The sequence below is a fragment of the Amblyraja radiata genome, chromosome 2 (assembly GCF_010909765.2).
Source record: "Amblyraja radiata isolate CabotCenter1 chromosome 2, sAmbRad1.1.pri, whole genome shotgun sequence".
Taxonomy (NCBI): Eukaryota; Metazoa; Chordata; class Chondrichthyes; order Rajiformes; family Rajidae; genus Amblyraja; species Amblyraja radiata.
Genome location: NC_045957.1, coordinates 69,800,072 through 70,339,338, shown reverse-complemented (window position 1 = coordinate 70,339,338; position 539,267 = coordinate 69,800,072). Strand labels below are relative to the sequence as shown.

General features: G+C 42.4%; 5 protein-coding genes across 14 annotated transcripts; 2 read left to right on the top strand and 3 right to left on the bottom strand.

Moving 5' to 3' along the window:
• Window positions 1-4,645: 4,645 nt before the first annotated feature.
• On the bottom strand, window positions 4,646-51,895 carry otulinl (OTU deubiquitinase with linear linkage specificity like). Its single transcript, XM_033048465.1, has 9 exons — window positions 51,780-51,895; window positions 31,396-31,552; window positions 29,166-29,188; window positions 28,961-29,052; window positions 23,858-24,007; window positions 15,821-15,946; window positions 13,379-13,648; window positions 10,244-10,982; window positions 4,646-7,930 (listed from the first exon to the last, which is right to left on the bottom strand). The coding sequence occupies exons 1-8, from the start codon at window positions 51,823-51,825 to the stop codon at window positions 10,803-10,805; spliced, it is 1,044 nt and encodes a 347-aa protein (XP_032904356.1). The 5' UTR covers window positions 51,826-51,895; the 3' UTR covers window positions 4,646-7,930; window positions 10,244-10,802.
• Window positions 51,896-73,504: 21,609 nt separating this feature from the next.
• On the bottom strand, window positions 73,505-97,435 carry LOC116990595. Of its 3 annotated transcripts, none has more exons than XM_033048434.1 (8): window positions 97,273-97,435; window positions 91,904-92,415; window positions 89,824-89,888; window positions 88,274-88,344; window positions 86,731-86,850; window positions 82,825-82,944; window positions 81,431-81,700; window positions 73,505-74,586 (listed from the first exon to the last, which is right to left on the bottom strand). In XM_033048434.1, the coding sequence occupies exons 2-8, from the start codon at window positions 92,386-92,388 to the stop codon at window positions 74,521-74,523; spliced, it is 1,197 nt and encodes a 398-aa protein (XP_032904325.1). In that variant the 5' UTR covers window positions 92,389-92,415; window positions 97,273-97,435; the 3' UTR covers window positions 73,505-74,520. The 3 variants fall into 3 exon arrangements, with proteins under 3 accessions (XP_032904325.1, XP_032904334.1, XP_032904342.1); XM_033048443.1 differs by lacking the exon at window positions 97,273-97,435 and adding an exon at window positions 97,048-97,110; XM_033048451.1 differs by lacking the exon at window positions 82,825-82,944 and having other exon boundaries at window positions 97,273-97,334.
• A 3,919-nt stretch (window positions 97,436-101,354) lies between these two features.
• trio (trio Rho guanine nucleotide exchange factor) lies at window positions 101,355-442,485 on the bottom strand. 6 transcript variants are annotated; one of them, XR_004416575.1, is made up of 59 exons: window positions 442,203-442,485; window positions 349,045-349,119; window positions 337,301-337,415; window positions 335,050-335,242; window positions 331,849-332,361; window positions 308,258-308,380; window positions 298,963-299,154; window positions 295,503-295,634; window positions 292,222-292,452; window positions 289,729-289,851; window positions 271,416-271,607; window positions 270,401-270,570; window positions 266,929-267,103; window positions 265,975-266,010; window positions 264,738-264,933; window positions 258,864-259,030; window positions 255,889-256,008; window positions 253,327-253,518; window positions 247,330-247,479; window positions 243,879-243,993; window positions 241,004-241,119; window positions 235,755-235,877; window positions 235,297-235,485; window positions 235,091-235,206; window positions 234,175-234,241; window positions 232,025-232,134; window positions 230,571-230,640; window positions 217,595-217,684; window positions 216,498-216,590; window positions 216,075-216,186; window positions 214,170-214,360; window positions 211,980-212,081; window positions 211,535-211,674; window positions 206,095-206,194; window positions 190,112-190,355; window positions 165,204-165,499; window positions 162,053-162,223; window positions 160,645-160,740; window positions 159,120-159,274; window positions 157,456-157,522; window positions 154,995-155,098; window positions 151,833-151,902; window positions 149,190-149,279; window positions 148,517-148,609; window positions 148,061-148,111; window positions 145,995-146,072; window positions 143,423-143,614; window positions 141,167-141,347; window positions 138,119-138,855; window positions 134,175-134,422; window positions 132,726-132,864; window positions 131,131-131,158; window positions 115,735-115,897; window positions 115,517-115,638; window positions 113,752-113,830; window positions 110,133-110,333; window positions 105,470-105,608; window positions 102,625-103,230; window positions 101,355-102,568 (listed from the first exon to the last, which is right to left on the bottom strand). XR_004416575.1 is itself a non-coding variant. In XM_033048380.1 (58 exons), the coding sequence occupies exons 1-58, from the start codon at window positions 442,267-442,269 to the stop codon at window positions 102,688-102,690; spliced, it is 9,183 nt and encodes a 3,060-aa protein (XP_032904271.1). In that variant the 5' UTR covers window positions 442,270-442,485; the 3' UTR covers window positions 101,355-102,687. The 6 variants fall into 6 exon arrangements, 5 of the variants coding, with proteins under 5 accessions (XP_032904271.1, XP_032904292.1, XP_032904284.1 ...); XM_033048380.1 differs by having other exon boundaries at window positions 101,355-103,230; XM_033048411.1 differs by lacking the exon at window positions 101,355-102,568 and having other exon boundaries at window positions 103,124-103,253.
• A 33,709-nt stretch (window positions 442,486-476,194) lies between these two features.
• LOC116990559 (leukocyte elastase inhibitor-like) lies at window positions 476,195-494,043 on the top strand. 3 transcript variants are annotated; one of them, XM_033048357.1, is made up of 7 exons: window positions 476,195-476,279; window positions 476,847-477,024; window positions 484,778-484,915; window positions 485,383-485,500; window positions 486,956-487,098; window positions 487,195-487,362; window positions 493,294-494,043. In XM_033048357.1, exons 2-7 carry the CDS (start codon window positions 476,857-476,859, stop codon window positions 493,783-493,785), a joined length of 1,227 nt encoding a protein of 408 aa, XP_032904248.1. In that variant the 5' UTR covers window positions 476,195-476,279; window positions 476,847-476,856; the 3' UTR covers window positions 493,786-494,043. The 3 variants fall into 3 exon arrangements, with proteins under 3 accessions (XP_032904248.1, XP_032904257.1, XP_032904240.1); XM_033048366.1 differs by having other exon boundaries at window positions 476,270-476,300; window positions 476,849-477,024; XM_033048349.1 differs by lacking the exon at window positions 476,195-476,279 and adding an exon at window positions 476,310-476,355 and having other exon boundaries at window positions 476,849-477,024.
• Window positions 494,044-510,487: 16,444 nt separating this feature from the next.
• LOC116990551 (1-aminocyclopropane-1-carboxylate synthase-like protein 1) lies at window positions 510,488-538,320 on the top strand. Its single transcript, XM_033048336.1, has 14 exons — window positions 510,488-510,643; window positions 513,804-513,863; window positions 514,345-514,418; window positions 516,271-516,340; window positions 517,962-518,028; window positions 518,106-518,203; window positions 518,294-518,371; window positions 525,441-525,541; window positions 527,664-527,747; window positions 530,539-530,584; window positions 530,844-530,985; window positions 531,067-531,209; window positions 533,766-533,919; window positions 537,527-538,320. Exons 1-14 carry the CDS (start codon window positions 510,527-510,529, stop codon window positions 537,742-537,744), a joined length of 1,452 nt encoding a protein of 483 aa, XP_032904227.1. The 5' UTR covers window positions 510,488-510,526; the 3' UTR covers window positions 537,745-538,320.
• Window positions 538,321-539,267: the final 947 nt, after the last annotated feature.

The following is a 539,267-nucleotide window of genomic DNA, read 5'->3' as shown; positions in this document are numbered from 1 at the left end:
AGAAGCGACGTAGAACACCTGGTTGAGTGGTGATGCAACAATAACTTCTCACTCGGCATCAACTAAATCAAGGAACTATTCATTTACATTGAAAGTGAAAGTTGTGAATCACACACCAGCTTTCATTGGAGGGCCTGGCAGGTTAGTGGTGGAGTGAATTCGCTGCTTCAAATTCCTGCTCATCAACATCTTGGCTGACTTGTCCTGACCTCAGCATGTAGATGTGACCATGAAGGCAGCATGCAAGCACCTCTACTTTCTTGGAATTTCAGAGAGATATGGCATGTCACACAGACCTCAACACAACAAACTTCTGCAGATGCTCTGTAGAAAATATCCTGACTGGTTGTCTCAGTAAGGCAGCATCTGTCATTTCGGATCCCCACCATCCAGTCCACGCCCTCTTTTTACTGCAACCATTGGGCAAGAAGTACAAAAGCCACACCACCAGGTTCATGAACAGCTACTTTCCCCACAGCCATCAGGTTCTCAAACGGACGCATACCAACATAGTATTTTTCATTCCAAATTATGCAAGTCATTTGTCAATGTATTATTTATGAAAAAGTGTTTTATGTGTTTGTGTGTCTGTGATATTGCTGCAAGCAAGATTTTCATTGTGCTGGTATCTCACCTTACATACAAATATGACAACAAACTCACCTTGACTTTGCCATTGGTACACACAATTGCTGGGGAAACTCAGCGGGTGCAGCAGCATCTATGGAGCGAAGGAAATAGGCGACGTTTCGGGCCGAAACCCTTCTTCAGACTGATGTGGGGTGGGGAAAGAAAGAAGGAAAAGGGGAGGAGGAGGAGGAGCCCGAGGGCGGTCGGATGGGAGGGTGGGAGGAGACAGCTAGAGGGTTAAGGAAGGGGAGGAGACAGCAAGGGCTAGCCAAATTGTGAGAATTCAATGTTAATGCCATAAGGACGCAAGGACCCCAGACGGAATATGAGGTGCTGTTCCTCCAATTTCCGCTGTTGCTCACTCTGGCAATGGAGGAGACCCAGGACAGAGAGGTCGGATTGGGAATGGGAGGGGGAGTTGAAGTGCTGAGCCACCGGGAGGTCAGGTAGGTTATTGCGGACTGAGCGGAGGTGTTCGGCGAAACGATCGCCCAACCTACGCTTGGTCTCACCGATGTAAATGAGCTGACATCTAGAGCAGCGGATGCAGTAGATGAGGTTGGAGGAGATACAGGTGAACCTTTGTCGCACCTGGAACGACTGCTTGGGACCTTGAATGGAGTCGATGGGGGAGGTGAAGGGACAGGTGTTGCATTTCTTGCGGTTGCAACGGAAAGTGCCCGGGGAGGGGGTGGTGCGGGAGGGAAGGGAAGAATTGACAAGGGAGTTGCGGAGGGAGCGGTCTTTGCGGAATACAGACATAGGGGGAGATGGGAAGATGTGGCGAGTGGTGGGGTCACGTTGGAGGTGGCGGAAATGGCAGAGGATTATGTGTTGTATTTGCCGGCTGGTGGGGTGAAAGGTGAGGACCAGAGGGACTCTGCCCTTGTTGCGTGTGCGGGGATGGGGAGAGAGAGCAGTGTTACGGGGTATGGATGAGACCCTGGTGTGAGCCTCATCTATGGTGGCGGAGGGGAATCCCCGTTCCCTGAAGAACGAGGACATTTCCGATGCCCTGGTATGAAATGTCTCGTCCTGGGAACAGATGCGGCGTAGGCGGAGGAATTGGGAGTAGGGGATGGAGTCTTTACAGGGGGCAGGGTGGGAAGACGTGTAGTCCAGATAGCCATGTGAGTCAGTGGGTTTGTAATGTATGTCGGTCAGGAGTCTGTCCCCTGCGATGGAGATGGTGAGGTCAAGGAATGGTAGGGAAGTGTCGGAAATCGTCCAGGTGTATTGGAGTGCCGGATGGAAGTTGGTGGTGAAGTGTATGAAGTCAGTCAGTTGTGTGTGGGTGCAGGAGGTGGCACCAAAGCAGTCGTCAATGTAGCGGAGGTAGAGGTCGGGGATGGGGCCCTGGTACGCCTCGAACAAGGATTGTTCAACGTACCCGACAAAGAGGCAGGCGTAGCTGGGGCCCATGCGTGTGCCCATAGCTACGCCTTGTGTTTGGAGGAAATGGGAGGAGTCAAATGTAAAGTTATTGAGACTGCATCCGCTGCTCTAGATGTCAGCTCATTTACATCGGTGAGACCAAGCGTAGGTTGGGCGATCGTTTCGCCGAACACCTCCGCTCAGTCCGCAATAACCTACCTGACCTCCCGGTGGCTCAGCACTTCAACTCCCCCTCCCATTCCCAATCCGACCTCTCTGTCCTGGGTCTCCTCCATTGCCAGAGTGAGCAACAGCGGAAATTGGAGGAACAGCACCTCATATTCCGTCTGGGGTCCTTGCGTCCTTATGGCATTAACATTGAATTCTCCCAATTTGGCTAGCCCTTGCTGTCTCCTCCCCTTCCTTAACCCTCTAGCTGTCTCCTCCCACCCTCCCATCCGCCCGCCCTCGGGCTCCTCCTCCCCTTTTCCTTCTTTCTTTCCCCACCCCACATCAGTCTGAAGAAGGGTTTCGGCCCGAAACGTCGCTTATTTCCTTCGCTCCATAGATGCTGCTGCACCCGCTGAGTTTCCCCAGCAATTGTGTGTACCTTCGATATTCCAGCATCTGCAGTTCCCTTTTGAACACTTTGACTTTGCCATTATTGTTTGCAGGTATATATAATTAACTTGGAAGAGAAGGTAGGTGGTAGTCAGTTCACGGATAACATGAACATTGATGGAGTTTTACATAGCACAGTAGGTTATCTAATGATGCAATGGGACATTGATCAGTTAAATATTGGGTTCTGAAAATGGCAGATGGAATTTAATCCAAACCAGTGTGAAGTGACTCACTTTAACAAGTCACATTCTTGTGGGACATATAGAGTAAGTGGCAGGGACCTTAGGATGTTGATGGACAAAGGAACCTTGAGTGCAAGTCCACAGTTCCCTGAAAGTGCCAACGGAGTTGAATAGGGTAAAGAAGGCAGTATGAATGAATGAATACATTTATTGGCCAAGTATTCACATACAAGGAATTTGCCTTGGTGCTCCGTCCGCAAGTGAGGAATGACACATAAAACATTAATAATAAAACATTGTGATTAAACATGTGAATTAAATAAAACACCAAAGCAAAAGGAGGCTACAGATTTTTGGTTGTTGAGTAGAGCTACTACTCGTGGAAAAAAGGCAGTTTTTATGTCTGGCTGTGGCAGCTTTGACAATCTGGAGTCACCTTCCAGAGGGAAGTGTTTCAAAGAGTTTGTGGCCAGGGTGAGAGGGGTCAGAGATGATCTTACCCACTCGCTTCCTGGCCCTTGCAGTGTACAGTTCGTCAATGGAGGGAAGGTTGCAGCCAATAACCTTCTCAGCTGATCGGACGATTCGTTGCAGCCTCCGGATGTCGTGCTTTGTGGCTGAGCCAAACCAGACCATGATGGAGAAGGTGAGGACAGACTTTACGATGGCCGTATAGAATTGGACCATTGTTGCCTATGGCAGATTGTGCTTCCTCAGCTGCCGCAGGAAGTACATCCTCTGTTGAGCCTTTTTGACTGGAGTCGATAGTGGCCCTCCATTTAAGGTCCTTGGAGATGATGGTTCCCAGGAATTTAAAAGACTCCACAGATGTGACTGTGGTGTTGTTGATGGTGAGTGGGGTGAGGGGAAGTGGAGCTCTCCTAAAGTCGACAATCAATTCCACTGTCTTAAGACCATTGAGCTCCAGGTTGTTGCGATGGCACCAGGTACTGATATAACTTCATAACCCAAGGCTTTGAGTATGAAAGATAGCAAATGTTGGCATTTTGGGTTGAGATGTTTCTTCAAGGTCTGAAGAAGGGTCCGACCCAAAAGATTGCCTATCCATGTTCTCTCAAGATGATGCCTGACCCGCTGAGTTACTCCAGCATTTTGCGACTTTTTTTGGTATAAATCAACATCTACTGTTCCTTGTTATTACATTGAGTGCAAGAGTAATGTTATGTTGTAGTAGTACAAAACATTGTGTACAATTCTGGTTCCCACTTCAGGAACAGTGTGGTAGCAATCGAGAGAGTGCAGAAGAGTTTCGACAGGATGTTGCCTGGAAAGGAGAGCTGCAGTTAAAAGGAGAGATTGAATAAACTGAAATTGTTCTCCCTGTAAAATTATTTTATAAACCTTAGATTTATAATGTCATTAAAAGGCATAGATAGATGGGTGTTCTGAATTTTATTTATCCCTAGGGCAGGGGAGGCAAGAACTTGAGGAAGGGTTCTGAAGAAGGGTTTTTGCCCGAAACGTTGCCTTTTTCATTCGCTCCATAGATGCTGCTGCACCCGCTGAGTTTCTCCAGCTTTTTTGTGAAGAACTTGAGGACGCAGGTTTAATATGGACAGAAGAAATTTAAAGGAGATCTGTGGAGTAAGGTTTTCACACAGAGGGTGATTGTCATCTGAAACAAATGGCCAGAAGTGGCAGAAGCAGGTACAATTATATTGTTTAAAAGGCATTTGGATCAGGACTTAAGGCGTAGAGCGATAGAGGCATAATGCAGGCAAATGGGATTAATGTGTCTTGGTTGGACGAGTTAAGTTGAAAGAGCCCTGTTTCTCTGCTGTATTTACCATGATTCTATGAATCAAAACAATGGATGATTTAAACAAAATACTTTATTGCTCAAAACCAATTTAATTTCAAATTTAATGTTAATTTCAAAAATATGATTTATACTCTCTATATAAAAACTGAACACAATTTTAAATCCATATTTATAAAACAATGACATAATTTGGCTCTGTATTAGCACCCCTAGCTGAATGACACAAATCATGATAAATGACAACAAGTAGAGTTTATAATACATTTGTTGCCAGAATAAATGCACACATTTAAAATCAAATTGATTTGATTATCTACTATACATAGAAAATTGTGTACTAGATACTGATTGCCCTTCTCTCAAATGCTTTTATCTTAATATTTACCACAGCAAAAAGGTCAGTTTTATTTTTACTCTAAATGGTTTGTTTTACAAACGGTTTGTTATCTTTGAGAAGGCTTTTAAATGAGTAACTGAGCTCGAGTACGGTATTATCTTATTACCACTGGAATGTTATACACCCTGTTTATAAGACCTGGCTTTGTCAGTAGTTTAGTGCCACAGAATATGTACAAACATCTCAGTATATTTTAAGGATTTTAAAGACACCATAAGGACACTATGGAATCCTTTATTCCAAACATTACATATTTTTATAATCTGTAGCACAAAAATAATTAAAATTACTGATCATGGAATGTATAACCTTTCCCAATTTATTAAATATAAGGCAACATAAAACAATTAAATGCTTATTTTATGCTTGGCAGTTGTACAGATTTTTGTAACCAAGGGAAATAAAAAAAGTACATTTCTTCACCATCTGACATAGGAGACAATAGAAAATAACTGTTTTATCATGAGGCATCTAATTATTTTGAAGCAAGTGAAAGCTGCCTTTTTATTCATAATTTGTAAATTACTGAAAGCATCCAACGACTACTTTTACCTAAATGTTTCATATATTGTATAAAGCATTTAATCTCCGACTAAAATGTGCACCTGTAAACCAAACATAAATCATCAAGATTTACCCATTGCTAATACAATGCAAAGAAGTCTGGTTACAGTTGAGTATTGCACTGATATTAATCAGGACACCTGCTATGGTACTATAGTAGCATGCAAAAATTCAAGCTAATATATAATGTTATATAAACTGGTTAGACTCCTTGGATGCTGTCAGGGAGGACAGGCTGAAGAGGAATATAAACATAATCCCAAATGCATCAACCATTAGCATAATAGAGAAAAAGGGAAAAGCTGTCACTTATTACAATCTCTGAATTTTATAAGGCGGCAATTTACAGCTAATAAAATAATTTTGAAGTGTCTCACTTCAACAAAAGCATCAGCCTTTATCTCATTCCCTCACACACATTCCCATGAGAGATTCCGTTAATAATCTGGACTGATTATTAGTGCTGCATTACGGGAAGTCCATCAATTGAAGATTTGCTAAACTTAGAACATCCAATGCATGACCGTAGCACTTTTTGGACACAACACGAGTTCTTCTTGTGTCCTGACACAAGGAGCAGGAGGAGGGCATCCATCATCTGGAACCTCATTCATCATCTAATAAGATTATATTTGCCCTCATCCCTCGAGTCAACTTGTTACTCCATCCCCACAGCCTCTTAACACATTCGTGTTCAAAAATATATACATTTCAGCTTCGCATTTACTCACAAAGCATATACATAACTCTCTGAGACAGAGAATTCTAAACAGTTAGAACAATCAACAAGAACATATTTCTTCATGTCTTGGTGCTCTATAGGTAACATGTTTTCCTAATACTACACTCTGCAGCTGAAGCAAACAATCCCCATCTTCTCCACTATCAATGGAGAAGGTGTTGATTCTCAAACTCTCGTGAGAACTGGTCCGTCTCAATCATTGTCTCCTCTAAGGAGAAGCACATTTCCCAGGAATCAATTTAGTGTATCAATGTCATACAAACTTTGAAACAGATCAATTCTACTTCAGGAACAGAGACTACAATTAAACAATATTCTCTTCTTGGGATCTCACCAGGACCTAGGCCAATCTCAGCAAGACTTCCACATTTTTATGCTCTTTCTCATATACAACAAAGGACACCATTCATCACTCAATTACCTTCCTCAAAAATAATTGAATAACATTGAATAATTTATTCAGCCAAATTATTTTTATATTTTTGTTAATAAAAGGAGTTGGATAGATTTTAAGAAGAAATTTGAAGCAATGAAATCCAGGTGGCAAAAAGCCCTCCCCAGTTTACTGGTAGAAATTAAATGTTTCCTTGTATCAACAAGCAGAAACCATTTTACTGGCACGTGATGTGGACTCCATTGCAGTTGCAATGTCGTGCAACTGCTACGATTAAATTAGTGAGTAAGGGAGTTAGCCCTGATAATATTATGGATTCTTACAAGAAATGCAAAGGCGCTCTCCTCCCAATGCCTGATATTTGTGTGATGTGAATATCACTTGCCCACCATTGAATCCTAGCCTGGACATTACCCAGACCACACTGCATGTGGACATAAACACCTTATTATCTAATTAATCATGAATGGAGCTTAATGCTGCACAATCATCAGTGAACAATCCACATATGACCTTTCAATGGAGGGAAGTGGTTTAAAATAGTTGGGTGGAAATCACTACCCTGATGAAGATAATGTCTGGCAGTTGAGATGATTGGCCTCCAACAACTAGAATCACATGCTTTACACTAGTTATGTTTTTAGCCACTCAAATTCCCCAAATCCCCACTAATTCCAATTCAAAACATCAGGTTGCTGTTCATCGATAACAGCCCTTCAAAATCGTACTTAGCCACACATGGTGTGAGGTGCAGATCAGTTGAGGGGATGGGAGGCACTAGCAAAATAATTTATCTATCCTTCCAACTCCCACTGCAATATATCTTGCCAGTATCCTGAGGTAGGGAGCCCTAAATTCCACTGGAATTTGGTATTAGACTCAGATTATTCAAAAGACATGTTGACAAATATATGGATAGGGGTTAGAGGGATCTGGGCCAAATGGAACTAGCCTAGTATGGTAGCTTGGTCAGCATTGATGAGTTGGGCCACCAGGCCAATTTCTATGTTGTATAGGTCCATGAGCCTATGACTAATAACTCCTGGTGAAATAACATTTTCATTGAGGCTTCTTTGTTTTATTTAAGTTAATGTGGAACTCTTTATTCACCCTACAAGTTGCCCTTAGTACAGTTTGAATTTATTTATTGGTTTTCACTTAATAGCACATTTTTACAAGAGGAGCAGTTATTAAACATCCACAGAGATAGTCAGGTTAATTGAGTCTCTCAAAGCACCACCTGTGAGTGCTTTAACATCCAACATATGTAAAGTAATGGAAAAAATGGTAAATGAAAGGTTAACATCTTATGTAGAAAATAAAGGATATTTATATAATTACCAGAGTGGTTTTAGGAAGGGGAGAAACACCATGGATCCAGCTATATGTTTAGAACATGAAATTAGGAGAGCACAAATTAACAGAGAAAGTGTAGTAGCTGTATTTTTTGATATTGAGAAAGCATATGATATGATGTGGGGAGAATGGTTATTAGTGAAACTAGGCAAGTTGGGGATTAAAGGTCGTATATTTAAATGGATTAAGGATTTTTTATTTGGGAGGTCAATACAAGTGCGAGTTGGAAATCAATACTCAGGAACATTAGATATTGAAAATGGAACACCTCAAGGGAGCATAATAAGTCCTTTACTATTTTTAGTAATGATAAATGATGTATATGAAGAAATTGTAAATGAAATGGGAGTTACACTGTTTGCGGATGATGGGGCAATCTGGAAAAGGGGGAGAAATGTGAAGTTTATTGTGCAGAAACTACAGAGGGCTATAATAAAGGTACAAGAGTGGTCATATAAATGGGGATTCAAATTTTCTGTGGAAAAAACAAAGATAATGTTTTTTACTAGGAAGAAAATTGGTAGTGAGGTAAAACTAAAATTATATAACCAGGAATTGGAGAGAGTAAAATACTATAAATTTTTAGGTTTATGGTTTGATGAGAGGATTACATGGATGGTTCATATTCAGAAAGTAGTGGACAAATGTAAGAAGATACTTAATGTAATGAGATGTTTAGTTGGATGTGATTGGGGGGCAGATAGAACAGCTTTGAAGGCTATATACACTGGGTTAATTAGATCTGTGTTAGATTATGGTTGTGTGGTGTATGGGTCCGCATCAAGTACTTCTCTTAAGAAAATAGACAACATTCAATATCAGGCATTGAGAATATGTACAGGTGCAATAAAAACAACTCCAACCGCAGCATTACAGGTTGAAATGGGGGAGATGCCTCTAGAGATGAGAAGGATACAGCTTTCATTGAATTACTGGATTAACCTACAGGGCCACAGTCAAGAACACCCAGCACAAGTTACTGTCAAACCATGCTGGGAAAAGGAGAGAAGGGAAACAAAAAGTTTTGGATGGACAGTGACCCAGAGAGCATTACAAATCAGCATAGCACAATTAAATGTGGTTCCAACGGTTCCATTACCTTCAATTCCACCTTGGATACTTCCAGATGCAACAGTAGACTTTACAATATTAGAACAGAAAAACAAGGATAAACAACGTATGTATAATTCATTCATCATACAGGAATACATTGACAGATACTACAGCTATGTCCAAATTTATACAGATGCATCAAAAGATTCAGTAGATAAAGTAGGAGTAGCATTTATTGTACCAGAATTTCACATCAAAGTAGGGAAGAGGATCAATAATGAGGTCTCAGTATACACAGGTGAAATGATTGCAATATTGTTAGCGGTACAGTGGGTCGAGGATACCAGGCCTTTAAGGGCAGTTATTTGTTCAGATTCAAGTTTAGCAATAAAGAGTTTACAGCACAGCCATTCAGACAGTAGACCAGACATTTTGATTGAAATACAACAAACACTATTCAGAATTCAAATGATGGGGCTTAGTCATATTTTTATGGGTACCAGCACACATTGGCATTAGAGGAAACAAAATGGCAGATAAGGTAGCAAAAGAGGTAACAAAAAGAAGTAAGATTGATTTAAGTATTAACATAGGTAAAACTGAAATTAAAGACATTATTAAGCAAAGACTGAAGGAAAGATGGCAAAAGCAATGGGAGGAAGAGCGGAAAGGACGGTGGTTCTACAAGAAATGAGATGTGCAGGAAAAAACAGAAAAGAGGAGACAGTAATTTCAAGAATCAGATTTGGACACACTGGTCTGAACATTACACTTTTTATAATAGGCAAGCATAATATAGGCAGATGTGAATATTGTGGGCAAGAAGAGACAATAGAGCATGTCATTATACATTGTGAGAGGTATGAGGAAGAAAGAAGACAAATGAGTGAACGATTCAGAAAAGAAAAAGTACAATTTGATTTAATAGATATTTTACAAAAGAATTCATATAAGTCCTATCAAATCCTAATGCTTTTTCTCAGGGTAACCAATTTGTTTGGAAAGATATAGGTTATTAGTATATGAGTTATAATGTTATTTGATCCACACTCCATACCAGTTGGTGGCGGTAATGCACTAAAAGGTTGTTTGCCAACCGCCAAAAAAAACTACGAAGTAGAAGAAGAAGAAGAAGAAGAAGAACCTGTGAGTGCTTGAGTCTGCCTTTAGGAGCAATGAACAGATTATTTTTTGGGTGATCAGAGATAACGTGTATCCCAGAATTTGTTCCTCTTTCACATGTGCCCTCTCTCTACATCCGTTTACTCCTTCAAAAATAACATTCCTTGTTGACTAACTATAAATTAATTCAGTAAAAGTGGCACATTGGGTACATTCATATATTTAAAATGCAGTGCTGCGTAGGAAATGGAGTGGACGAATGGTTACAGATACCAAAAAAAAGAGAAAGAAAAGAAACATCGATCAATTAATTATTTATATAATATTATTTTGTGGGTTTTACTTTTTGTTTCCTAATGTAAATGTTTCTCGTTTAAACCAAAATGTGTGTCTTCAGGAAAGGTTTAGGTTTGCAACATGTTGGAAATATCAAATTATATGATCAATAGATTTTCAAAAAAAGTAAAAGATTTTGTTGCTACAAAGTTTGCACATAACAATCAGCACAAACATGTTAAGTCAATATAAACCCATATAATTTTAAATTCAGTCAATGCCTCCACAGAGTCTTGATAATGTAATCATTCGCAGGTAATGGGGATATTATAATGCCTGTCGTCTTCAGTCAGAATAAGAATTTCATGCCATTCCCTCTGGCAGTCCTGAGGATAACACGTCACATATTCTTCAGAACCATGTTTGTAGAGTCTGAAGGTTCTGATCTTCAATTGAAATGTGCATCCAAGGAGAAACATTTCAATCTAGAAATAAATAAATAGAGGGAAACAATAATTTCAACTGTCAAATATGTTTTTGTCTCAAGATAAATAAAATATAAACAGATGAAATGTCACCATTTTGTCCTGGAATTTTTCTCACCTCAAAGCACTGTCTATTTGTCGTGTTCTTTCCAACCTTCATCTATTCCTTGCCATTGTCATCAAACTTTAGAGTCAGAGCACACATGAACTGATAGGCTACCACAAAAATTCTGAGCACTTTGAAACTGACAAAAGGAAATGGAAAAGTAGGAATGGGAGAAGTGTGGTGATGAGTAGAATTAATCTTGGCATTCTACTCAAAAATATAAATCCAAATTATAGCAAAGAACAGAGAATGGTAAATAACAGGAGCAGGCCCTTCAGCCCAGTGTCTGTGCCAAACTAATGTCAAAGTAAACCAACCCCATCTGCCTGCACCTGATCTATATCCTTCCATTCCCTTCATAATTTTATTAACTTCTACAGGTCTCTCCTCAACCTCCAATGCTCCAGAGAAAACAATTCAAGTTTGTGCAAACTCTCCTTATACCTAATAGACTCTAATCCAGGCAGCATCCTGGTAAACCTCATTTGTACTCTCTCCAAAGTTTCCACATCCTTCCATAATGGGGCAACCAGAACGACACACAATCCTTCCAATGCAGTCTCACCAAAGTTTTGTACAGAGAAAGCAATGTTAGAATGGTCTCAATTGCCATAATTGGATCCATAGGTAAAACATTATCTGGAGATATTAATCCACATCTATGAACTAGTGATTTAAAAAGCTGGTTCAGCAAACACAATAATTCTGGATGCATAACATTTTATATATTAATTCAGAAACATCACTGACAAAGCTGGCATTTATTGCCCATTAATTGCATCTAAATAAAAGTAGTCAGATAAAGACGATTTCTTCCCTGAAGGACATGAGCGAAACAAAACAAAAAAATTACTGGAGGAACTCAGAGTCAGGCAGCATCTGTGGAGGGAATGGCCAGACTACCTTTCAGATTGGCACCCTTCAGACTGATGGAGTAGGTAGGAGAAGGCTGGAAAAGACAGGTAAAATGGGGTGGGATGGTTGGCAGGTAAGTGGAGTAGATTACAGGCTAGAAGTGAAAAGGAGACGCAAGAATGTCAGATGAGAGAAGAGGAAGAGCGAAATATAAATGCAGTGGGAGGGATATGAGTGAAATGGTACAGAGAGTGAGGGGAAAGATATTGGCTTGCTGGGCTTGTTTTCCCTGCAGTAAAGCAGACTGAAGAGGTAACTTGATAGAAGTATATAAGATGAGAGGCATTTGTTTTCTCCATGGTAGGGATATTAAAAACTAGAGGGCATAGTTTAAAGCTGAGGTTGGACATCGAAAAGGTACATATTTTTGTTACACACAGTGTGGTTGATTTCTGGAATGGTGTGGTAGAATCTAATACAATTAGTACATTTAAGAGTCACATACACAGATATCTAAATAGGCAAAACATAGAGGATACGATCCTGATGCTGGAAAATTGGATTAGCAAAGTTGGGCACAATGGTTGCCATGGTTCAGATCAGCCATTCCTGTGTTGTAACTCTATGACCAATGCAGGTATTGACAGAGGGAATCTTAATAAAGTGGGAGTTGAAAGCAAGTTTAGTAAAGATACAGCGAGGAAACTTCACTGAGTCTGTGCCCATCACCCGTACACTAGTTCTATGTTTTGCATAGCACCAGTTTTGCATCCTGCACGCTAGGGGCAATTTACAAAAGCAAATTAACCTACAAACATGCAAGTCTTTGAAATGTGGGAGGAAACAGGAGCACCGAGAGAAAACCCATGAGGTCACAAAGTGAATGTACAGACTCAGTACAGACAGACCCGTGGTCAGGACCAAACCAGAGGCTCAATTTTTAAAAGTTGTGCAAATCTGCCTGAACATAGAGAATCTAGCATCAAGTCCAGCAGTTGCTGAAGTCAGACTTCAAATAAATCAACAATCAAGGAAGAGATGAGTCTTAGGGAGTCACTGAGAATGGGGGGGGGGGGGGGGGGGGGGGGGGGAGATTACAAACTGCAGCACGAGTTGATACCGTGAGTTATAATTGTGGAGCGGTGCCAAGTTAAAGGGGCTTTGTATCTCTTATATTATTATTCTGCCATGGCTAGCATGTGGATGATATTCTATTGAAGTGATGTACCAGTGTTATCCATACATATGTCATATTTATGATATTACACTAAATCATAAAACATCCAACTACTGGCTCCAAGGTATAGCCTCCCAATTACTGAGCGTATAATCTTGGCCATGTGATGGTGCTATTGGAATGCACACAAAGCATGAGAATTTCCATTTACAGCAATAAAGAGGTTTTGGAAGGGAATCATTAGGTATAACTCCTTACCTGCTCCAATCCACCTGTGTCACCAACCTGGTTGAGATGGTTCATCATAAAACTCAAAGGATCTGGCGAGGAATCTCGGGCAAAGAAAATAGCACAAAAGCCAGGAACATCTTCTCCATCTTTTAAACCCTCATGGAATTCAAACACCGTGTACAACATCAGAAATTTCATGGCTTCATACATCTTGTATTCATTCTCTTGCTTACTGAATAATTTTATACACATAGCTGTTCTTTTCTCCTGATCTTTAATTCCATGAAAGTTCATCCACTAGAATAGAATAGAATGGATTACATTAATCAAAACATCACAAATTGCTTCAGAAGTTAGATCGATGAAACATAAAAAAAAGGATGAATTGCAAGTAAAACATCCAGACAATTGGCACAAAAATAAAAATCCTTCTGATGGCAAAAGAACTAATCTGAATTCTTATTTCAAAATGTGTATGATTTCAGTGGTGGGGATTAGAATCCTGCCATCTGATTTGGAGTCTCACAGGACATAACTATACATGTCTGAAGAAGGGTCTCGACCCAAATTGTCACATTCCTTTTCTCCAGAGATGCTGCCTTACCCACTGAGTTACTCCAGCTTTTGGGGGTATATGTTAGATTTAAACCAGCATCTGCAGTTCCTTCCCACACATAACTACGTATCAGGTTCTCAGGAGGGTGGGTGTATATTCAGAAAAAAAAAACATTTGGATATCACATGCCACCCCACACAGACCAATAGCATGTTTTTCATTATTTATGGCAATAGCCAGGAAGGCAAGATATGGAGAAAAAAAAATAGGTACTTGGGTTTAGGTCAGGGTTGAGAGATCATTTTAATGTGGCACTTAATTTGTTATTGTGCTGCCTATTTTTTTTTAAAGCGGAATATGGATTCTGATCTGACAGATTATGATTACAGGACAGGAACAAACTCATGTGTATTTGGTAAAAGAGCCAGGGACATTAAGTGATTAAATAACTGTAGGAATGTTTTCAGTTGCATCAATTTCAGGTGATGTGCAGTGAGTGAGATATATTGTGACACTGCTTTTTTGGATACGCCTTTGAGAAGTTCCTTGGGTTGTTTTTCTAATTACAAAATAATTGCAAATTGTAATTGTAATTGCAGAGAAATTTATGCTAGAGGCCTCTACATTCAGCAGGTGTGAATGTATTAATCAAAATTTCACCCCACTACAAAATCCACCCTGCTCCTTTTTACAGTTATCTCCAATTCCTGGACACTAATTTGTTTTTTACCCCCCTCTTTCCCCAACCCACTGCCCATTTCCACCCATATCCCTCTTTCTAGCTTTACATTTCACCCCTTTTCTCTCGTGATCTGACATTCTGTCTTCCTCTCATCTGTAGGCTTTGTCACTTACTCTACCCATCTGACAATCAAACCACCCTCATGTGTAACCATCTATCACTTGCCTGGCTTTGTCGCGCCCCACCTCTTTTGCAGCCTTATAGCCCTTACTACATTCAGTCCCAAGAACGGTCCTGACCTATAATGTTATTTACTCACTCCCTTCACAGATACTGCTTGTTCTGTTGAGTTTCTCCAGCAATTTGTGTTTTGAATTGGAAATGAGAAAACAATATTGCACTGTATTTTTGAGTTTAAAGAGCTTTAATATTGACAACATATGCAAGGAACTGCAGATGATGGAATTTTTAGCAAAACAGAGTGCTGAGGGAACTCAGTGGGTCAGGCAAATCTGGGGAAGGTATGGACAGGTGATGTTTCAGGTTGGGACCCTTCCTCAGACTAAGGAGTATCTCTTCCCTCCCCAGATGCTGCCTGACCTGTTGAATTCCTCCAGCACTTTCTGTTTCTCTTTAATTTAGAATGCAGTTCAAATTTGTTACAACCTGCTGTTGCTTTCTATAATTTATCATGAAATAAGGTATTGAACAGTTGTAAGTCTCCTTAATGAAGATAATAGATCTTCCATCTTTCTATATCATAGATGGTATGTTTTGCATAACTGGCCCATCCATAAAGCTCCTTCTAAACACTATCATTATCCAATTTAAAAAAGATACAGAGGGCGAGAGTAACCCAGCAGACAGGCAGCATCTCTGGAGAATGATAGGCAACGTTTCAGGTCGGGATCCTTCTTCAAACCACAAAGTGCAGGAAGATACTCAGTGGGTCAGGCAGCAATCACTGGGGAACCATGGATTATCATGTTCTCCAAAGATGCTGCCTGACCCGTTGAGTTACTCCAGCACTTTGTGCCAATTTTTGCAAGGCAGCATCTGCATTTTCTTGTTTTTTTATGATCTAATTAACTGGTTATTCATAGCTCTGCCCGACAAGACAAAATAGCAGGTACTTAAGATGATTTGCAATTAATTAACAGTGATTAATGCCTATGGTGAGGCAAGTCCTTTCTTCCCTTCATGAACGAATACTGTACTTCGCATACACTACCTGCACTTGTAAGAGTTCCAAACACTTGCGAAGTTTTCCAAAAACATTGTTCCCAGTATATCTCTCAGGACCAAAGTTGTATTGTTGCACCCAGTTGCAGCCATGCATAAATATTTTTTCTGGTAACTGAAAAGGAAGTTAAAATAATATAAATTACAAATCACCTCTTTTCTTACATTTAATCTACACGTCAAACGTGTTCATGGAGTACAGGGATGATGATGAAAAGAAAATATAATTTTTTGACACAGAATCTGTCGTTATATTTGTTTCAAAAGCACTACTTAATGGATAGAAACATAGAAAATAGGTGCAGGAGTAGGCCATTCGGCCCTTCGAGCCTGCACCGCCATTCAATATGATCATGGCTGATCATCCAACTCAGTATCCTGTACCTGCCTTCTCTCCATACCCCCCGATCCCTTTAGCCACAAGGGCCACATCCAACTTCCTCTTAAATATAGCCAATGAACTGGCCTCAACTACCTTCTGTGGCAGAGAATTCCAGAGATTCACCACTCTCTGTGTGAAAAATGTTTTCCTCATCTCGGTCCTAAAAGATTTCCCCCTTATCCTTAAACTGTGACCCCTTGTTCTGGATGAAATGTCACAAGTGATTCTGGTGCCCACTCCACAGAAGTAAATATATACAAGGTAGCCAAATGAAAAAACATCTAATTGAAATGTCGTTTGTGGGCACTTGATCTTCATGCAGTACTATGAACTTCATAATTATTAATAAATAATACATAATACAAATGTTAATCTTCATATGATTTATAATAATTTTTACATTATTGTAATGCTTTTGATAATGAACACAAAGTTCATTATTTCATGTCCAACCAACCCGAATTTTGCATAGCTTATGTTAACAAAGGCACTTTTTGTGAGAGTCTGACAAAACATGTTGAACCAGCTCAATACTTCAACATACATGTATCACAATTCAAGCAGGGAATAGTTCAGCATTTATTTGCAGAGCAATCCACGTAGTCTCTGACAAGAATATAGAGACTGCAAAAGCATCAGTTGGAAGTCATTATCCAAACCAAAGTAGCTTCGTAAACCCCAAAATACCTTCACGAAAAACTGCCTTTTTCAAATTAAACTTATTTAAAAAGATTAATAAATTAAAGCTGCTGAATATATTTCCTCATCGTGAATAGATGTACTTCACTGTCTTGGGATAGTGGCGGAAGGTTCGGCAACTTGAGCGCCCTGGAGCGGAAAAGTAGTAAACACTGCCCAGTCCATCATCGGCTCTGACCTACCTTCCATCGAGGGGATCTATCGCAGTCGCTGCCTCAAAAAGGCTGGCAGCTTCATCAAGAACCCACACCATCCTGGCCACACACTCATCTCCCCGCTACCTTAGAAACATAGAAACATAGAAATTAGGTGCAGGAGTAGGCCATTCGGCCCTTCGAGCCTGCACCGCCATTCAATATGATCATGGCTGATCATCCAACTCAGTATCCCGTACCTGCCTTCTCTCCATACCCTCTGATCCCCTTAGCCACAAGGGCCACATCTAACTCCCTCTTAAATATAGCCAATGAACTGGCCTCGACTACCCTCTGTGGCAGAGAGTTCCAGAGATTCACCACTCTCTGTGTGAAAAAAGTTCTTCTCATCTCGGTTTTAAAGGATTTCCCCCTTATCCTTAAGCTGTGACCCCTTGTCCTGGACTTCCCCAACATCGGGAGCAATCTTCCTGCATCTAGCCTGTCCAACCCCTTAAGAATTTTATAAGTTTCTATAAGATCCCCTCTCAATCTCCTAAATTCTAGAGAGTATAAACCAAGTCTATCCAGTCTTTCTTCATAAGACAATCCTGACATCCCAGAAATCAGTCTGGTGAACCTTCTCTGCACTCCCTCTATGGCAATAATGTCCTTCCTCAGATTTGGAGACCAAAACTGTACGCAATACTCCAGGTGTGGTCTCACCAAGACCCTGTACAACTGCAGTAGAACCTCCCTGCTCCTATACTCAAATCCTTTTGCTATGAAAGCTAACATACCATTCGCTTTCTTCACTGCCTGCTGCACCTGCATGCCTACTTTCAATGACTGGTGTACCATGACACCCAGGTCTCGCTGCATCTCCCCTTTTCCTAGTCGGCCACCATTTAGATAATAGTCTGCTTTCCTGTTTTTGCCACCAAAATGGATAACCTCACATTTATCCACATTATACTGCATCTGCCAAACATTTGCCCACTCACCCAGCCTATCCAAGTCACCTTGCAGTCTCCTAGCATCCTCCTCACAGCTAACACTGCCCCCCAGCTTAGTGTCATCCGCAAACTTGGAGATATTGCCTTCAATTCCCTCATCCAGATCATTAATATATATTGTAAATAGCTGGGGTCCCAGCACTGAGCCTTGCGGTACCCCACTAGTCACTGCCTGCCATTGTGAAAAGGACCCGTTTACTCCTACTCTTTGCTTCCTGTTTGCCAGCCAGTTCTCTATCCACATCAATACTGAACCCCCAATGCCGTGTGCTTTAAGTTTGTATACTAATCTCTTATGTGGGACCTTGTCGAAAGCCTTCTGGAAGTCCAGATACACCACATCCACTGGTTCTCCCCTATCCACGCTACTAGTTACATCCTCGAAAAATTCTATAAGATTCGTCAGACATGATTTACCTTTTGTAAATCCATGCTGACTTTGTCCAATGATTTCACCACTTTCCAAATGTGCTGCTATCCCATCTTTAATAACTGACTCTAGTAGTTTCCCCACTACCGATGTTAGACTAACTGGTCTGTAATTCCCCGTTTTCTCTCTCCCTCCCTTCTTAAAAAGTGGGGTTACGTTTGCTACCCGCCAATCCTCAGGAACTACTCCAGAATCTAAAGAGTTTTGAAAGATTATTACTAATGCATCCACTATTTCTGGAGCTACTTCCTTAAGTACTCTGGGATGCAGCCTATCTGGCCCTGGGGATTTATCGGCCTTTAATCCATTCAATTTACCCAACACCACTTCCCGGCTAACCTGGATTTCACTCAATTCCTTTGACTCGCGGTCCCCCTGCTATTTCCGGCAGATTATTTATGTCTTCCTTAGTGAAGACGGAACCAAAGTAGTTATTCAATTGGTCCGCCATATCCTTGTTCCCCATGATCAACTCACCTGTTTCTGACTGCAAGGGACCTACATTTGTTTTAACTAATCTCTTTCTTTTCACATATCTATAAAAACTTTTGCAGTCAGTTTTTATGTTCCCTGCCAGTTTTCTTTCATAATCTATTTTTCCTTTCCTAATTAAGCCCTTTGTCCTCCTCTGCTGGTCTCTGAATTTCTCCCAGTCCTCCGGTATGCTGCTTTTTCTGGCTAATTTGTACGCATCATCCTTCGCTTTGATACTATCCCTGATTTCCCTTGTTATCCACGGATGTACTACCTTCCCTGATTTATTCTTTTGCCAAACTGGGATGAACAATTTTTGTAGTTCATCCATGCAGTCTTTAAATGTCTTCCATTGCATATCCACCGTCAACCCTTTTAGAATTAATTGCCAGTCAATCTTGGCCAATTCACGTCTCATACCCTCAGTTACCTTTCTTTAAGTTCAGAACCATTGTTTCTGAATTAACAATGTCACTCTCCATCCTAATGAAGAACTCAACCATATTATGGTCACTCTTGCCCAAGGGGGCACGTACAACAAGACTGCTAACTAACCCTTCCTCATTACTCAATACCCAGTCTAAAATAGCCTGCTCTCTCGTTGGTTCCTCTACATGTTGATTTAGATAACTATCCCGCATACATTCCAAGAAATCCTCTTCCTCAGCACCCCTGCCAATTTGATTCACCCAATCTATATGTAGATTGAAGTCACCCATTATAACGGTTTTGCCTTTGTCGCGCGCATTTCTAATTTCCTGTTTGATACCATCTCCAACTTCACTACTACTGTTAGGTGGCCTGTACACAACACCCACCAGCGTTTTCTGCCCCTTAGTGTTTCGCAGCTCTACCCATACCGATTCCACATCCTCCAAACTAATGTCCTTCCTTTCCATTGCGTTAATCTCCTCTCTAATCAGCAACACTACCCCGCCTCCTTTTCCTTTCTCTCTATCCCTCCTGAATATTGAATATCCCTGGATGTTCAGCTCCCAGCCTTGGTCACCCTGGAGCCATGTCTCCGTGATCCCAACTATATCATAGTCATTAATAGCTATCTGCACATTCAACTCATCCACCTTATTACGAATGCTCCTTGCATTGAGACACAAAGCCTTCAGGCTTGTTTTTACAACACTCTTACCCCTTATACAATTATGTTGAAAAGTGGCCCTTCAGATAGAAGGTACAGGAGCCTGAAGACTGCAACGACCAGGTTCAGGAATAGCTACTTCCCCACAGCCATCAGGCTATTAAACTCGGCTAGGACAAAACTCTGAACATTAATAGCCCATTATCTGTTTATTTGCACTTTATCAGTTTATTTATTCATGTGTGTATATATTTATATAATGGTATATGGACATAATGATCTGTTCTGTATTCATGCCTACTATGTTCTAGTGTGTTGAAGCAAAGCAAGAATTTCATTGTCCTATCAGGGACACAGGACAATAAGCTCTCTTGAACTTGAACTTGAACTTGAGGTGGGGGCAGGGGTGTCTAACAGCATGAATTGCACTTTTGGGTAAGTTTGAATTTAAGTTTGTATTTGTTTTTGTTACCTCTCTTGCTGTTGTCTATGTTAAATACTAGACCAAGTGCAGACCCGTTGGGTCTGTTCCCCCAACGTGCGGTTGTGTGGGGGGGGCGGGGGCGGCGGCACGCAGCGTCACACACACTAACTACCCCGCACTCACGCTAATTACCCCTTTGATATTATATTAATATTATTAATTTGCTCCTTTTACCCCATAACCACCCTATCTACTGACGCATAGCCCCCAACTTGCAGTCACATCTAGAGAGGGGAGGGGGGGGGGGGGCGGCGGGCTGGGGTAGAGAGTGAGGGCAGAGAGAGAAGGGGCAGAGGCAGAGAGAGAGACAGAGACACAGAGAGGGGGGCAAGAGGGATAGGGGGGTGGAGAGGAGGGTAAGAGGGAGGGTGGGTGAGGGGGGAAAGGTGGGGGAGGGGGGGAGGAGAGAGAGAGGGTGAGAGTGAGGGGGAGAGAGAGGGGGTGCTGAGAGGGAGGTGAGGTGGGGGGGAGGGAGGGGGTGGAGGGAAGAGGGAGGGTGGGGGAGGGGATGGAGGGGAGAAGGGGGAGAGAGAGAGGGGGGGGAAAGAGGGGGAGAGAGAGGGTGTGCTGAGAGGGGAGGGGGAGAGGGGGAGAGGTGGGGAGCAGGGAGGGGGAGGCAGGGTGGAGGGAAGGGGGTAGGGGTGTGTGGAGGGGAGCGTGGTTTAGGTGGGGGAGGGGATTGAGGGGAGAAAAAGAGAGGAGAGGGGGGGAAGGAGAGGGGGGGAGGAGAGGGGGGTGGGAGAGGAGAGGGAGGTGGGAGAGGAGAGGGAGGTGGGAGAGGAGAGGGAGGTGGGAGAGGGGGGAAGGAGAGGGGGGGAAGAGGAGAGAGGGAAGAGGAGAGGGGGGGGAGAGGAGAGGGGGGGAGAGGAGAGGGGGGGAGAGGAGAGGGGGGGAGAGGAGAGGGGGGGAGGAGGAGAGGGGGGGAGGAGAGGAGGGGGGGGAGAACCTAAAAAAACATTTTAGAACCAAAAAAGACACATTCTGCAAGCATTGTAGAAGCAAAAGAGACACTTTTTGCAAACATTTTAGAACCAATAAACACTTTTTGCAAACATTTTAGAACCAATAGACACATTCTGCAAGTGTTTTAGAACCACTAAGGACACTTACATTTGAGTAGACATGTGTTCAGTGTTATTCACAGCTCAGAGAAACGTGACCCTCTGCCTTCCTCCAGCTTGCAGACACTGATTGAGGCACACCACTTCCTGGTTTTATAGTCCCTCCCCCGCCGCCAGCAGGGGCAGCAGAGAGAATTGGGAATTTTGTAAAATCATTAATATCTCTGTCATTTTTCATCGACGGGAAAAATCCTCGGCACACATAAGGCGGAGGGGGGCTCTGAGCGAGGTGGCCAAAAATGACGGCCGTAGGTGGCGGCGTTCTCTCGGAAATCACAGCACAGATGGCCAAAACCGGTCAAGAACAGACTTTTAGTAATATAGATATTGCCAATTGAACATGAACTTCAAACAATCCGCATTTCAAACCTTTCAAATTGTTGAGCTCTTCTCTGCTTTTGAAGTTTACTTAAAATTTTAAATATTTCAATAGAATATCGTCGCGCCCCCCCCTCCCCCCCTCGGTCATGACTGACCATGGGTGATGCATCCCAGTTGTTGGCTGCTTGCTCAAAACCTCTGCTAGAGCAGTGTCGCTTGTGGCTGAAGAGACCAATGTGGGAGTGACAGTCTCTGTGGCAAAGGTCACATTTGTGTGTGGTCTCTGGTTTGTTGAAGTTGCTGCGCTCCTTTCTGCGTGCCCGCTTGTCTGGCGCTGCGTTAATCAGTTTCTCTTCCCCCGTTTTGAGATGTTGGTTCAGGGTACCTCTCCACCTCATGGGTAGACCCGTCTGCCAGCTTCTGCAGGTGGATCAAGATGACCCGAGCAAAGACCTTGCCGATGATGTTGAGGAGGGTGATGCCTCTGTAGTTGTTGTAGTCGCTTCTCTCGCCCTTGTTCTTGTAGAGGGCAATGATGGTGGCATCCCTCATGTCCTGCGGTACAGCTCCTTCTTGCCAGCACTGGCAGAGGACTTCATACAAAGGAAGCAGTAAGGTGGTCTTGCAATGCTTGATCAGGTCAGGGGGTATCCCATCGCTGCCTGGGGCCTTGCCTGAGGCCAGGTTGTCAATGGTCTTCCTGAACTCTTCTACTGTCGGCTCTGCGTTTAACTCATCCATGGTCGGCAGGCACTCGATGGCATCAAGGGCTGAGGGGGACACAGTGCTCTCTCTCTCAAGTAGAGGTCGGAGTAGTGTTCAACCCATCTCACCATCTGCTGATTTCCTCACCAACAGAATAATATCCTCTAATACAAAGTACATTCGACAGAATTCATTTTACATATTTTCCAATACCCTTTCCAAATAGTTGTGCTCAGAATAAAAATTTGGAAAAGACAAAGCCAGTGGCTAAGTGCACAACCTCAGACTAAATTAACAAAAGAATCAGACAACTTCATTTTCACTTTCTTAACTCTGTAATTAGTTCCCCGATATAAAACTCAGAATATCACATATTTAATGTTTATTTTTTCGATCAATGTGGATCCCCATTTCTCCTTTTCATTGACGAATTTCAACCTCTATTCCCATTCATTTTCTTAACAATAATCCATGGAATCTGGCAAAACTGCAACAGTCACATGTCTTTAATTTAAATCTTTCTTGCTGTTATTCCTGCCCTTTGACTTGGTATAGTAATCTCTGACAGCTTTTACGGCCATATTATTTATATATACACAGAAGAATTGGTAGGCAGATCTTAATAAATATGTTATTAAATTACAGCACAAATATTAATTCTAAGCAAATTAGCAAAATGTTGAGAACTTAAAACAGGTCCAGATAACAAGTCTTTCCATATCATCATCTTACCAGCAGGGGCAACAGCTCCAAAAGGACATACATGCAGTGTTGTGGATCACATTCAGCAGCGTTGCCCATTTCCTTCGCTCCATAGATGCTGCTTCACCCGCTGAGTTTCTCCAGCACTATTGTCTACATTCAGCAACTACATCTGTTACTTGCTAAATGTATGGTGATAACAAGTTATATAACTTTGTTAACAACTTATCCCTACAGCAACCCTGATTTCATCCTATTAGAGATATTTCCTCTGTATTAGAAATGCTCTCCGTATGGCCTCATGTTTACGCAATAAACAGCTGAAAGGTATACAATATACGTTCACACTTAAAAATAATGAAATAAATGTGTGTTTTGGAAGCAGAGTCCATTTTCACTGATTCAATGCATTGAGATACAACAGTTTTGCATTTGGTCTTATACTTTACAAGCTCAAGTTACCTTGGTTATGTCCTGTTCCTTCATCCACGATGGAAGAGGTATACCCAGGCTGAAAATCTGGAACAATACCGCCCTCAGAGCACAGTAGTTATCTCCTCTGATTCTTCGCATGTGTTTAATGTGGTGCAGCAAATAAATATCTTCGTAAGCCTGCAACATAGAAATTGGACTATGTAATTATCAAACTGGAGGAATATGAAATGGAAATACGACTAGGCCATCTGACATTACTTCACTATTCAAACATTGTTGCTCCCCATTACTCCCTCATTATCCAAGATCTATATGCTTACTAAGTATGACAGAAGATTCCAAAAATCTACAACCACCTACATAAACATTTTACAGCCACCTACATAGAAGCACCTACATACACCTCATCTTAATTACATTTGGGTGCCTGCTTTCCCATGTCCCCTGGTTCTTCACTGATCAGATTGAAAAAAACAGCCACTTGGTAGCTACCCTGTCAATCTCTCTCACAATCTTGCACATCTTGTACCTCTGAATTGGGATAACATTAATCAATCTGTCTTTATCTCACATTGGCAGAGGACCTAGTCGTGGTCACGGTGCAACTCCATGAGAAAAAAAATCTGCCAATGTTAACTGTTTATTACTCAACCGCCCTTTAATCAATCCTCCATCAACACACTTGTAACCACAAACCAATGAATCTTACTGTTACATTTCATGTTACACCTCATTAAATTCCTTGAAAGGATCCAGATATACTGCAACCATTGATTTTCCCAATTCATCATCAAAATAAAATTTATTGGATTAATGAAACACAAATTTTCCTTCCTTAATCTATGTTGGCTCTGCCGAATCATATTGCGATAATCTAAGATCTCTGTTCCCACATTCCAAAAATCATCATGAGCAGTGAAGTCATGTACTGTAGCAATCTTGGGCTGGTAGTTGTCAGACCCAGCAGCTTTACGTTGGTTCAGTGCCTCGGTATCAACAACGGAGCGCAGAAGGTTAAGGGGGGACTTGATAGAGGTCTTTAAAATGATGAGAGGGATAGACAGAGTTGACGTGGATAAGCTTTTCCCATTGAGAGTAGGGAAGATTCAAACAAGAGGACATGATTTGAGAATTAAAGGACAGAAGTTTAGGGGCAACATGAGGGGGAACTTCTTTACTCAGAGAGTGGTTGCTGTGTGGAATGAGCTACCAGTGGAAGTGGTGGAGGCAGGTTAGATTTTATAATTTAAAAATAAATTGGATAGGTATATGGACGGGAAAGGAATGGAGGGTTATGGTCTGAGTGCAGGTAGATGGGACTAGGGGAGAATAAGTGTTCGGCACGGACTTGAAAGGCCGAGATGGCCTGTTTCCGTGCTGTAATTGTTATATGGTTAATTAAATAGTTATATCCACATTTCTTCAAAGAGTTACAATACTTTTTAATATTTAGCTTTCAGGGGACACTATAGTAAGATATACATTTCATTCATCAAATTTAATAGTATTTGGCTTATTAAAGCATTTTCAATTGCAAACATGCAATTTAACATATAGATTCTCAGCTTTTCTGCGTTCTAGTCACATAATTACAAATTTCAGTGCCAATTCAGGAAATTAAATTAGTGCTCAAAAGATCACATTAAATATTAAGGTAGACACAAAATGCTGGAGTAACTCAGCGGGACAGGCAGCAACTCTGGAGAGAAGGAATGGGGGATGTTTTGGGTCGAGACCCTTCTTCCGATTCATGACGGGAGTTGGCGGGATAGAGATAGAATGTAGTCAGAGACAGTAAGACTGGTGGGAGAACTGGGATGGAGGAGGGGATGGAGAGAGAGGGAAAGCAAGGGCTATTTGAAGTTAGAGAAGTCAATGTTCATACTGCTGGGATGTGAGCTACCCAAGCAAAATATAAGGTGCTGTTCCTCCATTTTGCGCTGGGCTTCACTGACAATGGAGGAGGCCCAGGACAGAAAGCTCAGATTGTGAATGGGAGGGGGAGTTAAAGTGCTCAGCAACTGGAAGATCAGGTAGGTTAAGGCAGATTGAGCAGAGGTGTTCAGCGAAATGATTGCCAAGCCTGTGCTTGGTCTTGCCGATGTACAGGAGTTCACACCTGGAACAGCAGATATAGTAGATGAGGTTGGAGGAGATGCAAGTGAACCTCTGCCTCACCTGAAAAAACTAACGGTGTCCTTGGATGGAGTCGAGGGAGGAGATAAAGGGACAGGTGTTGCACCTCCTGCGGTTGCAGGGGAAAGTACCTGGGGAGGGGTGGTTTGGGACGAGTTGACCTGGGAGTTGCGGAGGGAACGATCTCTGCAGAAAGCAGAAAGAGGTGGAGATAGGAAGATGTAGCCAGTAGGGGGATTCCGTTGGAGGTGGCGAAAATGCTGGAGGATATGTTTTATGTGACGGCTGATGGGGTAGAATGACAAGGGGACTCTGTCCTTGTAACGAATGGGGGGAGGGGTAGCAAGAGCGGAGCTGCGGGATATCGAGGAGACCCAAGTGAGAGTCTCACATATAATGGAAGAGGGGAACCCCCGTTTCCTAAAGAATGAGGACATCTCCGATGACCTGGTATGGAAAACCTCATCCTAGGCGCAGATGTGGCGTAGACAGAGGAATTGGGAGTAGCGGAGAGTCAAGTTTAGTCAAGATAGCTATGGGAGTCAGTGGGTTTGTAATAGATGTCGGTCAATAGTCTGTCTCCTGTGATGGAGACGGCAAGATCTAGAAACGGCAGGAGATGTCAGAGATGGTCCATGTGAATTTGAGTGCAGGATGGAAATTAGTCGTGAAGTTGATGAAGTCAGTGAGTTCTGCATGGGTGCAGGAGGTAGCACTGATGCAGTTGTCAATGTAGCGTAGGTAGAGTTTGGGAATTGGGCCAGTGTACGTCTGGAACAATGATTGTTCGACGTACCCTACAAAGAGGCAGGCATAACTGGGTCCCATGCGAGTGCCCATAGCAATGCCTTGGATTTGGAGGAAGTGGGAGTAGTCGAAGGAGAAGTTGTTGAGGGTAAGGACCAGCTAGGTGGAGGAGGGTATTAGTAGACGGAAATTGGCTGGTTCTGCGGTCGAGAAAGAAATGGAGAGCTTTAAGACCTTTGTGGTGGGGGATGGAGGTAGGGAGTGACTGGACATCCATAGTAAAGATGAGGGAGTGGGGGCCTGGAAAATGGAAGTCATTGAAGAGACGAAGAGCGTGTGAGGTTTCTTGGACATTGGTAGGGAGTTTCCTACACATTAAATATCAATATTTTCTGGAATCACACTACACAATATAAGTATAAGAATTCCTGATTGTCTTCTCCTTTAATGTTATTTCATTAAAAGAAAATCACTGATGGCTGTTCCTAGTTGAATGGTTGTGTTTATTAACAACATATTGAGTCTGCACAAGTTTAAGAATGGAAAGGATGTCACCCCAGGGGGCCACGAGTGGCAAGGATGTTTTGTGTAAAGACAGGGACCTCCACTACTGAGTATAACGGTAGTAATATTTAATGTATAGATATGAGGAATATATTAAGTGTTTGCATGTTTTTTGTTTTATATATATATTTTTTACAAATAAAGTTTATTTTTGAAATTTAAAAAATGTTTAAGGGTGATATTAAAGCAACTGCACTTTGTGCAAACACTAAACTTCTGAGATTTTGGCTGCCCAAATAAATTCTATTTTGTTTGTTAGTGCAGACAAATACCCACTACTTCAGAGAAACTCTTCATCTTTATTGGGTTCTAAATTAGGTTATGACTCTGGACTGAGAGCATTATTACACCATCAATCAGTGTCTATGTTAAGCAAAAGTATTTCATACTGATATTATAGTTTTTAATAAATGCGATGTGGGACTAGTTCATATGACTGGTGATGATTTCTCAATGTGTTCATTTCCATACATCTAATTCTTAAAATATTTCAACAAGCAGCAAGCAGCTTCTTATCAATCTTGTTAAGCAGCTCATAGCAGTTGATGGAGCACCCTGGCTGCAGAGGAATCATTAACAAGAGAAAAGCATGTGACTGGCATTCCATAGTTCAGTATCAGACCAATCAAATTTAATAAGGAAATAGAGCAAAGAAATAAATCATAGAAACTGAATCTGTATATTTGTCATGGGCAGATAACATAAATCCAATAGCTCAAAAATTCAACTAGAATTTTAAAAAGCTTAATCCATTTACAGTAGAGACTTATTAAACAAGATCTTGGAAGAAGAGCCATCAACTGAAATCCTTAAAAAAATGCATACATTTCCAAACATTTTACAATAATCTGGTTAATATCACACTTCCTGACATTTAGAATTTTAATGTAAAATAGCTCAAAGACTGCCATGCATTTTTACAAAGTAGATAACTTTGAAAACTAAATACAATATTAAACTGTGTTTGCACTCAAAGATTTTGCAAACACGGACTAAATGTGTTTAGCATTATTGATCTAATATCAAAGTTTTAATTTGCAGAGGCAAATTAACCTACACATCTGCACAACGTTGGGATGTGGGAGGAAACCAGAACACCCTGAGAAAACCCATGCCTTTGCAAGCCTTTCGGTATATGGGATGGGGATTGTGGGCTGTGGATGGAGGAAGAAGGACAAATGAGTGCAGAACAAGCCCCACCCACAGAAGTGCTGAACAAAAGGCATCTAAATCCATGTTTAGCTGGATGTCAAAATCTGAAATATTTCCAATTGTTAAAAATATTCCACACCTATTAAACACATCATTATTAATTTTGAACATGAAAAATTAATTGAAACTTCAAAAACATTGAAATAGAATTGTAATAATCAAAATAGTTTTTAATACCAACACAAATCTAATTTACTAGTATTTGTTCTCCTCCATTGAAATTAATGAAGGAGAGATCCCTGTTTCAGATCTAACCAGTAAATCCCCAGTGTAGGTGCGTGAATTTGTTGCAGCTTTACTTTTCTAGACTCCTAATTAGAGTATTAATTTGTCGAAATCCTGAACCCTGTAGCACCAGAATAAAGAAAAGCTGACAACATTACACCACAAAGTCCAGCCCACTGTTTTGTTTCAGAGGGCAGCATTTTTTAAATGGATGTTTCAGTAGAGTTAAAAATGCTTGATAGTTACCATTCTCAGCTTCTCAGCTTGCTTGGTATCTCCTTTCCATTCGATGTTTGCATATTCTAAGATATCCATTAGTGGACCAACAGAAATGTTTCCTGAATCAAAACGAGGGATAAAAAAAAAAAATCCATCACTTAATGTACAAAGTAGATTCACAAAAAACAAACTTTGAACATAAACACTTCAGAAAGAATAAATCATCTCTTACTTTTGCCTCTTATCCTTAAGGGCCTGTAATGATAAAATGGGAGAAAGAAATATCAATGTCTAGGTAGTTGATTTATATTTTATGTAGGTGCATATACTTAAGCATTGAACAATTTTTTACATTTTATATTTATAATGCCAATCCAACAGTTTTCTCCCAAGTAGATGCACATGGATTCATGCTCACAATTCCATGCTTGACTAATTTTGAACTGTAATGTGGAAGCCAGACAGTTCCTGAGTTGGGAGAGAACCAGACACCAACATGACTAGTTCAAGAACTCCAAATCATTTTTTGTGAGGAACTTGAAAATACAAAATTCCAAAATCCTCTGGCGTAGATTTTTTTTCTGGCAAAGGTATAATAAGAGATTTGCTGTTCATCCTCTCTGAAGACAAACACAAATTGTTTGCTTAATTTCTGTATCATCTCCTCATTCCCCCAATGACATTGCTACTATCTCATTGTGAGAGGGATCATCCTTAACTAATATTTCACTTTATGTATATTGAGAAACTTTTACAGTCTGTTTATATATTTACTGCCAGATTACTCTTATTCTTTCTTTCTTCTTAATAATGCCTTGTCCTATTTTGCTGGTCAAAACCTTTCATAATTAAGCAATTTCCTTTGATTTATTAATATCTTTTAACTTTCTTCTTGGCCTTTCTTGTCTTAGACTGACATAGTTATTGGGACCAATGTGTTAATTCTTTGAAAGTCAGCCTTAGCCTGATTATTGTTATACCTTTTAATGTAATTTCTCAGTCTTATCATAACATTCTCAAAGTTGTACACTTTGTGTGCACTGCAGGTGCTGCTGTACAAGATGGGTAAACATTATTCTGAAACGGGAATTAAATTTAACGGGACAAACTCATGCAAGCTTCTGCTGATGATAAGCTCAAGCTTCTCTCTGCTGCTTTTCTCAATGTTTGAGATTAGAGCTGTGGATCAGCATAGATTTAGTCAGGGATCTCCTATATTGGTTTTGAAAACAATAGATATATTCAGAGCAGCAGTTACCTACATATGAATCTAGTTCACTCGACAAGGAGACTGTGGAATAGTTTAAATGAAATTGCAGCTTGCTAAACTAACCTGGAATAAAGGAAAAAGGGAGGGAGAGAGAAAACGGGGAATTACAGACCAGTTAGTCTAACATCGGTAGTGGGGAAACTGCTAGAGTCAGTTATTAAAGATGGGATAGCAGCACATTTGGAAAGTGGTGAAATCATTGGACAAAGTCAGCATGGATTTATGAAAGGTAAATCATGTCTGACGAATCTTATAGACTTTTTCGAGGATGTAACTAGTAGAGTGGATAAGGGAGAACCAGTGGATGTGTTATATCTGGACTTTCAGAAGGCTTTCGACAAGGTCCCACATAAGAGATTAGTATGCAAACTTAAAGCACACGGTATTGGGGGTTCAGTATTGATGTGGATAGAGAACTGGCTGGCAGACAGGAAGCAAAGAGTAGGAGTAAACGGGTCCTTTTCAAAATGGCAGGCAGTGACTAGTGGGGTACTGCAAGGCTCAATGCTGGGACCCCAGCTATTTACAATATATATTAATGATTTGGACGAGGGAATTGAACGCAACATCTCCAAGTTTGCGGATGACACGAAGCTGGGGGGCAGTGTTAGCTGTGAGGAGGATGCTAGGAGGCTGCAAGGTGACTTAGATAGGTTGGGTGAGTGGGCAAATGCATGGCAGATGCAGTATAATGTGCATAAATGTGAGGTTATCCACTTTGGTGGCAAGAACAGGAAAGTAGACTATTATCTGAATGGTGGCCGATTAGGAAAAGGGGAGATGCAACGAGACCTGGGGGTTATGGTACACCAGTCATTGAAAGTAGGCATGCAGGTGCAGCAGGCAGTGAAGAAAGCGAATGGTATGTTAGCATTCATTGCAAAAGGATTTGAGTATAGGAGCAGGGAGGTACTACTGCAGTTGTACACGGTCTTGATGAGACCACACCAGGTGTATTTTGAGGATGAATTGGGAAGGCAGGTACGGGATACTGAGTTGGATGATCAGCCATGATCATATTGAATGGCGGTGCAGGCTCAAAGGGCCGAATGGCCTACTCCTGCACCTATTTTCTATGTTTCTAAGAGACAAAGGAAGGTTGCAGACTACTAAAAGAATTTGTAGAGAATTAGCTACATCAACACAACAGCTTGACATATGATACAACATCAGTTAAAAATCAGTCACGTACCATTTTAGAAGATATACTATCCATTTGTAAGGTGCTCTGACAAACCATGAACTTAACACAATTGCTGCTATTCCAACAATTAATGGATTTGGAAGCTTTTTCCAGGTCCAGTCAATGATCCAGGAGAATGCTTGACTTAAGGAGTGTGTCTTTGTTTCTGCATTGAAAATAACAAATAATTTTAGGAACACTCACTTTAATATTGTCATAAGCAGCAAAAGCCTAGAAACAGTGCAAAAGCTTCCACTTTTGAAAAAGCTTAATTGTTCAATAAGGTGAACCATTATGATTTCATGGCACACAAAATTGCTGGGGAAACTCAGCGGGTGCAGCAGCATCTATGGAGCGAAGGAAATAGGCGACGTTTCGGGCCGAAACCCTTCTTCAGACTGATTTCATGCCTTTTTTATCCACATTCCTTTACATGGCTTATTTCATAGCCACAGCTTAGCCAAATTGCTTCCCAAATCATTAAATTATTTTTGAAGTCTACACACTGTTGCTATTCAGGCATATGCTCAAGGGGGCAGCATAGTGGCTCAGCTGCTGGCACCTCTGTAAACTGCCCCTGCTTCTCTGAAGGAGGACTCGACTCGAAACGTCACCCATTTCTTCTCTCCAGAGATCCTTCCTGTCCCGCTGAGTTACTCAAGCTTCTTGTGTCTATCTCCAGTAAACTATAAGTTCCACAAATAGTGAGACCAGTCATAAAGCGTGGAAACATGCCCTTCGGCCCAACTTGTCCACACCGGCTCCATAATGTCCCATCCACACTAGTCTCATATGCCTGCATTTGGCCCATATATCCCTCTAAACCTGTCCTATCCATGTACCTGTCTAAAGGTTTATTAAATTTCACAATAGTCCCTGCCTCAACTTGCTGCAGCTTGTTCCATACACCCACTACCCTTTGTGTGAAAAAGTTACCCCTCGGATTCCTATTAAATCTTTTCCCCATCACCTTGAACCCATGTCCTCTGGTCCTCAATTCCCCTACTCTGTGCATCTGCCAGATCTGTTTCATTCATGATTTTGTACATAATACTAATAATGTTATTTTATATCTTCAACTGACTTGATCTCATCTGAATATCAGCATTTTATGCACATTCAATCAAATATCACTTTGATTATATGCTTAACCCTTCAACCATTTATAGAAGGCAGAAATGTACAACTGCTGGAAATCAGAAATAAAAACAGAAAATGCTGGAAGTGTCTAGCAGATCATGCAGCAAATGAAAAGAGGGAAAATTAGTTAATATTTCCAGTCAAGACCATTTACAATAAAGGTATTTTTCTAAGGAAAGGTCATTGACCTGCAGCATGGCTTCTGTTGTTCCCACCACGGCAGTTGTCTGATCTGCTGAGCATCTCCAGCATTTTCTATTTTTATATGAAACTAATCTTTCCCATTCTTGGATGAGAGTGTCTTGTTATTCTTCAAATTAAGATACCTTACAACAGTCACCAACGTTTTCGAATGCCTTTCAAGATATCATAAAATACACAAAGCTGAACACTTCCAACTACCACTTATTAAGCCAAGTATGCATGGTTAAAACAAAAGAATATTCTGGCAGTGTTCAATACCCTAATGCCTCTTATTGCTTAAAGAAAGTCAAATATTGATTTAAAAAATAAATGGCTTTTGAGGAATAGGTTGCTTTTTACCCAACATCAAGAGAGACAAGGAGCAAACATTATTTCTGTGATTGAATGCTTAGTTTTGGAATTCTATTCCCAAAACTTCCACTCCCCTTCTAAATTTAATGAGAACATCAAAAACACCCACTTTACCAAACATTTGCTACCAAGCATTTCATCAGGATGCATCACAGCTTGGTTTGGGAACAGCTCCATCAAAGACCGCAAGAAATTGCAGCGAATTGTGGATGTAGCGCAGACCATCACACAAACCAACCTCCCGTCTATTGACTCCATTTATTCCTCACGCTGCCTCAGCAAGGCCAGCAGCATAATCAAGGACGAGTCACACCCTGGCCACTCCATCTTCTCCCCTCTCCCATCAGGCAAAAGGTCTAGAAGTGTGAAAACACACACCACCAGATTCAGGGACAGTTTCTTCCCAGCTGTTATCGGGGAACTAAATCATCCTACCACAACCGGACAGCAGTGCTGAACTACTATCTACCTCTTTGGTGACCCACAGACTATCAAGTCAAGTCAAGTTTATTCGTTACATACACATACGAGATGTGCAGTGAAATGAAAAGTGGCAATGCTCACGAATTGTGCAAAAAAAAACCCAAAGCAGAATGGAACAGAATCACATATAACATATTTGTGGGAGGAAAAAAAAGAAAAAACAGCAATTTTAAAAAGGCACAACACAACAGTAGAATGGTACAGTAAAGTTAGTCCCTGGTGAGATAGGAGTTTACAGTCCTAATGGCCTCTGGGAAGAAACTCCTCATCCTCTCCATTTTCACAGCATTGCAACGGAGGCGTTTGCCTGACCATAACAGCTGGAACAGTCCGTTGCTGGGGTGGAAGGGGTCTCCCATGATCTTGTTGGCTCTGGAGTTGCACCTTCTGATGTATAGTTCCTGCAGGGGAGGGGAGGGGGGGGGGGGGGGGGGCGAGTGTAGTTCCCATAGTGCGTTCAGCCGAACGCACTACTCTCTGCAGAGCCTTCTTGTCCTGGGCAGAGCAGTTCCCAAACCAAAATGTGATGTTTCCGGACAAGATGCTTTCCACATCCGCTGAGTAGAAGCACTGAAGGATCCTCAGAGACACTCTGAACGTCCTCAATTGCCTGAGGTGGTAAAGACGCTGCCTTGCCTTAAGGGCCTGTCCCACTTACGTTTCCTTGGCTCGGAAATTACGTGACCTCGTGGTCGCTTGAGGCGTACGGGCACCGTATGGCCGCGCGGGGCCGGTCCCATTTAGAAGCGTGGAGGGGTATGGAGTTGTGCGGGGCCGGTCCCGACATCGCACGTGGCTCCGAAATTCTTGCAGTGAACGAAATCTTCGCGCGCCAACAGCCTGTCGCAGAACTGACGGCCAAAGTGGGACAGGCCCAAGACCCTGGCACGACGCAACGTCTCACTTCCAACAGCAGCAGAAGCAGGCAAACGATCGCCGAACTCGGCCTGGGGCTCACGGCCGTTGCGGTCCGGATCCGCCCCCACTTCTACTCCCAGAGCGGGGCCAAGAAAATTGAAGATAGACATAAAATGCAGAAGTAACTCAGCGGGACCGGCAGCATCTCTGGAGAGAAGCAATGGGTGATGTTTCGGGTCAAGACCCTTCTTTTCAGACTGAAGAAGAGTCTCGACACGAAACGTCACCCATTCCTTCTCTCCAGAGATGCTCCTCGGATGATGTGCCCTCCTAAAGTCCACGATCAGCTCCTTTGTTTTTTTGACATTCAAGAGGAGGCTATCGTCCTGACACCAGAGTGTCAGATCAGTCACCTCCTCCCGGTAGGCCTTCTCATCGTTATTCTTGCTTGGACTTTGTTGGCTTTACCTTGCACTAAACATTATTCCTTTATCATGTATCTATACACTGTAAATGGATCAAATGTAAACAATGTATCGTGTTGACTGGTTAGCAGGCAACAAAAGCTTTTCACTGTACCTTCGTTCATGTGATTGATACAAATACATCGATAGATGCTCCTAAACACATCATCAGTGATGTAACCTGGGGTCATTGGGTGTTTCGGGTCTTTCAACATCAGACACTCTCACCCAGGCGACCCAGCCGTGGTTGATCAGACCACGACTTGTGTTCAGGTGGCATTCGCTCCTCCCCATGGACCTCCTCTCCTGATCCAGAGCCATCTCGAGGCCATCTCCGCTGCCTCTGTGATGTTCTTGATTGCCCTTCTCCTCGCCACTCCGTTGATGCCCAGTGCACTCAAGGCTTTGTAGAGCGATTGCCCTGCAAAACCTCTGCAGCCAACCTCGATGGGCATACACCTTGCCATCCAGCCCTGCTTGCAGCAGTCTATGACCAGCTCTTCATACTTGGCCACCTTCCTCTCGTGGGCCTCCTCCAGACGGTCCTCCCACGGCACTGTCAGTTCCAACAAGACGATGTTTTTGGTCGCCTCTGAGACCAGGAGGATATCTGGCCTCAGGGTGGTCGTGGCAATGTGCTGTGGGAACTTCAGCTGTTTCACCAGGTCTACGGAAAGCTGCCAGTCCTGTGCAGTCGCCAGGATTCCTGACGGATTCCTGGCTGCTGTGGTTCTTGGCAGCTGCACTCCGGCACTTCACGAAGGTGATCATCTGGGTGGTGGGGCGTTCTCATCTGCAGCTGCTGATTCCCATGCTGATAGCTTCTGCAATGGGTTTAAGAACCTGGTCGTGATGCCATGTGTACCGGCCCTGCCCAAGAGACTTTGGGCAACAGCTCAGGATGTGTTCCAACGTCCCCTTGCCTGAGCATTGCGGGCAATCTGGAGATTCCGCTTTGCCCCAGATGAAGAGGTTCGATGGGCTGGGCAGGACATCATACACTGCCTGGACCAGGAACTTGATGCGCTGTGGTTCAACCTGCCAGAGCTCAGTCCATGTGACTTTTCAGTCCATGGCCTGCTCCCACCTTGTCCAGGCTCCCTGCTGCCTCAATCCAACTGCTCTGGTACACCTCTCCTCCTCCACCACTGCCCTCACTTCCTCCTGGACCAGCCTGCGCCTCTCCTTCCCCTTGGCCTTGTCAAACTGGGGAGATGGGAAGATTCCCAGGCCTGCTCTTCCCCGAGTCACGGCCCCCACCAGGACTCTGTGGCGTATCCGGGACTCTACTTGCAGCACAGCATCGCCGGCTCTCCACTTCCTCCCAGTTTTCACCTCCACCCCTGCTTGAGCCACCTTGGGGTCGCTGGAGTCCTTGTACATCATCACCTCTCTGGCCCAAGTCACCTTGAACTCCTCCTCCGGGGACTTCAGGGGCAGCTGGAGCTTCATGTTATTTCCATAAAGGGCGATGCTGCTAAGGCTCCTGGGCAGTCCCAGCCACCTTCTGAGAAAGCTGCTGACTTTCCTCTCCAGTCTCTCTATGATGGATATTGGGACTTCGTAGACAAGCAGTGGCCAGAGTATCCTTGGCAGGATACCATGCTGGTAAATCCATGCCTTGAATTTGCCAGGAAGCCCCGACCGGTCCACTGCTCGCAACCAGCTCTCCAGCTCCTGACAGGTTGCCAGGACAGATGCTGCATCCTTCAGGCTGCTGTTAAACACCTTGCCAAGACTCTTCACTGGCCTTTCGGAGACAGTTGGGATTGGTGTCCCTTCGATGCTGAAGCGGAACCTGTCCATGACTTTGCCCTTCTTCAGCACCAGTGACCTTGATTTTCTTGGCTTAAACCTTATCCTTGCCCATCCAATCAGTTTCTCCAACCTCTGCAGGATCCACCTGCTTCCTGGCACTGACTCAGTGGTGACAGTCAGGTCGTCCATGAAGGCTCTGATTGGTGGTTGGCGCATTCCTGACTTGGTCCGAGGGCCCCGGCACTCTGGCTCAGCAGACTTGACGATCATGTTCATCGCCAAGGCAAAAAGGATCACAGAGATGGTACAGCCTGTGATGATCCCAACCTCTAGTCTGTGCCACTCTGATGTTACTGACCCTGATGAGACTCTCATGCTGAACTGGTTGTAATAGTCCAGGATGAGATCTGCCACTTGGCCCGGCACATGATGCTTAGCCATGACTGTCTGGATCAATATATTAAACTGAAACTGGTCATCTGCTGTTGTAATTTCTCATGTGGCTAAATGTTAAATATTGTTTGATAATGTTCTAGTGAAAGTTTTAGAATATTTTAGAACATAAAAGGATGGAGCAGATTATTTTGACAATATGACATCCTGTATATATAACACACATTCAATGCCTTTTCATTTTACAGATTTTAATATGGATGTATTTGTGGAGGTAGATAAATAATTAAGGGAACCTGTAACAAAATCACCTAATCGCATATTAAAAGTTCAGAATTGTTGATGGAGATGGTGAACAAAGTGAGCAGGCTTAGACACACTGAGATTAATTCAGTAATAGTTTCTTCTTTCCAAATCCATTCTTGTTAACCATCCTTCTTGTTTACAAACCAAAAACTGGAATCTGACAATGTTATTGGTTCCACTGTGTATTCAATTACTAGAAAATTAGCTTGCTGTGTAAAATATTCTGCAGATCTGGAAACGTTTTCAACATACATGCTTCATTCATTTCGCACAAATATATAAACACAGACATCACTCAAGATCACAAAATAGATTTTGCAGCTGACCTCAATATTGCAAACATTTTGCAAAAAAAGTGCACCCTTTGCTTCTTAATCTGGCTAAATGGAAACAAGGCTCAGTTGGTCAAAAATACGGTTGTACTCAGAGCAACAACACTGGGAAGGGGAAAAAGACAATTTACTTACAGAGAGTAAATTAAATTTGTGATGACACTACAAGATATGAAGAACATGATTTTAGTTTATGGGTTGTTTAGCATGGAAACAGGGCCTTCAACTCACACAGACCCACAATCACTCATTCACACAAGTTGTATGTTACCATTCACTTTCATATCCACTCCCTACACATTTGGGGCAATTTACAGAGACAAATGAACCTAGCAACCCTCACGTCTTTGGTATACGTAGGGAACGTAGGGAGGAAACTAGAGCACCCTGAAGAAACCCATGTGGTCATAAGTAGAACGTGCAAATTCTGCACAGAAGCCGCAACAACTATGCATAGACAGAAGATCAATTTCAGCTAGCAATTATTGGTTGCTTAGCAAATTGAATTTATATTGCTTTTTTATATAGTTCTTAATGAGTGTCACTGACCAGTGACATTTATATTTATTGCTGACCCGAAATCTCATTGATAAGATTATGGTAAGCCACGATCTTTACATATTGGACTCTCGTGTAATAACATCCACAATGTGTATGCTATTTTATGAATGGACTTTTCTGTTTAATGAACTGCTATCTGAAGTGAGATTTATCAATATGGGTGAAATATTAAACTGGGAGGTATTCAATCGGGAAAATCGCATGAATCACAGTGACAATATAGCCTGAAATACATACTACACAATCAGGGCCACAATGCTAGGAATTAAAAATAATTTAGTTTAAACCTCATTTGAAGCAGCATTATAGATAATTTAAATTGGCAATTTATTTCACATTTTAATAATTAAAAGAGGGGCATACAGCATTCTTAAGAACAGGTTTGAATGCATGGCCATTATAACAGCATGTGAATATTTGCAAAATGTACTTCCCTTCTCAGCAGTCAATTTCCCCTAAAATTAATCAGAATAGTTTAAAAGGAACAATTACATAAATTCTACGAAAATTCAGTTTTGGTTCTCTACCTAAGCACAATAAAAAGTCAAAGTTTATTAAGATGTTTCGCAGTTCTATTATAGAGGATAAAGAAGGCAGATATGTAATAATTACAGGGGAATTATATTCAAAAAAGGTAATTTTAATGAATATATATGCCCCTAATTTTGATAATCCATTATTTTTTAAGAAAATATTTAATAATATTCCTATATCCACTCAACACAATTTAATAATTGGAGGTGATTTAAATTGTACTTTAGATAATTATCTAGATAGATCATCTGCAAAAAGGAAAGCTGCCTCGAAATCAAGTAAATTCATAAATGCTTTTATCAATACATCTAATATTAAAGACATCTGGAGGTTAGATAATCCATCCGGATGAGAATATTCTTTTTTCTCGCCCGTACATGGAACTTATTCGAGGATAGATTATTTTTTAATAGATTCTAAATTACTTCCTTTTACGTATGATGCAAAATATCATAATATTATCATCTCGGATCATGCGCCATTAACATTTAAGATAAAATTAAAAGATATATCTAATAAAACTACTACCTGGAGATTTAACCCTCAGATATTAAAGGACAATGACTGTTGTAAATATGTGATGGATCAGATTAAATTATTTTTTGAAACTAATGATAATCCTGAAACTTCTCCATCACTATTTTGGGACACATTTAAGGCATTCATGCGTGGCGCAATAATATCCGCACAAGCACATCTCAATAAAGAAAATCGAAAAATAGAACAAAATTTAGAAAATGAGATAAAACGTCTAGATAATGAAAATATAAAACAGCCTTCCAAAGAGTTAAGTAATAAAATTGCATCAGTAAAATATAGATTAAATAAAATATATTCTAATCAAGTGATTAAACTTTTTCAACAAACTAAGCAAGTGTATTTTGAATTTGGAGATAAGCCACAAAAATTACTAGCACGACAGCTTAGAAAATTAGAAGATGAGAAGATGATACACGGAATTAGATCTGAGTATGGAAATATATTAATTACTCCAAAAGATATTAATGATAGATTTTTACAATATTATAAAAATCTTTATTCGTCAAAACTAACAGGACAAACAGATAGTATGGAAATATTTTTACAAGAATGTCAAATCAATAGCTTAGATCAGGAAGGTAGAGAATTGTTAAATGCTGAAATAACAGTAAAAGATATTATAGAATCAATTAGTTCGCTAAAGAACGGAAAAGCAGTGGGCCCAGATGGCCTGAGTGCAGAATTTTATAAAAAATTTCAAGATCTGATTTCCCCAAGATTACAAATAATGTATAGATATGCATATGACCAAGGAAAATTACCAGAATCTTTAAATGAATCCACAATTACACTCATCCCTAAAGTAGATAAGGATTTGGAAGATCCTGGATCATATAGAGCGATTGCCCTTTTAAATACAGACCAAAAAATATTAACTAAGGTCTTATCTAGGAGATTAAGTTTAGTGATCTCTAAATTAATACATTATGATCAAACAGGTTTTATCCCAAAACGTTACTCATCCCATAATCTCAGACGTTTGTTTAATATTATATATTCAAAAAGAATACGAGATACGGAACTAGCGGTTATATCACTACATGCAGAAAAAGCGTTTGATCAGGTGGAATGGATGTATTTATTTAATATAATGGAAAAGTTTCAATTGGGGGATAGATTTTGTAAATGGGTAAGAATTTTATACTCGAATCCTATGGCAAGAATTTTGACTAACCAAATTTTATCAGCCAAATTCAAACTCTCTAGGGGATGCAGACAGGGATGTCCGTTATCACCCTTATTGTTCGCATTGGTGATAGAACCATTGGCGGAAAAAATTAGATCTGAACCTGAAATATATGGCTATAATACTGATACAACAATTAATAAAATTTCTTTATATGCAGATGATGTTTTGATTTATATTACAAAACCGGAAATTAGTATTCCCAACCTGCTAAACATTATAACTAAGTTTGGTGCATTTTCTGGGTATAGGATTAATTGGGATAAAAGCGAGATTATGCCAATAACAGGAATAAATCTAAATACATTACAACAATACCCATTAAAAGTAGTTACAGACAAACTTAAATATTTAGGGATTAACGTAACTAAAACTCATAACTCATTAATAAAATCCAACTATCCTCAACTATTAGATAAACTTAGAAAAAATATTTTATATTGGAAAACACTTCCTATATCCATGATTGGTAGAATAAGTGCCATAAAGATGGTATTTCTACCGCAGTTGTTATATTTGTTTCAGGCTATTCCTTTTTTTCTTCCGAAAACTTTTTTTTAAAAATTGATAATATTGTCAATAGTTTTATTTGGGATTATAAAAATCACAGAATAAATAAAAAACATCTATGCAAAGCTAAGATAAATGGAGGATTAGCACTTCCAAACTTTTTATATTATTTTTGGGCTGTTCAGATTAAGAATATGAATTTCTGGTGGGTAAATATGGATCATGAACCGACATGGTTAAATATAGAAAAGGAGGACTGTCTACCTTTCAATGTAGGTTCGATAATTTTTGCACCAACGGAAGTACAAAAAAAATATTATAAAGACAACCTAATAATATATAATAATAGACGTATTTGGAAACAAATAGTTAAGACTCTACACTTGGATAATCTCTCATTTAGATGACCAATTATGAATAATCCATCGTTTAAACCTGCTATATTAGATGGGGGGTTTAAACAATGGGATGATTTAGGAATTACAAGGATAGAACACCTGTATAGAAAAGGAAAATTTCTTTTATTCCAGGAGTTACAAGATATTTATGGATTGTCTCCACAACATTTGTTTAGGTATTTACAAATTAGAGATTATATTAAATCCAATACACAAGATTATAAAAATAAAGAAGCAGGATTGTTAGACGAACTGTTTAATTTATATCCAAATACAGAAAAATTAATAGCCTATATATATAACATCATTTTGGATAAGGAGAATCCAATAACGGAAGTATATCGTCAAGCATGGGAAAATGAAATGGGATTGGCTATAACAAAAGAAAACTGGGAAGAAAGTCTACAACGAATACACCGGTGTTCATTAAACGCCAGACATATACTGATACAATTTAAAGTATTATATAGGTTACATTATTCGAAAACTAAATTAAATAGTATTTTTCCGAATCTCTCCGCTATTTGTGATAAGTGCAAGAAAGCAGAGGCAAATTTAATACATAGTTTCGTTACATGTCCTAAATTGAATTATTACTGGACAGAAATTTTTAAAGTTATTTCTGAAGTCATCAAAGTTAAATTGGACCCTAACCCAAAGCTAATAATATTTGGAATTCCGGATTTACATCTATCACTTACAGTAAATCAAAGAAATTTCTTTGATTACTGTTTGATAATTGGAAAAAAAATCATATTGAAATTTTGGAAGGGAACATTATCCCCCACAACCAAAATGTGGGCAACAGAGATGATGGAGACGTTACATCTGGAAAGAATTAGATTTGTCCTATTGGACAAGTATAATTCTTTTGAACAGATATGGTCTCCATATATACAGTATTTAGAGAAGTAGCTGTTCTTGGCAACACAGCTCGGCGTGCACCCTGCGGGATTTGGTGAGAATAATTCATTTTTATATTGGAATTAACATATATGTCTTTATTGATACTATCACTTGTAGTGTTATTAATAATACATATTGTGGTTACTAAAAATTTTTTTTTTTTCGTTTCTCTTTTCTTTCTTATATATAATCAAATTATTATTTAATCACTCTCTTAATGATTTATAACTGTTCTATTCTTTCTCTATCATTATTTCTAAAAAAATAGTAGATAAGTATTACTAGTGTTTTACTTAATGCAAATTGAATTAATTTGATATAAAGTTGTTTGAAGCATTGTAATTGATTACCTTTAATAAAAAAATATATTAAAAAAAGATGTTTCGCAGTTACCTAGATCAAAATTATTATGAAAGCACTGATGCACTGAGACAACTCATTGCCTCTTTGCCTTTAATTATGAACCACAAATGCAGCCCAAATGCATAAACTGAAATGAAGAGGTTTTCTCTCTGCAGATGTCAAGAGTTCGTCAAAAATATTTTCAGAATAATAAATAGGATTATCTGTGCACAAAGCCACTGGGTACACACCCAGAGATAGGTTTGAAGAAACATGAAATAACAAAGATAAAAATGAAAATAAAATTTGCATTCAAATTGTCGTTTTCTTGTTTGAGCCAGAGTAGATTATAGGCACTTTTTTATCTGATCTATAGTGTGGAAAATGTGGAATGTTTCAACCTTATGACAGGCATTCTTTCCACTTTGGGAATAAAATAAAAAACCTGAAAATATATTTAATAAATTAAAGGTTTTGCTGGAAATATTGAACTGATCACCAAAATAAGGTGACTGATGTGAAGCAATGTGGCAATTCTTGCTGCGGAATGTTGTTATTTATCCCCCAAGTAGCAGCAGATTCAGAGACTTTAAGCATGTGTATCTGAACACGGATATCATTAACTCGCTGATAGATTAAATTTCCCTACATTGCCTTTCGCACCCATCAATGAGGTTCACAATATTTGCACAGGTAAGGGTTGTGCTGCCCCACCCATGTCAGCAGATGGCCCTGGTTCCAGGGTCGATACTTCCGCCAACAAGATCAGCTTTATGCCTTTGAAGCAAGTAAATGCTGGACTGGGTATGTGGTATTTGAGCAATGTGTTTTGGTGGCAGTCTGCAATGTCCACTTCATTAGTTCCATTGTAGAAACAAGGAGCTACAGATGCTAGTTCACTAAGAAAAGGCACAAAGTGCTGGAGTAACTCAGGAGGTCAGATAGCATCCCTGGAGAACATGGATAGGTGGTTTCAGGTTGGTTCGGCGACCTGAAACAACATCTATCCAAGTTCTCCAGGAATACTGCCTGATCTGCTGAGTTACTCTAGCATTTTATGTCTTTCATTACTTTTATTTCTCTCTAGAAGACTTGGTTAATATTTTCTATAATTTCAGTTTTCATCTCGGATATCCAGCAACTGCAGTACTGGTACTTGGCTTTAATCTTAATTTGAAGTTTCTTTTGCCTCTCCAAAATACCGGAAGCTCAACTGGGTTAGGCATTTCAACAGAAAGTGAGAATTTCCTTTTTCCAAGAACCATGACCTGCAAAGTCTAAGAATAAAGTAGGGCCCACTAAAGACTAAAAGGGTAACATTTTTTTTTTTAAATGACCAGTCTGAAAGGACTAGGTTACAACCCTATATTAAAATGAGAAATTGGACACCTCTCTTAAAAAAACATAGAAATGGTCCTTTTCCCCTTAGATAGCCCAATTAGATTATCCAAGAGTTACATAATGAAGACAGTGAATAGAAACTGACTAGTATTAAATGAGAAGTTTGCAATCCAATATTGTCCTCCTCTCTCATAATCTGTAGGAATGTTCCTCTTTCCTTTTGTGCAGTGATCAATCGGGAGAGTCTTTTCCAAACTTAACTAAGATGGACAGGTTTTTATTTCAAAATCACGACTTTATCCAGATCAGGGTTACATGCTTAGTATTACTATGTGCCCTCCATTCCTGATCAATATATTTGCGGCAAACCAAGACATTACAACATAAAAACAGATGCTGCTGCCCGGCCTGCTGAATATCTCCAAATATCTGTACTGGAATAGGTTTTGCAAGGACCAGTATTTCATTTTAGCTTATTATTTCGATTTGTTATTTTATTATTATTATTTCGATATCTTTGGAATCCAAGTTGCATCATAAGACACAGGATCACATTTATTAAACCTGCAGCTGCCTGTTTCAACGAGGTGCATTTGCAGTTTCAGTGAGCTTACATGCAACAGTATAAGCGGATAAACATTCATTTCCTTTAAGGAGTGTCTTTCAAATGTCAATATGTCCCTTGGGCTTTGACAGGTGATTAACTACTTTTGAAAGCAACTATATTTATACAGGAAACCAGGCAATTTGCACACCCAGATTTGATAAGCAACCAGACCAGACAAATGTGGACAACAAACTGATAATAAGGAGGGGAAGCCAAGAAAATATGAGAAAAAGCCCCCAATTGATTTAAGAGGCAAGTGCTGCTACATTAAGAAAAATAACCGATCTCTTCTGATCTCAGTTCAGTTCAGTTTATGGTCACGCATACGAGGTACTGTGAAAAGCTTTTTGTTGCATGCTGTCCAGCCAGCAGAAAGACAAATTATGATTACAATTAATCCCCCCTCACGGCAGTCCCCCCCCCCCCCCTCTCTCTTCGACCGCTGCCGAGGCTCCACCGCTGCCGCGAAGCTTCAATGCAGCTGCCGCTTCACCGTCACCCCACCGCTACCGCCGAGGCTTCAGCGCCGCCGGCTCCATTCGGCCCAGGCAGGTTTATTCGCCCGGCTTTTCCGCAGCCTCCTGGGGTGGGCGAGTTGGGCCTACCGGGCGGGTTCTGGTCCGGGCTTCAGTCTTCAGTCACCCATTCCTTCTCTCCAGAGATGCTGCCCGTTTCGCTGAGTTACTCTAGTATTTTGTGTCGATCTTCAGTTTAAACCAGCATCTGCAGTTCCTTATACTCATTTCTTAAACTTGAAGCAGTCTGATTGAAATGCCAGGGCAAATTTTAAATTCCATCTTTTACTGCCTTGTGCCATTTTTACATTCCAAAACTGGTAGCAACTTTTGTGGTTGGCTGATGGAGCATATGAGTGAAAATCCAGATCAATGTGAAACTAACATACACTGCATATAAAATGTATTTAAACACAGCATATATCTGAAATAGGTAATGCATTTTAAAGATAAAGTAAATTATTCTTTGCAATGAGAAGGATATATTTCCACTATTAAAGTGCAACCATAATCCAAATAATGACTCATATGTCTGCTATTTCTGAAGTAGGCAGCGGCAGAGTTAAACACGACAATCTATAATGTAGAAACAAGGAACTACAGATGCAGGCCCATGCATGAAAGGACACAAAGTGCTGGAATAACTCAACAGATCAGGCAGCATCTCTGGAGAACATGGAAAGGTGACATTTCGGGTCTAGACTCTCAAAATCCCCCTTACCTTTGTCCACCTATTTCCTGCCATGCTTCTTCTACTCTATCCTCTTCCAGCTTTCTTCTCCCCCGCTACAATCAGTCTGAAGACGGGTCTCAACCTGAAACGTCGCCGATCCATGTTCGCCAGAGATGCCGCCTGCCTGACCTGCTGATTTACTCCAGCACTTTGTGTTTGTATGGGAATTTAAAGTTTAGTTTTAGTTTAGAGATACAGCGCGGAAACAGTCCCTTCGGCCCACTGGGTCCGTGCCGCCCAGTGATCCCCGAACATTAACACCATCCTATCAGTCTGAAGAAGGGTTTCGGCCCGAAACGTTGCCTATTTCCTTCGCTCCATAGATGCTGCCGCACCCGCTGTTTCTCCAACATCTGCAGTTCCTTCTTGAACACTATCCTACACCCACTAGGGACCATTTTTACATTTACCAAGCCCATTAACCTACAAACCAGTACTTCTTTGGAGTTGTTTTAAGTGATTCCCTGCTCAATAGGTTACAATATTTTGTTAACTTTTCCAATCAAAGGAAATCACCATGATCTGTCTAGAACTTCAATGGTAAATGGTTCTTTATTATCAAGTACAGCTACAGGTATCTGGGAACAGTGAAATTCTTATTTTGCATACAGTGTATTGTCATGCATAAGTACAACCTCCTATTAAATACAGAACATCGAAACAGCCCACTGAGTCCATATGCAAAAGTCGTCAAATTCGGCACCATTTCCAAAGCCTAATGTTACAGTTCACATATAATTGGTTTATGTCCAGAGACACCAAAACAGTGTGGTTGAGGAAGAAAAGTTGAAAATCACTGAAAGATATCAATGGACTGGTTAGGTAGGCACAAAAGTTGCAAATGGAATTCATTTTACAGATTGGGAAGCAAATAAAAATGCAAAACACAGAAGGATGATCGGTGGGATCTTTGAAGCATGTCCACAGGCCTCTGAAGTTTATTGATGACATCAGTGGAAACTGTTATGAACAGTGTCACAGCAGTTAGTGCTGCTCCATTACAAGTTCGATCCTGACCTTGGTTGCAGTCTTATAGAATTTGCACATTCTCTGAGTCTGCATGGGTTTCCTTAGGTGTTTCAGTTTCCTCCCACATCCCAAAGATGTACTTTTAAGTTTACATGCTTCTGCAAACTACCCTTAGTGTAGACAAAATGTTTAAGAAGGAACTGCAGATGCTGGAAAATCGAAGGTAGAGGAAAATGCTGGAGAAACTCAGCGGGTGCGGCAGCATCTATGGAGCGAAGGAAATAGGCAACGTTTCGGGCCGAAACCCTTCTTCAGACTGAAATAGGCAACGTTTCGGGCCGAAACCCTTCTTCAGACTGATGTAGGGTGGGGGGAGGGGGACAGGAAGAAGAAAGGAAGAGGAGGAGCCAGAGGGCTGAGGGAGGGCTGAGAAGGGGAGGTGATAATAAGGGCTACCGGAAATTGGAGAAGTCAATGTTCATGCCGCTGGGGTACAAACTGCCCAATGGAAATATGAGGTGCTGCTCCTCCAATTTACGGTGATGCTCACTCTGGCCATGGAGGTGGCCCAGAACAGAAAAGTTGGAATGGGAGGGAGAGTTGAAGTGCTGAGCCACCAGGAGATCAGGTAGGTTATTGCGGACCAAGCAGAGGTGTTCGGCGAAACGATCGGCAAGCCCACGCTTGGTCTCACCGATGTAGATCAGCTGACATCTAGAGCAGCGGATGCAATAGATGAGGTTGGAGGAGGTGCAGGTGAACCTCTGTCGCACCTGGAACGACCGCTTGGGTCCTTGAATGGAGTCGAGGGGGGAGATAAAGCGACAAGTAGGATTTATGAGCATGTGTGAGAGAATACGTTACAAGGAAATAAGAGGATTGGGAATATGATAGGACTGCTTTGCTGGGTTCTTGGTTCTTGGCCTTCCAGAAATATTCCAAATGAAATTTAAACTGGAGTTGGCGGAGAGTGGACTTAAGCAAAAAAGCATTCTTGGAGAAGAAGAGCTACCTTAAATTTAGTTGCGTCTGGTAGGGTAACTATGGGAGTTGTCATCGAACCAATGGACTGAGCAGCCTTTTTCTGATTCATAAAACAAACTGCTAAAGGAACTTCGAAGGTACACAAAATTGCTGGGGAAACTCAGCGGGTGCAGCAGCATCTATGGAGCGAAGGAAATAGGCGACGTTTCGGGCCGAAACCCTGCTGCACCCGCTGAGTTTCCCCAGCAATCTTGTGTACCTTCGATATTCCAGCATCTGCAGTTCCCTTTTGAATGATAAAGGAACTTAGTGGGACAGGCAGCATCTTCAAACTAAAGAAGGGTCTTGACCGGAATGGTCATCTGTTTATTTCCTTTCACAGACGCTGCCTGACCCCAACAGTTATTTCGCAGGTATTCTTTTTGCTTAGGATTTGTTTAAACTTGGTTTGGGAACAGCTCCATCAAAGACCGCAAGAAATTGCAGCAAATTGTGGACGCAGCCCAGACCATCACACAAACCAACCTCCCTTCTTTTGACTCTATTTGCACCTCACGCTGGCTCGGCTAGGCCAGCCGCATAATCAAGGACAAGTCGCACCCTTGCCACTCCCATCTTCTCCCCTCTCCCATCAGGCAAAAGGTACAGATGTGTGAAAATGCACACCGCCAGATGCGGGGACAGTTTCTTCCCAGCTGTTAGCAGGCAACTGAATCATCCTACCACAACCAGAGAGCAGCGCTGAAATGCTATCTACCTCTTTGATGACCTCCTTGATCGGACTTGCTGGCTTTACCTTGCACTAAATGTTATTCACTTAAAAGTGTGTCTGTACACTGTAAATGGATCGATTGTAATCATGTATTGTCTTTCTGCTAACTGGTTAGCATGCAACACAATGCTTTTCACGTGAAACTCACAATAAATTAAACTGAAACTGAAGATTCCAGCATCTGCAATCTCATGTCTGCTCTCGAATCATTGTAATTAAGTAAGTTGTTATAATGCAACAGGTTTATAGGGCAGACAGAACTTGCTGCCAAATAAGAGGCCCAACTACCTTCTCCCGATCTTCATAGCAAGTGTGCACCTTCCTCTTGCAGATCCAATGTCAACAATTGCTGAATAACAACACTCTTATCATAGGTTTTTCCACACAGAGAGTTGTGAGTCTGTGGAATTCTCAGCCTCAGAGGGTGGTGGAATCTGGTTCTCTGGATGCTTTCAAGAGAGCGTTAGATAGAGCTCTAATGGATAGTGGTGTTTAAGGGATATGGAGAGAAGGCAGGAATGTGGTACTGATTGTGGATGATCAGCTATGATCATATTGAATGGCGGTGCTGGCTCGAAGGGCCGAATGGCCTACTCCTGCACCTATTGTCTATTGCTTAGGGAAGGGCCTAGCTTGATGACAAATGTCATTATGCCGGGTGACATATTGCAACGCTTAGCGACCGGTGGCACTAACGTCCGTGGTGATGAAGTGGGTGGGTTTGAGAGAAGCCATGGAGCGAGATCGGGGGGCAAACAGTGATTGTGGGCAAAGTCAGGCGAGAGGGATTCTTTTATTATGGAATTAAACTTCTTCCAATAAAAAGGATCATTTACCGGATAAGATGAGGATTGTTGTCGGGTAAAAGGCACGGCTCCAATGCTGACTGACCTGCTGAGTATTCACAACACTCCCTATTTACCTTCTTGCAATTCTTCTTGGACATGTGAAGATGACATATGTCAGTTTGTTGTTCATAGACTGCAGCTTGGCATTCAACACCATCATCCCCTCCAAACTTGTTACCAAGTTCAGGGAACAGGGTTTCTGCACATCTTTTCTGCATCCTTGATTTCGTTATCACCAGAACACAATTGATATGAATTGGCAGCAACATTTCCCCCTATAACCATGACTGTGTAGCAGACACAGGTTCAACGCCATCTTTACATTTTTTGACGATATCACCATTGTTGGACGAATTACAGATAACGATGAGTCAGAGTGTAAGAGGGAGATAGATCATTTGATTGAACGGTTCCAGAACAACCTTGATTTCAAAATCAGTAAAACCAATGAAGTGATTGTTGACTTTAGATGTGTAAGGCCGAGGATCCACAAACCTGTCTACATCGATGGGTCGGTGGGGAAGAGAGTGAAAAACATCAAGCTTCTGGGTGTGCTTATCTCTGAACATCTGTCCTGGATCCAGCACATTAATGCAATCATAACGCCTCTACTTCCTTAGAAGATTGAGGAGATTCGGTATGTCAATGAATACTCTCTTGTAGTACAGTAGAGTACAGTGGTCGCATCAGGGCCTGGTACGGTAACTCAAAGCACCAGGAACAACAGAACGGGGTGGCACAGTGGCGCAGCAGTAGAGTTGCTGCATTTCAGCGTTAGAGACCCGGGTAAGATCCTGGCCACGGGTGCCGTCTGTAGAGTTTGCACGTTCTCACATGAATTTTCTCCAGATTCTCCAGTTTCCTCCCACACTCTAGAGACATATAGGTTTGTAGGTTAATTGGCTTCTGTAAAATTGTAAATTGTCTCCAGTAAGTAGGATAGTGCTAGTGTAAAGTCTGATCACTGGTCAGCACAGACTCAGAGGGTCTAAGGGCCTGTTTCCACGCTGCATCTCTAACGTCTATGAGATTACAAGAAGTGGTGAATACTGCCTGGCCCGTCACAGGTACTGACCTCCCTGCTATTGAAAGGATCTATATGAGGCACTGCCTCAAAAAGGTAGCCAGCATCATCAAGGACCAACACCAGCCTGAGTACGAAAACAGTGATGTCCAGTTTCAGGAACAACTTCTTCCCAACAACCATCAGGCTATTGACCACTACGAACTCGAACTAAACTTCGACCTACCTTGGTTGCACTTGGGACCTCAGCCTTTTTTCCCCTTTGCACCATATTGTGTTTTTTTTTTAATTGATTTTTTTTTGCTTATTATATTATCTATTCGATACAACTCTATATTTACACATCTGTTGTGCTGCTGCAAGTAAAATGCCATTGTTCTGTATCTGTACACAGGACTATAAAACAATCCTGACTTGAAATAACTCAAATAAACTATGTGCACTGGTTAAGAAACACTCACTGGTGTTACCAGTGTCGAAACAAGTGTCAGCAGCCATGATAATAAATAAATCCAAATTATTTATTTTCATTATTACAATGAAAAATATTTACAAACAATTAAAAACATAAGGAAACCCCACTAAAAAAAGTGACCCATGCACTTCATTCCCTTCCTTTGCATATCAATAGGCTCCATATTCTGGACCAAGGACAGTTAATGTAGGTTCAATGAGTGGATAAGTAACAGGGTATGGGTAAAGTATTTAGTACAGAAGATTGTTTGGACAAAAAATAGAGGATGTAGCAGTGAATGGTGCAAACAGTGGGAGTAGAACAAATATGGATGAACCATTAATGGCGACATTGGTACATTTGATCCGAGCTGTTTGTGCGCTGTGATGGCGCGAGGGGTCTCAATCCATAACGTCACCTATTCCCTTTCTCCAGAGATGCTGCCTGACCCGCTGAGTTACTCATGATTGGAAGGATTCGAACAAAGAGACCCTTTGAAAAGATGCAGACAGACATCATGGTAATAACACGAGGGGAGAGGTAACACCTAAAGAGGCCAGTATTAAAGTATGTACTGACATAGGAGTCGAGAGGCGATTGGGTGGCCCGTTGTATACAGAGGAAGTTAGAGATGTAAGTAGGTCAGTGGCTGGAAGTTTGGTCTTGAGGAGGTAAAGTTCCTGACACTTGCCCAGATGTTCTCAATCTGAAAGACAAATAATTGCAAGGGGTGCCTATTTGAAGGGACGGGTGAAGAAACGGGAACATGTTTACAGTGGCGGAAAATAAACGTTTACACCCAAGCGGGCGAAAGCTCACAAGACGGGCTGATAACAAAGCGGACTCCTACCCCGTGCACTAATGTGGGCGCAGCATTTACCTGAGACGGTAGAGTTGATGTCCTGGTTGAGGAGCAGCGTCGCCATCCCGGACCCGGAGCGCGCGGCCGCTGCAACTCCACCTCGACCAACATCGAGCGCAACACTACCGCCTTCTGACGGACAGCCAGCGCGGCCAATCAAACCGCGCCCAGGGCACGACATGGACCAATGGTCCGAGTGTATCGGGGCGGTGGGCGGGACTTGTCGGAGGGCGGGACTTGGGGCGGTGGGTGGGCGAGCCCGGCAGCAGCAGCAGCGGTGGGTGGGTGGTGGCAGCAGCAGCGGTGGGTGGCAGCAGCAGCAGCAGCGGTGGGCGGTGGCAGCAGCAGTGGGTGGTGGTGGCAGCAGCAGCGGTGGGCGGTGGCAGCAGCAGCAGCGGTGGGTGGGTGGTGGCAGCAGCAGCAGCGGTGGGTGGTGGCAGCAGCAGCAGCAGCGGTGGGTGGTGGCAGCAGCAGCAGCGGTGGGTGGGTGGTGGCAGCAGCAGCGGTGGGCGGCAGCAGAGGTGGGCGGCAGCGCTGGGAACCAGTGGTGGGACAGTGGGGTGTAACATTTTGTATGGAAGTCAGGGTGGCACAGCGGTTGAGTTGCTGCCTTACAGCAAAATGCAGCGCCAGAGACCCGGGTTCGATCCCGAATACGGGTGCTGTCTGTATGGAGATTGTACGTTCTCTCCGTGGGTTTTCTCCGAGATCTTCGGTTTCCTCCCACACTCCAAAGACGTACAGGTTTGTAGGTTGATAATGTAGCAATGTTACAAACTTTTGAGATTTTAAAAATCAAGTCTGCAATATATCACATATGATAAAGCATAAAAAGAAGTTTAATTTGACACCCAATTCACTTTCATATCTTCAGTATTAAAAAAGTTATGGCCATTTTCATACTCCGAAATTAACATCTTGTTCCCTATAGGGGGGTTGCACAAAAGGTCACTGGGTCATAGGGCTCGAAGCACGGAGCCGCTAAATCCAACTGGAAGACATCCGTCACTTCCGGTATATGTTATTAATGCTAGAAACGCGTACTTTCCTACCTGTTAAAAACCGCCAAAATGTTGAGTTTTTGGCTGAAAAAAATGGTGGGAGTCAGGGTAAGTGTGAGAGACATGTGCCCAACTTTAGAATTCCAAACGTGAAGCGCAATGAAGGTATAGAGAAACGAGAACTGAAGGGACAACAGCATTCTCGACAAGTCCTACAGTAAGATTGTTACACATAAGGTACTGGAAGAGAGAAGGTGGGAGACAGTGAGAATGGGAGGGAAGCATGGAATGCCAACGTCCCCGGGTGTTGTACCTCTTGTGAACAGGTTCACCCACTTAGAAGCTGTCGGGACAGAAGAGGTGTTTACACTGGGCGACGGACTGGCTTGTGATGCGAATAGGGCTGTTGAGCCAAAACCAAAAAGGCCTAAGGCAGGCAACGCCATTTTAGTGGGAGACTCCATTGTGAGAGGTACGGACAGGGGTTTCTGCGGCAACAGACGGGATGCGAGGATGGTGTGCTGCCTTCCTGGTGCCAGGATCCAGGATGTCACGGACAGAGTGCAGAAAATCCTCAAGGGCGAAGGTGAACATCCGGAAGTGGTAGTGCATGCCGGCACAAACGATGTCGGAAAGAAGGGGATGAATATTCTGCAGCGTGACTTTAGAGAGCTCGGAAAAATGCTGAAAAGCAGGACCTCCAGGGTTGTTATCTCCGGTTTGCTTCCAGTTACTCGTGCTGGCGAGAGCAGGAACAGGGAGATACGGGACCTGAACGTGTGGCTGAGGAACTGGTGCACGGGGCAGGGATTTAGATTCTTAGATCACTGGGATCTGTTTTGGGGTAAGGGGGAACTGTACAAAAGGGACGGATTGCATCTTAACAGGTGTGGGACCAGCATTCTGGCAGGCAGGTTTGCCACTGCTACACGGGTGGTTTTAAACTGAATAAGGGGGGTGGGGTGTCGAATGGGATAGTGGAGGATGGAGTTAAAGGGAAAGGGTTTCTTAAATGTGTGAGCGTAGAGACAGAGGGGTGTAAAATGAGGGTAGAAGCAATAGGTAGCAAGGTGAAAAGTAAAAGTGGCAGGCAGACAAAACCAGGGCAAAAATCAAAAAGGGCCACTTTTCAACATAATTGTATAAGGGGTAAGAGTGTTGTAAAAACAAGCCTGAAGGCTTTGTGTCTCAATGCAAGGAGCATTCGTAATAAGGTGGATGAGTTGAATGTGCAGATAACTATTAATGACTATGATATAGTTGGGATCACGGAGACATGGCTCCAGGGTGATCAAGGCTGGGAGCTGAACATCCAGGGATATTCAATATTCAGGAGGGATAGAGAGAAAGGAAAAGGAGGTGGGGTAGCGTTGCTGATTAGAGAGGAGATTAACGCAATGGAAAGGAAGGACATTAGTTTGGAGGATGTGGAATCGGTATGGGTAGAGCTGCGAAACACTAAGGGGCAGAAAACACTGGTGGGTGTTGTGTACAGGCCACCTAACAGTAGTACTGAAGTTGGAGATGGTATCAAACAGGAAATTAGAAATGCGTGTGACAAAGGCAAAACAGTTATAATGGGTGACTTCAATCTTGTTGTACGTGCCCCCTTGGGCAAGAGTGACCATAATATGGTTGAGTTCTTCATTAGGATGGAGAGTGACATTGTTAATTCAGAAACAATGGTTCTGAACTTAAAGAAAGGTAACTTTGAGGGTATGAGACGTGAATTGGCCAAGATTGACTGGCAATTAATTCTAAAAGGGTTGACGGTGGATATGCAATGGAAGACATTTAAAGACTGCATGGATGAACTACAAAAATTGTTCATCCCAGTTTGGCAAAATAATAAATCAGGGAAGGTAGTGCATCCGTGGATAACAAGGGAAATCAGGGATAGTATCAAAGCGAAGGATGATGCGTACAAATTAGCCAGAAAAAGCAGCATACCGGAGGACTGGGAGAAATTCAGAGACCAGCAGAGGAGGACAAAGGGCTTAATTAGGAAAGGAAAAATAGATTATGAAAGAAAACTGGCAGGGAACATAAAAACTGACTGCAAAAGATTTTATGGATATGTGAAAAGAAAGAGATTAGTTAAAACAAATGTAGGTCCCTTGCAGTCAGAAACAGGTGAGTTGATCATGGGGAACAAGGATATGGCGGACCAATTGAATAACTACTTTGGTTCCGTCTTCACTAAGGAAGACATAAATAATCTGCCGGAAATAGCAGGGGACCGTGGGTCAAAGGAGTTGGAGGAATTGAGGGAAATCCAGGTTAGCCGGGAAGTGGTGTTGGGTAAATTGAATGGATTAAAGGCCGATAAATCCCCAGGGCCAGATAGGCTGCATCCCAGAGTACTTAAGGAAGTAGCTCCAGAAATAGTGGATGCATTAGTAATAATCTTTCAAAACTCTTTAGATTCTGGAGTAGTTCCTGAGGATTGGCGGGTAGCAAACGTAACCCCACTTTTTAAGAAGGGAGGGAGAGAGAAAACGGGGAATTACAGGCCAGTTAGGCTAACATCGGTAGTGGGGAAACTGCTAGAGTCAGTTATTAAAGATGGGATAGCAGCACATTTGGAAAGTGGTGAAATCATTGGACAAAGTCAGCATGGATTTACAAAAGGTAAATTATGTCTGACGAAACTTATAGAATTCTTCGAGGATGTAACTAGTAGCGTGGATAGGGGAGAACCAGTGGATGTGGTGTATCTGGACTTCCAGAAGGCTTTTGACAAGGTCCCACATAAGAGATTAGTTTACAAACTTAAAGCACACGGCATTGGGGGTTCAATATTGATGTGGATAGAGAACTGGCTGGCAAACAGGAAGCAAAGAGTAAGAGTAAACAGGTCCTTTTCACAATGGCAGGCAGTGACTAGTGGGGTACCGCAAGGCTCAGTGCTGGGACCCCAGCTATTTACAATATATATTAATGATTTGGACGAGGGAATTAAATGCAACATCTCCAAGTTTGCGGATGACACGAAGCTGGGGGGCAGTGTTAGCTGTGAGGAGGATGCTAGGAGGCTGCAAGGTGACTTAGATAGGTTGGGTGAGTGGGCAAATGCATGGCAGATGCAGTATAATGTGGATAAATGTGAGGTTATCCACTTTGGTGGCAAGAACAGGAAAGCAGACTATTATGCAGCGAGACCTGGGTGTCATGGTACACCAGTCATTGAAAGTAGGCATGCAGGTGCAGCAGGCAGTGAAGAAAGCGAATGGTATGTTAGCTTTCATAGCAAAAGGATTTGAGTATAGGAGCAGGGAGGTTCTACTGCAGTTGTACAGGGTCTTGGTGAGACCACACCTGGAGTATTGCGTACAGTTTTGGTCTCCAAATCTGAGGAAGGACATTATTGCCATAGAGGGAGTGCAGAGAAGGTTCACCAGACTGATTCCTGGGATGTCAGGACTGTCTTATGAAGAAAGACTGGATAGAGTTGGTTTATACTCTCTAGAATTTAGGAGATTGAGAGGGGATCTTATAGAAACGTACAAAATTCTTAAGGGGTTGGACAGGCTAGATGCAGGAAGATTGCTCCCGATGTTGGGGGAAGTCCAGGACAAGGGGTCACAGCTTAAGGATAAGGGGGAAATCCTTTAAAACCGAGATGAGAAGAACTTTTTTCACACAGAGAGTGGTGAATCTCTGGAACTCTCTGCCACAGAGGGTAGTCGAGGCCAGTTCATTGGCTATATTTAAGAGGGAGTTAGATGTGGCCCTTGTGGCTAAGGGGATCAGAGGGTATGGAGAGAAGGCAGGTACGGGATACTGAGTTGGATGATCAGCCATGATCATATTGAATGGCGGTGCAGGCTCGAAGGGCCGAATGGCCTACTCCTGCACCTAATTTCTATGTTTCTATGTTTCTATCTAAAGTGCTTGGTAAACATTGAAAATATTGGGAATTATCGCGTTTGCTCACTGCATTTCATCAAGGCATTATTTGTGTTTTTTCTTGATTCCTTTGGTATCTAAAAATTCTCAGAAGTGATAAATCTGGCTGCAAATCTTTCTTCAGATGCGTTTTCATTTTGTATGTAAAAACCCACGAGAACCATGGGCGATTTAAAAAAATTACAGCCAGATTTATCACTTCTGAAACTTTTTAGATGCCAAAGGAATCAAGTAAAAAAAACAAATAATGTCTTACTGTTGATGAAATGCAGTGAGCAAACGGCCAATGTTCGCCAAGCACTCTGGCTGTTGTTGTCCCTTCAGCTCTCGTTTTTATTTACCGTAATTTCTCCTCACTTTTGGAATTCTGAAGTAGGCTAAATGTCTCACACGCTTATCCCGATTTCCATAATTATTTACAGCGCAAAAATTGACAATTTCAGCGGGTTTTAACGGGCCCGCTACGCAGGAAACAATGGTAAGTGCTTACCTGCAGTTCATCGCGTGTAATCCATTTGGAGTAGCCTAGCAACAGTACGGGTCATGGGTCGTGACCCGTCTGCCGTGAAACCTCCTTATTGCTTTTCCATTGACTTAACACAAAAGCTGTGATCGAGGACAGTCAAAAGCCTAACTTTCTTAAAAATCAAGAGAACTGAATGAAATTTTCAGTTATTATAGATTGAAGCATTCTGAAACAAATATAAAACATCTTACTTGGATGACCTTCAATTAAAGCATATAATTAGTTAATTACCTAATTGTAGTTAATTACAAAATTGACCGTTGTGACGGAAATAGTAATAAACACCCAGACTGCCTTGAAAATTCAAAAATGTGATATTCTCAAGATCAGAACTTTAATATTGTATTATATGCTGTAAGTCCATAACAGATAGGTAAATAAATTACAATTTCTAGCAATAGACCAAGTCTTTATGGAGAAGATCAGTTGCTAGCTGGTACATTGGCATATCATAATCAGTAGCATCATCATACTCCTGTACAGAGAAGGTTCACCAGACTGATTCCTGGGATGGCAGGACTTTCATATCAAGAAAGACTGGATAGACTCGGCTTGTACACGCTAGAATTTAGAAGATTGAGGGGGGATCTTATAGAAACTTACAAAATTCTTAAGGGGTTGGACAGGCTAGGTGCAGGAAGATTATTCCCGATGTTGGGGGAGTCCAAAACTAGGGGTCACAGTTTAAGGATAAGAGGGAAGTCTTTTAGGACCGAGATGAGAAAATCATTTTTTACACAGAGAGTGGTGAATCTGTGGAATTCTCTGCCACAAAAGGTAGTTGAGGCCAGTTCATTGGCTATATTTAAGAGGGAGTTAGATGTGGCCCTTGTGGCTAAAGGGATCAGGGGGTATGGAGAGAAGGCAGGGATAGGATACTGAGTTGGATGAACAGCCATGATCATATTGAATGGCGGTGCAGGCTCGAAGGACCGAATGGCCTACTCCTGCACCTATTTTCTATGTTTCTCAGATTGTAACCAATAAGCAACTCTGTACACCTTGTTTTTCCTCAACTTTTCAATTTTGGCATTATAAACTACAAGTTTTTGCTCTTCAAACCACACATGACATGCCTTTCTGCCCACTACTTTCCCATTAACAATGTCCTGTAGTTTCCATTTCTTAAGAAAATGATATATTCTTTAAATAGCCTAAGTATCCAAATAACAAACTAATCCCATTCACACAAGAATTCACAATATAACATGATTTTTAAGTCTCACTGTCATGAATTTATAAGGAATTTAATGTTTAATTCCCATAAATTAATCTAGAAATATCCACTCAATATAATTTAAATTATTATTTTTTTGCACAATACATGGGACTAAAACTGATATTTAGTCTAAAAATATTGACTATGGGTAGACAATAACACAAAATATAGACGATTTAGATGCTCTTATGATATGATTGTCCAAAAAAAAGAGCATCAAAATCATCTTGCGAGTGGGTTTTTCTGGAACGCGATCGATTGGAACGTTGCATTTGCGGTGAATTTGAACCCCATATCGGCAGGAAAAACATTGCCGGTTCGTATATGGGGCCCATATCACATTTTCGCAAATGAAAATTAGATTAAAGCCGTCCCGAGAAACAAGTTTATATGTAAAATAAACGACTTACATTATGTTTTGTCCCCTTCATGCAATCCGTCATGTTGTAGGTATTGAGGGCGTTAGAAGTCGCTTTTTATTTTAATGTAATTATTGAATTGTCTCGCGATTAAATAAATTTAAAAATCGGGAACGGGAGTCCTAACGATTGTACCTCAGCGGCTTAGCAGCCCGAGGAAAGGCGCTTCCGATAAGCAGGAGAAAACGGCATTTTAATCCCGCCCCCCCCCCCAAGGCGCCAAAGTCGAGCACACGGCCAATGGCAGAACTGCAGCGCTGCTGAAGGTAAGTTTTGTAACATCGCTTGATAAAGGCTTGATAAAAATGTAAAATTGTCCAAGTTGGCAATATGCAGAGTACTGCCCTGCCGACTACAAAATTCAGAAGGTTCAGAAAGATTATTGCAAGATAAACCACGTTCTCCCCTAAATTGTGAGATTTAATACACCAGTGAGCAATTGCGACAGGTTAATAATTATCCTCATTGAAATTCCGCAGACTGGAACTAACAGATTGAACAGCAGAGCAACACTGGAGGTGAGCCGTGCTCTCTTTTCCTCCAGCAAATACCAAATTTCATAAAGGGCTTCAATGGCTAGAGTCCCCCTAGTTCTTACCTTCCACCCTATCAGCCGTCGCATACAACACATCATCCACCAAATTCTACGCCACCTCCAACGGGATCCCACCACTAGCCACATTTTCCCATCTCCACCCCATTCCGCCTTACACATAGACAATTCCCTCCGCAACTCCCTGGTTAACTCATCCCTTCCCACCCAAACCACCACCTCCCCAGGTACCTTCCCCTGCAACCGCAGAAGATGCAACACATGTCACTTTTCCTCCTCCCTTGACTGTCCAGGGACCCCGACAGTCCTTTCAGGTTAGGCTTCACTTGCACCTCCTCCAACCTCTTCTACTGTAACCGTTGTTCAAGATGTGGACTCTTATACATCGGCGAGACCAAACGCAGAATGGCCGATCATTTCGCGGAACACCTTCGCTCAGCCGGCGGCAACCAACCTGATCTCCCGGTTGCTGGACACTTTAATTCTTCCCATTCCTACACAGACCTTTCTATCCTCAGTCTCCTCCAATGTCAGAGTGAGGCTAAATACATATTGGAGGAACAGCATCTCATATTTCACTTGGGCAGCTTACAGCCCAGTGGTATGAATCTTGATTTCTCTCATTTCATGTACCCCGGCATTCCCTCTCTATCCCTCCCCCACCCAAGTCACACTATCTTCTCATTTTCACCCTACAGTTAACAATGGCCTGGTTCCTTTATCATCGTTACTTTTTTGCATAACTTTCATTCATTGTTCTTTATCTTTCCACATCACCGTCTATATCTCTTGTTTTCCTTATCCCTAACCAGTCTGAAGAAGGGTCTCGACCCGAAACGTCATCCATTCCTTCTCTCTAGAGATGCTGCCTGTCCCGCTGAGTTACTCCAGCTTGTTTGTGCCTATCTTTAGTATTTTTAGTTTGCAATACATTTAATTTTGAAAATCCTGCAGGAGAAATAACTTTGTTATTGGGAGTCTGAAACTTTCTAGTCACCAACCCCCTTTCCCCATTGTTTTTAATAAGGTGTTTTGTTTATAACACAATATCAGAGCACAACTATGGCGTTATAGTAGAACTACCTGAACGAACAGGTGAAGAAAGAGGGCAAAAGGTAGGAATTGTCGTAGAATGTGGGATTGATAATTTTTGATGGAAGAAAAGTATTAAAACGTTGTTGATCTTGTACAGTAAATTGAGTTACTATGCAGGTGAAGCAAGCAATTAGGAAGACAGATGAAAAGTTAACATTATTGCAAAGGATACAAGTGATAAGACTCATCTGAGATTACAGTTCAAGTATTGTCGACAATATTTAATTTTGCTCCAAATTAAAGGAGTTATATCCTTTCAAGACTATTTTTTTGTAGCAAGATGATTATAGTTTTAAATCAGTGATAAAGATAATTCTGTCTAGCAATTCAACTGTTAAAGATGTTGGCATGGACTGGACAAGTGGGAAGGTGAATGCCTGTGAGCTGTCATATTTTATTTACATACACCAAGCTCTGATCATAGAACTACTTTAGTAGATAATTGAAAAGCTTGTTTATTGCAGAAGTATTCTAAAGCAACAGACTAATCCCAGTATAATGAAAACAAAGCACAAAGCCAAGTCACAATGATAAACTACACTCATACTTTCCTTGGTAGTTGCTCAATGCAAATGACTAATTTTACTAATCTGTTCTTGTATAAGGAAGTCTTTTCTGCAGTGTACTTTTATAAAATTGACATTGTGGCTTAAAGTGTGTAAAGTTGAATTAAATCAATAATCACAATTTTCATGACCATGTCCTCAATGTCCTGATTATATTCTGATTAACAGAGGGAATTAGGAAATCACATTTTCATAATTGTTCCTTTTATTTCTTCCTTGGATATGGAGAAAGTTATATTGTGGTATTTCTGATCTCTGGTATTTATCACAGAGGATTTGGTGAAAATATATGTTGATAATCTGATCAATCAAGTGAATAAATTTGTAAAACTCTCCCGAGCTTGGCAGAAATAATTATCAGGGCGTTTTGTTTGATTGCAGAGCTCCAGTTAATTTAAATTAAATTCACCCTGGGGTGTATGTGCATTCCATTGTACTTTTTATCTGTAAATGGGAGGAAAATATTATTGCTGCAGGCCCAAGATGACTATTCAGTTCACACCTGCTTTCTCCGTCCCGTTGCCAGATGACTCGTTCTGAAAATATTTATTTTCTCTAGTACTTCTGGTTCAGCAATTAGATCTTGCCAGAATACCTCTAGATAAATATTCCTGCTAAGCATGGGACAGTTCAGTATCCTGACAAGATTTGTTTTAATAGCCATCAAAAATGTTCAAACTATGTTTAATTGTTTGAAGGGTGTTAGTTCACACGTTAGTTGATTATTATTCCCCCCCCACCCCCCCTCAATCATCTAACTTTCTCTATGCCCTGAGAACAAATAAAAATAACATTCATTTTATTTCCTATTTGCTTATGTCAATCAAAAATGTAATTAGTAAAATTTTAAGGATATTTTCGGACTAGTTTTTGAAATTGTGTGCAGATTATACAATAATTCTTGTGGTTGCCATCCTCGGAACACAAGGATGTAAAATGTAAGTTTTTACAAGTTTTACTCCAATGTTGTGAAACAGTGCCTGTCACCTAAACCATATATTCTCTTGTATGCTGATGTGCAGTTCTCAAATATATTTTATCAATTGTAATTGAGATCTGCCAATATTTGTATTGCAATCTTGATTTATAAATTTCACAGAAAGTAATAATAGTTTTGGTTTAGATAAAAGGGTGTAGAAATGAGGTGAGCAGAGTGATTTTTAAAACTATCATTCTTGCAGATACGGTAAATACCAAGATGAATTGAATGTCAAAGTAAACCAGTATAAACTCCAATAGTGACAGATGCAGAAGCTGAAAGTCGTAAAACAATTCACAAAATTAATTGTTTCAGTATCCGTACAACCACAGTGAGTTTGTCAAAGTGTACCTCTCCATCGAAAGGCCTAATTGGCGACACAAGGATGGGAAATTTAATGTATTGGCACAATCATATGCACTTCTTGCGTATGGCGTGCACAACCTAAAGTTGTAGGACAACTTGTTCTATTTGATTGTGCACACCAGGTTGATTGCGTTCGTCGAAACAGGTGAAGGTTGCAATCTCCCACCCCATCATACGGATAGTGGGGAAATGATGACAAAATCACTTTGACTGCCCCGCCTCCATATTCAATTTGCTGTTGGCTGAGGTTGAAGCTTGAAATCTGAAATAAAAATGTTTATTGGGAGAAGCCAAACAGTGCCTGCTACTCAGATTTATGCTGCATATGGCGTAAATGTCATTTTTACTTTGAAATCATGCAAATTTTTTAATTTTTTTAAAATGGTTAACAAGCAATGGAAAAAAATGAAATGCATCAGCTTGGCCAGAAATCAGATGACATGCTCCACTTTCAAATTTTAATACAAAACTGTGATGTGAATCAAAGTTGGGCAATTATATTTTGTTAAGAATTATGATTAAGTAAAATGCCATGTGTCTTGAAAGCCAACCTTAAAATTCTATGATAATGAAATTTCTGCTACATTTTAACATAAGAGCACTTTGGAACTTAGTTTAATCATTGGGTTTATTCACATTGCAATGTAAGTATTTTCCATTATTGAAATAACAAATTTATTTTTAAAAAATATTTTGTTCGTGGCACATAATTACAAATATAAACAGTAACATTAAGTAAGTATGGCTGTAATGTAAAGAGTTAATCCAGGTATTTTACATCATCCATGAATATTTGAAAAAAAAACAACATCTTAAGCTACTATACAAAATTTAAAAATAATCAAAATAAGACAACATACTCAATATAAATGCTAGATGGGGAGACATTGATCAAACCCACTTTAAATGACCCAGTAAATGGAAATATTTTTATGTTTAACATTTTTGTAGGACCATTTAATTGTCCTTTTAGCAAAGATATTGCAATGTCTATACTGTTACACAGTCATGATTTTTTCTGCACATGTTAGTAACTGGTGTTCAATGACTAGTAAATAGCAACAGATTTGATAAATCTTGGACAGATTCTAGGTTGCAAATTGATTTTAGGAATTTCCTTGCAACAGCTAAATTATTTACAGATACACAATATACTGCAGCTGCTGGAATCTTGAGCAAAAACCAAACTACTTGAGATACACAGATCAGGCAGCATCTGTTGAGAGAAATGGACAGCTGACGTTTTGGGTCATGATCCTTCTTCAGACAGAAACTGTTAGTTTTTCATACTATTGTTTTGGGAATTTGCTGCCTGATATGCTGTAAAAATCTCACTAATTCCTATTTTTTCTTTTGTTATGTTATCCTCGTTCAGAATGTGCTGGCTCATATTAATGTGAAAAGAAGCTGACCATTGTCCTTCCAGAATCAGTTTGATGATGGAACAACTCTGTCATTCTGAACAAAATGTTCCAAGTTACTCCAGCCTGTGTTTCTGGCTGATGTCAGGCTTTTTGGTACCTGTAGTAGATTTAATGGAGAGATTAACTAGAGGACACGTACTGTTGCTTCATTACTTATTAAAGATTAAATGTAATCTTTTGACAAATGAACCAACAAATGTTCAATGGAGAAGAAATGTCCCTATGTTATTTTAAAGTTGAGTTAATCAGTTACAGCAACAGATTTTTAGGGACGAGGGATGTTATTGAATTGCGAGATTACAAAGAAAGGATATGAAGGGATCTAAACTTGATGAGCAATTTAAAATGAAAGTTTATTAGGAGCATTTGTGGGCCCATAACAGCATGGGTGACAGGTGACCAGAACATAATGCCAGTTCTAAAATAAAAGCAAATTGCTTGATAAGTATGTGAATTGGTACAATTTAAATTGGAGGAAATGATTTGTTATCTTACTCCAAGCTGTGTGTAATTAACCAAGAAAGAGTGGTTTGTGTGAGCTTGTGTTTGCAGAGAATGAGAGCATGGCGAGGGAAGTGTTAAAATAGCTCATCTGGAACTGATGTAGCATAGGTAAGAATTTCAGTAGAGGTTTGGATACAGATCAATGAGGCAACAGATCATTTGTGAAGTTTGTCAATTGATTATAAAACCAAAAAGAAATGGAGCAATCCCAATGCAGATAATCTAATAAAGTACTGTAATCACATCCATTAAGACTATGGAAATACCATTAGTCTCATGCAGTGATGAATCTATAGCAGTCTACTACTATTCATAAGGACTAAAAAAAATAGATGTAACTGTGGTTCCATCTGTTTACATTTCAATATTTCAAACTACTGTTTAATATTTCATTATTAAATGTAATTTGGCTATATTTGGACGTAAATAAATATGGCGTGCTGTTGGCTGGAGGATGTGCTCTCCCAATTAGTCAAACATAATCTGAGCTCTGCTTGCCTTGGAGCGCCTACATCATGATGAGGGCAGATCCTGGTGCAACAGATACTGACCAAAAAAAATGTTTTTTACATCAGCTGTCATGAGATACTAAAACCAAGGAAGGTGCTGTTTGTCTGCATTCTTGATATGAAGCTAACAATTAATTTAAGAACATGAAGCTTTTTGAGCTAGTGTTGATCATCTTAGTTAAAAAAGACATTAAAAAAGACTGATCTGCCCCAACAGCTGCTGACAACGTTCTACCGCTGCACCACAGAGAGCATACTGTATGGCATCTCTGTGTGGTATCTCAGCTGCACGGAGGCGGAGAGGAGAGCTCTTCAGCGCGTCGTCAACAGAGCGCAGCGGATCATCGGGACAGAGCTACCAGCCTTGGAGGGCATCTACCACACGCGGTGCCTCAGGAAGGCCCTCAGCATCCACAAGGACTCATCACACCCCTGCCACGGTCTGTTTCAACTACTTCCCTCCGGCAGACGTTACAAGGCCTTCTAAGCCCGAACCTCCAGACTCAGGAACAGTTTTATCCCAAGAGCTATAGCGGCTCTGAACCGGCCCTAATGAGTGCCCCCCCACCCACCCCCTTTGGACAGTCTCCCTCAGATGGTCACGTCAATCAATTCAGCTTGCTTATTTATGTATTGTATTTATTTACCTTTTTTGTACATCAGTGGAGCTGCACACTAAATCTCGTTGCACTGACGTGCAATGACAATAAAAGATATTATTATTATTATTATTCAGTTTAGTTTGTTGCCTGCTAACCAGCCAGTTTCAGCCCGCATAGCTATCCCATCTCTTGCATTGCTTTTCAGCCAACTAGTGTTTGCCAGTCTTTGCTGCTGCTTCTGATGATCTGGCACCTTGTTGGTGTCCATCTCATTGCTTCACTGTTCCAATGCCCTATGGATGTGACCTCTTTTGTTCATTACAAACTTGCTACCATCCAAAATGCTGAGCCCTCACTTTAATCACACCCCATTCAATTAATCCTCATTCTTGTTGACTTTCCCTAGCTTCTGATTAAGCAACTCCCAATTCTTATTTATTTTCTTGTACATTTCATCTGGGGGTCCTCCACCCTTATACCCTTTCCCACAGGCACATTCTACACTAATTTCAGCCTTCTCAGTATCCTATGAATTTATTGCTCCTAGCTTGTCTTTCATTGCAAGGAGATTAAACTATAAATTAATTTCCTACTGTTTACTTCTGTAATCTTCTTTCTTCTCTTTAAGGTACCATCTCTTCTGACAAAACATTTGATAATTGCCCCCAAAGTCTCCTTATGCGAATCGGATTTGGACGAAAATAAATATGGCGTGCTGTTGTCAGGAGGATGTGCTCTCCTAATTAGTCAAACATACTCTGAGCTCTGCTTGCCTTGGAGAGCCTACCTCACGATGAGGGCAGCTCCAGGAGCAACAGATATTGACCGTATTAACTTTTTGACAATATTTCTGTGACGCTGACCTTTTTATGCTATGTTATGAAAGTTGGCTTTTGTTGTTCATATTTTAAGCAATGTTATTTCTGCAAACAAATGATAGAAACAGAAAGTCAGTGCAGGAGTAGGCCATTCGAGCCAGCACCGCCATTCAATATGATCATGGCGGATCATCCAAAATAGTAAGATTAAACGAGAACTTACCAGTTTGAAGTTTGATCTGTATTTTATGAGGAGTTACGATGAAGGATTACGTGAAGAACCCGCTCAGCGCGCATGCGCGACATACTTCCAAGCAGCAGTGTGGAATCACAGATAGACACAGTTATTTGAAGTAAACATAGTAAAGAAAAGGAGACATCAGTTATTTAGTTTGATCCATATAATGAGGGTGGGAGCGGAGGGCACGTAATCCCTCATCGTAACTCCTCATAAAATACAGATCAAACTTCAAACTGGTAAGTTCTCGTTTAATCTTACTATTTTACTTCGGAGTCACGTGAGTGACTACGTGAAGACTTCAAAGCTCTGTGATTTCAAACCGTGTAACAGTTTTATTTCACTCACTGCCGAAGTTCTTGAGGGAGGAAGTGTTATCGTAACCAACCAATGAATCTGTTTTTCGAGAAACAAAAGGTATTTATTAACAATAACAAAATATAATTGCTCCCCCGGGCTTAAATTAAATATTTGCAGCTTGTAATATTCTGGCTGCAAATAAATCAGGTTTCGTCAACGGCTTATTATAAAAAGTTCTGAATGTCGTTTCCCTCGACCATCCTGCTGTATTCAGAATATGGTCAACCGGTACGTCCATTCTCTCTGCCGTTGATGTAGATGCTGCCCTAGTGGAATGAGATTTAAATGTATTAGAATCTATTCCGGCAGCCTTCAGCACCTGTTTGAGCCATCTTGAAATGGTTTGGCTCGTTACCTGGCCATGAGGTTTCTTGTGGCTGACCCATAAGGCTTCTTCTTCTTCTTCTTTGGAGTTTTACGGCAGCCGGCATCCACAATGTTGCATTGCTGCCACCTTCTGGCTTCACTCCACAGTCCTCATGTCTTTACATTATATCCTTTTTATAAGGCCAGAGGCCCTCAAGAAATTAAACAACACCTTTACTCCTTTTCCTTCCCCTCCATACTCTAGAATGTTTTTTTCTGATATATCTGTCATTCCAATTTTCTTCATTTCACTGATCAAAACTCTTCTTTCTGTTTCATATCTTCTACATGCAACTAGAGCATGCTGAACTGTTTCCGGCTGATGGCATTCCTCACACAGCCCAGTAGGGTGTTTTCCCAACATTTTTAATGTGCTGTTCAGGTGAGTGTGTCCTATCCTCAATCTTGCTAATACTACCTGTTCTCTCCTGTTCCCCCCTCTTCTTGCTGTAATGCCCACTCTATTTTGTAGCGAATAGAGGTGTCTCCCCTTTGTCTCCTGTTCCCAGTATTGTTGCCATTCCTGATTTATTTCCTTCCACACAATGTGTTTTCCTTCAGATTTGGATAATTGTAAGTTTACCTCTATGTTCATCGCCTACCGGGATGAGGTGGAGCAGCTGACAGTGTGGTGTGGAGAAAATAACCTGCTCCTCAACACCTTAAAGACAAAGGATATAATAATAGACTTCAGAAAGAATAAAACGGACATGGTACCATTAATTATCAGAGGGGACTGTGCGGAGAGGGTGGCGGATTTCCGCTTCCTGGGAATCCATATTGAGGAGGACCTGACGTGGAGCGTGAACACCTCTGCACTGCTGAAAAAGGTCCAGCAGAGACTGCACTTCCTGAGGGTGCTCAGGAAGAATAACATCACTCAGAGACTGCTGCTGTCCTTTTATCGGTGCTCCATTGAGAGCATCCTAACATACTGTGTATGCGTATGGTACACCAGCTGCACAGCGGCTCAGAGGAAAGCGCTCCAGAGGGCCATTGACAACGCCCAGAGGATTGTCGGCTGCCCTCTCTATACCTTGGAGGACTTACACAGTTCCCGCTGCATCAAAAAATCCCAGAGTATTATAAAGGACATTTCCCACCCTGTTTGAACTGTTACCGTCAGGCAGACGGTACAGATCTACAAGGACAAGGACAAACAGACTTAAAAACAGTTTTTACCCCACTGCTATAAAGGCACTAAATGTAGCCGCCAAGTAACGCAGGGTCGATACATACATACATGAAATCGACAGAAGGATGTAGGGCTGGGTGTTTATGCGTGCTATTTTTTTATATTTATTTTAGTTGTTTATCTTTTTTTTAATATTTTACCTTGTATGTATCGTTAGCTTTTAGAAATGTTTGAATGGTGCACTGACTGGCTGACATTTTACAATTTCGTTGTACATGGTTCATGTTACAATGACAATAAAGAAACTATTCTATTCTATTCTATTCTTTTTTAACGGCCTCTTTTGCTAATTTATCCACTTTTTCATTTCCTAGCACACCATTGTGTGCTGAGACCCACAACAAAGTCACGTCACTGCCCTTCCTTGTTACTTGGCTTAATAGTAGTAGAATTTCATACACTAGGTCAGGCCGCCTATGGGATGCACCAGACCCAATACTCTGGATTGCAGACAATGAGTCGCTACATATTAATACTTTGCATGGTTGCACCTGTTCTATCCACCGAACTGCCATCAAAATAGCGTACAGTTCCACTGTATACACTGCCAAATAGTTATTTGTTCTTTTGCAAATCTCAACATTCATCCCTTGCACTACCACAGCTGCCCCTGTTGTTTCAGCTACTGGGTCCTTTGATCCATCTGTGAAGATTAAGAGGTGTTCCCTGTATCTATTATATATATGGTTATGGTATTCTGTTTTTAGGTCCGAATTTTTCCCCCTCCTTTTTGCCTCCCATATCTCCAGATCAACTTTTGAGATGTTCAGTAACCATATTGGGACAGATGGCCACAATACTGCAGGGCAGAACTCTTTGTCCTCTACTTCCATGTCCCTTGCCACACCTCCTCCAACCCAGCCGACCCATAAGGCTTTTTCACTCCCTCTGATATTATAGGTTGTGTCGATGTAATGTTGTAGATGGGTCACCACACACAACTGTGGCTCTGGTGGGTAGGCCCGGAATACCACTACTGGATTGGCTGTTCCTGGCCTGCTTTGTTTCACCAGACCCTGTATGCTGAATGCAATCTGATCTGGGGTGGTCACCATGTTGTCCAGCCTCAGCATGTGTAGAGACTGGACCCTCTGAGCGGATACCAGTGCCATCAACATGAGTGTCTTTAGTGTAGCTTGCTCGAGGCCGAGGGATCTGGCTGGTGGCCATTCCTCGAGGTATGTCAGGACCACACTGATGTCCCAGATGTGGGTATACCTGGGCTTAGGGGGCTTGATATTGTAAATGCCCCTCATCAGCTTTACCACCAGTGGATGGGATCCCATCGCCTGTTGTCCTGGCGGTGGCTTGAGATAAGCAGAAAGCGCACTCCGCGCTGTGTTGATGGCACTGTAGCTGATCCCTTCATCATGGTGTAGATGGGCCAGGAACTCCAGTACATTGGTGGCTGTGGCTGTTGCACACGTTGTTCCTGTTTCCTGGCAGTACTTCTCCCATTTTTTGATGCTGGTTAGGTACTGCCTCTTGGTGGATGTTCGAAGGGATGCTGACATGGTGGTGATGGTTTGTTCGGACAGTCCCAGTTCTAGGTAAGGTCTGTTCAAAACCTGCAACCCAGGAGATTGATTTTCTCATGGCATGGGTGGCTTATGCCTGATACTGGTTGAGTTAATAATCCTGGATCACTGGGAAAAAACATTGGTGATTCAACCACCATGTCATGCAGGACTGGGAACCATGGCTGTGTAGGCCAGTCGGGCACCATCAAAATACCTGAAGCAGAGTCCATCTGTATTTTGCGAAGTACCCGACTGATGAGGCAGAAGGGAGGGAAAGCATAGAAGAAGACATTTCCCCAATCCAGCGTGGAAGCATCTACCGCTGCTGCCTCTGGGTCTGGTTCCCATGCGACATACATAGGTACCTGGTGATTTAGCCTTGATGCAAATAAATCAATATCTGGCATTCCATATTGCTTAATAACTTTCGCAAATACTTTAGGGTTTAACATCCATTCGATGTTATCATTGAATTTGCGTGACCTGGTGTCGGCCACCGTGTTTAACTTACCTGGTAGGTAAGTAGCTGATAGCCAAATATGTCTTTCGACACGCCAATGCCAAATTATATTGACTAATTTGTCGCATGATAATGATTTTATGCCGCCCATATGGTTAATGTAAGCCACCACCATAGTATTATCAATTTGTAACCGAACATGCAAGTGCCGCATATTAGATACATATGTTTTTAAACCATAAAAGGCGCCCAACATCTCTAAATAGTTAATGCCCAGTGTGAGTAGTAATGATGACTCTATGTTAGTCCATCTCCCACCTGTGCTGGATATGGAGTTAGTCGCTCCCCAGCCTTGAGCACTGGCATCCGTTTGAATAACTAAAGTAGGGTTAGTGATAATGATAGGGCTGAAACTATGCCAAACATTTTCTGCCCACCACTGTAGCTCTGATATTGCTGCAGTGGGTAATATCATGATACGATCATAGTGACCTTTATGTCGTTTTAGTGCCTGTACCTTTGCTCTTTGTAAATTTTGATAGTGCAAAGGTCCGAATTGTGTAGCCGGAAATGCTGCTACCACTTTCCCAATTATTCTTGCTACTTGTCGGATAATTGGTCGCTCGTTGACCATTAGATTGTTGCATGACTGTGCTAATTCAACCATTTTTGCCTTTGGCAAGGTAACAGTCATATGGACTGAGTTAATTGTGAAGCCCAGGTAGTCCATGATAGTGGATGGCTTCAATTTAGATTTATCTGGATGTAGGACAAACCCCAGAGTTTCCAGGAGCTGTTTTGTGGCTGATACTGCTGCCACAGCCAATTCCATCGTTTTCCCTACTATCAGAATATCATCCAGATATGCCATGACAATATGTTTTTGTTTTCTTAGTATTGCCATGGCTGGTTTCAATATTTTGGTAAATAATCTTGGGGCTGAAGTTAGGCCATTAGGCAATGCTTTATATTGCCATAGCTGCCCCATCCAGATAAATTTTAGGTATCTGCGATGATCCTTGTGTATGGGTACTAGATAGTAAGCATCTTTAAGATCAATGCTTGCCATGAAGTATCCTTTGGAAATCAGTTGTTTGGCAGTAACAAATGTCTCCATCCCATGCTGTTTTGAACAAGTGTAATCTCCCTCCTGTTAGTAAAGCACCCTTACTATCTATATGCTGGCAGGAACCAGACCCACCTACCTCCAGGGTTATTGTCGTTTGTTCTGTTTCCTTGTGTTCGTGAAGATTTTTATTGTCTGACGTGTTGGCGATGTTGGGGGTTGGCGCATTTTCCATGGGGTCCGCTCTGGGCCCTGATCTAAAAAAGATCTTTGGGGATAAAATGCGGTCCTTGAGCTTTCACCAGTCCCATATTGAGGACGTCGACTGGTGGATGCCGTGGGGTGCTGCCGCTTGGGTATTGAAAGTCTTGGTTTGCTCGTCCCGGGGCCTGCCCTCATGAGGTTGAAAGTTTTTGATGCCTCTTCCATGTCCTTCAACTTTTTGTTGAGGTCCGTCCCGAATAACAGAGCGTCCGTCTCTGCGGCTGGGGTTTTACACAAGCCAGCAAACTTGGGATTGAGGGCAGGTCTTATGATTTCCTGCCGGAAGTTGTTAATTTCGTACTGCGTGTTGCACATTAATGCCAGTACATCCTGCTGGCAGGTATCCATCTACGTGTCTTCTACAAAACGAGCAAAGGCTGTGATGGCCGACGTCAGGAGCCTTAGGATCCGCTGTAGCTTAACTTCATAGTTGCGCATGTGTGCCCCCACGTGCCCCCAGATTTGGCTGTTTACAGTCAGCACTCTGAGGGCCTCACAGTTCTCTGGTGTTTTGTAGAGATCCATTGCCTCAGAGAGCACCTTGTCCTGCAAGGGCTTATTTGAAAGCTGATTAATGCTGGCCGCTAATTTCGGTTCCAGCGGTCTTCCAGCACGTGGGGTTGCTACATAGCGGTCCACCACACCCAGCAGCTCTTCCTGCTCCTGCACCTCCTGCATACTCCCGATCTTGTCCGCCAACCCCTGTTGCAGACCAGCCCAGTCCTGGTCACCAATGCTAGCCTCCAGTAATGAGGGAGCAGAGGGCAGTGTACAGAACACTGTGGAGGGGGTGCCTGACCTCCCTCCGCGAGAGCGCTTTTCCTGCACTCGCTGGAGTACTTGCTCCAAGAGCCGTTCCATGCGGCTCATGCGGCCGTGTCTCCTCCGTTTAGGTGGAGACGTGTCCCCGTCCGACAAGTCGGAAACCACCGGCCGGTTGGCTTTACTGGCGGATTTTTCCCCAGTCCGCTGTTCAGGCATTAGCGGGACTGGGCTTGGCACGGTGTCAGGGATGGTGGACCACTCTACGAGCGGTCCCGCTGCCTGTTGCTGTCCCTCTGAGATTGAACGCTCCTCTGGTGGAGTTTTGCGGGAGGCAGTTCTCTTTGAGAGTTTTTTCCTCAGAGTACTCATCTCTGTAAAATAGAAAGAACACACACAACTCTCCTCTCCATTAGTTTCCACCTTCAGTGTACTTACCTAACGGTCCGTTTTTTAAACCTGCAGCTGGAGAGCCTGACTCCAGCTGCCGCCGCTTGTTGCACTGCTGGCGTAATGCCGCGCATGCGCGCTGAGCGGGTTCTTCACGTAGTCACTCACGTGACTCAGAAGTAAAATCAGTACCGTGTTCCTGCTTTCTTCCCATATCCCTTGATTCCGTTAGCCCTAAGAGCTATATCTAGCTCTCTTGAATACATCCACTGCCTTTGTGGCAGAGAATTCCACAGATTCACAACTCTCTGGGTGAAAAAGTTGTTCCTCATCTCAGTCCTAAATGGCCTACCCCTTCTTCCTAAACTGTGACCCCTGTATCTGGACTTCCCCAACATCGGAAACATTTTTCCTGCATTTAGCCTGTCCAATCCCTTAAGAAATGTATGTTTCTGTAAGAATCCCTCTCATCCCTCTAAATTCCAGTGAATATAAGCCCAGTTGATTCATTCTTTTATTTCACTCCTTAATTGAATGTTAAGTGCAGAACAGCTCACTTTAATGCAACTCTTTTTCCTCATAGCTTGCACTTTATAGATGCAAGCTCTTTATTTAAAAAAACACTTTTTGTATCAGTTTAATACTTTATTTTCTAGCCATTTGAAATGAACATAATTTATAGAAAAGACAAAGTGCTGGAGTAACTCAGCAGGTCAGGCACCATCTCTGGAGAATGTGGATGGGTAATGTTTTGAGATGGGACCCTTGTTCAGACTGATTGTGTGGTGATGTGAGGGGGAAGAAGGCTGGAATAGAGGAGGGGCAGGACAACGCCTGGTGACTGATATGGATACAGACGAGGGTTTTTTTTTTGATAGGCAGATAGTTGGACAAATGCCAGAGATGAAAAGGCAAAGCTGTGAGATAAGGGTAGAAGCGGTATAAATTGTGAAGCCAAAAGAACATATATATGTAGGTGGACGGGGAGAAGTAGGTGCAAGTCCAGATGGGGCACAGGGAAGGTTTTTGTAGGTTAGTTACCTAACATTGGAAAATTCAATGTTCATACTATTGGGTTGAAAGCTACCCAAGAAGAATATGAGGCACTGTTCCTCCAATTTGCGTGCGGCCTCACTCTAGCAATAGAGGAGGCCCCATCTGGACGTATCTATTTCTTGGGTCCTCACCCAAAACGTCACCTATCCACATTCTTTAGAGATGCTGCCTGACCTGCTGAGATACTCCAGCACGTTGACTTTGTTTGTTAACCAGCATCTGCAGTTCCTTCTATTTCCTAGAATCTACGGACTCCTTTTGGACTACCATGGCATTTTTTCTAATTGCATATTTTTACAATCTTTTTTGGTCTTGCTGAATTTGGATGTTATTCATGTATAATGTTCATACAAATCATATAATGTATGTTGTCTGACTGCCTGCGATGTTGCTGCAAGCAAGATTCGTATTACACCTATACCTCACCATACTTGTGCATATAACAGTAAACTTGAAGTGACTCGACTTGAATCCAGCAGTTGTAGGAATGTCAGCTATCCTTTGTAAGCTGTTACATTGTATGCTGTTACAATTTGATTTTATTCAGTGGATACATGTCGATTTTCATTACTTGAGAATGCCAGTGATCCAGTTACTCCAAAACAACGCGGTCAGTCATAGCAATTTCCAAAGTGTGATACAGGAGCTCTCTCTCAGCCTAAAATAAAAGAGACAAATCCAAATAAAAGAGAGACGACACCCATTGCACCACTCCATCAAGCAGTAATACTTAATTAGTGTTCAAGAAGGAACTGCAGATGCTGGAAGATCGAAGGTACACAAAAATGCTGGAGAAACTCAGTGGGTGCAGCAGCATCTATGGAGCGAAGGAAATAGGTGACGTTTCGGGCCGAAACCCTTCTTCAGACTGATGGGGGGTGGGGGGGAGAAGGAAGGAAAAAGGGAGGAGGAGGAGCCCGAGGGCGGGGGGATGGGAGGAGACAGCTCGAGGGTTAAGGAAGGGGAGGAGACAGCAAGGGCTAGCAAAATTGGGAGAATTCAATGTTCATGCCACCCGGACGCAAGCAACCCAGGCGGAATATGAGGTGCTGTTCCTCCAATTTCCGGTGTTGCTCACTCTGGCAATGGAGGAGACCCAGGACAGAGAGATCGGATTGGGAATGGGAGGGGGAGTTGAAGTGCTGAACCACCGGGAGTTCAGGTAGGTTATTGCGGACTGAGCGGAGGTGTTCGGCGAAACGATCGCCCAACCTCCGCTTAGTCTCACCGATGTAAATCAGCTGACATCTAGAGCAGCGGATGCAGTAGATGAGGTTGGAGGAGATACAGGTGAACCTTTGTCGCACCTGGAACGACTGCTTGGGTCCTTGAATGGAGTCGAGGGGGGAGGTGAAGGGACAGGTGTTGCATTTCTTGCGATTGCAACAGAAAGTGCCCGGGGAGGGGGTGGGTACGGGAGGGAAGGGAAGAATTGACAAGGGAGTTGCGGAGGGAGCGGTCTTTGCGGAAGGCAGACATGGGGGGAGATGGGAAGATGTGGCGAGTGGTGGGGTCACGTTGGAGGTGGCGGAAATGGCGGAGGATTATTTGTTGTATTTGCCGGCTGGTGGGGTGAAAGGTGAGGACTAGGGGGACTCTGCCCTTGTTGCGAGTGCGGGGATGGGGAGAGAGAGCAGTGTTGCGGGGTATGGACGAGACCCTGGTGCGAGCCTCATCTATGGTGGAGGAGGGGAATCCCCGTTCCCTGAAGAGCGAGGACATTTCCGATGCCCTGGTGTGGAACGTCTCATCCTGGGAACAGATGCGGCGTAGGCGGAGGAATTGGGAGTAGGGGATGGAGTCTTTACAGGGAGGCAGGGTGGGAAGACGTGTAGTCCAGATAGCCATGTGAGTCAGTGGGTTTGTAGTGTATGTCGGTCAGAAGTCTGTCCCCTGCGATGGAGATGGTGAGGTCAAGGAATGGTAGGGAAGTGTCGGAAATGGTCCAGGTGTATTGGAGTGCCGGATGGAAGTTGGTGGTGAAGTGGATGAAGTCAGTCAGTTGTGTGTGGGTGCAGGAGGTGGCCCCAAAGCAGTCGTCAATGTCATGGAGGTAGAGGTCGGGGATGGGGCCCTGGTACGTATTGAACAAGGATTGTTCAACGTACCCGACAAAGAGGCAGGCGTAGCTGGGGCCCATGCGTGTGCCCATAGCTACGCCTTGTGTTTGGAGGAAATGGGAGGAGTCAAACGTAAAGTTGTTGAGGGTGAGGACCAACTCCGCTAGGCGGAGGAGAGTGTCAGTGGCTGGGTATAGGTTGCTTAATTAGTAATGTGCTGTAACGTGGGTAACTGTTCTTCAGTGTTATCCTCTAGTTTTCACAATACTGTACATTTATGCAGATTTTAAAAAAAGAATGTCTTATTCACTGCAGTGTCAACACAGCAGGACAGATCTGATCAACGACACCAGAACTGCTACATTAACAACACTGAGATTCTACATGTAATTTATGAAAAATAAAAAAATCTTGGGGAAGCCAAAGAATCTCAAAAAAAAATTTTTAGCAAAAAACAAGATCAGCCACATTGTCTCACCGTTCATCCATATCAGTTACATCACTATTGTAAAGCAAACCTGCTTTGTGATTTACTCAAATGAAAGAATATCTAGTTCCATAAACTTTTTTAAAAGTATAAACAGGCTGATTTATTTTCCACTGGACTGTGAACAGGAATTAGGAAATCAAAAGGCTATTGTCTAACTGTTTGATATATATTAAAGGAGAAGGCCATTTAGCCTGTGGGGTACTTGCTTCCTCTCAGTTGAGCAGTATCAATTTCCCCCACCCATTGCAACCATGCAATTTATTCTCACTCTAAAACACCCATCAACTTCCCCCTTTAATTCTTTCAGGACTTACCAGCACCAAGCTTACGGTAACCAATTAAGAAATCATCTTTTAATTTCACGAAATTAGTCTGACTTGGAGAAACGTATAACATATGCAAACACTCGAAAACTCTGAAGGTCAATACAGTTTGTACCAATCAAGATATTTAAAAATAATTAGGGCTTGTAAGATTAGAAAATCATATAATCGCCAGGAAGAATCAAATTAAGGGCACTTTCACACACCGTTGTAAATCTAACCAGGGAAGTGTTTATTTTAGACCTGGTTATGTGGAAGGACATGGGATTAAATACTAATTTCATAATATGGATCAACTAAGAAAGAATAATCATGATTTGATATAATATCTCATGGTATGAAACAAGAGTGTTAAATTTAACTTGGGACAATTGCATAACTGAGCTGGTCAAAGTACATTGTGAAATTAGATTAAATGTTATGGCAGATTAAAAAAAAAAAGTTTTCATTATTTTCAAAGGTGCAAAGTATTGTGAATTAAAGACGCTATGGTATAAGGGTCTTCATCCATAACTAAAGATATTACAGATGTGATTAGGATGAAGAAACCCCTTAAAGTTGCAACACCAAAAATATCTGTGGGTTGGGGAGCTATTAGAAACAGCTTATTATGCCTGAAACTATTTAAGAGGGGGGGGGGGGGAGAGAGAATGCAAACTGGCAAAGGCTTACAAGTTTGTACAATCAATTTTTAGTAGTAAAATTAAACATTGGGCCCCTAGAAGCGGTGACAGAATCATATATATATATAGCGAGTATGGAAATGGCAAAAATATTGAACACAGACACAAAATTATATTAACAGTGGAAGATAAAAACCTCTGGTCCCTTGAATTTTTCTCTTCACTCTACCTGTTGTACTCGTGTTTGAAGAGCAGAAGTTCAAGCAATTAAAGTCATTAGAGTAAAATGTGTGCAGATTGATGGAACTATTGGCCTGCAACCAATCTGGAAGGAGCTGCTCTTTGCATTAATTATAGCATTCCAAAATTCCCAAGATTCTGGTGAGGCTCCAAAGGATTGGAAATCAGCAAATGATTGGCTGACACTCTATTCAGAAGGGCAAAAAAACAAAACAATTTCTAGGGATAAAGCCAGTTAGCATAATATCAGTTTGGCAGAAAAAAAATGGAATCCATTAAGGAAGTAATAGGGGGCACAATTAGTTGACACTAACAGTATAGGACGTAACTAACAACATAGATAAGGTAACCCATGGACAATTGTATTTGTACTTCTAAAAGGCAAATTAGAAGATGTTATATAAAAGGTTACTAATGAAATGGATGCCAACCTCTGAGGCCGTGTCTGAAAATCATTCTTTAATGGTGAAAAGAACAGATGGTTTATGCTGAGAGAAATATGTAAACACAATTTACTCTTCCGCTTTCTGTTCTTTGATATCTTACTTAGGTCTGCATTTATCATTTTACGGAACCTCAAGTTACTGGGAAATTCCAGCACTTCCACATCAAACTACAGATATTTTTGTGGGTATAGTGTGAGTTAAATATACAGATATTATGTCTGCCATTAAGCTCAGTATATCTATGCCAGCACGAAAAGGGTAAATTTGTTAGTTGCGTTTCCCTTTAAAAAAAATGGAACTGATATTGAATTCCTAGAGCCCAGCGGCACGATAAATTGTAAACAATCTCCCAGCAGTTGAACTTGTACATTAGATTTGGCATAAGTGCAGCATTCCATTCGTACTGACGGAGAGTTCATCTTCAATTGAACAGATATTGTGTTTTACAGTTTAAAACTTTTATTTTATTCATTGTTTCAATGTTTTTAAAAGTTTTCATTTGCTCTCCCCAGCTGTATAAGGATCAAGGCTTGTGCTAGACTTCCCTCAAGATATTGTGCAAGCTACAACATCTACAACATCAAAACTGCTTCTGGCAGCAATTTTATGCTGATGGTTTTGGAAAAGGGTTGGTTGTCAGAGGAATTTCTTTACTTTCCCACAGGTCATTATCAGGCAATGTTAGACTTGCCGCAAGCAACTTTCCAGCTCATTATTTTCCTCTCATCTTCTTTGACAGAGTATACATGTCAAATCTTAACATGCAATATCCTTCACTAAACATTTTCCAAGTTACTTCATTTCTTCAACTTCTCTCATATGGTTCTATTTTCACAAAAATAGAGTTGATCCAATTCCGTGAAAGTGGCATTGGGGGGGGGTGAAGATGACCTTTGACACCTTCACCCAGGACTCACAGCAACTGGGACCTCAACGCTTGTAATCTCGTCGACCCTTCTCCCGTCACGCAGCGACCCTCTGTGGCTCCGGTTTCAACACACTAGGAGCATGGAGAACCAGCTGGGAACAGACTTCACGACCTCCACAATTCACTGTAGCACCGAACACCACAGCCCCACCCGGCTCGGACCTGCCCTGCAAAGAGTGGGTCGCCCTGAACCGGCTCTGTACAGAGGTCGGCCGGTTCAATGCCAACATACATCGCTGGGGGCTGCGTTCATCAGCATCCTGCATGTGTGGAGCAGTCCAGCAAAAATATGTCATTTTTTACTGTGCTGTCCTCCGCCCCCCTGGTGGAGGGGTAGACAGAGGGTGGTGAGTGTCCCATATTTTTCTATTCAATACTGTCTGTGCTAAGGTTGAATATAGTTGGAGAAATAATTGAGGCCGGTGCTGAATTTGGATTGAGGGTGGGGATGGGCAGGTGAAGTAGAAATGTTTGAGAAAAATGGTTTGCTAAGTTCAATGGGATGGGAGAACAAAAAGAATATTGGAAGCCATTGGAAAGATTAGAGGAAGCTGGGAAAGGGAGAACATCTTCAAACCTTTCAGCTTCCCAAGCAACTTCTCGTTGGCAATAGTAACTGTACTCACTTCTGCCTCCAGACTCTTTGAATTTATGGCATGTTACTGGTGTCATAGAAACATAGCAAATAGGTGCAGGAGGAGGTCATTCGGCCCTTCAAGCCAGCACCGCCATTCATTGTGTTCGTGGCTGATCGTCCCCAATCGATAACCCGTGCCTGCCTTCTCCCCATATCCCTTGATTCCACTAGCCCCTAGAGCTCTATCTAACTTTCTCTTAAATCCATCCAGTGATTTGGCCTCCACTGCCCTCTGTGGCTGGGAATTTCACAAATTCACAACTTTCTGGGTGAAAAAGTTATTTCTCACCTCCGTCTTAAATGGCCTCCCCTTTATTTTAAGACTGTGGCCCCTGGTTCTGGACTCGCCCAACATTGGGAACATTTTTCCTGCATCTATCTTGTCCAGTCCTTTTATAAGTTTCTATAAGAACCCCCTCATCCTTCTAAACTCCAGTGAATACAAGTGTCCTTCACTGACGCAAAAATGTATACAATTCATCTGCCTTTTCTTTGTTCCCCATTACTACTTCTCTAATATAATTTTCTGCAGTCCAATGTCCACTCTTGACTCTTTTTGTTTATATATCTGAAAAAATTATGGTATTCTCTTATATTGTTGGCGAGTTTACCTACATATTTCATCTTTTCTCCCCTTATTGCCTTCTGTTGGTTTTTAAAAGCTCCCCAGTCCCCTAGCCTCCTGCTAATCTTTGCCATATCATATGCCTTTAGGCAAACTTTGTTAGCCACTTCCTTTGTTAGCCATGCTCATCTCATTCTCACCCTGGTATCTTTCTTCCTCATTGGGTTAAAAAGACCCTGCGTCATCCGAATTACTCCCAATACTCCTGTCATAGCGGCTTCATGATTATTCCTGCTAGGGACCCCTTCCAATCAACTTTAACCAGCTCCTCTCTCATGCCCCTATAGTAACCTTTACTCAACAGTAATACAGATACATCTGATTTCAGCTTCTCCGTCCGAACGACTGGCAGCCCTGCCAACAGTCTGTCTGTTTTTTCGTGGACTTAACATCGGAGCTGATCCCTTGCCTGCGGCCTGCGGGCTTTACATTGGGAGCTCGCAGTCTCCGGAGAGGCCGAGTCGGGAATCTCCAACGACGCAGAGGCTCGACCAGCCCCGACACAGGGTCCGATTGCCGGCATGGGGGAGCTGACATCCCCCCCGATGCAGGAGCCGATCGCCCCGATGCGGAGTTCCCAAACGTAGCCACTACGGGAGTCAAGATCATCCCATTAATGGAGGGCTCTCCCCGCTCTCCCCGACCGCAGGTGAGCATAGAAGGGAAGAGATATGAACTTTTCTTCGCCTTCCATCACAGTGAGGAATGTGGAGTCACTGTGGTGGATGTTTATGTTAAAATGTATTTTGTGTGTTCTTTTGCTTTTTATTTGTATGACTGACTTAGTAAATGAAATTTCTCATATGTTGCAAATCATACTTGGCTAATAAAGTATTATTGTGATTGTGTTACAGGTAGCCCCGGCGTTCCCTCTCTCTATCCTACCCCCACCCAAGTCACACTAGCTTCTCATTTTCACCCTACAGTTACCATGGCCGGGTTCCTTTGTCATTGTTACTCTTTTGCATATCTTTCATTCATTGTTCTTTATCTCTCCACATTGACAAATGAAATTCCTCGGATGTTGCAAAACATACATGGCTAATAAAGTATTATTGTGATTGTGAAACTGTGGGTTGAATTCTATCATATTATACATCACATCAAAATGGATGAGTATCATTGCTTACCTCTTCAAAACATCTGGTGTGGCCAATCAAATTTAGATGGTTTATCATTAGATAATATGGGTAAAGCGAGGTACTCCTTGCAAACAAATGTTTACAAAATTCAGGAACAGTTCTTCCATTTTCCATGGTATTGTGAAGATGAATAGCCTTGTATAGCATTAGAAACTTTATGCCTTCATACACTTTTTGCTCAGTCACTTGATCCTCAACCAGTTTCTTGCATTCGTTTGCTCTTCCACTCTCGCTTGGTATGGAACATATTAATGCCCACTGTAAAAATAAATTGGATATTAGTTTTATATTTTAGTTATGAAATAGTTTTTAATATTTTTGGAATAAACTTCAGATTATTCAGTATTCTAATTGTCATTCAAAAATAAAAAACATTAAATTTTCAAGAATTTTTTGTGTGGTAAGTGAAAATTATTTTTATAATGTCTTTATGATGGACTAGTTGCAAAGCAAATTTTAGTTGATAATTTTGTGGGAATCCCACCATTGGCATGGAAATGCTGAGACCACTTAATCATAATTGTAAAAGCATGTTTGTTATAAAATTCCTGAATCTGGGGGAACATTAACATAGTGTGTTTTCCACATCTATTTAAATAGAAAATTATTGATAAAATATCTAAATATACAACCTTAAGAACTGGAGGGACGTCTGGTCAGACTTCCATGACGTGTTCTTGCTTTGAATGTGAAGCTATAGCATTGGCTTTCACTTTGTTCAGTTTAGAAACCCTCTTCATTGCTCAAAAACAGTCCTAAATAGCATTTACTGCCACCTTTAACCTTACGATGAGCTCTATATCTGGGATTCCTAGGCACTTATGCAGCCTTGACCTTGAGCTCTGTTGAATCAACCAAAACCAGCATGGAGAGAATCCAATATATATTACAAAGTAACTGCAGATGCTGGTTTATTCCAAAGAAAGACAAAATACTGGAGTAACTCAAAGGGTCAGGCAGTGCCTCCTTTTCCAGGTTTCTTTCTTGTCCCTCCTACAATCAGTATGAAGAAATGTCTGACCTGAAACACCACCTATCCATGTTCTCCAGAGATGCTTGAGTTTAGTTACTTCAGCATTTTGTCATTGTGAAAGATCATTTTGGTTATAACATGTCAATGTTCAATTATCACTCATTGAAGGAACATATGAACTCATTTAGAGTGATCTTGAAGTCTAGGATTTTTTATTTTTTTTTAAAGATGGCTCCTTTCCTGTTTTATGAGCTTTCCAACTCTGACATTTCCTGCAGTTTGTCCTTGCAAGTTTTTATTTTCCAAGCATTTTACTGACTTTAAATTACCTGGTCCCATTAATGCTGATGTAAACAAGTGAGAGCATGAATAAACACCTCATATTACACCATAGAATCAAAAATTGTACCTTCTTCTGAAGCGTTTCCAGACAAACTTGCAGTTGTTCAATGGAATTTCCACAAAGTTTCTGTTCAACACACCACTGATTAATCCAGCTGTAGCCTTCCCCGGATAATTTTTTGGGAATCTATGGATGTTAAACAAAGAACTACTTAACTCAAGTCAATAAGGTTATGGCTTTTTCTCCAGAGATGCAGACTAACCTGCTGGGTTTACTCAAGCACTTTGTGCCTATCTCTTGACCCTTACTTCCGGTGGCGCTTCAACAAAACATCTTTTGTTTTTTTGGTTATGTTGAAGTGTGTTTTTTAAAAAAAAATTTATGTGGGGGAAGAGGGTACGGTAAGGGGGATATCGTCCTTCAGTCGCTTCCTGGAGAGGACGCGACTATTATTCGCCTCGCCCCCCCCCCCCCCCAGCGGCCTACCTACTGGATTGGCACGGCCTTTCCTGCCTGGATCGACCAGAGCTCCAGCAGCGGCGGGACAGCGCTGATACATCGCGGGGCTGGCAATGCCTTACCGGGGATCGCCGTCTGGATCCCGGAGTGCTGGGCCTGCGGCACCGACATCCTGGAGCTGTGGTTCGCAGAGCTCCCAACGCGGGCGGCGCGGACAAACATCGTGGGGTCCTGCGACTCTGCCCGGCTCGGCCTGCGGACTCGGGAGCTGCGGTCTCGGGAGCTGCGGACTAGGGTGGGAAGCGGCTGATTGGGAGGTCCGGGCCGCTGAGGAGGATTTTCACCGTCGGGGTTCGGCGTCGGCGTTCTATCAGCCTGGCGAGAGGGCCTGAGCATTGGGCCGCCCGGGGTGGCGACTGCGGGTGCTCGGAAGGCCCCGACCACGGGTGAACATCTGGGAAGATCGGAGGGGAGGCTGGCTGGACTATGGTGCCTTCCTCACCTTGGTGCCATTGTGTTATGTTGTGTCGTGGACTTTGTGTTTGTGCTTTTTTTTTTAAATTCTATTTTAGTTTTAATATGTTTTATTATTTATTTATTATTTATTTATTTTTATGATACTGACTGTAAAGGGAAATTCATTTCGTTGTCTCTAATTGAGACAATGACAATAAATTTGAATACAATACAACACAATTATGATCTGTTCTAGATCTTTAACATATCCAGAAAAGTAGTACTAATATTGAACCCAAGGGGGCACCACTCTACAATTTTCACCAGTTTAAAAAAAGCAATCATTCACTGTCATTGTATGCTTCCTGTTCCGTGGTAAATACTGTACCAATACTTTAATCCCCAGGCCTACCTTTGCTAACAAGTTTATGATGTCATTCTTCAAATGGCTTATGGAATTTCAAGTCTATTTCATCTATACATTCAAAGAACTTAATTAATTTTGCTGATCACAATTTGATTAATATATCAAATGCAGTCTTTAGTTTATTTGCACAAACATTTTCCTGCAGCCACTAAATCCCTTGCACTCAGCCAATATGACTTTATGCAAGAAAATGGTTGTTTTAAGATTAATTTGATTTAAGATTACAGGCATCTATATTTGAAGTTCTTTTAAATATACTTGAACACACTGCTTGCTTTTTCTCCCCTCAAGGTTGAAAAGGCTATAAGTTTGACGAATGATAATTATCATCAGTTACGGACGATTGTGTGTCAGGCACTGGAGAAAGGCAAGCCACTCCCTTCTTGGATAATGACCGAGGAAGCAAACAGTTAATATGAGGAAAGTTTAAATGCCTCACAACTTTGCTCTTGCACATTTCTGTGAATTGCTTACGTATATATTCCTCTAATTTCACCGACTATTGGGTAGCCTGTGGTATAACCCCTGCAAACTGACTGCTCTTCTCCCAAAGTTCTACCCATATTGTCTTGTAGGGCGCATTTCCAGGGTGTCCTCTTCAGGTGCTGGCTCTGGAGAGAATCCAGAGGAGGTTTACAAGAATGATTCCAGCAATGAGTGGGTTAGCATATGATGAGCATTTGACAGCACTGGGCCTGTTCTCCCTGACGTTTAGAAGGTTGAGGGGGGAACCTCATTGAAACTTACCGAATAATGAAAGACATAGATAGAGTGGATGTGGAAAGGATGTTTCCACTGGAGGGAGAGTCGAGGACCAGAGGTCATAGCCTCAGAATTAAAGGCCGCTCTTTTAGAAAGGAGGTGAAGAGAAACTTCTTTTGTCAGAGGGTAGTTAATCTGTGGAACTCATTGCCACAGAGAGCTGTGGAGCCCGTCAGTAGATATTTTTAAGGCAGAGATAGAGAAATTCTTGATTAGAACGGGCGACAAGGGTTATGGGGAGAAGGCAGAAATTTGGGATTAGGAGGAAGAGATCAGCCATGATTGAATGGTGGAGTAAACATGATGGGCCGAATGGCCTCATTATACGTATATAACTAGGTATGTTGCAAAACCTACCTTAAGCGTCGCTGCAGATCTGTCCCAGCCCGTGTGTGTGATTATGGCGCCGTTTAGAGGGGGCCGGGTTTAAAACGCGATTTTTCCTAGGCTGTTCAAATCGAGCTTGTTCAGCCTACCTCAGTTGCTGATGAAAAATCGCTTGAAGTTTCGCTCGCTGGAGCTATTTTTACATTGTACGGGTTTATTTAATTATTATAGTAAGTTAAAAATTAACCTCTAAACCCGCGACCGCCGATAACGGGTCGGATCTCATACAGGGGACAACAGAAGGTAGGTTGTTTAATTTTTACATTAAAAAGCGCTTCTTAAGATCCCTTTATACAAAGTGTTATGTTGCGAGTAGCTAATTTGGGGCCCCATTAAATCCCGCAGTATTTTTCTGGGCATTCGGGGGCACAAATCTACCGCAATGTGAACGTTCTAAACCAGCGCGTTCCACAGGATCCCACTCGAAAGCTGATTTAAATGGCCATTAATTTACAGCAATTGAACACTAAATTCCTTCCATTTGGCCTATAAATTAATGTAAATGAGATTTAAAAATCATGTTTTATTGTGAATTCTTTGTGAATATTATTTGGACACTTAGACTATTTAAAAATGTTAATCATTTCTTAAGAAATGGATAGATGTTTAGATCTAGTAATTGAAGTTTGTAATTAGCTACAATTGGGTAACTAACTAATTATATACTTTAATTTCAGATCATCCAAGTAAGATTATTTATTTGTTTCAGAATGCTTCAATCTATGATAACTGAAAATTTCATTCAGTTCTCTTAATTTTTAAGAAAGTTATGGGCTTTTGACTGTCCACGATCACAGCTTTTTTGTTATGTCCATAGAAAATCAATTGGGAACAAGATGCTAATTTCCGAGTATGAAAATGGCCATAACTTTTTAAATACTTGAGATATGAAAGTGAATTAGGTGTCAAATTAAACTTCTTTTTATGCTTTATCTGATGGGATAAATTGCAGACTTGATTTTTAAAATCTCAAAATTTTGTAACATTGCTAATATAACTTGTGAACTTGTGTGATACCACCGTGATTTTTTCTCAATTGTCTATGCATATCAGATAGAAGAACTGTACAATTGTGCATGGTAAGTGGGTTAATATTATGACGCTTTACTTTTACAATCTCAGACTCTGTACAAATGTTGTAATATTACTTTCTAGTAGATTCACCTTATCTGATGATAAAGTTGAATAGTAGCCTTGGTAGGCTAATTTGATCTGTGGCCAGAATGTAAATAGATTCATGCTATTACAAATGTATCTATGGTCTTAAAAATGAGGAATCTCACCACCTAAATTCCAAGAAAGTAAGAGAAGAGTGATGTCAAATGGTGAATGTCCTTCTTGGAGTTGAACACAAACAAAGCTGTTTCACTCATGGGGCTCAAGCTAGCATACAGGTATCCAAACTGAAACACATGCTCTGGTGAGCTTTAGAATATTGCATAAACAATGCAGAATAACAAGTGAATCAATTACTGAATTACCTGTGAAGCTTCCTCGGTCATTATCCAAGAAGGGAGTGGCTTGCCTTTCTCCAGTGCCTGACACACAATCGTCCGTAACTGATGATAATTATCATTCGTCAAACTTATAGCCTTTTCAACCTTAAGGGGAGAAAAAGCAAGCAGTGTGTTCAAGTATATTTAAAAGAACTTCAAATAAAGATGCCTGTAATCTTAAACCAAATTAATCTTAAAACAGCCATTTTCTTGCATAAAGTCATAAGGTCATAAGTGATAGGAGCAGAATTAGGCCATTCAGCGATCAAGTCTACTCCACCATTCAATCATGGCTGATTTATCTCTCCCTCTTAACCCCATTCTCCTGCCTTCTCACCATAACCCCTGGCACCCGTACTAATCAAGAATCTATCTATCTCTGCTTTAACCATATCCATTGATGACTTCCACAGTCTTCTGTGGCAAAGAATTCCACAGATTCACCACCCTCTGACTAAATGAATTCCCTCTCATCTTCCTAAAGGAATGTCCTTTAATTCTGAGTTTATGACCTCTAGTCCTAGATTCCCCACTAATGGAAATATCCTCTCCACATCCACTCTATCCAAGCCTTTCACTGTTCGGTATGTTTCAATGAGGTCCCCCCTCATTCTTCTAAACTCCAGCAAGTACAGGCCCAGTGCACATAATAAGTTAACCCACTCACAGTGAGACCAAGCGCAGGTTCAGCGATCGTTTCGCTAAACTCCTCCGCTCAGTCTGCCTAAACCTACCTGATCTCCCGGTTGCTAAACAATAACTCCCCTTCACATTCCCATACTGACCTTTCTGTCCTGGGCCTCCTCCATTGTCAGAGTGAGGCCCAGTGCAAATTGGAGGAACACCTCATATTTCACTTGGGTAGCTTACACCCCAGTGGTATGAACATTGACTTCTCTAACTTCAAGTAACCCTTGCTTTCCCTCTCTCTCCATCCCTCCCCCTTCCCAGTTCTCTGACCAGTCCTACTGTCTCCAACTACAGTTTCTCTGTTTGCTTTGTCGTTACTTTCTCCAAGCTAACAATGATCTATTCCACATTTTCCTTGATTTAGATTTCCTTTGTCCTGTTTTCACACTTTACATTTCCTTATCTATGTATCTCCCTCTCCCCCAAGATCATACAGCGGAGCAAGATAGTCCACTCGTCGAAAAAGCCATAGTAATTCTGTCCCCCCTCCCCCCCCTCCGAGACAGATTTCCTGAAAGCAACCTGCAGTGCTGGGAAATACATTTCCTGTGAAGCCTCCTGACTTTTGAATAGTATCTGCAGAACAACAGGATGCATACACATAGGCCCAGCTGTAGACACCATGAAAAGAGCAGAAGGACGCAACATTAAAGTGAAATCCATCAGAAAGCAACATTAACGTTGGTATGACCAGAAGAAGGCTTCATAAACATCAAGGAATTTGAATAATTTGAATAAGTCTTGAAATTTGTAGAGCGATCACTGAAATCCACAACATGCTCTGAAGCACAGATCATTCATTAGTTGAATACATTTAGGACAACATTTATTATCTTACCTCCACTTTGGTCAAATTATGTTCAATTTCATTATGTAAGATATGGTCACTTCTTAAACCACTGCCTGAATCTGCCAAAGATCAGAGAAGATATCTTCTGTCATTGTATTATTGATGATTTTTTCAAGTTTAATCACTAAACTTTGAGTGGGAAATCACAATGGACAAATCAAATGTATAGAGAATACCAAAGAACAAGACTATTTAGTCCATTCACCACAATGTAGTGCACTGAAATCATGTTCCAGTATTCAGTTTGAGTCTTCTCTCACCTTATATCCACCTGGATTAGCCAACGTTCAATAATCCACCAATTAACATATTTTATTTATTTTTCAATAGAAATGTACATAAACAGGGGTGGTTGGACAAGGGTAATCCAAGCCTATGCTACCTTGTGTTGACATATTTTCAAGGGTTTAAGACAAAAAAAAGAGAATCAATCATTTCTTTATTGCAGAATAACAGGGAGATGACCTCCTGTAGAGGAGGTAATTTAACAGTCATATCCATACCAACCTTTTCATAAGAGCAACCCAGCTTGTGCAACTTCTCCCTGTAGCATTGCAATTTCCTTCCTTTCAGATACTTGTGCAATATCCTTGATTGCCACAAATGAAGTTATTCCACCGCACTACTACCACGATTTTAAATTCGTGAATCAGAGTCCCATTACAACCACTTTTGCTCCAAGGACAACTCCAAATTCTCTCAATCCACCAACTAAAATCCCTCATCCCTGGAATCAATCCAGTGAATCTGCACCTTGTCTGAGGCCTTCAAATCTCTCCTACAGCATGGTACACGGAACTGGGCAGAATACTCCAGTTGTGGCTGAAACAGCGTTTGACTTAAATGACAAAAACAGAAAAAGTAAGACCCACTCAGGAGGTCAGGCAGCACCTGTGGAAGGACAAATATTATTAGCATTTCAGTTTGAAACGTAGAAACTAGGTGCAGATGTAGGCCATTCAGCCCTTCGAGCCATTCAATATGATCATGGCTGATCATCCAAAATCATTACCCCATTCTAACCGTTTCCCCATATCCCTTGATTCCGTTTGCCCCAAGAGCTAAATCTAACTCTCTCTAAACATCCAGTGAATTGGCCTCCACTGCTAATTCTGGTGAAGTTATCAACTTTCTCCAAAGACATACAGGATTGTAGGTTAATTGACTTCGGTAAGTTGTAAAATTGTCCCTCGTGTCTGTAGGTTAGTGTATGGGTTGATTGTTGGTCAGCGTGGACTCGGTGGGCCAAAGGGCTGGTGTCTCTAAAGTCGGAAACTTTAACTCTGTTCCTCCTTTCTTAGATACTACCCGAACATATATTGCACTTTAAGTTTATTTCAGATTTAAAGCATCTCCGGATTTCTAAATTCCAGCACTTTGCTTCCTTGCATATATAACTAGTACGCCTACTGCAGTTACCATGGGTGTTGTTAGGGCTTCGTTCTTTGGTGTTCTTGAGTAACTTTTAAATATTAACATGCTACAGACTGAAATAATAGTTCAAATAAACATCCAATATGCATACACTACAAGAGTACCTGAACTCCTCAGATGACTTTCCTTAATGTCCTCCACACCACAGTACAGGTCTTCTTCCTCAGTACTAGGTAAATACACAAGGCATAACAATCAATGCTGGAAAATACGAAGGACAAAATAATGTTGCCGCTCATAATATGGATCATAAATGCACCATTTCATTTGCATTGTGTATTTTATACCTCGTTATAATTTGATTTAAACTTGTTCATGCATAAAAACCCATTCCAGCCTTTAGAAAACAAGCAACATCATGAAATATTGATATGAAACTAAACGCAGATGCTGTATGGAAAATGACTCATTATCTTTTTACAGTAGACATGTACAAACCTCTCAATAATTTAATTTAGATTACGGTAAGTTATGAATTTCAGATGAAAACTGACCAATTGTTGTAAAGTCCAACAATTCACACATTTTTTTGTCTATTGCTAGAATGGAAAAAAATGTGTACACTGGCACAAATTGCATTACGGGTGGTGTAACTACAGACATGATTGAGATAAGCACCCGGATATTAATGAGGGAAGAGAATGACTGAGGCAGAAGAAACAAATCTAGCAAGTCGAGGGATGTGTCGATCTTAATGGTGCTGGGTGTGTGCAATCCTGTTGGTCCCCCGCCCACAAGCACATATGTCTGGGGAGCCAGCAGGTCTGCTTCATCGATCTGGCAAATTTTCTGACAACATTCAATTTCAACAATTACAATAACTCTAGCATCTCCGCTGGAACCAGGAATGCCGATGTTAGCGTGGAGCCATGCAGCACGCAGGTGTATTCTAAATTAGTATCACATTCTGTGTATTTCACTTAATCTATCTCAACAACTCACACCTCAGCCCAGAGCACAACCACAACTTTCTCCCCCCTATTTCAATCAGTCTGAGGAAGGATCCCAACCTGAAACGCCACCTATTCATGTCTTCCAGAGAAGCCTGGCCTGCTGAGTTACTCCAGCATTTTGTGTCTTTTTTAAAATAAACCAGTCGTGGCATTTTCTCGGGGAAATCTCGCATTATCTCACAACCTGCAGTCCTTTGTGTTTAAAAACTCCATTCTCTAGGCACCGATTCTCTCCCTCTCCCTGGCAACTGAGTGAGCAAGACTCTTTGCAATCATTATGTCATATCTGCCCACGTATCGGTGTCATGACAAAGGTCAGTTATTTCTACTGCTATAATGCCGCCTTACAATGCACCTGGATCAACTTGGCTGTAACTGAAACCTCATCTATGCCTCTGTTAGCTTCAGCCATACCATACCAATACAATCTTTACTGGCCTCCTACATCCCACTGTAAAAATGAGGTTGCCTTCTGCCCCATCTCACACCCTTTACCTTTTGCCCATTGACCAATTTCGGTTCCCATTTAAATAAGGTTTCAATTTTAAAACCATCATCAATATAATAACCTTCCAAATCTCTGTAATCTTCTCCAGCCTTCCAATCTTCATCCTCAGTTCTGTTGCCCTGATCATTTGTGATCAGTTGGCCACCAGCAAACATGCCTTTATCAGTCGAAAATCTAGGTTCTGGAATTCTCTTCCCAAATTTCCATGTCTCTCTTTATTCTTCTAAGATCTACATTTAACGCTCTCACTCAGTCCAACTCCCAGCCAGCAAGATAGAGTTATTTGGATAAATAGTCAAATGATAAATGAATATGGCCGAACATATTTATCTTTTTAAATATTTGAAATTTTGAATAGCCACTCCCTAACAAGATTCAGTCAGATTTTAGTTGCTAATATCACTGCAAAGCATCCAAATCAATTTTTATGTTAAAGATATGCTACAAATGCAAGTTGTTGTCGTAATTGTGCTGATATCAACTGAGGTAAACATATCCAGAGGATTCCTTTAACTCTAAGACCTAGATTTTCAAAGGAATTTGTGACATTTTCTTACAACTAATACATTTTACTTCACACACATCTTGGAATTTGTTTGCTTGTTATACCCGTCCTCGGTGTTAATCAAACACAAGTGCTCCCCGCCACTAAATCTGGCGTCACCTGCAGATTTTCTATTATATTTCGGGTTACTATGCACTAGCAATGTCACTTCACGTTACCTGGCCAATTGCAATTTGCTGCTCATATCATCAGTACAGCAACTGTCATTCATGCTAGTGTAGATATCAAGAAAATCCACAGATTTTGGGGCCATCATTGAAGAAATATCTTCGTCGCTTTTATATTCAACTAAAGTTTCAGGTTTTTCTACTCCTTTAATGTGTTGCAGCAGAACAACCGAGTTCTTGGACACATCCTTGTCATCTCCACTTTGTAATATTTTCCTGCTGTTTTCAGTCCGTGTGCCAATGGTGACTGGTTCCTTTATTTCCGATGTTTCTCCACTTGCACTGAGCTTCCTATTAGATGTGGTGTCTTCTTCAGGCGTTAATCCATCTTTGGGCAAGAGTTTTGTATAAATGTAACTTATAACTAATCCAGTAACTGAAATCACAACAAAATAAAACAGCATAAAATCTGCTGCACAAAATACTGCTTCAATTCCACCATAGATCCAGTTGAGAAACTGCACAATGTAATCCATTTCCAATGTTTCTCAATGCGTATGCAGCTGCAGAGAAAAAAAACGAAATCATTTTCAATCAGAAAAATGCCCCAACTGATTTTAGTGTCAATTCATTAAATTATGCACTGATCAACATAATTAAGGCAATATGGAAATGCATATTATGTAAAGAATTACATAATTTTGTGTTCTATGTACTTTGTGTTCTATGCAAGATTCCAGCATCTGCAGTTCCTTGTGTCTCTATAAAAATTGCAAATGGTCTCACCGTTTGGATTAGACAGATCTTTTTCATGGTTGCATCTTCTGGGAGAAAGCACTTGTTGCGATTGTGTGTGTCCAGCCAACCATTATGTTATTTGGTAGACACAAAATGCTAGAGTTACTCAGCGGGACCCGAAACGTCACACATTGCTTCCCTCCAGAGATGCTGCCTGTCCCGCTGAGTTACTCCAGCATTTTGTGTCTACCTTTGATTTAAAGCAGCATTTGCAGTTCATTCCTACACATTATGTTATTTGAATTGGACAAAGCCACAATTAACAAATGCAAGTGCAAATAGGATAAGTCACCAAGACTTCATGAATTAGATTAACATGGTTTAAAAATCCAAGATTCAAAAGACCAAACTGATCAGCTCTTTAAGAAACTTCCATTGTTCCAAATGCCCCTGGACACAGGTGGGTATGAGGGGAAAAATTCTTATTAAATGTTTTCCCCTTCACCTTGAACCTATGTGCTCGAGGCCCCTACTCTGGGCAAAAGACTGTGCATCAACCTGATCTATTTCTCTCATGATTTTGTATACCTCTATAAGATCTCCCTTCATCCTCTTGTGCTCCATGGAATAGAGACCCAGCCTACTCAACCTCTCCCCATTGCTCACTCTCTAGTCCTGACAATATCCTCGTAAATCTTTTCTGAACCCTTTCAAGCTTGTTATAGTGCCTGCCTCAGCTACCTCCTCTGGAAGCTTGTTGCATATTACCACCACCCTTCAAGTGAAAACGTTTCCCACCAGGTTCTGATTAAATCTTGTTTCTCTCGCATTAAACTTATGTCCTCTGGTACTTGATTCCTTAACTTTGGGTGAAGGACTGTGCTTTCACCCCATCTATCTCCCTTCCGCCTTCTGCACTCCAAGGAATAAAACATTCCACTTTCTGGACATCCTTTTGCCCTCAAGTTGACTTCCAATTGTTTCCCCTCTCCGTTGAGAATGTTCTGCAGCTACTTCAAGACATCCTGGCCCCTGGCCCCAGGGAGGCAACTCACCATTCTGGAGTCTTGTTGCCGCCACAGAATCTCCTCTGCCCCCCTAACTAACGAGTCTCCTGTCACTATCACTGTGCCTGGCTTCCCGATGTGCATTGGAGCCAGTGCCACAGACCTGATGCTGCTGTGCTCTACTCTGACCGGTCACCCCCACCAACAGTATACAAAGGGGTACATCCTGTTGGCAAGGGCAATCAGCATAGGGTCTCCTGCACTCTCTGCCTATTCCCTTTCCTGGTTATGGTCTAACTACTTTCTGCCTGTACTTTCGGCATGACAATGCCATTGTTACTCTTAACTATGACATCCTTCTGGATGATCCTGGTGTTGTCCAGCCGCTGTTCCAGTTCCATAACAGAGTTTATAAGGAACTGCAGTTGGACGCATTGTAACTGTAAATCTGTAACTGTAATTGCAACTCTCACTGGTGTTGTCCTCAGGGACACTGGAAGTCTCCATGTCTTCCCATATTCCAGAGGAGGAGCATATCACTGCCCTAGTTGTTGGCTCTACTGCACCAGACAAAGGAGATTTAGAAAAGAAAGAAAAACTCTCTTCGCCGAGCCTCTCGAGCCAAAGCCTCAGCACTTTACCTCAACACATCTTCACCTAACATGCCCACTCTGCTATCGGTGTCAGCATCAAATAACCAGTCACAACCATCCGACTGAGAATATCAAAGATTTATCATCTACTGGGTGAAATAATTTCTCCTTGTTCCAGTTCTGAAAGGACGGCTCCTTATCCTAGTGCAGTATACTGCAGCTTGAGACTTATCAGATAGAGGAGGCAGGCTCTTGGCTGCCGCTCTGTAAATTTCTCACCAAGATCATCTTTCACTCTTGTACTGTAAATGTCAGTGGCTGAGGCCAACCTTATCCAATCTCTCTTGATAAGCCTCATAGGATAACCCACTCATCCCTGGAAAGCCTCAACGACTTCCGCCCAGTTGCACTTACCCCCATCATCACCAAGTGCTTCGAGAGGCTGGTCCTGGCACACCTCAAAAGCTGCCTACCCCCCACACTGGATCCCTATCAGTTTGCCTACCGCAAGAACAGGAGTACGGAGGATGCTATCTCAACGGCACTTCACTCCACCCTCTCCCACCTCGACAACAGAGACACTTACGTAAGAATGCTGTTCATCGATTACAGCTCAGCATTCAACACCATTATACCATCAAAACTGATCACCAAACTCGGTAACCTGGGCATCGACCCCTCCCTCTGCAACTGGATACTGGACTTTCTAACCAACAGACCCCAGTCTGTTAGGTTAGACAAGCACACCTCTTCAACCCTAACCCTGAACACCGGCGTTCCACAGGGCTGTGTGCTGAGCCCCCTCCTCTACTCCCTCTTCACCTATGACTGCACACCTGTACATGGTACTAACACCATCATCAAGTACGCAGATGATACAACGGTGATTGGCCTCATCAGCAACAACGATGAGTCGGCCTACAGGGAGGAGGTCCAGCACTTAGCAGCATGGTGCGCTGACAACAACCTGGCCCTTAACTCCAAGAAGACCAAGGAGCTCATTGTAGACTTCAGGAAGTCCAGGGGCGGCACGCACACCCCCATCCACATTAACGGGACGGATGTGGAACGTGTTTCTAGCTTCAGGTTCCTGGGAGTCAACATCTCCGATGACCTCTCTTGGACCCACAATACCTCAACTCTGATCAAGAAGGCTCACCAGCGTCTCTTCTTCCTGAGGAGACTGAAGAAGGTCCATCTGTCTCCTCAGATCCTGGTGAACTTCTACCGCTGCACCATCGAGAGCATCCTTCCCAACTGCATCACAGTATGGTATGGCAACTGCTCTGTCTCCGACCGGAAGGCATTGCAGAGGGTGGTGAAAATTGCCCAACGCATCACCGGTTCCTCGCTCCCCTCCATTGAGTCTGTCCAAAGCAAGCGTTGTCTGCGGAGGGCGCTCAGCATCGCCAAGGACTGCTCTCACCCCAACCATGGACTGTTTACCCTCCTACCATCCGGGAGGCGCTACAGGTCTCTCCGTTGCCGAACCAGCAGGTCCAGGAACAGCTTCTTCCCGGCGGCTGTCACTCTACTCAACAACGTACCTCGGTGACTGCCAATCACCCCCCACCCCCCGGACACTTATTATCACTTATTATTATTTATTCAAATCATTTGCTATGTCGCTCTTCCAGGGAGATGCTAAATGCATTTCGTTGTCTCTGTACTGTACACTGACAATGACAATTAAAATTGAATCTGAATCTGAATCTGAAACAAAGAAGTGAATTCACTGACTCCAAGTCATACTTCTCCAGCCACAAAAGCAAAGCTGTGCACAATAATCAAAGTGTCTCACTAAGGTCCTGTGCAAACGGGAAGAGTAAAAGTTTTGCACACCAAACAAAGCAAACAAGATCCTTCCAGAAAACAATATTTATCAATTTCTCCAAGCTTAAATGATGTTTTTTTCTATTCTTGCAAATGTTGCCCTACTGAGAAGGAAGCTTCCTATATATTAAGGACTATGTGCGGTTGTGGACCCAATACCAGCTCATGTCCCTCCATGAATACCAGCTGAAAACATTTTACTACATCCTAATTTCTATCCTGCAACCGATCCCCTATCCATCTTAATGGAATGCATCGTCCAACCAAACGCACCCAGTCACAGTGGCCAGTTTGGCATAGCTGCTTTGCTGAAGTCCATATACACATCTGCAGCTCTGCCCTCATCAAACTTTTTGGTCGTCTTCAAAAAAACTCAATCAAATTTGTGAGAGGTGACCTCCCACCTATGACTATCCCTAATCAGCTCTTGTTCGTCTAAATGCCTGTATATCCTATCCCTCAGAATGCTCTCCAGCAACTTTTCAACTGCAGATGTTATAGAATGTAGAATATTTGTGAGTAATATTTCCAACTATTAATTTAATAAAACAATCCTACCCAGTGTTTTTTTTTAATTGAAGAAACCTCCCTAAGCCTGTGGGACATACAATATTGTCAAGCACTAACGTTGGTACACAACTGTCCGCTGCCCGGGCAGTCGGCGTGTGTTCCCAACATTACACCCGAGTTGCAGTGACCCAGAGCGCCCAAAACGCCAGCAGTGCTCGAGGCTCAGCTCGGGGATGCCCGGCCTCCTCAGAAAGTAAAAGCAAACTGGGCTCAAGGCCAGGTAGCGACTCGCAATACAGCTCCCCCTACACCCCGGGTCAGTGCTGCACTCATGCAGTTCACGGGCAGGGCCAAGCGCACAACGTTGCTCGTTACCCGGTGCCCGGACCGGCCCGGCCCGGCAGATGAGGCGCATTTGGAGTCGCTTGTCGGTGGTGGGGAAGCAGACAGCAAATATTATAGAGGAATCTTTGGCAGACAGTCTCATTCCCCTGAGCTCGCCCACACTTCCTACCTGTTGCCGGCGGCGAACTGGGACTTGGTGAACACTCCCCTTCCTCCCGCCACCCGAGTAAACGTTGCAAACTTCCTTCACTTCTCTCACTGCAAGGCCGCAAGGGGCCTTTACACCAGATTATAGAGCAGATCTTTGCTTTACACATTGTAACTGCGCCTGCATCTGGTGTATCTGATACATACATCTTTCCGAAATAAAGCAGAACATGTTTTAAAGACTCACCAGGTCCGGTAGCATCTCTTTCTGCCTAATCTTCTGCGTTTAATTATAATCGCTATACTAATAAACGAAGGTACACAAAATTGCTGGAGGAACTCAGCGGGTGCGGCAGCATCTATGGAGCGAAGGAAATAGGCGACGTTTCGGGCCGAAACCCTTCTTCAGACTGATGGGGGGTGGGGAAAGAAAGAAGGAAAAAGGGAGGAGGAGGAGCCCGAGGGCGGGCGGATGGGAGGGTGGGAGGAGACAGCTAGAGGGTGAAGGAAGGGGAGGGGACAGCACAGGTTAGCCAAATTGGGGGAATTCAATGTTGATGCCATAAGGGCGCAAGGACCCCAGACGGAATATGAGGTGCTGTTCCTCCAATTTCCGCTGTTGCTCACTCTGGCAATGGAGGAGACCCAGGACAGAGAGGTCGGATTGGGAATGGGAGGGGGAGTTGAAGTGCTGAGCCACCGGGAGGTCATGTAGGTTAAGGCGGACTGAGCGGAGGTGTTCGGCGAAACGGTCGCCCAACCTACGCTTGGTCTCACCGATGTAAATTAGCTGACATCTAGAGCAGCGGATGCAGTAGATGAGGTTGGAGGAGATACAGGTGAACCTTTGTCGCACCTGGAACGACTGCTTGGGACCTTGAATGGAGTCGAGGGGGGAGGTGAAGGGACAGGTGTTGCATTTCTTGCGGTTGCAATGGAAAGTGCCCGGGGAGGGGGTGGTGCGGGAGGGAAGGGAAGAATTGACGAGGGAGTTGCGGAGGGAGCGGTCTTTGCGGAAGGCAGACATGGGGGGAGATGGGAAGATGTGGCGAGTGGTGGGGTCACGTTGGAGGTGGCGGAAATGGCGGAGGATTATGTGTTGTATTTGCCGGCTGGTGGGGTGAAAGGTGAGGACCAGAGGGACTCTGCCCTTGTTGCGTGTGCGGGGATGGGGAGAGAGAGCAGTGTTGCGGGGTATGGATGAGACCCTGGTGTGAGCCTCATCTATGGTGGCGGAGGGGAATCCCCGTTCCCTGAAGAACGAGGACATTTCCGATGCCCTGGTATGCTGCCGCACCCGCTGAGTTCCTCCAGCAATTTTGTGTACCTTCGATATTCCAGCATCTGCAGTTCCCTTTTGAACACATACTAATAAACGAGTTCGGTCTTCCGACTGCGCATGCCCAAGTCAAAGGTCACTGCATAAACAGCCCTGGAAAGCTGCTGGAATATCGAAGGTACACAAAATTGCTGGAGAAACTCAGCGGGTGCAGCAGCATCTATGGAGCGAAGGAAATAGGCGACGTTTCGGCTAAGGAAACGTCGCCTATTTCCTTCGCTCCATAGATGCTGCTGCACCCGCTGAGTTTCTCCAGCAATTTTGTGTACCTAGGGAATCTTCATTTCTTGTTTTTTCCAGCTTTTATTCTTCTAGGTAAGAAAATATTGCTTTCAAACTATGAAATTTGTGTATTTATTGTTCCTTTGTTAAAGGCTAAGATTATCTTGTTGTTTTTTTTGCTTTATTATGCTTTGGTCAGTGAGTGAGATCGTGCTTGTCCGTGGTTGGTGTCGGGCCCGGGACTGTTGCGTTGCTGTTGGGCCGTCCCTGTCTCCTCCAGGGTGTCTCGTCCCTGTCCAGGGGCGGCTGGAGGTGATGGGCCGGGCCGGGCTTGCAGACGGCGCGGGGAGAAGCCCGAGTTGCTGCAGCGCTTTCGCCGGTGCCGGGGAGAGTTGGCTGGCGGTCCCCGGCCCGTCGGGCTGGAGTTGGCGCTTCTTCCGTGGGGAGAAGAAGTGGCAACTCCAGCCCAACCCCACTCCCTGACATGCCGGGGACCGCCAGCCAACCCCCCATCCCCCCCCCCCTCCGGCGCTGGCAAAAGCCGAGCACCAGCCATAAAGCAATAAAAACGACAAAATAATCATAGCTTTTAAGAAAGAAACAATAAATACAACCATTTCATAGTTTGAAAGCAACATTTGGAAGCTGGAAAAGAACAGAAGAAATGAAGGTTCACTGCTCCACTGCTTTCCAGGACTGTTCATGCATTGTGACCTTTGATCTGGGCATGTGCAGTCGGAATACCGAACTCTCTTATTCCATTTCCCAGCACGGCCAATAAAATCACCTATCCTTTTCTCAACGGATGCTGCCTGACACATTATTTCCAACAGTTTGTGAGAGTCCTTTGCCAATCAAGTCATCAGTCAGAGTATTGAGTATAGAAGTTGGGAGGTCATGTTGCAGTTGTATAAGATGTTGGTGAAGCCGCATTTGGAGTATTGTGTTCAGTTTTCGGCACCATGTTATAGAAAGATGTTGTCAAGTTGGAAAGGGTACAGAGAAGATTTACAAGGATGTTGCCAGGACTTGAGGGTCTTGGGTACAGAGAAGTTACCTAGGCTGGGACTCTATTCCTTGGAGCGTAGGAGGATGAGTGGTGATCATACAAAGCTGTATAAAATCATGAGAGTATTCATAAATCCAGTTTAAATTCCATTTTGGAGGACCAAGAACCAAGGAATAGATCGGGTAGATGCATTCGGGTAGAGTCTTGCCCAGAGTTGGGGAATTGAGCACCAGAGGACATAGGCTTAAGGTGAAGGGTGGAAAGATTTAATAAGAATCTAAGGGGTAACTTTGTCACACAAAGGGTGGTGGGTGTATGTAACAAGCTGCCAGAGGAGCTAGTTGAGGGAGGGACTATTGCAATGTTTAAGAAAAATTAAGACAGTTATATGGACCGCACAGGTTTAGACGGATATGGGCAAAACGCAGGCAGGTGGGACTAATGCAGATGGGACATGTTGGTCGCTGTGGACAAGTTGGCTGAAGGGCTTGTTGCTATGTTGTATGACTTCCATGTGCACATTTAAACACAGGGCATTTTTAGCCTGTACGATAGAAATTCATCACTTGCTGCATCACCTGGCTGGTGAAGTTGTTACCTCATTTGACTCACTACTGTGGTGAAAGCCCCATCTGGTGAAAACTTGCTGAGATAGGATCCTGGCTGTGGCTTTGGTCAGAGGTTCAGGCTGGAAAAGCTTCTCATTTATTGAAGGCATACTATTACCAGGATTTGTTTGTTCCCCCCTCCCCAGGATGAAACAGCACAGCATAATATATCTGTAAGTCTGTCCAGTGTCCTTCCATGGGTCTGGTATGCCATAATTCACCTTTGCAGGCATTGATGGGAGTGACCTCTCATTTGCTGATACCACCAGTGACTTCTCACCTGCTTCACTCTGGTAATGGGTGAGGATAAGGCCAGAAAGATCAATATAGGAAGGGGAATTAAAATAGTGAGGAACCAGGAACACAAGCAGGTCTTGGCAGACAGAGTACATGATAGGCGAAACAGTTGCTTAGTCTATTTCGTCTCACTGACATACAGGAGGCCACATTGGGAGCACTGAATGCAGTAGACAAGGTTTAAAGAGATGCACATGAACCTCTGTGTCATTTGGAAAGGTTGCTGGGGTCCCTGATAATAGTAAAAGTGGTGTTGGGATTAGTATTACATCCGTGGTAGCAGAGGAAAGCACCATATCATCTGAAATGTTCCTATCCATGTGTCCAAATGTCTTTTAAATATTATTGAACCTGCATCAACTACTTTCTCTGGCTGCTTGTTGGATATATCCATCACCCTCTGTGTAGTTTTCCTCTCATCTTGAAACTTATGTCCTTTGGTTATTGATTCCCCTATCCGGAGATAAAGACTCTGCATTCACCATATTTATTTCCCTCGTGATTTTATACACCTCGAAGATCATCCCTCTGCCTCTCGCACATATTAAACTGGCCATTAAACTATTGGATTGTTAAACAAATCCTTGCTAGTTAACTGACAGAGTTCACATAAGACATATGTGATTTTCAAAAGAGTGCTGTTTCCAACATAATACATAATTGTTCATCTTCCTCAAAGTCCCCATTGGATGGATGCTTCACAGTTGAAAACTGGAAGCATTGGTAACCCCACATATACATTTGATGGGCTATAACACAATTATATTGTGCACCTTGTATCACTATTTTACTGTAGCTCAAATAACATTTCTCATCTCCAATGAGCTAAAACAAATGGACAAACTGATGCAGGATAAATAAAAAAAAACAGACTGCATACATTTAATTGAAACAAATGACAGAGAAAAATATTTACAATACATATTCAGCAAAACAATCAATATTATACAAAAGAAATATACATGCAAAATAGAACAAACTTAAAATGATGAATAGGCTATAAATCATTTCTAAAAATGTGAGGTTTTAGTGCCAAGACATTTTTTGAATTCTTGTTTTTTTTCTCATGCAGAATTGCTTCATGAGACACAATAGCAGTTTCATGCTTGATATAAACATACTATATCATTAAAAATACTATGTTTGGTGCTTCATTAGTTTGCAATCCACAACAACTAAGTTGTGATACTGCTCCTCATGATCAGGTAAAAGGGCCAGTTGCTAAATAAATCAAATGACTGTATAGTTTGCAGTACGAAGTACTTGTTTTTAATATTTATTACAGATACAACAGAAGTCTTCATAGAGTTGCATAAAATGTTAAAGCCACAACATTGCACATGATATGAATTAAAACATAAAATACAATGAGTGCATTTACAGTACATATTCCTCCTTAAACTGCTCTGCAATCTGAATGGCAGGTGCAACTCCCAAACCCCCCTCCAGAAATAAAAGAGCATCTACGGCTTGGCTCAGGGGGAGGGTTCCAGAATAGCAAACCAGCAATAAAAATACAGACTGAAGGCAAATTACGGTCTATATACAAGTAAGGCTTATGCATAATCAGAGCAACAGAATTTGTTTCTATCATATGCAAAAGATCCATGGTTAAAGTCGCAGCAGTAAAAACTTTGGCCATATCTGGCCAAATGCATGGAATTATAATTTAAATACATTAGTGAAGCCTTTGGAAGGTTTATGACAAGTTAAAATCATACATTTTCCAGATCACTTAATATTCAGCGGCATATTTGATTAAAATCAGTAATTGGGAGGAAAAAAAAATCTTTGCTGGCTAATTTGTAATTAAAATTAAATGTTTCAAACATTTTGTGGGTTTCGTTAAACATTATAACAATCATGATTTGTTCTTTGCATTTTCCAAGTCAAAAAATTGTTTCCAGCAATCAGAAAAAGAATACTGTCGAAATAATGAGCATCCAGCTGGTTGGCTGGAGCTTATATGGTCCTCTCCACCAGCTTTACGTTGCATTGGTGGCACTGAATCCCAAGTACTGTCTGTGCAAAGTTTCTTGGCATGCAATACCACACAATGACACATGAGTAGAGCAGCCAATTTTTTTGTCAGTTTAATTTTGGGTCAACAGCTGACTGGCTGAAAATACCATCTCCAACTTTATTGGCAGGTGAAAGAGAATGAGCAATAAAATCTCCGTTCCAGGGTCACACCCTTGGCACGAGTCTACTTTGTAAAACGTTTTTTATGCTACCAACTGGCCGAACATCATTTTGGTGTTTGCGTCGCTCAATGAATGAAGTCAGTCTTGATGTATTTAGAGTTTCAGTATTTCTGTTGATACCTGGCTGCAGCCAAGGTTCCTGGAGGCACACTGCAGCCGAGGGGCGTTTGTTTGGATCTCCCTGCAGCAAGAAACAAACGTAATCTTTGGCAGCTTGACTAACCCCTCTGAAGTAGTCATCAGGGAAGCTGAAGTCCAATCGGCAAATGTTCAAACATGTTTCCTCTACACTCTCATCCAAAAAAGGAGACACACCGCTAAGAAGGACATAGGAAAGCACCCCAACACTCCATATATCTGATGTCAGGCAGGCAGAACTTCCTAAAATAATTTCTGGAGCAGCAAATTCAGGGTTCCCCAGCAACTGGTGGATGTAGTATGTTGCAGTTAGCTGTACGGTATCCCCAAAATCAGCAAGCTTGATGAGTGGCTTGGCCCTGCTGAGGTCCACGAGCACATTTTCTGGCTTTAAATGACGGAAATATAGAGCTGATTAGTAATAGAAAAGCTCATTATTCATCAAATAATTAATCTCATAAGTACAAATATTTCAGAAAATGATTTCATTATTAACTAACAAAATATAATTTAAATCTCAAACTATACTATGGAGCGGCATGGTGGCAGAACAGTTGAGTTGCAGCCTTACAAGGTCAGAGACCTGGGTTCGACCCTGACTACTGGTGCTGCCTGTATGAAGTTGGTATGTTCTCCCCGTAACCTGTGTGGGTTTTCTCCTTGTGCTCCGGTTTCCTCCCACACTCCAGGTTTGTCGGCTAATTGGCTTCAGTAAAATTGTAAATTGTCCCTCATGTGTCGGATAGTGCTCGTGTATGGGATGAACGCTGGTTGGTGTGGACTCGGTGGGCCAAAGGACCTGTTTCTGCACTCAATCTCTAAACTAAACTATTAACATAGAAACATAGAAAATAGGTGCAGGAGTAGGCCATTCGGCCCTTCGAGCCTGCACCGCCATTCAATATGATCATGGCTGATCATTCAACTCAGTATCCTGTACCTGCCTTCTCTCCATACCCCCAGATCCCTTTAGCCATTAAACTAAACTAAACATCACATTATTCAGAAAGTTTGAATGGTGAGCCGGGCAGCTTTATCTTGCATCATATGGAAGATCAATGCATCTCTTGACACCAACATACAGATGTTCACTTCTAATCTTGCATTAGTTTCTTTCTGATGATGGTGTGTGCTATTTACCTCATCTTTACTTTCACGACAAAATCAAACCTAGCTCACTTGCTTGGAATAAACCATATTATATTTTCAATTATGTTGAAAACCTTGACAATTAGAATATGAAATATAGATGTTTGTTTTTGAAGGGCATTCTCCACTTCCCTGCTTCAATACACTTATTACACCATCTCGGCATTGGAGAGGACTCAGACATGTGGCATCCTCTCTCCCCAAAATACTCTTAACAGAGACTGCTCCTGCGTGATCATTAAATACCCTAAAGAGCTTGTCCCACTGTGGGGACCTAATTTGCGAGTTTAGAAGAGTTTACGATAGTTTAAAAAAGTGCCATGGTCGTGATGTATCGCCGAAGTAGAACACCTCCTACGACCTCCTTCGACTATGTAGAGAACCTCCTACGAATATGTAGAAGACCACCTTTGACTATGTAGAAGAGCTCCTTCGACCTCCTTTGACTATGTTGAAGACTAGCTTCAACTAGCTTCGGGAAAATTGGACACCGAATAGTGGAGAGTGAAGATGCCACCTTCGACTATACTAACACTATCTACGACTATCTTCGATTACCTTCGATTATCTACGAATAACATGCCGACCTACTTCGACCAAACCTACGAGTAACAAAAATATTGATTTTTCCATGGCGACCTATTTTCAGCATGCTAAAAAAACCGCCTCAACCATACTGAGGCCTCGAGTATGCGGGGATACTCTCGAGCTTGAAGGAGAGTTACATAGACCTCCTAGAACCACGTGTCGACCATGCTGCAAGTATGAGTCAAGGGCAAACTCTTCTAAACTCGCAAATTAAGTCCCCGCTGTGGGACAGGCTCTTCTTACAAGGGTTAGAAAAGTAACCCTAATCTCCTGCACTGCTATTCATTCAGTCTTCCCAAACTCATGACTTCTATGACCAGAAAAGACATGGGCAGCAGGCACAAGGGAACACAGGCAGCTACAAGTTCCCCTCCAAGTAGCATGCCACACTAATTTGGAAATTATTATCATTGGATCTAAAATCCTGAAATTCTATTCCCAATAGCACTGTGAGAGTACATTCACTAGATGACAGTAACGGATCAAAATGGCAGCAAACCAACATCTTTGCAAGGGCAATTAGGACAGACAATAAATATTGGCCCCGATCCCGAGAAATGAATATAGAGAATACAGACGACCTAGCTGTCACTTCGTTGTTTCCCATATGGTGGAAACTGGAAGTAGAAAATGTTGCTATATATCCACAAAACCAAGTACTGGAAGTCTAAAGTGCCATACACTACTATACAGACATATGGATTGTAATTCAATCATATTATAAATATGCAGGCTCGAAGGGCCGAATGGCCTACTCCTGCACCTATTTTCTGTTTCTATGTAAATGAGATGTAACATTAATAACTAACAGTATGATCAGTGGCAATGTACCAATCTTTTCCTGAAATATGAATATTGCTGAGCTATATGTGTGAGTTGATGTCACCAACCTTTATATCCAGGTGAGCTGTTCTGCAGTTATGTAGATACTGTACAGCTTCAAGAGTCTCTCTGAGATATGATGCCACCTTCTCCTCAGTTAGATTTCCCCACTCTATTATATAGTTGAGAAGACAACCTTGGTCTGCTCTGAAAAAAAGTGTCAATCAGTGTTAATCTTGATCTCAGCTCCACAGTAATAACGATTGAGTATTTTGTTCAAAGTACGCTCATTTAAGTTATATTTTCAGACCTTTACAGAAAACTCTTCAATGGAGAGCAAATGGACTTTGATGAAATTTGTCCAATTGCAGAAGAAAACACTTATCTGTAAGTGGATGGGTGACTCCTTCCATCACATTATGGCTGCCTTGAGTGACAACAGTTTCTCCAAACAGAATAGAGATAAGAAATAATAATAATATGAAGTCACTGATGGGAGTCGCATATACCTCGGTGACTGCCAATCACCCCCCCCCCCCCCCCCCGGACACTTATTATTATTTATTCAAATCATTTGCTATGTCGCTCTTCCAGGGAGATGCTAAATGCATTTTGTTGTCTCTGTACTGTACACTGACAATGACAATTAAAATTGAATCTGAATCTGAATATAGGACACCAATCGTAGCTATACTGTTCGACTGAGTATAAATCAAGAAATAAGGGGGGCTTGAATGAGATACTGCAAAATTCACAAGCAATTTTAATTATTAAGTAGATTGGCAAGGATCACCGTGAGATCATTTTTACGGCATATTTGGGTAATTTCTTAGTAATAAATTGAAGAACCAACCAGGGAACTACTTCAGATCTGGTGTATTGTAATGAGATTAGTTAACAAAACAATTCAATGTAAAGGATGTTAGAGAAAAGAGTGATCATAAAGGTAACATTTCAAATTTTGTGCAAGGATAAGAAACCTCTGCCTGAAACTAGAAACAAGGAATTGCAGATGGTTATTTGCAGGTTAATACAGAAAAGGACACAAAGTGCTGTAGTAACTCAGCAGGTCAGGCAGTATCTCTGGAGTACATGGATAGGAGATATTTTGAGTCGTGACCCTTCTTCAGACTGATTGTTGGGGGGAGAGCTGGAAGAGGGGAGAGACGGGACAAAGCAATAGGGTGACACAAGCAATGGGATTTTGGATAGGATGGTTGTAACAAAGGTCAGAGATAAAAGCAGAAGGTTTAAGAGGATTGAAGAGTTGTGAATTGTGAAGCCAGAGGGAGGAAACTAGTGGAGGGGAGGGGCAAAATAGGTGGGAGCCTAGGTGGGGCAGAAAGGGAGGGGTGTGTGTGTGTGTGTGTGTGTGTGGGGGGGGGGGGGGGGGGGGGAAGAGTGTTGGGGGGTTAGTTAGAGGTTACCAATTTGAGAATTGAGGTATCGCTGGAATCCATTATTTAGAAGGTAATAGCAGAACATTTAGAAAATCATAAGAAAGTCAAGTAAATTTAATGATTTTATAAATTTATGTTTGACAAATGTTTCAGTGTTCTTTGATTGGTGAACTAACATTTGACAGTCCAGATAAATGGGTCATTTTCAGATTAGCGATTAGTAATTAGCAGGATGTAACAGCAGTCAGTGCTGAGACTGCAATTATGTATTATCGGCATTAAGGATTATGTGTACTGCAATCAAATATACTGATGATAATAAAACTGGGCAAGTTGGCAAGTTCTGAGTACAAAGGTAAAGTGAGTTGCGAAAAGTTTGTCGACTATAATATGGGAAAATGTAAGATTAGTTACTTTATAGGAAGAATGAAACAAATTATTACTTCAAAAAAATTAAGGTGACAAATGTGGAGGTACCAAGGAATCTGGAGATTCAAGTGCATGAAACACCAAAGCAAGCCTGCAATAAACGAAAATTTAAAAAAAATAACTGCAGATGCTGGAAATCTGAATTACAAAACAAAAGATATTCTTCTGACAAAGAAACTTGAAACTTAAGTTCACAGACAGGTGCAGCATGTCATTAGGAATTAATGTAGCACTGGCATTTATTGCAGGGGGGATGGAGTGTAAAAGATGCTTTGATGTAACTTTTCAAGATGCTGGTGAGACCGCACGGAGTATTGCACATAGTTTTGGTTTCCATATTGAAGGAAGTATGCCCTTGCATTGGAGTTAGTAAATTGATGCGTGAGATGAAGGAATCGACATGTGATGAAAGGTTGAGCAGATTAGGCATATCTTCATGGAATGTTGAAGATCGTACTGAAACATAGAAGGATCTGTAGATTGGTTATTTCCTACTAACCAATTGTAGTGCTTGTTAGTAGTTGCTCCGCCTAATATGCGATTTATATTACCAAGAGCTTGCCTACGTAATTCAGTCTGAGTAGCTGCTAGGCACTGTAATATCCTGCAGACCAATGCTGTAAGTGGACTATAATAAACATGTGTTGTATCTTGATGTGTGTATGACTCGACCCATTACAGATCTGAGTGGGATTGACCAGGTGCAAACTGAGAGGATATTTCCTCCAAAGTAGAAATAGGGATTAGTTTCAGAATAAGGGTTGCCCATTTCAAATGAAATTAAAAGACAAATTATTTTGCTCTGTGTTATGAATCTTGGGAATTCTTGATCCCACAGAGTTGAGGAGAATATATTCAATAAGGAGGTTGACAGACATTTTAACAGACATTCAGGACACTTCTTTGTACTGAATGTAGTAAGAGTAGGGGGAGAAATCTGGAAAAAAGGGTGGGAGTGGGAACATTGACTGTCCATTCCCTCCACTGAGGTTGCCTGACCCACTGAATTACTCCAACATTTTGTGTTTTGCTTAAGATCCAGCATCTGCAGTTTCTTGTGTTTCCATGCTCCCACAGATGTTGGATCCTATGATTCACCAACTCCTGCAAGTCTAGCATCAATTTATGTAAGGCTATTCCAATCTAGTTAAGCTATTTGTCCTTCATAGCACTGATGCATTGCATTGTTGCCAACCACATATGCTTGCGAATATTTCAGAATAAAGGTTTTCCCATTTAAGATGGAGGAGGAATCTCTACTCTCAGACATGAATCTTAGGAATTCTGTACCCCAGAGAGCTGTGGGGGAGCAGTCAGTGAATATATTTAAGGTCTAGGCAGATGGTTTTCATTTAGGTGATGGGAATAGGCAGAACTTGGAGCAAACATCAAGATCAACATGAACTTACTGAATAGTGAAGCATGCCCAAGGGGCCATATTTCTATGGTAATGTACAGCAGAAAAAAGTGAAATGGTAAATAACCTGCCCTCACTGTAAACCTCCAATTTATTTTACAACACAACAGTAACACAGAAATTAAATCCTTATATTTAGTTCATCATTGTGTCTTCAAACAAAACAACATGTCCGAAAGTTGGTAGCTATTAAATTATTATTTAATATATGCAATATATAAAATTAATATATTAAATTAATATTTAATATACTTAAAAACTATATAAAACAGTATTCTATCCTTGGAATCATGAAATTATCTTTTATTAAAGTAGAAAATGACATTTAAAATGAGTGTTTAGCAATGTGGTTTAAATGGCAATGCAAAATATTGTCTTGTTTTCTTTCTTTCTATTTGGATTGCTCTTGCACTATACCATAAAGCATACTGCACCATCCACTAACTGTTACCTGGCACTAAGTATCAATCACAGAGACACATCAACTTAAAAAGTGAAAATATATTGATGACATTGTACCAAACGCCAGCTAAATTAATGGTTTGTTTTTTTTAACTCGTCGAAACACTCAACTGTGAACAGCAAAAGCTGCGAGTACATGTGAAATTACTTGTTTTGTAAGGCATAAAGTAATGAAAAAATCCCATGCAGAAAGATTGTGTTGTGTTATGGTCATTCGTGTGGGTTTGCCAATGGCAAAACCACATCGCAGAAAACGTTATTTAAAAGGTTATAGATTTGGTGTTTAAAATCTTTGTCAATAGGGTTTGCTAACTTTTTCCATTAAGGAGCTAGATATAGTCTTACATAAAGCACAGTATTTCTGAGAAAGTAAGACAAGGAATTGCAGGCCTTGACTGAGATATATGAATCATCATCAGACACAGGTGAGGTGCTGGAAAAGCAGAAGGTGGATAATGTTGTGCTTTTATTTCAGAAGGGCTGCAAGGAAAAGCCTGGGAACTATAAAACAGTGAGCTAAGCATCTATGTTAGGCAAATACTAGAGAGGATTCTAAGGGATAAGATATTTGAATAGAGAGGAGCTGATTAGGGGTAGTCAGCATGTTTTTGTACGTGGCAGATAGAGGCGTATATGATCATGAGGGGTATATATAGGTGAATGCATTTTATCTCAGAGGAGGAGAATCACGAACATAGGTTTAAGGTGAGAGCAGAAAGATTTTATAGTAACCAGAGGGCAAAGTTTTCCACACAGAGGATGGTGGGTATATGGGGTGAGCTGCTGGAGGAAGTAGTTGAAGCAGGGACTATAACAACATTTAAAAGATATCTGGACAAGTATGAGAATAGGAAAGGTTTAGATGGATATGGGCCAAACAACATGGGACGAGTGTAGATGGGGCATCTTGGTCAGCATGGGCATGTTGGCCGAAGGGGCTGTTTCCATGCTGTATGACTCTATGACGTTTTCAAATAAAATAGTGAACAAAGACACAATAAAATTATGATAATCATTACTTACAGTTCTAGAATGATGATGTAATTGGATGAAGTTTCAAAGATATCCAGAAGACTAATGAGCTGGGGATGCTGGAGATTGTGCATGATTCCAAGTTCATGAATAACCTGGTCCCGTTTCATCATTTTTTTGTTGATGAATTTTGCAGCAATCTCCTGCTTAGTTCCTTTTTGGTCGCATCTTTTAACCACAGAAAATCGTCCCCTGAAGTTTAAAAAAAATATTTTAAACGTCTGTATATCATTAGCTATTTTTTAAATGTGCACTTTTTTAGGGTAAATAAAACCAGAAAGAGATGGTGTGTGCTAATTCCAATCCAAGACACAAGCCACGCACCAATATGACACTTGGTTCATATTTTGCTCAATTAGTTCAATTTTGAGTGGAACCATACTGACCAATTTTGAATGATAATTTAAATCTTGACTCTGTCTTCCCATTGTTCTGGTTTAAATTAGAATTAATTCAAAGAATTATAGGAAATTGTTATAAACTGTCATGCCATTCTGATCAATAATCGATCACATTGATAATGGGTGATCTTGAAATGCACAACTAATGGGCCTGTCCCACTTAGGCGATTTTTCAGGCGTCTGCCGGCGACTGTCAAGTTGCCAGCAGTTGCCTGAAAAAATGGCAACTGGAACGGCGACTGTCAAAGTGGAGAACACACACACAAACACATCGCAAAGGCGGGGGCCAGGGCAAGCGGGGGGAGTGCTGTCTGAAATTCACATGGTGCAAAGCCAAGGTGATATAGACACACACCGCGATGAACAGGAAGGTTGGCGCTGTAATTAAGATGGCTAGCACAGTGTACGATAAGTCCTTTAAAAGAGGGGGGGGGGAGAGAGAAGGGGGGGGGGAGAATGAGTGGAGACAACTGTTAAGAAGCCAGACAACATTTAAGAAGCCAGAGATACACGGCTGTGAAGTTCGGCGGACATTTAACATTACGGTTATCCTTGGTTCTGAAAACTACTGCTTATGTTTTTTTCCCCCAATGAGCCAATGAAATTCACTGGTCAGCACCGGCTACAGCCTACGAGAACCTAAGAGAACCTTCGACCTCCTGGCAACCCACTAGGACCTCCTGGCGACCCACCTACGGCTCGAGAATTCTCGCTACTCTCCATGGCGGCTTCATTCTAGTCGCCGCTAATTTTTCAACATGTTGAAAAATTCACGGCGACCATTATGAGGCCACGACTAGTTCCTGGAATGTGGGAACTCCTCACGATTTTCCGGCAACCACTCGCGAACATGTGGCGACTGCAAAGACTCCTGCAGTCGCCTAAAAAGTCGCCTAAGTGGAACAGGCCCATAAGTGATTCCACTACACACGTAACAGATTTAGCACTTGGGAATTTGCACATACAAGCTGTAATATATATGCAAGTATTTATGTAACTTTAGGAAGTAAGTTCGAACAAACCAGAGCAATAATGGAAGAAGGAATGGAAGAAAGGTCTTGACCTGAAATGTCACCCATTCCTTCTCTCTAGAGATGCTGAGTTACCCCAGCATTTTGTGTCTATTTTCGGTAGAACAATATTGGAAACAATTCACAACCCTGCCATTACCAGAATCTAATTAAAAAATCTCAACTATTGCATCTTGGTTTTGCCCGAGAAAATGGTCACTCATCTCAGGAAGTGATGAGTCAAGATGCAGGAGGGAGATAGAACACCTGGTTCAGCGCTGCCATAATAACCTCTCGCTCAATATCAATAAAACCAGGAAGAATTATATAGTGGAATTTATGTTCAATAACTAACTCTCTGTCTTACAATATTTTCAATAGAACTGTAAATCTTGAAAAAGGCCAGGAATGATTGTTTATTCCATTACATTGAATAGACAGGTTTATATAATTTAGCATTGTGACATACTATTAATTTAAATTCCTACCACCTGGCTATTCTTTGCTACTCTAACAATAATACAACTGATCATTCAATCAACTATTTGTCTGAACTCAAAGAAATGGTTGATAACATTTTAGAGATCCAGCATGGAAATGGGCCCTTCAGCCTCTGCTATCTATCTCTGCCTTAACAATATCCACTGACTTAGCCTCCACAACCTTCTGTGGCAAAGAATTCCTCAGAATCATCATCGTCAGACTAAATAAATTTCTCCTCGTCTCCTTCCTAAAAGAACGTCCTTTAATTCTGGACCTTTACCTCTAGTCCTACTCACCCACTAGTGGAAACATCCTCTCCACATCCACTCCATCCAAGTCTTTCACTATTCTGAATGTCCTTTAATTCTGAGGCTATGACCTCTAGTTCTAGAATCTCCCACTAATGGAACCATCCTCCCCACATCCACTCTATCCAAGCCTTTCACTATTCTGTATGTTTCAATGAGGTCCTCCCTCATTCTTCTAAACTCCAGCCAGTACAGGCCAAGTGCCGAAAAACGCTAATTTCTGGTTAACCTACTCATTCCTGGAATCATTCTTGTAAACATCCTCTGGACCCTCTCCAGAGCCAGCACATCCTTCCTCAGATATGATGCCCAAAATTGCTCACAATATTCCAAATGCGGCCTTACCAGCACCTTATAGAGCCTCAGCATTACACCCCTTTTATGTATACAAGCCCTCTTGAAATATATGCTCGCATTGAGTTTGCTTTCTTTACTACCGATTAACTTTTTGGGAATCCTGCACCAGCACTCCCAAGTCCCTTTGCACCTCCGATTTCTCTCCCCATTTAGAAGACAGTCTACGTCTATATTCCTACTGCCAAAATGCATGACTCCACACTTTTCTACACTATATTCCATCTGCAACTTCTCTGCCCACTCTCCCAACCAGTTCAAGTCCTTCTGCAGAGTCCCTGCTTTCTCACTACCTGCCCTTCCACCTATTTTCATATCATCCGCAAACTTGGCCACAAAACCTTCAATCGCAGTCGCTGCCTCAAAAATGCTGGCAGTATCATCAAGGGCCCACACCATCCTGGCCACACACTCATCTCCCTGCTACTTTCAGGTAGAAGGTACAGGAGCCTAAAGACTGCAACGACCAGGTTCAGGAATAGCTACTTCCCCACAGCCATCAGGCTATTAAACTTGGCTCGGACAAAACTCTGAACATTAAGAGCCCATTATCTGTTATTTGCACTTTATCAGTTTATTTATTCATGTGTGTATATAATGGTATATGGACACACTGATCTGTTTTGTAGTCAATGCCTACTATGTTCTGTTGTGTTGAAGCAAAGCAAGAATTTCATTGTCCTATCAGGGACACATGACAATAAACTCACTTGGACTTGGACTTGATGCAGGATCACAACCTGAAACATTGACTGTCACTTTGTTTCCTCATATTCTGCCTGACCAACTGAATTCTTCCAGATATTTGTTTTTGCTCCAGATGACAGCATCTGCAGAGTCTTGTGTTTCCATTAATTTCCCAATACTTACTACATATGATTAGACACTAATTCAATTTGAACATAAGCATCACAAAGAGTGTTTACCAAAAACGAAAGAAGCATCTCATGTGAGAAAATGAGACCTTTCAAAAACTGTTGGAAAATAAGAGAATGGGTGAAGAATCGCCAAAGGAGAATCTAAAATTAATGGGAATGATGAGTGGAAAGATTACCTGCCAATTTCAGCTATTTCCGTGTAAACGGAATCAAAGTTATCCTTCCAGATGACTCTTCTTCCATCACTTCTTGGTGCTAAGAAATGAAAAAAATAATATAATTTACTGTTAATCATGAGGATATAAGAAATCTGTGCAGAACAGATTATCTACACAATAGCAGCAAGGTTTGATAAGATACTGGCTAGAAAGGTGAAACTGAAGTCCTGTTGACTGCAGGAATACAGGGAAATATAAATTTATAATAACATAGAATATTTCATGGATAGTGGAAAAGTAAACATCAAACTTGTGGGAGAGATCTATTGTGGGTTTAAGGGAGAATAATTAATTACTATTATTTGTAAAATGATCTCAGATTACATGAATGTTTCACCAATAAAGCATGTCATTCAACTCACTGTGTCAGCGTCAAGTCCTACATGAGCAAATAGTTCCAATTTCCCTACATTCACCTTCCTTATCTTCATATTTCTTCATTCACCTTGTCTTTTCAGTATCTGGCCCTCCAAAGTTACCCTTTAAATTATCCCGACTGTCCAAAACATTGCCTGAGTTTTAACTTCATTCTCTGCTCATCACAAGATGTCAACTTGATCCCTGGTCAGTGAAGAAATGTATCCTCATTTTAATCTTAAACAGCCTTCCCCTATTCTGAGATTATGATCCCACACTCAAAGGAAACATTTTCCATGCATTCAGATTGTAAGGAGTTTGGAAGTTTCAATTAAATATCATGTTATTCTGTTAAACTTTGGAAAGTGCACATCTAGTCTTATTTAGTTTCTCATTATATAGCAAATTAGCCATCCTTGAAACCTGTTTGGTGAATTTTAACCCAGGCAAGTATATCCATTTTCTGATATGGAGTACACAATACTCGTGCAATTTCACAAAGGCACTATATAATTGCAGTAAGGCATCTTTAGTCGTGTGTTAATTGTCTTATAATGAAGGTCCACATACATAGTCATCACTATTTATTATATTGATTATCAACTAAAGATCGAATACTGTATTTTTTAACGCTTTTATTTATTCTCGGGCCACGGGTATTTCTGGCAAGGGTTATGTTGATATGTTCTGGCTCACTCGGCTATATAGCAAGTGGTTATGGGTCAGGACTGTTGTTATGAGATTGGAATCACATCAAGGCTAGACTAGCAGAGATGGCAGCCATCTTCCCCATGAGCATTAACAAACCAATGGATGTTTTCACCCATCTGGGGCTGTACTGTCACACTAATGAATATTAGGCTCCATTTACAGATTTACTTCATTTTCTGAAATGGTCATGGAGAATCTGAATGGTGTCCGTTACATTATTGGCCTGATTATTGACCACGATACCACCAGTCTCCCAATATTATTGTCATATCAGTAAAGGGAAGGTGGGTTAACAGGAGACCACATTGGAACTACTGTAGGGTCTTTGCAGGAATTTATATTTGATTGCTTCTGGAGCAGTACATTAAACAGACACATTTTGATACACAAATATTCTTAATGTTTGTCATTTAAATGTTTATCATTTTCCCTGCTCTTCGGCCCTGCTCAAAATTCTCCCCGTTCAGTTAAACACTAAACAACAGATACAATGTCCATGACACTATAATGTTTGGGATAATTCCTGGAGAAAGCTATTAAAACACACTTTCCAAAGCAGTCTTCTAAAAACATAGTAACAAATGCCAGAAAATCATAATGCAGAATAATTTAAATACTTTCTTACAGCATCAATGTAAAATGTCAAAACCCTCACCTAGAACTCGCAGAATTGCAGAAGATGAGGCTGACCCCACATCATTTACAGCTACACAGGTGTAAGTGCCATCATCATCAGTGGTCACATTCAGTATTTTAAGGGTAGCTTCACCAGAATCACTGTAATCACAATTGTGCAACAGAATTAACACATTAGTTGAGGCATTATCCTGAAAAACATAAATCAGTTTCTCGTAACAGAAAACTGTCCCTTACCTGTACATAATACTGTTACGACCTTCATTGCTCATGGTGCTGTTGTCTGGGGCCTTCCACGTTATTGTAGCTTTAGGACGACCGCAGACTTTGCATTTCAGAGTAACCGTCTCCCCAATCTCACAGGATACATCTGTCAGTGGGTTGATGAACTCCGGGGGAACTGGAGGGAAAGGGGTAATTTACAAAATTAGGCCTGGTTGCAAGAATGACCCAAGTACTTTACACTATGCTTTCCATGTTAAATATCTCAAAAGAATAAGAGTCAAAGTTCAGGGCAGCAGGAATAATACAAATATGACAGACAAAAGTAGGAGGAATTCACATGAATAGCCTGCTTCATAGTTTAACAAGGCTAATCTGATCTTAGTCTCAATTAAAATTTTGTGCTTATTTTTCTTAATCCGTGATTCACCTAGTCCAATAAAATTACTTCAACTTTTCAAAGTTCAAAGACATCCTTTAATGTTCTCCTGGGCAAATTTCAAAATATTCATGAGCTTCAGAGAAAATAAAAATCTGATCTGTTTTAATGGAAAATGACATTCTAAAATATTCCAAATTTGCCAATATTCAGAATGGCAAAAATCAGGGTGATGCTTTGCTGAGAGCTGATTTCAAGACAAAATAACAAAGAGCAGAATTCCCAATTATTTTGTTGACATTTTGTATTGAAACACTGCATCAGTGGTTCATCCCCAAAAGTCAACAATTATCTTCCCCTCACAGATACGAGGGGAATCTGCTGAGTTGCCCCAGTATCTGCAGTCTCTGTAAAGTACTGTGAGAAGTTGCAAAATTCCAGCAAGTGTAAAAGTGAGGCCCAATCTCTCACAGTTGGTTACCAAAGTCGGGAATTGTAGGAGTTATCCTTGATAAGAATATCCTGATCAAGAGAGAGGGGGGAGAGAGGGGGGAGAGAGAGGGGAAGAGAGGTGAGAGAGAGGGAGAGAGAAGAGAGAGGGAAGGGGAGTGAGAGAGGTGAGAGAGAGGGGGGTGAGAGGAGAGAGAGGAAGGGACAGAAGGAGAGGGGAGAGAGAGGGGGAGGGGAGAGATAGAGAGGGGGGGCGTGAGAGGAGAGAGCGGAAGAGAGGGGGGAGAGTGAGAGAGGGGAGAGAGAGGGAGGAGAGTGAGGTGGGAGGGAGAGAGAGAGGGGAGAGAAAGAGAGGTGGAGGGAGAGAGAGAGGGGGGAGAGAGAGGGGGGAGAGGGGGGGGAGAGAGGGGGGTGGAAAGAGAGAGGAGGGAGAGAGGAGGATAGAGAGGCAGGGCTGCCAACTCTCATGCATTGAGCGTGAGAATCACGCATTTCGCCAAATTCTCACGCTGATCACAAATTTCTCATGCACTGCCGTGAGAACTTCTGTGATCAACGAAAATTTCAAAACTCATATCAACTGCATGGGCCATGTGTGTTGGGAGCAGAAGCAGCGGCTGGGACAGATGCGTACGGGGGGCGGGGCTGGCGAGTGTTTGCCAGGCTGGCGAGTCGCTCACTGTAGCTCCAGCCATGGAGCAGCCTCAGTGCAAGAGTCCCGGGCCATCGTAGGCGTCGGAAGCATTGCGCCGCTGCCGTGAGAGTCTCTGTGCCAAATTCGCCCAGGTGACTGGCATGGTTCAGGCTGCGGCTCGGTGCATCCTGGAGGACAACCAGTGGTTGCTGGAAGTAAGTACCAAGCACTGGGTAGATACGGTGGAAGATAGTGGACTTCAAATGGTGAAAGCATCCTGCTTGCCTGCTAGATTTTCACTTATTGTAACTGCAGGAAAAATGTTCCTGATGTTGGGGGAGTTCAGAACCAGAGGTCACAGTTTAAGAATAATGGGTAGGCCAGTAAGACTGAGATGAGGACAAACCTTCTTCACGCAGAGAGTTGTGAATCTGTGGCATTCTCTGCCACAGAAGGCAGTGCAGGCCAATTCACTGGATGTTTTCAAGAGAGAGTTACATTTAGTTCTGGGGACTAACAAAATCAAGGGATATGGGGAAAAAACAGGAAAGAGGTACTGATTTTAGATGAATAGCTATGATCATATTGAATGGCAGTGCTGGCTCGAAGGGCCGATGGCCTATTCCTGCACCTATTTTCTATGTTTCTATGCTTGAGTAGATGGCAATAAAACTCGATCACTTGATTTTGAAGCATTCATGCATGGTGGAGGTATAATGTAGTCATAGAGTGATACAGTGTGAAAACAGGCCCTTCGGTGCAACTTGTCCACACCCGCCAACATGTCCCAGCTACCCTACCTGCTTTTGGTCCATACTTCCAAACCTGTCCTATCCATGTATCAGTCTAACTGTTTCTTAAATGTTGGGATCGTACCTGCCTCAACTACCTCCTCTGGCAGCTTGTTCCATACACCCACCACTCTTTGTGTGGAAAAAGTTACCCCTTAAATAGTTACCGCTTAAAAATACTTCATACAAAAAACATTGAAATCATACCTACAATGCACTAAAACATGATTTTAATACATCAAATTTCAAAACGTCCCTACCCTGAGAGGGGGGACACCCTACTTCCACACCCCTTCTCCACTCCCTCACCGGGTACCCCCAAGGCCAGTGATCAGTGATCGCTCAGACTCCCCACTTTCAGAAATGCTCCGCGGCCCCTGGTTCAGACGGAGAACACTGCCAGATGTGAGCGGGGAACTGAGGCCAGTTGTCGCTGATGTCTGGATCCCAATGCTCAGCGCTTCATGTTTCGGAGTTGGCTAATGTTATTGATTTGTAATTAGCCTGATTTGTAATTAGTTGACAAAACCTTAATTTATTAATGTGGAATATCCAGGGGGATGGTATAAGTGTAATATTAAAATGACAGGCAAGGTGTCAGGCTGTCTGTCACAACATACAGCCCCGATAACCCATTATTTCCTTCAGTTAAATATTGGGAAGGTAGCACTATTGTCATTTGCCACTCAATTATTATGTTTGTTTACCTCACTGACTATCTCTAAACCCCCCTTCAATTCCTTTGACAGGTTGAATAGAAATGTCCCAAATCTCGTTGTTTTATTAATTGAACACGCAGATGAACATCCTCAAGGAGTGTAATCAGATGGAAACTGATTCAGATGCGATATTTAAGAGCTTGTTCAAAGAAGGGGCATATTTTAAAGGAGTGACAGAGATACTTGCAGGGGAATGTGTGAGGAGATTATTATTTGTCTTTAGTTTTAGCTTGAACCAGGACATCTGAAGTTTAGTACAGTAATTGTGCTGATACTGACCCCAACCAACCACGTAATGAATATCATCCATTCCGGAGGTTTTACGTTTATGATGCCATTTAAACTTCACCTGGATTTCAATCACTTCAATGTAAAAGTAATTGGGAATGGGGATTGTTCCAATTGGCATTGGAACAAAAATTTGCGCTCGGTACATATTAACTGTCATGTAATAATGTATACATGTTGGTAGGTGCAATCAAAACAAAGATCTTTTTATCATTGTTGTGTTATGAATACCACAGAAAATATTATGTACCCTCAACACATTAAATTGCATAATATTGCTTAAATATATAGTTATTGGACTTTGCATTTCACAAAAGTCCCAGCTGAGAGGAAGACAGCAAAATACTGAAAATATTGGGGGTGAAAATGACTTTAGGACAGTTTGTTATGAAAATGAAAGAAATGGTAACATAATACATATAGCTGAATGGGTATAATTTTATGGATGAGAAATTGTGTTCAACCAATTGATTACTTCTTTGACAAAATAACTAGCATGTTAGATAACAAGGAAGCCAATGGATGTAGCAAATTTTGTTATCCATAATTTGGTCTGTGAAGTGCCCCATAAAAGATTAATGCATTAGATAAGCACCTGTGGACTTGAACGTAATAGGTTAAGTCCAGCGGGTCAGATATGGGGCTTTATGTGTGGGCCAGATATATTGTCAGTGCAGAGGGGCCAGGAGCAAGGCCAAGTGAGCATCCAGAGTCACGGTCTGGAATAGTACTAGGTGTGCAGTCAAAGCTGGGACCAGGGGAGTGTTCAGCACTGGAAACCTAAGCAGGTAAGCAGCTATGATCAGGGTAGAATAGGGGGCCTGGTGTAAGGCTGGACTCAGGGACAGGAATGAAAGAAGGTATGCAACTGGTGTCAGGGCCAGGAGTCGTACCAGGTGTGCAGTGAGACCCAGTTTGGTCTACACAGGCCAAGTGTTTGATTATAACCTGATTTCCATTCATGAATACACTAAGATCATTCATGTGCTGCACGTGTTGATCAGAGCCTGGGCTCTACTGTGGAATGTAATTTAGTTTAACCTTATTCATAGCTAATCCAATTTAAAGCATATATATTGCATATTAAAAGACTCGCTGCAGTATGCACCATATTGCACAATTTCAAGCTGAAAAATGCAAAAGTTCTGTACCAATGGGAGGGGGGACACCCTCCTCCCACACCCTCCCCCCCCCCCCCCCCCCCCCCCCCCCCCCCGGTCACTATGCTCACTCGGGCTTGGTCTCTCGCAATTTCTCACTCCCAACTCGCCCAATGTTGGCAGCTCTGGACGGATGAAAGTTAAAGTGCCAAAATGATTTTAGATCACCCTCTCTACCTGTGATGCACTTTTAAGAAATTATGTACCTGCCCTCCTAGATCACTCTGCTCTACAACACTCCCCAACACCCCACCATTCACTGTGTAGGTCCTGCCAATGTTAGACTTCCCGAAATGCAACACTTCTCATTTCTCCGTATTAAACTCCAACAACCATTCCTCAGTCCTCAACCCAATTGGTCAAGATTCTGTTACAATTTTTGACACCTATCTTCACTATCGACAATACCACCCACTTTGGTGTCACCTGCAAATTTTCTAATTATGCCATGTATGTTCTTATCCAAATCAATGATAGAGATGACAAACAGCAATGGGCCCAGCACCGAACCCTGAGGCACACCACTGATCACAGGCTTCCAGTCCGAAAAACAACCTTCCACCAGTACCCTCTGCATTTTGTATCCATTCAGCTATCTCTCCTTGCATCCCATGCGATCCAACCTTTCAGAGCACCCTACCATGCGGAACCATGTCGAATGATTTGCTGAAATCCACATGTACGTCTACAGCTCTGCCTTCATTAACCGGGAGATTTGTCTACCTTCATACGTGTCAGGACCTTCAGCACCTCTTCGTTTGTAGTACTGTCTTTTCTCAAGACACTTCCATTGACTGCCATGTTCCCCCACCCTCCTGTCTTTCTCCACAGTAAAAACAGAGGAGAAATACTTGTTGAGGCCTTGCCCATGTCTCCTGTGGCTTCACAGCTTGATCGCTTTGATTTCTGAGGGGTCCCGTTCTCTCTCTGGTTATTCCTGTTCCCTCTATGTACTTTTGAAATCTCTTGGGATTAATGTTATCTGCCAGAGCCATCCCATGTCCCCTTTTCGTCCTCACAATTTCCCTTTTCAGCTTGCTCCTCAGTTCCCAAAACATCTCCAGGGATACATTTGATCTCAGTTGATTATACCTGCCCCATGCCTCATTTTTACTCTTGACCAGAGCCTCAATTTCTCTCATCATCCAAGCTTCCTTACGTCCAAGCCGCCACAGCCAGACATAAAAACTGCTTTTTCCCCACGAGCACAGAGGAGAAATACACATTTCGAACCTTGCCCATCTCCTGTGGCTCCACACAGAGGTGACCGCTTTGATTCCTGAGAGGTCCCACTCTCCCTCTAGTCACCTTTTCCCCCTTATGTATTTATAAAATCTTTTGGGATTGTCCTTCATGCTACCCGCCAGAGCTCTCTCCTGCCCCTTTTTTGCCCTTCTGGTTTCCTTTTTTAGTATACTCCTTAGTTCCCGAAAATCCTCCAGGGATGCACTTGATCCCAGCTGCTTATACCTGTCCCATACATCCTTCTTGTTTTTGACTAACGTCTCAATTTCCCTCGTCAGCCAAGCTTCATTACGTTTACCTGCTTTGCCCTTCACTCTAACGGGGACGTACACATCCTGAGCTTCAGTACGCTTTCTAAAAACATCCCACCTGGCCGATGTTCCTATCCCTCCAAATAACCTGCTCCAGTCAACTTGAGCGAGACCTTCTCTCATAACCTCAAAGTTGGCCTTACTCCAATTGAGCATTTTAACATGTGGACCCTCTCCGTCCCTATCCATAACTATCTTAAACCCAATCGAACTGTGGTCACTGGTCCCAAAAGGCTCCTCCACACACACTTCATTAACTTGCCCTTCCCAATTTCCCAATACTAGATCCATGTTGCCCTCTCACGTGTGGGGGCCTCCACATTCTGCTTAAGAAAACTCTCCTGAACACTTTTGAGGAATTGCACCCCGTCTAAATTTTATTTCACAATTCAGTTTTCTCTTTCCTACCTTTCTTAAAAAGTATTACTTTTGCTTTCTTTCAATATACTGAGACATCATCCACATTCTCTGCAGCCATTTCTTTTAGAATCCTAAAGTTTAGATTATACACGGATCAGAGGATTTATCTGCTTATTGTCCCTTTAATTTTTTCAGTACTTTTCCATTTGAAATATTAATTACATTAAGTTCCCCATTTATCACGGGAACATCAGTTCACATTTATCATGTGTTCTGCAGTGAAAACAGATGTAGAATATGTTTTATTTCTTTATTCTCTGTTATGACTTCTGTCCATATTCTCCACACTGGTGTCCTGCTAGGCTGCGCATACAGCCCCTAAACAAACTCCCTATACACTCACGATTGTGTGACTGAATTCTGCTCCAACATCATTTTTCAAGTTTGCAGATAACACCATTGTTGTGGGGGCAGATCTCAAACAATGATGACACTGAGTATAAGATGGATATAGGGAGCTGAGTAGGATAGTGTCAATCTTTTCCTCAATGTCAGCAAAATGAAGGAGCTGGTATTTGACTTCAGGAAGTAGGGTGGAGGACATGCTCCTGTTTATATAAACGGTGCCATGGTGGAAATGGTCGAGAGGTTCAGGTTCTGAGGTGTTAATTTAGTTTAGTTTAGTTTAGTTGAGAGATACAGCGCGGAAACAGGCCTTTTGGCCCACCAAGTCTGCGCCATCCAGCGATCCCACACATTCACACTATCCTACATACACTAGGAATAATTTACACTTTAACCAAGCCAATTAACCTACAAACCTGTATGTCTTTGGAGTATGGAAGGAAACCGAAGATCTCGGAAAAACCCCATGCGGTCACGGGGAGAACGTATAAACTCCATACAGATATCGCCAACAATTTGTCCTAGTCCAACCATTTTGATGCTAGCCAAAAAAGCACAGCAACGCCTCTACATCCTCAGAAGGCTAAGGAAATTCAGCATGCCTCCCTTGACTCTGAACAATTTTTTCAGATGCACTGTGGAAAGCATCCTGGCCAGATGCGTCACAGCTTAATATGGCAACTGCTCAACCCAAGTCTGCAAGAATTCACAAACAGTTCTGAACACAGTCCAATCCATTCTCAAATCAGCTTCCCCCTGATCACCTCCATCCATGCTGCCTTGGGAAAGCAGTCAACATAATTAAGTTCCACACACACCCAGGTTATTCTCTCTTCTCTCCTATTCTTTCAAGAAGAATTTACAAAACTTTAAAAACAGATGCCACCAGATTTTTTTCCACTGTAATCAGACTGAGGATGAGTTCTTAATAGCCCAAATTGCATTGCTGCGGCACTCTTTTTTAAGATCGTCACTTTCTCTGTAGCTGTAAATTCTGCATTCTGATTATTTTTCTTTTGCATTAACTTTGTGTACATATGAATGTATGATTTGCCTGGATCGTACGCAAAGCCTTTACTGTATCTTGGTATATGGAACAATAATAAACCAATTCCTCACTGTCTCCACATCATAGGTTTATGAGTGATAGGAGCAGAATTAAGCCATTCAGCCCATGTCTACTCTGCCATTCAATCATGGCTGATCTCTCCTAACTCCATTCTCCTGCCTTCTCCCCATAACCCCTGACATCCATGCTAATCAAGAATCTACCTATCTTTGCCTTATCCATTGACGGCCTCCACAGCCTTCACATTTATTTCTGCCACTCTTTTCCCGTTTACATTTGTATGAAAGCTCTATTTATTTTATCTTGCTATTTTACTCACATATTTTATTTACTTCGAGAATGTTCGTCATCTATTACTAATTCCTAAAACTTTCCCAACCCTCAGACATTCCAGTCATTATTCACAACACTGTCAGTCTCTTGTTTTAATCTACTAATCATCATTTGGCATGAATTCCTGATTTGATTTTAATCCTCGGTGGAATGTATTTTTATTGAAACCTTAACTATTTGCCTAAATATTGTTATCTAATGAACAATAATTCTAATTTCCCAATTCATTTTGACATTTTTGGCAATGTAACTAGCCTTATAAATATTTAAGACTCTTGTTTCCAATTGAGTTATGTTCCTTTCAAGCTAAATATAAATCCCTATCCTTGCCATGGAGGAGCCTTTGCTGCCAGATTGCTAATTAACCACATCTAATTAAATATGACAAAATTGAAAATATCCTGTTGCCTGGTTGATTCCACAGCATTTTGCTTCAGAAAACTATCACAATGCTCTCAGTGAACTCATAAATCAAACTAATTTTGCCAATTTAATTTGTATATGAAAATTGTAGTATCTGCAATTATTGTATTATTACTCTTACTAAAAGCTCCCTTATCTCTTGACTAATACTCTCACCAGCTGTGTTGCTACTATTTGAAAACTACAAATCCTTCATAGTCACTTTACAAAGCAAAGCACTGTGGTGGATGCAAGTCAGCCTCAATTCTGAGGGGCTAGAGGCCTGCTTAGATATATACAATTAAAACTTGACTTGAAAGATACCACAGCCAAGATGAAACTCGATTTCCACCAAATTCAATGTTGGGTCCCCTGTAGTTTGTCATAGATATTAATGATTTGGACGAGAACGTAGGTAACATGTAGTGGTAAGTCTGCAAAATGTGTGGTCAGTGAAGATGATTGTCTTAAGTTATAACAAGATCAGTTATAACAACTGGGAAAGAGGGTAAAGGAATTGATGGAATTTAATTTAGACAATTGCAAAGTGATTCATTTTAGGAAGTTAAACCAGGGCACACTAAATGACAGGGCTCTGTGAAATATTGTAGAACAGAGAGATCCAGGGGTACAAGTACATAATCCCTAAATATGGTGACGCAGGTGATCAGCCTGAAATAGGGACTGCCAAAGAGAAAGAATGATTCCCATCATTATTCCATGTTTCCACCCATTCTGATTCCACCCATTCTGATTCTTTGGAGCCAAAGACATTTCTTACTCTTGCCCCAATTAATCTTTCATCTTTGAAATATCAAGGACATTGGAATTTTTGGACATTGGAACTCTCGTACCTAACACCATCTTTGCCCCTGCAATAGACAACAAATCATCACTGACTTGATGTGCACTTTTTCAAATGAGGTATTAGACATGGTGGATTGGGAAAGTATGATTGATAGTTTGCACACTACCCAAATGGCATTTGATGTTGTGTCCGATATTTGACTTGTAACACAACTGGAGAACATGATATCAAAGCAGCATAGGTCTAACATTAAATTAGTATAATAAAAAAGTTCTGGTGAAAGGCTTAGAAACATAGACAATAGGTGCAGAAGTAGGCCATTCGGCCCTTCGAGCCAGCACCGCCATTCAATATGATCATGGCTGATCATCCAGAATCAATACCCTATTTCTCCCCATATCCCTTGATTCCTTTAGCCCTAAGATCTATATCTAACTCTCTTGAATACGTCCAGTAAATTGGCCTCCACTGCCTTCCGTGGCAGAATGCCACAGATTCACAACTCTCCGGCTTAAGTTTTTCCTCATCTCAGTCCTAATGGCTTACTCCTTATTCTTAAACTGATTATGGACTCCCCCAACATTGGAACATTTTTCCTGCATCTAGCCAGTCCAATCCCTTAAGAATTTTATATGTTTCTATAAGATCACCTTTCATCCTTCTAAATTCCAGCTTATTTTGGACTGGAGAAATGGAGACCCTCAAGTGCAGACTTGGACCATTCATATGCATTAATGACAAGGGGGTACAATGGGGAGCGTAGTTATAGACAGACAGGTAAGTGGAAAGGGGGATACATGGCAGATGAAACTCAACACAGAAAAAGACGAGACATTGTCATACAAATAATAAGTTTAGAGAATGCATGCCAAATTATAGTTCAAATGGGATACAAGAGGAGAAAAATCTAGGATGACTGCAGTCATTGAAGGAGGTAGGGCAAGTTAACATGATTGAATTGGAAGTGATTCTAGAAACATCGTAAATAGGTGCAGGAGGAGGCCATTCGGCCCTTCGAGCCAGCACCGCCATTCATTGCGATCATGGCTGATCGTCCCCTATCAATAACCCGTGCCTGCCTTCTCCCCATATCCCTTGACACAACTAGCCCCTAGAGCTCTATCTAACTCTCTCTTAAATCCATCCAGTGATTTGGCCGCCACTGCCCTCTGTGGCAGGGAATTCCACAAATTCACAACTCTCTGGGTGAAAAAGTTTTTTCTCACCTCAGTTTTAAATGGCCTCCCCTTTATTCTAAGACTGTGGCCCCTGGTTCTGGACTCGCCCAACATTGGGTACATTTTTCCTGCAAATAGCTTGTCCAGTCCTTTTATAATTTTATATGTTTCTATAAGATTCCCCCTCATCCTTCTAAACTCCAGTGAATACAAGCCTAGTCTTTTCAATCTTTCCTCATATGACAGTCCCGCCATCCCAGGGATCAATCTCGTGAACCTACGCTGCACTGCCTCAATCCTCTTCCATTGTTGAGGGTACAACTCTTCCATAATTGATTCTATGCAGTGAATTAGAGTGATTCTCTCAAGCTTATTGCACTAATGAGGTCAATACTCAATTGTGATATGCTTCTCCAAATCCTTCTCTTCTCCATATTCTTTTTGTTTACAAGCTCACAATCTCAAATTTTAAAATTAACAAGTGACCTGATATCAAATGCTTTTTGTGATTAAGTTCAAAATTTCTAGCAGCTTTTGTTCAGACAAATGTTTCTTAAGTCAAGTCAAGTCACTTTTATTTCTATAGCACATTTAAAAAACAACTCTCGTTGACCAAAGTGCTTTGCATTGGTGGAGGTACTAATGTTATACAACAGTGGTTCATAGATTAAAAATACACCTGGAGTATTGCGTACAGTTTTGGTCTCCTAATCTGAGGAAGGACATACTTGCCATAGAGGGAGTACAGAGAAGGTTCACCAGACTGATTCCTGGGATGTCAGGACTTTCATATGATGAAAGACTGGATTGACTCGGCTTGTACACGCTAGAATTTAGAAGATTGAGGGGGGATCTTATAGAAACTTACAAAATTCTTAAGGGGTTGGACAGGCTAGATGCAGGAAGATTGTTCCCGATGTTGGGGAAGTCCAGAACAAGGGGTCACAGTTTAAGGATAAGGGGGAAATCTTTTAGGACCGAGATGAGGAAAACATTTTTCACACAGAGAGTGGTGAATCTCTGGAATTCTCTGCCACAGAAGGTAGTTGACGCCAGTTCATTTGCTATATTTAAGAGGGAGTTAGATGTGGCCCTTGTGGCTAAAGGGATCAGGGGGTATGGAGAGAAGTGAGGTACAGGATACTGAGTTGGATGATCAGCCATGATCATATTGAATGGCGGTGCAGGCTCGAAAGGCCGAATGGCCTACTCCTGCACCTATTTTCTATGTTTCTATGCATACATACTTATAGCCCTCCCTCAGAGGACATCAAGAAAGGCTTGAGAGTAAAGATGAGTTTTAAGTCTCGACTTAAAAGAGTCGATGGAGGGGGCAGTTCTGATGGGAAGCAGGATGCTGTTCCACAGTCTAGGAGCTGCAGCCGCAAAGGCGCGGTCGCCTCTGAGCTTATTCCTAGACCGCGGGATGTTCAGTAACCCTAAGTCGGCCGATCTGAGGGACCTGGTGGTGATGTGGTGGGTAAGCAGACTTTTGATGTGGGTGGGGGCAAGCCCGTTAAGGGTTTTGTAGACATAAAGAAGGATCTTGAAATTTATTCGGAACCGCACAGGGAGCCAGTGGAGAGAGGCCAGGATCGGGGTGATGTGGTCCCTTTTTCGGGTGCCCGTCAGGAGTCTCGCTGCGGCGTTTTGGACCAGTTGCAAGCGGGACAGGGAAGATTGGCTGATGCCAGTGTAAAGGGAGTTGCAGTAATCTAGGCGGGAGGAGATGAATGTGTGGATGATCTTTTCGAGGTCGTCAAACTGGAGGAATTGTTTTATTTTATCTATCGTCCGAAGCTGGAAGAAGCTAGCTTTTACCACGGCATTGACTTGTTTGTCAAATTTCAACGCTGAGTCAAATATCACGCCAAAGTTTTTGACGTGAGGTTTGAGTAATGGGGTAAGGCTTCCAAGGCTGCCTGCTATCGTTTTGATTGAGTCCGAGGGGCCGAGAAGGATGATCTCAGACTTACTCTCGTTTGTTTGGAGGAAGTTCTGGGCCATCCAACACTTTATATCCTCGAGGCAGTGAATAAGGTTAAGTAGATTTGATCGGTTGTTGGTTAACCTCACACTTGAAAGAACTGGCTCTAATTTGTACTTTCAGCTGCTCGTCCCAGACTCTCTGAACACCAGCAGCATTTCAACCTACCGTTTCAGTTCTAGAAACTTGAAAGTTTTAATCAAATCAGCATTTTGAATATAATTTCTTAAAAATATTACCTCAGTGTTTAATCTTATCTAATTTGACCAAGAGTTCAGGTAACACCTTCAACATCTTTCCTGTAGTGTTGAGAACTACTTACAGTTCTCCAGGTATGATCCAAACAAAGTTTTATGTTGGCTATGGAATAAATTCTTCCCTTTCTACTCTAGTATTCCAGATAGAAGTAATAGCAATTCATTACCTTTAATAATTATTTATTGCTTGACACGTTAAATATACTGATCCATTGCTCCCTTTGGACCTCCACTGTTGCTAGTATTTTATTACTTATAAAGTACCACATTCTCGCCATTTTGGTCCAAGGTGAAAGGCCTCAACGATGCCGAAAGTGAAATTAATTTACCACAGATTTGACCATAGGTTTAATTGATTTCCCAGCCCTAAACTATGGCTAATACTCTGATGAACAGTGGCATGTGGAAACAGCTGAAGAACCTGCCCACCCTGCCTCTTGCAAAGATGCTACCCCCTACTCTCAATTTCTCTGTGTCTGTTGTATCTTCTTCCAAGATGAGGCTTTCCATCTTGAACATCTGAGGTGTTCTCTTTCTTGAGTAAACATGCATTCCTCGTTGTTGTCATAGATGGATACCTCACCCATGTTTCTTGAGTGTCCCATGGTTCTGCTCTCACTCCCCCTTCCCCCAGACAGGACAAGGATAGAGCTCTCCTGACCCTTAACTTTTACTCCACCAACCTCTGCATCCAACATGTTATTCTCTGACATTCCTGCCACCTTCAATGTGATCCAATCCCCAGACTCATCTCCCTATCCACCCTCTTCCGCCTTCCACAGACACCGCTCCCTCCGCAACTCCTTGGTTCACTCAACCCTTCCCACCCCACCTCCAGGTACTTTTCCCTGCCTCTCCGTATCCATGCAAGGACCCCAGCAGTCCTTCTAGGTAAGACAGAGATTCATATGCACCCCCTCTAACCTCATCCAATGCATTTCGTGTTCCCGATGTGGCCTCCTTTACATAGGCGAGACCAAGTGTAGACTAGGTGATCGTTTGCCGAACAGTTGCATTTGGTCGGCCAAGGCCTGCTGGATCTCCTGGATGTTAATTCCCCTTCCCATACTGACCTTTCTGTCATGGGCCTCCACCATTGCCAGAGCGAGGACACACAAACTGGAGAACAGTACCGACCACCTCTTCCCTGTGTCCCACTTGGATTTGCACCTATTTATCTCCTTTCCCCTCCAATCTATTTTCCTTCCTCTAGAATTACAATTCACACCTCTTCTATCCTTACCACACACTTCTCGTCTTTTCATCTCTGGCTTTGGCCAACCATCTGCCCATCAAACCCCCACTCCCACCCCCTTCTCATCTGTTACCAAGTTTTGTCCTTCCTGCCCCCACTTCTCTTCCACTTTCTCCCCCTCCCCATTATAATCAGTCGGAAGAAGGGTCCCGACCCGAAATGTCCCCTATTCATGTCCACCAGATATGCTGCCTGACTTCCTGAGTTACTTCAGCACTTTGAGTCTGTATTTGTAAGTTTCTCTTGTCTGCAGTTTCTGGTGCTGAATATATACTTTGATGTCCTTTTTAAAATTTCATAGTCTCTTCTGCAGTTACTACTTTGGAAGTCCTTTTTATGTCCGTAAGTAGGATTTATGTTGCATTTTTCCTTTACGCACGTTTTTTCTTTCAATTATATGTTGTTCCCCATCCCTTTGGTTGTGCATGGCTTTGTTTCCTGGCGAGCTGAGCTCTTGCCTGCTTGCCTAATTGTTTCTTTTTAGGAACACCCTTTGCTTATCTAATGGTATTTTCAACTCACAAATTTGCCACGGTTACAGTGGAATCCTGTCTCATTGTATGGAACTCAGCTTTACCCAAATCTACAATATTAACAATGTAAACAAACAAATCTTCACACATTATTGGGATTTTAATTTTAGTTTCAGCCTTATTCCTTTAAGTTCATAGTTGAAAAATGAAAACATGGAGCCAAGAAATATTGCTAAATCAAAAAAGTACAGTTTGGCCTCATCGAGAACATTTGTCAAATACTGGACACTCCACTCAGGAAGACTGTGAAAGCTTTTGAAATGGGACAGAAGAACTACACTGGAATATTTCAAGGGGATGTGAGATAACAGTTAATCGGATAAAGAGGACTATAAAGCTGGACTATTGTCTGGAAAGAGAAAACTGAGAGGATATTTGACAAAGGTGGTTAAAGGTATGAAGATTTTAGATACATTAAATTGGGAAAGATATTTGCCCTTTGTTAAAAATGCTACACAATGTCATAACATACAACATTGAACCTCTGCACTGCTTTGAGGTACACACACAAGAGGTCATTTGTAATGGAAGAAGGGTCAAGAACCAGATGGAATTAGTGAAAATTTGAGAAAATGAGGAGTACATATGTATGGTTAAGTATTGAAAATACACTACCTGATTAATGGGTATATTTCAACAGCAGCCTTCATGAGTGAATTGCATGACAAATGCATGGATATGGCAAAGAGCAAAGCCGAGCAGCTAACTGGATTGTCTGTCAGAATAGCCACTGGTCTGTACTATTTTATACTCAATTAATATTTCTCTATAAATGTTACGCCCAATAATCTCAATTATTTACAAGAAATATAGTTTGTGAAATTTGAGATTGTTTACAACAACTTACCATCATATATATAATTAGGATTCAGGAGCTGAAAGGAAAAAAAAGTATAATAAATATAAGTTTTTATAATTAGTAGCATCTCTCATCATCAGTTTGGAATTCTTACACTTTGCACTGATGTTTGGAAAAGTATGATTAACGGTCAGTATCAGATATATTATGTTAACAGTAATATTAATGTTAAGCAGAATATTAGTTCTCCCCAACTTGACTATTTACTGCCAGTGTGTACAAATAAGTGTTTGAAAGATCGGTGGGATGGATTTCCTGGCTGCTGCAGGCATCATCCCTGCTTGAGGCTCCATCCACCCTATTTAGATAACGTTCAACTCCTTTCTCCCTTTCGGAGATATCTAGCATACTGTATCATGTATCAGCACTATTTGCCTCTATTCCTTCAGAGTAGCAATTTCTGCATTGCTAAGATTTTGACGAAAGAGATTTGTCTAAATTACTTACCCATCATTTTCAATGATTCAGGACATTAAACGTCATATTTTGAGAATATATAACTTTGAGAATATGGATTTGTATATATTTCAAAACTGAAAATTGCAATTGGAAGCTGGTGAACAGAGCTGGATTCACACATTTAAATATATATGTGTATAAACTATGCCCTGCCTGATCAACTGTGTGAATAAGCACATAAAGACTATACATTTAGAAAGTTCTGTGGAATACATTCTGAAGATGTTTCTTGTTTTACCAATATTCTGAATCATTTTCACCTGTAGTTAACAACTAAACTGATTTGGTTTAAACATAGAAATATCAATGATACTTGACAAAAAAAAAGAAATATTTTAACAATTCAGCATACAGATCATGCAGAATCCAAATTTCTTTGGAGACCATGGATAATTAACAACATTTTGCCAAAGGCTACTTTAATACTCGGACTGAGGTATAATCTGTGGAATTCTCTGCCACAGAAGGTAGTTGAGGCCAGTTCATTGGCTATATTTAAGAGGGAGTTAGATGTGACCCTTGTGGCTAAAGGGATCAGGGGGTATGGAGAGAAGGCAGGTACAGGATACTGAGTTGGATGATCAGCCATGATCATATTGAATGGAAGTTCAGGCTCGAAGGGCCGAATGGCCTACTCCTGCACCTATTTTCTATGTTTCTATGATTATACTAGTCAGTAAAATAAATGATGGCCTTTGCTCAAGAGGAAGATTGCTAGCTTACTTTAACTTCCAGCATCATGTGTGGTTGCTTTTACCTACTTAAAGAAACGTGCAGCTTTATTATATGGTAATTACTTGCACTTAATCGTTGTTCTTGCCCACTCATATTGCATAGGTCCTTTAATTATTTGGTCCCCAAACTGGGTTGAGGAATGAGGGCATATTGTAGTAAGTCACAAGCTCATAAAGACTAAAGGGAATTAACAATGAATTTAATTCTCCTTACTTCCAAGGCAAAATTATATAATTTAACAAATAAATTGCTTGCAAATGAACACTTTGTCAGTTTTATAATCTTCTTGCCATTTATGTTTACCATTTAAATGAAAAAGAATCTGGCTGGAAGGAGGGTGGAAACACCATTGTGGAGAATTTCCAAAATAATATTTCACTCGCACTTACCTTAACTGATACCTTATTGGGTAATCCTTCTCGTGATTTCCTGAAACCATTTTCTAGCTTTCCTTCCTTCTTGCTATCTTTATCCTTCTTTTCAATTTTCTTTTTTAAACGGAGTGCAGTGTGCCAAGATGTTGACTTTCTATTGTTATATTTAAAATAAGAGGAGGACAGGAAGAAGAACACATTTCATTTTAGGAACTAATGTTGAATAAAACTCAATGATAATCAGGGCACATGAAATACGCACACTATAATTTTGAACTACATTTAATTATGGATGTAAAACATCGGTGCTTCAATGCCATGCCAAGGGATGTGGTTTAACCCACAAAGTGATCCCATCACTGGAAGTCATTGGGGTGTGGAAAAACAACCAGTTATTTCTCAAAGTCCTTTTGTGTAGCTCTGAGGCATGTTAAAACAGCAATAACAAAGGTAAGTAAAATAACCTTCATTTTCTTTCTCTGCCAGACAGTCGATGTTGTTGACACAGCAAATGACTAAGTAATAGAAGACTCTCTATACTGCTCCAAAATGCTGTAAACCTAAACAGCTGTCACACAGTATTGTTGCACAGGGTTTCTGGAATAAATAATTTATGGCCAATCATTAGCAAAATCAAAAGTGGTTTAAATTCAAAGAAGAAGAATAGCTACCTGCTACTTCACAGCTTGATATCAGTAGTGATGTTTCTTACAGCTCACACTTTGGAAATCAATTTGGCCACATCATAAAATAGTTGGAATGGAAATGTACAAATATGCACTTTCCATATTAATGGTTACTATGTCACTCAGTAGGAAATTGTGGCATCAGACGTGGACTAAGGGACAAGGAAAGTTCCAGGTTCAATCCACAGCATGTGCTAAGGAAGTTGATCTTAGTTAATGCAATTGCATTAGCCTCAGTTCTCTTGGACTAAAAATGGGAAAGGAAATATTCAAGCCCCTGATTCTGATTACCATCCAGTGACCACCATTAGAAACTGTGAAGGTGTGGTTCCTGGGAATGGGGAGAGCTGGGTTTAGGTTTCGAAATAAATAGAATGAATAGGGGTCTCGACCCAAAATGCCACCCATTCTTTTTCTCCAGAGATGCTGCCTGACCCGCTTACTTCAGCATTTTGTGTCTATCTTCATTGTGAACCAGCATCTGCAGATCTTTCGTACAGAATTATTCTTCTCCCGCCCTCACCACACTGCCAATATTGGCAGTCTGGATTCTTGTATAAAGTATAGCTACTTGCATCAGTTACCAGCAGGCTACTAACATCCATGGTGTTACACTTCAGGAGAGACAAAATTGGGAATAATCGAAGAATCTTTATCCACTTTCCACCAAATGCAATAATCTTTCTTTCATATTTGCAAGTAATGAGTTGCAACAAATTGTCTGAGATATTGACAATTTAGAGTTACACAACCACACTAGAAATGAAAACAGACTAACTTTAATGTTCCTTCAGGGTTGTCTGGGATTATAATAGTTGTGTGACCTAGTACAAAGCCAGGAATCCATCCCTCAGCTGCAGGGCACTGGTCAGTAGCTGCCCGAAACACCAAAAACATGTTCTGTTGGTTGCTGGCCAGGATCTGCACTACCTCGCCCTGGCAGACATTAATCTCATCCTCTTTCACGGCGGTGTAATCATGTGTTACCAGCATGGTGGAGATATTACTGCTACTGCTACTTTCACTCTACAAGGGAGGAAAAGACAAGGTTGGAAAAATAAAATGTGTTTCTTAAGCAATTCATACAATAATAATGTGCAAATTGTTAATCTACTATGTTAATTTGACTAATAAATTTGCAGCCCTGCCCATCACCAACAATTTAAAGACAGCTCTAAAATGAACCTGATCTCATTGGCTAGCAAAACTTCAAATAAAGTGAGAAATAGTCTTGTTTTATTAAGACATACATAAATAGATACAACAAACTGACAAGTAAAACATTAATAATGGCCACAGCACATTGGAAAATATGTTTATGATTCTCATGCTTGAAATAAGAAAGAGAAAATGCTTCTACTATAAATATTACTTTTGTGATAGGGCTGTATTTAGATTTTCAACCTTTGCCTCTCTTGTACAATTATGATTTGCTCCTTTACAATGACTATTGTATTGAAGGGTTAAATATGTAACTTTTATAAAAGATGAGAAAATTATAAGACTGGACAGTTCGCAGGTTTGTTGTTTCCCAATCTTTATGTCTAGTTTTATCTGAGTGTAGAACTAATACTTTAAACAAAATGTGTTGGCACTTTCCAGTTTAGTTTAAAAAAAAATATTTCATTTGTTTTCCCACCAATGTTCTCTCTTCCCTTCTTTTAGTTGATTCTTTATTGAGGTATGGTTTCATGGGGTGCAAGCACTTTTGTTACTTCAGTACAAGTGGCAACCCTTCATGTTTGAAGCTGGATGCATCATTCCACTAAAGAGGGGCATCACAGCTGCATCCAAACTCTGTCCTGACTTGGTGTCCACCAGAGCTAAGATTTAAGAAATGTGTGGATAATTTACAGTGGGAACATTGGCTAACCTCCCCTTCTCTTGTCCAGAAATACTGAATCCAAACCCTTCTCCAGGTATAATCATATAACTCAGCACAATGAACAGAACAAAGCTATGACCTTTCTGTTTTGTAAGGATTTCCTTAATTCATGTTCACAAATCAGGTGAGCCGTTGAGAGAACACTTAAGAACAATATCACTTACCTACATAAAAATCACATAACCTGACGGTAGCCGTTATTTATGTTAAAGCAATGCATTTCAAAAGGCAGTCAAAAACAGGTGGATGTTTCATAAGGAGGGCTGCTAAATTTAAGTGCAACTTTTCTCCACATATGTATACAGAATTTGATGTGTAAATACCACCATTCTGTTATTTTAAAACCCAACAGTTTATATAATTTGTTCTATCATCGCTATTCAGGACTTCTAAGGATCCATTAATACCCAACAAAGAATATTTATATACACTTTTTTTTTACAGAATGAGAATAAGGCTATACATGGACAGAAAATGAATTATTTAGCTGTAAATTACACGTTAATATGGCAAACGGAGGATATCTGTTTTGAAATAAATGCTCTCCCCTATGTTATGCTTAATTTCACCAAAAAGATGGGCAAATGATTACCCTTTGAACATAGAATAGTACAGTACAGAAATAAGCCCTCTGGCCCACAATGTCCGTGCCAAACATGATACCAAGTTAAACTAATCTCCTCTGCCTGCACCTGACACACATCCCTCTGCCTAATGGCCTCTAATATATTCTAGTAAGCTTCTTCTGCACTCTCACCAAAGCCCCCACATCCTTTCTGTAATGGGGCGATTGGAACTGCAAATGCGACCTAACTTGAGTCACATAAAGCTGCAACATGACTTCCTGACTCTTACACTTAATGCCATGATCGATGAAGGCAATCACACCATATATCTTCTTTACCACTCAATCTAATAGTGATGCCACTTTCATGGAGGTATAGACTTGGACCCCAAGATTCCTCTGTATATCAACGCTGTTGGGGTCTTGTCATTAACTGTATACTTTCCCCTTACATTTGACTTCCTAAAGCACAACACTCCAAACTGTTCAGATTATAAACACTTGCCATTTCTCTGCCCATTTCTGTAAATGATCTAAATCCTGTTGTACTCTTTCACAGCCTTCCACACTGTTCGAAGCTGCTTCAATTTTGATGTTGTCTGCAAAGTTACTAATCAACCATCTATATTTACGTCCATGTCATTTATATATATAATAAACTTTTAATTAGGTAGAAACAAGAAAGTGAAGAAAATGATCCAGCGTTCATTTGAAATGAACTCATCACCTAGTGCTGCAGAAACCTGCCAGTTTGTTATGTATTCTTTACTACATCTTGCCCAAATATTTGGCTTTCATTGGGAGACTACATTTATCTTTCTCTTTCCAATGTTTGTGGACCTAAATGCAAGAATTTTTAAACAATTCTCATGCAAGAAAAATAACGGCTTTAAACTTCCTGTTGTTTATGCATGAAGTCAGGCCACATTACTAAGAATCCCCACATATCAGTCTCTAAGGTGACTTCTCATTTTGGAACATTATATTTCACAGCCTCACCTCCATCTACATCACATATCAGTACTACAAATACTTTGCACATTTTAATTGTGGATTACATAAGACCATTTTTGACATACAAAATACAACAATAATAGTTTTTTTTTTAAACACAACTGGTACAAAGTTGCTTCCTTAATTGAGACAGAAAAAACGTACAAATTGAAACAAGGATGAAGGAAAGAAAAGGAAAGTTAAAGACTAGAACAGATAGAGGAAGAGCAGAATGCCAGAATTTACATATTATTTCAGCATCTGCTAACGCAGCAAGATGCACGCACTTCCAAGCAAACTGGATCAATACAATAAAACTTAACGATATATCCAAAATGCCATGCTTGGAAACTGAAGAGACATGCAATGCAGAGTGAGCATGCAAGAGTTTAAAAGAAATAAGCTATGCAAAAAATGTAAGTGACAATGCTTTTGAAAGTTTTGTACTGCTCAGTGAAACATTTTCATCCCGATTAATAATTGATACACTGAGTTCTAGCCAAATGAATGATGGAAATGAAACAAATTTTGGAAAAACATCTGATAAAATTGCTTTTTCGGTGTGAGGGAATATTGAGCCCCATTTCATAAAATAATGCATTACAGATTTACAAAATGTTGAAAAACAAATTGTGTTTGTGACAATCTCTGCAATTTATAAATAATAGAACTGAGATTGCCACTGAATTAAAACTTTCAGATGTTATAGCACTCTTAAGCAGTTTCAATGTCTTACATTGTAAAGCTGGATAGATTCTTGAACAGAGAACTCCAAAAGTCAGCAGCAGAAACTGGGATGAACAAGAGGGGGGGTGGGGGGAGTTGATGCTTTGAATCAGCAACTGGTAATAAAAGAAAGTTGGAACTAGCAAATTTAAAATAGTGCTACCAGTCCAGAGAAATGGCCCTTTAATATATGCAGTATGCTGGAGTATAAGGGAAAACGTGAAGCAGCAGATGTTTATTTTTTGCCAAACGTTGAGTAGCTAGAAGTTTGCAAGTATCTGCGTTAGTTGTTATTTGCCTTCTGCAAGTGAGGCTGTTGGAGGAGCAGTGGTTAGTAGATGTTTAGGCTGATCAGTTTTTTAATAAGATCTTGACAAGTAGAGAGTCACAGCGATGAGTAATAGGCAGGTGTGTAATCAGATGAGTAATCAGAACAGAGCAGTTTTTGCAGAGCCAGGAGGAATTATTAGTACGGAGAGTGATACTGACGCACAGAAGGTGAGCGTGGGAAGGTTTTAGAGGAGCTCACAGGACAGACGTGCTCCGCTCTTACCCCGTTGCTCTGGGTGGAATGCACCGATTGCTCGCTGGTCGAGGAGCACGTGCTCATGCGATCAGTGTCCTTGCTGTGCGTGGAGTGGCGGTGGACCTGGCGCTGTAGGGAGTCCACGTCCCCCGGGAAGGTGAAGGAGCCAGGACGGCTGGCTGGTGAGGCTGGGTGTGAGCTCCAGAAGGAGCCCTTAAGAACAGGACTGCTGGGAGGGTAGGGTTCTTTGCTGAAAGGAGTGGATGGGAACGTTGTAGACAGCGGTGAACTCAGGGGTGAAGTGGTGCCCGGTCGTTGCTTTGCTATTGTCAGAGAGCCCACACTCCCTCTTGGTGACCGGTTCTCTTCTAGACTACCACGCAATTCCTTGAGGCTTCCATCTCCTGCATTGGTGTGCGATCCTAATGTTTTCCTGGGGCTCTCAAGAACTTTTGTTCTGGGAATCTGTTCCAAGTCATTGTCGCTGCCTTCTCGTTCCAGGTGCCTGTCAGATTGGCTGCAGCCAGAATCTAGGGTGCTGTTGTTGAGTGTCGCCAGGGTAGGGTTGCGAGCGGACATACCTGTCAATCTGTCTGCCTCTGCCTGGGCCGAGGCCGCAGAGGAGACCAGGACTGGGGAATGGTGCCGGATGGGTTGGGGTATCCGAGAAGGTCTCGAGCGGCTTGTGCTGCTCATTCCACTACAGCTATTTGGTCCACTAGGGCCGACATGGTTCCTCTGGTATTCAATCGGAGATGTCAAAGCTGGAGCCAAAAAAAGGTTAATTAGACAATTTTAACATTGTATGGCTGGGATGAATGAAAAGTGAGGATTATAGAAGCCAGGCTGGAATGACTAATGTTGGCTTAGAACCCCCCCCTCCCCCCTCTTAAAGGTCATGAACCATCAGCCTTATTCAAATATTTCATGATTATCTGAATGCAGAACTTCTTTGCTGATCTTTAGTGCTTTCCTTTAAATGTTGACGAATACTTTATTAACAGAGGGCTGGACGTGGTATTTGTAATATTATGTCTATGATTAACACAGATTTCAAAAACAATATTAAAAGCAGGTGTAATGTGTAAGAAGGAACTGCAGGTGGAGTTTGGTGATGTATCCTGCACAGTGATTTTAAGATTAATTTGCTGAAGACTGGCTATGGAGGAGTTAAATTAATGATTGTCATCCTTCTTGTAACAGTAGCACAGATTAGAATGCTTTGGCACACTTTGAGGGTACTTATGGCATAATTGAAGCAAGAATAAGCTATTCAACTCCTTGTTCTTTCCCTGTCGTTCAATTTGATCATGGCTGGTATGTTTTTGAACTCCATTTATCCATTTTACCTCCACCTTACTAAACAATGTTGTGCCTGTGGTTTTGAAAAATTAAGCTAGTGTGCAGCTAAAGCTGAAATATTACAGCATATAATTGGACTTTAAATTATTTTCTACAGTTTCTCAGATCAAATTGTACAAATCGTTATTTAATATATTTTGAATAATTTGAAGATTTCAAAGTCATTGCATTTTCAAATTCTTAAAAGATTCTCTGTTGGGGGGGGGGGGGGGGAGTAGGGGGAGTTCATGAAAGAATGATATGCAGGATTGGTTTTCCAGCCTATGGTATGCAGAATTGATTTTCCAGTCTATCAAGTTTGTTATTTCAGCCAGATTGATGTGTGGAATGGTGTTGGAGATGAGGGGTTTACAAGTGGGAGGAAGCATGTTGCATTTCCTCGGGGCAGCTCATAATGACAAACTCAGGGAGACTACTTTGTTTCCCCTTGGCTGCAGTTGTGATATTCTGTTAGGGGCAAAAAATGACACGAGGGAAACAAGGCTAAAACTAAATAATGAATTACCCATTGTTATTAAAGAAGTGGTGTTTTACATTAAACACTCTAATGGACACACTACAAAAATACAATACTATTTAAGCCTTCACATAAACGCACATATAATTAAAACCGATCATGCACATTTTTTCAAGACGAGTCACACTGAAAATTCAAAACAGTTCTGAAATCTACTCTCTGTGAACATGGAAGTCCAAGACACTCTAATGTATTTTTGCTGTGATTTAATTGCACTCTGACACTCAACTCCTCTTGGACTCTTCAGTCAGAATCCAGTTTCCTACAACTTCCAGATCAGGCACAGGGTCAGCAACTGCTTCAATGGAGAATAGTTGGCATGAAGATGGCAAGATTCAATCACATTTGTTTAATGAATTGAGTTAACCTATGAGTATTTAATTGTGAACAAATTATTTTGTGTTTTCTTATAATACTTTCTGTTCGCTTTAGAATGCTTGTGATCATCAGAGACATTCACAGTAATTCAATGTCTTCTGATGGTTTTGACAGTAGGTGGCCCTAAGCTATTTCTCAGGATCGCACATGTTATTTTTGGCAAGGAAATTCTTTGGACGTAGAGTTATACTGATCACGAGCCAGTTTCGGAGAACAAGTTGCCACTTCAAAGTAGAACAACGTGATGAAATTTTTGTTGACCATGGTGTAGATCACAATCACAGTTTAAGAATAAGGGGTCGGGTATTTAGGACTGAGATGAGGAAAAACATTTTCACCCAGAGTTGTGAATCTGTGGAATTCTCTGCCACAGAAGGCAGTGGAGGCCAATTCACTGGATGTTTTCAAGAGAGAGTTAGATTCAGCTCTTGGGGCTAAGGGACTCAAGGGATATAGGGAAAAAGCCGGAACAGGGTACTGATTTTGGATGATCAACCATGATCATATTGAATGGCGGTGCTGGCTCGAAGGGCCGAATGGCCTAATCCTGCACCTATATTCTATGATCACAAATTAACCAATATCCATGAAAAAGCCATTTTAAAACAAAAATCATAATCGTTATTACTTTATGGAAAGGTGAGAGCAAAGACCAGGACATAGATTCCCAAGACAATTAACAACAGCATTCCACCCTAATCCTTGGTGTAATGTGGGTCATGCATTAACTAAAGTGGGTGCAAGTCTGAACAGTTAACATAAGAAAGATAGAAGAGGTCATGTTTAAGTCAACCTTCAGAAGAAGAATCTGTAAGTACCATTTAAAAAGTTGCGCTGGTTTTCCAGAATTTGATTGATTTCATGGATCCACATTTGTCGAATTGTAGGATTGGATGCTTGTAGAATGTAGATTTCCACACTGCCATCTGCTGATCGTGAGGTAAGTCCAAATTTACACGGATCATTATCCACATTCTCTTCCAGGCCAAGGCAACTCACCTAGAACACAATCAGTAAGCTCTCACCCAGACCAATAAATCACATTTCATCAAGTCAGGACATTCATGCAGAAGCAAGAATGGATGCAAAATTATATAACACAGGTGATCTATTACAATTAATAATGGGAGGTACAGGTGCACAACCTTTTATCCGGAGTTCCGGAAACCGAAAAACTCCGAAAACCGGCCATTTTTTCCAGGATGTCGTCTGCACACCAAAGCTCGCATTTGGCGCCAAACATGACCCGAAACGACCCACGGTCAACCCAGGTCTGTACCAAAGATCTTATAGCGGAGCTTCGCTATAAGATCTTTGGTCTGTACTACTGTAGCGGCTGCCTCCTCCCCAGAGACCGGGGAGACACTTAAACATCTGTAAATCATTGCTTAAATGTTAGTCAGTTAGTTTGAAGGGCTTTTATGTGAAGGGGGCGGGGGGGGGGTGAAGGGGGAAACTTTAATTCTTAGTCCCCTACCTGGTCGGAGAGGCGGGGAGCGGGCAATGCCTTACCGGGTCGCCGTGCAGTAAGCTCCGGAGCGCTGTGGCCGCCAACTCCCAGCTGGGGCTGCGGGCGTCCGGCCGCGGGCGGCGCCGGTTGTAGCTCCGACACCAGCAACTCTACCCCTGGCTGCGCGGTGCTCCAAATCCGGCCGCGGGCGGCGCCGGTTGGAGCTCCGACCCCGGCAACTCTACCCCTGGCTGCGCGGCGCTCCAAATCCAGCACGGCCCGCGGCCGGACGCCCGCAGCCCCAGCTCCGCGATGTTGTGTGTCGGCGGCCACAGCGCTCCGGAGCTTACCGCACGGCGACCCGGTAAGGCATTGCCCGCTCCCCGCTGGTATCCCAGCGCTGCGACGCCGCCGACTCCCAACATTCGCGGAGCTGGGGCTGCGGGCGTCCGGCCGCGGACCGCGCTGGATTTGGAGCGCCGCGCAGCCAGGGGTAGAGTTGCCGGGGTCGGAGCTCCAACCGGCGCCGCCCGTGGCCGGACGCCCGCAGCCCCCAGCTCCGCGATGTTTTGAGTCGGCGGCCACAGCGCTCCGGAGCTTACTGCACGGTGACCCGGTAAGGCATTGCCCGCTCCCCGCCTCTTCGACCAGGTAGGGGACTAAGAATTAAAGTTTCCCCCTTCACATAAAATCCCACCAAAATAACCGACTAACATTTATGCAATGATTTACAATGATTCCCCGGTCTCCGGGGAGGAGGCAGCCGATCCAGATTTTTCAAGCCGCCCGCGCTACCTACCTAATCTACGCTAAAAAGCTTCCTTTCAGAAAAACCCGAAAAATTCCGAAATCCGACAAGTGTCTGGTCCCAAGGCTTTCGGATAAAAGGTTGTGCACCTGTAATTACATTTGGTACAAAATCTGCTGTATTTTTGGCCCATAATAAGATCAAATAATTTTTACTCCATAATGCACCGATATGTTTAATATCATAACATCGCCCCAACAACAGTCTTTCTAAACTAAAGGTGAGAATAAGGAATGAAAAATTAATGGCGAACAATTTACAGTCAGGAAATTATCAGAGAATGTTCTCATTATAGAGAGAGGTTCAGACAGTTGATAATTATACAGACTCTGAAATTAGGCTCGCACTTGCATGAAAGTTTTTAAATAAAATATTCCATTAGGTTAGAATAATGGTGGACGTCTGTGATTACATGGGTCCAGCCAGTTATTCCATGAAGACTGAAATGTGATGAATAAAACATCTGATTATAATCTCAACAGTCCAGAAATCCAAATGTTTTCTTCAACTTGCAGGAGTTATCTGCATTGCACTGTCACATTAACCAGGGGTTTATGTTACTTTATGCACGATAATTCATGAATAATATTCTGGCAAATTGGAAAATGTTATTGATCTATGATTGGATTGCATGATACATCTGTGATGGATAACTTGCTACATGATGAGACCACAATGGCACAACCGCACTAACTCACGGACAGTTCCTTTGCTCAATTGGAGGCCAAATAAGATGACTGAATTAATTTAATTCCAACATATATTTGTAAAGGATAAATGGTAACTAGTACACAAAAAAACAGATTATTAGATTACCTTGATACTGTTTTTAAATAAATAACCAGGCATGGAGAAGCCTTTTTTCTTATCTAAAGGTTCACTGAATATTGCAATTTGTTCAAACAGGAAGATTCTCCGCTCTCTACTGCGTGAAAGAAGCCCAGCATCCTGATCTGCAACAAGGAAGGTGTCCTGGAGAAGTAATCTCCCCTGGGCTATAATTTTGCCCTGAAAACAAAGGAAGAAACAACATTTACCTCTGGATTTCCAAAGAAAAAATGCACAGATTTTTAAAAAGATTAAAACTATCAATTGTCTATATAATTAAAAAAAGGATTGCGTACACAGCCCAAAGGAAAATCAAGTTTTATCTAATTACAATGGTTGGAGTGTGGAATTAAGGTACAAATAGCTGCTTGAACCACAAACGTATCAACAAATCCTAATCTTCCTAAGCAAAGAGAAGATAAACTTATTCATACTGCAGTTCTCTTCACAATGATCAAAATGTTCTTCACCCTGAGGGAAACACATTTTTGGATTTATCTAACCAAGGACAGTGGGGGTTGTACAGCTACAGAGTACATTCAAGCAAAGATTGATAGAATTTTAGACAATACGGAGATGAAGGGTTCTTGGGTTGTTACAGGAGAGCGGTACTGAATGGCAGAGCAGGTAAGACGGACAAATGGCCTACTCTAGCTCTTACAATGCCCTCCATAATGTTTGGGACAAAGACCAATCATTTATTTATTTGCCTCTGTACTCCACAATTTGAGATTTGCAATAGAAATATCACATGTGGTTAAAGTGCACATTGTCAGATTTTAATAAATGCCAAGGTACACAAAAATGCTGGGGAAACTCAGCGGGTGCAACAGCATCTATGGAGCGAAGGAAATAGGTGACGTTTCGGGCCGAAACCCTTCTTCAGAAATAAAAGCCATTTTGGTTTCACCATGTAGAAATTACAGCAGTGTTTATACATAGTCCCCCCATTTCAGGGCATCATAATGTTTGGGACACAGCAATGTCATATAAATAAAAGTAGTCATGTTTAGTATTTTGTTGCATATCCTTTGCATGCAATGACTGCTTGAAGTCTGCGATTCATGGACATCACCAGTTGCTGGGTGTCGTCTCTGGTGATGCTCTGCCAGGCCTGTATTGCAGCCATCTTTAGCTTATGCTTGTTTTGGGGGCTAGTCCCCTTCAGTTTTTTCAGCATATAAAAGGCATGCTCAATTGGGTTCAGATCAGGTGATTGACTTGGGCACTCAAGAATTGACCATTTTTTAGCTTTGAAAAACTCCTTTGTTGCTTCAGAAGTATGTTTGGGATCACTGTCTTGCTGTAGAATGAACTGCTGGCCAATGAGTTTTGAGGCATTTGTTTGAGCTTGTGCAGAGAGGATGTGTCTATACATTTCAGAATACATTATGCTACTACCATCAGCAGTTGTATAATGTAGATAAGTGAGCCAGTACATTCAGCAGCCATACATGCCAGACCATAACACCCCTACCACCGTGTTTCACAGATTAGGTGATATGCTTTGGATCTTGGGCAGTTCCTTCTCTCCTCCATACTTTGCTTTTGCCATCACTCTGGTGTAAGTTAATCTTCGTCTCATCTGTCCACAAGACCTTTTTCCAGAACTGTGGTTGCTCTTTTAAGTACTTCTTGGCAAAATGTAACCTGGCCATCCTATTTTTGCAGCTAACCAGTGGTTTGCACCTTGCAGTGTAGCCTCTGTATTTCTGTTTATGAAGCCTTCTGCGGACAGTGGTCATTGACAAATCCATACCTGACTCCTGAAGAGTGGTTCTGATCTGTCGACTGGTGTTTGAGGAATTTTCTTTATTATAGAGAGAATTCTTCTGTCATCAGCTGTGGAGGACTTCCTTGGTCCGCCAGTCCCTTTGCGATTAGCAAGCTCACCAGTGCTATCTTTCTTCTTAATGATGTTCCAAATAGTTAATTTTGGTAAGCCTAAGGTTTGGCTGATGTCTCTCTAACAGTTTTATTCTTGTTTCTCAGTCTCATAATGGCTTCTTTGACTTTCATTGGCACAACTTTTGGTCTTCATATTGATAAACAGCATAAAAGTTTCCAGAGGTGATGGAAAGACTGGGAGAAAGACTAGGTGCGGAGAGCTCTCTTATACCTGCATTAAGGAGGCATTTAAACACACCTGAGCAATTACAAACACCTGTGAAGCCATGTGTCCCAAGCATTATGGTGCCCTGAAATGGGGGGGACTATGTATAAACACAGCTGTAATTTCTACATGGTGAAACCAAAATGTATAAAAATACCCTTTAATAAAATCTGACAATGTGCACTTTAACCACATGTGACTTTTTTCTATTACAAATCTCAAATTGTGGAGTACAGAGGCAAATGAATAAATGATGGATCTTTGTCCCAAACATTATGGAGGGCACTGTATTTATTACAATCACAGGAATAATTATGGTAATAATGAAAAAAAAAGCATGGTAAACTATTCTAAATCCGATCAGTTTTATGCTTTTACTAATAATAATATAGGAATTAACCTGGCATGTTCATAATCTTGTACACTTTTAGGAACACAAAAACTTACATCAAATCCTTGAAGCCGTCCAACATTCATCATATCATTGCATCGTTTTGGTACGATGCACATGACTTCCACAGCTTTCTGTATATAGAAGAAAGGAAGGAAATAACAGCTTATAATAGTTTCAGGTTTAATTACATATTATAATATCTAAAATGTTTTTACACTTTCAAAAGCATCTTTCTTGGTTATATGATTCTCTGCTGGTTGTAAAAGCTGAAATTAGAGATACCTCTGTGCAAGATGCTTGTAAAAGTCCTCTGGAGTCAGAATTTTTTCTTTCTCTTTGAAAGTGATTTCCCACATCCTTGGTTTTATTTTTCTCTCCAATTTCTCACCTTCATTCCCAAATATAAGTACATGCAGCCAAAATAAGCTGTTCCATATACAGCAGTCAATAATATTTTTGTTTACCTAATTAATTGATTACTGCAAGGCACTCTGACCAACCTTTGCCCAAGGAAAGCAACGTGGCTTTAATGACCACTGGGCAGTAGTAATGGGCAGTGGGCAGTGAGTGGCAAGACGGAAGGGTATCCCCTGCACGGTCATCAGCATGAGAGGCCTGGGCCATTTGACTAAAGGTATCCACCAAGCTGGCCAAATGTCTGTGTAGTTGTACGAGATCAGAAAATTAGGCTTCCAGGGATTTCGAGGAACATTCATTGGACTTGATACTCCTGGCCATGGGGCTTTACAGTAGAGAGAGAGCAAGGTGAGGCCAGGTCTCAGGAGACCCAAGAGCTAGCCAGTCACAGGGTGGCTCTCTCAACCCTCAAGGTCCACAAGGATTTCACACAAAGTAATTTTTCTAAACTTACCATGGCTTCTTCTGGGTGGTCAGTTCCTCCCACCCTGGTTCAGCCTTCAGGTCTGCTGTTGTGGCATTGATGCCATCAGTGGGCTGAAACCTTCAAATGATTTCAGATTCCCACAGAAAGTAGCAGGAGACTTGAGCCAAGGCCACATTGGAAGATGGCAAAAATCGTAGAACAATTGAGCAATGCCAATAAAGGGGTTCAGCCTAATTTAAACACTACTACACACTATTTTCTCAGAATTTTCGTAAACCTCACAACTGTCTTTATATTAGTCATATTACTTCATGAAGAATGGTAGGAATAATAGCTCCTTACATTTAGTCAGAACCTAGTAAAAAATTCTGTCCTAAATTATATACTATGTAAAATGGACCAACTCTGATAATAGCTCTACTATTGATAATTAAGAGTCAGCTTCAGACTCTGCATTTAACCAGTTTCCTTGAACACTTTCCGAAGCCAATAGTGAATGAATATATCGAAAAATAACTAGGCAAACGACTGATATTGTTTGTAAATCTCCCCTCAACATGGAAGGAGATGGTTTTTAAAACTATCTGAAAGTTCCAGTTGCTCTTACTAGATTTACTTAAAGTTCAGGATTTACCCAGCTGCCATGGTTTGGAACGCTGATAAATGACCTGGAACTCCACAGGCTAGTCCAATAATTTAACCACGATGCTAATGTAGGCAGTAATGTATCTAACGTTCACAAACATTTTGAAAACTTATAATACTGCATCTTAAAACTCTTAATAAATCAAAATAAACAGAAGAAAACACAAAAACAATTAAATAGATTTAAATGAATCCAATTAAATAAAATTAATATAATTTATTTTTATACTTAGCTTTCTTTTTAACAGTATTCTGCTTCACTCAAATGAATATTTGCTGTTTTGCCATGTCTGATCTGGCACAGATTCACCAGGCAGAATTCCTCCTGCGATTACTGATAAACCATCAGGGTTTACACAGTTTTGGTGTATAGTGACAATCAGCTGTACATACTTTTGGGGCTTCCAGTTATGTACATGTTTGCATAAAATACCTCAACTTACACACTAATGTAAAAAAGGTCAGTGCTGACTATTCAGTGCAGAACTGTTGGATTTTTAGTGGATAATTGCTCTATTGGCTAAATGTTTAATTCAATCTCATCATACTATACATTTGAGGAATATATATTGATACTACTTCCATCACATTGTAATTATTAATTTTGTCATTGGTTTGATTGAACAATACCTCTAGCTCTGTTATATCTGCAGCAGCCTTCCTGGAGTATTTAAGGAAGTCCTGCATATTGAAAAGAAATAGGATTAGCTAACATATAATCTAATAAACCAGAAAACTTTCTTTGGAATGAATATCCTCAAATTACTTGAAGTATTAGAATAAATTTTATATTATTGACAACTTTCCCATTAACAAAAACAGATAGCATCTTATTATTTTTATTGTCAATTGCTTAAATATATTCAGTTATTTTACACATTTAGCTTAATGCAGTTAAATATGAGAGGGTTCCTGCAAACTTATGAATGAACTATCAACAAAGTATTTTAGTTAACATTATGCACATGAAAAACCTAAATGTTGTCAAACTGTATCAAGTGCTAGCATACTTATTTGCAAGGATGTAAAATATAGTGCATACTCAGTAATAATTCTTTAATTCCAGGTTTCCATTGAAGAGCCTACCTTCAGCAAGAGTTGGTATTTCATTATACGCTGTACAGGTTTGATTAGCAGGTCAGTCAATTGGAGTCGATGACCAAGCCGCTGTTTTACATCCTTAAGACATTAAAATTAATATTAACACATTTTTTTTCTAAACTTCGGTGTAATAAATGTAAAGTTATATTATACTCGTATGCTAATCATTTCCACCTCGGTTCTATGACATTCAACACCCTCTGGCCAACTATCTTTAGTATCTCAAATGTAACTACAGAAGAAAGTAAAACAACCACGACAATACCATGTAATATTTGTAGCCTTTGGAAAAATATAACTTTAAAATTAAATTATAATATTGAATATTGTAAATATATAAAGAACATGCACATTGAAGCTGTTTAAATGCTTGTGAGTTACTCAGAGCATCACCAAAAGTGGCTGGAAAAATATTGCCTGGACAGGACAATTAGAAATAAAGATTATAGATATTATCATCTCAAAATTATGAGGTGTTTTGATTCAATATACAAACCACAATATTTCACACCAGATTACATACAATAAAGGTATTTATCATGCTTTATACATTTACTACAGTAAATTTGGGATTGTTCAACTTCTGCCGATTCATATTTTAAAATTCACATCTATGATCTTTTCTCAAAATTCAAAACAACATATATAAAATACTCACCTCGAAATAAGTGTCAAGATATTCAGATACAATGTACTCAGATTTGGGTTTATTTTGACAGTAAACTATATACATATGCAGTCTTCTTTCCTTTTTAATTGAAATAGAAAAAAAAACAATACTGTAAATCCACTTTGAATAAAAATCAACAAAATTACTTTTTCCTTATCTTTCCTAATTTGAAGAAATATTTTCAGTTGCGTAACATGCTGCTATTTGTGTTTGTATTAATTATTTGGGAAACTATACACATTAGGTTTGTTCTGCTGCATATTAGAAAATACTTTCTTTAGAATGATGCTTTCTTTAAAAAAAAGTTACATTTATTATTGGAGGCCAATACAGTCTACTCTTGTTATTATGGACCTCTTTATAACGGATTTAGGTTATAGTGGATGGAGCATCCCCACAGTAGTCAGACACCGCTGTCTTTTTAAGATCACAGGCCTTTAGTTACACTGCGGGAGGCCATAGAAATTGATTGCTTCGATTGACACGTGCAATGACACAAAATACTGGAGTAACTCAGTGGGTCAGGCAGCATCTCTGGAGAGCATGGAGAGGTGACGTTTTGGGTTGAGACCCACCAGTCGATTGCGCCACGCATCAGACGAGGTTGAGACCCGCAGTGGTGCCGAGAGACACAGTGCCAACGTTCACCATCTCCAGGACTCCCCAAGCTGCCACCAACCTGCACTACCACCCCAGTCACTTCCAGAACAGTCCTGTCGACCTTCACCACCAAGCCCGGCTGCCATGACGGACCTACTGTCGCTAGGCCGGCCCATAGAGCTTCTTGGATTCCAGGCCCAGTTCCAGATTAAGAATCTGAAGAAGGGTCTTGGCCCGAAACATCACCTCTCCATGTTCCCTAGTGATGCTGTTTGACCCACTGAGTTACTTCAGCACATAGTGTCCTTTTGTGTATTAACCAGCATCTGTAGTTCTTTGATTCTACCACTTGTGCAATCATAATCTTTTTCTCGGTAATCCCTTACTCAGTTATAGCAGGCAATCAGCAATAACGGACACCATTCTCACCCTATGATCTGTTCTAACAAGGGTTCACTGTAATATACTCAAAGATTCAGATTCAGATTATTTAATGACCACACAGTCAAGCTGGTGGAATTCATATTCAGTACAGGATGTTACACAATAGGCTGATTCCCGTCAAACATAACATAAAACACAAACAACATACAGTATACAGTACATGCACGAGGTGGCTTTGTGATATTATCATAGAGTGTTCAGAGTTCGAATTGCATATGGATAGAAACTGTTTTTAAATCGTGATGTTTTGGCAGGCAGTGAGCTGTAGCGCCTCCCTGAGGGCAGCAGGTGGAAGATGTGGTGAGCTGGGTGGGAGGGATCAGAAATGATTTTCTTCACCCTTGACACGGACCGTTTGAGATTGAGTGATTCTATTGATAGGAGGGAAGTGCTGATGATTTTGGATGCTTTGTTGACAATGCGCTGTAGTTTATTACGGGAGTGAGTGTCTAAACTGCTGTACCAAACTGTTATTGATGAAGTGAGCATGCTTTGGATGATGGCTGTGTAAAATCGGATTAGGAGATGTTTCCTCACTCTGAACTTCTTGAGCTGACGGAGAAAGAAGAGTCTTTGGTTGGCTTTTTTATAAATGTGATCTGAATTGATTTTCCATTTGAGGTTATTGCTTATGTGAGTGCCAAGAAATTTGAATGAGTCAGTGGTGGATATGGGTTCGCCGGAGATGAGTAGGGGGGTCTTGGGTTGTGCCTTACGTCTGAGATCGATGATAAGTTCATGGGTTTTTGATGTGTTGAGTAGGAGGTTATTGTCTGTGCACCAAGTGACTGCTTTGTGTGTTTGAGTGCGGTATTCTGTTTCGTTGTTGTTAGAGATGAGACCTATGATGGTTGTGTCATCTGCGTATTTGTATATTTTGACTGAACTATACTGGGATGTGAGTTGATTTGTATAGAGTGAGAATAACCAGGGTGACAAGACGCAGCCCTGAGGGGCTCCTGTACTGAGGTGCAGAGGGTGAGATATGGTGTTGTGTATCTTCACCCTTTGTTGTCTGTTCCAAAGGAAGCTATGGATCCAGTGACAGATGCAGGGGTCAATGTTCATGTCCGTTAATTTATGGAAGAGTTTGACCGGGTTGATGGAGTTGAATGCAGAACTGAAGTCCATGAACAGGATGCGGGCGTAAGTGTTGCCGGTTTCCAGGTGTTGCAGAGTGTGATGGATGGCCAGGTTGACTGTGTCTTCTACTGACCTGTTGGCTCTATATGCGAATTGATATGGGTCCATGTTGGAGGAAGTGCTGGTTTTGAGGTGAGCGAGAATAATGCACTCAAATGACTTCATGGCCACGGATGTAAGGGCAATCGGTCTGTAGTCATTGAGGCAGGATGTTGTGTTAGACTTGGGCACAGGAATGATGGTGGATTGTTTGAAGCACTGGGGCACTGAACATTGGCAGAGTCTGGCCTGTTGGTAAAATGTGCTTTGTCTTTTAAAATTATCTGCTTTATTATTGACATCACATGTGCAGAAGGACCTATGGATGTGAAGGCTGAAATTCTGCAATTAAACTTTTGTAAGGTAAAAAAAGAGGAGGAAATACTGTTGCAAATTGTAACTCACATGTTTGACAAAGAGCGAAGCTAGTTTATCAGGATCCTCAAGGCACTTCTCCAACTCACCAAGAAAGAAGCTAATGATAAATATATAATAAAAAATAAATCAAGAGAACAAGAGTGCTTTTTGTCATATGCAATGGATATGGACTGGAACAATGCAAGTCTTATGTGTTGCAGCTTTACAGGCACATTATACAATGAATTATCGTTATTCTGACTAAGCTTTACATAATAGCGCAAAGACCAAAGTAACTTGCTGAAATTCAATAGCCAGATTCAGCTATTAATTTTGTCTCAGAGTATTAGACCATACCCTTGAATCTTTTGTAAGCAACCCCAGATCTCCTCAGATGAGGCTTTAGTTTTGTAATCACGTCAAGTCAAATCAAGTTTATTGTCAAATGCACAACTGCAGTGAGATGCAGGTACATCGAAAATCATGCTTGCAGCAGCATCACAGGTACACGGACTCATCCTATTCATAAAAACAATAATTAACCTAACTATAATAAAATTTAAATGTTTCTTCCTTCTGAAAAATCAAATGATTTGTACATAGAAATTGTGAAAGAACAACCTTCTGGGTCTTTCAAGGAAAAAAAGTTACATATTGGGTGAAAATAAATGAGAATGTTTCATTTACCAGAACGCTGCCTGGAATAAAGGCTTTAAGCTAACGGGAGAGATTGGATAGACTTGGATTGTTTTTTCTGTAACTTCGGTAGTTTAGGGGAGACTCGATATATTTGAAATTATTAGAGGCATAGACAGGGTAGACAGTCAGAACCTTCTCCCAGGGTGGTAATGCCTAACACCACAGGGCAGTGCTATAAAATGAGATGGGGACAACTTAATGAAGATGTGCAGGGCAAGTTTTTTTTAAACAGAGTAGAGGGGGCCTACATGGAAGTGCAGGGAATTGAGGAATATGGATCGTGTATAGGCAGATGAGATCAGTTTAACTTGGTATCATGTTTGGCACAAACACTGTGGCCCAAAGGGCTCTTTCCTGTGCTGCACTGTTCAATACTCTGTTCAATGTGTGAAAAGAGAATATGTGATACACAAGATTCTATGAGTATTAAGCTTTAAAATGTAAATGGTGAGGCCGGAGGCAGATTAGGCCGTGAAGGATTTATTTCATGGCTTCAAACTCCGAAAAAATGATACACTATCATTTCTTGAGTAAGAAATATGCCTAATTTGCAAAATCAGTATAATGACAAAAACATTAAAAACTATGCTTTTTAACTCAGATGTAATTTTCGTTCACAGCATGTAAGCTGACAAAATGTGGCTGTTCACTTGGAAAGGGAATTGAATGTATAAGTAGGAAGATTATGCTTGTTACACTGGGATTTTGTGAGAGTACACAGAGTTATGGTATCCTTATTAGAAAAAGATTATTAATGCAATAGAAACAGTTCTGAGAAGGTTTATTAGACTAATACTGGAAATGGGTGGGTTGCTTTTTGACAGGAAATGAAGGGCCAGGCTTTTATCCTTTGGAATTTAGGAAACTTGACTAAAGCATATGAAATTCTGAGCAGTCCTGAAAGGATAGATGTGGAGAGAATGTTTTATCTTGTGGGAGGATCAAGAATTAATGTTCACTGTTTAAATAGGGATTGAATATTTAAGACATGGATGTGGCAAACTTTTGGACTGCAAGTCATTCAAACTCTCTTCCTCAAAAGATGTGTGGAAGCATATTCTTTGAATCTTTTTAAGACAGAGGTAAATAGAGGGCGCTAATGTCTTCATGTAGTATGCTACTACATCCCAATTGCTGACCACACCTCAGTTTTGTGTTAAACTTTTACCCGGCACACAGCCATGCAGCAAAGCGTTCTGCAGAGGAGCAGGATTGAGTTGAAAGTAAGAGGCAAAAGTCAGAAAATAGAGAGTCAACAAAACCCAAGGCTGATGCTTAAACATTCCTTTGTTTAAAATTTTATTAATTCAATCATTCAAAAAACAACGGTTCCAGCTCTGATCCTCTGACACAGTCCTAGAGACTGAAAAACATTCACATCAAGCTATAGGTTTTCGGTTCCTAAGCCAATTTCTTATCTCTTTTGCTACATAACCCTTTTAATCGATGGGGCTCAATTTTTCAACGTCTTTTGTGTTTGACTTAGTCAAATGCTTGCTAAAAATCCTTATAGTCGACATCCACTGCATCTTGCTGCACCTTATTGAAAAAAATCACCATCTTTTATCCTTTTACAAACTGCACGTGCTTTACTTTATTGCCTTAAATCTCCAATGTCCTCTAATTGTTTCTGATTATTGATTCTAAAAGCTTCCTCATCGTCAAAGTAAAACTAACTAGTCTGAAGGTCAAGGAAGCAGTTAGTTTATCGTCTGCTTTGGTTTGGGTAAAAAATAAGGTAGATACAAAATGTTTCTAGAGATCACGTTACTGTTTAGTTCCAAAAGTTGAATTTAATTTTTCTCACCATAACTCACTTATTATTCTCTTTTAATCACAATTATCTGTCACCAGTGAAGTATTTTATGGCAGAATGATTGAGGAAAGACTGTTCTTACGATTGAATTAAAAAAATGTCAATTTAAAATAGTCACAAAAAAAGAGAGAATAATTTATCAGAAATATCTTTATATAGAACTAAATTACCATCGAGAAATATGAAGGAAAATGTAGAAAATAATTTGAAACAGACAAGATCAGAGATATAGCAAGAAACTGGAATGATGAGAATAGGCACAAAATACCATGACAATACCATGTGTGAGAAAATCAGCCAGATCTACTCCTTTTCTGGATCCCAATTTGTCTGCATTTAATTGCTTCCAACAGTGCAAGAAGATCCACGTTTTAGAAAGGATGAAAAACCACAAATGAAATTATACAAACATTTTCAAAATTTTCCAATGTACCTTGGCTTGGCTGCAAATCAGATTTTCCATTGCCTGGAGAAGATTCATTAAATATTTGTAGTTTTTGTATACAACAAAATCTGATTCTGTATCCGTACAGACTGTGGATATTGGGTCAGAATATGTATAATATAGTGTGCTTAAAAACTGGCAGGTTTGACTTGACTGGGAAAAGATGCAGACGACTACTCCAAATGTTTCCCAACAGTTTAAAATCACTCACTTTAAGCTCAAAGAAAGGCAAAATAATAATTTTACATACTCTCTGTGCCAGTCGTAGATCTGATGTATGTTACCAAACACAATCTTTTCTTTCCCCTTCATGTCATCGGGGACACCATCTTCTTTCATCACAGCTATGTAACCCTGAAGAGAAAAACATTTATTTCTGTTATGTTTATGCCTTTCGAATGATAAATATGCACATTTACAAGCCACAATTGCAGCATCAAAACTAGTACTGCATTTATTATGTGTAAGAATAATAATAATAAAAATAAATTTTATTTATGGGCGCCTTTCAAGAGTCTCAAGGACACCTTACAAAAATTTAGCAGGTAGAGGAAAAACATGTAAGCGGAATGAAATAAATAGTAGAGACATGACTAGTACACAAATTAAAGACAGAATTCAATTCAAAACACAATATGAGGCAAATCAAGCACAGATGAAAAGGGAGGGGGACGTGGGGCTAAGGATAGGCAGAGGTGAAGAGATGGGTCTTGAGGCGGGACTGGAAGATGGTGAGGGACACGGAATTGCGGATCAGTTGGGGGAGGGAGTTCCAGAGCTTGGGAGCTGCCCTGGAGAAGGCTCTGTCCCCAAAACTGCGGAGGTTGGACTTGTGGATGGAGGGGAGGCCGGCTGATGTGGATCTGAGGGACCGTGAGAGTTGGTAGGGGGAGAGGAGGTCAGTGAGATATGGGGGGGCCAGATGGTGGAGGGCTTTGTAGGTGAGGACCAGGATTTTGTAGGTGATCCGGTGGGAGATGGGAAGCCAGTGAAGTTGTTTGAGGACTGGAGTGATGTGATGCCAGGATTTGGTGTGGGTGATGAGTCGGGCGGCTGCGTTCTGGACCAGTTGGAGTCGGTTGATGTAGGTGGATCTGATGCCAAGGAGAAGTGAGTTGCAGTGGTCCAGTCGGTAGGAGATGAAGGCATGGATGAGTCTTTCAGCAGCAGGAGGTGTGAGAGAGGGTCTGATTTTGGCGATGTTGCGGAGGTGAAAGAAGGAGGTTTTAATGACATGGCGGATGTGAGGCTCAAGGGAGAGGGTGGAATCAAAGATCACGCCAAGGTTGCGGGCCTGGGGAGATGGGGAGACAGTGGTGCCGTCGATGGTGAGAGTGGGGTTATTGATTTTGCTGAGTGTGGATTTGGAGCCTATGAGGAGGAATTCTGTAAGAAGGAACTGCAGATGCTGGTTTAAACCAAAGATAGACACAAAAAGCTGGAGTTACTCAGCGGGACAGGCAGCATCTCTGGAGAGAAGGAATGGATGATCTTTTGGGTCGAGAACCTTCTTCATACCTGCCCTCAATCATTAGTAAAGTAATGAAAGGTGTTGGCAACAGTACTTTCAAGTGACACTTACCCTGTAATAACCTGCTTACCAATGTCCAGTTCCGGCTTTGCCAGGGCCACTGGACTCCTGACTTATCACACCCATTATACAAACAAGCAAGTTTGCTGATGATACTAAAGTGGGTAATTTTGCACATAGTGAAAATAGTTGTGAAAAATTGCAGCAGGATCATGATCGATTAGCCAAGTGGGCTGAGGAATTGTTGATGGAATTTATTACAGAGAAATGTGAGGTGTTGCATTTTGGGCAGTCTAATATGGGCAGGACCTACACAGTGAATGGTAGGGTTCTGGGGAATGTTGTAGACTAGAAAGAACTAGGAGTGCAGGTGCATAGTTCCTTGAAGGTGAGTCACAGGTAGATAAGGTGGTCCAAAAGGCTTTTGACATTTTGGCCTTCACCAGTCAGAGTATTGAGTATAGAAGTTGGGAGGACATGTTGCAGTTGTATCAGACGTTAGTGAGGCTGCATTTAGAGTATTGTGTCCAGTTCTGGGCACTATGTTTTAGGAAAGATGTTGTCACGCTGGAAAGGGTACAGTGAAGATTTACGAGGATGCTGCCAGGACTAGAGGGTCGGAGCTATACGGAGAGGTTGAGCAGGCTGGGACGCTATTCCTTGAAGCGCAGGAGGATGAGGAGTGATCTTATAGAGGTGTATAAAATCATAAGGTCATGTGATAGGAGCAGAATTAGGCCATTTGGCCCATCAATACTCCGACATTCATGGCTGATCTATTTCTCAATGCTAACCCTATTCTCCTGCCTTCTCCCCATAACCCCTGACACCCAATTAAAAAGGAATCTGAGGGGTAACTTTTTTACACAAAGGGTGGTGGGGGTATGGAACAAGCTGCCAGAGGAGTAGTTGAGGCAGGGACTATCCTAACGTTTAAGAAACAGTTAGTCAGGTACATGGATAGGACAGGTTTAGAGGGATATGGACCAAACGCTGGTAAGTGGGACTAATGTAGTGTGGACATGTTGGCCAGTGTGGGCGTTGGCAGTGTGGACCTGTTTCCATGCTGTATTACTCTATGACTATCTGCTACTTTCAAAATAGGGCTGTTGCAATTCTTTAACCACACAGAGTAAGTGCATAATACTGGACATTTGTAATGAATTACATGCAAACCCACCTCTACCACGCATCCCAGGTCCCTCACGTAATCACGCTCAGTTTCAACCAACTCCTGTAACACATAGCTACAAGAAGAAAGTTATTAGATGATATTTTTAAAAATATATAATTTTGGCTTAAGAACAGCATCTCATATAGAAACATAGAAAATAGGTGGAGTAGGCCATTTGGCCCTTCGAGCCAGCACCGGCATTCAATATGATCATGGCTGTTCATCCAAAATCAGTAACCCGTTCCTACTTTCTCCCCATATCCCTGGATTCCGTTAGCCCTAAGAGCTAAATCTAACTCATCCTTGAATACAACTATGTAAATGTGTCTGTGAAGCATAGTAATTGTCTTATGGACTGTAATTGGCTCATGTCACAGCCAGCCAGCATTGAGGAGCAACGATGTGCTCGTGATCCACTTTGTAACTTACCTCACACTGAGCTGGAATTCAGTCCCTTAGACAGGTCCTGAATAGCAACGGATATAGTGAGCACTGCTGTCAAATTTACTTCGCAAGTTTATTAAGCCTTTTTCCTCAGCATAACATTCAGCAAAATACAAGACACAATAAAAATAAACTATTAAAACATAATTATGTAATTAAGCATTTAAATATATTTAGAAATCTAAAATGTTAGAAAACACTTACAACAAGTACATTTACTTTAATTTAATCAATATAAAAATTTGCAAGTTACCTGAAACATTTATGTCTTCATTGAAATGAATGGAGGATTTGAACCTGCACCAGATCTAACGTGACAGGTTCAGTGGGCAGATTTCCTAATTGTGAGGAAACTTAGATGTTGGTGCTCCATTGCTAGACTCCACAAAGAGTTCATTGTTGGAGGAGGGCAGAATGACAGTTGTGATAAAATTAGGGATTTTGTATTCATACGTGTTGTCCGTAAAAGTGCTCTGAACTGATAAAGGGAACTCCCTGTAAAATTGCTGATCATTGCTGAGCTCATACAAATAGATGGGATAGGCAGAATTATATAAATTTGTTGATATTTTATTTTATGATGATGTGTGGATTGCAATCATGTCTTTAAATTTGTTCAAGTACCATTAAAATAATGAAAAACAATTTAAAGGGCCTGTCCCACTTACGCGACCTTTACAGGCGACTGCTGGCACCCATCATAGGTCGCCGAAATTTTCAACATGTTGAAAATTCAGCGGCGACCAGAAAGATGCTACGACTCTTTGGAGACCTCTCACGACCATAGGAGACCTCTCACGACCATACAGGCGACCCCTGGCAACATGTCACGGGTGACTTCTCACGACCATACAGCCTGTATGGTCATGAGAGGTCTCCAAAGAGTCGTAGCGACTCTCTGGTCGCCATTGAATTTTCAACATGTTGAAAATTTTGGCGACCTATGACGGTTGCCGGCAGTCACCTGTAAAGGTCGCTTAAGTGGGACAGGCCCTTGAGGAATAATCCTAGACAAAGACAAATGATCACTGCAATAATTCCAAACCTGCCTATTATTGTAAATCATAACTTATCCAATTTATTATGATGTAACCTTCAATGAAGCGTACTAAGTAATGTCATATTCTGTCCAAATGAATAATAGTTTGAAGAAATTTTCATTGAAATATATTTGCTCATCCAAACTAAATGAATAATACATTGCTGTTAATGGTGAAATTACTTACTGGCGCCTCTTCAAGGAACTCGATTTCCTTTCTTCCATTTCATCAATGGGAGAGGAGGAGGAAGTACACAGCAAAGAATTATCAGATGGGTTGAAAGATGGACTGCTGCTGTCTGCTTGATCAACAGAGAGGGACGTTGGACGATCCTCCAGAGCCTGTAAGTTATTTATGAATGCATGAAAATATAATTTACCAGTTTTAGTCATTGTAATACAAAAAAATTAATTCCAGCTGTCTGTTCGATTGTTGTTACTTTATTTACAACATCATATTTTGAATATATAACTGTTTCTAACTGAATGTAAACAACCCGAAGAAAGTACGTGTACTTTGTCGTTGAGAAGGTTGTGGTGGCCTTCTTAAACGTGTGAAGGTTGTGCAATGGTGCAAGTATCAAGGGAATTCTACCATTCCAATACAGCCACCATGAATCATTGGACACTGAATCAAGTTAGTAAAGTTGTGCTAGCAGCCTTCTAAACCGTACCCTGAATTTGAATGCAACCCTGACTGAAAAGTCATACAACGAGACCTGGGTGTCATGGTACACCAGTCATTGAAAGTAGGCATGCAGGTGCAGCAGGCAGTGAAGAAAGCGAATGGTATGTTAGCATTCATAGCAAAAGGATTTGAGTATAGGAGCAGGGAGGTTCTACTGCAGTTGTACAGGGTCTTGGTGAGACCACACCTGGAGTATTGCGTACAGTTTTGGTCTCCTAATCTGAGAAAGGACATTCTTGCCATAGAGGTAGTACAGAGAAGGTTCACCAGACTGATTCCTGGGATCTCAGGAATTTCATATGAAGAAAGACTGGATAGACTCGGCTTGTACTCGCTAGAATTTAGAAGATTGAGGGGGGATCTTATAGAAACGTACAAAATTCTTAAGGTGTTGGACAAGCTAGATGCAGGAAGATTGTTCCCGATGTTGGGGAAGTCCAGAACAAGGGGTCACAGTTTAAGGATAAGGGGGAAATCTTTTAGGACCGAGATGAGAAAAACATTTTTCACACAGAGAGTGGTGAATCTCTGGAATTCTCTGCCACAGAAGGTAGTTGAGGCCAGTTCATTGGCTGTATTTAAGAGGGAGTTAGATGTGGCCCTTGTGGCTAAAGGGACCAGGGGGTATGGAGAGAAGGCAGGTACAGGATACTGAGTTGGATGATCAGCCATGATCATATTGAATGGCGGTGCAGGCTCGAAGGGCCGAATGGCCTACTCCTGCACCTATTTTCTATGTTTCTATGTTTCTATGTTAGTCATCCCTTATAGGCAAAATTGCATATTGCCACTTCCTGTTAACTGGTGGAAATGCTGAAATAGTGCGTTGAGGGGGCGGGACCTAACGGGTCGCATTTGGTCTAGTTAATTCTAAATTGGTGCTCAACTTTTTTACATTAAGAAATAAGATATACATTGTAGAACTGAACATTGCTACACTGTAGGATTAGACATTCACTGGAAGAATATCAGAGAGTAGTTGAATTAATTTAAATCTGTGACAATAAATAAGTATCCCTCTTACCATTTTACTTTTCACGAGTTCCTCAATAGCACTAACAAGCTCTGCTGCACTGGGTGTCTCTGAACTGGTGGGGCGTACTGATAAGCGTGAGGATGCCTAAGGGAAAAATAGGGAGAAAGTTCACTGAAGGAATACCCTCTTTTGGGACACCTGCTATGAAAGCCAAATAAATAAAGACTAAACAAAACATTATTAAAATACTGTGATTAATCATCATTAAAGGACATCCAGGTATTTCTACAACACATTTGTTGAGATTTACATTTTTTTAAAGGGGACAAGGCTCACCATATCTGAGGCATCCTCAAAGTACATTCGGATGTATGGATTTGTTTCCAGACCAGGACTGCAGGAATTTAGGAGATCTCTGGCCTCAAAAGCAATCTGACGTCAACTTATGTCTAGTTGTACAAAAGTGCATGCAGCTGGTAGAATATTGTGGGAACCAACAGTAAGGATTTCTGGGTAGGGAAACTGAGCCAATCAGAGTAAAGTTTAAGTACATGGTTTTTATGTGCTTCATGTACCATTAGGGTGCACAACAGACTGAATTTCCACATGATGGTTATAATTTAAAAAAACAAGGATACTTGTCAAACAGGAGGTTCGTTAAGCACAATAAACAACTTTCAACATTAATTCTTTTTTTTATTTAAAAAAAAGATTGATATGGTTAAGTTGAACCTTGCAGACGGCAAGCTTCACACAACATTTAGCCAAAGTAGCTGAGGAACATGAAAAGCAATTCAACAGAAAGGTCAAGACAGGAAGCATAATGATTTAAATGGAAAGATAAGGGAACTGAGAAAATACAGATACCGAACATAAATCAACATAATGCTGTGAGAGAGTACATTAAAAAAGAGAAAACAAATCAATTAGTTACTGCATAGAAGTTATCTTTTCACATAATGAAAGATTTCAAGCAAAATGTTAACACAATTTAACAATTCTTCTGTAACTAAAACCTTCAGTGAAGTTCTAAGCAAACTGTAAATAATTAGGGAATAGATCTATCACAAATGCAAAACTGCTGATTTAAAGTTCAATTTCACATACAATGAAAATAATATCCTCTTTAATTGTACTGAAACAATCTAAACATTGAATATTAACTATTGACAATTATAGTTCTGATGGGAAGTTTATTTAGAAGTGGAATTCTCCAATGTATTAATTCTCCATGGATTAAAAAATAAATTAAAAAGGTACTTTTCCAATTGTTTTACTTATGTCAATACAAATACTTCATTTACTTAACCTTAAATTTGTGAAGAATTATAACATCTTTAAAATCAAATAGGTAAATTAGAATCTTTAATTTTTGAAGGAACCGTCCATTAGGTTTACCTCAGAAATGTTACAATTAGCCTTTTGTTATATAAATTTGAAAGATGCAATGTCTTACCTTGTCATCCTGGGAATCAGGCTGGAGAAGACTGTGTTGCTGAATTGCCATTGGAGGGGGAAGAGGCACAGCATCTGCCCCCTCTTCACCTTCTTCTTCCCCACAGCTCTGCATTCCTGAAGACGATGATTTTGAAAGTGTGCCGCTGCTGAGTCCTTCATTTCGTCCCCTCTGTGAAGAGAAAAACATCAATACCAATAAACCCCGGTTCATCAAGGCAATCCTAGCTATTGTGATAATTAATGAAAGCAGGGAGGGATTCATCCTTGAATTGGTCATGGTAAGTGTGCAATACAACAGCAGTAGTGTGTTGCATTCCATTTCTGAAATCCAGTTCCATTGACCAACAGGACCTCATTTCAAAAGCAAAGCACAACATGTAGGGTGCATGCCCAAGATGAATCTCTGATAATTAAAGCCAAAAATGCCTAAATATGTCTTCAATTATGTAAGCACTGGCACTGTTCCAATTTTAGTGGTGAAAATTGGAATCCTTTCTCTCTTTTATTTGTTCTTGCTAATGGAGCCATATTACATCCACACCATTGCTGGATTCTGCTGCGGTTTAATACTGATATTCTCTGTTACATCTTTTTATCTTCTGAAAATCTAGATACTTTTAGTTATCTTTTATCTCCTCTTAGAAATGTAATGGTTCATTTCCCAGGATATCTTAAAACTGATTGTGTGATAATTTTATTTCACAGAGTGGTGAATCTCTGGAATTCTCTACCTTGAGTTTGTAGAGATGGGACCATTAGAAGTATATAATGAAGAGGTAGCTATATTTTTGAAAGTTAGGAGAATGTGGAACCACACAGATGTCGAGTTGAAAAAACAAAGGTCAAGAACAGCAGGTGGCTTAGAAATAAAGTGATGTTAAAATTGTGCATGAAAATGAAACGGTAGATGTGTGGAAATTTTTTAGTTAGAATCAGTTTTCATGGTAGAGAAAAATGATAAATCCATGATTATCTTGACCAAGTTAATACCAAGTTGGAAGGGGTTTACACAACAAATGTGCATATATCAGCAATGAAAAACATGTCATAATGAATGACGATCTTCAGGACCAGATAGTTTACACCTCAATTTCATAATTAGTAAAAAACGTTTCAGATCATTGGGAAAAGAAGTGGGAAATTATGCAAGGCTGTAACCATGAATCCAACGAATTTGTAAAGCGAAAGTCAATGTGATTATTTCCGAGCTGATTGATTGAAAAAAACTTTTTAAAGTAGTAACTAGAGATTTTTTACGGATGCTATTTATAAAGAAAGCATATCATAAAGTACCTCACATTTGACTGTTCACTGACACTGAAGCTCATGTGTTTGAAGACAACTTATTGACTTGACTAGGGAACTGTCCTCTGGCATGAGACAGAGAGAAAGAATAATGGACTGGTATTCAAATTGTCAGGATGCAACTTCTAGTATCCTGCTAGGATCCATTTAGAGGCATGACCATTCCCTGTACTTATAAATGACTCTGGTTTTGGGATTGACAGTCAAGTCTAAAATAAGCTGCATGATAAACAATGTGAATAAAAACATTATATTATGAACAGAGTTATGACTCTGCCACAGAAGGTAGTTGAGGCTAGTTCATTGGCTATATTTAAGAGGGAGTTAGATGTGGCCATTGTGGCTAAGGGGATCAGGGGGTATGGAGAGAAGGCAGGTCTGAGTTGCAGGATACTGAGTTGGATGATCAGCCATGATCATATTGAATGGCGGTGCAGGCTCGAAGGGCCGAATGGCCTACTCCTGCACCTAATTTCTATGTTTCTATGAAAAGTAAAGTTGCCAGGAAAAGGACTAAGGCTTATTATTGAGAGCAAATTAGAATCCAGCAAATGATGATCAAGAAGAGTAAAATAGGATACAATAGTAAACTAGCAAGAAGCAAAAGACAGACGAGGACCTTCTCTAGAAATGTCAAAAGGGAAAGAACAGCAAGGGTAAATATGATCCCTTTTAGACAGAGGCTGGAGAATTTATAATGGGGAAAACATAATGACAGAGGAATTAAACAAATACTTTGCGTCTCTCTTCATGGACGAAGCCACAGAAAACTTCCCAGAAATACTGGAGAACCATGTTCCAGTGCAAATGCAGAAAAAAAAGAAACCAGTATTAGTTTAAAAAATACTATTAAAGAAATTAATCTGCTTGAAACCTGATAAATCCCCAAAAATTCAACATCTCATCCTAGCATTTTGAGTGAGGTGGTTGGAGATTTAGGATACTCCAATTTTCATCTTCTAAAATTCTGTCGATTCTGGAATAGTTCTTGCAGGTTGTGGAGTCGCAAATGTGACTCTGCTATTTATGAAACAATTTAAGAAGAGACTGCACTTCTGACCTGATATTGGTCGTCAGGAAGGTACTGGGAACTAGGATAAAAAGATACAATATCAAAAGACTCAAAAATAATTAGTCTGAAATTAGATTTGTTTTCAATGGATGAAATCTGTAGCATTCCCTACCCTACAAGGCTCTGAAGGCTCAGTCATAGATGCCAAAACAGAGATCAACAGTTTGATGGATATTAAAGGAATCAAGGAATAAAGGCACAGAGCAGGAAAAATTAGATTGAGGTAGGTTGCCACTTATGACCGTGCCAGGGTAGGTTTGGGAGGACAGAATGGCCTATTCTGGCTTCCAAGTTTTGCTCTTAGGCTTTTAATTGAGTGAATGATAAATGTATTTTAATATCTGCAAACATGAGGTAATCCATTTTTGACCAAAGGACATTAGAATGAAAAACTTTCTAAAAATGAAAAAGGAGTGATGGCTCAAAAAGGTCCTGATACATAGATGATTAGAACATCTGCATATGTACAACAAATAATCATAATGGAATGCTTGCTTTTTTTATCAAGTAACCAAAAATATTAAGGGAAGTGAAGGAATATTGTATTTGCTCACAGATTAGCTATGATCTTATGAAATAAGACTTAAGGGACTATGCAGCTAGTACTTTTCTTATGATCCAAGGACAATGTGAAACACATGCTTATAAAATGTTTTATCAGCTTTTGAAATAAGAGTCTAATTACTTTATGAGCTTCTGGGTTATTTAAATTGTTTTTACTCTTAACCACTGTATACAATGTTTCACCACAATTTCAAGATCAGTCACTCACCTCATCCACTGTTTCTTCCTGGGGTATAGCTGCATTCTCATCAGAGTCCTTCTGAGTTCCAGTATCAGCACTTTTTCGGACATCCCTGCTCTTTTTGTGTTTGTGGGCCAGTTTCTTAACATGGCCATCTGCTTTTCCACTGCTGAGACGCCTTACAGGACTGGTGAGCCACTTCCTCAGAGTATTACCTGGGCGCTTTGGGCCTGGTGAACTTTGAGTTGTACTTACAGAGTGAGGCTGAAGTGAGGTCACTGAGGCAGGAGGACTTGCATCGTTGCTGGACACTGAAAGTGAATCTGTGGAAGAAAGCACAAATGGTAAAAATCTACTGGATACAGGAGTTGCAAGTTTACATGTGGCATTTCTCTACAACGGAATAGACCAAATTGAATGGTAGAATAAAGTAATCGGGTTTTACAAGGAAATAAACTGATTCAATGGTCCTTTTACATCTTTTGTTTTTGTACAAAGCAATGTATTGTGGGGATAAATGGGTTAAAACAAGATCTGCAGAAAAAATTTTTACGTGTCATTATTTATTGAACAAAATAATTCTATGCATGTTCATGAGAGTATCCTTCAGGTACTGCAAGTTGTTATTGACACACAATATTAAGAGGTTCTCACTGTTGTGGCATTCACAATCAGCAGATTCATAACAGATGGTGCACTTGACATTCAAAATCACACAGAAACAGGTGGCGGTCATTGGTCCACTAGTATTGGTGGGTTTCCTCCAGTGCTAAGATGAGTCAATGGCAGCTTTATGGGAACCTAGGACTGCCCTACTCAGCTCTGCAACTGTGATGTGCAGTATGATGGATGGTGCTGTATCAATCAATTGTACTCAAACAATTTGATGCAGGTGTATTTGTCAATTCAGTCAGGCATGCTGCAACTGAAATACTCTTAACAACGAACAGCAAAGTATGATATTCATAGCAGATTATGTACCCTGCCTTGAAGTTTAAAATGTATTTTTTGTTCATTAATTGCAAGCAGCTCTTTAATATTTGTTCAATACGTAAGTTACTTTGAAAACACATTTCTGCTAGATTGATATCATCGAATGATTTTCCTGATCAGTATGTCACTACACACATGATTGTGATCAAAACTTTGCACAACAATTATTCAATACATCTCCCTCTTCATTCTTAACAGGGATGACTAAAACATTTAAACAATAATAAGAGCCAAAACTATTTAGTGAGGTACATGATAGAATAAAGTGAATTAATACAGCTGGAGTGGAAGTTTTGTTCCATTACTTGTTATAAAGATTACAGCTGGAAGATAAATCTCAGAGAAAACTAATCAATATCTGAATATGAGAAAAGTTAAAATGACAACCATTCCTTCCCCCCCTCGCCGAGAGATTTAACTATAGATTTGTAAATTTTATTGTTATTTGATTTTTCAAGTGATTTTACGTATATCTCTACTGGGGGAGGTCTGTCGTTATCCCATTGTAAATCTAAATAACTGGATAGTCTTCATCTTTCATTACATTCAGAAAATGAATGCATACAATTCATTTTTCAGAAAAGAGAATAATCACTAGATGCACAAATTTACAAGGAAAGTTGACAACTATTTCGCTGCAGAAAGAAAACATTTCATTGAATTGGTAACTCTGACATCACTGTATTTATTTTCACTTTTTTTTCTTCTTTGAAACTAATTCTGAGGATCACCATGACCAAATATTTGCTTACAATCCAAATGCAAACATTTAAAAGTGATATTTTATTTAAGCTTTTTTTAAATTGCTTGCTTGAAATGTTTCCTCCAATTGCCAATATTCAAAACTAAATTAGTTATAAGTATGGCACTCCTTTGCAAGTTAATTTGTCTGTTAACATGGACCATGAGCTTGTTTAGTACATTATTTCAGAAATGATTTATAGTGACAGCAGCAGGCATCAATTTTATTTGTGCCTGATTTTTAATTATGCATCAGGTCAGAGATTCAGTGACAACATACAGCTGGGTCTACTTAAGTGAAAGGAGGGTGGTAAAATTAAGTTCCAAAGCCATGAGTGTTGCCTCCCTTCCACATCTGGTTATTCAGCCCTTAAGCCGCAATTTGATGAAGTCATGGTTCATACAAAGTCCAGATTTGTTCCACATTTTAACTTTTTGAACACAGATTAACACATAATCTCAGACTATTTTATAAAATTATAATTTTGTTCAACGTAGGATACAAAATAATGATTGGTACACATACCTGGACCAAAGAAGTTGGAGTATGAAAAAATACAATGTTATTATTCTAAACTTCATGACTTTAACACCATGCAATTTTTAAAGGAATGAAACTTACATAGAACAAAGAACAGTACAGCACAAGCTCTTTGGCCCACAACATACATGCTGAACATAATGCCAACTTAAACAAATCTCTATCTGCACATGATCCATATCCCTCCATTTCCACCACATCCATGTGTCCATCCAAAACCCTCTTAAATGCCACTATTGGACCTGCCTTCATCAGCATCTCTGGCAGCGCATTCCAGTCATCCATCATTCTCTCTGTAAGAAAACTTGTCTGACACATTGTCTTTAAATTTTGCTACTTTAACCTTAAAGTTATGGCGTCTAGTCTTTGACATTTCCACCATGTGAAAAAGGTTCTAGCTGTCTACACTATCTATGCCTCTCATAATTGTATATACATCTATCAGATCTCCCCTCAGCCTCAAGCAAAAACAATCCAAGTTTGTCCAACCGCTCCCTATGACTAATAACCTCTAATCCAGTATTGTGTGCAGTTCTGGTTGCCCAATTACAGGAAGGACAGGGAGGCTTTGGAGAAGGCGCTATATTGAATAAATATATGTCATTAGCCAAGTATGTATACATACAAGGAATTTGCCTTGGTACATTGCTCGCAAGTAACAACATGATATACAGCAGACAATTAAACATAAAACATAATTTAAACATGTGAAGAATGAAATAAAATACCAGAGCAAAAGACGGCTACAGACTTTTGGTTGTTGAGTAGAGTTACTGCTCGTGGAAAAAAAGCTGTTTTTATGTCTGGCTGTGGCGGCTCTGACAGTCCGGAGTCGCCTTCCAAAGGGAAGTGATTCAAAGAGTTTGTGGCCAGGGTGAGAGGGGTCAGAGATAATCTTACCCACTCGCTTCCTGGCCCTTGCAGTGTACAGTTCGTCGATGGAGGGAAGGTTGCATTCAACAACCTTCTCAGCTGATCGAACGATTCGCTGCAGCCTCTGGATGTCAAGCTTGGTGGCTGAGCCAAACCAGACCATGATGGAGAAGGTGAGGACAGACCATCATTGGACCATCATTGCCTGTGGCAGATTGTGTCTTCTCAGCTGCTGCAGGAGATGCATCCTCTGTTGGGCCTTTTTGACTGTGGAGTCGATGGTGGCCTCCCATTGAAGGTCCCTGGAGATGATGGTTCCAAGGAACTTAAATTATTCCATAGATGTGACTGTGGTGTTGTTGATGGTGAGTGGGGGGAGGTCTCCTAAAGTCTACAATCAATTCCACTGTCTTAAGAACAGCGAGCTCCAGATTGTTGTGATGGCACCAGGATGGCAACTGTGTCACATCCTGTCTGTAAGCAGATTCCTCCCCATCCTGGATCAGTCCAATCAGGGTTGTGTCGTCCGCAAACTTGAGAAGCTTGAGAGGAGTCTGTGGTTTATTAGCATTTTGGTAACCTTCCTCAATGTCTGCAACTCCACCAATTTTGGTGTCGTGTGCAGACTTACTAACCAACCTATCTGCATTTATGACGACATATATCACAAACAATAGATGTCCCAACATAGATCCCTTCATGACTCCACTGACCACAGACCTCCAGCTAGAATAATATCCTTCCACCACAACCCAAATAATAATCTATGCCAACCTCCATTAATACATCAATTGCTATTCAAGGTGCACAGTACCATCAGTCCTGACTATCAACTATCTATTTACATGAATCCTATTTGCTCCCCCCACATTCTCAACATCTCCCACCATGATCTACCATTCACTTACCCACCAATTTGCATAGTCCATGTCCAAGACTTATATCATGTGTCCTAGGTGTTGTAAGATTAAAATGTACTTCATAGTTTGATGTAAATATGATTGCATAAAACAGGATTATATCCTGAACTGGTTGCAACATTCATTCTAAAGCTTTCTTTGTTGCCTTTTTTCACTCCTTGTTCGAAACTATTTGTTGTTTTTTCTTAAAACTTTAGTTTGAAAGTATCCATATGCTTCTGTGTTCTCAGTAACTACAGTGTTATTGCAAATGTTTAGTGGCAAATGACGGGGTTGTGATTTGTCATGTCTGGCCCAGCTTTGCCGTTCTCTTCCAGTGTCAATTTTAATTGACACTATTCATCACATAATATTTAATATATTATAGGAATGACATGGATGAATAAATAGCATGTTCTCTTTTCATACCAGCATTCTTTTTCCTCATAAAGCTTATCGAAAGGAAATCCAGGTTTAAGATACGCCCTTGAAATTCACTTAGTAACCTTCACTCCTATAGAACAGACTTTCATCAAAATGATGAATGAGCAAATGCATTACTACTTCTCGCACAAGTAAAATATTGTTCATTGTGCAATATTAGTGATTGATTCTGTGAGATTTTCACATTTCAAAAGATATTGCCATTATGGAACTGAACTAATGAGAATTTTAGAAATTATTAAGGTCTTGGATGACAAATAAAGATATTAAGAGGAAATATCAAAAGCAGGAAATAGAAAGAAAGCAAAGAAAGAAAATTCAAACAAAGTCACAAATGAAATGTGAATCTATTGCAAAGAGATTAATAAACCCTGAAATAAAAACACAAAATGCTGGAAAATTGAAGAGGTCAGGGAGCATTTGTGAAACAGAATGAAGATTTCAATTCCATGAATCCCAGTTCAGATACAGGACAGTTAGAAAACAAATATTTCAAGTTGCAGAGAAGGAGGGATGGAGAGACCTCAGAGAACAGCTGCATTAGGGTGGAGACCAAGGGAGACCGAATGTTCAAGAAGGAACTGCAGATGCTGGAAAATCGAAGGTAGACAAAAGTGTTGGAGAAACTCAGCGGATGTGGCAGCATCTATGGAGCGAAGTTTCAGGCCGAAACCCTTCTTCAGACCTGACATGAGTGGTATTGCCAGTTGAGAAAGGGTGTTGAAGGTTTGTTACTCACAGCTGGTCTGTCAGGAAGAGACGATGGAGGAGCAAAAAAAACAAACAATGTCATAACTGTGAGATACAAATTACTGCATTTGCTGTAAACCTAAATGAAATTGCTGGAACAACTCAGTAGGTTAGACAGCATCTACGCAGAGAAAAAATAGCTAATGTTACAAGTTGATAATATTTCAAGACCTGGCCAGTTCTGATTGAAAAACGTTATTACATGTTGCAGCCTTGCCACTCTCAGTGCTGTTCATAGGGCAGAGGGCATTCATCATTTGATGGTAGATAGTCTGTGGAAGTGTTCTTCCAATTTACACACGTTTCCAGAGGTTAGCAAGGATGCTTATGAGGAATGGACTTGGAGTGCCTTTATTGCATCATAAATTAGTGCCGTATCGATCATAGCTGATTAACATGCAGGGCTACTTCAGAGCTCAGTTAAAAGATCATTGCTTTTGGCCTGGAGCATTAGATGGCATAAAGTAGATAAGGAAGGCAGATTTTGTTTTCTGAACGATATTAGTAAAGCAGATTATTTTGTAAATGACAATTTGATGGTTCTATGATCACCGTTACCAATACAGATACTTTATTTTTCCCAGAGAAGTCACAAGACGCTAGTCCGAAAAAAAAGCCTTCCACCATCACCCTCTGCTTCCTTCCATGAAGCCAATTTTCTTTCCATTCAGCTATCTCTTCTTGAATCTGATGAGATTTAACCCTCCAGAGCAGCCCACCATGTGGAACCTTGTCAAATGTCTTACTGAAATCCATATATACAATGTCTACAGCTCTGCCCTCACCAACCTTTTTGGTTACATCTTCAAAAGACTCAATCAGAATCACGAGACATGACCTCCCATGTACAATATTGTGTTGACTATCCCTAATCAGCCCTTGTCCATCTAAATGCATGTGTAGCTTATCCCTCAGAATAACTTTCTGACTGCAGTTGTTAGACTCACTGGCCTGTCGTTCCCAGGCTTTTCCCTGCAACCTTCTTGAATAAAGGCACAACATTCACTACCCTCCAGTCTTATGGCACCTCACCAGTATTTGTTGACAACACGTAAATCTCAGCTGGGGCACCTACAATTTCCTCTCTCGCTTCCCAGTGTCCTCGGATTTATCTGAGATTTGTCAGGAATTTGTCTACCATTTTACTTGTCAGCACCTTCACGACTCTAATGCTGACTCAAGATGCTTCCATTATGTGTAGCTTATCACAAGTTCTACGGTCCTTGTGTCTTTTTCCAAAACAGAGGAAAAATACGCTGAGGTCATTGCCCATCTCCTGTTGCTCCACACGAGTCGACTGTTTTGATTACTGAGGGGTCCCATTCTCTCTCTGGTTACCCTTTTTTTCCTGTTTATGTACATAAAATCTCTTGGGATTATCCTTGATATCATCTGCCAGAGCCATCTCCTGTCCTTTTTGGCTTCCTGATTTCCTTATCTAGCAATGAGGAGGATGTAAAGAGGCTTCAACGGGATGTACACAAAAAGCTGGAATAACTCAGCGGGTCAGGTAGCATCTTTGGAGAGATGGAATGGGTGACGTTTCGGGTCGAGACCCTTCTTAAGTCTGAAAAAGGGTCTCAACCCAAAACGTCACCCATTCTCTCCAGAGATGCTGCCATGAGTTACTCCAGCTTTTTGTGTCTATCTTTGGTTTAAACCAGCACCCGCAGTTCCTTCTTACACATTTCAAGGGGATGTAGACAGGCTGAGAGAATCCGCAACAACATGGCACATGGAATATATGGCAAATGTGCTCTTCTCTCCTTTGGTGCATAAAACAAAAAAACATATTTTAAATGATGCGAGATTGGGTAGTATTGATGTTCAAACATTTATCTCTCTTTTCCCTTTCTCCTGACTCTCAGTCTGAAGAAGGGCCTCGACCCGAAATGTCACCATTCCTTTTCTCCAGAGATGCTGCCTGACCTGCTGAGTTACTCCAGCTCTTTGTGTCTATCTTCGGTTTAAACCAGCAACTGCGGATCCTTCTAAACATTCAAGCATACTGAGTTGTGTTTGTACGCATGTCATTAAAAGCCAACATGCAGGTAAAGCAAGCAATTGGAAAGGCATGTGATGTAAGCCCTTATTAGAAAAGGATTTAAATACAGCAGCAAGAAAGTCTTACTGTGATTGTGCTTTGCCTTGGTGAGACTAGATATGGGGCATTGTGAACGGTTTAATCTCTTTTCTTAAGAAAGGGTTTACATGCCTCAGAGGCATGAAAGCTTCACTAGGGTGGATCCTGGTGTGGTGGGTTCGCTGTAGGACAAAATGAGTAAGACCAGACCTGCATCTCGAACGAGAGGAGATCTCATTAAGACATACAAAATCATTACAGGGTTTGACAGGATAGATTCAAGGATATTTCCCTTGGAGTACAAAACGCATTATAACAGACTCAGAAGGAGTCGGCTTTTAAGGACTGAGATGAGGTCATTTCTTCACATAGGAGCTAGTGAATCTTGGGAACAGAGGCTCAGTTGTTGAACTCATTCAAAATGAAGATAGCTATTTTTGTGGATATTAAGGGAGCTAAATGATATGGTGACGTTGCTGGAAAATGGCAATGAAACAGACGAGCAGCCATAATCTTCACAAATGACAGAGCAGGTTCAAAGGTCCGGATGGTCTGCTCTTCTATTTCACATGTTACATTCTTTTAGTGCCTATTCTATCGTAGATCTTCTCTATTATCTCAGGTTTCTAATGAATCTTTCCCTCTTAATTTTACATCTATATTCTCTCGTTCTTGATTCCCCTACTCTGGGTAGAGAAAAAGACTCTGTGGATTTACCTGATCTATTCCTCTCATGTTTTTGTACACCTCTGTAAGATTCCTTATCCTCCTACGCTCCAAGGAATAAATCCCTAGCCTTCTCAACCCTTCTCGAGTCCTGGCAGCATCCTCATAAACCTTTTCTGCACCCTTTCCACCTTAACAACATTGTATATACTTTTGATTATTAATCAGATGCGCTTGCCACCCTCAATTATCCAATCTTCCTCTAAGCCTCTATAAGACAATCTGTGAACTCGCTGAATCTTCTCATATCAATTCCCCAAATTTATGAATAAAATACTTCAATTGAACATGTTCAAATCTTGAACACAAAACAAATTGCTGGAGGAATTCAGCAGGTCAGGCAGCAATCTATGGAGGGAAATGAACAGATAACATTTCTGGTCATAATACTCCTCCAGAATGATGAACAAGGGAGATAGCGTGAGTTCAGGGAAAGGGGTAGGACAGGAACTGGCAAGTGTGTGGGAAGGAACTGCAGATACTGTTTTACACCAAAGATAAGACACAAATTGCTGGAGTAACTCAACAGGACTGGCAGCTTCTTTGGACAGAAGGAATGGGTGATGTTTTGGGTCGAGACTCTTCGTCAGACTGGCAAGTGATAGATAAAATCAGGTGAAGGGGGATTGATTGACAGATGAGTGAGGTGGGGAGAGATGAATGGAGATGGTAACCATGGCTGGAGATGAATGGAGCAGACAAAAGAGGGATGCAGAAATGGAGTCTGATAAGGAAGAAAGATAGAAAGTGAAACGTAGAATCATAGGGATATTGTGTGGAAGCGACAAACGGAATGTGGGAGCGGAGGAGGGGAAGAAAGAAAATGGGTTCCTGGAGTAGGTAGGGGTAGGAGATGAGTGGATGAAGGACGGGAGAGGAACTAGGTGATACGGGTGGGGAGGGTAGTATAAAGACCAGTGTGTGAGGGAGGAAATCAGCGTTCCTTAAAACTATCTTAATGATCAAACTACAAAATTGAGTGAATTTTTAAATAAGGAGTCGAAAAGTTCTGCTGATAATACAGAATTATACTAACTCAATCTAAGATTCAAATCTAAAAGCTTCATAGTTAGTATGATCTGGGAATTTCTAATAAATTGGTGTAATATATAAACCTGCTCTATTTCCTAAAGTCATCGCTCAAGTACAGTAGTAAAATATGTTAATGGGAAGTGGACAAACTATGACTATAATAGATCTCTCCCTTTTCATTTCTCGCACAAATTACTTACTTTTAATAGCCAGCTAAAGCAAGATGGAACAACGTTTATAGATCAAACTTCACAATATCAAGTTCATGGATATGCACGACATTAAATATTATAAAATTAATAATTTTGCATATTTGTTAACACTTTCCGCATTGAATTTCTTCAGCACTATTATTATGAAATTAGGCATTAACAATAGAAACAGTTATTTAAATATGCAGTTGCTAAATAGTGTAACGTGTGTGTCAACAGAAAAAGAGCTGGTTCTTTATCATAACATTTACATGAATAAGTAACTTGCCAGGTTTTAACAATTTCAAAATTAATCTGACCACAATGTTTATGATTATTTTTGTTACAAAACACAAAAGTGATACAAAACAAGCTAAATATTTATATCGACTCTTACCTAAATCAAGAATCCAGAACTTGCAATTGCTGGATGGCACAGAACTGCAAGAGTTCAATGAACAAACAGGATGTAATGTATGGATTTCCTTACTGCTTTTTGACATGATCAGAACTCAATAGCTGACTGCATCTAAGCTATATATCCAAGAGACTGCAATTCGCTTTTTCTTCCACCACTCCTTTAAGCTTTTCAAAGAAATGCTTTTTATTGTTTAAGAATCTTGATCCACTGTCATGACTTCATGAAACATCAGATCTCTCCTGAGGGATATTATTCACTGAGTGACTCAGGCACAGCTCTGGAACGAAGCATTGCAACAGGGAATAGCTGTACAAGCATGATTCTGAGACTACCGTAATTACTGTAGTTACACCCCCAAAACCCATTGTGTGGACATATTGCACAATCACAAAACAAACAAAATAGGCACATTATTTAATTTTGTTTTGCAGAATATACCAAGTCAATCCTTTTGTTAATTTAATTAAACTGATTTATCAATTAGATTTCATTCAAACTGCAATCTGAGGCTTGCCAGAATCAGCTTGATTTCTTATATTTGTATTGGGAATAACTATTGCACTTACTTACTGATAGATGAAAACCAGAAGCAGGAACTTGCTTCCTCTTGAAAACAAAATTAAGCTTAAAATAACGTTCATGCTTTTGTTTAATTGAATGGAAAATATAGTGTAAATTTATGTGACTTTGAGAAAAAACAGTTATTGTAGAAATACTGTGATTTCTGCTCAGGTTATGCCTACAATCCATAAATAACATTAAAAAAACATTTTTTAAAGACATTTGAATTCCTGTATAGCCAGGCATGTTCAAAAATGCATTTTTTTCCTTATTGATCTTATGTAAGGTTTTGATATTGCAGATACTGGAGAAGTCTCTGCAATTAACTGACAGTGTGGAAACCCACTTGAAAAATAAAAAAACAGTTCAATTTAGTATTTTAATAACAAAAAGTCTTTGTATTATCAGCAAAGCCCAAAGCAATTAAATATACATATATATATACACATATATACACACACACATATATATATATATATATATATATATATACACACACATATATATATATATATATACACACGCATATATATATATATATATATATATATATATATATATATACACACATATATATACATACATATATATATATATATATATATTCTGTAGCTATGGGGGATATGGAAAAAAGTAAATAATGTCAACAGAAGCTGAAGTGTCGACATAGCATATATTTTATGGGAGGAAACGACAATTTTACTTTTTAAATTCACGTAAAATTAGAGTTTCCCACAATCTTATATACTGGTCTTACCACAACCTAATCTCCAGCTCTGTACCCTTTATGAAGTGATGGCTGTCCACAGATCAAGTGTAGAATATCAGTGTTGACTAATTCAATTTTGAAGAATTCACATCAGTCTTATTTAATAATTATGTGAAATATTAGGATTGAAAAACGAATCCTTTTTACTTTACGGGGTATGGAAAAAAAGGCTTAGAAATGTAAATAAAAACAAATAGATAGACACAAAGTGGTGGAGTAAGGCGGATCAGGCCGCATCACTGGATGGGTGATGTTTTGGGTCAGAACCCTTCTTCAGATTCATACCTAGGAGTGTGAAATCCATATAATGCTCAAAGGCCTTTTGATCACAAAATGGCTGCAAACAGGATTACAAGCAGCAGGATTACAAGCAGCAGGAATTTACTCAACCATTCTATTTGCATGATGCAGTATTGTTTTTAAATTGATTACCCAAATCAGATGTTTAGGAGCAAACGCATATCGCTTTAATTTGTAAAACAACATGATATTGATTTAGCATTATCTTTTCATAATCTGTATCAAAATAGTGCAAGTAGTGCAATGAATTAGGAAGATACATGGAAATCTTGGCTTTGTTAGCAGATTAACATAAACATACAGATGTTTTTTCTAGCTGCACACGGCTTTGGTGATATCACACCTGGAGTACAACATACAAATTAGCTTTTTAATTTAAGGAAAGACATCTTTGCATTGGCGCAGTCAGAGAAGGTTCACTAGATTTATACCTGGGATGAAGAAGTTTTGTCTTGTAATGAAAGATTGAGCTGAATGGGTAACCTTATTGAAACTAACAATTCTGAGAACCATCCTACAGCCTTGAACGGTTTATCTGCAGATATTCTTTGTCACTATAAGAAAACATCCGGAATGAATACAGTTTATGTTTCATCAGTTTTTAGTAAATTAAAATTGATAAGACTAATACGTTTGAGAATCAATGGATGAAAAAAACATTACCAAGAGCAAACAATACTCAGCAAACTCAACAATATTATTACACGAGAAAAATCTTGCATCTGGTCACAATTTTGAACACCATGAGTATATTAGAACTGGACAGGAAAGTGATTTGAAGTAGAAGATCAGTAATAATTTTACTGAATGTCTGAGCAGGCTCAAGGGAGCTCTACAGCCTACATATGTTCTAATTTCTGATATTCTAAGTTGCTGGTTAAACAGCTAACGCAAGCTGTAATTCTGACATTTCTGCAAACCCATCAATTCTATGTACACCAGGGATCACACTGTAGATTAATCATAAAGTTAATTAGACATACTTCCAAGCGCTCATAAGTCTGCAATGCAGCCAAATGTCTGCACTGAACCTTGGCTGCAGTGAAGACAGTTAATCTTCCACATCCCTGACAAGATATCGTCATTTGATCCCATGCCCAAATTCATAAGAAGCAGAAGATTTGATCCATGCATCTCACAGCTTGAGCTGCATAAACATTAACCCTTAAAGGATGTCTGTAGTCGTCGACATATTTCTTAAGATAAAAAATCGAGCAAGCAGCATTACTGCTTATATGCCATCAACTATTATTTTCTCACAACAGGCTGCAGTTTGTATCTTTCAAAAATATTTTGCTAACAATGTGCGGCACATAATAAGCTTGGAATTTTAAATTCAGACAATGCCAGGCAAGGAATTTAAATGTGACTAGACCAAGTGCAGACCCGTTGGGTCTGTTCCCCCATGTGCGGTTGCGGGGAGGGGGGGCAGCATGTGGTGTCACACACACTAACTCCCCCCCCCCCCGCACACACGCTAACTACCCCCTTGATATTATATTAATATTATTAATTTGCTCCTTTACCCCATAACGGCCCTAACTACTGAAGCATAGCCCCCAACTCGCAGGCGCTTCTAGAGAGGGGGGGTAGAGAGCGCGGGCAGAGAGAGAAGGGGCAAAGACAGAGAGAGGGGCAAGAGACAGAGGGAGAGGGGGGTGGAGGGGAGCAGGAGAGGGAGGGTGGTAAGGGAGGGGGAGAGGTGGGGGAAGGGAGGGGGAGAGGTGGGGGGAAGGGAGGGGGAGAGGTGGGGGGAAATGAGGGGGTGAGAGGGGAGGGGGGAGAGGGGAAGGGGTGAGAGGGAGGTATGGATGGGAGGAGCTAAGGGGTGAGGGGGGAGAGACGGGGGGAGGGGGGGTGAGAGGGGGAGAGAGGAGGGGGAAGAAAGGGGAGAGGGGTAGGGAGATGGATAGGGGGAGAGAGAGAGGAGAGAGGGGGAAGAGTGGGGAGGGGAGAGGCAGGGGGAGAGGGAGTGTGTGAAGAGAGAAGGGGGAAGGGGTGGGAGATGAGGGGGGGTGTGGAGGGGGAGGAAGGGAGAGGAGGGGGGAGAGGGCGAGTGGGGATGATGGGGGGGGAGAGGAAGGGGGGGGGGAGGAGGGAGTGGGGGAGGGAAGGAGGATTGGGAGAGGATGGGGGAGACAGAGGGAGAGGGCAGACCTGAACTCGGTGAGCGGGTGGCTCGGACGGGGCCTACTGTAAACGGGCAGCGAGCCTCGGCAGCTCTCTCGTGACGATTCCCCGTGTCCCTGCAATCAACGGAGGAATTGAGCCATTCAGAATCGCCTCTGGCGACCGGCTGTAACCTGCTATGAGGGGGCGGGCGGGCGGACGTGGGAGCCCAGCTGCGGGAGGCGTGACGCGAGCGTACTTGGGCTGGGCACGGGGCTTTAGTCCACAGCGGCGGGAGGGAGGCGTCTGGAGGCAGGTGGGCCTCGATTGGTGGGAATGTGAGCATTGTGACGTTAGCAGCTCAAGTGGCGATTATATATTTTTTAAAGTGAGTTTTGTGATCAATTTTATTCAAAATCTGGGGCTTTAATTGACCCAGGAGTGGATTTCTGAACTCATAATAAATCCCTACTGAAATTGTAAAAATCTCCGCGTTTTTGCATCTTGTTTTCGAGGAGATACGTTGCAAATGCAAAATGCCGTACACTCACACACACACAGAATTTTAATAGATACTAGACCAAGTGCAGACCCGTTGGGTCTGCTCCCCCAACGCAGCCGTTCCCTACCCGTAGCCCCCACGGGAGACGTGGTCCTCCAACTCAAGCGGCTCAGGAATCAGCCGTGCGGCTGTTTTTATATAGCGTCTTTGAGGCGAGATGCGGGCGCCAGCAGCCGTTATGGTCGCTGGCCAGCAGGAGGCAACAAAATGAGTGAGTGGGGGGGGGGGGGGGGGGAAGGGGGAGAAGGACTTTATTAAAAATGTGTACATAAAGACGACGAAATTTAATGAGAGGATACTTGGAATGAAAAGTGAAATCTCGACCGAAATGGAAAAAAACTCGGCGTTTCTGGGTATTACGTTGGCGTAGCAACGAATCAAAGGCTGGCAGCCACAAGTCAGGCAGAAACACACACACACACACAGCCAGCCGGCAGCCAGCCAGCAGCCACACAGTTTTATATATATACTAGACCAAGTGTGGGTCTGCTCCCCCAATGCAGCCGTTCCCTACCCATAGCCCCCACGGGAGACGTGGTCCTCCAACTCAAGCGGCTCAGGAATCAGCAGTGCGGCTGTTTTTAAATGGCGTCTTTGAGGCGAGATGCGTGCGCCAGCAGCCGTTATGGTCGCTGGCCAGCAGGAGGCGACAAAATGAGTGAGTGGGGGGAGAAGGATTTTATTAAAAATGTGTACATAAACACGACGAAATTTAATGAGGAGTGGATACTTGGAATGAAAAGTGAAATCTCTACCGAAATGGAAAAAATCACGGCGTTTGTGGGTCGGGTGTTGACGTGGCAACGAATCAAAGGCTGGCAGCCACAAGTCAGAAGCACACACAGCCAGACACACACACAGTTTTAATATTATACTAGACCAAGTGCAGACCCGTTGGGTCTGCTTCCCCAATGGTGTGATCCCCCAACCCAATATTCCACCATGCACCCGTCTCCTCCAATGGAACTGAAGCCATTCCCAAATGTAAGATTCCAGCACTCCCCTGCCTCCCTCAGCAGTGGATGGATTAAAAAAATAATCCAATTGCACCTCCCCTGCCTGCTGCAACAGTGAAAGGTTCAGAGTGTTCCTGTCTTGCAAGTTTGTTTCGAAGTGTGTTGGAAGCTGATAGGAAGGAGCAGCCGTCAATAAATCAAAAGGCAGAAAGTCAACGAATCAAAAGGCAGACAGGCAGCCGGACGGCAGCCGGTCGGATGGCACGAGAGTTTTAATAGTATACTAGACCAAGTGCAGACCCGTTGGGTCTGCTCCCCCAATGGTGTGATCCCCCAAGCCAATATTCGACCATGCACTCGTCTCCTCCAATGGAACTGAAGCCGTTCCCAAATGTAAGATTCCAGCACTCCCCTGCCTCCCTCAGCAGTGGAAATCCAATTGCACCTCCCCTGCCTGCTGCAGCAGTGAAAGGTTCAGAGTGTTCCTGTCTTGCAAGTTTGTTTCGAAGTGTGTGGAAGCTGATAGGAAGGAGCAGCCGTCAACAAATCAAAAGGCAGAAAGTCAACGAATCAAAAGGCAGACAGGCAGCCGGACGGCAGCCGGTCGGATGGCACGAGAGTTTTAATAGTATATAGATAGATAATATAAGATAGATAGATAGATAGATAGATAGATAGATAGATAGATAGATAGATAGATAGATAGATAGATAGATAGATAGATAGATAGATAGATAGATAGATAGATAGATAGATAGATAGATAGATAGATAGATAGATAGATAGATAGATAGATAGATAGATAGATAGATAGATATGATGATACCAAGATGTATCATAAAGTTCCATTCTTTTTCTGACATTTCTAAAAGCAAGCCATATTTCGTTAAAGATTTAACACAAGTTACAGTTAAATCCACTGAAGTTTAAAATAAAACAAACATAAGGAAAAAGTTGAAATATGGCTCATCTTTCAGCAGAAATCCTTATTTGTTTTGTTTTGAGATTAGAATCAGATGCTTAGATGCAGCATCATGGTAACCCTGAATGCACACAACCTGTACTCTGGGCACTGTGTTCGGATGTGGCTCATGATCCGAATTCTCACTGACCTGCTCCCATGCAAAGGCTTCAAAGACAGCTTTCCCCTCAAAAAAAATATTTTATTCTCTTCCGTCTTTCCCCCATGTTGCAATCGATTTCATGGAGCACGATGGTGAACAAATGATTAATTGCAGCAAAACGATATTTGCATTTATTTGTTACAATTGAAGCAATGGAAGTTCAGGGCACCTACTGGATACTTTTGTAACCTCACTAGCTGCCTTAATCTGGACATTGGTACAAAGAATGCTACTACCACCATGCAAGCTCATCTGTTTCCCCTGTCACAGTAATAATCTTGCTTCACTCTCATTGCACCTGCAATAATTGTTACCTCTCAGTCAAACCATGTTCTCAATTTCCGTTTTATATTTAGCATAGCTATAAAACTTTACAACTCGCATGTTATTATGCAATCGCATTTCCAATTATCCGCTGGAAAAATAGTATAGAATGATAATTCCATTGGGCATTAATGACACTGGATGCTGAGAACACTTACTGCTAATTATGTTTGTACAGAGGGCTGAGATGAGATAAAATTCTTGAGGCTCCATGTAGATAAAGTTCTGCTTTTGTAGAAAACCAAACATTATTGCTGCCTCAAGCTTTTGTCAGAAGTATAGCCATTGGGAGTGATCAGAATACCTGGCTTCAGGGATGACATTCTTAGAATTTCACAGATCCAGAAAGATGACCAAGATTCATAGATAGTAGAAATAATGTTGCAATGCAGTGTTGCAATTGCTACGTATTTGCAATGCAGTGTTGGGTGGGAGATAATCAACCTCTTTAATTGCCCAAACGAGGGGAAAAAAGGATAAGGCTCTGAATTTGGACCAAAGCTGTCCTTAATATACAATAATGATTGGTGTTGCAGATCAGAGCACAGTTTTGAAATTAGCAGATAACATTAGAATTGAACACAGTAGTGCTGAGGAACAGGCCCTGCAGCTTACAATATTTGTGCTGAACATGATGCCAAGGTAAACTGATCTCATCTGCCTGTACATGATACATATCCCTCTATTCCCTGCACCTATCTAAAAGCCTCTTCAATCCCACGACTGTCTCTGCCTCTATCACCACCCCTGGCAATCCATTCCTGGCCCCACTACTCTCTGCACATTTCCATTAAACTTTACCCCTCTCACCTTATAGATGTTGCCCTTTAGTGTTGGATATTTCCACCCTGGGAAAAAGGTTCTGACTGTCTACCCCATCTATGCCTCTCATAATTTTATACACATCTATCATCTCCCTTCAACCTCTGATGTTCCAGAGAAAACAATTCAAGTCTATGCAACCTCTCCCTGTAGCAGAAAAACCTCTAATCCAGGCAGCATTCTGGTAAATCTCTTCTGTACCCTCTCCAAAGCCTCCACATCTTTTCTGTAAAGGGCGGAACCAGAACTGCACACTATGCACCAAATGCAGCCTAACCAAAGTCCTATAGAGATGCATCATGACTTCCTGACTCATATACTCAATGTCTCCAGCAATGAAGGCTAGCATACCATACATCTTCACCACGACTTGCTGAAGAAAGGTTACTCCAGCTTTTTGTGTCCATCTTCGGTTTAAACCAATATCTGCAGTTCTTCTTACACCCTATCTGCTTGTGCTGTCACCTTTAGTGATCAAGATCCTTCAGCACGTCAATGCATGGTTAAGGGTCTTGCTATTAACTATATACTTCCCTCTTACATTCAGCCTCTCAAAGTGCAACACCTCACACTTGCTCAGGTTAAACTCTATATGCCATTTCTCTGCCGATTTCTGCAGCTGTTTCTTCTGACAGCCTTCTCTGCTTCCTGCAATAGATCATTCTAAATAGAACATGTATAAAGAATCATGGAGACATTTGTGTTTACATTTTTGAAGGTATTAGGACAGTTTAGCAAAACAGTGAGGAACAGAGTTTGTCAACAGCTGGTTCCCTATGTGACATGAAATATTCATAGTCAGATATCCAGCCTGCTCAATGACCTTCTGAAATACTAATTGGAGAAACTGCACCACAGGTCTTAATGGGTACGTTGATGTAACTGGCTCCAAGCTGGAACTGACAGCACCCTTCACAGTTTAGGTCATCCATCATTTCTGGAGCACTCGCCAAATGGTCTATGGTCATTTTATACAGGTTTTGGGTCAGTGATGAGGTAACTTTTGTCTATACTGAATGAACCCCATAGTTTTTTATATTTGGATATTATATCTGTGCCCAGGCTATTCCTCAAATTGCTAGTTTTTCCAAAGCTTTTGCAGTAATTTTGGCAAATATTTGTGAATGGACGGGTTGCCCGTATTCCATTCCATGGAGATAGTTGGAAACAATGCAAATGACAAGAATGGTTACATGAATCAGCATCAGTAACCAGTCATCTGGAGAGGGTGCCTGATATTGAGCTGCCTGGTCTGAAATTTACTAGGATTCCAGGGGGTCCTGGCTCAATTGCTGGGATTGGAGTGGTGATTGGCTCTGAGCGGCCTTGCTCTTCTAGAGAGTGACCAGCTGGCAACTGGAGAATGGGAGCAGGTTGCTGTGGTGGTGGGTGAGGTGGGGATAGGGTTAGGGTTAAAAAGTATGTGGAAAAGGAAGATGGGGACTGATTGAGAGAGGTGGGAGGACAGAGGGTGCGTGAATAAAAGGAGATCGGAGTGGTAGCGTGTAAGGGGCCGAGTGTTACACTTGTCGCATTACCTTCCCCCCTTGACTCCATCCAAGGACCCAAGCAGTCTTTCCAGGTGAGGCAGAGGTTCACCTGCACCTCCTCCAACCTCATCTATTGCATCAGCTGCTCTAGGTGTCAGCTGCTCTACATCAGTGAGACCAAGCGTAGGCTTGGCGATCGCTTCGCCCAACACCTCCGCTCGGTTCGCACTAACCAACTTGATCTCCCGGTGGGCCAGCACTTCAACTCCCCCTCCCATTTCGAATCCGACCTTTTTGTCCTGGGCCTCCTCCATGGCCAGAGTGAGTCCCACTGCAAATTGGAGGAGCAGCACCTCATATTTCGCTTGAGCAGTTTACACCCCAACGGTATGAACATTAACTTCTCCAATTTCAGGTAGTCCTTGCTTTCTCCCTCCTTCCCCTCCCCTTCCCGGCTCTCCCACAGCCTACTGTCTCCACCTCTTCCTTTCTTCTCCCCCCCCCCCGCCGAGTTTCTCCAGCATTTTTGTCTACCTTTGATTTTTCCAGCATCTGCAGTTCTTTCTTAAACATGAGTATTAACAAGCACATTTTTGGCTAATATAACTCTGTTATCCTTTGGAGTTAATAAATAGAAAGAGATTTATAATTAATGTTTGCGCTCATCCCCATGTTGCATAGATCTTATAAATGGCCATGTCTGCTGTGGCTCAGTGGGTAGCACTTTTGCCTCAGCTTGAGAAGGTTGAGAGTTCAGGTCTTAATTGAAAGATTTGACAATAATTGAGGCTGACAGTGTAGTGCTGTGAGAGTGTCAGAGATGCTGTTTTTCAAAACAGACGTTCAACCTACATTAACCAAAGTCAGGTGGAGATAAAAGATTTCATGACACAATATTGAAGAACAAAGACATTTTTGCCACTGTTCCACTAAGATTTATTATTAAAATATAACATCTGTTTGATATTGCATCTTTATTTTTCTGCAGGTCAACAAGTGCTTCATTGGCTATTGAAGTTTTGGACTTCTTGAAAGGGGCTATGTAAATACAGATCAATGTTCTTCCTTCTTTAATCCATTCTGAAGCTGAAGGATCAGTAATCTTCTTCAAAGCCTTCTAAGTGGTGTGCAAAGACAACCAAAGTAACTACTGAACTAAATTGTCGCTTAATTTGGACGAGATTAAGTTGCATTGTGATATTATAAAGTGTGACTAACAAAAGGATTTAATCATTGGTGGAGGCGAAAATTCTCCAACAAAGATATATTTTTGCCTTTGTTAGTCTCTTTTGCTTAATATTGTAACAATCAGTAACGTGTCATTTGCGCCAAGGCCTCCTGTACTGTTTAACAGACTGAACCCAGTTGTTGGCAGCTGTGTTGAAAGATGTGTGTTTGGTTTGTCAACATCAAATTTTCAATATGGAGCACTACAAACGTGATACCACATGGTGCATAAATATCATTAATAATTGAGGAAGTGGCAATATTTCAGAGATATCATTATTGGAACTCCAGCACCATTCTTTTATCTCATCAAAGACTAAAAACAAAGCTCACAAGAAGGTCAGCATCTTGGCTTTGAAAAAAATTGAATGCAGCACTTAGAAAGGTCATCTGCTTTATTAAAGGTATTTAAAAGGACACTTCCTTTCACCAATAATTTATGACGAAGGTGACTGAAAGGTGCACAGAGAATTATTCCATTCTTAAAATAAAAAAGTGTTTTTCTTTGGCAAGTTAGACAATAGACAATAGGTGCAGGAGTAGGCCATTCGGTCCTTCGAGCCATCACCGCCATTTACTGTGATCATGGCTGATCATCCACAATCAGCACCCCATTTCTGCCTTCTCCATATATCCTTGACCACTATCTTTATCTAACTCTCTCTTGAAAGCATCCAGAGAATTGGCCTCCACTGCCTTCTGAGGCAGAGAATTCCACAGATTCACAACTCTCTGGGTGAAAATGTTTTGCCTCATCTCCGTTCTAAATGGCTTGCTCCTTATTCTTAAACTGTGGCCCCTGGTTCTGGACTCCCCCAACATTGGGAACATGTTTCCTGCCTCCAGCGTGTCCAATCCCTTAATAATCTTATATGTTTTAATAAGATTCCCTCTCTTCCTTCAAAATACCATCCTGGAGAACCTCAAGCCAATTCACATAAATCGTGGTATAAATACAAGGTGTGTGTATTCATTAATGATGATATGCAAACAAAATAATTAAATGATAATTGTGGCCAATCTAAAATATTTGGTACTGCAGGGGAATGTGCTTTGAAATAGATATTGTGCCTGACATTTTTGCACCTGCATAGGTAACCAACATGCCCCAGAAGAAACTATTGCATGTACGACACAATTAGCCACACTGATTTTTAGAATTATTAAAATAATTCTCCCTGAAGCTCAAAAAATGCTTAGAATTCCAAGTTCTGATCTGTGATACCATATGTAGTAAACTACACAGGGGTGTTTTTTTAATTTCTCATGGGTCTTCTTGAAAATCCATTTTCTTTTCACACAACCCTCTCTGATTCTTCATTCACTCTTCATCTCCATTCATAATCTTCATATCCATTCATCATTTAAAAGACAATTGGACAGGTACATGGATAGAAAAGGTTTAGAGGAATATGGGCCAAATGCGGGCAGGTGGGACGAGTATAAATGGGACATTTTGGTCGGGTATGGGCAAGTTGGGCTGAATGGCCTTTTTCCATGTCGTACGTTTCTATGACTATTATTCTAATTATGAGATAAAGCTGAATCCAGGATTTTGCGGAGTTAGAAATTATTACAAATTAGGGGCTTCCCAGTACCTAGCATTGAAAAGTTGCTCTGACGCCTCCTAACAATTCACTCCCCCCTAAAGCAACTACAGTCGTTTGGAGTTGTCAAACAGCCTTGGAATATGATGATTAGATTGACCTCACCGAGTTCTGAAAGGCTATAAAACTTTAGATGTCTACCACACCTGCCTCGTCGGTCCTCAAAAAGATTCAAAACTCTATTGATTTAAATGGGGTGGTATTCGGTGGAACAGGAGGTAAAAAGGAATCAATGTTTTTAAAATAATTCCCTTTAGCACAATGTGTGGTTCAGCGTTGTTTTTCATTTTTTAAAAGATGATGTTTTATTTTTTAATTTAATGCAAATCAGGAACATTTAAAAACTATTAATATGCTGCATCTGTCGCAGCTGATAAAGTTCAACCCCAGGTCTGCCAGTTGTGATAGCCTTTGAGAAACGAGGCTGTGGAACACTGCTGTCCACAATCATGGCTCTTTATTGAGCTCAATGATGGACTTAACATGCTTGGAGTCAGAGGGTGTAAGTGAGTACTTGGCATTGGTATTCAGGACATGGAGGAGAGTGAGATCAGTGTGGGGTATACTAATATGCTTGGGCATTTTGAGATCAAGGAGAAAGTGCCATTGTTCTCTTGAAACGTATGAAGGTGGATAAGAGAGGACTTATATAACATTATTGAGAGATGCCAGAAAGGCGATCGTTATGACCATGACAACATAACCAACATTTCATTGACCTCTGACTATTTGCTACATCTGTCCATGACATTTTTAAATGGTCCATGACATTTTAAAATTATCCTTTTGCATGAATTCCAAAGTCCCTTTACACAGCTACTGCTTCCAAGTTTCATCATTTAGAAAACAGTTCTGAGTTCTTTATCATCAAAGTTGATAATAATACTAATAATAATAATAATACACTTTATTGTCATTGTAAATACATACAACGAAATTTCAGGCGCACTGCCCGAGCGGAGCTCCAACGTATCACATAAATAATAACGACAGTGGAAACAGCAAAATTGGCAAGAAAAACGTCGTCGTCAGAATGTGCAATATTTCACAGTATAGTGCTGTGGCAGTATAAAATATTGGATATGGGGGGGGGGAATGTGTGTTCAGTGCAGAGTTCAGTAGTGATGGCCTTGGGATAGAAACTGTTTGTTAATGTTGTGGTGTGTGACTTGGTGGACCTGTAACGCTTTCCTGAGGGCAGAAGGGCAAACAAGTGATGTGCGGGATTAGATGAATCCTTTAGGATATGTGATGCCTTTCACAGGCAACGAGAGCTATAGATCTCTTCCAGGGCAGGCAGATGTGTGTTGGTGATCTTCTGGGCTGTATTGATGACTCTCTGCAGAGCCTTCTTGTCAGCTGCAGAACTGTTGCCATAGCACACCAGGATGCCTTGTGTCAGGACACTCTCTATGGAGCAACGGTAGAATGACACTAGCAGCTGTTGTGGCAAGTTGATTTTCCTGAGTGATCTTAGGAAGTAAAGCCGTTGTTGTGCCTTCTTTACCAGGGAGTGCGTGTTAGTTGACCACCTGAGATCTGTTGAGATATGGGTGCCCAGGAACCTGAAACTGGAGACTCTGTCCTCACATACACACACACCTCACGCACATTGAGAATTAAATTCGTTCACAACAGTTTTGCTCAATTTCCACACGATCAGTATCCCTTTAATGCTTTCAAACACACCTCTTACAATGATGCCAAACTTACTTTTTCCAAACCTGTATCTTTGATTGTTTATCCCATTATCTATGAATTCAAGGAATGAGTTTAATCATAACCTGATGTTTCGAGTACTGGCCAATTATCCAAACTATACATCTGCTAACCAGGATATAATTTGATGCAAATTCCACTAGCTTCATGGACATACTTCAACTAAAATGAAAGGCATTATCAAATACTTCTGGAAAGAACATACAAAGCACAAAAGATAGACACAAAAAGCTGGAGTAACTCAGCAGGACAGGCAGCATCTCTGGAGATAAGGAATGGGTGATGTTTCAGGTCGAGTCTCTTCTTCAGAATATTTTTTCTATCCACCACTTAATCACAAATCTCAAAACGTTGATCAATATGTTTGTAATTGTACTATTCAAACATGCCAACTCTCTGCCTTGGAATTGTGGAACCTCTTACTTTCCAGATAAAGGATGTAATACTCATAAATTTGTTCTCTGATTTTACCTATCATCTTAAGTTATACTGATAGAAATCATCAGTACTTGGAGATTTGTCATTTATCACTACCATTAATTATTTTCATTATTGTTGCTTTTCTTATGTTAATTTTGATGTTCCCCATACTTTCAAATGTTTGCCACAATATGATAATCAATTGCTTACATTTTAAATACACACACCACATCCAACCTTTTCCAGATTATTATTTCCAAAGAGAATTTTCCCAACAAACTTCCCCTACAATCCCCTCAGGTCAGAGCTGTAAACTTTTCTGATGTATACATTTTTTAATGTTTTAAAGCATGGGTAGGTGAATTTTTGGCACACCCCTGCATTGTGAGAATTAAAATCCTCCATTACAATCAAATTACAACCCTCAGATGGTTATAAGAACAACTTTACATCGTAGTTGATAGATTTCCATTTGTTCAGTTTGCATGTAATATACCCCAATATAATGATTTGAGGAAATACACCAGAGTATTTGTCTGCTATAATGGAGGAACCTGTACAGTGGGTAAGAACTGGAGGAGAGAAAAGACCAGGATAAATTAGTGTAGGAAGGTACCACAGATGATGGTTTACTCCGAAGGTAGACACAAAATGCTGGAGTTACTCAGCAGGACAGGCAGCCTCTCTAGAGAGAAGGAATGTGTGACTTTTCAGGTCAAGACCCAACTTCCGAGTCAGGGGAGAGGGAGACACAGAGATATTGAAGGGTAAGCTGTTAAAATACAGATCAAAGGTGACGTTGATCAAGGAATATGATGAACGCAGGTGGAAAGGGATTAGACAAGGTGGGATAGGATGGAAATGAGGTATGTGGAGATGGGTTTGGTGGGGCAGGAGCAGGCAGAAACAATGGGTCTGACAGGGCAGCTCTGTTTGTGGATTTTGGGAAGGAGGTAGAAGCGGGCAGTGCAGGGCTGGGGAACGATTAGGTTTGAGGCTGTGAAGGGCAGATCGGCAGAGGTATGAAGTCAGAGATAGTCTGGGATATAATGGCCTGGTTCTCATAGGTGGGGTCATGGTCAAGGGGTAGGTATGAATAGGTGTCCAACAGTTTGTGTCTGGCCTCCAAATGTAATTGGCTAATCCAAATGAATAAGCAGTAAAGAAAATGGCGTGCATAAGATCCAAGTACTTCACTTGGCTAAAGAAAATTCTGCACAGCGATTTTCTCAAAATAATAGTGAATCCTACCTTTATGGTTGAAAATGCCCTCCATCTCCATACTGCTACGCGAATGTGCAATGCATAGAACACTGCTGGGAACTACTCCTTCTGCAGCTGGAGATCGATCAGTTGTACGCACCAGACACCAATCCGGCTTGTCATGAAGTCTCTCTAATACCTCCACAGTCTGACCCCGCCGAATGCTCAACTCATTGTTGTTGGTTGCCAAGAAATCATGGATAACAACGGTTAACTCGCATCCACCAGATAACTGTAGAGGGGGTGAAGAAAAGACAAGTGATGCAACATACTGGGTCTGACAAAAAACAAATACTTTAGTTTCCAAACATTGTCAGCAATAACTATTCCAACTTTTGTTGCACCTTTCTGTTACTCCTGTAGTTCGCAAGAGAGCAGGAATCTATTATTTAAATTCTTTGCCACCATTCAAACCACCATTCAGAAAGCAAACTGGCTGTCACATTTATTTTTCCAAAGTTGAAATGCAAAATAATTCATTGCTTCAACATTTAATCAAGTCGTTATTAGGGCGGCACAGTGATGCAGCAAGTAGAGTTGCTGTCTCACAGTGTTACAGACCTCCTGACCTCGCAATCCTGACCTCGCAAACTGTCTGTGTGGAGTTTGCACGTTCTCCGAGTGACTATCTGGATTTCCTCCCACATCCTAGCAGGGAAGGGATACAAAAGTAGGATAACATAGAACTAATGAAAATAGGTGCTCAATAGTCAGCATGGACTTGGTGGGCTGAAGGGTGTTTCCAAGTTGTCTTTCTATTAGTGTAAAAGACAAACTGCGGGACAAATTCATCAGTTCTTGCAGCCGTTTGGTTTATGCTCAAGATTTCAGTAACTCCACGGTCTTTGTAGTGACTGACTTTGGACTGGATTTAGTCTCTATAATTTTTCTAAAAAAACAATTTCAACATAAAATTCATTTCAATCTCTTTGCAGAATATCGCAAAGCACTTTAGTTTGATTACTTCATGAAGTGCAGCTATTGAGGAAACACATGGCTTATCTACACACAAGATTTTAGAAATCGAATGTCAAGATAATTTTTATTTTTAGTTATACTAAGTAAGAAATAATTATAGTTCAAGACATTATAGAAAACTCCCCATAACGACATAATTGTTTTTACATATCAACTAGAAAGAATAGGTAGGGCTCTGGAAAACAAATGAAGTAATTCTCAGTAAGCTCAAGGTAGTATTTCTGTAATAATTTATCTTTAAAATCAAAAACTCTCCCAGGAAAAATGACAAGAAAATTGTATGTGCACGATTCCAACGCATGTAATTTTGTCTTGGGAAAATTGTTAATTAATAAGAAATTAAATGAGGTGGTTCAATTGGATTAAACTCAAGAGAAAGTATTCAGTGCTTGAGGTTATATTTGTGTAATACACTGAAACACTTATTAAAAAAATTCACAATGATATTCCCAATTATTACATCTGATAATACAATACTGTATTCATCTGCTTTCAAATGGTTTTAGTACTTGTTCCCGTACATGTTTTTTGTATATTTCAAGTGAATTTTTGTGCAACCTTTTATAATGATTGACCCTCCTGCTATTACAAAACTACACTCATCCAAGTGGAAAACACAACCAAGCCCACCAAGCTTTCTAATGACTCATTATTAAAATTGTGGTGAACATTTTGCTTTGGGCTTTGCCAGAATGGTCTTCAAAACAAATGACTGCACTTAATTATGTGTATATGTTTTGGCTTCCAATATAGTTTGTATTGGACAGCTTGCAAGTACAACAATGCCTTTAGTCCTTTAACAGAGTCAGTAAATTAGTTAACCAACTTACAATTTTTGTTTTCAATTATATCGTTAAATTCTTTGCTTTTTTGCACTGAGGTTATCTAGCATTATTATTATTAATTATTTGGATTACTGATTATTATATGTTTATGCATTATTGTGTTTAGGGGGTCTGTTAAAACTGCAACAAGTAAAGATTTAATTGTTCCATTGCTGGTACACAAGACAATTAAACAATCTTCACATATATATTCTTTTGTGCAGAAATTAGATTATGAAATACCAAATACAAACATTTCAAAAAGCATCAATTCACCAAATTTGCAGATCTAGTAAAGCAATTCATATTTTGAATTGTTTCATAACAAAATACAATGCGCAGATCAAATCTAAACTATTCTATTCCGAAAAACAAACCAGGCACCTACTCTCCACTTTGGATTATTTGAAATATTCACCCATTGATAGACTTGAAGAATCCCTGTTAATTCAATTTATTCATGGCTGGGAAAACTTATGTATCTACTTTAAATGCGGGATGTAAAGAATAAAAAACATTAAGAGATGCCTTTCACATCTTCAAGATGTCACGGTGTTCCTTAACAGCCAATAAAGTATATCTGGAATGCAATCATTGTGTGATGTAGGAAATGCTAATGTTTGCAAGCTGTAATGTCATAATGATCAGATAATCTGTTTGCAATTTTGGTTGAAGGATAAATATTAGGCAAAACACCGGATGGGAGTTCTTTGCTCTTTAAAATTACTACAGGGGATGTTTTATAACCATCTGAGACGGCAGACAAGGCATTTGTAATAAAGTCCTGAACTTGCACAATTTTGGTCTACAGTCTGCTTTCTGGGTCAAACCTCTCAATTGCATGATGGCAAATCTCCCCTTGGAATTCAGTTGTAGGGCGGGATTTAGATTTCATTCTCTGCATTACATTGTGGAGATGCCATTTGGAACTTGTGACAAATCTGATTTCAATGGTGTTTTTAGGCCTGGAGATTAGATGAGGAGGCATGGAGGAAGCTTTATTTCACTTTGTATTTTATCTTATATTCTAATAGTAAATTAGAAAAAATATTCTCTTCAATTTTAATAGATTAATGTCAGTGGCAGCTTTAAACAAAATTTTGAGAGTGGGACCTCCATATTTCCAAGGACCAGCCACAATCTAATCCTTGCAGTTGGAGTACAGGGGCTAGCGGGACAAGTCCTCTGCAAGTCGCTCATTTAAGGTGGAGACCTTGGGTGTTAGTTTTGTGCAGCTGGTCTGATCCAACATGATGTGGCCCTATGTCTTACTCAAAAGATGTCACCTCCAACAGTGTAACACTCCTTCAGTAACGGACAGGCAGCAGCCCTAACACTAAGCAACAGCTGACTCAAACTAGTTTTTTGTGGTTTATGTGGGGTCAAGGAAGCAGAGACAACTAATTACAGTAAAATCCTATTTGCTACAAATATATTCAACAGTACCAACAGAATGCAGGGCTGATTGTTGTTTGTCTTGTTATTGATGTTTTCATTGAAAGTTGATTTGCTGAAGGTAATTTGGGGACGTTGAATACAAATTCATCATGAAGCAGTTGTGCATCATGCCATAGAATTACAGCTAAACGTCAACTATAGTTTACTGGATGGGAGTTTGGTGCAGGTCTTCCATGAACATGACGTGCTGATGCAGAAAGACATCAGGACATTGTAACTGACATAAACTCCATTCAATTTACAATTCAGGTGCATGTGCACATCTAGCCTGTCCAATCCCTTAAGAATCTTATATGTTTCTATAAGATCCCCTCTCAACTTTCTAAATTCCAGTGAATATAAGCCCAGTCAACCCACTCTTTCATCATATGTTGTCCTGGACATGTTTCTACAAGAGGACTATGGAGGAAGGAATCAAAAATTGATTGTGGAAAGCTGCTTTGTCTGATCAGAGGACTGTGACCAGCAGTGCGCTGCTGGCATCAATGCTGGGTCCACCACTGATTATTATATACATTATCGATTTGGATAACAAAGTAATTAACATTGTTAGTAAATTTGCAGATTCACCAAAATTGGTGGTATAGTAAACAGGGAGGAAAAATATCTAAGTTTACCACAGATCTAGAGCAGTTGGGAAAGTGGGCCAAAGAATGGCAAATGGAATTTTTGTCAGAGTTAAATTCACATTTGTCAATGTGAGGTGTTGCACTTTGGTACATCAAACCAGGGCAAGACTTACACAGTAAATGGTAGAGCTCAGGAGACTGTTGTAGGATCAGAGAGATCTGGGAGTACAGGTACACAGGTTCTCCAAATGCAGTCAGGTGAACAGTGTGGTGAAGGGTTGATTGGGAAGGATATTGAGTACAAAGGTTGGTTGATTGTATTCGATTGTATTGTATTCAAATTTATTGTCATTGTCTCAGTTAGAGACAACGAAATGAATTTCCCTTACAGGCAGTATCATAAAAATAAAAATAAATAAATAATAATAAATAATAAAACATATTAAAAATAAAATAGAATTTAAAAAAAAAGCACAAACACTGAAAGTCCACGACACAACATAACACAATGGCACCAAGGTGAGGAAGGCACCATAGTCCAGCCAGCCTCCCCTCCGTTCTTCCCAGATGTTCACTCGTGGTCGAGGCCTTCCTAGCACCCGCAGTCGCCGCCCTGGGTGGCCCGATGTTCAGGCCCTCACGCCGGGCTGGTGGAACGCCGACGCCGAACCCCGACGGTGAACATCCTCATCCTCAGCGGCCCGGACCTCTTGATCAGCCGCCTCCCACAGCCGGAGTCCGCAGCTCCCGTGTCCGCAGCTCCCGAGTCCGCAGGCCGAGCCGGGCAGAGTCGCAGGACCCCGCGCTGTCCATCAGTCCGCCCGCGTTGGGAGCTCCGCAAACCGCAGCTCCATGATGTCGGTGCCACAGGTCCAGCACTCTGGGCTCCAGACGGCGATCCCCGGTAAGGCATCGCCAGCCCCGCGATGTATCAGCGCTGTCCCGCCGCTGCTGGAGCTCTGGTCGGTCCTGGCAGGAAAGTCCACGCCAATCCAGTAGGTAGGGTGCTCGGGGGGGGGGGGGGGGGGGGGGCGAGGACGCAACTCGAATAATAGTCGCGTCTTCACCAGGAAGCGGCTGAAGGACGGTATCCCCCGCACTGTACCCTCTTCCCCCACATCAAAACACACAAAAAAACACACTTTTACATAACTAAATAAACAAAAAAACAAAAAGATACCGGGCTGTAGGTGGAGGCTGCTGGCACCAGCGCCACCGGAAGTACAACATGGTATATCATGATGCAGGTGTTTAGGTCATTGCTGAGACCATACTTAGAGTACGGTGTACAGTTCTGATCATCCAGCGATAGGAAGGAAGTTATTACGTTGAAAAGGGTGCAGAAGAGATTCACCATAAAATTACCTAGGGGTGCAGGCTTGGGAGAGGTTGGAAAGGAAGGTGTTGGATATGCTGGCACTTTTTGCTTTGGAGCATAGAAGGTTGAGGGATGACCTTGTTAAGATGTACAAGATAACGAGTAGCATGAATAAAATGAATGCTAACATTTTTTTTTCTCAGGGTACAGGATTCTAAAACTAGAAGCCACAAGCTGAAGGCGACAGGAGAAAGATTTAGGAGAGTGCTCAGGGGCAATTGCTTTACTCAGATAATAGTCCATATTTAGAATGAGCAGCTCGAGAGAGCTATAGAAGAAGATTCAATAACAACTTTTAAAAGACATTTGGACAGATATATGGATAGGAAGGGTTTAGTGGGCTATGGCCAAATGCAGGCAAATTGGTCTAGCCCAACATACTAAATTTCGTCAGCATGGAAAGGAAGGCAGATGTATAGCTCTGACTCAATTTCTGTGTTTGATTGACCTATAGTTTTCCACATGTCAAACTATAATCTCTTCAATAATTAATTGCATCATTTTCCCAATGACATGTCAGGTTTGTTTCAATTCCTAATCTCCGATTCCTCCTTTCTTGAATAAAGGCAATATATTCGTAGTTTTACAACCTTCTGGGACATATTTGAGAATCTGAAGCATTTTTGCAGATTAGAAATGACATGTCCACTAACTCTGCAGCCACTGCCTTCCAGACCCTTGCATGTTGGTCATCAGATATCAATGAACCCAATTCCTCCGCAAAAATCTATAAAGGTCTTCTCTGTTTTGTGACTAAAATTCAAACCATCCTTTACACCTGCCTCAAGCAAATGCACTGCAATGGACAAGCCTTGCACTCACTTCAGGGACTTAAAGAAAATATGCATTGGTTCATATTCAGCTCCAATTTATGTTGCTTTTCAAAGTGTGCACAATTGTAATGGCATTTTCTGGTTTAATTTTTTTTTAAAGGAAGAACAATTGTCAAACTACCTGGATCAGGATACCATTGATCGCCTGCTAAGCATACATATTTACATTCCCTATAGATTGAACCACAGATTATGGATTTTCTTTAGAATTCAATTTCCATTTGAATTTTCTGAGCAAAATGTAATTTAAAACGCAAAAAAACAGTTAAAAGGTTTATCTAAAAGCACAGGCTATTCTGACATTGCTGTGATGTGTCTACATTTTACAACATATTCACTCGAAGTGATGTTTTTGAAATGAATTTGATTCAGAGAAAAATGAAAGCATCATACTGTAGAAATCATTTCTACTGTAAAATAAGAGCAAACATTTACATTATTTACAGCAGGACCTTTTACCTAAAATAAGATCAGAACTATTTAATCATTAAAACAATGGTGTTTTAATTTAGGATTTGAATTAAAGCAGCATATATTGATCAAGAAGCAGCAAATTGATATGGTTGCCACGATATAAATATTATGTTTTAATCGTTTTATTAGATAGGCTCTAATGGACAAGTGCTATTCCACCAACAAACTAATTAGTGCACAATGAATCAATTAATTATGGATTATCCCAGCAGAATCCATATAATGGTAAAACAAATTAATTTGATGGTTTACAAAAAATACTGTTTTGTTATTAAACCAGCACATGAAGTTCCTTGTTCCTAATTTGATGGTTCAACATTTTTGCTCTCTTAAAATATATATTTTAATTCACAAACCGTTTTGATGAATCTTACTCTAAAGACACAAAGATCATGTTTGGTACGGTTTGAAAGATCCATGTATTATCCATACTTCTTAAGTATACATTTGAAATTTATAAAAGGAAAAATGGGAAAATATCACATACATTGAAGAGCAGCAAAGCCAGTTGATAAGATTGAATTGTTCTCTTCTGCAAACAGCCTCAAAATAACTCAAATGGCCTTCTATAACTCAAAATACCATATATTTATTGGAGAATTATTTCACTGACAGATTTGGATTATGTAGCATAAGGCTTTGCCAATATTATTGTAAGCATAAGAAATGAAATACACCTCTACATTTATTGATTATTTTCCTGATTATAATCTAGCTCTTGAAATATAAACCACAGTACAAGAAACGTACCCAGTTTTGATGAGGAACAGCTAAGGAGCTCAAAAGCTCTGTCACAGACTCCATGCCTCGGATGGAACTACCAGCCGAATTGCTTAAATCTTGCAACATCAGAAACACTAAAATGGCTTCAAAGGCAGTTTCAAACCCACACCAGTTGAATTCCCGTATCTATTTTGCAGCAAAGAGGAATGACGTTCATGCTGACAAATTTGGAATATAATGAATTTGCTTAACTTTAAAGATAAGATTTGAGCATAACAGAAAGGTTCTCTGTACTGTAAGAGCCAATTGAGGATCCTTTTAATCAGATGGAAAGGGTATTTCATGATTACTCTCAATTGCTGCACCAATTACTGCAGAAGAGCCTTTTCTACTTTCAGTTGCTGGATGCACATTAAAAGCAGTGAGCAAACATTAATTCTCATAATGATCATGATGGTGGAGGTGACATATTAACTTAAAACAAACTGTAGCAGAATAACTGCTCTAATGGAAATTGTTGCAATTTATAAAGCCTATTATTGGTGAAGAATTTTCAAGCTGCAAGAAATAAAATTAAAAGGGAAGTCTCCTGGCAGAGTTAAAAAGAAACTTAAAATAAAGATTATAGTATGAAGGTAGACAAAAATGCTGGAGAAACTCAGCGGGCGAGGCAGCATCTATGGAGCGAAGGAAATAGGCAACGTTTCATGCCGAAACCCTTCTTCAGACTGCTCCCTAGATGCTGCCTCACCCGCTGAGTTTATCCAGCATTTGTGTCTACCTTCGATTTTCCAGCATCTGCAGTTCCTTCTTAAACATTATAGTATGAAGCTTATCTTTACAGGAAATAGTAACTTTAACTAATTACTTGGCAGGGTAATCTCTTGAGGGAAGTGGGAGAAATTTTGCATGGGGCATAAAGTCAGGCATTGGGACACTGAGCTGAATGGACCATTTTGTGCAGCAAATACAATGACTCCATACACATCTTCAACTAAACATTTAGGCTGATCAGCACGTTATTAACAATGTGTTTCACTACTTTCCAAGCAAGGATTAAGTCATTAACACAAAGTGGCAGTGCTTTTGTTTTAGATAGAACCGATGATTGGGAAAATCTGCACCAATTGCAAAATGTGTTTGTTTACACAAGTTCCGCTCATGTTCAGTTGTGTGGCCCTGGTGTGCTTTGGCTCTGTACAACCATACAAACATATAACAATTACAGCACGAAACAGGCCATCTCGGCCCTTCTAGTCCGTGCCGAACCATAACCATAACCCTCCATTCCTTTCCCGTCCATATACCCATCCAATTTATTTTTAAATGATAAAATCGAACCTGCCTCCACCACTTCCACTGGAAGCTCATTCCACACAGCTATCACACTCTGAGTAAAGGTTCCCCCTCATGTTACCCCTAAACTTCTGTCTCTTAATTCTCAAATCATGTCCTCTTGTTTGAATCTTCCCTACCCTCAATGGAAAAAACTTATCCACGTCAACTCTGTCTATCCCTCTCATCATTTTAAAGACCTCTATCAAGTCCCCCTTTAACCTTCTGCGCTCCAAAGAATAAAGACCTAACTTGTTCAACCTTTCTCTGTAACTTAGTTTGCTGAAACCCAGGCAACATTCTAGTAAATCTCTTCTGTACTCTCTCTATTTTGTTGACATCTTTCCTATAATTTGGCGACCAAAATTGTACACCATACTCCAGAATTGGCCTCACCAATGCCTTGTACAATTTTAACATTACATCCCAACTTCTATACTCAATGGCAAATGTGGTCTGAAGAAGGGTTTCGGCCCGAAACGTCGCCTATTTCCTTCGCTCCATAGATGCTGCTGCACCCGCTGAGTTTCCCCAGCAATTTTGTGTACCTTCTATACTCAATGGTCTGATTTATAAAGGCCAGCACACCAAAAGCTTTCTTTACCACCCTATCTACATGAGATTCCACCTTCAGGGAACTATGCAGTTATTCCTAGATCCCTCTGTTCAACTGCATTCCTCAATTCGCTATCATTTACCATGTACGTCCTATTTTGATTTGTCCTGCCAAGATGTAGCACCTCACACTTATCAGCATTAAACTCCATCTGCCATCTTTCAGCCCACTCTTCCAAATGGCCTAAATCTCTCTGTAGACTTTGAAAATCTACTTCATTATCCACAACACCACCTATATTAGTATCATCTGCATACTTACTAATCCAATTTACCACACCATCATCCAGATCATTGATGTATATGACAAACAACAGTGGACCCAACACAGATCCCTGAGGCATCCCACTAGTCACCGGCCTCCAACCTGACAAACAGCCATCCACCATTACTCTCTGGCATCTCCCATTCAGCCACTGTTGAATCCATCTTGCTACTCCACCATTAATGCCCAACAATTGAACCTTCTTAACCAACCTTCCATGTTCCATGTCCTTTGAATCTTGTCAAAGGCCTTACTGAAGTCCATATTGACACCATCCCCCTAGTAACCTCTTCAAAAAATTCAAGAAGATTAGTCAAATATGACCTTCCAGGCACAAATCCATGTTGACTGTTCCTAATCAGACCCTGTTTATCCAGATGCTTATATATATTATCTCTAAGTATCCTTTCCATTAATTTTCCCACCACTGACGCCAAACTAACAGGTCTATAATTGCTAGGTTTACTCTTAGAACTCTTTTAAAACAATGGAACAACATGCACAGTACGCCAATCCTCCGGCACCATTCCCGTTTCAAATGACATTTGAAATATTTCTGTCATAGCCCCTGCTATTTCTACACTAACACCCCTCAATGTCATAGGGAATATCCTGTCAGGACCTGGAGACTTATCCACTTTTATATTTTTCAAAAGTGTCAGTACTTCCTCTTCTTTGAATCTCATAGTTTCCATAGCTACTCTACTTGTTTCCCTTGCCTCACATAATTCAATATCCTTCTCCTTGGTGAATACCGAAGAAAATAAATTGTTCAATATCTACCCCATCTCTTTTGGCTCTGCAGATAGCTGTCCACTCTGACTCTCTAATGGACCAATTTTATCCCTCGTTATACTTTTGCTATTAATATAGCTGTAGAAACCCTTTGGATTTACTTCCACCGTACTTGCCAAAGCAACCTCATATAGAAACATAGAAAATAGGTGCAGGAGTAGGCCATTCGGCCCTTCGAGCCTGCACTGCCATTCAATATGATCATGGCTAGTCATCCAACTCAGTATCCTGTACCTGCCTTCTCTCCATACCCCCTGATCCCTGTAGCCACAAGGGCCACATCTAACTCCTTCTTAAATATATCTTCTTTTAGCTTTTCTAATTTCTTTCTTAAGATTCTTTTTACATTCTTTATACTCCTCAAGCACCTCATTTACTCCATGCTGCCTATAATTATTGTAGATCTCTCTTTTCCCTTGAAAACCATGGCTCTTTCCAATTATTGCTATTTCTTTTCAACCGAACAGGGACATCAAGATTCTGTACTCTTAAAATGTCACCTTTAAATGTCCTCCATTTCTCTTCTACATCCTTCCCATAAAACAAAATATCCCAATTTACTCCTTTTAAATCCTTTCGCATCTCCTCAAAGTTAGCCTTTCTCTAATCAAAAATCTCAACCCTTGGTCCAGTTCTGACCTTCTCCATAATTATATTGAAACTAATGGTATTGTGATCACTGGACCCGAACTGTTCCCCAACGCATACCTCCGCCACCTGACCTGGCTCATTTCTTAACAGGAGGTCCAGCACTGCCCCATCTCTAGTAGGTACCTCTATGTATTGCTGCAAAAAACTATCCTGCACACATTTTAGAAACTCCAAACCATCCAGCCCTTTTACAGAATGTGTTTCCCAGTCTATGTGTGGTAAATTGAAATCTCCCAAAATCACTACCTTGTGCTTACTACTAATATCTGCTATCTCCTTACATATTTGCTCTTCCAATTCTCGCTCCCCATTAGGCGGTCTATAATACACCCCTATAAGTGTTGCTACACCTTTCCCATTTCTCAGTTCCACCCAAATAGCCTCCCTAGACAAGCCCTCTAATCTATCCTGCCAAAGCACTGCTGTAATATCTTCCCTGACAAGCAATGCAACACCTCCACCTCTTGCCCCTCCATTTCGATCACACCTGAAGCAACGAAATCCTGGAATACTTAGTTTCCAATCACAGCCATCCTGCAACCATGTTTCACTAATCGCCACAACATCCTACTTCCAGGTGTCAATCCAAGCTCTAAGCTCATCCACCTTTCTAACAATGCTCCTAGCATTAAAATATACACATTTAAGAAACCCATGACCTCTTATTCTCTGTTTATTATATTTTTCTTCTTTCTCCCCTACATGTTGGGTCTAAGTGATTCCCTTCTCTGCCTCCTGCCTCACACACTGTCTACTAGCTTTCTCTATTTGAGTCCCTCCCCCCAACCGTTCTAGTTTAAAGTCTCCCCAGTAGCCTTTGCAAATCTCCCCGCCAGGATATTGGTCCCCCTCAGGTTCAAGTGCAACCCGTCCTTTTTGTACAGGTCACACCTTCCCCAAAAGAAGTCCCAATGATCCAGAAACTTGAATCCCTGCCCTCTGCACCAGTCCCTCAGCCACGCATTTATCCTCCACCTCACTCCATTCCTACAACGAGTCAGTTTTAATTTGAAAATGTATTCCTGGATTAGCTAATAGATAAATTTGAATAACACAAGCATAATACAGGTATACTTCAGAAAAATGTACAAAATTGTCAATACACCACCTTAGACTATGTCTGTAATTTAAATTACAGAAAATTACACCATATTTCTGCAATTCAATTTACAGAAAATATCTTCATGCATATGCAAAACTATTCCGGTTACATTAGAATGAAATGTTCAGAAGGGATCTGCCATTATGGTTAGGGTAGGAAAGAACTGCAGATGCTGGTTGAAGGTAATCACAAAATGCTGGAGTAACTCAGTGGGACATGGAGCAACTCTGGAGAGAAGGAATGGGCGACTTTTCGGGTCGAGACCCATCTTCAGACTGATGTCAGGAGAGTGGGCGGGACAGAAATCGAATGTAGTCGGAGACAGTAAGACTGGTGGGAGAACTGGGAAGGAGGAGGGGGTGGAGAGAGAGGGCAAGCAAGGGCTATTTGAAGTTAGAGAAGTCAATGGGGCGTGAGCTACCCAAGCGAAATATGAGGTGCTGTTCCTCCAATTTGTGCTGGGCCCCACTCTGACAATGGAGGAGGCCCAGGACAGAAAGGTCAGATTGGGAATGAGAGGGGAAGTTAAAGTGCTGAGCAACCGGGAAATCAGGAAGGTTAAGGTGGACTGAGCGGAGGTGTTCAGCGAAACGATCGCCAAGCCTGCGCTTGGTCTCACCGATGTACAAGAGTTGACACCTGGAACAACGGATACAGTAGATGAGGTTGGAGATGGTGCAAGTGAACCTCTGCCTCACCTGGGAAGACTGTCGGGGTCCTTGGATGGAATCGAGGGGGGTAAAGGGACAGGTGTTGCATCCCCTGTGGTTTCCACTAGGGATCCCACTACTGGCCACATCTTCCCATCTCCACCCCTTTCAGTGCAATCATCGCCATCTCTTTGTATACTGCTGTTTGAACGGCTGCTTCCTGCTTTTAGGTCCAGATGATGATGTAGAAGCCATTTTGGAAGCTCCCTCTCCCTCCCTTGCTCTCTCTCCCTCCTTCCTCTCTTTCCTTCCCTCCCTCCCTCTCTCTCTCCTCGTCCCTCTTTCCCTCCCTCTCTCTTCTTCCCTCACTTCTTCCTTTTTTTCTCTCTCCCTCTCTTATTCCTCCCTCCCTCTCTCCTTCTCCCTCCCCGAACAGTCTGTGACCCATAGCGCGCTGTGTTTAAAGCCCACAGCAATCCAACCGGTAGCGCTATATTTAGAACCCATAGAGCTGTAGCCGACAGCTCTTCGTTTAAATTCCCACTCGCTAAACTGACAGCGCTGTTGAAACCTGGAGCGGGACAGGCAGATCAAAGCTTACAAAAATAATCATCCAGATCTTGAAATTTAAACTCTAATAGATTTAATTGCTATATTCTTTAGAGGTACAGTATGACTTTTTATATCCTTGCATTTTTTAAGCAGCAAGATGAAACAGGAAGTCGGGCCGATTAAAAAAAAAGTATTTAACAAAGCAAAATCATACATCCGTATTCTTATTGCATTTCTGTACAAAATATGGAAAATCCAAACTACTTGGCAGCACTGCATACTGAAACATAACTGCCATTATGTTGTTCAATTCTATACCTGCATGGAAGTCTGCAACGTTTGGAAGTCAAATACCAATGCATCTAACCTCTTGCCTTGCTGCTAAACTCAGGAGCGAAAAAGACTACAAAAAGTTGTGACCACTGCCCAGTCCATCACCGGCTTTGACCTCCCCACCGAAGGGATCTATCTTAGTCGCTGCCTCAAAAAGGCAGCCAAAATCATCAAAGACCCACACCATCCTGGCCACACACTTATCTCACCACTGCCATCAGGAAGAAGGTACAGGGGCCTGAAGACTGTAACGTCCAGGTTCAGGAACAGCTTCTTCCCCACAGCCATCAGGCTGTTAAACACAACAAATAACTATGAGCTCTGAACTGCAAAAGACTATATCATTATTTATTATTTGCACTATATTTGTTATTTATTGAACTTTTTCTTTTTTTTCCCCATTATATACATTGCATACATATTCACATATTCTGTTGTGCTGCAGCAAGTAAGAATTTCATTGTCCCGTCCGGGACATATGAGAATAAAACACTCTTGACTCTACCTCCATTCTGCAAGATAGCTATGGCAGCTTAGTTAAACACAGGGGCCACAAAGACCAATGTGGTGCGGTATGTAGGGTAGTAGTGGTGAGTGGCCAATATGAGAACAAGCTGCAAAGATTCAATTGACACTTAACTTCATTTGTGCTTAATATTCTCCAATCTTGCATTGGGTGTATTGTGTGCAATTCTGGTCATCACATTTTGGGAATAATGTTTGAGCTGAGAAAGTGCAGAGAGATTCACCAGGATATCACCTGGATTGGAGGACTTTGATTACGGGGAGAGATTGTGGATTGGCTAAGATTGTTTTATCCTGTGTAAATTAAGATGAGGGGTGACCTGATAGAAGTATATAACATTTTAAGAGGCATAGATAGTAAGAATATTTTTTTTGTCATGGCTGGGATATCAATAACAAGTGGGTATATATTTAGGATTTTTAAAGAGGATTTGAAGGAAAAGTTTTCATTTGCACAGCGAGTGTTTGCTTTCTGGAACCACTTGGAGAAAACCCATTTCAGTCACAGGGAGAGCATACATATCCATACAGATGACACCCACAGACAGGATTGAACTAGGGTCTCTGTTGCTGTAAGCCAGCAACTCTACTGCTGTGCCACTGTACCACCTCAGGCTCAGGAGATAGTGGAGTCAGATCACAATATTTAAAATGCATTTTAAAAGACACTTAAATGGACACGAAATAGAACATATTGACCAAAAACAGGAAAATAGGATTAATGTAGATGGGCAAAATGTCGGCATGGTTGTGGTGGGCTGAAGAGCCTGTTTCTGTGCTGTACAATTCTATATTCTGTGCTAACTTTGCTAATAGCATCGGAAACCGCAGATAAGAAATGGACCTGAGCAGATTTTTCAAAAACATGGGATATATTTCTAACATTTTGCTTTAATAATTTAATTTCCATGGTGCTTTTCAGTTACTGCATGTAAATTTATTTCTTAGAAAAAATGGCTCCTGCCACTATTACCCCAAACTTTGAGTTATGTCAATAAACGTCTCATGAAGTGAAAACCTTAATCTGCTGGGAAGCCTTTTGACCACAGACCAATTCCATTGGAATTTAATGCTGTCTGCTTTCAATGCTCAAATGTATTTTACATTATGATTTACAGGAAAAAAAAAGTATAAATATTAATTGATATTGCTCTCTCCAGCAAATTACTGCAATTATCACTAATCACTCTAGCTTAATCAAATTAAAGAAGAAATCTGGCCACTTCCTCTCTCACGATTGAGCTTAAAAGAGCTTTTTATCTTCCAGTTGTTTTCTAAAGAACTTTAATGTTCTAAAGATTCAGATCACTTTCACCTACAATATTGCCAACTGTGAGCCAGAAAGTAGATTAAGGGAAAAAGGCACATTTTCAAGTCAGGCTTTCAACCTGGCTTTAGATAGTTTGTTAGTTATAGGCCAATAAAATTAATCAATGCTGCCTCTTCTCATTTTCCTCAAGGCAACATTTTCCCATGTGAAGAACAATGCCGTAAGAGATCACATTCAGAAATACCAAACATTTTTTTACTTGCAGCATACTAAGAATAAGTTACAATTTAAAGTTTTTTTTTGATTGTGCTAACAATATATGTTAGCTTGTCTATGTAATACATGGATGCTAGGCTTTACTTTCCTCTTTGCAGCACATTAGTGGACATGTTTACATTAATTTTTCAAAGATTACTGTGGTATATTGGCAGAAAAATAAAAGGGAATTAGTAAATCATATTTTAGTCTCAGATCACAAATTCAAATGCGTGTTGCCGTTGACCTTCAAACTCAAAAGATATAGAAAATCACAACTCTTTGGTTAAAAACTGTACTTTTAATTGTGCAGTGTTTCTGTAGTCAATTCATTGGAATCTAGTCAAACCCATGGAAATGATGTTGAACATCACAATGTCACCTACCTTATCACTGTCCAACGTATTCTGTGAGGTCCTTGATGCAATGGAGATTGTGTCAGGTTGACTGCTTGCATCTCCCTGGCTATCGAGATCTTCTCCATCCCTGCAAAACCATGAAACATCCTGATGTCTTTTGCATTTCAGGTGATTTTTAACAGATTCCGGTTATTAATTACTATAACTCTTCCATTACTTATTTGTTCAACAAATTTACTTTGAAGCTAGATCACAATAATGTGATCTTACCAAGAATAACTTCTGTTTATAATTATATTTGATGCCAAATTTAACATTCACTCTCACCATCTAAATGAGAAATCTATTAATCTGTTTCTATTCAGTTTGTCTTGACACTGAGAATGCACGGAATGAATTCCAAAATGACAGTATGGATTATTTTAAGTACAGATGAGCTCTCTTTAGCAATGTGTTTGCCTCAAACAATTACTGCGACAAAATAAAATTGCAATAAAAGCAATAAATGGGCAGACGGTGGCACAGCGGTGGAATTACTGCTTTGCAGTGCCACAGACTCGGGTTCGATCCTGACTATGGGTGCTATCTGTACGGAGTTTGTATGTTCTCCCTGTGATCTGCGTGGGTTTTCTCCGGGGTCTCCGGTTTCCTCCCACACTCCAAAGACATACAGGTTTGTAGGCTAATTGGCTTGGTAAAATTGTAAATTTTCCCTAGTGTATGTAGGATAGTGTTAGTGTGTGGGGATTGCTGGTTGGCACAGACTCAGATGGATGTGTTTCCACGTGTTATCTCTAAACTAAATGCAACCAACGATGTAACTCATTACAAAGTACATCACAATACGGTTACCTGATAAAATTTGGTAACACGCCACATAATGAACTAATAAATTATCTAAAATGGGGTCAAAAGTTGATCTTAAGGAACATTTTCAAGGAAGAGAAAAATGGAGAGGTTTACTGAGGAAACTTTAGTGCATAATTTATAGGTAAGCAAGTACATAACTACCAAAGACAATGCAATATAACAAGGGGACTTTGGAGAACGGGGGTAATGAGGTTACAGGAGTTTTCAGATTATGATTGGGGGATTTGAAAAGAGTATGAATATCACAGCTGAACTGTGATGAGTCATTGGAACTTGCTGTAATTAAATAATTGTCGGTGACACATAACCAGCTCTAGATCATTTATGCATGTCGGTGGAAGAATGTACAGGTCCCTACAGACTACTACAGATTAGAATTTGCTGTTGTTAAATAATTAACTGGAGGGAAATACATCTGAAGTTTGGATTCTAAGGTATGGTTCAAGTTTAACCATTTTTCTGATCATGCTTGTAGGCGTCATAGTGCGAACAAAAATACTTCCACAATGTCAGGCTTGTTATGAGACAATTGTTTAATTAACTCGCTCTCAAATCTGGTGGTTGCCATGGCATTCACTGACATTTGCGAGCAATGGGAGACAAGTTTCCGAAAATATTTCTCCTCAATTTGCCAGGCATCCATTTTTGAACATTTTTGTTATGTTGACAAATGATTTTGGTCTTCTCATAGTGCATGGAATAAAATACATAGAACCCCTAAATAGAAAATTATTGTGATTGTGACAATTTTGTGTACAGCCTGGAGTCTACATGTGGTTTTGTGTGATCAGTAAAACATGATTAAACATTGCTTTACTGTTTAAATCAGTAAAATTATCTTTGGTGAAAGAGACAAAACACAAAAATGTCAAAGCATAATTTAGGATCATGTTAAGATCTGCATTTTCTAACAATAATCTTCCGACGTGTTGCATATTTGTCTGTGGGGACCTGCATATTTTTCAACCGACATGTATATATGATCAAAAGCTTGTCATGTTGTTACCAAGAACTGTTCCTTTCAGTACAACTATTACATTATGAGTCAATTTGCACAATTATCTATCCTTCTCCAGGAGCTTAATGTTTTTCCCTGTCACTAAAACTAAGAGAACAGTTACAGCAACTAAAAATATAGGAAGAAATACAGGGGAAAATACATTTATTTCCTCACAGCGAGTTCTGAAATTTAAAACAGATTAGGAACAATGTGTCATCTCCTGCCCACAGCTAACCACGTCACAATGTAAATGGACAACGTTCAGTTATTTAGAAGCAGTTTGAGCCTTGCCTGATTTTTCCAATTACAAAAGAACTTTGCAATGTTACACATGGGGAGTTCTGCCTTATCAAAATGAAATTATTTGTGTGATAGTTGATAACTGGATAACTTGTGAACTACTTTGTTGCCAAGATTAAGACCATTCAGATGCCCCCCCTTTGGTATTCCTACGTTTTAGTAGCCGACAGACCAATTAGCTAACAACACTCCACTACCCCATCAGTTTTGACAATTATCCTACTTCTTTCTCGTTTCTCCCTATCTCCCCTCACCAAACTCATCTTATCCTTGAAACACACCTAGTTTCTTAGTCCATTTGCTAACCACCAAACTCTCCTTTAGGTCCACATGTTAGTGGATGGTAATGAATCCTTCCAATCAAATTTGCCACCATTTACCCTCCCCTAACAAAGAGACTATGATCCTTACTTGCTGCCCCTGCCCATAATTCCACAAATGTAAAATACTACTTAATACCTATCCTTCCTTTCCTCTATGAAGTAATTGATGGGCTGTGGCTTACCAAATTTGAGGCCGAAACTCTTGGCTTGATTTCCTCCTATCAGTTTTTTTGGGGCATGTCATTGGTAACAGTAGCCCCTGTTGAACCTTGTAGTCACTGACTTACATTGGTTCCTGTATGAGATAATTTTTTTAATTCTCATCTTTGTTTTCATCGTCTCTATGGCCTCATTCCGTCCTCCACCCCAACACTAACATTTCTTCCAGCTCCATAAATGCAGAAGATATGTGTGATTTACGAATTCTTGCTCATCCAAGTGAAAGTGCTCCACCAATGGTGGATGAGACTACAGCAGCCATACCCCACAGTTCTGAAATTCCCACCTTAAACCTAGCTTGTCATTACATTTCCTTACAGGTTTTGATGATAGTTTATCTCACAGTTGTTAATGAAGTCGCTTTGGTATGTTAAATAAGCCATATAGGCTGTGGGCCGAGCATCAAAAATGTGTCTAGAAATGGGATTTTGTGACCCAAGTCACCAAACTACATGAAATGTTCACATATTGTGTAAAAAAAATTATATAAATCACCCCTGAAACTCGATATGAAGAAGACTTGCACATTTTTATTAAATTAGAGAAAAACCGGAAAATTTCCAGGTAATTTTTAGTCCAATCAAAGCACGTTTAACATTGAGTTGTCTGCCAGTTGGCCAATCACGCGTTTTGCTTAAGGCTAGCACACAAAATGGCTAAGGGGGCTTCACAGATGCCTGTTTTACTGGAGATTCCGATTTGTTGTTCTGTGGAATAAATGTCGTGGAAACTTGCAGCAGGTAATTGTATTTAGTGGGAAAAGCATTAAAACGGCTGAAGAAAGTGCTGCGAAGTGTATTAAAGTGCAAGAAAGCCTTCAAAGCAAAGTCCCTGCTGAGGTCCTGGAACACAAAGATTTAGACAGCCAGGGACCAACTCTAACTAAAAGGTAAGATCTAAAGTCTGAATTTATGAAAATCTATCTGTATGGAGTTTAATTAATTTAATTGCACCCTTTTATAATGTGAATAAATTCATTCATTCATTCACTTACTTCATTCATTCATGAAATTGAGGGCCTAAACTATATGTATCCATAAGACAGTCGATTAAACATTGTCACTAATGCCAGCCTGTTGTAGAGTAATAAGTCTTTAACAGCTAATCTCGGAGCTGCCTGCGAAAACTTACCGGGAAAAAGTGCTCCGATCGCGGGACATAGGTACTCGCGGTAAAGTGAAGCCACGGTCTCAATTAATAAGCGGCCGATTCGCGAACGCGGAGCCGCGGATCATCTCCGCGGGCGGGCAGGGGGGGAGGCTGTATATAGTGCAATCTGTAGCGGTCGTTTTCAGACCCCCGACAACGGGGAAAAAACGGAGGGATATCTGACCATTTCTCACTGCAATGGAAGCCTATAAATAGCGATCGATATCCCTCCGTTTTTTTCCCGTTGTCGGGGGTCTGATAACAACCGCTACAGACGGCACTATGTACAGCCTCCCCCCCCCCCCTGCCCGCCCGCGGAGATGATCCGCGGCTCCGCGTTCGCGAATCGGCCGCTTATTAATTGAGACCGCGGCTTCACTTTACCGTGAGTACCTATGTCCCGCGATCGGAGCACCTTTTCCCGGTAAGTTTTCGCAGGCAGCTCCGAGATTAGCTGTTAAAGACTTATTACTCTACAACAGGCTGGCATTAGTCACAATGTTTAATTTACTGTGTTTTGGATACATATAGTTTAGTGCCCTCAATTTCATGAATGAATGAAGTAAGTGATTGAATGAAGTAAGTGAATGAATGAATGAATTTATTCACATTATAAAAGGGTGCAATTAAATTAATTAAACTCCATACAGTTAGATTTTCATATATTCAGGCTTTAGATCTTACCTTTTAGTTAGAGTTGGTCCCTGGCTGTCTAAATCTTTGTGTTCCAGGACCTCAGCAGGGACTTTGCTTTCAAGGCTTTCTTGCACTTTAATACACTTCGCAGCACTTTCTTCAGCCTTTTTAATGCTTTTCCCACTAAAGACAATTACCTGCTGCAAGTTTCCACGACATTTATTCCACAGAACAACAAATCGGAATCTCCAGTAAAACAGGCATCTGTGAAGCCCCCTTAGCCATTTTGTGTGCTGGCCTGAAGCAAAGCGCGTGATTGGCCAACTGGCAGACAACTCAATGTTAAACGTGCTTTGATTGGACTAAAAATTACCCGAAAATTTTCCGGTTTTTCTCTAATTTAATAAAAAATGTGCAAGTCTTCTTCATATCGAGTTTCAGGGGTGATTTATATAAATTTTTTTACACAATATGTGAAAATTTCATGTAGTTTGGTGACTTGGGTCACGAAACTGCAGAATAAAGCTCCTCGGCCCACAGCCTAATATAGATGGAAGTTGATATTACTGTGGTTTACACTCAGTTAACTTATTGGCACTTGTTTGATTTAATAGCACAGCAATTAAATATAAACATTGCTGCACTTAAAATTCGGCAGCTAGCCACGTCAGAAAAATATTGTGATGCATAATTTGTCTCTGGTTTACGTATTTTTTTCCTTCACAGTTTCAGTAATGAGATATTGGATACAAATGGTGTAAACTTGATTTCACTCACTATTTAAAAAACAAGTAATCAATCTGGGAAGTTAGAAATACATGTGAAAGATTATATGCATCGCACTTACGATTTAAAAAATGATTTGCTTGAGGCAACATACATTAAATATTGATATTACCTTGGATTATTAGCACAACATGTGGAACAATTACTGTGCCAATGAAAGAAGCAGCAATATGTAATCACTCACCTCCTTCCCTTATGTTTGTGAGAAGCAGGTTTGGGCAGATGGATTGCTTCTTTCAGTGCACCTTTCAGATGAATAGTTCTTTCCTGTATAACTTCTCGTATATGCTTAATCCAATCTTGTTTATTTTCAATACTCGATGCCTTAATCATGAAAAATTCATATATAAACAAGATAAAAACGACATAATAGATTTCCTCTGTAACATATGCTTCCGTGAATTGAAGAGCAGTTTAAATTACTTTTATTTATAAATTATTTCAGTACACGTGGCACATGATCAATGATCACATGAGTAGTTTGATTAATATTACTATATTTTCCACAGAGAATAAGGAATAGAGAATATTGAATTTTAGTCAACATCCCAATAGCAAACTCAGTAAATGGAATTTGCAATAAATTTTTTGGAAAACTCTCAAATTCTTGAAAAAAAGATCAAGATTACCTTCAAAACTATTTTATTATCCGAGGTTGGTGTCCGTCCAATCCACAATGCAAACTTACACTGATCTCCTTCAACATGTTCTGTGACACCGAGCTCTGAGGTCTACACAAAAAAAGAAAATAATTGGAAATAAATGGTCAGATTATGCTCATCTATTTTCTACAGTATTTATGCTGTAACAATTATAATGAAGGAAACAGAAATAAGGTAAATTTAATTATAAACAAAACAAATTTCAAATGGCCGACAATTAATGTTTTTTTGTTGCATGGCTGTCCAATATTCGTAAAACAGCTAATTTTTAATTATAATTTCAAAAATTGAACATAAAAGTATATATTTCTTTACTTTAGACTGTGAATTAGGCATATAAAGTGCAATGGCATGTAAGGTTTAAGTAGATAGGACATCACAAGGCATTAATTGTCAGTGGCAGATAGCTGCATTCTTGTTCAAGAATATCTAGGTTCTGCTGCGCATAATCTAGGATTGCTTCATTGTCCGATGGGTTATGAGTGAAATTGAACGTTCCTAATTCTGAACATGATGGAAGGAAGATCATTGAGAAGGCTTTTACAAGCCCTGAGGGACTCTTGGAGCAATCGCCTGGGAGTGAGATAGCAGACCTCATGCAACCTCTGCAGTTTAATAGAACAGACATAGAAGGGTCTCAGTGATTGCCAGAGAGACTGAACTAAACAGGCTGAAGAAGGGTCTCGACCCGAAATGTCGCCTATTTCCTTCACTGCATAGATGCTGTCTCACCCGCTGAGTTCTCCAGCATTTTTGTCTACCTTCGATTTTCCAGCATCTGCAGTTCCTTCTTAAAGAACTAAACAGGCATATCATTTATCTTTATCTAAAAACACTTTAAAAAAAACTGCAGATGTTGGAAATCAGAAATGAACACATTGTTGCAGCTAAAGATCAGATTAAACCATTTATACAGGGTCTCAACCCGAAATGTCACCTACCCATGTTCTCCAGAGATGATGCCTGACCTGCTGAAATACTCCAGCATTTGGTGTTCTTTTGTGGATACTCAAAGGAATTTCATCTGATTTTAACTGCTCCTTACCTGCCACATTCTGTCTCAATATATCACAGAAATTCCCTTTGCCCTAATCATCCCCCTCCTATCTAGCTTCTTCGGCCTAAACTCTTATTTTCTCTCTTTCCCTGTTCTGATGAAGGGTCCTCCTAGACTTGAAATATTAAAGGCCCAGTCCCACTTTCCCAAGTCACTCATAAACTCTCCCGAGTTTTCCCCTTGATTCGAACTCGGGGAATGTCGGTAGCGAGCTCGAAGGAGGCCGTATGAATCCGTAGATGTTTCGTAGCGGCTCGTAATGCCAGCCGTAGGAACTCGGGGCATCAGGTAAGTCGGGACGTTGTTTCAACATGTTGAAAAATGTCCACGAGTTAAAAAAATAGCCCCGAGTACCTACGAATGGCTATTACCGTAATTCTCCAAGTTCGAATCAAGGGGAAAACTCGGGAGAGTTCGCGAGTAACTTGGGAAAGTGGGACAGGGCCTTAACTCTTTCTTCTTCCATAGATGTTGTCCATCATGTTGTGTTTCTACCATTTTCTATTTTTATATAGAAAAAAAACGTAACCTGTGTGGATAACCAAAAGATATGGGTAGGGTTCTAAATTAATTATTCTGCCATTGTCTTTGTAAAAATAGGGAATGACGCCGATGTTGTGATTAAGAAGGGAGAGTAAGAGTAACAAACACCACTGAGCTTGTTAGAATCAGAATCAATGGCATTATATATTTATTTTTTGTTGTTGTAACAATAATGAGAGAATTTAAATCATTAAGCTCCATTAAGGTGATCTAAATAAGATGCAAGAGGTTTGCAATATACAATCACCAATTACTGAGAATTCAAGAAAATTGAGTCCAGGGAAGGAAAAGATGGGAAAATTAGACAACTTCCAGCTCTGATGTAGCTGAATGTCTACAATTTGGAATTAAAATTTTGTGAAGATGCCCCATCACAATAATAATGTTGAAAATACACAACTGATTGGTCGACAACTGAAAGGGAACATAAATGAATGACAAACATTCCAGCGTCTCACTTCTGCAATCTAGTGAATAGTCATGTGCCGTCCTAATCCACAAGACCGAATTTTCATGATTTCAGTGGCATTTTTATTCCAGTATCTATTTGTACTTACAAGCAACTTGTGTTTGTAGATATATTTACTCCTGCCATTAGAATCTTTGATTTCTTTGCTGAAGACGAGCGACATTTCAAATAGGAAGAGGTGCCTCTCTCGACCTTTACGTATCAAAGATTTCGGATCCCACACTTGGAAGGATTCTTGGAGGATTAGCTCTCCCTGGGATTCCAGATTCTCATCAAAACCTGGTTACAACAATATTTTCAATTTTTTTAAAATAGATTCTAGTCAACTTATTCTTCCACATTCTGAACTTGCTGAAACATGCACTTGTGAAGTTATTCTAAGCTAACAAGACGGAATTACTTTTGTTTGTATATGTGTTCTAACATCACATGCGGCATTGTCATTATCATGCTTTACTGCAGAACATGTACATTTATGAAGCAAGTGTGGTGTGGTTTTAATTTTTTTATCATTTAGTTTCAAGATGCAGCATGAAAACAGATCATTCGGCCCACCCATTCAAACTAGTGCTGAGACCCCAGTTATTTACAATAAAACGATTAAGATGAAGGAATTAAATGTAACATCTTCAAGTTTGCAAATGAAACAAAGCTGTGAGGCAGTGTGAGCTGCAAGGAGGATGCTATGAGGCTGCAGGTTGATTTGGACACGTTGGGTGAGTGGGCAGGTGCATGGCAGGTGCAATACAATGTGGATAAATGTGAGGTTATCCACTTTGGTGGCAAGAACAAGAAGGCAGATTATTATCTGAATGGTGTCAGATTAGGAAAGGGGAGGTGCAACAAGGCCCGAGTGTCCATGCACATCATTCACTGAAAGTAAGCATGCAGGTACAGCAGGCAGTGAAGAAAGCAAATGGCATGTTAGCCTTCATAGCAAGAGGATTTAAGTATAGGAGCAAGGTGCCCCTACTGCAGTTGTACACGACCTTGGTGAGACCACACCTGGAGTATTGTGTGCAGTTTTGGTCTCCTAATTTGGGGAAGGAAATTATTGCTATTTAGGGAGTACAGCGTAGGTTCACCAGGTTAATTTCCCGGATGGGGACACTGATATATGATGAAAGAATGGGTCGAATGGGCTTATATTCACTGGAATTTAGAAGGTTGAGAGGAGATCTTATAGAAACATATAAAATTCTTAAGGGATTTAGACAGGCTAGGTGCAGGAAAAATGTTCCCGATGTTGGGGGGAGTCCAGAACCAGGGGTCACAGTTTAATAATAAGGGGTAGGCCATTTAGGACATATAAAATTCATTTTCACCCAGAGAGTTGTGATTCTGTGGAATTCTCTGCCACAGAAGTCAGTGGTGGCCAATTTACTGGATGTTTTCAAGAGAGAGCTAGATATAGCTCTTTGGGCTAACGGAATCAGATATATGGGGAGAAAGCAGGAACGGGGTACTGATTTTGGATGATCAGCCATGATCATATTGAATGGCAGTGCCGGCTTAAAGGGCTGAGTGACCTACTCCTGCACCTACTTGCTACGTTTCTATGTTAGTTCTATGTTATCCCAGTTTTTCAACCCTCCCTGCATTAGTGCACAATTTTACAGAGACTAATCGAGTACAAACCCACGCAGCTTTGTAATGTGGGAGGAAACCGGAGCACCCAGAAGAAAACCACACAATCACAGCTGGAATGTGCAAACCACACAGTCAGCACCGGATTACGATCAAACTCAGGTCTCTGGCGCTGTGAGGCAGCAGTTCTACCAGCTGTGCCACTGTGCAGCACAAACTTGGCCAATGTACTTGGCCAAACATTTCAAGCAGAGATGACAATAATTTGGAGAAATAAGGCAATTGTTAAGAGTCAAACAACTCTCAGGTCTTAATCTGAACATAAAATGATAAACGCTATCATTTCTGGACAATTTGTGAAGAATTTCATTCTTTGCGTTCAGCTGTACACATAGCAGTGAAGTACCTTCCAGCATGCTGAGATGCATGGCATCATTGGCTCGTTTCGGCACGCTCAGCATCACCTCCAAGCCATCTTTAATTTCTCCTTTTCCTTCTTCACAACATGTCAACAGTTCCTACAAATTAACAAATCCATTGAAATATGGTTATTGCCATCAAGAGGCCTTTCTGAAGGAAAATAACGATAAGGAAATTCTAAAAGATCTCATTCTGTTGATTTGATTTTTGAATCAATATTTGAAGACAAAGAATAGTAGCACAGACATGGTTAAATAAGGTATTCTCATGTGAATCCCAATACAAGCATGATTATATATTTGTTAAAGGAATCTGTGATTGCATCATTCAAAATTGAAATTCATTTGATTAATTCAGCAAATCTATTATTTTAATATTCTTGTCATTTCAGAAGTTTAGTCATTCCTACCTTTAAAAGCAGTTGATATTTAGTTATTCGTTGTACAGGTTTAATAAGATAGGAAGAGATTGAGTTGGCCAGTCCATGACGATGTTGAATTTCCTATTTAAAAACAATATTTTTGTACTGTATTACATGGGAGACAATACAATTAAACAGAATACAAATGCATGTGCCCATTTCTTACAAACATTCCATCAAAATATGCATTAGCTAAACGTTTATATCAGGATAATTCATAGTTCTGTCGCTATGGGGATTTACATTCATCACAGCTTCTCCGTTTTCTTCCCTGTTAAATGGGCACAACTTTAACTAAGGGAGAAACCAGTGTCTGAATTGTGTCAGAATTGATAAACTCTGATAAACTGGTTAGAGGCTTTCATGAAGCTAACCCACACTGGGTTTTCCTCTTCTGGTTCACTGAGTTCCACAAACACCAGAATTGCACTCAGTTTTGATACACTGCAATTTCTGTTCCATTCATTTCAGCTGATTTTGAGATAATTAAGTTTTTTTTAATTTTCAATCACTGCAGTCAATGGTACTATTACAAGATGATGTGGAATGGGGGATGATGTAAAAATCATATTGATAACCATGGACCTATTTTCTTCACCACAGAGATAGCACACTGAAATTCCAACTGAAAATCTATGACTATCCCCTCCCTCCCTCAAATTATTCAATGTACCCCCAACTTCATGATTCTCAGATCTTAATCCAAATGAGGTGCTTTGGGAATCTGACACCGATAAAGTATTTTTTAGCAAGGAATACTGGAAAAATATTGAGAGAGTTTTCTTCCTTAAGCATCATAAATTGGTGAGGAAGCAGGCCTCCTGTCTGAATGGAATCAAGGAAGTGTGGTCGGACATTCATTACCTTGGCCATGTTCCACAATTCCCTTTCTCTCCCCACAACCCCTGTTGTACACCTTAACTCCACCTAGTCTTGCTTCCACAAGCTTCATTAGCTTTGTCTGACAAAATCAAAGTCAAATTCAAAATTTAACTTGAAGATGATTAAAATATAACTAAGAATCACCATCCTAAGTGAAAAGAACAGAAAGAGTTAAAAAGCACCAACACATGAATGATACTAACATCAAAGTATGCTCCTGCATGCTCCAGTATGATCTGGGTGGAATCTGGCTTGTTCCTGCAATATGTTACATACATCTGGAACTTGTCAGCCTGTTCAGAGAAAAGAAAGTAATAGTCACAAAACACATCCTTTTTGCATCATTAGTCATATCCTGAAGGAATATTAACATGGGGAAAAATAACATTAACCAAAATTCGCTTGTTAATAAAAATCCAGGGATTCACAAAAGCATAGTAAAGCGGAATCGTTCTGTCAAAAATAAGTTTTTAAAATGCAACAATGGCATAAGACAACAAATACAAATAACTTTGTACAGGTCACTATTTTTATTGAGAAATCAAATGACTTTTTATTTGAGCATGCATATACAGTTCCAGTTTTTTTTTAATGTTCATTGTATTTTTAGGATACTTGTGAATAGGAAGGGCTAAAATTAACTTCCGACGAGCCGATACTGTCAATTAAACTGCATGTACACATGACTGATTTAAAAGCAATCAAAATTCAAAGTTTAAAAGCTCAACGCTGTTGTTGTGTTATACAACTAGAAGCAGCCTTTTCATGACTTAGGAGGTAAATGGACCATTGCTGTAGTCTTACTGCATTTCAATGTTAACATACAAAGTAGTACAGTGGTGCAATGAGTAGAGCTATTGACTCACAACTCCAGTAACCAAGGTTCAATCCTGACCTCCGGTGCTGGAGTTCGCTCATTTTCCTATCACCGTATGGTTTTCTTCTGGGTCCTCCAGCTTCCTGCCACATTTCAAAAATGTGCTGGTTCGTTGGTTAATTGACCACTCTAATTTGTGAGGAAGGTGAGGACGTCCTCGAACGCCTCACTACTCATATCATCCCAGGGTAGGCGAGACCCCCCCACCACTGCCAAGACCCCAGCAGAAAGGGAGAACAGGGGTGAGGACAGCCCGACCACCTCGAGCCCCCAACCGTCGGACGGAGACCCCCAGCCCCATGTGCAGGAGGGAGAGTCGATGGAAGAGGGGGAACAGCAGGAGGAATGGCAGGTGGTGAACAGGAGGAAACACCGGAGGGCTCTACCCAAAGAGCCAAGGCCGGAGGGGACGGGTAAGTCTAAGAAAATAGTTATTTTCCAGAAGAAAATAGTTATTTTCCAGACCGACGCTGTAGATCAGTGCATGTTCCTTTAACATAGTGACCTCACCACTACTAACCACTCCCCATTATCTTCAGTATAATTGTAACCTCCCCACCTCCAGCTCTCTCTCTAGCTCCAGTGACAGACCACGGACAGCTAGGGCACAGTGTGTGTATCAATATAAATGTTAGTAATAAAACCAGTTGTGAAGACATCGTGTGTTACAACTACTCTTTACAAGGAGTCATAGTTGAACTTTGTGCCTCCTGTTTATCGGGTTTTTATTTGCTTTTCTCCCTGTTCCACACCTTTCGTTGTTTTTAACCCTTGTCTTGCAATGTCAAACTCTTGTCGTAAACCTGATGTTCTGGTGTTTGACTCCGACATCGTCCATCGGTGGGCTGTCTTCCGGCGCGACTTCGAGCATTACATTGCGATTGCTCATCCTGCTGCCACCCCTGCGGTGGAGGCCCACCTGCTCCTCAACCTGGCTGGCCCGGAGGCCATGGAACGTTATGAATCGTTCGAGTAAGGCGTCGGTGAAGAGGCTCGGGACCCGGTATGTCTTATGGCTAAGTTCACTGCACTTTGTGACATTCCTACCAACTGCATCCTAGAACGGTTTAAGTTTTTCACCGGGCGCCAGAACCCTGGGGAGCACATTGACACCTACATTGCCTCGTTGCGTCACCTAGCACGGCGTTGCCGCCTCGACGCGGTGACCCCCGATCAAATGACCCGGGATGTCCTGGTTTACGGTCTCCTGGACGAGAAACTAAGGGCTGAGCTTTTGAGGAAGCCCGATCTGACTTTGAATGAGGCTTTGCACGCCTCTCGCATGGCTGCTGCTGTCGCCTCCGTGGCATCACCTGCGGCTCAGGACATTAACTATGCCGGTGCTGCTGGCCGCCGGCGGATCGATGGCCTGCCGCGCCAGCGTGGCTCACGCGCCCCCACGAGGGACAGCCCGCGTCGTTGCCCCAACTGCAACTTTGCCTCCCATCAATTTAATGTTTGCCCTGCGCTGGGAAAGACTTGCAATTTCTGCAGGAAGCTAAATCATTTTTCTGCTGCATGTCGCTCTCTTGGAAAGCCTGTTCCTGCTCCCAGGAGAAGTCTAAACAACCTTGCTGAGGCTGATAGCGCAGCCGGTTCCCAGTACCAGTCAGACGAACTCCCTGATTCTGATACCAGTTCCTCCCATGACGAATCGAGTATTTTTTCACTGTTGGGTGCACCTGCACTGATAGCTGATCCCTCAGTGCATGTTACTGTGAATGGGACGACCTTTCCGGCGAAGGTCGACACGGGGGCGTTTTCCAATGTTATGTCAGTGAGCCTCTTCAAGCAGATAAGGTCTGGGGAGAAGGTTACTCCCAACGACTCCCGTCTTCATGCCTATGGGGGAGGCGTGCTCGTACCAGTCGGGAAGGCTACTCTTATCTGCACGGTCCTGGAGACCTCTCGGCCCCTCACTTTTCACCTGCTGCAATCTGAGAATGTCACACTGTTGGGCGCCCGTGCGTGCCAGGAACTCGGTTTGGTTTCCTTCCACCGCGGTATCCACCTGGTGCAGACCCCCCTGGACCCCATGAGTGAGTACCCTGATCGTTTTGATGACGAGCTGGGCAAGCTGCCCTGCAATTACAAGATCGCTGTGGACCCGGGTGTCGATCCGGTGATCCGCCCACCTAACCGTGTCTCCTTTGCCATGAAGGACAAGGTGGAGTCGACTCTGCGCCACATGGTGGCCGTGGGCATCCTCAAGGAGGTGAGTGATCCCACCGGTGGGTCTCCACCATGGTTGTCGCTGCAAAGAAAGACAAGAGTGAGATTCGAATCTGTATAAACCCCAAGGACCTGAACCTTGCCATCAAGCGCCCGCACTACCCCATGCGAACGGTGGAGGATGTCGCTGCACAGGTTGGCCCGGCCACTGTCTTCTCGGTCCTCGATGCCAAGAGTTCTTTCTGGCAGATTCCGCTGGATGAACGTTCCTCCTTCCTGACCACCTTCAGCACACCCTTCGGCAGGTTCTGTTTCCTTCGCATGCCATTCGGAATCAATTCTGCCAGCGAGGTTTTCCAGCGCACCATGGAGCAGCTGTTTGCCGGTCTGCCGTGTGCTATCATTGTCGACGACATCCTGGTGTACGGAAGGGACGTCGCTGAGCACGACCTCCACCTCCGCCAAGTCCTGGACAGGGCTCGTGAGATCAACCTCAAACTTAACTCCAAGCAGTGCCGTTTCCGCGTCCCGGAGGTCACGTACGTAGGCCATGTCTTCACGGCTGAGGGTCTGATGTCCTGAAGTCCAGACTGGTTCGCACACCCACTCTCAAGTTCTTCGACTTGAAGCGTCCCATCGTCCTCACCTGCGACGCCTCGAAGTTCGGTCTTGGTGCCGCCTGCCTGCAGCTCTACGATGGCCTGCAGCTGCCTGTCTCCTACGCTTCTCGCACCATGACCCCCGCTGAGCAGCGTTATGCTCAGATCGAGAAGGAGCTCCTCGCCGTGGTGTTTGCCTGCTCGAAGATTAAAGATTACATCCTGGGCAAAACCTTCACTGTAGAAACCGATCACCAGCCGCAGGTCACTATCCTGAATAGACCGATCCACGTTGCCTCTTCCCATTTGCAGCGAATGATGCTGCAGCTCCAGCGCTTCACGTTTCGAATCGTGTACCGCAAGGGCAAGGACATGTTTGTGGCCGACACACTGTCCCGCGCACCGCTGGCGTCCACTGCCCGACACCCGTACGAATCGTCTGACCTGATGGTGTTAAACGTTAATATTGTGCCTTCACAGCAGATGCAGTCCCTGGTCCAGCACACTGCCAAAGATCCTGCCCTGCAGCAGCTTGCCGACGTCATCCGTCGTGGCTGGCCTGACCGTCGCTCATCCTTGCCAGCTGGTGCCGCGCCCTACTTCCTAGTCCGGGATGAACTTGTGCTGCACGACGGAGTGGTGGTGAAGGGCCACAAGGTTGTGGTGCCTGCTGCGCTGCGGGACCACTACTTCCAAACCGCCCACAGCGGCCACCCCGGGGCGGAGGCCACTCTGTCCCAGGCCCAGAGCCAGTTCTATTGGCCCGGCATGGCACAGGACATCCGGGAGAGGGTCTCCGCCTGCTCAACCTGCAATAGCCTCTCTCCCCATCAGCAGCGCCAGCCGCTCCTGCAGCAGCCTGCCCCCGACCTGCCGTGGATGGCGGTCGCCACTGACATCTTGGAGTGGCGTGGCAAGCATTTCCTGGTCCTTGTGGACTCCTACTCCAGCTGGTTCGAGGTGGATCAGCTGCCCTCCCTCACATCTGCTGCTGTCGTTGGGAAGCTGCGCCGCCACTTTGCAACCTTTGGCTCTCCTGCGAGTCTGCAGTCTGACAACGGCAGCCAATTTTCGAGCGCGGAGTTCCGTGCTTTCGCTGCCACCTGGAACTTTCGTCACCACACCAGCAGCCCCGAGTACCCGCAGAGCAACGGCCTTGCTGAGCGTGCCGTCCGCAGTGCCAAGGAGCTGCTGGAGCATTGTAGACTTTCTCGGTCGGATTTTTACTTGTCCCTCCTCAACCTCCGCAATATTTCCCGTGATCCTGCCTTGGGCTCGCCTGCTCAGCGGCTCATGTCCCGCACCACGCGCCCTCCGATCCCAGTATCCCAGCGGTCCCTGAAGCTTGCGGTCCTCAGTCCTGCTGCTGTCCAGGAGCGCATTGCCCAAAAGCAAGATATCCAGAAGCGCTCGCATGACAAGTCCTGCCGTCCCCTTCCACGTCTATTCCCTGGCCAGGTGGTCCGGATGCAATCCCCCTCCGGGCACTCCCGGCTGGCTGTTGTCGTCAGCTCTGCCGGCTCTCCGCGGTCTTACCACGTTGGCTACGAGGGTACCATCTACCGCCGATCCCGCCAGCATTTGCTGCTGGTCAACGAGCCCGCTCCGCCTCCTGCAGCCCCTTATGCCCGCCGGTTTCTTCCTCGCTGCCCACCGCTCCTCGCATGCCCAGGACTCTGCCTTCTCAGCTCTGCCTTCTAGTATACAAACTTAAAGCATAGTATACAAACTTAAAGCATAGTATACAAACTTAAAGCATAGTATACAAACTTAAAGCACACGGCATTGGGGGTTCAGTATTGATGTGGATAGAGAACTGGCTGGCAAACAGGAAGCAAAGAGTAGGAGTAAACGGGTCCTTTTCACAATGGCAGGCAGTGACTAGTGGGGTACCGCAAGGCTCAGTGCTGGGACCCCAGCTATTTACAATATATATTAATGATCTGGATGAGGGAATTGAAGGCAATATCTCCAAGTTTGTGGATGACACTAAGCTGGGGGGCATGGTTAGCTGTGAGGAGGATGCTAGGAGACTGCAAGGTGACTTGGATAGGCTGGGTGAGTGGGCAAATGTTTGGCTGATGCAGTATAATGTGGATAAATGTGAGGTTATCCATTTTGGTGGCACCGAAAACGGTGTCTGAAACGAGCTGGGAAGATCATTAAAGACCCCTCCCACCCCAACCATGGACTGTTTGCCCTCCTCCCATCAGGGAGGCGGTACAGGAGCCTCAGGTCTCGTACCAGTAGGATGAGGAACAGCTTCTACAATAATACCGTCGCATTGCTGAACTCGGAGTCCCGCCGATAGATTCCTCCTGTCCCTCCGTCCCCATTGTTTAATTATTCTGTATTTTTTTATTATTCTGTATCTTTTTTTTTTTTTTTTTTTCTATATTGCACTACTACGGACTGACGCAAAACTGCATTTCGTTGTACCCATACTCAGTATTTGTGCAATGACATTAAAGTTGAATTGAATTGAATTGAATTGAATTGAAAAACAGGAAAGCAGACTATTATCTAAATGGTGGCCGATTAGGAAAAGGGGAGATGCAGCGAGACCTGGGTGTCATGGTACACCAGTCATTGAAAGTAGGCATGCAGGTGCAGCAGGCAGTGAAGAAAGCGAATGGTATGTTAGCTTTCATAGCAAAAGGATTTGAGTATAGGAGCAGGGAGGTTCTACTGCAGTTGTACAGGGTCTTGGTGAGACCACACCTGGAGTATTGCGTACAGTTTTGGTCTCCAAATCTGAGGAAGGACATTATTGCCATAGAGGGAGTACAGAGAAGGTTCACCGGACTGATTCCTGGGATGTCAGGACTGTCTTATGAAGAAAGACTGGATAGACTTGGTTTATACTCTCTAGAATTTAGGAGATTGAGAGGGGATCTTATAGAAACTTACAAAATTCTTAAGGGGTTGGACAGGCTAGATGCAGGAAGATTGCTCCCGATGTTGGGGAAGTCCAGGACAAGGGGTCACAGCTTAAGGATAAGGGGGAAATCCTTTAAAACCGAGATGAGAAGAAATGTTTTCACACAGAGAGTGGTGAATCTCTGGAACTCTCTGCCACAGAGGGTAGTCGAGGCCAGTTCATTGGCTATATTTAAGAGGGAGTTAGATGTGGCCCTTGTGGCTAAGGGGATCAGAGGGTATGGAGAGAAGGCAGGTACGGGATACTGAGTTGGAAGGGCCGAATGGCCTACTCTTGCACCTAATTTCTATGTCTATGTTTCTATGTTTGTGCCCGGTCTCCTGTTGCTCTTCCGCCCTCGCCTGCCTTGCCCGCTCGCTTGCCCGCTGCTGTCCCCGTTTCCCCTCCCCGGTCACCTCATCCTCCCTCTCCTGCGCATTCTCCGGGTCGTTCACCTGCCTCCGCTCCTGCTCCAGTCCCTGCTGTTCCTGCGGAGGAGGGCGGGCTGCGTACCCGGTCCGGGCGGTTGGTCAAGCCGCCTGTACGTTACGGGGAATTTGCTTAGCTGTTTTAACTGTTTCCTGCCGGTGTACGCGTTTGTCTGTTCCTAGCGTATGAGTCGTGGTCGCACTGTCATTATTGTAATGCTTTGTTTTCCAAGGGGAAGGATGTAGATAAGTGCATGTTCCTTTAACATAGTGACCTCACCACTACTAACCACTCCCCATTATCTTCAGTATAATTGTAACCTCCCCACCTCCAGCTCTCTCTCTAGCTCCAGTGACAGACCACGGACAGCTAGGGCACGAATGTGTATCAATATAAATGTTAGTAATAAAACCAGTTGTGAAGACATCGTGTGTTACAACTCCTCTTTACAGACGCCAACAACCTCTCCTCGTCGGAGGAATAGGCAACATCGAGGACCCGACGACGGAGGCAGAGGAAGAAAACAGGTGAGGAAAACCGCAGAACGCCGCAGCCAGGCTCCTGACAGGTACCCGGAAGAGGGACCATATTATCCCCATTCTAGCCTCTCTCCACTGGCTGCCAGTATGGTTCAGTTGATTTTAAGGTTCTCCTGTTTGTTTATAAAGCCCTATTCTGGCTTGTTCCCCCCTTTATCACAGACCTCCTTTCCCCTTACTCGACCTCCAGGTCCCTCAGGTCGGCCGACTTGGAGCTCCTGGCTGTCCGGCGATCTAAACTTAAGCTCAGGGGTGACCGTGCCTTTGCTGTTGCGGCCCCTAGACTGTGGAACAGCATCCCCCTCCCTATCAGATCTGCCCCCTCAATCGCCTCTTTTAAGTCCAGGCTCAAAACTTATTATTATTCACTAGCCTTTGAATCCCCCTGATGTGGCTGATCTTTGTTTTGTGTCTCTGAGCTAATTATTTGTACCTGTGTGCTGTGTGCATTCCTGTGTATGTCTGTTTTTATTTGGGGGGTTGTGATTTTAGCTACCTGCTCTGGTCTGTTACAGTACTTCGGTCAACGTGGGTTGTTTTTAAATGTGCTTTATAAATAAATTTGATTTGATTTGATTTGAAAAGGGAAAGGCCACGCCTATTGTCCCCCAGCTCCGGGAGACTGGGAGCAGTGCAGTGGCCAATCGACCCAGCTCCGGGAGACCGGGAGCAGTGCAGTGGCCAATCGGCCCAGCTCCGGGAGACCGGGAGCAGTGCAGTGGCCAATCGACCCAGCTCCGGGAGACCGGGAGACCGGGAGCAGTGCAATGGCCAATCGGCCCAGCTCCGGGAGACCGGGAGCAGTGCAGTGGCCAATCGGCCCAGCTCCGGGAGACTGGGAGCAGTGCAGTGGCCAATCGGCCCAGCTCCGGGAGACCGGGAGCAGTGCAGTGGCCAATCGGCCCAGCTCCGGGAGACTGGGAGCAGTGCAGTGGCCAATGGGCCCCAGCTCCGGGAGACCGGGAGCAGTGCAGTGGCCAATTGACCCAGCTCCGGGAGACTGGGAGCAGTGCAGTGGCCAATGGGCCCCAGCTCCGGGAGACCGGGAGCAGTGCAGTGGCCAGTGGGCCCCAGCTCCGGGAGAAGTGCAGTGGCCAATGTGCCTCAGCTCCGGGAGACCGGGAGCACTGAATCAGCCACCGAACCCCAGCTACAGGAGACAGAGGGGGCAGTGCGCCCAGAAGGGGGTGGAACATGGAGGGTACCCCCGACGACAACTCCGGTTACGCCAGAGGAAACCCACCTCCTGGAGGATGCCGGTACCCAGTACCTGAGCCCCGGAAAGGCTGCAATTCGCCAAAGCGGTGGGCATGAGGGCACAAGATGACGGTCAGTGACTCTAAAGAACAATGGAGCTGAAACTGGTATCATCAAGGCGGACCTGACTTTTTTGCAGGAGTGTGGGCTGCCAAACTCCGCAGCTATCGGAGGTGATCGCGATGGTGGCCCCATGGACTGTCGATGTGGTCGGGGGGCAATGACTGTCGCGCTTCCAGTCTGGGGAGCTTCGCCATCACTGAGGTCAAGGAGGTGGTTGGGGGTGGCATAAGAGGAGTGACATTGCCAGGCAGTGGGGGCACTCAGGTCAAAACCTCCCTGTACATGGATGATGTTGCCGTCTTCTGCTCGGATACAGGGTCGGTCCGCAGATTGATTGGCGTCTGCGACCAGTTTGAGTCGGCCACGGGAGCCAGAGTGAACCACAGGAAGAGCGAGGCCATGCTTTTGGCAACTGGCCCGACCGATCTTCCGTCCTCTTCACCATCAAGCCTGACTTCTTGAAGGTGCTGGGGATCTGGTTCGGGGGGGCTGAGACGTGTGACAAGAATTGGCTGGAGCGGATAGCCAAGGTGGGGAAGAAATTGGAGCTGTGGAAGCAACACTCCCTCTCCATAACGGGGAAAAATTTGGTCATCGGGTGTGAGGTGCTCTCGGGGCTGCTGTACATGGCGCAAGCATGGCCTGTCCCTCCCTCCTACGCCACAGGGATCACCCAGACCATCTTCCAGATCATCTGGGGGTCAAGGATGGACCGGGTACGACGGGCCACAATGCACAAGTCAGCAGACAACGGGGGTAAAAGCGTGCCCAACATCGCCCTCACCTTGATGGCCACCTTCGTGTGTGGCTGCATCAGGCGGAGTGTAGAGCCAAGGCACGTGGGCACCAAATGTCACTACCTGCTGAGGTTCTACCTGTCCCCGGTGTCGCGAAGGATGGGCCTGGCGATGTGCTAGTAGCTGGACATTGCCGCACCATCTGTCGTTTTTGGAAAGGTTCTTTCCGACCAACACCATTGAACACAAGTCCATCGGGCAGTGGTCAGCACGGAACGTCCTGCAAGCACTGCAGGGAAATGACTCCATGGATCCTGTGGTGTGGTTCCCAGCGTAGACTGCCCAGCTTGTCTGGCAAAATGACTCATCGCCAGAACTCACCAACAAGCACCAAGACATGGCTTGGCTGGCGGTGAGGGGAGCCCACCCAGTCAGATCCTTCCTGCACCGTCGGAACCTCACTACCAGCGCACACTGTCCTCGGGACGGCTGCTATGGAGAGGAGACGGTTGCCCACCTCTTCGCAGAGTGTGGATTTGCAAAGAGAGTCTGGAGAGGTCTCCAGGGGGTCCCTGTCACGATTATTCCGAACAGCTTCGTCACAGAGGACTCTGTGATTTACGGACTGTTCCCAGGGACGCATTCAGAGACTGATATCGAGTGCTGCTGGAAGGTCTTCAACTTGGTGAAAGACGCTCTTTGGTCTGCCCGAGTATTGTTAACCACCCAGCAGAGCGAGATGTCCGTCGAGGAATATTGCCAACTGGCCCGCTGCAGACTGCTGGAGTATGTGCTGAGGGACGCACTGAAGCTTGGTGCAGCCAACGCCAAGGCTCGGTGGGGGAGGACCACAGTCCAGGTTCCTTCCGCTGCTGAACTTGGGGGGCAGGGTGTGGTGGAAACGCCCCTCAAAAGAAGGGAAGAGATTCCACGCCTTCTTTTGAATGGCAAGGGTGTGGGGTAAAATGATGATTTGGGAAAACTGTATGTATAGCCTCCGAGAATGTTGGATGGAGTTTTGTGTGGATCTTGTATTGTATATAGTTATTTCTTGAATAAAGTATATTTTGAAATTTTTAAAAAAAACTGAGCGGAGGTGTTGGGCGAAGCGATCGCCAAGCCTACGCTTGGCCTCACCGATGTAGAGCAGCTGACACCTAGAGCAGCGGATGCAAAAGATGAGGTTGGAGGAGGTGCAGGTGAATCTCTGCCGCACCTGGAAAGACTGCTTGGGTCCTTGGATGAAGTCAACGGGGGAGGTAAAGCGACAAGTGTAGCATTTCCTGCGGTTGCAAGGGAAAGTACCAGGGGAGGGGGTGGTTTGGGTGGGAAGGGAAGAATTGACCAGGGAGTTACGGAGGGAGCGAACTCTGCGAAAAGCCGACACGGGAGGAGATTGGAAATGTGGCCAGCAGTGCGATCCTGTTGGAGGTGGCGAAAATGTCGGAGGATTATCTGTTGTATGTGATGGCTGGTAGGGTGGAAGGTGAGGACAAGGGGGACTCTGCCCTTGTTACGAGTGGGGGGGATTGGGAGTGAGAGCAGAGTTATGATCAGCCATGATCATAATGATCAGCCATGATCATATTGAATGGCGGTGCAGGCTCGAAGGGCCGAATGGCCTACTCCTGCACCTAATTTCTATGTTTCTATGTTTCTATGTTACGGGGTATAGAAGAGACCCTGGTGAGAGCCTCATCTATAGTAGAAATGGGGAACCCCCGTTCCCTGAAGAATAAGGACATCTCCAATGCCCTGGTTTGGAACACCTCATCCTGGGTGCAGATGCGGCGTAGACGGAGGAATTGGGAGTAGGGGATAGAGTCCTTACAGGAAGCAGGGTGGGAAGAAGTGTAGTCCAGATAGCCATGAGATTCAGTGGATTTATAGTAGATGTCGGTCAGAAGTCTGTCGCCTGCGATGGAGATAGTGAGGTCTAGAAATGGTAGGGAAATGTCGGAAATGGTCCAGGTGAATTTGAGTGCCGGATGGACGTTAGTGGTGAAATGGATCAAGTCAGTGGGTTGTGTATGGGTGCAGGAGGTAGCACTAATGCAGTCGTCGATGTAGCAGAGGTAGAGTTCGGGGATAGGCCCATGGTACGCCTCGAACAAGGATTGTTCGACGTACCCTACAAAGAGGCAGGCATAGCTGGGGCCCATGCGCGTGCCCATAGCTACACCTTGGATTTGGAGGAAATGGGAGTAGTCAATGAAAAGTTGCTGAGGGTAAGGACCAGCTCCGCTTGGCGGAGGAGAGTATCGGTAGATGGGGATTGGTTGGTTCTGCAGTCGAGGAATAAACGGAGGGCTTTAAGACCCTCCTGGTGGGGGGATGGAGGTGTAGAGTGACTGGACATCCATGGTGAAGATGAGGGAGTGGACATAGGTAGGGAGGGATTTAACCAGGGGGGGATAGGATGGAGTCGAGGTATGTGGAAATAAGTTTGGTAGGACACGAACAAGCAGAAACAATGCGTCTGCTAGGACAGTCAGGTTTGTGGATTTTGGGGAGAAGGTAAAATCGGGCCTGCGGGGCTGGGGAACGATGAGGTTGGAGGCTTGGGAGGGCAGGGAACCAGAAATGATGAAGCCACAGTGATAGTGTTTGAGATAATGTAATGTCATGGTAACAACATCCAAGTAGCTGGAGAACATCAATAGGATGAGCACCGTCTGTAGATGGAAAGGAATGGTCGACGTTTTGGGATTAGTCCTGATGCAGGGGTTCAACCGAAACATTGGCAATTCCTTTCCATCCACCTATGCTGCCTAATCTGTCGAATTCCTCCAGCAGATTGTTCCAGTATCTGCAGTCTTTTGTGTCACCATGGTAACAGCTTGATCCTGCAACCACAGCCAAGCACAATTCTGACTTGATGTGATACCCATGTGTATTAATCAAAAGTCACTGTCCAATTCTTTGTTTGCTAGTTGACAGGATAGAGGCCAACAGTGTACAACCTCTTTGTTAACTATTTTTACCAATTGAGATGCATCCAAGATGACGCTGAAGCCAGGCAAAACTCTGCATGCTGGTCCCAGCAATGGATCTGCAATCATTCATCACAATTGCTCCACTCTTTTAAACCTCAACTCCAAAAGCAGGATTTCTTATTATAACTATGCTCACTAAACATTATTCCCTTTATCCTATATCTATACACTGTAGAGAGCTTTCATATATAGTCTTTCCACTGACTGGATAGCATGCAACAAAAAAGCTTTTCCCTGTACCTCGATACGTAACAATACATTAAACTAAACTAATTAAGCCTTCAAGCTGCACCAAGGTAAATATAACCTTTACCAATTACAGATAATATGTTACATACGTGACTCTGTTTATTGAGTTACAGGCAAACCAATTTCCAATTGCCACGTTGGTATGGCTTGATGAAAATCCAATACCTTTAAAATATTCTAACATTCAAAATTTGCTTTTGGTGTTGATATATATGTTATTTTTACTTGTGTAAGTAAATATCTTAAATAAAAAGATACACATCACAAAAAGTTCATTCTTTTGCCAAAGCTTTTACAATTATCTGATGAAATTAATTTTCTGAAAGTGAGAATCAACTTACCCAGGTTACGAAACAATGACCCACATCTTCTGGCAACTGCTCATACTTTTCCAGCTCCTTCAGAAATAAACTGTGGAGATATTTTTAAGTACATAAAACAATTTAAAAATGCTATTTCCATTGTAGGATTTCAAACAACATTCGGGTCAATATGGCGGGGAAACTGTGCTGTTATTTTACAAATGGCTTGGAAAGGTTAGCGGGGGGAGGGATGGTTGTGAAGTGAAGCAATATTAAAGTTTTAAAAATCAAATCACAACCCTTAATTTGAAGACGTTTGGTGCCTGTTTCAAATTCAATTTGTTACCTACTAACCAACCATCTTCTTGCATTTGCCTGAAACTGAACTAGAATAGTCAAAACCTCGAAACTACCAGATCAAGAAATGTAACACCACATTTGTGTGCTATTTGCACTTCCATTCTCCTCTGCTCCTGAAGCCTTCTGCTTGACTTCATCATTCCAATAAAGTTCCAATGTTGGTCTATCAAATCCAGTCAACTCAAACATCCATCTTAACTTGCGCCAAACCCTTTGAACCCATCATCCTTGGCTTAACTGGCAGCCTATGTTGGTCAGCAAATGAACACCTTAATTTCCAAGTTCTCACAATTGTCTTTAAAATTTTGATGTTATCAAAACACACCCGCACCGCTCCACTTTTATGTTATATTCACTAGATGTCAGCACTTCCCCACTTCTGGCACTTTGCTTTCCTCACCATTGATTACTAATGGTTGACAGTGGTGCCTTTTGCTGCTAAGGACATGGGGTTAAAAATTCCTTCCCCTAATGTCTCTACCTTGTTACCTCTCCTTTAAGATCATCCTTAAAGCTCAACTTAGATTTTAATAGTCTCCTTAATAGTTATTTGGCTCAGTGAATTAAGTTTCTTGGACCTTTTCTATGTTAAAGATACTATAAGAATTTGTACATTTAATTTGAATTGATAATAATTTGTTCAGTACAAAAATTCCATGAGGAAGGAAAAATAAATGCCAGTCCATGGGAGTGAGGTTAGCTGCATTGTTCTCAGAGCTGATGCAGATGCACCTGGCTGAATGGCCTCTTCCATGCTGTAACCTTGTTGTGATTCTGTGACTTACGCTATCAACTACCCAGGAATTTCAATATCAACTCGGGATATTTTTTAATACTTTCTGTCTGAAGTTGTGACTTAGCCAACTGTTATATATTTTTTCTCATTGGGATAATCATGTCCACCCATTAGGACAATGGATGAACTGTATGAGGCAGAAGACCCTGCCAGAGAGACTTCTTCCAACAATTTCCAAAATGTGAATTTAGTATTATTGCAAAGACAACACAGGAATATAAACACCTCTATCCCCATTTTCCCTGAAAGAATGAGGGTGATTTACACCTTAATTACAAGTTAATTTGTTCATGGAACTTGCAAAAGTACTGCTGTACTATACATTAAACATACTCACTTATTATGGAATTCACAGATTTCCTGCATGTTACCAAATATGATATGTTCTTTATTTACAATCCCATGTGGAATTTCATCTACTCCACTGGTCATTTCCCAAAGATATGTCTAGATTAGAAAGATAAAAAAAATATTCTTCAGTGATGTAATTATGATTATTTTAAAAGAAACAGAAGTAAATATTTTACTAGCAAGGGTTTTTTTTTAAATATTCCTTAAACAACCTCTAGGTGAAATGGAACATTATGTAAAATAATAGAAACACTCAGGCAGCACATATGGGAAAAGAAACGAGAGTTAACAAAAACAGAAAATGGAGAAAATATCCAGCTGAACAGGCAGCATCTATGGGAAGAAGCAGCGTAAACATTTCAGGCCCTTCAGCAAAACCAAAAGGGAGATAAAATAAACTTATTTAGCTGCTAGCAGGATGGGGAGGAGGGCTATCTCTGATAGCATAAAATTGGGATAACAATAGGAATAAAGTGTGGAACACAAAGTGCTGGAGGAACTCAGTGGTTCAGGCAGTATCTGTGGAGAGATTGGAAAGACGGATTGTATTCAGGGGGGGGGGGGGGACAAAGCTTGGGATGGGATAGGTGGTACGAGTGAGAGGGGGTTAATTGGTAGTTAAGTGGATTAAATGACAAAAGCTAGTGAGGAAAAGACAAAAGGTTGTCAGATAGGGAGTGAAGAGGTGTGAAATATAAAGCCAGAGAGAAGGCGACAGGAGGGAGGGGAAAGAAGATAAATAAAAAGGAAATGAGAGACATGAGAGAGGGGAAAAGAGTTAGGTGATTGGGACAGAATAGTGGGAGAAATGGGAGCGCATCATGGTGATGCAGGGAAACACGAAATAGAGGGGGTATGGAAGTTTTATTTAAGATTGGGGAATTAAATATTCATACCATTGGGTTATAAACCAACCAAGCAGAATATGAGGTGCTGTTCCTCTAATAAAACATGTGGCCTCACTCTGACAACGAGGAGGCCAAGGGGAGAGAGTTCGGTATGGGAATGGGGAAGAGATCTAAAATGCTTAGCAACCAGGAAATCCAGCAGGCCTTGCTGGAGAGAGTGCATGTTCAAAGTGAATGGGAGCGGTTAGCGAGTGAGAACATCGAAAAAACTACATGGACAGTTGTGAAACGCTAATGAGGAGCAGTGAGGACATAATTTCTGTCTTGTCACTTTGCAGTCTTCAGGACTTAATATCAAATACAATAATTTCCTATAACTTGCTTTATCTGCTTGTATTGAAAATTGTTGGTTCTGCTGTATATGTATCCTTCTGTAATATTAACTAAGTTTCTTACTTTCCAGAGACAGTGCTCAATCCACTGGGTATTCCAGCATTCTCCTTTTGAAGACTGATTTCTCTAATTTTAGGTAACCTCCAACAACCATTCGCCCTCCCCTTTATCCCCCCCCACACCCCACCCCTTCTCCCCCTCCCTCTCCTGTGTCCCACCTGAACTCACACCCTTTTCTCTCCTCCTCCATTCTTTCCTCTAGCATAACAATTTGCAATATTTCAGTCTATCTTACACCTGCTGTAATCATTTGCCTTTGTTCCAACCATCTGCCTATCAAAACAAAACCCTAGGTCTGTGTCCACCTATGACCTGCCATGCTTTGTCCTGCCTCTCCTCTCTCCCAACTTTCTTCCAACCCCCCAAATCAATCTGAAGAAGGACCCCAACCCAAAACATCACCTATCCATTTTTTCCAGAGATATTGCCTGACTCGCTGAGTTACTCTAACACTTTGTGTCCTTTTGTGTAATTCAGCATCTATAGTTTTTGTTTCTACATTTCTCCTTTTGGATTAAGTTTTCCACTTCATCTCTGGCCTGTTATTCACATCTGTAACATATCACTTTCTTTGTTTTCTCTCAATCTGCCCTTATTAACTTTCAACTAGATTGCTCCACAAACAGCAAGATCACCTCAGCAATCCTTGCCTCACCCTGCAGAAGATAATACCTTTGTTCCAACCATCCCTCCCACATCGTCTCTGCAACCTCAACTTGTTTTCTCACTTTACCAGCTCTAATGATAGTTTTAAAATCTGAAATGTTAACTGTTTATCTTTTCCTGCCTGACCTGCTGAGTGTTTCTAGTATTTCCCTGGTTCCAAGAAACATACCTCCAAACACTCTCGGAGATCCCGGACATAAGCTTTTTCAGTTTGTATCAATTCAGCCATAATGAATCTGGGGATAATTGCAGAAATTATGTTGTCAGAATTCATAATTGTTACTATTTTTTAATACTTTAAAAGTAAACTAATCAATTCCCAATGACCCATCCTTACATAAAGAAATCAAATCTGGGTTTTGAAAACTCAAGTTTTCATGGGGCTGAATCAACCTGCAATCAGTTTGTGCCTGACTGTCTCCCAACAGTCACCGCCTGCCCGAATGCAGAGCACCAAATGGACTTGCCACTCGCACACAACAAGCAGCATATCCCAAGTGACTGCCGCAGGAAAATTATTACAGCTTCAACAGATCAGTAGGTGTCAAAGAAAGACAAGACATAAACCACTGAACTTTGCCAGACCTTTTCACATGACTTTGAGAACAGGGCAGAAAATACATTTGGACACCCTCTTCAGAAAGTCATTGCTACCCTGCTGGACTTGATAATGAGCCCAGCCAGTTGCACAGGTATTTGACCATCAGGTTAATTTCAGATTCTTGTGTTTGCAGATGTGTAGACGTTTAATGATTCCTTCGGTACAAATAGCTGAAGGTGAGCCTTCCAATGCTCTGGCTACAGAACTATTCTGCCTAATATTTATCTAATGATACATAACGTGAAATTCCTTCCATAGTTCAGGCACTAAATTGTCATGCACTCCATCATATCCACAAGACAGAACATTTTTCTTGGAAAAGAACTACTAATATATATTTTGTTTTGATGGGATTCAAATTGTGACTATACCCATGATGATAGAACAGCATAGATTAGTGGTATATGTATATCAATTCCATAATTTCATTTCATTGCATCAAATTGGTAAACTCAAAGATAACTTGAAAGGTATCAGAACATACTCTTTCCTGCGAGCTGATTTACGTCTTTCTTCATTAAGCTCATGGGCAGCATCACGAAGTTTCACCTCTGAACCCGGAGCACTTGAGGGGATGATGTCCAATTGCAAGTCTTTGCTCTGCATTGGATGGTTGAGAAGAAACATCTCAATAAACATGTATGAGAAATAAAGTGAAAATAAAAATAAATATTGGCAGCATTTACTCACTGCTTTGGAGTCCAAGATACCCAGTGCTTTTTCTAATGCTACACGATACTTCTCCATACGGAGGGAGAAATCCCGGTATCTCTTATCTACTGCTGTAACCCAATTTTTGATTTCCACTGCATGGGAGTGCCCCTTATCACAAAATCCATCAGCCAGTTGTATCAACAGTTTCACACGATCTTTGGTTTGCTGTTAAAAAAATAAGAGCAAATTTAAAATGGTCGCAATTACATTTTCTTTTTGTGAACATCCATGAGAGGTCAAAAGTGAACATTAAAGTTACCTTGTTTAAGACAGCAAAAAAACTGAACAATGATAGTATCATTTGTGTAAAACTTTTATTTTCATCTAGAATAAACCACACTATAGCAACATTCAAAACAAAATAAAATTTGACACTTCTCAACGCACACGTCTTAAATGAATCATATGCGATTAAACTCAGAGAGCCCGTTTACCTTTGCAGTAATTTGGAACTCCTCATGATCTTTTAAAAGCTCCTGAGTGTGTGGGATGCTGGAGCCTGTGGATGTGTGCGTGGACAGGTAGAACTCCCCAGTATCATGAATCCACTCCAGAGCCTAAAAAATAATTGTATCACAATATATATTTACATCACATTAAATGAGAACTAGACTAAACCGTTGGGTCCCAGTCACACGTGAGGCCTGGTCCCCCCCCCCCCAACGTAACACTTTCCCCAACGCAATATTCCACCACTCACCTGTTCCCCCAACGCAACCCGTTCCCCCAAAACAATATTCCACCACTCAGGGGAGGGGGTGTGGGGGTGGTTGAGAGGGGGAGGGGGGGGGGGGGTTGAGGGGGGTGTGTGGGGGGGGGATGAGGGGGGGGAGGCGAGGGGTGGTGTGAGGGAGGGGGGTGTGGGGAGGAGGTGTGTGGGGGAGGGGGCTGGTGTGGGAGAGGGGGGTGTGGTGGGAGGGGGAGTGTGGGGGAGGGGAGGTGTGAGGGAGGGGAGGTGTGGGGGAGTGGTAGTGGGGGGTGGTGGGTGTGTGTGTGTGTGTGGGGGAGGAGGGTGTGTGTGGGGGAGGGTGGATGTGGGGGAGCGGGGTTGGGGAGGATGGGTGGGGGTTTAGGGGAGGGAGGGGCTGTGGGGGGGGGGGGGAAGGGGGAACCTTCACAACCGTTGTACTATTTCACCGATCGTAAAAAAACTTATTTGACTTGCAGCAGAGGAGAATGGTGAGTAAGGTGGCGTAAAATCGTAGCGCTATGGGGGATGGTTTTTGCGCAAATTTAATTACAATGCAGACAGGAAGTGGTCAAGATGAGAGTTTAAGTAATATATAGGTATAGATGAAGACAATATATTTAACTAATTTTTTCAAAACTAATTTCTAGATCGCTGATGAAGAATGGTGCAAAATTGAAGATTGTAGTGTAATAAAATTAAAATACAATTACGAAATGACGGATTGAGGTGTGGTTAAGAGTACGGAATGCATAGCAGCTCCTCCAGGAAGTAGGGTGAAGGAGGTGATTGGTTCAGAACTTTGATGTGGGAGTGAGACTGGTGTTAGGAATGGACGTCTGAGCTTTCAAGCTCATGTATCTTCTCCCAAAAGGTAGAAAAGAGAAAAGGGAATGGCCAGGATGACCTTCCTTGATGAAGGCAGCCCTCCAGTCTTCCTGCAATGCACATAAAGATGGACTGGTTGGAAGGAAGCAATCTCTGCTGCTTCAGGTGGGCAAAACGGAGCAGTGGCCAGACTGACTGAGTTGCATACTTTCAGAATACATTTTGGAGCACTTTTCTAGACTTTTAAGATAATTCCCAGACTTGCCAAATCCTTTCAAGACCCCTAAGAAAGTAAATACATTGCTGCATCTCCTTGATTGCTGATGAAGGGACCAGTTTAGGTTGCTGCTGATGTGGATGCCTAGGTACTTGGAGATGTTGATCATTTCCACAGTAGCTCTGTTAACGAGTATTGGGTTGTGCACTCTTTACTCACCCCCTCACTTCCTTAAGTTAACAACTTCCAGCTCCTCGTCTCGCTGACGTTAAGGCCCAAATTCGTGACCTGATGCTATGACGCAAGGTTACTGATCTCTTTCCTATATCCCGTCTCATCTACACCCTTGAATGAGTGGCCAAGTACAATGTCAATTTGATCTTTAATTTTGCCGATGATCCCATTGTTGATCTGGCCAACAATAATGGGATCATCTGCAAAATTAAAGATCGCATTGACATTGTACTTGGCCACTCAGTCAAGGGTCTATATAGGGTTTAGGCAAGGAACTGAGTATATCACCCTGAGGAGCACCAGTGTTGAGGCTCTAACTGGAGGATGTGTTATGACTAATTCTAACCAACTGAGGTCTGCCTGTCAGGAAGTCCAGCAGCCAATTGCAGATGGAGGCACCAAATGTACAGATGAGCTTATTCAGTATTATGGCTTTGACGGCTGAGGTGTAGTCAATGAATAGCATCTGGAGGCAAGTGTTGTTATTGTTAAGGTGTTCCAGAGCTGAACGTAGTGCAAGAGACATGGCATCCTCCACAAACCTAGTGCAAGGAGGCTAGATTGTCTAGATGACTTGGCGTAGATGTGGGCTATTATGAGGCTTTCAAAGCACTTCATTCTGGCCGCTGATCGATAGTTATTGAGGCAGGTCACTTTATTTTTCCTGGGAATTGTAATGATGGATGATTCCTTGAAGCAGATGGGTAACCTCCATCATTCCAGCAGCAGATTGTTGAAGTGAAAGATTGACAATATCGACAAAGACTGTGGCCAGTTGATCGGTGCACAATTTGACTTCTGCCACTGAGTATGGAACAGTCAGCTGGGGTGGGAGGGGTAGGTGGTGGTGGTAGGTGGAACTTTGTTTGCCTCTCTGAAATAGGCGTAAACAGCATTGAGCTCATATGGCGGAGATACACCATTTCCAGAGATCGCCCCCGATTTTGGCCTGTAGCCTGTGATGGTATTCAGGCCTTGCCACAGTCACGTGGCATCCACGTGATTGAATAGCTGTCTTGTGAATGTTTGACGACTGAGTAAAATTAGTCCTGTGCCACCTAGGCATTGCCATGGAATGGTATGTAGATCACTGAAAAGATGGTAGAGATGAATTCCCTTGGTAGTTAAAAGGGATGGCATTTTATGAACAGGTATTTGCAGGTCAGGAGATCAGAGTTGAGCAAAGACAGTCACATCAGTGCACCATGAAGCATTGACCAAAAAACAAATGCTGCCACCTTTCCCCTTGCCTGAGTATTCCATGGGAAAATGCTCAGTTTGTATATCAGGGTTAGGTGAGTGAGGGGTGAGTTATGTTTCCGTAAAATAAAGAATACGGCAAACAGTTGAAAACTAATATTAAAAAAGGTGAGGCAAAAGGCAGTATATCTGGATTGTGTTCTTTACACATCAAAGAATCTTTCTTTGCATTAATGAGTTCAAGTGAATTGCTACAGTGGATGTGGATGTTCATCTCTTTAACTAATCATTTCAATCATCAAAAATGCTACAAGGCAAGTACAATTACATTTCCTATGAATATATAACATTTCCATACAGTTGCATGTGAATCCTGCTTACCCATAAATATAACTATTTAATCAGTGATACAGTGTGGAAACAGACCCTTTGGCCTAAATTTCCCAACAATGTCCAAGCTTGGTCCATATCCCTCCAAACCTGTCCTATCCATGTACCTGTTTAACTCTCTCTTAAACGATGGGATAGTCCCAGCCGCAACTACCTCCTCTGGCATACACCTTATGTGTGAAAAAGTTACCCCTTGGATTCATATAAAATCTTTTCCTCTTCATCTTGAACCCATGCCCTCTGGTCCTCGATTCCCCTACTCTTGGCAAGAGACTCTGTGCATCTACCCGATCTATTCCTCTCATCATTTTGTACATCTCTATAAGATTCCCCCCTTATCCTCCTGCATTCTATGGAATTGAGACCCAGCCTACTCAACCTCTCCCTATAGCTCACACCCTCTAGTCCTGGCAACATCCTCGTAAATCTTTTCTGAACCCTTTCAAGCTTGACAATATCTTTCCTAAATTATGGTGCCCAGAACTGAACACAATATTCTAAATGCGGTCTCACCAACGTCTTATGCAACTGCAACATGACCTCCCAACTTCTATGCTCAATACTCTTGACTGATGAAGGCCAAAATGCCAAAAGCCTTTTTAACCACCTTATCAACCTGCGATTCGACCTTCAAAGAACCATGCACCTGTACTCCTAGATCCCTCTGCTCTACAACACAACCCAGAGGCCTACCATTTACTGTGTAGGTCCTGCCCTTGTTCGACATCCCAAAATGCAACACCTCACACTTCTCTGTATTAAATTCCATCAACCATTCCTCCGCCCACCTGGCCAATCGATCCAGATCCTGCTGCAATCTTTCTAAATGTAGTGTTGCTGTAAAATGTAACTAAATCCCAACCATGCTGCTCAATTTTAGCTGAACATCAACCAATCCAGATTTGATTTTCAGGAAAATATTTTATGGATGGGACATCTCCTGTGTGTAAAAGAAAATGTTCTTACATTTTCCAAAGCAAATATTATAACCTGCTTAGAGAATCCTTTTATTGAGTTATTATTTGAAAGCAATTTTTTCAACAATTACCCAAGAATGAAAAATGCATGAATTGTAAGTGAGTACATTACTTCTTTCTCTTTTATCCAAACATCTAAAATACATTGAAGGAATTTCAAATAAAAGAGAAAAGCAGTAAAAGTAAAAATTCTTAAATCAATTGGAGATACCATTCAGGGCCAAGTCAGGTTTGAATGCTTTGAATGCTTTATCCACTTTGGTAGCAAAAACAGGAAGGCAGGTTACTATCTAAATGGTGTCAAGTTGGGAAAAGGGGAAGTACAACGGGATCTGGGGGTCCTTGTTCATCAGTCAATTAAAGTAAGCGTGCAGGTACAGCAGACAGTGAAGAAAACAAATGGCATATTGGTCTTTATAACAAGAGGAGTTGAGTATCGGAGTAAAGAGGTCCTTCTGCAGTTGTATAGGGCCCTGGTGAGATCACACCTGGAGTATTGTGTGCAGATTTGGTCCCCTAATTTGAGGAAGGACATTCTTGCTATTGAGGGAGTGCAGCGTAGGTTTACAAAGTTAATTCCCGGGATGGCGGGACTGTCATATGCTGAGAGAATGGAGCAGCTGGGCTTGTATACTCTGGAGTTTAGAAGGATGAGAGGGGATCTTATTGAAACATATAAGATTATTAAGGGTTTGGACACGCTAGAGGCAGGAAACATGTTCCCGATGTTGGGGGAGTCCAGAACCAGGGGCCACAGTTTAAGTATAAGGGGTAAGCCATTTAGAACGGAGACGAGGAAACACTTTTTCTCACAGAGAGTTGTGAGTCTGTGGAATACTCTGCCTCTGAGAGCGGTGGAGGCTGGTTCTCTGGACACTTTCAAGAGAGAGCTAGATAGGACTCTTAAAGATAGCAGAGTTAGGGAATATGGGGAGAAGGCAGGAGCGGGATACTGATTAGGGATGATCAGTCATGATCACATTGAATGGCAGTGCTGGCTCGAGGGGCCGAATGGCCTACTCCTGCACCTATTGTCTATTGTCTATCTGATTACATTTCCTTTCTTTGTTTTTGTCTAACAGTAAAGATGAATTATAAAATAATAACTCTCTCTATTGTCACAGACCTCTCCAAAAATACAAAACGTACCTGTTTAGCACTCCTCTCAAAGACCACATATTGCTGGCACTGGTCCAACCTCTTCTTCCTCATGGTCCAAAAATGCAACACTCGATTCTCCCTTTGCAATAGCTCATTAAGAATGTCTGCAGCGTGCAAAATAAATATGCCATTAAAATTCAGATGTGTATATGCTAACATAAAAGAGAACAAATGAGAAAGCAAAACTACAAGAGCTAACAAGTAGGCAGAGGCCACGGTTAACAGTAGAGCTATGTCTGGAGAAGGATAACCAGTTGTAATTATACAGTATCCCGACATAGAAAAACATCCCAAGGAATTCCTAAAGGCATAATCAAAAACATTAAGACCCATCAAATAGATAGTTTCAAGGAGAGTGCTAAAGGAATAATGATGGAGGAAAGATTTACAGATGTATTTTCATTGCTGTGAGCCAGACAACTTGAAGAAAGAGGAATAGGGAGAAAGATACACGGAGGAGAAAACCAGAGTCAGAACGCAGCAATGGTGGAAAGTTTTGCAGACGAGAACTATGCATGGTAAGACATTGCAAAGAGACATGGGACAGACAGATACAAATTACCTATCACTGTTGAGACTAAAAGAAACAATAAATGATTTGGAACACGCAGGAAAAAATGCTTTAAAACAAAATCAGTTTAAGAAGAATATCAAATAAAGAGAAGCTACACCAAGATTAAAAACAAATTGGGAGGAATACACAGAATAAAGCAAGATAAAATGTTGGCAGCAAAGAGGGAACTCTAAAGTTGTGTTTCACTGAAGATAACAAATCATAGTATACAAAATGTTCGATCTCCAAGTAACAGAAGTAAGGGCTGCATCACATTGGCTATGGCTTGTAAGTCGAAAGTAAATTGCCAGTGTTCAACCACTTCCACGTAATAAGCCTCGGACTTAGTGAACTGCCATAAGCTCAGAACGCACTGTCTGATAAATGTCAAGTGTCACTCTCTTCAATCACTTGAAGGCAAAGGCAGAGGTCAATCTTTCGTGGATTCCACTGGGAAATCCACCTTTTTGACCCTATGCCAATTAGATCAAGACCCTATCATATGAATGGGGAAATTCTATTTTACTCCAGTTTAATGTTTTCATCAGCTTGTATTTAGGATTAATATCATCATTCATAAAGTTATAATCTGTTACTTTATAATCTTTTTAAATAATTTCTGTCATTGTTAATGTTAGAGGCATTTGCAACTTGTGCAAATGTCTCAGGCTCTGACACGCGACAAAATTCACAGATTGAACTCCTGTTAAAAGTTGCTGGGGTGACCTGAGCCCAATCACTACCGATGCTGAAGGTAGAAACAAAGAACTGCAGATGCTAGTTAACACACAAAAGGACACAAAGTGATGGAGTAACTCAGCGGGTCAGGCAGCATCCCTAGAGAACGTAGATAGGTGACTTTTCAGGTCAAGACGCTTCTTCAGATTGATTGCAGGAGATACTTGCTACCAAAGTGGGTTGTTTAGAATGCCTGTCACTGGGGATTCACAGCATATGCAACTGGTCAATATGAAAAACCATATATCCACAAGGGCAGCTACAAGTCACTCAAGCTCCAGATTTCAGAGCTTGACGTGTCTGGATTCATAGCCATGCATTCAGAGGCTGAAGGTTTCCTCGAATGTACATTCAGATAGGTAGCTACAAAACATATAGGAGGTGACGGATGAATGACCAGACAGAATACGAAATGTGCAAGATTAGCAGCCTTGAGAGACCCCCCTCCCACACCCGTGAAAAGTCATTGGCTTGAAACTTTGACCTTGAAGCATGGGAGATGGAGTTCAATGCAATGTGAAGTGATGCAGATCAGAAAGAGTAACACAGAGAGACAATGTGCAATACCTTGCACAATTCTGAAAAGAGTGAACAAAAAGGGATATTATGACACGTACTGATAAAAACTGATAGATGGCATAGCAAGTTAAAAGGATAAAAATGCTCATTGGTCACTTGGATTTATAAATAATATTTAAAAGCAAAGAGGTCATACTCGACTCTTTTAAAATGTTGTCTGAATGAAAGGTCGCAAACTTGAAACATTAACTGTCTCTTCCACTGATACTGCCTGATCTGCTGAATATTTCTCTTTTGAGCTTCAAATAATTGGTTAGGCCACTACTGGAGTGCCAAGGACAATTTAAGGCAACATGCATCAGAAACACATTGGTAGAGATTCAGAGCTGGTTTACTGGGAGATCGAAAGGTTTCAGTAATGAATAGCGGTGGAAATAATATCACTGTGTTCTTGAACAGAGAACAGGTGACTGAGATTTTCAAGATCATGAGAAGTTTTAATGGAGTTCATGAAGATAAATGATTCCCTTTGGCAAATAGCAGTCAACAAATACTTATTTTTTACAGAACAGCTGGAGGTCATTTGGGCCATTGGTACCATTTATCCTTGTGATGAGAAAGGAGGGAAGAGCATCTTATGGAAACTCACAAAGTGCTGGAGCAACTCAACTGGTCAGGCAGAACCTGTGGAGGGACTGGGTCAGGACCCTAAACGTTGTCGGGTCCATTTCTCTCAACAGATAATGCCTGACCTGCTGAGTTACTTCGGCACTTTGTGTTTTGCTCAAGATTCCTGCATCTACATTGTCTATGGAAACCCATGAAGTCAAGGAGAGAACATGCAAATCCCACACTGTTCCACTGTGTTGCTCATAACAGTCTAATTAGACGATGAGGAGACATTTCAAAACAAAATGGAGAGATGTGTGATTAATTATGACAACACTTTCTATGAACCAGCACAAAGGCATGGGTGAACGCTTCATTTACGGATAAGCTTCTATGATTCTACAATAAACCCCCAGTCTTGAGATAATAATGATAATATCTCACTTTTCACTTGTTGCTCAGGTGCTTTGACATGACTCATCATTCCTGGCATGTTAACACTGTTTCTGTGGAGATATTTCAGGAAAACATCGGCATTCCTCCGAGCCAAAGTGCAGGCCTATAATTAAAAAAGTCAACCAACATTAGTCAGAAAAAAATAAATTATGCACCTGCCATCTGCTCAGTTCGGATCTACATTAACATAATTTTTTTAACTGTTGCCGAAAGATTGCATCTATCTATCTATCTATCTATCTATCTATCTATCTATCTATCTATCTATCTATCTATCTATCTATCTATCTATCTATCTATCTATCTATCTATCTATCTATCTATCTATCTATCTATCTATCTATCTATCTATCTATCTGTCTATCTATCTATCTGTATATATATATATACTAAAAAAAAATAATATATATATATATATATATATAACTAAAACACTCATCTTGTTTGTTTCTATGTCTGTCTGTGTGTCTGCGTGTGTGGATGTGTGCCCATGTGCTCCCGGAACTACGCCAAAACGGTACGCGATAGCACTACAATTTTTGGACCACCTTACTCACAATTGTCCTGTGTTGTGTTTTTTTAATCAATTTTCGTTCAGATTGATGTTATGTTTTACAAGTTATTCACATTTTCAACCTTAAAAATGTAACTTCTCACTGTGAAAAATCCAATTTGAACTTGCTGCCCCTGCCCATTACAATGTTGCAATTTATAGGACACTGAGTCCTTTCATTTGTAACTTTGTAAAGGGCAGGGGCAGCAAGTGCAATTGGATTTTTAAGAGGAGGGGGAGGGAGTTATGGGGAATGAGGGGAAATGAGCCGCCCCTGTGCAGTTGGGGGCTATGGGTGAGTGGTGGAATATTGCGTTGGGGGAATGGGTTCAGTTGGAGGAACGGGTGAGTGGTGGAATATTGTTTTGGGGAACGGGTTGTGTTGGGGGATCATGTCTCCCGTGGGGGCTATGGGTGAGTGGTGGAATATTACATGGAGGAACGGGTTACATTGGGGGACCAGGCCATCCATGTGACAGGGACCCAATGGATCTTACTTGGTCTAGTATATATATTACTAAAACTCTCATTGTTAGTATGTCCGTGTGTCTGTGAGTGTGATCCGGAAATTACCCCAAAACAGTACACGATAGAGCTACAATTTTTGCCCCACCTTACTTACCGTTGTCCTGTGATGTGCATTAGCCAAGTTTTGTTCAGATTGATGATATATTTTACAAGTTATTCACATTTTAAACGTAAAAAAAATCACGTAAAAAAATCCAATTCAACTTGTCCTGCCCGTTACAATGTTACCAAATGACAGGACTGCCAGTGCAATGAGAGATTTGTTACATTACAGGAGAGGGAGGGAGTGGGGAGGGGAGGAGGAGAGGGAAAAGAAGAGGGAAGGTGAAGAGGAGGAGGAGGGAGTTCTGGGGGATATGGGGAAATGAGCCGCGCCTGCGCAGTTGGGGCTACGGGTGAGTGGTGGAATGTTGCATTGGTGGAACAGGTTGCATTGGGGGAATGAGTGAGTGGTGGAATATTGCAATGGGGGAACGGGACCCAACAGGTCCCACTTGGTCTCGTTTGATTATAAATCCCTTGCAAGAACCAACTCATCCTTGGGGTTGGGGTGACATGTTAGCCTTAAGACAAGTCCTCACAGGTTGCAGTATATTCAGTTGGCCCTTCGAGCCTGCTCCATTATTATGGCTGATTATACACCCAAAGGGGATTTTCCTGAATTATCCTCATATCCCTAGATTTCCTTAGTATTCAGAAATCAATTCATTTATATTTTGAATTATCTCAATGACTGAGCCAGCACAGCCTCCAGTCGGATTTGCTGAGCATTTCCAAAACTTCTGACCCACATTTCCACTGCTTTTATGTCCTCTGTTTGCTTTCATTGAAATTTCCCTCATTAGCCTACCATCAGATAGCTTCATCAAATGTTTATCACCATGGCAACCATATCTTATCCTATCAAATATATCTCTTTGTTCTACCCATCCCTCCCTCTCCCTCCAAGTGAATAGTTTTCTGTATTTACCAGTTCTGAGGAGAGATCATCAATCAGTTTTGTGGAATAATGATTGAGAGCAATAGCTTTGCTGCCTTTACTCTCACAAATTCCAAATGTGATGATTGAACTTGTGAATTATGCATGCACCTGATAATTTAAAAGAACCAGGGAAATTTGTGCATAAACATTGTTTCTGTTCAGTTACAATCAAGAAATGTTCTGTTACTCATTAGTCTGAATCAGTAAAAAGAGATACAGTTCTTTGTCACGCCTGACCATCAAGGCTGAGCAGATGAGGAAGGAGCCCAGCAGACCCTTCCTGTTTACCATCTACACCTCGGACTTCAAATATAACTCCGTCTCCTGCCACCTGCAGAAGTGTTCAGAAGATTCTGCAATTGTGGGCTGCATCAGTTAGGGGAGGGAAGCTGAATATAGAGGTGTAGTCAACGACTTTGTTAAGTGGTGTGGGCTGAATCACCTGCAGCTCAACACCGTCAAGACTAAGGAGTTAATGGTGGACTTTAGGAAGAGAGGAACACCCCTGTGCCCTGTCTCCATCAATGGTGTGGATGTGCAGTTTACCAGGGAGTACAAATACCTTGGAGTGTACCTGGACAGTAAACTGGACTGGTCCAGGAATGCTGAGGCCATGTACAAGAAGGGACAGAGCGGACTGTACTTATTGAGACGGCTCCGCTCCTTCAATGTCTGCAGTAAGATGCTGCAGATGTTCTACCAATCGGTGGTAGCCAGTGCCATCTTCTTCGCTGCCGTGTGCTGGGGCAGCAATGCGAGGCTGCCGACGCCAATATGATCAACAAACTCATCAGGAAGGCTGGCTCCGTCCTGGGGGCGGAGTTGGATTTATGGGAGCATCCTGGATTTATACGGAGCATCCTGGACAATACAGCTCACCCCCTCCGTGACACACTGGTCAACCTGAGGAGTACCTTCAGCAACAGACTGGTTCCACCAAGATGCAGGACAGAATGTCACAGAAGATCCTTCTCCCTGTGACTATCAAACTTTATAACCCCCCCCCCACCACCATTCTTGGCACATCCCCCAAGCCTTTCCATCCGTCACTTTAATTTCATGTTTCATGTATTTTGTGTTTTGTGTATTTTGCATTTTTATGACTGTTGGCAGATCAATTTCCCTCCAGGGATAAATAAAGTTCTATCGTCTTTTCTTCATCTAAGAAAATTGATTTTCTTTTCAGAAAATGTTCAGGAAAGTGATCAATTTAAAAACAACCATTTTTGGAAATCACAGTGGAACTGTTTTCTATAATTGTTATTGTATATGATTTTTTTTTTTTAAATTGCAAAGGAGATATTTCCTAACCACAAATGGTGAATGACAATTTGGAAATGAGCAACAATGACCAAATAGACAAAGGTTTCACTTACTTTGAGAAAAGCTTCTTTTTGTTCCAGGTGCTTGCTGATCATGGGTGTCACATGATCACATTCGGAATTTGGACCAAGCTTATCGATTCCTCCGCACCAGTCCTCTTCTCTTTTGTACTCCTGTTCCAGACTCTCCAGAACACTGCAGACCTATTCAAAGAACACATTACCTAAATTGATCTTTTTTTAACATACGTTTCTATGGATTTAATTTACTAATAAAGGCATATCTGATGCATCAACCAAGCAAGCTGCTATCAGAAAGCATCATACTTAGAATCATAAGAGTCATAGTGATACAGTGTGGAAACAGGCCCATCAGCCCAACTTGCCCACACCAACCAACATGTCCCATCTACATTAGTCCCACCTGCCTGTGTCTGGCCCATATCCCTCTAACGTATTCTATCCACGTATTTGGCCAAATGTTTCTTAAACGTTGCAATAGCATTTGCCTCAACTACCTCCTCTGGCACCCAACATGTACAAAAGGTTACCCCCTCAGGATCCTATTAAATACTTTCCCCTCACCTTAAACCTATGTCCTCTGGTTCTTAATTTCCCAACTCTGGGCAAGAAACTCTGTGCGTTTACCCAATCTATTTGTCACATGATTTTGTACACCTCTATAAGATCACCCCTTATCCTCCTGTGCTCCAAGAAATAGACTCCTAGCCTGCTCAACCTCTCCCTGTTGCTCAGGCCCTCGAGTCCTAGCAACATCCTCATAAATCTTCTCTGTACCCTTTCCAGCTTGACAACATCTTTCCTGTAATATGGTGACCAAACTGAACATAATACTCTATATGTGGCCTCACCAATGTCTTATATAACTGCATCATGAACTCCCACATACTCAAAACGCAGATGCTGGTTCAAATCGAAAATAGACACAAAATGCTGGAGTAACTCAGTGGGACAAGCAGCATCTCTGGAGAGAAGAAATGGGTGATGTTTCGGGTCGAGACACTTCTTCAGACTCAATACTCTGACTGATGAAGGCTAATATGCCAAAAGCCGTTTTAACCACCCTATTTACTGTGATGCCCCTTTCAAGGAACTATGTACCTGCACTCCTCGATCTCTCTGCGCTACAACCCTCCCCAGAGCCCTACCATTCATTGTGTATATCCTGACTATGCTAGACTTCCCAAAATGCAACACCTCATATTCCATCAACCATTCCTCAGCCCACCTGCCCAACCAATTAACATTCTGCTGCAATTTTTGACTATCATCTTCACAATCTACAATACCTTTTGTGTCATCTGGAAACTTGCTAATCATGCCATGTACGTTCTCATCCAAATCATTGATATAGATAACATACAGCAATGGGCCCAGCACTGAACCCGGAAAGTCCGAAAAGCAACCTCCCACCATCACCCTCTGTTTCAAGAGTCAAGTGAGTTTTATTGTCATATGTCCCAGTTAGAACAATGAAATCTTACTTGCTGCAGCACAACAGAATATGTAAACATAATACACTGTAAACAATATCATAATTATAATCTTTTCATGAAGCCAATTTTCTATCCATTCATCTCTCTCTCCTTGGGTCCCATGTGATCTAACCTTCCAGAGCAGCCTGCCATGCAGTAAATTTCTCAATTCTTCTTCATGCACTTCTCAATTCTTGTTGGAGCTCTACTCAAATCTAATAAGTGAAATGCATTCAATCACATTTCTTGAGTGCCTCAACAATAGAGAACCGGGGGTAAACTACTACCCAGCAACTACTCAGCCCCTTATTACTCTATAGTCTCTGTATAGTCATCATATATCTAGACCATTGTGACTTCCATCAATTTGATTGTACATATTTGATGAAAGTGTTGAAGTTGCATTTCAGGTGGAGATGGTTCAAATCTTTCTTGCTGGTGAGAGCATTGTGTGACTTTTGTGAGGTGCAAATGTAGTATCATTTGTACAATCCTAGATGTTGGTCTTGTCTATGAAAATATGTTTTCTGCCCAACTAGAAACAGGAGCAAAATTTGAAGTTATAATCCTAGTAACAACAACAGAACTGCATGCTCATCTCCACACCATCCTGAAAGAAAGGAACATGGCTGAATAACCAGAATGCAGAACTAGCAAGGCCATTTACTGGCATGCCTAATGTAGCTGAAGGATATCAAACTGTTTGAAGTCAAGCTTAAACCTTAAACCAGATGTCTGGTTAAATTTAGTTCCCTATTTACATGCCTGTGAACAATTACTCATTTCCAACCAAAATCATACCTTTTAGATTAAATACGTGTTTTTTTTAACCAGTGGGAGTATTTCAAAGCTGCATGCTTGCTAAAGGACAAAATTATATGGTGGTCCAAAATAGGATATGTTCAAAAATTTGTCCCGACTCCTGATCAGAATTGAATAAACGTGTATATTTATATATAGTAATGCCGACACTCACCACTGAATCACAATTGAATGACAACCGAGAGATATTGGAGCCATATAGCTATCATACAACAATAATTTAGCAAATTAATACTTTAGGAAAGGAGAGATAAAAAATTATTGAAAATAAAAATGGCGACATCTCATAAAGCACAATCCCTGTGACCAATTTCAAGAACCAAATTGTGTTCATTTCTGAACTTGGAATTTTTTCAATACTGTTAAAAGCTATTTCATATTCCTAATCTAATTAGATATAAAAAAGGTGGTTCTTGGCTTATTCAAAGTGCATCGACAGATTTATGGAACAAGCTGCCAAAGGAAGTGGTGGAGGTGGGTATAATTATGACATTTAAAAACACTTGAAAATGTATATATTTAAAAACGAAGTGCTTGTGTAATTAAAGGGCCTGTCCCACTTACGTGTCCTTGGCACGCAAATTACGCGACCTCGTGGTCGCGTTTAGGCGTACGGGCATCGTATGGCCGAGCAGGGCCGGTCCCACTTAGAAGCGCGGAGGGGTATGTAATTGTGCGCGACATCGCGCGGGGCTCCGAAATCTTTGTAGTGAACAAAATCTTCGCGCGCCAACGGCCTGTCGCGGAACTGACGGCAAAGTGGGACAGGCCCAAGACCCTGGCGCGACGAAACGTCTCACCTTCAACTGCAGCAGAAGCAGGCAAACGATCACCGAACTCGGCCTGGGGCTCACGGCCGTTGCGGTCCGGATCCGCCCCCACTTCTACTCCCAGAGCGGGGCCAAGAAAATTGAAGATAGACACAAAATGCAGGAGTAACTCAGCGGGTCCGACAGCATTTCTGGAGAGAAGCAATGGGTGACGTTTCGGGTCAAGACCCTTCTTTTCAGACTGAAGAAGAGTCTCGACACGAAACGTCACCCATTGCTTCTCTCCAGAGATGCCGCCGGTCCCGCTGAGTTACTCCAGCTTTGTGTCCATATTCAAATGATGTCACGCGCTCCAGACGGCTGTGCGTACGCATTTAATCGCGCCCGACCTTCGCAAGACCATCGTGGCTCAACGCGACCACGAGGTCGCGTAATTTGCATCCCAAGGACACGTAAATGGGACAGACCCTTAAGTGGGTCAGGCAGCATGTCTGGAGGACATAGATAGGTGACCTTATAGGTCGGGACCCTTCTTCAGACTAGTTGGGCTGAAGTGCCTATTTCTGTGCTGTATGCAGCGGCCGCGGACCGTGGTGGAAAGGGGGGGGGGGGGGGGGGGGGGGGCTGAGCGATCACTGATCACCGGCCTCGGGGGTACCGGATGAGGGAGCGGAGCGACCGAGCGGGTTGAGGGTGTGGGAGGGTGGCACAATTATTATTTTTTGTTGTTGCTCGACCTCCAAAAACTAGGGGGGATAATACAGGCCATCTCCCAACTCAAAAAGTGGGGGGATATATCCCCCATCTCCCCCACTTCCCCGGGATCGAGGCCAGTGCCTTCCACGGTATGGGGGGGGTTGCACGTAAGGTAATCGGAACAAAGAGCGTGACGCACGGAGCAGCTCAATCCTCCTGGAGGACATGGCAGCCTCCCGCATACACTGTTAACACACGAAACGCGTATTTTCTTACCTGTTAAAAACCGCCAAAATGGTCAATTTTTGCCCTGTAATAATTGTGGAGGGTGATTGAGCGCTTCGAACCAAATGCTCTAGTATCTTTGCTCTGACCCCGAGCACCAAGGTGTAAGCGGCCGAAGGAGCGTATCCCTCGGGACAGCCCCTAACTCACCCCCCGGGGTCAGCGCTGTGCGGCTACAGCTACCCTGTGGGCCGCACTGTCACGGGCTGTGGGTCGGCAGCGCCCACACATGGGGCCGGGTGGAGTGGGGCCGCGGCTTGGGGCAAAGGACACACTGGAACGAAAACCCGGCAACGTCCCAGTCAGCTGCAGCAGAGTTGTGGACAGTCTGGTCCCCCCGCCCACCCAGTGTCACTGACCGAGCTGCACCGGTACCCAGACCCCCCCGAGAGAGTTGGCCCCTCTCTTATGCTGACTCTCTCTCTCTCTCTCTCTCTCTCTCTCTCTCTCTCTCTCTCTCTCTCTCTCTCTCTCTCGAGGCAGACACTCGCTCTCGGGGCCGACTCTCTCTCTCTCTCGGGGCCGACTCTCTTCCTCCCTCCCTCTCGGAGCTGACTCTCTCCCTCTCTCTTTCTCCCTCCCTCTCGGGGCCCACCCTCCCTCCTTTCCGCTTGGCGGCTAATCACAGCACTTTGTTCACTGCCCCATATCTCGAGTGTGAACCCCGTTGTGATTGGCCGTTGAGCAGAGGGGAGGGAGGGTTTTGTGGGGGGGGGCAGTCAGTTTCTGCCACGGCTGGTCGTGATTTTGCCGCGCTCACTGTGCGCTTGTTCTGAGATTCTGGATGGCGGAGGTTCTCAGAAGAAGAGAAAAATACACCTGCAGGCTGGATAATTTCGGGTTATGAAGCATGTCTCGCCAAAAAAGTGGAGGGGCGGCAGCCCCCAAGCCTCCCTGGTTCTGCGGCCCATGGCATGGCTCCAAGACTCTGATGATTATGGGCATCACTGATCCTTCTAAACAGTTTCCTGCGCTGATAGAGGCCATTATTATTTTATTACACAAAGTACACATAAAGAAATATACATTTTATTTGATTTCGTTCCCTGTCCTTCCTCCATATTAAAAAAAAGAATCGGTCTATGGATATTTGTTTGAGACCCCTTAATAAATATATCTGTGGATATCAGATGGTTAGACAATCGCCACTTTTACTGAAGTAGAATCAAAGTAGTCAATGTACTCAAATAACATCAGAAACCAAGTATTTCAAAATCATAGATGAAAAACTTAAATCCTTAAACTGTATCAGTTGAGAGTTAGTTGGTAGCACAATAATCGAAGGTAACACTAAAAATATTGCACAGTCTGACGTATCAGCTGGTCTCATGTGTTCCAGTTAACATTTATCGCCGACTTAACATTGCTAGAATAAAAATGAACATCATCATAATTGTACTTGTGGAAGCTTGCTATTCACATACTGGCGGCTACATTATTGACATTGTAACCTTCAATGACTTGTCAAGACGTGAAAAGTAGCATAGATATGCCAATCCTATCTTTTCTTTTAACTGTTGATATATTTTTTTAATTGACCATTAAAAGGTTTGCTTCAATATTTTATGAACAACCCATAATCAACACTATTTCATCCGTATAATCAATCCCAATATTTCATATTTGCGGCGTCACTGTTCAAATTTCATTTTTATACAATTCATACTTAAAAAACAAAAAAATATTCATATTTGAATGGGACAGAATACAACTAAGAATGATACAGTTTTAAGAATGTTTTATTCTTGTTCTAATGCTGCAAAATAGTGTTAATACCTGTAGTCCCATGGGTGTTATGCTTATGTTATTTCATATCAATTTCATGCAGACTTACTTTCTAAATTTCATATACTTCAAGGGTATTGTGTTGGCTTTCTAAAATTCCCATTTGATAAGGGACCATTTATAATCATTACACAAACACAATAATACTCAAAATCTGGGTTAATAGATCACTTGTAAACTTCGAATTATTTGCTTACCTGTTCAGAAGTTTTATAAAATGCAACTGAGGCATTAACAAGCTTTAAACGATCCTCCATCTTGAGCATGAGCTGTTGCCAGTTGGAAGCCACCTTCTCTGCACATTCTCGGATCATCTCCATGTCATAGTGATTAGCCTGCAGTAGGCCTTCTGCTTTCTGCTGCACTTGAAGGGCACTTTGATGAGTTTTCTATTGTAAAATAAAAGTGAAAAAAAACATAATTTCAAATTATCAATGCATTTTACTGGCTGAGAATAACTCAACAAATAAATTGATCCAATAAAGTTTTCTATTTTTTGAGGTACTTCAATTGCTGCTTTGCAGATATGCTCTTAAATCGAGCAACTTCTAATTCTGGTGAAAATATAAACAGCAAATCATCTTTTAAAATTAGTTTCAGAGGACTGAAAGTAGCAACCAATTAAGGAGGAAACGGAGCTCATTGGAAGGTTTTTGGGTAATGCAATAAACTTTGATGATGGTGTCAACTTCCATGAGGTCTGCCTAATGTCCTACGTCGGCGTTTTTTTTTAGGCAACTACAGGCGACTAATTTGTCGCCACATGTTCGCTGGTGGTTGCCGGGAGTAGTCCCCTCAGTCGCGCAAAAAGTCGTGGCGTCTTTCTGGTCTTTCTGGTCACCACTAAATTTTCAGCTTGACTTGACTTCTCCTAACGTAGGTGCTGTCGTAAGTTGTCACCAGGATGACGTAGGTTGTCGCCGGTTTTTCGGCGACCTGCTACGACTATGACAGTCGCCGGCAGTTGCCTAAAAAATCTGACACCATGTTGATACTATTTCTCACGAGACCCTATTTATATCTCAGATTAAGGACCATCTCAACTCTGAATGTGTGCACTGCTCTACAGTGCCACATAGTGGTTCTCTATATTGGTTATCAGTCACAATAGGCTTTTCACAATGAGGTTAGTGGTGGGAGAAGGCAGGAGCTGTGCTTGGGGTGTAAACACTGGATATTTTGAACCAAATAATCAGCAATTGGAAATAGCCCATCAGCCTTCTCAGTTTCCTTCCCAACTGCAGTATTGCTTGTGAAATAAAGAGGCCAAAATAGAAGAGAGTAAAAAATATACAATGTGTAAATCACTGAATGCTAATGGGCTGTATCATATTAGATCAGTAGACACAACATGCTGAGGTAACTCAGCAGGACAGGCAGCATCTCTGGAGAGAAGGAATGGGTGACATTTTGGGTCAAGACCGTTTTACGTACTGAAGTCTGAAGATGGGTTTCGACCCGAAACATCACCCATTCCTGAGTTACTCCAGCACTCTGTGTCTATCTTCGGTGTAAACTCGCATTGCAGTTCCTTCCTGCACATTTCGTCAGATTAGATCAGATTGTCTTATTGACATAAAAACCAGAGTGCAAGGCAATATTTTGCTCACAATGAAGCTCAGATGTCACAGTATATATGATTATGACAAAAACAACAATAAAGACAATTAGTTGAATACACTGACAAATGCAATATAGCAGAAAGGTGTAGATTGTAGTTCAAAAAAAATGAAAGCGCAATAGCAGGAAAATTGAACAGGAATATACATCTCAAACTCTCACTATCACATGTAAAAGCTTCCCACTTTATGCTTGTCTCTTTGCCAATAAACAACATACTCCAATCACTTTTGCAAGTTCCTGTCTAATTCCTTTTTGGGTTTCCTCTAATTGGAATTCCTCTAATTGGGAGTCTGTTTACAGGTAAAGGGATGGCTGGCTAGTACAAAGCTTTCAATTGGATAGATTCCTGCTCCTTCTGCCTACTGCCATTACCCTTGCGGGTGGTCACAAAGCTACTTTCTGCCTGCAACTTAGGCATAACCACCTCACTACAGTCCCTACGTAAAGCACCCTCATTCTCCCGGGTGATCCTCAGGTTGTCCAGCCACAGCTCCACTTCCCATATGTGGTCAGTCAGGAGCTGCAGCTTGATGCACTTCCCACAGGTGTAGTCCTGAGTGACACTGGAACTTTCCCTGATTTCACACATCCTGCAGGAGCACAGCAGTGCCCTAAAGGCCACCCAGCCCGCCATAAGCCTCAAGTAGAACGTCACAAAAACAGGACCTTATCTTATCTTGCCATCACCCTCTGCTCAATTTCATCGCCAAAACCTCCTGGTCAAAGCCTTAACTCTTACCCTCAAAAACTGCCCTTGGGCCTCAACACAACCTCTCCCTAAATGGCCGCCCAGCTATACCTTTACCTTTACCTTTACCTTATTGGCTGCTGTGCCTCTCTATGAGCTAATCAAACAGAACTCTTTTAAATCTTTCCTCTGAAGCTTCTCTCTGCTCTGCTTCCTGGCTTGAAACTTTATTTTAATTGTTGGCATTTCGGAGCAAAACTCTGCATCCAGATATTTCATTGCATATATGAAGTGACTGAAATTATCAGGAGCTTTCAACTCGGAAAGTATCAGATTTTAGTTGGAAAATCTTTTCTGCCACAATGACATTGTCTTCCAGTAGAATAGCGAATGGCCTACTCCTGCACCTATTGTCTATTGTCACACTGTAGACAGAAACTTGCATTACCTCAATAGCATGCTGGAACTGCTCATGTTCACGCTGTAGCTGCTCAGCTTCCTGGAGTGAGCTTGCAGTAATGAGGCCTGCATTTAGCATGGATTCTCCATTCCGGATCCAACCCAGTACCTACATCAAAACCAAGGGCACAAACAAATGACATATAATAAAACTTCCAATTGTCAAAGGAATGGGTATTAAGGAAACGCAGGTGGAGATGTTTTTGGATAGAATTTCATACCTTGGGTCTATGTGACTGAATACATGTTTATCTAAGATAAGGGGTAAATAGTGGCCAGAACAACCAGTGTTCACAAGCAAATTCTGCACTTGTTTTCTATGTCTCCATATGAGGAAGAACACTTTAACTAAAGTGATAATTATCTGATATACAAAAACTTTCAGCTTTCCTCTATCATTCTATTAGTTTACTCTGAGAGTGAACATAATGTAAAGTAACAGAAGCTATTGCTGACAGTCCTCATCCACTACGTTCCTCACTCCTCCCCCAACCAGATTCACCATCACTAGAAAGCTCCATTGTAAAGGTCCGGTGGTCAGACCTGGCCCAATGTGTTGCACTCCAGACATGACTGCAAATCTAAACGGCCTGTCCCACGAGCATGCGACTGCATGCGGCAAGCGCGACCAAACCGGAAGTGGGGGCTGCGCGGAGGTCGAGTGACCCGCGTACAGGGCCTGTGCCACCAGCATGCGGCGAGCGCGACCAGACCGGAAGCGGGGGCCGCACGGAGGTCGAGTGATCCTGTACGAGTTGACGTGAAGTTCAAGCGAAGGCGTACGCATTCAAGACGCTGCGCACGCCCGTTGAGGCGGTGCGTACGGCCTCAATGCGGCTGCGGGCCGGCAGGCCGTTGCCGCGCGGAATTTTTGGACAGTGTCAGATTTTCGGAGCCCCGCGCGATGTCGGGACCAGCTCAGCACAACTCCATACGGCTCCGGCGACCGGCCCTGCGAGGCCGTACGGTTCAAGCGACCACGTTAGTTCACACTTGCCGCATGCAGTCGCATGCTCGTGGTACAGGCCCTTAATGCAACTTCAGTAAAATTCTGTGAATAATGTGCTCATCCTTCCTTTGGATGAGACAATTTATTATTGCTCCATCAACCAGTCATAGAGCCAAACAGCCTTTCAGCCCAACTTTTCAGTCCCTTCCAACCCTCTCTAAGTTAGTCCATATACCTCAGTTTGGCCCATACCCTCCATATCTTTACAACCATGTATCTGTCCAAATGTCTTTTACATGTTGTTATTGTACCTGCCATAACTCTTTCATCTGGTAGCTTATTCCATACAACCTCCACCCTCTGGAAAATGTTGCTACTCATGTTCCTATTAAATCTCCCCCTTACTGAAAACTTTTGCCTCTAGTTCTTGATTCCCCTAGCCTGGGAAAAAGACTGTGCATTCACCCTACTTATACCCTTCATGATTCTAATACACCTCTGAAAGATCACCTCACAGCCTCCTGTCCTCCAAGGAATAAAAGTTCTTCTCTGGCCAACCTCTCTCTATAGCTCTTTTGAGTCCTGGAAGCATCCTTGTAAATCTTCGCCGCACTTTTTCCAGCTTCATGGCATCTTTCCTATAGCAAGCCAACTAAAACTGAACACTCTAAATGTGGTCTCACCAGCATCACCACAACTGTAACATAACATCCTAACTTCCATTTCACTTCCCTGACAGATAAAAGCCAATGTATCAAAATCCTTCTTCATCACCCCATCTACCGGTGATGCCAATTTCTGGCACTATGCAATTCTACTCCTAGATACCTCTGCTCTACAACACACCCTACTGTGGTTTGACCTCAAAATGCAACGTCATACTTATCTAAATTAAACTCCATTTGTCATTCCTTGGCTCACTGTCCCACCTGAGCAAGATATCATTATAAATCTTGATAATCATTTTCACTGTCTACAATACCACTTCTTTTAGTGTAATCTGCAAACTAGTATATTCATCCAAATTGTTGATATAGATGATAAACTGCACCAATTCCAGAGGTACACCACTAATCACCGGCTCCTGCTTAAAAAACAACCTTCAACTACCATCCTCCCCCTTCCTACCATGAAATCAATTCTGCATCCAGTTAGCTTGCTCTCCCTGGAACCGTTCCATAGTAGCCTTCCATGCAGACCTCATCAAAGGTCTTGATGAAGTCCATATAAACCACGCCTACAGCTCTGCCCTCAGCAATCCTTCTTGGTTATTATTTCAAAAAGCTCAATCAAATTTGTGAGACACTATCTCCTAGGCACAAAACCATGTTGACTAACCAACCCCGTCTTTGCAAAAGCATGCATCTATTTTCCCTCTCGAGGAATATTTGTGCCACAGGTCTATAATTCTCTTTTTTTTTTAATTTGCAGCCCTTTTCAATAGGAGACACAACATTGGATACCCTCCAGATGTCCAGCATCTCAGCCACCTTTACTGATGATTTATATATCTCAGCCAGGACTCTTGTAATTACTTCTCTAGTTTTCTAGTTTCCTTGGATTTACCTGATCAGGCCCAGGATATTTATCTACCTTCATACATTTTAGGACATCCAGCACCTCCTTGACTCACCTTACAGACTACCATGATCTTCTTCATCCATAAAGCAACCCCCTCTCCTCTCTTACCTCCACCTCTATCTCATCGGTAGCATTAGCCTGTCAGTCCCGTCGCTAAGTCAAGTTTCCGTAATGGCTATAATATCCAAGTCAAACCTACCTATCTGCTCCCCAAGATCATCCGCCTTACCTGTCAGGGCATTAGCATTGAAATAAATGCAATTTAATCAAATCGACTTTTCTCGTTCCCTACCCTTCTGCCTATCCTATCTTCTGTTAGTACATAAAAGACTGCTAATATCTATTTCCCACTTCATATTAATTTTATACTTATACCTACTGATCAAATTAATTTTCATTTTTGGGTCTGATCACCAAGTAACATGAATGTGAACCTGTTTAACTTCAGCCTGTAGGTGCCTCAGCTGCACACACTGCTCCAAGTGGCGACGGTGTTGCTCAGCTGTCAGGTCCAATTCCTGCTGCTTCTCATGCAGAAACTCCAGCAGGTCTTGCACACGGGTTGCCATGTCAACATCTCTGTCACAGGTTAACTCAACACCTAAAATGTAAGTGCAAATACAAAATATAATTTTGTCTCCAAAAATCTGCTTTTTAAATAGAAAAATACGTGCAGGAGTAGGCCATTCGGCCCTTCGAACCAGCACCGCCAAAATCAGAACCCCGTTCCTGCTTTTTTCCCATATCCCTTGATTTCTTTAGCCCCAAGAACTAAATCTAACTCTCTCTTGAAAACATCCACTGAATTTGCCTCCACTGTCTTCTGTGGCAGAGAATTCCACAGATTCACAACTCTCTGGGTGAATTTTATTTTCCTCATCTCAATCCTAAATGGCCTAACCCTTATTCTTAAACTGTTCTGGACTGGATCTGGACTCCCCCAACATAGGGAACATTTTTCCAGCATCTAGCCTGTCCAATCCCTTAAGAATTGTCTATGTTTCTATAAGATCCCCTCTCATCCTTCTAAATTCCAGTGAATACAAGCCCAGTCAGCCAATTCTTAGTAAGTAAGTAAGGAAGTTTATTGGCCATGTATTCACATACATGGAATTTGCCTTGGTGCTCTGCCCACAAGTAACAACATGACATACAGTGACAGTTACGAATCTCAGAAAACACTAAACATTAATAATAATAAAACGTTAATGATAAAACACCATTGATCAAGCATGTGAACCAACAAAATACCAGATCAAAGGGAGGCTACAGATTTTTGGCTGTTGAGTAGAGCAACTACTCGTGGATAAAAACTGTTTTTATGTCTGGCTGTGGCAGCTTTGACAGTCCGGAGTTGCCTTCCAGATAGAAGTGATTTAAAGAGTTTGTGGCCAGAGTGAGAGGGGTCAGAGATGATCTTGCCCACTCGCTTTCTTTCATCGTATGTCAGTCCTGCCATCCCAGGAATTAACCTGGTGAACCTACGTTGCACTCCCTCAATAGCAGTAATGGCCTTCCTCAAATTAGGAGACCAAAATTACACACAATACTCCAGATGCTGTCTCACCAGGGCCCTGGGACCTCAGGGGACCTCCTTGCTTCTGAACTCAAATGCTCTAGCAATGAAGGTGAACATGCCATAAGCTTTCTTCACTGCCTGCTGTATCTGCATGCTTACGTTCAGTGACTGATGTACAAGCACACTTAGCCCTTTTGCTGCTCTTGACACCATTCAGATAATAATCTGCCTTCCTGTTCTTGCCATTAAAGTGGATAACCTCATATTTATTCACATTATACTGCATCTGCCATGCATCTGCCCACTCACCCAACCTATCCAAGTCACACTGCACCCTCATCGTAGCCAACACAATCATCCTAATCTGAGGAAAGACATTCTTGCCATAGAGGGAGTACAGAGAAGGTTCACCAGACTGATTCCTGGGATGTCAGGACTTTCATATGAAGAAAGACTGGATAGACTCGGTTTGTACTCGCTAGAATTTAGAAGATTGAGGGGGGATCTTATAGAAACGTACAAAATTCTTAAGGGGTTGGACAGGTTAGATGCAGGAAGATTGTTCCCGATGTTGGGGAAGTTCAGAACAAGGGGTCACAGTTTAAGGATAAAGGGGAAATCTTTTAGGACCGAGATGAGGAAAACTTTTTTCACACAGAGAGTGGTGAATCTGTGGAATTCTCTCCCGCAGAAGGTAGTTGAGGCCAGTTCATTGGCTATATTTAAGAGGGAGTTAGATGTGGCCCTTGTGGCTAAAGGGATCAGGAGGTATGGAGAGAAGGCAGGTACAGGATACTGAGTTGGATGATCAGCCATGATCATATTGAATGGCGGTGCAGGCTCGAAGGGCCGAATGGCCTACTCCTGCACCTATTTTCTATGTTTCTATGTATCCAGCTTTGTGTCATCTTGACTCTTGACTCCTTAGAATTAACCATTTGATTCTTTTTTTTCCAAAACAAACGATCTCAACACGAAGCGTCACCCATTCCTTCTCTCCAGAGGTACTGCCAATCCCGCTGAGTTAATCCAGCATTTTGTGTCTATCTTCGGTTTAAACCAGCATCTGCAGTTCCTTCCTACACAAACTATTTAAGCTATTCTTTGATAAATAGGAAGCATATATAGTCCAATGGTTTATAGCAGGGGTCGGTAACCTTCTTCTGAATAGGTGCCAGGATCCATGTCTGTGAGCGGATAGCGGGCCACATAAATGGAGGCAATAATAATACATACTAAATTAGTAATTAGTAATAATACATATAATGCATTGGTGATAATTTTCCAATGTTCTATAGACTCAGGATCAGTTCCTGTGGATTGGAGGGTAGCTAATGTTATCCCACTTTTTAAGAAAGGCGGGTGAGAGAAAACAGGGAATTATAGACCAGTTAGCCTGACATCGGTGGTGGGGAAAATGCTGGAGTCAATTATAAAAGATGAGATAGCCTCACATTTGGATAGCAGTAACAGGATTGGTCCGAGTCAGCATGGATTTACGAAGGGGAAATCATGCTTGACTAATCTTCTGGAATTTTTTGAAGGTGTAACTAGGAAAATGGACAAGGGAGAGCCAGTGGATGTAGTGTACCTGGACTTTCAGAAAGCATTTAATAAAGTCCCACACAGGAGCTTAGTGGGCAAAATTAGGGCACATGGTATGGAGGGTAGAGTGCTGACATGGATAGAGAAGTGGTTGGCAGACAGGAAACAAAGAGTAGGGATTAACGGGTCCCTTTCAGAATGGCAGGCAATGACTAGTGGGGTACCACAAGGCTCGGTGCTGGGACCGCAGCTATTCACAATATATATTAGTGATTTAGATGAAGGGATTGCAAGTAACATTAGCAAATTTGCAGATGACACAAAGCTGGGTGGCAGTGTGAACTGTGAGGACGATGCTATGAGAATGCAGGGTGACTTGGACGGGTGGGGCAGATGCATGGCAGAAGAAGTTTAATGCGGTTAAATGTGAGGTTATCCACTTTGGTAGCAAAAACAGGAAGGCATATTACTATCTAAATGGCGTCAAGTTGGGAAAAGTACAACGGGATCTGGGGGTCCTTGTACATCAGTCTATGAAAGTAAGCATGCAGGTACAGCAGGCAGTGAAGAAAGCAAATGGCATGTTGGCCTTTATAACACGAGGAATCGAATATAGGAGCAAAGAGGTTGTACAGAGCCCTATTGAGACCACACTTGGAGTATTGTGTGCAGTTTTGGTGCCCTAATTTGAGGAAGGACATTCTTGCTATTGAGGGAGTGCAGCGTAGGTTTACAAGGTTAATTCCTGGGATGGCGGGACTCTCATATACTGAGAGAATGGAGCAGCTGGGCTTGTACACTCTGGAGTTAGAAGGGCGTGGACACACTAAAGGCAGGAAACATGTTCCCGATGTTGGGGGAGTCCAGAACCTGGGGCCACAGTTTAAGAATAAGGTGTAAGCCATTTAGAACGAAGACAAGGAAACACTTTTTCTCACAGAGAGTGGTGAGTCTGTGGAATTCTCTGCCTCAGAGGGCGGTGGAGGCAGGTTCTCTGGATACTTTCAAGAGAGAGCTAGATAGGGCTCTTAAAAATTGCGGAGTCAGGGGATATGGGGAGAAGGCAGGAAAGGGGTACTGATTGGTGATGATCAGCCATGATCACTTTGAATGGCGGTGCTGGCTCGAAGGGCCAAATGGCCTACTCCTGCACCTATTGTCTAATAATACATACATTACTAATATTACATACTAATAATACATACTAACTAGTGTGACACTTTGTGTTGTTTTTCGCAATTGTTTTCACGTGTTTTTCAATTAGTTTTCTGTAGTTCCCAGATCCCTCGTGTGCCCTGGGACTGGCTGCAGTTCCCAGTTCGGCTCACCTGCCCCGAGACTGGCTGTAGCGCCCAGGTTGCCTTCATGCCCCGGGACTAGCTGAAGTTTCCAAGTCGGCTCGCCTGCCCCGGGACTAGCTGCAGTACTTCCCAGGTCGGCTTGCGTGCAAGCGACTAGCTGCAGTTCCCAGATCCCCCGAGTGCCCCGGGTCTGGCTGCAGTTCCCAGGTTGGCTCACAATCACAATCACAATCAGTTTTATTTGTCACTTGCACATAAAGTGCTAGTGAAATGAATTTGCCAGCAGCAGTACAATGAAAAAGAACACACAAAAACACAATAAAAATTTAACACAAACATCCACCGCAGCATTCATCACTGTGGTGGAAGGCACAAAATTTGGCCAGTCCTCCTCCATTTTCGCCCGTGGTCGGGACCTCAACCCTCCGCAGCCGCCGCTGCGGGCGTCCAGATGAGTAGGGACTGGCTGCAGTTCCCAGTTCAGCTCGCATCCCCGGGACTGGCTGCAGTTCCCAGGTCGCCTGCATGCCCGGGACTGGCTGCAGTTCCCAGGTCGCGAAAACGAATTGGAAAAAAAAATGCCTGCGGGCCGGATGATTTCGGGTTACGGACCGGATCCGGCCTGTGGGCCACCGACCCCTGGTTTATAGTTTATATCAATGTCTTTGGAGCCATTGCTAACAACTCATTGTTTATCCTTTGTTATTTTAAAATGGGGAAGAAACAGTGTACATGCCTTCAAAAACACAAATTATTATTCCATTGAATTTTAGGAAGTTTATAATTAATGTGTTTGATCTCTACTCCAAACTGCTCTCCAAACAATAAGCCCATCGTTTTCCCTTGTTACTGAGAGTGTGAAACAGATTGTGCACCATAAGTACCACTAAGCTGAACTTCTGATCTAATATCCTCTCCATTACCAATCTGCCTACATCCACAGCTGTCTCTTTAGTCATCTCCAGCCCAGCCTCAACTGGAATGCTGCTAAAATCTTCTTCAGAGCGGCACAGCGATGGAGTTGCTGCCTTACAGCACCAGAGCCCTGGGTTCAATCCTGACTATGGGTGTTGTCTGTAAGGTGTTTGTACGTTCTCACTGTGATCACGTTTGTTCTCCGGGTGCTCCGGTTTCCACCCACACCACAAAGGCCACACAGGTTAATTGGCTTTGATACATTGTAAAATTGTCTTTAGACTTATACAGCGCAGAAATTGGCCCTTCGGCCCACCGAATCCGCACCAAACAGCGATCACCCCGTGCACTAACACTATCCTACATACTAGGAACAATTTTACAACTTACCAAAGCCAATTAACCTATAAACGTACGTCTTTGGAGTGTGGGAGGAAACCGGAGCACCCTGATAAAACCAACATGATCACAAGGAGAATGTACAAGCTCCTGTAGACAGCAGCCATAGTCAGGATCATACCCGGGTCTCTGGCACTGTAAGGTAGCACTCTACCTGCTGTCCCAATTTTCCTTAGTATGTAGGATGGTGTAATATACGGGATGATCGCTGGTCGGCACAGACTCGGTGCACCAAAGGACTCGTTTCCATGCTGTATCTCTAAAGTCTAAAAGTCCAATCCTTTGTTATCTCCGGATTTGATTATTCCAATTGTCAGCCTTCCACTCTGCATCCTTTGTAATCCTGAGTCATTCAAACATTTAACAGTGATCCCTGATCCGACTGACAATTATCCAATTGGATTCATTTGCACGCATTTGGGATGTGGGAGGAAACTGGAGACTTTGGAGGCTGCAGGAAGAACATGCAAACTCCAAGCAGATAGCACCCGAGGTCAGGATCGAACCTGGGTCTTTGGCATCGTGAGGCAGCAGCTCTACCCTCTGCGCTTCTGAGCCGCCCAAATTTAGATCCTTTGTCCTGGATATCTTGGGAGGATGTGATAGAAAAGATAATGAATAGAGCATACCTGTTGCTTGAACGTCATTCACATATTGGAGTAACTCCTGTCCCTGGTGGATAACATCAAAGGTCAGGTTGTTCATGGTGAGGGATTTATCAGCATGGTGTTGCAATCTTTGCTCAGCAAGGGTCAAATCCTCAGTATCAAAATCATTCATCTGCTGAGATAGCTCGTCACCCCAAGATTCGAGGTCTGAAATAATCTGAAAGAAGCAAGGCATCATAATTTACGGAAAACCATGCCGCAGTGGTGGACAGAGTCCAGCCTTCATGTGGCAAGATTACTTTCAATGTGGTAAAAATCAGTTTGTTAAAGTTTAGCATCAAAACATATCACACATACAGGCTTCTATAGAGTGCCAATATACGAGTTAAAAATAATAATTTACCACTATCTACCAGAACAGGCTAAAGTGTGTGGTGACTCAATGTGCAATTTTAAAGTAAAAAGGAAGAAAACAATGCACAATTAAACTCAACAAGAAAACTTTCTGCAACATACAATTTTACATTTGCCCAGTCTCGCAAGATAATCACTCCAAAATATATTAGAATTTAGCAGTTCTCAGCAGTTTCATTCAAATTGAAGGTGAATATCAGGATTATCAGTCATCAAAAAATGGTGAATTTTCAAAATAATCTTTGCAGTGGCTCACATAGTTTGGCATTATTACAATGCAAGATCAACAAGCTGTATACATAATCATAATCTCTCAAAATAAGCCACGGGTGGCCTCCAGGAAAATGCCTCCCAATTTGAAACACAAGATGCAACTAATTTTATATATATATATTATTGTGTCCAACTGCTGATCGGTAACTCTGCAGTAAAACCATGGTTCATGCCTGTCCTCAGTATTTCCATGAACTAAGTTGGGAATACAGAAAATAGTTAAGCATAATAGTTTTCATGTTCTACCTTGTAACCTAGATGGTAATCTGACAGTGGTTCAACCAATTATTGTGCCTCAAAGAAAATTCTATTCCAATCAGTAAATGCCAAATGATGCATGTCCGAGCTTACTGCTTACATGCTTAAGTTAAGTGATTATTCTCCAAATACTAATAGGAAAATTATCCCAGCACTCTATTGATTATTTTCATAATACCATTATTATTTGTTGATCATTTATAAATGCACTAACATGTAAATATTATTCTCTCACCATTACAGATGAACTGTACAATCATCTGTTCACACATATAAACCATTCCAGTCCATTCCCACACGTACAAAGTCTTACCTGTGAACTGCATGGAAATTGGAACAGGCCAATTTTCTGCAAAAAAAGTTATATTTGTAACCTAGACACAGAAGTAACCCAAATCACACCCTGTCAAATTGACTGGTTTATTTTGTATAGCCTAAGTGAGCTAATTTTGTAAAATTTTGTAAAATTACAATGCTGCTCTGCAGGACATCATAAACCACCAATAGAAACTATTTTTTAATCTTTCTTGATTCTTATCCATCGCTTGTCTTGTCCACATGCTTAACTATTATTATATTCAATTCTTCCTTCAGTTATTTTCCTCTTCCGCTTGAAGTATCAACTGCTCTTATTGTACAGATTTATGTTAAGCTGGGTACCTAGTCATAAAATCATCAAATAAAATGTTACAGAAACTGGCCCCTCAGCCCAACTCGTCCCTGCTGAACAAGATGCCCATCTAAGCTAGATGGCCATCCACTTACCCGTGTGTGGGCTATGTCCCTCTAAACCTTTCCTACCCATGTACAACCAAATGGCTTTCAGATGTTTTTGTACGCCTCAACCACTTACTGCTGCAGCTCGTTCTATATATGCACCACTCTTGGCCCATTAGATGCCTCTGTAATTCTTTATAATCTTTTTCTGTCTACAATACTACCTATAATTAAATCAACTGAAAATAAATTGAGCACCTTAAGGTGACAGTTGCTGCGATTTTGATGAACAGAGCCCCCATTTGATTGGTGTGATTAGGTAGTGATGACAGGGGAACCTGCTAGTACAATGCTAAAACGCTACAGGCTACCTGCATGCTAATGTGGAAGACGCCAGGCACATCACAGTAAATGCCACATACTGTCTCATTGAAGGAAGAACAAAACCAAAAACTTACGAGCATGGAATTAACTTGCCAAAGGATAACAGAGATCAGCGAATTAAAACAATTGCTTTAGCAAACCACTACTTTCTGCTGTTGACACCTACATCTATTGCATCCCGCTCAAATACTCTGAGCTGAAGAAAAAGATCCAGTTTGATCTTGCGTTCCTGAAAAAGATCTTCCATTTGAGCCTGGGCTTCATCCAGCTGTTGAAGAACGCTCTCGATGTGATTAATAGAGCTGTTGTGTGGTGTCTTGTTGCTTGAAATGGCAGAATCCCTATTAAGAAAAGAGAGTAAACTAACTGCCACAGATAATTACACAATGACTGAACTTTAAATACTTTTAAGTTAGGGCGGCACAGTGCCACAGCTGCTAGAGCAGCTGTCTCCACACAGACCCAGATTCAATCTCAACCTTGGGTGCTGTCTGTGTGGAGTTTGCACATTCTCTCGGTGACTGTGTGGGTTTTCTTCCACATCCCAAAAACGTGCAGATTTATAGGTCTTTGACCCCAGTAAAATGTTCCCTAATGTGTAGGGAGTAAATGAGAAAAGTGGTATAACATAGAACTAGTGAGAATGGGAGATCGATAGTCTGTGTGGATTTGGTGGGCCAAAGGAGCTGTATAATTACTGTATCTCCAAACTAAACTAAGTTATTATTTGCAGATCCACTAACTTGGTGGGTTTCCATTTAGTGCCCTGTCTCCCTGTAAAAAAAACTAAATGTAATAATGTTTCGTGAGAATTTCACTTCTAGGGGGAAATATTGTTTGTCACGAAAAGTGAGCTGTCTTATGTAACTAGCTTCTTTGTGTCAGATGTATCAAGTTAAATGCAGTGAAATCCCCTCAACTCTGCCTAACTTCGAAGATTCTAAACTTTGACATGTACGCACTGCAGACTGTGTAATTTTTAACTAAGGTCATTATCAAACGTCATCAAAATAGTGTGAGTATTGTGCTCTAAGCCCTCAACTGAAAATAATTTGTTTGGAGATGTTTCACTGCATGAGATACTCTCAGAGTCATGGATCACTAATTTAAGGGACTTAAATCAAATGCCCAGGATTTGAAATTTTATTTTAACCAGTGTTTTAACCAGAGAAAATGAGGTTAAATGCAGCACACATACTGCTGTGCAAGCTGTGAGCAACCAACACAGAATCCATTAAGTACACTAGTGTTTTTTGTGGAATTTTGTTTTAAAAACCTAACACACCTGCAGATCAAGCCGGCCAATAAATAAATAGAGAAAAAACAGAAACAAATCTTTCAAATGGTTGTATCTGAAATGTGTAGGTGAACATCAAAATTCCCATTTTCAATTATTACCATGAAAAGCAAAAATATTCTTAATAGCATTATTACTCATAGGGAATATTACTCAATACTATTCACATAAAACAAATGTTGTGATTCAAAGTGCAAATTAAACACATCATACTTCACTGGCATATTTTACAGAAATTACATCACGTACAACACACTGAGCATGAGAGATAGAGCTTTTATTTAGTATGAACAAATTTACTTCACCATCTGCTTAATGTTGGAATACCTTTCAAATAACCAAAGAGAAGAGTGTTTAAAAACAGAATAAATTAATGTATTCAAATCACATCTGAAACTTAAAGGCCTACCTTTTACTGTAGCTAATCTTAAATATCTCTGCGTCCTAAATCCCAAATATCTCTGAAGATATGTCATGGGACCAGCACACCAATGCAATCACGGAGAAACCTTATAAACGCCTCTACTTCTTGAGAATGTTGAAGAGATTTGGCCTGCCACCCAATATTCTATCTCACCTACACATATACACAAGCCATGACAGATTGCATCACGGCCTGGTTCGCTGCAGGACGCTGCAGAAATTAATGAACATTGCCTGGTCCATTATGGGCATCAACCTCACCATCAAAGGATGGATCTTATTGAAACGTATAAGATTATTAAGGGTTTGGACAAGCTAGAGGCAGGAAACACGTTCCCGATGTTGGGGGAATCCAGAACCAGGGGCCACAGTTTAAGAATAAGGGGTAAGCCATTTAGAACGGAGACGAGGAAACACTTTTTCTCAGAGAGTTGTGAGTGTGGAATTCTCTGCCTCAGAGGGGGGTGGAGGCCGGTCCACTGGATACTTTCAAGAGAGAGCTGGATAGGGCTCTTAAAGATAGCGGAGTCAGTGGATATGGGGAGAAGGCACGAAAGGGGTACTGATTGGGGATGATCAGCCATGATCCCATTGAATGGCGGTGCTGGCTCGAAGGTCCAAATGGCCTACTCCTGCACCTATTGTCTATTGAACCTACAGGTTACTATAGACTTTGTACAAGGATGCATGATGTATTTTGGGTCTGGTTACCTAATATTATTGATAATTTATTGTATTATTGATCATTGTATATTTATTTGTTGTGTTGTTGTTTTAATGGGCTGTTATGCTGCAGCAAGAATTTTAGTTCCATTCCCAGTGCATATGACAATTAAACACTCTTAACTCTTGAAATATGAAAGCCTTAAACTTCCTTCATATTTTTAATTTAAATATTTACTTTACCTTTAATTTATTTTTCTTGTTCATTTATACAGCCCCGCCAAACCAGAAATATATTAAAATACACAACTGCATTATTATTTTTAAAAAGAGGTCTTAGGAGCTGCAAAATTTGTCTAGCATATTTTTCTATTTGTACTCTATTTCTTTATCATAACTAGTTATCAATCTTTTGTGTACCCATGTTGTAGAATAATCTTGAGGTGAATCTAGCATATTACACCATAGAAAGTAGGAGCACATAGCTGTCCAGTATCCAGGTGTCTGTTATTCTGCTGGATTATGTAAAAGAGTACATTGGAATGATTGATTCTCTTCCGTTGCTCCCCGAATATCGGGAACAGAATCCTAGTCTGTAAGTAACCTAGCTGAGCTTGACACAGTATACCTTTTGCAGATATCACATGCTTCTTGCCATTGTTTGATTTACACAAAAAATGTTTTCCATCATACTTTAACAATTTGCTTTTTTAAACTAATTGTATACCAATATCGTGCAAGTATATTTAGATTTACGCTGTTGATTTTATTTGGTCTCTTTTTTTCCAGCTATACCGAAAGATACTACCTATGTTGCATTATTGATAGAAGGCAGCATTTATATCAGAAAATATTAAATCGAATACTACAATGTATGTCAATTAATCAGAAAGTTATTTGGGCATTATTATAAATTTATTTTGTATCCAGGCTTTAAGCATATTCGAGGAATAAAAACAGATATTCCATTCTTCTAATATATTTGAAAATAATAATTCCCACACAAAACTGCATTTTTACTGTTCTTTACTTAATGACAATATTGGCAAACTGCTCTCTTTGAGCACTCTTTCCAAACTTACAAAACTATAACAATTAAATTATTGAAATGATAATAAAGTAGCCGTAGTTTTGCATTCACTTGTAATTCCAACACAAAATTAGGAGAGGCTTAAGTCCTGCAAATGGCTACCAATTTCCAAGAATTCAAACCAATTGATGAAAGCCTAAAAGCTTTAACAGCCTTTTCACCAACCTCAGCTGCTGGATGAGAGCCTCCCCTTCTTTGATGACATTTACTGTCACTTGGAGGGTGGTCTGCTGCTGCTGTCCAAAGCGTTTTATCAAATCCTGCACTGCCTCCACAGATTCCGCATATACATCGTCAAGGAGTTCCTTCTGTAGCTCCTCCAACCACGTCCATAGCTTAAAAAAAACAGTAAAAAAAAAACATTAGCACACTGAATACAATAAAGGCTTGTGATTGAGAAAAGGTTTAAGAAAAAGTTTGAAAATTACTCTTCTGTATACATCTTGAAGTTATTTTCCCACAAACAGGGTTAACATATTTTGTGTGGGTCATCAGCCTATTATATTTTCTCCATTTCCAGCAGCCAAGTACAACCTTTGGGAGATCAGTCATAATTTATTGCAAAATTATCTAATGGTGTGATTTTTCAATGCTCAATGAAGAAGACCAAATGCCCGTTATCAGTAGAAATTAAATAAGCAACACATTGCCATGAAGAACATATAAACTCTTCACGCTCACAGGAAAACTATTATCACTGGTGATTTTTCAACATATGAATGGTGCATATCCTCCCACTTTTTCAATTCAACTACGAAGAAACAGTTTCTGGAGATCCTAATTCAGAATGAAATTTAGCACCAAAAGAAACATCCAATCTCCTCTCCTAAATGTCTATTCAACAAGGCAAGAGTTCCCCAATTGATTACAATGTTTCAACAATGGAACGATAAGCATTCTCTCAAAAACCTTCACAGTAGCAGTAATTAACATACATCTGCAAAAAGGCCTGTGATCCATCGATCATTCATTTAGCTGGTCATATTACGAATCAACTTTAAATGCTGTTTAAGATCCTAGTTAGTAGACTGGCCGCTGTTTCACAACTGCTACAAATGCCAGCCAAGCGGCAATATTATTCATACGTAGTTAGCAATATCCATTAAAAATCATTGGCCAGAAATACATCAAGATGTGAAAATATACAATTATTAAACAAAGGGAAAAAATAACATCTCACCTCTTTGACATGAGTATGAAAAGAGACCGACATATCCAATAAAATTTTCCGCTGTTCTACTCTTCTCACAAAATCCTGTATCCGATCTTCCAGTTGATGGGCTGCCTGGTAAATCTCTTCAGGGTCACACTCTCCAGTCTGAGCCAATTGCTCTGCTGCTTCCAGGAGTTTATCTGCATTAGTGTATGTGTTCTAAAGAAGAAAAGAATGTTTCTATATTTTCTGCGATTTTCAATGAACTCTGGAACACAATGTAACCAATTTCCAAACAGGAGCCAAGTTTATTCAAGAAAGTTAACCTATTACAATGAATATATAATTTGGCTGCTTAAGAAACTCAGGGAATGTCAGATATATATACATTTTCAGATGACACAATAGGTTTATCATCTCATTTTAATAATGGGATGAATATAACATTTCCTAAGGTGCTGTCAATCTACAGAATGACAGGTTCAATCAGCATAATTCCTTAGTGATGCAAACCAAATAGTTTTGGTTGAAATCTATTGAAGTGCTACATACATGCAAATCCACATATGAACGCGTGCATGTGTGAGAAGTACTTATGTATGTGTAAAAAAATGTGTGGAGGGTTTACATTCGTATACACTTGAACACAAATGAATAAGGTGAGTGTTCATTGGAATGCACAACCGTGGAAATGTTAGTGAGAGCGTGTTTCAGACCAAATATGAGGTTGCAAGTGCATAAGAGCACGAGTGTTACACACTGCACACATGAGCATGGCAGAGAGACCATGATCTCAAATGTGTATGATCATGAAAGAGCACAGGCATGAGAATGAAGTCAAACACAATCCTGGATGAAATAGAGAACTGTTTAATGCATAGTTCATGGAGGTCTATCTTGTGAAGAACTACAGACGACTTCTGTAAAATGGGAAGGGGTGACAGTTCATATCTTAATTTTCTACAATGCAAAGCTGTGTCATCCCTGCATGCACCAGGAATTGCGATTTGAAAAATAAAATTGTATTGATTTATTCACTTTTTTCTCCACATAAATTCTCTTGAGAGCAAATTTTATTTTATTCCGTTTCTAAAATTTCTGGGTTGTAATTTGTGAATTCTGTTGGGGTGAATTTCCGTCACCTGCATGGTGGTAATGCAAGGGTCATATACACAGTTATATTTGAAATTAGTCCTGGCAGGGATTACCCATACCCGAGAGCAAAAATGTGTTTATGACACTGCTAAAATACTTTTAATATTGATTCCAATAATCAGTGATGGAAATGGGGGGGTACGCAGGGGTACGGCGTTCCCCTAGTTTTAAATTTCCAGCTCAGGTTTAATGAGTACTGCAGAAAGATTCGAGCCGTTTCTCACTTTATTCAACTCAGACGAAAAACGATTTGTTAACGGCCACTGTTAGCACGTGTTAACAGCCAGTAGTTAACAGTAGTTATACAATGTGTCATCAATACATCGATCCACATTCCCCAGTAAATGTAATAGTGTTTTAACACCGCCTTCTTTGAATAAAATTCAAGGGAGAATTTCTTAAACTCACTGTCAGGGCTACCAGACCGTGAGCACGGGCTCAGGTAATGTCATGTTATTTTATTATTCCACGTTATTTTATATGCCTCCCTGCCTTCGTGCCTCTCCCCCGCTCTCCGCTCTCTCCCCCGCTCACTGCGCTCTCCCCTGCCCTGCCCGCTCTCTCCCCGCTCTGCCCGCTCTCTCCCCCGCTCTGCCTGCTCTCTACCCCGTTCTGCGCTCTCCCCCACTCTCCTCTCGCTCTCCCCCGCTGTCAAGTCAAACTGAAATGAAAGGACAGGTGCAGAGAAATGCTAAATTGAAATCACGAGACAGTGATTAAAGTGGGCGGAACCCCAGCCTGCCGAGTTCTGCCCGGGGCTTTCAAAAGGGCACACAGCACCAGAAGCCAGGGAAGAAGACGGAAGAGACTTGCGGGCGGCAAAACTTGAACAGTAAATCAAAAGGACTGTCCGAAAAGACTGCCGCGATAGCCAGAAAAGGCAAGCAGGACTGATTTTCTACAGACCCGATTGGCAGCCGGTAAGGACTGAACTCTAAATGAACTGAGCCGAAGACTGCAGCCCCAGAGACTCTGTTTAACCCTTTAATGTCTGAGAAACTTGTCTGGCTAACGTGTTGATTGAGAAAGTTTGAAATATTGGTGGGGTTTGTTAACCAAGATGACAGGGTGATGATAGTGTTTGTTGTCTATGTAAAGTGCATCCTGCTTCAGTGTGGGGTTAAGGGCTAATGTGAGCTAATTTCTAATGCTTATATGCCATGTGTGGTGTTGGTTTAAATAATTGCACTTTAAAAAATATGATAAAATGTGTGAAAAAACAGTAAAGATTCATATGATATTAAGCTAAAAAATTGGTAACAGTAGTGGGCATTATCTGTATTTTTCATTTAATGAAATGTGAAAATTATTTTAAAAAACAAAATGGTTGCTATGAGTTGGAATGTTAGATACATGTAATTTTCTGTTATTTATATTTGGTTCCAGTAATGTGTATATTTTCTGCCTTTGTGTCTAAAGGTTTTTCACCTGCTAAAGACAAAAACTGGTAAAGACTAAAACTGCTAAAAGCTAAAACTGCTAAAGACTAATCTTCCAAAATAAAAGGAGGAGAAAATAAAAGGTGGAAAAGAAGTGTTTGGTCTGAGTGAATCCAGTTCATCATTTCGGGGTAGATAAATCAAATCCCTTTCAAGCGGGGAATCTGCAAAAACATCAGAAGACTTGACACCCGCTCTCCTATCTCTCCCCCGCTCTGCCCGCTCTCTCCCCCGCTCTCGAAAACTCAATGATGTATTTTGGGAGGGATTTTGGAGAAAGGAGACGCATAAAATATGCACATTTAAAAAATCAGGGTTCAGATATACAAACCTTCAAAAGCAAATGATATGCTACATTTTCAAATGGGAAATAATGCTTAAGAAGCTAATAGAAACTTGTATAAACCATTGGTTGTGCCATTGTTAGAATATAGTGTTCAATTTTTCTGGAACGATATTTCCTTCAGCTAACAAAAATAATGAATAAATAGTCTGAGTTAGTCAATTAGTTAATGGTGCAGTAATGCTTGGCTAGCAGTCATCGTTGAATGGTATTCGATATACCTGTTAAGAGGGCGAAGGATGAGTCACAAACAAGGCTCTAAATTTAAGTAAACTTTGGGAAAGTGAGGCAAAAGAGTAGACTATGCAGAGCATTGACAAACAATATGAAATGTTCCAAGATCTTCTTGGTAATAGACCTGTACATTTTGAATTGAATTGAAATTATTTATCATTTAAAAATGAATGAAAAGAAATGAATGTTATTCCTAACAACCAAGTTCAGGTAGACAGTAACATGGATAAGGGAGAGCCAGTGGATGTAGTGTACCTGGACTTTCAGAAAGCCCACTAATCTCCTGGAGATTAGTGGGCAAAATTAGAGCACATGGTATTGGGGGTAGGGTATTGACATGAATAGAAAATTGGTTGGCAGACAGGAAACAAAGAGTAGGAGTTAACGGTTCCCTTTCAGAATGGCAGGTAGTGACTAGTGCGGTGCCTCAAGGCTCGGTGCTGGGACCGCAGCTATTCACAATATATATTAATGATTTAGATGAAGGAATTAAAAGTAACATCAGCAAATTTGCAGATGATACAAAGCTGGATGGCAGTGTGAACTGTGAAGAGGATGCTATGAGGATGCAGGGTGACTTGGATAGGTTGGGGGAGTGGGAAGATGCATTGCAGATGCAGTATAATGTGGATAAATGTGAGGTTATCCACTTTAGTGGCAAGAACAAGAGGCAGATTATCATCTGAATGGCAGGTAGACACAATGCTGGAGTAACTCAGCGGGTCAGGCAGCATCTCTGGAGCAAAGGAATGGGTGATGTTTCGGGTCGAGACCCTTCTTCTGTATGGTGTCCGATTAGGAAAAGGGGAAGTGCAACGAGACCTGGATGTACTTGTACATCAGTTACTGAAAGTAAGCATGCAAGAAACAGCAGGCAGTGAAGAAAACTAATGGCATGTTGGCCTTCATAATGATAGAATTTGAGTATAGGAGCAAAGAGGTCCTTCTGCAGTTGTACAGTGCCCTGGTGAGATTACACCTGGAGTATTGTGTGCAGTTTTGGTCTCCTAATTTGAGGAAGGACATTCTTGCTATTGAGGGAGTGCAACGTAGGTTCACGAGGTTAATTCCCGGGGTGGCAGAAATGTCATATGATAAAAGAATGCCACGACTGGGCTTGTATCCACTGGAATTTAGAAGGATGAGGGAATCTTATAGAAACATAAAATTATTAAGGGATTGGACACGCTTGATGCAAGAAACATGTTCCCGATGTTCGAGGAGTCCAGAATCAAGGGCCACAGTTTAAGAATACGGGGTAGGCCATTTAGAACTGAGATGAGGAAAAACCTTTTCACCCAGAGTGTTGCGAATTTGCGGAATTATCTGCCTCAGAAGGCAGTGGAGGCCGACTCATCGAATGCATTCAAAAGAGTTAGATAGAGCTCTTAGGGCTAGTGGATCAAGGGATATGGGGAGAAGGCAGAAATGGGGTACTGATTGTGGATGATCAGCCATGATCACATTGAATGGCTCGAAGGGCCGAATGGCCTTCTCTTGCACCTATTTTCTATGTAACTATGTAAAATGCTGGAATAACTCAACGGAACAGGCAGCATGGGTGACGTTTCGGGTCGAAACCCCTTTTCATACTGATATCAGGGATGAGTGGGACAGACGGAGACAGTAAGACTGATGGGAGAACTGGGAAGAGGGAGGGGATGGAGAGAGAGGGAAAGCAGTGGGTATTTGAAGTTAGAGAAGTCAATGTTCATACCGCTGGGGTGCAAGCTACCCATGCAAAATATGAGGTGCTGTTCCTCCAATTTGCACTGGGCCTCACTCTGACAATGGAGGAGGCCCAGGACAGAAAGGTCAGATTGGGAATGGGAGGGGAATGGCGTGAATTCACAGCTTTATCCTGCGCTACTTAATCCAAGGGCGAGCGAACGAGCGGACAGACGGACGAAAGCAATGATCATAGAGTGGAATAGATGACATTTCGGGTCAAGATCCTTCTTCAGACTGAGTCAGGGGAAAGAGGAACAAGAGATATAGACGGTACTAAGGACAAATGAATGGAAGATATGCCTATATCTCCCGTTTCCCTTTCCCTTGACTGTCTGTCTGAAGAAGGGTCTCGACCCGAAATGTCACCTATTCCACTCTATGATCATTGCTTTCGTCTGTCTGAGAGAGATGCAAGAAAGCAGCTATGACATATAATACACAATAAACTATATTATAAATACGCAATAAAGTTATGCATTCTTGTACTCTTACATGGGTATGACCACACATAAAAATCCCCCCCCTCCCCCCCAACCTCAGCCTCACGGACCTTAGAGTACCCCTAGTTCCTCAAACCCATTTCCATCACTACCATTAATAAAGTCACAAGACACATACGACAGCTTCTTAAAATTTCCTTTATGTATCATAACCAAACAAACCACCTTCAATTTCCCACTTCAGTTTTTTTGGTTTGAAACTCAAACTATTTGTCATTGGAGGATCACAAACAGTGCAAAGCTGCAGTAACATTTGCACTTGATTTTAACGCAATGCTCTTTTAAAGCAATGCTCAGTCATCATGTCGCTTTAAATTCTCAACGGTGTAACAGATCTAACTTCTCCAATCTCTTGTCATAACTGAACTGCAACATTCTGCTGAATGTCCTTTGCACCCACTCCGGCACTATCAGATCCTTCCTGTACCTTGGTGACCACATATGCACGTATTTCTCCAACTGAGGTCTGACCAATTTTTTCTGAAATTGGAACATAGCCTCTCTACTTCTGCATTCAATGGCCCCTTTTGCTGTGCTGACTTAAAAAGTGAAATAGAAAATGGTTTAAGGCAGGTGGGAGCTATATAAAGGTCCCTCAGAACAGCTGGGATTTTGCAGAGCATATTATTGCAGAAAATTCTAAGCAGGCTAACACGCATGCACACTTTTTTGACAGTGCTTATTCCAATCTTTATGAAATTTAAAATGCATTACCAAAATCACAGTATCTTTTCACACAATTTGCTCATCTCTTTACTTGAGCCAGCAAAATCCCATACGGAACTTCAACTATGTTGTTTATCTTTATTTGAAACTTTGAAGAGGGTACAGAAGGTGTTTACCAGGATGCTTCTTGAGTGTATTAGCTAAATGGATAGTTTGGAGAAACTTGTTCTGTCAGGAGTGTTAGAAGTATAGGCTAAGCGGAAAGGGACTCGGAGAATAAGATGGGAAACTTGTTCACCAGGAGGGAAGCAAGTACTTGATGCAGTGCCCAAGAGAGTGTAAGTTGGACCGCTGACCAGATTGAAGAATTGTTTCGATGAACACTGAAGTCATTTAGGCATGAAGATTTATGGACCAATTGTTGGGCAATGGAGATATCACAGAATGGTCCCCACTAGAAGGTTTGGATAAGTTGCGCCGAATGGCCTCTTTCCATAGTTTACAATTCTATAAAAACCCATATTAGATTTAATGACATATTTAGTTAATAGCCGAAGTCTAATTGCAACAAAAATATTGTTGAATCACTATTCAATATAAAATAAAATAGCCTTTAAATTTGTAGATTTAAATCAGTTCAGTTAAATGGGCTCCGGAAAAAATCAATTCCTGTGTTTGAGGCCCATTTCATTCTCGAAGAACGTACTCTCTCTATAATACAGTAACAGTGAAGTTACGGCAGTTGGAATTTCTATGCTGACTGATGTCATTGTAAGCACATGATACACTTGGAGACAGTGATGTAACGTCCCAAAGTGTACCATGTACAAAAACATATTTAGCAATCAGTTTACAGGTGAAACCTAGTCACGCGTTAAATGCTACCTAGTGAAGTTGAATATCCCACAATTAATTAACACTTCAACAAGTAGGCAGGTTCAACAGGAGTTGGAAAACTAGGGAGGGGGTGGGGGGAATGTAATGCCAGGGGAAATTAATCACAATCACAATAATACTTTATTAGCCAAGTATGTTTTACAACATACGAGGAATTTAATTTGCCAAGTCACTCATACAAATAAAAAGCAACTGAACAAACAAAACACATTTTAACATACACATCCATCACAGAGACTCCTCCACATTCCTCTCTGTGATGGAAGACGAAACAAAGTTCAATCTCTTCCCTTTGCTCTCCCGCGGTCGGGGGCCGCCAGCCCTCCGTTGACTCCCGTAGCCGGCTGTGTCAAGGCGATCTGCTCCTGCATCGGGGGGATGTCAGCCTCCCCGCGCCGGACGATCGAACCTCGTATCGGGGCTGGTCGAACCTTCTGCGATCTTGGAGCTCCCGACATCCACGGCCTATCCCGAGACTGCAAGCTCCAGATGTAAAGTCCGCAGGCTGCAGTTGGAGCGATCTCAGGCAAGGGTTCAATTCCGATGTAAGTCCACGCCTTGCGTCTATCCGAGGAGACCTCCAGCTCCATCGATGGTAGGCTGCAGAGCGACCGGTGAATGCGCTCCAAAAATGAATCGCATTCTCTGGCAAGGTAAGAAACTGAAAAAAAAGTTTCCCCCGACCCATCTCCCTCCTCCCACATAAAACAAACTGGAGAACATTTACACAAACTTTTAACACACACTAAAAAATTTTTAAAAGACAAAAAAAACAGACTGTTGGCGGGGCTGCCAATCGTACGGCATCTCTGGGAATTAGCAGATGTAACCTCAAATAGTTCTCAACCAAGTCCAAAACCTGGACTAAATCTGAAAACAAAAGTTGAAATCAAAATGTGGTGAATGCTGAATACATGTTACGCCTTAGAGAATTTAAACAGTGTGTAGTGTACGGGTTAAACTGACTATTTTACGTCGGAGTCACGTGAGTGACTACGTGAAGAAGCCCGCCAGGACGCATGCGTGTCATATCGCTTTCACGCTTGCGAAACGACAGGCGGGGTGGAACGTTCCCCCGCAGCGGTAAGTTTGAAACCGCGACCTGCAGGTAAGTGATTTACTCTGCGGTAGTTTTTGTCGCCGCGCTATTTTTACACAGGGGGGGAAGCTGGACAAAATAGTGTCCACAAGTGCTGCGAGTAAAGCTGGCTGGGGAGGACCGCGAAGTTGCGGGAGCCAGCAGCAGCTGAAGGCGCAAGCCCCGTAAGGGATCAGCTGTGCCGACTTTTTGTCCCGCGCCAGCCAGAACACCACGGCCGGGCGGGAGACTAATCAGAATGGGGCCGTCGACTTTTGACAAGTCGAAAACGGAGGAGGCGGGGTGGAACGATGTTCCCCTGTAGCGACAATTTAAACCAGGACCTGCAGGTAAGAGCTGCGGTCTTTTTGTGTTTTCCCATGCTGATTACAGGTGGAGAAACCAACGGGCTGCGACAAAGCTGGTGAGGGAGGACCGCGGAGCAGCGGGCAGCCAGCAGCAGCCAGCGGCACTCGGATCGCCGATAGTGGGATCAGCTGTGCCCGATGTCGCCTCCGCACCGGCCAGATCCACGCGTCCGGGCGGTAAGGCTAGACACAAAACAAACAAGGTCGTGGACTCAGAGGAGTCCGACTTTGAACAACCGCGGGCGGCCAGCGACCGAGAGTGCTGGAGCCGGATGGAGCGGTGTGTGGAGCATTTGCTCCAACGTGACAGACTCCGGGAGATGGAGTCGGGTCACTGTGGGCCCTATGATAAACCCACAGCAGTACATCTTGAAGGGCTGCACAGTGCTTCTACCTCATCAGAGGGGAGCACTGCGGGTCAGTTCTGGGCTGACCTGGAAGAGGGGTCCGCAGAAGGAAAGACAAGTGTGCAAGGGGTGCAGGGAGACAGCACCCCTACGCACCCACCAGCAGAACTGGTGAAAGCTCGAAGGCCCGGTACTCAAAACATGAGTCTTTTTAGGCCATGGCCCAGGCCGGCCTTCTTGGAAGATGCGGGGACCTCCAACGCCAACCAAACCGAAAATCCAGACACCAGCGCATCAACAGCATCGAAGATCCTACAAAAAAGAAGTAAACCTGCCACTGGTAACTATGGAGGTAGGTGGGTCTGGTTCCCTACAAAATACAGGGAGCATGGAGGTTGGGGGGAGATTACACTCTTTTCTGAATGCATGGAGCATGTTAACAACCGATACTCGCATCTTAAGCAGTATCCAGGGATATACAATAGAGTTTATACACAAGTACAGCCCTCCAGTTCAACATATACCGAACCGAATGTTCGTGCTTTCTGATAAAGAAAAATCAAAAGCGCAAGCTGAACTGGAGCGGCTTTACGTAAAAGGTGTAATTGAGAAAACTCAACACGAACCATTAGAATTCGTGTCCAATATATTTACCAAAAACAAAAAAGATGGTGGTTGTCACATCATCATAGATCTGACAAAATTGAATACATTTGTACAATATATTCACTTCAAAATGGAAACCTTTGTTACTGCTAAACAATTAATTTCCAAAGGTTACTTCATGGCCAGCATCGATTTAAAAGATGCTTACTATTCAGTGCCTATACGAGGTGACCACAGATGTTACTTAAAATTCAACTGGATGGGACAACTCTGGCAGTATAAAGCACTGCCAAATGGATTATCATCAGCCCCCAGGCTGTTCACAAAAATTTTGAAACCAGCCCTAGCGTTTCTACGGAAACGTAAACACATGGTCATGGCATATTTAGATGACATACTCATTGTGGGCAGAACTTTGGAATTGGCCAAACAAACTGTAACAGCCACAAAACAGTTATTTGAAAAACTGGGATTTCAAAGGTTCAAAGGTTGATTTATTGTCACATACACCTAGATGTAGTGAAATTCTTTTTGCCAATGCAGCACATAAAAAAGAATACAAACATAACAATAATAAATAGCTTTAACATAAAAACATCCCCCCACAATGGTTCCCATTATGGGGGAAGGCACAAAGTCCAGTCCCATCCCCAATGTCCACCCATAGTCGGGCCTATTGAGGCCTCCAAAGTTGCCTCTACGGAGGCCCGATGTTCCAGGCCGTCCTCGCCGGGTGATGATGTTCCGGCGTCGGGAGAGTCCTCTCAGCGGCATGGGAACCCTGGAACGGCCGCCTCCCTACTCGAGACCGTGGCTTCCGGAGCCGACAAGGCCGCGCCGAATGGAGCTCAACTGGCGATCTCGTCGCGAGATCCCAGGCTCCCGATGTAAAGTTTCAGCGCCGCCGCCCGCAGCTCCGCGATGTTTTTAACGCCGGTCCCAGCTCCTCGGAGTTCCAGCGGAGTTCCTTATTATCCATCCAGTTAAATCTAAACTAACGCCTTCCACTACTATGGACTATTTGGGGTTCACCATTGACTCAGTTCACATGTCGGTGACTCTGCCTAAGGGAAAGGCTAGAGATTTAATAGAGGCTTGCAATAACCTCATTGACATCAGCAAACCATCCATCAGATTGGTAGCAAAAGTAATTGGCAAAATGGTGGCTGCCTTTCCAGTCACACAATGTGGACCTCTACATTACCAAAACTTACAGAGAGCAAAAATACAAGCACTCAAAATTAATACAGGTCACTTTGACAGACCTATGAAACTACCAATCAAAGCTAAAATGGAACTAAAATGGTGGATAGATCTGGCTTTGTTCCAATCCAATCATTGTCAGTAACCCTTCCATGGTACTACAAATTGATGCCAGTGCACTTGGGTGGGGAGCCACCAATACCATCACCAGCTGTGGAGGTAGATGGGCTGCTCAGGAGGCATCATTATTACTCACACTGGGCATAAACTACCTGGAAATGTTGGGTGCATTCCATGGCCTAAAGTCATATTGTACTGGGTCATATCACCAGCATGTTAGACTACAGATAGACAATACCACCGTGGTAGCATACATTAACCACATGGGTGGAAACAAATCGACATCATGTGACAATCTGGCTAATACAATTTGGCAATGGTGTATCCAGAGAGATATTTGGATATCAGCCACTTACCTACCAGGAAGACTAAATTTAGTGGCAGACACCAGGTCACGCAAATTTAATGAAAACACCGAATGGATGTTGAATAAAAAAGTATTTGCTGATATTACAGCAAAATATGGAACACCAGATATCGATCTATTCGCATCCAGACTTAACCACCAGTTATCAAATTATGTTTCATGGGAACCAGACCCTGGGGCAGCGGGGACAGATGCATTTTCGCTGCATTGGGGGGAAATTGTTTATTTACGCATTCCCTCCTTTCTGCCTCATCAGTCGGGTATTAAGGAAAATACAACAAGACTCTGCGTCTGGTATTTTGGTAGTACCCGATTGGCCTACTCAACCATGGTTCCCAGTGGTATTAAACATGGTATTAGAACCATGTATCACCATCCCACATAGACCAGATTTATTGCTACATCCCGTAACAAGGGATAGCCACCCATGCCATAAACATTTGAACTTATTAATTTGTAGAGTTTAAAAACACCTCTACTACAACTGGGACTGACGGACCGAACAGTGAACATAATCTCGGCGGCCCAAAGACAGTCAACCAAAAAACAGTATAGGTCAATATCAGGAAGTGGGAGATGTACTGCCATAAAAACAACATCACCTACAGAGACATGAACATCCCGTCTGTTCTGGAATATCTGGCAGGCCTCCACTATGATGAGGGGCTCAGTTACAGTGCCATCAACTGTGCCAGAAGTGCCCTATCGACTTACCTATGGCAGGGGACAGAGCGTTACTCTGTTGGGACTCACCCACTGGTAACAAAACTTATGAGGGAAATTTTTAATACTAATCCCCCAAGAACCAGGTACTCCCAAATATGGGATGTAAGTATTGTCCTGAAGATGCTCAGGAATTGGTCTCCAGCAACAGCTCTGTCCCTACACAGACTGACATTAAAAACAGTCATGCTAATGGCATTAGTCACGGCACAGAGGGTACAGTCACTGCATAAACTAAGACTGGACAACATGACTTCCTCAACAGAAAGTATTACGTTTCATATCTATGAGTTAGTAAAGCAGAACAGACAGGGATCAGCAGGCCTCAATATACAATTTAGGTGTTACCCAACAGATGACCGTCTGTGTATAGTAAGACATCTGTCGTTATACATGGAGACAACGAAAATCCTAAAGAGGCAATGAGAAGGCACTTTTGGTCAGCCACAAGCAACCACACAAAAGAGTGACGGTCCAGACCATCTCAAGATGGCTGAAACAGGTGCTAAGACAGGCTGGGGTGGATACTAATATTTTTAAATCTCATTCCACCAGGGCTGCAGCTACATCGGCAGCGATACAGTTGGATGTACCAATGGACCAAATCCTCAAGGCAGCAGGATGGTCTGGGGGAAAAAAAACCATTCCAATTATTTTACAACAAACCAGTAATGAAACCTGGAACGTTTGCAGAAACAATTTTAAGTTCTGTAAATTAATTTAAACCCATAAAAAGGGGTTATAATTTTGTGTTAACAAATTTTATGATTTCAATGTCGAATTCATGTCCAAATTATGTTAACACAATTCCTCCTACAGTCATCAAGGCAGACGTGATGCATGGACTCGTTTCCACGGCATGAAATCAGAGCTTTAAAATCTTCACGTAGTCACTCACGTGACTCCGAAGTAAAATAGTAAGATTAAACGAGAATTTACCAGTTTGAAGTTTGATCTGTATTTTATGAGTTACGATGAGGGATTACATGCCCTCCGCTCCCACCCTTGATCATATACTTAACTGGTATCTCTTCTCTAATCTTACTATGTTTAGTCATTACAGGTATCTGTGATTTCACACCGCTGCTTTGAAGAATGACACGCATGCGTCCTGGCGGGCTTCTTCACGTAATCCCTCATCGTAACTCCTCATAAAAAACAGATCAAACTTCAAACTAGTAAGTTCTCGTTTAATCTTACTATTTCAGCTAAAATGTGAAATGGAGTTTTCAGCTAAGTTAGCAGCCCTACATTCCATAGCCTCTTGAAAACAAGTTTTCAAACGCATTATCTCCTCGCACCTGTGTTCATTGCCTGGGAATGCAGCCTTTCCCGGGCCATTCTCTGGGAAAGCGTAACTTTGGCAGACACAACACAAAATAGTTGCCAGGTGATCAAGATCGAAACATCCTGTGGTGTGCTCTGATGATTTTGCAAGTACGTACGGGTTTATGTGAGTGTATAAAGAAGCACCCTGCGGCGTGCCCTGCTGTGTACTCAGGGTTTTTGAGTGCGTTCGGAGATATTCGAGGATGGGTGAGTGTATGTGCCCTATTTAGTAATGTAATAAATTACTGAGTGAAACAAACCGTTATCTGAATCCAGTGATTTATCGGACACAACATTTGGCGTAGTCGGCAGGATTCAGATAACAGACACTTGGTAATAAATAATGTGCAAGTCAAAAAAAGCAGTGGAGCCTGCAACTTATCGGATTCCAGGGTGGGTGGATAATAAGGACGGGTTTGCGAGTTTGGCCAACTTAATTACTCAATCCGGGACGCCCATCGACAAGTCCGATGCACTAATCAACAAACTTAATGTTACAATCGGACATAATATATTGACACAGTTAAAAGAGCGGGTTCCACAAGTAAAAGGGGAGCCACAAAGGAGCATTCTGACTGTTACTATCAATAGTTAAATCTCGGCATGAGAGTCTTAAACAGAAAGAACAAGAAGTAAAAAACCTAAAAGACAAAATTGATAAATTAAAGGAGCACCCACTGACTCTATTAGAGGCAGTGGAGAAATCCAGAAACCAGGCAATGGAGATGGAAAACCAGGCGGTGGACACTGCTTGTGGGTTGGCCAGACTCCAGCAAGCTGAGGCAGCTAAGCTCGCGGACTGGTAAGTTGACCCGATTAAAGTCCGTTCACTAACGATAAGGGGGGATGACATTAATACCTGGGATGGGGACAATCTGGTATGATAACCATAGCGGGAAGCAGGCAGTGGATCAGGGTCCCTCCCTTCCCCCATCATCAGACTTACGACCCCCCCCCCCCCCAATGGTCCACAGCCAAGGAGGGGGCAGTGGCATTAAGACAATGGGCCCTGATTATCTATATTACCGAATTTAAAACAAATCAAACTTGTGGTAATCACGTAGAATTAACGTAGCGGGATCGTCGGAACTCGTAGCGCTAACGGCAGGCACTCGGGAAACTTGTTAACTCGTGAAAATCTTTCAACAGGATGAAAGATTTCCACAAGTCAAATTTACTCTTGAAGTAAAAATGTTTAACTTTTAAACTCGTTGTAAGAACGTAGTAGCCCGTAAGTTTACCGTAGTGACTCGTGAGTCTACCGTGGGCATTCTTTAACTCAGCGGGACAGGCAGCATCTCTGGAGAGAAGGAATGGGTGACGTCTTTGTGTTACTCCAGCACAATCAACTGCCACGGATACAAATAATGTCATACACAAGAAAGGGCAGATGCTGGTTAACAAAGTGAACACACAGTGCTGGATTAACACAAAGACGCAGCAGAATTTTGGAAACGTAGGTTTAGTCGAAGTAGGTCGTAGTAGGTCGGCATGCTATTCACAGGTAATCTAAGGCAATCAAAGGTAATCAAGGGTAGTCGAAGGTAGTCGTAGATAGTGTTAGCATAGTCGAAGGTGGTCATCTTCACTCTCCACTATTCGGTGTCCAATTTTCCCGAAGCTAGTCTTCAACATCGTCGAAGGAGGTCGAAGGAGATCGAAGGAGGTCTTCTACATAGTCGAAGGAGATCTTCAACATATACGTAGGCGGTTCCCTACATAGTCGAGGAAGGTCGAAGAAGGTGTTCTACTTTGGCGATACAACACGACCATGACACTTTTTCATACTCTCCTAAACTCTTCTACACTCGCAAATTGGGTCCCCGCAGTGGGACAGGCCCTTATCTCTCACTCCTGCATATGTACCCACGTAAACTGAGTTTGTGCACGTCCCACATCACAGACAACAGGACCACTCTGGGGCTAGTAGAGGCAGGGCAGACTATCCAAGCCCTGAGTGCCAAAATGGTGGCAATCCGCTGTCGCCTTGCAGAATCGCATGGCCCTGTACTTCCTACTACCTGTGATTTGTGCCATCATAGGGAGAGAATGCTGCATTTACATACCGGATGCCAATGAAAACATTACAAACCTGGTGGCCCACATGCGATAACAGGTTGAGGCCTTGAACAGAGTTGGTAAATACGATGAGGCCACGGAGAGCGCATGGTGGAATTGGTGGTTCAGAGGTTGGAGGCATATTAATATTATGCAATGGCTGATGACTGGACTTGTTTTGGTGGTGGTTGGCATAATATTCTGCAATTATGTGCTTCACTACTGCGTGTGAGGAGTGCCAAAAGGGTGGAGTGGTGGTATTGAGCCTGTGGGCCGAATGTAACGGGATTTAGGGTGTGTGGGGTTAATGTGAGGTGAAATTGTGTTCAAAACACCACTTTGCTTGCTGAATTCAAATAACAGTTTGATTCATTCAGTAATTTATTACACTACTAAATAAGGCACATACAATCACGTCTCCTCGTATATCCCCGAACGCACTCGCAAATCCCGAGTACACAGTAGGACACGCCGCAGGGTGTTTCTACATATACTCACGTAAACCCATAAGCACTCGCAAACTCATCAGAGCACGCCACAGGATGTTTCGTTTTTGATCACCTGGCACCGTTCACGACACGGTCGAAGGCTGAGGTACTCTCACCGAAAGGGCGCCCAACACCCATCTTTATAGCATTTCTTATCAGAGACACGCCACTGCCCCCTCCCCGAGCTTTATGGCATAGTAAAGAGGGGCGAGTAAATCATGGGGATGCTTGCAAGGCTAATGAGATAAGCTTTGCTTTCACAGAGACTTCCAAAACTAGCTCGTTGTCTGATAGAACACATAACTCACGCCATTATGGCATGGATAGTTAATGTTACACATAATCACCTCACATTCATAGAGAAATCATTATAATATTGTACTTTTGATTATTATTGTTTGTATACGCAGTAAAATGTAGTTAGATGGCCGCTAATGTAGATTGATGACTCCAAGGGGTGGAGTGTAGTGTAAGGGTGAAACGGACAATTTCAGCTAAAATGTGAAATGGGTACGTTGTAAAATATATGGGTACGTTGTGAATATGTGTATATATACACACTGAGCTTTTCTTTTCTCCGTCTCGTTTGTCATATATGATGTTTGCATATTCTGTTGTGCAGCAGCAAGTAAGAATTACATTGTTCTATCTGGGACATATGACAATAAAACACTCTTGACTTAATAGTTTAGTTTAATTTAGTTTAGTTTAAAAATACAGTGTGGAAACAGGCCCTCCAGCCCACCAAATCTGTACCAACCAGTGATCTCCGCACACTAACACTATCCTACACACAATAGGGAAAATTTACAATTATACCAAGCCAATGAACCTACAAACCTGTACTTCTTTGGTGTGTGGGAGAAAACCGGAGATCCCAGAGAAAACCCACGCAGGTCATGGGGAGAACGTATAAACTCCATACAGACAGCACCCATAGTCAGGATCAAACTCGGGTCTCTGGAACTGTAAGGCAACAACTCTACTGCTGCGCCACCGTGCCGCCCCTCGCCGATTGCAAAATGATTGGAAGATGGAGAGTGTTTAAGAAAGAACTGCAGATGCTGGAAAAATCGAAGGTAGACAAAAATGCTGGAGAAACTCAGCGGGTGAGGCAGCATCTATGGAGCAAAGGAATAGGTGACGTTTCGGGTCGAGACCCTTCTTCAGACTGAAAGGTCGGATTCAGAATGGGAGGGGGAGTTGAAGTCCTGAACCACCGGGAGATCAGGTTGGTTTGTGCAAACCGAGCGGAGGTGTTGGGCGAAGCAATCGCCAAGCCTATGCTTGGTCTCGCCGATGTACAGCAGCTGACACCTAGGACAGCGGATGCAATAGATGAGGTTGGAGGAGGTGCAGGTGAACCTCTGCCTCATCTGGAAAGACTGCTTGGGTCCTTGGATGGAGTCAAGGGGGGAGATAAAGCGACAAGTGTAGCAATTCCTGTGGTTGCAAGGGAAAATACCAGGGGAAGGGGTGGTTTGGGTGGGAAGGGACAAACTGACCAGGGAGTTACGGAGGGAACGGTCTCTGCGGAAAGCCAAAAGGGAAGGGGAAGGGAAGATGTGGCCAGTGGAGGGATCCCGTTGGAGGTGGCGAAAATGTCGGAGGATCTGTTGCATGTGACGGCTGGTAGGGTGGAAGGTGAGGACAAGGGGGACTCTGTCCTTATTACAAGTGGGGGGATGGGGAGTGAGGAAGATGGGGAATTTATTTTGCACCCAAACCATGTTCTGAACCTCATTGTGTGACAGCCACAAACTGTCTTCATGTTTAAAGAGCACCTGGCAGAACTCACGATGGCTCATACCTAAATAGCTACACACGGAGTTCAGAAGTGAAATTAGTCTGAGTAAGTTCTTTATCTGGTATGGACACGATGAACAAAGGGGATCCTTCTACAATTTATTTTAAGGTTCTACAAACTCATTCGCTCTCATTTCATATAACCATGCCTAATTAATTTTTTAGATGCACCACAGTAAGATTTTAAAGATTACAAATCAATTGCAAAATTTAAGGTTTGAATAGTTTGCAATGTCTAAAATCCTGAAGTACTTAGCAGATCAAGTAGCATCTGTACAGAGAGAAACAGGTAGTGACCTATCATCAGATTTAGGAAAAGATAGATAATATCCATGGGGGAGGGGTGAGGAGAACAAAGGGGAAGTTTGTGATACAGTGGAGGCCAAGTGAGACTGTAATGCAAATCATTGTGGTGCTGGTCGAGGCTCGTTAACTCTAGGGAAAACATTTAAATAGGCAACGAATAAGGACTGAGGAGAGAAAACAGTTAACATTTCTGAAACTGAGATATGGTGCAATGCATTTACTGTAAATCATAAATAAGAATGCTGGCATACCCAGCCGATTGGACTGACGCCAACTGGCAGGAGTACATTTCTGAAATTGCCAAATTCTCAGTTGAGTGCCAGGGACTGTAATGAGCTTGGTCATACGATGAGATGCTGTTTCTCAATCTTAGTTTGGTCTTCATTTGAACACTCCAAGAGGTCAAGGAGTCAGAGCAAGATGAAATGGATAATTAACATGGAGATATAACATGGAACTACAAGCCCTGGATTAACCTTGCACACAGGATCCTTAAGAATACACAAATATCATGCATCTCTTGATAGAAAATCAAATGTAACTCTTCATCTCCCAGCATGCATGAGTTGAACTTACCTGTGCAACTTCTTCAAAATCCTCGTGTCGCTTCTGTAAAGCCCTGGCTCTGTGTAGTGATTTTCCCACTCCAGTATGTTTGCTGAGGAAAGCTTCTCCATGATTTTCAATCCAGTCCAACACCTGAAATATTTAACAAAACCACTCTAAGGAATGAACTTTCAGGTATTCTGCCCAAACCAATGATCACAATAGCAGCTCGTATGACCAAGTTAAGACATTTTTACCAATTTTGAACGTGAAGGATGAAAAATGGCATCGGGAACATGGCGACACTTATGTCCTGCCTCAGCATAATCTCCTATTCTTACACTCTTGGACTTAAATTGGGTTGGGTTAAGTTGGGTTAAGTTAGGTTGGGACGACAGATGGCACAATGGGCTAAGTGTTCGGCTGGCAACCGGAAGGTAGCCGGTTCGAATCCCGCTTGGAGTGCATACTGTCGTTGTGTCCTTGGGCAAGACACTTCACCCACCTTTGCCTGTGTGTGAATGTGTGTGAATGTGTGTGAGTGATTGGTGGTGGTCGGAGGGGCCGTAGGCGCAGATTGGCAGCCACGCTTCCGTCAGTCTGCCCCAGGGCAGCTGTGGCTACAGAAGTAGCTTACCACCACCGAGTGTGACTGAGGAGTGAATGAATAATGCGATGTAAAGCGCCTTGAGTATTAGAAAGGCGCTATATAAATCCCATCCATTATTATTATTATTAAGTAAAATTGTGCCTACTGTAAAAATATTGTTACAACTATATGTAAAAGGAAATGTCACCGTACCAAAGTCCATGTGACATTAAAGTACCATTAATTGTCATTCATCACGATCAAGATAATCCAATTTTTACAAAAGAGTTATTCTAATACCAAGACAAAAAACATGATTAGGTAGCTGCATCATTTTTTTTAATCACCCTTGTCCTTGCTTTGAACTGCCACAGTGATGGGGCCAAAATAATGACTCAGCAAGGACAACTTACATGAAAACTGTGCCTTTAACATTGAAAAATGCCCCCAAATTAGTTTAGACTAAAATTTGTATTTTATCAGATTTTTTCCCTATTTTCTTCAGTAAAAAAAAAGTCATAGCACCATTCTCGTGCTTTTAATTATTAGAACACCTGGCAATGTTGTATCTTGATTCACCAGTCTGAAGAAGGATCTTGACCCGAAACGTCACCCATTCCTTCTTTCTAGAGATGCTGCCTGTCCTGCTGAGTTACCCCAGTTTTTTGTGTCTATCACTTCTGGAATGTCTGATTAATGCACTCCGACAGCGATGTCGAGTACAGAGCTCAGGGATCGAGACTGTGATGTTGAAAATAAGTTTGTTTTCAGGTCAGCATTATATTAGGCTTGGTGGGGAACACAAAGGTGCTGGACTTCACTTGCATTTTATCCCAACTCTTTGGTGGTGAGATTGCAAGTTTGCGGGGTTCCATTAGAGCTTACACAGTGGGTAACCATAGTATATTCTGTATATGGTACATATAGCAGTCACAGAGCACCAGTGTTAGAGGGAATAATGTATAAGATAGAGGGTGCTATTAAGCTAAATGTTAATTAAGCATTTTGATCCGTCCTGTATTGTGTCAATCTTCTTGAGTCTTTGTGGAACGTGCAATCACACGGGAAAGTGGAAAGTACTTTGTTACGCTCCTAACCTCTGCCTTGCTGACTGTGGAAAGGCATTGTGGTGTTGGAAGGTGGGTCATTCACTTCACCGACCTGCTACTGGACTCCTCCCCCTTCTGTAGTGGGGTAGACTGATTCCCCTTTCCTCCCCCCCTCCCCATATCTATGCACATCCCCAATCCGTTCCACTCATCACTTTAATTTCATGTTTCATGTGTCTTGTGTTTTATGACTGTTGGCAGATCAATTTCCCTACTGGGATAAATGAAGTTCTATTGTATCGTATAGTATTGTACTGTTGCTGGTTATTAATTCCTGGATATATTACAATTTTGAAGTTTAATTTTAGTCATGTCAGCCTTTGGTCTGTTAAATCTTATAAAGTTACATATAGAATTAGCTAATCTCAATTACACATGGATTAGAACACTACTTCAGTAATATTAGATTTGAATTTGCCTCGCATGCAATGTATTTAATGTGAATTATTGATAGAAGTCATATTCAAACTGTTCCTCAATTTTTAATTTACTTTATGATGAGGTGTATTTTCATAAGGACAGTCAAAGAAGATAGATGTGAGCCGCCACTTTAAATTAGAGATTTTGGAAACAATGTTTCCACAAAAAATTAAAAAAACAATCAATCCCTGAGAAGATTCAAATACGTATCAGTAATTCACCAGTCTAAAATGTATACATTCTTTCTATTAACTGCCTGAAGTGCTGGTGGCTTATTTGTAAAAAAGAAAAAAGAAATGTATGAACAAAAATACAATGGAGTTAGGAATAACATTAAATTCTCTAAATGCGAACATAACACCCCATTCCATTGTACCATGACACCAATAAAATGTTGCCATTCACCTGATGTACATCTTGTTGAAATACACAGAGCTGGAGTCGCTGGTGAAGTCGAACCTTGCGATGCTGCCAGATATTTTCCAACTGTCGCTGATGGTGGAGGACCTCATGAATGATATCCAAGACATGATGAACGGCCTTTGAATAATTGGCTGTTGCCATTAATGAGTCAGCACTTCCTGGAGTCAGGGGTCGCTGGAGTTTATCCAGCAGAACTTTTCCATCTTGACTCACCTGCACAAGATTTAAAAAAATTGAATATAAGTAAAATGAAACTGTAAATCTAAATTCATCTTTTGTAAAAAGCAACTCAATTATAGGTCACCGCAAATTCAATCATGCCTCAAGTTTTACAATTATTTGATTGCCCTTAATGCTTCGGCTTTAAAGTAATAACAGAAGCATTTCCCCTTCTTTGTTTGATGACTTTGCTTAAAGATATAATTTTCCCAATTTCTGAAGCAAAACAATGAGTGCTAATAGCATTTTTGACTGATGAGGGCATCCAGCAGAATCTATTATGATCTTGACCAATGAACAAATGTACTCTTTCCAGCAGAAGCCACCTGGCAAGTCAGATATTAGTTTGAGTGGGAAGGTACTACAGGCAGCATCTCTGGATCGAAGGAATGGGTGATGTTTTGGGTCGAGACCCTTCTTCAGACTTTAGGTTGATTGTTCCCCCCACAGTTCAGGTGCACATCTATCAAAATACCCCAGCATGGGAAGGCACGGGAAATGCACCACAGACCCAAAATCTAATTTGTTGCCTTGCATTATAAATGGGGCACCAGGTGGTGTACCGCATAACAGATCATCAGTGAAATTACCAAGATGATTTTCAAGTGTTTTGACGTTGCTGATTAATGGCCCTGTCCCACGGTATGAGTTCATTCCAAGAGCTCTCCCGAGTTTGCCCTGATTCGAACTCGGAGATTTACGATAATGGCCGCTCGTCGGTACTCGGGGCTCTCGTGGACATTTTTCAACATGTTGAAAAATCTTCACGAGTCTTCCCGAGCTTACCTGCCATTAGCGAGTCTTCCCAAGTATCTGCCGTTAGCGTTACGAGCCGCTAAGAGACGACCCCAAGCTCCGACGTACCCGCTATGTTCATTCTCCATGCTTCCCACGAGCTTGATTTTTTTTAAAACTCGGGAGAGCTCTTGGAATGAACTCGTACCGTGGGACAGGGCCATTAGGGATTTTTTAAAAAACAAGTTTAAAAGCAAAACTATTCATGGCTGAGCAGCATACTTTCAATTAACAATACCAAAAAGGAGAACAAGCCAAAGAAAAATTTAGTTGGGAGGGCTAAAATGTTTTCCTGCAGCACTGGGTCATAAAATGGATCTTAAAGCAAAAGAGGCTGAGTCAGGGACATTGAAGGAGAGAATTTCACAGATTTCAAACTGGCTGATTAATGTATGATTACTCATGGTGGGGCATAGAGAAGGTAATGCATAACTGGTCAGAGTGAAAGAAATTAAGAATTTATGGAAATGTTCCGAAGGAAACCATCACAAGAAATAGGATTTTAAATGCAAAGCATAGTAGAAGGCAAGAGGGGTGTGAACCCACAATCAAAAAGAATAGTGAGGATGTGGCTAAGGTGTCAACAGGAAATGGGAATGAGAAATTCGTCTGAACTGCAGCGTGCGTAAGATGGAAACTAGCCAAAATAGCAGTGGGGGAGCACTTCTCGAGGCATACGTGAAGGCTTCATTAGCAGGCAAACTCTTTAGCAGGGAATGAAAAGGAAGTTGGCAAACAAAAAGCTGAAGTTGATAGTTTCAAGGAAATCTTGGATTAACCGAGGTTGGATGCTGACCAACCACTCACGCAGTAGCTATGATAAAGATATAGCATTAAGCAGGAAGTTGTGCAATAAAAACAGAAAAACAGTGGGAATTTGCACAGCTGAAGCATCATCTGTGAAGGGAAAAAAATAAAATTAAAGAATATATTGAGTGTGAGCATTGTGGAAACCAAATTAATCAGTGCCTTGTAATTGAAACAGGAAAGGCAGTGAAGGGCTATGGGGAAAGAGCAGTAAATTTGGGATTGGCTGAATTGCTCTATTGAAAAAGGTGAACTTCCTGTGCCAGTATAAATCTAAGAATCTAAAATTTCTTCCAAGGGTCAATGATTTAACACTGATCTCTTTTAAGATACTGTCTGACCTGCTAAGTATTTCCGTTAATTATTTTCTAATATTTCATACTCTGCTTTGTAAAGAAAGCAGCAGCTGGAAACGCCAAATCATTTTGCCTTCCAGATTAAAGAGTTGAAAATGAAATATATTAGCCCAACATTGTTTATGACTGCTTTCTAAAATTACCTGTGAGAAATGCAGCACATGCTTGCAGTTTGAACAAGCACAGGGACCCAGGCCCTATAAATGAATCAGCTAATAATTTTATTAAAAATAGATAATTGTGTCTGAGCAATTCCATGAAATGGGAATGTCATCAATTCATAGAAAAGTTATGCAAGCTATTCTGATCCCATTCAAAAACCTTGTAAATTCATGCACAACTTTCGTGTTTTTCACAAATTAAGCATGTTAAAGTTTGGTTAAAATTCAGCCATTAAATGATAAATGTTTATATCATCCCATGGTAAAGTCATAAAGGGTATGAATTGACAAACATAAACTTAGAAAAAAAAGAACTCCAAGGAAGGACGAATGAGCATTTCAGAAATAAGTTTTGAAATCCAACAGGTTTTATCGAGGATCCCTTTTGTGCCAATAGTGCAAAACTCCCTTCAAAATGCTGCACCCTCATTACTTGAGCCAGGCAACCATGGAAAAACAGATGAATGCTAATCCTGTACAGAATATCCAGAAATTTGGATGGAACTAAGTCCAAATTCATGTCTGGTTTTATGATAACCCAGCAAACAGAAGATTTGATGTATTTTCTTTATCTTTAAGAGTAACTGTACCAAAACAATTTACTTTATAATTAAAAAACTTCCACAAATGTCTTTTCCTAAATATTTTTGCCTCTTTTTCAAAAATTATACTACTTTAATCTCTCAGGTTTGCATTTATAAAGATTACATTAAAAATGTTTTTAAAATCGTGCTTCCTTGTTCCTATATCTTTATGCTGATTTTCCTAATACATTCTAATAGTAATAAAAAAGTACCCTTGCAAATAAATTGTTAGGCAGATCATTTTATGCTTTTGTTTGTCAAGATGGTGAAAGGAACCTGCATTAAAGGTGGCCTAAATGTATGCCCATATATTGTAATTTGTTCTGTATTACTTCACTTACCTCAGAGTATGCCAATGTTATTTGTTCATATAAACCTTGGTGATGGTGAATTGAATCTTCTAGATCTTGCAGCTCTGAGGGAAGATCCACTTCTCCACAGGCCTTACACCAAGAATCCACGTTACTCATGTACTAGGAATAGAAATCCATGGTCACTGATAGGATACTTGATTTTATAGGATCTTGATCTTAAAACCTTGTGTTTTATATATTCAAATGCCATTGAAACTTTATTGCAATAGTGCAGAAATAAACACAACAACCTTTTTTATAATAGTATTTGTAAATCACTCATTGCATTAATTGCATGTAATTAAGCATTATATAGATTTTTGTAAATAACATAATGTGCTGTGTATGTTTAAAAAATAAACAACAAAAATTGGAGCAACAGAATATATCAAATAATCTTGTGCTGCATATGAACACACCAGAATAAGTTCAGAACATCTCTCCACTATGTAGGTAGTTCATGAATTTAGGATCAACATAAGGAATCTCATAAAATAACTATTTTATGATGACAGGATAGACAGGAAAAATAAACATGCCATTTGACGCAACTAGTTCATGTTCGCTCTAATCCTGTTATTCCGCATCTAATTCATCACTATTCCCCTATCCCTCATAGACTTGACCATATTCTTCTTTAATGCATGAAATAACGTACTTCAACCATTTCCTACGGTAGCAATTTCGCATCCTCACCTCTGTTCAGGCAAAGCCGTCACTTCCGAATTCTCAATTTAATTTCTACATTATACCAATGGCTTCAGGTTATGCTCTTCTCACATGGAAATATTCTCTTTAAATAACCTCTATCACTGAATGGCTACAGCTTGGAAGGAGGCCATTGGGCATGTTTAGTTTATCCCACCTCTATGCAAGATCATTCCAGCAAGACTCATTTTCTCCCATACTCTAAAAGCTATTTTTTCCATACATACCTGCTTCTTTTTCAATGCTACAATTGAAATTGTCTCCACTGTCTCCATTCCTTCTAAAGGCCATACATTCCAGACCCTAACAACTCATTTTGTAGAACGAGTTTTCCTCATGATACTTTTGGCTAATGATCATTTTATATTCATTAAATTCCCTGAACAGATACAGTAGCTCCCCATCTACCCTAGTCTAGTTCCTTCATGATTTTAAATACTCTGTGTTTTCAGGTCTTCTCACAACCTCCTTAGTTCCAAGGAAAACAACCATAGCTTCTCCAATTTCCCCACTTCCCCACTTCTATAGTCAATCATCTCAACATCATTTAGGTCCAACTTCGGCAGCCTCTCCAAAGCCTTCATCTATCCTTGAGTGCAATGCCAAGGACAGCAATACCTCTTCACCTATCTACAACATCTCTTTTGTCATGTATTTATCTGTTCTACTCTGCTATTACCATACTCAGGAAGTAATTGGGATATATCCATCTTAGAGGTCTTTGCTAAACTTCTTACAATCTGCTCGCAGGATCTCACGATATTTCTACCAATATCATTGGTACTGAAATGGACCAGGATCTTGAGCTGATCATCCTCATCCTCCAGATTTTGTGCTATCACTCTTTCATAATCTAGGCAAAACTTCATCCTGGAATCAGTTTTGCATTCACAAAAAGACTTACTACTCCCCTAATGAGGGAATCAAAATAACTATTGCATTCTTGGCATTTCTCTTTCAATGTAGAATTGGAGCAATCCACAGGGCTATTGTTCTGACTGCTGTTCCCAGGGTACTACAGTCCTTCTCATCACCGACTATCCCAATGCATCACACCCAAATTCAGAAATTATACATTTGATTCTCAAGTCTAAAATATTAATTATAATTGCAAGTAACAGTGCTCTCCAAGGAAATGATAATTTCTCAATTCCTTCCATTGTCAAGAATCACTCTTTACTCTTAATATCAGCTCTCTGTCAGCAGTAAACTTAGAACAGAATTCTCATGTGCACTATGACAACAGCAGAACAAAACCACTTTCAAACAGTTTGTCAAGACTAATGACAGAAATGCATTGTTATCTCTAAGGGTGAGCTTCCAAACAAAAATGCTGGAAATATTTCACAAACATTTTATGCAGGGGGAATGTATGTTTATCAACCCAACAAATTAAGATAAATCAAATAGCAACCCCCACTCCTCCTCCCACCAACCATGTGATGCTGTCAGATTTACAAAGCTTAATGCGGCTTTCTGTATTCGTAGGACAGTATCAATGTAACTTTTGCAGCAGCTGCCAAATTAGGCTCATTGTTTAACTGTTTAATTTAGATGTTGTCTTATAGTGATTCACTTAATTATTACTGCAAGTAGCACGACTTTTAGCAATTGTAAGAAATCAACAAACTGGACTATCGTCAAACAAAGCAAATTCTTATAATTAGCAGCAGCAGCAATGATGGGGTACGAACGTTCAATCCTTTTAAAGCAGAAATAAAACCAAAGGAAGAGGGCTGTTTCTTTACCAAGATCATGTCACTAATTTACAGATCCCCATGGTGCTGCTCAAAATATGTCGAGTCATTCACTTTTTCAAAAGAAAGAACAATGTAGTATTTTATTGTTATATTTAGCAATACTAAGTTCACAAAATAATTAGGTCACAAAATACATTACTGCAATCAGGTCTATTCTGCGAACAATCATCAGCTAATTATTTTTCATTCCCTGCAGATTACTGGGAGGCTGGTGGAATATGTCAGTGGCAATGCCTTTCAAATAAGACATAAAACCAAGGACTTGCTTGGCCTCCAAAAGATCCCCACATTCCATTTCACAGGAAATCAAGGGAGTTATCTCTGGCATCCTGGTCTATATTTATTTCTCTAACAATATCGCAAAAAGAAAGAAACAAAATCTTCTCATGGTCAAAAAAGAAACACTGGAAAATAACAGAAAATACAGGAATCAGATCTTTTGATTCTATAACTTCTATATATCATATTTCAAACATTTCGGCATTTTATGGAAAAAAAATCAGAATCTGTTGCAGTATCATTTTTTAAAGGACCATTTTTGAGATATATTGGTTAATGGATGAGATCTTTGCAAGGAAGTAATTCTCTATTGTAGCCACTGAAGTAGACTGCAAGAAGAAATTATTTGAGACAGTTTTAAGAATAGAACAATTTGCATGGAGTTACATTTGACCTGAAAACTATCAGGTATAGAAACAGGTCAAGAGAAGCTCAACATGCCAGGTGCACAATAATAGAGAAACAATATAAAAATGAAATATCTGAAGTACTGGCGACAGATTTTCCATATCAAAAGGAATCATATAGGCAATGACAATGAACATTTACTGAAATTCAAAAAAACCTACAGATTCTAGAAATGTATAACTGAAACCGCAGTAAATACTCAGTAGGTTAGGCAGCGCCTGTGGGAGGAGAAACTGGCTTTCTCTTCCCAGTCCAGTCAGTACTGACCTGCTGAGTAATGAACAATTACTGACCTGTTCAGCTTTCTGATGGAAAACAGCAGACATGTCAAGCAAGGTACTTCGCTCATCTAGCGCTGCTGCAAATGCCTTCCACTCCAGATCCAGCTGATTGGCAATCTGCTTGATTTGCTGAGATGCATAATGGTTAGATTCCAATAAACGATTGGCCACCGACATGATGCGATTGATATTTACATATACATTCTGTGGAAAAACAGATAGAAAAAACAACTGTTGGTCTTGACAAATAACATATTGGGTTTCTCAGCATTTGCCACAAGCCCAGTTTGGCAACAACATCCTTTACGACTCAGACTGCATCATTGTTCACAATATATGATGCCACTTTTGATGATGAACACAGAAGAACGTCACCTGTTAAGATTCTGTGCCCTTGTTCTATCCATCTCTCCCTCACCTTGTCGGCTGCTGAAAACTAACTTGTTTTCCTCTATTTCCAAGGTCTGACAGAAGGTCCTGCACATGTAGCATTAACTGTTTTTCCATCCAGATGCTGCCCAACCTTCTGAGTTCTTGCAGTGTTTTTTGTTCCAACTAAGTCATGGGTTTAAGAGATGTAGCCAACAAAGTCTGTGTGGCTTAATAAAATATTTTTGGGGCACACACTGCTTCCATGGGCGTGACAGTAATGGAAATAGTAAATATTCATCAATTGGTTACTTTGTCCTGCATCTGTTGAGCAACTAGCTTCAGCCGAGTGAAAAGTATTCAATCTTACTCCCAATGTCTGCCTTGTAGATGACGACAGGATTTTGGGGAATAGTCACCTTTTACCTGCTTTTGTAACCACAGCATCTATGAAGCAGCTCCAGTTAATATTAGAGTCAACGATGAACCCCCCCCCCCCCCCCGCAAATCTTGATGGTTGGAGATTATTATATCACTGAATAAATAGATGCCGTAACTCCTTTTGTGATGGTCCTTGGCTGCCATATATTTAGCAAATTGTGATTGACCACTTCCAGCACATGCCCAAATGTAGTCTATGTCATGCTGACTACATGCATGGATTGCTCAGAAGTTACAAATGTAATTGAACCATGATAAAAAAATCCCCAATTTCAACCTTAGGTATCAATGCAGAGAAGATGAAGCTTCTCAAGATAGTTCAGCACTGGACAAGCTGTTATAGCCTGGGGTTCAGTCTGAAGAAGGGTCTCGACCAGAAACGTCACCCATTCCTTCTCTCCAGAGATGCTGCCTGTCCCGCTGTTACTCCAGCATTTTTTGTCTACCTTCGGGGTTGAGCCAATAATCTCCAACAACCAGAAAGTGATGGAAGGTGTCATTGGCATTGTTCGATATACCCTTCTGCTATGTACAACTCATATCAGTGGAGAGTTTCGCCCTTGTTTTCCATAAATTTCAATCTCATCAAGGTACTTTGATGGCATACTTGATTAAAAGTTGCATTAAAGTTACGAGCTGTACCTCTCAGATTATTTCCAGTCACTAAGTTATTTTGTCCATATAGAACAAAACTTGTAATCAAGTCCTCGTATGAGGAGCAGGGCAGTACTGGCAAAGCTCAAACTGAGCGTCAGTGAGCAAGCAAATGCCACTTGCCGTACATAACAATGACAATGACATAGTCCATCAATTTGCCGATTATTGCTAGGCTTATAGGGTATTAATTAGATTGATCATATTTGTCCATCATTATTTTGAACTGGATTAGCGTGGGCTAATTTTCCACATTGTCCAGTAGATGCCAGTATAGTAGCTACACTGGAACGGCTGCTTGGTTAGATACACAGCTAAATCCGGAGCAAAAGTCTCCAACACCACACAAAAAACAAAAATAAGAACATTCTGGTATAGACTCAACAGATCAAGCTGAATTTCTGAAGTGAGAAATAGAGTTCATGCTTTGTGAATGACCTTTCAGAAGAACAAAAAGTTAGGAAAAAGGCAAATATGTTGCGGCGAAGGAGCATGGTGAAGCTCCAGAGAACAAAAGAGAAAATCTGTGAAATGCTGGAGACAGAGAGAAAAGCGATAACACAGATTTGGTGTCAGCTGATGGAGAGAAGAAGGCATGTTAATTTGATTGAATGTGGTGCATATAGAGGAAAAATAGAGGGAAGAAAAGAGAGAAAAATAGCTGAAACTGTGAGGACAGAACATGACACTTGCTGAAGACTTGAAATAATAGTGAATGCTGGAAAACACTACAGCAAAGGCAGCATCTGCGGCAAGCGAAATATTGAGTTAAATTTACAGATTGATGAATTGTGATAGTTTTCACACAAAATAGAGAGGCTGGGTGATTGTTGAATTCAGTGTTAAGTTCAGAGGGCTTTACAGTGGCTGGACTAAGGTTGCGATGTTGTACCTCCAGCTTGTTTTCTGCTTTGTTATAACAGTGCAGAAAGCCAAAGAAAGAGAGATTAGATTGGCAATGGAATGTAACATGACAGGCAATTGGAAGCTCAGGCCACCTGTACAAACTGAATGAAAGTTGATTGTGGCAGAAATTATGACGACCTTCTGGACGTAGAAACTAGTGGGGTAGAAGGTGAAGTGGAGCCTATTATTGCTCTGGCTGGAAAGAGAAAGGATGAGAGCAGAAATGCAGGAAATAAAAGAGGTGCAATTGAGTGCAGTCAATGGAAGTAGATGGAAAGCCAGAGTTAAGGAAAAGAGAAGACATCTAGAAGTAATGACGTGGACGGACTCATTATGTTGTGTGTGTTTTAATGTATGTGTTTAATGTCTCTCTGTGTGTCTTGTGTGGGGGGTTAAGGGGGAAACCGTTTAGGTCGCCTCCTCCACGGAGAGGCGACTTTTTCCATGTCGCCTCCCCCGTGGCCTAACATCGAGGATCGGTGCGGCCTTTCCCGGAGATGCACCCAGGGCTTCAGTTGCGAGCGCAGCGTGGACTCTCGTCGCGGAGCGGGTGAGCCCTCGCCGGGGCTCGCCGGAGGGGAGCGCTCCGTTCGCTGGCCCGCAGCAGCCTGAAGCTGTGGTCAGCAGAGCTCCAGCTGGCGGCGTCCTAGGCCTGGGATCCCTCGTTGGGGACCCGGGAGGAGCAGAGTTCCGACTGCCGGCCCGCGGCCAACTTCTACCGCGGGCGCGGCGGGGACTTACCATCAGAAGCGGGGTCCCTCGCTGGGGTCCCTTGGAGAAGAGCTCCGACTGTCGGCCCTGCGGTATGCGGTGCTTCCGGCTGCTGCGCGGTGGGGTCTTTAGATCTTCGACTGCCGGCCTGCGGCCTACACCAACCTGAAGCAGCGGTCTCCGGTGGGGGAAGCACCGATTCTGGACTTACCGGGACTTTACCTGTCTACTCATCTGGACGCCCGCAGCGGCGGCTGCGGAGGGTTGAGGTCCCGAGCACGGGGTAAAGTGGAGGAGGACTGGCCAAATTTTGTGCCTTCCACCACAGTGATGAATGCTGTGGTGAATGTTTGTGTTAAATTTTTATTGTGTTTTGATGTGTTCTTTTTTCATTGTACCGCTGCTGGCAAATTCATTTCACATGCACTTTATGTGCAAGTGATGAATAAAACTGATATTGATTGATATTGATATATTGATGCAAAACAAAAAAACTGTGGAGAATGGAATTGAGGTCTTTCTGAAACCAGGGTGTAAATATGGGGATCTGTGAGTTTCAAGTTTATAATTGGTCTTTCTGAAACCAGGGTGTAAATATGGGGAACCGTGATTTTGAAGTTTATATTTGGTCAAGAACCTATCTCCAGAGGTAGAGACAGAATAATTCAAAAAAAAGTATGAGAGCATGGTAGAAAATGGCAGCCAAGGTAATGACATCTTTAATTTTTTAATGCATGCAGGAAGCAGCTCCAAAATACAATGCCCTCCATAATGTTTGAGAAGAAGACCATCATTTATTTATTTGCATCTGTACTCCACAATTTGAGACTTGCTTGGGACATATTCTAGTCGACATCGCTCAGTGCATCCTGCAGCATGGCCTCTGTGTGGTCAGACCACTGCTTTATGTCCCTCGTCCCTGCCGCTTCCCTTACTATCCGTTGTTTATACTCCGGCTGCAGGAAAATGGCAGCATGGTCAGATTAGGAAAATCCTTCCTTTAGGAAAGAGAGAAACGGCCTTGTAGCCTTTCCTGAATGGGGTGTAGCAGTGGTCCAAAGTTCTTTCCCCTCTGGTGACACAAGTGGTGTGTTGGCAGAAGGTAGGCATGACCTTTTTGAGATTTGCCTTATTAAAATCTCCAGTTCTATCTTGATAGAAGTATATAAAATTATGAGAGGCATAGATAGGATGGACAGTCAGAACATAATTCCCATATTGGAAATGTCCAACACTAGCGGGCATAACTATAGGTGAGATTGGGAAAGTTTGATAGAGAAGTACAGGAAAACTGATTTTGCATAGAGAGTGGTGGGGGACTGGAATGCATTGCCAGTGGTGGTTGTGGAGGCAAGTATGATGGTGGCATTTAAGAGACTTTTAGATAGGAACATGGAAGTGCAGAGAATAGAAGAATATGGATCATTTACAGACAGAAGAGATCAGTATAAGTATCACGTTCAGCACAAACATTGTGGACTGAAGGGCCCATTCCTGAGCGGTACTGTTCTATGGTCTATCTCAGTTTTTTAACACAAATGAGCGAATCTCCACAATTCTCTGGGATAAAACTTTTCAAAGAGTCACCATACACTATGTGAGGAAATTTCAGTCCTAAATGTCTAATCCTTCACTTATGACTGTAACCACTATTACCATTATTGGATCTCAGAGCCACATCACCTGGTCCAGGTCAGATGCATCTCCCTGGCCCTACACTCACTCCTGGAACATCTGTATTTAAGGTTGAAAATTTGATCAGAAAGAAAAAGGAACTATATGTAAGATTCAGAATTCATTCATCATCATTGAAAACATTAACGATTCAGAAGGATTAAATCAGACAGGGCCTTTGAAGAATATAAATAAAGCTGGGAAGAAATTGAGCAGGGCAATAGGATGGCCACAAGAGGCCATGAAATATCGTTGGCAATTTGGATTAAAGAGAATCTTGGAGTAAGAGGATTTAGGCGTGGTATTAATGAGTACTTTCAGCGCCAGGATTCATCACGGGCAAGGACATGGAAGATCGTGAGATCAGTGTGGGGAATACTAATGAGCAAGAGTTTTTTACAGATAAAGGAATGGGTAATAGGTATCTTGAAGAGAATTAATATGGATAATCTCCCAGGACCTAACAATATCTATCCCAGGTTATTGAGAGAGGCAAGAGAGATTGCTGGGGTTTTGACAAAGATCTTGTATCTTCTCTAACCAGGCCAAGGTCATGGAGAGCTGGAGTAACCAATTTTGGTTCTTTGTTCAAGAACGGAAATAGGTGTAATGCAGGAAATTACAGGCCGCTGAGCCTCACATCAGGGGTAGGGAAGCCACTGGTATTTAGAAGGTTGCAAGGGGATCTTATAGAAACATATAAAATTGTTAAGGGATCGGACAAGCTAAATGCAGGAAACATTTTCCTGATGTTGGGGCCACAGTTTAAGGATAAAGGGTAGACCCAGAGAGATGTGAATTTATGGAATTCTCTGCCTCAGAAGGCAGTGGAGGCCGATTCACTGGATAAATTCAAAAGAGAGTTAGATAGAGTTATTAGGGCTAGAGGAATCAAGGGATATGGGGAGAAGGCAGGAACAGGGTACTGATTGTGGATGATCAGCCATGATCACATTGAATGGTGGTGCCTGCTCGAAGGGCCGAATGGCATACTCCTGCACCTATCTTCTGTGTTTCTATAAGATGATTCGTTCGGAGAGGATTTACTCGCATATGAACGAAAATGGCCTAATTGGGGTTTTGCCCGCGACAGGTCATGTCTTGCTGAGTTTTCTGAGGAGGTGACAAAATTTGATGAAGGTAGGGCAGTAGAAAATAAAGGGAAAGTATATAGTTTATGGCAGAACCCTTAACAGCACTGATGTAAAAGTAGATAGTGGTACAGAATGCAGATGGTATATTTGCCTTTGTCAGTTAGGATATTGAAGAAAAAAATCAGCAAGACATCTTGCAGCCTTATAAAATTTTGGGTGTACACAAAAATGCTGGAGAAACTCAGCGGGTGCAGCAGCATCTATGGAGCGAAGGAAATAGGCAAAGTTTCGGGCCGAAACCCTTCTTCAGACTGAGATTTTGGTTAGGCCACATTTGGAGTATTATGTGCAAATATGGTCACACCATTACAGGATGAGGGTGGCTTTGGAGAGATTGCATAAGAGATTTGCCAAGATGCTACCTGGATTAGAGGGTATTAGCTATATGCAAAGATTGGATTGTCCTCTTTGGAATGTCGGGTTCTGTGTGGTGACCTGATGAAAGAACTAATTTTATAAAATTAGGTTTATTGGAATGAATATGGAGCCAGTCGGAACCTACTCTCTGGAGTTTAAATGTCAAAGGCTAGAGCACATATCATTAAGGTAAGAGGGGCAAAATTTAGATGATGTGCAAGCAAGTTCTTTTACACAGAGAATGGTGTGTGTGCCTGGAACATGCTACCAGGGATGGTGATGGAAGCAGAAATGGCATTCAGAGACTTTGGGACAGGCACATAAATATGCAGGAAATGGAGGAATATGGGTCATGTGCAGGCAGAAGGGATTAGTTTAATTTGACATCATGTTGGTGCCTGTAGTTGTGTTTAATGTTTTAAGTAAGGACACTGACATCAGACTATTTATTAACTATCACCCTGTCTTCAACACCATAATCCCAACCAAATTTACCTCCAAACACTTAGATTTTGGAGTCACCACCTTCCCCCTGCAACTGGAACTGCAATTCCTGAAAATACAGACCACAATCAATAAGGATAGGCGATAAAAAGTCCTCTACAATAACTCAACACCGGTGACACAAGATGCCTACTCAGCCCCACTATACTCCCTATACACTTGTGACTGTGGCCACATTCAACTCTAATTCCATTTTCAGATGACACCACAGTTGCGGGGCAGATCTCAAACAACGAGATGAAGTTCAGGAAGAAGATAGAGAACTTAGTAGCTTGGTGTCAAAACAACCACCCCTCTCCCTCAACATCAACAACATTTTGGAGCTTGGCATCAACTTTTGGAAGTACACGTCTCTGTCTGGAGCAGCGGTGATGATCAGGAGCTTCAACTGCCTCAGTGTAAATATCACCAAGAATTAGTCCACTCACAAAAACACTATGGCTAAGCAAACACATTACCTCCTCAGAAAGCTGAGGAAATTCAGCATGTCTCCAATTAATTGTGCCAATTTCCAGAGCCACCACAGAAAGCATCCAATTTGAATGCATCACAACTTGGTTTAGCAACTGCTCTTCCCAAGACCACAAGCACTGTAGGAAGTTGTGAACGCAGCCCAGTCCATCATGCAATCCAGCCACGTGATCGTCAACTCCATCTACACTTCACACTACCTCAGAAAAACAGCCAACATAATCAAGATCTACTCACATCTCAATCATTCGCTTTTCTCCCATCTCCTGGTGGGCAGAAGCTTCAAAAGCTTGAAACCAAATACCAATATATCCAAGAAAAGTTTTTTTTAAGCATCTTTGCACACTCACCACTTCCCACATTCTCTTAGTTTCGTGTCACCTGCACTTGCAAATATTATACTTAGTTCCTTTAGTGAAATTGTTAATATAGAACGTGAAAAGATGTCTGAAGAAGTGTCTCGACCCGAAACATCACCCATTCAACGAAGCAGGAGCAGATCGCCTCGGCTGCGGGAGTCACGATCATCCCGTCAACGGAGGGCTCGAGGCCCCCGACCGCGGGGGAGCAAAGGGAAGAGATTGAACTTTTTTTCGCCTTCCATCACAGAGAGGAATGTGGAGGAGTCTCTGTGATGGATGTTTATGTTAAAATGTGTTTTGTGTGTTCCGTTGCATTTTATTTGTATGACTGACTTGGCAAGTTAAATTCCTCGTATGTTGCAAAACATACTTGGCAAATAAAGTATTATTGTGATTGTGATGTGAAAAGGTGCCAACAAAAACAACTCTAATCCATCTACCTCAGTGATCATGAGCTTTGAACTTGCCCAATCTACTGAGGATCTCTGCTAAAGCCAATCAATTAAAAAATATATCATTTACAGCAAAGCAGGAAACAAAAAGCAGAGATTATATATTTTACCATTAGAACGCGTGAAGATAACATATCTCTTAAAAATAATTTCTATTCTTTTAAAATTATGGAAATTTAAAATGTTATCTGGATGACTATCTCCATAATCACAAAATTGCATTTTACAAGGCTACACGGCGTACAAACAGAATAACTTGGAACACCATACATGCGCTTTTATTCAACAATATCTATTTCAAGAATAGTGTGACCTAGTTCATAGTTCAAGTTGTAGTTCAAGTGAAAATCAATAACTATATATGGAGTATTCAACAAAGACTGAAAACTCATGCCCTTCAGAGCAGCAGGGAACCACTGACAGCAACACCTAGGTTGTTTTTACACATGGATGGCATTAAGTGGTAACACCTTTGTCATCATTGCAATTGTAACTGCCAGGTCATTAATTAATCAACACATATAATTTGTGGAGTACAAAAAAAATGAAATTCAAGGATAAACATACTGGGCTCAATTCATCAAAACTGATTAATTAATCGACTGGGCAGGCATTTTTTGCTTTTACACAGGATTTTGTACTAAATTCCATGAAATTCTACTGCATACAATGCAATCTGCAGCCAATGTATTATGAAGTTTGCATATTAAGTTTCAACGCTGGTGTATATCATTGTAGAGGCAATGTCGTGGCAAATGGGATTTCAGGGAGGAATGAAAGTCAAGAAAAGAATAAAGAGGTTTAGCGAAATCCCAAAAGGTTAATAATATTTTGTCACTAAGCACATTAAAGATGGAAAATGTTATTTAAGCTTTAAAGGAATCAAAGGAAGTGTCACTAAAATGGGCCAGAAGAGGATCAGCCATGATTTTATTTAATGGTGACACGGGACAGCTTTGGCTAGCAATTGTATGTTTTATTTTCAAGAAGGAACTGCAGGTGCTGGAAAATTGAAGGTAGACAAAAATGCTGGAGAAACTCAGCGGGTGCGGCAGTGTCTATGGAGCAAAGGAAATAGGCAACGTTTCGGGCCAAAACCCTTCTTCAGGTATGTTTTATTTTGATGTAAAAACCTATTTTGAGAGAATCCAAGCAATAACAAACCATGTATTAATCAATAGTGAACCCATTGAATAATTGTTTATTGTTGCTGAATAATTACCTTTTTGCCCCATAATGTAATTGCACTTACCATGCAGTTCATTGCAAAGTGATTGTGTTGTGTCTGAAGTTCCACAGCATGTTGATGAGTAGCTCCAATCTCTGTATAGCTATTCAAGAAGAGCCCTTTGTTGTGAGAAATCCAATCAAACATCTGCAATAAAAAGAGATTTATTAAACACTTTGAATCTCAATCAGCTTTATGAAACAATTCATTGTGATTGAATTAATTATTTCGTTTTATTACACAACTGTGATCAAAAATAAAAAAAGGCAAAGCATGCAGTACACAGTGGTTGAAGTTAACACACACTACACCTCCTATCAGCTTTATTTGGTCCTCTAGAAATAGAAGTATGAAATGTTTCTTGTTTCTATTGAAACATGTAATTCCACCATGGAGTTCAGCTGCAGAAATCAATGGACCATTTGAACATTTAAAGATATACCAGCCTCGCAAACAGTTTTTAAGAAGCATACCTCTTTATTAAATACATAGAAAGAATCGGTGATACAACGTATTTGCCATTGAATCGATGGCAAAACTAAGTACATTAAATACATGCAAAACATTACTTGTTTAGACAGATAACAAATAAGAAAATAACCACTGCAAATTCTTATAAGTGCATCTGCTGCTATTCTTAACCATTAGGCAGTCACTGCAATTATACAGTACAATGACAATCTCTTAGAACATGTGGTGAAGCATTCTGGGAAGTCAAATAGGGGCAGGCCACATACATTATTGGCGCTAAGGAATGGTGATGAAGAGATAAAAGTAAAGGTCCAAGTTCATTTTAAAATTTTCTGAAAGTATTAAAAAAAAGTCACCAGGGTGGTTAAGAAGGCATATGGAAAACATGCCTTCATAGCTGGGGCTTGACTTGGCCTCCACAGCCTTCTGTGACAAAGAATTCCACAGATTCACCACCCTCTGACTAAAGAAATTTGTCACCTCCTTCCTAAAAGAACATCCTTTAATTCTGAGGCTATGACCTCTTGTCCTAAACTCTCCCACTAATGGAACCATCCTCTCCAAATCCACTCTATCCAAGCCTTTCAATATTCTGTATGTTTCAATGAAGTCCCCCCTCATTCTTCTAAACTCCAGCGAGTACAGGCCCAGTGCCGACAAACGCTCATCATAGGTTAACCTACTCATTCCTGGAATCACTCTTTGTAAACTTCCTCTGGACCCTCACCGGAACCAGCACATCCTTCCTCAGATATGATGCCCAAAATTGCTCATGATATTCCAAATGGGGGCTTACCAGCGCCTTAGAGCCTCAACATTACATCCCTGTTTTTCTGTACAAGCCCTCTTGAAATAAATGTTTGTTTTCTTTACTACCTATTCGACCTGCAGATTAACATTTTGGGAATCCTGCACCAGCACTTCCTTTGCACCTCCGATTTCTGGATTCTCTCCCCATTTAGGAAATAGTCTACGCCTTTATTCCTACTACCAAAATGCATGACTCCACACTTTGCTACACTATATTCCATCTGCCACTTCTCTGCCCACTCTCACAACCTGTCCAAGTCCTTCTGCTGAGTCCCTGCTTTCTCTACACCACCTGCCCTTCCACCTATTTTAGTATCATCCGCAAACCTGGCCACAAAGCCTTTAATCTCCTCATCCAAATCATTAATATACAACGTGAAGAGTAGCGGCCCCAGCACCGACCCCTGCAGAACCACTAGTCGCTGGCAGTCAACAAGAAAAAGCCCCCTTTATTGCCACTCTTTGTCTTCTGCCATCCAGCCAACCTGCTATCCATGCTAGTACCTTCCCTTTGATACCGTGGGTTCTCATCTTAATTAGAAGCCTCAAGTGTGTCACCTTATCAAAGGCTTTCAGAAAATCTAAGTAAAGGTCGTCTACTGACTGTTCTTTGTCTGATCTGTTATTTACTTCTTAAAAAAAAATCATGGCAATTAATCAGCAACAAACAAAGAGGGCATGGGCTTAAGCCGAGAGGAAGGAATATTAAATAGAATTAGAGAGGCAAGTTTTGTATTTACACACAGAGAATGGTTGATATCTTGAACATGTTGCATGAGGTGGTGGTGAAACCAATACAGTGCCCTCATAATGTTTGGGACAAAGACCCATAATTTATTTATTTGCCATTGTACTCCACAATTTGAGATATGTAATAGAAAAAAATCACATGTGGTTAAAGTGCATTGTCAGATTTTATTAAAGGGTATTTTTATACATTTTGATTTCACCATGTAGAGATTACAGCTGTGTATATACATAGTCCCCCCATTTCATGTTTGAGACACATGGCTGCACAGGTGTTTGTAATTGCTCATGGGTGTTTAAATGCCTCCTTAATGCAGGTATCAGAGAGGTCTCAGCACCTAGTCAGAAACACTCTTCAGGAGTCAGGTGTGGATTTGTCAATGACCACTGTCCGCAAAAGACTTCATCAACAGAAATACTGAGGCTACACAGCAAGATGCAAACCACTGGTTAGCCGCAAATATAGGATGGTCAGGTTACGGTTTGCCAAGAAGTACTTAAAAGAGCAACCACAGTTCTGGAAAAAGGTCTTGTGGACAGATGAGAAGAAGATTAACATATCAGAGTGATGGAGGAGAGAAGGAACTGCCCAAGATCCAAAGCATACCACCTCATCTGTGAAACAAGATGGTGGGGGTGTTATGTAGCAATGTTACAAAATTTTGAGATTTTAAAAATCAAGTCTGTAATTTATCCCATCAGATAAAGCATAAAAATAAGTTTAATTTGACACCTAATTCACTTTCATATCTCAAGTATTTAAAAAGTTATGGCCATTTTCATACTCGGAAATGAGCATCTTGTTCCCTATTGATTTTCTATGGACATAACAAAAAAGTTGTGATCGTGAACAGTCAAAAGCCCATAACTTTCTTAAAAATTAAGAGAACTGAATGAAATTTTCAGTTATCATAGATTGAAGCATTCTGAAACAAATATAAAATAATCTTACTTGGATGACCTGAAATTAAAGCATATAATTAGTTAGTTACCTAATTGTAGCTAATTTCAGACTTCAATTACTAGATCTAAACATCTATCCATTTCTTAATAAATTATTAACATTTTAAAATAGCCTAAATGTCCAAATAATATTCACAAATAATTCACAATAAAACATGATTTTAAAATCTCATTTACATTAATTTATAGACCAAATGGAAGGAATTCAGTGCTCAATTGCTGTAAATAAATGCCCATTTAAATCAGCTTTCTAGTGGGTCCCTGTGGAACGCGCTGGTTTAGAACGTTCACATTGCGGTAGATTTGTGCCCCAAATGCCCAGAAAAATACTGCGCGATATAATGGGCCCAAATTGAGCTACTCGCAATATTAAATTTTGTATAACGGGATGTTTAGAAGCCCTTTTTAATGTAAAAATATACAACCTAACTTCTGCTATCTGCTTTATGAGACCCTGCGGTTGCCGGCAGTCGCGGGTTTAGAGATTGATTTTTAAACTACTATAACTATTATACGAGGCCTTTAAACCTAATAATAGCCTTTGCGACGGGGTCTTCCAGCGATTTTTCGTTAATAATTAACTAGGCTGAACATCTTCGATTTGAACAGCCTAGAGAAAATCGCGTTTTAAACCCGCCCCCTCTAAACGGCGCCAAAATCGCGCACACCCGCAGCGGAAGATTTTCAAAGACGCTTCAGGTAGGCTTTGCAACATACCTATGTTATGGCCTGGGCATGTATGGCTGCTGAAGGTCCTGGCTCACTTAACTTCATTGATGATACAACTGCTGATGGTAGTAGCATAATTAATTCTGAAGTCTATAGGCACATCCTATCTGCTCGTACAAACAAATGCCTCAAACCTCATTGTCAGTGGTTCATTCTACAGCATACAATGATCCCAAACATACTGTTAAAGCAACAAAGGAATTTTTCAAAGCTAAAAGATAATCAATCTTAAATGGCCAAGTCAATCACCCGATGTGAACCCAACTGAGCATGCCTTTTATATGCTGGAGAGAAAACTGAAGGGGACTAGCCCCCAAAACAAGCATAAGCTAAATACAGGCCAGGCAGAGCATCACCAGAGAAGACACCCAGCAACTGGTGATGTCTATGAATCGCAGACTTCAAGCAGTCATTGCATGCAAATGATATGCAACAAAATACTAAAAATGACTACTTTCATTTACATGACATGGCTGTGTCCCAAATATTATGGTGCCCTGAAATGGGGGGGGACCATGTATAAACACTGCTGTAATTTCTACATGGTGAAACCAATATGTATAAAAATGGCCTTTATTAAAATCTGACAATGTGCACTTTAACTACAAGTGAATTTTTTTCTATAACAAATCACAAATTGTGGAGTACAGAGGCAAATAAATAAATGATGGGTCTTTATCCCAAACATTATGGAGGGCATTGTACATTTTGAGGTTTAAGAGCCATTTAAACAGACATTCAAAATAGGTAAGGAATAAAAGGATACAGTCTAATGCAGGCAAACAGGATTAGTGTGCATGGGCAATAAGATCAGCATGGACTGGTGGGCTGATGAGACTGTTTCTGTATTGTACAACTCTCATTGAATCATACGTTAACCCATGAATGAATGGGTTAACATATGCTGAGTGTTTGACGGCACTGGGCCTGTACTCGCTGGAGTTTAGAAGGATGAGGGCGGATCTCGTTAAAACATACCGAATAGTGAAAGGCCTGAATAGAGGGGATGTCGAGAAGATGTTTGAATTTATCGTCTAACACCAGAGAAGATAGTTGTACCAAGTCAAGTCAAGTCATGTTTATTTGTCACATACACATACGAGATGTGCAGTGAAATGAAAGTGGCAATGCTCGCGGACTTTTGTGCAAAAAGACAAACAACCAAACAACCAAACAAACTATAAACACAATCATAACACACATATACCTTTACATAATAAATAATGGAAGGAAAAACGTTCAGTAGAGTTAGTCCCTGGTGAGATAGGCATTTACAGTCCGAATGGCCTCTGGGAAGAAACTCCTTCTCAACCTCTGTTCTCACCGCATGGCAACGGAGGCGTTTGCCTGACCGTAGCAGCTGGAACAGTCCGTTGCAGGGGTGGAAGGGGTCTCTCATGATATTGTTGGCTCTGGAGTTGCACCTCCTGATGTATAGTTCCTGCAGGAGGGCAAGTGAAGTTCCCATAGTGCGTTCGGCCGAACGCACTACTCTCTGCAGAGCCTTCTTGTCCTTGGCAGAGCAATTCCCAAACCAGATGGTAATGTTCCCGGACAAGATGCTTTCCACCGCCGCTGCGTAGAAGCACTGGAGGATCCTCGGAGACACTCTGAATTTCCTCAATTGCCTGAGGTGGTAAAGGCGCTGCCTTGCCTTACTCACGAGTGCTGAGGCGTGTGATGCCCATGTCATATCCTCGGAGATGTGGACTCCCAGATATTTAAAACAGTTCACCCTATCCACAGGATCCCCATTTATCCTCAATGGAGTGTACGTCCTCGGATGATGTGCCCTCCTAAAGTCCATGATCAGCTCCTTCTTTTTTTTTGATGTTCAAGAGGAGGCTGTTATCCTGGCACCAGAGTGCTAGATCAGCCACCTCCTCCTGGTAGGCCTTCTTGTCGTTGTCTGAGATCAGGCCCACCGCCACAGTGTCATCAGCAAACTTAATTATTGAGTTGGAGCTGAACCTAGCCACACAGTCATGTGTGTACAGGGAGTACAATAGGGGGCTGAGGACGCAACCCTGGGGCGATCCTGTGCTCAGGGTGAGGGACATCTTGACTACCTGGGGCCTGGCGGTGAGAAAGTCCAGGACCCAGGCACACAGGGAGGTGTTGAGTCCCAATTCCATTAGCTTCCCAGCCAGTCTGGTGGGGACTATCGTGTTGAAGGCTGAACTGTAGTCTATGAACAGCATCCTCACGTAGCCCCCCTTCTGGCTGTCCAGATGGGAGAGAGCGGTGTGCAAGACCTGGGAGACCGCATCGTCCGTGGATCTGTTCGGACGGTATGCGAACTGCAAGGGGTCCATGTTCCGATGGAGGAAGGCGCAGATGTGTTTCTTCACCAGCCTCTCAAAGCATTTCATGACTACCGAGGTAAGGGCCACCGGACGGTAGTCACCAGGTACTAAAACAACATTTAACAGACCATAAGTCATAGGAGCAGAATCTATTCCTTGGAGGGCAGGAGGCTGAGCGGTGATCTTACAGAGGTGTATAAAATCATGAGGAATAGATAGGTTAGTTGCACAGACTAGGGGATTCGAGATCCAGAGGGCATAGGTTTAAGGTAAGGGGAGGAAAGAATTAATAGGAACCCGAGGGGTGACTTTGTCACTCAAAGGGTGGTGGGTATCTGGAATAAGTAATTGCTGGAGTAAGTAATTGCGACAGGGCTATCACAACGTTTAAGAAACATTTGGACAGATACATGGATAGGACATGTGATGTGGGTCAAACACAGACAGGTGGGACTAGTGTGGATGGGACAAGTTGGTCGGTGTGGGCAAGTTGAACCGAAGGGCCTGTTTGCACGCTGTAAGATTTTATGTCTCTGATTAGGGCATTTGGCACATCAAGTCTGCTCCCGCGGTAGACACAAAGTGCTGGAGTAACTCAGCAGTTCTCAATTCCCCAACTCTGTGCATCTACCCGATCTATTCCTCTCAGCAGCAACATCTCTAGAGAAAAAGAATAGGTGACGTTTCCGGTTGGAACCCTTCTTCAGACAGTAACCTGCTGAGTTACTCCAGCATTTTGTGCCTATCTTCGGTATAAACCAGCATCTGCAGTTCCTTCCCACACATTGAGTCTGATCCACTTCCTGCTCTTAGACTAAAGTTCAAATTGAACCAAATGTTTCTCCCCCATGCGTTAGGGTGAGTTTGACTTGAGTATTATCCGTGACAATGTCATTCTTCAACCCAATTTACAGCCTTTATTTGTGTATGACGATTCTCTGTGGGTAAGTTGAAACTTTGCTTTTGTTTATTAATCTGTAGAGTACCAAGTCGCTGATAGACAACATAAGATGGAGTAACTCAGCGGGCCGGTCCAGGTTGCAGCTCTGGAGAGAAGGAATAGGTGATGTTTTGGGTCGAGACCCTTCTTATCCTTTTCTCCAGATATGCTGTCTGTCCCGCTGAGTTACTCCGGCTTTTTCTCGCTCCTCGTGGGTTTAAACCAGCATTTGCAGTTCCTTCTCACACGCTTCAAGTCGCTGCGGGTGAGAATCGTAGCTTGTGTGTAAGCAAGTCGAGGCGGGTTACACTACAGGAGAGCCCGGTGTGGGGACTCGACCCAGTCGAGGGACGGCCGCTTCTTGCTCAGGCTTCAGGAAGCCGGTACAATGGAGAGGTACGAGGCTGCCATGGTCCTTGGAGCACTCGGGAATGCCATGGGCTATTATAACGTTACGGGTCACGGGTGCAACAAAGCGGGATTCAAGCTGACCGAGTCTGATTTATCAGCAGAGATAGACATAATGGTTTTAAAACCATTTCAGTGGAGGGCTCCATTCGATACGCTCATGCACATGGCGACCGCTGAAGCTTTGGTTTGTGGTGAGTTTTCTATTCTCGAGTCTTATTCTTTATTGTTTATGTATGACTCCAGTTTGTCCCATGGTATTGTTATCCATCTTGCTTGCCTTACACACTGCCCGCCCACCAACACGCTTCATTCACACGAATACATGACACACATAATCCTCGCGTGTTGTGAACTATGCTGGCACTAAAGTAGAAATAAACGCTTCGGGTATCACTGCTCCAGTGCTGCCCACCTCTTGCTTCGGGCGACTCTCTAACAACTTGCAGTTTTTAACATGCGATTTTATCCATCGCATTTTCCGTTTAGTTTCACAAGCTCTCGGAAACGCTCAACATTCATGAACGCGCCATTACAAAACGAATCGTATCCCTTTCGTCCAGATTTGGATGAGAAATCTAATCTTCGGATTACTTCACAATACCGACCTTAGTTTCAATCTTCATGGTAACAGTGAACGTACTGACTGGGGTACCTTGGAAAGTAGACCCGAGGTCCTGTCAAAGCACATCCCCCCCCCCCCCCCCCCAGTTACTTTTCAAAAGATGCCATCATTAAAAAAGACCTTAATTCACGGTTGGCTCAAGAGTAACTCGGGAGACGAACTTGGAACATCGCAGAAATGACAAGTGAACGGCAAACTTGTCATACCCGTGGGAACTCGGTTAAACTCTTGATCATACACTTGGAATCTCGTACACAACCACGAGTCTTTCACTCGGGGTACCTCGTCGGTCAGCTCGCACCGTGAGACAGGGCTATAAGGACCTTTTTTCAGGCAAATTTCAAGAGAGTTAGATGCGACTCTTAGGGCCAAAGGAGTCAAAGAATATGGGGAAAAAACAGGAAGGGGGTACTGATTTTAGATGATCAGTCATATTGAATGGTAGTGCTGGATTGTAGTATGCCGAATGGCCTACTCATGCATCCATTTTTTTCTATGTTTTTTTTCTATAGAAATTGCTCTTTCAATCTACCGTTTATGCCAACTATGATGCCTATCTATGCTGACCTACCTGCTTATATTAAGTCCAGATCCCTCTTCACCTTTTATATCTAAGCGTATGTCCAAAGTACCTGACTTTATGACAAACTGCTGGAGGAGGGTAGTTCCGTTTATTTGGTTCATAAAAGCTTTTGTTTGCGCACTATCCAGTCAAAGAATTGACTATACGTGATAACAATCAAGCCATCCTCTTAAACAATCAAGCCATCTGCACACAGATAAAGGATAAAGGGTACAACATTTGGTGCAGGATAAAGTCTGAGGTAGTTGTTGCAGGTACTATAACAACAGGAGGTGGCTTTGGTGCCACCTCCTGCACCCACACACAACTGACTGATTTCATCCACTTCACCACCAACTTCCATCCGGCACTCCAATACACCTGGACGATTTCCGACACTTCCCTACCATTCCTTGACCTCACCATCTCCATCGCAGGGGACAGACTCCTGACCGACATACATTATAAACCCACTGACTCACATGGCTATCTGGACTACACGTCTTCCCACCCTGCCCCCTGTAAAGACTCCATCCCCTACTCCCAATTCCTCCGCCTACGCCGCATCTGTTCCCAGGATGAGACATTTCATACCAGGGCATCGGAAATGTCCTCGTTCTTCAGGGAACGGGGATTCCCCTCCGCCACCATAGATGAGGCTCACACCAGGGTCTCATCCATACCCCGCAACACTGCTCTCTCTCCCCATCCCCGCACACGCAACAAGGGCAGAGTCCCTCTGGTCCTCACCTTTCACCCCACCAGCCGGCAAATACAACACATAATCCTCCGCCATTTCCGCCACCTCCAACGTGACCCCACCACTCGCCACATCTTCCCATCTCCCCCCATGTGTGCCTTCCGCAAAGACCGCTCCCTCCGCAACTCCCTCGTCAATTCTTCCCTTCCCTCCCGCACCACCCCCTCCCCGGGCACTTTCCGTTGCAACCGCAAGAAATGCAACACCTGTCCCTTCACCTCCCCCCTCGACTCCATTCAAGGTCCCAAGCAGTCGTTCCAGGTGCGACAAAGGTTCACCTGTATCTCCTCCAACCTCATCTACTGCATCCGCTGCTCTAGATGTCAGCTTATTTACATCGGTGAGACCAAGCGTAGGTTGGGCGACCGTTTCGCCGAACACCTCCGCTCAGTCCGCCTTAACCTACTTGACCTCCCGGTGGCTCAGCATTTCAACTCCCCCTCCCATTCGCAATCCGACCTCTCTGTCCTGGGTCTCCTCCATTGCCAGAGTGAGCAACAGCGGAAATTGGAGGAACAGCACCTCATATTCCGTCTGGGGTCCTTGCGCCCTTATGGCATCAACATTGAGTTCCCCCAATTTGGCTAGCCTGTGCTGTCCCCTCCCCTTCCTTCACCCTCTAGCTGTCTCCTCCCACCCTCCCATCCGCCCGCCCTCGGGCTCCTCCTCCTCCCTTTTTCCTTCTTTCTTTCCCCACCCCCCATCAGTCTGAAGAAGGGTTTCGGCCCGAAACGTCGCCTATTTCCTTCGCTCCATAGATGCTGCTGCACCCGCTGAGTTCCTCCAGCAAGTTTGTGTACCTTCGATATTCCAGCATCTGCAGTTCCCTTTTGAACACTATAACAACATTTATAGATTCATGGATAGGAAAGGTTTGAAGGGATATGGGCCAAACACAGGCAGGTGAGACCAGTGTAGATGGGGTTTCTTGGTCAGCATAGGCAAGCAGGGCCGAAGGGCCTGTTTCCGTGTTGTATGACTCTATGCCTTTAAATGGTGGTAGCCTTGTTTAAGGCTGTGGATTCCAGAATATGAAAACTTGATATTATAATTTAATGTTAAAAGAGAATGTGCTGTTTATCACTGAGAAGCAAATTGTTACTTGATTAGTGAATGGTAAAATCTCATTAACATTAGCAGCAATCAAATGTTGCAGTATTTAAGATAGTGTTAAATTTTAAGATAATTTCACTGGTAGCTTTTTTTTCCAATTCATAATTTTTATGTACAGATTTGGTACATAAACCACAAAGGAACAGAAATCATTACACTAATTATTACACTAAATGAAAACACTAATTACTTGAACTGCATGGGTGTTTTCCAAACAATAAACTTGAATGTTTTATTAATAGTCACACAGCATGGAAATTGGTCCTCTGGCCTAACTCGGCCATGCCGACCAAAATGCCCCATCTAAGCTAGTCCTATTTGCCCGCCTCGGCATTGGCCCACATCCCTCTAATCCTTTCCTATCCATGTATCTATCCAAATGTGTTTTAAATGCTTTTAGAGTAATAAGATGGCTGAGTACTAATTAAGAAGCAGGCAAATACTACATTCTAGTAAGCTACTAGATTAAAGTAGAATGAATGGTCAAGAATTGCGGTTTTCCATGAGATGGTAAAGGAAAATAGAAAAATTTCTTGAAATTTCTAAATTGGCCACCTCTCAGTCTGTTGCCTCAGACAATATTCAAATTGGTGTAATGACGATTAGAAAGAAGAGGAGTTAGCACAAATGGTTAAAGGAACATAAGTTTGGGTCTAATAAGAAATGGGGAGTATACTACACACACTATCCTACACACACTAGGGACAATTTTACATTTGTACCAAGCCAATTAACCTACAAACCTGTACGTCTTTGGAGTGTGGGAGGAAACCGAAGATCTCAGAGAAAACCCACGTGCTCACGGGTGGAACATACAAACTCTGTATAGACAGCACCCGTAGTCGGGGTCTCTGGCTCTAAAAGCGCTGTAATGTAGCAACTCTACCGCTGCGCCACCATGCCGCCCGTATATATTGGATTGATTACCTTATCTGATCCTAAATGAGCTGAAACACATAGTTCGTATTAATTCCGAATTCAGAGGAAGTTAATACAAGTCAAATCAGTCAATTAACTCTGTAACAACTTATTTGCAGTCAATACTAGGGTATAATTTGACATTTGTACTCAGAAGTGGCATGAGTCTATATAAGATTGATAAGAGGAATATCCGAATCCTAATTCTAATGCTTTAGCAAAGGTAAAAATGGCACCCACCACACCCAAAAAGAGAATTTGACACCCAATACAAATGGAGAATTATTTCAAGATACATTCTCAGCATCAAAGCAAGAGGTCTACTAATGCTTGTCAGATTGTTTGTTGAACAGTTTCTTCAGGGGGCATATTATCAACGATTTCTGATGGTATTGATGTCCCCAGATCGAGATAGTCACTATTTATAGGGAGTTTCACATTTATTGAATTTAAACAAAGTTTTGAGACCATGCCAGGAAAGAGCCTATGATGCTAACATTTCTTGATTGGGAACTCTCATGGAGTTGTACTTGAGTACTCCTCACGTAATTTACTGCCAAATTAAGAGTAGCAACAAACAAATCGGTTTGCTTTGGTCTAATGAATAACTTACCTTGCTCTGATTAATGTGGGAAACATTATGCAACCATTATGGTTGCTTTTCAATAACCAGAAACAAATTTGACAGGTAATGAAGCAGTGATTTGGCAGCATGCATTGTACGTAATGACTAAATGCAAAGCAAGTGTGAACACAGTTCACCCTCATTATTATGGACTTCTTTATAATGGATTTCAGTTAAAGCATACAGAGCATCCACACAATAATCATACACCAATATCTCGTAAAGAACACAGGCTGCTAGGTACAGTGCGGAAAGCCATAGAAATTGACATGTAATTTCTTCGATTGACACTTGTGCAAGGAAGGACACAGAGTGCTGTAGTAACTCAGCAGGTCAGGCGGCATCTCTGGAGAACATGGATAGGTGACGTTTCAAGTCAAAATCCACTGCGAGATCGCGCTGGGCAACAGTTCACACGAGGCCAAGACCCACAGCAGCTCCAAGAGGTACAGCACCAACTTTCACCACACTTCAAGGTCGGGACCACCGATGCTGCTGCCACCGCCGCCGCCACCGGCCTGCACTGCCACTCCAGATGTTTCCAGACTGTTCCTACCAATCTTTACCACCAGGCCAAACCAGCAACAACGATCCACACCACCACTCTAGCCACTTTCAGACCAGTCTTATCGTCATCCACCGCCACACCGGGCCTACCAAAGCCGGCCCAACCTGCCTTCCAGGCCGAGAGTCAGAAGAGTCTCGACCCAAAACATCACCTGCCCATGTTCTCCAGAGATGTTGCCTGACCAGCTGAGTTATTACAGTACTTTGTGTCCTTTTGCATATTAACCAGCATCTGCAGTTCTTTGTTTCTATTATTTGTGCAATAATTATGAAATAATGTAATAAACAGCTTTTAGTATTTTTAGTTTGCATAACAAAAATACATTGTTAACTGTTAAAACGAACTTTGTATTTGAAAATATCTCATTGTCTCACGGAGTGACCGCTAGGTCATAGTCATAGCAGTTCCATATTTTCCTCCTTTTCATTTGTGGATCATCTTGTTGCAACAAAAAAAAAACAAAGAAAATCCTCGTCCTCCCTCATATGATTTCCCACTTGGTCTGCAAATATGGGTTTTTTTTTAATACAGTGTGGAAAGAGGTCCTTCTGCCTAACATGCCCACACCGGCCAACATGTCCCAGCTGTACTAGTCCCACCTGCCAGCATATATTCCATATCCCTCCAAACACTCTCATATCCATGTACCTGTCTAACTCTTTCTTAAATGTTGTGATAGTTCCTGCCTCAACTACCTCCTCTGGCAGCTTGTTCCATACACCCACCACCCCTTGTGTGAAAAAGTTACCCCTCAGATTCCTATTAAATCTTTTCCCCTTCACCTTAAACCTATGTCCTCTGGTCCTCGATTCACCTACTCTGGGCAAGAGACTTTACCCGATCTATTCCTCTCATGAGCTCATACACCTCTATAAGATCACCCGTCATCCTCCTGCACTCCAAGGAACAGAGTCCCAGCCTATACAGGACTCTCACTTAACTTTTTTCCCCTGTTTCCAGCCGGGCAACCTTGGCAGCTTTTAAGGTTGCCAAATGACAGTTTAGGTGGTAATTTAAGACGGTTTGCATGACGCGTGCGATAATGTGCTCGGACGAAGTGCGTAGTTACCAGTCGGAATTATGCTTAATTAAGCATTCACATATTATTTCTGCTTCAAATAAAGTCACAAACTAAAAATATTCACCAATCAAGGCATGATATATCCCACAATGACATGTAGCAAAATTATAATAAAGTATCTCAACTCTTTTTACACATTGCAATTATTGCAATTTCTATTAGTTCTTTCCACTTCCAAATTAAAATGTAGTTGGATTACTTAGCGTATGATCAACCTGTGTCAATAAATCCTGAACCATGGTAACATATATGCTTACCCATGCACACTACAGATTGATGCAAGCATGTTTTCTGTGAAGGACCGAAAATTACCATGACATGGTCATAGCATGGGTCGTTATTGCAATATATATACAAGAGATGGCCAAAGGACATAACTGCAGCAAATGTTCTTTTGGTAATACGTTTAAAGGTGTCAAAATGCCACATTACCGGAAATTTAGATAAGATGTACAGCAATGAAGATTCCCAGTTTGTACACACCAGATTAAAAAAAAATTATTGATAAACGCTGTTTCCATCATTCCCACTTCAGAATTAACGTTAAAATTTCAACTGAAATATCTCCTGACCAAATTTGTGATGTATATGACCGACTGTAGAAGTAAAACCTGGATAAATCCAACGTAAAACAAATAATAACATTGGGAATTAAAACACATTTGATTGCATTCCGTTATCAAACATAGTCAATATTCGCTCTGAAGACATTTCCAGCACAATAGGGGGGTGTGAATCAGTGCGGGGTGGATAGATGGCGGGGGGTGGGGGGGGTTTAGAAGGCAATCGGTGCGGAATGGATGGATTGAGGCAGGTGAATTAGTACGTGTTGGTTGGAGTAGGTACAATTGTGAGGGGAGAGCACGGGGGATGTCAGTGGTGTTGAATGGGGGGGGGGGGTCAGTATGGGATGGATGGGGGTAGACAAAAGTGCTGGAGAAACTCAGCAGGTGAGGCAGCATCTATGGAGCGAAGGAAATAGGCAACGTTTCGGGTCGAGACCCTTCTTCAGACTGTTCCCCTCATTCTTCTTGAATGGGAGGATCAGTACAGGATGGATGGGGGGGGGGGGGGGGGGGAGGGAGATCAGCGCAGGATGAATGGGGGGGGTGGGTCAGTACAGTGTGGATCTGAGGGTCTGTGCAGGATGAATGGAGGATCACTACAGGATGAATGAGGGGATGATGCAGGGTAAATGGAGGGTGGGTCAGTACGGGATGAATGGGTGGCTAGTACAGAATGGATGGGGGATCAGTACAGGACAGATGGAGGAGAAGTGCAGGATGGATGGGAAGGGGGAGAAGAGCAGGATGGATGGGAAGGGGGGTAAGTACAGGATGAATTGGGGGACCCGTGTAGGATGGATGGGGGGGTGGCAGGAGAATCAATGCGAGGTGGATAGGGTGATCAGCGCAGGATGAATAGATTGGGGGGAGGGGGTAGATGAGGAGGGGAGCACAGAGGATGTCAGTGAGGACTGAATAGAGGCGGGAATGGGGATCAGTGTGGGATGGAGAGGACGGGTCCCAGGAAAAGGGGGGGGGGGTGGATGGGGGCGTACAAGAGAGAGAGAGAGAGAGAGAGAGAGAAAGAGAGAGAGAGGGGGGGCAAGGTGGGGAGGAAGGAAGGTCAGCGCTCCTCGGACAACATCGCCCCGCTACCTTGGCCGTCCCTGTCCATCGCCAAGTGCCGCCGCCAAAGGGGGAGGCGGTTGGGATCTCCTTGCCACCACCTCCCCTCCTCCGCCAGCCAACAGCAAGGTGCGGGGACGAGCGATGCAGCTCAAAGATCCTAGGATCTTTGGTGCAGCTGCTTCAGACGGCGGAAGAAGGCCTCCCCCTCCCTCCCTCCTCCCGGACTCGGCGTGCGGGAGGGTTTGTTTTGAAAGCGCCGTTAGCGGATTTGCAAGCAGCGGCCACTATCAGGGCGGGCGGGGTGCGGGAGGAGGAGGAGATGGAGCCGCTGTCGCGGCCGCTGCTGCCGCTGTTCGGGACCCATCATTCGCTCCGACCCTTCGTCACAACGCACCTAGTATCTTTGCCCCGCAATACAGCCCTCGCCGCCCCGAAATACAGCCGTCACGTTCCTTTTCTCCAGAGATGTGGCCTGACCCGCGGGGTTACTCTAGTTTTTTGTGTCTATCTTCGGTACAAACCAGTATCTGCAGTGCCAAGCCGGGCAAAATGACTCGGTGGTTAGGTTGCCGGTGGCACTTTGGGTGGTCAATGGCACCTGGGCAACCGCTAATTTCGAGCCCTGCTATAGCTCAGGCACGCTTGTCCTGGCAACATCCTTGTAAATCTTCTCTGTACCCTTTCCAGATTGACAACATCTTTCCTATAACACGGCGCCCGGAACTGAACACAATATTCTAAATGTGGGCTCACCAGCGTCTTATACAACTGCAACATGACCTCCCAACTTCTATACTCAATACCCTGGCTAATGAAGGCCAATGTGCCAAAAGCCTTTTTGGCCACCCGATCTGCCTGCGACTCCACCTTCAGGGAGCTATGCACTTGCACTCCTCGATCCCTGTGCTCTACAACATTACCCAGAGCCCCACCATTCACTGTGTAGGTCCTGCCGATGTTGGACTTTCCAAAATGCAACACCTCACATTTTTCTGCATTAAATTCTATCAACCAGTCCTCAGCCCACTGGGCCAATTAATCAAGATCCTGCTGCAATTTTTCACAACCATCTTCACTATCTGCAAAACCACCCACTTTGTACATCTGCAAACTTGCTGTGTACGTTCTCATCCAAATCATTGATCTAGAGGACAAACAGTGACAGTGCCCCACTCTCTCTGTCTCTGCCCCTTTCTCTCTGTCTCTGCCCCTCTCTCTTTGTATCTGCCCCATCTCTCTCTGCGAGTTGGGGGCTATGCGTGTGGAGATGGTGTAAAAGGAGTCAATGAATAATATTAATATATCAAAGGGGGTGGTTAGTGTATGTGGGGGGTAGTTGGTGTGTGTGTGTGTGGGGGGGGGGGGGTGGTTACTGTATGTGTGACGCTGCAGGCCTTCCCCCGCAACCGCGCATTGAGGGGGCGGGACCCATTAGCTTTCTTCATTGCCTGCTGTACCTGCATGCTTACTTTCAGTGACTGATGTACAAGCACACCCAGGTCTTGTTGCACCTCCCCTTTCCCTAATCTGACACCATTCAGATAATAATCTGCCTTCCTGTTCTTGCCACCAAAGTGGATAACAACAAATGTATCCACATTATACTGTATCTGCCATGCTTCTGCCCACTCGCCCAACCTATCCAAGTCACCCTGCAGCCTCATAAAAGCTCACAGTGCCACCCAGCTTTGTGACATCCGCAAACTTGGAGATGTCTCATTTAATTCCATCGTCTAAATCGTTAATAAACATTGTAAACAACTGGTGTCCCATCATTGAGCCTTGCGGCACCCCACTAGTTATTGCCTGCCATTCTGAAAAGGACCCATTAATTCTACTCTTTGCTTCCTGTCTGCCAACCAGTTCTCTATTCATGTCAGTATCATACCCCCAATACCATGTGCTGTAATTGTGCACACTAATCCCTTGTGTGGGAACTTGTCAAAGACTTTTTGAAAGTCCAGATACACCACATCCACTGGCTCTCCCTTATTCATTCTACTTGTTACATCCTCAAAAAATTCCAGAAGGTTAGTCAAGCATGATTTCCCCTTCATAAATCCATGCTGACTTTGACTGATCCTGTCACTGCTTTCCAAATGTGCTGCTGTAACAATTTTAACAATCGACTCAAGCATCTTCCCCACTAGCGATGTATGGCTAACTGGTCTATAATTCCCCGTTTTTTCTCTCCCTCCTTTCTTAAAAAGTGGCTACCCTCCAGTCCACAGGAACTGATCCTGAGTAGAGAGAACATTGGAAAATGATCACCAATGCATCCAAAATTTCTAGGGCCACCTCCTTGAGTACTCTGAGATACAGACCATCAGGCCCTTGGGATTTATCTGCCTTCAGTCACAACAGTTTACCTAGCATAATTTCCTGTCTAATGTGGATTCCCTTCAATTCCTTCTTCCCACTAGATCCTCGGTCCCCTGGTATTTCTGGGAGATTGTTTGTGTCTTCCCTAATTAAGACAGAACCAAAGTACTCATTTAACTGTTCTGCCATTTCTTTATTTCCCATTATAAATTCACCTCTCTGATTGTAAGACACCTACATTTGGCTTCATTAATCTTTTCCTTTTTACATATCTAAAGAAGCTTTTAGAATCAGTTTTTATATTCCCCGCAAGCTTTCTTTCATGCTCTTCCCCCCCCCCCCCCCTTAATTAACCCCTTTGTCCTCTGTTGAGTTCTAAATTTCTCCCAGTCCTCCAGTTTGCTGCTTCCTCTGGCCAATTTATATGCCTCTTCCTTGGATTTAACACTATCCTTGACTTCCCTCATTAGCCACGGTTGAGCCGCCTTCCCCGTTTTCTTTTTTCACCAGACAGGGATGAACAATTTTTGGAGTTCATCCATGCGGTCTTTAAATCTTTGCCATTGCATCTCCACCCTCAACCCTTTAAGTATAATTTGCCAGTCTATCTTAGCCAATTACCGTCTCATACCTTCAACTATGATCATCAGCTATGATCTAATGGTGGATCAAAATGGATGGGCCGAATTCTTCTCCTATGTCTACTCCTAAAGTCTACAGAGGCTGTGCACGCTGGTCCTAGACTCTCCCACTACTTGCAAATGTCCTCTCCCCATCCAATCTATCTTTGCCTTTTTGTGCCTTGCCTTTTCTTTTTAAACATATAACTTTGTTCTTTTCTGTAAGTCCGTTTTTCAGTTTAAAGTTTTGTCTACAGTCCTAGTTTGATGACTCATCAGGAAACTGGATGCAGTCTAGTTTCAATGCATCATGACACCTTGGAATAGCTTTCTTTGTCTGGATGCAGAATAAAGTGCAAAAATAAAAGTGAGGAGGGAAAGTGATGTCCGAGAAGAAAGTGAAGTATGAAAGGATATCTTTCAAAAGGTGGCAGGTGGAATGTAATATAGTAAAATTTGAAGTTCTAAACATTGGCATGACATACAGAAAATAGCATGTTTAAATGGTCAGAAACTTCTAAACGTCATTGTACAAAAGGATCAGTGTGCTGGTTCGTGTGATTCAGAAAGTTCACATGGGAAAACAATGATTGTACAAAAGTGAGAAGCCCTGCTACATTTGTACAGAGCCTTGGTCTATATCCAAGGTGCATCATAAACTTTCTATGCTAATTTTGCGATTAAGCGTTTGTCCCACAAAACACTGAAAAAGATTAGCCTTTTCCTGTAAACAGGAGGGACCTCAGATGCTGGTTTATAAAAGAAGTCTCAACCCGAAAGGTCATTTATCCACTTTCTCCAGAGATCCTGCCTGAGCAGCTGAGTTACTCCAACGGTCTTTCTCGCCTGTTCCTACTAGATTTAATAAGATTAAGAGTCGTTCATCATGAAAATAAAAGGCTTGGAGAGGGATGGAAAGGTTAGAACTTGAAAGGCTTCTCATCACCAAAATACTTGGAGACGGGGGTATAGTTTAAGGTGAACGCAAAGTTTAGTTTATTGCCACGTGGACTAAGGTACAGTGAAAAGCCTTTTGTTGCATGCTATCCAGTCAGTGGAAAGACTACACATGATTACAATCAGGCCGTCCACAGTGTACAGACTGTACAAAGAGTCTACAAAGAGCAACAGATAGGTTAAGAGGCTCGACAAAGATATGGCAGGGAGTATAATGTGCGGAAATGAGGTGATCCACCGATAGAAAAACAGAATATTGTTTAGAAGACAAGACATTACAGATTTTTTTAAATATGGAAGAATGGGTATACTTGTACATGAAACACCGCGTTAGCATGCAGGTAAAGCAAGTGATCAGAAAGGCAAATGGAATAACAGACTTCATTAAAAAGGGAACAGAGCATGAAAGTTGAGACATTTTGATAAAACTTGCAGGGTCCTGGAGAGATCATGCATGGAGTACTGCATACAGTTTTAATCTCCTTATTGAAGCTGGGATACATTTAAGCTGGGAGGCTGTTCAGAAAAGATGCATAGATTGATTGATGAGATGAATGGCGTGGTCTTAATGAGGAAAGTTAGAGGAGTTTTGGGCTATACTCGTTGGTATTTAGAAAAATAAGAGTGAGTTTTATTGATCCAAATTTTATTGAACTAGGAAGCCTGGTCTAGAATAACTAGCTGCCATTTTAGTTCAAGATAAGGAATAATTCCTTTTCAGAGAATCATTGATCTTTGGAATTTTCTCCCCCAGAGAGCTGGAGACTAAAATCTTAAATATATTCACGGCTTGGATAGACAGATACCATGCTTATAGAGGAATCAATGGTTGTGGGGAACAAGCAAGGAAGTAGAGCTGATGCTAAGATCAGATTTGCCATGACCTTATCGAAAGGTGAAGCAAGATCAATGGTCGGCATGGTCTACATTTTTTTTTCTTATCTTATGTTCACAACTTTTCAGGTTAGGGATTCAAAATTGAGTTGAGAAGATATTTCTTTACTCTGGGGCTTATTAATATTTGGAATTCTCCAAAGCAGAACAATATGCAACTGCACATATATAAGACAGGGATCAATGGATGTATGGAGAGTCATGAGATGAAGGGATATGGGAAAAGTGGACCTTTGTCATTGAATTGCCCATGATCTTTTTATGCAGCAGAGGTGTTTGAGAAAAATATGGCTTTGGTCATGGATAATGCAGGATTATGCCACTACATATATTCTATGAATAGATATCTTACTTATCCAACTGTACTTCAACAAAAAAAATGGCCTTGCTCCAAAACTGTAGGGCTGCACCACAATTAAAAATCTACTATCATTTTGCTCCTGGTTAATTGAAACTCCGAGGTACCAGTTTATAACCTGCCGTTCAGTGCTGATCTGTTATTTTTTGATTCTGTGTTTTGACTATAATTGTGCTTTTGCCGAGATTCATAGTATCTGCAGTGAAAATTTGTCTGTTCCCAGTACAAGTCTCAGAAGATGTCCACTAATTAGTGGAGAACAAAATGCCTCGAATGAAGAAGTTAACATAGTAAAACAAAAGAAGGAGAAATTATTGGGAACGAAAGCTTGTAATTTCCAGGAACACGATAAATTTTCAAGATATCAGACATATTAGATGCATTGACAGTCATCTTCCAAAGTGCCCTTGATTTATTTTGGATTTGATTTTGAATGGCTCCTATAAATTTGAAAGTAGTAAATTAACCCCACTATTTAAGAAAGGAAGGAGGGAGGAAATAGGAAACCACAGTTAGCCTGACATCAATATGAAGGAAAACATGGGAATATATTATCAAAGTGGTAGCACTCACAAAATAATAATAGAATCGGACAACTTCAAAGTAGGTCAATGAAAGAGAAATGTTTGATAAATCTTTTTTGAGGTTGTAATAAGCAAAGTGAAGGGGAACCAGTTGATGTGGTGTGTTTGAACTTTCAGAAAGCCTTCAATAAGTTCCACACAAGAGATTATTAAATAAAATTAGAGCATATGAAATTGTTGACAATATATTGGTATGGATCAGGGATAGATTAGCACATAGAAAACAGAAATAAACAAGTTATTTTTGGGAGGTACACAAAATTGCTGGAGGAACTCAGCGGGTGCAGCAGCATCTATGGAGCGAAGGAAATAGGCGACGTTTCGGGCCGAAACCCTTCTTCAGACCCGTTTCGGCCCGAAACGTCGCCTATTTCCTTCGCTCCATAGATGCTGCTGCACCCGCTGAGTTCCTCCAGCAATTTTGTGTACCTTCGATATTCCAGCATCTGCAGTTCCCTTTTGAACAAGTTATTTTTGGGGTTGTGGGATTCCACAGGGATCAGGGCCAGAGTTTCAGCTGCACACAATAAACATCAATGGTTTGGATGACAGGGTTAATGTGAGATAAAATACTCTGGGAGCAAAACAAAACCAGAAACCATTGAAAGTTTTGAAAGGCATTCAGAGTGTCCTATAAATTACTAAAAGATAATGGGCAATTAGAGCAAGCAATGGAAAAGCCCTGAGGTATTGTTGTAGAACAGAGAATGTTGGGGCAGCAGGTACATAGTTCCATGAGGTGGCCCCACAGTGGACAGGACTGTGAAAGCGGCACTTGAGATGCTTGCCGTTACCAGTCAAGGTATTGAGTACATGAGTTGGGACACATCATTTTACAGGCGTACAAGATTTTGGGACGTAATGTTACAGATATACAAGGTGTTGGGACATCATGTTACAGATGTACAAGACAATGGTAACTTTAGTGAATATCCTAAATACATTTGAAGTATTGGCTACATTTCTAGACACCCTGCTATAAGAAGGATGTCATTAAGATGTATAGCATGCAAAAAGGATTTGCGAAGTTGTGACTGGACTGGAGGGTTTAAATTACATCAACAGGCTGGGTAAACTGGGTCTCTTTTCTCAGGAGCAGAGAATGCTGAACGACAATCTTACAGAGAGTGGTATATAAAATCATGAAGGACAACGTTTAAAAGACATTTAGACAGGTTCATGCTAGCGATTGGATGGCTATAGGCCAGGCATTGGCAAGCCGGACAAGCTCATTTAGGCAACTTGGTCGGCACAGATAAGGTGGGCCAAAGGGCCTGTTTCCATGTTGTATAGCTCTAAGGTCCTATGGCTCCAAGTAAAAGACAAATGATACGTTGACCAGTATTAGGATCCAAGAATAAGAGTCAATCTTGCTGCTTTATGGTAGGGTGCTGGTGAGCTGCCTTTGGAATATTTTATCCTGGTTTGCTCTCCCTGCCCAAGGGGAAATATATTTGCAACAGAGTGCAACAAAGTTTTATTCCGTTGATTCTTGATATGGGAAGTTTGTGCTAATAGAAGAGATTAAGCAGATACTCTCCAAATTTCAATGGCTGAGAGGTGAACTCATTGAAAACTTCAAAATTCTAAGGTGGGAAAATTGAGTAGAAATTTAGCTGCAATCTTGTGAACAGTACACCAGGCTGGATGAGTCACACCCAATCCTACTTACATTCTTGTGTTCTTTTCATGTGAAGGGTTTAAAAACATGTTTAAAGCCTTGATTTTTTTAACTCAACTTGAATTTGTTATGGGTAATAGATCAGGATGAGAGACAATGGATACAAACTTGATGTTCCGTGTGGAGACACAGGAACTGTCCCCAGCATTATATATGATACAGATGAAAGGATACATCCAAGTAAATTGATGACACCAAGTTAACAAATAAGGGACAACATACAAAAGGGACACTGACAGATTTTGAAAACTGACAGATTGAAAAATCTGCAACACTATGAACTTCAATTAGAAGTATGAGTCTTTCCTATTTGGATCCAAGAAAATTTAGGGACCCAAGTACATAAATCTCCCACGACTGACAGGTACAAGATACAATGAAAGAGGTTAATGGGATAGCATCCTCTATCTTTAAAGATTCACAAAAAAACAGGAAAAGGTTTGGAATTTAAGGATGTTTTATTAATTTTAAGCTTTGGATCAAGCCCATTTGGTTCAGTTCTGAACACCACTTTTCAGGTTATGGGGTGATGACAGAAGGAATACCTTCAAACTAAATGTAATGGAAATATGGGAAATGTCACCCCTCTGCCCCTATACCCCTTTCTTCTACTCCTCCTATTCCCCCACCTCACCTTCCCCCACACCCACACAACGCCCATTCCCCCACTACTATCTTCCCATAACATACCGATTCCTGCCATTACAAAGAGTGCTGGAACCATAATCTTTAACCCTGTGAACCAAAAGCTGGAAAAGACTGTTTTCCTCAGTTGTCACAAATAAGATGGACTAAATGGCTTCCTCGTGTACTATAAATTTCAATGGTTCTCAGCACACTTGAATTTAAATTAACTTTGGAAATAACAATATCACTCCAATATCACTCCAAAACCAGCCAGGATTGTTAATGCAACCTAAATGGCTTATCAATCCTTACCTTTTCTGCATCTTGTTCAAACAGCCTTAGCTGAAAGCATTGATCGAGTTTCAGCTTGCGTATATGCCACATCTGATGCAGATGCTGTCTGGTTGAGTGTAGTCTGTCCAACATACTGGACACTTTTGGTACAAGGCCCTGAAAATCTGCATTCCCTGATATCGAGTTTTTATGGGGAAAACTTTCACTGCTTTGAATCCTTTGCAGCAATTTCTGCCCTTCTAGATCTAGTTCTTCAATTGGAGCTTTGATTACTTTCTTCTTCAGCAGCGAATGTTCATCAATCATCTTTCTTGCTCCTTCCAAGTCCTGAGGGAAGTCTTTTTTGGCGAGCATTTCCTGTAGCTCTTCCAGTCTGGACAACATGTGTGATGCATTGCTTATAAAGTCTTCAAAGGCCACACGAATTTCAATCCATTCCTCGTGGTTGTAGTCCAGACAGCCATCAAACTCCGGAGTAAGCTGCGATGGGTCAACTACTTTGGTAAGACCTTCTATGGACACCATGTTAGTCTAAAAGCAGAGAACATGTTACCAAATTGGATAATAAGTCACTATCAAAGATTACACTTATGTGAAACTTATTACACTGCTTGAAAAATGCTTTTGTTTATGTTGGCAGAACTCAGGATTTACATTTTTTACGGATCTGATTTTCTCTCCAGTAAAGATAGCATAGATTTATTTTAAAAGACATGGCAACCAAGAATAATATATCAAACTTTAGAAACTTATAGGATATATAGTTTAAAATCCAAGACTTAAATATTTCACCCCCACCCAGAGGGAAGTATATAGTATTCTCTGCAAAAAAGGAACAGCCTACCAAGAGATTGAGGTACAAACCAACACTACTTGCAGAACTTTAGTGCAATCTCAAAACCTGCCGCAAAAACCTGCAGCAAAAAAATAACATTTTCCATTAATAAAACAATCAACGTCAGGCACTTCATTAAATGTTTTATTGTATACCTAGTTTGTGAAGTAATTAATTTCAAGTTTTACGATCTCTAAACAGTTCCTGAAGTTTTGTTTGGAATGTCCAGTGGCTATTGCAGACTTTTTGATAACTGAATGAGTAGTTTTACTTTAAACTGTACCTTGTTTACACATTTGCTTCAACTGTTTCACCTCCACTCTATCCAGCCTTACGCAATTCCCTACCGTCTATTCCAATGGACCCAAAACATTTCAAGCAACAGCTTCTCTCACTGCTTCACAACTTCCAGCTAGATAGCCCCTTGAATTTTATATTTAACCTCTTTGTGTCCAATACAGTTTTTCTCTTCACAACATTATCGGGAAGCAACAGTTCAATTTTCATTAATGCACTCTTGCTCTATATTTCCACCACCTACTGTCGCTGCCACCACTATCCTTTCAGACTGCTTTTAAAATACCAACTCATGCAACACATCTTTTATTAGGAAAGAGATATAATTTATTGTCACCCTCCACCATTTTCTCTAGTTCCTTCCACTGGCTAATACTTAGATTGAAGCAGACTGCCCAAAGCTTTAATACACTGATTGTGAATTTAACTAAATTTCTAACTTAACTACCATTCTTCACCAAGGCTACCTAATCAAACTTTTCCATCCCACGGTAACCACTGAATTACTGAAACCTTTAACTGGAGTTCTGTCGAATCAAAATCGACTTTCATTTCCTATTTTTCTAGGTTTCCATAATCCGCACTCATCAAATTTTACCTTGCTCAAAATGCAACCATTTTAAATTTCCCTCACATTGTCCCACATGACCATCGCCTTTATCTCGCTGACTTGTAGCAAACTGTTCTCCTCCAACATAAACTCTGAAGAAGGGTCTCGACCTGAAACGACTCCTATTCCTTTTCTCCAGAGATGCTGTCTGATCTGTTGAGTTCCTCCAGCTTTTTGTGTCTATTTTTGGTTTAAACCAGCATCTGCAGTTCCTTCCTCGCTGCCAAATACCATAACGTGCAATCACGGCTCTTTGTACATTCATGTCTCATTTTAAGAGCAGCTTTTGACTAACCTTGTTTTCTTATTATACATTTTTCTCCGACAAGACCACAATTTTCATCCCTGCAAATTGTCACTACATTTAATGTGTGTTACACATTATTGATACCTAGTTGACCAAAAATATTTTCTGGTGATCGGGGGCATCCATTAATCATGTTGTGAACTAGCATTTTTCACAGAATTTAAAAAATATTATACCCAAAATTTGAAAACAAAAAATGACCTATGCATTATCTCACATTTAGTCAATTTGTACCCAATTTTTAGAAACCAACCTGCAGAATAATGACCACCATGGCTTCACTCAAAAATAAATCACTGGTTTTTAAGTCTCAGCAATTAGAAAGACGTGATGAATAACATGCCGTAATCATTCAATAGAAGTTGCAGCAGGCTTTCTTTCATTCAGTTACTAATTGTGGGAACTCTGAATAACAGTTCACCAAAGAGTCACGTAAACGCAGTTAAGGACTCCTTAAAAACTTTGCTCCAATAGATTGCATAACGAACTGAACATTATCTTATCACACAATATAGTGAAGAAGCAAGTGTGCCTACGGAGATTCTGATTATTTTTGGATGAAAATGTTATGAGATAACTTAAGTAACAAAGTCCAACTCATCAGGTCAAATTCTCAAATGTTTAGTCCACTATACCAGCTTTTTCCTGTTAGTTAAATGGATTAATTTCTTAAATTAGCCAGTTCATTGGCTATATTAAGAGGGAGTTAGATGTGGCCCTTGTGGCTAAAGGGATCAGGGGGTATGGAGAGAAGGCAGGTACGGGATACTGAGTTGGATGATCAGCCATGATCATATTGAATGGCGGTGCAGGCTCGAAGGGCCGAATGGCCTACTCCTGCACCTATTTTCTATGTATCTATGTATCTATATAAACCAATCCTAAATATTGTTTCTTAAGAGATTTAAACAATGACAAGTACCTTGCTTAAGTTAGTTATAAACAGTACTTAGGACTAGATGTGTTTTCACAAAACATGTTTAGAAACTTCCAGGATTTACTCACAAATACGGCAATAGTTTGTCTTGTCACTAGTGACGGTTAGGTTGAAACTTTAAATAAACTTTCAAATCTCTTGTTTTGAAATAAAGAAGTTAGTGCTTTGCCAAAAATTTGCTGTGAACCATTAAATCTACTTTTGGATTTATTCTGTTATCTGTCTCAAAGTACCTCAAACTCAAACTTTGAGCTGCCAAAGTTAGTCCTTTGCTTCTGCCAGAAGTTGTCTGGCTTGATGATCAGTGCAACGTGAATACAGCCAGGAAATGACTCCTGTAGAATCTTCAGCAGCGGTTTAATGGAATCCCATTTGGAGCCTCGCATGTCAACAATCACAGTGAATCCACGCTTACACACCTCCTCACTGGAGAGAAGAAAACAAGGCACAAAGTGAGCGTACATATAAACAAGACACACAGACTGCATAAAGAGGGGAGGAAGGAGAAGGTGGGGCAAGAGAGGAGAGCGGGGAGAGTTGGTAGGAGAAGTGAAAGAAGATAAGAACTGTCTTGACTCTACATTTGTTCCCACCCTGCTTCCTGTAAGGACTTCATCCCCTACTCCCAATTCCTCCGTCTACGCTGCATCTGCACCCAGGATGAGGTGTTCCACACCAGGGCATCGGAGATGTCCTCATTCTTCAGGGAATGGGGGTTCCCCTCTTCTACCATAGACAAGGCTCTCACCAGGGTCTCGTCTATACCCCATGACTCTGCTCTCTCTCCCCCTAGTCCTCACCTTTCACCCCACCAGCCGTCATGTACAACAAATAGTCCTCCGTCATTTTCGCCACCTCCAACGTGACCCCACCACTCGCCACATCTTCCCATCTCCTCCCCATGTCTGCTTTCCGCAGAGACCGCTCCCTCCGCAACTCCCTGGTTAATTCATCCCTTCCCACCCGTACTACCCCCTCTCCTGGCACTTTCCCTTGCAACCGCAAGAAATGCTACACCTGTCACTTTACCTCCCCCCTTGATTCCATTCAAGGACCCAAGCAGTCCTTCCAGGTGCGGCAGAGGTTCACTTGCACCTCCTCCAACCTCATCTATTGCATCAGCTGCTCTAGATGTCAGCTGCTCTACATCGGTGAGACCAAGCGTAGGCTTGGCGATCGCTTCGCCGAATACCTCAGCTCGGTTCGCAATAACCAACCTGATCTCCTGGTGGCTCAGCACTTCAAGTCCCCCTCCCATTCCGAATCCGACCTTTCTGTCCTGGGCCTCCTCCATGGCCGGAGTGATTTACCACTGTAAATTGGAGGAGCAGCACCTCATATTTCGCTTGGGCAGTTTGCACCCCAGCGGTATGAACATTAACTTCTCTAATTTCAGGTAGTCTTTACTATCTCCTCCCCTTCTCAGCTCTCCCTCCACCTCTTCCTTTCTTCTTCCCTCCCCCCCTCCTCCCCCCCACCCTCACATCAGTCTGATGAAAGGTTTCGGCCCGAAACGTTGCCTATTTACTTCGCTCCATAGATGCTGCCTCACCCGCTGAGTTTCTCCAGCATTTTTGTCTACCTTTGATTTTCCAGCATCTGCAGTTACTTCTTAAACAAGTGCTTATTTTCCTAATTGCTTGACATCACTCCACATTAGTGATTTGTATACCAGGCTGCCAAAGTTCTCCTAAAACTTCACTCACTTTTTCACAGTATGCTGTCTTTCTGTTTTAGTACCAAAGTAAATGTTCTCCAATTTTTTCATATTATATCCCAGCTGCCGCCACATCCTTGCCCATTAACTTATCCTGTCTATTCTCCCAGAAGACGCTGCATGCTTGACAAGGCTCACACTGCTACCTATTTTAGTGTAATCAGCAAAGTTGATCGTCAACACCGCCCCCACCCAATCTCCGATGTAGACTATGAACAGCCAAGGCATTAGCAGTGATCACTGTGAAATTCCACTAGTCACATCTTCCCAACCCAAAATGACCAGTTAATTCCTCCTTACTGTTTTCCACCCATTAACCAATCGAGAAAAACAATCGTTTCTGATTGGAGAGTGAAATCTAAAATTAGCGCTTGGAAATACTTGCACAAACAGAAAGTGGTGGTTCAAACTCTTCCACAAATGGAACAATAGGCAAAGTCAATCATTCATTTAAATCTGAGTTAAAACAAATAAAACTAACTGTGTTAAATATTTGTTAAACCAAATTTGTTAGCCAAATATTGTTGACTTTCTAAAATATATTATGTACTGATAGTTGCCAACCTATATCATCAGTAACAGCAGTACTTCCCAGTGCCATCATTTAATATTTACCAAGTTTCTAAGCAAAATTACAAATAGATATTTGGCAGAATATTAATTTTTCCCACCATTCACATTTTGAACAAAGACAGTTTTGCAGCAATATAAATTGTGCAAAATACACAACTAGTACAATTTTCAGAACATTAATGCAGGTTATATACCTTGGAATATTAGCTAAATAAGAGATAAGCCGCCTAAGATCTTCTTGTCTTATTCTGTCATGGTTGCTGCGTGCTGGAAATGTCAAGACGGGCCCTCCACGCTTATCTCGTCCACCTGGAAAAAAGTAATGTTCAAGATCATATTAAGGCAAGCAAGTAATAACAAATGCATTTCTCCTAACTTCTACAAAACAAAATCCTGTAGCAAATTTCTTTGTAATATATTTGGAAGGAAATTGCCTACTTCACGAAGGATGCCGAATTTAACAACCTCAAATCAAACAAAAGATGACAATAAATATTGATTACTGTCAGGACACAGCTCCAATATCTAGTCTTGTCCAAGATGACCACAGATCAGATACCACGTAGATTGGTTCAGTGGCTTCAGAATCTTTGGAATTCTCCTAACCCAGAGTGTGAATGTAGTCATTGCGTATATTCATTAATGAATGAGTCATTAAGTGTATTCAAGCTTAAGATGGACTATTCAAGAATCAAAGTATATGTGAATCATACAGGAGAGTGAGTGAGGCGAATAATCAGATCGAACGTGATCATATGGAATTGCACAGCAGGCTCAAGTGGGCAGAAAGTCCATTTCTATTCCTGTTCCTTAGGTTAGCATGTTTAGTTGGCAAGAGAGTGATAATTGGTTGCTAACAAATCCGTCTAACTTCCTTTGGAGTACAAAAAGAATGGCAAAGTTGCGCCCCCAAAAAGCTTGATGAATTCATATTCTGAAGTTTTACTTCAAAACAAACTTCATGTTTTATCATTAATCTTTCTAATGTATTTTTCAGAAATAACGAGGTCAAAATGGGCAGAACTAATTGCCCAGCTCAATCAGAACAGATGCTGCCTTTTTGCATGTGAATGCCCAAGGGTCCCTTTGAAAGGCACCATAATTTCAATTTTAATTAGAAACTTGCTCCTGACTGCAAATTTTGATTTATTTTTTCAACTACAGTCATAGATCATTTTCAGAATAGAAAACTAATTTCTGGTTTCCTCACATGCGATTGCTTCGAACTGAACCATCTGATCAATATATGGTGATTGCACAGTTGGGCTTTTCCACTGCCGACATGCTTCCAGGGTGCGCAACCAAGGACACTGATAAGACTGAAACATGGTCACTGGCCTTCACCTGAAACTTAATTCTCTTAACATCAATTCTATTGGCTTATTCTGGCCTAAACAGCATTTAAAAAAAAATAATTAATACAATTTTCCTTTTTTGTACTCTCTGTCTCTATTTACAAAGTCCCGAATTGTAAATGCTTCAGGAACTCCATCCTCTCAACATATCCTGCCGCTTTCAAAGGTTTATGGACTGAGTTCCATCTTCTGAATATTTTTTAATGCCTACAATGTCTTCCCTGTTCTTTCTGCCAAAATGTATCCGCAGGGCTCGTAATTAACGGTTGCCCGGTTGCCAATGGCCACCTAAAGTCCCGCCGGGTAACCTATTAGCCGTGCCATTTTGCCCGGCTTGGCAAGCAATAAAAAAAATCAAGTAGATCAGGATCAATCCCTGAATTAGGTAGATGCACATTCCTGGTATTGAGATAAAATTGCCCTGTGGGGGCGGGGTTAATGAATAGGGACGGGGGACGGTCACTCTTCCAGTGGTTGCGGTGCAGCATTGGGGTGATCCCGGATTCCTGGGCACAGGGAAGGGAATTCCCTCGTATTTGGCGGGCGTCTGACCCGCAGCCGCGGCCCCGGGACCGGGCATAGGCTGCGCTGCCGGCGCACGGGCGCCACTCTCAGAGCACCCGGGACATTTACCGTTCAACTCTGAGCAGACCCCCCTCTCTATCTCTCTCTCTGTCACTCTCCGTCTCCGCCCGCCATCCATGTCCGGGCCGCCGGGTCTCCGCTCTCCGGCCGCACTTCATCCGCCGGCACGGCCGACCGCCTTGAACATGCACACCGCCATGACAAGCACATCCTCGGCTGCCCTGCACATGTGTACTGCCACGGCCAGCACATCCTCCCCCTGCACATGCGCACAACCACGGCCTGCACATCATCGGCCACCCTGCACATGCGCACTACCATGGCAACTGGTCGGCGCCAGGCACTTTCTCTCTCCCTTAACATTGTGGGAGATCTGGCCGCCATTGCTGTCTGGTCACAGCCTCGCCGCGACCGTTGAAACCCAGCTCTGGAGCTGGAGCTGGAGCATGTGCGTGTTCGTGTGTGTATATTATATATACCCACACACACAATTTCCCTCCTGGGATTAATAAAGTTCTGTTGTATAGTATCGTGTGTGTAGGAAGTAAGGAAGTTTATTGGCCATGTATTCACATACAAGGAATTTGTCTTGGTGCTCCACCCACAAGTAACAACATGACATACAGTGACAGTTACGAATGACTCAGAAAACACTAAACATTAATAATAATAAAACATTAATGATAAAACACCATTGATCAAGCATGTGAACCAACAAAATACCAGATCAAAGGGAGGCTACAGATTTTTGACTGTTGAGTAGAGCAACTACTCGTGGATAAAAACAGTTTTTATGTCTGGCTGTGGCAGCTTTGACAATCCAGAGTTGCCTTCCAGAGGGAAGTGGTTCAAAGAATTTGTGGCCAGGGTGAGAGGGGTCAGAGATGCTCTTGCCCACTCGCTTCCTGGCCCTTGCAGTGTACAGTTCATCAATGGAGGGAAGGTTGCAGCCAATAACCTTCTCAGCTGATCGGACGATTCACTGCAGCCTCCAGGTGTCGTGCTTGGTGGCTGAGCCAAACCAGACCATGATGGAGAAGGTGAGGACAGACTCTACAATGGTTGTGTAGAATTGGACCATCATTGCCTGTGGCAGATTGTGCTTCCTCAGCTGCCATAGGAAGTACATCCTCTGTTGTGCATTTTTGACTGTGGAGTCGATGATAGACCCCCACTTAAGGTCCTTGGAGATGATTGTTCCCAGGAACTTAAAATACTCCACAGATGTGAGTATGGTGTTGTTGATGGTGAGTGGGGTGAGGGGAGAGGGAGCTCTCCTAAAGTCCACAAATCCACAAATTGCGTACAGTTTTGGTCTCCAAATTTGAGGAAAGATATTCTTGCCATAGAAGGAGTACAGAGAAGGTTCACCAGACTGATTCCTGGGATGTCAGGACTTTCATATGAAGAAAGACTGGATAAACTCGGCTTGTTCTCGCTGGAATTTAGAAGATTGAGGGGGGATCTTATAGAAACTTACAAAATTCTTAAGGGGTTGGACAGGCTAGATGCAAGAAGATTGTTCCCGATGTTGGGGGAGTCCAGGACAAGGGGGTCACAGTTTAAGGATAAAGGGGAAATCCTTTAGGACTGAGATGAGAAAAACATTTTTCACACAGAGAGTGGTGAATCTCTGGAACTCTCTGCCACAGAAGGTAGTTGAGGCCAGTTCATTGGCAATATTTAAGAGGGAGTTAGATGTGGCCCTTGTGGCTAAAGGGATCAGGGGGTATGGAAAGAAGGCAGGTACAGGATGCTGAGTTGGATGATCAGCCATGATCATATTGAATGGCGGTGCAGGCTCGAAGGGCCGAATGGCCTACTCCTGCACCTATTTTCTATGTTTCTAATCAAAGGAACTGCAGATGCTGGTTTAAACTAAAGATAGACACAAAAAGCTGGAGTAACTCAACAGGTCAAGACAGAATCTCTGGTCAAAAGGAAAATATTACGTTTTGGGTTGGGTCTGAAAAAGGTTCCGGCACACCTTTGGAATGTGGAAGGAAACAAGAGCTCCTGGAGAAAACCCATGCGATCAAAGGGAAAAGGTGCAAACCATCCAGACAGCACCCATATTCAGGATCAATTCCGGGTCTCTGGCACTTTTAAGGGCCTGTCCCACGAGCATGCGACTGCATGCGGCAAACGCGACCTAACGTGGTCGCTTGAGCCGTATGGCCTCGCGGGGCCGATCGCCGGAGCCGTATGGAGTTGTGCGGAGCTGGTCCCAACATCGCGCGGGACTCCGGAAAACTGAGTGTTCAAAAATTCCGCGCGGCAACGGCCTGCCGGCCCGCAGCCGCATTGAGTCCGTACGCACCGCCTCGACGGGCGTACGCACCGTTTTGACGGCGTACGTCACACGCGAACTTCCCGCGGACTTCGCTCGAACTTCAAGTCACTCACTCGACCTCCGCGCGGCCCCCGCTTCTGGTTTGGTCGCGCTCGCCGCGTGCAGTCGCATGCTGGTGGGTCCGGCCCTGTACGGGGACCATTCGACCTCCGCGCGGCCCCCGCTTCCGGTTTAGTCGCGCTTGCCGCATGCAGTTGCATGCTCGTGGGACAGGCCCTTTAGGCAGCAACTTTATGGCCAATGAACTGCCCCATAGTCTTGGACTGAATTAAAACATACAGTAGCTGTAAAGGGGGAAATAGAGTGACTTAGAGATTTAAGACTGAAAATGGATAGTTTATTTTTTTTAGTAACCAAAGTTTTCAACGTATAATTTTTTGTGTATTGGAAAACAAAATAGTGGCACAGCTGGTAGACTTATTGCCTCACATGCCAGAGATCTGTGTTCGATCCTGTCCTCGGGCACTGTCTGTATTGAATTTGCACATTCTCCCTGCAAGCGTGTGGGTTTCCTGCCACATCCCAAAGACGCATTGGCTTTGTAGGTTAACCTGTCTCTGTAAAATTGCCCCTAATGTGTGTGTAGGGAGTGGGTGAGGAAAGTGGGATATCAGTACGTGTGAATGGGTGGGAGACAAAGAAGCTGGAGAAAATCAGAGGGTGAGGCAGCATCTATGCAGCGAAGGAATAGGCGACGTTTCGGGTCGACGCCATTCTTCAGACTGATGTCGGGTCGGGGGGGCGGGAAAAAGAAAGGAAGAGGCGGAGACAATAGGCTGTGGGACAGCTGGGAATGGGAGGGGAAGGAGGGAACAAGCAAGGACTACCTAAAATTGGAGAAGCCAATGTTCATACAGCTGGGGTGTAAACCATCCAAGCAAAATATGAGGTGCTGTTCCTCCAATTTGCGGTGGGCCATGGAGGAGGCCCAGGACAGAAAGGTTGGATTTGGATATGGAGGAGGAGTTAAAGTGCTGAGCCTCCGGGAGATCAGGTTGGTTATTGCGAACTGAGTGGAGGTGCTGTGCGAAGCGATTGCCAAGTGGGAGTGAGGCCACCGTCGCGGAGTGAGGAACAAAAGACGACAATAGACAATAGGTGCAGGAGTAGGCCATTTGGCCCTTCGAGCAAGCACCGCCATTCAATGTGATCATGGCTGATCATCCACAATCAGTACCGCGTTCTTGCCTTCTCCCCATATCCCTTGACTCCGCTATTTTTAAGAGCCCTATATAGCTCTCTCTTGAAAGCATCCAGAGAACCTGCCTCCACCACCCTCTGAGGCAGAGAATTCCATAGACTCACCACTCTCTGTGAGAACATTTTTTTCCTCGTCTCTGTTCTAAATGGCTTACTCCTTATTCTTAAACTGTGGCCCCTGGTTCTGGACTCCCCCAACATCGGGAACATGTTTCCTGCCTCTAGCGTGTCCAAGCCCTTAACAATCTTATATGTTTTAATGAGTTACCCTCTCATCCTTCTAAACTCCAGAGTGTACAAGCCCAGCTGCTCCATTCTCTCAGCATATGACAGTCCCGCCATCCTGGGAATTAACCTTGTAAACCTACGCTGCACTACCTCAATAGCAAGAATGTCCTTCCTCAAATTAAGGGACCAAAATTGCACACAATACTCCAGGTGTGGTCTCATTAGGGCTCTGACAAACTGCAGAAGCCCCTCTTTGCTCCAATATTCGATTCCTCTTGTTATAAAGGCCAACATGCCATTCGCTTTCTTCACTGCCTGCTGTACCTTTCGTAGACTGATGTACAAGGACCCCCAGATCCCGTTGTGCTTCCCCTTTTCCCAACTTGACGCCATTTCGATAGTAATCTGCCTTCCTGTTTTTGCTACCAAAGTGGATAACCTCACATTTATCCACATTAAACTTCATCTGCCATGCATCTGCCCACTTCCCCAACCTGTCCAAGTCATCCTGCATTCTCATAGCATCCTCCTCACAGTTCACAGTGCCACCCAGCTTTGTGTCATCTGCAAATTTGCTAATGTTACTTTGAATCCCTTCATCCAAATCATTGATGTATATTGTAAATAGCTGTGGGCACCGAGCACCGAGCCTTGCGGTACCCCACTAGTCATTGCCTGCCATTCTGAAAGGGACCCGTTAATCCCTACTCTTTGTTTCCTGTCTGCCAACCACTTCTCTATCCAGGTCAGCACTCTACCCCCAACACCATGTGCCCTAATTTTGCCCACTAATCTCCTATGCGGGACATAGAACCCGTGCCTGCCTTCTCCCCATATCCCTTAACTCCACTAGCCCCGAGACCTCAATCTAACTCTCTCTTAAATCCATCCAGTGACTTGGCCTCCACTGCCCTCTGTGGCAGGGAATTCCATAAGATCACAACTCTCTGGGTGAAAAAGTTTTTTCTCACAACAGTCTTAAATGACCATTTATTCTAAGACTGTGGCCCTTGGTTCTGGACTCGCCTAACATTGGGAACATTTTTCCTGCATCTAGCTTGTCGAGTCCTTCCATAATTTTGTATGTTTCTATAAGATCCCCCTCATCCTTCTAAACTGCAGTGAATATAAGCCTAGTATTTTCAATCTTTCCTCATATGACAGTCCCGCCATCCCAGGGATCAATCTCGTGAACCCACGCTGCACTGCCTCAAACACAAGGATGTCCTTCCTCAAATTAGGAGACCAAAACTGTACACAATACTCTAGACGTGGTCACACCAGAGCCCTATACAACTGCAGAAGAACCTCTTTAGTCCTATACTGAAATCCTCTTGTTATGAAGGCCAACATTCCATTAGCTTTCTTCACTGCCTGCTGTACCGGCATGTCAACTTTCAGTGACCGGTGTACAAGGACGTCCAGGTCTTGTTGCACCTCCCCCTTACCTAACCTAACCCCATTGAGATAATTAATCTGCCCCCTTGTTTTTACCGCCAAAGTGGATAACCTCACATTTATCTATATTATACTGCATCTGCCACGCATCTGCCCACTCACTCAACCTGTCCAGGTCACCCTGCAACCTCCTAACATCCTCTTCACAGTTCACACTGCCACCCAGCTTTGTGTCATCCGCAAACTTGCTAGTGTTGCTCCAAACTTCCTCTTCCAAATCATTAATATATACGGTAAACAGTTGCGGCCCCAACACCGAGCCTTGTGGCACTCCACTCGCCACTGCCTGCTATTCTGAAAAGGACCCGTTCACTCCTACTCTTTGCTTCCGGTCTGCCGACCAATTTTCTATCCATGTCAACACCGTACCCCCAATACCATGTGCTCTAATTTTAGTCACCAGTCTCCCGTGCGGGACCTTATCAAAGGCTTTCTGAAAGTCTAGGTACACTACATCCACTGGCACCCCTTCGTCCATTTTACTTGTCACATCCTCAAAAAATTCCAGAAGATTAATCAAGCATAACTTCCCTTTCATAAATCCATGTTGACGGACTAATCATTTTACTGCTATCCAAATGCCGCATTATTACCACTTTAATAATTGACTCCAGCATCTTTCCCACCACCGGTCAGGCTAACTGGTCTGTAATTCCCAGTTTTCTCTCTCGCTCCTTTCTTGAAAAGTGGGTCCTGATCAAATTGTATTGTTGTATTGTATTGTATTCAAATTTATTGTCATTGTCTCAATTAGAGACAACAAAATGAATTTTCCTTACAGGCAGTAGCATAAAAATAAATAAATAATAAATAATAAAACATATTAAAAATAAAATTGAATTAAAAAAAGAAAAGCACAAACACAGAAAGTCCACGACACAACATAACACAGTGGCACCAAGGTGAGGAAGGCACCATAGTCCAGCCAGCCTCCCCTCCGATCTTCTCAGATGTTCATCCGTGGTCTGGGCCTTCCGAGCACCTGCAGTCGCCGCACCGGGCGGCCCGATGTTCAGGCCCTCACGCCGGGCTGGTGGAACGCCGACGCCGATCCCCGACGGTGAACATCCTCCTCCTCAGCGGCCCGGACCTCCTGATCAGCCGCCTCCCACAGCCGGAGTCCGCAGCTCCCGAGTCCGCAGGCCGAGCCGGGCGGAGTCGCAGGACCCCGCGTTGTTGATCAGCGCCGCCCGCGTTGGGAGCTCCGCAAACCGCAGCTCCATGATGTCGGTGCCGCAGGCCCAGCACTCCGGGCTCCAGACGGCGATCCCCGGTAAGGCATCGCCAGCCCAGCGATGTTACAGCGCTGTCCCGCCGCTGCTGGAGTTCTGGTCGATCCCGGCAGGAAAGGCCACGCCAATCCAGTAGGTAGGCCGCTGGGGGCGTGAGGACGCGACTCGAATAATAGTCGCGTCCTCTCCAGGAAGTGACTGAAGGACAGTATACCCCTTACCGTACCCTCTTCCCCCACATAAAGACATTTAAAAAAACATCAAAAACACACTTTAACATAACTAAAAAAACAAAAAAACAAAAAGATACCAGGCTGAAGGTGGAGGCTGCTGGCACCAGCGCCACCGGAAGTACAAATGCTTTCTGAAAGTCCAGGTACACTACATCCACTGGCTCTCCCTTGTCCATTTTCCTAGTTACATCTTCAAAACATTCCAGAAGATTAGTCAAGCATAATTTCCCCTTCGTAAATCCATGCTGACTAGGACCGATCCTGTTACTACTATCCAAATGTGTGGCTATCTCATCTTTTATAATTGACTCCAGCATCTTCCCTACCACCGATGTCAGGCTAACTGGTCTATAATTCCGTTTTCTCTCTCCCGCCTTTCTTAAAAAGTGGGATAACATTAGCTACCCTCCAATCCCCAGGAACTGATCCTGAGTCTATAGAACATTGGAAAATTATCACCAATGCATCCACGGTTTCTAGAGCCACTTCCTTAAGTACCCTTGGATGCAGACCATCAGGCCCTGGAGATTTATCAGCCTTCAGTCCCATCAGCCTATCCAACACCATTTCCTGCCTAATGTGGATTTCCTTCAGTTCCTCTGTCACCCCAGATCCTCTGGCCACTACTATATCAGGAAGATTGTTTGTGTCCTCCTTAGTGAAGACAGATCCAAAGTACCTGTTCAACATCTGCCATTTCCTTGTTCCCCATAATAAATTCACCTTTTTCATTCTTCAAGGGTCCAACTTTCGTCTTAACTAATTTTTTCCTCTTCATATACCTAAAGAAACTTTACTATCAATGCTTTTATTCTTGGCTAGCTTACCTTCGTACCTCATCTTTTCTCCCCATATTGTCTTTTTGGTTATCTTCTGTTGTTCTTTAAACATTACCCAATCCTGTTGCTTCCCGCTCATCTTTGCTACATTGTACTTCTTCGCTTTAATTTTTATACTGTCCCTGACGTCCCTTGTCAGCCATGGTCGTCCCTTTCTCCCCTTAGAATCTTTCTTCCTCCTAGGAATGAACTGATCCTGCACCTTCTGTATTATTCCTAGAAACACCTGCCATTTTTGTTCCACTGTCATCCCTGCTAGTGTATCTTTCCAGTCAACTTTGGCCAGCTCCTCCCTCATGGTCCCATAGTCCCCTTTATTCAACTGCAACACTGACACCTCCGATCTACACTTCTCCCTCTCCAATTGTAGATTAAACCTGACCATGTTATGGTCACTGTCTCCTAATGGCTCTTTAACCTCGAGGTCCTTTATCAAATCCGGTTCATTACATAACACTAAATTCAGAATTGCCTTCTCCCTGGTAGGCTCCAATACAAGCTGTTCAAAGAATCCATCACAAAGGCACTCGACAAAGTCCCTTTCTTGGGGTCCAGTACCAACCTGATTTTCCCAGTCTACCTGCATGTTGAAATCTCCCATAACAACCACAGCATTACTTTTGCTACATGCCAATTTTAACTCCTGATTCAACTTGCGCCCTATGTCCAGGCGACTGTTTGGGGGCCTGTAGATTAGTCCCATTAGGGTATTTGTACCCTTACAATTCCTTAGTTCTATCCATACTGACTCCACATCTCCTGTTTCAATGTCACCCCTTGCAAGGGAGTGAATTTCATTCCTCACCAACAGGGCAACCCCACCCCCTCTGCCCACCTGTCTGTCTTTTCGATGGGAGGTATACCCTTGAATATTCAGTTCCCAGCCTTGGCCCATTTGCAGCCATGTCTCAGTAATTCCCACAGCATCATACTTGCCAGTTTCTAATTGAGCTTCAAGCTCGTCCACTTTATTCCTTATACTTCGCGCATTCATATACAGTACTTTGACCTCCGTATTCACTTCCCCTCTTGCAATTGGCCCTGACCTTACTATGTTGTCCATTCTCAAGCTTTCCTTCCCATTAATTTGAGAATCTTTTGTAATTTTTCCTGTAGCCACTTCCCCTTCAACTCCATCTTTATACTCCCAATTTGTCAATCCCTCCCCCCCACAATTTAGGACCTGGCGTGGGGGGACCACCGTGAGGGGGAAGAACAATGGAGGACCCGGCGTTGGGAAGTGTCGTGAGGGCTGGGGGGAGAACATACGTGGACTTGACATAGGACGATTTGCAACTTTGTCGCCACCCTTTATGGGGCGATAATTGCATACCCAAGCAAAGAATTTCACTGTAACTTGTCACTTGTGACAATATAGTAAAGTATTCGGTGTTCAACAAGCTAGGAAGCATCCATCTAGTCCAAATGAAATCACTTTAAGCACAGCCAGTCTGTGTACCATTTTTCTACTATCCGTACTTCTAGTGACATGTGGTGGCAACCTCATCCTCAGTAAAGACCAATGTAAAGTTTGTGTCTTAAATTTCAAAAGTGAGGACATGCTTTTTCATGTGTACATTAGAGCAACTTCCTGACAGTTCTGGGATGAATGTAATGTAATCTAAGATAAGTAAATAAATATTAGAGAATCAAACATTGAATATAAACATTGAATATTGAACTTTATATATTGTATATAGAATGCAAACAAGTGTTCATTTTGATCAAAATATTAGGATAAGAAATCTGCAAAAGGTGATAAATTTCAACATTAGCAAAGATGTCATATACTATATGTTGGGCCTTAAGTTTGATTCTGAACAATCTATGTTGAATCTAGCTTAAATTGTATTACAGTAAAGTTAAGCATAATTTCACCGTGAATGCGCTGCAAAGTTTATGATCCTGGATGGCATTGTTGTGATAAAGAAGGTGACAGCAATAAACTAAATTGCTGTCACTCAGTATTGGTTGTTTTGCTGGATGCAACTAAATAAGTTTTACCAATGGCTATGTTTGATCCTTTTGATTTGTATTGCCATATATATGAGATTTCAAGGAAACTACATGAAGTCTCTGAAAATAAACCCGAATCCTAATCCTTTCTTCTTATAAATATCTTAATGATTTGATGAGACAGATTTCTATTGAATTGTTTTAGTATACAACCATAAGTTGTTTTATCTGCTTTAGCTGTCAAGACCCCGAACACTGGAATTCCATTCCTTTCAACCCCTCTCCCATCCCCTCAACGTCTCTGCCTCTTAACTCCTACATCATTCCTAAAAAGGTTTTGACCAAAGGGAGATGGGGAGATGGAGAACGAGCAGAAAATAAAATTAGAGGAGATGGGGAAATGGGGTAGAAGATAAACAGTAATTGCCAAAATCAGGTCCCCCCTCTAAACTATTGCAAATTCTCAAAAGTATATATACAATGTAACGGTTTGGTTTACCCGAGAGGAATGCAACCTTCTCCTTCAGTATTGGAAGGACCTCCATCGCCTTCATCTCATCATTTTTACGAAAACCTGAAAGGGAATCATATTAAAATCAGAGAAAAGCCATTTATCACAAACTTATTTCAAGCCTTAAACAAAAATCGAGAAATTCTATAAATATCTAAACTCCTATATCTAAATGTACTTTGACAATCTTAATTGGGCATTTATTATTTTTTAAACAAGATTTATTTGTACCCCTCACATGCAGAAACTTTACTAAAACTATGTAACAACCCAAATCGTCGACACAATTAGTTCTCCGATGAATTATTAACAGGAATCCAAATTCTTTGACTAAACCGGGTAACTAATTTTGGCAGTGATGTAATACAAAAGATTCTTCCGCTTTAGTCTTTCCATTCAATGATTATTATTCAACTGTGACTTGCATTGTGCTTTGTACCATTTCAACAGAAGGACTTAAAAGATTTGACTCCCCGCCCCCCCCCCAACCTGCAGATTTCCTAGAAAACATTGCTGATCACAATAGAACAGCTCTCCGAGCCATAACCCTATGGTGTTAAGAGCTCAGTATAAATTTTTCATGCAGACCTTATTTAAACACAGCCAAACATGTTTCCAATGTTCTCTTTCCCCCCCTCCCCCGCCTGTATTTAATAAGTAGAGGAGATATTATTTGTCCAGGAAAATTACAGAACAAGTAGGTCATTTATTCCTTTGTGTCTGCTCTATTTAACACCATTTTCTTGCCGAATCCCCAAAAACTGGATTCTAGCATAAATTTATCTTATCTCTGAATTTTCTCAACAACTCAGCATTCACAGCTCTCTTGCATATGTAATAACAAAAATGTACAATCCTCGGAAGAAAAAAATACTTTTCCTTTCAGTCTTTTATCCAGAGACCATTAAATTTCCACTGGGGAAAACATCCTCAGATACCTTCCCTGTCAAGCTCCAACACAATCTTCTGTGTTTCAATATGATTGCCCCTCCCTTGAAACACAACGTAATATGGGCCCTATTATTTTTCAGAACTTAACTCCTTTATCTTCGGAATCAACCTGTAGAATCATCTTTGTCTCCTTAAATAATGGGACTAAAACTCGGTGTGAGTCCTCCAAATGCCAACTTATTCATGCCCTGTATGGATATACCAAAACTTCCAAATGTTTGTACTAAAAGAAAATAGCAAACAATTGATTTTGCACTGACTTTCCCCATCTATGAAAGTTCAATCTATGCAACAGTATGATTTTTCAGTAACAATTTTCATTTTTTTATTCTCTGCTTTACTGGGGCAACTGACTGATTGGCTATCTGCAGACTCTCTGATCCTGGCCGGTATGATAGCTAGTTCCAATTCTGATCTGCCTGATGGCTTCCCACATGTATATTCCATCAGTAACGACTGAACGCTGTTTTTTTTAATATCCATGGGTGGCACAGTGGTGCAACAGTAGAGTTGCTGCCTTACAGTGCCAGAGACCCGGGTTCGATCTGACCATAATCTAATAGGAACCTGAGAGGCAATTTTTTTTAGGTAGTTGAGGCAAGTACTATCACAAAATTTAAAAAACATTTGGACTGTTACATGGATAGGATAGGTTGATAGGGATATAGGCCAAATGCAGGCAAGTGGGACTAGAGCAGGGAGGGCATGTTGGTCGGCATGGGCAAGTGGGCCAAAGGACCTGTTTCCACCCTATATGCCTCAATAAAATTGAATTTAATATCTGAACTAAATTTCTTTTGCCACATTTTCGCAGGTTATTAACAAAGTGGCATTGCCTGGGAAGAACACAGTTCTATCTCATTTAATTTATCTTTTTGAGCGATGCACCTGAATAAAGGTTTGATTATGTTCAAATAGTCACAATCCATTGTTAAGTAGTTGATACAGCACACGTAAAATTATGATACAATTAAGTGTAATCAACATAGCTTTATGAAGGGAATATCACATTAGGATAAGGTTGTTATCTAACAAAATTGTAAGAATATAATTCGCAAAGAGAAGGAGGAAGACCACTGGATGTATATGGATTTCCAAAAAGGCATTTGATAAAGTAACACTCAAAAGGTTATTGCATAAAACTAAGCTCACACATTTAAAGTTTAGCTTGAGGGTCACTTAAAGTGCACAAATAGAGATTAGGAATAAGTAGATATCAAATTTTAATGAGGGTATATTTTTTGTGGAGGGATTAGTTCTGGGCTCTGAACTTCATAATTTGTATAAAGACATGAATGAAATGCTAAAGTGTAATTCTCATGATGAGAGGGGCAAAGTTAAAAGGAAATGTATCCTACAGGTTATTTTTTTAACGATGAGTTCTTAGAAGGTGCTGCCAAGGATGGTGGCGGAGTGGCATTTAAGAGACTTTTAGATATGCAGAGAATGGGTGGATATGGATCACGTGCAGGCAGAGGAGATTAATTTAACTTGGCATCATGCTCGGCATGGACATTATGGGCCGAAGGGCCTGTTCCTGTGCTATACTGTTCAATGTTCTATGAATACAAGTCTGTTGATGATATAGAGCTGGAACGAAAAGTGAGCTGAGTGGATGATGCAGGGGGCTAGAGACAAATAACCAAAAATTAGGTGTGCTGATGAATAGGATAGATGCCACGAAACTATTTATTCTAACTGGGGAGTCTAGAAAAGGAAAACATGATCTTAAGACAAGGTATCAGTCATTTATGGATGACGTAAGAACACATTTCTTTGCGTAAAGAAGGTTGTAATTATTTGGTTTTCTTTGCCTTTGTGAATGTTCTGTCATTGATTATATCCAAGGGAAAGATCAACATAAACGTGAGGATATGGGGCTTAGTGATAAAGCGAGCAATGTGCATGATCAGCCATGATCTTACTGAATGACAAAGAAAATTAAAAAATAACCAGATGGCTTTCAACTTTTCATATTCTTATAAGACTAAAACATCAATTGAATCCTGAGTGTATTTCAAAATCGACAAACAGCAAAACATTCCGGCTATATTACTGAAATGCTGTCCTCTTGAACTAGCTGTGCCTCGAGCCAAAATATCTCAGTACAGTTGCAACACTGGCTACCGCACAAAAATGTTGAACATTTCCCTGGTAAGTCAATGCCGTAGAAGCTGAGTTCCAGATGCAAGGTTGGGATGCCTGCCCTTGGTGTTGTGGCAAGTCTTGAACAAGTGTAGTATCAAGATGCCCTGGTAAACCTCAAGACAAATGGAATTGAAGTGAATGCAGTCATGTGGATAATGGAAGATGGTTGCAGCTGTGGGAGGTCGAACGACCAATTTTGGGGTTCCACAAGACAACCTAAAGAATTTGTTAGCCAAACTAATTTCAGCTGCTGCATTAATGGCCTTCCATTATCATCAGGCCAAAGGTGGTCATGTGTTTTTTAGTTCTAAAGATACGGCATGCGAACAGGCCAAACGGCCCACGAAGCCTGCACCAACCAGCTATCTCCTACACACACTAGGGACAATTTACAATTTTCCCAAGCCAATTAGCCTACATAGAAACATAGAAAATAGGTGCAGGATTAGGCCATTCGATCCTTCGAGTCTGCACCGCCATTCAATATGATCATGGCTGATCATCCAACTCAGTATCCTGTACCTGCCTTCTCTCCATACCCCCTGATCCCTTTAGCCACAAGGGCCACATCTAACTCCCTCTTAAATATAGCCAATGAACTGGCCTCAACTACCTTCTGTGGCAGAGAATTCCACAGATTCACCACTCCCTGTGTGAAAAAAATATATTCTCATCTCGGTCCTAAAAGACTTCCTCCTTATCCTTAAACTGTGACCCCTTGTTCTGGACTTCCCCAACATTGGGAACAATCTTCCTGCATCTAGCCTGTCCAACCCCTTAAGAATTTTGTAAGTTTCTATAAGATCCCCCCTCAATCTTCTAAATTCTAGCGAGTACAAGCCGAGTCTATCCAGTCTTTCTTCATATGAAAGTCCTGCCATCCCAGGAATCAGTCTGGTGAACCTTGTCGGTACTCCCTCTATGGCAAGAATATCTTTCCTCAGATTCCTTTGATGAGATGCGAGATGATTTAAAAGGAGTGGACTGGGACATTTTGTTTTATGGGAAAGATGTAGAAGAGAAATGGTGGACATTTAAAGGGGACATTTTAAGAGTACAGAATCTTTATGTTCCTGTTCGGTTGAAAGGAAACAGTAAAAATTGGAAAGAGCCCTGGTTTTCAAGGGAAATTGGACATCTTGTTCGGAAAAAGAGGGAGATCTACAATAATTATAGGCAGAATGAAGTAAATGAGGTGCTTGTGGAGTATAAGGAATGTAAAAAGAATCTTAAGAAAGAAATTAGAAAAGCTAAAAGAAGATATGAGGTTGCTTTGGCAAGTAAGGTGAAAGTAAATCCAAAGGGTTTCTACAGCTATATTAATAGCAAAAGGATAACGAGGGATAAAATTGGTCCATTGGAGAAACAGAGTGGGCAGCTATGCGCAGAGCCAAAAGAGATGGGGGAGATATTGAACAATTTATTTTCATCGGTATTCACCAAGGAGAAGGATATTGAATTATGTGAGGTAAGGGAAACGAGTAGAGTAGTTATGGATACTATGAGTTTCAAAGTAAAAGAAGTACTGACACTTTTGAAAAATATAAAAGTGGATAAGTCTCCAGGTCCTTACAGGATATTCCCTAGGACATTGAGGGAAGTTAGTGTGGAAATAGCCGGGGCTATGACAGAAATATTTCAAATGTCATTAGAAACGGGAATAGTCCCCGAGGATTGGCGTACTGCGCATGTTGTTCCATTGTTTAAAAAGGGTTCTAAGAGTAAACCTAGCAATTATAGACCTGTTAGTTTGACTTCAGTGGTGGGCAAATTAATGGAAAAGATACTTAGAGATAATATATATAAGCATCTGGATAAACAGGGTCTGATTAGGAACAGTCAACATGGATTTGTGCCTGGAAGGTCATGTTTGACTAATCTTCTTGAATTTTTTGAAGAGGTTACTAGGGAAATTGACGAGGGTAAAGCAGTGGATGTTGTCTATATGGACTTTAGTAAGGCCTTTGACAAGGTTCCTCATGGAAGGTTGGTTAAGAAGGTTAAACTGTTAGGTATAAATGCAGGAATAGCAAGGTGGATTCAGCAGTGGCTGAATGGGAGAAGCCAGAGGGTAATGGTGGATGGCTGTTTGTCGGGTTGGAGGCAGGTGACTAGTGGGGTGCCTCAGGGATCTGTGTTGGGTCCTTTGTTGTTTGTCATGTACATCAATGATCTGGATGAAGGGGTGGTAAATTGGATTAGTAAGTATGCAGATGATACCAAGATATGGGGTGTTGTGGATAATGAAGAGGATTTCCAAAGTCTACTGAGTGATTTAGGCCATTTGGAAAAATGGGCTGAAAGATGGCAGATGGAGTTTAATGCTGATAAATGTGAGGTGTTACACCTTGGCAGGACAAATCAAAATAGGACGTACATGATAAATGGTAGGGAATTGAAGAATACAGTTGAACAGAGGGATCTGGGAATAACCGTGCATAGTTCCTTGAAGGTGGAATCTCATATAGATAGGGTGGTAAACAAAGCTTTTGGTATGCTAGCCTTTATAAATCAGAGCATTGAGTATAGAAGCTGGGATGTAATGTTAAAATTGTACAAGGCATTGGTGAGACCAAATCTGGAGTATGGTGTACAATTTTGGTCGCCCAATTATAGGAAGGATGTCAACAAAATAGAGAGAGTACAGAGGAGATTTACTAGAATGTTGCCTGGGTTTCAACAACTAAGTTACAGAGATAGGTTGAATAAGTTAGGTCTTTATTCTCTGGAGCGCAGAAGGTTAAGGGGGGACTTGATAGAGGTCTTTAAAATGATGAGAGGGATAGACAGAGTTGACGTGATCAAGCTTTTCCCTTTGAGAATAGGGAAGATTCAAACAAGAGGACATGACTTCAGAATTAAGGGACAGAAGTCTAGGGGTAACATGAGGGGAAACTTCTTTACTCAGAGAGTGGTAGCGGTGTGGAATGAGCTTCCAGTGGAAGTGGTGGCGCAGGTTCGTTGGTATCATTTAAAAATAAATTGGATAGGCATATGGATGAGAAGGGAATGGAGGGTTATGGTATGAGTGCAGGCAGGTGGGACTAAGGGAAAAAAGTTGTTCGGCACGGACTTGTAGGGCCGAGATGGCCTGTTTCCGTGCTGTAATTGTTATATGTTTATATGGTTATTAGGAGACCAAAACTGTATGCAATACTCCAGGTGTGGTCTCACCAAGGCCCTGTACAACTGCAGTAGAACCTCCCTGCTCCTACACTCAAATTCTTTGCCTATGAATGCTAACATACCATTCACTTTCTTCACTGCCTGCTGCACCTGCATGCCTACTTTCAATGACTGGTGTACCATGACACCCAGGTCTCGTTGCATCTCCCCTTTTCCTAATCGGCCACCATTCAGATAATAGTTTACTTTCCTGTTCTTGCCACCAAAGTTGATAACCTCACATTTATCCACATTATACTGCATCTGCCATGCATTTGCACACTCGCCCAACCTATCCAAGTCACCTTGCAGCCTCCTAGCATCGTCCTCACAGCTAACACTGCCCCCCAGCTTCATGTCATCCACAAACTTGGAAATGTTGCATTCAATTCCCTCGTCCAAATCATTAATATATATTGTAAATAGCTGGGGCCCAGCACTGAGCCTTGCGGTACCCCACTAGTCACTGCCTGCCATTCTGAAAAGGACCCGTTTACTCCTACTCTTTGCTTCCTGTCTGCCAGCCAGATCTCTATCCACATCAATACTGAACTCCAATACCGTGTGCTTTAAGTTTGCATACTAATCTCTTATGTGGGACCTACAAACCTGTGCATCTGTAGAGTGTGGGAGGAAACGGGATAAAACCCATGTAGGTCACGGCGAGAAAGTACAAACTCCGTACAGGCAGCACCCGAAATCAGGATCAAACCCGGGTCTCTGGCGCTGTAAGGCAGCAGCTCTACTGTTTCGCCACCGTGCTGCCCCCGTTCTCTGACACTGCACAGAATCCATGCCTCCATGGAGTAAGACTTGGACAGGCTTCGACAGGGGCTGAGAAGTGGTAGGTAACATTCACTTTGGATAGATGCAGGCAATGTTTAAATTCAACAAGAGGGCATCTAACTGCCTATCATTCAAGATGTTACCACTGTCAAATCTTCACTATCAATATCCTCGGGCTCATCAGTCACCGGAAATTAAAATGGACTAGCTGCTCAAATATTGCGGCTACGCGAGTAATTCTGAAGCTGAAAATATTATGACAAGTGATTTACATTCTGAGACCTCAAATCCTCTCATTTATCTACAAGGCACAACACAGGAGTGTGACGGGATACTTTCCTGCTGCCTGGATGACTGTAGTGTCAACTGCTCTTAAGAAACTTAACATTATCCAAAATAATGTAGCTCTCTTGAATTTGATGCCATCAACCAGCCCACAATGGCTGCAGTGTGTAACGTCTATTGACGGCACTGCTGTTACTCATCAAGGCATACAGTCCTCATTATGCTACTGATTATGATATGCCAATGTACAAGCTAGCAACTGATCTTCTCCATAAAGACCTGGTCTTTTGCTAGAAATTGTAAATTCTTTACCTGTTACGGACTTACAGCATATAATACAATAATATTAAAGTCCTGATCTTGAGAATATCACATTTTTGAATTTTCAAGGCAGTCTGGGTGTTTATTACTATTTCCGTCACAACGGTCAATTTTGTAATTAACTACAATTAGGTAATTAACTAATTATATGCTTTAATTTCATGTCATCCAAGTAAGATGTTTCATATTTGTTTCAGAATGCTTCAATAACTGAATAACTGAAATTTTCATTCAGTTCTCTTAATTTTTAAGAAAGCCAAGGACTTTTGACTGTCCTCGATCACAGCTTTTGTGTTAAGTCAATGGAAAAGCAATAGGGAACAAGATGCTAATTTCCGAGTATGTAAATGACCATAACTTTTTTAATACTGAAGATATGAAAGTGAATTAGGTATCAAATTAAAGTTATTTTTATGCTTTATCTGATGGGATAAATTACAGGCTTGATTTTTTAAATCTCAACATTTTGTAACATTCCTACATTGTATCAGTTGAACAAATCAACCAGTTTAGGGTACCAGAGTGGCACAGCTGGTAGAGATACTGCCTTACAGCAACAGAGACCCAGGTTCGATCCTGACCTTGTGTGCCGTCTGTGTGGAGTTTGCACGTTCTCCCTGCGACCGCGTGGGTCTCCTCCGGGTGCTGTGGTTTCCACCCACATCCTAAGGACGCGGGGTTATAGGTTAATTTGTCCCTAGTGTGTAGGGAGTGAATGTGGAAATGCGATAACACAGAACTAGAGTGAAGGAGTGATCAACAGTCAGTGTGGACTTGGTGGGCCGATGGGCCTGTTTCCATGCTGTGTCTTTTAATCAATCAAAATTTTCGAACAAGTTAGACAATACATAAATTAATTCTTTGTGCCAAGATATTAATCCATGGGTAAAAAAAATTTGCAAACATGTGTCCTTTTCTATATTTTTATGAAAAACTGATAGGGATTGTATTAAAAACTGCAATTTCAGTTGAGGATCATGAACCAGTGCTTAATTCCAATCATTAACTAACTGGCATTTGACTCCCATATCAATAATTTATTTTCCTGCTTGAGAAGTAATCATTCATGTAAGGTGTTGTACATCTCTGATGTATCTGCAGAGATTTTTCACTGTAATCCTTGTTCTGAATGTCAAGAGATATTTCCCATTGCAGAGAAACTGAGTTAACTGGATGACATCAGCTTCATTTTATGCTGAGGATGCAGGCATACATGGATGGACTAGTACAATTATTTATGGTGCCAATTCTGTTGTGATTTACAACATAGATCATGTGCAATCTAGTTCTAACTGGCTGAAGCAGCTGTAATGCATCAGTCAGCAGTTTATTTTAAATGTGTCTCAGTATCTCTCGAAGAGAGACTTAATTTTTTTTTCAAAAACTCAAACTTAGTAGTGTTCTGGAAGTACTCAAAGTAATCAATGAACTGAATCATTTAGCAAGCACTTACTATTCTTGGACAAAGCATGGCTGAGATATGGTAACAGCTGACTGACTTGTGGGCCTCTTTCAATGTCAGTTGGCAGCAACTGCAAATAGGTACATGGAACAAAGAAAATTATACAACTTGGAAGGAGAATACTGGCCTATTACATCTATGTTCGATAAAAAGAGCTAACTAGCTATCTCACTTCCAGGCTCAGTCCATCTGTTGCCTTGCATAGCATCACAGAGCAGGGAAACGGGCCCTTCAGGTCAATAACTAGTGAATGTCACATTGTTGGTATGTCAGGCCAACTGGGGAATTCTCTCCATTATCTGAAATATACAGTGTAAGTGTTTTGGTCATCTGATGGGGTGGCGCAGCGGTAGTGTTGCTGCCTTATGGCGCTAGAGACCTGGGTTCAGTTCAGTTTAGTTTATTGTCACGTGTAACGAGGTACAGTGAAAAGCTATTGTTGCATGCTAACCAGTCAGCAGAATGACAAAATATGAGGACAATCGAGATATTTACAATGTATAGATTACATGATAAGATAATAACATTTAGTGCATGGTGAAGCCAGCAAAGTCCGGTCATGAATAGTCAGAGGGTCACCAATGAGGTAGATAGTAGTTCAGCACTGCTCTCTGGTTGTGGTAGGATGATTCAGTTGTCTGATAACAGCTGGGATGAAACTGTCCTTGAATCTGGAGGTGTGCATTTTCACACTTCTATACCTTTTGCCTGATGGGAGAGGGGAGAAGACGGAGTGGTGCTGCTGGCCTTGTCGAGGCAGCGTGAGGTATAAAAGGAGTCAATAGAAGGGAGGTTGGTTTGTGTGATTGGCTGGGCTGCGTCCACAATTCGCTGCAATTTCTTCAAGTCTTGGCGAGAGCTGTTCCCAAACCTTGCTGTGATGCATCCTGATAAAATGCTTTCTATGGTGCATCTGTAGAAGTTGGATATAGTTGCCAAACGTCCAAAGCCTTCTAAGGTAGTAGAGGCGTTGGGGAGCCTTCTTGGTCGTTGCTTCAATATGGGTGGTCCAGGAGAACTTATTGTTGATATTGAATTTGAAATTTTTAACCATCTCTACATTGGCGCCATCAATGCAAAGTGGGGTATGTGTTGCTTCGCTTCCTGAAGTCGATCACCATCTTATTTAAGTTCTGCAGCCATAAATGTACTAAATAATTATCATTAATCCAACCACTGTATATCATATGTTCATTGGGGATAATGTTTTTTCAAAACTAAACTATGAAAGGTAAAATCTCAATTTCTGCATTCAATAATTAAGGAAATATATTTTTAATGCTGCTGAGGTTGCAATAATATGAAGAACTAGACTGTGGGACCCTTTGGGTCCCAGTCACATGGGAGGCCATGTCCCCCAACGCAACCCATTCCCCAATGCAATATTCCACCATGGTGTGGTAGAGGGGGGGTGGTGTGGGGTGGGGGGGGGGAGTGGTGGAGGGGGGTGTGGGGGTCGGGGGTGTGGGAGGGAGTGTGGAGGAGGGGGGAGGGAGGCTGTGAAGGAGGGGGGGAGGGGGGTGTGGGGGAGGGTGTGTGTGTGGGGAGAGGGTGTGGGGGGGGGAGAGGGTGGTGTGGGGGTAGAGGGTGGTGTGGGGGGAGAGGGTGGTGTGGGGGGAGTGGTGGTGTGGGGGAGCGGGGGTGTGGGGGAGGGGGTGTGGGGAGGGGGTGTGTGGGGGGAGGGTGTGCGTGTGGGGCAGAGTGTGTGGGGGGGAGAAGGTGGGGGGGGAGAGGGTGGTGTGTGGGGAGGATTGGTGTGGGGGAGGGGTGGTGTAGGGTGGGGGGAAGGGGGAGGAACGGGGGAGGGGTAAAGGGGGGGTGTGGGTGGGAGGAGGGTGTGTGGGGGGAGGGGGTGTGGGTGTGTGGAGGGGGTGTGTGTGGTGGGGGGGGAAACTCCACTCAGTGGCCACCGGTGTCGGTCAGTGGCGGAAGTAGAGTAGGGGGGTGTGTTTGATTGGAGGAGGGAGACGTGCCAAAACACTCTCGGCAGCCCTGCACCGCAGCCAGGATCGATCCCGGTCTCCGGCGCTGCAATCGCTGCCGGACCGCCACTGGACCATCCCCGTCCCCACCCGAGAGCCCCCCCACGCCCGGGGGTGGCCAGAGGCGTCGGGAGTCAGACGGGCGCGGTGCCCCCAGGCCCACAGCCAGCGCAGAGAAGCAACGCTAAACCCAGCTCACTCTGCCTGTCCCTGTCTGGATTGAGACAGGGCTGTAGGCGAGACAGGCAGTTCAGCTACATTTAGCGCTGGATTGAGCTGAAATTACCGTTCACGGAAGTCTCCGAAGCCTCACGCGTGTATGTGAGTGTGCGCATGCGCGCGCGGCCGCCAAGATATTCTGTCCGCGGTCCCCTCCATTTTGGTTGCGATTTCCGTGCCTGACAGGTGTTGTCCAAGGAGCGCTGGCCTTCCTTCCCACCTCCTCTGCCCCTTCCTCTCTCTCTCTCTCTCTCACTCACACGCCCCCCTCCACTCCCCTTATCCTGAGACCCCTCCTCTCCATCCCGCAATGATCCCCATTCCTGCCTCTATTCAGTCCTCACTGACATCCCATGTGCTCCCCACTCCCCCCCCCCCATATCTATTCATCCTGCACTGATCTCCCTAGCCACCTCGCATTGATTCTCCTGCCACTCCCCATCAATCCTACACTGGTCCCCCAATTCATCCTGTACTGACCCCCCTTCCCATCTATCCTGCACTGCTCACCCCTTCATCCTGCACTGCTCCCCCATCCATCCTGCACAGACCCCCCCCTCCCCATTCAACCCCACTGACATCCCCCGCGCTCTCCCCTCACAATTTTACCTACTCCAACCAACACGCACTAATTCCCCTGCCTCAATCCATCCAATCCGCACCGATTGCCTTCTCAAGCTCCCCCCCCCCCCCCCCCCCCACCACCGCCATCTATTCATCCTGCACTGATTCATAGACCCCCCCCCCCCCCCCCCCCCTCCTGACCCCATTCTGCTGGAAATGTCTTCAGAGCTAACATTGACTATGTTTGATAACGGAATGCAATCAAATATGTTTCAATTCCCAATGTTATTATTTGTTTTAATCCATAAAGATGGATTAATTAAATTGTGAACACGTGAAACAGTAAAACCGCAGTGTTCGATTGTCACAGACACGTTATTACATAATTCATTTTAATGGCAAATCAATGCTCTATATATGGAGTATCAGGAATGTAGTTATTTAATGAGCAACATTCATAACTATACGTTGGATTTATCCAGGTTTTACTTCTACAGTCAGCCATATACATCACAAATTTGGTCAGGAGATATTTCAGTTGAAATTTTAATGTTAATTCTGAAGTGGGAATGATGGAAAAAGCGTTTATCAACAATTTTTTTTTTTTTTAATGTTGCTTACAAACTAGGTATCTTCATTGCCACATACATCTAATCTGAATGTCCGGTAATGTGGCATCTTGACACCTTTAAATATATTACCAAACATTTGCTGCATTTATGTCCTTTGGCCATCTCTTGTTAGTTAGTGTAATGTTTAACCTGTCAGATGGGTATTGTCAGTTTTAACAGCTATTATCATAAAATTCCTTTAGAAAATTTCTTGCAACCTGTATATTTTGTTGTGGATAAATTATGTGGGAAGCGATAGTGTTTCTGTACCAATAGCAATAACGACCCATGCTATGGCTATGTCATGATAATTTTCGGTCCTTCACAGAAAACATGCTTGCATCAATCTGTAGTGTGCATGGTTAAGCATATATGTTATCAAGGTCCAGGATTTATTGACACAGGTTGATCATGCGCTGAATAATCCAACCACATTTTTGTTTGGAAGTGGAAAGAAATTATAAAAATTGCATTAATTGCAAAGTGTAAAAAGAGTTGAGATACCGTATTATAATTTTAATGCATGTCATTGTGGTATATATCATGTCTTGATTGGTGAATATGTTAGTTTGTGACTTTATTTGAAGCAGAAATAATATGTGAATGCTTCATTGAGCATAATTCCGACTGGTAACTACGCATTTCGTCCGAGCACGCGTCATGCAAGCCATCTTAAATGACCACCTAAAATGTCATTTGGCAACCTAAAAAGCTGCCACGGTTGCCAAATGAAAGTTAATCGAGAGCCCTGTTATACCACAATGACATGCAGCAAATTTATAATACAGTATCTCAACTCTTTTTACACATTGCAATTAATGCAATCTATATTACTAAATCTCTGATCTTGACCGCTTTTGGCCTACTGTGCTGCGAATTCCGACAGACCGCCGCCGCCTACGGTCGTCATTTTTGGCCACCTCGCTCAGAGCCCCCCTCCGCCTTACGGATTATTCCAATCGATGACAAATCAGAGAGATATTAATGTTTTTTTTTTAATCACCATTCTCTCTGCTGCCCCTGCTGGGGGGAGGGGGAGGGACTATAAAACCAGGAAGTGGTGTGCCTCACTCACTCTCTGCAAGATGGATGAAGCCAAGGGTCACGTCTCTCTGAGCTCTGAATGACACTGAACAAATGTCTACACAACTGTGAGTACCCTTAATGTGGTTTGAAAATGAAAATATGGTTTGTTTGAAGTAAAAAGGCACAGCCTGCAAATGGTTGTTTGGGTGCTTTGGCTTGAAGTTGAAAGGCACTACTTACTGCAAATGGTGGCATGAGGTTGAAAGGCACTACTTACTGCAAATGGTGGCTTGGGTGCTTTGGCTTGAAGTTGAAATGCACTATTTACTGCAAATGGTGGCTTGGGAGCTTTGGTTTAAAGTTGAAAGGAACTACTTACTGCAAATGGTGGCTTGGGTGTTTTGGCTTGAAGTTGAGAGGCACTACTTACTGCAAATGGTGCCTTGGGAGCTTTGGCTTGAAGTTTTAAACAAATCACCATTCTCTCTGCTGCCCCTGCTGGAGGGAGGGGGAGGGACTATAAAACCAGGAAGTGGTGTGCCTAACTCACACTCTGCAAGATGGATGAAGCCAAGGGTCAATGAGCTCTGAATAACACTGAACAAATGTCTACACAACTGTGAGTACCCTTAATGTGGTTTGAAAATGAAAATATGGTTTGTTTGAAGTAAAAAGGGATTACTCACTGCAAATGGTGGCTTGGGTGCTTTGGCTTGAAGTTGAAAGGCACTACTTACTGCAAATGGTGGCTTGGGTGCTTTGGCTTGAGGTTGAAAGGCACTACTTACTGCAAATGGTACCTTGGGTGCTTTGGCTTGAAGTTGAAAGGCACTACGTACTGCAGATTGCGGCTTGGGTTCTTTGGCTTGAAGTTTAAAGGCACTACTGCAAATGCACTTACTTTCCTGTTTGCACTGTATATTGATTTTAGATAAAACGCTACACTTACGGCTCTGATTTTTGGCCATCTTACTCAGTCCCCCCTCCGCTGAGCTGGTGCAGAGAATTCTTCCCATCAATGAAAAATAAAAGTGTTATTAGTGTTTAAAAAATGTTGAGAATCTCTCTCCTGTCAATCACGCCCTGAAAGCCACACCTTTTCCTGTGGGAGGGGTTATAAAACCCAGAAGTGTGGGTGTGGCTCAGTCTCTGCATGATGGGGGAGGGAGAGGTCATGACTCTGTCTGAGCTGTGAATCAACTGAACACACTGAATGTCTACTGAACTGTGAGTTTGGTGTTTTGTCTGGTTTTATGGTGGTTTCACCCTGCATGAAATGGTATGAAGCTGCATTTGAATTTGGTGGCCTTGGACCATGCTTGAAGTGGAATAAAACTGCACTGAATTTGGTGGCCTTGCACCCTGCTGAAAATTGTATGAAACTGCACTTGTATTTGGTGGCCTTGGATCCAGCTTGAAGTGGTATGAAACTGCACTTGTATTTGGTGGCCTTGCACCCTGCTTGAAGTGGTATGAAACTGCACTTGAATTCGGTGGCCTTGCACCCTGCTTGAAGTGGTTGTAAACTGCACTTGAATTCGGTGGCATTGCACCCTGCTCATAGTGGTAAGAAACTGCACTTGAATTTGGTGGCCTTGAACCCTGCTTGAAATGGTAGGAACATGGATTTGAATTTGGTGGCCTTGCTCCCTGCTTGAAATGGAAGGAACATGGATCATGGATTTGAATTTTGTGGCCTTGCACCCTGCTTGTAATGGAATTTCAAGGAATAGTCATGAGTCAACTGCAAGCCCACCAGCCGTGAGTGTGCTGCCAGCAGATCAGGCTTGAGGGACTGAGCTGTCACCCCAAGAACCCATACCAGCACTCCAGAAAGCCCCCCCACTGGCCACCAATATTGGAATTGGTGGAGAGATGGAATATTGCGTCGGGGGACCAGCCCTCCCGTGTGAACATGGGACCCCCCACTTAGTCTAGTATCTATTATTTCTTTCCACTTCCAAACAAAAATGTGGTTGGATTATTCAGCGTATGATCAACCTGTGTCAATAAATCCTGGACCATGGTAACATATATGCTTAACCATGCACACTACAGATTGATGCAAGCATGTTTTCTGTGAAAAACCGAAAATTATCATGACATGGCCATAACATGGGCTCGTTATTGCTATTGTTACAGAAACACTCGCGCTTCCCACATAATTTATCCACAACAAAATATACAGGTTGCAAGGAAATTTCTAAAGGCATTTTATGATAATAGCTGTTAAAACCGACTATACTCATCTGACAGATTAAACATGACAGGAGATGGCCAAAGGACATAACTGCATCAGTGTTCTTTTGGTAATATGTTTAAAGGTGTCAAAACGCCTCATTACAGGACATTTAGATCAGATATATGTGTTGTGAACAGCAATGAAGATACCCAGTTTGTAAGCACCAGATTAAAAAAAAATTATTGATAAACGCTGTTTCCATCATTCCCACTTCAAAAATAACATTAAAATTTCAACTGAAATATCTCCTGACCACATTTGTGATGTATATGACTGACTGTAGAAATAAAACCTGGATAAATTCAACGTATAGTTGTGAATGTTGTTCATTAATTAACTACAGTACTGATACTACATATTAAGAGCATTGATTTGCCGTTAAAATGAATTCTGTAATAATGTGTCAACGGTAGCATTGACAATCGAACACTGCGGTTTTAATGTTTTACGTGTTCACAATTAATCCATCTTTATGGGTTAAAACAAATAATAACATTGGGAATTAAAACACATTTGATTGCATTCCATTATTAAACATAGTCGACGGAGGGGGGGGGTGTGAATCAGTGTGGGATGGATAGATTGGGGTTGAGAAGGCAATCGGTGCGGAATGGATGGATTGAGGCTGGGGAATTTAGTGCGTGTTGGTTGGAGTAGGTAAAATTGTGAGGGGAGAGCGCGGGGGTTGAATGGGGGGATCAGTACGGGATGGACGGGAGGGATCTGTGCAGGATGGATGGGGGAATCAGTACAGGATGAATGGGGGTAGACAAAAATGCTGGAGAAACTCAGCAGGTGAGGCAGCATCTATGGAACGAAGGAAATAGGCAAAGTTTTGTTTGGGTCGAGCCCCTTCTTCAGACTGATCCCCCCCCCCATTCCTTTTAAATGGGAGGGATCAGTACAGGATGGGGGGAATCAGCGCAGGATAAATGGGAGGGGCAGTACAGTGTGGATCGGAGGGTCTGTACAGGATGAATGGGGGGTTCACTACAGGATGAATGGGGGGGGGGGTCAGTGCAGGATGAATGGGGGGGTTCAGTGCAGGATGAATGGGGGGCTTAGTACAGGATGAATGAGGGGTTCAATACAGGATGAATGGGTGGTTCAGTACAGAATGGATGGGGGGGTCGGTGCAGGATAAATGGAGGGGGGGTTGGTACGAGATGGATCGGGAGATCAGTGCAGGATGAATGAGGGGTTCAGTACAGGATGAATGGCAGGATCAGTAAAAGATGAATGGGGAGATCAGTAAAAGATGAATGGGGAGATCAGTACACGATAGATGGGGGGATCGGTGCAGGATAAATGGAGGGGGATCAGTACAGGATGGGTGGGGGGAGCAGTGCGAGGTGGATGGAAAGGGGGGTCAGTACAGGATGAATTGGGGGACCAGTGTAGGATTGATGGGGGGTTGCAGGAGAATCAATGTGAGATGGATAGGGAGATCAGTGCAGGATGAATAGATGGGGGGAGGGGGGGGGGGAGTAGAAGGGGAGGGGAGCACAGGGGATGTCAGTGAAGACTGAATAGAGGCGGGAATGGGGATCAGTGCGGGATGGAGAGGAGGGGTCCCAGCATAAGGGGGTGGAGGGGGCGTACAAGAGAGGGAGAGAGAGAGAGGGGGGAGGGGGGGGGGGAGGAGGAGGAAGGAAGGTCAGCGCTCCTCGGACAACACCGGCATCATCGCCCCGCTGCCTTGGCCGTCCCTGTCCACCGCCAAGGGCCGCCACTAAAGGGGGAGGCAGTTGGGACTCCTCACCGCCTCCCCTCCTCCGCTAGCCAACAGGAAGTTGCGGAGCCGAGCGGTGCAGATGCTTCAGACGGCGGAAGGAGGCCTTCCACTTACTCCCTCCCTCCCTCCTCCCAGCCTCGGCGTGCGGGAGGGTTTGTTTTGAAAGCGTCGTTGGCAAGCAGCGGCCACTATCAGGGCGGGTGGGGTGTGGGAGGAGGAGGTGGAGGTGGAGCCGCTGTCGCTGTGCGGGGCTCGTCATTCGCGCCGACCCTCCGTCACCCCGCACCTAATATCTTTGCCCCGCACTACAGCCGCCGCCGACACGAAACGTCACATTCCTTTTCTCCAGAGATACTGCCTGACCCGCTGAGTTACTCCAGTTTTTTATGTCTATCTTCAGTATAAACCAGTATCTGCAGTGCCAAGCCGGGCAAAATGATTCGCCATTTAGGTTGCCCGGCGGGACTTTGGGTGGCCATTGGCACCCGGGCAACCGCTAATTTCGAGCCCTGCCCATGGTCATTAAGTTGTAGAATCTCATTGATCGCCATCCTGATCTTTGCGATATTCATTTATTTGGCATAAATTTGATGAACCAAGACTTTAAATAAAGTCACTAGCTACTACGACACAGTCCATGTACCACACACAGCTGCGCAGGAAAATGTAGAGACTATTCAGCCCCAAAGGTCTTACCTTTGTGATATAATCTCCTTTATTCCACAGTACATACGGCTGATAAAAATATATCCATATCACGATGATAATTAGCCATTTGGCTTTTCATCTATTACTGTTTGTTGAACAAAGTTCCAAAGATATCTTTTTCTATGCAAGTTTTTTTTCCTAATCCAACTTCCCAAATATCGATCTTTAATTTTTAAGACAATATCACTACATTCTGTGCCAATCTATTTTATTTTAAGTTGGGGAAAATGAAAAGCTCAGTGCATGTTCTGAGGGACCTGTTTTGTTTGGGTGTATAAATCAATTAAAGTTTACACCCAGCTACAGTAAGTAATCAGGAAGAATAATGGTGCAACGGCATTTATTGCAAGAAAATTTCAGCATAAGAGTTGCGATGTCTTGCTCCAATGATATACGGTCTTGGTGAGAGACAACTGTTATATTCCTTATAATCTAGTGTGCCTGCTTGAGGAAATATATATCCCAATGAAATCCTTACTTGCAGTAGAACAGAATATGTAAACATAGTAGTCTGTAAACAATGTTATCAACGAGAAAACAAAACAGTGTATATTTATATATGAATATATAACTATGCACACACGCACACAATTTCCCTCCTTTGGGAATAAAGTTCTATCGTATAGTATCGTGTGTGTAGGAAAGAACTGCAGATGCTGGTTTAAACAGAAGATAGACACAAAACGCTGGAGTAACTCAACAGGTCAGACAGAATCTCTGGCCAAAAGGAAAATATTACGTTTTGGGTTGGGTCTGAAAAAGGTTCCTGCACACCTTTGGAATGTGGAAGGAAACAAGAGCCCCTGGAGAAAACCCATGCGATCAAAGGGAAAAGGTGCAAACCATACAGACAGCACCCATATTCAGAATCAATTCCAGGTCTCTGGCAATTTTAGGCAGCAACTTTATGGCCAATGTACTGCCCCATAGTCTTGAACTGAATTAAAACCTACAGTAACTTTAAAGGGGGACATAGCGTCACTTAGAGATTTAAGACTGAAAATGGATAGTTTATTTTTTTTTCGTAAACCAAAGTTATCAACGTATAATTGTTTGTGTGTTGGAAAATAAAATATAGTGGCACAGCTGGTGGACTTGCTGCCTCACACGCCAGAGATCTGTATTCGATCCTGTCCTCAGGCACTGTCTGTGTTGAATTTGCACATTCTCCCTGCAAGCATGTAGGTTTCCTCCCACATCCCAAAGATGCATTGGCTTTGTAGGTTAACTTGTCTCTGTAAAATTGCCCCAAATGTGTAGGGAGTGGGTGAAGAAAGTGGGATAACAGAACTTGTGTGAATGGGGAGACTAAAATGCTGAAGAAACTCAGCGGGTAAGGCAGCATCTATGGAGCGAAGGAAATAGGCGACGTTTTGGGTCGAGACCCTTCTTCAAACTGATGTGAGGGTGCAGGGGGTGGGAAAAAGAAAGGAAGAGGCTGAGGGAGAGCTGCGAAGTGGAGGAGAAAGCAGGGATTACCTGAAATTGGAGAAGTCAATTTTCATACCGCTGGGGTGTAAACTGCCCAAGCAAAATATGAGGTGCTGCTCCTCCAATTTACAATGGGCCTCACTCTGGCCATGGAGGAGGCCCAGGACAGGAAAGTCGGATTCGGAATGGGAGGGGGAGTTGAAGTGCTGAGCCACAGGGAGATCCAGTTGGTTATTGCGAACCGAGCGGAGGTATTGGACAAAGCGATCGCCAAGCCTATGCTTGGTCTCACCGATGTAGAGCAGCTGACGCCTAAAGCAGCGGATGCAATAGATGAGGTTGGAAGAGGTGCACGTAAACCTCTGCCGCACCTGGAAAGACTGCTTGGGTCCTTGAATGGAATCAAGGGGGGAGGTAAAGCAACAAGTGTAGCATTTCCTGCGGTTGCAAGGGAAAGTGCCAGGAGAGGGTGTGTTTTGGGTGGGATGGGACGAATTGACCAGGGAGTTACGGAAGGAGCGGTCTCTGCGGAAAGTCGACAGGGGAGGAGATGGGAAGATGTGGCCAGTTGTGGGATCCCATTGGTAGACAAAGCTGGAGAAATCATCGGGGAGGCAGCATCTATGGAGCGAAGGAATAGGCGACGTTTCGGCTCGAGACCCTTCTTCCGGCTGATGTCGGGGGGGGGGGGGGGGGGGAAAGAAAGGAAGAGGCAGAGACAGTAGGCTGTGGGAGAGCTGGGAATGGGAGTGGGAGGGGAAGGAGGGAGAAAGCAAGGACTACCTGAAATTGGAGAAGTCAATGTTCATACCGCTGGGGTGTAAACTACCCAAGCAAAATATGAGGTGCTGTTCCTCCAATTTGCGGTGGACGTCACTCTGGTCATGGAGGAGGCCCAGGACAGAAAGGTCGGATTCGGAATGGGAGGAGGAGTTGTGCTGAGCCACCGGGAGATCAGGTTGGTTATTGCGAACTGAGTGTAGGTGTTGTGCGAAGCGATCGCCAAGCCTGCGCTTGGTCTCACTGAGGTTGATCATATGCTGAATAATCCAACCAGAATTTTGTTTAGAAGTGGAAAGAAATAATAGAAATTGCATTCTTTGCAACGTGTAAAAGGAGATGAGATACTGAATTGTAATTTTGCTGCATGTCGTTGTGGTATATATCATGTCTTGATTGGTGAATATGTTTAGTTTGTGACTTTATTTGAAGCAGAAATAATAAGTGAATGCTTCATTGACCATAATTCTGACTGGTAACTACGCACTTCGTCCGAGCACATTATCGCACGTGTCATGCACGCTGTCTTAAATGACCACCTAAACTGTCATTTGGCAACTTAAAAAGCTACCTAGGTTGCCCGGCTGGCAACAGGGAAAAAAAGTTAAGCGAGAGCCCTGCCCTCCTTCTCTAACCCCCTCCCTACCCTCCCTCTCCACCCCCTTCACCCTCCATCTCTACACCCCTCCCTCTCTGCACCCCTCCCTCTCTACCCCCCTCCTTCTCCAGCCCCTCCCTCTCTACGCCCTCCCCTTCCCTCTCTACCCCCCTCCCTCTCTTACCCTCCTCACCCTCCCTCTCTTCCCCCCTCCTTCTCTGCCCCCACTCTCTCCATCCCCCTCCCTCTCTACCACCCCCCTCTCTGGCCGCGTGCAGTAGGGGGTTATGCGTGAGTATAACCCCCAACTGCACAGTTCACAACCACATGTTAGTGTGTGTGTGGGGTGGTTAGTGTGTGTGGGGGTGGTTAGTGTGTGTGGGGGGTGGTTAGTGTGTATGTGTGACGCCGCCCCCCCACCCCCCCGCAACTGTTTTTTTTCCTGTAGAATTTGAAATGTGTTTGAATACTCTCTGCTACATAGAAATAACATCCTGCAGTCAAGTAAACAAGCTGTAACTGATGTTTCATCCTAATCTCCCCATTAGGCAAGGGGTGCTCATCCACACAGCAACATGCAGACACAAAAGGAAGCCTGAAAGTAACTTATGTAAAAGCATACACCAACTGATAAAATGAAGGCTAAAAGAGAAAATGAAGGCAACTCCTGAAGACGCTGCATCAGACTGTGAGGAAATACTAATGTGCCATGCTACATACGATCTTCAAAGACGAAAACAATTTTGCATACTGCTGAAATTCTTATGGATGAAATGTTAAATCCAGATTACCCATCTCGATGCAAACAATCCCGTGGCACTATGTGAATAAGAACTGGCAATGGCTACTGAATGAATATCAAACAAACTGCAGATGCTGGAAAACTGAAATTTAAAGAGAAAATACTGGAAACACAAACTACTGACAGTATCTCTAGAAAGCAGGGCTGCCAACTCTCACGCATTGAGCGTGAGACTCACGCATTTCGTCAAATTCTCACGCACTCACGCTGATCACAAATTTCTCCGCTCTGCCATAAGAAATTTTGTGATCAACGAGAATTTCTAAACTCATATCAACTGCAAGGGCCGCGGGTGTTGGAGAGCCGGGGCTGAGGGAGGGATGGAAGCAGAAGCAGCGGCGGAGGCAGTTGCGGACTGGGAGCCGGGGCTGGCGAGTGTTTGCCGGGCTGGCGGGTGTTTGTCGGGCTGGCGAGTCGCTCGCTGCAGCTCCGGTCATGGAGCAGCCTCAGTGCAACAGTCCAGGGCCGGCAGAGACATCGGAAGTGTTGCACCGCTGCTGTCAGAGTCTCTGTGCCGAATTCGCCCTGGTGACCGGCATGGATCAGGCTGCGGCTCGGTGCATCCTGGAGGGCAACCAGTGGCTGCTGGAATTAGGTACCAAGCACTGGGTAGAAACGGTGGATGAAAGTGGCCTTCAAATGGGGGTGGTTGGAGAAAGCATCCTGCTTGCCTGTTAGATTTTCACTTACTGTAACTGCAGGAAAAATGTTCCCGATGTTGGGGGATGCAGAACCAGGGGTCACAGTTTAAGAATAAAGGCTAGGCCAGTTAGGATTGAGATGAGGACATACTTTCTTCACCCAGAGAGTTGCAAATCTGTGGAATTCTCTGCCACAGAAGGCAGTAGAGGCCAATTCACTGGATATTTTCAAGAGTTACATTTAGCTCTTGGGGCCAGCAAAATTAAGGGATATGGGGAAAAAACAGGAAAGAGGTACTGATTTTAGATGAACAGCCATGAACATATTGAATGGCAGTGCTGGCTCGAAGGGCCGAATGGCCTATTCCTGCACCTATTTTCTATGTTTCTATGCTTGAGTATATGGCAATAAAACTTGACCACTTGATTTTGAAGCATTCGTGCATGGTAGAAGTATAATGTGGTCATAGAGTGATACAGTGTGAAAACAGGCCCTTCGACGCAACTTGCCCACACCCGCCAACATGTCCCAGCTACACTACCTGCTTTTGGTCCATATCCCTCCAAACCTGTCCTATCCATGCATCAGTCTAACTGTTTCTTATATGCCTCAACTACCTCCTCTGGCAGCTTGTTCCATACACCCACCACTCTTTGTGTGGAAAAGTTACCCCTTAAAAAGTTACCTCTTAAAAATACTTCAAACAAAAAACATTGAGTTCCACAATGCACTAAAACATGATTTTAATACATCAAATTTCAAAAAGTCCCTATCCCCCTCCCACAACCTCCCCCCATTCGGTTGCTCCTCTCCCTCGCAGGGTACCCCCAAGGCCAGTGATCAGTGATCGCTCAGCCCTCCCCCACCCCCCTTTCAAAAACGCTCCGTGGTCCCTGGTTCAGACAGAGAGCACTGCCAGATGTGAGCGGGGAACTGAGGACAGTTGTCCGTGATGTCTGGATCCCAATGCTCAGCACTTTGTGTTTCGGAGTTGGCTAATGTTATTGATTTGTAATTAGCTTGACAAAACCTTAATTTATTCATCTGAAATATCCAGGGGGATGGCATAAGTGTAATATTAAAATGGCATGCAAGGTGTCAGGCTGTCTGTCACAACATACAGCCCAGATAACCCATATTATTTCCTCCAGTTAAATATTGGGAAGGTAGCACTGTTGTCATTTGCCACTCAACTATTATGTTTGTTTACCTCACTGACTATTTCTAAACACCCCCCCCCCCCCCCCCCAAATTCATTTGACAGGTTGAATAGAAATGTCCCCAATCTCGTTGTTTTATTAATTGAACACATAGATGAACATCCTCAAGGAGTGTAATCAGATGGAAACGGATTCAGATGCGATGTTTAAGAGCTTGTTCAAAGAATGGGTATATTTTAAAGGAGTGACAAAGATACTTGCAGGGCAATGTGTGAGGAGGTTATTATTTGTATTTAGTTTTAGCTTGAATCAGGACATCTGAAGTTTCAAAGTTTAATATAATAATTGTGCTGATACTGACTCCAACCAACCACGTAATGAATATCATCCATTCCAGAGGTTTTATCTTTCTGATGCCATTTAAAATTCACTTTGATTTCAATCACTTCAATGTAAAAGTAATTGGGAATGAGAAGCATTGGAACAAAAATTTGCCCTCGGTACATGTTAACTGTAATATAATATTGTATGCATGTTGGTAGGTGTAATCAAAACAAAGATCTTTTTATCATTGTTGTGTTATGAATACCACAGAAAATATTATGTACTCTCAAGATCACATTTAATAGAATAATATTGCTTAAATATATAGTTATTGGACTTTGCATTTCGGAAAAGTCCCAGCTGAGAGGAAGACAGTAAAATACTGAAAATATTGGGGGTGAAAATGACTTCAGGACAGTTTGTTAGGAAAATGAAGGAAATGGTAACATAATACATACAGCTGAGTGACTATCATTTTATGAATGAGAAATTGTGTTCAACCAATTGTTTACTACTTTGACAAAGTAACTAGCATGTTAGATAACAAGGAAGCCAATGGATGTGGCAAATTTTGTTATACAAAATTTGATCCGTGAAGTGCCACTAAAAATATTACCGCATTAGATAAGCACCTGTGGACTTGAACGTAATAGGTTAAGTCCAGGGGGTCAGATATGGGGCTTTATGTGTGGGCCAGATATATTGTCAGTGCAGAGGTGCTAGGATCAAGGCCAAGTATGCATCCAGAGTCAAGGTCTGGAATAGTACTAGGTGTGCAGTCAAAGCTGGGACCAGGGGAGTGTTCAGCACTGGGAACCTAAGCAGGTAAGCAGCTATGATCAGGGTAGAATAGGGGGCCAGGTGTAAGGCTGGACTCAGGGACAGGAATGGGAGAAGGTATGCAACTGGAGTCAGGGTCAGGAGTCGTACCAGGTGTGCAGTAAGAACCAGGTTGGTCAACATGGGCCAAGTGTTTGACTATAATCTGATTTCCATACATGAATATACTGAGATAATGTATGTGCTGCACCTGTTGATCAGAGCCTGGCTCTACTGTGGAATGTAATTAGGAATGTAATTTAGCCTAACCTTATTCATAGCTAATCCAATTTAAAGCATAAATATTGCATTCAAGTGTAAGTTAAAAGATTTGCGACAGTATGCACCAGATTGCACAATTTCAAGCTGAAAAATGCAAAAGTTCCGTACCAATGGGAGGGGGGACACCCCCATCCCACACCCTCCCCCACTTCAGTCGCTACACTCCCTCCGGTTGGGTCTCTTGCAATTTCTCACTCGTAACTCTCACCCAATGTTGGCAGCCCTGAGAAAGTGAAACAAAGAACTAAAATTTCAGATTTATAATCTCCTTTCTCTTGACAAGGAAACAACAAAAACAGGGTGGAGAAAGGATGGATGCAGTCAGAGAGTGTAAAAGCAAATACAGGCATAGGATATTCCTCCAGGACGGGCTGTAATAATGGAAAGAAAAACTGACCAACATCACAAATGGAGGATTTGCATTGCAAATAATAAATTCAGATACAGGAAGAGTAAGCAAGTTACCCGAGATTGTGTAATTCAATATTAGCCTGGAAGATTGCAATATCGTCTGATGGAAACCTAAAATCTGATAACAAGCTTATCAATCAGAATGCAGTTCTCTTACTTAAAAGATGGCAGCAAACCAAAAACAGTTAGTCCAAAATATTTGAGGGTTTAAAGAGTGCACATAGCCCTGTGGGTAACCATAAACTAAAGGCCACAAATACAACAGTAGCTCAATAGCTCCTAAATCCATGATGAATGAACTTCCGAGATATGCATTTACCTACAGAACAGACGATGACCACACTCATGGACCGGCTGAGGGAAATAGCAAGACATACTTAACGGGATTCTCGGAAAGTTTAGACAAATGAATCACGCTGATGTAGGAGGGTGGAAGGAAGTGAGTGTAGAGCGAAACATTGACAGACCAATAAGCATAACAATCTGTTTCCGTGTTGTAACCTCTCTGCATTTCTTGTAATGGCAGGCTAATAAAATTAAATCATGCCATGAAGATTTAAAGTTTTCAATTTGGTATAAGGAAGATAGACACAAAAAGCTGGAGTAACTCAGCAGGACAGGCAGCATCTCTGGACAGAAGGACTGGGTGACGTTTCTGGTCGAGACCGTTCTTCAGACCTATGCTCTTCCAAAACCATGAGCAATCCTATTTCAGATTAAGAAATATTTCACATTTTGTTATTTCAGTTCTAAACGTGTAACGTAAGAGTTGAGAATACTGAAACATGTAATATCTTGGTAGAAGAGCAAAGGATATTTAACATTTGATGACATTCTCCAAGCATTCAAACGATACAAGTGGACAACACAAATAATATGCTCTCTCAAGAAGACCTTTTCCAGTCAAAACTATTGACATCTAATTAGAATGGACTTTACTGAATTTGAAAATGAGTAATTCACTCAAAGTTGTGATGCCAGCATTAGATGGACAAAATTATAATGAATTGCAGGACACTGAAGAGGTTAAACAGACTGGATATAGACCACATGGCATACATTTTCAATAAATCATACTTTCATATCTGTAGATCCATTGTGCTTGTTTAAATACCAAATAAAAGAAAGGAATTTATTTTTACTGAAAAAATATAGTTATTGATTGTCAGCATATCTTTGAAAAACACAGAAACAAGTTTTCAAACCATATTGTTCAATCCATGCGATATCAAGAAACAATTAATTGTACTACATACAGAATCTATGGGCACAATTAATTTCCTGCCTTTAATGCTGAAGAGCAGTGCTCAGACTCCAGCCAAGCTGTTTCTGTCCAGTTACCCAATATTGCAAAATATTGCTTTCAGATACCTAATCCAAAACCAATTCAATGGACCTGACTGGAAATACAAGGAACTACTGATGCTGGAATCGTCTGTAGAAAACAAAGTGCTCGAGTAACTCAGCGGGTCAGCCAGCATACCTGAATTGGAAAACCAATTCAGTTTCCACAGCACATTGCCACCACCACCCTGAGGCCAGACATCCTCCTGGTCTCAGAGGCGACCAAAAACATTGTCTGTTAGAACTGACAGTGCCGTGGGAGGACCATCTGGAGGAGGCCCACGAGAGGAAGATGACCAAGTACGAAGAGCTAGTCATAGACTGCTGTAAGCTGGGCTGGAAGGCAAGGTGTATGCCCATCGAGGTTGGCCACACAGGTTTTGCAGAGCAATCGCTCTACAAAGCCTTGAGTGCACTGGGCATCAACGGAATGGAGAGGAGAAGGGCCATCAAGAACACCACAGCGGCAGCGGAGAAGGCCTCGAGATATTCTTGCTATTGAGGGAGTGCCAGCGTAGATTTACAAGGTTGATTCCCGGGATGGCAGGACTGTCCTATGCTGAGAGAATGGAGCAGTTGGGCTTGTACACTCTGGAGTTTAGAAGGATGAGAGGGTATCTCATTGAAACATATAAGATTGTTAAGGGTTTGGACATGCTAGAGGCAGGAAACATGTTCCCGATGTTGGGGGAGTCCAGAACTAGGGGCCACAATTTAAGAATGGCGACGAGGAAACACTTTTTCTCACAGCGAGTTGTGAGTCTGTGGAATTCTCTGCCTCAGAGGGCAGTGGAGGCCGGTTCTCTGGATACTTTCAAGAGAGAGCTAAATAGGACTCTTAAAGATAGCGGAGTCAGGGAGTATGGGGAGAAGGCTGGAACGGGGTACTGATTGGAGATGATCAGCCATGATCACATTGAATGGTGGTGCTGGCTCAAAGGGCCAAATGGCCTACTCCTGCACCTATTGTCTATTATCTAACTGTAGCCACATATTTCTTATCAGGCTTTGTCCCACCCCACCTCGTTTTCAGCTCTTTATCCCGACTACAATCAATCTGAAGAAGGTCCTGACCCGAAACGTCCTCCAGAGATGCTGCCGAACCTGCTTTCTACCCAATCTACCTGATCAGTTTATTTGCAATTAGCAAAGTAATGAAAGATGTTGTCATCAATGCTTTCAAGCAAAACTCACTTACCAATTACCACATTAATAATATTCAATATAGGTTATGCCGGGAATTCTCAGCTATGGAACACAATACAGATTTGGTTCAAACATGGCCTAAATTATGGAGATAAATTCCAAAGGTGAGGTAACTGATAACATGGCGGCATCTGATGGTGACATTAGGGAACCTGGTAAAAGTGAAGTCAATGGGTCTTGGTCAAAGAAAAAAAGATTAACTCAAGTCCAGCATCTCAACCCCTAAACATCATTCCACGATTTCAAGATATTCTCATCAGTCCAATCATATTCACCTGTTGAATCAATGGCCTTCCTTCAACTCAAGATCATAATAACTGGGACAAGTAAAGCAAATGCACAAATCCACTCAGTGAATAAAACAGTCGGTACCCTGCACACACACAACGGTAAGAATACCCTGGCACAGGCTCTAGTATGGCCAGTAACAGGAGCAACGCATGCAATTTCACGAGCAGACAGTATGACAACCTACCCTTGACATTCAACAGCATCATTACTGGTGCATCTGCATCCCCAACCTCCACCACCACAGTTCTGGGTAGGGAACAGTAGGTTCATCACTGTTAATTTGACACAAGCCATGGCTATAAAATCAGGGCAGAAACTGCATTTTGCAGCGTGACTCATTTCCTGACTTTCAAACATCTGCAGAGCACCAATCAGATAAGTGATGAAATATTCAGCACTTTCCTGGATGAGTGCAGCTCACAGCAGCTGAATAATATCTAGGACAAATATACAATAACGCTAAGAAAACCTTCTCCATCTCTCACATGCAAGGACTGCATGGATACCCAGCAAAATGTATGGCATGATAGCATCAGTTTCTTTGATGATAGTGCTCAATCCAATAATAAAGACCACCTCGTCTGATCCATGCGACCCTCAGCTGCTACAGGACTTGCATGCCCACTCCATGGACACATCGACCCGTGAACACGCCATCGGCATTTAGGTTGCCCGGGTGTCAATGACCACTCAAAGTGCTGCCGGGCAACCTAAATGCCGAGTCATTTTGCCCGGCTTGGCACTGCAGATACTGGTTTATACCGAAGTTAGACCCTCTTTTACCTTCAAATAATTTTAAAAAGGACAAATGCCACCAAATACACGCATCTCAGCATATCACTGTGATATCAATTCTACATAAATAGCTCAAAAGAAGGGGGAAAAACTGAACCTGATAGTATGAAGTTCTCCTTCTTATCCTCTATACAGAAATCTTATTTCAAAATAGGTCATTTTTATTCTATTCAACATAATCAATGACGTATTTTCTGCTTTTACACAGTAGCAGGCTGATTTTTCCCAACAGAAAACTCAATTTAGTTCAAATATTACTCCCTGTGGTATGCCACTGATTTTAGATGTGTCCTGGTCATGTATTTTTTTGAAACATTAAATACAAGCATAGAGTTGGTGTCCTCATCCCCAACAAATTACAAAGCTAAGAAATAATATTGCACTTTAATCGATTTGGTAATGTAGAGGTAAATTCTTACTGCAACTGAGTAATAAAATGAGATAAATTGATATTACCAAAAATCTGTCAGTAACAATAAGGAAAGTTAAAATGTACTGAAGGAGAAAACAGCAGAGTCACAGAGCATGAAAACAGGGCCTTCAACACAACTAGCCCATGCCAAACAAGACGCCCTATATTCCCACCTGCCTGCATTATCCCATATCCCTCTAAACATTTCCTATCCATGTACATGTCCAAATGTCTTTTAAAATGGTGTTGAAGTATCTGTCTCAACAACCTCTTCTGGCAGCTTGTTCCATATACCCACTACCCCCCCTCTGTGTGTAAAAGTTACACCTCGGGTTGCCATTAATCTTTTCCCCTCTCCATAAACCTATGTCCTCTGGTTCTTGATTCCCTTACTCTGGGCAAAAGACTGTGCATTCACCCTATCTCTTCACCTCAGAAAATCACCCCTCTTCATCCAGCACTCCTAGAAATATAGTCCTAGCCTGCCCAACCTCTTCCAATAACTCGGATGCTCAAGTCCTGGCAACATCCTCGTAAATCTTCACTGCACACTTTCCAGCTTAACAACATTCTTCCGATCGCAGGGTGACCAAACCTCACCACAATTTCTCCAAATGCGGTCTCACCAACTCTTGTACAACTGCAACATAACATCCCCACTTCAATACTCAATACCCAGACAGATGAAGGCCAAATACTGAAAGCCTTCTTAACCACCAACCTGCCACGCCACTGTCAGGAACGACATACCTGCACTCCTAGATCCCTCTGCTCCATAACACACTTCAGAGCCCTGCCATTCACTGTGTAGGTTCTGCCTTGGTTTGACCTCCCAAAATGCAACACCTTCACTAACCATTCCTCAGCCCACTTGCTCAACTGATCAAGATCCTGCGGTAAGTTTTGATGACATATTCGCTATCTACAATAGAGCCCACTTCAGTGTCATCTGCAAATTTACCAATCATGCCTTCTACCATATAACTATATAACAATTACAGCACGGAAACAGGCCATCTCGGCCCTTTTAGTCATCTCACCTAGTCCCATCTACCTGCAATCAGACCATTACCCTCCATTCCTTTCCCGTCCATATACCTATCCAATTTATTTTTAAATGATAAAATCAAACCTGCCTCCACCACTTCCACTGGAAGCTCAATCCACATAGCTACCACTTTCTGAGTAAAGAAGTTCCCCCTCATGTTACCTCCAAACTTCTGTCCCTTAAGTCTCAAATCATGTCCTCTTGTTTGAATCTTCCCTACTCTCAATGGAGAAAGCTTATCCACGTCAACTCTGTCTTTCCCTCTCATAATTTTAAAGACCTCTATCAAGTCCCCCCTTAACCTTCTGCGCTCCAAAGAATAAAGACCTAACTTGTTCAACCTTTCTCTGTAACTTAGGTGCTGAAACCCAGGCAACATTCTAGTAAATCTCCTCTGTACTCTCTCTATTTTGTTGACATCTTTCCTATAATTTGGCGACCAAAATTGTACACCATACTCCAGAATTGGCCTCACCAATGCCTTGTACAATTTTAACATTACATCCCAACTTCTATACTCAATGCTCTGATTTATAAAGGCCAGCACACCAAAAGCCTTCTTTACCACCCTATCTACATGAGATTCCACCTTCAGGGAACTATGCACAGTTATTCCTAGATCCCTCTGTTCAACTGCATTCCTCAATTCGCTACCATTTACCATGTACGTCCTATTTTGATTTGTGCTGCCAAGATGTAGCACCTCACACTTGTAAGCATTAAACTCCATCTGCCATCTTTCAGCCCACTCTTCCAAATGGCCTAAATCTCTCTGTAGACTTTGAAAATCTACTTCATTATCCACACCACCTATCTTAGTATCATCTGCATACTTACTAATCCAATTTACCACACCATCATCCAGATCATTGATGTATATGACAAACAACAGTGGACCCAACACAAATCCCTGAGGCACCCCACTAGTCACCGGCCTCCAACCTGACAAAAAGCCATCCACCATTACTTTCTGGGCATCTCTCATTCAGCCACTGTTGAATCCATCTTGCTACTCCACCATTAATACCCAACAATTGAACATTCTTAACCAACCTTCCATGTGGAACCTTGTCAAAGGCCTCTTCAAAAAATTCAACAAGATTAATCAAGCATGACCTTCCAGGCACAAATCCATGTTGACTGTTCCTAATCAGACCCTGTTTATCCAGATGATTATATATATTATCTCTAAGTATCCTTTCCATTAATTTGCCCACCACTAATGTCAAACTAACAGGTCTATAATTGCTAGGTTTAGTCTTAGAACCCTTTTTAAACAATGGAACAACATGCGCAGTACGCCAATCCTCTGGCACCATTCCCGTTTCTAATTACATTTGAAATATTTCTGTCATAGCCCCTGCTATTTCTACACTAACTTCCCTCAATGTCCTAGGAAATATCCTGTCAGGACCTGGAGACTTATCCACTTTTATATTTTTCAAAAGTGTCAGTACTTCCTCTTCTTTGATCCTCATAGTTTCCATAGCTACTCTACTTGTTTCCCTTACCTCACATAATTCAATATCCTTCTCCTTGGTGAATACTGAAGAAAATAAATTGTTCAATATCTCCCCCATCTCTTTTGGCTCTGCAGATAGCTGTCCACTCTGACTCTCTAATGGACCAATTTTATCCCTCGTTATCCTTTTGCTATTAATATAGCTGTAGAAACCCTTTGGATTTACTTTCACCTTACTTGCCAAAGCAACCTGATATCTTCTTTTAGCTTTTCTAATTTCTTTCTTAAGATTCTTTTTACATTCTTTATACGCCTCAAACACCCCATTTACTCCATGCTGCCTATAATTATTGTAGATCTCTCTTATTCCGAACCAAGTGTCCAATTTCCCTTGAAAACCATGTCTCTTTCCAATTATTACTCTTTCCTTTCAACCGAACAGGGACATAAAGATTCTGTACTCTTAAAATGTCACCTTTAATTGCCCTTCATTTATCTTCTACATCCTTCCCATAAAACAAAATGTCCCAATTCACTCCTTTTAAATCCTTTCGCATCTCCTCAAAGTTAGCCTTTCTCCAATCAAAAATCTCAACCCTTGGTCCAGTTCTGACCTTCTCCATAATTATATTGAAACTAATGGTATTGTGATCACTGGACCCGAAGTGCTCCCCAACACATACCTCCGCCACCTGACCTGTCTCATTTCCTAACAGGAGGTCCAGCACTGCCCCTTCTCTAGTAGGTACCTCTATGTATTGCTGCAAAAAACTATCTTGCACACATTTTACAAACTCCAATTTTATCACACCTGAAGCAACGAAATCCTGGAATATTTAGTTTCCAATCATAGCCATCCTGCATCCATGTTTCACTAATCGCCACAACATCATACTTCCAGGTGTCAATCCAGGTTCTAAGCTCATCCACCTTTCTAACAATGCTCCTAGCATTTTCATCCACATCTACATTTTCATCCAAATCACAAACTGCAAAGGGCTCAGCACCGATCCCCGGCACACCACTCGTCACAGGCACCCCTAACAAAAAAAATATAATAACCTGCCAACATCATCCTCTGCTTCCTTCCATGAAGCCAATTCTTTATCTAGTAGCTCGCTCTCCCTGGATCCCATGTGATCTAACCTTTCAGCACAGCTTGCCATGAACCTTATCAAATGCCTTGCTGTAATCCATATAGGCAACATTCATGGCTTTGCCCTCATCAACCTTCATCGTTACTTCTTCAAAAAAAGATTCATAAGACACTATCTCCCACGTACAAAATCATGCTAACAATCCCTAATGGGCCCCTGTCAATCCAAATGCATATATACATATATTCCCTCAGTATACTCTCGAGTAACTTGCAGAATATTGAGTGGAGAATTTGGGAAGAAATGTTACAGTTGAAAAAGACATCGGTGAGGCCACATTTAGAGTATTGCGTTCAGTTTTTGTCGCCATGCTATAGGAAAGATTTTGTCAAGCTGGAAAGAATGTAGGGAGAATTTATGAAGATGTTGCCAGGAATCGTGAGTTTGAGTTATAGGGAAAGGTTGAGCAGGCTAGCACTTTATTCCTTGGAGCATAGGATGAGTGGAGATCCTATAGAGATATACAAAATCATGAGAGCAATACATCAGGTAAATACACAGAATCTTGCCCAGAGTAGGGGAAATCGAGAAATAGAGGGCACACGTTTAAGGGGGGGGAAGATTTAATAGGAACCCGAGAGGCCGTTTTTTTTTTAAAGCACAAAGGGCAGTGGGTATATGAACAAGCTGCCAAGAGATAGGTATAGCAGGTACTAACATTTAAGAGACAATTGGGGAAGGTACATGTATAGGATAGGTTTAGAGGGTTATGGGCCAAGCGTGGGCAGGTGGGACCAGTGTAGATGGGGTAATGTGGCCGAACATGCTCATACTCTATGACTATATGTCTCAGCCAGGGCGCCTGCAAGTTCTTCTCTAGCTTCCCACAGTGTCCTTCATACATCTTAGGACGTTCAGCACCACCTCAACTGTTATAGGGACTATCCTCAAAACATTTTCAGGAACTATCCCAAGTTCACCAGTCTTCGTGTCTTTCTCCACAGTAAAAACAGAGGAGACATATACTCATTGAGGACCTTGCCCATCTCTCGTGGCTCAACACAGATCTGGCTGATTTGGTTTCAGAGAGGCCCTATTCTCTCCCTAGTTATCCTCATTCCCTTAATGTACATAATTTTAATTTGGATTTTCCTTACTATCATCTGCCAGTGCCATCTCCTATCCCCTTTTAGTCCTCCTGATTTCCTTCTTAAATTTGCTCCTCAGTTCCTGAAACTCCTCCAGGGATATATTTGATCCCAGCTTCCTATATCTGTCCAATGCCTCCTCCTTTTCCCTGACCCAAGCCTCAATTTTTCTCATCACCCAAGCTTCCTTACTGTTAGAGTGAAGGGCAAGAAGCCCTTCACTAACAATAAAATACATGCCCTGAACTCTTGTCATTGCACTTTTATAAGCATCCCACTTTCTGGATGTTCATTTGTCCACAAACAAGCTTCTCCAATCAATTATAGAGATGACCCAATTCAGAATTTTATCTTGTGGGTCTGCTCTCTCCAGATCCACAACTATTTTAAAGCTAATAGAACAGTGAGAGCTGGTCACAGAAGGCTCGCCCTCAGACACTTCAATTACTTGTCTTTCCCAACTTCCTCAAAGTAGATCAAGTTTTGCCCTTTCCCTTGTAGGGTCTCTCCATATTGCCTGAGGAAACGTTCCTGAACACATTTGACAAATTTCACCCTGTCAAAGCCCTTAGAGCCCATGGCACTCTGACAGTCCAAGTCTATATTGAGAAATTTAAAACCTCCTGCTATGACAACCTTAGTAGTCTTGCAACTGCGTGCAACAAAGATGATTGCAAAATCGATGAACACTGCCCAGTATCATGGGTCCTAACCTACCCACCATCAAAGGGATCTAGAGGAGTCACTGCCTCAAAAAGGCAGCCAGCAGAGACCCACAGCACCCTGGCCACACTCTCATTTCACTCCTGCCATCAGGAAGGTAGTATAGGAACCTGAAAACTAACTTCCAGGTTCAGGAGCAGCTTCTTCCCAACAACCATCAGATTATTAAACACTATAACCTGCAAATACACTCCCAACTGCATAGACTTGGTGGCATTGTATTTTTCATATATAGTCCTCTAACACCATAATATAATAAATATATAATAAATATATTATGGTGTTAGAGGACTATGTTTATATATCTATTGTGCTGCTGCAAGTAAGAATTTCATTGTTCCGTTTAAGGACAAATTATAATAAAACAGTCTTGACTCTAATTTGGGGGGGCCTATTGTACACTCCCAACAAGGTGATCACCCCTTTTTAATTTGGCAGCTCCATCCATATAGCCTCACTGGACAAACCATCAATCATGTCATCTCAGACTACTGCCGTGGCATTTTCCTTAATCAATAAAACAATACCCCTCCTTTTTACCCCCACCTCTATCTCTCCTGTCGTATCTGCACCCTGGATGATTAAGCTGCCAACCCTGTCCCTCTCTCAGCCAAGTTTTCGTAACAGCTACAACATCCCAGTTGTTCTTGCCTATTCATGTCCTGAGCACCCCAGTCACTCTTGCCTATCCATGTCCTAAGTTGATCTGCCTTACCTGCCATGTCTTTCACATTAAACTAAATGCAATTCAATCCAACAGTCCTTCCTCACTCTTTGCCATGACCCTGCCTATTCTGTCCACTGAACGTTTGTTTATCCATACCAACTTCCAGCCTCTCGGCTGTCTCAGACCTGCATTGGATCCCACCCCCCGCCAATCTAGTTTAAACCACAAGTGTAACATTCGCAATCCTGCTTGTAAGGATATCGATTCCCCTGGATATGATGCAAAACTGGGTGGGATTAGGGACTGGGAGAAGGATGCAGAGAGTGCAGAGAAGATTCTGAGAATACAGACAAGTCAAGTGAATTGTACGGTAGCAGCACCACAGGTTCAATCATGATCGCTGGTTCTGTGAGTTTGCACATTCGCCCTGGGACCTCGTGGATTCATAATAACTCTGCACTGCTGGTTTTCTTCTCTACCCCAGAGATGTGCTGCTTGATAGTTTAATTGGCTATTGTAAATAACAGTAGTTGGGATTTAAAGAATCTGTTGGGAATTAATAGACACAGACGGTGCCGTCAGATTGCGCTGAGAACTGGCAATGAATTGATAGGCATAATGGTCTCTAAGACATGAGAAAATATATGAGGATTTGAAACATAAGACTCCTCCAGTTAATTAATTGAAACAAACACCAACCAAAACACAGAACAGAATTACTGTACCATTGTCATTCATAAGACCATTCATTCAGGTGTTGCACTGAACACCATATCATAAATTATTTTTGTGTAATAAAATCAATCTGACTAAATTACAAACCACTGCCATCAGCAATATACTGAAGGATCTCGACCCAAAACGTCACCCATTCCTTCTCTCCAGAGAAGCTGCCTGTCCCACTGAGCTACTCCAGCAGTTTGTGTCTACCAGCATTGTACATGCAATCTCCATGTACCAAAAACAGAGCAGGCTTCCCTCTGAAAAGTTATGAGAGATTGAATGTACAATGGCTTTCAACTCAGTTTCAGAATCAGCTGCAAATAACAAAGAACTCTGCAAAACCACTTTTAATTTTTAGTGCTGACTGACACTTAAAAAGCCTTTGACTGAGCCAATTGATCATCATTTATTAATAATAGGTAAGCACTAATAAAAAACGACTTCATTACTGTTAAATTAATTTCCAATACTTTTATTTCAATAACTTGGTGCACAAAAAAATTAACCTTGTGCCCCATCACTGACATAATTTTATTATTCGAACTACAGGAATGCTCTCCTTAAAAATATGGACGAATAAACCAAGCACAATTAGTTTTTCTGCACAAATAGCACTATGAATGAAACTAATTTTTACCCATTTTCCATCTTGGGGGACATGATAATACTGCAGTATATTCAAAGTTGAGATATGATGAAGTGTATGTAATTTCAATAATGCATAATACCGGTTTTGAAACGGAATGAAAACATGCGCTGATGTATCTGTATTATCTGTTTTATCAGCGTGAATCATATGACCTCAATTCTTAGATGGAGAATTGAAAAATTGTGTCAAGGACGAATGCAGAAAGCACCAGTGTCTCATTTTGAAATAAAAGCACAAGCAATAAGCATGTTCGATATTCCGGCTGTGCATTCCCAGGTCATAGGTCACTCGCTATGAACATTCTCTGCAGCTGTGGTGCTGCGTTGTGTGCTGGCCTGCGTTTCATCTGTGGGCATGCTCGGGCCGGGTCTCCGGCACTGCGTGCACTGTTGAGTTGCTGCTGGGCCGTCCCCATCCCCTCCCGGGTTTCCCGTCCCTGTCCGGGGATGGCCCTGGTGGCCCCGGACTTGCAGCCGGCGCGGGGGGGGGGGGGGGCGCGGGCTCCAGCTCGGCCCTGCCTGTCCAGCCGGGTAGGCCAGCAACCCTGGACTGGCGGGGCGCAGGCCTGGAGCGGTGGTGGTCATGGGCTTGCAGTCGGCGCGGAGGGGAGGGGAGCGCTGGCTCCTGCTCGGCTCTGATCTGCTCCGGCTCCCGGGGTGCCTGTTCCTCTTGCATCGACTGCGCCTCTTGCCTTGTCCTGTGGCTGTCGGTTGGCCCCCTCGGTGCCGACGGGGGGCAAGCGCCGGTTATTAGCAGGGATACACGTGGGGTGCTGTGGGGGTCCAGTGACGGTTCGGCAGCGCCTGCGGTGCCGGGGACCCGGGTTCGATCCTGGCTGCGGATGAGGCACGGGTCTGTGTGCGTGCAGCTGCCAAGAGTGTCTCTCCGCCCGTCCAGTCGCCCCATCCTCCCCCCCCTCCCACTCGCTTCTGCCCCCTCTATCTCGCAGATACACCCTGCTCTCCCACTACCTGACACCCCGTTCCTCAGATTAAATATATTTTTACACATAAATCATGAATAAAGATAAAAATGTATACACAGTTTATACAGTTTATACAGTCAGTGCTTCGTTCGCTTTTTCTTGATAGCAAGTGACTTTTGACAAATCCCATGATTCCTTGCGTTTTTCAAAATACCGCTAATAATCATACGTGAAATAAAATAATTGAATATCAAAATAATCAAAGGTTTTATTTAAAAAAATTAAAATCGGTTTCAAGAAGAATAATTTTATCAAGGGTATAAACAGTCCAAACCTATGACAACATTAATTTGAAATAAGGCATCTTGGAAGAAACGCAAACACAACTCAAGAGAGAGTTACATTTAGTTCTTGGGGCTAATTAAATCAAGGGATATGAGGAAAAAACCAGGAAAGAGGTACTGTGTGAAAACAGGCTCAACGGCGCAACTTGCCCACACCACCAACATGTCCCAGCTACCCTACCTGCTTTTGGTCCATACCTGTCCTATCCATGTATCAGTCAAACTGTTTCTTAAATGTTGGGATGGTCCCTGCCTCAACTAGCTCCTCTGGCAGCTTGTTCCATACACCCACCACCTTTTGTGTGGAAAAGGTTACCCTTAAAAATACATCATACAAAAAACATTGAAATCATACTTCTACAATGCACTAAAACATGATTTTAATACATCAAATTTCAAAAAGTCCCTACCCTGGGAGGGGGGACACCCCACTTCTACACCCTCTCCCCACTCGGTTGCTCCACTCCCTCACCGGGTATCCCGAAGGCCAGTGATCGCTCGGCCTCCCCACTTTCAAAAACGCTCTGTGGCCCCTGGTTTAGACGGAGAACACTGCCGGATGTGAGCGGGGAACTGAGGCCGGTTGTCCATGATGTCTGGATCCCAATGCCCAGCGCTTCATGTTTCGGAGTTGGCTGATGTTATTGATTTGTAATTAGCCTGATTAGAGCTTGTTCAAAGAAGGAGCATATTTTAAAGGAGTGACAAAGATACTTGCAGGGGAATGTGTGAGGAGATTATTATTTGTCTTTAGTTTTAGTTTGAACCTGGACATCTGAATATTCAAAGTTTATTATAGTAATTGTGCTGATACTGACCCCAACCAACCACGTAATGAATATCATCCATTCCGGAGGTTTTACTTTTATGATGCCATTTAATCATATAACCATATAACCATATAACAATTACAGCACGGAAACAGGCCATCTCGACCATTCTAGTCCGTGCCGAACACGTATTCTCCCCTAGTCCCATATACCTGCGCTCAGACCATAACCCTCCATTCCTTTCCCGTCCATATAACTATCCAATTTATTTTTAAATGATAAAAACGAACCTGCCTCCACCACCTTCACTGGAAGCTCATTCCACACAGCCACCACTCTCTGAGTAAAGAAGTTCCCCCTCATGTTACCCCTAAACTTCAGTCCCTTAATTCTCAAGTCATGTCCCCTTGTTTGAATCTTCCCTACTCTCAGTGGGAAAAGCTTATCCACGTCAACTCTGTCTATCCCTCTCATCATTTTAAAGACCTCTATCAGTATATTTAAACTTGACTTGGATTTCAATCACTTCAATGTAACAGTAATTGGGAATGTGGAGCATTGGAACAAAATTTTGCCCTCGGTACATATTAACTGTAATATAATAATGAATGCATGTTGATAGGTGCAATCAAAACAAAGATCTTTTTATCATTGTTGTGTTATGAATACCACAGAAAATATTATGTACTCTCATGATCACATTTAATAGAATAATATTGCTTAAATATATAGTTATTGGCCTTTGCATTTCGGAAAAGTCCCAGCTGAGCGGAAGACAGCAAAATGCTGAAAATATTGGGGGTGAAAATGCCTTCAGGACAGTTTGTTAGGAAAATGAAAGAAATGGTAACAGAATACGTATACAGCTGAGTGAGTATAATTTTAGGGATGAGAAATTGTGTTCAACCAATTGATTACTTCTTTGACAAAGTAACTAGCATGTTAGATAACAAGGAAGCCAATGGATGTAGCAAATTTTGTTATACATAATTTGGTCAGCGAAGTGCCCCATAAAAGATCACTGCATTAGATAAGCACCTGTGGACTTGAACGTAATAGGTTAAGTCCAGGGGTACAGATATGGGGCTTTATGTGTGGGCCAGATATATTGTCAGTGCAAAGGGGCTAGGAGCAAGGCCAAGTGTGCATCCAGAGTCAAGGTCTGGAAAAGTACTAGGTGTGCAGTCAAAGCTGGGACCAGGGGAGTGTTCAGCACTGGGAACCTAAGCAGGTAAGCAGCTATGATCAGGGTAGAATAGGGGGCCAGGTGTAAGGCTGGACTCAGGGTCAGGAATGAGAGAAGGTATGCAACTGGAGTCAAGGTCAGTAGTACCAGGTATGCAGTGAGACCCAGATTGGTCAACATGGGCCAAGTGTTTGATTATAATCTGATTTCCTGACATGAATATACTAAGGTCATTCATGTGCTGCACGTGTTGATCAGAGCCTGGGCTCTTCTGTGGAATAATTAGGAATGTAATTTAATGTAGGAATTAGGAATGTAATGTAATTGGGAATCCAATTTAAAGCATATATATTGCATTCAAGTGTAAGTTAAAAGACTCGCTGCAGTATGCATGATATTGCACAATTTCAAGCTGAAAAATGCAAAAGCTCTGTACCAATGGGAGGGAGGACACCCCCCCCCCACCCCCCCCCCCCCCCCCCCCCCCCCCGGTCGCTACGCTCCCTCGGGATTGGTCTCTCGCAATTTCTCACTCCCAACTCTCATCCAATGATGGCAGCCCTGTGTATACCCTTGTCAGACTATTACATATGGTCACAGCTGCGGCCTGCCATATGTAATCAACCCTTCAGAAGGAGATGCTTGTACTGCTAATTGTACACTGTCATTAGAGTTCAACAGCTGAACTCAATGAATCTATCAAAAAAAAAGATATATAAAAGATATATTATTATTATCAGCTTAGTCAAGCATTTCTTTGTGGGCCTTAATTCATTAATGGTGATTTTAGGTTACAAAATTGCTTCCTAGTTAAATTATTTTATTTGTTATAAATTGGCCCCAGTGTCATGGAATGAGCACACTAATAACTACCATATCCCATAATGTTGTTGCAACAGCAAAAACAACCTTCTCTGCAGAACTCCATATATTGGATGAACTTTAGCCTTCATGCTCTAAGAAAATTGGATGTGATGTCACTGATAATTTGTTGCTTTTGCCCGAAAAATAATCGAGAGAAAAGATTGAGATATCTTTATATTTGTCAAGACAGTCACATGTTTAACCATCCAAGAGTCCCAGTGTTAGCACTGTAATTCAATTTCATGTGGAATGCATGCAGAATTATGAATAGAAATACTGCAAATTTGATTGATGATGTTTTCTACAAGAATCTTTGAATGTGCCATTTAAAATATGGGGCAAAGAATAAAGACAGTTGCAAGGTAACCCCTTTTTATTTAGTAGTTGGAAGCTGGAAATCATGACCTGCAAGGGTACAGTCATAGTGTAAAATCAGGCCCTTCGGCCCAACTTGCCTATGCCAACCAACATATCCCATCTACAATAGTCCAACCTGCTTACGTTCTAAAATATCCCTCTAAGCCTGTCCTATCCATGTATCTGTCCGATTGTTGCTTAAACATTGCAGTAGTACATGCCTCAGTTACCTTCTCTGGCAACGCGTTCCATACACCCACCACCCTTTGTGTGAAAAAGTGAAAACAGAATAGATCTGTCCAATTCCCCTTTGAAGAGAATAATCCGTCGGATTACAGGAAAGGAAATTGATGACTCCTCAGAGCCAGCACAGATGGCTTCCTTCTGTGCAACAACAGTTCAATGATTTTATGATCTTTTCCCTTATGGCAAAAAAATGTTGCACACAGAGAAACAAGAAGAATCACTTGACCCTTAAAACCAAAGATCGTTTAACTGTGCAAAGTAAAGGTTGCACTGGAAGGAGCTAACAATCGATATTGCCCAAGCACATGACCTAATGAAGTCAAATTAGTGTTTAAATTACATGAAGACCTGGTGTTCATTTAGATCGTCTCCAAATGGCATTCTATGCATTCAAAGTTATGGGATAGTGTGAACTTCATGCGCATGCGCATGCACACACAGAGATATATAAATATATATTTTTAATTTTCCACTGGTTTTGGAGAAGATATTTCTCTAAGATAGGCACAAAAAGCTGGAGTAACTCAGTGGGCCAGTCAGCATCTTTGGAGAAAAGGAATAGGTGACATTTCGGGTTGAGACCTTCAGACAGAGTCAGGGAAAAGGGAAACAAGAGATATAGTGGGTGATGTAGAGAGATATAGACAAATGAATCAAAGATATGCAAAAAAGTAACAATAATAAAGGAAGCAGGAACTTACTATTTTGTAACTGGGGCATATATCTCTCTACATCACCGTCAATATCTCTCGTTTCCCTTTTCCCCCACTCTCAGTGTGAAGAAGGGTCTCAACCCAAAACGTCACCTATTAGTTTTCTCCAGAGGTGCTGTCTGACCCCCTGAGTTACTCCAGCTTTTTGTGTCTATCTTCGGTTTAAATCAGCATCTGCAATTCCTTCCTACAGGTATTTCTCCAATCCTGTTCAGATACAATTAAAACCCATGCAGGTCATGGGGAGAACGTACAAACTCCGTACAGACATCATCCGTAGTCGGGATCAAACCCGGTCCTCCGGCGCTGCATTCGCTGTAAGGCAGCAACTCTACCGCTGCGCCACCACTTCCCATAGCCAAAGCCCATATGGGTATTCCAGGTGAGAGAATAATATGCCCACCACTTTTACCCCATTTAATACACTCCATTTACTCCTTATATTGGGCAATTGTTCAGTGGGACACACATCTTACTCATGCATTAACCTCAGTCTTCAAACTCCTTTCCTGCTCCAACAAAGTTCAATGCAAACTCAAAGAACACCTTTTTCAAATTATAACCACTGCTCTCATTTTATTTCTTAGCCCAATTGCAAATTCATCAGCTGCACAATTGAACAAACTTAATTCAAGAGGCTATTTAAAAAAAAAAAAATTTAAAAACACATAATGCTGGAAACTCAGCAGGTCTGGCCACATCTTTGGGAAGAAAAACAGAGCTAATATTTCAGGTTACTTCTAGGGTACTTGACATTTGGAAAGGACAACCAAATGCAAAAGAAAGTAGACACAAAAAGCTGGAGTAACTCAGCGGGACAGGCAGTTTCTGGAGAGAAGGAATGGGTGATGTTTCGGGTTGAGTCTGAAAAAGGGTCTGAAGAAAGGTTTAAACCAGCATCTGCAGTTCCTTCTTAGACTTTATGCAAACGATAGATGTTGGGAGGATGAAAATTCTTCTGGTAATACAGGTAGTCCCCAGGTCAAGGCAGGCTCACATTTCACAGTCACATTTCTAACTTGTTCACAATTCTGATGAAAGATTAATCACTGAAAGACAAACTGTGCATATCATATATATATACACATGTCACATATCAGAATTACAGAGAGGCCACAATGGTACTGATAAAAGACTAAGAATTCAGTCTGAATACATCTTCTGAACATTAAAAAATGTAGTATCTAATTGCAAAGTATGGAATGACATGCAAAACAAGAACGACAAAATGAAACATTGTTAGACTTTTGATACAAGTAAAAATAATAGGTACCCCATATTTAGGGTCTGGACCTAACTGATGGTCAAGAGTCAAGAGTGTTTTATTGTCATATGTCCCAGATAGGACAATGAAATTCTTACTTGCTGCAGCACAACAGAATATGCAAACATCGTATGATATGACAAATGAGAGAGAGATACAAGCATTTGGTATATAAACATTCTCAACATTTGTTACATGAAGCAATCTCATGTAGCATGGGATTACATGTTAATGTGGTCTATAAAATATTTCACAAGGAGACTTATTTAAAAAAATTCATATCAATAACTAAAAACCCTTTTTTGATAAAGGGTTTGTTTATTTTAGCATCTTTACAAATTGGCAAGTCTCTAAATTCTGGATTCTCACTGCTTATTGTCATGACGAGGGCAGCTATGCAAGCCTGGCAAATGACGTTAACCCGAATTCCCATGACAAATGGTATTTGCTTCAAATACACATGACAGTGCCTTATGGAATGAATTACATATGACACCCTACAATCAAACTGCTTGTAGATATTTCCTGTTCAGTCAATCGAGTCTGGCTACTCAGGTCTAATCTGACAGGATCCGAATTTATACCTCAGACCTGTGATTTGAATTCAGTCCAGCCCTAGTACCATACCATGCTCGCCAGCTTCACATTTTACCCCGGTCATTCAGAGTTGATGCGAGTGACAGCATGCAATACCAAACCAGGGAGTGAGCAGGGATTGTTACATGGGATTTTGCTGCACTTTTCCAGGCATTAACTTCAAGTGTCAGGCAGCGACATCTGTCCATTAAGGGTGGACAGGAGATTTCATCTAAGTTTGGAATGCCCCTTTCAGTTCTGGATATCAAGTCTGAATCTGCAAATCCCTTTAGATTAGGTGATGAAAAGTACTTATTATTTAAATCGTGGTGTTTTGTATGAAGTTATTTTATTTAAACACTTTAATCTATTTTAGTTTGGAACGAGAGTTCAGAACAATGAGCGCTAAACACATAAATGGGGAAACCAATTGGCTTGAGAGATTTACTGAGTTTAACAGTGTGCATAAGATGATTTAACATGATCAAGGTGGCACGCCAATTATTGAAGCAGCCCGGTTTACAGCTCCCTAATATCCTCAGTGAATTCCCCAGAGGAGTCATTAACCTCAAAGGCAAAAATATGAGAGGGGAATGCAAGTGAGAGAAACAGCTGTGCATGAATTTTACATTCATCAGCTCTAACATTTCAATATCATGACATCTTTTAGTTTTATCAAACAAATTTATGCAGATTTGGCCAGATAATGTAATTCATCTTTGAGTATCTTTGAAAGGAAGAATAGTGAAGTGAATCTAAAACTGGCTCTATGTCAGAGTACAAAGGGTAATGGTTGACAGGTGTTTTGGGAATTGCAGGCTAGTTCAGTATTTGGTTTCTTGCTTTTTATGATATATATCAATAATTTAGTAAGATAGTGGGCATAATAAAGATTTTTGCATGATTTAGTAACGATCCAGTGGTCAACTGTGGAGAGAAGATTTAAACTGCAGAAAAATATCCATCGCCTGGTCAATTGAGCAGCAAGGTACCTCGTGAAATTTCATTCGTAGAATTGCGAGTTTATGCATTTGGAGACCTCTAATGAGGCACAGGAAAGTCATTAAATGCTAAGAGAATGAGCAGTATGGAGAAACAGAGGGACTCATTAATGTACATAGATCCTTAAGGCTAATAGGATGAAGTTGAAAATACAAGTCAAGGATGAAAATATAACCAGGTGTTAAAACAGTACACAACACTATCAGAACTGCTCGAGTAAGAGCGACCAAACTATGAAAAAGATATGATTACACTAGATAGAGCTTGGAGGAGGATTTATAACGATATTCTCAAACTCAAAAACATTACCTCCAAGGAAATGCGGGGTAGGCTGGGACGGCTTTCCTTGGAACAGGACGAGGAAAGAGCCATTAGTATTTTATTAACAGATGTTTTTCGATGATTAAAAAAGAGTGTCAAAAAGTTAGAGCCATCTTCTCAAATACTATGTCAAGCTAATGTTACTCATTCAGTGCAAGGCGTGAGGCTTGGCTGCCTCGGAAGGCACTGGAGGCCGATTCTCTGGATGCTTTCAAGAGAGAGTTAGATACTCTTAAAGATAGCGGAGTCAAGGGATATGCGGAGAAGGCAGGAACGGAGTACTGATTGTGGATGATCAGCCATGATCACAGTGAATGGTGGTGCTGGTTCGAAGGGCCTACTCCTGCACCTATGGTCTATTGCCCATTTCACTAAAATGTAGCTGGAGCAGACAATACAGGCATTTTGCTGTCAATTTTTGCAATAAAAATTTTGCAGGAAAATCTTTAAAGCTAGTTTATATTTCTCAGATGCTGGATGCGCTGTGCCTCTGTAATGACACTGGCCCATCTCAGTTCACTGGCCTATCTCAGCTGGCCCATTCTTGGAAAGTGAACCAAAATGTCACACATGTGACCAGTCAAGATGGCGGCTCTGACTTAACAGCTGCGGCCCACCTGCAGTCCGTCTGTTTTTTTCTTTCTTTTTGTTCCTTTGTCATGTTTTAGTTAATTTTGTTTTCTTAAGTTGTGTATGTGTGTGGGTGGGGTGGGAGAAACATGTTTTGGTCTCATCCTTCGGGGGATGCAACTTTATTTCTGTCGTATTCCCCGTCCCCGTCTCCGTCTGCGCCGAGGCATAATGGCGGTGCTGGCAGCCTCGGAGCTGTGGCGGCGACCCGACTCGGAGCTGTGGCGGTGCTCCGGCGGCAGCAGCAGCGGCAGCGGAGACCTGACTCGGCCCTGGAGCTGTGGCGGCGGCAGCGGCAGCGAAGACCCGACTCGGCCCCGGAGCTGTGGCGGCGGCAGCGGCAGCGGAGACTCGACTCGGCCCCGGAACCGTGGCGGCGGCAGCGACCACCCGCGGAGTTTGAACCGGCCCGTTCGCGGAGCACGGTTGAGCCGCGGGACTTACCATCACCCGGTGGGGTCACAACATCTGGAGCCTGGATCGCCTCGGCGCAGAGGGAGAACAACGAGGGAAGAGACAGAGACTTTAAGATTTTGCCTTCCATCACAGTGAGGAGGTGTTTGGTGAACTCACTGTGGTGGATGTTAAATTTGTGTTGATTGTGTGTTTTTGTCATTTTTTATTATATGTATGACTGCAGGGAAACGAAATTTCGTTCAGACCAAAAGGTCTGAATGACAAATAAATTCAATTCAATTCAATTCAATTCATATTTGACCTCTTACCCTAAACTAACATTGTCAGGATAACATATAAAATTTTCACTTGATAAACCAAAATAAATTTGTATCATATATGCAGTAGAAAACAATATACCTGGAATGCTTTCAGAATTAGAAGAGATGTATTCCACAATGTTTCATCCTTTGGTCACACACGTGACTAAGAATGGGCAGCTATGATAGAATGTACAAATTCCGAGCCCCATCTGCTAATTTGGTGAAATTACCTAATTCGTGTCAACATGTGCAGTGTCAACACAGTGCAGAATTGTTTTCTTTTAAACTTTGCAGGAATATTGACTTGTCATGCAGCAATTAGATCAAACATTATCTTTACTGACTCGGGGATATGGCGTCCAAAGTAGGAACCCTCACAGTCATGGCTTGCTGTTGGATCACTGAGGTCCCAAAAAGAAAACCAGACCACTTTCTTTATTCTTGCTGATTACAGTTAATCTCAGTTGAGCCCTGGTCATTAGTTGGGATAAGGTCTGATGGGAAGGTACAGTGACCCAATTAGAAGTCATTCCCTTCACATGAAAATATTGCCAGCGGCAACAACACGGAAATGGAAACAGATAAATTAAAGCCTTGTGTCAATACACAATGACATTACATATTGCACAAGCTCATCATTTAGATATTCTAAAGCACTCAGCCATATTTATCCCTGTTACATATTATTGTTTATATATTGGGTATTTAAAAAACCTGAATGTGATACTCTGCATTTAAAATATTTTAATTAACTTAAATAAATAATTCTTCCATTTATATTTTTTATTATAATTAGAGGGGAGGAGTGAGTGAAGGGGGGGAGTGGAGGGGAGAGGGGGGGGGGAGAGAGTAGAGGGGGGAGTGGAGGGGGGGGGGGGGAGTGGAGGGGGGGGGGCAGCAGGGAGCAGCAGGCAGCGGGTCCCATGTTCACAGGGAGGGCTGGTCCCCCAATGCAATATTCCACCTCTCCCACAATTCTAATATTGGTAGCCAGTGGGGGGGGGGGGGGGGGAAGAGGGGTCTTCCTGGAGTGCTAGTATGAGTGTTGTGGGCCAAAGGGACTGGTTTCCAGAGAGCTAGTATGGACATTGTGGGCCGAATGGATTCTTGGGCCGGCAGCTCAGTCATTCGGGCCTGGTGAGCCGGCAGCTCAGTCACTTGGGCCTGGTGGGCCAGCAGCCGACTCACGGCTGGTAGGCTGGCAGTTGACTCCCTCACGGCTGGTGGGCTGACAGTTGACTCGCTCACGGATGGTGGGCACACACACACACACACCCTCCATCACACGCACGCACCCTCCATCTCAGACACACACACTCCATCTCACAGACACACACCCTCCATTTCAGACACACACCCTCCATCTCACACACACATACACACTCACATTCACACCCTCCAACTCACACACACACCCATCATCTCGCACACACACCCACCATCTCACACACGCACCCACCATCTCACACACGCACACCCACCATCTCACACACGCACCCACCATCTCACACACGCACACACTCACACCATCCATCACACACTCTGACAGAACATATATATGACAGTAAAACTCTTGATCTACTCACGCGGTTGAGCAGGACTTCCGGAATGAGTGCGACATTCAGTTCAAGCAGCAGTTTGCAGACCAACCCTTCAATTCAGATCAAGCAGCACAGTTTGCAGACCAACCGTTCAATTCAGTGCAAGCAGCACAGTGCAGACTCACAGTTCAGTTCCCTCACTGCAGAGATTCACAGTTCTGGACTCAACTCTCACTCACGGTTTTCCGGGATGACTGACTCATGTCCGGCCTCTGGGGCTTTATTCTCCTGGCCCCCCCAGAAGCGCTTTACCTTCATCATGGTGACTGACAGTGAGAAGACCAATCTGCTGATCTCACTAATTTTTTTAACATTCGTAACTTTTTTATTATTTCACCGATCGGTAAAACCTTGGGGTGGTTGGAGGAGAGGAGAACGGTGAGTAAGATGCCAAAAAATCATAGCAATATAGGGTAGCGGTTTTTCTAAAATGTATTTATAACGTAGACAGGAAGTGGTCAAGATGAGACTTTTAGTAATAGTATAGATATGACTATGATTTGTTTGAAATCTACCATGCATTTAATGAGTATTGAAGATTAATCGGAAGACAACAACCCCATCAGCTCACAAATAGCCCTTACAACGATTGGCTCCTTTGGCTATGGAAATGTCCTATGCTTAAAATCAAACATTAAAATAACACTAAAAATAAAGAAAGATACTTTGTCACTAATTTAATAAATCAACAATCATAAAACTGTGTGTATGGGGTTTGAGTAGGACCCATGGTCGAGACTGAAATGCACATTTACATTCTGCTGAAAAGCGTAACAAATGGAATCGACAGCAAGCATGATCTATTTATTTAAGAACTGCAGATGCTGGAAAAATCAAAGGTAGACAAAAATGCTGGAGAAACTCAGCGGGTGAGGCAGCATCCATGGAGCGAAGGAATAGGTGACGTTTCGTGTCGAGACTGATGTGGGGGTAAGGGGGGGTGGGAAGAATGAAGGAAGAGGCGGAGACAGTGGGCTGTGGGAGATCACAGCATGCAAACATGATCTAGAACAGCATTGACGTCAGATATTTGAACAAAGATTACAAAGTGTTAGCACAAGTTAATAAATTTGGAAATAAAGCTCTCAAAATTCTTCACAGCAATGCTGGAGGTTTGGCTTTATTAATTACTAGACTAAATGGGACCCGTTGGGTCCCAGCATCGCACGGGAGGGCTGGTCACCAACGCAATATTCCACCTCTCCACCAATTCCAATATTGCTCGCCAGTGGGGGGGGGGGGGGCTTTCTGTTGCACTAGTATGGGTGTTGCGGGCCGAAGGTACAGGTTTCCAGTGGGCTAGTATAGACATTGTGGGCCGAATGGATTCTTGGGCTGGCAGCCAACTGTTGCAACGATTTTAAAAGCCAAGTCAAGGCAAACAATTTGGCTGCAGCCACCCGACAACCAAAATTCATTTTGTGAACACAAACTTCTTTAAAAAGGCGAGGCAAACAATTGGGCAGCAGCCACCTGGCAACCAAAATTCATTTTGTGAACACAAACTTCTTTAAAAAGGCGAGGCAAACAATTGGGCAGCAGCCACCCGACAACCAAAATTCATTTTGTGAACACAAACTTTAAATAAAAAGGCAGACAATTTGGCAGCAGCCACATCAAGGGGACTCACCGTGGAGTAGACGTGCATTCAGTGTTATTCACAGTTCAGAGAGCCGTGACCCTCTTGCTTGCTGGGTCTGGTAGAGACTGAGTGAGGCACGACACTTTCGGGGTTTATAGTCCCTCCCCCCTCCCCCCTGCCGCCAGCAGAGATAACGGGGAATATTTTTTAAACATTAATATCTCTCTGATTTTTCATCGATGGGAAAAATCCTCTGGTCCCGGAAGGCGGAGGGGTGCTCTGAGCGAGGTGGCCAAAAATGACGGCCGTAGGTGGCGGCATTCTCTCAGAAATCGCAGCACAGCGGGCCAAAAGCGGTCAAGATCAGACTTTTAGTAATATATAGATAATTGTTGAGCTCCTAATTACAAATCTCCAATCATCATTTGCGATCACAAATTTGAGATTTACCAATTAAAATTTAGAAATGGTTTTATTCATGAATGTTATCAAGTGTTGAAATGAAAAAAAACAGGTATTCCTTTAACAATGGCCTACATGTGAATAATGCCACTGCAATTTAAGGACATGCTGACCACCACATTATAAGGGAACATGTTTGATACCATTATAAAATGCTGACTTTACTTACTTACTGCCTATTATGCCTCCTGGCATGTAGGGTAGCAACGAAGGACCTCCACCCCTGTCTGTTCTGGGCTAGCTTCTGGACACTACCCCAGGTCAGGTCCATTGTTTTCATTTCCTCCTCTACAGTTCGACGCCAGGTGGTTTTGGGTCTCCCTCCTTTCCTTTCCCCTTCGGTGTCCGGTGCAGGGCTATTCTTGGGATGCTGTCTGGTTCTCTTCATAGTATATGGCCAATCCAGTTCCAGCGCCTTCTCATGATGATAGTGTCCATGCTCTCTTGTTGGCATTGAGCAAGGAGATCTTGGTTGGATATGGTGTTTGGCCAAAATATTCTAAGGATTCTTTTCAGGTTCTTAGTATGGAAGATTGATATCGCTCACTGTCATTCTCCAGCATTCCAAGCCATATAGGAGGGTGGAGAGGACACAGCTCTGGTATAACTTCAGCTGACTTTGCGTCATGCTAAATGGCATCTCAACACAATGCTTGAGGAATAAGTGGGTTTGTTTGCATCTGTGGATGGAAATGGATCGACATTCCAGATTGGGACCATTCTTCAATCTGAATCGTAACACGGTCTGTCGATCTCCCTCCATGGATGCTTCCTGGACTGATGAGTTCCTCCAACACTTTGATTTTTGCTCAAGATACCAGCTTTTGCTCCGATCTTAATGGCATCTGATGTCTTGAGGTTTCTAAACATGTAGCATCTGCCCCAACTGCCCTTGAGTGTGCGGTTCACGAATTGGACTCGTGAGCCATGTCAGAACTCACCAGAATTGAGACTGCACAACCCGCCATCATCGTTACCAACGGGCCACCACCAGCAATTAATCAAAGAAAGTATGCAACTATAAACCTATAAAACATTTAAGTTACTTCAAAATTCATTTATCCGGCAACAAAAGGTAGAGTTGATTTGACAATATATGAAAAATAGTTTATGACATGATTATTGCAGACACACAAAAATACAACTGTGTTTGAAAAAGAAGGCATTTTATGTTGTGTGTAACTAAAACTCAAAAATAACAAAATTTTAAACTTTCAATTCGTGGCCAAATAAATCTCTGTCCTTTTGGCAATTTTCTTTTGTAAAATTCAGTCTTTTGCAGCCTTCTAAATCTTAAAAATATTGTATATCTTACAACAAAACTGATACACAATGATTACGACGAAAAAAAGAGCTTCAGCCACATAGGTTAAATAAATTTGGTTCCTTTTCAAATTGAGTCCATACAAATGCACTAGATGGGAAAAGACGAAATTGATTGGATTTTAAAACGTTTAATACATATACACACATATATGCATACATACTCACACACTCACACACACACACACACACACACACACACACACACACACACACACACACACACACACACACACACACACACACACACACACACACACACACACACACACACACACACACACACACACACACACACACACACAGTTTCAGACTTAGCATTAGCCAAATTGCATGAAATTACACTACCCTTACTTTTTCATAGATTGAAAGAATTTCCATGTTTTTTAATAATTAGTCCTTTATAATATTTCAGATAAGATCACAGAGCAGATTTCTCCACAGTGAACATTTTCGCAGTTGTTATAGGGCTTAGCTTGTCCTCAAGCATAGAGACAGTCCGACTCCACCTACTGCAGCAAAGCACAGCTGCAGACTAGCACTGACCTCCCTAGAGGCATTTATTATTAACAACATTCCTTAACCTGCAGATCAGTGTGTTGCCTGCAGCTAAAGTTACTGCAACCATGAGGCTAACCAATGGCCTGATCCAAGAAACAGGAAGCAAAAAAAGTCCCGACATTAAACTCAGCACAAATGTAAGATACAAAGTTAGATAACATTGATTACATTTTTATAATTGCTGCATTTAGTGACAATAATGTCTGAAGATAGAGTATTGAAGGTGTAGCTAACCAATGTCATTGTTGCATGTGACTGAGAGCTAATAGATGCACGTTTTGTGTTTAACTATTCTCCACTTCCTACTATCCTGCCAAAATTACCTAGTTCATATTTGTAGTTTCTTTCCCTAGTTCCATTTCCTCAGTTACTTAAATTATTTTTTTCTGAGTAAAGTGACATTATTAGTTGTGCAATCAACTATCTGCTGAAAGCCCAGGCATATACCTGCCCTTCTTTCAGTTCATCAGCTGACAGTTGTCAATTAAGATTTTGCTTCATAATTAATATCACTGGTGTCATTTTTTCCACACGATTTCAAACCATAGAACCCAGAATATACATTTGTTCAATCATTCGTTGGAAAAGATCCTCAAACTCTATAGATGTTGACACAAGATGTTAAAGGAGGGAGAAGAAGGGGGAGAGAAGAAGGGGGGGGGGATGAGGGGGGGAGAAGGGGAGGGGTGGAGAGAAGGGGGGGAATAGAAGGGGGGGGTGAAGAGAAGGGGGGGAAGAGAAGGGGAGGAAGAGAAGGGGGGAAGAGAAGGGGGGAAGAGAAGGGGGGAAGAGAAGGGGAGGAAGAGAAGGGGGGGAAGAGAAGGGGGAAGAGAAGGGGGGGGGAGAGAAGGGGGGGGAGAAGGGGGGAGAGAAGGGGGGGAGAGAAGGGGGGGAAGAGAAGGGGGGGAAGAGAAGGGGGGGGGGGAGAGAAGGGGGAAGAGAAGGGGGAGAGAGAAGGGGGGAAGAGAAGGGGGGGAGAGAAGGGGGGAGAGAAGGGGGGAAGAGAAGGGGGGGGGAAGGGGGGGAGAAGGGGGGGGAGAGAGAAGGGGGGAAGAGAAGGGGGAAGAGAAGGGGGAAGAGACGGTGGGGAAAAGAAGGGGGGGGGAAGAGAAGGGGGGGGAGAGAAGGGGGGGAAGAGAAGGGGGGGAAGAGAAGGGGGGAAGAGAAGGGGGGGAAGAGAAGGGGGGGAAGAGAAGGGGGAAGAGAAGGGGGAAGAGAAGGGGGAAGAGAAGGGGGGGGGAGAGAAGGGGGGAGAGAAGGGGGGGAGAGAAGGGGGGGAAGAGAAGGGGGGGAAGAGAAGGGGGGGGGAAGAGAAGGGGGGAAGAGAAGGGGGGGAGAGAAGGGGGGGAGAAGGGGGAAGAGAAGGGGGGAAGAGAAGGGGGGGAAGAGAAGGGGGGGAAGGGGGGGGAGAAGGGGGGGAAGAGAAGGGGGGAAGAGAAGGGGGGGAGAGACGGGGGGGGGAGAGAAGGGAGGGGGAAGAGAAGGGGGGGAAGAGAAGGGGGGGAAGAGGAGGGGGGCGAAGAGGAGGGGGGAAGAGGAGGGGGGGAAGAGAAGGGGGGGAAGAGAAGGGGGGAAGAGAAGGGGGGAAGAGAAGGGGGGGAAGGAGAAGGAGGGAAAGAGAAGGGGGGGAAAGAGAAGGGGGGGAAAGAGAAGGGGGGGGAAGAGAAGGGGGGGAAGAGAAGGGGGGGGAAGAGAAGGGGGGGGGAAGGGAAGGGGGGGAAGAGAAGGGGGGGAAGAGAAGGGGGGGAGGTAAACTGAAGTTCGGGATGGGTTGGGGATGGGGAGATCGGAGGGGGGCATGCTCTAAATTTGCCTGGTATAATAACTGAACCTAAATTACCCATTCTATTGAGTCTCAAGTGATAACGGCAAAAGATATTGCAAGCAGATTATGCTGACGTAACAACAATCCACAAGGAATAATTCCCGACATTTTAGGTAGGGTAATTATTTCTGACTTTTCTTGTTTGATAGCAAATAGACAGTTAATAAATTACAACATTTTAGTTTTCATATCAAACTAAAAATAACAATACGCAACCACAATGAATAATACGTTTCTGATGAGTGCTCCCGATGATTTGGCTTATCAATCTTACAATCGCTCAACAAAATTGTATACCACTCATCAGTCAAAACAGGAGATACAAACATGCAAATCTTTTTCAAGTGCATGTTCGGTTGCATCGTGACCATTGACTGGTCTATGGGGATAATGAATTACATAAAAAAATAATTGAGATATGGTAGTCTTACAGCAAAAATTATTCTGAACAAACTAGGTTCTATAATGACCAACCCCACTCACCCACTCCATGCCCTGAAGGTGATCAAGAGCAGCATCTTCAGTCAGAGGCTGATTGCACCAATGTGCAAAACTGAGAGACATAGGAAGTCCTGTTTACCAGCTGCTATAAGGTTATATAATGCGCATAAATAACTGCACTTTTTTTTAATTAATTGTATTTTAACTTGTATTTTAACTTGTATTTTAACTTGTTAAGTATGGAAGCCATTTGAGGAAATGTGTGGTGTTATGTCTGTCTTGAAGCTGTCGTGGCACTGTAATTTCCTGTAAAGGATTATTAAAGGTATAATCAATCAAAATTAACGCATTTAGCAATGAAGAGGTAAAACATTTCTATTTGTTAAATTGGCTCATTGGCAGGCAAACCTCGTGTTCTTGCTAAAAGTCTGGAAATAAAGAACACCTCGTGTTCTTGCTAAAAGTCTGGAAAAAAATTCCAGGAAAAGTATATTGGCAAAAATGTGTTGATAAACAATACAAAAAAATAGATTAAGTAGGTGACTTAATATTGAAAGATAATTTCAAAATTATTTTTTTCTACGTCACAATTGTAGTGTGAGGCATATTATCTTTTAAGCGTCTATATCATAATGAAGATTTGAGTTTGTTTTTATTCCACTTTCATGACAACTTCCGACTTCAAATGTAATGCATTAGAAAAAACCTGTGGAACCCAAGCTCTCACTCTACTCCTGCCACCATATTCTACAAATTGAAGCCAATCCCTTACTCGGGTAAAGCTGTAGTTTTATTTTCTATCCTATTTTTCTTCTTCCAGTAATATAGTATTATTATTCTAATTTTTGATTTTTTTAAACGTATTAATCTTTTTATAACTCGACATCATCAGTAGGGAAGAGGTCTACAATAATACTTACATCTTGATATTAAGGAATCTAATGGCAATTCCAAACAAAGGTTTGTTACTTGGGCACCACACTAGTTTAGGACTCCACCTCATGAAGTAGGTTCAAATATTCAAAAATGGAACTGCACAAGTTCATGGAAAAAGCTAACAATGTTATTCACAAAAGCTAAAAAAAAATGTTGTGCTGTCATTGTTTATCTTGTGGAATAACTTTTGAAGATGCTTTCATTAATGTTCTGCATTTTGTGTTAATTTCATATATTTTTTGTTAATCAACTTTCCACACTCCCCTATACTAATGTGGATGAATCGAGAATAACCAGGCAATACCCAAGAGAAGCCACTTCTATTGCAAAATAAAAAATCTGACCTAAATGGAGCAAACTGAAGTTGGAAAATAAAATCTTGATTGCAAGAGTGGGACACAATGAGTTATAAAATTCAGCCACAAAAATCAAGCCAGGATCATACTTAATCAATACCAGGACTGATATAATGGGCTGGAGAAAAGTGCCAGGACATTTCAACACAAGTATTGTAGCCCCGAAGAAAATAGAATATAAAGTAGCAGTGTTTTTGGTTTTAATAGGATCCCCTTTAATTCAGGTTCTCAGAATTTGATGCTAAGCTTAGTGCGTGCTCTGTTGAATCTGGTTTTGCAGAGAACTGACATTTATGAAAATAGTTATTCCTATTATTCTGAACAAGCTATTCATTGCAGATCATTTATTGGGGCTGAACAAAACCTTAAGCAATTCTTCCATGTTACTTAGCAGGAAAAATGTGATTGCTCGATAAATGGTCACAGTCAGTAAATAACTTCCAGATGGTGTCTGCACCACAGGAAGAGGCAAATGCACATTAAATATCAATAAACTGAATATTTAGGTTTTAAGTTAAGGAAAATATGACCAGTTGAAAATGGGTGGGACAGCCATGGTAAACCAGCAAGTAAAGTTACCCATTATTGTTTTTGTTTTGATTGTAACAAAGCTGAGAACAAAGTGTTGGAAATAATCTACAGTCCAGGTAGTATCTTTGGAAAGAGAACATCAGCTAACCTACCAGGAAAAAGACGTTTGCTGAACTTTGGCCTGAAACAATGATTTGGTTTCTCTTTTAACAGATGCCGTCTGACAGTTCATTTATTCCCACATTTTAGTTAACCATTAGTTTCAAGTTGCAGGGACAGAGGAGGAGGGATGAATACAGCCAGACCAGATGTGTTGCCATGATCCTGCCGTTTACCGAGCCATTGACCGATACATTAGTGATGGCACATTAACAAGAGCAAGAAAACATACAAGTCAATTAAGCACCAAAAAGACCCTCGTTTTTACCAACCTCTTTATAACGGATTTCAATTGTAGCGGACAGACGCACCAAACTTCACTGCGAGGGCAGCCGGCAGACGCCAGCCGCCTCCTCGGGCGCGCCCGCCATCGCTGACTCCCTTGGCAGCACCGACCCCAGCCGCTCCCTCAAGTCACTTCCGCCGGCCGTGCCAGCTCCTTCTGCCGGCGCGCCTAACAACGCCACCCCCAGCCCATACAATTTCTTCAGCTGCACCTGCCACCTGTATTGCTGTATTGAGACCTTGGAGCTTTGGTAGGTACAGCTTTGTTTTAATGTTTCCGCTGAAATAAAGGCACCTGTCAGGGCAGCTCTTGCTTGGCCTAAATTGTATTATTGGGTCTTTGCACATGAAACACCTTTTATTACACTCAGTTATAACAGATAATTGGCACCATTCCCCCCAGCTATTGTCCGTTATAACGAGGGTTTACTGCATATTGTGCAAATTTCAACCAGTCAGAACAAAACCTCTGAACTGTTGAAGCTTATCATTTTATTGGGATGCAGGGATACACATTAATATTTCACTAAACCACTATACAATCAGATGTAAACTATATCTATATTTAACCCAGCTATTGAATAGAATATTGTCATATTTCATTTATAATTAAATGAATTTAGAAGAACATTCACATTATTTCAGCAGTTGTGCAATTATGATACATTATGAAAGTGTACATTCTTAAACGTTATTTACAATTGATCAAATTATGAAGGCAGTGTATTTCTAAATGAAATGCATTATTACAAACAACCATACAGAATAGGTTGAGCAAGTTGTTTGAACCAGAACCAAGAGATTAATTATCATCATTCCTTCCTTGTTGCTGGGTATCAATGCTGTAGGATTACCTTCACCTTGAGGCCTGAGTGGTTCAAGATAGCATGACAATACCTTAAAACATACGCGACAGTTAGGAAATGACAATAAATGCTAGTATTTTTAGTAACACCCAGATCCCAAGGGTAATTATGTTTGAGCACATGGTCTTTATAGTTAGTATAATTGATCATCAAGTGTTTGGATGTTTCCCAAAACTTTTTATGTCTGAATTTCTGACAGCGCTTCAATGGTAAATCCATTACAATACTAATAATGGTTATGATTTGCTGGACTAGCTGAACTATTGTAGGATTTCAAATTAGATTTCAAAATTGTGACTTTATAATAGACCCTAAACAAAATAGCATGAAGCAACTTTATGAATATTATATATCATTAATTCCCCATGGCATCCTGCTCAGTGGAATGGTAAAATATTTCTATTTTCTTCAATAGTTGTTGATATATTTGCCTCAGAATCTATTCAGGATTCATCTCATTTATTTAATTCAACACATTCTTAATTTCCCTTAGTTATTATTTCTTTAAAACTACTAGAGCATTAACAAATATCTGGTTCATATTTCCAAAAGCAAGAGAGATCAGGCAATTCCGTGTGACAAAAAATAACTCAGAAAACATGAAGTGTAAACTGAGCTGATCAGAAATCTGTAAAAATTAAAACAGATTCAAAGAATCCCTCCCGAGGCTGATGCCGGGATTTACCCATTGCATAAAATTGAGTATAACATTTTCTGCATCGCCATAAGATGATAGTTTAGCAGTTAAAATCGTTTTGGAGTAATGGGTTGATTCTTGAACCTAAAGAGTCGTCATGTTGAAGGGAATTAAACAATTCTACTTTGGGGCACTACTACAATTTTAGCCACAGGTTAACAAACAAAGACAGACACATAATGCCCGAGTAACTCAGCGGGTCAGGCAGCGTGCCAAATTCGGATTAGTTGAAATTTGTTAAAGACAGCTTTGAAAATACTTTTTGGAGAACAAATACATGAACTCAGGAAGTAACAGGATACTTCAAATTTGTAACAAACATAATTAATATATTGTCATAACAAAAAATATCTTGACATTACTATTGTCGAGTCCCACAATTTCAAAATCACGAGGGTCACTATTAATCAGAAATGCTCAGGACCAGCCATATAAATCAAAGGCTGAGATTCTGTGGAAATTGACTCACCTCCTGACACACCAAGATCTTTCCACCAACTACATGGTACAGTGTAGGATTGTGATGCAATGCTCTATTTGCCAAGATGAGTTCAACTCCAATAATTTGTAACAAGCATCATACAATCTAGAACAAAGCAGCCTGTTTGATGATACCCCATGCACCATTCTGAACAATAATTTCTTCCACCAACAGCACACTTTGACCGCAGTGTGTACCACCTACAAATGCAATGTAGTTACTGATCTTGACCAGTCACACTGCACTTCCAAACTTGGCGACCCCACAACCAAGGAAAACAAAACATCCCAGACTGATTATCTATCCAAAACTTGGAAATCCCTACACAAGGAATGCAACAAATCAAGATGGTGGTTCACCACCAACTTCTCAGGCATTTAGGAATAGGCAATAAATGCTCACTAAGCCAGATACATTCACACAGCGAAAATAAATTGATTTGATAAATAAATATGCCTTTTGTCTTGCAGTAGTTAATCATGGCCTGATCATGGTACGTCAATTAAATAACAGTCTGCCTACTATGCATTCTCATGTGGATTTCTCGGCACACTTTCGCAATATAAATGAACAGTTAGTTATTTTATCTCAAAAATATCACCCAAATGATAACCTAGAAATAAAAGTAGAGAAAATGAAATGCAATTAACCTAGTTAACTTACATTATCGAAATCAAAACCCTAAATCCCCCAGGTACGTAAGACATGTTTTGCTATCTAATGGGATTTCCCCCCCCCCCCCCATCTATTGGGGAGTGAGGTAGAAGGAGATAGGAAGATCGATCCCTCTATCTAGAAGAGGTGCACAGTTCGCTGAAAGTGGCATCACATGTAGATTATAAGGTCATGAGGTCATAAGGAATAGTAAAATTTGGCCATTCGGCCCATCAAGTCTACGCCGCTATTCAATCATGGCTGATCTATCTCTCCTTTCTAACCCCATTCTCCTGCCTTTTCCCCATAACCTCTGACACCTGTACTAATCAAGAATCTATCTATCTCTGCCTTAAAAATATCCACTGACTCGGCCTCCGCAACCTTCTGTGGCAAAGAATTCCACGGATTCACCACCTTCTGACTAAAGAAATGTTTCCTCATCTCCTTCCAAAAAGAAGGCCCTTTAATTCTGAGGCTATGCCCTCTAGTCTGAGACTCTACCACTAGTGGAAACATCCTCTCCACATCCACTATATCCAAGTCTCTCATTATTCTGTATGTTTCAATGAGGTCACACCTCATTCTTCTAAACTCCAGCGAGTACAGGCCCAGTGCCGACAAATGCTCATCATAGGTTAACCTACTCATTCCTTGGATCATTCTTGTAATCCTCCTCTAGACCCTCTCCAGAGCCAGCACATCTTTCCTCAGATATGATGCCCAAAATTGCTCACAATATTCCAAATGCAGCCTTATCAGCTCCTTGTAGAGCCTCAACATTACATCCCTGTTTTTGCATACAAGTCCTCTTGAAATAAATGCTACCATTGAGTTTGCTTTCTTTACTACCGATTCGACTGGCAGATTAACTTTTTGGGAATCCTGCATCGGCACTACCAAGACCCTTGGTACCTCTGATTTCTGGATTTGCAACCCATTTAGAAAATACTCTATTCCTTTATTCCTACTACCAAAATGCATGACTCCACGCCTCGCTACACTATATTCCATCTGCCACTTCTCTGCCCACTCTCCCAACCTGCCCGAATCCTTCCGCAGAGTCCCTGCTTGCTCTGCATTACCTGCCCCTCCACTTATTTTCGTACCATCCACAAACTTTGCCACAAAGCCTTCAATCCCCTATTTTAAATCATTAATATACAACGTGAAGAGTAGCAGCTCCAATACTGACCCTTGCAGAACCCCACTAGTCACTGCCACTCTTTGTCTTCTGCCATCCAGCCAACCTGCTATCCATGCTAATATCTGCCCTTTGATAGCGTGGGCTCTCATCTTCCTAAGCAGCCTTATCAAAGGCTTTCTGAAAAGTAAACAACATCTACTGAGTTAGTAACAGTATCAGTCTGAAGAAGGGTTTCAGCCCAAAACCTTGCATCTTTGGAATGTAGTGGGAAACTGGAGCAGCAGAAGAAAACCCACACAGGTCACGAGGAGAACGTGCAAACCCTGTATAGACAGCAACCCATAGTTAGGAAAGCAAACATCTCTCTTCAATTTCTTATTATTCAGGCAGTATCAGGACACCTACTCACCCACTCTTAATCCTATATCCATCCTCCTATTCTCCTTCTGCAGCATGAATAGCAAAACTATTTTTAATATAAATTTCAATCACTGGTTAGGTCAGGAACATGACATTTTTGTTGCCAGGCAGTTCAACCTTTGCAGAAAGATTTATTTCCAAGTATCAGGAAAATCTCAAAGTATGCTTCAATTTATTTCAACGGTTACTGGCGAGTTAAATTAAGAATTGTTGACGCCCAGACCCAAAACGATTAATCTCAAAGACCTGGGATTGTTAACAAAGATTATTATTGAGAGATACCACAAGATATTTGGAAAAGTTATCAAATTATGAATGTTAACAGAATCATGTATCTTACAAACAATAAGGATTAACATTTCCTAGTCTATTTGTACGTCTCCATTCAAAATGTTTAAATGGATGATTAAAGTTACATGGCCAATATCTGTTTAAAATCTGATATCCAACATCCTGCCTGAAATGCAGAAGGCAAATCATTCTCAAAAATCCTTTGAATGCACATCATTTCAGAATTTTAGATCTGACTGCCACAGATGTTAATTTAAACTTCCATTTCAAACAAGATAGATGCAAATTCAAGCTATTGGTTAAAAAGGAATTCTACAGACCATTTCCAAATATTTTTAAAACAGCCCGATATGATCAGCAGCAGATTTCAATCGTACACATTACATGATATACTACAAATTGGACAATGACCTTTTATAAAACAGAAAATATTTGTATGGTGCATCATTTGCTCTTAAAGGCAAGAGAGAAATTAACTCCAAATCTCTGTGTTGCTGGTGGAAGACCACCAATGAGGCACCATTGTTTAGAATAATAAGGAGACTTGCTAAGTAACTTTGGATCAGTAACCTTAACATCAGTGGTGCACAAATTATTAGTAAAAATTGAAGACCAGTTAGGGGAACAGATAGCACATTCTGTGGTAGCAATTGATACTCCTGGATGGTATGTTGCTTCCCTGGTGCCATGATGGACAACATTCTCATGGGGGAGTGTGAGCAGCCAGAAGTCGTTGTACATGTTGTGCTTGTTGACATAAATAACATGGGTAGGAAAGGGGATGAGGTCCTGCAAAGTGAATATAGGAAGTTAGACAAAAAATTGAAAAGCAAGACCAGGCTAATGATGCAAGGGGAGGGGTTCAGATTTTTGGACTATTGGAATCTCTTCCAGGGCAGAGGGGAACCAACATCCCAGCAGGCAGGTTTGCCAGTGCTACTCGGTTGAGTTTAAACTAGATTGACAGGGGTGCGGGATCCAATGCAGGACTGAGGATGGTTAGAGGCTGGAAGTTGGTAGGGAAGGTGATGAAAGGATGTTCAGTGGACAGGATAGATAACGAGCATGGCGGTGAATGTGGAAGGACTGTTGGATTGAATGGCATTAATTTTAATGTGAGGGGCTAAGGAGATGAAATCCGGGCGTGGATAAATAAGTGCGACAAGGATGTTGCGGCGTGTTATTTTATTGATTAAGGAAAATATCACGGCAGTAGTCCGAGATTATGAACTACTAATGGTTCATCTAGTGGGGCTATATGGGTGGAGTTGAAAAATAAAAAGCGGATGTTCACCTTGTTGGGAGGGTACAATGGGCTTCCATATAGTCAAAAGGAATTAGAAGTACAATACTCCAAGGAGATTGCAGACAGCTGCAAGACTAATGGGGTTATCATAGCAGGGAATGTTAACGTTTTTTAAACTTTCCCAATATAGAGTGGTACTGTCAAGCACCATAGGATGAGATGGAGTGGAATTTGTCAAATGTGTTCAGGAAAGTTTCCTCAGGCAATATGTAGAGTAGGTATATTACAATACTTACCTTCAGCGGCGCTGCAATTCTGCCACTGGCCGTGTGCGCGATTTTGCCGCATTTGAGGGGGGGGGGGCAGGATTAAAACGCGGTTTTCTCCGACCTGGTCCTGCATTATATTTTGTTGGAGTGCAAGCTTTTGCTGAAGAATCGTTCCGACGGCCGTTCTGTGTCTTTTTTTTTTTAATTCGCCCGACAAATTAATCGCTGGAGTGATTTTAAAATAAGCTTCTGAAGCCGTCAACGCCGACAATGGGGACGGATTTTACGTAGGGGACAGGTAAAAGAAAGTAGTTTATTTTTTTGTATAAAAGTGTTTCTTAAGATGCATTTAATTCACATTATAAGTTGCGAAACGGTGATTTTTTACCCCCCCATACGAACCGGCAGTGTTTTTGCTGCCGATATGGGGACTAAATCACCGCAACGTTCCAATTGATCGCGTTCCAGAAAAACCCACTCGCAAGCTGATTTAAATGGCCATTCATTTATAGGTATTAAACATTAAATTCCTTCCATTTGGCCTATAAACCCATGACAATGAGATTTAAAAATTATGTTATATTGTGAATTATTGTGTGAATGTTATTTGGACACCTAGGCTATTTAAAAATGTTAATCTATTCTTAAGAAATGGATAGATGTTTAGATCTAGTAATTGAATTTTGTAATTAGCTACAATTAGGTAATTAACTAATTATATGCTTTAATTTCAAGTCATCTAAGTAAGATCGTTTCATATTTGTTTCAGAATGCTTCAATCTATAATAACGGAACATTTCTTTCAGTTCTCTTAATTTTTAAGAAAGTTATGGGCTTTTGACTGTCCTCGATCACAGCTTTTGTGTTAAGTCAATGTAAAAGCAATAGGGAACAAGATGCTAATTTCCGAGTATGAAAATGGCCATAACTTTTTTAATACTTAAGATATGAAAGTGAATTAGGTGTCAAATTAAACTTCTTTTTATGCTTTATCTGATGGGATAAATTACAGAATTGATTTTCAAAATCTCAAAATTTTGTAACATTGCTATGTAGAGGGCCCTATAAGGGAAAGTTCATGTCATTGGAGCAGAATTAGGCCATTCAGCCTATCAAGTCAACCTTTCAATCATAGCTAGTCTATCTTTCACCCCCATTTTCCTGCTTTTCCCCGTAACCTTTAACACCCTTACTAATCAAGAACCTGTCAATCTCAGCTATAAAAATACACAAAGACTTGGCCTCCACGGCCTTCTGTGGCAATGAGTTCCACAGATTCACCACCCTCTGGCTAAAGAAATTCCTCATCATCTCTTTTCTAAAGGTATGTCATTTTATTCTAAGGCTGTGCCCTCTGGTCCTACTCTCCCACTCGTGGAAACATCCTCTCCACGTCCACTGTATCTAGGCCTTTCATTGGCTGCAACCTTCCCTCCATTGATGAACTGTACACTGCAAGGGCCAGGAAGCGATCGGGTAAGATCATCTCTGACCCCTCTCACCCTGGTCACAAACTCATTGAATCACTTCCCTCTGGAAGGCGACTCCGAACTGTCAAAGCTGCCACAGCCAGACATAAAAACAGCTTTTTTCTCACGAGTAGTAGCTTTACTCAATACCAAAAATTTGTAGCCTCCTTTGCTCTGGTACTTTATTTAATTCACATGTTTAATCAATAATGTTTTATTATTAATGTTTAATGTTTTATGTGTCATTCCTGTCACTGCATGTCGTTGTCACTTGTGGGCGGAGCCCCAAAGCAAATTCCTTGTATGTGAATACTTGGCCAATAAACTAATTCATTCATTCAAGTTTCAATGAGATACCCCACATCTTTCTAAACTCCAGCGAGTATAGGCCCAGAGTCGTCAAACGTGGATCATATGTTAATGAGAACAAAGCTTGATCTACTCTTAGGAAATTGGGATGGGTAAATGACTGAAGTGTCTGTGGGCTTGCCTTTAGGGACCAGCAACCACAGTTCTTTTGGCTTTAAAATAATTATAGATAAAGACATGGCGGCCCACAAGTTAAAATTCGGAATTGGTGCAAGGCTAACTTTGATAATATCAGACAGAAACTTGCTAAAGTTGACCTTAGTATGTTATGTGTGGTCAAAGGGATATCTTAAAAGTGTGATGACGAGAGTTTGGGGCATAAATGTTCCTGTTAGAGCAAGGGGAATGCAGGTGGCAGTAAGGAATCCTGGATGATGAGAGAAATTGAGGCTCTGGTCAGGAAATAGAAGACATGCACCATGTATAGGTAGCTATGATCAATTGTATCCCTGGAGGAGTTTCAGGAACCGACTATACTTATGAAGGAAATAAGGAGGGCAAAAAAGGAACTGGAAATAGCTCTGGCAACTAATTAAAGAAAATGCAAAGAGATTTTATGTACATTAAGGGAATGGGGGTAACTGGAGAGAGAAACAAAATCAGTCATCTATGTGGAGCTGCAGGAGTTGGGCAAGGTCCTCAATACGTATTTCTCCACAAAAGACTAGGGAACTTACGACAGTTAAAGGGCTTTCTCACTGTGCGACCTGAAGCAAGACTTAACAAGATTTAACATCGTGGGAACCTTCTGCGATAGCAGTACGGCACTCGTGGACCACCGAGGACCTCCATGGCGCTAACGGCAGGTAGTCGTGTGACTTGGTACGGTCGGGAGAAAATTCAAACATTTTTGAATTTCTCCAAGAGTGCCTAGAGCACTTTTTGGTGAGCGTTGCGACATTGTATGAACACAGTGGCCCGTGCGATATCCGTAATAACTCTTGCGGGTACCGTGGGAACTCCTGCGAACGGTGAGTAACTGAGCAGTTTGATTGTCAGTGCTTGTTTTACCTCATTGTTAAATAAATATATTTTTTACTATCAGATTGATGTCTGCAATTCTTCATTAACACATCACTACAAGATGAATGTCTCTAATGTTATAATCCCTCTCATGCTGAAACCCAAAATAGTTGAAGGGAGGTGAAATAATCACATTTTCATTCTTTTTCATTTTTGAGTGTTCAGGTACCTCACTTGCTAAGCTACTTTACTCCAGCAGTTTGTGTCTCTTTTTGTCTAAAGCAGTTTCTAAGACTGGAGGAACTCCGCGGGCCAGGCAGCATCTACGGAGGGAAATGGACATGCGACCCTTTCTTCAGGCTGCCTTATCTCTCCCCCCCCCACCTCCCCCCTCCCCCCCTCCCCCCAACTCCCACCCCCACACACAAATGCTGGAGAAACTCAGCGGGTGCAGCAGCATCTATGGAACGAAAGAAATAGGCAACGTTTCGGCCCGAAAAGTTGCCTATTTCTTGTGCATGTGTCGGAAGGAACAGGAGATGCCGGTTTAAAGAGAATGCTGGAGTAACTCGACGGCAGGCAGCATCTCTGGGGAGAAGGAATGGGTGACATTTCGGGTCGAGACCCTTCTGATATGCTGCTTGTCCCGCTGAGTTTCTCCAGCATTATTGTGTACCTTCGATTTTCCAGCATCTGCAGTTCCTTCTTAAACACAAATGCACCGAGATCCTCCAGCACTTCGTGTTTTGCTCAGTATTCCGGCATCCGCTGTCTCCCGCGTCTCCAATAAAACAAAACTACTGTCAAAAGGGTGAAGAATAGGGGCAGAGATAGATACATTCCTGATTAGTGCGGCTGTCAGGAGATTATGGGGAGAAGGCAAGAGAATGTGGTTGAGAGGGAGTGCCCATCTGTTACTATTAATTGGACAGTTTGGTCTGTGAAACGCAACATGCCAGCCCCGACATCCAGCCCGGTGGTCAGTCCTTTGAAGATAGACACCAGTTGCTTGGAGCAACTCAGCGGGACAGGCAGCATCTCTGGAGAGAAGGTACGGGTGGCGTTTCGGGTCGAGAGCCTTCTTCAGACTGAAAGTTTCACCTCTCAGTAGATAATAAAATAAGACAATCATCACGGTCAATGTGAGACACAGTCTTTATTCCTATTTGACAAAATAAAAAGACGACTTCTTGCACATATTGAGAGAAGGTGCATCACACCAAACAACATTTGTCTAAAAAAAAACAGATTATTCTTCAGCTCATTAAAGAGCTTGGGTGAAAAAAACCAATATAGTGTGTGAAAAAAAGTAACATCATTTGTGCCACGTGATTAACAACACTACAGTCCACGATGTTCATTCAAGATTAACGGGAAAGATCGGGAGACGGACAAGTCACTCGCACAAATAACAGAAATTCCGAGTACCATGGGAACTCTTTATCGTGCGGAACTCGTGCTGGACCACGACCACTTCACTCGGGTGACATCTTGCTTCAGGTCGCACCGTGAGAACTGGCCATTAGTGGGGAAGTCTTGAGTACTTTTGCATTACAGTTGGGGAGGTGGAATGGAATACTTTATTGTCACGTGACTAGGCACAGTGAAATTCTTTGCTTGCATACACAATGTATACAAATCCCAATTGTCCTTTGTTCTCCCCCCCACCTCCCTCACGGCGGTCCCCCCACACCGGGTCCTACATTGTTCTTCCCCTCCCCCCTCACGGCGGTGCTGGACATCGTAAGGTGTATGAGGGTAGATAAACCCCCCGGGCCTGATCAGATATATCCAAGGACACTATGGGAAGCTCAAGAAGAAATTGCAGGAGTCCTGGTTAAGTTGTATGAATCATTAATAGACATAGGTGAGGTGCCCAAAAATTGGAGGGTGGCTAATGTAGTACCTCCATTTAAAGGCTGGAAGGAAAAGCTTGTGAACTATTGACCAATAAGCCTGCTGTCCACGATAGGCAAGTAACTGGAGAGTATTCCGAGGGATAAGATTTATTTACATTTGCATGGACAAAGGCTGATTTAAGATAGTCACATGGTTTTGTACGTGGGAGATCGTATCTTACAAATCTGATCGTTTTTAAGGAACCAATAAGGTTGATGACGGTGAAGCCATAGATGTTGTTTGCATGGACTTCAGCAAGGCATTTGATAAGGTTCCTCATTGTAGGTAGGCTGCTGTGGAAGGTTAGATCATATGAGATCCAGGGAGAGCTAGCCAATTTGATACAAAATTGGCTTTAGACTGTAGACATGAGCACAGAAACAAGCCCACAGAGTTCACACCAACCAGCGACAACCCTGTACACTAACCTACACACTAGTCAATTCACAAGTTTATCAAAGCCAATTAACCTACAAAACTGTACGCCTTTGTAGCGTGAGAGGAAACTAGAGCACCTGGAAAAAACTCAATCACAGGAAAAACGTACAAACTCTGTATAGGCAGCACCCATAGTCAGGATTGAACCCGGGTCTCTGGCGCTGTAAGGCAGCAACTCTACGGCTGCACCACTGTGCTGCTTCTTTAGGGGAAGCAAAGGGAGATGGTGGCAGGTTGTTTTTTGGATTGGAGACCTGTGATTAGTGGTGTACCTCAGGGATCGGTGCTGGGCCCCATGACCTTTTGTGGTTTATATCATCGATTTAGTTGAATGTTCAAGGAACAATTAGTAAGTTTGCAGGAGACACTGAAGTGGGTGGTGTCATAGAGAGGGAATGTGGTTGTCAATATTTACAACAGGAGTGTGATCAGTTGGATAAGTGGTCCGAGGAATGGTTAATGGAATTTAAAGGACTTAACTGTGAGGTATTGCATTTTGGGAAGTTGTAACAGTGCAGAACCTCCACAGTGAATGGCAGGGCCCTGATGAGTGTTATAGAGCAGAGGGATCAAGGAATGCAGTTACTTAGTTCCCTGCAAGTAGTGCCACACGAAGATTGGGTGGTCATGGCGGTTTTTGGTACATTGGCCTACATCAGTCAGGGTATAGAGTATAAACATTGGAATGTTATGTTACAGTTGTACAAGACTTCGGTAATGTTGTATAAGAATTTGGAGTATTATGGCCAGTTTTGGTCACCTTGTTATCGGAAGGATCTTGTTAAGGTGGAAACAGTGCAGAGAAGATTTACGAGGATATTGCCCTGGGGAAACGTTGGACAGGCTAAGAATTTATTCCTTACTGGATGGAACGGTGGCACAGCGGGAGAGTTGCTGCCTTACAGCACTTGAGACCCAGATTCGATCCCGACTGCAGGCGCTGTCTGTACAGAGTTTGGACATTCTCCCCGTGACCGCGTGGATTTTCTCCGAGACCTTCAGTTTCCTCCCACGCTCCAGAGGTAATTGGCTTGGTATAAACGTAAATTGTCCCTAGTATGTGTAGGATGGCATTAATGTGCGGGGATCGCCGGTCAGTGCGGAAATAGTGGGCCTGTTTCCGTGCTTTATCTCTAAACTAAATTACTGCAAAGGAGGCTGAGGAGTGATCTTATAGAGGTGCATAAAATCATGAGAAATGGTGAATGAACATTTACCCAGAGTAGGGGAATCAAGAACCTGAGGTCATAGGTTTAAGGTCAGAGGGGAATGATTTAATAGGAACCTGTAGGGCAAATTTGGCAGTGAGTGGAACAAGCTGCCAGAGGAGGCAGGTAGAATAACAATATTTAAATGCCATTTGGGCAGGTACATGCATTGGAAAGGTTTAGACGAATATAGGCCAAATATAGGCAGTTTGGAACGTACATAGATGGGGTATCTTGGTCAGCATGGGCAAGTTGAGCTGAAAGGCCTGTTTCCATGCTGTGCGACTGTAAATCATATCTCAAGGGGCACAGGTTAATTAAGGCCAATCAGTTAGCATGGATTTATTATGGAAAGATCATATCCCACTAATTAGCTTGGTTCTCCTTAACATTTCATATGGAAGATCCTTCACCAGAACACTTATCAATTGTGAAAGAGCTAGGGCCCGACATGAATCATTGCGGCACCATGGTCACAATCTACCAAACCTTAAGTGACATATTTATCCAACTGATTTCAAGATTCCCGACCCAAAATATCACCTATCCATGTTCTCCAGAGATGCTGCCTCACCTGCTGTTACTCCAGCACATTGTGTCTTTTTCTGGTTTCTGCTTGCTGACCAATCCTCGATTTATATCAATATGGAAGTCTGAATCCACATCAACTGGTTGTTGTATACCCTGAACCTTGTCACCTCTGCTTTAATTAAGATTCTAGTAGTTTCCTTACAACTGACTGAAGGCTAACTGGACTACAATTTAATGCTGTCTCTCGGCACACAGTGAGGAAGCCATTGTGCAATTATTCCAGGGTATATGGAATTTTGAATAAGGACAAATGCTGAACTTGCTTCTTTCAACGCCCCAGAAATCAGGTCATCGTGCTCTGGGGAATGGTTGACTTTTATTCACTAAGTTTAACAATAAAGCATATTTCTTTATTAAATGATTCTAGGTCTGCAGCCCTCTACTTGTACTGCAAGGTTTTCTGTGTCTTTTTCAGTTTCTTGTTAGCCTCATCCCTAACTTTTCCTTTCCTTACAAATGCCTTTGGGCTTCCTTTACTAAAATTCTGAGATAATCATAACCCTCAGTCTTAATAGACCTTTGACAAAATTTCTGGCAGCTGCAATATTTACTTTCAAGCTTATGTAAAATGGAAGCTTTCAGTATAATCTAATTTTTTTTGAATAATCAGAAGTGTAGATGGTGCTTATCTAAAATATATAAACAAAAAATGTTATTACTACATAATCATCATTCAAATTTTGTAGCTCACATTTCCAGCATCTTTTTTCAATATAATACCCAATTCAATCTTTTCACAGTAATGCAGGTTTACAATGAAATCCGAGTGGCAATGCGGCACAAATGCATTATTTGATCAATTCAGATGAGAACATCCTGATAACCATAATCTAACCATTTTGGCGGTCGCAAGAACGACAACTGAGTTTTCAAACGTATTTTTATTCAGAAAATAACTTCAGTTTACAGGCTCTCACAACACGTCTGGCCACAACGGTGGTCAGCACTGAACTGCCGCGCAAAAGAAAAACCGTGCAAAAACAAGCAGCCCCTGAGTCACGTGACCGCGGCTTCCGAATGCCGGGATCGATATCTGCGTGCGCCAGCAGGCGCCGCTACATGCCCCCCCCACCCAGAATCTGCGGTACAGAAACGCACAGGTAACCAGACGGTTCGACTGGAACGTGTAGTCCGAGGTCGCGGGGTGAGCGTAACAGTAGGGGCCGTCAAAACAGAACCAGAGGGATGCGACGAACGAGAACGAGGGACGGGCGTAACAGAGGGGAACATAACCGGGGGTAAGAGGTGCAGAGGGCGGCAAAACGGCCGGTGGATGTCCTCTACGTCGCGGAGTGGCCACCGGGCTATCCTCGTCAACGTGTGCTAGCTTAAGGCGGCTCACGGAGACAAACTCCTCCTTGCCACCCACGTCCAACGTAAACATCGAGGTACCAGTCCTTAACATCCTGTACGGGCCTTCGTACACCCGCTGTAACAGCGAGCGGTGAGCATTCCTACGAATGAAAACATAAGCAGAATCCCGTAACATAATAGGCACATGCACCGCAGACGACCCGTGCCGGCAAGTGGGAACCGGGACCAAAGCGCGCGCCCGCTCGCGAAGGTCAGCCAACACTGCCGAAGCCAGGACCTTCTGATCCCGGGGGACGGGCAGGAAATCCCCAGGTATCCGCAAAACCGAGCCGTAAACCAGCTCGGCTGAGGAGGCGTTGAGGACCTCCTTAGGCGTGGTTCTGATGTGTAGGAGAACCCAAGGCAACTGGTCGACCTAAGGTGAGCCGAGCCTTCAAAGCCAACTATAGGTGCCTGTGGAAACGCTCAGCCAAACCGTTGGACTCTGGATGATACGCTGTGGTCTGGTGCAGCTTCGCACCGTACAGCTGCGCCATACCACTCCACAGGGAGGACGTGAACTGGGCCCCTCGATCAGTAGTAATATCTGAAGGGACCCCGAAACGAGCGATCCAATGGGAGACGATAGCCTGTGCACAAGCCTCAGCGGAGGTATCAGTTAACGGTATTGCCTCCGCCCACCTGGTGAACCTGTCCACGATGGTCAGTAGGTGAGCGGCCCCGCGCGAACACGGCATGGGACCTACCAGGTCGACATGGATGTGCAGGAACCTGCCGTCTGGAACAGCTAAATCCTGCACGGGCGGGCGCACATGCCTCTGCACCTTGGAAGTCTGGAAGACAGGGGATACAAGAGCAGGCCCATGCTGCGACCTGCTTCCGCAACCCATGCCAGACGAACTTGGCTGCGACCAGGGCAGAGGTGGCACAAATGGACGGGTGAGCTCGGCTGTGGATGGTGTCGAAAATCTGACGCCTCCAGGCAATCGGGACAATTGTGCGGGCTTTGCCCTTGGAGACATCGCAAAGAACCCGCACGCCAGCGGCGCCGCAGGGCACCTTGGCCAACTTAAGGCCCGACTCAGCATTGCGGTAAACCTCCATACTGGCATCTACCTGTTGGGCAGCGGCCAGCTCCTCATAATCCACACCTAGGCTTAAAGCGGAAACCTCTGGGGCTGCCGGACGGGACAGCGCGTCAGCCACAACGTTCAGCTTCCCCGCCACATGCCGAATATCAGATGTGAATTCGGATATGTAGGCGAGGTGCCTCTGCTGCCTGGCGGACCCGGGATCGGACACCTTGATCAAAGTAAACGTGAGTGGCTTGTGGTCCATGAATGCAGTGAACGCGCGCCCCTCCAGGAAATAACGTAAATGGCGGATCGCTAGGTAGAGCGCGAGGAGTTCCCAATCGAAAGCGCTGTACTTAACCTCGGGGGCTCGCAGCTGCCTGCTGAAAAATGGCAGCGGCACCCAGCGGCTACCTACTCGTTGTTCGAGGACAGCACCCACCGCGACGTCGGATGCGTCCACGGTGAGGGCCGTTAGGGCTGACGCCCTAGGGTGTACTAGCATAGTGGCGTTGGCCAATGCTGTCTTAGCCCCCTCGAAAGCAGTCTCAGCCTCCTTGGACCAGACCAGAACCTTAGGCTTACCGGCCAGACACTGGAACAACGGCCGCATGATGGCGGCTGCTGACAGGACGAATCAGTGGTAGAAATTGACCATTCCGATAAATTCTTGCAGGCCCTTGACGGATCGAGGCCTCAGGAAGCGTCGGATAACGTCGACCTTCTCGGGCAGTGGCTGTGCGCCGTGGCAGGTAATGCTGTGACCCAAAAAGGAAATGTAATGCAATCCGAACTGGCACTTCGCAGGGTTGATCACCAACCCGTGTTTGCGCAGCCTTTCGAAAAGCAGGCGGAGGTGCCTAACGTGCTCTGCCTGTGAGCCGCTGGCCACCAGAATATCATCGAGGTAGATGAATATGAATGGCAAACCCCGACCAACCTGATCCATTAGCCTTTGGAACGCCTGAGCAGTGTTCTTCAGGCCAAAACGCATTCTTAGCCATTCGAAAAGGCTGAAAGGGGTGATGGTGGCCGTCTTAGGGACGTCGTCGAGATGGACCGGAATTTGATTATACCCGCAAATGAGGTCGACCTTCGAGAAAAATTTTGCGCCCTCCAGATAAGCCGAGAAATCCTGGATGTTCGGGACTGGGTACCGATGTGCCGTGGTTACGGCGTTAAGACGCCTGTGATCACCGCAAGGTCTCCAACCCCCGGACGCTTTGGGTAACATGTGCAGCGGGGAAGCCCAAGGGCTATTCGACTGCCGGACAATCCCCATGTCCTCCATAAGCTGGAACTCATCTCGTGCAATGCGCAGTTTATCGGGCGGGAGGCGGCGCGCACGGGCATGAACCGGTGGGCCCTTGGTGGGAATGTGGTGGACCACGCCATGTTGGGGCGACGCCCCGTCGAATCGGGGCGTGAGCAACCCTGGGAAATCGGCGAGCAGGGCTGCAAAAGTTTGCTGGATCTCAGCTACCTTGTCGAGTTGTTGTAGGGGCGTGGATGGATTACGTGGCTTGGCAGAGCACAGGTCTGACACAGGGTCCGACAGCTTGTTGCATACATTCACAACCATTTATATAAAAAAGTTATATAAATAACTCTCATTACCCCTCAGGTTCCCATTAAATCTTCGCCCCCTCATCTTAAACCTATGTTCCCTGGTTCTCAATTCCCCCACTCTGGACAAGAGACTGCATTTACCCTATCTACTCCTCTCACAATTCTGTACACTTCTAAGATCACCCCTCATCCTCCTGCACGCTAAGGAATAAAGGCCGAGCCTACCCAACCTTTCCCTATAGCCCATTCCATCGAGTCCTGGCAACATCCTGGTGAAACTTCTCCAGGCAACACTGTGGCGCCACAGTAGATTTGTTGCTTTGCAGCACCAGAGACATTGGGGCCAAGGAAAGAGCGTTCACGTCGCGGCCCTGTTTCAACCAATCTTTCCACCACCACGCACAAGAAGCACAAGAAGCGCAAGACAGACACCATTGTGCAGATGCCGAGAAGTGTGTTCAGCTCTGGCTGAACAACTTCTAATCTTGTGTGTGGACTCGATAAGAAGAAGAAGACCAGAGACATTGGGTTCGATCCTAACTTCGGGTGTTGTCTGGACGGAATTTTACCTTCTCCCTGTGACCTGCGTGGGTTTTTTTTCCAGGAGCTCCGGTTTCCTCCGACACTCCAAAGATGTACAGCATTGTAGGTTAATGTGCCTGGTAAAATTGTAAACTGTTCCTACTGTGTGTGGGAATCACCGGTCGGTGCGGACTCGGTGGACCAAAGGGCCCATTTCCGTGCTATATCTCCAAACTAAACTAAAACTAAACTGAACCTTTCAAGCTTGACAACATTTTCCTAAAACATGGTGACCAAACCTGAACATAATACTCAAAATGTGGCCTCATCAATGTCTTATATAACTGTCTTATATAACCTGCCATTCACTGTGTACACTTCATATTAGACTTCGCAAAATACAACACCTCACATTTCTCTGTATTAAATTCCATCAACCATTCCTCAGCCCACCTGCCCTACCAATCAAAATCCGGCTGTAATCCTTGACCATCAACAATATCACCCACTTTAGTATCTGCAAACTTGCTAATCATGCCATGTACATTCTCATCTAAGTCATTGATATAGATGATAAGCAGCAATGGGCACTGCACAGAACCCTGAGGCACACCACTATTCACAGGACTCCAGTCCGAAAACAATTCTTCTACCATTACCCTCTGCTTCCTTCCATGAAGCCAATGTTGTATCTGTTCAGCTATCTCTCCTTGGATCCCACGTGTTCTAATCTTCTATAGCAGCCTACCATGAGGAACCTTGTCAAATGCCTTGCTGAAATCCATACATACAACGTCTACAGCTCTGCCCTCAACAACATTTTTGGTCGCATCTTCAAGAAACTCAAACAGATTCATGAGACATGACATCCCACGTACATAACCATGCTGAATTTCCTTAATCAACCCTTGTCCTTCTAAATTCATGTATATCTTATCCCGCAAAATACTCTTCAGCAAGTGGCAAGAAGAGAGAGGTGCAGTCCAGATAATCGTAAGAGTTAATGGGTTTATTGTAGCTGTTAATCGATAGTCTGTCCCCTGTGATGGAGACAGAAAGATCAAGAAAAGGAGCGAGGTGTCAGAGGTAGTCTTAATGAATTTGAGGGCAGGATGATAGCTAGTGTAGATAGTCCTGCAAACAGTGTGCACGATAAAAATTGCCAGATACACCACAATTGTACAAGAACGGAAAGTTGCTATTGATCGTTTCAAACCTGTTCCGCCATTCAAATTAGATGCTGGCAATTCTGCACCTCAGTTAATTTTGGGCAGTGTAAAGAACATCCAAGATATCTTCATAATTTATCCCTGGAATCATTCTAGTTAATTTGTACTTTACTACTCCAAGCCCAGCAATGTGATCATGCCTAATTGAAAAATCAAACACTGCAGATGCTGGAAATCTGAAATCAAAACTGAAAACACCAGAAACATATTGAGTGGTGGCGCCATCGAGTGAAGCAGCCTCACCAGCAGTTGTCCATCCTTTCATCCTTTTTTGTAATTCTTAGTCTGTTTGTTTTTGGAGGTTTTTTGTCTTATTTAAGTGGGGGGTGGGTGAAACCGTTTTCTCAGTCACTTCCTGGTCGAGAATGCGTCTTTTCTCCGAGCCGCATCTTCGCCACCCCCTTGCGGCCTACCATCTGGATTGGCGCGGCCTTTCCTGTCGGAGACGGGCCAGAGCTTCAGCAGCGGCGCAGCACTGAATTACCATCGCGGAGTGGGCGATGCCTTACCGGGATCGCCGTGTTGGAGCTAAAAGACGGCCTGCCGACTTTCACACCGTGGAGCTGTGGTCTGCGGAGCTTCCAGCCGTGGGCGGCGCTTACTTTTAACATTGCGGAGGCCTGGGATCTTTCGCCGTGGATCGCCAGCATTGAATCTCCGCCCAGCTCGGCCCGTGGACTTCGGAAGCCATGGTCTCTGGTAGGAAGCGGCCGATTCGGAACTCCAGGCCGCTGAGTGTGTTCTTCCGTTCCGACGTCAGAGTTCCGTCATCCCGGCGAGAGGGCCTGAAACATCGGGTCATCGTTGCGGCGACCTCAATAGGTCCCGACCACGGGTGTACAAGAGGAAAATGACTGAACTCCCGTTGATTCCGCTGTGGGGGATGTTTATGTTAAATTCTATAGCGTTGTGTTTATTTTATTTGTGTGGCTGTATGGTAACTCAAATTTCACTGCACCAATTGGTGTATGTGACAATAAATGTAACTTGAACTGTAACTTGAACACTGCAGGTCGGCCAGCATCTGTGATACAAAGAGCATCTTGGACAATGCAGCTTCCTTCCTCCATGACACACTGGTCAACCTGAGGAGCACCTTCAGCAGCAGACTGGTTCCACCAAGATACAGCACAGAACACCACAGGAGATCCTTTTACCCCATGATTATAAAACTGTACAACTCCTCCCCCTTAAGTCGTGGGGTAGACTGACTGACCCCCTCCCGCCCCCCCCCCCCCCCCCCCCCCCCCCCCCCCCCCCAATCTTTGCACATGCCCAATCCTGGACTTTCCACTCGTCAATTTAATTTCATGTTTAATGGATCTTGTTGTGTTTTATGACTGTTGGCAGACCAGTTTCCCTCCTGGGATAATTAAAGTTCTATCGTATCAAATTGTATCGTATCATAACATTTCAAGTTGAGGACACTTTTGTCCGATGCTGCCAAAATTGTTCTACATTTCCAGTACGGGCCATTCCTGGGTTACACAAGAATGTGTAATTTCTGAGAACTGTCCAAGAGGTGATGTCTCTATCAGAAACAATTAATTTCTATAGTCACCCAACATCTTATCACTCTACATAACACTTGCTATTATTCTTTAATTTCATTGATCATTCAATGACAATATCTTCAACTGAACTTCCAATTTTTCCACTTTTGTAATTCCTCATTTCTACTAATGAAACCAGACAGCTTTGAGAAAAGACTTTTCACCTCTAATAATATCAAACCTGATTAACCCTTTTCTTCATGAGGCTATTAACAACTGGTATACATGAACATTTAGTTTATGAAAGGCAATGAGGACAAAAGACTTAAGCAAAAATGTGCCAACTAACTCCTTAAAAGTGAACTTTAATGGGAGCCTTCAATAGATAGTTAAGTTACTTCATAGAAACGGGAAATAGCAGATGTTGGTTTGCAAAAAAAGACAGAAAGCACCTGTGCTCTATCAACAGCAGAGACCCAGAGTTCCTGATTGCCTGCCACTCTGACCTTTCTATCTTTGTCTTCTTCACTGTTACAAGGCCAATACCAGCTGAAGAAACACCACGTCTTCTGTCTGGTCATGTTACATCTTTCCGGAGTAAACATCAAACACTCTAAATTTAGGTAACTCATTCTTTCTTTCTTTCTACCTGTAACACAATGGGCAATTTTTGTTCAACACCATTTTGGGTCCGATTTTCTTCATCTTCAGGTTCGCCAACTACATCACCATTATTGGACGAATTACAGGTGACGATGAGCAGAGCATAGGAGGGCGATCAACTGACTGACCAAATGGTTCCAGAACAACAAACAACCTTACTCTCAATGTCAGCAAGACCAAGGAACTGATTGTGAACTGAGGAAGAGGAAGTAAGAGGATCCACAAATCTGTCTTAATCAGTGGGACGGTGATGGGGAGAGTCAAAACCTTCAAAAACTGGGCATGCATATCTCTGAAGATCTGTCCTGGACCCAGAATATTGATGCAATCATAAAGAAACCCCATCAACTCTACTTTCTTAGAAGATGGAGGAGAATAGGTATTTCAACAAATACTCTCGAACCTGTGGTTATACGGGAGAGAGCATATTGACTGATTGCATCATGGCCTGGTTCAGCAACTCAAACGCCCAGGAACTGAGATGATTGCAAAAAATGGTGAACATTGCCCAGTCCATCAAGGGATCTTCTAAGTGGCTGCCTCAAATAGTCAGCCAGCATCATCGGAGACCCACACCACCTTGGTCATGCTCTCACTTCACTCCTAAAAGATGGTACAGAAGCCTGAAAACTGTAATGTCCAGATTCAGGAGCAGCTTCTTCCCTACAACCATCAGGCTCTTAAGCACTACGACCTCCAAATAGGCTCCAAACTATCTTGACTCGGGGACATTATTTTTAATTTTGCACTATTATCGTTTATTTATTTATCTGTTTTTTATATGTATGTACTGGACTTTTTTTGTGTAGGAAAGAACTGCAGATGCTGATTTAAACCGAAGATAGACAAAATACTGTATGTAACTCAGCAGGACAGGCAGTATCTCCACAGAGAAGGAATGGGAGACATTTCGGGTGGAAACTCTTCTTCTGACTAAAAGTCACGGGAAAGGGAAACTAGACATTTAGACGATGGTGTAGAGAGATATAGAACAAATGAATGAAAGATATTCAAAAAAGTAACAATGATAAAGAAAACAGGCTATTTATTGTTAGCTGTTTCTAGGTTGTAAGCTGCCCAAGCAAAATATGAGATGCTATTCCTCCAATTTGCATTTAGCCTCTCTCTGATAATGGAGGAGGCCTAGGACAGAAAGGTTAGTGTTGGAATGGAAAGGTAAATTAAAGTGTTTAGCAACCAGGAGATCAGGTTGGTCCAGGCTGACTGAGCGAAGGCATTCAGTGAAACGATCGCCCAGTCAACGTTTGGTCTCGCCGATGTATAAGAAACCACATCTTGAACAACGGACTCACCGATGTATAATTGTTTATTATGGGTTTTACAGAGTATTATGTTTACAAATCTGTTGTACTGTTGCAAGTAAGTAGTTTGTTGTTCTGTATCGGGACATACAACAATAAAACACTCTTGACTTTCAGTATATTCTGGCATGCAGAGCTTGTCCCACAACATTGCAACACGCATTACACAGACAAAGAAGCATAATGCTTCCCAATGCTATTTTAACCTATTTGATCTCACTTTTTCAGAAATATTCCTTTTACTCTACCCATTCTCCCGCCAACTTATCCATTTCTGAAAACTAACCAATTTCTCTCTTTTGCATAAGAAAGAACTGCAGATGCTGGTTAAAATCGAAGGTGGACACAAAATGCTGGAGTAACTCAGCAGGACAGGCAGCATCTCTGGAGAGAAGGAAAGGGCGACGTTACAGGTCAGAAGAAGGGTCTCGACAAAACATCGCCCATTCCTTCTCTCCAGAGATGCTACCTGTCCCGCTGAGTTACTCCAGCATTTTGTCTACCTTCTCTCTTTTGCAGTTCTAATCAAGGCTTTTGGACCTAAATGTTACCGGTTTATCTAGCCCAGGGGTTTCAAACTTATTTTAGGTCACGGGGCCGATGGTAGTTTGACACCCTTGATCTAGCCATTGATGCTACCAGACCGAGTGTTTCTAGCAATTTCTGTAATTATGATGAAAAACTGTTTAACTTATATTTTTCATGAATCGGCTTCACACAATGTATCAATAGCTAAAGTGCTTCTACTTGACCACAGACTTTTTTGATCAAAATGTGGCCAATCGCAACCAAATCATCCACCTTAACCAGCAGTGGAATTCCTCCACCACTGAAGTTCAAGTTCAAGTTCAAGTGAGTTTATTGTCATGTGTCCCTGTATAGGACAATGAAATTCTTGCTTTGCTTAAGCACACAGAAAATAGTAGGCATTTACTACAAAACAGATAAATGTGTCCATATACCATGATATAAATATATACACACATGAATAAATAAACTGATAGTGCAAATAACAGAAAGTGGTTGGTAATAGTCAGAGTTTTGTCCGAGCCAGGATTAATAGCCTGATGGCAGAGGGGAAGTAACTATTCCTGAACCTGGTTGTTGCAGTCTTCAGGCTCCTGTACCTTCTACCTGAAGGTAGCAGGGAGATGAGTGTGTGGCCAGGATGGTGTGGGTCTTTGATGATACTGCCAGCCTTTTTGAGGCAGCGACTGCGATAAATCCCCTCGATGGAAGGAAGGTCAGTGCCGATGATGGACTGGGCAGTGTTTACTACTTTTTGTAGTCTTTTCCTTTCCAGGGCGCTCAAGTTGCCGAACCAAGCCACGATGCAACCGGTCAGCATGCTCTCGACTGTGCACCTGTAGAAGTTAGAGAGAGTCTTCCTTGACAATCCGACTCTCCGTAATCTTCTCAGGAAGTAGAGGCGCTGATGTGCTTTTTTGATGATTGCATTAGTGTTCTCGGACCAGGAAAGATCTTCAGAGATGTGCACGCCCAGGAATTTGAAGCTCTTGACCCTTTCAACCATCGACCCGTTGATATAAATGGGGCTGTGGGTCCCCCTCCTACTCCTTCCAAAGTCCACAATCAGTTCCTTGGTTTTGCTGGTGTTGAGGGCCAGGTTATTGCGCTGGCACCATATGGACAGTTGCTCGATCTCTCTTCTGTACTCTGACTCATCCCCATCAGTGATACGCCCCACAATAGTGGTGTCGTCAGCGAACTTGATGATGGAGTTCGCACTGTGGTTCGCTACGCAGTCATGGGTATAGAGTGAGTACAGCAGGGGGCTGAGCACGCAGCCTTGAGGTGCTCCCGTGCTGATTGTTATTGAGGCTGACACATTTCCACCAATACGAACAGACTGTGGTCTGTGGACGAGGAAGTCAAGGATCCAGTTGCAGAGGGATGCGCAGAGACCCAGTTCTGCGAGTTTGGTAACCAGTTTGGAGGGGATGATTGTGTTAAATGCCGAGCTGTAATCAATGAATAACAGCCTGACATATGAGTTTTTGTTGTCCAAGTGGTCCAGTGCGGAGTGGAGGGCCAGCGAGATCGCATCCACCGTTGATCTGTTGTGGCGGTACGCGAACTGCAGTGGGTCCAGGTTTTTGTCGATGTAGGAGTTGATTTGCTCCATGATCAACCTCTCAAAGCACTTCATCACCACCGGCGTTAGTGCCACTGGTCGATAGTCATTGAGGCATGTCACCTTACTCTTCTTGGGCACCGGTACAATTGATGCCCTTTTAAAGCAGGTGGGGACCTCAGACCTCAGAAGTGAGAGGTTGAAAATGTCCGTAAAAACTCCCGCCAGTTGGTCCGCACAGGTTTTTAGAACACGACCGGGTATACCATCAGGACCAGGTGCTTTTCGGGGGTTCACCCCTCTGAAGGATTTCCTGACATCGGCCTCTGTGACTGAGACTGAAATGCCATCGCATCGAATGGGGGATCGGGAAGGCACATCAGTATTCTCCCTGTCAAAGCGTGCGTAAAACGCATTGAGCTCGTCAGGGAGTGATGTTACACCGGCATTCGAGCTGCCTCCTGGTTTTGCCTTGTAGGAGGTGATTGCATTCAGACCCTGCCACAGCTGCCGAACATCTGTCTCGTCCTCCAGTTTGAAGTTTACAAAACATAACATAAAGAATCAAAATCTTGCATGTAAACGATTAAGAATAGGCTAAGTACTTAGACACCAACCTCCCAAACTCCTCCTTCAAAGTAAACCTTTTACACCATTGCCTCAATTTCCTAAGATATAAAACTGGGCAAAAGAGCAAAATTTAAGAATGGCTTTCTTTGAACCAGTGTTCATGTAATTTAAAGGGCCTCTGTTAAAAGTTAATTTATCAAGGGTAAAATTCTTCACTGACTGCAACATATATATCCGCAAGAGGAAAATATTTGCTGATCTGAAGCACAGCTGAACCAAAATACAGATAGTTTTGTTATACATAATTTTTGTGCTCTTAAGAAACATTGTGTTATAGAAAATAGTGTTATAAAATCAATTGTGTCAAAGAGGGAAAGAGGGTTAGGGGCGAGAGAGTTTTCAACATTTAATAACAAGGTTATTATTTCCCAACAGGATTTTCAAAAATGAAAATGTTTTCAATATCATAAGTTTATTTTACTTTGGTTAACAGGATATTATTGCACCAGTATCAAAACAAGCAATTGCTGGTCAATTTCAACAACCACCAGCTAACGTAGCCATGCTCTTGAGACATTGATGTCTGATTACTGTGAGATTATATGAAAACAGATTCTTCCCCCCCCCCACCCCCCCACTATACAGTTTAAATTCAAGTTTCTTTGTTCTGTTTGTCACTTTCCAAAGTAACTTTCAAGTGGTTCTCTAGTTTCCAATCAAACTTGCGTTACACCCAATTCAGCCATTCAATACAAGTCATGTTCTCTAATTCATGACTTGCATTACATTCAATTCATGCTATGGAAACACGTGTTATAGCTGAACTATCTGTACATACTGCAGCCACTGAACTGGTCAGCAGCTGGGAATTCTATGGCAAGATGTTCAGCTCTTGACATTGTAAATCCTTCTGTAAGGCATAAGTCAAGTGTTTGTTGAAATATTTCTATTTTTAAATCAGAAATGTATATCTCCAACAGTCAAAAATCTTAACGTATCAAGACAAAAAATCCACTTTAGTAATCAGAGTGTTAGTTCTTTAAAAAACAAACTTCTGATGCCTAAACAGAATAGGTCGGATTGCAGGTATTCAACTGTGCAAAGACACATTCAAGAATAATTCAGTTCAAACTAGTAATCACAAAAGTAGAAATATATGTTATATACACACCTAGCAACAGGAAATCATGGCTGATTTATCCCTCTCTAATATAGTTGCATTAAGGCCAACAAAGCATCATAACCAACCAGTCAGTAAATCAACCTGGAGACTGGGCCAAACTAGAGTTCTTCCTTGCTTATATGAATTGGCTACTGGGTCTAAACATTTCAACATTTTGTCCTTTCAGTTTTGCTCGTGCAAGTGGTTTTCATTCTAGCCTCCTAGTATATTACATTTTTAAAAGTTGATAACAATTATGAAAAATTTAAGAATGGAAGGCAGAAGGCAAATGTTTTTGCTTAGTTTCACCTTACTGACATTCTCTAGTTTTTCTGCTCTGCTGTCTTGTAAAATAGGGAGGAGACTCCTTTCGCACTTAGTCACTTCCTTTACCAAATTTAATTCTCCTCAAAAAATCTCAATGAACAATCGTTTTATCATTTCCCATCTAACTCATTACAAAAAACTACTCACTGAATCATTCTACCTCATTGAACCAAAAATCATATGATCACAAGCAACATAACTCAATCTGCAAGCTTTAAAACAATATTGATAAATGCCAATATTTAAATAGAATATTTATTCCTTATAAGGCTAAAACAACATAATTTGTACAATGTTTTAAGTCAGTATCAAGAAAATAATGAATCATAGTGGAATTTAGAATGATCGCATCTTGTTCAGTCACAATAGTCATTTTCCTTTTCAAAATCAACTTCCTTTTGGTAACCTTTCTGAATATCAGACAAAAGTCACATGCAGAGTTACCTGGAAGATAGCAATATTTAATCAAAAACTGCCCAATGAAAATAATAAAAATAATTTTGAGTAATTATACCAGAAATAAAATAAAAAGAAAGCACCAACTACACAGCACTACTACTTAAGGAAGATTTAACAAAGCATATTACTCACTTATAAAATGTGACCTTCCTTTATATTCTGCAGCCAAAAGTGGGGGGAAAAGCTACTTACAGTTGAAGCTACAATTTTAATGTCTTTCTGCTGTCCCTTTGTCAAATTTCAATGAAATGAATAAACTTAGTTCTGAATGTAGATTTATTACTTCAGTTTTAATTTCAAGTTTCCAATATAAATGATTTTTTCTTTAAACCAACATTAGCATCATAAGATAGATTCTTGATTAGTACAGGTGTCAGAGGCTATGGGGTGAAGGCAGGGAAATTGGGTTAGGAGGGAGAGAGAGAGATCAGCCATGGCCTAATTCTACTCCTATTCCGTATGATAAGAGGAAACAACCAGCATTTATGGTACTTGCAATGTAGTTATGAATCCCATAGATCCAGATCAAACAGTCGCGTTTTAGATGTCATTTCTCTGTGCAGCAAGTTGGTCATGGACGATGGCTGCCCGCAAGGCAGTGAGGTAATGTGGGTTGCAATGACTATATTGGTGTACAGATTTTACCTGCTTCCTTTCCACTTTTCCCAAGTCACTAATATAATCTCCCATTTGCCACAGTTTGCATTCTTCACCCTCTTTACCATTCTCATTTACAGCTGTTCTAGATCATACCCCTTTTGTTTTTTCACTTATCATTTACTTCTACTATGCATACTCATCACTTTGCCCATCAGAACCTCTTCACTTGGAACCTCCTCATTTTGCCTACCTTCATTTCCTGGCTCTGAACTGGTTATAGAAATGATTTTTTTTTTAAATCTCTCCACACTTCCTATTCCACAAGCTAATTGTTTTTCAACGTTATTTTGTAATGTCATAATAATAATATAATATATCTTTTATTGTCATTGCACGTCAGTGCAACGAGATTTAGTATGCAGCTCCACTGATGTACAAGAAAGGTAAATAAATACAATACATAAATAAACAAGCTGAATTGATTGACGTGACCATCTGAGGGAGACTGTCCAAAGGGGGTGGATGGGGGGGCACTCATTAGGGCCGGTTCAGAGCCGCTATAGCTTTATGGGCATGGATGTTCAATGGAGGCAATGAACCTTAATATAAGAGTACTGAAAAAATAAACATGAACTGAAACATTAACTATTTTTGCCCCCACAGATGCCATCTGAGGTATTGAATATTTCCAGCATTTATATGGTTCAGGCAAGGGGCTCTTAGGACTAACAGCCAAAGTTTAAGGATGTGTGTCCAGGTCAGCTCGACATGTAAAGGGTTAAAGATAATTTCATACACAACCTCCTCAGAGTTTTAAGGCAAGGTCAAGATATTACATTACTCAGAGTATTCACATATTTTTGTGCATCCCGGAGGCCAACATCTAATGCAATCCACTTAAACCAATTTACCATGACAAAGATGTTTTAAGGTTGTTCATTCATGAAAATAATGCAATATTTTAAATAATGGATTTTGTGATAACATCACAATGCAAATAAATTACATTTATTCTCGTTAACACAATGTTTTGAGATGATAAATTAATACTTAACAATTACACACAAGATACTTGCCATGTTTAAGACTGAATGGGTAGGTTTATTAAAATGATGTAATTGTTTTGAGGTGAGGGATATTAGGTGGTGGAAGGCATGGAGAATGTGACAAGTACTAGCCTGAAGAAAAGTACCATAGTTGCTGGATATCTTAAATATTTAAATAAAATGGACATCAATGGCAATCCCAACATTCATTAGCCATCCCTAAATGTACTAAACTAAGTGTGCAGTTAAAAGTGCACCACATTGCTGTGGATCTGGAATCACAGAAACCAGACCTGCTATGGACAGCCAATTTCCTTAACCAACATGCATTAGTAAACCAGGTTGTATACTGTACTGCCAAAGGTGGGATGTGGTGGATCTAAAACACATCCTGCAGCTACCTAGAAGAAATAAATAAAGCAGTAAAAACCTTCAAAAAGATTATGAAAATACAAATGCTAGGAATATCAAAATTAACCAATTGTTTTCAATTACCTAAGCAAAAATTAGTCTTGGGAGTCATACGAGCAACCTGACAACTCATCAACAATGAAAATGAAATGGAATGGATGGAATACTTTGTCACATGTGACAAGGCACAGTGAAATTCTTTGAGAGAATACAAAAAGGAAGAAACATCAAATATGTTTCATCAAACCTCACAGAAGGATACCTGCCATTTAGTCCCTCACGGCAGGTTAAATTGAACCATAATAATAATAATAATAATAATAATACATTTTATTGTCATTGCACATAGGTGCAACGAGAATTGGTATGCAGCTTCCATCCGATATAGTCATAACTTAAACAACTAATAAAATTTAGATACCCCGAGAAACATGATTTATAAAAAATAAAAACAGTAAAACAGTTTAAAGTGCAAATATGTCTGTGCCGGATCGATGTGCGTGAATACAGTTCATGGGGGTGGGCACTCAGCAGGGCCGGTTCAGAGCAGCGATAGCTCTGGGGATGAAGCTGTTCCTGAGTCTGGAGGTGCGGGCGTAGAAGGCCTTGTGACGTCTGCCCGAAGGTAGGAGTTCGAACAGACGATTACAAGGGTGTGAGGAGTCTTTGTGGATGCTGACGGCCTTCCTGAGGCACCGTGTGTAGTAGATGCCCTCCAAGGCTGGTAGCTGTGTCCCAATAATCTACTGCGCCCTGTGGACAATGCGCTGAAGAGCTCTCCTCTCCGCCTCCGTGCGGCACAGATACCACACAGAGATGCTATGTGTTAGTATCCTCTATGATCCTCTAGGGGCGCTGCACTGCAGCAGCTTCTGCCTACAGCCTGTCTGTCATTTCTATCTTTTTTTTTAATTTTCAGTTAGTCCAAAGTCTGTATTTGGGGGAAACTTTAACTTTTCTAAGTGGGGGAGGGGGGTAGGGTAAGGGGGAAACCATCTCCCAGTCTCTTCCTGGCGGGGACACGACTATTTCTCCGAGTCGCGTCCTCACCCCCCCACCTCGCGGCCTACCAGCTGGATCGGAGCGGCCTTTCCTGCCGGGGACCGGGAACCGGACCGGGGCTGCTACAGCGGCGGCGCAGTGCTGGAGTCACCGCGGAGCGGGCGATGCATACCTTGGTCGCCGGCTGGAGCTCCGGAGCGTTGGGCCGTTGCTCCAACATCGTGGAGCTCTGGTGCGGAGAGCTTCCAACGCGGGCGGCGCTGAACAACATCGTGGAGTCCTGGGGCGCCTTGCAGAGGGTCTACAGCGGCAGTCTCCACCCGGCGCGGCCTGCGGACTTTGGAAGCCGCCGACTCCGGTAGGAGGGGGCCGACTCTGTGTCCACGCCGCTGAGGACGTCCCGCAGCCCCGACGTCGGACTTGTATCACCCCAGCGAGCGGTCCTGGACATCAGGCCGCCCATAGCTGCAACTGCGGAGGGCACGGGGAGGCCCTGACCACGGGGAACAGTGGAGGAAGAGCTATAGTTTATGAAGAGCAACCTCACGTATGTGCCCCGTCTTTCCAGGTGAGGATAGTGTGAAGAGCCAGAGAGATGGCATCCTCTATAGATTGATTTGCCCTGTATGCAAATTGATGAGAGTCCAGTGAGGCAGGGATGCTGGATTTGATGTGAGATAGGACCAGCCTTTCAAAGCACTTTATGGGTATTGGAGATAAGGCAACCGGACGGTAGTCGTTCAGGTTGGTGACCTTTTCGGCACCGGCACTTTGGTAGCTGTCTTCAGGCACTTGGCGACCGTTGCCAGAGCTAGAGACAGGTTAAAGATCCTCGTGAATACCTTAGCCAGATGTACAGCACAGTCCTTTAGTACCCTTCCTTGGACTCCGTCCGGGCCTGCAGCCTTGCGTGGATTGATCCTACGCAGAGCGCACTGTACCTCCTGAGTGCTCAGTGTTAAGACCTGTCCCTCCGCCATGGCCGGGGTTATTCCACTCCTGATGGTGTTGCCAGTTTCAAAGCGGGCAAATAAGGAGTTTAGTTAGTTGGCCAGTGTGATATCACTGTGGGGGCAGGCGGGGCTGCTCTTGGAGTCAGTGATGTCCCCGACACCCTGCCACATGCTTCTGGTGTCCGCAGTATTGAAGTGGTCTTCCACCCTTTGCCTGTGGATGTCTTTGGCCTTTTTTATACTTTTGTTCAGGTTTGACCTGGCAGCATTGTATGCAGACGTGTCACTGGATTTAAAGGCATTGTTGCGTGCCCTCAGCAGATTCTGTACCTCCTTGTTCATCCACGGTTTCCGGTTTGGGAACATCTTTATTTTCTTGTCCACTATGACAGACTCCACACAGCAGTTGATGTAGGAGAGCACAGTGGATGTGTACTCCAAGTCTACCTCTGTACCACTGGTAGCCTGTTGTGCAAACAGGTCCCAGTCGGTGCGATCAAAGCAGTCCTGGAGTTGTAGGGTGGCGTCCTCGGGCCATATTTTGACCGTCCTTATTGCAGGTTTGGTCCATGGAAGTATACGTATCAAAATTAACATAAATAATAATGAAGAAAATAACAGCTCATTGGAGTCCAATGCCACTGGGTCAGAGAGCTTCTAACGCATGTTTCTAAAGGAAAAGATAAGAACTTCGCTGGTGCCCGTCAGTTAGTGCCTTGACGTCTTCATTCAGAAACTAGAAATGGAAAATTACTTATTTAGGGTGGAGCTTGGGAGGTCAGGGTACCTAGGAATTGTAGCCCAGTTCACCTAACATTTATTGCAAGTCTACAATCTTTAATGAATGACTGAACATCTTAAATATTTTCAGCTGAACAAACAGTTAACATGGATTTATATGAACAGATCGTGACTGGCCACTCAAGATTTTTTTTTCCTCCTGAGATGACTCCAACGGCACAGGAGAATGTGCGTGGAAGTTATTTACATCTATTTCTAGCAGATATTTGACGAGATCCATGGTAGAGAGCATTCGCAGAGGTTGAAGTTCATGGAACTGAAGTCAATTCATCAACTTTCCTGGGATACTTACTGGATGAGCAACAGAAGACGGAATCAAAATAATGTACAAATACCTACTTGGCAAGGTATGGGTATAAGCGAGTTCGGTATTCCAAACGCGCCCAGCTCATTCATCACAAGCGAGAAACACTCTCAGCAGCCGTGCCGCGGCATGTACACAGACCCGCGCCTCATCCGCAGCCAGGATAGATCCCAGGTCTCCGGCGCCACAATCGCTGCCGAACCGCCACTGGACCATCCCCGTCCCCTTCCGAATGCCCCCCCCCCCCCACCCCGTCCGGCGGCGGCCAGAGAAGCCGGGAGTCAGACGGGAGCGGCGGCGCCCCAGGCAGCGCGGAGAAGCAGCGCTAAATCCAGCTCAACTCTGCCTGTCCCGCCAGGTTAACCTACAGCCCTGCCTGAATTTACAGGAATGATGGCTCAGGCTTACAGCCAGAGCGGAGAAGCAGCGCTAACTCCACGGCTCCGGGCTGGTGTCCCGTCAGTCAAGGCAGGGCTATAGGTTAACCCGGCGGGACAGGCAGAGTTGAGCTGGTTTTAGCGCTGCTTCTCCGCGCTGGCTGTGGGTCTGGGGGCGCCGCTCCCGTCTGACTCCTGACGTCTCTGGCACCCCCGGATGGGAGGGGGGGGCGGAGCACGGGAGGGGACAGGGATGGTCCAGTGGCGATTTGGCAGCGCTACAGACCCGGGTTCGGTCCTGGCTGCAGATGAGGCGCAGGTCCGTCTCCATGCCGCGGCACGGCTCCGAGAGTTTTTATCGCTTGTGCCTTTTGACAAATCCCATGATTCCTTGCGTTTTTCGGAATACCGAACTCGCTTATTGGTAACCCACAAGGATCTTTATAACTACTCAGTGCTTAGCAATGACTCCATCCTTCACTCTGAAATGGCAGGTCAATTACTGACCATCTGTTAATGCTAGGCAAAAAAAATATCTCTCAATGTCAGCAAAAGCTAGTTATTGACTTCATAAAATGAGGTGGTGTACAGGCCCCAGTCAGAATAATTGATGCAGAAGGAGATGGTTGAGAGCTTCAGATTCTTGGGCATAAATATCACCAACAATTTGTCATGGATCAACCACTTTAAAGCTATGGCTAAGAAAGCATATCAATGCTTCTTCCTCCTAAGATGAGCAAGGAAGTTTGGCATATCTCCAATAACTTACCAACTTCTACAAATGCATCACAGAAAGTATTCTATCAGAATGCATCACAGCTTGGTTTTCAACAGCTCTGCCCAAGACTGCAAAAAAATTCTGAGTTGTGGATGTAACCCAGTCCACAACCCAAACCACCCTCCCTCATATCGACTCCAATTGCATTTCACATTGCCTCAGCAAAGCAGCCAACGTAATCAAGGATGATTTTCATCTCGGTCATTCCCTCTTTTCCCCTCTCTCGTCGGGCAGAAAATACAAAAGCTCCAAAGCACATAACGCCAGCATTTTCTCTGCTGTAATCACACTACTGAACAGTCTTCCCATAAGCTTGCACTTTTTTTCCCCATAGTAAAGATAAGGGAGTGGGGGCTTGGAAACCAGAAGTCATTTATAATAATTATAATAATAATAACTTTATTTATAAAGCACTTTAAACAACTGCAGTTGCCACAAAGTGCTGTACATGAGAACTCATGGACAAAAAGCTATTACAAAGCTATTTAAATATTGATCTCGGACTTATATCGGTGTCCTAGTATAACAAATGCAAAGTTAGCTTGCAGTTACAACAAGTAATTAGGGTTTAGATTAAGGGATGCTCAGCTTTCTTGACAAAGGGAATAGGTATAAAAGTTTTGCTGCAATTAATCATGGCAAATAGGACATGGTTGTGGTCTTTAATGAAGAATACTATTTTGTTTGCATCAATACAACGAGGGCTCACTCGATTGATTCCTGGGATGAGAAGTCTGCATCAAGAGGAAAGAAATAACATTCAGAACTTAGAAGCATGAGATATGAACTCATTGAATCATACAGATATTCTTGCAGGAGCTTGACAAGAAAGATGGTGATTCAGAGGCAAAGTATGGGGGACAGTCTTTGGGTAAAAGAGACTTAATACTGTGGTAAAGAGCAATAAGAGTGGGCAATCTCATCCCTCACTCCACTCTCCCACCGCCCCGACCCGCTCCCTCCCTCCCAACCGAGGTTGTGAAATTGTGAATTTGGAATTCTCTACCCTAAAGACCCGTTATCATCAAGTGTATTCAAAGCTAAAATTGACACACTTTTGACTGGGAGGCGAATTAGGCAAATAATGGAGTTGACATTTACTATAAGAGAGCATTTATGGATAAAACTTTCTCTTTCCTCCAATACCGATTCATCTGCTAAAGGTTTCCAGCATTTTGTTTTTAATTTCATGATTTTCAACATTTGCAGCTTATTTTTTTATTTTCAAGCCAACTGTTTTTGTCTTATGCTTTCTATGAAACACATTTCTAAATTTAGTAAAAAATAAATTCCAAGGTTTTGCAATTCTTCACACTAACTTGTTCAGAAATTATAAAATCTAAACAGTTCCTTTAGAAAATTGATTTAGAAAATTGACGAGCTGTCCGATAATTAAAAATGTTCCAAGTTTAAAAGTTATCTTTTTGATGAGCATTTTACTGACAAATGTTATCATCTCACACATATGAAGTTGCGCAAGATTCAAATATTTCAATAGAAAAACAAAAATATACAACTTCCATTCAATCTCCACTAAATAGAAAACAAACATTTTCATCTGTAAATATTTTATTTGTTTTTTTTCACAACTAACCACAATACCAATCTCTGAGAGCAGGTGGGAGAGTTCATTTCAATAAACTTGCAGGAGCAAGTCCAAAACAGTCGTTCTTCCGATTTAAAAAAAATACATGTATTCTATAACATAATGAATCTATAACATAATGAAAAATTGAACCATTTGCCTACAAGCTAACCAATATTCACTTCCGTCTCTCTGCTGTTTTTACTAGGGCATGACGGTAATAATTATTGAAAATCTTGTAAATTATGGTTTCAACATGACACACAAATCTTATGACTTGACAAGGAACTTCAGATTCAAGACCTCAAGATGATATTGCTATTCAAACATCAGGTATCCATCATCTTAAGAAATCTTCTTTCAGAACAAAATGCAATATAGAAAGTAGTAGAAACCCCTCATAATGTTCAGATTTAATTATCCTGCTGTATTCTGTTAATGTTAAAATCCAGATCTACCATGTTTCTAACATTAATTATCGCACAGTTCCCATTTTCTCACAACAAAACATTCTTCTTTAATAATAGCTGTCCTATATACATATAAGTTATAGGACAGCTATTATTAATGGTCAACATGTCCCAGCTACACAATGCCCGCCTTTGGCCCAAATCCCTCCAAATCTGTCTTATCCATTTACCTGTCTGTTTCTTAAATGTTGAGATAGTCCCTGTCTCAACTACCTCCTCTGGCAGTTTGTCCCATTCACCCACCACCCTTTGTGTGAATCCTAACTATAGCAGTAAGCTCTTCCAATGTTTTAACTGAATGGTTCAGTCGACTTCACTAATGAATTACGTCAGAAGATTACAGTCTAAATTCCCTCTCCGTAGAAAGTTTCCACATTTCTGTCAAACCGACAATAAGGTTATGAAAGGCTTGAGATTCCTTGGACTAAGGAGATAAAGGAAGCGCTCCTCCTCGATATCAAAAAGTGCACATACGCACCGAGTGAAATGGAGACAAGCACAGTCTGGCTGCTTGTTGATATTATCTAAATGTTCTTAGGATTTAACGTCATCATTATCCATTGAAAGATAAACCCAAAGTTACCTAATTTTCCCACTCTCACACGTCCCTTTCGTTTACCACATGACAATCCCCTTCTGTATCCCCCTCCTTCCCTTGTCCGTGTTCCCCATCCTCTTCAATTCTGTCTTCCTCTGCCTTCTTCCATTTTCTCTGTTCCCATCTGTCCCTTCTTTAACCTCGCCCATTCTTCTCTATCACTTATCTACCCAGTCTTTCCGCCGTCTCCTCAGGTTCCCCTGAGCATCCTCGCCACCCTTTCTGTCAGCCTCGCAAGCCCCCCCTTCGACTCCTTGTCTCATCGCCTCTCCCTCCCTCCATTCACACTCTCTCTTCTCGCCTCTTGCATCCTTCCGCATGCCGCCGTCCCCTCTCTATACCGCGGATGGAGGCAGTCGCCCACGGTCACTGGGCCTGCCCGGGCCGGACGCCTTTCGCAGTCACTCACTCACTCACCAGATCGGAAAAAGGCGGCGATGTCGGCGTCTCCGGCCGCGTCCTCCGCCCCCTCTGCGCAGCTCATGGCGATGGCGGCGGCCTCCTCCTCCCTCTCCCTCTTCCTCCTGCTCGGACTGACAGCCCGGTTACAATCCTCCCGTGAAACGTGGATCCCGATCCGGTGCCTGGCCCTGGCCGGCAGCCGCCACCAAGCGGAGAAGGAAGGAGGGAGGGAGGGAGCGAGCAGCGATCGCCCCCACCTCTACCAGCTCTCCTCCATCTTGGAACCAACCGTGAGTCACCGTCCGGGAAACATCGGGAAACATCGGCAACTTCCGGCACTCCAGCAGCGCTCGCTCGCTCGCTCGCTCGCCAAGGTCAGCGTTCCGTCAGCAGGAGGGAGCCGGGCAGCGGCCGCACAGCCACAGCCTGCAGCAGCAGAAGCACAGGACACGCCGAGCAGCCGATAGACCAAGCCCAGCAGCGCACAGATTTATTTACCTTCTCTCAGTATTGGGGGAAAGATGCACATTCTCGCAGGTGAATGACATGCAGAGACTGAAATAGACACAATCACGTCAACAATAACCGATTTCAATCAAATGAATTGTAAACAAAAAGTGAAACATCATGCACCGATTGAAATAATCACAGGAACCAACGTCACTCATATATTGTAAACGGGAAGACAAATTCTGCAGGTTATTGTGCTGGAATTACAAATAATTTGCGAATTGACGTATTCCGAAAACGTAAAACTACGGATTATAATCCCATAAAGCAAAGGAATATATTGACAGGAAAAGATGGAAACACACATCGATGATGAACTGGGTATACTTGTTTTCGCAGTAGCCTAAGGTTTTTTAATGCACAAAACAGTCTGAGCTGACTGTAAGTAGGTTTCAGTGCCGGGCAGATTAGTTTTAAAGGGGACGCTGATATTGCTTTGTGTATCGTGCCAGTAGACCCGGAAGTTTTCTTTTGAGACAGCACTGATACTTGGAGAAGCCCGTTGAATGTCGTCGTAATGTTTTTTGTGAGATCAAGAAAAACTATATAGGTGACCGTTCGTGGTGTTCGCCGATATCTCATCATAGAAACATAGAAAATAGGTGCAGGAGGAGGCCATTCGGCCCTTCGAGCTAGCACCGCCATTCATTGTGATCATGGCTGATCGTCCCCAATCAATAACCCGTGCCTGCCTTCTCCCCATATCCCTTGATTCCACTAGCCCCTAGAGCTCTATCTAACCCACGCTTAAATCCATCCAGTGATTTGGCCTCCACTGCCCTCTGTGGCAGGGAATTCCACAAATTCCCTTTGTTAATATGTGTTTATTGTTGTTTTTTATTGTATTGTATTGTATGTATGACTGCTTCAATTTCGTTCAGACTTCGGTCTGAATGACAATAAAGGCTATCTAATCTAATCTAAAAAAAAAATTCACAACTCTGGGTGAAAATGTTTTTTCTCACATCAGTCTTAAATGGCAATAGACAATAGGTGCAGGAGTAGGCCATTCGACCCTTCGAGCCAGCACCGCCATTCAATGTGATCAATAATTCACAATCAATGTGAAAATAATTGCACTACTATGACTGAATGCACGTAAATATATTTATTTATCGCTCATATTCTTTGTCGCTCTTCTAGGGAGATACTAACTGCTTTTCGTTGTCTCTGTACTGTACACAGTACAATGACAATAAAGTTTGAATCTAAATCTGATCATCCCCAATCAGTACCCCGTTCCTGCCTTTTCCCCATATCCCCTGACTCTGCTATTTTTAAGAGCCCTATCTAGCTCTCTCTTGAAAGCATCCAGGGAACCTGCCTCCACCGCCCTCTGAGGCAGAGAATTTCACTGACTCACCATTCTCTGTGAGAAAAAGTTTCCCCGCGAATTGACGTATTCCGAAAACATAAAACTACGGTTTATAAAGCAAAGGAATATATTGACTGGAAAAGATGGAAACACACATCGATGATGAACTGGGTATACTTGTTTTCCTCCCCTTTATTCTAAGACTGTGACCCCTGGTTCTGGACTAGCCCAACATTGGGAAAACATTTCCTGCATCTAGCTTGTCCAGTCCTTTTATAATTTTATATGGTTCTATAAGATCCCCCCTCATTCTTCTAAACTCCAGTGAATACAAGCCTAGTCTTTTCAATCTTTCCTCATATGACAGTCCCGCCATCCCAGGGATCAATCTCGTGAACCTACGCTGCACTGCCTCAATCATAAGGATGTCCTTCCTCAAATTAGGAGACCAAAACTGTACGCAATACTCCAGATGTGGTCTTACCAGAGCCCGATACAACTGCAGAAGAACCTCTCTACTCCTATACTGAAATCACTCTTGGTGCTGCTGTGTTAAAGATCATGTCCGTGAGTGAAAACATGGAACTGCGGATGGTGGTTTACAAAGAAGGACACAAAATGCTGCTGTAATTCAGCGGGCTAGGCAGCATTCCTGGAATACATGGAAGAAGTCCACGAGTACTGTAGATAGTTGGTACTGCGAATGTATTAAACTTGATATGACTAATGTATAAACCTGACAACACTACAAATGTAGAGACTGACAACACCATGAATTTAAAGAAAGCCACGCACTGTCTTGTATATACTTTCATCAATAAAGTTTATATTTAAAATCATTAAGTAAGTATTCACTGTGCCTCCGGGTGAATGGAATCCACTCTGTGATTTGTGAGACAGCTCTTTCACCATGGGAGGAAAAGATCTGAGGACATTTTAATTAAATGAAAGGAAACTTACAAGTTAATAATCATATGATCAACACTCCCTCCCAGATGCTGCCTGACCCGCTGAGCTACTCCAGCTTTTTGTGGCAGTCTTTGGTTTAAACCAGCATCTGCAGTTCCTCCCTACACTCTCTCTCTTATGGGGCTTCTCTTCATAATAATTTTCTAATTTGCTTTGCTGGCCCACCCCTTCTCCATAGTATCTCCCCACTTCAGAGAAGCTGGTAGGATGCTTCTCTCGTTCGGTAGCTGGAACAGCAGATAGGCATGATGGGCAACTTTTAATTCTGATCCCAAATAGGCTTGCTGGTCAGTGCAATATCTGAGGCTAACCAACAACAATCTTGGACGAAAGGACACAAAGTGCTGGAGTAACTCAGCGGGTCAGCCTGCAACTCTGGGTGGAAGAAGAAAGTTGGAAAAAGGGAGGCGCAGAGCAAAACATAGCAGGTAATAGATCAACAGGCAGATGGGTGGCACAGATGCCAGAGACAGACAAGAACAGTAGATGTGAGACAAGTTTGAAAAGTTGTGGATTGTGAACCTACTGTTCTTATCTCTGGTCTTTGTTCCAACCATCCAAAGTCAAAGAATCCCCCTCGCCTGTGTCGACCTGTTTCCTGCCACATTTTGTCCTGCCTCTCCCCTTTTCCAGCTTTTTTCTCCAGCACGCCCAATCCGTCTGAAGAAGGGTTTGACCCAAAACCACACCTATCCATGTCCACCAGAGATGCTGTCTGACCTGATGAGTTACTCCAACACTTTGTGACCTTTTGTGTAGCATCTGCCGTTCTTTGTTTCTTAGACAGTTGACTATGAGACGCTTGACAATCCGTCGCCAGTGAATTAAAGGAGGGAGTAAGTATACTGACATAGGGAAAGAAAACAGTAATTTTTAACTTAATGATGCTATGTCCATGCAATCTTCCAGGACATGGCATTCAGCTTGTTAAATTACAGCCATCACACCATGCAGACCTCCTAGAATACCAATGATCTCTGATTAAGAGTCTGCTTTCAGGATGACATCGATAGGTGATGTCACCTATTCCTTTTCTCCAGAGATGCTGCCTGACCCGCTGGGTTATTCCAGCTTTTTATGTCCATCTGGTGCAAACCAGCTTCTGCAATTTTTCCTACACATCTCTAGGATAGTTGTGTGTTCCAAAATGGCAGCAACCCTTTCCCAGATAGAATCTCTTGACCCCAGAGTGCAGCAGTTTGCTTCATGCAGAGATCTAATTGGAGCAGCTCATGTATCCACTGAAACCTTCCTCTGGAAAACAAGCAGCAAATCCATTAGTTGTTACATAATGGGGATTAAGCTATCAACTAGCATTGATATGCCGACCACTTCTGCCCTGTAAGGCATGTATTTACAGCTCCACTAAAGGTCTTGAAAAATCTTACAGAAAGACTAATCTTGTCATCTCTAACATGCTCGCTAGCTGGTTAGACAATACATCAAGCATATCAACATAGACTGTAACATCTTTCTCAAGTACCTTCCTCTATTGTGGTATTGTAGATCCAGAGCAGTATGACTGAGCTCCAGGGAGCTGGCATTCCAGCTTCATTGAAACTCTGGAGACTGAAGAAGTGTCCCAACCTGAAGCATTGCCAAATTGAAGAAGAGTCCTGACCTAAAAAGCAACCTATCCCTTTCCCTTCACAGAGGGACCAGCTGAATTCCTTCAGCACTTTGTTTTTTTAAATTCAAACTCCATTATAATCACTGCCCTCTGATGGCATGTATGCACACGTGTGAAACCTGAACCTCTAATCAATCTGTTCCCTCAAGGGTAATTGAAAATGTCAAGAAAAGGGCAGATTTGGGAAATCTAACATAAAAACAGAAAATGTTGGAAGTATTCAGTAAGTTATGCAGCATCTGTGGAAAGAAAAACAAAGTAAACATTTCTGGTCAAAATCCCTTCATGAGAACTGAGAAAGAGAAAGAAATGGTTTTAAGTTATCCTTTCTGCAACTAAAACACAACTTGATTTTTGACTTAATATCTATGTTACTAAAACTCTGATCTTGACCACTTTTGGCCCACTGTGCTGCGATTTCCGACAGAACGCCGCCACCTACGGCCGTCATTTTTGGCCACCTCGCTCAGAGTCCCCCTCCGCCTTACGGGTGCGGAGGATATTTCCCATCGATGACAAATCAGAGGGATATTAATGTTTTTTTTAAATTCACCATTCTCTCTGCTGCCCCTGCTGGAGGGAGGGGGAGGAACTATAAAACCAGGAAGTGGTGTGCCTCACTCAGTCTCTGCAAGATGGATGAAGCCAAGGGTTGCGTCTCTCTGAGCTCTGAATAACACTGAACAAATGTCTACACAACTGTGAGTCCCCTTAATGTGGTTTGAAAATGAAAATATAGTTTGTTTGAAGTAAAAAGGCACTGTCTGCAAATGGTTGTTTGGGTGCTTTGGCTTGAAGTTGAAAGGCACTACTTACTGAAAATGGTGGCTTGGGTGCTTTGGCTTGAAGTTGAAAGGTACTACTTACTGCAAATGGTGGCTTGGGTGCTTTGCTTGAAGTTGAAAGGCACTACTTACTGCAAATGGTGGCTTGGGTGCTTTGGCTTGAAGTTGAAAGGCACTACTTACTGCAAATGGTGGCTTGGGTGATTTGGCTTGAAGTTGAAAGGCACTACTTACTGCGAATGGTGGCTTGGGTGCTTTGGATTGAAGTTAAAAGGCACTACTTACTGCAAATGATGGCTTGGGTGCTTTGGCTTGAAGTTGAAAGGCACTACTTACTGCAAATGGTGGCTTGGATGCTTTGGCTTGAAGTTGAAAGGCACTACTTACTGCAAATGGTGGCTTGGGTGCTTTGGCTTGAAGTTGAAAGGCACTACATACTTCAAATGGTGGCACGTGCTTTGGCTTGAAGTTGAAAGGCACTACTTACTGCAAATGGTGGCTTGGGTGCTTTGGCTTGAAGTTGAAAGACACTACTTACTGCAAATGGTGGCTTGGGTGCTTTGGCTTGAAGTTGAAAGGCACTACTTACTGCAAATGGTGTCGTGGGTGCATTGGCTTGAAGTTGAAAGGCACTACTTACTGCAAATGGTGGCATGAAGTTGAAAGGCACTACTTACTGCAAATGGTGGCTTGGGTGCTTTGGCTTGAAGTTGAAAGGCACTACATACTTCAAATGGTGTCGCGTGCTTTGGCTTGAAGTTGAAAGGCACTTCTTACTACAAATGGCGGCTTGGGTGCTTTGGCTTGAAGTTGAAAGGCACTACTTACTGCAAATGGCGGCTTGGGTGCTTTGGCTTGAAGTTAAAAGGCACTACTGCAAATGCACTTACTTCCTGTTTGCACTGTATATTGATTTTAGATAAAACACTACCACTTACGGCTGTGATTTTTGGCCATCTTAGTCCCCCTCTGCTGAGCAGGTGCAGAGAATTCTTCCCATCAATGAAAAATAAAAGTGTTATTAGTGTTTAAAAAATGTTGAGAATCTCTCTCCTGTCAATCACGCCATCAGAGCCACACCTTTTCCGGTGGGAGGAGGAGGGGTTATAAAACCCAGAAGTATGGGTGTGGCTCAGTCTCTGCATGATGGGGGAGGGAGAGGTCACGACTCTGAGCTGTGAAATTCAGAGTGTCTCCGAGGATCCTCCAGTGCTTCTACGCAGCGGCGGTGGAAAGCATCTTGTCCGGGAACATTACCATCTGGTTTGGGAATTGCTCTGCCAAGGACAAGAAGGCTCTGCAGAGAGTAGTGCGTTCGGCCGAAAGCACTATGGGAACTTCACTTGCCCCCCTGCAGGAACTATACATCAGGAGGTGCAACTCCAGAGCCAACAATATCATGAGAGACCCCTTCCACCCCTGCAACGGACTGTTCCAGCTGCTACGGTCAGGCAGACGCCTCCGTTGCCATGCGGTGAGAACGGAGAGGTTGAGAAGGAGTTTCTTCCCAGAGGCCATTCGGACTGTAAATGCTTATCTCACCAGGGACTAACTCTACTGAACGTTTTTCCTTCCATTATTTATTATGTAAAAGAATATGTGTGTTATGATTGTGTTTATAGTTTGTTTGGTTGTTTGATTGTTTGTCTTTTGCACAAAAGTCCGCGAGCATTGCCACTTTCATTTCACTGCACATCTCGTATGTGTATGTGACAAATAAACTTGACTTGACTTGACTTGAATCACGTGAACACACTGAATGTCTACTGAACTGTGAGTTTGGTGTTTTGTGTGGTTTTATGGTGGTTTCACCCTGCATGAAATGGTACGTAGCTGCATTTGAATTTGGTGGCCTTGCACCCTGCTTGAAATGGAATGAAACTGCACTTGAATTTGGTGGGTTTGCACCCTGCTTGAAGTGGAATGAAACTGCACTTGAATTTGGCGGCCTTGCATCCTGCTTGAAGCGGTATGAAACTTCACTGAATTTGGTGGCCTTGCACCCTGCTGAAAGTGGTATGAAACTGCACTTGAATTTGGTGGCCTTGGATCCAGCTTAAAATGGTTGGAAACTGCACTTGAATTCGGTGGCCTTGCACCCTGCTTGAAGTGGTAGGAAACTGCACTTGAATTCGGTGGCCTTGCACCCTGCTTGAAGTGGTAGGAAACTGCACTTGAATTTGGTGGCCTCGCACCCTGCATAAAGTGGTAAGAAACTGCACTTGAATTTGGTGGCCTTGCTCCCTGCTTGAAATGGTAGGAACATGGATTTGAATTTGGTGGCCTTGCACCATGCTTGAAAAGGAATTTCAAGGAATAGTCATGAGTCAACTGCCAGCCCACCAGCCGTGAGTGAGCTGCCAGCAGATCAGGCTTGAGGGACTGAGCTGCCACCCCAAGAACCCGTACCAGCACTCCAGAAAGCCCCCCCACTGGCCACCAATGTTGGAATTGGTGGAGAGGTGGAATATTGCGTCGGGGGACCAGCCCTCCCATGTGAACATGGGACCCAACGGGTCCCACTTAGTCTAGTAATAAATAAAATGCAGATGTTGGTTTATACCAAAGATAGACACAATGTGCTGGAGTAACTCAGCATGTCAGACAGCATCTCTGGAGAAAATGAATAGGTGACCATTTGGGTTGGGACCCTTCTTCAGTGATTGTAATGGAGTTGCGGTGGGGGGGGGGACTGAAAGCGAGACAAAAACCTGGACAAAACAGGGCTGGCAACAGATGACCTCAGGTAACTCCTTGGTTCATTCAACTCCTTGGGACGACAGATGGCACAATGGGCTAAGTGTTCGGCTGGCAACCGGAAGGTAGCCGGTTCGAATCCCGCTTGGAGTGCATACTGTCGTTGTGTCCTTGGGCAAGACACTTCACCCACCTTTGCCTGTGTGTGAATGTGTGTGAGTGATTGGTGGTGGTCGGAGGGGCCGTAGGCGCAGATTGGCAGCCACGCTTCCGTCAGTCTGCCCCAGGGCAGCTGTGGCTACAGAAGTAGCTTACCACCACCGAGTGTGACTGAGGAGTGAATGAATAATGCGATGTAAAGCGCCTTGAGTTAATACAAAGGCGCTATATAAATCCCATCCATTATTATTATTATTATTCATCCCTTCCCATCCAAACAACCCCCTCCCCAGGTACTTTACCTGTGGGAATATGCAGGGATTAGGGTACCTTAGGAAATGGCAGGCTTCTGTGAAAAAAGTCAAGCTTTGCTGAGGTGACCAAGGAACACCAGGTGCAAGAGGCCCATTAAATGTTGCGGTCAAGTCTGGATGTGTAAAGAAGCTCCCAACTGTTTCTGCTCCAAAGAAGCCCTAGGTGACATTGAGTCGAGGTTTTGATAAACAGACGCTAAACCCAGGCCTGTGATTGGATAGAGGATTTTGTGTTTAATACATAATATATGTGCTAAGAGGTTATTTGTATACATTGTTTGTAAGTAAGCACAGTAAGTGCCTTCTAATGTGATTTCTTATCTGTAAGAAGTGATTGACATGTAGGGGTGACCACCCCATTGTATTTTTGCGCCCTTAATGTCCCTGCCACAGTTTAGGGTTATAAAAGTGTATGTCATTCATTTGGGCATGTCGGTTGTTTAGGTGTGTTCTGTTTGCGCGAGGCTGCTGAAGGCTCAAGTGATTAGATCCACGGCTGGCCCTGCGGTGTTGTATACAGCAAAATAGGGTTGGAATTCCAGTGTTCGTTTTCAGTGATTGACTGAACCAGACTAAGGGGGGTAAGATCAGAACCAGAATTAACATTTGGGGGCTCGTCCAGGATCTCAACGGATTGCCAACACAAGTCTACGGTCAAAGGAACTGAGTCGTCTTGGATTGCGGGAGGAAAAATTGGGCCCCCGGTGTGAGTTTTGCTGCATCGGTTTTCCCCGCTCCGCTAGTCTGTGATTAATCGGTCATTCGCTGACTTGTGCTGAGGGCAAGGGTTTGAGTCCCTGTAGGGTTAGAGTCCCCGCCTAATTGGGTTAGAGTCCTGGGGGTGAGGGTCGGGATCACAAAGTTCGTCCCTATCAGGTTTGAGTCCCCACCCAAGGAAGTCAACAGCTGCTGCGATTATCAGGACCATTGAATTGGTTCCTGATTTTATTGGGGTTCGAGACGGGGGTTCGAGGCCCCGCTCAGTGTTGGGGTATCGATTGGCGAGGTACCTTTAAAGGCAAGACTGAGTTAGTGCAGTACTAAGCGGGACAAATACTCAATCGGCACTGAGGTGCGATTGGCAAGACAACACTTTAAAAATCGGCACCGAGAGCCAACACGAAGCGGTAAGTGCTGAGGATCAGTATTTGGCGGGTAGGAGGGTTCGAGGCCTAGGGCGTATGAGGCCCCGCCTGTAATGGTTTGAGTCCCAAACAGTACTGGGTTTTATCAGTACCAAGGTCAATTGGCTGGAATACTTTAAGAATTAGTAATGAATTGATAGGATGCGTCTGTGATAATTCTAGGACTGTGATCCAAATTTTTCGATCTAAATTCTGCAAATTTGAAGTATTCATATGCTTTTGTTTATGATCAGCTAATATATTCTTGTACTATAGTTATTGTTTATGATCTTGTATTGTAACAACTTACTTAAAATTGTGTAATTGACTCTCTATTACCGTAATTGTATGCTTACATATTATATTCTAATTTGTTTTTGCATTATAGCTGTTAGTTGTATAATTTTTTGTTACAACACGATTTTTCTTTTGTGTTATAACATTATATATGTTCTTGTTTTATTCCGCGTGATTAAGTTTGTGTAGTTTTGATACCATGGTGTTTGAGTTCGGGTAATTTTAACTCCTCTTCCCATTCTCATACTGACCTTTCTGTCCTGAGCCTCTTCCTCCATTGCTAGAGGCCACACACAAATTGGAGGAACAGCACCTCATATTTCCCTTGGGTAGCTTACAACCCAGCGGTATGAATTCTCCAATGTCAGGTAATTTCTACAAACACCTCCCTCCACTCCCCCCCCCCCCCCCCCCCCCCTTATAGCTACCAAAAGCCTGTTAACCATTTCCACAGTTCAAAATGATGTATCCCTCTGGGGCTCACACCATCTCTAGCCAACAGTTGGCCCATCGGGGAATCTTTTGCCTGAGGTCATTTGTTGCTGGCTCCAATTTGTCTGGGTTTATTTTCGCTTCCAATTAGCGACCCCCTCCCTCTCCCCATATCCACTACTATCAGAAGAAGGGTCCCAAAACACCACTTATCAATTTTCTCCAGTGATGCTGCCTGATACGCTGAATTATTCTTGCACTTTGTGTCTATCTTAGATTTATGAATTTCCCATTTCTGATAATGGATCTCTGACCTGCAATGTTAACTTTTTTTCCCTCATTCCACAGATGCTGCCAAACCAGCCTGGTGCTTCCTGCAGCTATCTGCAGTTCCTTCTTGAAACGTTGCCCAATTCCTTCGCTCCATAGATGCTGCTGCACCCGCTGAGTTTCTCCAGCATTTTTGTGTACCTTCGATTTTCCAGCATCTGCAGTTCCTTCTTGAACAACAGCCTGGTGCTTCAACGGTTTCTGGTTCTTCCTCTTGTTTCCTCATTGTTATAGTGTCCAGGCTGGCATTTATAAGCATAGAAATGAAATGATTGCTTTCCCCTTCTCCCCACAGAATGGTGATTATGTCATGGAGATTATGTCACCTATGGCCTTGCAAAGGTATCAGAAATAATGCCCACTAGATTTATACAAATTCACGGAGTGATCGCCTTCAGTATGAGAAAAGGTGGCATCTAAAAATACTATTTTGAAATATGAATGAATCTTTATTGTATCATTAACTGGAACAAAATGATGATATGGGGATCCCTCTATTTCATAAAGGAGGAAAACTCCTTCAGCTGCCCGGACTTTGAGACTGGTGAGATTCCCCTCTCATTTGTTGAGGAAATCAATAGTTTCCCACAACTTTACGCTGCAAGACAAAAAAAAAGTTTATATCAAAGTTTTATAACAACATCACTGTGGTAGATTAGTGGGTGAATGTTGTAAGGTGAGTTATGTATGTGTGTTGTGTGTGTGCATGTATGTATCTTCCTGCTCCATAATGAATGAGGTCATGGAATATTTTCTCCTGCAATGTCTCCAGGCTCTGAATTATTCAATCTACCGAGGAATGTTTCTGCCCAACTCCTGCCAGGGGTACTTTATTTATTTTCTTATAGCCATTCTGACACCCTTGATGGAGAGCACATCCTTGCATAAGAGAAGAATATCTATATTACTCTCTGATCCTGACCGCTTTTGGCCGACTGTGCTGCGATTTCCGAGAGAACGCCGCCACCTATGGTAGCAATGTTACAAAATTTTGAGATTTTAAAAATCAAGTCTGTAATTTATCCCATCAGATAAAGCATAAAAAGAAGTTTAATTTGACACCTAATTCACTTTCATACCTCAAGTATTTAAAAGGTTATGGCCATTTTCATACTCGGAAATTAGCATCTTGTTCCCTATTGATTTTCTATGGACATAACAAAAAAGCTGTGATCGTGGACAGTCAAAAGCCCATAACCTTCTTAAAAATTAAGAGAACTGAATGACATTTCAGTTATCATAGATTGAAGCATTCTGAAACAAATATAAAATAATCTTACTTGGATGACCTGAAATTAAAGCATATAATTAGTTAGTTACCCAATTGTAGCTAATTACAAACTTCAATTACTAGATCTAAACATCTATCCATTTCTTAAGAAATTATTAACATTTTTAAATAGCCTAAGTGTCCAAATAATATTCACAAATAATTCACAATAAAACATGATTTTTAAATCTCATTTACATTAATTTATAGGCCAAATGGAAGGAATTTAGTGTTCAATTGCTGTAAATTAAAGTCCATTTAAATCAGCTTTCTAGTGGGATCCTGTGAACGCGCTGGTTTAGAACGTTCACATTGCGGTAGATTTGTGCCCTCAAATGCCCAGAAAAATACTGCGGGATATAATGGGTCCCAAATTAGCTACTCGCAACATTAAACTTTGTATAAAGGGATCTTAAGAAGCCCTTTTTAATGTGAAAATAAACAGCCTACCTCCTGTTGTCCCCTGTATGAGATCCGGTCGGTTGCCGGCGGTCGCGGGTTTAGAGGTTAATTTTTAAACTACTATAACAATTAGATAAAGCCCTTAAAAGTAATAATAGCTAAAGCGACGGAATCTTCCAGCGATTTTGCGTTAATAATTAACTAGGCTGAACATCCTCGATTTGAACAGCCTAGGGAAAATCGCGTTTTAAACCCGCCCCCCTCTAAACGGCGCCAAAATTGCGCACACCCGCAGCAACAGATTTTCAGCGATGCTTCAGGTACGCTTTGCAACATACCTACCTATGGCCGTCATTTTTGGCCACCTCGCTCAGAGCCCCCTTCCGCCGTAAGATTGCGGAGGATTTTCCCGGCGGGGGGAGGGACTATAAAACCCGGAAGTGTCGTGCCTCACTCAGTCTCTGCCGGACCCAGGAAGCGAAAGGGTCACGGCTCTCTGAGCTGCGGATCTACTCCACGGTGAGTCCCCTCGATGTGCTTTTCAGCCAATTGATATGTATTCTGTCAGCTTGCTTGCAACGTGTTTTGTCCCGCAATTGCTTGGCGTTTTTAAACTTTTTTCAGCCAATTGATATGTATTCTGTCAGTTTGCTTGCAATGTGTTTTGTCTCGCAATTGCTTGCCATTTTTAAACGCTTGCTTGCAACCGGTTTCAGATGGATAAAGCATGAATAAACATTTTATTAGATCAGAACTGTGTTTAAGTTTAAAATTGGCGTTCATTCTATGATTTTGGCAGGGTTGCAAGATGGCGTCGATGACGTTGGTGGCAAGCGGCGGGATGGTGACGTCAAGATGGCGGCAAGTGCAGCCGCTGCTGAATAATTCATGAATTTACTGCCCTGTCTATGGTAAGTGTTTGTTTGTTAGATGTTATTTAAAAGTAGCTTTTTGTTTCAGCAGCAACCTCCACAGCAGGCTTTAAAGATTCGTTTTACACATTGTATATTCAACACGTTCTGAAGTTACTTGGCATTTTAGTTGTGTGTGTGTGTGTGTGTGATTATGTGTGTGTATGTGTGCTTGCTTGCAATGTGTTTTGTCCCGCTATTGCTTGGCGTTTTTAAACACTTGCTTGCAACCGTTTTCAGATGGATAAAGCATGAATAAACATTTTATTAGATCAGAACTGTGTTTAAGTTTAAAATTGGTGCTCATTCTGTGATTTTGGCTGGGTCGCAAGATGGCGTAGATGACGTCATTTCCGGCCAGCAGCAAGATGGCGTCGATGACGTCATTTCCGGTCGGTGGCAAGATGGCGCTGACTCTAGAAGACACAGAGTGCAGGCGCTGCTGAATAATTCAACAGAGCTGGCTGCTTTGTCTCTGGTAAGTTTGTTGGACGTTATTTAAAGCATGTTTTTGTTTTAGCAGCAGCAGCCGCTACAGCAGGCTTTAAATGTTTTAATCGTTCGTTTTATACACTGTCTGTTTACCATGTTCTGAAGTTACTTAGCATTTTAGTATTGGCAGTGAGTGTGTGTGTCTGTGTTTTCTTCAGGAAATGTTTGGTTGTAAAGAGTTTGTAAATTTGTTTCTATTGTGTTTAAAATAAATGTTTACAGTTTGCAAATTTGTTTCTATTGGGTTTAAAATAAATGTTTACAGAAAAGAAAATGTATTTGTTGTTAAGAGTTTGCAAATTTGTTTCTCTTGGGTTTTAAAATGGTTGCAACCGTTTTCAGATGGATAAAGCATGAATAAACATTTTATTTGATCAGAACTGTGTTTAAGTTTAAAATTGGCCTCATTCTGTGATTTTGGCTGGGTTCCCCCGAATGAACAACCCCTCAGTCTCTCCACCTCTGCTGTACAAGATGCACTGAGCAAGGTGAATGAGCACAAAGCTGCCGGCCCCGATGGCATCCCCGGGCGGGTACTCAGGGCATGTGCTGGACAACTATCCCTGGTCTTCACTGACATTTTCAATCTGTCACTGGCCCAGGGTGTTGTCCCCACTTGCCTCAAGACATCAACCATTGTGCCAGTGCCCAAACAATAAGCTACAGGGAGTCTCAACGACTTCTGCCCAGTGGCACTCACCCCTGTCATTGCAAAGTGCTTTGAGTGGCTGATCTTGGCTCACCTCAAAGCCAGCCTCCCCCCCACACTGGACCCCCATCAGTTTGCCTACCGGACCAACAGGTCTACAGAGGACGCCATATCGGCGGCCCTACACTCTGCCCTGACCCACCTGGACAGCAATCACACCTACATCAGGATGCTGTTCATTGATTTCAGCTCTGCCTTTAACACTGTCATTCCCGCCAGCTTGATCACTAAACTCAGCGGACTTGGCATCTCCACCTCCCTCTGCAATTGGACACTGGATTTCCTCACAAACAGACCACAGTCTGTTAGGGTCAACAACCTCACCTCCTCCACTATAACACTGAACCGGCATGCCACAGGGCTGTGTGCTCAGCCCTCTCCTCTACTCCCTCTTCACCCATGACTGCATCCCTAAGAATGGCTCCAACGCCATCATTAAATTTGCCGACGGCACCACGGTGGTAGGACTGATCAGTGACAACGACGAGTCAGCCTACAGGGAGGAGGTCCAGCACCTGACAACCTGGTGTGCCAACAATAACCTCGTCCTCAACTCCAAGAAGATGAAGGAAATTATTGTTGACTTCAGGAAGAACAGAGGGGGCAGACATACCCCCATCCATATAAATGGGACTGAGGTGGAGCGCGTCTCCAACTACAAATTCCTCGGGGTACACATCTCGGAGGATCTGTCCTGGTCCCTCAACACCTCCAAGCTGATCAAAAAGGCGCAGTAGCGCCTTTACTTCCTGAGGAGGCTCAAGAAAGCTCACCTGTCCCCCCAGATCCTGACCAACTTTTACCGCTGTACCATCGAAAGCATCCTGACCACCTGCTTCACGGTAAGGTACAGCAGTTGCACCGTAGCGGACAGGAAGGCACTACAACGGGTGGTGAAAACCGCTCAGTACATCATCGGTGCCCCGCTCCCTGCCATGGATGCCCTCCACCGAAAACGGTGTCTGAGACGGGCCGGGAAGATCATCAAAGACCCCTCCCACCCCAACCATGGACTGTTTGCCCTCCTCCCATCAGGGAGGCGGTACAGGAGCCTCAGGTCTCATACTAGTAGGATGAGGAACAGCTTCTACAACAACACTATCACATTGCTGAACTCGGAGTCCCGCCGATAGATTTCTCCAGTTTCTCCGTCCACATTGTTTGCTTATTCTGTATTTTTATTTCTATATTGCACTATTACTACGGACTGACGCTAAACTGCATTTAGTTGTACCCATACTTGTATCTGTGCAATGACATTAAAGTTGAATTGAATTGAATTGCAAGATGGCGTCGCTGACGTCATTTCCGGTTAACGGCAAGATGGCGTAGATGACGTCATTTCCGGTTGGTGGCAAGCGGCGGGATGGTGACGTCAAGATGGCGGCAAGTTCAGGTGCTGCTGAATAATTCATGAATTTACTGCCCTGTCTATGGTAAGTGTTTGTTTGTTAGATGTTATTTAAAAGCAGCATTTTGTTTCAGCAGCAGCCTACAGAGCAGGATTTAAAGATTCGTTTTACACACTGTATATTCAACATGTTTTTGCGACTCTTCCTAACAGACAAAGCAAACCAATTCTTAATGATTTGGTCTCCATTTATCGACTTCTTACAAGCATATGGTGCAACATAACTGTAGAAATTAACTATTTCAGGATCGGGTGAAGGGTGGTCAAGAATAATAAATAGCTATTTCTCCTTCAGTCCCCTGTTTTCTATTGCCTTTGTCTCTCTCTCTATTTTCTCTCTTTTCTTCTTTCCTTCACCTCACTGTTCGATATCACACACTTCTCTATCTTTCTACTAGTCTCTTTCTTTTCTTCCATTTACTGCTAAAAAAAAACCAGTTGTACATAAAATGTAACATGTCAATATATATTAGGTATCTACAAGACACCACATTATTGTACTTACTTCTAATAAAATAAAATAAAAATAAAAAACACGTTCTGAAGTTACTTAGCATTTTAGTATTGTGTGTGTGTGAATGTGTGTGTGTTTATATGTGTGTATGTGTGTGTGTGTGTGTGTGTGTGTGTGTGTGTGGCTGTGTGTGAATATATGTGTGTGTGTGTGTGTGTGTGTGTGTGTATATATGTGTGTGTGTGTGTGTGTGTGTGTGAATGTATATGTGTGTGTGTGAATATGTCTGTGTGTGTGTGTGAATATGTGTCTGTGTGTGTATGAATGTGTGTGTGAATATGTGTGTGTGACTGTGTGAATGTGTGTGTGAATATGTGTGTGTGTAACCATGTGTGTGTCTGAGAATGAGTCTGTGTGTGCGCGTGTGTGAGAATGTGTGTGTGTGTGTGAATGAGTCTGTGTGTTTGTGAGAATGTGTGTGCGAACGAGTCTGTGTATGTGTGTGTGTAAATGAGTGTGTGTGTGTGAATGAGTGTGTGTGTGTGTGTGTGAATGTGTGTGAATGAGTGTGTGAATGAGTCTGTGTGTGTGTGAATGAGTCTGTGTGTGTGTGTGTATAAGTTTGTGTATAAGTGTGTGTGTATGAGTCTGTGTTTGTGTGAATGAGTCTGTGTGTATGTGTGTGAATGAGTGTGTGTGTGTGTGTGTGTGTGTGTGTGTGTGTGTGTGTGTGTGTGTGTGTGTGTGTGTGTGTGAATGAGTCTGTGTGTGTGAATGAGTCTGTGTGTGTGAATGAGTTTGTGTGTCATTGAGTTTGTGTGTGCGTGAATGAGTCTGTGTGTGTGTGAATATGTGTATGAGAATGTGTGTGTGTGTGAATGTGTGTGTGTCTGACTGTGTGTGTGAATGAGTCTGTGTGTGTGTGTGTGTGTGTGTGTGTGTGTGTGTGTGTGTGTGTGTGTGTGTGTGTGTGTGAGTGTGTGTGCGTGTGCGTGTGTGTGAATGAGTCTGTGTGTGTGAGTGAATCAGTCTGTGTGTGTGTGAATGGGTCTGTATGTGTGTGAGAATGTGTGCAAATGAGTCTATGAATGTGTGTGTAAATGAGTCTGTGTGTGTGAATGAGTCTGTGTGTCAGTGTGAATGAGTCTGTGTGTGAGTGTGAATGAGTCTGTGTGTGTATGTGTGAATGAGTCTGTGTATGTGTGTGTGAATGTGTCTGTGTGTGAGTCTGTGTTTGTGGGTGTGTGAGTCTGTGTGAGGTGGAGTGTGTGTGTGTGTGTGTGTGTGTGTGTGTGTGTGTGTGTGTGTGTGTGTGTGTGATCAACAAATAGTACAAATAATATAGTCTTTCGTAGTTCAGAGCTTATTTGTTATGTTTAATAGCCTGATGGCTGTCAGGAAGAAGTTGTTCCTCAATGTATATGTTACAGCTTTCAGTTTACAATAGTCGGACGTGACTCCAGAAGTCGGGCATCAGTCAGTCCACAAACCGTGAGAATCAGTCAGTCAGTCAGTCCAAAAGCCATGAGTTAATCCCAAGGCAGTGAGTGAGTGAGTGAATCCAGAGGTCATGAGTAAGTCACTCACCACCCCCCCCCCCCCCTCCACTGACATCCCCCACCTCAAGACGCTGCCCTCCGCCTGGCTATAGGATGCACCCCCTACTGAAGCCGCCCACATCCCCTGCATGAGGACACTGCTCCCCCCTTCTCATCAGCTCACGAGAACCCCCGTCTGAAGCTGTGCCGCTCCCTTGGCTGCACGACGTTTGCCACCGTCTTGAGGTGGGGGATGAGTCTGTGTATGTGTGTGTGAATGAGTCTGTGTGTGTGTGTGTGTGTGTGTGTGTGTGTGTGTGTGTGTGTGTGTGTGTGTGTGTGTGTGTGTGTGTGTGTGTGTGTGTATGAGTCTGTGCGTGTGTCTGTATGAGTCTGTGTGTGTGTCTGTATGAGTCTGTGTGTTTGTGTGAATGAGTGTGTGTATGTGTGTGTGTGTGTGTGTGTGTGTGTGTATGGGTCTGTGTGAATGTGTGTGTGTGAATGAGTCTGTGTGTGTGTATGTGTGAATGAGTCTGTGTATGTGTGTGTGAATGAGTCTGTGTGTGAGTCTGAGCTTGTGTGTGTGTGAGTCTGTGAGTCTGTGTGAGGTGGAGTGTATGTGTGTGATCAACAAATAGTACAAATAATATAGTCTTTCGTAGTTCAGAGCTTATTTGTTATGTTTAATAGCCTGATGGCTGTCAGGAAGAAGCTGTTCTTCAATGTAGATGTTACAGTTTTAAGTTTACAAAAGTCGGACGTGACTCCAGAAGTCAGTCCACAAGCTGTGAGAGTCAGTCAGTCCAAAGGCCATGAGTTAATCCCAAGGCAGTGAGTGAGTCCACAGGTCATGAGTAAATCGCTCACTGCCCCCCCCCCCCCCCTCCACTGACATCCCCCACCTCAAGATGCTGCCCTCCAACTGGCTATAGGATGAACCCCCTACTGAAGCCGCCCACATCCCCTACATGAGAATACCCCCCCCCCCACCCCCTTCTCATCAGCTCACGAGAGCCCCTGCCTGAAGCTGTGCCCCTCCCTTGGCTGCACAACATTTGCCACCCCCACCCCACCCTGACAGCCCCCACCTCGAAAAAATGTTTTGCACAAAATCTTCAGTGTTCATTAACAACTGAAATTGTCTTTAGGCTGCTCTTTCAACATCACGTCAAGAAAAGTTAGAGGTCGAGGTGATGTGGCTATTACTGTAGCATCCTCTGGGATAGCAGCTCCATTACTGCCTGGTGGAAGAACTACACATTCTCGATTCAAGATACCCATCCAAGTGGCCGAGGATACATTCTGCAACATCGAAAAGAACTCTAAGACGGCATATTTCATGAGGCAAGTGAAAGGTATTGTTTGGGATGAATGTCCTATGATTAGGAGAGAAAGCTTTGAAGTGGTGGACAGAACTCTTCAAGATGTCTTCAGCAACACTAAGCCTTTTGGTGGAAAGATGAAGGGAAATGTTTTCCTGAAGGATAGAACATCGACCAAGAATGTTGTCATTAAAAGCGTGCTTTGTTGAATGATGACTTCTGAGATAAATTCTCAGGTTTTCTTTCTTAAAATTTGACCGCTGACTTTCTCTATATTAAAATTGTCTCTTTTTATCAACAGGAAATAGTCATCAAGGGGCAGTGAGCAGCAGAACACAACAAGAGACACAACAAGTAAGAACTTAATAATTCTCATCTTTAACATTTAAATTGTTCTTATATTTTAATAGTCATTCACATTTTAAACTTTAATAAATCCTTTTTGCACTTTTGATGCCTGTGTGTTCTTCATCACAATGGGAACCTAATAGGCAGGAATGGCTGCTCTGTGGGAGAGCCACTAAGAGTGCATGGGGGGAGGTTGTGGGGAGATGCACTGAATGTGTGGGGAATGGCAAGGAGCAGAGTGAGGGGGGTGAAGGTAGGTGGGGTGACTGAGTGAACTGCCAACGTACCAGGCGTGAGTGACTGCACTGCCAGCCCACGAACCGTAAGTGACTGAACTGCCAGCCCAATAATCCATTCAGTCCACCTTCTTCCCCCTTATCTCTTACAGTCTGTCACCTGTTTTGGGCAGAATTTCTGGCAGTTTCTCAGCCGCCAGTCTGCCAGGTCCGAGTGATTGTACTGCCAGGCCTCAGTGACTGAGCTGCCAGTCCAAAAATCCATTCGGCCCACAAACTCCATACTAGCCCTCTGGAAACCAGTACCTTCGGCCCACAACACATACTAGCGCAACAGAAAGTGCCCCCCCCCCGGCCAGCAATATTGGAATTGGTGGAGAGGTGGAATATTGCATTGGGTGACCAGCCCTCCCGTTTGATGCTGGGACCCAACGGGTCCCACTTAGTCTAATGTTGATATATAATTGCTTGCTTCCTTTAAAGATGACCACACATCCCAGGCAGCCATCTATCCACAATGTACCACAGACACTTCCAGTAAAGTTATGGAGTAATAAAAGAAACAAGCCCTTAGTCCACCACGTCTATCGGACTATACTATATTAATTTCATTACTCGCAGTTGGTTCGTAGCCTACTATACCTTGGCAGTTCCAGTGCTCATCCAGTGCTTCTTCAATGTTATGAGAGTACCTGCCTCCACCACCGTCTCAGGCAGTGTGTTCCAGATTTCATCCACCCTTTGAGTGAAAACATTCTTCAAACATCTGTGGAAGGAAATGGACAGACATAATTTCAAGTCGGGGACCTTTGTCAACTTCCTTTCAGTCTAATTCTTTCCTCACTTTAAAACCCCTTCTTCCTCACCTTAAACCTATGGCCTCTGGTCTTAGAAACCTCTATCGTAGGGAAAAGTTTCTTACTGTCAACACTATCTCTGCCTTTCATAATTTTGTATACCTCTTACCAACAAGTGAGTTCGGTATTCCAGAAAACGCAAGGAATCATCGGATTTGTCAAAGGTCACTCACTATAAAGAAAAAGCGAATGAAGCGCTGGCTATATAAACTGTGAATATATTCTTATCTTTATTCATGATTTATGTGTAAAAATATATTTAATCTGAGGAACGGGTTGCCGGGTAGTGGGGGACCGGGGTGTAACAGTGAAAGAGAGGGGGCAGATTCGAGTGGGAGACAGGGGGAGAGACTGGACCAGTGGAGAAACATTCTCGGCAGCTGCGTGCACACAGACCTGTGCCTCATCCGCAGCCAGGATCGAACCCGGGTCCCCGGCGCCGCAAACGCTGCCGAACTGCCAATGGACCGTCCCCGTCCCCCAGAGCAGAGCCGAGCCGGAGCCAGTGCCCCCCCCCCCCCTCCGCGCCGGCTGCAATTCCGGGGCTGCCAGGGCCATCCTGGACACCTCCGGCCTCCCCCGGACATGGACGGGACACCCGGGAGGGGACAGGGACGGCCCAGCAGCAACTCAACAATGCCCGCTGAGCAGGAGACCTGGGCCCGACCCCAACCATGGACGAAATGCAAGCCTGCACACAAGGCAGCACCACAGTTGCTGAGAATGTTTATAGCGAGTGACCTATGATCTGGGCATGCGCAGTCAGAATATCAAACTAGCTTATTCCCCATTAGCCTCTTCCACACCAAACAATGTCTGTCTGCTCTCTCCTCATAATAGACACATTCCAGTGCAATCACATCCTTCGTAAAGTGTGTGATAACAAGGAGAGGACATGGGATTCTAGCTGTGGCCTTACCAGTGTTTATTATTATCCAAAGGCCTCCTGGTTATGCTGCCTTGACTAATGAAGGAAAACATCCCGCATGCCTTCCTCACCATCCTATCCAATGATCGTAGGCTCCGCTCTATAATCTTTGATCCTATCTACCGATGCTGCCACCTTCTGGAAACTTTGGACATGTACACCAAGGTTTCTCATACTTCCTATGGACCAACAATTCAATGTTTATGAATGACCTATCCCAATCAAACCCCTGGAAATAAATCAACTCGCACCTATCAGGATTAAACTCCATCTGCTATTTTTCTGCTGTATTTATTTTATCAGCTAATCAATTTTATTCTGTAGCCTAAGCCCTAAGACTACCGTTCTCATCATCAACACCACCACCAATTTTCATGTCATCTGCAAACTTACAAATCATAACCCTGATAGTTCAAGTTCAAGTGAGTTTATTGTCATGTGTCCCTGTATAGCACAATTAAATTCTTGCTTTGCTTCAGCACACAGAACATAGTAGGCATTTACTACAAAACAGATAAGTGTGTCCATATATAACCATATAACCATATAACAATTACAGCACGGAAACAGGCCATCTCGACCCTTCTAGTCCGTGCCGAACACGTATTCTCCCCTAGTCCCATATACCTGCGCTCAGACCATAACCCTCCATTCCTTTCCCGTCCATATAACTATCCAATTTATTTTTACCATATTTACCATGATATAAATATATACACACATGAATAAATAAACTGATAAAGTGCAAATAACAGAAAATGGGTTATTAATAATCAGAGTTTTGTCCGAGCCAGGTTTAATAGCCTGATGGCTGTGCGGAAGTAGCTATTCCTGAACCTGGTTGTTGCGATAAAATTAACAGCAAGTGCTCCAGCACCAATCTCTGTGGTGCACCATAGATGAGGTACTTTAGTGTCTTTACAGGCTGGAATCCTGATAATCACGCATTGCAGAATTACTCAACAAGCACAATTTCAAGTACTAATAATGACTAAATGTAATAGCAAGCTAAACAATATTGATCTTTCACACCCATAATGCAAGCTTGTTTTTGAACAACAGTCAGCTTCATTTAGATTTTCCTTTTGGCTTGGTAGATGGATTAATGATACAACTATGACCTAATTAAAATGTACAATGAGGTTGAGGGCCAAATGTTCTATTTAACTGCTTCTTAATTGATTTAAGAATTTTTTAAACATAAACCATTTTATCTGTTAATTACTTTATGTAAATATTTTGTGTTACAGTGCATTGAGCAAGTCAAAGGCTGGATGTGCCAAAATTTCCTCCAACTAAATAAGGACAAAACGGAGATAATTGTTTTTGGTGCTAAAAAAGAAAGGCTTAAAATAACCCAACACCTTCACTCTCTGTCCCTGAAAACTTCAAACAAAGCCAGAAATCTTGGGATTATTATGGATTCAGATATACTTTTCGACAGTCACATCAAATCAGTAACAAAATCGGCCTACTATCACCTCAAAAACGTAGCAAGATTAAGAGGACTCATGTCAGCTCAAGACTTAGAAAAACGTGTACATGCCTTTATTACTAGTAGGCTAGATTAATGTAATGGTCTCCTTGCAGGTCTTCCGAAAAAAACTGTCAGGCAGCTACAGTTTGTTCAGAACGCTATTGCTAGAGTTCTAACAAAGACCAAAAAATTTGAACACATTACACCAATTCTTAAATCCTTACATTGGCTCCCCGTATGTCAGAGAATTGATTTCAAAATCCTGCTGCTCACCTATAAATCACTACATGGTTTAGGGCCAAAGTATATCACTGACATGCTTCCACTATATAAGCCTTCTAGACCGCTAAGATCTTCTGAGACCAATCTGTTAGTGATTCCCAGAGTAAATACAAAACATGGGAAAGCAGGATTTAGTTACTACTAGACCAAGTGGGACCCGTTGGGTCCCAGCATCACACAGGAGGGCTGGTCATCCAACGCAATATTCCATCTCTCCACCAATTCTAATATTGGTGGCCAGTTGGGGGGGGGGAGGCTTTCTGGAATGCTAGTTTGGGTGTTGTGGGCAGAAGGGACTGGTTTCCAGAGGGCTAGTATGCAAATTGTGCGCCAAATGGATTATTGGGCAGGCGTCTCAGTCAATCAAGCCTGTTGTGCTGGCAACTCACTCACTCACGGCTGGTGGGCTGGTAGTTGACTCACGGCTAATCCTTGAAATTCTATTTCAAGCAGGGTATAAGGCCACCAAATTCAAGTGCAGTTTCTTACCACTTCTAGCAGGGTGCAAGGCCACCAAATTCAAGTGCAGTTACATACCATTTGAAGTAGGGTGCAAAGCCACTAAAGACAGCGAGTCGTGACCTCTCCCTCCTCCATCATGCAGAGACTGAGCCACACCCACATTTCCGGGTTTCATAACCCCTCCCCCCCATCAGAAAAGGTGTGGCTTTCATGGAGTGATTGACAGGAGAGAGATTCTCAACATTTAAAAAAAAAATAATAACACTTTTATTTTTCATTGATGGGAAGAATTCTCTGCACTGCTCAGCGGAGGGGGGCTGAGTAAGATGGCCAAAAATCACAGCCGTAAGTGGTAGCGTTTTATCTAAAATCAATATACAGTGCAAACAGGAAGTAAGTGCATTTGCAGTAGTGCCTTTTAACTTCAAGCCAAAGCACCCAAACCACCATTTGCAGTAAGTAGTGCCTTTCAACTTCATGCCACTATTTGCAGTAAGTAATGCCTTTTAACTTCAAGCCAAAGCACCCAAGCCACCATTTGCAGTAAGTAATGCCTTTTAACTTCAAGCCATTACATCCAAGCCACCATTTGCAGTAAGTAGTGCCTTTCAACTTCAAACCACACCCAAGCCACACCCAAGCCACCATTAGCAGTAAGAGGTGCCTTTCAACTTCAAGTCAAAGTACCCGCCACCATTTGCAGTAAGTAGTGCCTTTCAACTTCAAGCCAAAGCAACCAAGCCACCATTTTCAGTAATAGTGCCTTTCAACTTTATGCTACCATTAGCAGTAAATAGTGCCTTTCAACTTCAAGCCAATGCATCCAAGCCACCATTTGCAGTAAGTAGTGCCTTTCAACTTCATGCTACCATTTGCAGTAAGTAGTACCTTTCAACTTCAAGCCAAAGCACCCAAACCACCATTTGCAGTAAGTAGTACCTGTCAACCTCATGTCACCATTTGCAGTAAGTAGTGCCTTTCAACTTCAAGCCACAATTTGCAGTAAGTAGTGCCTTTCAACTTCAAGCCAATGCACCCACGCCCCCATTTGCAGTAAGTAATGCATTTTAACTTCAAGCCATTGCACCCAAGCCACCATCTGCAGTAAGTAGTGCCTTTCAACTTCAAGCCACACCCAAGCCACCATTTGCAGTAAGTAGGGCCTTTCAACTTCAAGCCACACCCAAGCCACCATTTGCAGTAAGTAGGGCCTTTCAACTTCAAGCCACACCCAAGCCACACCTAAGCCACCATTTGCAGTAAGTAGTGCCTTTCAACTTCAAGTCAAAGCTCCCAAGCCACCATTTGCAGTAAGTAGTTCCTTTCAACTTCAAGCCAAAGCAACCAAGTCACCATTCGCAGTAATAGTGCCTTTCAACTTCAAGCCAAAGCTCCCAAGCCTCCATTTGCAGTAAGTAGTGCCTTTCAACTTCAAGTCAAAGCTCCCAAGCCACCATTTGCAGTAAGTAGTGCCTTTCAACTTCATGCCACCATTTGCAGTAAGTAGTGCCTTTCAACTTCAAGCCACAAATTGCAGTAAGTAGTGCCTTTCAACTTCAAGCCAATGCACCCACGCCCCCCATTTGCAGTAAGTAGTGCCTTTCAACTTCAAGCCACACCCAAGCCATCATTTGCAGTAAGTAGTGCCTTTCAACTTCAAGTCAAAGCTCCCAAGCCACCATTTGCAGTAATAGTGCCTTTCAACTTCAAATCAAAGCTCCCAAGCCACCATTTGCAGTAAGTAGTGCCTTTCAACTTCAAATCACACCCAAGCCATCATTTGCAGTAAGTAGTGCCTTTCAACTTCAAGTCAAAGCTCCCAAGCCACCATTTGCAGTAATAGTGCCTTTCAACTTCAAGTCAAAGCTCCCAAGCCACCATTTGCAGTAAGTAGTGCCTTTCAACTTCAAGCCAAAGCAACCAATCCACCATTTGCAGTAAGTAGTGCCTTTCAACTTCATGGCACCATTTGCAGTAAGTGGTGTCTTTCAACTTCAAGCCACACCCAAGCCGCCATTTGCAGTAAGTAGTGCCTTTCAACTGCAAGCCAAAGCAACCAAGCCACCATTTGCAGTAATAGTGCCTTTCAACTTCAAGCCAAAGCTCCCAAGCCACCATTTGCAGTAAGCAGTGCCTTTCAACTTCAAGCCAAAGCAACCAATCCACCATTTGCAGTAAGTAGTGCCTTTCAACTTCATGCCACCATTTGCAGTAAGTGGTGTCTTTCAACTTCAAGCCACACCCAAGCCACCATTTGCAGTAAGTAGTGCCTTTCAACTTCAAGCCAAAGCAACCAAGCCACCATTTGCAGTAAGTGGTGCCTTTCAACTTCAAGCCAAAGCAACCAAGCCACCATTTGCAGTAAGTAGTGCGTTTCAACTTCAAGCCAAAGCAACCAAGCCACCATTTTGCAGTTAGTAGTGCCTTTCAACTTCATGCCACCATTTGCAGTAAGTAGTGCCTTTCATTTTTAAGACACACCCAAGCCAAACCAACCAGGGGAGGGGAGGGGGGGGGGGGGCGCTTTCTGGAGCGCTAGTATGAACCATTTTAGAACCAATAGACTTTTTTTTGCAAGCGTTAGAACCAATAGATACACTTTTTGCAAGCTTTAGAACCAATAGACATTTTTTTGCAAGCTTTAGAACCAATAGACATTTTTTTGCAAGCTTTAGAACAAATAGACATTTTTTTGCAAGCTTTAGAACCAATAGTCTTTTTTTTTTGCAAGCTTTAGAACCAATAGTCTTTTTTTTGCAAGCTTTAGAACCAATAGACATTTTTTGCAAGCTTTAGAACCAATAGTAATTTTTATGCAAGCTTTAGAACCAATAGACATTTTACTGCAAGCTTTAGAACCAATAGACATTTTTTTGCAAGCTTTAGAACCAATAGGGACACCTTTTACAAGCTTTAGAACCAATAGAGACACTTTTTGCTAGCTTTAGAACCAATAGACATTTTTTGCAAGCTTTTGAACCAATAGACATTTTTTGCAAGCTTTAAGCGGCCTTTTCACGGGGCAACTTGACGCAAGAGTTAACCGGAGTTTAACATCGTGGGAACCTCGTGCGATAACAGTACGGCATTCGTGGACCACCGTGGACCACCGTAGCACTAACGGCAGGTCATCGTGTAACTTGGTCACTCGGGAGAAAATTCAAGAAAGTTTGAATTTCTCCAAGATTGACTTGTACACTTGTGGTTGAGTATTGCAACATTATATGAACGTAGTGGCCAGTGCGATATCCGTAATAACTCTTGCGGGTACCGTGGGAACTCCTGCGAACGGTGAACCCGGAAGCTGGACAGAGGGGACAGAAGGTGAGTAAAAATTATCTTCTGTGGGATTGAATTTAAAAAATAAATAAAAATAAAGATTTGCATCCGCATATGGACATCAACTTATTCATGAGTTATGTTAATGAGATTCAAGAAAATAACTATAATCTTTAAAAGGGACTTTAAAAGGGACTTTACTGAAAGGTTACGCATTTTTATGGTCCGTGAGAAATTTTTCACATGTACTTCTTTGAGAGATACAGGTCGGAGTCCTCGGGTCCAGGGGTCCATTAGGTACCAATCAATGTTGTACAGAGACCCGTGTAAGGAATGAACTGCACATGCTGGTTTAAACCGAAGACAGACACAAAAAGCTGGAGTAACTCAGCGAGTCAAGCAGCATCTCTGGAGAAAAATAGCTGATGTTTCGGGACGAGACACATCTTCAGACTCAATTCCGATTAGGCTGTCTGAAGAAGGGCTCCGATTCGAATCGTCACCTATTCTTTTTCTCCAGAGATGCTGCCTGACCCGCTGACTTACTCCAGCTTTTTATGTTTTTCTTCCCAGATCTGACTTACCTGCTGAGTTACACCAACATTTTGTGTCCTTCTGTGCGTATTAACCAGCATTAACCAGCGTCTGCAGTTCCTTTAGACATTACCTAACTTCAGATTTTAGAGATATAGCGCGTGGGAACTCCTGCGAACGGTAAACCCGGAAGCTGGACAGAGGGGACAGAAGGTGAGTAAAAATATCGACAAGGGAACATGTGTCCTTCGAGGACGTCCCACCTAATTGTCATTGTTGGATAATCTTTTTAACAGGAACACTTGCAGAGATGGCTCCCAGAAAATCTCAAAGAAAGGGGGTAAAGCGTGTCAGAGATGTTTTTGCCATGTTGCGCTATTCAGTTTCTATATTGTTTCAGTTTCTATATCTATATTGTTGCTCTATTCAGTTTCCCAGGGGGTCGGGACGGGACTGGAGTTGGGAGGGAAAGGTGGGGGAGTCGAGGGAGAGGAGGGGGAGACAGATGGGGGTGTCTTCATTTACTGGCGGCGGGTGTCTGTCACTGAAACAGGCAGGTGAGATTTCACATCCACCTTGTGTGTGCCTCTCTCTCTCTCTCCCTCCCTCTTACACAGGCTGAGAGACTCTGCCTCTGTGAGTGTACGTCTCTTTCTCCCCCTCTCCCACACACAGTAAGACCGAGGTACTGTGCTCAGTCCATCTGTGTCTCCCACATACACAGTAAAATATGTCTCCAAATGAGCCAATTCAACCAAGGGAGGATATATATAGTGTGTGAAAAAAAAAGTTACATAATTTGTGTCACGTGTAGTTCACGATGTTCATTCAAGATTTAACGCGAAAGCTCGGGAAACGGACAAGTCACTCGCACAAATAACAGAAATGCCGAGTACCGTGGGAACTCTTTATCTACCCCCGTTATATCGTGCGAGACTCGTGCTGGACCACGACCTCTTCACTCTGGTGACATCTTGCGTCAACTCGCCCCGTGAAAAGGCCCCATTAGTACCAATAGATATTTTTTTGCAAGCTTTTGAACCAATAGACATTTTTTGCAAGCTTTAGAACCAATAGAGCCACTTTTTGCAAGCTTTAGAACCAATAGACATTTTTTGCAAGCTTTAGAACCAATAGACATTTTTTTGCAAGCTTTAGAACCAATAGACATTTTTTGCAAGCTTTAGAACCAATAGAGACACTTTTGGAAGCTTTAGAACCAATAGACACATTCTGCAAGCATTTTAGAACCACTAAGGGCACTTACATTTGAGTAGACATGTGTTCAGTGTTATTCACAGCTCAGAGAAACGTGACCCTCTGCCTTCCTCCATCTTGAAGAGATTGTGTGGCACACCACTTCCTGGTTTTATAGTCCCTCCCCCCTGCCGCCAGCGGGGGCAGCAGAGAGAATGGGGAATTTTGTAAAAACATTAATATCTCTGTCATTTTTAATCGACGGGAAAAATCCTCAGCACACATGCAGCGGAGGGGGGCTCTGAGCAAGGTGGCCAAAAATGACGGCTGTAGGTGGCGGCATTCTCTCGGAAATCGCAGCACAGATGGCCAAGATGGCGGTGCGCACAGTCGCAGCGGCTCGAAGCTCTCCCTTTCGGTGCTTTTTTTGTGTGTTTTTGTTTGTATGTCTGTTTGACAATGTTACGTTTTCTCGTGCGAATCTCACCTTCAGCCGACAGGATCTTCTGATTATCTGATTACAGTGTAAACAGGCAGTTAAGTGTGTTTTTCTGCATTCACGCAACATACCGGAGGAGATAGCCAGGACACCGGGCTCTCCGTAGATTGTTGTCGGCCCCAGCAAACGCCGGAGACGGAGGAGGCACAGGAAGCAAAAGCGTGGTCGCCGGTCCGGACTACTCGCTAGGCTAAGGCAACAACCACATAAACCACCGCTACCCAGCATCATTCTCACCAACGCCAGATCTATCACCAACAAAATGGACGAACTAAGACTACAGGTCGCCGCAAATAAATTCATCGCGGACAGTTGCATTCTGCTAATAACAGAGACGTGGCTACACGCACTTGTACCGGACGGGGCCATTGAGCTAGCAGGCCGCACAGCATTTCGCTGGGATAGAAACAAAGAGCAAAGGAGGGGGGTTATGCATCTACGTTCACAACAACTGGTGCACAAATACCACAATCATAGACAGACACTGTTCTGCTGATTTGGAGTACCTGATAGTTAGATGCAGGCCTTTCTACCTTCCACGTGAGTTTACCGTGGTCATAGTTACAGCTGTGTATATCCCACCGGATGCTAATGCTAGCATAGCCCTAGGCTACCTCCATAGCGCTATCAGCAAACAAGAGAACACCTACCCCAAAGCAGCCCATATAATAGCTGGTGATTTCAATCACGCAGACTTAAAATCAGTTCTCCCCAAGTTTGAACAACACATCAAATGTGCAACCAGGGAGAAAATACATTAGACAAGGCCTACTCAAACATCAAGAAGGGGTTTAGAGCCACACCACTACCACACTTAGCCCAGTCGGATCACCTATCCATTCACTTAGCACCAGCATACACCCCCCCTCAGGAGAAAAGCTCAACCCACCACCAGGACTGTTAAAACTTGGCCTGAAGGAGCTTCCTCACAGCTCAAATCAATTCAAATCACATCTACAAAAAAGCCAACCAAAGACTCTTCTTCCTCCGCCAGCTCAAGAAGTTTAGAGTAAGGAAACACCTCCTAATCAAATTCTACACAGCCATCATCCAAAGCATGCTCACTTCATCAATTACAGTCTGGTTCAGCAGTTTAGACACTCACTCCCGTAATAAATTACAACGCATAGTTAACAAAGCATCCAAAATCATCAGCACTCCCCTTCCATCAATAGAATCACTCCATCACAAACGGTCTGTGTCAAGGGTGAAGAAAATCATCTCTGATCCCTCCCACCCAGCTCACCACATCTTCCACCTGCTGCCATCAGGAAGGCGCTACAGCTCACTGCCCGCCAAGACATCGCGATTTAAAAACAGTTTTTACCCACACGCAATCCGAATTCTGAACACACTATGATAACAGCACATATCCTCCCCATGCATGTACTGTATATTGTATGATGTTGTGTTTTATGTTATGTTTGACGGGAATCAGCCTACCTTATAACATCCTGTACTGAACCTGAATTCCACCAACTTGACTGTGTGGTCATTAAATAATCTAATCTAATCTAAATCTACAGGACTGCTTTGAAAGGACAAACTGGGACATTTTTGGAAATCAGGACTTGGAGGAGTACACATCCACGGTACTCTTTTACATCCAGAACTGTGTTGACAACGTCACCGTCGACAAACTCATCCGGGTGTACCCCAAACAGAAGCCGTGGATGACAAAAGAGGTCCAAACTCTCCTCAAGGACCGCAACACCGCCTTCAGGCCTGGCGACAGAGCCCTGTACAGCGCTGCTAGAGCCAACCTGAAGAAAGGCATCAGGGATGCCAAAGCGGCCCACAAGAGGAAGATAGAGGACCACTTTAACAACAACGATCCACGGCGGGTGTGGCAGGGCATCCAGCACATCACCAACTACAAGCCCAGCAACAGCACGACGGCCGACGGCGACGCCTCACTGAACTGCTTCTTTGCTCGCTTCGAGGCAGAACCAGAAGAGTTCGTCACCATTCTCCCACCAGCCCCTAACAACAACAACTACACCCTCACTGTGCAGGAGCATGTAGTGAGGCGGGTGCTCAGGGCGGTGAACCCGAGGAAGGCTGCCGGCCCGGATGGCGTGACAGGAAGGGTTCTGAAGGAATGTGCAGACCAGCTCTCCGAGGTCTTCACGAAAATCTTCAACCTGTCCCTGTCCAAATCCATCATCCGACCGTGCCTGAAGTCTGCCACAATCATCCCACTACCAAAAAAGCCTGTTATCAGCGGCCTTAACGACTACCGACCGGTCGCTCTCACACCAGTCATCATGAAGTGTTTCGAGAGGTTGGTCCAGCAGCACATCAAAGCCAGCCTCCCGCCCACCTTCGATCCACACCAGTTTGCCTACAGAGCAAATAGGTCCACTGAGGATGCCATCGCCACTGCTCTTCACACTGCACTGACCCGTCTCAAACACCAGGGGAGCTATGTGAGGATGCTTTTCATTGACTTTAGCTCCGCCTTCAATACCATCATCCCCAGCAGACTGGTCACCAAACTCATGGATTTAGGACTCTCCCAACCCATCTGCCTCTGGATCAAGGACTTTCTGTCTAACCGCCCCCAGACCGTCAGACTGGGCCATCACCTCTCCACCCCCATCACACTCAGCACCGGCTCCCCACAGGGCTGTGTGTTGAGCCCCCTCCTCTACGCCCTCTACACCCACGATTGTGCCCCCGCCCACTCCACCAACACCATCGTCAAGTTTGCGGACGACACGACTGTGGTTGGACGTATCTCAGGAGGAGATGAGACAGCCTACAGGGAGGAAGTCCAAAGACTGGCAGCGTGGTGTTCAGACAACAACCTCATCCTAAACACCACAAAAACAAAGGAAATTATCATAGACTTCCGTAAGAACAGTGCAGCCCCCAAACCCCTATTCATCAATGGGGACTGTGTGGAAAGGGTCTCAGACTTCAGATTCCTGGGCACATAAATTACGGAGGATCTCTCCTGGACTACAAACACCACCACAGCAGTCAAGAAGGCCCAGCAGCGACTCTACTTTCTGAGGATCCTCAGGAAAAACAACCTGGAGGAGAAGCTGCTGGTGTCCTTCTACCGCTGCTCCATCGAGAGTGTGCTGGCGTACTGTATAACCACATGGTATGCCAGCTGCTCTGCAGCGGACAGGAGAGCCCTTCAAAGGGTCATCAACACCGCACAAAAAATCACTGGCTGCCCACTGCCTTCCCTGAAGGACATCTTCAGCTCTCGCTGCCTTGGCAGGGCAGCCAACATCCTGAAGGACCCTTCCCACCCTGGACACAACCTGTTCCACCTGCTGCCCTCTGGCAGACGGTACAGGTCTTTCAAAACTCGCACAAACAGACTCAGAGACAGCTTCTACCCCATAGCCATACGTGAACTTAACAATGCAAAATAAGAAATAACACTCACATTCAACTGAATGGTTCTACCTCAGCTGCTATTGTTATTTATTTGTAATTTTTTTTTAATATGTATATATTTTTACCTTTTCTTATATATTTAAAATTGCTCTTGTGAATCGCACCGTGGGATTGACTTTTAAATCTTGTTGTACCATGTGCAATGACAATAAAGAGATTCATTCATTCATTCATTCATTCATTCATTCATTCATTCATTAAAGAGATTCATTCATTCATTCATTCATTCAAAACCGGTCAAGAACAGACTTTTAGTAATATAGATGCAACAAATAGCTGGAATAAACTTCCTGAAGATTTAAGACTTGCCTCAACTTTGACCACTTTTAAAATAAGACTGCAAACTTTTATGTTTACTTTAGCTTTCAGCTAAATCTTAACTACATTGCACTTTTAACTTTTGCACTTTTTATAATTTATTTTATTTTAATTCTTCTATTTTATCTCATTTTATTATTTCATTTTATTGTATGACATGTTTTTATGTGAAGCACTTTGAGTCTGCCTCGTGTATGAAATGTGCTATATAAATTAAGTTGCCTTGCCTTGCCTATTACATTTTTGCATATCTTTCATTCATTGTTCTTTATTTCTCTATATCATCGTCTATATCTCTTGTTCCCCTTATACTTAACCAGTCTGAAGAAGGGTCTCGACCCGAAATGTCACCCATTCCTTCTCTACAGAGATGATGCCTGTCCCGCTGAGTCACTCCAGCTTTTTGTGTCTACCTTAAGTTAAAAATCTCACTGCCAATTAATTTTGCTTGTTAATTATAGTTCATGTAATTCAGGAGAGTTTGACACCAGAATCATTATGAGCAGGCAAATAAAAATCCTGCTGATAAGTCAGGGCTTGTGTTTCCCAACAGGAGCTAACATGTTAAGAAATGTTAGTAAAATTTCCCCATGGCTCGCATGGTAAATTTTTAACTGCGTCATTTTTTTTTAGCTTTCGAACAAACATATAAGTAAAGTATGGAGAAACAGAGAGGAAAATAGGGAAAAATAAAGGTGGAGCTGCACATGAAGATGGACATACAGAAACAGAAAGATCGTAAGACTGGAGCAGAATTAGGCCATTCGGCCCATCTAGTCTGCTCTTAAACAAAAACAAAATGAAGGAATGGGGAGAGATAGATTGGTCATGAGAGGGACAAGGGCACAAATGGAGAGTAAGGTAGGACGAAAGAGAAAGTGAAACATCAGGTATTGACACCAAGAATGATAAAGGCTATATATTTATGAAGGGATGTTGACTTGAAATAAAATGACAGCAAAATGAATATTGGCCATGCTTTTATTTTCATGTCTTTACATATCCGACTAATCGGATGTGCATGCAAATCAGAAAATTCATGTGTGAACAAGAAACTATTCAGGATTAGTCAGATACCTCATCTAAGAACACCCCCTTGAATTAGCAGTGTTTAAACAGATCCAGAAACCAACTAGAAACCAGGAAGAAACTTGTAGGCAAACAGGTTTCTGGCTTTGCAGAAATTAAAGGCAGAAATTTCACTAAAGGTACAATTTTCACCAATAGTTGCACGTATGTGCCATGCTATGGTAACCAGAATTGGTAATGCAATAACTAACCATGATACTGTAAAATAAGTCAAAAGGGTAATGAGATAAATGTTGAAGGAGACTTACTAAAATGTTTAATTGCCACATTGTTTGCATAATGTTAATGTAGCTATGTCTACTATGCAATAAGAGAAAGGATGACTCAAATGGCACTTTGCTTAATTCCTGAACGTTTTACAGCTAATTAAATGTTTCAACCCAATTTTTTTTAAGTATAGTGTATTAGTATAATTGATAATGGCATATTTTGAACATGTCGGAGTTCTAACAGTGGTATTTAAGATTCCCGTGATAGACACAAAGTGCTGAATTAACTCAGTGGGTCAGGCAGCAGCAATCCTGGAGAAAAAGAATAGGTGATATTTTGGGTCAGGACCCTTCTTCAAACTGTCTGAAGATAACACCTATCCTTTTTCTCCAAAGATGTTGCCTGACCTTTGTATCCTATTGCGTATTTACTTATGATCACATTTTGTTTTCTCCAGATTTTGCAATGGATTCTTTGAATGCTGCAAACTCTCAATTTGCCTTTGATCTCTTCATGAAGCTATATGAAGAACATAAAACAGAGAACATATTTTTGTCTCCATTAAGCGTCTCAGTGGCTCTGGCCATGGTGTATCTCGGTGCTAAAAACAACACTGCAGTTGAGATGGCCAAGGTGAGTAAGAGTTAACAATATTGACAAATCGTGAAAAGGGTGTGCTGCAAACACATTCTAAAATTATGACAGGTTTGCCAGGGATGAGCCATGTCTGTGAAACAGAGCACACAGCAGTGTCTCGGTTCTCTAAGATAGGTTAGCCTGGCTTTAAGTTCATCAAGCTTGTTCTCTATTAACTACGCATATATGCTGCAAACACATTCTAAAATTATGTTAAAGTGAAACAGCCATATATAGAATAGGAGGAGATTAAATATTGCATATTTGTGAGTTGTTTTTGTGTAACTGATTTATGCACTTTCTTACTGTAGATTTAGGGTGTGTCATGCCAATCTGGCACATTTTTCTGCAAATGAAGTAATGTTTAATGTGTGGCTGTTGAAATGTGAGTGTGTTGCATGCCTTTGCTTGCACATACCGTAAGGCATGTGATTAAAAAAAATCAGAATATTAATGAACAAAAGTTTCTGTAACTTGTTTTTGAAGAAGGGTTTCGACCTGAAAGGTCACCCATTCTTTCTCTCCAGAGGTGCTGCCTGTCCCGCTGAATTACTCCAACATTTTGTGTCTATCTTTATGAAAATATGAACATTTATTATGATTGTGCATATTTAATATGAAACTTTCAATTTAATCTGCTGTGTTTTTAAAGCATTTCTCAATTTCAGAATGAATGGCCAGCTGGCGACTGCACAACACTTGCGCGGTTGCCCTGTAAGAAAGAATTCAATCTAATTTTGAATCCATCTGCAAATTGAGCATATGCACACTATATAGTTGCTGTCATAGTAAATAGCTGGTAACATACTTCCATGATAAATTAATGAGAGTGAGTTACTTAGAAAGATTCAAACACTGGTAAGGTGAGAAACATGTTTATTTCAGCAAGGTGCAAAATTAATTGTTAGTCTGTCCCTATAATAGCAAAAAAAGGCATGGAATGGAACAATGAAGCAAACATATGAGAAAGTTGAAAGTCTCAGATGGTTTTGGAGTCAGAGCGTGGTGCTGATGTACTAACACGAGAAGTTGGTAATCAGTCCGTTTTTAGAGCCTTTACCTGAAGCAATCAGAAATGTTGGTCAATGCAGGGCTAAATATTTAAAGCTGGAACTGGACTGAAGTTCCACTAGATATGAAAGGGTACTGCTCGTATGAAACCAAGGAATGTGAGTCATTCATTCAGCCCCCCAAGTCTTGCCGCTGTTCAATTCATGGTGAATCTCTGCTTGATTTATATCTTGTTTCATGCTCTTCTCCAAGAAAGCCACTTGGAGTGGGGAGAGGAGAAGAAGGCAAAGAGTTGAAATTGGCAGATATTAAAGACTATGCTGTTCTATGCTGCTGGACTGAAAATTAAAATTAAAGTGGCATTTCTGAAATTCCTCCCAAAAGTCTTATTAAGCGTCATGTTAAATATTGCACCACCATTCCTATAACAAAATCAGATGCAAGGTCTGGAAAACAGGTAATAGTATTCTCATGGATGAGCACTACTTGTTGCTTCTAACACCATTCTAAAACTTCAACCAAAAGAATGCAGCAGGTCATGGGAATGGCCCTTCCACCATCTCAAGGTATTTACCATCCATTAATTTAGCTAACCATCATCATCTTGAGGGCAATTACAGAGGGGCATTACAATTGACGCATGCATCTTGAGTACCAATAATTTATTTTAAGAAAGGTATGCAGAAGTGGCATATCAAGATCTTTGTTTCCAGATATAAATTCTTATTGTTTTACTATTTCTTTAAGAAAATGTTATATTGCTACTGCACACCATGGGCTGCATGCACTACATCGGGACGGGTGATGCGGGGCCAGACGCGGTGCTCCGACCCAACAGTCCCCTCGACCCGAGTAGCAGCAGTCAAATATGGGTCAAGGGCGGTCCCGTGTGGGACAAACCAACTTAGCCCAAAATACGGAATGTCCCAGCTAATACGGGACAGTTGGCAACCCTACTTACTAATCAAGAACCGGGCAATCTCCGCTTTAAAAAAAGACTTGGCCTCCACAGCCATGTGTGGCAATTGCTAAATTTTCCTTGATCAGCGTCCTCTTTGATGTCTCAATTTACACAACATTCCTTATCTATGTGTCTCCCTCTCCCCTGACTCGCAGTCTGAAGAAGGATCTCGACCCGAAACATCACCTATTCCTTCACTCTATAGATGCTGCCTCACCCGCTGAGTTTCTCCAGCATTTTTGTCTACCTTGGATAACGGGATTGAAGGCTTTGTGGCCAAGTTTGCAGATGATGCTAAGATAGGTGATGGGGCAGGCAATGTAGAAGGACTCTGCAGAAGGATTTGGACAGGTTAGGAGAGTGGGCAGAGAGGTGGCAGATGACATTCCGTATAGCAAAGTACAGAGTCATGCATTTTGGTAATAAGAATAAAGGCATCGATTATTTTCTAAATGGAGAGACAATCCAGAAATGGGAGGTGCCAAGGGACTTTGGAGTGCTGGTGCAGGACACCCAAAATGTTAATTTGCATGTCGAATCAGTAGTAAGGAAGGCAAATTCAATGCTAGTATTTATACCAAGAGGATTGGAATACAAAAACAGAGTTGCAATGCTGAGGCTCTATAAGGCACTTGAGAGGCTACATTTGGTGTACTGTGAGCAAATCTGAGCAAGGAAGTGCTGGCTCCAGTGAGGGTCCAGAGGAATTTACAAGAATGATTCCAGGAATTAGTAGATTAGCAGATTAGCATTAGTAGATTAGCAGACTTCTGCTCCAAACTGGAGGACGAGACAGATGTTCGGCAGCTGTGGCAGGGTCTGAATGCAATCACCTCCTACAAGGCAAAACCAGGAGGCAGCTCGAATGCCGGTGTAACATCACTCCCTGACGAGCTCAATGCATTTTACGCACGCTTTGACAGGGAGAATACTGATGTGCCTTCCCGATCCCCCATTCGCTGCGATGGCATTTCAGTCTCAGTCACAGAGGCCGATGTCAGGAAATCCTTCAGAGGGGTGAACCCCCGAAAAGCACCTGGTCCTGATGGTATACCCGGCCGTGTTCTAAAAACCTGTGCGGACCAACTGGCGGGAGTTTTTACGGACATTTTCAATCTCTCACTTCTGAGGTCTGAGGTCCCCACCTGCTTTAAAAGGGCATCTATTATACCGGTGCCCAAGAAGAGTAAGGTGACATGCCTCAATGACTATCGACCAGTGGCACTAACGCCGGTGGTGATGAAGTGCTTTGAGAGGTTGATCATGGAGCAAATCAACTCCTACATCGACAAAAACCTGGACCCACTGCAGTTCGCGTACCGCCACAACAGATCAACGGTGGATGCGATCTCGCTGGCCCTCCACTCCGCACTGGACCACTTGGACAACAAAAACTCATATGTCAGGCTGTTATTCATTGATTACAGCTCGGCATTTAACACAATCATCCCCTCCAAACTGGTTACCAAACTCGCAGAACTGGGTCTCTGCGCATCCCTCTGCAACTGGATCCTCGACTTCCTCGTCCACAGACCACAGTCTGTTCGTATTGGTGGAAATGTGTCAGCCTCAATAACAATCAGCACGGGAGCACCTCAAGGCTGCGTGCTCAGCCCCCTGCTGTACTCACTCTATACCCATGACTGCGTAGCGAACTACAGTGCGAACTCCATCATCAAGTTCGCTGACGACACCACTATTGTGGGGCGTATCACTGATGGGGATGAGTCAGAGTACAGAAGAGAGATCGAGCAACTGTCCATATGGTGCCAGCGCAATAACCTGGCCCTCAACACCAGCAAAACCAAGGAACTGATTGTGGACTTTGGAAGGAGTAGGAGGGGGACCCACAGCCCCATTTATATCAACGGGTCGATGGTTGAAAGGGTCAAGAGCTTCAAATTCCTGGGCGTGCACATCTCTGAAGATCTTTCCTGGTCCGAGAACACTAATGCAATCATCAAAAAAGCACATCAGCGCCTCTACTTCCTGAGAAGATTACGGAGAGTCGGATTGTCAAGGAAGACTCTCTCTAACTTCTACAGGTGCACAGTCGAGAGCATGCTGACCGGTTGCATCGTGGCTTGGTTCGGCAATTTGAGCGCCCTGGAAAGAAAAAGACTACAAAAAGTAGTAAACACTGCCCAGTCCATCATCGGCTCTGACCTTCCTTCCATCGAGGGGATCTATCGCAGTCGCTGCCTCAAAAAGGCTGGCAGTATCATGAAAGACCCACACCATCCTGGCCACACACTCATCTCCCTGCTACCTTCAGGTAGAAGGTACAGGAGCCTGAAGACTGCAACAACCAGGTTCAGGAATAGTTACTTCCCCTCAGCCATCAGGCTATTAAACCTGGCTCGGACAAAACTCTGATTATTACCAACCACTTTCTGTTATTTGCACTATCAGTTTATTTATTCATGTGTGTATATATTTATATCATGGCATATGGACACATTTATCTGTTTTGTAGTAAATGCCTACTATTTTCTGTGTGCTTAAGCAAAGCAAGAATTTCATTGTCCTATACAGGGACACATGACAATAAACTAACTTGAACTTGAACTTGAACTTGATGAGCATTTGACCTCCACTCGCTGGAGTTTAGAAGTTGAGGAGGGACCTCATTGAAACTTACAGAATAATGAAAGGCATAGATAGAGTGGATGTGGAAAGCATATTTCCACTGGTGGGAGAGTCTAGAACCAGAGGTCATAGCCTTAGAATTAAAGGGAGCAATTTTAGAACATAATTAAGGAGGAATCTGTGGAACTCATTGCCACAGAGTGCTGTGGAGGCCAGTGGATATTTTTAAGGCAGAGATGGACAAATTCTTGATTTTAACGGGTGTCAAGGGTTATGGAGAGAAAATGAGATTAGGATGCAGAGATCAGCCATGATTGAATAGACTCGATGGGCCGAAAGGCCTAATTCTACTCTTATAACTTGTGAACTTGTTTATGTACTGCTTCGTATTTGAAGCCAATCACAATCTCCTTAGTCCTGCTGACATTGAGGGAGAGGTTGTTGCCTTGGCACAAGGTTATGAGGTTTTTGATCCTCTTGCTGTAATCCATCTCGTCATGTTTTGATATCCAGCCCACTATGAACTTGTAAATGGAGTTGGATTGATATTTGGCTGCACTTTCATGACTGTATAAGGAGTGTAGTAGAGGGCTGAGAGTGCATCCTTGCGGAGCACCAGTGTTGATATTATCAATGAGAATCAATGAGAATCAGTGCATGATTTGCCACCTATCCTCACTGATTGTGGTCCATTTGTCAGGAAGCCGAGGATTCAGTTGCAGGGGGGGACTGCTGACTCCCAAGTTCCACAAATTTGGAGATGAGATTTGTTGGGTTAATGGTATTGAAAGCAGACCTTTAGTCTATGAATAGGAGACTACCCTGGGTGTTCTTCTTATCGAGGTGTTCCAGGGATGAGTGTTGGTGCCAGGTAGATGGCATCAGTCATGGACCTGTTGATAGATGAACCACAGTGGATCATGGCTACTTGGCAGGCAGAATTTCATGTGCCATTACCAGCCTCTCAAAGCACCAAATGAAGAAATGAGGGCTGCATGTGAGGCTGAAATAATGTGGTTTCAAGACCCCTCCCCAACATACTACTGGACGATGCGTAGTTTATAGAGAACAAGCTTGATGAACTTAAAGCCAGGCTAACCTATCTTAGAGAATCGAGACACTGCTGTGTGCTCTGTTTCACAGACATGGCTCACCCCTGACAAACCTGTCTGTGCCATCCAACCTGAGGGCTTCTCCCTTCATCGGATGGACCGCATGTGGGTTGGCGGCGCGACCGACGTCCTCTGCAGTCCGTCTGTCTTTTTTTTATTTTATTGTCCTGTTGAGGGTACAGTTTGTGGTGGGTTTTTGACTGTGTATGTGTGGGGGGGAAACTTTTAAACCTCTTCCCTGCACGGGGACCCGACCTTTTCCCTGTCGGGTCTCCGTTGTCGTTGGGGCCTAGCACCGTGGAGCGGCCTCCAACCGGAACGACCTGGGGGCTCAAGTCACGGAGCCTGCGGAGCTGCGGACCTACCATCGTGGAGCTGGCTGGCTTTGGAGCGTGGAGAGCTGCGGTGGCGCGCTGCTGTGACCCGACTCCCGTGGATGGTGACACCGGGAGCTCGCGGGTCCCCGGTGGGAGACCGCTTTACGGGGCACCGGCAACGGCGACTTCTCCCGCTCAAATTGCGGGGTTGAGAGTGACCTGGAGCGCGGCCTTGCATCGCCCGGCGCGGCTTTAAATGGCCGCGGACATGCTAGCGCCCACCGGGGGCTCCAACATCAAGACCCAGAACAGGGCCTTACATCGCCCGGCGCGGCTTTAAATGGCCGCGGACTTGCTAGCGCCTGCCGGGGGCTTTGACTTTGACTTCGGGAGAGGAATGGAGAGCAGGGGAGAGACAAGACTTTGCCTTCCATCACAGTGAGGAGGAGATTCACTGTGATGGATGTTTGTGTAAATTGTGTTGGTGTGTGTCTTGGTTCTTTTCTTGTATGACTGCAGAAACCAAATTTCGTTTGAACTTCATGTGAGGTTCAAATGACAAATAAACGGTATTGTATTGTATGGCATCTTCGGGCAAGGTTAGAGGCAGAAGGGTCTGCTTCCTAGTCAATACCTCATGGTGCTCAGACATGGCTAATGCAACAAAGACAGTTCATAGTTCGTGGTTTAGTTGGTGCTTGAATTGGTCAATAGCCTGATAGTTGTTATATACACGCACATTCTACTTATATGCACATTCAAAGTAGTGTGAGCTCAGTCAATATTTGTCAGCACTTACCCGGTAATTACCATCAGGTCCCTGGCCAGCAGACCCACAGAAAATTGTTTTGTCGGTGGTCGATATGTACATTTGGAAAGCCATATTTTTCCAAAAGTACTACATTGGTCTGGAAGGTTGACATTTATTGCTTGAATGAGATTTCAAAGGATCTGTTTGGCCACATTTTGTACGTTGTAAGTGGATGCTGGGTACTTCTGCGGGGGAGCCATAAGAGATTTATCTTTGCCATAAGTAATATCTCTTGACACTGTTTAACCACCAGGATACCAGAAAATTTCTCAACTAAAAAACTGACAGTTTGTTTCCAGCAATAGCTAAAAGGATTTTTGAAAAATGATTGCCCCAGCATGAATCATTCATCTTCTTTCTTGATCTATAAGGTTCTTGTGATTGCTTATATTCAATTTAGTTGCCTTTGCATTGATTAGTTCCTTCCTTGCTATTTCCCATCCCTCACCCAGTTTTCTTGCTGTTGACTCACGTTATTTACCTCTTGTTTTGTAATTAAACCATTACAAAGTATTAGGTGAACCACAAGTGTTTATTAAAACCTGTGCAGAGAGAATAATACATACTGCTGCACTCGTTGCATCATCTTACCAACTGCCGAGCTCAGGGATGAGCAGGTTGTCATCAGTAACTGCATTCCTTCCTCAAATCCTGGACTGGATTACATGGTGGAATGTGTATCATGCATAATATATGTGGTGAAGGTTATATTGACGGAGATTAATATGGTTGATCTGCACCTCTTCAACAAAAGTTGATGCTTGTTTGCAGTTTTATCTAACCTCTAGAAATTTGTATAAACGCAAGGTGCCAAAACATACTGTAGCATCATGACAATTTGCCCTCCATTTAATCATGAAAGCATGTTGGCAAGATAGCTATGTGGTCAGATAACTAATTTTCAGTTAAGCCTTCTTGACTCTCATCTCAAATGTCATTTTCATAATAGGTTCTGCATTTTCACACGGTACATGATGTCCATGCAAAATTCAAGGAATTAATGGATAATGTCAACAAACCTGATGCTCCTTATACTCTAAGACTGGCCAACCGCATATATGGAGAGGAAACGTACAACATTCTCAGAGTAAGATCAAATGGAGTCACAACTATTACATATAAACTTTTGAAAACATGCAGATAACATATACATGCAGCTGTACCTTCAAGCACAGAATTGAATGTTGCTTTTTTTTCTGTTTGATTTCTCTGCTTCTCTGGTGTTGCTGATCAGGTTAGCAACTGTTGAGTTTATCCCACAGGGAGTACACATTTGGAAGTGGTGTATTTCCAATCTACCCAGTTAAACCAGTAATCGAGATAACAGGCATATGGTCAGATAATGAAAAGATTAAATTAGATTATGGACATGTGTGCACACACTTGCCCAATTACAAAGAGGAACCACACACATATTCCTGCAAAAGCTCTTGAATGCGTCAGGAACATTTGAAAAATTGATATATTTACATATATTCTGATTCACTCTTATTTGTAGATGGACTTTGTCCCCTTTTATGTAAAATATTTGAGCATTTATGTTCATTTTTGCAGGAATTTCAAAGCTCCAGTTTGAAGTACTATGGGGCAGAATTGGCTCCTGTTGGTTTTAGAAGACAGCCAGAAGCTGCCAGGAACGAAATTAATACTTTTGTTGAAAATAAGACAGAGGGTAAGAGATGTACCTTATGGCTTTGTGCAGTTGCATTCCATAGTTAAATAAAGTTGATAATAAATGATCCACCTCCATTGACATTAATATGAATCCTTAAATTGGTTGAATTAACACAATTCAGTTCACTACTGACAGTTAAAACTTCACTGAATGGTTTAAAAAAAAATTGATCTTAACCTATCGATTATTTTATTGATTGTTGTTTCGCTTCAAAGTATTACTTTAATTAGACTTTGGCGAGCTATGCAAATGTATAGATATTATTGTAATAAATTGGGTCAGTTCTGTTTATCAACTCAATTTTAATCTATTTGCAAGCCTTATAAATAACTAGACCAAGTTGGACCCATTGGTTCCCTGTCACACGGGAGTTCAGGTCCCCCAACGCAATATTCCACCACTGACCCATAGCCCCCAACTGTGCATGCTCGGCTTATGGGCCCGCACTAATGGCAGAAATTAAGTTAAAGTTAATTAATTTGCGTTTGATATTTCCATTACCTTGCCATCCCTCTTCCTACCCCTATCCTCCACAATTCCCCCTCATCCTGCAGCACTCCCCTCCCCCCCGATCTTCACCCTCCCTCTTCTTTCCCCTCTCCTCCTCCCCTCCCCCACTCCCTCCCTCACCTCTCCCTCCCTCTACTTTCCCATACCCTCAGTCTCTCCCTCCCTCCATAACACCAATCCCCACCCTAACCCCCTCCTCTCCCGCTATCGCCATTCTCCCCCACTCCTCACCTCCCCCCTATCCCACCTCCCCCACTCTACCTCGTCACCTCCCCCACTTTCCCCTCTCTCTCCCTCCCTACCCCCTCCTCTCCCTCAATCCCCCTGGCTCCCTCCTCACCTTCCCAGGATTTTGGTGTAAACTACCGCCGGCCCCGTTTTTTCCACCACGTCGGTGATGAAGTTGAAGTTGAGGACGGGCCGAGTGGTCTGGAGCCGAGCGGTCTGGAGCCGAGCGGTCTGGGGCCGAGCGGTGTGGGGCCGAACGGTCTGGAGCCGAGCGGTGTGGGGCCGAGCGGTGTGGGGCCGAACGGTCTGGAGCCGAGCGGTCTGGAGCCGAGTGGTCTGGGGCCACGGGAGGGGGAGGGAGAGGTTGAAGTTGTGGCCTAAATTCAGTGGATCTAAATTCACATATGTACCATTCTGGGTAAAAATGCCATAAATTCTTCCCAAAATTACATTAATGAACCAGTTTATGTTTTTCTGACAATTTATTGGTCGCAAATACCATTCTATTTTAATGTATTTAACATTTCCTGCTGTAATAATGACATTGTTTCACCTTTTCTGTTCAGCAGTCTGCATTACATCTCCAGTAGCTTCTGAAAATTGTTAGCTGTTGATATGTAATTTTGCATAGTGGTCCCGATTGTCAGTTGCAAATAAACATTATGCCATCCTTCTATGAAGTATGAAGTAATTGATTTGTGATCTTTCATGTAGGTAAAATCCAAAAGTTGATACCAGCGGATGCGATTACCCCTCAGACAATTCTTATTCTTGTAAATGCCATCTACTTTAAAGGAAAGTGGGAGAGCAAATTTAATGAAAAAGATACGTACGAAGCCCTCTTCAAGCTGAACAAGGTATGTTGCTCTGGTGATAAAACATTTGCCAGCAGGAGTTGACATTTTATTATACTGTCAAACACAGTTGATGTTAATATATTACTTTCTTCGTAGAAAGAGACCAAATCAATAAATATGATGAGCCAGGAGGCAAGTTTTAAATTTAGGCATATTGAGGAACTCAAAGCCAGTGTTCTTGAGCTTCCTTATGAGGAGAACGAGCTGAGTATGGTCATCCTACTGCCTGATGGCATCAACGACAGCACAACTGGACTCGAACAGGTAACTGAACGTTAAATTACAATGAGAAAGGACATTTTAAGAGAGGCCACTGCAGTTGTAACCACCACCCTCATTAAATACTCTTCCCCTTATAAAATTAACGATCATTGGAACTGCAGTCCACTTTGCTGTCACTTTAGAAACATAGAAACGTAGAAAATAGGTGCAGGAGGAGGCCATTCGGCCCTTCAAGCCAGCACCGCCATTCATTGTGATCATGGCTGATCGTCCCCTATCAATAACCCGTGCCTGCCTTCTCCCCATATCCCTTGACTCCACTAGCCCCAAGAGCTCTATCTAACTCTCTCTTAAATCCATTCAGTGATTTGGCCTCCACTGCCCTCTGTGGCAGGGAATATCATAAATTCACAACTCTCTGGGTGAAAAAGTTTTTTCTCACCTCAGTCTTAAATGACCTCCCCTTTATTCTAAGACTGTGCCCCTGGTTCTGGACTCGCCCAACATTGGGAACATTTTTCCTGCATCTAGCTTGTCCAGCCCTTTTATAATTTTATATGTTTCTATAAGATCCCCCCTCATCTTTCTAAACTCCAGTGAATACAAGCCTAGTCTTTTCAATCTTTCCTCATATGACAGTCCCGTCATCCCTGGGATCAATCTCGTGAACCTACGCTACACTTCCTCAATCACAATGATGTCCTTCCTCAAATTAGACCAAAACTGTACACAATGCTCCAGATGTGGTCTCACCAGAGCCCTATACAACTGCAGAAGAACCTCTTTACTCCTATACTGAAATCCTCTTGTTATGAAGGCCAACATTCCATTAGCTTTCTTCACTGCCTGCTGTACCTGCATGCCAACTTTCAGTGTCCGGTGTACAAGGACACCCAGGTCTCTCTGTTCCTCCCCCTTACCTAACCTAACCCCATTGAGATAATAATCTGCCCCCTTGTTTTTGCCGCCAAAGTGGATAACCTCATATTTATCTATATTATACTGCATCTGCCACGCATCTGCCAACTCACTCAACCTGTCCAGGTCACCCTGCAACCTCCTAATATCCTCTTCACAGTTCACACTGCCACCCAGCTTAGTGTCATCCGCAAACTTGCTAGTGTTGCTCCTAATTCCCTCATCCAAATCATTAATATATATGGTAAACAGTTGCAGGCCCAACACCGAGCCTTGCGGCACTCCACTCGTCATTGCCTGCCATTCTGAAAAGGACCCGTTCACTCTTACTCTTTGCTTCCGGTCTGCCAACCAATTTTCTATCCATGTCAACACCCTACCCCCAATACCATGTGCTCTAATTTTAGTCACCAGTCCCCTGTGCGGGACCTTATCAAAGGCTTTCTGAAAGTCTAGATACACTACATCCACTGGCACCCCTTCATCCATTTTACTTGTCACATCCTCAAAAAATTCCAGAAGATTAGTCAAGCATGATTTCCCTTTCATAAATCCATGTTGACTTGGACTAATCCTTTTACTGCTATCCAAATGCCCCATTATTACCTCTTTAATAATTGACTCCAGCATCTTTCCCACCACCGAAGTCAGGCTAACTGGTCTGTACTTTCCCGTTTTCTCTCTAGCTCCTTTCTTGAAAAGTGGGATAACATTAGCTATCCTCCAATCCACAGGAACTGATCCTGAATCTATTGAACATTGAAAAATGATCACCAATGCGTCCACTATTTCTAGAGCCACCTCCCTGAGGACCCTGGGATACAGACCATCAGGCCCAGGGGATTTATCATCCTTCAGTCCCATTAGCCTGCCCAATACTATTTCTCGCCTAATGAAAATTTCAGTTCCTCTACCCCCTTAGATCCTCTGTCCTCCAGTACATATGGGTGATTGTTTGTGTCTTCCTTAGTGAAGACAGATTCGAAGTACCTATTCAACTCTTCTACCATTTCCTTGTTGCCCATAATAATTTCACCCATGTCTTCCTTCAAGGAGCCCACATTTGACTGTGACTCTTTTTCCCTTAACATATCTAAAGAAGCTTTTACTGTCCTTCTTTATATTCCTGGCCAGCTTCCCCTCGTACTTCATCTTTCTAGCCCGTATTGCCTGTTTTGTTTCTTTCTGTTGTCAAGATCAAGATGTCAAGATTTCATCAAGATCACAACTGATCTCTGACTGAACTGCAATTATCCATATCCCTTAATACTTCTAGTTTACAAAAAGTTGTTCTTATCATATTTAAAATTAACAATTGTCCACCGTTAATTGTCATTTGTGGAAGTGTGTTCTAAATTCCAACAGCCCTGCTCATTTGGAATATTATCAAATTTCGCTTCTGAAAACTTGATATCTAACTTTTACACAATGCTGACCTAAGGAACTGCAAATGTTGGTTGACAAAAAAAGACACACATGCTGGAGCAACTTCTTCGTCTTGCGTATGGCGTGCACAGCCTAAAGTTGTAGGACAACTTGTTCTATTTGATCTTATTTGATTGTGCACGCCAGGTTGATCGCATTCGTCGAAACAGTGCGGACCACGTGAAGGTTGCAATCTCCCACCCCCTGAAACAACAAATTGTCAGGCAGTAACTCTGGTGTACACTGACTCTCTCTCTCATTCCTCCACCTTTGTGATTCCTGATGCTCTCCTGCTCCTCGACCCAGTTTGAAGGACGGTCCTGACCTAAAATGTCACCTATCCATGTTTTTCAGATGTGCTGCCTGACCCGCTGAGTTACTTCAGCACTGTGAGATATTTGTGGACCAAGCTTCTGAGTTTCAGACCCCTTTAAGAATTTAAAATCAAATATATACCTCATTATCTTCCAACTTTTAGGAAAAGGTTCAACCTCTTTGTGATATCCCATGCCTTATTCTGTTAATTCTATACTGCATTACTTCAAGACCAATATTTCCTCCTTAAGATGCTCGGTCCAAAAATACTTGCTTTGCATGTGTGGTCAAACATACACTTGCCTTTTTGGGGATTTTCTCTGCCATAGTGGCGTTGGGGATGACGCTGGGCTCAGCAATGACCACACTGACATTCGTTGCAGGGTGAACATGATATATGATATATTTTATTTACAATGACAAGAATGTCCAGGACTGCATGCGGGCACTGTCCCTTGTCGCCAGGGCACTTGTGTGGTGATGCTGGTGATCTTGGGCTTTTCTGGCAGCTCAGTCCTGGTCTCACAGAGGGAATGTGGTGATTTCAAGCTTCTCCCTGCAGTTCACCCTTGCCTCGACAGGAGGCACTGGCGGTGTCAGGCTTATGCTGGCGGCTCAGCTTAAGGCTTGAAAAGGTGGCACTGGCAGTCTCTGGGTTATCCTGGTGGCTCAGTCTTTGTCTCCATGTGTGGCTGCAGTCCCTTGTAGTCCGTGGGCGGAAACAGGCACTTGTGTCTCAAACCAGCCCCGGCCCCTCAGTCTTAACCTCAGTAGAGGCTCTGGCTAGGGCAGCTTCCAGGTAGTCCAGTCTTGACCAATGCTGCTGGTGGTCTCGGGTTTGTCCCAGTGGCTGCGATGGGAAACACAGCTGGCTAGGAGGCATCCGCCTCCACCCCTTCCTCCCTCCCCACCTTCCTCCCTCCCCCCCTTCCTTCCTCCCCCCCTTTTTCATGCCTTACTCTGTCCTTCGGTGTTCACTCCCACTAACACTTTTCCCCAGAGTTGTTAGGATCCCTACTTATTCAACCATTTGTCCACACCTCCTGCTGCACCCTGTCCAATGGAATGTCCGAGCCTTCCATGATTTGACCATGACCAGCATGATCCATCATCTACTTTCATCAGGACCAGCAGAACTCACTGTCCAAATATGTACAGTGTCCACTTGATGTAGAAATTCACTTATATATCTCAATATTTCTAAACTCTACATAAGAGTTTAATTTTACTGCGGGTTTGTGACCTGGATAATGGTGCTTTTAGGTCCATTGTTCAAATTAGACTGTTAAGCACAGAGGCATCTGGACATGTTCAGTGGCATTCAAATACATGTCCCACTTAACTAGATGCCGATCTGTAAAATCCATCTGTGCCTACACGATCCACAGACGTTGGAGGGCTTCCATGCAGAAACAGACCTTTATAACAATCGTGTACCCTGCTTTGGCAAAACTTAAAGAGGGGCCATGAGAAGCACTTAGCCACTGGAGTCCGGTGGTGAGCTGTGCACTTTCAGTGAAAGACGTACACTTTCTGCCGCTCCGTTGATGCTAACATCCCTTCTCGACTACCGAGAACGGATGCGAACATCCCTTCTGCAGCTCCCTTGATGCAAACATCCCTTCTCCTCAACACTCCATCTTGGTTTCTCACCCCACAGATCCTTGCCTTTGTTCGAATAACATAATCTTCAACAACCACCTGAAAAAACCCCATGAAATTGGTGGTATGTTGCACTATGCACTTAAGGCATGTTTCAGGAGGCCTCAATGATTTTTATGTTTGGACTCGTAGGCTGCTGCTGTGGATAGTGAATAAATCGGTCAACTTTCATGATAACCCATATCCAGTACTGATGGGTACTATACATAAATTTATATGTACAGACGTTAACCTGTCTCCAACTACTTTTTACAATGACCAAATGAATGCTTGCACCAGTGAGATACATCTACAGCATCACTTTGAAAACTGTTGCATAGAAACATAGCAACATAGAAAATAGGTGCAGGAGTAGGCCATTCGGCCCTTTGAGCCTGCACCGCCATTCAATATGATCATGGCTGATCATCCAACTCAGTATCCTGTACCTGCCTTCTCTCCATACCCCCTGATCCCTTTAGCCACAAGGGCCACATCTAACTCCCTCTTAAATATAGCCAATGAACTGGCCTCAACTACCTTCTGTGGCAGAGAATTCCAGAGATTCACCACTCTCTGTGTGAAAAATGTTCTCCTCATCGCGGTCCTAAAAGATTTCCCCCTTATCCTTAAACTGTGACCCCTTGTTCTGGACATCTACATGTATTTCCAGAACACTGAATTCTTTAACTTTAGATAACTAATGTACAAACACCCCCCCTCCCCCTCACCCCTCTCTTCCTTATGCCCCACCTGGATGCACACCTATTTGTCCCTTTCCCCTTCTGCCTGTGCCCTTCCACCGATATTCCTTCACCTTTCACGCTTTTATCTTTTGTCTTTTCATCTCTGGCCTTTGTCCAATCATCTGCCAATCAAAATCGCCCTCACCCTTATCCACCTATCACTTGCCAGGTTCTGGACCGCCACCACCTCTCTTCCAGCATTCTCCACCCTACTACATTCAGTCTGCAGACAGGTCCAGGCTCACAAAAGTCGTCTATCCATGTTCTCCAGAGATACTGCCTGACCTGCTAAGTTACTGCAGCACTTTGTGCCTGTCCTTCCAAAAAACCTTCTAGCACATCTCAGTTTTAAAAAGATGGCCATTATGGAAACAGTGTCCAATTTAAACTCTTGTCCTTGGTCATCATGCTTGATGTCACAATTTGAGGGAACTTAATGGTAGACATTTCTTACCACAACCTAATGAGCTGTTTATATGCAAAAGTGGGCATTATAGCATCTAATTCCAAACTTTGTGTCTGATGCTACAAATGACACAGGCATTGTGACAGATGACTTTAACAATGAGTGAGATTAAGTGGTGCAATAATGAGGTAGGGCTACATCAATAGAAGAGAGGCCAACATTTTCTATAATTTTAAAACACTGATGGGGGAAAATAGACTATGGATGGAGGATTCAGCATGTTATCCTTCGGAGACACCTACAGGAGTTGATGTGAACCTAGAGGGAGATAAGACTTCATATAGGTAGCTCAACTGCATCTGGTGGCTTCACAAAAAAAATCACAAATTTTACTCTGATGCAACAGATAAAATACTTTGCCTTGCTCCAGATTGTATAATATGATGACATTTACATTTCCTGATTAAACCATGAAATAAAATAAACATTATTTATTCATTAAACTGCTTTCTTTTCTAATAGCTTGAACAGGCACTTGCAAACAATTCTCTGCTTAAATGGATTAACCTGGAAAATATGAGAAGAAGGAAGGTTGAAGTTCATCTGCCCAGATTTAAACTGGAAGACCAGTTTCAACTTGAAGAAATACTTCCAGCAATGGGAATGCGTGATGCCTTTGATTCATTAGGGGCTGATTTCACTGGCATGTCTGAGAAAAGGGATCTCCGGTTGTCAAAGGTTATTCATAAATCCTTTGTGGAAGTTAATGAAGAGGGCACTGAAGCAGCTGCAGCTACAGCAGCAATAATGACCCGCACTCTTGCATTGAACATTACACCCACATTTGTAGCAGATCATCCCTTCCTGTTTTTCATCAAACACAACAAAACACAGAGCATTTTGTTTATGGGTCAATACACTTCACCAGTGGATGAAGTTGTGGAAAGTGGAGACAGAGGCAACATGACACAGCAGGTCCAAAGCTGCTACACACAACAATATCAAAAGGTGTAAAGGGTCAACTTCTGATTCAAGTAAATATATTGCATTACACACATTATAGGGAATTTCTCAATTCCAATTGGCAAATGGGAACTATTTGGTATTGGGCTGATTTAATTTACATAAGGATGACATATCTACCTTCTTTGTTCAAGAAGGAACTGCAAATGCTGGAAAATTGAAGGTAGACAAAAATGCTGGAGAAACTCAGCGGGTGATGCAGCATCTATGGAGCGAAGGAAATAGGCGACGTTTTGGGTCGAGACCCTTCTTCAGACTGATGTGAGGGTGGGGGGGAGGTGGGAATAAGAAAGGAAGAGATGGAGACAGTGGGCTGAGGGAGAGCTGGGAAGGGGAGGAGAAAGCAGGGACTATCTGAAATTGGAGAAGTCAATGTTCATACCGCTGGGGTGTTTACTGCCCAAGCGAAATATGAGGTGCTGCTCCTCCAATTTACGGTGGGCTTCACTCTGGCCATGGAGGAGGCCCAGGACAGAAAGATTGGATTCTGAATGGGAGGGGGTAGAGCAGCTGACACCTAGAGCAGCAGCTGACACCTAGAGCAGCGGTGAGACCAAGTGTAGGCTTGGCGATCGCTTCGCCCAACACCTCCGCTCAGTTCGCAATTACCAACCTGATCTCCCGGTGGCTCAGCACTTCAACTTCCCCACCCAATCCCAATCCGATCTTTCTGTCCTGGGCCTCCACCATGGCCAGAGTGAGGCCAACCGTAATTTGGAGGAGCAGCAACTTATATTTTGCTTGGGCAAATATTACATCCCAGCGGTATGAACATTGACTTCTCCAATTTCAGATAGTACCTGCTTTCTCCTCCCCTTCCCAACTCTCCCTCAGCCCACTGTCTCCGCCTCTTCCTTTCTTATTCCCACCTCCCCCCCACCCTCACATCAGTCTGAAGAAGGGTCTCGACCCAAAACGTCGCCTATTTCCTTCGCTCCATAGATGCTGCATCACCCGCTGAGTTTCTCCAGCATTTTTGTCTACCTTCAATTTAGTTCTCAAACTCAACTCTAGGGTGAAGAATTATTTTACTTGTGATTCTTTTTCGCAAACAAATTTTGATTTCTGAAAATTTATCTTTTGCAATAGGTATTCTTGTTATTTCAAAACCAATATTTCCAAATGTAATTCAAATCAAGAAGTTTAAATAAAATAAATAACATTTACATCTGTTATGGAATTATTTCAATTTTGAAAGAAGATTTTTTTTATTGATAAAAGCAAATTCCCTCAACAATGATTAATGCCAAAGAATTGTATTTTATTGTAAAGATATTTTTAAGGAAATGTTTTTGCAGTGTTTTGATCTTCCAGGTATATCACATGAACAAATCTGCACAGTAACGTAAAACATTTGCCACATTTGTTATATTTGTCATAAAATGGGATCACGGTCTTGGGAATCTTATTAACTGCTAATTTTGTTATCACTATTTACAGAGTAAACCAACAGCATTTCTCCCATCAAAGGAAAAATCATTAAATTTGATAATGGAGATGAGAAGATAATTTAGGGTAGAGCGGATGCAGCCGCTACAATACCAGATACATCGCAAATCACATGGATTACTACATTGCATTTTGTAACTTACTTTGGTGAATCTCTGTCTCCAGATTTTTCCAATCCAAACATCATAAAATGTTGAGGCAGAGGTTCACCTGCACCTCCTCCAACCTCATCTACTGCATCCGCTGTTCCAGGTGTCAACTTCTCTACATCGGTGAGAACAAGCGTAGGCTTGGCGATCGCTTCCCCCAACACCTCCGCTCAGTTCGCAATAACCAACCTGATCTCCCGGTGGCTCAGCACTTCAACTCCCCCTCCCATTCCGAATCAGACCTTTCTGTCCTGGGCCTCTGCCATTGCCAGAATGAGGCCCAGCACAAATTGTAGGAACAGTACATCATATTTTGCTTGGGTAGTTTACACCCCAGTGGTATGAACATTGACTTCTCAAATTTCAGGTGTTCCTTGCTTTCTCCCTCCTTCCCCTCCCCTTCCCAGCTCTCCCACAAGCCTACTGTCTCCGCCTTTTCCTTTCTTTTTTCCGCCCCCCCCACCCCCCGACATCAGCCTGAAGAAGGGTCTCGGCACGAAACGTCGCCTATTCCTTCTCTCCATAGATGCTGCCTCACCCGCTGAGTTTCTCCAGCATTTTTGTCTACTATCATAAAACGTTGGGCTAGATTTCCAACTTTGCAAAGTTACAGATCAGTACTTATCAGAAACATGCTGACTGGTCGAGGATTTTCTTTTGACGTATCTATTTGGCCTTCTTGAACTGTTTTTGTGGTGGCATATTCCGTACCACCAAAAATATTTGTGGAAGCTCCAATCAGAAATTATTATGCTTTTTTCATAATTTTAATCAGCTGGTACCCGTGTTGTTGGGGGTGCTTCTTGCAAGCAGCAAAGTGGCATAACTAGTAGAGAGCCATTGTCTCATGGCCCCAGGGACCCGAGTTTGATCCTGACCTCGGGTGCTGTCTATGTGGAGGTTGCATGTTCTTCTTGTGACCATGTGGGTTTCCCCTGAGTTCTCAGCTTTCCTCTCACATTGCAATACTCTATCAGTTACACATTGGCGGATGTCCGCAGTGCTGATCGTGACCCAGCCCATCAGTAAACCCCTCTCATAAAAGAACAAACTTATGTCTTACCGGCGCCAGACTTTATACCGGCTGTAGTAGCCATTCTTGCTTAAGCTCGTTACTGTTAGCATATTTCATTATTTTGTCTAGATATTTCTTGCAGAATTATTTTGTATGTTTGGAGGTGAGATTTTGATACATAGATGGGCGTGGCATACATCAGATGAGGCTAGCAAACCCACAGGAAGTGATTAGATCAACTGGAGCGAGCAGGAGAGAAGGAATAGAGTTTTTTGCCAGGTCAGATAGTAAGAATGGAAAGCTACAATTTGTATAAGAGTAAAGAGGATCTGGTATGTGCACTTCTTGTAATTACAACAACTTCAATTAAAATCAATGAAACTGGAAATAACGACTGGAAGATTTGTTTTTATCATCGACTGCGTAAATTTGTTTCACTCCCTCCTGCCTGCGTAGTAATGACAATGGAAAGGTTTGAAATTGCCATTACATTAAAGTAAAAAACTTCCCTATACAAGTGGAACTAAAGTAAAAATATATTCTCTATGAGTGGAGCCTAAAGTGGAAAAAAGAATCTGCTTGACGCCGTCAACGCGACACGGTCAAAACCTGTGCTACCTGTAAAATGTTTGCTTGTTGTCGCAGAATTGGTATTCATGGGCCACAAGTTGACCAGTGAGGGCATAAATCCAGCTGAGGGCAAAAATGAAGTTGTGGCAGAAGTTCGAGAAGCAAGCAATGCTATTGAAGTGAGGAGTGTCCTTTATATGGTGAATTTTTCTGCAAGATTTATACCAAGCCTTGCTACTGCAGCAGAACGACTGAAGAGGTTGACAAGGAAAAATGTGTACTTTGCGATTGGTCCAGAACAAAGAGCTGCATATCAGGTGTTCAAACAGAGTGCCCATTCTTTGTGATACTATGATCCAAAGGCCCCAACCCAAGTCACTGCAGATGCAAGCCCAGTGGGAATAGGAGGGGTACTTGTACAGAAGCATGCTGGACAATCGAGAGTCATTGCATATGCCAGCAGGTCATTGATAGAGGATACATGAAGATATAAAGGGTATAAAGGTAGAATGAATGGTTTGGTGTGGGCATGTGTTACAAGTGAACAGATTCAAGGATCTGACTAGTAGAACAAAAAAAGGCTAATTCGTCTGTTTAGTTACAAATCAGATATATTGGCAAGAGAGAGAACAAAAACAATACCTGTCTCAGTATATGCGGAGCACGTTCTACAGCAGCACTGTCAAGTCTTCTAATGTTTTTGCAGATTCCCCGCTTGAAAGGGATTTGATTTATCTACCCCGAAATGATGAACTGGATTCACTCAGACCAAACACTTCTTTTCCACCTTTTTTATTTTCTCCTCCTTTTATTTTGGCAGATCAGTCTTTAGCAGTTTTAGTCTTTACCAGGTGAAAAACCGGCTGCCAATCGGGTCTGTAGAAAATCAGTCCTGCTTGCCTTTTCTGGCTATCGCGGCAGTCTTTTCGGACAGTCCTTTTGATTTACTGTCCAAGTTTTGCCGCCCGCAAGTCTCTTGTGTCTTCTTCACTGGCTTCTGGTGCTGTGTGCCCTTTTGATCCCCGGGCAGAACTCGGCAGGCTGGGGTTCTGCCCACTTTAATCACTGTCTCGTGATTTCAATGTAGCATTTCTCTGCACCTGTTCTTTCATTTTAGTTTGACTTGACACCTCCCACTCGATCTTCCAATGGAACCACTTGGGAGTTCGACGCTTTAAAGTCAAACTTTGAAGTCTAGGTTTGAACTTAGTCACCTGATGCATTTCTGTCTTGTTCTTCTACTGGAAGTAAGACAACCAGCCGCCTAACATCCCTGTGAACAGTCATGGCTTAGATCCTCTCCTTCCCCTGAGTGGAATGCCTTGCCCTTCCTTTCAAAGCCTTTGTCAGAGGAATGGAGTAACTTGGAAAGATCCATACATTAACGTCTCTCACGATGCCTTTGCGGTCTGGATTGGAGCTGACAACTCTGCCCAGCTTGAATTGCCCCCTCAGTGCATTTTGGTCACTTAACCAGACAATGTCTCCGGCAGTGACATTTCTCTGAGTGGTGTGCCACTTGCTCCTTATAAACAAGTTAGGACCAGCGAGTTGGCTCCAGCTCTTCCAAAACTTGTTCACCTCTGACTGCATTGTTCTAAGTCTTTTGTAGGGGTAGCTGGAAAAGTCAAAAGTCTTGATGTCTCCGCACTGAGATGCTCGGCCAAGCAGAAGAGTATTTGGTGTGATGTACTGAACGCAGTCTTCCCGGCTTTGTATCCTGGCGTCGATTGGATGTTCATTTGACAGGTTGGCTGCCATGTAAAGAGCTGTCTGAAACTCACTATAACTGAGTGACGATTCTTTTCTAAAACTTTGGAGCGCTCTCTTCACAACGCGCACAGCAGCTTCCGCAGCGCCATTTCTGTGTGGAGAATCAGCAGGATGGATTTTCCACATCCACTCTGTTCCATTTTTTGCTGCGTTCTCCCCCAAAGCTGCTCTGTCCAGGTTGTCCAAAAACCTATATAGTTCCTCTAAGACTGGTTTTGTGCCAATAAAATTGGTGCCTGGATCTGACCAGATCTTCTTGGGGTGCCCACGGATTGCTGTGAATCTTTGATAAGCCATCAGAAACCCTTCACTTGATAAGGTGTTGACTAACTCTGTGTGGATGGCTCTGCTGTCCATACAGCAGAAGACAACTCCCCAGACTTTGAGTTTTACCCTCTTCTTGACGTCATCGTGTACGTGGTAGGGTCCAAAGAGGTCTACTGTTGTAAACTCAAAAGGAGCAGCAGGTTCAGTTCTTTCAGGCGGCAGATCACTCATTACTTGTTGACATTTCTTTGCTTTTGCTTTCTTGCAGATTATGCAGTGATCAACGACTTTTTGAGCAATTCTCCTTCCTTTTATGACCCAAGCCTTTCTTCTCATTTTAAGCAAGGTCCCAGCCACTCCGTCATGACTCCCCCTGTGAGCCTCCCGAGCTAGCAGCATGGACACCCAGGCCTCAACGGGCAGAATGGGAACAGCAACTTTATCCTCTTCAAAGATCTGCACTCTACCACCACAAACCATCAGCCTAGAATCTTGGTCTTTATAGGCTACCAGTCAATCTGTTGTGGTGCTTGGGAAAGTTGTGCCCAATTGCGCAGCACAAAAAATGTCTTTTAGAGCATTTTCTCGTTCTCTTACTGTAATGACTCCTGTCAAAGAGATGGCCTCCCACTTTGGATTGTTTAGGGCTTTGTTCTTGCCAAGAAACCTCTTCGCTGCTCTCCAAATCCATGCGACTGTCTTGATCAGTCGAGTTAGAACGCTGAACCGCTTGACATCAACAAGGTTCTGAATAGCTGACCCTGCAGGTGGTCTCTTTGGGTTTGTTGGTTCCGGTTCTTGTTTCTCTACTTTGGCTCTTGATAGTGCTGCAACAAAAGCTTTCTTCTGTAACTTGTTGATGTTCTCTCTGGCAGTGGCAGCCAGTTCTTTAGCTGATTTTATTGGCCACTCACTCACAGGCAATACCAGGAACTTCGGTCCATTTTGCCACTCCGAATACTGATCAAGGTCTTGAGGGCTGGCACCTCTGGTGATTACATCAGCGATGTTTTGTGGGCCAGGAATCCACCGCCAGTCCTGAATGTTGGTGCTTGTTTGAATCTCTCCAATCCGATTGGCGAAGAATGTCTGAAATCCGTAGCTTTCTCGCTGTATTGCACCAAGGATTGTTTGGCTATCCACAAGATGATACCTCTTCTCCACTTGAATTTGACTGTGTAGCTCAAAATACTTCTTTAAGCGTGAGGTGAACACTGCTCCGCACATCTCTGCTTTAACAGCGTCTCCTCTGTGGTCCAAGGGAGTTAACTTGGCCTTGGATTCCACAAGTCTGACAATTAGGCCATGGTCTGAATCCCATCTCAGGTACATCACTGCCCCGTAGGTGTGCTCACTTCCGTCAGAAAAGGTGATTCCCAAGGGTTCAGTTGCAGAGCAAGAGGGAGTCAGTGCCCTGACGAACTTAACTTTTCCAAGTTGTACGTACTCTTCAAAGAGCTTAATTGCATCCTCCCTGAGTCCATCTGAGAGTGCCATGTCCCATGTGTCTCTGACCGAACAGCTTCCCTCTTTTACTTATTGGAAAGCTCTGCGTACTAGAATCGCTCCTTTTTGCTTAACAGGAGCCACTATGCCAATGGGATCATATAGCCCTGCTACCTGGCTGAGAAGCTCTCTTCTTGTTAGGGGATTTGGCGTCTGAGTTTTGATTTGCTCTTGTAGAAGGCCTTGACCAAGCCGCATCTTTTTCTTTCTCTTGGAGAAATTGATTCCCACCATAACGTGGAGCATGTCCTCTTCAACAATGTAGCCCAGACCAAGTGCCTTGTTATCATCATCATGCATTTGGTTTGGTAGGATCATGCTTTTTGTTTTGCTTTTCTTTAAAGCATCACTGTCCTCCTTCCTCCCACTTTGGCCAGACAGAACCCAAGGCTTGAGCTCAAACCCACCAGCTTTTAGGATTCGTTCCACATTTGCTGTGATGATTCTTAACTGGTCGAGGCTGTTGTGAGATGTGAGGATGTCGTCAACATAGCTGTCTTTCTGGAGTACTTGCTGCTCATCCTTGAGGTGGGTAAAAGAAGGAAGATTAGCAGTCTCACGCATTGCCAACTGTGCAATGCACCCCGCAGGTTTGTCTCCGATGTTCACTCTTGTGATAGCATACTCTCCCAGCTCCTCGTCCTCGGAATCTCGCCAGAGGAATCTGTGTAAGTGTACTTCACGGTCCTCCAACCAGACTGAGTTATACATCTTCTTTATGTCTCCCAGAGTTATGTCTCCTGTTACGTAGGTGAGGCCTTACCTTACCACTTCGAGCTCTCTCTCTTCAGCAAGAGTCATTTCTTTTCCGCCTGGCTGGCAGTTTCCACAGCGGCAACCCCCGCACTTTGGCTCGCATGCTGCTCCAATGCTATCCCACTTCCACCAATCCAAGAAGTCCCGATTGGCGGTTGATGTACGTGACTTCTGGACTTTGACGGCGATCTGTCCGTTTGGTGAAAGTTCCTCAGGGACTGGGGCAGTGAGCTCCTCATACTTTAAAGCAGCTGCTCTCATTGATCTTGCGAAGTGTGTTTTGGACATGTGGGCTGACATGGTAAGCTTCTCAAACAGCTCAGGATGACAACCTCCAACAGTCTTTCCCAGTGGTCCATCCCACAGAATTAGATCTCCAACAGTTCTAATCCTCTGAGGCGCCAGCTGACCTTCTCTATGGCTTATGAGCAAATGTATCTCTTTTGGTCTCACAAGTTCCTCAAGTGGGACGTCTGGAAATAACTTTTGCAGCTGCTGTGGTGTCACATGTTTGTGAACATTTGCAATGCTGTCCAATCCATAACAAACTAACTGGTGCGACTTGAGTGTGCCCTTGGGAGTCTTCACTCGGATCTTTAGAAGGTAGCGCCTCGTCTCTACGTGGACCTTCATCCCCCCAACTCCATGGACGATAAGCATGATGTCTTCACTCCTAAGGTTCAGTCTACTCGCAGCCTTGTGAGTTATGTAGTTGGTATCTGAAGCCAAGTCAATTAATGTCCCAACCTTTTGTCCAGCATTTGCTACGACCTCCAGAAGCATCATAATCACTGGATGCTCTTGCAGTCCACCTTCCTTTAGGAGGCTTGGCTGATGCTTTGCAGTGTTGAAGGTTCTTGATGCAGTGTTGGAGAACACATCTCGGCATTGTTTTGCCAACTCTGGTGGAAGTTTGCTGAAAAACTCCTCTTGGTGCACTGTATATTTCTTCTTGCCTTTATCTTCCTCTGGACCAAATTTACTCCTTCTCTGATTCACACTGCTTTTCCTCATCTCATAATTGGGGCACAGATAAAAATGATGCTCAGGAGTCTGTTCATCCTTGCAGATTTGATTTTTACACAGATATGCAGGTTTGCAGTATCAACCATCATCATGAACTTCAAGACACTTTTTGCATGCTCCCAACTTCTTTACTGCAGCTCTTTTCTCTGTCAGCTTTAGCCCTCGAAACTGCTTGCAGAAGTACAGCTTCCTTTTATGCTTTACGTCACCACAGACTACACAACTTGTGTGGTCATTTCCTGACTTGGTAGACTTGGTTCTGGCATGTCTTGGTTCAGTCCGAGTTTCCTTTCTGCTTGGCTCCTCGTCCCTCAGTTGCTCGAGTGTTCGTATATGCTCTCCTGCTCTTTGAGAAATGACAAGAGACTGTCAAACCGTTTCTCTGCTGCCACAGCATTCCTCTTGTCAGCTACATAAACCAGCCATTCCTTCTTGAGTGTTTCTGGAAGCTTGGTTTCAATTGATTTTGTCATCAGTGGATTTTTAATAGCGCCTGTGTCTCCGAGATCGCTCAAGTCCTTAAGCGCCTTTTCCACAGCTTGAATTAATTCCACTATTTTACGTGGCTGATGTCCTCTGACAGGTGGGATTCTCTGAAGCTCCTCCACTATCTCAATAGCAATAGCTGTTTGATTTCCAAACCGGTTCTCTAGAACACAAAAGATATCATCTGCAGTGTTAGAACTTGTGAGGCGGAGGTCTCTTGTAATTTTGTCCTCCAGACTGTCCAGCAATTGAACCTTCTTCACCTCATTTGATCCAGTGGGTTCACCTTGCTTTTGCAGTGCTTCCCAATCCTTCCTCCATCTATAAAAGTCACGCTTGTTTCCAGTAAACTTAGGAAGGGCCGTGGGTCTCAGTCTGATGGCTGGTGAAGGATAATTGAAAGCATTCGCTGCTTGTGCTAATCCTTCAGCGTCCTTCTTTATTCTTGCCTGTATGAAGTCAGCCTTCCTGGAAACCAGCTTGGGGACGAGAAGCTCGAGTGTTCTTAGGTGTTTCTGGAAGCTCTCTTGCTCATCCAGAGGGACCCATCGTTTCCACCGACTGTACGTCTCCTTTGCAGTCTCTACCAGTTTCTGCAGGTGGTTAAGCATGAATTCATATGCTTCTTGGTTGCTATTTGATGGTGCGGTGGCAGCAGCAAGTTCACATGCACCATCTGCTGTCTGTAGTGAGGTGGAAAATTCAAAATTTCCAAAGTTTGCCCATAGAGTATCCTGGATGAGCCCTTTGACCTCTTTTAGTTTCGACTCACACTCCTTTGCAGTCTTTGCCAGGTCGCGTTTTGCTGTTCAGTTAACACAGTTTCTTCATCTGCGTCCAGCTCCGCCTCCAGCTCTGCAATGAGTCCAGCCTCCACATCGTCATTGTCTTCCATGACTTTTTCGGCCTCCTGCATGAGTTTGTTGAAATTGTTCCTGAGCTCCTCTTCAGACATTTCTTTATGGTTCCTAATGATGCTGTTAACAAGGCGAGAGAATGCCCGTTTTGCTGTTGTCCTCTTCAGCTTGAGCTGCTCAGCTGACTTTCCAGTAACTTCATCAGCCATGATTTATCTTGACTTAACTGTCTCTTTTCCAGGTTTCCAGATCGCCTGGTCACAACGGTTTTTCACTGTCAAGTCTTCTAATGCTTTTGCAGATTCCCCGCTTGAAAGGGATTTGATTTATCTACCCCGAAATGATGAACTGGATTCACTCAGACCAAACACTTCTTTTCCACCTTTTTTATTTTCTCCTCCTTTTATTTTGGCAGATCAGTCTTTAGCAGTTTTAGTCTTTACCAGGTGAAAAACCGGCTGCCAATCGGGTCTGTAGAAAATCAGTCCTGCTTGCCTTTTCTGGCTATCGCGGCAGTCTTTTCGGACAGTCCTTTTGATTTACTGTCCAAGTTTTGCCGCCCGCAAGTCTCTTGTATCTTCTTCACTGGCTTCTGGTGCTGTGTGCCCTTTTGACCCCCGGGCAGAACTCGGCAGGCTGGGGTTCCGCCCACTTTAATCACTGTCTCGTGGTTTCAATGTAGCATTTCTCTGCACCTGTTCTTTCATTTTAGTTTGACTTGACAAGCACTATTACCTCTCTCTCTGCCTCCGTCCGTGGCGCTGATCGCGACCCAGCCCATCAGTAAACCCCTCTCGTACAAGAACTAACTTATGTCTTACCGGCGCCTGACTATACCAGCTGAATAAGTAAGCTGAGTATGCTGAATACTGTGGCAGCTTGGTTTCTTAAACTAAGGGCAATGCTCTTGCTGTTGACACAAAAAGAGAGCAGATTGCTATAGGTATCTTTGAAAAAGATCCTGGCAAACTAAAGGAAAAGGTTGAAAAAGCGATGCAAGTCTTTAAAGCATCATTCTGCGGACGGTGTTTATGTCCTGAAGATCTTCTCAAAGCAGAAAACGCAGTTATTTCTTTCTGTCAAAGACAAAGATTCAAAGAAGAGCTATGAGCATTAGAAGCTGGTAAACATGGTGTCAAAAGAAGCAGTCATTTGTATAAGCTAGATCCGGTAATGGATGAAGGAATTCTGAGAGTAGGTGGTCGCATGAATAGACTAGCGATGCCTGAAGAGGCTAGGCATCCTGTTATTCTCTCGAAGGACTTTCACATATCAACACTACTGTTACGACATATCCATGAACAGCTTGGACATGGAGGAAGAAATTATATACTGTCGTGACTTCATAAAAGATACTGGATTATCAAAGCTAACTCCGCTGTTAGGAAGGTCATAACAGACTGTGTTGTGTGTAGACGACAGCAGGGTGCAGACAGTTGGAGAACAGAAAATGGCAGATGTGGCTCTGGAGAGGATTCTACCAGACAAAATAGGAGTAAACTACTTCGGTCTTATAGAGGCCACGAGAGGAGGAAGTCTACTTAAAAGGTATGGTGTAATCTTCACTTGCATGGCAAGCAGGGCAGTACATCTTGAAGTTGTATCTACACTTGACACAGACTCCTGCATTCAGGCATTACGAAGATTCATCTGTCAACGAGGTAAAGTTTCATCTTAAAGATCAGACAATGGCACAAATTTTATTGGAGCGGAAAGAGAATTGAGAGAAGCACTCGATGGCTTAAATCAGAATAAGATCCAGAATGCTATGCTTCAGCAAAGGATAAGGAGAAGCTTTAATCCCCCAGCAGTAGGTATGTTACAAAACTTACCTTCAGCGGCGTTGCAGTTCTGCCACTGGCCGTGTGCGCGACTTTGGTGCCTTTGAGGGGGCGGGGGGGGGGGGGACTAAAATGCCGTTTTCTCCTGCCTGTCCGAGATATATTTTCTCGGGCTACTACCTGATGCTGAAAAATCGTTCCGACTGCCGTTCTCTGAAGTTTAAAAAAAAAATCGCTGGACAATTTAATCGCTGGGGTAAAATAAAAATCTACTTCTAATGCCGTCAACGCCGACAACGGGACGGATCTCACATATGGGACAAAACATAAGGTAAGTCGTTTATTTTACATATAAACTTGCTTCTTAGGATTACTTTAATCAAAATTTCATCGGCGAAAATGTGATTAAGGCCTCAATACGAACCGGCAGTGTTCTTCCTGCCGATATGGGGTTCAAATTCACCGCAAACCGCAACGTTCCAATCGATCGCGTTCCACAAAATCTCACTCGCAAGATGATTTAAATGGCCATTAATTTACGGGAATTAAACACTAAATTCCTTCCATTTGGCCTATCAATTCATGACAATGAGATTTAAAAATCATGTTATATTGTGAATTCTTGTGTGAATGTTATTTGGACACTTAGGCTATTTAAAAATGTTAACCTTTTCTTAAAAAATGGATAGATGTTTAGATCTAGTAATTGAATTTTGTAATTAGCTACAATTAGGTAACTAACTAATTATATGCTTTAACTTCAGGTCATCCAATTAAGATTGTTTCATATTTGTTTCCGAATACTTCAATCTATAATAACTGAAAATTTCATTCAGTTCTCTTAATTTTTACGAAAGTTATGGGCTTTTGACTGTCCTCAATCCCAGCTTTTGAGTTAAGTCAATGGAAAAGCAATGCTAATTTCCAAGTATGAAAAAGGCCATAACCTTTTTAATACTGAAGATATGAAAGTGAATTAGGTGTCAGATTAAACTTCTTTTTATGCTTTATCTGATGGGATAAATTGCAGCCTTGATTTTTTTAATCTCAAAATTTTGTAACGTTGCTACCAGCAGGATCCCATCACGGCAGTGTTTGGGAACGATTGATTCGCATGGTTCGAAATGTGCTGCGCTCTGTTCTTTAATGTTTATTATGAGTTTATGAGTTGATTAATAAGTTTATTGGCCAAGTATTCACATACAAGGAATTTGCTCTGCTCGCAAGTGTCATGACATACAGTTCGGAATGACACATAAAATATTAAACATTAATAATAAAAATGTATTGATTAAACATGTGCATTAAATAAAATACCAGAGCAAAATGAGGCTACAGATTTTTGGTTATTGAATAGAGCTACTAGTCGTGGAAAAAAACTGGTTTTATGTCTGGCTTTGGCAGCTTTGACAGTCCAGAGTCGCCTTCCAGAGGGAAGTGATTCAAAGAGTTTGTGGCCAGGGGTCAGCGATTATCTTACCCATTCGCTTCCTGCCCCTTGCAGTGTACAGATCATCAAAGGAGGGAAGGTTACAGTCAAGAACCTTCTCAGCTGATCGGACGATTCACTGCAGCCTCTGGATGTCGTGCTTGGTGGCTGAGCCAAACCAGACCATGATGGAGAAGGTGAGGACAGACTCTACGATAGCCGTATAGAATTGGACCATCATTGCCGGTGGCAGAATCTTAAACAACAAGTTTTTGACGAAGATGATACGTGGCATGACCATCCGTGGCAAAGTTTTACCATATCTTTGTTTTTCAACAACATTATTTCATCAGAGAGTGAAGGGGAAAGCATTGTCCAGTTTGTCACGAGATTTGGTCAAGTTTCTGAGGGCTGCAACTATTGAACTGAGTTGCAAAATTAAATGAGGGATCAAGTGGTACAAAGTTGCAAATCAACAGGCTTACAACGCAAGCTGTTGGAGAAAGGTGACACGCTGGCATTACTGGAAACACTGACAATTGCTGCAGCATTTGAAGCTGTAGAAATCCAATTTCAGCGTAAGAGATTGTAAATATGCAAAAAGAATTTCACTCTGCAGTTGCACAGATGACAAATAAAGCACCATTGAACCATCGAAGATTTGGATGAGAACGTACAGGGCAAGATTAGCAAGTTTCTTGATGTTAAAAAAGTTAGTGGTTTTGCAAATAGTGAAGATGGTCGTGAAAGATTGCAGCAAGATCTAGATCGATTGGCCAAGTGGGCGTTGGAAAGGTTGATGGAATTTAATACAGAAAAGTGTGCACTTTGGGACGTCGAACAAGGGCGGGACCTACACAGTAAATGGTAGGTCTCTGGGTAGTGTTGTAGAGCAGAGGGATCTAGAAGTACAGGTGCATGGTTCCTTGAAGGCTGAGTCGCAGGTAGATAAGGTGGTCAAAAAGGCTTTTGGCACTTTGGCCTTCATTAGTCAGAGTATTGTATATAGAAGTTGGGAGGTCATGTTGCAGTTGCATAAGACGTTGGTGAGACGGCATTTAGAATATTGTGTTCAGTTCTGGGCACCATGTTAGAGGAAAGATATTGTCAAGCTTGAAAGGATTCAGAAAAGATTTACAAGGATGTTGCCATGACTAGAGGGTGTGAGCGATAGGGAGAGGTTGAGTAGGCTGGGTCTCTATTCCATGGAGCATAGGAGGATGAGGAGAGATCTTACAGAGGTATACAAAATCATGAGAGGAATAGATAGGGTAGATGCACAGAGTATTTTGCTCAGAGTAGGGGGATCGAGGACCAGAGGACATAGGTTCAAAAGAAGGGGAAAAGATTGAATAGGAATCCGAGGGGTAACTTTTTCACACAAACTGTGGTGGGTGTATGGAACAAGCTGCCAGAGGAGGTATTTGATGCTGGGACTATCCCACCGTTTAAGAAATGATTAGATAGGTACATGGATAGGACAGGTTTGGAGGGATATGGAACAAGCTCAGGTAAGTGGGACTAGTGTAGCTGGGACATTGTTGGCAGTGTGGGCGTGCTGGGTCGAAGGGCCTGTTTCCACATTGTATCACTCTATGACTCTATGTCGGTGATGTAATTGAGCACCACATTTGACAACAAACATCAGAGCCACTAAATTAACAGCAGAGACAGGGAGCGAGCAGATCTATTCTCTGGGACAGAGATCGATGCTGCAGGACAGAGTCGGTCCCCAACTTCACCCTTCCATCCCCACCGCAAGTCAACCAGCCCAGCATTTTTCTCATATTTTAATGCCATGAAAGGAATTAATTTGCATCCTTGAATCTATGCCATAGGGTATGGAGAAGATTTACGAGGATGTTGCCAGGTATCGTGGGTTTGATCTATAGGGAGAGGTTGATTAGGCTGTGACTATTCCTGCAGGAGGATGAAGAAAGATCTTATAGAGGTGCATATATAACTTCAGATATAACTCGACTCCTGCCACCTACAGAAGTTTTCAGATGACTGTGAGCTGCATCAACGTGGGGAGGGAAGCTGAATACAGAGGTGTAGTCAATGACTTTGTTGAGTTGGTAGACAAAAGTGCTGGAGAAACTCAGCGGGTGCAGCAGCATCTATGGAACGAAAGAAATAGGCAACGTTTCGGGCCAAAACCCATCTTCGGACTGGTGCACCCGCTGAGTTTCTCCAGCACTTTTGTCTACCTTCGATTTTCCAGCATTTGCAGTTCCTTCTTAAAGACTTTGTGGAGTTGTGTGGGTTGAATCACCTGCAGCTAAACACAGACAAGACTAAGGAATTAGTGGTGGACTTTAGCAGGAGAGGAACACCCATGTCCCCTGTCTCCATCAATGGTGTGGATGTGCAATTTACCAGGGAGCACAAATACCTTGGAGTGTACCTGGACAGTAAACTGGACTGGTCCAGGAACACGGAGGCTATGTAAAGAAGGGACAGAGCCGGCTGTACTTTTTGAGTAGTACAGTAAGATGTGTCTGCAGTAAGATGTGGCAGATGTTCTACCAATCGGTGGCAGCCAGTGCCATCTTCTTCGCTGTCGTGTGCTGGGGCAGCAGGGAGAAGGCTGCGGACACCAAAAGGATTAATAAACTCATCAGGAAGGCTGGCTCCATCCAGAGGGCATAGTTGGATTCCTCGGAGTTGGTCTTGGGGGGGGGAGGATGCTCCTCAAGCTGCGGAGCATCTTGGACAATACAGCTCACCCCCTCCATGACACACTGGTCAACCTGAGGAGTACCTTCAGCAACAGACTGGTTCCCCCAAGATGTAGTAAAGAACAGCACAGGAGATCCTTCTTCCCTGTGGCTATCAAACTGTACAACTCCTCCCCCTTCTGTCATGGGGTAGACAGACTCACCTCGCCTCCCACCCCAATCTTTGCACATCCCCAATCCTTTCCATGCATCCCTTTAATTTCATGTTTCATGTAGTTTGTGTTTTATGACTGTTGACAGATCAATTTCTCTCCTGGGATAAATAAAGTTCTATCGTATCATATTGTATAAAATCATGAGACGAATAGACCATGTAGGCGCACAGGGTCTCTTGCCCAGAGTAAAGGAATCGAGGACCAGAGCACATAGGTTTAAGGTGAAGGGGAAAAAATTTAATAGGAATCTGAGTGGTAACGTTTTCGCACAAAGGTTGGTGGGTGTATAGAACAAGTTGATAGATGAGGTAGTTGAGGCTGGGACAATCGCAACGTTTAAGAGTTTAAGAAGGAACTGCAGATGCTGGAAAATCGAAGGTACACAAAAATGCTGGAGAAACTCAGCGGGTGCAGCAGCATCTATGGAGTGAAGGAAATAGGCAACGTTTCTGGCCGAAACCCTTCTTCAGGCTGCTGCACCCGCTGAGTTTCTCCAGCATTTTTGTGTATGCAACGTTTAAGAAACAGTTAGACAGGTACATGGATAGGCCAAGTTTGGAGGGATATGGGCCAAGTGCAGGCAGGCAGGTGGGACTAGTGTAGCTGGGACACTGTTGACCAGGATGGGCAAGTTGGGCCGAAGGGCCTGTTTTCACACTGTGTCACTCTATGACTATTGAGCAGCCAATCAGGCGCGGTCTCTTTGACCGGTGGTGGGGGAGGGGGAGCCGTGACGTCATTGGTCGGGCCCAAAGATACTGCGGCGACAGTGATGGCGGCCGAGGGCGACATGTCGGCGAGGGGACGGCGCATTGGCGACGACAGCGCCCTGGACTGCAGCTCCAGCATCTATGAAGCAGACCCGTACGACGAGTGCACTAACCCCCAGGTGAGGCCGGGCCCTCGGCGCAGTTGTGAACTTCCGGGAGCGAAGCTGCGGACGATGCCGATCCTCCAGCCCGGCCTAACTCAGGCAGCCAGTCCAGGGCCGCCCCGGGACCGAGTCCGTCCCCAACCCCGTTCCCAACCCCCGTCCCCAACCCCCGTCCCCAACCCCCGTCCCCAACCCCCGTCCCCAACCCCAGCCCCGTCCCCGTCCCCGTCCCCGTCCCCGTCCCCAGCCCCGTCCTCAACTCCCGTCCCCAGCCCCAACCCCGTCCCCAACCCCGTCCCCAACTCCGTCCCCAACCCCGTCCCCAACCCTAGCCCCGTCCCCAGCCCCAACCCCAACCCCGTCCCCAGCCCCAACCCCAACCCAACCACCACAAGCCAGCACGGCATCGATTTTTCTTTTTTTTTAATGCAATGAAAGGAATTAATTCACACCCTTGAATTTTGCCATTTCTCAGAGAAATATCATCTATCCCATTTCGTTACCAAATTATCTTTTTCTGTTGTGCATTCTCACTTAACTACCCACCAATGTTTGGAGTAATTTACAGTTGCTAGCACACTTGGGATATGGGAGGAATCTGGCGCAACCGGGATAGGGGGTTGGAACAAACATGGTCACAGTAAGAATGCAAACTGCACATAATTGGCACCAGGGGTTAATGTTGATTTGATTCCTGGAGCTGTGAGACACAGTACTGCATGACTATTCCACTGTGTGGCAGAGGGGTGTGGACTGCAGTAAGACGGGTAAATGGCAAATCAAATTTATTCTCGGCAGGAGTTGTCAGAGTCTGTTTTGGTAGGTAGATGTAATAAGTGGTGAAATGAGAAGTGCAAAAGAATAGTCAAATCACAAAACAGTGGTTAAGAATGGCTGAAATAATGTTTGTAGTTCTGATCACTACTATGGAGGTAGGATGTAACAACAACAACAACAACAAAAGTGGAGAATTGTGGGTATGAGTAAGTTGGGCAAGTGTCTACAGTTGTGTGGCCTTTGTGGCTATGCTGCTTCCATTTGTTTGAGAGTGAGTATTTGTGACTGCCCTATGAGCACACTGGGTCTTGAATGACAGCCAAGCCCTTGGGAGTCAAATCCTGATGCCCTGCTGATGGTCTTTGGTTCTAAGATATGTTTTAAGGTGTTTAAATGTCCCAAATAATCAGACACTTTTAAAAACAATTTAATGATATAAATGATGTTCAAAAATAACATACTAAACCATTTATTTAAAACATGTCAAACTATTAATTAAAAACAAATATATAATTAAAATATAAACTTATCTTTTTTAAGGTTACTGACCCCTCTCAATAAACATGTATACCCAGTCTTTTGTCTCGGTATAGTATGGAATGTCTTTAGATTACAGTGAATCCAGGAATAAGTGATATTAATGTGTTCTGGTGTAATCTTGCCAATGATTTTATTTTAACTATCGGTTAATACCAGCAAATTATTTTGAGTGCAATTACTCCTGACACCTGGAAGGAAGCTTTTTGAAATTCATTTTCTAGATCTGTGTGCGGTGGCTGGCAAAGTCCTTGAGAAAGTGGGGAAGCGCTGCCACCTTGACCCACTGCAGTAATGTTACAAAGCAGTTGAGGAGAGAGCTCCTGCATTAAACACTCTGTCAATGAAAGAACAGTGATTTATGTCCATATCAGCATGGTATGTTATTTGTAGAGGAAATTGAGACATGTTGAAGTCGTCTTTCAAAGTAATGTAGTGCAAATTGTAGATGGTACATACTGTGGAAGCAATACCAAGCGGAGGCTTGGCGATCGTTTCGCCGAACACCTCTGCTCGGTCCGCATTAACCAACCTGACCTCCCGGTAGCTCAGCACTTCAACTCCCCCTCCCATTCAGTATCCGACCTCTGTCCTGGGTCTCCTCCATGGCCAGAGTGAGCAGCACCGGAAATTGGAGGAACAGCACCTCATATTCCGCTTGGGGAGTCTGCATCCTGGGGGCATGAACGTTGAATTCTCCTAATTTTGTTAGCCCCTGCTGTCTTCTCCCCTTCCTATCTCTCCCTCAGCCCTCGGGCCCTTCTTCCTCCTTTTTCCTTTCTTCTCCCAAGCCACCCCCCATCAATCTGAAGAAGGGTTTCGGCCCGAAAAGTTGCCTATTTCCTTCGCTCCATAGATGCTGCTGCACCCGCTGAGTTTCTCCAGCATTTTTGTGCACCTGTGGAAGGAATAGTCGGGTGCTGATGGGGTTGAGCTACTTGAGTGCTATTGGAACTGCATATATTCTGGGAATAGTGAAAGAGTATGAATATGTGCTTTTAAAATATGTGCTTTTCTAAGTAACAGTAGCAGAAAATTAATATTTGCAGCAGACAGAAGTTGAATTGTATTATTGCACAGGAGGAGAGCATGGCTTATTTTGTGTCTTAGTTCATGTTTCAATTGCAGCCCATGTTTTCTGACTTTTGATTATTTCCTGCCGGTGATGGAAAGAAAATAATCTTAAATGCAATCTCAAACGTGCATATTTATTAGAACAGCAATGAGATTTTCAGCACTGTTTTATGTATCATTTTTGCTAAGTCACTGGGTCAAAAATGCTGGCATACATTAAATTTAGTCCTTTGATATGAGAAGATAAATTGGTCAAACATGTTGGCCCCAATTGAAGCTCACGTACTTAATTGAAGAGTTGCCAAATGTCTTAACAAGACCAGCTGGAACATCAACATTCTCCGAATGTTTTAGTAAATTTGAGTTAATCTGCAAGTCATTTAGATTGAACATCTGCACGTCATTGGGGAGCTGATCTTGCAAGAGAGATGCACACAAGGTCAAATCAAATAGACAATAGGTGCAGGAGTAGGCCATTTGGCCCTTCGAGCCAGCACCGCCATTCAATGTGATCATGGCTGATCATCCCCAATCAGTACCCCGTTCCTGCCTTCTCCCCATATCCCCTGACTCCGCTATTTTTAAGCCCTATCTAGCTCTCTCTTGAAAGCATCCAGAGAACCTGTCTCCACCGCCCTCTGAGGCAAATCTGCTTTGGTTTCATTAGACCAGAAGATTTATATACAGTATCAAGTGTACAGAATTCTTGAAGTGTGATAACATGATTGATGAATGTTTTGTATGTATATATGCAAACGGACAATAAAACACAATTCTTTTCTCTTAGGGCATCCTTAATTTGGGAACTAGTGAGAACAAACTTTGTTTTGACATAATAGAAGAGTGGGTAAGTATATAAAAGACTGAAAAGTGACCTTTTGGATATTGAAAGTAGTAGATAACAGTGGAACATGGGATGGGACTGGACTTTGCTGCCTTCCCCCACAGTGGGAATCATTGTGGGGGGATGTTTTTATGTTTATTGTTAAATTCTTTAATGTTGTGTCTTATCTTTATTCGTGTGTGCAATGGCAAGTCAAATTTCACTACACCATTTGGTGTATGTGATAATAAATGTCCTTTGTATCCTTTTGTAGATTGGTGGAAATATTTTTAGATGTAGATTTTACATAAATCATACTAATTTGGTTACATTTATGTCAGAATTAAGTTTATATTGAATTATTAATCTACTCATCAAAATTGAGATTTCAGTATATAAAGCTGTAGCATATTTGTTTATTGAAAGATTAAATGATTTTAAAGACTTCAACATTTAATTTTTGATACGTGTGTAAATGCAATCTTTTTTAAATCCCTGGCCACAGTTCAACAGACGTAATGGTGGAAAGAGTATTGCACCTGACTTGTTACAATATTCCTGTGTTCAAGGAATTGAGAGGCAAGTATATTTGGCTAATTTCTAAAGGGAAATCAAACAATTGTATGAACATTAGAAAACATTGTGTAATTTTTAGCTTTGATATGAGAACAGGAGGAATGTTTTGTGTGCTCCTCGTAGATGCAGTTAAAACCTAAATTCTATTGTGATTGACCATTCAACCGTACCAGGTTACCACACAAGTGAAGTTAAAAAATTGTTTCTTCCACCTCCTACACCCCTCTTCCCATCATCCTGATGGTACAGTATTATCAAAAAGCATGTATAGCCAGAACTGAACTTAGTTTGACAGTACGTAGTAGGCTACTTTAAATAAATATTTAAAACAAAGCAGTCTACTTTCTAACAAACGTACAAAAACAGAAAATGCTGGTGAAGCTGAGCAGGTCGGGTAGCATCTGTGGAGAGAGAGATCCTCACGAATGCTGTCTGACCGTTGAATATTTTCAGTGTCTTCTATATTCATATACTTCTATACTTATTTCTAGAATCTGCGTGTATTGATCTTCTGTTTCTAATGAATCCTGTTAGAATGAGAAAATATATATATTTTTTCAACTGATCTTAAAGTTATAAATGAAGATGTTTCTTTTCAGTTTAGCTCAGTTTATTATCGTCACATGTACTGAGGTACAGTACAAAGCTTTTGTTTGCATGCTCCTCAGTCAAAAAAAAAGACGATACATGATTACAATCAAGCCTTTGACAGTGAAAAGATTTAAGATTGGAGCAATTGTAGCAGATCCTCTTCTGGGACTGGCCCATAAAGAGTCACCTACTCGGGCGTCATCTTGTAGTGCAACCACAATTAACAAAAATGTGATGCTTCATGAGCCACTCTATGATTTCTATATACATTTTCCAATGCTTATGGTTTATACCGTTTCATCAATTGCCCCTTGTACTTGTTCACAACTAATTTATTATCTTGGGTCCCTTAAGAACTTGAACAACTCATGACATTTACATGTACCAAAAGTATAGTTACTGGTTGCGGTATTAACTAAACTGATAATTACATGACATTTTTACAAACCAATATTGAAACAATGAAATGTGGTTTATGTTGTACAATTATGTTCTATGTGGTGCCATTTCTTACCTGGATTCAGACCGTTCAAATTAATATTCTTGCCTTGATTCAGAATACTACAAATTTAGCTGGAAAAAGGACCTAGTAATTATATATTTCACAGCCAGCATATCAAGTTGTGAAGCATTAAATAGTGTACAATCTAGTTTTAGTCTGAGATATAAGTGCTGGCTATTTGAAGATCAATATCATATACCCTACATCCAGATTAAATTCAGTATAATTGATTAATGGTATTTAAACTAAGATATTTGCTTTAGGTTTTGTATGGTAATGTAGTGGTTGGGCTCCTGGATTAGTGCAAGATGCACGTTTTAATCCAGTCGAAGATGAGGAATTAGGGAGGCACACTGGCACAGTTGGTAGAACCGCTGCCCCAGTGTCAGAGGGTTTAATCCTGACCTCAGGTGCTGTCTGTGTGGAGTTTTCACACTCTTCCTGTGGATGCGTGAGTTTTCTTCAGGTGCTTCAGTCCCCCCCCCCCCCAAAGAGGTAGAGGTCTCTAGGTTAAGTAGCCTCTTTAAATTGACTCCTAGTGTTTGTGGAGTGGATAAGAAAGTGAGATAACATAGAACTAGTGTGCATGGGTAATGGATGGTCATTATTTATTATAATTTCACACTGAAATTGATTATTGAGGACTTGATTTCAAGGATAGTTTAAATGATGTTTTTCTCAATTTAGGCTGTAGCATTATTTATTTACAATGTCAATGAATCAAAGTTGTTGATTCTTTTCTGTATTAACTGTGTGCTTTAGTTTCAGGGAGGAAATTGCGAAATTTCTTACTGATTATACCAGAGCTCCAAAAACATTACATTCAGAGGAGGTAAGAAATGCCAGTGTTTGCTTTTGTCTTTACAGCTCATTTATTCTTTTATGTTATACTATTATTTGGGGTTGAGCAATTGGACCTGAAACTGTCTTTCTAATATAGAATGCTTTTCAGTGAAATAAGGAAGCATATGGAAATAGTGCTTGACTTGTGCAGTTAAAATGCAACAAAGCTTATTTTTATTGTTAAACGTGTGGGTTCCCAAATGCCAGCGTATAATTTTTCATTAAGATTTTACAATTTTTATCCTGATATTTATCCAGATGATTCCATAGGGTGTTGGTAAGTTGGTTCCATAAATATTTCTCATATATGGAGAATCAATTCATTCAACAGCTTCAGCTTCGAGAAATATACTTGCCATATTTTTTTTCAATACCATGTTTCAATACCTTCTTCAAAGTTAGAGGAGAAAAGTAAATGATTATTCTGTTTACCAAACTGCAAATTTCTGTGATTTTATTGAAGTTAGGAGAAAACCCTTGATGCAGTCGATTCATACAGTCAGTTGTGATTATTATCCAGTAAATTTCATTGTGGATAGATAGAATGACAAAAAAAGGTCAATAGTTTGTGTGATAATGATGATGAGACTCAGCATTTGCAGTTAGGCAGTAGGTGGAGCTCTAATGCTGTTTTTTTCCATGGTCTTTCAATGTGGTTGAGGGTACTTGGGCTAAATGCCTGTATTCATGCTTGGACTCCCTGCCATGATGATGTGGGACACGTCCAAGAAGATGTAAAGGGTACTTTGTCTGCCTTAAATGAAAGAGAGGAATTGCGTAAGCCATGGATGAGGAGTTTGTAATTTAAAAATATTTTAAATAGTTTCATTTGAAAATTTATTATTTTTGAAATATCTACCAGAAGCTTGCTAATTTAGATTTTTGGGTGCCTGGAAGCATTTTAGATTTGAGAAATTATGATTTTTTTGGAATGTTTCTGAAGTATTTAGAATACTAATGAATGTTCAGTATTTGTTTTATTGTAGCTGATGCCATTTATCTCTGGAGACATGATTTGCTGGCAGCTTTATTTCAATATATTGCTGGGGCTTGCTTTGGCCACCTCAGATATGACGTTGCATTGCAAAAGGCGCATAATGTGCAGGGCCTTGTTGTGGAGTATCCTTTAAAATTCTTGCTTGGTGGATCAGTAAATAAATATTTTCTTACAAATGTCAGCGTTAAGTTCACAAAATTTGGAGTTAACTGCAACATATACCTAATAAGATGAAGTCTTTGGATTGAGTTAAATTAACTCTTGTTTCTGTTTACTGTAGGAGTACATAAATTGCTTTGTTTTGTGAAATTGCATTTCAATGTAAAGATACAACGTTGTAAATTTAAGCACTGGGTCTTAGCTTCGGTGTGAGAAATTCTGCTGTTTCTCTGAATGATTGCAGCATAAAGAGACTTTTTGTTTTGTTTCAAATTATTCTTCAAAAGCTCAGTTGCATGTGATTGTGATGCTAAATAGTCTGTAGTCTTTGGGCATGGGGGTTGTGAAATATTTTTAGTTAATCAAAATATAGCTAATATTAAAAATACGTAATTGGCCATTGCCTTTTTTATAATAATACCAATATTAACTCCATGTACTTGGTTCTTTTCAGATTATAATTATGAATGGATGTTGTTCCATTTTTGCTGCACTTTCTATGGTCTTGTTTGACCCTGGAGGTGGGTGCATCCATTACATTTTATTTTATTACACTTGTTCTATTTAAAATCCAATTAAACATATTTCTTTTTTTAAGATGGCTACCTGATTCCAACTCCCTATTATGGTGGCGTGAATCCATACATGGACCTTTATGGGGAAGTGCAAGCTGTGCATGTTCATTTGGATAGTAAGGTGCGTGAGTAATACGTTTCCTTTGTTTCCATTTTCATTGACAATACTGTTTTTGGATAGGCTAAGATTTTTTTTAATATTCATTTCTAGATATCGGAATATGAAAGTTTACCCTTTCGACTAACAGTGGATAAGCTTGAAGCAGGGATGCAGCACGCAAAGGAAAAGGTATGCTTTGCTACGTTTTAGACCCAGATGTAATATTTTTGCTAGGAAAGCCAATTTATGTACAGATGCATGATACGTCTTCAGGAATTGGGATGTACATTTCATAAAAAGTGTTTATATGCTTGTATTAAGAGTATGCTCCCTCCTTCCACCACTCTGTCCCCTGTTACCCTGTTTCTCTCTTACTGCTCTCCCCCAAACTTGATTCCATCTACCAATCACCTACATACTTAACCCACTCGATTTCTGTTCTCTCTTTCTCTTTTCCCTCCTCCACCCACTGTTCACATCTACTCATCATGCCGCCTTATACAGTGCCCTCCATAATGTTTGGGATCCATTATTTATTTATTTGCCTCTGTACTCCACAATTTGAGATTTGTAATAGAAAATAATCACACGTGGTTAAAGTGCACATTGTCAGATTTTAATAAAGGCCATTTTTATACATTTTGGTTTCACCATGTAGAAATTACAACTGTGTTTATATATAGTCCCCCCCCATTTCAGGGCACCATAATGTTTGGGACACAGTAATGTCATGTAAATGAAAATAGTCATGTTTAATATTTTGTTGCATATCCTTTGCATGACTCCTTGAAGTCTGTGATTCATGGACATCACCAGTTGCTGGGTGTCTTCTCTGATGATGCTCTCCCAGACCTGTATTGCAGCCTTCTTTAGCTAATGCTTGTTTTGGGGGCTAGTTCTCTTCATCATATAAAAGGCATGCTCAATTGGGTTCAGATTGGGTGATTCACTTGGCCACTCAAGAATTTACAATTTTTTAGCTTTGAAAAACTCCTTTGTTGCTTTAGCAGTATGTTTGGGATCATTGTCTTGCTGTAAAATTAACTGCCGGCCAATGAGTTTTGAGGCATTTGTTTGAACTTGAGCAGATAGGATGTGTCCATACACTTCAGAACTCATTATGCTACTATCATCAGCAGATGTATCATCGATGAAGATGGGTGAGCCAGTTTTCTTCAGCTGCCATACATGCCCAGGCCATAACACCCCCACCACTGTTTCACAGATAAGGTGGTATGCTTTGGATCTTGGGCAGTTTCTTCTCTCCTCCATACTTTGCTCTTGCCATCATTCTGATATGTTAATCTTCATCTCATCTGTCCACAAGACCTTTTCCCAGAACTGTGATTGCTCTTTCAAGTACTTATTGGCAAACTGTAACCTGGCCATCCTGTTTTTGTGGCTAACCAGTGGTTTGCATCTTGCAGTGTAGCCTCTATTTCTGTTCATGAAGTCCTCTGCAGACAGTGGTCATTGACAAATCCACACCTGACTCCTGAAAAGTGTTTCTGATCTGTCAGACAGGTGTTTGGGGATTTTTCTTTATTATAGAGAGAATTGTGGAGGTTTTCCTTGGCCTGCCAGTCCCTTTGCGATTAGTAAGCTCAACAGTGCTCTTTCTTAATGATGTTCCAAACAGTTGATTTTGGTAAGCCTAAGGTTTGGCTGATGTCTCTAACAGTTTTATTCTTGTTTCCTCGTCTCATAATGGCCTCTTTGACTTTCATTGGCACAATTTTGGTCCTCATGTTGATAAACAGAAATAAAAGTTTCCAAAGGTGATGGAAAGACTGGAGGAAAGACAAGGTGCTGAGAGCTCTCTTATACCTGCATTAAGGAGGCATTTAAACACACATGAGCAATTACAAACACCCGTGAAGCCATGTGTCCCAAACATTATAGTGCCCTGAAATGGGAGGGAACCATGTATAAACACAGCTGTAATTTTTACATGGTGAAACCAAAATGTATAAAAATGGCCTTTATTGAAATCTGACAAAGTGCACTTGAACCACATGTGATTTTTTTTCTATTACAAATCTCAAATTGTGTCGTGCAGATGCAAATAAAAAAAATGGGTCTTTGTCCCAAACATTATGGATAGCACTGTAATTCCATTCGTTACCTTAGTTTCTTATCAAATCTAATCTGCAGCCCTTTAAAGCCTCCAAAAATAGCCTGTTGCTTTCTTCAGCACTCCCTCACTCCCAGGCGTCATCTGCCCATTGACATCTCCTCACTTGGACCCATCTATTGTTTTTTAATTATTTTTGCTATTTTAAAAACAAAACCTCCAGAAAGATATGTAACATTCTTTAGCCACAGGTGAAGTTCTGGAAGACTGGAAGGTGGCTAGTGTTATACTGTTATTTATGAAGGGCTGCAGGGTCAAGCCGGTGAACTACAGGGCAGTGGGTAAGTTACTCGGTGGGTGGGGATGATTGAGGGAGAGGATGTACCAGCATTTGGATAGAGAAGGACTAATTAAAGATAGTCAGTTCATGGTTGTGCGTCAAATCTGTTTTACCAAGGTTCTGCATTTTAGGCTAGTCTGGAAGGTTAAATTGAATGGGATCTAGGGAGAGCCAGCTAATCGGATATATAATTGCCATGATGGTAGGAGGCAAAGAGTGACGATGACTTGGGATGTTCTTCAGCGATTGATATTGGGTCCATTATTGATTGTCAATTATAAAGATGATTTGGATGGGAATGTACAGGATAAGATTAGTAAATTTGCAGGTTATACTATAATAAATGGTATTGTAGAATGTGAAGAAGGTTATTAAGAATTACAACTGAATCTCGATCTGAAAAGTAAGTGTGTTCAGGAATGGCAAATTATGTTGTTTAATTCAGTTAAATTTAAGGTGTGGCATTTTGGGAAGTCAAACCAGGACTGGACTTTCATTGTGTATGGTAGAGCCCTAGGGAGTGTGGTAGAACAGAGAGACTTGGGAGTACAAGTACATAGTTCCCTGAAAATGGGATCACAGGTAGACAGGGTGGTGAAGTTGTTTGGTACGTTGGCCTTCATCAGTCAGGGCATTGATATAGAGTTGGAAAGTTGTGTTGCAGTTGTGCAAGATTTTGGTGAGGCTGCATTTGGAGTATTATGTACAGGTTTGCTTGTCTTGCTATAAGAAAGGCAACATTAAGCTAGAATGCTCATTAAGCTTATTTGATATTTTAACTCAATATTACACATTTCAGTCTTTATTTTGTGTTCTGTGAAACCTTTTTGTGCTTTAAAAAAAATTCTGGTTTGTTGTCTGGAGGATTCTCTTAAAGTGCTTGGCTGATTAACCTAGTTGATGATGACCTTCATGATGCAGAAATTGCCAGGAGCTTTATGTCCAGGGTTCTTTGAAATCAGGCATGGTGGCGCAGCAGTAGAGTTGCTGCCATACAACACTTTCAGCGCCAGAGACCCTGGTTCGATCCCGGCTACAGGTGCTGTCTGTACGGAGTTTGTACGTTCGCCCCGTGACCGTGTGGGGTTTCTCTGAGATCTTCAGTTTCCTCCCACACTCCAAAGACGTACAGGTTTGTAGGTTAATTGGCTTTGTATAAATGTAAATTGTCCCTAGTGTGAGTAGGATAGATAGTGTTAATATGTGGGGATTGCTGGTCGGCACAGGCACGGTGGGCCGAAGGGCCTGTTTCCGCACTGGATCTCTAAACTAAACTAAATCATTGTGAAACTGTATTGATCTCCTGTTGTCTGTAATATTAAAAAATCTAACTAATGTTCTTGTCTCCATCCTAGTATTACTGTTTGTTTGTTTTTTTTGCAGCATATTACCTTGCTCTTATCATTATCTACATCCCCCTCATTTATTATTTCAAACCTTTTATGATTGCTGATGCTTTTATTACATTTTTTTCCCCTGGTTGGTCCAATTTATTTCCTACTACTCTGCCTCGCTGTGCTTTCCCGTTCCCCTTCTTTGGATCGGAATGGAGTTTTGTGTGCTCTATGTTCAAAATTTGTTTAATCCGTATGCTGCCATCTCTTGCCACTTTATTTGAGATAGTTGACTACCTTAGTCATTTTACTGTTAACCATTTCACTTATTGTAACGGCATTTTATTGCTGCTGTCTGTTTTTTGTTATGAGCCCAAAATAACTAATTAATAATAGTAAATTAGTTTTTTTAAACAGCTAACACTGTCAGCATGTTACCATTATTCCTATTTTTTTAATATTAGAAACGGGGGGTGGGAAAAACAGCAGGATTAGGTAATTTAGGCTTTCAAGTTTACTCTGCCATTCAAAATGATTCTGACTGGTCTTCTATATTAATAAGTTACTTACAGTCCCCCTGATTTGATCATTTTGATGTTTGTTTCCATTTGCTCTCCACAGACTCTGTTACCTTTTGTGTCTAGAAACCAATTGCTTGCTCTCCTTGTTAAACACATGTTATGACTTGGCCTCCCTCACCACCTGTGGTAGAGAATTTCTGAAATCCACCACCTTCGAGTTAAGAAATTTCTCCCCCATTCCAGTCCTAAATTCCTTAACCTATTTCCTGAGAGCATGAATCCTGGTTCTAGTCTGAAGCATTCTGCCTGCTTGCAGCCTACTGGATTCTGTCAGTATTTAGTTTTAATTACATCTCTCCTTAATCTTCTGCACTCCGTGTAGTGGCCCAATTGTACAAATCTTGACATATGACAATGATAAGACACACTGACCATGTCAGGAAGCTGTATGGTAAACTGTCATTGCATACCCTCTGTAGCAAGTACATCCTCTTGGATATGGAGACCAAAACTGCTTGCCGCAATCCAGGTGTCTCACAATTATTAATGTTCTGTCTGGCAATGCGCGGATAGTTTAATGTTTTTTGTTAGGTCATCTATAAACTAAGTCCTCATTCGTGGAAGATGGGGGCACGGAGTATGCTCTAACAAAAACACAAAATAATCTTTAAGACTGCTGGCAATGATTCCAAGGCTGCAGTGGCATACAGCAATCAACTCCAACTTCCAAATAAATTTAAGCTTGTAGTTAGCTTGGAAGTTTCAAGCAATGCAGACCCTTGCTGTGACTAATCCTACCCATGTTCCTGATCCTGACCGTGACCTGGGCCACCAATGTTACCCACACTCTGGACCCTGGCTTTGTTGCACATCTGCCCGTCTCTCTGACCCCCAGATGTTCATGTTGCTGATTACAACTCCAATTGTTGCTCTGGCCACACATCGACCATTGATATTTCAATTTTTGTTGGCACAAGACATCAAATCTAATTTATCTTAAGGCGAGCGGGATTCGCTGGAGAAAGCCATAGAGGAATGTGCCACTTTATCAACATTTCCAGTAATTCCAGTAGTACACACCCAACTTTGAGTGTGTGAATATTGGGTAGTAAATCAATAGATAACATGGATTTGGTGTAGTCTTGTCAGATTTTTTTCATGCTTCCTGCATCTTTTAAAAAATAAAAGCTCTTTTTCCTCTAACCTTTCTGTATAACTTTTTTTCTTTTCCTGATTAGACATTTGTTTTCATAAGAGTCCACACTATGCTTATCATTTGAAACCAGATGGGATTCACATTGATGAAAAAGCAAATCTCACCCATTTAATCTTCTATTTATTCCAACTTTCAATTAATCTTAAGTCTTCATCACACTGAGCAATTTGTATCAGTCATTCATGTTTGGATAGACACAAAAAGATGGAGTAACTCAGCGGGTCAGGCAGTATCTCTGGGGAAAGGGAATAAATGATGTTTTGGGTCGAGACCTTCATTCATGTTTGGGTAAATTGGGTGTCCTGGGGAAATTCTACAGTTTTTCAACATTATTTAAAACAGTTTTCCTTTACTTTTGTCAATCCTGAAGTAATATTCCAGCATATTTTTCAATTGTATGATTTCGGTATGAGTTTTCTGGTCCCAATAATTTGGAGATGATGGTAAATCATACATCTTCTCCAAACCTTGAATTATATTACTATAAAGTTGCTGTTTTTATTTGTATATCTAATTTAACTATTAATCCTTCACAATCTGTGAAACTACTGTTGATAAGAGTCAGGGCAACAATAGCAGTGTAATGTTCTTATTTTGATTTCTCATTCATGATAATTTCATCCTTTATCTTACACCAAATCTGTATTTATAGTAGTTATATATATTGTCTGTTTCTACAGTTGGATTCCATTGAGTTCAGGTAAATCATATTTCAAAAGTGGTGTAGAGTATGCAGCTCCTACTATATATAAACAGTTTGAACACAATCTACTGAAGACTCATTCTTATATTTCCAGTTCCCCAATTGCACTGAAAATTCATTAACTTATTCAATTCCACCTTGTATCTTGCAACTGAAACAGACTTAGTCCTTTTCTTGTTACAACACGTTAGTTTAACATTTTGAAGTTAACTCCCAAATTGTAGGATTACTAATGAATAATGCTAATACCTGACAAAGGCATGTTTATAGTTGTTTTAATTCTACTGAATGGTGGGCTTGATCCTGAATAGCATTGATCTAGTCTGACATGGAATATATATTGAATATTACACCTATATTTCATGGAAAAAGCTGTTCAATCTTTGGATCATGCAGCAAAGTCCTTACATTTCTTGTTTGCGACTTTTCACTTTTTTCCTTGGCTAAGTTTCTACAGACATTATTCGCAATTCATGAAATGTTCAATTTGTCACATGAACCTGGAAACTATCCCAATCTTGCCTGCTCTTAATATCTCCAAACAATTTCCAGCAGAATCAATTGCATAGCAATTTAGAAAGAGGAGTTTAATTTCAAGTCTTTTTTTAATCCTAGTCAAAGTATCAGTTACATTGTCCTGCAGATTTGTTTCCTTCAATTTAAGAACAGATTAGTTAACACACAGGTTGTGTCATTTAAGTTTATGATGTTAAATGGTTTATTTAATGTAACTTGAATTATGCAATCAGTGCCCCAGCTAGTTTTGTGTTTTGTCGATTTTGGGGAATTTTAGAGAAAATAATCGAAAATGCCCCTAAACTTTAGGATTTAAAAATAAATCCTGGGCCCTAAATGATAAGGAAGCATTTATTTTATTTTTTTACTTTGAATTGCAATACACTTGGTCTAATTAGCTCTGGCACTGTATATCTTTCTGAAGTATGTTAATTGCAGCATGGTTACATATTATTTTAATTGGTTATTTGTTTGTTAATTAAGGAGTGGCGACTAAGAAAACTCGCCATTTCTTTATCTTCAGCGTCTTCGATTCTCGGTTTTTCTTTTTTCAGGGCATCAGAGTCAGAGCTTTAATCCTGATCAACCCTCACAATCCGTTAGGCGACATTTACCCTGAACAGTTACTGAAAGACTGTCTAGACTTTGCACACAGGTTTGAGTCCTACCACTGTTTGGGCTGCAATGTTGTCATAATGAAAGTTTCAATACAAAATTAGCTTTAATCAGTGCTGCAGAGTGATTGCCAATCTTTATTTGCATGCGAACAAAAACATTTACAGATATGGGGCTACAATGTAAATACCTGAAACTGAGTGTAGCTGTACACGTTAAACTAAAAGTATTAATGGAATTTTTGTATATCTTGCAAAGCAACAAGCTATTAAACAGTAGATCTATTGTAGAATATATATGTATCTTAATGTACAATTAAATGTTGAGTGCAGGATAGCTGGATGACATTTATTGCATTTTAAATATAGTGGCACATCAAGTTTTCTTTATACTTGGTGTTTCTGCTCTGTGGTGAAGTTTGGATATATGCCTGCAGGGAAGAGGAACGAGTAAACTTCCACAGCTAGTTACTAATAACATAGTGGCTTGGAGCAGGTCATAGTCTGATTAGACTTGGTGAATAACAAGTGATTTAGTTGTGTGAAGTCAAAGCTTGCTATGGAAACTATTGTATTTATAGACTGTTCTGCCCTCTATCATACCATGGGTTTTATCTGAATCGGATTGAATTTTAAAAAGTTATTTTAATACAAGATGGCATGATGTAGAAGTGTATAAAGCAGGTAATTACTAAAGCCTGTAGTTATAGCCACAGTAGGTTGCAATGTGCATGTAATGCCACTTCAGCTACTCATAGGGGCCACTGCATCCTGGCATTGAAGCCTGTATGTAGGTTCTTGGACAAGGTGGTTGCAATTGGTCTCTAAAGCGTGAGAAAATCAGGTGGGAAAAAATAGCAGGATAACAGGAGCTCGCACATGCAGTAAGATAGTGTATGCTTTTTATTTTATTGGTTTATTATTAAATTTAAATTTGCATGAATCTCTGAATGAATACATTTTTAATTTTATTTGTTAGTGTAAATAGCTCATCTGGTGATGTCATTCCTCAATGCTTAAATCCACCATCGATTTTCCAGCAACTGGACCTCCTTTTCCTATTCCAGCACCTCCTTTAATCCGGACAAAGTTACAAGATCGCACTTGAAATCCCCCCCCCCCCCCCTCTGAAAATGTGGCGCCTAGGCCGGGTGAGGCCATGATCCTGACATCATCAGGACATCCGCGCTGATTGGTGGGTCGAAATTGCCCTCTGCGGTCAGGGTTGTGGAGCTCTGGCCTGGCCAGAGCCTGCAGATCCGTTCCCACAGCAGACCCCTGCGGTTGATCGGCGGTCGAATTGGTCCCCTGTGGCTGGGGCTCTGGAACTCCAGCCTGGCCAGATCCATTCCCATAGCCTACTTCTGTGGCCGACTATGCCTCTGAGGGCCGGTATCTCGGCACCTAGGTGGACCGTTCCGGTACCGTTGGACTTAACTTGGAGACCATGACCTCTGTTGGTCTTACAAAACGGATAATCCAGAAAGGCTCTGGAAACAAGGATGCTGGAAAATCACTGGTAGACTAACTTATTTCTTTAATTAAAAAAAAAACAATCAGTACTGGGGTGGCTGTTGGTGGTAGTGTGTTGTGGAATGGAAAGCCCATAAGTGCATTTAAGACAATCTTTTTAAAGATTCTTGGGAATGGTGATTTTTTTTTTTTCCATATATAATCTTAATATGCATTTATGGTCTTTTGATGGATGTTTATAAAACTGCATTTGAGATTACAGGAGCAAGGTTCGTATTTATTTTCTGAAAAGAGTCCAAAACATAGATGTGGTAAATCAGTTGGAATTGAATTGCTGCTGAATAGCAAACTGCACTGAAGCAAAAAACATAGTAATATCTGGATAGTTAAACATACATATAAAAATCTGAAACTATGTCCAAATTGTGCAAAGCATTTTGAGTAACTAACCAGACCTTTAATCTGTCTTGAGCACATGGATGTGCGCGGAAATGTGGGCAGGAAATCCCTAAGTGTATCCTTAAAATTGGTAAGTCAAAAATCTTGTTTTCATCTGGGATGTTGGAGCAGAGAGATTTAAGGAATCAGGAAAAGGATAATCATTCAGGCCCTGGCCCTTATTTACTGAAATAATTAAAATAAATATATAATTTGGGAGTTTCCTCTAACTTTTGTTTGATCATTTTGTAGACACAAATTGCATGTAATAATGGATGAAATTTACATGCTATCACGGTTCGAGGACATCAACTTCACCAGTATTCTTAGTTTGAAGTAAGCATGTGAATTATTTTATGTAGATTGATCTGCAAAGGTAATAGGATGCCATTAACTATATATGTTTTACAGATTTGAAGAATGACTAGTATCTGCAGACCAATTTAACGAAATTAAAATCCATGCATTAAATAGTAAAGTCAAATATCTCTACACTTCTATTCCTTGTAATTCAGAGATTTATTTTATAAGCATGTCTTGTAGGAATAAATAGTACCAAATACAACAAGGGTTGGTTGCCCTTTATCATTTTTATTTGTTTTTTGCTGGAGCATTCAAAAAATAGAAAAAAATATAGAATTATTACAGTAAATGAGGAAACTCAAAGAATATTGCAGATGCCAGAAATCTAGAAACAAAATGTTGGAAGCAATCAGCAGTTTCAGCACATGAAACTATCTTGTGGCTTGTTGAAATCTTGCTGGTTTTTGATGTGCAGTCTCGTGCATTCACCGATCATTGCTGTTCTTTAATTCTCCCCCCATAATTTTGAAAGGGTTATACCTTTTAAGTACTGAATTCTGTAGGCAAACAGATTGTAATTATGTTATCCAATAAGTTTTTCTTTATGGCATTCACTTTTGCTGGTCACGAGAAATAATTGTTCTCTGACTCAACCCTCCTGCAATAGTTTTTCTCTCTTTAGTTAACATCTTAACTTTTGTCTTTGAACACTTCTATTTAATATTCACTCAAGCGTTCCTGTATTAAAGGGAGGAATCCCAGCTGTTCTAATTCTAATGACATTCTGACTGTTTCTTTGATCTAAGATGTTAATTTACTCGTCTTTTCACATATGCTGACTGATCTGTGAGTGTTTCCCACATTTAGTAATTTATTCCCAGCTCTGGAAATTTGTCCCTAGAACCGTTCACATTTTGTTCTGCACCCTTTCTAAGGCCTTTGGCCCTTCCTGAAGCTCAGAATTAGACATACTTACAACTGTGGCTGAACAAATATTTTTATATTCACACATCTTGAGTTTCTTGCTTTTGTACTCTGCCAAAGATCTTGTACGTCTTTTTAACTGCTTCCTTAACGTCCTCCTACCTTCAAAGATTTATATACATATACTCCCAACTCTGTGTTTGGCACCCACTTGAAAATGTTATTCTTTAGATTATTTGCTTCTCTAAATTCTTTCCACTGAAATGTGTCACTTCTCCTATCTTGGTTTTAAATTCCTTTTGTGATGTGATTGCCTATTTCACAAGATTGTCTACTTCCTTGGGGGGGTTACCGTTCTTGTCATTGTTTAATGTTAAGTTTGTGCAATGCACAGATTTTAAAATTGAGCCTTGTATATTCATTTCAGATTATTAATCTATTGAGAAAATAAACTAATATATTAATATTACACAATGGGAAAACTACCTCACTCAATTTGGGGGAAAAAAAGAGAAATGTATCTGCTATTACTGTTTTTATTTCATCCCAGAACAATTTTGAAATTAAATAACATGCCATGGTCTTTAATTTTGCCGACAAATCAGTACTTAATACTTTATCAGATGGACATCCATAGACTAAACATTAACATTGAAGTATTTTTAAATTTAGACTCTAGGAACAGCAGATGCTGACTTACAAAAAAGACGCACAGTGTTGGAATAAGACTCGCTTTGCTGGAATAAATTGGCGGACCAGGTAGCCTCTCCGGAGAACCAGAGATGCCGCCTGACTCTCTTGAGTTACTCCAGCATTTTGTGTTTTTTTATTTTTAAGTCAGTTTCTTAGCTTGTTAACAGCTAAACTAAACAAGGAAAATAATTTGTGTGAGAAGGAACCGCAGATGCTGATTTAAACCAAAGATAGACACAAAAAGCTGGAGTAACTCAACGGGACAGGCAGCATCTCTGGAGAGAAGGAATGGGTGATGTTTCGGGACGAGAAGGGTCACTCATTCCTTTTCTCCAGAGATGCTGCCTGTCCCGCTGAGTTAATCCAGCTTTTTGTGTCTAAGTGAAACGATTTCATTGATCTGCATTTTCTCCAGATCATACTTCACATATTCAGGTTTCTTCAAAAGTTACAATATTGCTTGCTTGCTTTTTCTACTCGAGAAAGGTTACTTTATTAATCCTGTCTGCTGGACACCAAACATTTAGAGATCCTATTCCAAACTACTTCCCTTTCTTTGAAATCACTATTTTATATCGATTTAAATGTAGACAAATGTCAATTATTTTTATTTTTTGTACACTAGCTTTTTGAAATTTACATTTCATTATTTCATAATTTTATCTACCGCTACATTCGTTCTTGCATTGGAGCACATATTCTAATTTCCACCCTTCTGTGCCCTTCCATTGCGTGTAAATTCCCATTCCTTTTCCGTCAAAATTTGTCTTAAACATTGCAACATTTTTTTCTGTCCATCTCACCAGCCTTGTTGCTGTCTTATCACATTTCAAAATTGGATCATAAGAAAATTAGATCTGAAAGCTAAATAAGGCCATTTAGCCTCTCACACCAACGCAGCTGTTCAGTGAGGTAATGGGTGATCTTTTACCTTCATGACATTTTTTTGCACTAACCCCATATTCCTTAATTCCCTTAATATACAGGAATCTATTGAGTTTGTCGAATGTAATCAATGACCGAGTGTCCATTAATATATTTAATTACCTGGCCTTAGCTGCCTTCTGAGGTGGAGAATACCATCACTTTTGTAAAAGCAACGTTTTTGTCTATTGATTGTTTATTGGAAATATTTTTGTTCTGCAGATTTATGCAGCTTCTCAATAACTTATTTTTGAATGGTAATAATTATTGTACATATTCACAGTGCACCAGATCCAGAAAGGATACACTTTATGTGGGGATTTAGTAAGGTATGTTACATTTTATCTTGTAGTGATTGTTCATTAAAGTGTTGCCTTATGAGATTCTATTGAACTATTCCATTTTTTTTTAAGGACAATTGTTCTTTAAAATGTCATTTTAGCAGGGAATATATTATTTAAAATAAAATTACTAAATTAACATGTTGTTTGATTTAGATGACATGGTTCTGCAGCTTGACAATTATTTAAGCAATGAATTTCCCTTGGCATATGTTAATAGAAGTTTTTACTGTCCTTCCACTTTAAGGATTTTGCCATGTGTGGGATACGTGTTGCAGTTTTGCATACAAGAAACAAAGAAATCCGTTCTGCGCTCAATCGCCTAGCCAGTTTTCATCGATGTCCAGGGCCTATTCAATGCATTCTGAGACAGCTAATTGCTGATAGGGGTAGGTTAAATATATTTCTATTGAGAAATTAGATTTTCCGTTGGAAATTCTTATAGACATGTAAACCTTTCTTCTGTGTAGAATGGATAAACAAGACTTATCTCCCAACAAATCAACGGCGACTGAGGGAAGCGCACCGTATTATTGTGGATGGTCTGGCTGCACTTGGGATTCCAGTTCTTCAAAACTCGGCAGGCCTATATGTTTGGGCAGATTTTAGAAAAGTAATTATGTTTTATTTTCCTTGCTGACTTTTGAGTTGTCATGGACAAGGATATATGGCCAATATCTAAATTTAGGCAAGAATGCTTAATGTAGCTTCTAAACCAGAATCTCCTGCCCCTCGTTTTATACTGCTGCTTCATGTAATTGATTGTCACTGCAGAATGATGCCATTTGTAGGAAATTCCACCCAAGATGTGTGTTATGTTTGGAGCAGTCGTGCTAATGGTTCCACTGGGAGAGTGTTGAGATATTAGAATGAGACCAAATGAATAATTCAAAACATCTTAGGCTGAACAGCCTCCTATAATTCAAGAGGTAAGGAGGAAGAAGAATGGCAGATCTCTACTAGAGAGGGAGAAACCTTCTGGTTGGAAGGCACAAAAGAGCGCTATCTTGCACATGGACAAGCGGTTAAATGTGATAACTACAGGAAATATGAGTCTTTGATACATAATCCATGAGAAGTTTTTAGTAATTCCTATCCTAAGTTTGTTGGCCAGTTGATAGAGTAGAGAGATGCCTATAGATATACTTGGATGTACTTAGAAACTCACTACTTAAACAAAGGTTTTTTAAATCTAAACTGTATCTTTAACCATGGTTGTACATTATAGTTTCCATGAAATGTTCTCTGGGTCAAATCGATGGTAATTGAATTGACAATCCGGGAACTTTAAAGTTTTGAATACAGGTGCACAACCTTTTATCCGAAGATCCAAATAACGAAAACCTCCGAATAGCGGACATTTTTTCGGTCCTTGAAGAAAGGTCCTTGAAAACGTTCACCGAGGGCGGCCCGCAGAGGTGACAGCGGAACCTCCGGTCAGTCCTCGAAGAAAGGGGAACTAAATCCCCATTCATAAAAGAGAAGGTGAGGGTATATTGCGCGGGAGGGTTAATAATTGACAATATGCTGCTGCCTGCCCGCTGAGTTAAAAAGTTCCCACGGTAGACTCACGATACACGTCTTGCGTGGGAACTTTTTATCTCAGCGGGCAGGCAGCAGCAGATTGTCGCTCCCTTCAAATTCACCCCACCTACACCCCTCTGCTTCCCGGCCATGTGTGTGACCCCTTCCCTCCCCTCTCCAGCTCCCCGCCCATTGCACCGGCGCGGGGGCTTTGCACTGTCTTCACGTCGGCGATGCCAGTCACTGGAGACGTCAGGACCAACGGGACACCGACCCCCAGGCCCACTGCAAGCACGGAGATCCCAGAGACCCACAGCCAGCAGCAGCCCAGCCCCGTTCCAACTCCAGAGGAAAACTGCAAACTGGCCGGAGACATCAGGACCACCAGAAGCCGCTCCCCGATGGGCCGCTACGGCGACAAGTGGCAGTTCGCCCACAGCTCGAGCTGTGCCCGCTCATCGGGACACCGACCCCCAGGCCCACTGCAAGCACGGAGATCCCAGATCAGCAACTCCAGCCCAGCCCCGCTCCAACTCCAGAGGAACACGCTCCCCGTATGGTCAGAAGCTGATGGTGTGCAAGGTACGTCTTGTTCTTGGGGTCGCGCAGCTCGGGCTGTGGGCGAACTGCCACTTGTCGCCGTAGCGGCCCATCGGGGAGCGGATTCCTCTGGAGTTGGAGGGGGAGAGGGGTATTGTGCTGTTTGATCGCCCCCTACTATCCCAGGGACAGGGAGACAGGACGTTCACCGAGGGCAGCCCGCAGAGGTGACAGTGGAACCTCCGGTCGGTCCTCGAAGAAAGGGGAACTAAATCCCCTTCATAAAAGAGAAGGTGGGGGTACATTGCGCGGGAGAGTAGGAATCCCAAGACAAAGTTGAGTGAGCGTTCACCGAGGGTGGCCCGCAGAGGTGACAGCGGAGCCTCCGGTCGGTCCTGGAAGAAAGGGGAACTAAATCCCCTTCATAACAGAGAAGTGGAAGGTATATTGCCCGGGAGGGTATATCGCCTACCTGGAAGAAACCGGACATTTTTTCCAGGATGTCGTCTGCACACCAAAGCTCACCAAAGCTCACGTTTGGCGCCAAACGCACGTCGCCTCTGCTGCACACGGATATAAGAGTGTGAAAATGTCGCCTTTGGCCGCCTAAGGGCATGTAGCCCCGCTAGGGTGACATGAGTGCGAGAGGTGATTCAATGCTGCGGTCACATTTACAAATTCAGGAATTCATTCAACACACTGCATTTCATACAGACATTTATTCTGCAAGAAAAAACTACATTGAAGACTCAAACTCGCGACCGAGGAACTGCCGGGATCAAGGCGCAAACTCGCGACCTTGCGGATATGAGCCGAGCACTCTACCACTGAGCCAGCCATTAAAATCTACGTTAAAAAATTTCCATTCCGAAGGCCGACAAATTCCGAATTACGAAAAGTGTCTGGTCCCAAGGCTTTCGGATAAAAGGTTGTGCACCTGTACTGTCACTCAATTGATCTTTGTGTAAATCCAGAAGAACTCTGAAGGTTATTAGGAATAGACTGAAGGTGAGGGGTGATTATTAAAAGAACATGCTATATTGTGCATTACTTTTGAAAATCGGATGTATTGGCTTATTCATTATGTTTTTGTTTTTTTTTACAGTTTCTGAAAACTCAGACCACAGAAGCTGAGATAGATCTCTGGTGGAAACTCATTCATGGAAAGCTGTACATAAACCCTGGCATTGCTTTTGGCTGTTGTGAACCTGGATGGTTCAGACTGGTTTTTTCAGATGTTGCTGATAGAATAAATTTGGGTAAGAAACACATAACATTTAACTTTGTTTTTGCAGCATTGGACAATAATTATCTTTTAATTTGAAGGCAGTAACTTGCAATTATGTTTATATACTCTCAAAACCCCATTAATTATGTCAATGGAGATGAAAGCCAAATAAACATAATTTTCTCTACTGAGTTTCCTCTCCTTAATTAGATGAAGAATGCATAACCAAGGGGGCCAATTGAGTCATAAACAATTTTGTACTTTGGGCACATCAAAATTGAAATGATATAAAAGGCACATCTTGCACATACTGTTATAAATAATAAATAGATCAAATTTGAGTAGTATACAAAAAGTTATTGAATACTTTTACAGGTATTTTCTTGAAGGGGTAAGCCAAGTCTTTAAATTTGGGTATGTTAAACCTAAAGAGAATGCAAAGAATAATGATTGTTGAGCTCTTAATGGATGAACAAGCATTTCAACATCAGCAGGTATTCACAATATTTAACGGGACATGAAGCTACTACAATAATGCTGCAAGTAAATGGGGTTAAAACAGATCTATTTCCACAATCTGATGGTTTTCACTTCTGAAGTTCTAAAGAAAATGGAATGCCGATTATATTTAACAAATTTTTAGATTTGGCCATCTTCCACAAGCTCTTCCCACAAACCACATGGCAAAGATCGGTTCCGGAGCTTATTCAAGCCTTGCTAAATCTTTTGGATATCTTTCATGGGAAATGATCTCTGTTACAATCAGAGATGGATGCAGATCATGACTGAGAGTTCAGTGACCATTGGACAGGAAGGCAGATTACTATCTAAATGGCGTCAAGTTGGGAAAAGAATAGAATATAGAATAGCCTTTTATTGTCATCCAGACCGAAGTCTGAAAGAAATTTAAGCAGTCATACATATAATACAATACAATAAAAAACAACAATAAACACATATTAACATCCACCACAGTGAGTCCACCCAACATCTCCTCACTGTGATGGAGGCAAAAGTCTTAGGGCTGCAGTCTCTTCCCTCCTCTTCTCCTTCTGCGCTGAGGCGATACCCCCCGGGCGATGTTAAAACCTGTCCTGCGGCTCAAACGCCGCGGCCCGGGGTAGTCGAAGCTGCCGCTCACCAGACCTGCTGACGCAGCCGCTGGCCCGCGGCCGAACCCCCGGTCTCAGGCCACCGCCACCAGAACTGCCGTCCCAGCCCCCGGAGCATCGTTCCAGCCCCGAGCCGGATCGCCCTCACGTGAGTACTGCCACCGTCTCAGCCTCGCGCCAGGCCGCCGCTCCTCCCTCGCGCCAGGCCGCCCCGACTGGGCGCCGCTCCTCCCTCGGTCTGGGCCGCCCCGACCGGGCGCCGCTCCTCCCTCGGGCTGAGCCGCCCCGACCGGGCGCCGCTCCTCCCTCTCGCCAGGCCGCCCCGACCGGGTCTCCTCTCCTCCCTCTGTCTTGGGCCTCCCGACCCGGTCCGCCTCCTCCTCCCTCTTTCTGACCCCCCTACCTTTCGTCCTCTCCTCCCTCTCTCCAGGCGCCCCCCCCCTGCCTCTCCTCCCTCGTTCTGTCCTCCCCCCTTCCGGCCGCTCCTCCCTCTGTCTGATCCTCCCCTACCGTCTCCGCTCCTCCCTCTCGCCATCGCCCCGCCCTGGCTCCTCTCCTCCCTCTTCTTGCTCCTCCCCTCCGTTCGCCTCTCCTCCCCTCGTCTCCCTTCTGCCCCTACCTTTCCCTTTCCCCGCTTCTCCCCCTGGCCGCCCCCCGACTGGCGCCTCCCTCACTCGCGCTGGCCGCCCCGACCGGGCACCGCTCCCCCTCGGGCTGGGCCGCCCCGGATTGGGCGCCGCTTCTTCCCTCGGGCTGGGAACGCCGTACCTCCCCGAGCTCGGCTACTCCGACGGGAGCACCGTTCCTTCCTCGGGCCGGCCGTCACAGCCCCTCACGAAAGCCCTGTTCCAGCCCCGAGCCGGGCCGTCCTCACGGGAGCGAGCTCAGTGCGAGTCCTGGCGGCCTCGAGGTCGCCAGCTCCGCCATTAGGCCTCAGCGCAGACGGAGGCAGAGAAGGGGAATACGACAAAAAAGTCGCATTCCCCCGCAGGGAGAGACAGCAAGCCCCGTTTCAACCCCCCCCCCCCAAAACACAAACTAAAAACCAAAACTAGACTAACCAAAACGAAAATAAACAACCCAAAAAACACAAAACAAACAGGACTGCCGGAGAGCCGCTGCAGCCAGAGCCGCGCCGCCACAAAAGGGGAAGCACAATGGGATCTGGGGGTCCTTGTTCATCAGTCACTGAAAATAAGCACACAGGTACAGCAGGCAGTGAAGAAAGCGGCCTTTTTAACAACAGGAGTCGAGTATAGGAGCAAAGAGGTCCTTCTGCAGTTGTACAGAGCCCTAGTGAGACCACACCTGGAGTATTGTGTGCAGGTTTGGTCCCCTAATTTGAGGAAGGACATTCTTGCTATTGAGGGAGTGCAGCGTTCGTTTACAAGGTTAATTCCCGGGATGGCGGGACTGTCATATGCTGAGAGAATGGAGCGGCTGGGCTTGCACACTCGAGTTTAGAAGGATGAGAGGGGATCTTATTGAAATATATAAGATTGTTAAGGGTTTGTACACACTAGAGGCAGGAAACATGTTCCTGGTGTTGGGGGAGTCCAGAATCAGGGGCCACAGTTTAGGAATAAGGGGTAAGCCATTTAGAACGGAGACGAGGAAACCCTTTTTCTCATGGAGGGTTGTGAGTCTGTGGAATTCTCTGCCTCAGAGGGCAGTAGAGGCCGGTTCTCTGGATACTTTCAAGAGAGAGCTAGATAGAGCTCTTAAAGATAACAGTCAGGGGATATGGGGAGAAGGCAGGAACGGGGTACTGATTGGGGATGATCAGCCATGATCACATTGAATGGCGGTGCTGGCTCGAGGGGCCGAATGGCCTGCTCCTGCACCTATTGTCTATTCCAGGCAAAGAAAGAACAGATTGAAATTTGAGATGCACCTTGATATTGTGCACCACTACACCACTCTTCATCGTGCTTCCTTGTCTGAAAACTGAAGCAGGCATGCAATTCAAACACAACCCATTCTCTTCATCAATCTGTGTGCCTCAGTCAAGTAACACCACTCGCTATTGTTTCTCCAAAGTGTAGAATTCCAGCAATTTACCCAACTTTAGCTGAGATATAGTAGAATGACAAGTAGTCTTGTAGCCTGCTTTTTAAAACCTCATTTTATGGAGACCCAACAGGGAGGGAAACAAACTATTTTAATAATGACTGCTCAGTTCCTCACTCAACATCAGACTACCCTTTAGTATGTGGTATTTTAATTTTGTGAAGTGACTCATCCAGTTTCTTAATGAATAAATGGAATGAATCTGCACTTGACGTACACCTAACATGATATAGCTTTAATCTGTAATCAGGACACCCTCAAGTCAGTTCAATACATAAGCATTTTGTATCCCCCTAATCTAATTTATGGAATTTAAATGAACCCTCCATCCAAGCAGCTTTTCAAATACATTATTCTTCTGACTCTTTAAATGGCTGTTTATTTGTGAAAGGATCTATGTTCACACACAATTTTTGATTATAATAGAATCTAACTTTACATTTTTCTAATTCACAGGGATTCAGAGGTTAAAGGTGACATTACAAGCTTATGTTTCAGAAACAATTCCAATGGATGATCTGAAGGAGGTGCCTTCTAGTTTGGTCTCTGCCAAGATGTGTTCGGATGATGACTCTTCAGAGTGGGGAGAAGAATTGCTGCAGAGAACATCAGAAGCCCTTACACAAAATAACACAATAGTTAATGTGACTGCTTTCACATCTGCAACAGGATAGGCAATTGTCACCTGTACATTGATCTAAACTGTTTAAATAATATTTGGCACTGAGTGAAGCCAAAATGTAGTTGAAAAACTTTCTATGAACTAATTTAAGTTTTCCTCCCTCACTGTATAGTTACCCAGTATGCTTTGCTTAGGATATATTATGAATACATAGAACAAGTGCTGTATGAACAGGAATGAATGACAACATAAATATGTCTATTTAGGGTGGGATGTTTCAACACTATGGAGTAAATTTGCTATTCAGTGAGGTTTTTACACAAGGGTCATCTGATTTTGCATTGGTTTATACCAGTGTTAAAATAACATTTAGAGGCAAATAGATTCTAATTTGTGTAATTATTCATACTCGAGTTATTTATTTCCTCTTAGATGTTTAGATTTTTTTAAATGTTTTGATGCCTCCTTTTGTTACATGCATTCTCCATTTTTAATTGCAGCCCCTCAGTCCACTGAAGACTTCTGAAGTAGAAATGTGTAAATAGTGAGAATCAAATGTAATAGAATCTGCTATTAAAAATTCTGTGATTTTAAATGTTTGGAAAAAAATTAAAAAAATGATTACCTATTTCGTAGGCTTTGTTAATTCCTTGTGCACTGCATTTGGACATTTATCACAAAATGGAACAAGTAAGCCCTTTAAATTAGGCCCTGTAGAAGGACTGTTGCAGATACTGTAAAATAAACTAACAATCAGTTTGAAATAAAACGGGCATTACTGACAAAGACAATATTTATTGCCCAATACCAGAAGTTGAGGGTGAGCTGCTCTCTTGAGCTGCAGCAGTCCAGGTGCAGCAAATATCTACAAATTTGCTAGTTTCTGAGAGATGCTCCAATTATTTGCCAAGACTCTGATTCACAGTGCCATTTGGTAGCAGCTCCTGAATGTGTGACGAAGGTTATGGTATCTCTTTCATCTCTCACCCAAGGCCTACTAAAGAGTAGAGATTGCAGAGAACATCACAGGAACAAACCCTTCAACATCTGAAGTCTGCATTGAAAGTAATTTTTAAAAAAAACAAAAAAAAAACTAATGGCTTCTTGCACATGGTCCATATCTCTGTTCCTTCATATTCGTGTGCCCACCTAAAAAGCCTCTTGAATGCTGCGAGAGTCATATAATGTGGAAACAGGCCCTTCGGCCCAAATTATCCACACTGGCCAACTTGTCCCACCTGCCAGCATTTGGCCCATATTGCTCCAAACCTGTCCTATCCATGTACCTGTCTAACTGTTTCTTAAATGTTGAGGTAGACCCTGTCTCATCCACCTCCTCTGGCAGCTTGTTCTATACATCCACAACCCTTTGTGTAAAAAGTACCCCTCAGATTCCTATTAAATCTTTTCCCCTTCACCTTAAACCTATGTCCTCTGATCCTCGATTCATATACTCTAAATAAGAGACTATGCATCCACTCGATCTATTCCTCTCATGATCTTATAGACCCCTATAAGATCACCCACATCCTGTGCACCAAGGAATAGTCCCAGCTTACTCAACCTCTGCCTATA

Excerpts from the sequence above, each read along its gene's own strand:
- otulinl (XM_033048465.1), bottom strand. The coding sequence starts at position 51,825 with ATGGCGACGCTGCTCCTCAACCAGGACATCAACTCTACCGTCTCAG. Across the intron at positions 31,553-51,779 it reads CATCAACTCTACCGTCTCAG|AAACAAAGACACACTCCTTA; the intron begins GTAAATGCTGCG and ends TTTTCAATGCAG. Across the intron at positions 29,053-29,165 it reads CTTAAGGATAAGAGGCAAAA|GAAACATTTCTGTTGGTCCA; the intron begins GTAAGAGATGAT and ends GTTTTGATTCAG.
- LOC116990559 (XM_033048349.1), top strand. The coding sequence starts at position 476,328 with ATGTGCCATGCTATGGTAACCAGAATTG. Across the intron at positions 476,356-476,848 it reads TGCTATGGTAACCAGAATTG|ATTTTGCAATGGATTCTTTG; the intron begins GTAATGCAATAA and ends TGTTTTCTCCAG. Across the intron at positions 487,363-493,293 it reads GCACAACTGGACTCGAACAG|CTTGAACAGGCACTTGCAAA; the intron begins GTAACTGAACGT and ends CTTTTCTAATAG.
- trio (XM_033048380.1), bottom strand. The coding sequence starts at position 442,269 with ATGAGCTGCGCAGAGGGGGCGGAGGACGCGGCCGGAGACGCCGACATC. Across the intron at positions 143,615-145,994 it reads GACGGCTTCAAGGATTTGAT|GGCAAAATTATAGCCCAGGG; the intron begins GTAAGTTTTTGT and ends CTTTGTTTTCAG. Across the intron at positions 113,831-115,516 it reads TGCAATTCTGCGAGTTCTAG|CACCAAGAAGTGATGGAAGA; the intron begins GTGAGGGTTTTG and ends TTCATTTCTTAG.
- LOC116990551 (XM_033048336.1), top strand. The coding sequence starts at position 510,527 with ATGGCGGCCGAGGGCGACATGTCGGCGAGGGGACGGCGCATTGGCGAC. Across the intron at positions 513,864-514,344 it reads TTGACATAATAGAAGAGTGG|TTCAACAGACGTAATGGTGG; the intron begins GTAAGTATATAA and ends CCCTGGCCACAG. Across the intron at positions 530,986-531,066 it reads ACAGCTAATTGCTGATAGGG|AATGGATAAACAAGACTTAT; the intron begins GTAGGTTAAATA and ends TCTTCTGTGTAG.
- LOC116990595 (XM_033048434.1), bottom strand. The coding sequence starts at position 92,388 with ATGGATTACATTGTGCAGTTTCTCAACTGGATCTATGGTGGAATTGAA. Across the intron at positions 82,945-86,730 it reads TGACCGAGGAAGCTTCACAG|ATTCCCAAAAAATTATCCGG; the intron begins GTAATTCAGTAA and ends TAACATCCATAG. Across the intron at positions 81,701-82,824 it reads TGGAAACGCTTCAGAAGAAG|TGGGCATTAATATGTTCCAT; the intron begins GTACAATTTTTG and ends TTATTTTTACAG.